This window comes from Schistocerca americana, chromosome 3 (genome assembly GCF_021461395.2).
Source record: "Schistocerca americana isolate TAMUIC-IGC-003095 chromosome 3, iqSchAmer2.1, whole genome shotgun sequence".
Classification (NCBI taxonomy): Eukaryota; Metazoa; Arthropoda; class Insecta; order Orthoptera; family Acrididae; genus Schistocerca; species Schistocerca americana.
The window spans coordinates 449744835-450272364 of record NC_060121.1 but is presented as its reverse complement, the minus strand read 5'-3'; the positions used below and the strand labels follow the sequence as shown (position 1 = coordinate 450272364).

Sequence of the window (527530 nt, the reverse complement as noted above, 5' to 3'; positions counted from 1 at the left end):
GGAGCTCCTGCGGTGGTGTACTAAACGACGAACCTGGGTGCACAAATGGCAAAACGTCATTTTTTCGGATGAATTCAGGTTCTGTTTACAACATCATGATGGTCGCATCCATGTTTGGCGACATTGTTGTGAACACACATTGGAAGCGCATATTCGTCATCCCCATTTCTTGTTCGCATTGACGGCACTTTGAACAGTGGACGTTACATTTCAGATGTGTTACGACCCGTGGCTGTACCCTTCATTCAATCCCTGTGAAACCCTACATTTCAGCAGGATAATGCACGACCGCATGTTGCAGGTCCTGTGCGGGCCTTTCTGGATACAGAAAATGTTCGACTGCTGTCCTGGCAAGCACATTCTCCAGATCTCTCACCAATTTCAAACGTCTGGTCAATGGTGGCCGAGCAACTGGCTCGTCACAATATGCCAGTCACTATTCTTGATGAAGCTCTGTTTGATTCAATGCCCAGGCGTATCAAGGCCTTTATTACGGTCAGAGGTGGTTGTTCTGGGTACTGATTTCTCAGGATCTATGCACCCAAATTGTGTGAAAATGTAATCACATGTCAGTTCTAGTATAATATATTTGTCCAATGAATAGCCGTTTATCATCTGCATTTCTTCTTGGTGTAGCAATTTTAATGGCCAGTAATGTATGATGACTACAGGCATCAACTTAGTTATTCTGGGACTCAGAGGTGATAAAAACAGAAAATTTATTTGATGAAGATTATTCTGTTTCTGTATTATTCATCCTTCCATGTTTTTTGTTATTTGTTATAGACTGTTATAGATTGAAAACTGTTGAGGAAGCCATGGGAGTTGAGACAGCCGTTTCAGCGTGGACATAGCATAGAATCCAGCACTTTCTTTGATCAGCCGGCAGAGTCATCACTATAATGTAGTTCCCGTTGAAGCATCATATCCCAGCTTGGATCAAGTTTCTAATCTCAGATTCAGTTCATATAAAATTATTTGCTGTCATAGAACATCTCTTACCATTATGTATCTGTGATCACATGTGCCATGATGTGGTCCTTGGGTTTAAAAGGATGGACATACATGCTGTAAATTCAGGTAACCTGTTCACTTGAGAGATATCCGAATGGTATATAACCAAAATATTGGTTGCAAAAAGGAGTTTCTGTAGCTGCACACTTAAAATTGCACTAGATCAGTCAATGCTCCACAAAAACATTAAGATTTACTTAATGCTACCTTTTGAACTTCAAAGAGTGCATCATAGTCAGTGGTGTCCATAACTTCCCATAAATCAACCAATGCTATAAATGTATGTTTGCTGTTCTTCATTCTTTCTTCAAAAATAAGTCTTCGGATCAGAGTTGGTTTGGTAATATTCACACCTGGCAGCAGCTGCCTGTTAGGAAATTAAGATAATTACATACTTCTTAAAGTCTAAAGGTATACTCCCACCCCCTCCCAAAGCCCAACCAGTTTCTTCAAAGTTATGAACCCATGTTTTGGTTGTTTGTGGTGTGTGAAGAAAGAAGTTGACCATGGGGTGGGATCTCATAGTGGCACCAAAACACCCTTGGTGCATCTGTCACACTGTAACCATGCCAGTAGTAAACGCTCATGACAAAGGCACACTCATCACCCTGCCATTGCAACTAGATGTCTATTACTACTTGACAGTTTGATATTTTCCTGCCATTTATTGAACATCTATAGGGCTGCCAACATCAACTTCAAATGTTCACATTTCTGTGCACCGTGTCGCCTTTAAGTCTGTCAGGTAATATGCTCTTAGTTGTTGATTGATAATGGTAGCTGAAGGCTTGCTCTCAGTCTTCGTCTGATTACAAAGATAGGTTAAGGGTAGTTGTACCAAGTTTGCATAAGATTTGAATGCTGCAAACACCACCATAACCAGAAGAATTACTTTTTTTTAAATGACTTTATAAATTTTGTAATCTCTTCAGAGGCTGTATTTTTGAAAATTAATGCCAAATTTGGTGCATGCAGTTTTTTCCGAAGTAAATGTAATATATTGGTTTTTGGTTGTTTATTGGTAGGTGCAATTTCTTCTGCCTTTGTGAGAAAGTGTAATTGAATTTGGTGGTCAGTGATATAAATGTGTCGTAATTACTGTGTCAGCTATTTTTCTGGGAACTCAATTTTATTTTCTAATTCATGAAACGAACTATTCTTCCTAAGTAGAAATGGAAAAAAATGTTTCAGATGGTTGTGAGGTGGACAATTTCCTGGATTTTATTGTGTATCTAGTTGCCTCTGTTAATATAGAATAATTTAACTGGGAGAAATCATTGAATATTGTGGCTATAGTCCTAAAATTATAACTTCAGATAGTACATTGATGAGCCATAGCATTACGACCACCTGCTGAATAGCTTGTTTGTCCATTTTGGGAACAAAATACATCACTGATTCTGCGTATCAGGGATCCTACAGCTTGTTGGTAAGTTTGTGGATATATGTGGCATTAGATGTCTATGCACAGGTCATGTAATTCACGTAAAAGCAGGATACGCAGTGATGGCGTCCTATATCAACTCAGATGGCTTCCATAGGATTTACATCAGGTAAATTTGTTCAACCGGAGTTCATCATAATGCTCCTCAAATCACTGTAGCATGGTTCTGGCTCTGAAACATGGACAATTATACAGCGGAAAGATGACATCGCTGTCGGGGAAGACATCAAGCGTGAAGGAATGGAGGTGTTCCGCAGTTGTCGATGATACCGAGCGAGGTGGCGCAGTGGTTAGCACACTGGACTCGCATTCGGAAGGACGACGGTTCAATCCCGCGTCCGGCCATCCTGGTTTAGGTTTTCCGTGATATCCCTAAATCGCTCCAGGCAAATGCTGGGATGGTTCCTTTGAAAGGGCACGGCCGACTTCCTTCCTCATCCTTCCCTAATCCGATGAGATCGATGACCTCGCTGTTTGATCTCTTCCCCCAGAACAACCCCCAAGTTGTCAATGTGTCTTGAATTATTACAACAGGTCCCAAGCAAGTGCAGAAGAATGTCTCCCCTAGCGTAATACTGCTCCCACTAGCATATGTCTATGACACGCTGCACATTTTGAGCCACCGTTCGCCTTGCTGACGGCTTTTATGGAGACAACCATCGACTTTGTGTAGCGAAAATGTGATTCACCGGAAGAGTCGACACATTTCCATCGATCGACTGTTGAATCCCAATGGTCCCAAGCCCACTGCAACCATAATCGATGATGTCGTTGGCTCAACATGTGAACATGTAAGTGTGGACTACTGCAGAGGTCCATGTTCAGCAATGTACAATGAACAGTGTGCTCCAAAACACTTGTGCGTGCACTAGCATTGTGCTCTTTCAGCAGAGATACCACAGATCACCATCTATTCTACTTTAAAGAGCAGACAAGCATCTGAACCCTACATTCTGTGAAGAGTCGTGAATGTCCAACCAAATAGCCCCTTGTGATACTTTCACTGTCCTCTTTCCGTAGTTGCTCACGACTGTAGCATGTGAGAATTAAACCTTCTTTGCCATTTACGAGATAACTCGTTCACAGGCTCTGCATAATAATAATAATAGTGTGCCCTTTGTCAAAGTCACTTATCTCGGTGGATTTCCCCATTTGCAGCCAATATCTTCACAAGTGTGATCTCCTGTCCATGCCTGCTCCACTTCCATACTTTTGTTATCGTGTCACTTGCCCGCATTGCCACTAGGCAGCACCCAACATCACGGTGGGCAGTGCTCATAGTGTTTTGGCTTATCAGTGTACATTCTGCTTATGTGGATAACTTGTACTGATATTCCACTTACTAAAATGGATGAATGACAAAGCAACAAATGCACTTGTCACTGTTCTCAAAAATACACTCCTGGAAATTGAAATAAGAACACCGTGAATTCATTGTCCCAGGAAGGGGAAACTTTATTGACACATTCCTGGGGTCAGATACATCACATGATCACACTGACAGAACCACAGGCACATAGACACAGGCAACAGAGCATGCACAATGTCGGCACTAGTACAGTGTATATCCACCTTTCGCAGCAATGCAGGCTGCTATTCTCCCATGGAGACGATCGTAGAGATGCTGGATGTAGTCCTGTGGAACGGCTTGCCATGCCATTTCCACCTGGCGCCTCAGTTGGACCAGAGTTCGTGCTGGACGTGCAGACCGCGTGAGACGACGCTTCATCCAGTCCCAAACATGCTCAATGGGGGACAGATCCGGAGATCTTGCTGGCCAGGGTAGTTGACTTACACCTTCTAGAGCACATTGGGTGGCACGGGATACATGCGGACGTGCATTGTCCTGTTGGAACAGCAAGTTCCCTTGCCGGTCTAGGAATGGTAGAACGATGGGTTCGATGACGGTTTGGATGTACCGTGCGCTATTCAGTGTCCCCTCGACGATCACCAGTGGTGTACGGCCAGTGTAGGAGATCGCTCCCCACACCATGATGCCGGGTGTTGGCCCTGTGTGCCTCGGTCGTATGCAGTCCTGATTGTGGCGCTCACCTGCACGGCGCCAAACACGCATACGACCATCATTGGCACCAAGGCAGAAGCGACTCTCATCGCTGAAGACGACACGTCTCCATTCGTCCCTCCATTCACGCCTGTCGCGACACCACTGGAGGCGGGCTGCACGATGTTGGGGCGTGAGCGGAAGACGGCCTAACGGTGTGCGGGACCGTAGCCCAGCTTCATGGAGACGGTTGCGAATGGTCCTCGCCGATACCCCAGGAGCAACAGTGTCCCTAATTTGCTGGGAAGTGGCGGTGCGGTCCCCTACGACACTGCGTAGGATCCTACGGTCTTGGCGTGCATCCGTGCGTCGCTGCGGTCCGGTCCCAGGTCGACGGGCACGTGCACCTTCCGCCGACTACTGGCGACAACATCGATGTACTGTGGAGACCTCACGCCCCACGTGTTGAGCAATTCGGCGGTACGTCCACCCGGCCTCCCGCATGCCCATTATACGCCCTCGCTCAAAGTCCGTCAACTGCACATACGGTTCACGTCCACGCTGTCGCGGCATGCTACCAGTGTTAAAGACTGCGATGGAGCTCCGTATGCCACGGCAAACTGGCTGACACTGACGGCGGCGGTGCACAAATGCTGCGCAGCTAGCGCCATTCGACGGCCAACACCGCGGTTCCTGGTGTGTCCGCTGTGCCGTGCGTGTGATCGTTGCTTGTACAGCCCTCTCGCAGTGTCCGGAGCAAGAATGGTGGGTCTGACACACCGGTGTCAGTGTGTTCTTTTTTCCATTTCCAGGAGTGTATGCACTGTATGCTGGAAATGGAAGGACTGGATTAAGTTGAGATTCAGTTCAGGTGGCTGTGCTTTTATTAAAAAGAAGGGAGGAAGATTTAGAGTTTAATATCCCATCCGAGATGGGAGATGTCGTTAGAGATAGTGGTATTGTATTGTCATTCAGTCCAACAAAAAAGTTCCCTCCACCCATGACCGATTTGGTGTGGCCGACGACAAATTCCTTACATGTGCTAACCTCTTCATCTGAGAGTAGTTCTTGTACCCTAAGACCTCAGTTGTTTGTTGGATGTATTCAAATCTGTGTCTTTCACTAGAGTTTTTCCCTCTACATTTTTCTTTAGCATCGTGGAGGTTATACCCTGATGTCCTAACGCGTTATATCATCCTGTCCCTACTTCTTCTTAGTGTTTTTCATATGTTCCTTTCTTCTCAAAGTCTGTGGACTACCTCCTCATTCCTTATCTAATCAGTCTACCTTACTTTTAGCATTCTTCTGTAGCATCACGTCTCAAATGAAAAATGTCGAATCAAAACACCTTCAGCTATCTAGATTTCCAGTTGTTATTTTATTTGAGTGACTAGTTTCAGCGCCACATTATGTCATCTTTAGGCCCACTGACCTACATGTAGGAATAATCCCAGCTTTGGTCCAGTCAGAATAGTGGCCAGCATTCAGCAACTGGTATACATAGATATTTGACACAGTGATCCCTTTGATCATCACTAGCTGTGCTGGTTGCTCAAATGAGATGAAATAATGGGAAATTTAGATGGCTGAAGATATTTTGATTTGACATTTTATATTGAACCGCTGAGGTCCTGCAACCATCTGTGTTTAGATGGACTTACAGGGACATCTCAAATGCTTGTATTCTCTTCTGTTCCGTTCCCCCCTCCCCACCCCGCTGTATGTGATTCACAACCCCACAGTGCTGTGCTCCAAATGAACATTCTCTGAAATTTCCTTTTCAAATTAAGGCCAATGCTTGATACCAGTAGACTTCTTTTGGCCAGGAATACCCTCTTTGCCTGTGCTAGTGCACTTTTTATGTCCTCCTTACTTTGTCCATTGTGGGTAATTTTGCTTCCAAGGTAGCAGAATTCCTTTAACTTCCTCAAATTCTTGATCACCAATTTTAGTAAGTTTCTTGATATTCTCATTTCAGCTACACCTCATTACTTTTGTCTTTTTCTGATTTACTCTCAATCCATATTCTGTACTCATTAGACTGTTTGTTCCATCCAACAGACCCTGTAATTCTTCTTCAAATTCCCTGAGGATAGCAATGTCATCAGTGGATATTGTCATTGGTATGCTTTCACCGTGAAATTTAATCCCACTCTTGAACCTTTCTTTCATTTCCGTCATTGCTTCTTTGAGTGTGGATTGAACAGTAGAGGCAAAAGATTGCATCACTGTCTTTCATTCTTTCTTTTAAATCCAAGCACTTTGTGCATTGTCTTCCAGTCTTATAGTTCCCTCCTGGGTTGTGTACATACTGCATATTACACTCTGTCCCTATAGCTTATTCAATTTTTTCTTAGAATTTTGAACATCTTGGCCCATTTTACAGTGTCGAATGCTTTTTCTAGGTTGATGAATCCTATAAGTGTGTCTTGATTCTTCTTTAGCCTTACTTTAATTATCAGGCACAATGTGGGAACTGCCTCTGTGGTGCCATTGTCTTTGCTCAAGCCAAACTGATCATCATCTAACTGATACTGACATTTCTTTTGCATTCTTCTGTATATTATTCTTGTCAGCAGCTTGGGTGTATGAGCTGTTAAGTTGATTGAGCGATAGTTTTCACATTTATCTGCGCTAGCTATCTTCGGAATTGTGTAGATATTTTTGCCAAAAGTCTGACAGTATGTCGCTAGTCTCATGGATTTTACACACCAACTAGAATAGTCACTTGGCTGCCACTTCTCCCAATGATTTTAGGAATTCCTAGAGAAATTTATCTATCCCTTCTTCCTCACTTGATTTCAGGTCTTCCATATCTCTTTTAAATTTTGATTTTAATACTGGATCCCCTATGTCATTACTGTCAACTCCAATTTCTTCCTCTAAAACCATCAAGACAAATTCTTGCCCTGTTATTGGCCTTCAGTGTGCTCTTTCCAGCTATCTGCTCTCTTGTCTGTGTTTAACAATGAAATCCCCATTGCACTCTTAATATTACCATCCCTGCTTTTAATTTCATCAAAGGTTGTTTTAAGTTTTCCATGTGCTAAATCAGTCCTTCTGACAATCATTTCTTTTTCAATTTCTTCACATCTTTCCTACAGCCATTTCGCCTTGCATGCCTTCCATTTGCTATTTATTCCATTCTTAAGGGTTTGTATTGCTGTATTCTGGTCATTCCCTAAACATTTTTATATGTTATTCTTTCGTCAATTAATTGAAGTATTTCATCTGTTACCAAGGTTTCTTCGCAGTTTCCTTCCTTGAACCTATGTTTGTCCAACATCTGTGATTGCCCCGCCGGCCGGAGTGGCTGAGCGGTTCTAGGCCCTACAGTCTGGAACCACGCGACCGCTATGGTCGCAGGTTCGAATCCTGCCTCGGGCATGGATGTGTGTTATGTCCTTAGGTTAGTTAGGTTTAAGTAGTTCTAAGTTCTAGGGGACTGATGACCTCAGAAGTTAAGTCCCATAGTGCTCAGAGCCCCTTTTTTTATTTTTTTATTTTTTATTTTTTTTTTTTTATAGATATCCACTTCCGATTCAACAGAGCTTCCTACTCTGGTTTTCCTTATCACAGTGTCCATGTCCTTAGTGAATTTAGAATGTGTCTCATCTTTCTTCAATACCTTAGTATCCCATTTCATTCCACACTGATTATTTTAGACAGTTTTCTTAAACTTCTGTCTACTCTTCATAATTACTAGATTGTGATCTAAGTACACATCTGCACCTGAGTACGTCTTATAATCCAATGGCTAATTTTGGAATTTCTGCTTGACTATTATGTAATCTAACTGAAATATTCCCATATCTCTCAGCCTTTTCCAAGTATACCTCCTTCTCTTGTGATTCTTGAACAGAGTATTAGCTGTTACCAGCTGAAATTTATTGCAGAGCTCAATTAGTCTTTCTCCTCTCTCATTCCTACTGCTAAGCCCATATTCTCCCGTAATCCTTTCTTCTATTCTTTCTCCTGCAACCGCTTTCCAGTCCCCTATGACTATTAGATTTTCATTTCCCTTTACATACTGTATTATCCATTCAAGATCCTCATATGCTTTCTCTCTTTCTCCATCTGCTGTTTGTGATGTTGCCATGTATACCTGACTGTTGTTGGCGTTTGCTGTCGAATCTGATGAGAACAACCCTATCACTACACTGTTCACAGTAGTTCACTCTGTGCCATTCCTTTCTATTCATAACAAATCCTACCCCTCACCATGTTATACCATTTTCTGCTGCCGTTGATAATACGCTATACTCATCTGACCTGAAATCCTTAACTTCTTTCCATTCCACTTCACTGTCCCCAGTACGCTTTGATTGAGCCTTTGCATTTATCTTTTCAGATTTTATAGCTTTCCTACTACTTTCAAACTTCTGACATTCCATGCTCCAACGCATAGAATCTTATCCCATTGTTAGTGAATCGATCTTTTTCTCATGGTCAATTCCCCCTTGGCAGTCCCCACTTAGAGGTCCAAATGGGGTCTAGTTTGGAATCTTTTGTCAATGAAGAGGTTGTAGACACTTTTTTCAATTACAGTCCACATGTCTTGTGAATACACAAGATGTGATTTATGGGTGCTAAAAACCTATTGCTCAGTGGAGTTAATTGGTAGGAAGAACCATTTGTGGAAAGCACGAAAAAAAGTTTCAGAAACATCACTGTGTCCTTTACTAAAAGTGGTAAATGGACAGCAAATGGATTGGATATCAATGTTCAGTAGAATATATTAAAAATGGGTAAATAATGTAAGATTTACTTATTTTGCCTATTTTAAATGAGCACTTAATTTAGAAGTTTAAAACTTCCAGTCGCAAAATTTCGTCTTCGTCTTGTATGTAATATTTTAAGGATTTATTCATAATAATAGCTAATAACTTTGGGAGACACATTGTACTTCCAGCTAATGTACCCCTTTCCAACTATAATTTTCAGTGTTACGAGATAAATAAAACAACAATTAGGTGTGTGTGTGTGTGTGTGTGTGTGTGTGTGTGTGTGTGTGTCCGACTTTTTACAGTCAGTTGCTTCATTCTTGTTGTATTTATGTCCATGGAGCAGATTGTGCTGGATATGAGTCCCTTTTTAATTTTTGTATTTTTTTCCCTTTCCACACATCCTTGTAAAAGTATTTAAATTCTTTCATGTTTTCCTTGTTCATACTTAATCCAATTTCTTTTTCTATATTCAATTATATCCAGTAATTGCCTTTCTCCTCCTGTTACCAACAGCACATTTTCATGTCACTTTGTCTACACATTTTATTTTTTCCGTTCTCTGTCATAGCTGAATTTCAAATCTGCAACTGCTTTCAGTCTTGCATCTTTGTAGTTGGGTTTCCAGCACCATACACTAACAGAGTGGTGTAGTGCAGTGGTTAGTACATTGGACTCACATTCGTGAGGACAACAATTCGAACCTGCGACGGCCATCTTGATTTAGGTTTTCCGTGGTTTCCCTAAATCCCTTAAGGCAAATGTTGGGATGGTTTCTTCTCCATCCTGCTCTAATCAGAGCTTGTGCTCGATCTCCAATGACCTTGTTGTCGATGGGACGTTGAACAGTAATCTCCTCCTCTGTACAGTGGGATGCTCCAGTCAGGACACTTCAAAGTTTTCCACAAGCCAATTTCTTTACTGGTGCAGAAATTCCTCCTCCTTTTAAAGGCAGCTAGTTTTGCAATTGCTATTCTCAGTTTAATATCTGGACTGCTTCTCCCATCTCTTCCTGTTTCACTTTCTAGGAACTTAAAATCTTACCAATGTTCCAGTTTCTTTCCATTCATTATTATTTTTACTCTTTCAGCTTGTTCTGTTGACATTGTTTTCATTTTCCTTTTGTTTATTTTCATTTCATAATATTTGCCAGTAGTTTCAGTATCATCTTCCATTTTTAGAGCTGTTCTCTTTCCGTGGTTGGAGGGACCATATTGTCTGTGAATGTCAGAACACTATATTCTTTGACCACCGTAGCTTACCACCTTGTACCTAAGTTGCGATTGCCTTGCCATCTCCACCACCAAATGCGCACGTTAGATCTTATCTAATTGCGGTTTTGGTTACCTTTTTGGAGGCTCCTTTCTGATCAGTGAAAGTTGGCTGACTTAGTGCCACTCTGGAAAGTTTATGTTCATTGCCAACCTTAACTATCTGACAGTATTTTGTGCCATAGCAATAAGTAGCCATTGTGGATCAAATGCTAATTCATGTGAGGTATTGTGTGCAGTGATTGTTAAGAAGAAACTATATGCGGTCCTTCTAGCAACTCACTATCAACTTCCATGTTACTTCTGTGGGACATTAATCCATTACAAGTTTGTTTCTTTTATAAGCTATAAGGTGATAAACTGTGCAATCTTTACAGAATTATATCATATATTTATCCTAGAGGAGCTTGGCTGAATCACAACCAAGAACTCTTATGGTTGATGATGATAATGTCTTTTTTGGGTACCACATTTTATGCATTCATCTACAAATCCTAATATTTAACTTGTTAAAATAAAATGTTCTTTTTTATGTATGATGTTTGTATCATACTGTAAGACAGAAACAGCAGCATGGCCACATACAAGCAAACAACAGTTGAGAACAAAGACACAAACATACATCTACATCTATACTCCGCGAGCCACCTTACGGTGTGTGGCGGAGGGTACTTATTGTACCACTATCTGATCCCCCCTTCCCTGTTCCATTCACGAATTGTGTGTGGGAAGAACGACTGCTTGTAAGTCTCCGTATTTGCTCTAATTTCTCGGATCTTTTCGTTGTGATCATTACGCGAGATATATGTGGGCGGTAGTAATATGTTGCCCATCTCTTCCCGGAATGTGCTCTCTCGTAATTTCGATAATAAACCTCTCCGTATTGCGTAACGCCTTTCTTGAAGTGTCCGCCACTGGAGCTTGTTCAGCATCTCCGTAACGCTCTCGCGCTGACTAAATGTCCCCATGACGAATCGCGCTGCTTTTCGCTGGATCATGTCTATCTCTTCTATTAATCCAATCTGGTAAGGGTCCCATACTGATGAGCAATACTCAAGAATCGGACGAACAAGCGTTTTGTAAGCTACTTCTTTCGTCGATGAGTCACATTTTCTTAGAATTCTTCCTATGAATCTCAACCTGGCGCCTGCTTTTCCCACTATTTGTTTTATGTGATCATTCCACTTCAGATCGCTCCGGATAGTAACTCCTAAGTATTTTACGGTCGTTACCACTTCCAATGATTTACCACCTATGGCATAATCGTACTGGAATGGATTTCTGCCCCTATGTATGCGCATTATATTACATTTATCTACGTTTAGGGAAAGCTGCCAGCTGTCGCACCATGCATTAATCCTCTGCAGGTCCTCCTGGAGTACGTACGAGTCTTCTGATGTTGCTACTTTCGTGTAGACAACCGTGTCATCTGCAAATAGCCTCACGGAGCTACCGATGTTGTCAACTAAGTCATTTATGTATATTGTAAACAATAAAGGTCCTATCACGCTTCCCTGCAGTACTCCCGAAATTACCTCTACATCTGCAGATTTTGAACCGTTAAGAATGACATGTTGTGTTCTTTCTTCTAGGAAATCCTGAATCCAATCACAAACCTGGTCCGATATTCCGTAAGCTCGTATTTTTTTCACTAAACGTAAGTGCGGAACCGTATCAAATGCCTTCCTGAAGTCCAGGAATACGGCATCAATCTGCTCGCCAGTGTCTACGGCACTGTGAATTTCTTGGGCAAATAGGGTGAGCTGAGTTTCACATGATCTCTGTTTGCGGAATCCATGTTGGTTATGATGAAGGAGATTTGTATTATCTAAGAACGTCATAATACGAGAACAAAAAACATGTTCCATTATTCTACAACAGATTGACGTAAGCGAAATAGGCCTATAATTATTCGCATCTGATTTATGACCCTTCTTGAAAATGGGAACGACCTGCGCTTTCTTCCAGTCGCTAGGTACTTTACGTTCTTCCAGCGATCTACGATAAATTGCTGATAGAAAGGGGGCAAGTTCTTTAGCATAATCACTGTAGAATCTTAAGGGTATCTCGTCTGGTCCGGATGCTTTTCCGCTACTAAGTGATAGCAGTTGTTTTCAATTCCGATATCGTTTATTTCAATATTTTCCATTTTGGCGTCCGTGCGACGGCTGAAGTCAGGGACCGTGTTACGATTTTCCGCAGTGAAACAGTTTCGGAACACTGAATTCAGTATTTCTGCCTTTCTTCGGTCGTCCTCTGTTTCGGTGCCATCGTGGTCAACGAGTGACTGAATAGGGGATTTAGATCCGCTTACCGATTTTACATATGACCAAAACTTTTTAGGGTTCTTGTTTAGATTGTTTGCCAATGTTTTATGTTCGAATTCGTTGAATGCTTCTCTCATTGCTCTCTTTACGTTCTTTTTCGCTTCGTTCAGCTTTTCCTTATCAGCTATGATTCGACTACTCTTAAACCTATGATGAAGCTTTCTTTGTTTCCGTAGTACCTTTCGTACATGATTGTTATACCACGGTGGATCTTTCCCCTCGCTTTGGACCTTAGTCGGTACGAACTTATCTAAGGCGTACTGGACGATGTTTCTGAATTTTTTCCATTTTTGTTCCACATCCTCTTCCTCAGAAATGAACGTTTGATGGTGGTCACTCAGATATTCTGCGATTTGTGCCCTATCACTCTTGTTAAGCAAATATATTTTCCTTCCTTTCTTGGCATTTCTTATTACACTTGTAGTCATTGATGCAACCACTGACTTATGATCACTGATACCCTCTTCTACATTCACGGAGTCGAAAAGTTCCGGTCTATTTGTTGCTATGAGGTCTAAAACATTAGCTTCACGAGTTGGTTCTCTAACTATCTGCTCGAAGTAATTCTCGGACAAGGCAGTCAGGATAATGTCACAAGAGTCTCTGTCCCTGGCTCCAGTTCTGATTGTGTGACTATCCCATTCTATACCTGGTAGATTGAAGTCTCCCCCTATTACAATAGTATGATCACGAAACTTCTTCACGACGTTCTGCAGGTTCTCTCTGAGGCGCTCAACTACTACGGTTGCTGATGCAGGTGGTCTATAGAAGCATCCGACTATCATATCTGACCCACCTTTGATACTTAACTTAACCCAGATTATTTCACATTCGCATAGAAACCACCCAGGTACTGATACAAGCGGTTGCTGACAATAAGTATGAATACAGTATGAGAATGAGTGCCTGGTGCACTATGCTTATAAAGAGGAGGGCTCTGGAAGACAGTGTGGCGGGTGCCATGCCATATGTACAACTCGTGGCCCACCACAGGCAGCCTCTGGTGGCCAGCCCGTGCAGATGCCATTAATGGAATATTCAAAGTGTTGAGCCTTAACAGTCATTTCTTGAGTATGATACTGATTTTGACTTTCGGTCCTTATTTCATGGGAAAACCACAAAGTGATTAACAATTTCAGTAAGCATTTTTATTGTTCACCATTCTGTTTTAGATTGGAGATCACATTGGGCATTCTCTCTGTCACTTGTGTTGCAAATAATAAAAAAACTCAATTTGTTACCTCTTGACAAAAACAGTGACAGGTAATAATTTATAAATCACAACATAAAAGAAGAGCAACTTTGCCATTGCCAGTCCACACCCTAGATTCCAGAGGCAGATGGGAAAAATTAAGTTCAGTTTGTCATGTCCTTTGTACTCATTAGTTTTCATGCTATTTCTAGTTACAGCATAGGTCACACAAGTGGAAGACTTGGTGCTGTGTGAAGTCAGACTGCATTCTTTTCATAGTACTTCAGAAGTTCTAGTGGATTCCCTTCCAGGTTGCAAGGTGTAAAATTGATAATCAGTCTTCTTGTGATACCAAGATACAGTCACTTATTCCTGATAAATGTTCAATGATCAGTGGCCCTCCCATCATCTTCACCATGTCAGAATCTGACATGACATTGTCATAGTTGCTGCCCCACTCATGACATCCTTCTTATTCCACAGTAATGGAATGGACAATATAATTCAGGATGTCACTGCTGGGTTCCTCACCCTCCTCCTCTACTCCTATGCATTTCTTTAATACTCATCACAAAAAAAAGTGCTATGAGTCTCTTGTTGGCTCTTGAATTTACACATCACTGCCTTTCTGAACTGTTGTCAACATTTCACCAGATGGTTATTTATTTGTTTGCTATTTTCTTTTGGTTTTTTTGTCAAAAGAACAGACAAAATATTGCACATGAATTGGTGTGAGTATAGCACACAAATATTTTAACATTATTTCAAATGTGTTGGTAATAAGTAAACATTGTGCTGAAACTTCCTGGCAGATTAAAATTGTGTGCCGGACCAATACTCGAACTTGGGACCTTTGCCTTTTGCGGGCAAGTGCTCTACCATCTGAGCTACCCAAGCACAACTCACGCCCCGTCCTCACAGCTTCACTTCTGCCAGTATCTCGTTTCCTACCGTCCAAACTTTCATTCTGGTAAGCATTGTGCTCTTTAAGGGGGAGGGGGAATCTACGTAGAATATGTACATAAAACACCATTTGGCCATCTGGCAGACAGATGTTAGTTCATCCGGAATCCAGAAGGCACGTGCTACTGGTCTATTATACTTTGCAGTATTGGTAGATCACAAACTTTATAATTCTGATCTACACTACCACAGCACAACACTACACTACCATACTTGGTGTCAGAACCAAGATGGATCTCTCATTTGTTTAGATGGTTAGCCCTCATGCACCACGTGCAAGCCAGAATTCACATGGGCCCTGCCACCCAAGGTGTACACTACCACAACACAATAGAACACAACACTACACTACTGTACTTGGTATCAGAACCAAGTTGGATCTCTCATGTGTCTGGATGGCTAGCCCCACATGCGTTGAGGTGCAACTCAGAATTCACAGGGGCTCTGCCACCCAAGGCGAGGAGATGGGAGACGGCTGTCAGGGTCCCAGGAAATCCTTCTTGGTCCTCTCTCAGATTGTTTCCTCACAGCTTCCAGAAGGTTGCTGTAGGTGGGTATTCTCCCATGGCATGTCTTATTCTCATGGTGTATTGCCTTTTCTTGGTTGTTTCTCAGCCATGTAGACTTGCAGTTCACAAGCTGATAACTTAGCTGTCAGTGAGTTCTGCTTATGCCACAGTTCCTCATTCCTTATTATATTATAGACTTTTGCTTTTCCAAATATATTCCTGTTCTGGTCTATAACATCTTGTCTAATGGCACACTCCTAGACTATGTGGCTGTGGCGCACTGTCATATTGTTAGTAAATAGCTCGATACCATGTCCCAACAGGTAGTGTACAGCTCTTTTGGTCGGTAGGAAGTATATCATTCTTGTTATTTCATTATGTTAGGAAGGAACTGGTAGATTCCCCTTCCTGTTTCTGCCCTGTACCAGATTTCGCCATTCTCTGTCAATGCATGCCTTTATTTCCTTATTCGATATGGCTCTTGTCCCCAGTATCTCCTTTACTTTATCTCATTCGTGCTTTTTGAGCCAGTATTTTGCATTTCCCTGTGTTACTGCTAGGTGTAGAGATTTCAAGCCTAATATGACAACTAGTGCTTCTGTTGGAGTTGTTCTGTACGTGCTTGGCAGGTGCAGGACACCTAGTAGAACTTGTGCTGTCCTTACCTTCCTGACTCTGTGAGCCCAAACGCTTGACCCGTAACCCACAACAATAGTGAGTAAGATTGTGTTGTCGTATGTTCATATTGCACTTATGTGACAGCTGAAAACTTCTTTCTCTGTTGGACCATCAAGGCTGAGGGACATCGGCTGTTAAGTACTTTTCATTGTCAATAAACTTCATCAACTGCCGTATACTTTACAGTATTTTATTTTATACTGAAAGCAATCAGTTTCAGCAATTCCTTTTGCCATCTTCAAGCCCCATATGCTTCTATCCAAATAAACGATCTTATCGTATAGCGCCATAAAACACTGGATGTCATGAATTCCAGTTGTCATAGAAATGCTTCGTATGAAGAGATGACAGCAACTGGATAAAAGTGTATGGGGCCTGAAGATGGCAAAATGAATTGTCAAAACTGGTTACTTTCAGAATAAAATAAAATACCGTAAAGTAAACGGCTGTTGGTGAAGTTTATTGACACCGAAAACTTCTTTGGCCAATTGTTGCTCTTTTATGTAGGATTTTAATCCCTCTTTGGTGTACGATTTCTACATGCGCATGAAAGTTTCACTTTTCATCAATGATAATTCTAAGGTACCTACATAGTTCTTTTTTTTCACTGGTTGGTCATTGATTCTGATTGTGGGATTTCTCATTCTTGATAATGTTGCCTTTAATATCATATAGACTGCTTTGTGCGCTGCTATCTTTAGTTTGTTTTCTACACACCAGTTGCTTAGTTATTAAAGAACTATCCTACTGTTTCCTATAATTTAGCCCTTGCATTAGCAGAGACTATAATTAGTCTGCATAGGCGATGCAGCCTGTAATGTTTGTTGCAATGGCACTATGCAAACATCCCAGAACTCGGAACACAAACAGAGCCCTGTGGGAAGCCTTTGATGATGTCTTTCACAATTTTCTTTCCAGGAAAAAAAATTGCAACTGCCTGACTGTGTAATAATCTTGTTGACTGTTATAAAGACACCTGGGACAGTCAGGCTGAGTCAGTCTTTTGAATAGAGCAGTCCGCCATAAATTGTCAAATGGTTCAGCCATGTCAACCATTATGGCTATAACGTACTTGTCGTCTGACTTGTTCACATTATTCATTGCATGATTTATCACACACTTGATAGGTTTCCCTCTTCTAAAACTGTACTGGAGGGGTCTCATGCCTACTAACTGTCTGTGGTCCCTCAGGCGGCGGCACAAAAGCTTCTCCTGTACATTGGCTGGAGCATTTACCAAACAGATCGGCCTGTAAGATTTTGGTTCTCTTGGACCTTTGTCTTCCTCTTTTTTAAGTACAATGAAGTTCGAGATTTTGCAGATACTGGGCAGCTGCCCTGCAAAAGACTTCAGTTTCATAACACTGTTATATGTGGAACAATTTGCTCCATTAGCTGATGCAACACTTGTGCCAGTATTTTATCAGGTCCTGGTGCTTTCTTCTTCTTTAATTTAATTATTGTCAGTCTCACTTCCTCTTGTGCAAATGGAATCACAACACTTTTATCCACATGCTGCTCTAGCAATTCAGAGTAAAGATGCTGATGGAACTTTGTGTCTTTCATTGTTGTATCATTCGGCAACAAAGTTCTGAGTAAGTACTGCACTGATGTATCTCACTCTGTCATCGTCATGCCGTCAGATCATCTCAGAGTTGATAATACGGTGTGTGACCAAACCTTGTTTGTTGTTAGTTTTTATGGAAAACCCCAGAGATCTGTTACCTTTGGGACATTTTTCTACTATTGTCTGGTGCAGGAGTTCTGTAGGTGGTTACAGCAGTGGCATAGTGAATGATACCTGTGCTGTGGCCCATCATTTGCTGGATATTCCTTCTAAGCTATTGTGTCTATAAAGAAGAAAAGTCAGTAGAAAGAAAGGTATATAATAGAGGGCAAGCAAACTCCTGAGTTTGTGTGTTGGTAGTGCTCTTTTTAACACAGACCTTCTGTAATAAAATGAGGGTCTAAAATTCACTATCTTGGGTAGGTAGCTGTGTAATACCACAGTTTGTGCACTAAAATCTCTTTAAGCTGTGGAATGATCGAGCAAACTGGTTTGCCATATTTGCAAATGAATGTGTAATGTGAATGCAAAATGGCTCGCCCGACATCATTACGGTTAGTTGTACAAGTGACCCATGAAATTACTGAATTAACTAGTGACTTTAGAGTTAATATGGAGCAGTTGGTATCTTAAAATTCTTTATTTGTGTCACTTTCTTGGCACTCCCGGTATTTTCTCTGCAAGTTGCAGTGCCATAACACAGTTCTCATATGTTGTGAAACTTAAGATGTGGATTAGTTTAGTGTTTTGCATGTTCATTGCTCTCATTCTATATAATAAATGAATCTGTGTGACAGGATATGACTTTTGGGTAGGAAATGTAAGATTGTAACAACTCATTCATTTTCTGCAAGTACAAGGCAAGTTCCTCCAAATCTTGTTGTTTATAAAATGTGGAAGCTTTGTCCCATCTTCATTTATAAATAACAGTGAACATATTTTTGTCGCATATGATGATTTTGTTAACAGAGTTCCTTTGGTTGTCAGGCAGACTCAGATTCACTTCCGAAACTCTATCTGAAGAAAGGTTATGCTGCCAAGTAATCCAGTTACATGATGGCAAGCTTCTGAATATGTTATTTCTTTGAACAGCATTTTGCTACTGTTTGCAACTGTTTGTTAACAGAGTTCCTTTGGTTGTCAGGCAGACTCAGATTCACTTGCGAAACTCTATCTGAAGAAAGGTTATGCTGCCAAGTAATCCAATTACATGATGGCAAGCTTCTGAATATGTTATTTCTTTGAACAGTATTTTGCTACTGTTTGCAACTAGGGAAGCAAACTATGTGTTAATCTCCTTGGCATTTTGCTCACCTGGGAGTTAGAGCTTTTTATTTTTCTTAGTATAAAACTAAGCTTCTTTCTACCAGGTCTGTATTGTGTCTTTAAAGGAAGAAAGAGTAAGAGTTTAACATCCTGCAGACATTGAGGTTATTAGAGATAGAGAATAATCTAAGGTAAGATAAGCATAGAAAAAAAATTAGATCTGCCTTTTTGGCTAAAGTCTAGATCATGACCAGCAGTAGTTGCAACATGGTTTCTCTTCTGCTCACAGTAGGCAACATGTCAGTTTTGCATAGGTAGTTGGATGATACTTATATATGATCAGTGAGAGGCGAGAATCTGTTGTGATTTTGGAGGTTGTGATACACTACATGATCAAAAGTATCCAGACACCCCCAAAAACATTTTTTTCTCATATTAGGTGCATTGTGCTGCCACCTACTGCCAGGTACTCCATATCAGCGACCTCAGTAGTCATTAGACATTGTGAGAGAGCAGATTGGGGTCCTCCACGGATCTCACGGACTTTGAACGTGGTCAGGTGATTGGGTGTCATTTGCATCATACGTCTGTATGCAAGATTTCCACACTCCTATACATCCCTAGGTCCATTGTTTCCCATGTGATAGTGAAGTGGAAACATGAAGGGACACGTACTGCACAAAAGTGTACAGTCCGACCTCGTCTGTTGACTGACAGAGACTGCCAGTAGTTGAAGAGGGTCGTAATGTGTAATAGGCAGACACCTATACAGACCATCACACAGGAATTCCAAACTGCATCAGGATTCATTGCAAATGCTATGACAGTTAGGCAGGAGGTGAGAAAACTTGGATTTCAAGGTCGAGCGGCTGCTCATAAGCCACACATCACACCAGTAAGTGCCAAACGACACCTTGCATGGTGTAAGGAGCATAAACATTGGACAATTGAACAGTGGAAAAACGTTGCGTGGAGTGACAAATCGCAGTAGACAATGTGACGATCCGATGACAGGGTGTGGGTATGGTGAATGACCAGTGAATATCATCTGCCAGTGTGAGTAGTGCCAACAGTAAAATTCGGAGCTGGTGGTGTTAGGTTGGTCATGTTTTTCATGGAGGGGGCTTGCACTCCTTGTTGTTTTGTGTGGCACTATCACAGCACCAGCCTACATTGATGTTTAAAGCACCTTCTTGCTTCCCACTGTTGAAGAGCAATTCGGGGATGGCGATTGGATCTTTCAACACCTGTTCATAATGCACAGCCTGTGGCGGAGTGGTTACATGACAATAACATCCCTGTAATGGACTGGACTGCATAGAGTCCTTACCTGAATCCTGTAGAACACCTTGGGGATGTTTTGGAACGCCAACTTCGTGCAGGCCTCACCGACCGACATCTATACCTCTCCTCAGTGCAGCACTCCGTGAAGAATGGGCTGCCATTTCCCAAGAAATCCTCCAGCACCTGATTGAACATATGCCTGCGAGAGTGAAAGCTGTCATCAAGGCTAAAGGTGGGCCAACACCATATTGAATTCCAACATTACCGATGGAGGGCACCATGAACTTGAAAGTCATTTTCAGCCAGGTGTCCATATACTTTTGATGACATAGTGTATATTGACATGGGAATGTGACAATATTCCTTCATAACACGTTGTCTGTTTGATGCGCTCTCATTGGCTGTGTAGATGCACCAGCGACATATCTTCTTTCCCATCATACATGGAGAGTGCTGCAACACTGCTGCGTGAAACACATAAGTATGTCACTGGTCTTGATCTAGATGTTTGTCACCTATTTCAGTGACAGCCCCCTCCCCTAAAATGAGAAACCTAAATCAGGATGGCAGGACAGAGGACTGAGTTCCACTCCTCCTAAATGCTGTGGCTTAACTGCAGCATCACTTTTCTTGTACTGCCTTTGCCCCCTCATAATCAAAGATAGTGCAGGTAATTTTATTAATTGCTATGGGACTGTTCCCAACATGAAATGTTTCTCTTCACCAAGCCCTTACATAGACAATACTGGATGTTTATTCTATAAACTTTGTTATTACTTTCAGTTCTGCTATAATAACTTATTTCATTAAGTACATCTATTTTGCTGATAACATTTTACTTTTTTTGGTAATAACAGGTAAGTAGCAACCACAAATGAATTTGAAAGTAGACTGGAAAATGCATCATACGTATACTGAAATAATATGGAAAATTAAAGGCAACTGCTCACCTATAGCTGACTGATGTGTTGCATAGAAACACTCACTAGAAATAGTATTTTACTAGCTTTCGATCTCTTGCTCTTTCTCTAGTAACGGTTCACACGTTACTGCACACTACCACAAAGGCACAGGCTTTCGGATGACTTTGTGGCTGTGTGAGTGAATGTGTGTTATTCTGCTAGAGAAAAAGCAAGAGCTCGAAAGCTAGTAAAAAATTGTTTCTCTTGCATGTTTCTATGCACCAAACATCAGTGAACTACAGGAGAGTGGTTGTCTTTCCTTTATTTTGTGTGTTATCCATCCAAGAATTTCCATTGTTAATAAAATTTATGCTCAACACATTCAAAGGAAAGTGGTACCCACTAACTATGAAATCCTAATTGCTGATGAGATGATGTATTTTATGCCAGATGAAGATAATGACTAGATTTCGTAATAAACAGAAGAGTACAATTTTCCTGGAGTGCTTTTAGTAAACTAAATAGTTTTCAAAACAAGTTATCCAAACTGTCTGAAAAGGAAACTGTTCAATCAGTGCACTTACTGCAGTGAGGTAAGGACTTTTTAATGCCAATACCATGCAAAATTCAATCATTCCTCAGTGAGTAATGAAGATTTACATATTGGGAACTACTAACTACTAGAAAGACAGGGAGACAAATAAATGGATCAGGAAACAAACTGCAGTGGAAATAATTTTTACTATAATGAAGGTGAAATGGAAGTGAAGATGGATGTTAGATGGATTAAGGGAGTTCTTTGCTGGTTTCCAAGAGATAAGAAAAGGCCAAGATGATGACTTAACTGGAGGTAGATAGATGTCAGAAAACTTCCAGGTGTAACTTTGATACATGTTGTGAATATTTTAATGCATGAAAAAGTATATGGTAGGTCTTCATCCAGCAGTGGATATCAGGGGGCTGTTGTTGATATATTTTTCACTTTTATATAGTAACACTATTTACCAAATAATTCCATAAATAGGACATCAAAAACCCTTTTCTCTAATTGATCAAAGTATTAATCGCATAGACTTTAATTACAATGCTATACATTGTCACTAAAAACTGAAGGTTGATGTAAATTACTGTAAATCATCATGAAAACAATTTGCTTCTAAGAATTTAAAGGGCTTAGAGTGTAAGAAGGTTCCATGTTACTGATTATGTTTCCCAAGTTTGGGGATTAGCAGTAACAGTTTTCCATTCAAATGGAACATTGACCTGGAAAGGATTCTTGTTAGATGAGAGTGTGTTCATGATTTTTGTTCTTTTTTATCAAGCATTAAATTATTTAAATATTATACCAATACAAGAGTTAATATGTGGCATTAATGCAATACTAAACAGATTCAGATGATTCACTAATTAAGTCAAAGGGCTGACATCGGTCATATAACTCATGATATCCAGTTCTGAATTATGCTAGATGTACATATAAAGTGCTAAATGAAAGTTAAGACTAAAAGATTGTAATCTGTTAAATACTTAAGCTATTGAATTACCATTTGTGGTGTCTCCATTAAAAATAAAATAAATAAAACTTTTTCATATTTGTATTTATTGTACATCATGATTTTCAAAATAAAATGTAAGATTTAACATATGGTTTCTGTGCTGAGAAATATGTATACTCTGATTCCCACCAGTGAAGATGAAGTGCTTCAAATGTGTCAAGTGGATATTGCACTTTATTCTGAAACAAAATCCACCATTGTAAACTCTTTGCCAGTATCTAGGAATGAGGATTGCAAAGGCAGCAGTGAGTTTGTAAATTCCGCTGATAGTTGCAAAGAACTGAGAATGCTGTTTCGTTGCAGAGAAAAGAAATAGCAGCAGCACTTTGTGAATTATATTGACATGTAACAACTGCATTCTAGTTGTTTAAAATCCATCTGTGTTAAGTTTGAAAAATTTATGAACATATACAAGATCGTTTGATATAATTTTATTTCTTTATTGGAGAAAGGAGAAATCTATTGTAAGTGCAGATGAAAATGTGAAGCTGGTGGCAGTTGCTGGTACAAGGTCATGTTACAGAATTCGCAGACATAACTCCCTTATCACTCAAAGCTGTATGTTACCTAGAATACACACAAATCAGTATTAACATACTGACTACCTTTTATAAATGTATTGTTCCACCTTTAGCACACAAGACTGTAGCAATTTACTGCGACATATACCCTTTAAGTTACTGGTATGTAACCATATTATCAGATACAAGTTGGTTTGATTCTAAACTATGTAATATGATAGTGACATATGTTGCTCTTGCCATCATAATATTTTTTTTGTTTTCCATAATGTTAGAAGGAGTATTTGAAATGCCAAGAGGGAACAAAAATGATCCTAGCCAATATAAATTGTAGCTTATTATGATCTTTATACTCCATAATAATAACATTAAAATTCTTGACTGATGATTGCTGATTGTAACCCGAATTTACCACTCATTCCTTTATTATTTCTTTGATGGGATGTGCTGGGTGCAATGTGTACTCTTATTAACAAATGAAGGTATACAGACACTGTGCTACCAAAGTTGAATTATTTTAGTGTCATTAAATACTTTTATATTTTTAATCTGAATTAAGTTGATTTTATGTTAGATCCTAACAGTTTTTAACATGCTGTGAGCTGCTTTGTTTCTGTGGTATTACAGAATAATATTTTGTGCAAGAAACAACTTTTATTCCCTCTGTTTAAGAAAAACAGTTTCTTATTTAAAATCAACTCACATCTGAAATGTACCTATAAAATTGTCACTTAAACCAACACTATAGTAAAAAAATTGTCTTCAAAGCAAATGTATTCTTATTAAAATTTACGTTGATATTAAAATAAATTTCTCATCTGAGCCCAGCTCTATTGTATAAATTGTGGTTTATCATAATTTTCTTTTGTCAGATTCTTTTTTAGCAGCAATTTATTAATATTTATTTTTATCATCTCACCTTTTTAAATTTCTGTCAAACTAACAAGGCTAGGATACTGGAATGACATGGGTTATTTATTACGAAAAGTGTATATTGTTTGGAATGATGCTGATTCAAGAAAATTGTCTTAAAGTTGACCAAGTTCCTCAACCATATACAACCAGTGCTACTACTCAAAGCAAATAAAACAAAAATTGAAGCAAATTCCACTGAATCAGTTTTTGACAAAATAATAATTAGATGGATAAAAAAATGTACTCACCAAGCGGCAGCGGAACACATACATGTTGTTGTTGTGGTCTTCAGTCCAGAGACTGGTTTGATGCAGCTCTCCATGCTACTCTATCCTGTGCAAGCTTCTTCATCTCCCAGTACCTACTGCAACCTACATCCTTCTGAATCTGTTTAGTGTATTCATCTCTTGGTCTCCCTCTACGATTTTTACCCTCTACGCTGCCCTCCAGTACTAAATTGGTGATCCCTTGATGCCTCAGAATATGCCCTACCAACCTATCCCTTCTTCTAGTCAAGTTGTGCCACAAATTTCTCTTGTCTCCAATTCTATTCAACACCTCCTCGTTAGTTATGTGATCTACCCATCTAATCTTCAGCATTCTTCTGTAGCACCACATTTCGAAAGCTTCTATTCTCTTCTTGTCCAAACTATTTATCGTCCATATTTCACTTCCATACATGGCTACACTCCATACAAATACTTTCAGAAATGACTTCCTGACACTTAAACCTATACTCGATGTTACCAAATTTCTCTTCTTCAGAAACGCTTTCCGTGCCATTGCCAGTCTACATTTTATATCCTCTCTACTTCGACCATCATTAGTTATTTTGCTCCCCAAATAGCAAAACTCATCTACTTCTTCAAGCGTCTCATTTCCTAATCTAATTCCCGCAGCGTCACCCGATTTAATTCGACTACATTCCATTATCCTCGTTTTGCTTTTATTGATGTTCATTTATATCCTCCTTTCAAGACACTGTCCATTCCATTCAGCTGCTCTTCCAGGTCCTTTGCTGTCTCTGACAGAATTACAATGTCATCGGTGAACCTCAAAGTTTTTATTTCTTCTCCATGGATTTTAATACCTGCTCCGAATTTTTCTTTTGTTTCCTTTACTGCTTGCTCAATATACAGATTGAATAACATCGGGGAGAGGCTACAACCCTGTCTCATTTCCTTCCCAACCACTGCTTCCCTTTCATGCCCCTCGACTCTTATAACTGCCATCTGGTTTCTGTACAAATTGTAAATAGCCTTTTGCTCCCTGTATTTTACCCCTGCCACCTTCAGAATTTGAAAGAGACTATTCCAGCCAACATTGTCAAAAGCTTTCTCTAAGTCTACAAATGCTAGAAAAGTAGGTTTGCCTTTCCTTAATCTATTTTCTAATATAAGTCATAGGGTCAGTACTGTCCCATGTGTTCCAACATGTCTACGGAATCCAAACCGATCATCCCCGGGGTCAGCTTCTACCAGTTTTTCCATTCGTCTGTAAAGAATTCGTGTTAGTATTTTGCAGCCGTGGCTTATTAAACTGATAGTTCGGTAATTTTCACATCTGTCAACACCTGCTTTCTTTGGGATTGGAATTATTATTTTCTTCCTGAAGTCTGAGGGTATTTTGCCCATCTCATACATCTTGCTCACTAGATGGTAGAGTTTTGTTAGGTCTGGCTCTCCCAAGGCCGTCAGTAGTTCTAATGGAATGTTGTCTACTCCCGGCGCTTTGTTTCGGCTTAGGTCTTTCAGTGCTCTGTCAAACTCCTCACGCAGTATCATATCTCCTATTTCATCTTTGTCTACATTCTCTTCCATTTCTATAATATTGTCCTCAAGAACATTGCCCTTGTATAGACCCTCTATATACTCCTTCCACCTTTCTGTTTTCCCTTCTTTGCTTAGAACTGGGCTTCCATCTGAGCTCTTGATGTTCATGCAAGTGGTTCTCTTTTCTCCAAAGGTCTCTTTAATTTGCCTGTAGGCAGTATCTATCTTACCCCTAGTGATATGCGCCTCTACATCCTTACATTTGTCCTCTAGCCATCCCTGCTTAGCCATTTTGCACTTTACCTGTCGATCTCATTTTTGACATGTTTGTATTCCTTTTTGCCTGCTTCATTTACTGCATTTTTATATTTTCTCCTTTCATCAATTAAATTCAATATCTCTTCTGTTACCCAAGGATTTCTATTAGCCCTCGTCTTTTTACCTACTTGATCCTCTGCTACCTTCACTATTTCATCTCTCAAAGCTACCCATTCTTCTTCTACTGTATTTCTTTCCCCCATTCTTGTCAATTGTTCCCTAATGCTCTCCCCGAAGCTCTCTACAACCTCTGGTTCTTGCAGTTTATCCAGGTCCCATCTCCTCAAATTCCCACCTTTTTGCAGTTTCTTCAGTTTTAATCTACAGTTCATAACCAATAGATTGTGGTCAGAGTCCACATCTGCCCCTGGAAATGTCTTACAATTTAAAACCTGGTTCCTGAATCTCTGTCTTACCATTATATAATCTATCTGAGACCTTCCAGTATCTCCAGGCTTCTTCCATGTATACAACCTTCTTTTATGATACATACATACACATACATAAAAAGTTATAATAAGGCAAGCTTTTGGAGCCAGTGACTCCTCCTTCAGGCAGAAGGATTGAAGGAGAAGGAAGAGGTGTGAAAGAAAAGGATTGGGAAGGTCTAGGAAAAGGGGAAGATTTTGAGAAAGTCACCCAGAACCATAGGTCAGGGAAGACTTACCAGATGGGATGAGAAGGAAAGAGTGATTGTTGGGGTGCACCAGAAAAGATTTGAGAACCTGTGAGCTTAAAGGTGAAAGACAGGGTAATATGTAAGACAGAGTTTACTGCTTAAACATCATGCATGAGTTAATAATAGTGAAAAGCTATGTGCATTGTACATACCAGAAGTGAGAGGGGGGCAGTGAAAAATAGATGAGAAAATGAAAGATGTATAAAATTAAAATGGAGTGAAGAAAAGAGTAGTTACTGTGAAGAAATGCTGAGATAGAAAAAATAATTAAGACCAGGTGGGTGGCGAGAACCAAGGACATGTTATAGCACTAGTTCCCACCTGTGGAGTTCTGAGAGACAGGTGTTTGAGGGGAGAATCCAGATGGCGCGTGTGGTGAAACAGACACCAAGATCACAATTGTCATGTTGTAGAGCATGCACTGCCGCAGGATATTACATGCCGCCATTATACAACCTCTGCTTATTCCCATTCATCCTAACTGATAATTTGGTGATAGTCATGCCGTTGTAAAAGGCCGAACAGTGTTTACATAATAGCTTGTATATGACACGTCATTCCACAGGTGGCTCTCCTTTTGATAGTATATGTTTTGCCAGTTACAGGGCTAGTATAGGTGGTGGTAGGAGGGTACAGAGTGGAAGTCTTGCAGTGGGGACAGTCACAGAGATAGAAACCATACAGTAGGGAGAAGGAGCATAGGGCCTGACAAGAATATTGCTGAGATTAGGAGGACGGTGAAAAGCTATTCTAGGTGTGGTGGGAAAAGTCTCAAACAGAATGGATCTCATTTCAGGGCATGATTCTAGGAAATCGTGGCATTGTCGAAGTAGCTGATTAATACATTCAATGCCAGGATAATAGTCAGTGGCCAGTGGTGTGCTCCAACATTGTTTTTTGGAGGGATCAGCAGTAGCAGGGTTGGATGTGATGGAAAATCTGCTTTTGAACTAGCCTAATGGGGTAATTATGACCAGTGAAGGCTGAGGTGAGAATGGTGGTGTATTGCTGTAAAGGGTCTGCATCCGAACAAATATGTTTGCCTCGAATGCTAAGGCTGTATGGGTGGGAACGTTTGACATGGGGAGGATGGCGACTGTTAAAATGTGAGTACTGTTGTTTGTTATTAGGTTTAATGTGGACAGAAATGTGTAGCTGGCCTTCGCTGAGAGTGAGATCAACATCAAGGAAAGTGGGATGGAATTTGGAATAGGAACATGTGAAATTCCAGGAATTTTAACAGGTCAGCCTCATCATGAGTTCATATGGTAAAGATGTCATCAATGTATCGAAACCAAACCAGGGGCTGTGAATGCTTATGGATCACAGGAAAGCTCCCTCCAAGTGACCCATTGGCTTAGGATGGAGCTGTCCTGGTTCCCATGGCTGTACCCCTGATCTCTTTTGTATGTCTGCCCCCCAAAGGTGAAGTAGTTGTTGATAAGTATAAAGTTGATTAAGATGAGTTGGAAGGTTGGAATCAGGTAGGCACTCACTAAGGAAATGTTTGGTAACAGACAGACCATGTACAGGGGGGATGCTGGTATGTAGAGAGGTGGTATCAATAATGACAAGCAAGGTGTGTGGTGGGAGTGGGACAGGGACAGATTTGGGATGATCTAAGAAACTGTTGGTATCTTTGATATAGGAGGGAAGTCTTTGTACTGTGGGTTGCAGCTGCTGATCAACTAAGGCAGATATACGGTTGGTGGGTGCTTTGAAGCCAGCTTCTATAGGACGTCCAGGTTGATTGGGTTTGTGCATCTTAGGAAGATGGAAAAGGTGGTGATGCATGATTTGGGTGGGGTGAGAAGTTGTTTGAATTGAGGTGTTAGTCCTTATGAGGTGCCCAAGGTTTTAAGGAGGGACTGCAGATCAGTTTGAATCACAGCAGTGGGATCTCGATGGCAGATGTTGCATATAGAGGTCTCAGACAGCCGATGTAGACCTTCATTCACATACTCCTTTCAGTCAAGTACCAAGTGGTAGGTCCTTTCTCTGCTGGGAGGATAATGATTTAGTCATCAGGTTATAGGGAACTTAGACCTTGGAATTCTGCAGAGGACAGGTTAGGGTCATGTTGTAGGGACCTGTGGAACGGTTGTGAAGCAGTGCTGGATGTGAGGAATTCTTCAGATTTCACCTCAAAAAGCTATCCCACCTATTACTAAACTACCTGAGCAGTGGCATTTCCCTTCCTGTCCCTCTGCAGCTTCCTAAACAGCCACACCATCAACCACCCACCCCTCTTCTCCTACAAACCAAGCTTCACCAACCTTCTTAACATCCCACAGTGCCCACCACTGCCTCCCAGACCAAGAATAATTCATAATCACAAGAACCAGTCACAACAGTACAGTGTCATCAACCTCTCATCTAAATCACTCTCCCAATTATCTGTATCATCTAAGGGTCTCACTTTCAGCCCTAAACCTGCATTTGGTCATGCTGCTTTGGTGAGGAACCGACTTTCCTTTACACATAATGTCAACTAGAAGTATCACTTTGCAACCCAATAAAAAACGTTTCCGACAGCAATCTTGACATTGAACCCTGTCTTGAACTGTTCTGGCCACAATCCCAATTTGATCCACCACCACTACCTCAAAATCATCCCTTACAAGCCTTCCAAAAATTCCTCACATCCAGCCTTCCGTCACAACCCTTCCTCAGATCCCTACAACATGATCCTAACCTGTCCTCTGCAGAACTTCAAGCTCTATGTACTCTAAAAGCTGATGACACCATCATTGTCACCCCAGAAAACAAAGGATCTATCACTGTGGTACTTGACTGTAAGGAGCATGTTAGTGAAAGACTATGTCAGCTGTCTGACATCTCTATATACAGCATCTGCTGTCAAGATCCTGTGATTCAAACTGAACTGCATTCCCTCCTTAAAAACTCAGGCCCCTCACAAGGACCAACTCCTCAGTCAACAGAACTTCTCTACCCACCCAAACCACGCTCCCCCACCTTTACCATCTTCCTAAGATCGACAAACCCAATCATCCTGGCTGTCCTATAGTTGCTGGCTTCACAGCACGCACCGAACCTATATCTGTGTTAGTTGATTAGCACCTGCAACCCATAGTACAAAGACTTCCCTCCTATATCAAAGATACCAACCATTTCCTAGATCATCTGAAATCCGTATCTGTCCTTCTCTCACCACACGTCTTGCTTGTCATCATTCATACCACCTCTCTCTATACCAACATTCCCTGCGTACGTGGTCTGGCTGCTGCTGAATATTTCCTCAGTCAGTGCCCACCTGATTCCAAACCTATGACATCCTTCCCACTCACCTTAATCAGTTTTATACTTACCGACAATTATTTCACCTTCAAGGGGCAGACTCACAAAAGAGATCAGGGGTACGGCCATGGGAACCAGAATGGCTCCTTCCTATACCAATCTTTTTGTGGGTTGCTCGGAGGGGCCTTCTTGGGATCCATAAGTATTCAGCCTCTGGTTTGGTTTAGATACATTGATGACGTCTTTACTATTTGTACTCATGGTGAGGCTGACCTGTTAAAATTCCTGGAATCTCTGAATACCCTCTCCTAATTAAATTTCATGTAGTCCTATCCGAATCCCGTGCCACTTTCCTTGATGTTGATCTCACCCTCAGCGAAGACCAGCTACACACTTCTGTCTACATTATACCTACTAACAAACAATTGTATTTACAGTTTGACAGTCGACATCCTGTCCACATCAAACGTTCCCTCTCTTACAACCTTAGCATTCGAGGCTAACATATTTGTTCGGATGCAGACTCTTTATAGCAATACACCACCAGTATCACCTCACTCTTCATTGGATGTAATTACATCACCAGCCTAGTTCAAAAGTAGATTTACCAGTACTGTTGGTCCCTTCAAAAACAACTTCAGAGTAATCACTGGTCACCGAGTATTATCCTGGTCTTGAATGTATTGATCAGTTACTTCAACAAGGCCATGACTTCCTAAAATCATGCCCTGAAATGAGATCCATTCTGTTTGAGATTTTGCCCACACTCCTAGAATAGCTTTTCGCCGGCCTCCTAATCTCCGCAATATTATTATCAGACGCTATGCTCCTTCTGCATCCTTCTCCCTACTACTGTATGGCTCCTACCCCTGTGACCGTCCCTGCTGCAAGACTTGCCCTATGCACCCTCCTACCACCACTTGTACCAGCCCTGTAAAGGGCAAAACATATACTATTAAAGGGAGAGCCACCTGTGAAATGACATGTCTTATACCGGCTGTTATGTAAACACTGTTCAGCCCTTTACTTTGGTATGACTATCACCAAATTATCAGTTAGTATGAATGGGTGTAAACTGAGGGTCCGTACTGGCAATACATAGTGTCCTGTTGCAGAGCATGCTCTACAACTTGACATTTGTGACCTTGGTGCCTGTTTCACCACACATGCCATCTGGATCCTTCTCCCAGACAACAGTTTCTCGGAACTCCACAGTTGGGAACTAGGGCTACAGCATGTCCTTGGTTCTCGCCACCGACCTGGCCTTAATTTACGATAATTTCTTTGGTCTCAGCATTTCTTCACAGTAACTACTCTTTTCTTCACTCTGTTTTAGTTTTCTACACCTTTCATTTTCTTACCTGTCCATTTTTGCTGCCTCCCACCCCCCTCTCCCCTGCTATCTCTGTTAAATACCATGCACCTAACTTTTCACTCTTACTAACTCATGCATGATGTTTAAGCAGGAATTTCAGTCTTGCATATTACCCTGTCTTCCGCCTTTAAGCTCTCAGGTTTTCAAATCTCGTTGGTGCAGTACCCAACAACCCGTCTTTCCTTCTCGTCCCATCCAGAAAGTCTCCCCTGACTCGTGGTTCTGGGTGACTTTCCCGAAATCTACCCCTTTTTGTAGACCTCTCAAGTCCTTTTTCTTCACCCCTCTTCCTTCCCCTCCAACCCTTGTGCCTGACAAAGGAGCCACTGGCTCCAAACACTTGCCTAATTATAACCTTTTATGTGTGTGTTCTGCCACTGGTTGGTGAGTAGACTTTTTATCCATCCAATTATACTATTATATAATTGATTACTCTTATCATATAGCTACTAAAATGGGCAAAGGAGCAATACTTTCATTCTGTACAGTGATGGTCTTCAATTTTAGTAGCCGTCTTGGTGTTTTATCCCACACTTCCTTTAATTTCAGCTATCGTGCCTTTAATTACAGCTATCATGCAATGGCAACAACATCTCACAACATCCCTAATTTGTATTATAATAACTTTTGTTGACAAGTCTGCCATTGCCTCTGTTCTCTCATGCATTGTTATGAATGTGCAACTTAAGATATAACAGCAGTGAATATGAATTTGAATACACAATCATGAAATTCACATAGATTCTTATAGCACAATATCTTTAGTTTGATGGATTCAAGAGTACAATAGTTCAAAGCGGTATCTCACTCAACATCTATGGCATCAGCTGTCCTTGCAATTCTTGTAGGGTAAGACGATATGATTTATTAGCTCTGAGCTGGCTCTTAAAGAGATCCCAGCTGTATTTTGCAAGAATTTTATATCAACTGTATTTCTGGATCATTATGTCAAACAGAAATCTGTGTGGAAAACACTGCAGTACAATTCTTTCTTAGCATGGACAACTGTCCATCTGGAGATGGCCATACATGGTGGGGAATACATCAGGCATGAAGCAGTGCAAGCTGGTAGCAGTAATATTGGTGTAGTCAAGAAGTTTCAGTACCATTTTTAATAGGGACAGATTCCAGTAGGACGCAAGTGAATGTCTCTTAGTGCATAATACTACTAACACTGGTCTGTATTGGCCCTGCAGTGTACATGTCAAGTAGGCTTTTTCCTGGAAAACTATGTAGCTTGACAGAACCAGGAATATGGCCTCATTCTTGCAGTTGAGTGATCTAGTTAAAAAGTTTCTATGAGCACTACCATCTTAACTAATGATATCATTGAATCAATAAAATCACACATATGACACCTCTGCTGTAACATATTGTGGCCTGTGGACTCTGAACTCTTGTGCCTTTGCCAGTAATGTACTTTGTAGCCTGTGTTGCACTTTTTTTTTTTTTTAAAAAAAAAAACCAGGGAAGTCTTTTAAAGTCCATGAGCAGATGAGGAATGACAATCTGACAATCCAGCATCTTCTCTGCTCTCAGCTACTACATCATCAAATGTCCTTTGAAAATAGGTAATGCATGGATAGCCTGTGAGTTACTTTTGCTCATCGTTTGGCTAATACTATCAGCCCTTTGTCAAGGTCTCTTAAATCAGCGGCATCTCTGATTCTCTGCACTAGAATTGGATGCTTTTTCTGTATTTCCAACACCTCTTGTATAGGATGTTCTGTCTGATATCTGTGTCATCCCTGCACAGTCTTTTGACATGACTCATTGTCTTCATCAGATGCTATCTGAGTCTGCTAGTCAAGTGGAATGGGTCCGATATTCATCCCTACTGCCTCCCCACTTCTTGATCGTCTCTGGGCATTCCGTGTGCAATCCATTTCCACTGGAGATCCATCTTCAGTCCAGTGTGCCTGGTCACAAGCTGGCATTACATTTTCAGTCTGGTGTGCATGACAGCGATCTCGGTCTCTGTTTCGGTACGGTGCACCTGTGCTCTATCTGGGGTTCCTTCCTCGTCTCCACATCCTCAGTTCTTGTTTTTGTTGACTTCTGCTGTTGCTACCATCATGTTTTTACAAACTGCAGTGCAGAATCCCAGGCTTTTCTGAGTTGGTATACAGTCTCACAGTTTATGAGGTTTTCTGCCACCTTTATCTCTGTTGTAACCTTCTTATAACACTGCTGCAGTATCTGGGGTCTGTGCCAGAACCCTTGTTTTTTCATAGTTCAAGGAATTATTTAAGTTCCATGTAGTGATAGGTGGTGGCTGATTTAATTGCCTGCCCCTGCTGGGTTTGCCTCTAATGTATTGGCACATGATGTCCCTGTCCTACAGGAACATGTTGAAAAGTAACATCTCCAAAAGTGTTATGTGAAAACTCCTAAACCTTTTTAAATGAAACTAATGTTATTAATATTCTACATCTTTATTCTTCTTGTCTACATATTTATTGTTTAATATATCAATATTTTGAATTTTGTGTGTATGTTTGTGTTTGTTTGTGTGTCTATCGACCTGCCAGCGCTTTCGGTCGGTAAGACACCATCTTTGTTTTTATATATTATTTATTGTTTAATATATTTAAAAACAAAGATGATGTGACTTACCATACGAAAGTGCTGGCAGTTCGATAGAAACACAAACAAACACATACATACACACAAAATTCTAGCTTTCGCAACCAATGGTTGCTTCGTCAGGAAAGAGGGAAGGAGAGGGAAAGACAAAAGGATGTGGGTTTTAAGGGAGAGGGTAAGGAGTCATTCCAATCCCGGGAGCGGAAAGACTTACCTTAGGGGGAAATAAGGACAGGTATACACTCGCACACACACACATATCCATCCGCACATACACAGACACAAGCAGACATTTGTAAAGGCAAAGAGTTTGGGCAGAGATGTAAGTCGAGGCGGAAGTAAAGAGGCAAAGATGTTGTTGAAAGACAGGTGAGGTATGAGCAGCGGCAACTTGAAATTAGCGGAGGTTGAGGCCTGGCGGATAACGAGAAGAGAGGATATACTGAAGGGCAAGTTCCCATCTCCGGAGTTCTGACAGGTTGGCGTTAGTGGGAAGTATCCAGATAACCCGGACGGTGTAACACTGTGCCAAGATGTGCTGGCCGTGCACCAAGGCATGTTTAGCCACAGGGTGATCCTCATTACCAACAAACACTGTCTGCCTGTGTCCATTCATGCGAATGGACAGTTTGTTGCTGGTCATTCCCACATAGAAAGCTTCACAGTGTAGGCAGGTCAGTTGGTAAATCACGTGGGTGCTTTCACACGTGACTCTGCCTTTGATCGAGTACACCTTTCGGGTTACAGGACTGGAGTAGGTTGTGGTGGGAGGGTGCATTGGACAGGTTTTACACCGGGGGCGGCTACAAGGGTAGGAGCCAGAGGGTAAGGAAGGTGGTTTGGGCATTTCATAGGGATGAACTAAGAGGTTACAAAGGTTAGGTGGATGGCGGAAAGACACTCTTGGTGGAGTGGGGAGGATTTCATAAAGGATGGATTCATTTCAGGGCAGGATTTGAGGAAGTCGTATCCCTGCTGCACGTCCAGGGCCTCGCTGCGATGGAGCACTTCCTTTCACGCCGATCACCTGCCAACCTACCTAAAACCTCTTTCCTCATTACCTTAGCGAGCTTCATCCTGACCCACAACTTGTTCACTTTTGAAGGCCAGACATACCAACAATTAAAGGGAACAGCCATGGGTACCAGGATGGCCCCCTCGTACACCACCCTATTCATGGGTTGCTTAGAGGAAGCCTTCTTGGTTACCCAGGCCTGCCGACCCAGAGTTTGGTACAGATTTATTGAGGACATCTTCATGATCTGGACTCACGGTGAAGAAGAACTCCAGAATTTCCTCTCCAACCTCAACTCCTTTGGTTCCATCAGATTCACCTGGTCCTACTCCAAATCCCATGGCACTTTCCTTGACATTGACCTCCATCTGTCCAATGGCCAGCTTCACACGTCCGTCCACATCAAACCCACCAACAAGCAACAGTACCTCCATTATGACAGATGCCACCCATTCCACATCAAACGGTCCCTTCCCTACAGCCTAGGTCTTCGTGGCAAACGAATCTGCTCAAGTCCGGAATCCCTGAACCATTACACCAACAACCTGAAAACAGCTTTCACATCCCGCAACTACCCTCCCGACCTGGTACAGAAGCAAATAACCAGAGCCACTTCCTCATCCCCTCAAACCCAGAACCTCCCACAGAAGTACCACAAAAGTGCCCCACTTGTGACAGGATACTTTCCGGGACTGGATCAGGCTCTGAATGTGGCTCTCCAGCAGGGATACGACTTCCTCAAATCCTGCCCTGAAATGAGATCCATCCTTTATGAAATCCTCCCCACTCCACCAAGAGTGTCTTTCCGCCGTCCACCTAACCTTCGTAACCTCTTACTTCATCCCTATGAAATCCCCAAACCACCTTCCTTATCCTCTGGCTCCTACCCTTGTAACCGCCCCAGGTGTAAAACCTGTCCAATGCACCCTCCCACCACCACCTACTCCAGTCCTGTAACCCGGAAGGTGTACGCGATCAAAGGCGGAGGCACGTGTGAAAGCACCCTCGTGATTTACCAACTGACCTGCCTACACTGTAAAGCTTTCTATGTGGGAATGACCAGCAACAAACTGTCCATTCGCATGAATGGACACAGGCAGACAGTGTTTGTTGGTAATGAGGATCACCCTGTGGCTAAACATGCCTTGGTGCACGGCCAGCACATCTTGGCACAGTGTTACACCGTCCGGGTTATCTGGATACTTCCCACTAACACCAACCTGTCAGAACTCCGGAGGTGGGAACTTGCCCTTCAGTATATCCTCTCTTCTCGTTATCCGCCAGGCCTCAACCTCCGCTAATTTCAAGTTGCCGCTGCTCATACCTCACCTGTCTTTCAACAACATCTTTGCCTCTTTACTTCCGCCTGACTGACATCTCTGCCCAAACTCTTTGCCTTTACAAATGTCTGCTTGTGTCTATGTATGTGCGGATGGATATGTGTGTGTGTGCGAGTGTATACCTGTCCTTTTTTCCCCCTAAGGTAAGTCTTTCCGCTCCCGGGATTGGAATGACTCCTTACCCTCTCCCTTAAAACCCACATCCTTTTGTCTTTCCCTCTCCTTCCCTCTTTCCTGACGAAGCAACCATTGGTTGCGAAAGCTAGAATTTTGTGTGTATGTATGTGTTTGTTTGTGTTTCTATCGACCTGCCAGCGCTTTCGTATGGTAAGTCACATCATCTTTGTTTTTAAATATATTTTTCCCACGTGGAATGTTTCCCTATTATATTTATTGTTTATCATAGACGGCCCAGCAATGAACATGTTTCTTCCAATAAGAGACCAATTTGTTGATATTGTCGCTGTGGAATGTTTAGGCTTGTTGACTGAGCCACAATCTCAGCTCTGCTTCATCACTATCAAAATGTAGTCCTGGAAGGCATTCCTTAAGTTTGATACATGAAAACCAGATGAGGTTAAATCAGAACTGTATGGAGTATGATCGATGAAAGTGGATCTAAGATGGTTGATTGTTGCGGATGTCACAGTGCTCGTGTATGGTTTGGTGTTGCCGTGCTCAAGGAAAGGGTGCTCCATGTGTGGAAGAACTCCTCCAATTCAGAACACGATTCCAGGGGCAGTTTCTCACACACTGGTGTAGTTACATTACACACTGCCACGTTACACACTACAATTTGAAGCCCTCTAGCAACAGAGGGCTGCAGTGTGTATACATGAAGAATAAAGATGTAGATTGTTAATAAAGTTTGTTTTATTTAAAAAGTTTTTAGAGTTTTGACATAAAAAATTGAGAGGCATTAGTTTTCAGTACACCCTCGTAATTATTTGGCCAATGTACGACAGGCCACTTCGGCACGGTATATTATAAATTCCTGGTATTTCTAAGCCCAGGTCATCTTTCACATTTCCCAGTAGTCCTCTTATTTCAGAAGGTGGACAGAACACACACTTGACATTATGCTTCTGGAGCTTGATGCTGATCTTGGCAGAAATAGATCCTACATAAGTCAGGTATGCCACAGTTTTTGCTTTATCGTGCTCTTCTTCTTCATCAGGTGGGTGACTGGTTGGTTGAAACCCATTCTGATTCTGTATGACTGTGTGTTGATTTTTGCAGAAGACTGAGCGTAGATGCTTTATTTCAAATGCCAAATTATCCGAGTCAAACAAGGTGTGTGCCCTGTGGAGCACTGTCTTTAGAATTCCATTCTTCTGTGCTGAGTGACGGCAGTTGCTAGCTTGCAGGTATAAATCAGGGTGTGTTGGTTTGCAATACATACTATGACCAAATGAGCCATCTGCTCTCCTTTGACAAGTACACCCAGAAATGACAACTGACCATTCTTCTCCAATACCTGGTGAACTTCATAATTGAGTGTTGTGATTTAAGATGTTTTAGAAACACATTGAGCCTTTTCCTACCATGAGGCTAGAACACAAAGGTATCACCAACGTACATGAAGAAGTATGTGGATTTGTATCTAGAAATCTACACTACTTCCTTTTCAAATTTCTCCATGAACAGATTGACAACTGCTGGAGATGAGGCAGCTCGTGGCCACTCCTTCTGTCTGCTCATGATATTGGTCCCCATTCAGAAAATTCATTGAAGTCAGTAGATGCCTGAACAGATCCATCAGAGCATCATCAAATTACTTTGCAATCAGTTCCAGTGAATCTTTCAGTGGTACCTTGGTAAACAGATAGACCACATCAAAACTGACCATTTATCAGATCCCATGATATGCACTTGCTTGAGATGTTGCAAAAGTCCTCCAAATTCCAGATCTGGTGAGTATGCTTCCTCACTTATGGGCATTGCATTTTCTTCAAATTCTTAGCTGCTGGGTATGTTGATGTGCCAAAGTTGCTGACTATTGGGTGCAGTGGCACACCCTTCTTGTGTGCCACCGGCAGCCCATACAGTTGGTGCACTTTGTCCATAGGATCAAATTCCAGAAGTCTGTATGTTGGGTCCTTCAGATGTTGACAGACTTTCTTATGATAATCAGTCTGCTGCATGACGACTGTGGAGATCACTTTATCTGCTGGCAAAACTGCTATCTTCCCGAGCTTTTCTAGTGCCAGTCTCTCATAGCTGGCAGTGTTTGGTTTTGATGACCCAGGCTTAGAAAAACCAGGGATTTATAATATACCTTGCCAATATGGCATGTTGTACATTGACCAAACAACTAGGACAATGGACATCAGCTGCCAAGAACATCGGAGACACACAGCTGGCACGCATAACTGAATGAGCCATCTCTGAGCACTACCTGTAACTTAACACATTCCAATTGGGTCACACTGACTGCTGCAATCCCCCAGAAGTCATACACTTTTTGACTTCTTTGTAGGGCTCCTGCTTATAAGGTGAAGAAGAAAAGTAAAACATTTTTATTGAAATACATACCATCATCTTTTACCTTCACATTCATTTAAGGTATTTTGAAATCTTGTACATATTTTCAGAATAATTATGTTTTGAAAATTAGAAGATTCAGAGGTAGAGAAAGGTTTGTAAATGAGTGCATAAAAATTTATTTGTAAAATAAATGTGCAAAAGTAACTCATTGAATTTATGTAACTGTTTTCATTGGGTGAAATTCACCCATATATGATATTGCTTGAAGCAGGTAGACATAATCCTACTTTACATTCTTCATAACACCGCTTAGTCTCTCTTTTCACTTGTTTGCCAGTACTGAGTGTACCTTTGTCAGAACAAATAATGCAGTATCTTGAAGCACACTTCTTGTTCGTTGTCGGTGGGTTGTGTGGGGAAATGCCTTGCGACTAACCTGTTTGCTGTAGAGCACTTCGTTTTGTTTTCAATAAAATCTTCACTTGCTTTCTCAAGAATTTGTTTCCCTGGTTCACCATAAATGTAAACTAGTTGGTTCATTTGTGAAACATAGGTCTAAGTTTCTTGTAGAGAAAATAGAAATTGACAACACACATCACAAATACATGGAAAAAATACCTTCTTCCATCATTTCATTGCTCATTGTTGAAAATAACAATAGGTCACTAACTGATCTCCATGATAAACACCAGTTTTATTATTATCATAATCAAATATGAGATTGGGCATCAGCTTTTCTACTATTCTACTTTTGGATTTTGTGTTGGTGTCGTTACTTGTCATGCTATGTTTTATTTACAAGGCAGACACATCCCTAGTGTCTTTCCAGTGAAGTGCTACAATGGAATTTTTCTCGCTTGAATATCATTTGTCCACTTGTTATTGTTAATTTATTCTGTTTGAATTCTTGTGACAGCCTTCTTCTATTACTCATTACTATGCCTACAGCACACTTGTTTGAAACCAATTCATGTACAATGTTTGACCCTTCTGTAGATAATTGTCACATAAAGAAAGGACTGCTGAATATGCACTATTATCTGTTTCCCCAGTTCACCAATCAAAACATGGCCTGCTACAGAATAACTAATAATGAAAAACTTTATACCACTCTTTTTGACTTGTTCCTGATATATACTCTAATTCAAATTCTTCCTCTGTAAGAACATAAACCATGCTCAACTATCAGATTCTCATGGAATGGGAGTCAGCTGTCAAAATGGAGGTATTGCTGATGGTTGGTAGGTTTGTTACAGACGAAGATACTGATGCAGCTGTCTTTGAGGTGGCATTGAACATAGAGGAAGGTGGTTTGTTGGGTTGAGTAGGACCAGGCGAAGTGAAATGGGTAGAAGGTGTTCAGGTTATAGAGGAATGTGGATAAGGTGTCCTCACCCTCGATCCAGATCATGAAGATGTCCTCAGTGAGTCTAAACAAGGTCAGGGGTTTAGGATTCCGGGTGTTAAGGGAGGATTCCACTAGGTGGCCCATCAAAAGATTGCCATAGGGTGGTGCCATGTGGGTGCCCATAGCCGTACCCCAGATTCATTTGTAAGTTAAGACTTCAAAGCAGATTTAATAGTGTGTGAGGATGTAGTTGGTCATGGCGACTAGGAAAGAGGTTGTAGGTTTTGAATCCATCGAGCATTGGGAGAGGTAGTGTTCCATAGCGGTAAAGCTATGGGCATTAGGGATGTTAGTGTAAAGGGTGTGGTATCTATAGTGACAAGCAGGGCACCATGAGGTAAAAGAACAGAAACTGTGGAGAATTGGTGGAGAAAATAGTTGGTATCTTATATGCAGGAAGGTAGGTTGCAGGTAATAGGCTGCAGGAGTTGGTCTATGAGAGCAGATATCCTCTCAGGGGGCACAGTAACCGGAAACAATGGGGCATCCTGGATGGATCGGTTTATGGACATTAGGAAGCATGTGGAAGGTAGGAATGTGGGGAGTGGTGTCCATTCTTGCCAAAGGCCTTCCCACCCCCCAACCCCCTCCCCCAAATTCAGTCATGCAGGACTTGTTCAAGAAATTCTCCCACTCCTACACTGGAAACACTTTTTCTCCACCAACTCTACGAATCAGACTCAACCAATTTAAACCCTGGCCGACTCAGTTCACTCCTCCATCCAACTGTGATCCACCCCCAACTGCCCCCATATCACCACCTATTAACTTTCCGAAATTTCTTAACTTTGAACCTTGCCTCACCATCATTTCCCAAAGCACTCAACATACAAACTAACCTTACATCCACAGAAAGAATCACAATCCACCACCTAAAACCTGATTCTGACCTTGTAATCCTACCTTCTGACAATGGCTCCACCACTGTTGTGAACTGCAAGGATTACCTGGCAGAAAGACTGTGCCAGCTGTCACATTGATTGACCTACAAACCCTGCCACAGTGACCCCATTCCAGAAATTCAGCAGGATCTCCCATCTCTCCTCAAATCCTTAGCCCCAACCCAGAACCTCTCCCTGAAGTCCATCTCTCTCCTCACCCCTATCGCTGCACGCACTCATACGTTCTACATGCTTCCTAAAGTCCATAAATCCAACAACCCAGGACAATCCATTGTGGCCGGTTACTGTGGCCCCACTGAGAGAATATCCGTTTTTATGGACCAACACCTTCACCTGCGATCTACCATCCTATATAAAAGATACCAACTTATTTCCTCCACCGATTCCTCACAGTTCCTGTTACTTTACCATGTGGCACCCTGCTTGTCACTACTTATGCCATCTCCCTTTCTACTAACATTCCTAATTGCCCATGGCTTTACTGCTATTGAACACTACCTTTTGCAAAGCCCAATGGATTCCAAACCTACAACCTCTTTCCTAGTCGCCATGACCAACTATATCCTCACCCATAATTACTTCTCCTTCGAAGGCATTATCTACAAACAAATCTGGGGAACAGCTATGGGCACCCACATAGCACCATCCAGTGCCAACCTATTCATGTGCCATGTGGTGGAATCCTTCCTAAACACCCAGAATCCCAAACCCCTCAGCTGGTTCACACTCATTGATGACATCTTTGTGATCTGGATCAAGGGTGAGGACACTTTATTCATATTGCTTCAGAACCTCAAAACCTTCTCTCCCATTCACTTCACATAGTCCTACTCAACCCAACAAGCCACCTTCCTCGATGTTGACCTCCACCTCGAAGATGGTTGGATCAGTACCTCTGTCCATATCGAACTTACCAACCAGCAGCATTACCTTCACTTTGACAGCTGACTCCCATTCCGTACCAAGAAGTCCCTTAGACATAGCCCAGCCACCTTTGGCCATCATGCCTAAGGTGATTAGCAGTCCCTCTCAAAATATACCGAGTGTCTCACTGAACCTTGACAGATTATAATTACCATCTTAATCTTGTACAGAAACGGATCTTCTGTGCTTTATCTCTCTAGTCACCCACCACCTCCCAAAGTCCCACTGTCTGGTGACAGAGGAACATTCCCCTCATGACTCAGTACCACCCAGGATTGGAGCAACTGAATCACATTCTCTTCGTGGGTTTGGACTATCTCTTGTTGTGCCCTGAAATGAAGAGTTTCGTACCAACAATCCTTCTGACCCCACCCACAGTGGTATTCCATTTCCCACCAAACCTATACATTATCCTCATCCATTCTACACAACCTCTGCTTCCAATCCTTTGCCTCATGGTTCATATCCCTGTAATAGATGTAGATCCAAGACCTGTCCCATACATCCTCCCACTACCACCTACTCCAGTCCAGTCACAGGCATCACCTACCTCATCAAAGGCAGAGCTAGCTCTGAAACCAGTGATGTAATCTACAAGCTAAGCTGCAACCATTGTGCTGCATACTATGTGGGCATAACAACCAACAAGCTGTCTGTGCACTTGAATGGCCACTGACGAACTGTGGTCAAGAAACAGGTGGACCACCCCATTGCTGAGCATGCTGTTCAACACTACGTTCTTCATTTCAATGACTGCTTTACAGCTTGTGCCATCTGGATCCTTCCCACCAACACCAGCTTTTCTACTTTGTACCAGTGGTCATTCTATCTGCAGGAATCCTACATTCCCATAGCCCTCTTGGTCTCAACCTTTGCAAGTCATTGTCCTTACCCATCTAGCCCATTTCCCGTTCCCATTCCAGCACTACACAACCCTCTATTCCACAAACGCACCCACAATCTTTTTACTTTCTCCTGTTCCACTGTCTCTTGCCCCTCCCCCACCCCTATTGCTCTCCATCTAGCCTCCCCACCACACCTTGCTACCCTACCCTCTCTCCACCTTGCTCCTGGATGCTCCCACAAGCATCACTTTACTGTCCCCCACCTCTACCCTGATATCCCTCCCCCTCCCCACTGCAGTCTCCTACTAACCTTCCACCACATGGGGTGTGTGTGTCTGTGAGCTGTGTGTGTGTGTGTGTGTGTGTGTGTGTGTGTGTGTGTATGTGTGTGATGAAGGCCTCGTTGGTCAAAAGCTCACTTTCTGACAGTCTTTTTGTTGTGCCCACCTGCAACTCAACATCTTCACTATATGGTGGGTAGCAACTACCATTTTAATAATATTTTTGCGTTTCACTCTGTATTTTCCATTGTTTGTTTTGTAGTAAAAACCTTATACATCTCGTGTAACTTCATAGCATTTCCTCCACAGTTTTTCTAGTTTATCCTGCATAGAAGTTTGTTTTGGTTATTATGTATTTTATCACATTTCTATCAATAAACGGGCTCCAAAGTCAAATTTGGCACTTTCAGCTTCCAAAGGTGCCTAAACATTACTTACACATTCAAAGACAAGAAACTAGCGTCAAACATCATCATTTGCCCAGGCAATGACTTTTCTTGTAGACTCTTGCCATTGGTGTGTTCTGCCTTCTTGAATGGGAGCTTCACTGATGGCTCATTTCCATTTTAAAAACACTTGTTGTTTCCTTCAAAACACATTATGCAAGTCAGTAAACCTACCATAAATGTAATTGTGACCCCTGTTCACACTTAATGTTTAATGTCTGTTTCAGAAATAGTGTTGTCAATTTCAAAACGATCATCATCAATTTCCGATCCAGATTCTTTGAGCAACCTCAGAATGACTTTATCTGTCAAACTGTCCCCCACTTCACAACAGACTTTTGCGACCAAGACAACTATGGAAGCATACTGCTACAACGAAAGCACGGGAACTGATCACACCTGTAATATGGCTTTAAAGGCACATAGCACTTTGTGGGAGCAGGAATAGCATCTAGTGGCTCTCTGAAGTACTACAGGAGTGAATGACTGACTTCAAGCCATCACTGCTTGGCCATAACATGCTGGATTTTGAAGTAACAATCAGGAAATCCAAGTTTCAAGATTCTCCAAGTGCCAACTGTTAGGGGAATCACAACATGCCCATAGTTTCTATGGACAATGACCAGAATGTGTTAATCATTCTATGAACTATAGAAAAAACAGGATTGTGACAAACACCCCACAGATACTGGGGCAGTGTTATAAGAGAGTCAATACAAATTAAGGTTATGGAAATCTCATGAATTGTGAAACTGGCTACCAACCCAGCAAAGCCTTGGATCATGTATTACAAGTGCCAAAAATGCAGTGGTGAGAGCAGTAGAATTCAACAAAAAGAACTGAGAATGTGAAAATTTAGGAATGAACCCCAGACAGAAAACCAGGTGCATCGTACCAAGGACAAACCCGCCAGATCACTGTCAGGGGTACTGGACAAAGACAAAAAGATGGATGGCTTCAGGAAGTTTCTAGTGAGAATGGACCGCAGCCAGAACGCTTAAATCTGACCGTGGAGGCAGGAATGTCTCGGGAAGCTTCTAGCGGGAAAAGACTGCAGACAGAAACAACCATGGAGGGAGGAGGAAGTGGGTATAAATATTGGAGCCATTTCACTTGAGTAGCAGTCTCGAGTTGCTGCTGTGAAGACAGTGGGCCTTGTTGTTGAAAGATTGTGCTTGAATGATTGTGGTATCCAACAGAACACCCAAGACTTCAAGATGTCAACAGATTTCCAGGAAATCTTGAAGAATTACACCTTTTGTATACTTTTCATGATATGCCATATATCATCTGTATGAAGTAGGCTGACTTGTGCTAGTGGCAAAAGAGTGATCGATGTTGGGGTATAGTAGAGTATGTGAAAACTACTTTTATTCAATGTCGTCGTGTATGGAAATCAACCAACTGGTTTCCAGAAATTATGTAGAAATCATGAAAACAGAAATAAATGAAGAAAATGTGGAGGAAGTGACACAAAGTCAAAATTGGTATTACTGCAAGTGTGTTCTGTAGGGCCACCACAATCAAACCAGAGTGCTGCAATGTACATTCATCATGTTAAATGGACTTTAGCTTTATTTATTCTACCTTGTATGAGTCCAGGGTTTTACATATACATTAAATTTTACATTATATACTTTAAATGCTAATAAATTTAATATGATAAATAGTAATAAAATGGCAACAGTAATAGAATTAAAAATGGTTGAACAGCATAATGTGAATAACTTTACTGACTAAGAGCTATAGCTGCTAATTCCAGCAATACTGCTACTACCACCACCACCACCACCACCACGACTACTACTACTATTACTACTACTACTACTAATAATAATAATAATAGTAACTGTAATAGAAGCTGATACAAAATGTATTTATGAGTGTACAAAAGTAATTGCCTCAGCTAGTCATGAGGAAGAGAAATTTAGATAAACTGTATAAGCTATGGTCTTTGGCAAATGAGGATTGTTGGTTAAGAAAGAAGAGTACTTAGTTGTAATGAGTTAAGGGGTGTCTACATCATTATTCTTTTCATAGGTATCCTTGTGAATAGCATGGTATGTGATAAAGGGGAGGCGGAAGACATTGAGATGGCATAAACAATTAGGTCTACATCTACATCTACATTGATACTCCGCAAGCCACCCAACGGTGTGTGGCGGAGGGCACTTTACGTGCCACTGTCATTACCTCCCTTTCCTGTTCCAGTCGCGTATGGTTCGCGGGAAGAACGACTGTCTGAAAGCCTCTGTGCGCGCTCTAATCTCTCTAATTTTACATTCGTGATCTCCTCGGGAAGTATAAGTAGGGGGAAGCAATATATTCGATACCTCATCCAGAAACGCACCCTCTCGAAACCTGGCGAGCAAGCTACACCGCGATGCAGAGCGCCTCTCTTGCAGAGTCTGCCACTTGAGTTTATTAACCATCTCCGTAACGCTATCACGGTTACCAAATAACCCAGTGACGAAACGCGCCGCTCTTCTTTGGATCTTCTCTATCTCCTCCGTCAACCCGACCTGGTACGGATCCCACACTGATGAGCAATACTCAAGTATAGGCCGAACGAGTGTTTTGTAAGCCACCTCCTTTGTTGATGGACTACATTTTCTAAGCACTCTCCCAATGAATCTCAACCTGGTACCCGCCTTACCAACAATTAGTTTTAAATGATCATTCCACTTCAAATCGTTCCGTACGCATACTCCCAGATATTTTACAGAAGTAACTGCTACCAGTGTTTGTTCCGCTATCATATAATCATACAATAAAGGATCCTTCTTTCCATGTATTCGCAATACATTACATTTGTCTATGTTAAGGGTCAGTTGCCACTCCCTGCACCAAGTGCCTATCCGCTGCAGATCTTCCTGTATTTCGCTACAATTTTCTAATGCAGCAACTTCTCTGTATACTACAGCATCATCCGCGAAAAGCCGCATGGAACTTCCGACACTATCTACTAAGTCATTTATATATATTGTGAAAAGCAATGGTCCCATAACACTCCCCTGTGGGACGCCAGAGGTTACTTTAACGTCTGTAGACGTCTCTCCATTGATAACAACATGCTGTGTTCTGTTTGCTAAAAACTCTTCAATCCAGCCACACAGCTGGTCTGATATTCCGTAGGCTCTTACTTTGTTTATCAGGCGACAGTGCGGAACTGTATCGAACGCCTTCCGGAAGTCAAGAAAAATAGCATCTACCTGGGAGCCTGTATCTAATATTTTCTGGGTCTCATGAACAAATAAGGCGAGTTGGGTCTCACACGATCGCTGTTTCCGGAATCCATGTTGATTCCTACATAGTAGATTCTGGGTTTCCAGAAATGACATGATACGCGAGCAAAAAACATGTTCTAAAATTCTACAAGAGATCGACGTAAGAGATATAGGTCTATAGTTTTGCGCATCTGCTCGACGACCCTTCTTGAAGACTGGGACTATCTGTGCTCTTTTCCAATCATTTGGAACCCTCCGTTCCTCTAGAGACTTGCGGTACACGGCTGTTAGAAGGGGGGCAAGTTCTTTCGCGTACTCTGTGTAGAATCGAATTGGTATCCCGTCAGGTCCAGTGGACTTTCCTCTATTGAGTGATTCCAGTTGCTTTTCTATTCCTTGGACACTTATTTCGATGTCAGCCAGTTTTTCGTTTGTGCGAGGATTTAGAGAAGGAACTGCAGTGCGGTCTTCCTCTGTGAAACAGCTTTGGAAAAAGGTGTTTAGTATTTCAGCTTTACGCGTGTCATCCTCTGTTTCAATGCCATCATCATCCCGTAGTGTCTGGATATGCTGTTTCGAGCCACTTACTGATTTAACGTAAGACCAGAACTTCCTAGGATTTTCTGTCAAGTCGGTACATAGAATTTTACTTTCGAATTCAATGAACGCTTCACGCATAGCCCTCCTTACGCTAACTTTGACATCGTTTAGCTTCAGTTTGTCTGAGAGGTTTTGGCTGCGTTTAAACTTGGAGTGGAGCTCTCTTGTTAATCAGATGAACTGTGAATTTTGGAGGCAGGTCAAACTTGGGTAGAGATGGACACCTGGTTAAATGCTAATCTTTCTTTTGTTTATGGACAGTGGGAACAATTTATAATCACATGTGAGACACCTAGAAGACTCAATCAATGGCACTGGTGGACAATAATACACTCTCAAGGAATAGCACTGCAAACCATCATAATCACAATTTACTTTTCTGTAACCATGAAGAATGGAACCATTGTCATAACATGCAGTAGGTGAAATTAATAAAGTGTCAAGTGTCTAGATGGATAGTCACATTTGTACTTCTCATTGCATATGATAGGAATGAGGGTTTGCAAAGGCCTCACTGGTAGGTGCACTGGACTGCTTGCAGCCAATGTCTATCAAAGGGACAAGACTAGTCATGCAAGAGGGATGTCATTAATGCCATAACATTTTAGTTTGCCAAGTAGAATATGATGCTGTGCTTATAGACCAGGATAATTTTCCTTCTTTAATCATCCCCTGACTAATTTGTTCAATCGTATATAGGTTCTCTGTAGAGGAGACTGTACAAAATCCCAAATGAAAGACAGTTAACAAGTTTTGCTCCAAAAAATGAGTCAGTCATTCATTATAGTCTGCATTCTCAAACACTTCTGAAATGGGTCTGTAATTAAAGTTGACTGTCTGATCTCCCCCCCCCCCCCCCCTTTTTTTTTTTTTTTTTTTCAAATGTCTGGTTGTTACTACTGCATGTTTCAGTGTGTCAAGAAATAAACCTGTAATCCTTAACTAATTACTAATTACAATGATTGCTCAAGGGTGGATGTATGAAGCCAGCCCAAGACGATAACACTCATCTGAAAACACCATCACAACCAAGGAATTATCGCTTTTTAGTGGCCGAATGGTTTTTATCTATCTACTTTTACACCCTTCTCTGCAGTTCACTGTGAAGTGCATAGTAGAGGGTACTTCATATAGTGTTATGTATTATGGTTTCATTCACGTATGGAGTGGAGGAAGAATGACTACCTAAATGCCTCCCTCCCTCCCTCTCTCTCTCTCTCTCTCTCTCTGTGTGTGTGTGTGTGTGTGTGTGTGTGTGTGTGTGTGTGTGCGTGGAAGGGGAATTGTGGCTGGGTTGTAATATATTTCTAACTTCTCTCGTGTTACTGCTTCTTGAAACTTTATAAAGAAAATAGCCACCTGGATTAGTATTCAATTCTTCACACATCCAAAATTCATTCATCGATATTTTTAATTTCTGAGCTGTGATGTTTTTTGCTACAATTGAAAACACTTATATTTAAAACTGGCAATTACCATGTCACTTTGAGAAGAACGAGGTGTACATTCCACAAACCACCATAAAGTGGCAAAGTGTACCAATCTCTTTTTCTTCCCACCCTATTCCATTCACAGATCGATGGATTGTACAGCGTATAAAAAAACTGTGTGTATAGATTTGTAGGGTAGAGGCAAGAAAAAAATAGTACTTCTGCTACATGACACAAATGGGTCCTTGAAGGTTGGGTACTGCACTTCTGTTATGCATTCAAAACAACCAGGTGTTTCATTTATAATGACTGCAGCTTTAGGCAACCAGCTCTTCTGCAGTGTCTGTTTGACGCCTCATACGCCAAATATTTTTTCTCCCTCCTACAAAGAAGTCCATATGAGTGATGTAGGAAGAACATGGTGGCCAAAGTACTGGCCCACATGTCCCAATCCAACAATTGGTGAAAACATTATCTAAATATTCACTGACATCAACAACAAACTGTTGTGAAACTTCCTGGCAGATTAAAACTGTGTGCCCGACCGAGACTCAAACTCGGGACCTTTGCCTTTTGCGGGCAAGTGAGTCGTGCTTCGGTAGCTCAGATGGTAGAGCACTTGCCCGCGAAAGGCAAAGGTCCCGAGTTCGAGTCTCGGTTGGGCACACAGTTTTAATCTGCCAGGAAGTTTCATATCAGCACACACTCCGCTGCAGAGTGAAAATCTCATTCTGGAAACAAACTGTTGTGTTGGAACCATTGTGCTGGAACCATAATTGTTACCCGACAGCTAGCAAGATATTTGCCAGTATTTCCAGTTGTAATTCAGGAACAAAGATACAGTGATTTCCTCCACTGAGCTTATTATGAGTAAGATATGGCCCAATCAGATGATCGTGAACAATACCAGTCCACACATTTATGACAAATCTCTGTTGACAGTGGAACAACTCCCAGACATGTCTACTGTGGCTGTTGAAAGCACACAGATGCCAGTTGTGCATTAACATAATTAACAATAGTTCAAACACCACCTCTGAACATCACCAGCATCAAAGTCTTCATGGATCCTTAGCAGATGAACGGTACACCTATGACATTTTTGTCACATAAAAAAAGTTTCATTTTCCCACCCCTAAACACTCTAAAATTTTAAATACATATCATTTTCACACCCTTTATGTAGAAAGAAAGAAAGACTACCAGTACCCTTCCATATGAACCTAAATTCCTCTAATTTTAGAAGATGTAAGTAGCATGTTTCTTAACTCATTTTAGAATGTAGGTCTCAGATTTTTGTGAGTAAGGCTCTCTCTTCCTCTTGTAACTTTTTTTTTTTTTTTTTTTAAATATTTCAGTGACAGCTTCACGCAGGCTGTAGTGTCCTGCAGTTGGCAGGAAAGAAGTAACAGTCAATTTGAACACACTTTATTATAATTAAAGTTAAAATGCCTTCTTGGCATACACTAAGTTTTAAACACAACGAGAAAACCTCACAACTCTTGTGGTGGCAAAACAGATAAGGAAACAAGACAATGGAGAAAAAACTGACCAAAACCTACTCTACTAGTTACACAATACAAGGTGCTACTACAATGCTACGGTGAGTGTATACAATGCTAGGGCCGGTGCAAGTACTAGCCGGAACTGTTCTGCCAGTCTGACTGTCCAGGCATGCTTATAAAGCCGGGGCTACAGAGGGCTACATGAGACATATGAGTTCCATTTGTTGAAAAGTCTGTTTGTTTATATCCGCTGGCAATGTTTCTCTTCGCGCTCCTTCAAGGAGGTCGGCAACCCATCTTGCATATCAGCTGTGCAGCCCCTCTAAATAAAGGGCCGCTATGACACAGGCTACACAAACCTGTGATGACCTTCTTTGATTCTTTTCCATCCTTGTGTCAATCCAACATGCTAAATGGCCCAGACTAATGAATAAGCATCATGTAATCGACCCCTTCATGTATGTATGAAATAGACTTCCTCGAGATTCGTTCACCATATCTGAGTCTCTCATCTGCCTTCCCCATGTCTAGATTTATGTACACATTTGATCTTTAAATGCTCAAGGCAGAAACTCCAAGACTGGCTGATTCCACTGTTACTACCGAGCAAGGTAGCACAGAGGTTAGCATACTGAAATTGCATTTTGGAGGATGGCAATCCAAACCCATGTCTGGCTATCCTGGTATAGGTTTCCCATGATTTCCCAAAATCACTCCAGGCATATACCGGGATGGTTTCTGTGAAAAGGCACAGCCGTTCAGGTGCTAATTGTCTGCAGGTCTCTCTGTATTTTGGTACATGTTTTTAATGATGTCACCTCTACAACAGTTCATCTGCAGAAAGCCTTGTAAAGTTGCAGACATTATTATGTATATTGCGAGCAGCAGCAACTCTATCACATTATATTGAGGTACGCTGGATGCTACCTTTGTTTATAATGTTGTTTCCCAATTAAGAATGACATACCAATTTCTGTGCACTAGGAAGTCTGCAGTCCAATTCAATATCTTTTTTGATATTCTGTAGAAGGAAGGTTACCTCCTGTGCATATTCAGTATAAAATAAATTGATACATTGCCTGTTTGCAAACATTAGACACAAACCTAACATTGAAGCATTATTTGTCTGTAAGTTGAGAAACTTGAGCTGTTTTTAACTCCCCACTCACCCATTTTTATATCTGTTTGATATGTGGAATTGCAGCAAGTATGGTCACACAACATACATTTCTGGAATGTACTTCAATAAAACAAATTTTTTTTAACAGCTGCTCTTGATTCCATTAAAGAAGAAGAAATAATAAACATACTGATAACTCAGGAAGTTGTGTATAAAACTGGAAAAAAATGTCAGACTGTAGAATACATTACACATAATAAAAAAAATGAAAACAGTACCAAATCAAGATGATTTGTGTAAACCTTGAACATTTGAAATGTTGAAAATGGGTGCTTTACATTGGAAAAATACAAGTAGTTTCAGTACAAAGAGTGCGTTATCTAAAGTAACATGCCAGTGAATACTATGACGTGTGAAACTGTTAACGATAATGTTTGTAAGACACATAGGTATTTAATCCATTTGTTACTGTAAATTTGTTCTCAATGTAGTGTGGGTCGGATAAGAATGTGAGCTTCAATTTTCCCTACAAGAGTGTACCAGATTTCCTATAAGGCAGTAATCAGCAAGTTTCTGACACACACGAGCCACATAGTCAAAACCTTAATATCTCATGGGCCACAAGTGTGGACAACTTTATAATAAAATAAGTTTCAACAATTTTTTTTGATTTGCTAGTAACATTATTACAGATTAATTTATTTGTTAGTAACATTGTTACAGATTAACTTAAAAAGAAACATTTGCAGTAATTTCGTAAAAGAACGTATTGAAATTCGTAAACACAATTTAGAACATGTAACAAATTATTAGAAAGATGTACATTTTTGTATACAAGTCTTTATTACAGGAACTCGAGGGAGGATTCTGCCATAACAGTTGTAAAATCATTCAAAGAAAATCTATGCTTCATAGTGTGAAAATACAATGATCTTGTAGTATTAGTTAGAGGTGACTCTAATCTATCAAATGTAGACTGGGACATCTGTGGGTTCACTGCAGGTGACAGACAGTCTTGAGAAATAGTTTTTAACATGTTTCCCACAAACTGTCTTGCGCAACTAGTTCAACAACCCACACACAACTCAAATATTTTAGACGTTGTAGCTACAGACATGCCTGACATTATCGACAGTCTCAGTACAGAGAGGCTGAAAAGGGCAGATAACCAGTTATTAGCACCCTATTTAGACAATGGATGGACATCATTTAGTTTCAGTATGATGGATGTAGAGGAATCATGTACAAAGTTTAAACTGATTGTAAATCGCACTCTGAAGAAGTATATGCTGAGTAAGTGGATTAAGGATGGAAAGGACCCACTTTGGTCTAATAATATAATTCAGAAAAAGCTGAGGAAGCAGAGATTGTTGCACTCTCGATTCAAAAAATGTGGTTAGAAAATGTTGTTAGAAATTCGTGTGTCTATAAAAAGATTGATGCATGAAACATACAACTTCCACCGTCATACCTTAGGGAAAGACCTTGCCAGAACCCAAGAAAATTCTGGTCCTATGGTCACCAAGTGGGTTGAAGACTTGCCAAGCAGTCTGGTGTGGCAGTAGAAGATGGCAAAGGGAAAGCTTATGCTTTAAATTTTGTGTTTAAGGAATCATTCACACAGGAGGATCATATAGACTTATCATTGTTTGACCTCTACACATACTTCCACATGAGGGTATAGTAATAGGCATCCCTGGTGTAGAGAAGCAACCAAAAAAGTTGAAAACAAGTAAGTCACCAGGTCCAGTTGGAACCTCATTTCATGACATTGATCCCTTACCCAGCTTGCATTTACCATGAATCTCCCACTCAGTGCAAAGTGCCAGGTGACTGGAAAAAAGTGCAGGAAGTCCTGTATACAAGGAGGGTAAAAGAATTGGCCAGCGAAATTACAGATTGATGTCCATAACATTGTGTTGGTGCAGAATTCTTGAATATATTCTAATTCAAATATAATATATTTTCTTGATACAGAAAAGCTTCTGGTCATGTATCAGCACAGATTTAGAAAGCATCAGTTGCGTGAAACTCAGCTGGCCCTTTTCTCACATGATATCTTGCAAGCCATGGATGTAGGCCAACAGGCAGATTCCATTGTGTTAGATTTCCGAAAAGTGTTAACAGACTGTTATCAAAGGTCAGAACATATGGATTAGGTTCCCAAGTATGTGAGTGGCTCAAAGACTTATTAAATACGAGGGTGGTTTGAAAAGTTCTCGGAATCACCACGAGAGGTCAGTGCTAGCACAATGAGTTGTTCACGTGATATTCATTGGACTGTTGCTTGTAAACAAGTGCCATGTTAGTCCTCTTGGAAGAGAGCTGTGGCAGTGACGTGGCTCTGTTGTTCCCATGTAGTGATTTGCGAAGATGGAAAAAATTGAGATTCGAGCAGTGATTAAGTACTTCATAAAGAAAGATATGAAAGCAAAGGATATTCATGCTGATTTCCAGAACACACTGGGGGACTCTGCTACTTCATATTCAGCTGTTGCATAGTGGACAAATGAATTTAAATTTGATCGGGAGAGCTCAGATGATGATCCGCGCAGTGGTCGGCCAAGATGTGTCACTGCTCCAGAAGTCATTGCAAAAGTGCATAAAAATGGTCACGGAGGACTGCTTATTGAAAGTGTGTGAAATTGCTTAAGCTTGCCAGATGTCATCTGAAAGGTTATAACACATTTAACTGAAGAATTAGAAATTAAAAAATTATCTGCAAGATGGGTGCCGCGACTCTTGGCGCACACCCGCACACCTATGACTACACAATTGTTGCCACACCTGCCTTATTCACCTGATATGGCTTGTCAGACTCCCATCTCTTCCCCAAACTGAAAATTTTCCTTGGCGGATGAAGATCCACTTCAAACGAAGAATTGATACCTGGATTTGACAACTACTTTGCAGGCCTGGAGGAAACTCATTTTCGTGATGGGATCAAGACACTGGAACATCGTTGGACCAAGTGCATTAGTCTACAAGGAGACTACATTGAAAAATAAAAAAGTTTCAGTGAGGTAAGTACTTTTTTTTCTATTCCATTCCAAGAACTTTTCAAACCCCCCTCGTAATAGAATTGAGTACATTTCCTTGATGGTGATTGTACATTGGAGACAAAGATTTCATCAGCAGGCGCCACGGAAGTGTGACAGGACCACTTTTGTTCTCTATGTGCATAAATGATATGACAGATAGGGTGAGCTGCAGTGTGTGACTATTTGGTGATGACACTGTAGTGTATGAGAAAACGTTGAGTGACTGTAGCTGATACAGGTGGACTTGGACAGAATACCTATTTGATGTGATGAATGCCAACTTGCTGTAAATGTATAAAATGTGAGTCAGTACAGATTAATAAGAAAAACAGCCTTGTACTGCTTGACTATAGTAATATTCTGCTTGATGCAGTGACATTGATTAAATATCTAGACACAATATTGCAAAGCAATATGAAATGAAATGAGTCCATAAAGATAGTAGCAGGTAAGGCAGATTGTCATCTTCAGCTTGTTGGGAGAATTCTAAGAAAGTCTAGCAATATATCTAAAAACACAGATGATGTGACTTACCGAACGAAGGTGCTGGCAGGTCAATAGACACACAAACATACACATGAAATTCAAACTTTCACAACAAACTGTTGCCTCATCAGGAAAGAGGGAAAGACGAAAGGATGTGGGTTTTAAGGGAGAGGGTAAGGAGTCATTCCAATCCCGGGAGTGGAAAGACTTACCTTAGGGGGAAAGAAGGGGTATACACTCGCACACACACACATATCCATCCGCACATACACAGACACAAGCAGACATTTGTAAAGGCAAAGAGTTTGCCCAAACTCTTTGCCTTTACAAATGTCTGCTTGTGTCTGTGTATGTGCGGATGGATATGTGTGTGTGTGCGAGTGTATACCCCTTCTTTCCCCCTAAGGTAAGTCTTTCCACTCCCGGGATTGGAATGACTCCTTACCCTCTCCCTTAAAACCCACATCCTTTCGTCTTTCCCTCTCCTTCCCTCTTTCCTGATGAGGCAACAGTTTGTTGCGAAAGCTTGAATTTTATGTGTATGTTTGTGTTTGTTTGTGTGTCTATCGACCTGCCAGCACTTTCGTTTGGTAAGTCACATCATCTGTGTTTTTAGATACATTTTTCCCACGTGGAATGTTTCCCTCTATTATATTCAAAGTCTAGCAATATTATGAAAAGGAAAGTTACTACTCACCAGATAGTGGAGATGCTGAGTCACAGATAGGCACAAACACAACTAGCACACACAACCACAGTCTCAGGCAACTGAAGCCAGTGTGGTTGTGTGTGTGTACGTCTATTGTTGACAAAGGCCTTAATGGCCAAAAGCTTTATTTATTTGTGACAGTCTTTCTGTTTTGCCTGTCTGCAACTCCACTGTATGGTGAGTATTAACTTTCCTTTATTCCATAACAGATTTTCCATTGTAAGAAAGTATAGTTCGTTTATAAAGGAGATTGCATATAGAACACGAATGTAACCTATTCTTGGATGCTGCTTGAGTATTTGGGATCCACAGCAGATCATATTAAAGGGAGACACTGAAGAAGTTCAGAGGCATGCTGCTAGATATGTCACAGGTAGCGTTAATCAACATGCAAGTTATACAGAGATGCTTTATGAACTCAAATCATAATCCGTGGAGGGAAAAATGATGATCTTTTCATGAAATACTATAGCAAAGATTTACAGAACCAGCATTTCCAACACACTGCAGAACAATTCTACTGCCACCATGTACATTTCATGTAAGGTGATATGGTGAGAAATTGGGCTCATACAGAGGCGCACAGAAAGTCATTTTTCCCTCACTCCATTTGCGAGTGGAACAGGAAAGGAAGTGACTAGTAGTGGTATAAAGTATCCTCTGCCATCCTCCTTATGGTGGTTCTTGCAAAATATGTATGTAGATTTACATGTAAGAAGCCTAAATTGATAAAGAGAGTAGCAGAGAAAATTTGTGTGTATTCTACAACTGATGACTCTGTGATCGTGTAATCCTCAGAATATTATTACTATCTGGTGTTAAGTAAGCACAGTGTAAACAGGAAATGGTTATATATCTTGAAACTGAGAAAATTGATACATTTTGAAAATTGTTTCCAAAAAGTGATGACTGTAGTTCTTGCTGCAAAAAGATGATTTGTGATGTTTTTGAACATGATCCAGAACTTTCTTAATGGTGTAAAGTTGACTTGAAAAGAGGTGTGTGAAAATCACATGCATATTATTTTGTCCAGTAGCCACAGAAGCTCTACAATGACTGCTTTATGTGTTCTCCCCAGCTATTACAAAATTAAGCAATGGAAAATCTAGGATGGAATAACAACAATATTATGAACAGAAGAGATTGTTGCTCACCATGTAGCGGAATGGCGAGTCACAGATAGGCACAACAAAAAGACTGTCAGACAAGTATGCTTTTGGCCAAAAAGGCCTTCTTCTGGTATAGACCACACACACTCATGCAAATGCAACTCGCACACAGATGGCCACAGTCTTTGGTTCCTGAGGCCAGACTGAGGGCAGCAGTGCATGATGGGAGAAGCAACCTGGGTGATGGGGGTAAGAAGGAGGCTGGGGCAGGGATACCAGGGTAGGAGTGGGGGATGATAAAAGTTCAGCTTGTGGGAGCATACAGGAGTGAAGTGAAGAGAGGATAGGGCAAATAGGTGCAGTAGGATGGTCAGATAGAGGGAAGTGAGAGGAGGGGGAGGGGCAGCAGAAGAGGATAGAAGTGAAATGACTCTCAGTGTGTTGATGGAATAGGACTGTGTAGTGGTGGAAATACGCAAGGGGAGATGTGGGTGCAGGACAATGACTAAAAAAGTTGAGGCCAGGGGGGTTATGGGAACACAGAATATATTGCAGGGAGATTTCCCATCTGCGCAGTTCAGAAAAGCTGGTGGAGGTAGGAAGGATCCAGATTGGATTCTGGCTGGTTAGATAGGATTCCTCTAGACGCCACATGAAGAGGTTAGCATAGGATGATGCCATGCAGGTGCCTCTTGCTGTGTCCTGGATTTGTCTGTAGGTGATGCCTTCAAAGGAGAAGTAATTATGGATGAGAATTACCCATCTCCAGCAACAACCCCTCCTTCCACAATGTTTTCCATCTGTCCAGATTCCACCAGTCCTTAACCCTCAACAACGTAGTCCTGCAAAACCATATCAATCAGGCCCAAACCTCCTTGTGGTACCTCCTTTACATCCATGAAATTCTATTGCTGTGCCTCCCTTTTTGCTCAACTCACAAATTCAATCATTCAGGACTTGTTAAAGATCTTACATCCTTCTCCCAGTCCCTACACTGAAAACACTTTTTCATTGCCAATCCTACCAATCAGACTCAACCAAAGACTAATGCTGAACCCTGCCTGAGTCAGTTCACTCCTCCATCCAACTATGATCTACTCCCACTGCCCCAAAATCACCCCCTGTTAACGTTACAGAATTTCTTAACCCCAAGCCAGAGTGACCCCATTCCAGAAATCCAGCAGGATCTCTAGTCTCTCCTCAAGTCCTTAGGCCCATCCCAGAACCTCTCCCCAGAGTTCATGTCTCTCCTCACCCCTACCACACCCCTACCTTCTATGTACTTCCTAAAATCCATACACCCAACGAACCAGAATGCCCCGCTGTGGCTGGTTACTGTGCATTATGAGAGAATCTGTGCTCTCTTAGACCAGCACCTACAGCTTATTATCTGAAACCTACCCTCCTTTACAAAAGATACCAAATCATTGCCTCTACCCACTCTCTACAGTTCTTGTACCTTTAACACAGGTATCCCTGCTCATCAGTATTGATGCCACCTCTCTTTACACAAACATCCCTAATGCCCAAGACCTTACTGCTATTGTACACTACTTGTCCCATTGCCAGGCAGATTCTACCTTTCCCAGTGGCAGATGGATTCCAAACCTACAACCTCCTTCCTGGTCACCATGTCCAACTACATCCTCATCCACAATAGCTTCCCTTTTGAAGGCATCACCTACAAATAAATCCAGGGTATGGCAAATCTTCATAATGTGGACTGAGGGTGAGGACACACTGTCCACATTCCTCCAGAACTTCAACGCCTTTTCCTGCATTCACTTCACCTGTTCCTCATCAACCCAACAAGCCACCCTCCTCAATGTTCACCTCCACCTCAAAGATGGCTACATCAGTACCTCTGTCCATGTCAAACCTACCAACCACCAGCAGTACCTCCACCTCGACAGCTGCCACCCATTTCATACCAAGAAGTCCCTTCCATACAGCATAGCCACCCATGGCCATCACATCTGTAAAGATCAGCACTACCCCTTGAAATATACCGAGGGTCTCACTGAGGCCTTCACAGACCATAATTATCCTCCCAACCTTGTAGAGAAACAGATCTGCCATACCTTATCTCTCCAGTCACCCCAAAGTCCCACCATCAAGCTACTGAGGAGCATCCCCCTTGTGACTCAGTACCACCCAGAACTGCAGCAACTGAACCAAATTCCCTGCCAGGATTTTGACTACTTCTCACTCTGCGCTGAAATGAGAAATGTCCTACCCACTATCCTTCCCACCCCTCCAAAAGTTTTCTGCTGCCCACCAAACCTACAAAATATCCTCTTCCATCCCAATGCAACCCTAGCTCCCAACCTCTTGCCTCATGGCTAATATCTATGATATGATGGAAGACTTGTCCCATACATCCTCCCTCCGCCACCTACTCCTCCAGTTGCAAGAATCACTTATCCCATCAGGCAGGGCTTCCTGTGAAACAAGTCATGTGATTTACAAGCTAAGCTGCAACTGCTGTGTTGTGTTTTATGTGGGAATGACAACCATCAAGCTGTTTGTCCATATGAATGGCTCTGAAAAACTGTGACCAAGAAACAGCTGGGCCACCCAGTTGCTGAGCATGCTGCCCAACATAAGATTCTCATTTTCATGACTGCTTCACAGCCTGTGCCATTTGGGTCCTTCCTAACATCAGCAGTTTTTGTGAAATGTGCAGATGGGAAATTTGCCTGCAGTATATCCTCCATCCTTGTAACCATCCTGGCCTCAATCTTCATTGGTCATTGTCATACATTCACCTCTCCCCTTGCCTATTCCCACTCCAGCACTATACAGCCCTCTATTCCACTAGTGCAAAAACAGTCGTTTTACATCTTTCCTGCCCCCCCCCCCCCCCCCCCCCACCACTACCCACTGCACCTAATTACCCTATCCTCCCACCTGTCCCTGTATGCTCGGTGGGCAGACACTGTGGCCATGTGTGTGTGTGTGGTTTTTTTTTCTTTTTTTAAAATTTGGATGAATGCTTTTTTGTCCAAAAGCTAACTTGTTTTACAGACTTTTTGTTGTGCCTATCTTCGACCCAACATCCTCGCTATATTGTGAGTAGCAATCTATCCTTTGTAATATTGTCAGTAACGACAAAAGGTAGTCAATCAAAATGAGATATGTTTTGTTTATTAATCTTCTCATTTCTACTTTTTTTTAAGAAACATTGAATACCCCGCATCTTTATGAAAAATAAACTAGGTTATGTAATGAGGTTACAGTTTAAAAAAAAAAAAAAAAAAAAAAAAGCAGGTATTTAGAAAATGTAACCAGGCATATACGTGATGTTGCATCTTGGACACTGCTCAAGATTTACAGCTAAAACAAAATAACATTGTGACTGGCAGATGGCAGGGACTGGGAGCATGCACCTGCATAAATTAATCTAGAAGTAATTATCATAATTGTTAATACATGTAGATTAACATTACACATAATTTATCGTGTATATACTTTACAGAAGTCTCCTGCAGTAGCTGCTTCTGCCAGTTATTGTAAGGACTTGAGGCCTCTTCTCGATGGTGGGATTTGCGGAATATAGTATGTGAATGAATGAAATAATGGCGTAGTAAGATGTGTGGGGAAAGGAGATCCTTATCCTGGACTTTCATGGGTCATTTGCATCCCAGATGTCTTGCTTCTTCAGTTCTGGTGATCAGTTGTTTGATATACTTTTCATCATCATCATCATCTGCTTAAAATGCAAACAAAGGTTCCATCACTGTGTCGACTTGCTGATCAGATAAAGCAGCGTGAAACCTGTGGTACCTTGCTCCACTGTGCTGTATGTGAATCATGCAACAGGCAGTGTCGTGTCCAAGTTTTGTTGTTTGATGACAATGTATATTGAGAGCATGTCTGCTCTCATCATATTAAAACACTCCATGTGAACATTCCTCTGTTGGTGGTAGGCAGTTGTGATCTTGTTAATGATACTGCTCATGAAATTATGTCTGAAATGAGTATTGACTAAAACACTTTTCTGTTGTCAGACATTAGTCATGGTGCTTCAAAATTATGTCCACTACAAAAGACTTGACAGTTTACAGAGCTTTGGCAGTCGGTACACCCTTGGTGACAGTGCAGTGGGTGGGATAGTCAGTGTATACTATTGTGCATTTATTCCTATATGTTTACTTGAGAAACATGTGAAGAAGTCCATTCCAATCTGGTGAAATGGAGCAGCTGCAGGAGGAGTGGTACCAGATGACTTGGTAGCAAATGAGGTCCATGTTTTCATAACAGGCATTTTAGACAGTGGCTTATATAACATCTGACAGACTGGAGATTGGTAGAGACCTGGGCAATGATACACACTTTTGATTGTAACAATGGTCTTTACAAAACCCAGGTTTCCTGATATCTGAATGCCAGGAAAGTTCTCCACTGTGGCTAGCTGTAAATGAGCTGTCTCATTTCCTCACAGTTCATTGTACACAGAGTTACATCTATTAATCTGAATTATTCCTTTTTAGCTTTTTCCTTCTCGAAGGGCTCTGTGATCATCAGAAGTAATGAATCATCATTTTTTTCTGCTGCAATGTTTGTTAGTGTAGTAATGACTGAGATATCACCATTGCTATGGTGTCCCTATAACGTATTCTGTAAATGATATTTAGCATCCCTGTGTTCACATCCAGTTTTGTGTACTGCTGCATGTCATATTCCTGAAGCTCAGTTGTCAAATATCTTGATGGAACCTTTAGGCTTTTCAGCCAGCATAAACAGTGATGGTTAATCACAACCGTGACTGATCTATCATAGATAGAGATTTTGCTCTTGCTGATTGCCCAGACAACTGCAAAGCACTCTTTCTCAGCTGTAGAGAAATTCTTCTTAGAGTGTAGAAGTGTGAGCAATCACTCATTCAGCACCTTCCACGATTTGCACCTCACCCACAACCACTAGCATTCCGTCTTGGCATTTTCATCAAAAAGTGTAAGGTTCAGTGTTGTTAGCACCTCCTTAAGGATACTAAAATATCCGTCTTGCTCCTTCCTCCAAGACAGTTTGGCGTCTTCCTGCCCTAGTTCTGGCAGTGACTGTGACTTACAGTTGAAATCCATTATGAAGTGTCTGTAATAGGAGTACATCCTTAGGGAACATTTCACATCATGGGTATATTGGGGAGCTGGAAAATCTGTTATGGCTCTTACTATTTCATGGGGATGCACTAAGTTTTTTATTCTTGGACATTGAAGATGCACTTTCTACACTGTAGTGCTGAAGAGACTGACATAGGCATGTGCATTCAAATACAGAGATAAGTAAACAGGCAGAATACGGCACTGCGGCCAGCACAAGAAGTGTCTGGCACAGTTGTTAGATTGGTTACTGCTGCTACAATGGCAGGTTATCAAGATTTAAGTGAGTTTGAACGTGGTGTTACACTCAGCACACGAGCTATGGTACACAGCATCTCTGAGGTAGTGATGAAGTGGGGATTTTGCCATATGACCATTTGATGGATGTACTGTGAATATCAGGAATCTGGTAAAACACCAAATCGCTGATGTTGCTGCATCCAGAAAAAGATCCTGCAACAATGGGACAAATGTTGACTGAAGAGAATCGTTCAACATGACAGAAGTGCAAACCTTTCGTAAATTGCTGCAGATTTCAGTGCTGGCCATCAACAAGCATCAGCATGTGAACCATTCAACGATACATCCTTGACATTGCCTGGTTGAATGAGTCTCATTTCTAATTGTATCGAGCAGATGGACATGTACGGTTATGGAGACAACCTCATGAATCCATAGACCCTGCACGTCAGCAGGGGACTGTTCAAGATGGTGGAGGCTCTGTAATGTTGTGGGGCATGTGCAGTTGGAGTGATATGGGACCCCTGATATGCCTAGATACAAATCTGACAGGTGACACGTACATAAGTATCCTGTCTGATCATCTGCATCCATTCATCTCCATTGTGCATACTAACGGACTTGAGCAATTCCAGCAGGACAATGCGGCACCTCACATGTCCAGAATTACTACAGAGTGGCTCCAGGAACACACTTCTGAGTTTAGAGACTTCTACTGGCCACCAAGCTCCCCAGACATGAAAATTATTGGGATATCTGGGATGCCTTGCAATGTGCTGTTCAGAAGAGATCCCCACCCCCTCATATTCTTACAGATTTATGTACAGCCCTGCAGGATTCATGGTGTCAGTTCCCTCTAGCACTACTTCAGACATTAGTCAAGTCCATGTCATGTCTTGTTGCGGCACTTGTATGTGCTGACAGGGGCCCTACATGATATTAGGCAGGTGTATCAGTTTCTTTGGCTCTTCAGTGTGTGTCAAAGTGGGTTGTCCACCATCCGTTAAATTAGCTGAAGCACTGTACAGACCAAAAGGCATAAATTTGAAACCATGATGACCATCAGGTGTAATAAAAGCAGTCTTTTCATTAGCCAGCCTCGTCAACCTCAACCTACATGTACCCACTTCGCATATTCCAAAAGAGAATTAGTTCATTCTCTTCAGACAGTCCAAGGTGTCACCAGTTAATGGCAATGGAAATGTATCCTTCTTGGCGATTTTTTTCAGCTGTGATCATCAAGACAGAAGTGCAATGTGATTTATCTTTCAGCTTCATGAGTATCACAAAGAAGAACTAAATACTTGCTGACGGCTAAATGATGTGTCACAATATCTTTTCCACTCACTTCTGAATAATCCATCACTCAGCTTGAGAAACCCTATATGACTGCTGGCTGGTAGGGTGACGATTATTTGGTGTTGATGTGGTGTTTCCCATTGACTCATTTGCTCTACCTTGTTTCTACTCAGAACTTCGGTGCAAATAAAAATTGACTAAGGTGGCCTACACTTGTTGACATTGTTTCTTGGTCAAGCTAGGACCTATTGGTGGTTGGGTAGTAAAGTCCTCTGGTGGATAGTTGGTAATGATAGAGTTTCATAGTTCTCCATTAATGGCACTGAGCTTACATTCCTGGGCTGGTTCAGTTGTTCCTGTGCACATGCCATTAGGGATGAGGTTTGGCTGTTTGTGGCAGTTTGTGACCCAAGAGATCTGTTTGTCCACTTGTGCTACTTCACTGACTGTAGATGCCTCTTGTGAAGCTGAGTACTTTCTTGTACTTGACTAGAGCTCCACAGTTAAACTCTCCGGCCAGACTGTTGAAACAGAACTTGTCTTATTGATAATAGGGAGATAAGTGTGTCCTTACTTATGGACAATTGTCCAGAGCAATTGTTGTTTGAACACAGTGTTGTTGCTTTGCCAATATGGAGCTTGAGTCCACAGTCTGTTACTGCTTGTGCTGCCACCAAAAATAAGTTTGTGGATGATTTTTCTTAAAACAATAAATTTTGAAGGGGTGTATCCTTTCATCGAGAGCTGTTCTTGCACATTGATTCCTGTTGGAACTATTTATCATTTGCAACCTACATCACAGTAGTCTTGTTCAACTGGCAACAGTAACCATCCAGTATCATAGAAAATCAAACTGCAGAATCAACCCTTGCCTGGACAGTTAAATTGTCAATAATGATGTCAATGTGAACTCTTGGCAGCTATTGTCCAAGGACAATTTTTATCTGCAGTCACCTCACCTTGACAGATGTTTATCTTGTTTAGTTTTTCTCATTTTGACAGCTGGGTTATTGGCTGGAGTGTCTATATGGTAACACGTAATGACTGTGGTGCATTGAATAACAACCTCTACCAAGATATGGTTACACATTTCCTCCTGGAGATTGGCTGTAGTCATCTGCAGTTTACTGGAATGCATAGTATTGCCCCCTTGTTTGATTGATTATTGTGTAATTGTTATTGAATAATTTTCCTCTTTCTTTATAGTAGAGTATGATATGCTCATGGCATCCGTGATGGAAACATAATGGCTTGTTGTCCTCCATTCTGCAGATGGCTGTTTTCTTTGTGGTAATCTAGTTGCTGAGGGAGTCAGTTGTATCTGTGACATCAAGAATGTTGCATATTTTCTAATAGTTGCAGGACGAACCTTTTCTTGAATTTGAAGTGCTATCTCCTCCAGTCTAAGATCGAAATTTAACAGTACTACTTCCAGCTGTTTGGGTTTACAGCCACAACTTTAGAAGTCCACTGTTGTGATATGATTCAAAGGAACACATAACAGATGTCCTCTACCATATGCTAATTAGCTCCCCATATGTCTTCTCCTAGCAGTGACATCCTGATGGTCTTTCATAATGGCAATAAGTACAACATTTGAAGTCTGTTAACCATCTTCTGGAGTAAGGGTCAACTCTTTTCTGGTGCATTTCCTTGAATTGCTGTCACAGCTTCAGAAGTGCACTGTTGTGATATGGTTCAAAGGGACACATTACAGATGTCCTCTAACATATTCTTAATTAGATACAACATTTTGTCAGCTTCCATCACATTCAAATTCTCTGTGGGGCACAGTGCAAAAACACTCTGTAAATATTGCTGTATTGTCTCCACCTGATACAGGAAGAGGACAGCATGCTATTATGTTTCCATTATGAATGCCATGGGCATATCATATTCTACTCCATTCTTCAGCTGTGCAGACTTGCTGCTGGTTGTCAACAAATGTTTTCTTAATAGCCTCTGGAAATTTGTTCCAGCTCTTCTTCTCAAAATACTGCTCGTTTATACTATTCAAGCAAAGGCAAATGTCGGCAAGACCCATCATACCAATGTATCTCTCATATTTAGCAACATGATCATATATATCCCTTTATCCATTTGTCAAATCTTGGACAGCATTTACTGAAGAGACCAGTGGATGCATGAAGTCTATCTGATTCACCAATATTTTTGTGTGGTACCATGGCAATGTTGATTCTAGGAGGAATGTATTGTTTGTGCTCGAATTCTTCCTCATGGTGGCAGTGGCTTTTATGTAGCTTTATTGGATCCATGGTGATATTCATGTCTGAGTTATCCAGTGTTGCGATGGAACAATGTCATGTAGAATCCAGAATCAAATACCAATTATGAAAGCAAGGTTGTCAATAAGAAATAACAGTTCACACACAGATCATGTTTATTGAGCACAAAGGAAAATACAAATAGAGCTGAACTACCTGCCTCAGCAGAGAGTGCTTCCATTTGTACAACACATAAAATGTTCTAATGAATTCCAATAATCTAAAGAAGTAAGTTCCAGAAATCATCAATATTAAATTATAATTAATTGTCAGAAGTGGAAACCAAAGAGGTGGTCCATACATCATCAGCCAGCAACTATAACTGCTGGCCATGGTGAACAACATACAGCAAGCATCACTATTATGTATTTGAAAGAGCCACAGTTCTTCTATTATCTACATTATATGTGCACATCAAAAAAAGTTTTGCATCCCCCCGGTTCCCAGAACTCCTGAACATAGACGTTGACTGTGGATATTGTATCACAGACACAGTCCCTTTGACTGTTCAGAGATGTCACCAAACCCACACAAAGATGTAAACAACCATGCATGAGCAGCGCCTTTTAGATGGAGGCAGTGTGACAGCTGATAGTTCTAGTCATTCTACCAGGAAGGAGGTACACGGCTTGTGTTCTCTGTAATTCTACCATGCCTAGACAGTCAATACAGCGGTTTGATTGTGTCCACATTGTTACTTTGTGCCAGGAAGGACTCTCAAACAAGGGAAGTGTCCAGGCATCTCAGAGTGAACCAAAGTGATGTTCTGACATGGAGCAGACACAGAGAGTCAGGAACTGTCGATGACATGCCTTGCTCAGATTGCCCAAGGGCTACTACTGCAGTGGGTGACCACTACCTATGGATTATGGCTCAGAGGAACCCTGACAGCAATGTCACCATGTTGAATAATGCTTTTTGTGCAGACACAGGACATCTTGATACAACACAAACTGTGCACAATAGGTTGCATGACGCGCAGCTTCATTCCTGACGTCCATGGTGAGGTCGATCTTTGCAACCACAACACCATGCAGTGCGGTACAGATGGGCCCAAAAAAAATGCCGAATGGCCCACTCAGGGTTGGCATCATGTTCTCTTCACCGATGAGTGTCGCATATGCCTTCAACCGGACAATTGTCGGAGACGTGTTGGGGGGGCAACCCAGTGAGGCTGAATGCCCTAGATGCACTGTCCAGCGAGTGCAGCAAGGTGGAGGTTCCCTGCTGTTAGGGGGTGGCATTATGTGGGGCCGATGAATGCTGCTGGTGGTCATGGAAGGCAGTGTAATGGCTGTATGATATGTGAATGCCATTCTCCAACTGATAGAGCAACCATATTGTCAGCTTATTGGTGAGGCATTTGTCTTCATGGACAACAATTCACGCCCCCATCATGCACATTTTGTGAATGACTTCCTTCAGGATAATGAAATCGCTTGACTAGAGTGGCCAGCATGTTCTCCAGACATGAACCCTATCGAACATGCCTGGGATAGATTGAAAAGGGCTGTTTATGGACGACGTGACCCACCAATTACTTTGAGGGTCTATGCTGCATTGCTGTTGAGGAGTTGGACAATCTGGACCAACAGTGTCTTGATGAACTTGTGAATAGTAGGCCGCATCAAATATAGACATGCATCAATGCAAGAGGACGTGCTACTGAGCATTAGAGGTACTGGTGTGTACAGCAATCTTGACCACCACCTTTGAAGATCCCGCTATATGATAGTACAACATGCAATGTGTGGTTTCCATGAGCAATAAAAAGGGCAGGAATGATGTTTATGTTGATCTCTATTCCAATTTTCTGTACAAGTTCTGGAACTCACGGAACCGGGGTGATGCAAAACTTTTTTCGATGTACGTAGGTTAAATATCATCTTCCATGATTGTACGTAACATGCCTAACCATGACCTTGGAAAAAGAGGCTGAAAAATAAAGAAGACTGCTGTTTTATCTACTGCTCCATCTAGGAATTCATGTAACATTACTGATTTTAGAAAAAGAACTATCATCTATCTGAATGAAAAGTTAAAATCTGTTCAGTTATTGACACTAATATTAATCCCAATTCTCTTGCTAGAATGCAAATATTTTCATACACCATAACAAGCTGCTTTTAACGGTTTCTGAATACTTTGGGATTTCCAGTTTCCTGCTCGATAGCTGCTAGCAGCTTTTAAAGATTATTGCACCAGAAAATAAAACTCCAGTCAAACTGTAGAAGGGAACGTGCTTATTTATTTTTGTTGTGAATATCATATCTCATCCTAAATTGGCACTTATTTTTAACTAAAAATACCATTAGGAATAAATGTATTGATGTGAGAGGGAAAGAATCCTAAGATTGCTGAAGAGACTTTTGTAAGATGTTCAATTACAACCTAACTCAATATTTACAGTGGTCTAGACTTGTTCTTAAACTCTCAAGACAATCTTCCATTTTCAGATCAAATTAAGTACCCTCAATGACTATCATTTACTTGGGAAGCTAATCTCATAGTGATATCAATCTTGAATGTTGCCTATTCTTCTTGCCAACTCTCACAAGGGTCAGAGTTCCACGTGGACATTGCATTTATTGGATGTAAGAGCAGTTTAACTGAACTCAGCTCATCTTTTCCAACTTTGTAATTTGTCTAGATTTTTACCAGTGAGCTGGCAGCAGCTGATAACAGCATCTGGATATCTGCTGTCTCATTTTACCTGGTGCAAGCAGTTGGACCCATACTACCATACCATAAAATACACTGCAGGAGAGGCTGGAATACTTATTGTAACCTAAATCATTAGCAATATTCTAAGGTTGTCGGCTGTGAACTACCCTTATTCCAAATAAAAAAAAAAAAAAAAAAAAATGCTAAAGGTTTGTACCCATACAAATGTTTACTGCACATTTCTGCCAAATAAATACTTTCTTCACCTTGACTGTATTTCCTCAGAAGATTATGCCACACAACATTATCAAGGGAAAGTAGCAAAGTATGCTAGTAACCCTTCCAGCTGCCACATTCTGTCGCTGTTCAACCTCTGTCAGCCTGAGTAACCATTCATAAACAGCCAATGTCCATGTGGTTACAAGTGAGTGCTTTTGAGTGTCATGCATATGGAAGTTTATATTTATACAGGAAAAATAATGAGCATGTGAAAGATAGTTATGTGTCGCTGTGTTGATACATGTGTGTATCTACTACATTCATTCATCATTTTCATAGATCCCATTGGTAAGGAGAATTTTCAGGTTTGTGATATGAGTCATGGCATACATTAACAAAAGATAAGCAGATCATAAAAACTTACACTGTACATTGTATTAACAATAAACTAGCACAATTATGTTTATGCCTGTGCCCTTAAACAAGTGTAGCTGTTACTTTGTCAGTAATATTAGATAGTTACTATTTATCTGCTGATGTTGGGTTAATAGATACTTGATTATATCAGTATTTTTCAAAGAAATGTGCAAGTACAGATTTAGGTTTACAATAAATTATAACCTGTTAAGCAGTTTTACAAATGGCACAGCTACTTCCATGTAGCTGACAGAATGTTTCAGTCCTTGAATCTACATATTCAGATAATTTGTAGAAAAAGTGTCTAAAGAGGTAAGTTTTCAATTTTCTTTTGAGCTGGAAGGGATTTCTAGTTCCTTCATTTGTATTTTACGTATCAGTCAGCAGTAAGTAAGTTCCTAATTTTTGTTTGTTGCTTCCATCATGGAATTTATGCTACTCAAATAAATTTCCAATATCACCAAAAATATGTACTGATAAGCAATTGTTAACAGGCTTAACAGTCAAAAGATGGAAAACTCAAAAAATTAACACCCCTTCAAAGATTCATTTTAACTAACAAGAAGTTATACAAATCAAAGCTGGTATATTTTGTTATTATGTAAAACTTTACTGAGAGCTATATCTCTATTCCAAGTTTCCTATTCAGTGGGAGTGACCCAAGCATGTGACATTTCACTGTTCTAGATGTGAACGCTTGTTCATCTGGAAGATTACTAACTGTAATTTTTATCTTATGGTAAACAACAAGTGACAAACTTGTTATAAATAATTAAATATTGAAGTTTCCAAAATAAGTTGTTAATCTCAGTACCAGTCTTTCATATTAATTATGGTACAGTTGTTTCTTGAAAACTTTTGCAGTGGTTTGTCACAACCTTGATACAAATTTCCATGTGAAGCCTTAATTGATGTACCATTTCTGAGAACTAATAAGTGCTTAGTGAAGTATACAATTCTTTTTGACTGTCCACAACCTAAAAAAATAAAGGTGTCCACATTTTATGATGAACAGGCATGCAGTTGATCTGCTATCTTTCTTGAAGAATTTTGGTCTACAAATGATCAATCCAAAACATGCTCAAAGGTGCATCTACAAGATGTCTGATTATCAACTCAACAGAGGACTCTTACAGGTAATTTCCTTCCAGCATAAATTATCACTTCTTTTAATGTTTTTGAAGATTATTATTGCATAGAGTACTCAAGAATGAAGATAAGTATGCCAACAGTTTTTGTCAGTTCTCAGTGTACTGGAGGATAGAATGTATATTAGCCAAAATATGTCTTGGTCCATCTTCACTTGGCAGCTCACATTTAGATCTACTTTTGTGGAAAGTGAAATTACTTGCCACATCAGTTAATTTCTGTCAGTAAGCTAAATATTGAAATGAAATGAAAATACTGAAGGCAGAACAACACTGGTAAGAAACTATATTTTTATTGGGTTGTTTGTTGTTTGTTCTTTGATTTTATATCAGTAAGAATTTTAAAACGTATAATCTACTTGGTTTGGGGTATGATACATTTTTCAGTTTGAAACTGGAAATATATTACAGATGTTCATTTTTTAATTTATGTATTTATCTATTATTTGGTCAATTAGCACAGATAGCGCAGTGATATAAGACACACACAAAGAAATATTTACTTATTGTAACAAGTATTACGTGATACACATATTGTACTGAAAGAGTGTTACTGACTTATGTCATAAACAAATTACATACATAACTACATTTTCAGCTTCATTACAACATCGTTTTAAAAAAGATGATGTGACTTACCAAATGAAAGCACTGGCACGTCAATAGACACACAAACAAACACAAACATACACATAAAATTCTAGCTTTTGCAACCAACGGTTGCCTCGTCAGGAAAGACGGAAGGAGAGGGAAAGATGAAAGGATTTGGGTTTTAAGGGAGAGGGTAAGGAGTCATTCCAATCCCGGGAGCGGAAAGACTTACCTCAGGGGGAAAAAAGGATGGGTATACACTCGCACACACACACATATCCATCCGCACATATACAGAGACAAGCAATTGTGTCTGTGTGTGTGTGTGTGTGTGTGTGTGTGTGTGTGTGTGTGTGTGTGTGTGTCATATAATAGGGAAACATTCCACGTGGGAAAAATATATTTAAAAACAAAGATGATGTGACTTACCATATGAAAGCGCTGGCAGGTCGATAGAAACACAAACAGACACATACATACACACAAAATTCTAGCTTTCGCAACCAACAGTTGCTTCGTCAGGAAAGAGGGAAGGAGAGGGAAAGACGAAAGGATATGGGTTTTAAAGGAGAGGGTAAGGAGTCATTCCAATCACGGGAGCGGAAAGACTTACCTTAGGGGGAAAAAAGGACGGGTATACACTCGCACACACACACATATCCATCCACACATATACAGACACAAGCAGACATATTAAAAGGCAAAGAGTTTGGGCAGAGATGTCAGTCAGGCGGAAGTGCAGAGGCAAAGATGTTGTTGAATGACAGGTGAGGTATGAGTGGCGGCAACTTGAAATTAGCGGAGATTGAGGCCTGGTGGATAACGGGAAGAGAGGATATATTGAAGAGCAAGTTCCCATCTCCGGAGTTCAGGTAGGTTGGTGTTAGTGGGAAGTATCCAGATAACCCGGACGGTGTAACACTGTGCCAAGATGTGCTGGCCGTGCACCAAGGCATGTTTAGCCACAGGGTGATCCTCATTACCAACAAACACTGTCTGCCTGTGTCCATTCATGCGAATGGACAGTTTGTTGCTGGTCATTCCCACATAGAATGCGTCACAGTGTAGGCAGGTCAGTTGGTAAATCACGTGGGTGCTTTCACACGTGGCTCTACCTTTGATCATGTACACCTTCCGGGTTACAGGACTGGAGTTGGTGGTGGTGGGAGGGTGCATGGGACAGGTTTTACACCGGGGGCAGCTACAAGGGTAGGAGCCAGAGGGTAGGGAAGAAGGTTTGGGGATTTCATAGGGATGAACTAAGAGGTTACGAAGGTTAGGTGGATGGCGGAAAGACACTCTTGGTGGAATGGGGAGGATTTCATGAAGGATGGATCTCATTTCAGGGCAGGATTTGAGGAAGTCGTATCCCTGCTGGAGAGCCACATTCAGAGTCTGATCCAGTCCCGGAAAGTATCCTCTCACAAGTGGGGCACTTTTGAGGTTCTTCTGTGGGAGTTTCTGGGTTTGAGAGGATGAGGAAGTGGCTCTGGTTATTTGCTTCTGTACCAGGTCGGGAGGGTAGTTACAGGATGCGAAAGCTGTTGTCAGGTTGTTGGTGTAATGGTTCAGGGATTCCGGACTGGAGCAGATTCGTTTGCCACGAAGACCTAGGCTGTAGGGAAGGGACTGTTTTATGTGTAATGGGTGGCAGCTGTCATAATGGAGGTACTGTTGCTTGTTGGTGGGTTTGATGTGGACGGACGTGTGAAGCTGGCCATTGGACAGGTGGAGGTCAACGTCAAGGAAAGTGACATGGGATTTGGAGTAGGACCAGGTGAATCTGATGGAACCAAAGGAGTTGAGGTTGGAGAGGAAATTCTGGAGTTCTTCTTCACTGTGAGTCCAGATCATGAAGATGTCATCAATAAATCTGTACTAAACTTTGGGTTGGCAGGCCTGGGTAACCAAGAAGGCTTCCTCTAAGCGACCCATGAATAGGTTGGCGTACGAGGGGGCCATCCTGGTACCCATGGCTGTTCCCTTTAATTGTTGGTATGTCTGGCCTTCAAAAGTGAAGAAGTTGTGGGTCAGGATGAAGCTCGCTAAGGTAATGAGGAAAGAGGTTTTAGGTAGGGTGGCAGGTGATCGGCGTGAAAGGAAGTGCTCCATCGCAGCGAGGCCCTGGACATGCGGGATATTTGTCTATAAGGAAGTGGCATTAATGGTTACAAGGATGGTTTCCGGGGGTAACAGATTGAGTAAGGATTCAAGGCGTTCGAGAAAGTGGTTGGTGTCTTTGATGAAGGATGGGAGACTGCATATAATTGGTTGAAGGTGTTGATCTACGTAGGCAGAGATACTTTCTGTGGGGGCTTGGTAACCAGCTACAATGGGGCGGCCGGGATGATTGGGTTTGTGAATTTTAGGAAGAAGGTAGAAGGTAGGTGTGCGGGGTGTCGGTGGGGTTAGGAGGTTGATGGAGTCAGGTAAAAGGTTTTGTAGGGGCCTAAGGTTCTGAGGATTCCTTGAAGCTCTGCCTGGACATCAGGAATTGGATTACCTTGGCAAACTTTGTATGTGGTGTTGTCTGAAAGCTGACGCAGTCCCTCAGCCACATACTCCCGACGATCAAGTACCACGGTCGTGGAACCCTTGTCCGCTGGAAGAATGACGATGGATCGGTCAGCCTTCAGATCACGGATAGCCTGGGCTTCAGCAGTGGTGATGTTGGGAGTAGGATTAAGGTTTTTTAAGAAGGACTGAGAGGCAAGGCTGGAAGTCAGAAATTCCTGGAAGGTTTGGAGAGGGTGATTTTGAGGAAGAGGAGGTGGGTCCCGCTGTGACGGAGGACGGAACTGTTACAGGCAGGGTTCAATTTGGATAGTGTCTTGGGGAGTTGGATCATTAGGAGTAGGGTTAGGATCATTTTTCTTCGTGGCAAAGTGATATTTCCAGCAGAGAGTACCAGTGTAGGACAGTAAATCTTTGACGAGGGCTGTTTGGTTGAATCTGGGAGTGGGGCTGAAGGTGAGGCCTTTGGATAGGACAGAGGTTTTATATATATATATATATATATATATATATATATATATATATATATATATATATATATATATATAATAGAGGGAAACATTCCACGTGGGAAAAATATATCTAAAAAGAAAGATGATGAAACTTACCAAACAAAAGCGCTGGCAGGTCGATAGACACACAAACAAACACAAACATACACACAAAATTCTAGCTTTCGCAACCAATGGTTGCCTCGTCAGGAAAGAGGGAAGGAGAAGGAAAGACAAAAGGATATGGGTTTTAAGGGAGAGGGTAAGGAGTCATTCCAATCCCGGGAGCGGAAAGACTTACCTTAGGGGGAAAAAAGGACAGGTATACACTCGCACACACACACATATCCATCCACAGGCTTGTGTCTGTGTATGTGTGGATGGATATGTGTGTGTGTGCGAGTGTATACCTGTCCTTTTTTCCCCCTAAGGTAAGTCTTTCCGCTCCCGGGATTGGAATGACTCCTTACCCTCTCCCTTAAAACCCATATCCTTTTGTCTTTCCTTCTCCTTCCCTCTTTCCTGACGAGGCAACCATTGGTTGCGAAAGCTAGAATTTTGTGTGTATGTTTGTGTTTGTTTGTGTGTCTATCGACCTGCCAGCGCTTTTGTTTGGTAAGTTTCATCATCTTTCTTTATATATATATATATATATATATATATATATATATATATATATATATATATATATATAAAAAATAGAGGGAAACATTCCACGTGGGAAAAATTTATCTAAAAACAAAGATCTTTGGTTTTGTGTAGGAAATATATATCTAAAAACAAAGATGATGTGACTTACCAAATGAAAGTGTGGCAGGTCGACAGACACACGAACAAACACAAACATACAAGCAAAATTCAAGCTTTCGCAACAAACTGTTGCCTCATCAGGAAAGAGGGAAGGAGAGGGAAAGACGAAAGGATGTGGGTTTTAAGGGAGAGGGTAGGGAGTCATTCCAATCCCGGGAGCGGAAAGTCTTACCTTAGGGGGAAAAAAGGACAGGTCACTCGCACACACACACATATCCATCCGCACATACACAGACACAAGCAGACATTTGTAAAGGCAAAGAGTTTGGCCCATACTCTTTGCCTTTACAAATGTCTGCTTGTGTCTGTGTATGTGCGGATGGATATGTGTGTGTGCGAGTGTATACCTGTCCTTTTTTCCCCGTAAGGTAAGTCTTTCCGCTCCCGGGATGGGAATGACTCCTTACCCTGTCCCTTAAAACCCACATCCTTTCATCTTTCCCTCTCCTTCCCTGTTTCCTGATGAGGCAACAGTTTGTTGCTAAAGCTTGAATTTCGTGTGTATGTTTGTCTTTGTTTGTGTGTCTATCGACCTGCCAGCACTTTAGTTCGGTAAGTCACATAATCTGTGTTTATATATATATATATATATATATATATATATATATATATATATATATATATATATATATATATATATATATATGTATGTGTGTGTGTGTGTGTGTGTGTGTGTGTGTGTGTGTGTGTGTGTGTGTGTGTGTGTGTGTGCCTAAAACAGAAACACAACAGACAAAAAACATGAGGAAAACCAGTACACCTGCTATCTGTCTGCAGATATGCACAGCAGAGAGATTAGTATTAGTATGAAGCAACATATTGCTTGAAGTTTTAAAACATTCTTGAAGTAGAGATATTTGTATATATGTTTTACTTGTCCTGCAGATTCTTCATGTAATTTGGAAATGAAGTGTAAGGTACAAAATGAATTGTAAGGTAAGATTACTTGTCCTGCCAGATTCTTCGTGTAGTTTGGAAATGAATTGTAAGGTATGATTGTAGAGTGGCTCACATGTCTTTAAGTGATGGTTCTTTTGAATTACTCTGAATCTATGTGTAGCACAGAGCAGGTATATTCCTTTTTAAAGATTTTTACATGCAATTGGTTTCATCATGTAATCCAAATACAGCTGTCATTACAATATTAAATGTTGATTACATGGCTTTTTGTTAACGTAAATCTAAATTACAGTACCAAATGGCATTTACCTAAGTGGGGATTAGTATACTGTTTTGTGTGTCACTGCTGAAACTAATAGAAACAATGTTATACAATATTACAGCTCTTTTATATACATATAAATGCTACAGTATTTGAATCAAGGTTTTACAGTGAACAATAATTAAATTTATTTATGACAAAATAGTTCAAGGGTGAGTGGCCAGATGTCAGTGCCCAACAGGCATAATATTTTGGCAAGCAACCATTATCAGGTGCAGTGGTGAAATGATTCTTTTGAGAGCTGGCACGGGGTTTACATCTCCCTGCCACTCTCCAACCTGGCGTTAGGCAGGTGAAGGTGTGTGTCCAGTGTCTCCTCTCCCTCTCCTCCATCTGCCAAGTCACTCTGTTCAAGGTTTGCACCAAGGGACATGGGCTAGTGGTGTCTCTGCTACTGCTCTGTCTGCCCACCCAAAGTCAGTTTGTTGTGGGGTAGCTTCTTCCACTTCTTAATCAGACTCAACGTAGCCACTGATCAGCAGTTCCCTTTTTGAATCTCACTAGATTCTTTAACAACATGGTCCCAGAAGCCAGACATCTATCTCAGAATCATAGTATGGTCATAATCCATTCTGTGTGATTCCGGCAGGCAATATTTCCTGACTGCCGACTAGTTAGGCTGCTGTTGTCTAGCATGCCATTTTTGTTCTCAGAAACAATCTTCAACTGTATGCATTGTTTGACCAGGTTGGCGATTCGATACAGTCCAGATTACCATCATCTGAGGTCATCTTGACGCTACCAGGCAGTTCCTGTGTTTTAGCTGGTGAGTGGAGGACAGCCTTCACTTGACTTTCCAAGTAATTCATAAAATTTTTCCAGATAATGTGCTATAGAATGAAATAAATGCAATTGCTACATTCTTTGGAGTTTCCCATTCTGCTTCTGCCAGTCCCACAGTTAGTGTAGATTGCAGAGCTCTCCAAATTTGCCACTGCATGTACCTATTTTCCTGGAACATCAGCTCCGGGTCCAAGTTCTTAGTTAAGGTTCTCATTGATGGAGAGGGTGTGAGCCCTTTGTACCAGTTTTTTGAGCATACCACTACTCTGTGCCAGAGGAGAAAGCCCTGGAAACAGTCCAATGGAAACCTACCTGTTCTTCTAGTATGTTGATGACACCTTTGTCATAATGCCACACATAAGAGACATGCTGAATAATTTCTTCATACATTTCAGTTCTGTACACCAGAATGTCACTTTTACTATGGAAGTCAAAGCAGATGGATTGCTCCCCTTTCTGGAAGTTCTGGTAAAAAGAAGAGTGGACAGCACACTGGGCCACAGCGTGTACCATAAGAAGATGCACACTGATGTATACTTACATGCGGAGACCTGCCATCACCTCGTGTAGAGGAATGGTGTGCTCAAAACATTAGTATATAGGGCACACACCTATTGGATGATGAGAGCCTGACATCTGGCTGCTCACCCATCATGAGTTACACAAGGAGAAGTTGGGGAATCACAATTTATTCGGTTCAGTATCAAAACTATAGTTTTCTATTATACAAACTTGATGTTATTTCATTGTATAAAATACTTCACTTTTGCAGAATCGTGATAGGCACAATATAAAGATTCACACACTCATAGCTTTTGGTCATTAAGGCCTTTGTCAGCAATAGACACACATACACACACGCATGAAAACGCAACTTGCACACACATCTACAGTCTCAGAGAGCTGAAACTACACTGCGAGCAGCAGCACCAGTGCATGATGGGAATGGCAACTGATTGGGGGTAAGGAGGCTGGGGTGGGGATAGTGTGGTGGGAGTGGCAGACAGTGAAGTGTTGCAGTTTAGACAGAGGGCAGGATAGAAGGTGCAGAGGGGGTTGGGGGTTAGTAGCGGAAAGGAGAGAAATAAAAATAAAAATAAGTTAAAAGACTGTGTGTGGCAGTGAAATGATGGCTGTGTAGTGCTGGAATCGGAACAGGGAGGGGGCTGGATGGGTGAGGACAGTGACTAACAAAGGTTGAGGCCAGGAAGGTTATGGGAACGTTGGATGTATTGCAGGGAAAGTTCCCACCTGTGCAATTCAGAAAAGTTGGTGTTGGTGGGAAGGATCCATATAGCACAGGCTGTGAAGCAGTCATTGAGATGAGGGGTATCATGTTTGGCAGTGTGTTCATCAACAGGGTGGTCCACTTATTTTTTGGCCACAATTTGTTGGTGCCCATTCATGCAGACAGACAGCTTGTTGGTTATGTCCATTATAATTATCCGGGCTGTTATGCCGTGGTCACTAGATGAATTCTGTGTTAATTCCCAACGTTTCGTCCCTGTCTGCGGGAGACATCTTCAAGGGGATCTGTAGCTCAATGGAAGTTCCAACACACCCACTGGCTCTCTACTGACTGACAGTCAGAAATTAACTGAGTGAAATGTGAGCAAACAGAAAAATTCCTTATCTTTTGCAGTCATCCAGGACAATTTATTAGTTAAAATTTCATTGTAATACTGTCCCAGACCCAATATTAAGCAATATTGAGCATTATTCTTACTTTTTGGTACTTCTAAAAATAGCTTTCTTCAAACATATTTTTCAAAATAAACTTTTTTTTCTATAAAAGTCAAACATTATATGTACCATACAGTGACCATTCTCCAAATTACTTCCTCTCTCAATAAGCTCTCTCTAAGAACTTCCTCTTGCTATGAGTTGTAACACACAATTACTTTACAAAGCATGCATCTAACAAAGTTGGTGTGTGAACAAAGATCATACATACAGTGGAATGTTCAACAGCAAAATTTATCTACAAAATACATTTATTTTCTTGTACTTCAGTTATTATTTTTGTATAAAAATTAGTTTTTAAGTAATTATTGTATTTTGTTTTACAAGATACATTATTTTGATTAAACAATGGAAACTCTACACAGGAATATCAACAATGTAGGAAAAGATAGATCGCTACTTACTGTAGGCAAGACACATTAAGCTGCAGAGATGTACAATTAAAAAAAAAGACTTACACATAAGCTTTTAGCCACAGCCTTTGTCAGAAAAAGAGAAACACACCATTCATTCACATGAACAAGAACACCTGATGCACACATGACCGACGACTCTGGCTGCTCCCCGAACAGCTGGAGTTGGTGGTCATGCAAGCTTAAGATGTGCTTTCTTGTGTGAATGAATGGTGTGTGTTTCTCTTATTCTGATGGAGGCTGTGGACAAAAGTTTATGTGTGAGTGTCTTTTAATTGTGTCTGTCTGCAACTTAACATGTCATCTTTCACAGTAAGTAGCAATCTATCTTTTCCTGTATTATTTAGTTTGGTTATTAGCTCATTCAGTTCATGAATTTTTTTTGCAAAAATTGGATTGAAATCTATATTCTTATAAAACTGACTTGGACTGACAGAACCACAGGCATATAAGAAATTATGCAATATCTCATGTTTCAAGAAGCATAAATGAACTAATTAATATTCTGAACCTAAAAAACTCAAACTGAAGTCTGTGATATTGCATGTTGTAATAACTAATGTTTATTGAACTAACCAATACCTCTGATAACAAGACAGTTAATGTAATGACTTTTTGAGTCAAAGTAATCAAGATTTTCTTTAGAATATACTATAGTTTGATCCATGAATGATGGCAGTTCACACAGGTCAAAAAATAGATGGGCATTGCATTGTTTCCAGTTTCATATAACAATTGTGGTTTACAAATACACATGCTTTGTGGTTGGTGAAAGCGTGTAGCCTGCAAATTATGTCTCTCACTTGCTTGTGAAAAATTTGTCACTTACCACAACCATCAGCCACGGCAACTTGCAACAAATGGAATAAAAATTCCCTAAACAACTCACTACGATCACATTTAATGCTCACATTGAGTATGACATTCACAACAGAGTGCTCAGAACACTACGAATACTCACTGCTTTAAGATGTGACACAGGTGCACAGAATGAGCCTAGACTCAACCACCGTCATTTGTGAGTCCAACTATAGGCAGCTCTAGAAATACAAGTTATGACTCTTTTAATATTCAGTTCTTTAAAGTACTGCCCTTTCCCTTTTTACACTTCCTAACCTACCTATCTAATTAAGGGATCTAACATTTGATGCTCTAACCTACAGAGTGCCAGTTCTGTTTTTCTGTATGACCATGTTCTCTTGAGTAGTCCCCACCCAAAAATCTGAATGGGGGACTATTTTACCTCCAAAATATTTAATCCAAAGAATGACATCACCATTTAACCATGTAGCAGAGCTGCATACCCTCGGGAAGAGTAACAGAAGTAATTTCCCTTGCTTTTAGCCATTTGCAGTACTAGCACAACAAGGTCACACTGGATGAAGTTACAAAGCCAGATCAGAAAGTCATGCAGACTGTTGACCCTGCAACTACTGAAATGGCTGCCGTCCCTCTTCAGGAATCACACATTTGTCTGACCTCTCCACAGATACCCCTCTGTTGTGGTTACACTTACAGTATGACTACCTGTATTGTTGAGGCATGCAAGCGATCCCATCTCAGAGATGTTCATGGAGGGATCTCAGTTTATGTAACAGATAAAGCACATGAGAGCATTTAAATTAAATATAATCTCTGATGTTAACTATGATTTATCTGTAACACATTTGCCTGAAAGCTACTATTGCTAAATTCAAGTAGGTTTCTTGAGCAACTAAAGCTGTGTCATCTGCATAGATAATTGTTTCACTAGGTATTGATCTGAAATGATTTATCTGCCCATAAACAACTGTTGTGTTGTATAAGGCAACATCAGAGCGAACATAATTATACAAATGGCTTTACAAATGATTATGCAAACGTCAATGCATATAAATTCAATTACATAGATATTGTTTATCTTGTACTCATCATATAATTAGATTTGTTACACAGATTACAGAGACCATAAATTAGCTTACAATTTTGTATGATACAATCACATTTATAAAAAATGATTATCTTTTTTCATTATATGTAAATTAATTTGTGTTATAATTTTTTTCAACCACATCCCTGTCAATATTTTAAATTTGTTTTCATGTAGTCCCCTTGTGTCAAGTGGTATATTATTGAATATTTTGCAGTATGTCACAAATTATTTTGGACTTTACTTAAATGAGTGCAAGGAATGTCCAGTAAGTTACTGTTTCTGGTTTCACATCTGATCTAGTTTCATACATGACGACATTTTGTTTGGCATGAATAAGTACTTTGAGTATGTATAGACTGGGGACTGTAAGTATTTTGTTTTCAATAAAGTACTGTCTGCTAGAGGTCTGTCAAACCAAAATAGGTCTCGCACTACCAAGGGCCCTGCAGCTGCTCTGTGGAAAATTAACCATTAAAAGGCTGGAATCAAAACCAACAATACTGTTTAGGACTGGGCACACGATTGTCATAACCCAATGGAAAATCTAGGATGGAATAAGGACAATATTATGAAAATGATAAGTTGCTACTCACCACATAGAGGAGATGCTGAGTCACAGACAGGCACACAAAAAGACTGATATACATTTAAGTCAGAACTTGTAACACAGGAAAGAAGAGAAACAAAACGATGGATGGTCTAACATACATGTATGTCAGTCTTTTTGTGTGCCTGTCTGTGACTCAGCATCTCCTCTATGTGGTGAGTAGCAACTTATCATTTTCATAATATTGTCCTTATTCCATCCTAGATTTTCTGTTGGTTGGTTTTAGCTAATGGTTTCTCTTGCTTATCGTCCACCCGACAACCCAGCGCTGTTTTCCTCTGTTTCTATTCTCTATCATGTTGCTTTACTCAGTGTCCATCCTTTCAGTTCTCCTCTTTCCTGTGTTTTACCTGTCACCTTCCAAATCCCACACAATCTGACTTACACATATGGCAGCATATTTGTGTGCCTGTCAACAGCTCAGCATCTCCTCAGTGTGGCGAATTGCAATCTTATTGTCAGTCTGTACTGTTTTTGAGATCCTTTAAATAACGTTAAGTTCAGCCACAGTGTGCCTTTACAGTACATTTGCCTACCATGTTTCAGCACATTTCTGTGAAATTTTCATGCTTTAATGTTTAACCCATTTGTTGTGCTCATTCTTTCACTGAATAGTGCAGTGTTAGGTTTTAAGCTTCCACTGCTGGGCGCAATGTACATCAGGCTTTCCCAACCATTGTGTTACATTGTTTTACTGTATGGCACAGTGATATAGAATGATTGTGAAATTTTATCCATCTAGAGGTAAGAACTCTATAAGTTTATAATATGACAGATTTTAATTTTTAATGTGAGTTGTAAAATCTATAATAAATTTTGAGACAGTTTGTATGAGTTAGCACCTGCAATGGTAGGTAGTTATCAGATCTACTTTGGGTAATTTGATTGATGGTAAAAACCTGGAACCATAGGTGACCTTGGGGGAGGAGAGGGGGGGGGGAGAGGCAGGACATATTTGTTATTGTATACACAGTTCTGATGTTTAAGCCATTTTCTTCTGATGTGTATGCCATTTCCTTGATATGGTGGCACTTTTTGAGTTGTCCTGTAGTCAAGGCAGGCATGAACCTTAACAGAACATTGGCAAAACATTATTGCCATTTATTCATCTGTTGGTTCCTCATACAGACCTTTTCCAACTGCAGAAAATGACCAGTCTGACACCCTGCCAAGCGAAGACCACTGCCAACACTATAGAAACCCCTCTTCTCCTCCACCAGGACAGCATAAATAGGCTATAGTAAACCTGGGGCATTTCAAATTCCTACAAGCACAACCCCTCTCCAAGATGCACAACACTGATTTACCCTTCTTTCCATGAACAGATTCGATCCTTGAAAGTGTGGTGAGACTACATTCATTTTTGTAGAGCACAGAGATTTTATTTAGTTTTCTGTTTCATGGATCATTTGCATGGTGAATCGTACACGACACCGTGCACCCCATTTTTTGTTTAAGACAACCTATGTGGAGCAATGAATGTCTTTTTTCCTTCTGGTGTTGTACTTATGCACATCACCATTTCTTTTGAACTGCAGTGGGTTGCTGTGCAGAGTGGCCGTGCAGTTTGAGACGCCATGTCACAGATTGTGTCGTCCTTCCTGCCGGAGGTTCGAGTCCTCCCTCGGGCATGGGTGTGTGTGTTGTTCTTAGCATACGTTAGTTTAAGTAGTGTGTAAGTCTAGGGACCGATGACCTCAGCAGTTTGGTCCCATAGGAATTCACACACATTTTCTGAGACTGGTGAATCTTCTGGATTTTGGACAGAGGATCAGAGGGGCTTAGGCCTATAAATTGCAAAGGGAGTAAAGTTAACTGGTAGAAAAGAAGTCAGAAAGCTCCCTTCTTTTACATTCCTAACTCTGCCAAGGACACAAGGGCGTACCCAGGATCTGAACTAGGGGTGGGGGGTGGGGGGGGGGGGGCAGGTCTTAGTAGTCTCAGGAAACAAGGACTCGAGACAACATACAGCACTTCTTATTAAATAAAACAGTAAACTAGTGAAAAACTGCTTTCAATATACATTTTAAATATAAGAATGCACTTGTTTAAAAATACAACTTTTTAATTCAGTAATAATCGTCTAGGATTTGCCGACAGTAACGTGCCGAAGACGAAAAAATTACTCCCGGATCTGCGCGAACGAGTTCAAATATCTACTGTGGGGGGGGGGGGGGGTGAAGTTGCCCCTAAGTTGCCCCTATATGTGCAGAACTGTCATTTAACACGCCACATACCATCAGGTCATCTAACATGGCTCATATTCGCCTTTTTCTTTTTGCTATGATGGAGCATTTTTCATTCTGATTCCCATCTTTTACTCTACAATAATTTTGACACTAGATCGCCATAGTTTGGCAACTGATGTATTGTTAACTCAGGCGACGACTGTTCCGTATAGGTATTTTATTGTCTTTAAAACCATGCTGCTTACATTGTGGCAAAAGATAAAGCTTTCACAAAACAACAGGAGACCATTAATTACATGTATTTGCCTACCTTCTTATAAAATTTGAACCGATTTGCACAAGTCTGAAACACAGAAGTAGCGCGCGTAGAAAACTCACAAAAAAGAGTTTTTTTGCATGTAAAATCTGAGTGAAGCTAGAGTTTTGAAAGCGAGTTTTCATTTTTAACGTAAGAATACGTTTCCTATTTATTTGATTCACGTTAAATTGTTTCCGTGCATTCGTTTCAGAATATTACGTGCTACGCTTAGCTTGATTTTAAACCATCGTATTTTGACAACATGTAAAGATTATTGGATAAAAATTTTTTGTTTGGACTTTATCCATTTAGCTACCTTATTGCAAAGTATTAACCGATTCGTACAAGTAACCATTTAGCTACCTTCGTGCAAAGCATGAATCGATTCGTACAAGTTTAAGGTATAAAAGTAGTGCGCCTCAAAACCCTCCCATAAACATTTGTTTATTATTATTATTATTATTATTATTTTTCGTGTAAAATCCGAACGGAGCACATACAAATGGTGCCATTAGCTGAGCACTAATTTCAGTCCAATTGAGATCTTTTACGTAAAGACTTAATCGATTCGCACAATTTCCCTCGGCGCCAGCTCCTTTTCGTCGTTCAAATATAGCATAATATACTACAGAGTGGCGCACGAAAAATCGGCCCCGAGAACAAACTACTTGCTAATTACGCACGAACTGTTGCCCACTACGATCAGATACACAAACAAACAGATAAACATGTAATAATTAGCTAATAAAGATATAACAGATGAGCTAATGGAAAGGCCTGTCTTTACAATTCGATTCTACACAAAGTACGCGAAAGAATTTGCCCTCCTTCTAACAACCGTGTACCGCAAGTCTCTAGAGGAACGGAAGGTTCCAAATGATTGGAAAAGAGCACAGGTAGTCCCAGTCTTCAAGAAGGGTCGTCGAGCTGATGCGCAAAACTATAGACCTATATCTCTGACATCGATCTGTTGTAGAATTTTAGAACATGCTCGCGTATCATGTCATTTCTGGAAACCCAGAATCTACTCTGTCATGGATTCCGGAAACAGCGATCGTGTGAGACCCAACTCGCTTTATTTGTTCATGAGACCCAAAAATATTAGATACAGGCTCCCAGGTAGATGCCATTTTCCGTGACTTCCGGGAGGCGTTCGATACAGTTCCGCACTGTCGCCTGATAAACAAACTAAGAGCCTACGGAATATCAGACCAGCTGTGTCGCTGGATTGAAGAGTTTATAGCAAACAAAACACAGCATGTTATTCTCAATGGAGAGACGTCTACAGACGTTGAAGTAACGTCTGGCGTGCTACAGGGGAGTGTTATGGGACCATTGCTTTTCACAATATATATATATAAATGACCTAGTAGATAGTGTCGGAAGTTCCATGCGGCTTTCCGCGGATGATGCTGTAGTATATAGAGAAGTTGCAGCATTAGAAAATTGCAGCGAAATGCAGGGAGATCTGCAGCGGATAGGCACTTGGTGCAGGGAGTGGCAGCTGACCCTTAACATAGACAGATGTAATGTATTGCGAATACATAGAAAGAAGGATCCTTTATTGTATGATTATATGATAGCGGAACAAACACTGGTAGCAGTTACTTCTGTAAAATACCTGGGAGTATGCGTGCGGAACGATTTGAAGTGGAATGATCATATAAAATTAATTGTTGGTTAGGCGGGTGCCAGGTTGAGATTCGTTGGGAGAGTCCTTAGAAAATGTAGTCCATCAACAAAGGAGGTGGCTTACAAAACACTCGTTCGACCTATACTTGAGTATTGCTCATCAGTATGGGATCCGTACCAGGTCGGGTTGACAGAGGAGATAGAGAAGATCCAAAGAAGAGCGGCGCGTTTCGTCACAGGGTTATTTGGTAACCGTGATAGCGTTACGGAGATGTTTAGCAAACTCAAGTGGGAGACTCTGCAAGAGAGGTGTTCTGCAACGCGGTGTAGCTTGCTGTCCAGGTTTCGAGAGAGTGCGTTTCTGGATGAGGTATTGAATATATTGCTTCCCCCTACTTACACCTCCCGAGGAGATCACGAATGTAAAATTAGAGAGATTCGAGCGCGCACGGAGGCTTTCCGGCAGTCGTTTTTCCCGCGAACCATACGCGGCTGGAACAGGAAAGGGAGGTAATGACAGTGGCACGTAAAGTGCCCTCCGCCACACACCGTTGGGTGGCTTGCGGAGTATAAATGTAGATGTAGATGTACTGAATTGACAATCAGCAGTCTAGTACTCGGTGCCGATTTTTCGTGCGCCACCCTGTATAACATAACTATAGTAAGACAAATGTTCGAATGGCTGTACAAATGGCCACTTGTCCAGGCTGAATATCAGTGGCTGAGGAATACATAATTAAATACGGGCAGCTTGTCCGTCAGCGCCGCGGCCCTGTGCGACCTCAAAGCAGTCTTGCACGATGTTCGAAGTTTATGCAGTGTTCATTGTGTTTTGGTTTTCTTGCCTCGCACGAATGTCGAGAATGACAGACATTGCTGATGTGACTACGTTTCTCACACTGAAAACAAATTTCGTCCTACTTATGACAGCGGTGTCGTTGGTGCCGTACCAAACATGGAAGTTGTAGGTTGGACGGGCACGCTATGCAGAGCTGTCGTGACTGGAATTGTGTGAGGGGGAAGTTTCCGAATCTCAACAGCACTGTACGGTACAGTAGTTGTTTGCCTGTTTTACTCCTCAGCCGAGGACTTCCGCAAACTCGCGGTTTACTGTTTCTGTCACGCAAGCTATCACATTTCCGTGCTAAGCTGGCCAGCTGTTCGTCCAACTTAGACACATGCAATACAGAAACTTAGTGGCGTGTCTTCCGGTGCTTTACCGACTCTTGGACGAATTTAAAACTTCATGTTATTTGACTTGCATCTTCCAAGGATGAATCTGAAAGCGGTAAGGACGAGTACTGAAATCTTTGACGGGTACATACTGATTAACCCAGCCCTTGATGAGAGATTCAGCATACGACAGAGGCCGTTTATCCATATAGCACATTCTTAGGTTCTCATGTTGTCAGCCGGCTCCCATCCCCCAGTGCCAATTGTTTCGGAGGAAAATCGAATCTAGCAGTATTTAACTTAAAATACGTAATTACGCTGTTTCATGTTATGTGTGGATAATTGTGTGGTATTTTTAAAGCGCTGGAAATAATAGACAATTGGCAGAAAAATATGTTTATTTTCGAAAGTTGAAAGATTATATTAGATATAATTCTAATTTATTAAACTTACGTTCTGTTCTGACGTGCTGTGTATTATTGCGAGGTTGCGCTGTAATCTACAGAAATCGTTTGCAAGAGCGAGCCCAGGATCTGAGCTATAGGGAAGCGAGTGTGTGTGTGTGTGTGTGTGTGTGTGAGAGAGAGAGAGAGAGGGGTTGGGGGGGGGGGGGGTCAGGATCTAATTTTGGTGTACGAAGCTTTTTTTTTCTGGCGAGGGCAGTTCGTCTCTCGATCTGGATACGACGTTGATTGTTTGCTTTACATTTGTAACAAAGCTCGCCTAAAAGTCATTTGTCGATACACCCTGCCACCAAACGACGCAGGCGGCTCAACAAAGCACCCAGATAATCAGAATACTTCCGAAATCTAACAGCTGTTCGTTTAAATTAAGCTTAGTGGTAATCAAACTTGACTGACCCATTCAAATGCCCGAGTTCTCATCCTATCCCGCTGAATGTTGCTTTGTTAGGTTTCGAACTTCCACTACTAAGCATAGCGTATATTAGGCTTTCCCGAAAGGTGTAACACGACGTTTAACTGCGTGATCCGCAACAATGGAGTATATCACGAAATTTTGTTCACTCCAGAGCTCTAAATTTCATAATCAGCTCTAATAATTTATTACCAATTTCGAGACAATTTGCATAAGTCAGTGCCTGCGTCGACCAGCAGCTATCATCTACGCCTACACTCCACTCTACAAATCACAGTGAAGTGTGTGTCAGTCACTGTACCAGCTATTAAGGTTTCTTCCCTTTCCATTCAGGCATGGAAAGCGGGATGAATGATTGTTTGAATGCCTCTGTACGAGCTGTAATTATTCTAATCTTGTCCTAACGATTCCCACGTGAGCGACACGTAGGGGGTAGTAGTATATTCCTAGACTCATCATTTAAATTGGGCGCTTGGAACTTCGTTAGTAGATTTTCTCTGGATAGTTTATCATCAAGAACTGCCAGTTCAGTTTCTTCAGCATCTCTGTGGCACTCTCCCATGGGTCAAACAAACCTACAACAATTGTGCTGCCCTTCTGTACATACGTTCAGTATCCCCTGGTTAGCAAGATGTGTGAGGCAGGCGAAATACCTTCAGACTTCATGAAGAATATAATAATTCCAACTCCGAAGAAGAAAACAGGCGCTGACAGGAGTGAAATTTACCGAACTATCAGTTTAATAAGACATGGCTCCAAAATACTAACACAAATTCTTTATAGAAGAACGGAATGGCTGGTAGAAGCCGACCTCGTATTCCGGAGAAATGTAGGAACAGGTGAGCCAATAGGTTGAGGAACCTACGTTTATTGCATTTTTTTACTTAGAGAAAACTTTTTACAGTGTTGACTGGAACACTCTCTGAAGGTAGCAGGGGTTAAATACAGGGAGCGAAAGGTTATTTACAACTTGTACAGAAATCGGCCGGCAGTTACAAGAGTCAGATGCATGAAAGAGAAACAGTGGTTGAAAAGGGAGTGACATAGGGTTTTAGCCTATCCCCAGCGTTATTCAATCTGTATATTGAGCAACCAGTAAGGGAAACAAAGAAAAATTTGGAGTAGGAATTAAAGTTCAGGGAGATGAAATAAAAACTTTGAGGTTTGCCGACGACATCGTAATTCTGTATGAGACAGCAAAGGACTTGGCAGAGCGATTGAAAAGAATGGACAGTGTCTTGAAAGGAGGATATAAGATGGACATCAACAAAAGCAAAACAAAGATGATGGAACGTAATAGAATTAAATCAGGTAATGCTGCGGGAATTAGATTAGAAAACAAAATACTTAAAGTAGTACATAATTTTTGCCAATTGGGCAGCAAAATAGCTGATGATGGCCGAAGTAGAGAGGATATACTATATAGACTATCAATGACAAGAAAAGTATTTCTAAGAAGAGAAATTTGCTAACATCGAATATAGATTTAAATGTTACGATATCTTTTATGAGGGCATTTGTCTGGAGTGTAGGCATGTATGGAAGTGAAACACGGAATGAACAATTTAGACAAGAAGAGGAAAGAAGCGTTTTAAATGTGGCGCAGCAGAAGAATGCTGAAGATTAAATGGGTAGACCACGTAACTAGTGAGGAGGTACTGAATAGAGCTGATGAGAAAAAGAAAATTGTTCACAATTTGATCAGAAGAAGGGATCTGTTAATAGCATACATTCTGAGACATCAAGAGATCTCCAATTTAATATTAGAGGGATGTGTAAGAGGTATAAATCGTTGAGAGCGAGACCAAGAAATGACTACATTAAGCAGATTCAGAAGGATGTAAGTTGGAGTAGTTATTCGGAGATGAAAAGGCTTGTGCAGGATTGAGTAGCGTGGACAGCTGCATCAAACCGGTCTTCGGACTGAAGAGCAGAACAACAACATCCCCTGTATTCCTATTTGGCACAGGTAAATTCTGCTTGATGGTAATTCGAGCCATGGTAAAAACCTATAACAGTGATTACCTTGCTCTTCCCAATATGTAAACAACAGTAACAGCACTCCCGACATTTGGTCAGTTTCAGAGGATGTACTACCTAAGTAGTAGTGGTCCAAAGCCTTCATTTCAGTTTATGATGGAAAGAGACATTATTCGTGAACAGTGGTTTTGCTTTGCTGTGTAAAGAGAGCTAATAAAATTCAGTTGTGACGGGAGGTGTCAGCATCTTGAGAAATGATCTTACATTGGTAAGGAAATGAAGGTGAGACGCGTGTGTTAGTGCTTAAATCAGAGAAATAATATTCTCGCATACATTACCTATATATATCATGCGGAGGTAAAATAAACACTACATAAATTAGTTCTTACTGCTGACTAGGGCCTAGTCTGTGGGCTTCGGGCGACCTTACAATGCAGAAGCGCATCGTCCATTCAGCTCTTGACGGCTTGCTTTCCAGTCTGTCCGCAGTTTTCAACATTGTGAGTGTTTTGCGGTTATAATAATCTGAAAAACTTGACACGTTTTGGAGCATAACCATCTAATGTGATTTTCGGGAGAAGACTACTACTGTTGTAGCCGATATAGGCATAAACAGTGCCATCCATAAACTACGCGATTAGTAGATTCACAGTTGTAGCCGAATATGTAGCTAATGCTGCTGCCTAATGTTACAGAATCGTCATTTTGCTAACGGTATCGCTCCTTTTCAGCTGTGACATTTGTTTCTTCTTTAATTCCAGTACCATTGCTTCCACCCTACAGTGATGTGAATTCGACAAGACTTGCATTCACTGCAGTACCGGTAGCATAAAACACATAAAATTCATTAGATAAAACATACATAGATGTCCAGAATGAACTGTCACTGCTTTGCAGAGAGTGCGCTTATTTGAAACTTCCAGGCAGATTAACACTGTGTGCCGCACTGGGACTCGAACCTGAGAAACCGGTCCGGCGTACAATTGTAATCTCCAAGTCCTACACATACAGTCCTACGCATACAGTAGATGTGTTTTTACGTGCTCTGGAATTCTGATAATAGATGTAAAGGGCATCCTTTACAGTATTCTCTATAATTCATTATACTCCACGATTTTTCTCTTAAGATATTATGGAAAGTTTTCTCAGATATTGCTCTGAGTCTGTTATTTGTATATCTGTTTGTGTTGATACGCTAATTATGACCAGACTGAAAGCATTATTGACGTTAAACCAGTATGATTAGTTTCGCAGCAGATGTGTCTCCAGTCCGTCAGAGTTCCCACATTGCGAACTTCGTCGTTTTGTTGCAAAATATACTAAATTTTGAAAAGGAGTGTTTTTAATTTATCAATTTTACTGGTTTTTTATGTACGAGGTGTGTCCACAAAGTAAGTCCCGTTTGGTTATTTAAAACAAACATGTACAGCTACAGGAAAAATATTTATTGTACAAAAATCTACAACTGACTGCTTTTCTACATAGCTTCTGAACTTTTATAGACACTTGTCATAGCTTGGCACAAGTTTTTGTATGTCTTCATAGAAGGTTGCCGCCTGTGTGTATTCAGCTATGTGGTAACAAGTTCTTTCAGCTCATCATAATCGTTGAGGTGTTGACCATCAAGGACATATTTTAGGTATAAGAAGAGATGAAAGTCGCTAGGAGCGAGGTTCGGGCTGTACGGAGGATGATCAAATGCGTCCCAGTGAAATTCCCGTAAGAGGTGTTTGGTCACATTCGCCGTGTGCGGGCGGGCATTATCGTGGGAAAAAAAACCTTTTGACAGTAATCCTCGGCGCTTGTTCTGTACTGCGCGGCGCAATTTCTTAACGGTCTCGCAGTAACCATGTGTGTTGATTGTTTGGCCTTGTGGTAAAAAATCAAGCAGCAAAACGCCTTTTCTGTCCCAAAAAAACGGTGCACGTGATTTTCGAGGTGTCAAGATTTGCTTAGAATTAACCTTCGTTCGGGATGAAGTGTGCCTCCATTCCATTGAGTGCCGTTTTGTTTCAGGGGTGTCGTACGATACCCAAGTTTCATCCCCCGTGACTATCCGAGGAAGAAAACCATCACTGTCTTGTTTGTAGCGTGTGAAAAACTGAAGTGCACTGCCCATCCGTTGTTTTTTGTGTTGTTCATTAAAAATTTTGGGTACCCAACGTGAGCAAAGTTTTCGAAATTTCAGTTTTTCTGTAACTATTACGTGAATTAGTGATCGTGAGATTTGCGGAACTTCCATTGGCAAGGGCACTAAGTGTAAACTTACGGTTGTGCTTAATCTTCTCTTCAGTTGTGTGAACCAGTTCATCAGTAATCACAGACGGGCGTCCACTTCGTTCTTCATCGTTCACTTGATCACGTCCTTCATTGAACAGTCTGACCCATCTTTTAACCATTGAATTATCCACAGCATTTTGTCCGTAAACCTCGCAGATTTGCCGATGACTTTCCTTTGTTTAACTTTCTTTGCACTTAGAAAATGAATCACATATCTGATTTCACACGTGGCGGCATTTTCAATTACGGCTGACATAAAGAAGCACTACAAAGCACACGTCGGCAGCAGCGATCTGAAACTGGCGTACATGTCTTCTCCTTGAGTCAGAGTAACTGCCACGTATGCTCGGAACTGTGACCGTAGCGCTGCCGCGAATAGAAATAGAAACGGAACTTATTTTGTGGACGACCCTCGTATTTTTACTTATGCCAGTCCGCGTTTCGGGCTTTCCCCCATCTTCAGTTGGCATGATACATTCTTATAACGATGTGCTTACTGAAGAGTAAAATATGTATTACGCCAATGTATTTTACCACGCGATAACTGAGTATTTAAATATATATTACGCCAATTGAAGATCGACGTAAGCCTCAAACGCATACTGTCATTTAAAATATATAAAGAAGTGGCTGGTAGCTGTATTTTTTAGGTTTTGATATGCAGTAGTATATAGTGTGGGCATGTGTTTCTCGACACCCTGTGTACAAAACAAAGAAGTACAAAATAATATCAGTCACTGTTAAGAAATCTAAACTGTTCAGTGCTCACAGTTTTATGAACTTGCCAAGTTTCTGGAAAACAAGGTGCCATTACTCAGAAACTCATTGACAGCCACAAAGGAGCTGAAAATTTTAGTACTGCATACTTTGAATTAGAAGTAACTCCTAAAATCTGTGGAACTTTAATTTGTTGCTGTGATCTTCAGACGGAAGACCGGTTTGATGCAACCCTCCACACTATTCTATCCTGTGCAAGCATCTTCATCTCCAAGCAACTGCTGCAACCTACATCCTTTTGAACGTGCTTACTGTATACATCTCTTGGTCTCCCTCTATAATTTTACCGCTACAGTTCCCTCTAATGCTAAATTGCTGATCCCTTGGTGTCTCAGGATGTGTCCTATCAGCCGATCCCTTCTTTTAGTCAAGTAAGGCCATAAATTTATTTTCTCCCCAATTCTATTCAGTATCACTTCATTCATTACATGATCTACCCATCTAATCTTCAGCTTCAAAAGCAATTATTCTCTTCTTGGCTGAACTGTTTATCGTCTACGTTTCCCTTCCATACAGGGCTACGCTCCAGACAAATACCTTCAGAAAAGACTTCCTAACACTTAAATCTGTATTAGATGTTGACAAATGTCTCTTCTTCAGATACGCTTTTCTTTCTGTCGCCAGTCTACATCATATATCCTCTTTACTTCGGCCATCGTCAATTATTTTGCTGCCCAAATAGCAAAACTCATCTACTACTTTCAGTATCACGTTCCCTAATATAATTCCCTCAGCATTGCCTGATTTAATTTGACTTCATTCCATTATCCTTGTTTTGTTTATGTTTATGTTCATGTTATATCCTCCTTTCAAAACACTGTCAATTCCGTTCAGCTACTCTTCGAAGTCCTTTGTTGTCTCTGACAGAATTACAATGTCACTGGCAAACCTCAGAATTTTTATTTCTTCTACCTGAACTTTAATTCCTTGTTACTTTACTACTTCCTCAACGAACAGATTGAATAACATTGGGGATAGGCTACAACCCTGTCTCAGTCTCCTCTCAACCACTGCTTCGCTTTCATGCCCATCGACTCTTATAACTGACATCTGATTTCTGCACAAGTTGTATATAAACTTTCGCCCCCTGAATTTTTACCTCTGCTACCTTCAGAATTTAAAAAACTGTACTCAAGTCAACACTGCATAATGCTCCCAACGAAACTCTCAGAAATCTCACGTCCTTTCAACTTAAGCAAGTCCCATCTCTTTAATTTACTATCTTTTTGCAGCTTCTTCAGTTTTAATCTACAGTTCAAAACAACAAATTGTGTTCAGAATCCACATCTGCTCCTGAAAATGTGGTACAGTTTAAAATTTGGTTTCGAAATGTCTTTCTTACCATTCTATAATGAAAATGAAACCTTCCAGTGTCTCCAGGTCTCATCCATGTATACAAACTTCTTTAATGACTATTATACCAAATGTTAGCAATTATTAAATTTTGCTTTGTGCAAAATTGTGTCAGGGGCTTCATCTTCCATTCTTTTCCCTTCAGTCCATATTCATCTACTATTTTTTCTTCTGTTCCTTTTCCCACTATCGAATTTCAGTCCCCCACCACACTTAAAGTTTCATCTCCCTTAATTGTATGAATAATTTCTTTTATCATACGTTTTTTATAACTCTTCATCATCTGCGGAGCTAGTTGGCATATAAACTTGTACTACTGTGGTGGGTGACGGCTTTGTGTCTATCTTGGCCATGATTGCGCTTTCACTATGGTGTTCATAGCAGCGTATCCACATCCTATTTTCTTATTCGTTATTAGACCCACCCCTGGATTACCCCTATCTGATTTTGCATTTATAACCCTGTACTCACCTGACCAGAAGTCCTGTTCATCCTACCACCGAACTCCACTAATATCCCCTATATTTAAGTTGAACCTATGTCTTTCCCTTTTTTATGCCGAACCATATACTGCCAGTTTTGTTTTTTTCTGATGACGATGTCATTTTCAGTAGTCCCTACCCAGAGATCCGAATGGGGGGCCTATTTTACCTCCTGAATATTTCACACAAGACGATGCCATCATCATTTAACCATACAGTAGAGATGCATGCCCTGAGGAAAAATAACAGCTTTAGTCTCCCCCTGTTTTCAGCTGTTCAAGCTACTAGCACTCTAGGCCATGTTGTTTGATGCTACAAAGCCAGATCAATTAATCATCCAGTCGGTCGCGCATGCAGCTACTGAAAAGACTTCTGCCCTGCTTCAGGTACCACACATTTGTCTGACCTCTCAACAGATACCCATCCGTTGTGGTTGCACCAACGGTACGTCTATCTGTATCATTGAGGTACCCAAGTTCCCTCGCCATGTCAATGTCCATGGTTCATATGGATGGAGTGTGCACTTTTATCGTAAATATTTGCTTGGCGTGTTTTGTACGTTAAGCCTATGACCGAACGAGGGCAAGCACTGGATATAGAAGTGGACTACGACAGTACATCCAGAATTAAGTTTTCCACGGTTTCTCTAAATCACATAAGGGCAGTTCGTTAGGAAAGGACCGGCTGATTTTCTTTTTCAATTCCACTTCGTGCCCCATCTGTATTGAGGTCATCGTTGGTGGAACGTTAACGGCTAATATTCATTCTTTCTTCATTAAGCACTTTATTTAGAATTATCGCTTGATGATAATATTCTGATAACAAATAACAGGAAGAATTTTTTTTTAAATTTTAGTAAAATTATCAGAACGGTAAGCAATTAGTAATTAATTCAAATATATCAATAATAGAACAACAAACAAAAAAGGAAGCTATATATAGTGGCTGAGTCGTCGTCCAGGATAAAAACGAACGCGCCAGTGGCTGAGAAACGTAGGCAGCCGTCCATAAGGGGCCTAAGGAACAAAACGAAAAAAAAACCCTCAGAAATAGCAGAAGCACACTACGGCAAAGAATCACTAAGTCATGATATCCTGCTGTTCATCGAAACCTCAGAAAGATGGCTACAAAAAACACATGTACCAGTTCAGGAAGCAATAACATCCAGGCTCGAAGACAGCAGAACCACAGTTAGCTGATAAGAGACAATTTATAATATGGAACAAAGTGTTCAGTGAATTACAACTCGAAGAAATTAAAAAAAAATTCAAGAAGCGAACGTAAAACAACCTATCTTGGCACCAGCAACATCTGGAGTTACTGAACAGCTTCAACCTGATGAAAGCCAAGGAATAATGTGTGCTGAAGATGAACAAGAAGTCATTGACGAAATGTCTACTGACACACTGACTCAAAGACAACAAGAACTTCATGGAAACGTTCTGGCCCTTGTGTCGTCTAATGCAGAAAGAAGGCGGCTCCCAACTACGAAAACTTTCCGCAGAAAGCAACTGGTTCCACTGATGAAGCACGTTAATACTCGAACTGAAAATCAAATTCTTCAGAACTGAAGCAAGCAACTTAGAGAACATGAAAGCGCGTAAGCTAATCAAAACACCATAGAGTACCCGACGAAAAATTGTTGGTGAGAAAAATCGAAGAAGCTTTGGGAATTGTAAAGCAACACATAAAAGCAACATCCAGAAAAATCGAAAGATATTAGGCAAAACCAAATGTTCCATTCCAATCAGAGAAGAAGTCCTACTGGAGCCCGTGGACGTCTGTAGAGGTTTATACTGGCGTGGAAAAGGAGGGGGGGGGGGGGGGGGGGGTGGAGGCGGAATTTAAAACAGCCATTTTTTATATAAATGAGTTTGTTGTTTTCGAGGCGTATCATGCCAAAGGAACTAAATTTTACAATCAATGCTACAATTTTTAAACGAAATACTTAGCAGAATAACGCCTAGTGTATGAGAATACTATAATAATAAAAACTCTGTTCTTCAGATTCCAGGGACAAGGGACAAATGATCCCTCTTGTCCTCCATCCTCTCTTTTTGCCGATGCTATGAAAGAGCCTGGATCAGCAAGCACATACAAAAGTTGAAACCAAAGAAAGAGGCAATCGCCCTTGTGCGAACATCTGTGGGAAACTGAAAAAGATTAGTACAAAACGGCTAGGTGGATAAACAACTTTTCTAAGGACAGAATGCAACAGCTGGAGGTAACATCTGAAACTGTTGAAAAAATAGTGAAGAAAGTCAATAACTGGACATCACCTGACAACGATCAACTGCACTTCTTCTGGCTAAAAAGCCTGAACAGTCAGCATGTGAAAATGGCTGAACTGTTTAATGCAATACTGCAGACCAGAAACGTAAGTGATTTGCTAACAACTAGTAAAACGTTTATAATACAAAACGATCCAGCCAGAACAGCAATATCCAGAAATAACATGCTTTACCCACAGTGTTAGAGTTCATGTCAGGAATCGTAGACAAACTACTGTTCATCATCGCCTTGATCTCACTGGCAACCATATTGCATAAAACAAATCTCAGCTATCAAACAGAGATAAATCCCCAGAAAAATGTCTCCTATATGACCTGGAGTTCTGCGGAAAATCTGGACTTGAAATCCAGTCACTGACAAATAAAATTCGTATATTCAGCAATACATCACCATGTAGTTCGGGCTAGACAATTGGGCCCTACTGACACTAAATACTACTCAAGCCACAGAAAGTAAAGTCATTGAAATGCCAAATGGACAAGCCATCAAGTACTATCAGCAATATGCCTACATATTTCTTGGCATTTTGCAATTAGGCAGCATCAAACATGTCAGCAAAGAGTGCACACAAAGGATCAGAAGAAATTTTGAGAAGCAGACTGAGTGGCGACAACACTATCAAGGCAGTCAATAGCTGGACCATACACGTCATCAGATACACTGCAGGCATCGTGGAATGGACGCAAGCTGAGGTGGATTTATCTTGATAGGAACACAAGAAAACTCATGACAGTTCACCACTCCCTTTACCTCGCTATGATGTCGAAAGTCTGTACTTGTCCAGATGAGTAGGTAGTAGAAGACTCTACCAAGACAAGCAGACAGTGCAATAAGATAAACATGGCATGCATTGACAGGCTATGTGAAAGATAGCCAAGAATCAGCTCTGACTGAAGTCAACATTAGAAAGCATTTTGAAGTACAGCAAACTGAGAATCAATACTGTAAAGCTACACTCCAATGCCGAACTGACGGCCTTCACAATAAAGCACTGCTTGGCAGTTTTTCGAGAACATCGAAGGCAAAATTGATAAAGAGAAGACCTGGTCTTGGCTAACCAATGGAACCCTAAAGATGGAAATAGAAAAACTGATTTTTGCTCCACAGCAACAAGTTATCAGACCTAACACCATCAAATCCAGATTCGAGAAATCAGCAGAAGGCCCAAAGTACGAATTCCACAAAGAAACTGCGGAATAAATTTGAAAAAAAATGTCACACAGGCTGATTGCAAGTTGAGGTACAATGCTTTGTCACGAATTATCCACAGGAAATTATACCAAAATAACCAATAAGTTCTCGAAAAGGAACATTTCAAATTACCGTGTGGCTTCCACCTTCAGACAGGTCGATAGCAGGAGCACAATACACAGATATCACCATGCCAGGTGATAGCAGAATCGACGAGAAACTACTTGATAAAACCGGCAGATAAGAGCACTTCATAATCGAGCTACAGCGATTCCGGTGTAGACAAGTGGTTCGCGGCACACTGGAGCAGTGGCAAACGATCTTAACGCGTCCTTGAGTAAATTGTAATTTTGCAGACATCACCATCAGTAACTATTTATTTGTCGACATCACTGATAGTCATTATTTATTTGTTCACTTCTGAAGTGTATATTGTGGCTTGGTGACTCGAGTGGGTAATCCAGACATTTGTTAGTTAGTTTCATGTTCCGTGGATCATTTGTACGATAAATGGTAATGACGTGGACCGAGTCACTTTTCACTCAAATAACCAATTAATTTGTGAATATGGTTGTATGCTAAATATTTTTTTAATATACAGATGAGAGTTAGTAATTCCTAGCCACGACTTTAAATATTAAAATAATAGAAATTCTCCTCCGGAGTAGAAGGAGTTGTCGAGGAAAAACTTTTCAGTTTGTTCTCAAACTGTACTTTGCTGTTTTGCCAGGCATTTTATTTAACTGTGTAAATGGTCAAAAATGTTGGTTACATCACGTTTCTGTGCTTAAGACAATGTTAATGTGGAGCCCTGATTGTAGTTTTATCTTCTGGTATTGTCATTACGTACATCATTGCTTCTTTTGAATTGCAGTGGGTTATTTACAACAAACTTCATGAAGGAATAAATATGCTGTGAAGCTGTAGTCAAATGCTTAACTCCTTCAATAAACAGATGTCTACGAGATGGCCGAGGATGAGAACCACATATTATTGTTACAGAATGTTTTTGAGATATGAAGACTTTCTTCCTTAAAGATGAGTTACGCAGAACATTATTCCATATAACATAATTGAATGAAATATGCAAAACATGTCAAATTACGTATTTGTCTCTTTCCAAGATCTGTAATGATTCTATGTGCAAATTAACTTGCACTAGGTTTTTTTCAGTATTTCCCAAATGAGCTTTTTTCAGTTTAAGTTCTGATCAGTATGGACACCTAAAAATATTGAACTTTCCACTGTATTTATTATTTCCTCATCAAGTGTTACACCTGTCCTTGGTGTAGTACCCGTAGATATGCGAACTGAATATACGCTACACAGTCTCACAGATGATCAATGCAGATAACGAGAACAATGTTGAACAACACGTAATTAACTTTACGGTAGATAATATTTTCTTTGATGACACTCAAAGCAAGAAAATAACCGAATACCCTATAACATGGGTGTACAGTTGGATAGGATAAATAACATAGTGAGTTACAGTATAGATACTTCTCAGTGTAAATTAGTTAGACTTATTAATGGCTGCAGAACAAATTTTTAAGACTAGACCTGGGATGAAGAAAAACAGACCTCGGACGAAATTTGTAAAGAACTAAAGTAGGCCACCTGACCAACAATTAAGTTTTTACAAGGGACATTTAGCTGCGGGGACATCTTTATGCGTGGCATCTCATGTACCCATCGCTACCATATTTCAGCCAATCCAAAGATGCCTAAATAAAGGTGAAACACGTTATTGGGAAGTACTAAAAATTTTAACACTGCAAACAAGACTGCTTGTTTCTTCAGAACGATTATATCCTCACTAAACCACAATTTGGATTTCAGAAGAGTTGCTCTAGTGAGAACGCGATTTGCATGTTCACTCATCAATTAAATAACAAAAGTGCATCAGTTGGTATTTCTGCGATCTACCTAAGACATCTGACAGTGTGAATCACATTATTCTCCTAGATGAACTGAAGTTTTATGGGAATGATGGTATAGCCGACAAGTGGGTGATGTCATATCCAACCAAAAGAAATTTTGTGTTTTAAAAATTGAGGGCGAGACCACTCACAGTAAACAGATATTTTTAAGAACCTCGTTTGCCATTTCTTCTGTTGAGGTACGTATACTTTGATTGATTACAACACTAGTGTGATCTGCAGAAAGAATTAATTCCACTTGTTGTAAATTAAACAGATGAACAATAGCGGACCTAAGACTGAGTCTTAGGGAACTCGATATGTGATTTGTCCCCAGTCAGAATAATGTTATCATATCACAACTTTCCGCATTCTTTTGATGGATATGACATCATCAACTGGTTGGCTATACCATCGATCCCATAAAACTTCAGTTTATCTAGGAGAATAATATGATTCACATTGTCAGCAGTCTTACGTAGATCGCAGAAAATACCAACAGATGCAATTTTGTTATTTAATTGATGAGTGAACATGCAAATCGCATTCTCAGTAGAGCAAATTCTCTGAAATCTGAATTGTGGTTTAGTAACGATGTAATCGTTCTGAAGAAACAAGCAGTCTTGGTTGCAGTGTTAAAATTTTTTGTACTTCCCAATGACGTGTTTCACCTTTATTTAGGCATCTTTGGATTGGCTGATACTTGGTAGCGATGGGTACATGAGATACCATGCATAAAAATATCCCCGCAGCTACATGTCCCTTGTCAAAGCTTAATTGTTGATCAGGTGGACTACTTTAGTTCTTCATAAATTTTATCCCAGGTCTGTTCTTCTTCATCCCAGGTATGTTCTTAAAAATTTGTTCTGCAGTCATTAATAAGTCTAACTGAACTCCACTGAGGAGTATCTATATTATAAGTCACTATGTTATTTATCCTAATCAACTGTACATCCATGTTATAGGGTATACAGCTATTTTCTTGCTTTGAGTTTCATCATAGACAACGTTATCATTGAGTACCGTACTTAAATTTACGTGGTGTTTACCGTAAAGTTAATTACGTGTTGTTGAACATTGTTCTCGTCATCTGCGTTCATCACTTGTGAGGCTGAGTAGCGTACATCATAATAGTTTCCACTGCAAGGGAAGTTCCCGGCGGGACACAACGCTGCCTCAACAATGCTAACACTATAAGTTGTTCCCAATCTGAAGTTGCATGTAGAGTCCTATGTCGGACGAACAGCAACAGTAAATCTAAGAGTCCGCAGCTCGTGGTCGTGCGGTAGCATTCTCGCTTCCCGCGCCCGGGTTCCCGGGTTCGATTCCCGGCGGGGTCAGGGATTTTCTCTGCCTCGTGATGACTGGGTGTTGTGTGATGTCCTTAGGTTGGTTAGGTTTAAGTAGTTCTATGTTCTAGGGGACTGATGACCTTTAAGTTAAGTCCCATAGTGCTCAGAGCCATTTTTGAAGTAAATCTAAGAGGTTGACTACCTCGCGCCTTGTGCGTATGTCCCGATGTCCCATTTGTTATCTTCTCCATTGATCGCAGATTCTTAGCGGACAAATAGTGGAATCTAGGACGGTAATGATGATCGCTTCTTTTATCTTCAATGATGAACTCCAAATCTTTTGATTTAAAAAAAGGGATGCCATCTCATTTTTATTGGTGTAGAGAGACAAACACATTTCACACTTCAACATGTTCCAATAAAGTCAAGAGCTCGATGTCTGTTCGCAGCTCCGGACCCCGCATCAAATTAAATATTAATGACAGTCTTTTCTCATATTAAATCTTTCTATGTCACTCTGATAATTATTTTCTGAGACTTTTAACACTAAAACATACGCTACAAAGTGGACGAATAACAAGCAACATACACCACTACCGGCCGTCTGCAGCTTATAGCTACAGACGACTCCTTCTAACTTTATAACAGGATAGCAGGCTTCATCCTGAAGGCTATAACAGACTCCAGTGCTTGCGCATCCTACAGTTCGTCAGCGCGCGGCTACACAGTGTGTCCCAGTTCCGTTATAACTGGCGAGCTGCAGCATTACGATCCTAGAAGTTTCAACGACAGCCATGTAGAAGTGCAAAGAGCTAGCCCAGCATCGCTGCAGTAGGCGTCCTGGCCGCGAATGTAACAGTACGTGTCTGACACTCGTCGGAAAATGAAGGTGGAGTAGCTGAGCAACATCACGTCTTGTGTTTGTGGGCGAGAATTCGTCGAATTCGACTTGAATACCGATAGGCAGGTACCTGGTCGCTCCTCCACAACAACGCCCCAGCCCACAAAGCAAAGATTGTGCATAAGTTTTTGGCCAGCAGACGGATCACTGTCCTGGATCAGCTGCCGTATTCATCGGATTTTGCGCCAGCCTACTTCTGGTTGTTCCCCAGATCGAACTTGGCAACAAAAGGACACTGTTACGACGCAGTTAAGGACATCCAAGAAAATGGTACTGCAGTACTAAATGCAGTTCCAAAAAAGGACTACAGTGATGGCTCCAGAACACTTTTAAAATGATTTCAGTTGTGTATTAATTCAGAGGAGGTTCTTTTAAATAAATGTAGTGATTTTGTGAAAATAATCCATGCCTTTCATTTTTCGTAGCCACAGCCGTAATGGATCTGGGACACAGTGTGAATTACTACCGATGTTCGCCTCACTACTCTTCATCGTACTATATTCTTTATGGTACTTGTTCTTCTTGCTTTTGTTAGCACTTACCGCGTCTCGTATCGGCCAAAACACAAGTTTTGGCAAATTTATTATATTTGACTGTGCAGCCAAATGTTCTTCTTGTCGCCGTAGTCGCCACTTACCTATGGGTGAAAAGTCGTCTACTCCACATGGCTGTGAATTGTGTACGCTTTGTTTTGTGTATGACTGTATTTTAACTACTTGTGTAAAGTATTTTCTGAGGTGTAAAGTGGGGACGTGCCCAGTATTCTCCTACTAGAGCGTGGTAAACCGCCTAAAAACAACATTCAGGCTGGCCGATATACTAGCCGCGTTCGCCAAACTGCCACTTGTGTTCGATCTGGGCCTAGCTCACCATACAGCCTCGCAAGCTGCAGCCCTGCACGGTATACTGTACGAGCAAATGTACTGCGTTCTTAACATTTTTCTTTTGTCAAAAATATGAGAAATCTTAAGTGCTAATATGACTGCAATGAGGTGATAGAGCTCATGGGATACTTCCTAATATCGTGTCGGACCTCCTTTTGCCTGGCGTCGTGCAACAAATGGTTCAAATGGGTCTAAGCACTATGGGACTCAACATCTTAGGTCATCAGTCCCCTGGACTTAGAACTATTTAAACCTAATAACTAACCTAAGGACATCACACACATCCATGCCCGAGGCAGGATTCGAACCTACGACTGTAGCAGCAGCGCGGTTCCGAACTGAAGCACCTAGAACCGCTCGGCCACAACGGCCAGCATTGTGCAGCAACTCGACATGGTCTCAACAAGTCGTTAGAAGTCCCTTGCAGAAATATTGAGCCATACTGCCTCTATAGCCGTTCACAATTGCGAAAGCGTTGCCGGTGAAGGGCTTTGTGCACGAACTGACCTCCCACTTACATCCCATAAATGTTCGATGGGATTTATGTTAGGCAATCTGCGTGACCAAATTATTCGCTCGAATTGTTCAGAATGTCCTTCAAACCAACTCGAACAAATGAGGCCCGGTGGCAAGGTGCATTGTAATCCACAAAAATTCCATCTTTCTTGGCTGCAAGTAGTCTCCAAGTAGCCGGATATAATGATTTCCGGTCAATGATCGGTTCAATTGCACCAGAGGACCCAGTCCATTCCCTGTAAACAGAGTCCACACCATTATGGAGTCCCCACCAGTTTGCACATTACATTTCTGACAACCTGTTTTCATGGCTTCGTGAGGTCTGCGAAACACTTGAACCCTACCATCAGCTCTTACCAACTGAAATCGGGACTCATCCGACCAGGCCACGATTTTGCAATTGTCTAGGGTCCAATTGATATGGTCACGAGCCCAGGAGGGACGCTGCAGGAGATGCGGTGCTGTTTGCAATGGCTCTCGCGTCGGTCGTCTGCTACCAGATTTCGCCGCACTGTACTAATGGATACGTTCGTCGTTTGTCCCACATTGATTTCTGCAGTTATTTCGCGATGTGTTGCTTGTCTTTTAGCACTGACGGCTCTCCGCATATGCCACTGCTCTCGGTCCGTAAGTGAAGGCCGTCGGCCACTGTGTTGTCCGTGGTGAGAGGTAACGTCTGAAATTTGGTATTCTCTTCACATTGTGGATCTCGGAATACTGAATTCCGTAACGACTTCCGAATAGCAATGTCCCACGTGTCTAGCTCCAACTACTATTCCGTGTTTAAACTCTGTTAATTTCCGTCGTGCTGCCATAATCACGTCGGAAACCTTTCCACACGACCACATGACTCACCTGAGTACAAACGACAGCTCCGCTAATGCACTGCACTTTTATACCTTGTGTATGCGATACTACCGCCAACTGTATATGTGCACATCGCTATCCCATGACTTCTCTCACCACAGTGAATAGCTTCCAACATCGTCAGCTGAGGATTTCAATGTGATAAATGAAAATTATTATGATTTAACTTTATCCAACTTGCCACCAATTTTCATGTGTTGTTTTTCATATTCGTTTCATAACACGGTTTTACACTACTGGCCATTAAAGTTGCTGCACCACGAAGATGATGTGCTACAGTTGCGAAATTTAACCGACAGGAAGAAGAGCTGTGATATACAAATGATTAGCTTTTCAGAGCATTCACACAAGGTTGGCGCCAGTTGCGACACCTACAACGCGCTGACATGAATGAAGTTTCCAACCGATTTCTCATACACAAAGAGCAGTAGACCGGCGTTGCCTGGTGAAACGTTGTTCTGATGCTTCGTGTAAGGAGGAGAACTGCGTATCATTACGTTTCCGACTTTGATAAAGGTCGGATTGTAGCCTATCACGATTCCGGTTTATCGAATCGCAACATCGCTGCTCGCTTTGGTCGAGATCCAATGACTGTTCGCAGAATATGGAATCGGTGGGTTCAGGAGGGTAATACGGAAGGCCGTGCTGGATCCCAACGGCCTCGTACCACTATCAGTCGAGATGACAGGCGTCTTATCTGCATGGCTGTAACGGATCGTGCAGCCACGTCTCAATGCCTGAGTCAACAGATGGGGACGTTTGCAAGACAACAACCATCTGCACGAACAGTTCGACCACGGTTGCAGCAGCATGGCCTATCAGCTCGGAGACCATGGCTGCGATTACCCTTGCGCTGCATCACAGACAGGAGCGCCTGCGATGGTGTACTCGACGACAAACCTGGGAGCACGAATGGCAAAACGTCATTTTTTCGGATGAATCTAGGTTCTGTTTACAGCATCATGATGGTCGCATCCGTGTTTGGCGACATCGCGGTGAACGCACATTGGAAGCGTGTATTCGACATCGCCATAGTGGCGTATCACCCGGCATGATGGTATGCGGTGCCATTGGTTACACGTCTCGGTCACCTCTTGTTCGCATTGACGGCACTTTGAACAGTGGACGTTACATTTCAGATGTGTTACGACTCGTGGCTCTACCCTCCACTCGATCCCTGTGAAACCCTACATTTCAGCAGGATAATGCACGACCGCATGTTGCAGGTCCTGTACGGGCCTTTCTGGATACAGAAAATGTTCGACTGCTGTCCTGTCCCGCACATTCTCCAGATGCCTCACCAATTGAAAACGTCTGGTCAATGGTGGCCGAGCAACTGGTTCGTCACAATACGCCAGTCATTATTATTATTGAACTGTGGTATCGTGTTGAAGCTGCATGGGCAGCTGTACCTGTACACGCCATCCAAGCTCTGTTTGTCTCAGTGCCCAGGCGTATCAAGGCCGTTATTACGGCCAGAGGTGGTTGTTCTGCGTACTGATTTCTCAGGATCTATGCACCCAAATTGCGTGAAAATGTAATCACATGTCAGTTCTAGTATAATATATTTGCCCAATGAATACCTGTTTATCATCTGCATTTCTTCTTGGTGTAGCAATTTTAATGGCCAGTAGTGTATTTGCAACTCGACAGACTCATACTCACACTCGTAGCTCCTGTGCCTCACCATATGTTGTGCTGGAGCATGTTATATGCTGCCTATCTCCCCTTGAGAAGCGTACCTATACCAATCGATGTGACCGTGTGTTAAAATAAAATGATGATAAAAGCGAAGTGGCATAAACGTCACAACTGCACTTAGTCCCAATAAATTCAGGTTGTTTCAAATAGTTGAGAGGACGGAAAAAACGTAGGGAATAACGCCTATAATAGTGCCCTTCATGCCTAATAAAACTCTTTTCTAATCAGGCCAACATTTGTATTGCGGAGTGCTCGAGAATTGCCAACATCATCTATTCCAATTAACACAACATGGGCTGAAATTTATGAATAATAGATTAAGGGAGTGGGAGAGATTGACATCACAGGACGAGTATTATGTATATAACAATTTAAATTTTCGTATGACTCAGAAAGTGACATTATTATTATCACATATTCTTTCTTTTAATGTACTATAGTATATCCTTAAATTATACTGTATGATGTTTAGAACTCAAGAAGAATGTTTTAAAGGACGTTCTATTTTACAAAATACTCATATTTGTGTGTAAAGAGTTGAAAATGTAGCTACAGACTACGCGAAAGAAGTCGGATATATTCCCAATAGAAGTTGGCAGCACTGGGTGAGTAATTGCCGTTGCGTGGCTCACTTAAATATGCGTTCAATAACTGTTATCGCATATAGTAATCATTTACACGAAAGAATAAACAGAATAAAGAGAAAGCGTTATATGTGAACCCTACGTCATATTTCTGTCCTCCTGAGCTCTTGTATGTCATACAAAGACAGGCGCCGCAGCTGTTAAGCTAGGGATTTCCATTTGAGAGGAGCATGGTCTCAATCCTAGTTTGTCCATTCAGAATTAGGCTGTCTGTGTTTTCTCTAAAGCGCTAAGACGAATGAATAAATGATTGCTTTGAAAATCAAATAGTCGATTTCACCTCCACGTCCGTATTCAGTCGGAGTGTGTGCTCGCTCTTTAATGAGCTCGTAGCCGATGGGACATTAAATCCTGGTTTTCTTTTCTTCCTTCAAATTTCTTTTCTTTCTGTGTTGAGTCACAATAATTATTAACTCAACCTATCCTTTAAATCAACGGATACCATGAATCTCCTTTCACTTTTATTCCAGGCTAATCCTGATGACAACTTATTTGTGCTGTTTAATCAACAGTCTCTGTCAGCCAGCTCCTTTGAAGGTGCTAATTACCCCGCACGTTAGATTCGAGACATGATAGGCTCTCTTTAGTCAGGGGTAATTATTGTTTTTACTTGACAGGAAAGATGCTCGTCACAATATTGCTAAATCGCACTGGTATTCCTAGCAACAGTATCACTGTACGATGTATCAACCTTCTCATGTTGTCAATTTTATTCAGCTTACACATATTGTAACCGAAAAAACAGCGCAAAAAAATGAGAGCAGTGATAAATCTTCGAGTACATCTACATCTACATCTACATTTATACTCCGCAAGCCACCCAACGGTGTGTGGCGAAGGGCACTTTACGTGCCACTGTCATTACCTCCCTTTCTTGTTCCAGTCGCGTATGGTTCGCGGGAAGAACGACTGCCGGAAAGCCTCCATGCGCGCTCGAATCTCTCTAATTTTACATTCGTGATCTCCTCGGGAGTTATAAGTAGGGGGAAGCAATATATTCGATATCTCATCCAGAAACGCATCCTCTCGAAACCTGGACAGCAAGCTACACCGCGATGCAGAGCGCCTCTCTTGCAGTGTGCCATTTGAGTTTGCTAAACATCTCCGTAACGCTATCACGCTTACCAAATAACCCTGTGACGAAGCGCGCCGCTCTTCTTTGGATCTTCTCTATCTCCTCTGTCAACCCGACCTGGTACGGATCCCATACTGATGAGCAATACTCAAGTATAGGTCGAACGAGTGTTTTGTAAGCCACCTCCTTTGTTGATGGACTACATCTTCTAAGAACTCTCCCAATGAATCTCAGCCTGGTACTCGCCTTACCGACAATTAATTTTATATGATCATTCCACTTCAAATCGCTTCGCACACATACTCCCAGATATTTTACAGAAGTAACTGCTACCAGTGTTTGTTCCGCTATCATATAATCATACAATAATGGATCCTTCTTTCTATGTATTCGCAATACATTCAATACATTACATTTGTCTATGGTATTGTTGTTGCCGTGGTCTTCAGTCCGAAGACTGGTTTCATGCAGCTCTCTATGCTGCTCTACGCTGTGTGAACCTCTACTACTGCAACTTACATCCTTCTGAATCTGGTTACTGTTTCATCTCTTGGTCTCCTTCAACCAGTTTTATCCCCCCCCCCCCCATTTTTCCCTGCAATACTAAACCCGTGATCAAAAGTGGTTCAAATGCCTCTAAGCTACACTCCTGGAAATGGAAAAAAGAACACATTGACACCGGTGTGTCAGACCCACCATACTTGCTCCGGACACTGCGAGAGGGCTGTACAAGCAATGATCACACGCACGGCACAGCGGACACACCAGGAACCGCGGTGTTGGCCGTCGAATGGCGCTAGCTGCGCAGCATTTGTGCACCGCCGCCGTCAGTGTCAGCCAGTTTGCCGTGGCATACGGAGCTCCATCGCAGTCTTTAACACTGGTAGCATGCCGCGACAGCGAGGACGTGAACCGTATGTGCAGTTGACGGACTTTGAGCGAGGGCGTATAGTGGGCATGCGGGAGGCCGGGTGGACGTACCGCCGAATTGCTCAACACGTGGGGCGTGAGGTCTCCACAGTACATCGATGTTGTCACCAGTGGTCGGCGGAAGGTGCACGTGCCCGTCGACCTGGGACCGGACCGCAGCGACGCACGGATGCACGCCATGACCGTAGGATCCTACGCAGTGCCGTAGGGGACCGCACCGCCACTTCCCAGCAAATTAGGGACACTGTTGCTCCTGGGGTATCGGCGAGCACCATTCACAACCGTCTCCATGAAGATGGGCTACGGTCCCGCACACCGTTAGGCCGTCTTCCGCTCACGCCCCAACATCGTGCAGCCCGCCTCCAGTGGTGTCGCGACAGGCGTGAATGGAGGGACGAATGGAGACGTGTCGTCTTCAGCGATGAGAGTCGCTTCTGCCTTGGTGCCAATTATGGCCGTATGCGTGTTTGGCGCCGTGCAGGTGAGCGCCACAATCAGGACTGCATACGACCGAGGCACACAGGGCCAACACCCGGCATCATGGTGTGGGGAGCGATCTCCTACACTGGCCGTACACCACTGGTGATCGTCGAGGGGACACTGAATAGTGCACGGTACATCCAAACCGTCATCGAACCCATTGTTCTACCATTCCTAGACCGGCAAGGGAACTTGCTGTTCCAGCAGGACAATGCACGTCCGCATGTATCCCGTGCCACCCAACGTGCTCTAGAAGGTGTAAGTCAACCACCCTGGCCAGCAAGATCTCCGGATCTGTCCCCCATTGAGCATGTTTGGGACTGGATGAAGCGTCGTCTCACGCGGTCTGCACGTCCAGCACGAACGCTGGTCCAACTGAGGCGCCAGGTGGAAATGGCATGGCAAGCCGTTCCACAGGACTACATCCAGCATCTCTACGATCGTCTCCATGGGAGAATAGCAGCCTGCATTGCTGCAAAAGGTGGATATACACTGTACTAGTGCCGACATTGTGCATGCTCTGTTGCCTGTGTCTATGTACCTGTGGTTCTGTCAGTGTGATCATGTGATGTATCTGACCCCAGGAATGTGTCAATAAAGTTTCCCCTTCCTGGGACAATGAATTCATGGTGTTCTTATTTCAATTTCCAGGAGTGTATATGGGACTTAACATCTGAGGTCATCAGTCCCCTAGACTTAGAACTACTGAAACCTAAGTAACCTAAGGACATCACAAACATCCATGCGCGAGACAGGGTTCGAACCTGCGACCTTAGTAGCCGTGTGGTTCCGGACTGAAGCGCCTAGAACCACTCGACCACCGCGGCCGGAAAACCTGTGATCCCTTGATGTCTTAGGATGTGTTCTGTCAACCGATCCCTTCCTTTAGTCAAATTGTGTCACAAATTTCTTCTCTCCCCTATTCTGTTCAGTACTTCCTCATTAGTTATGCAAACTAATAATCTAATCTTCAACATTTTTCAATGGCCCCACATTTCAAAAGCCTCTATTCTCTTATCGTCTAAACTGATCATCGTCCATGTTCCACTTCCACACATGGCTACACTTCACACAAATACCTTCAGAAAAGCCTTTTTAATACTTAAATATGTACTGGATGTTAACAAATTTCTATTCTTCAGAAACGCTTTTCTGGCCATTGCCAGCCTACATTATAGATTCTCGGCATTACCTGATGTAATTCAACTACATTCCATTATCCTTGTGTGGCTTTTGTTCATGTTCATGATATATCGTTCTTTCGAGATGCTGTCCATTCCGTTCATCTTCTCTTCGTAGTCCTTTGCTGTCTCTCACAGAATTGCAATTCCGTCGACGAACCTCAAAGTTTTTATTTCTTCTACGTGAACTTTAATTCCCACTCCAAATATTTCTTTGATTGCCTTTGTTGCTTGCTCACGGTTCAGATTGAATAACATCGGGTGCAGGATACAACCCTGTCCCTTCTCAACCACTGCTTCCCTTTCACGCCGCCAACTCCTTATAAGTGCCTTCTGGCTGCTGTACAAGTTGTAAATAGCCTTTAGCTCCATGTATTTAACGCCTGCTGCCTTCAAAATTTCGAAGAGAGTATTCCACTCAACATTGTCAAAAGCTTTCTCTAAGCCCCCAAATACTAAAAATGTAGGTCTGCCTTTCCTTAACCTATCTTCTAATGCAAATCATTGGGTGAGTACTGCCTTGCGTGTTCCTACGTTTCTCTGGCATCCAAACTGATGTTCCCCGAGGTCGGCTTCCACCAGATTTTCCATTCTTGTGTAAAGAATTCATGTCAGGCAGGCAGGACTTATTAAACTGGTATTTCGGTAATATTGACACCTGTCACCACCTGCTTTCTTCAGAAATGGGATTATTACATTCTCTTTTAAGTCTGAGGTTATTTGGCCTGTGTCATACACCAGGTGGAATAGCTTTGTTATGAGGGGCTCTCCCAAGGCTAGCAGTAGTTCTGACGGCATGCTGTCTACTTCAGGGGGCTCGTTTCGATTTAGGTCTTTCAGTGCTCTGTCGAATTCTTCTCACAGTATCATATCTCATATCTCATCTTTATCTACGTCCTTTTCCCTTTCTGTAATATCATCTTCAAGTTACTCTCTCTTGTATAGACTCTCTGCACTGAGGTGCCAGAAGTCATGGGACAGCAATATGCACATATACAGATGGCGTACACAAAGTATAAAAGGGCAATCCACTGGCGGAGCTTTTATTTGTACCCAGGTGATTCATGTGAAAAGGTTTCCGACGTGATTGTGGTAGCACGGAGGGTTTTAACACGGAATGGTAGCTGAACTTAGACGTGTGGGGCATTGGAATTCGGAAATTGTTGCGGAATTCAATATTCCGAGATCCGCAGTGTCAAGAGAATGCCAAATTTCTGGCGTTACCTTTCAACACGGACAGCACAGTGACCGACGGCCTTCACCTAAGAACCGAGAGCAGTGTCATTTGCGTAGAGTTGTCAGTGCTAGCAAACAAGCAACACTTCTTGAAATAACCGCAGAAATCAGTATGGGACGTACGACGAACATATCCGTTAGGACAGTGAGGAGAAATCAGGTAGCAGACGACCGACCCGAGTGCCTTTGCCAATAGCAGAACATCGCCTGCAGCGCCTCTCCCGAGCCAGTGGCCTTATCGGTTGGACCCTAGACTACTGGTAAACCATGGCGTGGTCAGATGAGTCCCTGTTTCAGTTGGTAAGAGCTGATGGTGGGGTTCGAGTGTGGTACAGACCCCGCGAAGCCATGGATCCAAGCTATTAACAAGCCACTGTGCAAGTTGGCTCTGGCTGGAGACCATATGCAGCCATTCATGAACTTCATGTTCCCAAACAATGAAGGAATGTTTATGGATGACAATGTTCCACGTCACCAGGCCACAGCTGTTTGCGAATGGTTTGGAGAACACTCTCGACAGTTCGAGCGAGTGGTTTGGCCACCCATACCCTCCGACATAAATCCCGTCGAACATTGACGGGGCGTAATTGAGAGGTCGGCTCGTGCACATAATCCTACGCTTGCAACACTTTCGCAGTTATGGTCGGCTGTAAGGGCAACACGGCTCAGCATTTCCGCAGGGTCTCTCCGACGACTTGTTGAGTACATTCTACGTCGAGCTGTTGCAATACGCCTGTCAAAAGGAGGTCGGACTCGATATTAGGAGGTATCCCAGAGTTTTGTCATTCTCATTGTTAGCTGTTTTGCTTCACACTGGTTTTTCCATCTGAGCTCTTGATATTCATGCAGCTACTTCCGTTTTCTGCACAGGTATCTTCAATTTTCCTGTTGGCGGTATCTCTCTTTCCCATTCTGAAATATGCTTATAAATCCTTACATTTGTCCTCTAGTCATTCCTGCTAAGCCTGCGCTTCCTGTCTGTCTCATTTTTTGGACGTTTGTATTCCCTTTCGCCTGCTTCATTTGTTGCATTTTTATATTTTCTCCTTTCATCAATTAAATTCAGTATCTCCTGTGATATCCAAGGATTTCTACTAGGCCTTGCCTTTTTACCTCTTTGATTCTCTGTTGTCTTCACTGTTTCATATCTCAGACCCACGCATTTGCTTCTGCTGTATTCCTTTCCCCTGTTCTATTCAACAGCTGCATAAAGCTCTCACCGAAAATCTCAGAAACGTCACGTTCTTTCAACTTATGCAAGTGCCATCTCCTTAATCTCCTGTCTTTTTGCAGTTTCTTCCGTTTTAATCCACAGTTCAAAACAATAAATTTTCAAAATATGGTTCCAAAATTTCAGTCTGACCATTATATAATCATAAATGAAAAGCACCAGTTACTATGGAACAAAAGCAAACTGGTGCTTTCCATTTATGGTAATGCTGTTCTACCAAGAACCGACGGAAGATTCTGCTAACATGATTATAAAATCAATCTGAAATCTTCCAGTGTCTCCAGGTCTCTTCCACATTCATTCACGTTTCTAAAACCAAATGTTAGCGATGATTAAATTATGCTCAATGCAAAATTCTACCAGGCGGCTTCCTCTTCCATTCCTTCCACCTAGTCCATATTCACCTACTATTTATTCTTCTCTTCCTTTTCCTATTACGTAATTCCAGTCCCCCATCAAAATTAAATTTTCGTCTACCTTAACTACTTGAATAATTTATTTTATCTCATCACATATTTTTTCAGTCTCTTCATCATCCATGGAGCTAGTTGGCATATAAACTCGTACTAGTCTGGAGGATGTGATTTAGTGTCTGTCTTGGCTACGATAATGCGTTCTCTATGCTGTTCGTTGTAGCTTACCTGTACTCCTGTTTTCTTATTCATTATTAAACCTACTCTTCCATTAGCCCTATTTGATGTTTTATTTGAAACCCTGCTCTCCTGTTCAGAGGTCCTGTTCCTCCTGCCACCTAACTTCATCAATTCCCACTACATCTAACTTCCTAACCAATTTGTCCGATTAAGGGATCTAACACTCCTTGCTCGTACCCGTAGATCGCCAGTTTTGTTTTTGCTGAAGATGACGTCCTCTTGAATATTCTCCGCTCGAAGATCCGAATAGGGGACTATTTTACCCCCCGGAATATTTTACCCAGGAGGATGCCATCTTCATTTAATCATACAATAGAACGGCATGCATTCGGGGAAAATTACGGCTGCAGTTTCCCTTTTGTTTGAGCCGTTCGTAGTACCTGCACAGCAAGGCCATTTTGATTAATGCTACAGGGTCATCCAGACTGTTGCCCTTGCAGTCATTGAAATGGCTGCTTCCCCTCTTCAGCAACCACACTTTCGTCTGGTCTCTCAAAAATTTCTTCTCCGTTGTTGTTGCACCTACGGTACGGCTACCTGTATCATTGAGAATGCAAGCCACCCCACCAACGGCTAGATCCGTGGTTGGTGGAGGGTTCTTGTGATTATGGCTTTTAATTATCTCGCGTCGGCATCCTCCTATGAAATTCTCGCCCTGTCAAGTTGAGCAACTAGGAAAACTTAGTGTTAAATATCATTTGAAGAAACGTACCCTTTGAAGAAATGTAGATCGTCTCCTATGATTACTTTTACTGTGACCCTGTAACAAAAAAAAAAAAAAAAAAAAAAGCATTGGATATTGTCAGATGTCTTCGGATAAAATTCAGTAGAGGCATTAGTTACAATCGCAGCGGAGCACAGGGCCGAATGCTAGAAATGGAATCTTGATGAAAAATCAAAATTAGAAAACTTGATTTAAATGGAATGCATAACTCTGATTCAGGATGGGGAGTGGAGGAAGGAGGGGGAGGGCCTGGCAGCACGCTCATGATTTTCCATTTCCTACATTTGCACTTGAAAATCCTGCCTCAGGTAACGTCACTTCAACAGTAATGCGACTGTTCCGTTATATGACACTCATCGGTCCTGCACTTGAAAATCCTGCCTCGAGTAACGTCACTTCATCAATAGTAATGAGACTATTACGTTATAAGACGTGCATCGGTCGTAGCAGTTATATCCCGATGACAGCAATGGTGAATATTTTCGGAAGCTGGAGTATTAATTTAGACGATGCAGCATGAACACTATGAAAATTTGGTGCATCCGACATTGTAATTGCCGCCCGGGATGGCCGAGCGGTTCTAGACGCTACAGTCTGGAACCGCGCGACCGCTACCGTCGCAGGTTCGAATCCTACCTTGGGCATGGATGTGTGTGATGTACCTAGGTTAGTAATGCTTAAGCAGTTCTAAGTTCTAGGGGACTGATGAAATAATAAAAAATTGCTCCGAGCACTATGGGACTCAACTTCTGAGGTCATTAGTCCTCTAGAACTTAGAACTAGTTAAACCTAACTAACCTAAGGACATCACGAACATCCATGCCCGAGGCAGGATTCGAACCTGCGACCGTAGCGGTCTTGCGGTTCCAGACTGCAGCCCCTTTAACCGCACGGCCACTTCGGCCGGCGGGACTGATGACCTTAGCAGTTAAGTCCCATAGTGCTCAAATCCATTCGAACAATTTGACATTGTAATTAGTTTCCAGGTTGTTGCCGTTATAATCAATAACAGTCTCCCCAGCACGTAATAAAGATCATAAAATGAAAACTGCAAATTACAGGGGAGTACGTCTGTTGCATGCAGCATACATAATTTATGACAGGATAAGTCAAAGATAGGCAGGCGTGATGTGAGAAACACTCATAAATTATGGTCAAAATCGATACTGCAAACAATCGTGAGAAACGCTCATGAATGATGGTCAGAATGGATTCTACAAAGGTAGATCGCGCATACGCGGGTATTCACCATGGTGCAGCTGACAACATTGAACAACACTGATTTTATCGATAATCAAAACGCGTTCCACAGAATAAACAGGTGAAGTTGTTACGAGTATTATTTCTTTATTCCATTCCATTATAGCCTGTCACCTATAATTTAAACACGTGCTGTACTGATTCTTACACAATTTATGCAATATAAATTAATATTTAATTTTATTCTATACCGTATTACATTCCATCACGATAACTGTTTCTGCTATTAGTCACACACATCTACAGGGCGAATCAGCGAAAACGTGCATTGCAGATATTGTGGAAATGAAACGTGCTGTTGATGTGTCGTTTTCACAGCATGAATTGCTAGTCAGGCGCTCGTATTGTTAGCCAATAAAAAGATTGTAAAAATACTTAGAAATCGCATTTTTTGTACAAACATACACGTTTTTAAATGTAACAATGGCTATTGACATTAACAGACTGAAGGTAAGGTAAATTAAGAATGTCACTGGTGTTTGTTTCACGATTGTAGTGCGAGTCGTTTACGAGATGTATTGTGCAAATTTTCCACATTGACACTTGCTTGTGCCATTCAACCATCGTAGCCGCTGGGTGCGATATTGTTATGTTTGCTTACAGTGTGCCTGCTTGTTCCGGTATGGAGCAAGGATTTAGGTTAAGCGGTTAGCGTCTAGTCCACGAAATAATTAAACAAAACTAAACAGTCCCTTTATTGATCCTTCAGAATATCTAATACACCCAATACAAGTGAATCAACGTACAAAGAGGGCAACATCTCATTACTAAATTTAGCAGTTTAAAAGAGGAAGAACACATCAAATTTAATTTTACGACGATTTCAGATTGGCCCATTTTACAGTGAAGGCACAACTAAAACAGAGAGGAGTACATTGTAGAAGATACAAAACATAAAATCTTAAGGCCAGCCAGAATCGGCCACACATAACCTCGACAATGAAAATATAAGGATTCCTTTTAACAACTAAGCAGGAAGACCTTAAATAATGAAAAATTTAAATGTAGCTCTATATAATTGAAAAATTCTTTAAAACAAAGAATCTTAAAAAACCAAGTCAAATTTAAGACTTGTGACCTTATCCGTAGATAACTCTTTAAGAACATTTAAACACACTGACTTACTAGGAAATTTCAACTTCATGAATTTAAATAAGCTAAACTTTACAGCAAACTCAATAACTCTGTTGCTGCACCACAACAGACAAATGATTTATAGCAAATAGCTTACGTGCTTGTGATAGTGCACAACAGTTCACAATGAGGTAAACAAGAAATCTGAATTTCACAACTTATAACTAGTCGAAAGATTAGTGTCCAACAACTTAGAAGTCCAGCAGAGAGCAAATGACCATCAGAAACTGTTGACTGACACCAGAGTAAAATATACAAATGGTATTCAAAGTGAATCCTTAGGACAATAACAAGCGGAGGAAGTGACCCAGGAAAGCGGCTTGTTTTCAAGGGAACAATTCATGCATTGAAGGCACCCGATTTTCACCTTTTGCAAAAAGTATCCTGCCAAACGATGCGTCCAGCATTTTGGGTCAACGGTTTCCGCAGATGATCCATTCATCTGCAGCAACCGTACTGCAGAGTGTACCATGTCACACCTCGTCCCAAAATAACCAAGTACGTTCGACGTCCAACAAATGACTCAGCTCTACCAAGATACCATCGCGTCACGCACATGACAAGCAATGCCAGGCACGGTATATGCAGGCTGCCCAAAGCTAAGTGAGAATGTGGTTTACTCCTTGCACATAGCAGACCTGGACATCAGCGTTCCCATGTATGCCCGTACAGTCCTTACAGACTCTGCACGCAACTCCGCAGATAAACATTGATTGAAGCCGCCGTCAAGTCATAGACATGGGGCAGAACTTCTTTGTTTCGCTTCCCTGGCCGCCCGTCGCGAGCGCCTCCACTCACCGCAAGAAGAAGCCAGGCCAAAACCCTCCACAGCGGCCGCTGCCAACTTTAAGTGAATGACAGCACAAGTAAAATCAAATCGAGCCATAGTACTCGACATTGAGCCAGCTCTAAACTGGCTTATGTTCGTTGAGTGCATTGCGACTTGCTGTTAGTCAGCGTGTGACAGCCCAAGCAGTAGGTCATGAGTGGAAAGATGGGATTTACCAATGCAGAAAATGCCGACCTGCTCGTGGTGTATGGAGAGTGTAGGAAGAATTCAGTTCATTCTTGTAGGGTGTATGCAGCAAGATATCCCAATAGACGTCAACCAGCTCGGCCATTACATATCAGAATCTTCAACCAGTTACGTGAAAGTGGTAGTGTAACATCTAGACAACGTAACAGAAGTAAAAAAAGTGTCGACATAAGAGGGGGAAATTAATGTTCTTGCTGTTGTTGCAGTTAGTCCGCACGTTAGCTGCCGCGCAATCGCTCGAGGGAGTGGCATGAGTCGGGCAAGCGTCCTGCGCATTCTCCATCCACATAGTCACCATCAAGAGCTGCATGGAAACGATTATGAGAAACGTGTTAACTTCTGTACATGGGTGTCAAGACAGCTTACTCCACATGTATGACATACCTCGTTTATTGATGAAGCTATGTTTACCAATCATGCACATAGGAATATAAAAAAAGGGAGGAAGGTTTATCTGTTTAGCAAGAGTAATAGAAGGCAGGTTTCAGACTACCTAACAGATCAAAACGAAAATTTCTGTTTCGACACTGACAATGTTGAGTGTTTATGGAAAAAGTTCAAGGCAATCGTAAAATGCGTTTTAGACAGGTACGTGCCGAGTGAAACTGTGAGGGACGGGAAAAACCCACCGTGGTACAACAACAAAGTTAGGAAACTACTGCGAAAGCAAAGAGAGCTCCACTCCAAGTTTAAACGCAGCCAAAACCTCTCAGACAAACAGAAGCTAAACGATGTCAAAGTTAGCGTAAGGAGGGCTATGCGTGAAGCGTTCAGTGAATTCGAAAGTAAAATTCTATGTACCGACTTGACAGAAAATCCTAGGAAGTTCTGGTCTTACGTTAAATCAGTAAGTGGCTCGAAACAGCATATCCAAACACTACGGGATGATGATGGCATTGAAACAGAGGATGACATGCGTGAAGCTGAAATACTAAACACCTTTTTCCAAAGCTGTTTCACAGAGGAAGACCGCACTGCAGTTCCTTCTCTAAATCCTCGCACAAACGAAAAATGGCTGACATCGAAATAAGTGTCCAAGGAATAGAAAAGCAACTGGAATCACTCAATAGAGGAAAGTCCACTGGACCTGATGGGATACCAATTCGATTCTACACAGAGTACGCGAAAGAACTTGCCCCCCTTCTAACAGCCGTGTACCGCAAGTCTCTAGAGGAACGGAGGGTTCCAAATGATTGGAAAAGAGCACAGATAGTCCTAGTCTTCAAGAAGGGTCGTCGAGCAGATGCGCAAAACTATAGACCTATATCTCTGACGTCGATCTGTTGTAGAATTTTAGAACATGTTTTTTGCTCGAGTATCATGTCGTTTTTGGAAACCCAGAATCTACTATGTAGGAATCAACATGGATTCCGGAAACAGCAATCGTGTGAGACCCAACTCGCTTTATTTGTTCATGAGACCCAGAAAATATTAGATACAGGCTCCCAGGTAGATGCTATTTTTCTTGACTTCCGGAAGGCGTTCGATACAGTTCCGCACTGTCGCCTGATAAACAAAGTAAGAGCCTACGGAATATCAGATCAGCTGTGTGGCTGGATTGAAGAGTTTTTAGCAAACAGAACACAGCTTGTTGTTATCAATGGAGAGACGTCTACAGACGTTAAAGTAACCTCTGTCGTGCCACTGGGGAGTGTTATGGGACCATTGCTTTTCACAATATATAAAAATGACCTAGTAGATAGTGTCGGAAGTTCCATGCGGCTTTTCGCGGATGATGCTATAGTATACAGAGAAGTTGCAGCATTAGACAATTATAGCGAAATGCAGGAAGATCTGCAGCGGGTAGGCACTTGGTGCAGGGAGTAGCAACTGACCCTTAACATAGACAAATGTAATGTATTGCGAATACATTGAAAGAAGGATCCTTTATTGTATGATTATATGATAGCGGAACAAACACTGGTAGCAGTTACTTCTGTAAAATATCTGGGAGTATGCGTGCGGAACGATTTGAAGTGGAATGATCATATAAAATTAATTGTTGGTAAGGCGGGTACCAGGTTGAGATTCATTGGGAGAGTGCTTAGAAAATGTAGTCCATCAACAAAGGAGGTGGCTTACAAAACACTCGTTCGACCTATACTTGAGTATTGCTCATCAGTGTGGGATCCGTACCAGATCGGTTTGACGGAGGAGATAGAGAAGATCCAAAGAAGAGCGGCGCGTTTCGTCACAGGGTTATTTGGTAACCGTGATAGCGTTACGGAGATGTTTAATAAACTCAAGTGGCAGACTCTGCAAGAGAGCCGCTCTGCATCGCGGTGTAGCTTGCTCGCCAGGTTTCGAGAGGGTGCGTTTCTGGATGAGGTATCGAATATATTGCTTCCCCCTACTTATACCTCCCGAGGAGATCACGAATGTAAAATTAGAGAGATTCGAGCGCGCATGGAGGCTTTCAGACAGTCGTTCTTCCCGCGAACCATACGCGACTGGAACAGGAAAGGGAGGTAATGACAGTGGCACGTAAAGTGCCCTCCGCCACACACCGTTGGGTGGCTTGCGGAGTATAAATGTAGATGTAGATGTAGACATGGCCAGGTAAACCGCCGAAACATGCACTATTGGTGTGTCGACAATCCCCGTTGGCATCGTCGGGTGGAACGTCAGCGTCCATGGAGGGTAAATGTGTGGTGTGGGATAGTGAACCGTCAGCTCATAGGCCCGTTTTTCATAGACGGAATACTGAACGCTCAACCTCCTAACAGACGATCTTCCACGAATGCAAGAAGACGTTCCTGTACAGACTGGAAGGAACCTGCGGTACCAACATCTCGATGGTTGTCCAGCCCATAGTGCACGAAGTACTACAGCATGTCTTCACGAACTGTTTTCGAGTTGTTGGCTTGGACACAGAGGACCTGTACGCTGGCCGGCCCATTCCCCGGATTTGACGCCTGTAGACTTTTTTTTTTTTTGTGGGGAAAGCTAACAGATGCTGTCTACAAAGACATGCCAACTACAGCCGATGATATGCAACGACGTAGTATTACAGCCTGTTTGGACTTCTCCGCTGAAATGCTATCACGTGTGCAGCAGTCGTTCCATAACGGGTTGGAAGTGTGTATTGTCGCCTCCGGTGGTCATGTCGAACACAACCTGTTATGGTCAGTTGTCTCGTTATTGGTCAGAATCCACATAAGTAGTTCATGTACTTGTGTTGTTCTGTAGTGTGTGCTACCACAGGTATTGTACAAGTGTAGGTGCAGAAACTTTTCAAAATACGATTACTCGTAAACGACTCGCACTACAATCCTGCAACAAATATCACTGACATAATTTATCTCACTTGTAGTTAGTTAATGTCAACAGGCATTGTTCCATTTAATACAAGTGTATGTTTGTACAAAAAATACTCTTTCTAAGTATCATTACAATCTGTTGGCTGGCTAACAATACCAGTCCCTGACTACCATTTCATTCTGTGAAAACCACACATCAACAGCACATTCCATTTCCGCAATGTTTATGGCGCAAGTATCAGGTTATTCACCCTGTATATATATATATATACACTCCTGGAAATGGAAAAAAGAACACATTGACACCGGGGTGTCAGACCCACCATACTTGCTCCGGACACTGCGAGAGGGCTGTACAAGCAATGATCACACGCACGGCACAGCGGACACACCAGGAACCGCGGTGTTGACCATCGAATGGCGCTAGCTGCGCAGCATTTGTGCACCGCCGCCGTCAGTGTCAGCCAGTTTGCCGTGGCATACGGAGCTCCATCGCAGTCTTTAACACTGGTAGCATGCCGCGACAGCGTGGACGTGAACCGTATGTGCAGTTGACGGACTTTGAGCGAGGGCGTATAGTGGGCATGAGGGAGGCCAGGTGGACGTACCGCCGAATTGCTCAACACGTGGGGCGTGAGGTCTCCACAGTACATCGATGTTGTCGCCAGTGGTCGGCGGAAGGTGCACGTGCCCGTCGACCTGGGACCGGACCGCAGCGACGCACGGATGCATGCCAAGACCGTAGGATCCTACGCAGTGCCGTAGGGGACCGCACCGCCACTTCCCAGCAAATTAGGGACACTGTTGCTCCTGGGGTATCGGCGAGGACCATTCGCAACCGTCTCCATGAAGCTGGGCTACGGTCCCGCACACCGTTAGGCCGTCTTCCGCTCACGCCCCAACATCGTGCAGCCCGCCTCCAGTGGTGTCGCGACAGGCGTGAATGGAGGGACGAATGGAGACGTGTCGTCTTCAGCGATGAGAGTCGCTTCTGCCTTGGTGCCAATGATGGTCGTATGCGTGTTTGGCGCCGTGCAGGTGAGCGCCACAATCAGGACTGCATACGACCGAGGCACACAGGGCCAACACCCGGCATCATGGTGTGGGGAGCGATCTCCTACACTGGCCGTACACCACTGGTGATCGTCGAGGGGACACTGAATAGTGCACGGTACATCCAAACCGTCATCGAACCCATCGTTCTACCATTCCTAGACCGGCAAGGGAACTTCCTGTTCCAACAGGACAATGCACGTCCGCATGTATCCCGTGCCACCCAACATGCTCTAGAAGGTGTAAGTCAACTACCCTGGCCAGCAAGATCTCCGGATCTGTCCCCCATTGAGCATGTTTGGGACTGGATGAAGCGTCGTCTCACGCGGTCTGCACGTCCAGCACGAACGCTGGTCCAACTGAGGCGCCAGGTGGAAATGGCATGGCAAGCCGTTCCACAGGACTACATCCAGCATCTCTACGATCGTCTCCATGGGAGAATAGCAGCCTGCATTGCTGCGAAAGGTGGATATACACTGTACTAGTGCCGACATTGTGCATGCTCTGTTGCCTGTGTCTATGTGCCTGTGGTTCTGTCAGTGTGATCATGTGATGTATCTGACCCCAGGAATGTGTCAATAAAGTTTCCCCTTCCTGGGACAATGAATTCACGGTGTTCTTATTTAAGCTACACCTACTACCAAATATATGACAAGTACTATTATAATAACTTCAGTTTTTGTCTGTCACATTCCACGATGCGCTCTATCGCTCCCCAGACCATAGGGATGCTCTGCCGGTTCCTTAGGAGCTCGGAGGGCATTGTGGTTTGTTTGGTCCATGGTTGCATGGAAGGATTCCATTTTCCAAGGGAGCATCTTTGTTGCCGGTAAAGAGCGCAGCCAAACATCGGCCCTCGTGGTGTTGTCTTCTGCTGCATCTGTTGACCTCAGCCGCCTTCGCTGCATTGCTTCTCGATTTTCTGTCGCAACCACTCGTAGTGTAATAGACGGGTGTTGGTTGATAACATAATGCGCTACCCAAGAAGTTCTTGAAATAGCGTCAGCAATGTTGTGCAAGATTTGCCATTCTGTTTCGCAAAGCAGTATCACATGTACATCGAGTCTTTCGTTCCAGTTCGTTGTTGCTGATCAGTCTCAGCAAAGTCGGCATCCAGGGGCATCCCCAGATAGCATCTTATGGCGTACCTTCTTCACTGCTGGCATACTAGGAGGTCTGTCTTCTACCAATTCGATGCCCGTAGTCGGCGTACGGCCCATGACCAGTCAAGAAGTGTGTCGGGTATCTTGAGGGATTCAGGTACTTCATTCCAAGTCTCTGTTTTATATTTGACAGAAAACCATAGGTGTGCCTCTCTGTTTTGGCTTCATCCCATCGTTTCATAGGTGGAGGATCTGATTTTGCATTCTCTGCTTACCTGGGGTCTGTTTTTCTGTTAAATTCAGCACTTCATGATATTGTTCTTTCTTCAGCCAATACATCGCCGCTTTTTTTCCGTATCTGCAGAACGAGTGCACACATTCCAAGTATTCCTTGCAAGACCTCAACTGACACAATGCCGAAAGTTCCCGTCAGCCAAAGATGCATTCCACGTTGCACCCTGTTAACTATCCATCCTGGTGGTACGAGCAAAGGTCTGTGGACCCAAGAACTCACACAGTTAAGGTAACGTTATGATACGTTCTTAATGTTTGCATTGGCAGCTTATAATCGTAAATGGCGAGACCAATAATTTTTTTTCATCGTGTTCGTTGCTCTCATGCTCATTTCTTCAATATAGGCACCATAATTTTGTCGTTCGTCCGAGAAAACACCTAAATATCTGGTCACGGACTTTCTCTTTATAGGCCTTCGCTTAAATTCATGATACGGTCTTTTAAAAGACTCCCTTTTCAGGCTCAACAGACAATATAATTGCTTCGCACCACCGACGTAATTGTTGAAGGACTATATTCCATCCATCTTCCATGTTGCCTCTGGAGCTTCCCTTCACAAGAATCATCAGTTCGTCGTCGTATGCCACTACTCCTAAGACCTTTTCATTAGCCTGTAGCGTTCCTAATACCCAGAAAACGGAGCCGCTTATGGACTCTCTGAGGAGCCTTTTGAAATTTCTTTTATTAGAATTACTAGTATTGTTCTTTTATTAGTTTTACTGAACAAGGATCTTCAATATCATTAATAGTAACAATAATTCAAAGTTTGTATGACAAAATATATACCAGAATACTAGATGGCGCTATGCGAACTGAAATAACCCAAGGCCTGTGACAAGAGCGTCCGGAGTCACCCACTCTTGTTGACATTTATATTGATGATGTGAGTAATGAATGCTAGAGGAAATAATCTAAAGTTTTTTTTTTTTCAAATTAACGACATTACTCTGTACACAATGGTTCAAATGGCTCTGAGCACTATGGGACTTAACATCGGAGGTCATCAGTCCCCTAGAACTTAGAACTACTTAAACCTAACTAACCTAAGGACATCACACACACCCATGCCCGAGGCAGGATTCGAACCTGCGACCGTAGCAGTCGCGCGGTTCCAAACTGAAGTGCCTAGAACCGCTCGGCCACACCGGCCGGCCCTGTACACAATGCTCTTTGCTGATGAACAAGCGATTTTAGCAGACTCAAGGGATAATTGTCAGTGCTCATGAAAGTAGCTTAGGAATATAATTTGAACACCTCTACAAAACACCAGAGAGGTGGCACTCAGAGGAAGATAACCCGGACCAAGATAATTCTTAACAACAAAACAGTACAACAGGTCAACAAGTTCTTATATTGGAATACTACTTACACATCATGTCATGATATTGTTTCAAAGCTTCCAAGCTTGCAGTTTCCGTCTGGCAAAATCGCGATAAACTTTAGAAATACCAGACATGAGACGCTTCTAGTATTGTACAAAAAGTAACGTCAGTGCCACCATTGCTTTATGGATGTGAATGCTGGATACTAAAGGACATCGGCATCCTCAGGAATTTCTTTTCCACATAGTGCCGGTTTTAAAATGTGGGGAAATTTTCAGATTGTTATTTTAGATGTACGACTATATGATTCGTTGAGTTGAGAACGTATAGAACCACCAAAACTAAACTGCGCTGGAAATACACAAAAATATTTTATCTTAAAAGGTATCAACTCAAAATTTTTGGGTAGATTACTTTGATACCTAAATGGTAAGCATACTTCATTAGTTTATGCAAAATACACATTCCTGAATTATTAATATGAATGCCACTATCTTGATTCTGTTGTGACTTGGCAAGACAGCCAAGTCACTATGCGAGGATGCCGAAAGGCACGCGTTAAGCTCACGCAGACTGGCGTGAGGTCTGGAACAGTTAAGGGAATTTAGAGTAGCAAATAATGTACGTAGTTGATGTAATACTTAACTTTAATCCATAATTGGAGAACATCGCTCTTGTTGATACATTAATAACAATCTCAATATAAACTGGTGATGGCGCCTTGCTAGGTCGTAGCAAATGACGTAGCTGAAGGCTATGCTAACTATCGTCTCGGCAAATGAGAGCGTATTTGTCAGTGAACCTTTCCTAGCAAAGTCGGCTGTACAACTGGGGCGAGTGCTAGGACGTCTCTCTAGACCTGCCGTGTGGCGGCGCTCGGTCTGCAATCACTGACAGTGGCGACACGCGGGTCCGACGTATACTAACGGACCGCGGCCGATTTAAAGGCTACCACCTAGCAAGCGTGGTGTCTGGCGGTGACACCACGGATTCCATAATCTGAAATTACATACTTATCATTATTAACTCCAGAGAATTCAACAAGTTATACATAAGAAATATTCGTGCCAATAATGTTAGGTCGTTTGAAACAGAAGGAACAAAAAAGAAACAGAAGGAATGCAAAACTTCTGTTGGGTGGCAACAAAAATAATCAGGAAAAACGACTGTGCAATATTTCTAATAGTGGAGAAAAAAAAACTTAAAAAAAAACAGTATATTCAATCACGCGGATAAAAAGGATAAACGTAAAGAAACCGCAGTATTTTCCATCGCCCTCGGTGGAGCCACATTTATAATTTTGTGGATCGCAGACAGTCATTCTAAAAAAATATAAGAAAAATCTATAATAAATATGAAGTCCTTACTTCCAGATTCCACGAGCGGGAAATTGCCGTATTTCCGCCCGTGCCCATTACGCCTATTTACGGGCGTCCATGATAAAGAAACAACAGCCAGCAGAAAGCGCTGAAATCAGATTTCTTAGAAGGATGGCGACCTGTACCTTACCTGACAGCAAGAAAAGTGAAAGTCTTAGAAGAGCACCAGAGATATTTATTATTAATGAAGAGGCAATAAAATAAAGAAGTTAAGGAACTTGTGGAAAGAATGCATTGCCCAAGGATTCCAAATATGTTTGTAAACAACAAGCTGACACAAGAAAGAAGAAACGTTGGACAACCGAGGAAGAGATGGCTGAACCAAGACTTCTACGGGCGGAACGAACCAGGAATTTTTCAAAGCTTGATAATGATGATGATGATGATATTCAGATTGTTATGTCCCAAACTAAAACAGCCTCCTTTGGTGGTGCAAAATTGTGAGCGCCTCAGCTACCTCTGCTACGATGACTGTTTTCGTGTTCGGTGAACTAGTGGCTTCCTCACTGTATCACCGTTAATTCCAGCCATTTATCGGCGACCACTGTGAGGCGCAGCGACGTAAAATTGTGTGCTTTTGAGACTGTGTGGAAAGGCAACCTGCAATTCTGTCAGAAATGAGGCTGATAACAGCGTGAAAAAAATTACAAAGCCATTAAATGGACATGATTTCTCAGGTTTTCTTGGTACGTTTAATAGTGTACTTCGGGTGTTCAACCGAATTGTTCATTCCCTTTTTCTGCTCGATATTTCGATGACCAACTCCGTCGTCTTCTTCTGATGCTGCAAGCTGTGCTGTTATTCGTAGTCACTGCCTGGTCTCCAACCAGATGTTTTTTTATACATCCTTCATTCTCATCTCATGCTAGCAGGGCGAGCTGTTGTTGGAATTCGTCCTTTTCAGCCAAATATCCCAACAGAATGGGAGTGGGGCAGGGGGAATCCCAATTGGGATCCTTGAGAGGGGATTTCTAGTTTGGGTATTCGCCTGATGACCAAGGGAAACCTCCAGAAAATCTTTGTGATTAGTACTATTTTAATTTATTTCTGTGGAGTACTGTTAGTACCGCGTTGCAGTTTACAGCCGAGCCCGAATCTTGGCCATCCCCACATCCTTTGATGCCCATTTGTTTTTCGGAGTCCGCACGGTTAACCCGTGGCGAACACTTTCTCTCAGCGTCTATCAGCTCTGATGAAAGAGACAGCATGCAAGACCTTTGTAAACTGTGCGTTGAATCCCAGTTTTTGCTGACACTGAAATCTCCGTTTCGGTTTATATGGTTTTTCCGATATCTTTATTTCGAAAGACTCCTTAAATGCGATATCCCGGAAATCAGGCATTCGCACCACGATGCTGATCTCGTCATCTTTCATTTCATGATTGTACTCGAGCCATTGGTCGGTTATAGCTGATTTGCATGGTTGCTTAGTGGTATGTGTAGCTAACGTTCCTTACACATCTCTTTGAGGTTGAAATTTAAGGAGGGCTTGTGTTCCGGCCCGCAGGTTATTAATATCGCCAGCCTTTTCAACTATCACAGCTGGAAAACATTGGGAGCATGTGCGTTTCACTGAATAACAGTGGAACTCCGAAAAACAAAAGAGCAGAAAATGAGCATCAAAGGTAAAGCGGTCGGCGGGGAGTCGAAATTGGGTATAAGGAGTCCAGACAGGGAGTGCGCATAACAACACAACTCGCAGTACATGAAGAAGACGATTGACCTGTCGTCGAAATATCGTGCAGAACAGTGGAGCCAGCAACCCGGCGGAACACGCGAAAGCACACAATTAACAATAGTGGTAATGAGAAAGAACTACCAGTTATATTCTAATTTGTAATACAATGAAGCTGCTGCTACTATACATAAAACCAATTTTATTGATGTGATCATTCCACTGCGTTAGTACGCCATAAAATCTTAACACGTAAAGGTGAACCAAACTTTGCTGAATGTGGAGAACGAGCCCATGAACAAAAAAACAAAATGTACTCTCACTTACGTTCGTGTAAAGCACCGTAAGTACCATACTGTATGGAGCAGGGTCTGGCCTGTATTTCCAGAGGAAAGTCAAGAAATAGGTCAGTGACCTGTATTGGCGGGAGACAAGCAATGTATGTAAGGTGCCAAGTTGTCATGTTTTTCCACCTCATTAAAATACGTTCAGACGGTACGAGAGTAGTGCATCCACTAGCAGACATGTCGTACACCTACATAGGACAACAGCAGTAAGTAGACCTACTTGTCTCGGTACAGTGTCAGTTCCAAAACCACTAAGACAAAACGTGTGTTTCACCTTCTGCTACTCTATATGTGCGTATATACACTGCAAGACACTTTGCGCACTTTAGCGGTAGGAATTTGGATGACAGTATTTTTTCTCCGCTTTTTTTGTCCTATTAGCAAAAGGTTCAAATGTCCAAATGTATGAGAATTCGTAAGGGACAAACAGCAAATGGAGCATGGAAGACAGGCTGTTTGTCAGGTACCGTATGAGCTTCACCGGGTGACAAGAAAGATGAAGCACACAGAAGACATGGTCGGATGTCAATGTAACATTGTACACGTACACACCCATTGGAGAATATGTAGATGATTACATCTGCAAGGAAATTTGTGGTAAGGTCTTACGAGACCAAACTGCTGAGGTCATCGCTCCCCAAACTTTCACAGTATTTAGTCTAACTTAAAGTAATTTACGCTAAGGATGACACACACACCCATGCCCGAGGGAGGACTCGAACCTCCGACATGGGGAGCCGCGCGAACCGTGACAACGTGACAAAACGTCCTAGACCGCGCGGCTGGTGTGTGTCCAATGTTAGGTGGTGAGTGATCACTGTGAAAGACACGGAGATGACACTCACATGTATGCGACAGCGTTATCAGCATCCAACAGCGTTTCCAAGGGGCCTCATGGTGAATATAAAATTGGCCAGCTGATCGAAAGGTACAATATTTAGAACTGTGGGGTATTCGGATGTACCAGTGGATCATGTTGGTCTGCATAGGGACTTGAGGACAGGCATACTCATCGTCACGATTTCAATCGATCACGTCCGACCACCATATGGGAGTATCGCCGTATTGTGCACCAAGCGCACTGTAATCCCTTCACATCTGCACCTGACATCAGAGAACAAGTAGGACTAATGAACTCAATGCAAAACTCTGTGTCATCTCACACCATTGGTTAGAGACTAGCAACAGACGAACTAGGGAATTAACGTCTAAAGCATATGATACCATTAACACCACCAGACAAGCTACTGCGGTTGGAGTGGTATCGCTACCAGAAGGCTTAGACTGCCGATGAATACCGTCGCATTGCGCTCAACAATGACTCGCGTTTCTGCACTACCGCAGATGACCATCATCGGCGAGTATGGCGGCGACATGAGGAGAAATCCTTTTCTTCCAATGTTTTGGAGAGGCGCAGCGGTGTTACCCCTGGCGTCATGGTGTGGGGAGCCATGGGGTATGACTTCATATCGTGGCTGGTAGCAACTGAGGAAGCCCAGATGATACAATGATTCATCGTGGACATCATATATGCTCATTTGTTACCGGTCATGTGACATGATTGAATATTGCCGTACCATTTTTCAACAGGACAACACTGATCCACAGATGTGACTTGTGTCTACGAATCGTCTGTGTGATATTGAGGTACTACCGTGGCCAGCGAGACCCCCAGATCTGTCTCCGATAGAACGTCTGTGACGAGCTCGGTCGTCAACTTCGCCCTAAGGCCAGTATCTGGAGTATCAAGGACCAGTTACAAAAGTTGTGGGCCAGCATGCCTCAGAAGAGGATACAACAGCTTCATAAGATCCTTCCCACTCAGCTGAATCAGTGAATGCATCCAGGCCAGGTGGGTTGCAACGTCATATAGCCACGTTATTTGTAAATTGACTCGATTTTGTAATTACTGAAGTAACACCACACATCCTCTCAAACCTTAAAGTTTCATTTCGTTTCCTCTTCTCCCTCTGGATGCTTCACTTTCTCGTCAGGCAGTGTATGATTAGTTACCCTGGGCAGAGGAAACCACGTACTGCGTTGAAGAGCCAAAGAAACGTACACCTGCCAATATAGTGTAGGACCCAGGCGAGCAAGCAGAAGTGACGCAACACGACGTGGCATGGACTCGACCAATGTCTGAAGTAGTACTGGAGGGAACTGACACCAAGAATCACGCAGAGCTCTCTATAAATCCGTAAGAGTACTAGGGGGACATCCCTTCTGAACAGCACGTTGCAAGGCATCCCAGATATATTCAATAATATTCATGAATGGGGAGTTTGGTAGCCAGCGGAAGCGTTTGTTTGGTAGCCAGCGGAAGTGTTTAAACCCAGAGGAGTCTTCTTGGAGCCACTCTGTAGCAATTATGGACGTGTGGGGTGTCGCATTGCCCTGCTGGAATTGCACAAGTCCGTTGAAATGCACAACGGACATGAATGGATGCAGATGATCAGCCAGAATGTTTAGGTACGTGTCACCTGTCAGAGTCGTATCTAGACGTATCAGGGGTCCTATACCACTCCAGCTGCACACGCTCCACACCACTACAGAGCCTCCACCAGCTTGGACAGTCCCCTGCTAACAAGCAGGGTCCACGGGTTCAAGAGGTTGTCTCCATGCCCGTACGCGTTTATCTGCTCATACAATTTGAAACGAGACTCGTCCGACCAGGCAAAATGTTTCCAGTCATCAACAGTCCAATGTCGGTGTTGAAGGGCCCAGGCGATGCATAAAGCTTTGTGTCGTGCAGTCATCAAGAGTACACGAGTGAGGCTTCGACTCTGAAAGCCCATATCGATAATGTTTCGTTGAATGGTTCTCGCGCTGACACTTGTTGATGGCCCAGCATTGAAATCTGCATGAATCTGCGGAAGGGTTACACTTCTGTCACGCTGAATGGTTCTCTTCAGTCGTCGTTGGTCTCATTCTTGCAGGATCTTTTTCCGGCCACAGCGATGTCAGAGATTTGATGTTATACCGAATTCCTGATATTCACGGACACTTGTGAAATGGCCGTACGATAAAATCCCTAGTTCTTCGCTACCTCGGAGACGCTGTGACCATCGCTCGTGCGCCGATTATAACACTGCATCCAAACTCACTTAAATCTTGATAATCTGCCATTGTAGCAGCAGTAACCGATCTAACAACTGCGCCAGACACTTGTTATCTTACACAGACGTTGCCGCCCGTAGCGCCGTATTTTGCCTGCTTACATATCTCTGTATTTGAGTACTCATGCCTATACCAGTTTCTTTGAAGCTTCAATCAATGCAGGAGGAGGAGCAAAAATACCTGGAGTAAACGTATTTCACCAGGTGTATTTCACCAGTTTAGTGCCAAATACAAGTTACAATAACCAATCCGCCATCACGGTGCCTATCACCCTGGCCGAGTAATTACAAGCTTATCGGGACTGACCAGTGTTGAGTCGAGAAAGTCTAACACGTCGTTCGATCCGTGACAAGTTAAACATCTTTTCCGCTGACAGTTTACCACGTACAGGCAGCCAGTGATCCAGCTGTGAAGGCATTCTGCGGTGGGCGTCCGCCTGTTGTGACGCAAGTAGTTGTCAGTGTTTTCGAGGTGGTGTCAGCTACGGCCGTCTGCACAATTTTCAATGTGCTTACCTTACCGGGCCAGATGCCGTAGTGGTTAAAACACTGGACTCGCACTTGAGAGGACGACGGTTCAGACCCAATACGGCCATCGAGCTTTAGGTTATCCGTGATTTCACTAATTCGCTCCAGGAAAATGCCGAGATGGTTTCTTTCAAACGTCAAGGCCGATTTTCTTCCCTAGCGTTGAAACACGACGAGCTTGTGCTCCGTCTCTACTGATCACAATGTCGACGGAATGTTTAACCCTAGTCTTCCTTCCTTCCTTTTTTCATCAGCGAGTACATTTGCTACGGAGTCTTCCAGCGAATATTAGTCTATCGTCTACTTTTCCTACAACTAGTTTAAAATGGTCGTTGCACTTCAGGTCTCTTCGCACACATGCTCCATGATATTTTCCCTTTTTCAGCGAACGATTGGCAATCGAACAATAATGGCTCTCTCCGCATATTTACATGCATTATGTTGCATTTTTATTTACCTTGATGGTGTGATATAATTTCACAATGAATTATCGATTACTGAAGCAAAATCCATCTCAGCACTTGTCAGCGGACTCTTAGCTCTTGACCTAAACTGATGTTACGTACCTTAGATATAACACATGAATATAACAACAACACAAGTTGTTGATTCCATAGATGCCACATAGTACTTATAAAATTGTATTTTCGGATTCATATACGATATACATATTTCGAATATTGAAACCAGTTAAATTCATCACCTCATATTTTTCTGTTATGAACTGATGTTCTGTAACAACTAAAGAGCAAAACTGGATAATAGGTTTCATTGGGGACCTACTCATTTGCTACTTCCAAAATTGTGCCATGTATTAACGGAAGCAGTTACAACGAAGTATTGGAATTCAATTAAACGACTGTTTTCGAAAATAGCGAAGGCAGGAGGTAGGGAGTTGTAGCGGAGTGGCGTACTTGAGAACTTGTACAGAAAGAACGCAGAACAAGAACATGGTGCTCTTGGGAATTACTTTAGTGATCTGATGGAAGATATAATTATTACAAATGGAGTGTTATCATTGTGCATTGAAAGAGATGGATTAACTAAGATAGATACTATTCTGAGAAGATTGAGATTTTAGGTAACTTTACTTTATTGCGGCAGTATTTAGTTAGGCATTCTTGGTGTGGTGTCACCGCCAGACACCACACTTGCTAGGTGGTAGTTTTAAATCGGCCGCGGTCCATTAGTACATGTCGGACCCGCGTGTCGCCACTGTGTGATCGCAGACCGAGCGCCACCACAAGGCAGGTCTCAAGAGATACGGACTAGGACTCGCCCCAGTTGTACGGACGACGTAGCTAGCGACTACACTGACGAGGCCTCGCTCATTTGCAGAGCAGATAGTTAGAATATCCTTCAGCTAAGTCCATGGCTACGACCTAGCAAAGCGCCATTAGTAACATTGCATGTATCTAAAGAGTCTCACTTGTATCGCCACAATCTCCAGATGTACCAAAAGGATGGGTTAAAGTTAAGTATTCCAGAAGCTACGTACTTTTCTTTATAGCATTCATTACGTATCCTGTTTCAGACCTCACGCCCATCTGCGTGAGCGTAGCACGTGCCTTTCGGCTTCCTCTCATTGGGTCTAGGCTGTCTTGTCTAGGCACAACACTTGGTTCAACACAGACATCCTAATCAGGAATTTCTTGCTATTTTTACAAAATTTTGGCACAGTCAATGTTAATGGATTTGAAAAGACGAAAAGAACTTAATTATTAGTATGAGAACTTTTGTGTTAGAATAATTTTTCAAGTTGAGTTACATTATTGTATTCCTCCAGTTTTTATCTTACATAATTGTAATTTGTAAAAATATTTTCATATTGCTTGCTAAGCCTTCAATGATGAGATTTTGTAAATGGAATAGTGCGAAGAAAAATTTTTAGATGAATTTTTTAAGATACAGTATCTTGAGAAGAATTTTTTGTCTGGAGAGTAATTCAGATTATCCTGCGTCATTATTCAGCTTCCATTGCCTGATGAACAATTTTTTATGTGAGATAAAATAACAGGGTTATGAGAACCCTGTTTGCATTGAATGTATTTAAGAGATCGGATTGCACTACCGCGATTCTGTGCAGTTAGTAGCAGCTCAGAAATTTATAGACGTGCCTTTAATTCTTTTTCTACTAGAGTAGTTGCACGGCGTTTTCCATTGCGCGACAGGTAATCCAAATACAGGAGATACGAGTTTTCAGTTTCATAGGGTCAACTAATAGTGTTGAGTTTAATTATTCTCATTAAAGTTTAGAGCAGGTCTACCTTTCTTTTTTGTAACAGGCAGTGTAAGTTCAGACATAGTATATTTCATTTACATTCTTGCACTTAGTTTTGGTTCCCATTCTCACAGACAGATTTAGTTCTTAACGATAAACGTGAGGTTAGCTTATGTACATATTTCTTCTTTATGAAAGGAATTTTTTGGTATGCAACAGTTTACATTCATAAAGAGACTACAGATTCAGAAAGAGACAAACCAGAAGTATAACAAACAGGTACACATTCACATAATCTTCTTAATCCTTTTTATTTATCAAGACAACTTTCAATGTGAATTAATATTAATAAACTATAATCGTAATATTCATTTCACGATAACTTCAGAAATATTACAGACTCGCAAAATGTAAGACCGGGTTTGGAATCAGCACAAAAATTCCTTTAAGATCATTTCACAGTCGTTTTAAATTCCGTAAAAATTACATTTATTTTATTTTGATAAGATGGCAGAAGGAATTGTGAAAGGAATACTTGATGCAAATATGGTTGCTACCGCATTTGTATACATTGCAGTTAATAGAATATTCGAAGGAAAAACTCTTTGTGCGAAACCTGCAACACAGTTTGTTACGAACAGTAGCACAGTTAAGACTATATTTCCGCCTTCACACTATATTTTCAATCTGTGCAACGATGATTTTGTATTTTTTTTTTTTTTTTGACAGTGCCATTATGGCTCATTATACGAGGGTTGCACAAAAAGCAATGCACTGCATTTTTTTCTTCAACAGTTCTTTATTGGAAATAATGGGAATTACACTTCCTATTTTTCCACTTAATCTCCATCCCATTCTATGGCCTTCCTCCAGCGTGAAACAAGGGTGTGTATGCCCTGTCGGTACCAGTCCCTGTCCTGGTGGCAGAGCCAGTGCTTCGCTGTGTGAATCACCTCCTCATCGTCCTCAAAATGCCTTCCACGATTGGCATCCTTTAATGGCGAATGACAACATCAGCTCGCTGTAATGTCAGGTGTGACATCCGTGGAGGTCTCCCCGACCGCTGCAAATCGTGGAGCTTCGCCGAACCGCCTTCTTATGACTTCACCCTCCGTGCCCATCAACTAAACTGTACTTCTGTTGACAGCAGATGCTCCATAGACTTTGCGCAAGCGTTTGTGAATATTCCCCACAATTTCTTTCACTGCAGCGAGAAATTCAATGACGGCACGTTGCTTGTAGCGTACGTCAGCTACAGACGCCATTTTGAAACTGTCCTGCAGCTACGCTATTTGTCGGAAGTGACGGAAACTTGGCGTGCTCACTCAGAAGACTTCAAATAATACATACGTTACGATTCGCATTCTTAGTATTGTTTTCGGCTGAGAAAAAATGTGGTGCATTACTTTCTAGGCAACCCTCGTATTAAAGAGCCAAGTTTTCAGATATATCTGAATATATCTGATGTATCTATGCAGACTGAAGCCACGAATGAAAATTTTAGCGAAGGCCAGGATTCTAACCGGGGTTTCCTGCTCGCTAGGCTTATGTTGTAACACAGGGACTTTGCACGGACTACCCTAACACGCCTCTCTTCTCAATCCAAATTCCCGTTCACGCCTAAGCCCACTTGGTATTTCACCTAATTCGAACAGTATTGCTGAGGCTCTCCAACTGTGTTGGATAGCACCTCAGCGTCGAGCGAATAGATATTTGGATTGAGGAGAGAGGCGTGTTAGGGTAGTCCGCGTAGTTGTGCAAAGCCACTGTGCCAGGGTTGTTTAGTGGTTAGCGCGTCTGCCTATATTTGGGGTCACAAACGATGGGAGTCGAGTTTAGGCTTATTATGCGCACCTAAATTACACATTCTCCGACAGCCAATGAGCATTCAGTAGTATTCTGAGCGCCTAGCTGTGAATGACGTAGCCAACTGAGTATTAAACTTGATCGTTGCGAGTTATTTAGTGAATTTTTACCCCATTTGTTGTTAGTTATCATGGATGATGGTTCTGGTAAGCGAAAAATTCTACACGAAGTGTCGGACTTAATTTGCAGGATACACGCTCTTATCAAGTGCAAATCACGTGTATGCGCTTACCGCAACTGTCGCTTGGAGCCGGCAACAATGCAATCCCCGTTCGTTTCTTGACTTGCGCGAACAGGCATCGTTCGTGGATCGGATTATATTGACTATGGGACCAGGGTTCGAGTTCTGGCCTTGGTCCAAATTTTCATTTGTTGCTTCAGTCTGCATATATACATCATAGATATTTGAGACTTGAGAGGGTCGCTGGAACTGCGTAGTTTCATCAGATCTGAACATGGTCATCGCTGAACGAAACCGGTAGTCTTGGAGTAAACAATTTTGTGGTCATAGACAGGAATAAAAGAAAATGAAAACAGTGGTAGCCTTTAGGCAGCTTAACTTGAAGTACATATTTATACTTCGTTTATGTGACGTTACATTCCTTAAATTGGCGAGGAGAACCATGTGTATAAATAGATTTTTATGAGATGCGCAGAGCAGTTTACTGTGAGGAGTTCATGTTGAGGAAGGTCGTTGTGAGCGACTGTTCCTGTATTTTTGTGATTGCCTTCCAAAAGAATGTTCGACACAGTGAATAAACATGGCCGATGGCTGGTGCTATTGTATTGTAAACGCTGATTGTGAACTACGTTAAATATTCTCGTACTGAGGAGTGGTCGAAGACCTTTAAAAGAATAACTTTAATACCAAAACGAAACTCAATTACAGTGTCCTAGGACGAATATTCACACAATACATACAACAGAAACATATCGCTCTTGACGTTGTCTGTGATATGCCTACACGGTCGTGGTGAGCAGCGGCGTGAGGTCCGGGACGTTACTAGGCCGGTACCGCCGGCGTGTGACAGGTACCTGCTGCTGGTGAAGACCGGACGAAATAGGTCAGGTAGGCCGGCGTGGAGCGCTGAGACGAAACTGCTGGCACTGCCAACTTGTAGCGATGCGACTGAACTGCTGGTACTACCAACGTGAGATGCACGGCGTCACTGACTTCGCATGGTCCGGCGGTGGCCTAAATAATAGGGAGCAGATGAATATTCGCGTGGCGCTACGACGTCACGTAACCGAGCATAGCAAAGTAGTGCCATGCCGACTGCAACCTCTGCTGAGACAGGCACGCCGCCTGTCAGCAGGCTTGGCCGCCAGAAGCTGTGGAGGCGACTTGTAGCTCCGCGGTAAACAGCCACGGCAATACAAGGAAATATCTACTGTAGTTGATGAAAGCCATTTACACATGTCCTCCTGACGGGGCGGCTGTCCCCACGACCTGCCCGGCGTGCGGGGGAAGCGGTTACCTGGCGGATACAACACTATGTTTATGTAATAATCTTCGTACTAAGAATACGTGACTCTGACTTTATATTACCTTGCACAAGTGAACTCTGGGATGAAACTTCTTTAATGGACTGCAGCCAGAGTAATTCTTCGTTGATTTTCGATGATATCAATACGATGGCATCTGTGATGTAGTAGAACACAGACACACACACACACACACACACACACACACACACACACACACACACACACATGCACCTACGTTCTATATTCTGCCTAGATCAAATGGTTCAAATGGCTCTGAGCGCTATGGGACTTAACTTCTGAGGTCATCAGTCCCCTACAACTTGGAACTACTTAAACCTAACTAACGTAAGGACATCACACACATCCATGCCCGAGGCAGGATTCGAACCTGCGACCGTAGCGGTCGTGCGGCTCCAGACTGTAGCTCCTAGAACCGCTCGGCCACCGCGGCCGGCCTGCCTCTCTAGATCGATGTGTTGAGTTTTCATTGGTAAAAGAAACAGGAAAGGAAACTGATAGGGGAAAAAAGCAGAATGGAAGAAATCTATGCCGAGGAAACTAAAATACTTTAGAGACGGAGGATTCAAGTATGAGAGTCCTTCCTCTACTGTTTCCTCACCTGTCTGGGCTCTTCGCAGCGGCAGTAAGAAAAGCAGAGTAACAAACCTGACAGACAAATAGTTTCTCAAGGTGTATTAAGCAGCTAGCAAGAGCTACCAGTAGTGGTTAAGTTGCTACAAGTAGAAGTTGGGGTGAATAAATATCGTTAAGGCGTTGGTTCTGCACAAAGATAACCTGTTTCGATTACAACACTAACCCAAGGGCAGCAAAACCATTACCACTTCGCTCTTGCTGCAGTGGAATGGTCTCTTTCCCCCGTGGATAACTCTGTTTCTTACCAGGTATCAAAGTCTCCAAAAATTTCACTTAAACTGAACGAGAAACAAAATAAGTAGTACATTTTGAGGAGTCGAAGATACATAGTAAATGTTAGTATTTTACAAAGTAGGTAGCTTCGTCTGCACTGGGTGTGGATTTCAAATGTGGAATACAGTTTTCTGTCTGATCTTCATGTAGATTTGTTCCTAGCTACAATGCAAACTTCCACCCTCTTGTGGTTGTTGTAGGTGTTGTACTCTATCCCTAGAGTCATCACTTCAAGTGGTTCTTGAAGCTTTGTAAGTAGGCTTTCTCGGGACAGGTTTCGTCTATCTTCTAGAGTCTGCCTGTTCAGTTTCTTCAGCATCCCTGTGATATTCTCCCATGGGTCAAATAAACATGTGGAAATTCGTGCTGTCCTTCTCTGTATGTGTTCAATATCAACTGTCAGTTCTATCTGGTGCGGCTCTCACATCCTTCAGCAATATTCCAGGATGGGTCGCACGAGTGGTTTGTAAGCAGTCTCCGTTGTAAACTGACTGAATTTTCCTAGTATTCAGCCAATGAAACGAAGTCTGCCACTTGCTTTGCCTATGGCTAAGACTAGGTGATCCCTACAAAGCGTTGCACGCATATATTAGTATGAGAAGACCAATTCCATAAGTGATCCACTGATATTATATTTATAGGACACTACGTTTTTTTCATTTTGCTAATTACTCAGTTTTTTGTTTCTCTACGTTTAAAGGAAGTTGCCAATGTCTGAAACATTTCTAAATCTTAGCAGGATCCGACTGAATATTTGTGTAGATTTTTTCAGTCTGTACTTCATTATAGATAATTGCATCATTCGCGAAAAGTCTCATTTTGCTATTAATATTGTCTGCAATGTCATAAATGTAGATGATCACCAAGGGCCCCAAACACTTGCCTGGAGGAAACCTGAAGTTACCTCTACGTCTGTCGATGACAGTCCATTGAAGATAACTGCGTCCTCCCTGTCAAGAAATCCTCACTCCATTTAAAAATTTTACTTGCGACCCAATACAGTTGCACTTTCGATAATAAGCCTAAGTGTGATACTTGGTCAAATATTTTGCGGAAGTCAAGGAATACTGTATCTAACTGTCTGCCTTGATTCATGGCTTTCGAGATGTCATTTGAGAAACGTTCAAGTTGGATTTCACATGATCGCTATTTTCAGAATCTTCTGGTTGACATGTAGGAAGTCATTCTGCTCGAGATACCTCGCTAAGATTTAACGGTTAACAATGTATGCTATACTTACAATCCTGCTGGTTTGGTTAAAAACTTCGGCTGCTACCACTGACACTTCTTGTGTAGGGAATTTGATAGGCCTTCTCAGTGACACTCCAGTTAATTGTTACGCAAGCGACGGACGTTTACTGTTTTCACGGGAAGGAATAGAACTGCGACCACATCCCAGCTACCGCCTGCCCTTGCTACAGCCTCCGTAACAATGCTACCATCGAGTACCGTCCGCGAAAGGCTTCGCATAGGTGCTGTGTATGCGAGGCGGCCAGCCATGTACTTGACTGCGCGCAGCTACGCCGTAAGGAATAGCCAAGCGCGCGCCATCTGACAGGTAGCCCTTGTGACGTCACTGTGTTGCGCGCCACTTCAGTAAGCGTCGAATCTCCACGCGAGGATCATCGATAGCATTTGAGCTTGGATTGGATTAAATGTGTTAATAGATCTGCGCGGTTTCATGTAAGGGAGCGGCCACAAACCGACGCAGGTACGTGCAATCTATTATTTTCAAGGAAATTACGACCATGCGGTCTCGTCCCATACAACAGCAATCATCCTTATCATCATCCAATATTTTGGCGTTGTAACAGCAGACTTAGTTTAATTATGCACACTAAGTGGCAAGGACTTCCGAAGGACCATTCAGACTCTTTTGTAATACTATGAAATGAAATAATCGCATTACCTCAGTTATAGGTAAAGCAGATAGCAGACTTCGGTTCATTGGCAGGAGGCCTGGATAGTGCAGTCAACCTACAAAAGAGATTGCTTACAAGACACTTGTGCAGCCCATCTTAGAATATTGATCAGTTTGGAAATACAACTAACGAGGAATATTGAACGTCTGCGAAGAAGGGCAGCAGGAATGGTCACAGGTGTGTTTGATCCACTGGAGAGTGTCATAGAGATGCGTCAGTAAATCAACCTGGAGACGCTGGAAGATAGACGCAAACTAATACCTCGAAAGCCTGCTTCAAAAGTTTCAAGACCCAGTAACACGCTAAATGTCTAAGAGGGTCCTCAAGCGCCCAGTATTTTTGCGCAAAAATATTGTGGCAATATATTGCGCTGAAGTGCGAGGCCAAGAACGTATTTCTGCGCAATGTTCGTGTCTCGGATGCTTCAGTTAGAACTTTGCCTTCATAGCGATCATGTCGGCGCTTAACGATGTGAAACTCGTTTTGTACAGCGAGTGAGTTCCTAGCCTTACAAAACACGAGTAGAAATTATCCCGAACGGGCGAAACAAGTCTGAGAAGGTTCCAGCGAACATTTCATCCCACTGGGGGCTCATTCATGACAGCACAGGTTCGTAAACCACAGCAGCAACTAATTACAAATTAAACGCGCGAACTGCGTAATTTATTGTATATATGTACTGTTTTCTAGGTATTTATCTATTGTAGCAGCCGGCCGGAGTAGCCGAGCGGTTCTAGGCGCTTCAGTCTGGAACCGCGCGACCGCCACGGTCGCAGGTTCGAATCCTGCCTCGGGCATGGATGTGTGTGATGTCCTTAGGTTAGTTAGGTTTAAGTAGTTCTAAGTTCTAGGGGACTGATGACCTCAGCAGCTAAGTCCCACAGTGCTCAGAGACATTTGTGAAGAGGCAGTGATTAAATAGGGGATGGGTGGGTTACAGGGGAGGCCTGTACAAAATCAAATGTGTGTGAAATCTTATGGGACTAAACTGTTAAGGTCATCAGTCCCTAAGCTTGCACACTACTTAACCTAAATCATCCTAATGACAAACACACACACCCATGCTCAAGGGAGGACTCGAACCTCCGCCGGGACCAGCCGTGCCTGTACAGAGATGATATACAGGTGGAGGCAAATATTAATAAGATCGTCGAAATGTCTTAAATATAAAAGAAAGTACAGCAATACATAGCTACCTACCGTGCCGGCACCGCCTCGGCCATCCGGACACGCTTTACGTCAGATCCAAATTCCCAACTACCCGCTTGCCGCACGAGAACGACCCCCGCCCGCTAACTTCATGCTCACAGATATCCGATTCCCGTAGGAGCTCGGACGTTGGTTGTGCACCCGCACTGAAACTTTTTCATCAAACACCCATCGTGCCCATAGAATTATAGACATGAGTGGTATCAGTTCTGTCGGACCTGTCCGACATATCTGCTTTCAGAAAACCTCCTGCTACTAAATTCTGAACTGAATTGTTTCGAAAGTCATCACTGGAGACGACCAACTGCGTTATTTAGCAGATTCTTCAAGCATCTAGAAGCTGTTTCTAAGTAAAATGATACAAACAAGATTATGATCGTAGTTATAGAGACTCTGTACTAAAATGTGACTTAGTGTTCTCTGCGGATTGGCTACACCACAAAGTGTCAGGATTGGAGCTGGTTATTTAGCGCTCTCTGCATCGATATGTTGATTGTATACGTTGTATGCACATGTCCATAAGTTCCCAGTTACAGCTGCATGCCGTCAACTTCGGTATCAAGAAATAATTAGTGGATAATCTGCTCTTCGGTGTCGCATGTCATTTTCTAGCTCAAAAATGGTTCAAATGGCTCTGAGCACTATGGGACTCAACTTCTTAGGTCATCAGTCCCCTAGAACTTCGAGCTACTTAAACCTAACTAACCTAAGTACATCTCACACATCCTTGCCCGAGGCAGGATTCGAACCTGCGACCGTAGCGGTCGCGCGGTTACAGACTAGAGCTGGCATTTTCTAGCTCACCTTGAGAATGGCTAACAGGTAAACAGCTGAAATATTTGATACAAGCAGTTGAATGTAAGGTGCAGTATGGAAATCTTATCGAATGTCCGAATTTATGTGTTTCGGAAGATTTCTTGTCTGCTACCGAACGGAGAAATTTGAGAAGAGCTGACGCAATCAGAGAGGATGTACAAATACGTCACGGCGTTTAAAGGGCCCTTCCCAACTTTGATTTAGGAAATTTGCGGGAATCGCGTTTGGAACGCCAGTACTACAAGTGCAGTTCAGGACTTCCTATTGTAAGGTAGCAGCAGACTTCTTTTTCATCTATGTATGAAGTTATAAGTACTCAGTTTCAATCGGGAATTACGGTATTTCTCATCGTAGAGCTCTTTTGCGGGAGTGTTGAAAATAAGCGTTGCTGACTACTGCACAATATTTTTAAATTCTAGTCACAAATGTAATACTTATGAGCGATGTGAAGAGTATTCTGATATTTATGAATATGAATGATATGTCTTAACGCTCTATCTCAGCCTGCGAGCACAGTTAACGGGGTTTTGTTACAGAAACTTCGCATAAACTTGCAGAGCAGATGTAGACAGCGGATCGATGTGACGCCGGAGTGTGCGTCATCCACTCTGCAGCAAACAGTAGGACAAAGGGGCGGAATGTGAGCTATAACTTATGTCGCTTATCTTCGTCCCGAAACACGATTTATACCGGAGCGGTCTGAAAACCGAATATAAACAATAAATCATGCACATCACTTAGCTAGCAGTTTCGGAATAACTGAGAAAATGCAGCGCCAATACATCACGTTTAGTTCTGCGCATGTCCACGTTTGGCTCCAATGTCAAAAATTCAAATAAGCATTGTCCTGTAATACTATAAGCGATTGCTGTCTCTATTTTTTTTTTTTAAAGACAGAGGGAACAGAAATTGTGCTTCCGCCTCTTGCGTACGTGGAAAAGTAATTTTATGCGCTTGCGAGTAGTACGAAGATTGATAAGTTCTCGCGTTAACAATCGTCATCATCATCATAATCATCATTATCACTCGTTCATTACCTACTGCTGGATGTGGTCCTTTTCCATACATGTTCATACATTTCAATCTCGAGCTTTTCGCATCCAACTTTATGCTGCATGTTTCTTTAAATCGTCAATTCAACACAGAATCTCCTTAGTTCATCTCCCATTATTTCGTCTTTCTGTATGCCCGGCCACCCTCCATCTCAGTTTAGTAACAGCTAGTATCTCAGCTTCAATTCCTGTCTTTATTCATGTTCATTTTTTTCTGTCTCTTCTTGCTCATTGAGAAACCCTGAAGTTTTGATCTGTTTGGGCATTTAACATTCATGTTTCGTTCCCGTGAGTTAGTGCTGAGAAAATACAGTGGTAATGAGCTTCTGAATACAATAGTTTCCCAAATGAACTCCAACCCCTGTTCACTCGTCTTTTCGTATCTTATACATCGGCTTGCTGTTTTCATTGTCCTAAGTATTCATACTCTTCAACAGTCTCCATGACTTTATCATTAATCTTTACTATTCCCCTCTCGCCATTATGATTGTACATCATTTTGGTGCTACTGCAATTAATGTGCAGGCCTACTGTCATTGTTGTTCTGTCAGTTCATTCATCTGCTGAATTTTTTCTGGATCCGAAGCAAACAGAACAATGTAATGTGAAAATCAAGGATGATTAAGATAAGATCAGTTTATGCTATAACGTTTCACCTATTAAGAGGTGATCAAGCATGTTTCTGAAACCGTCTATTTGCTCTCACATTACCGATCCCGAGTGCTTCTATAATTATTAATATTTGGTTCAGATGAGACCATATGCAAAAAATCTAATATTAAATCCCTGTAATAGTTCAGTCGACGAAGGAAAACTAGGGTAAAAAACCGTGTAGTCCAAAATTTTTGCACAGTGGTAGGAGAGACGTTATGAACAACATATTAAAAATCCCTCACCTGTGGGATGTGAGCGTGGGAGGGGGGGGGGGGGGGGGGCGCCACTTAAAGGCCACTTCTTATGCTTTTCTCGAATAATTCTAGAAATGCGTCTTCTGCCGAAAATTTTTCCCAGTATAGAATAAAACTACATTAAATTTCCTACAAAAATTCATAGTCGTTGTTTTTCTCTAGGACTAAGAGTTTCCACATTACAGGCGATGGAAAAATCGCAGGTTACACGAAATAGTGTTTTAATGGTATCAAATTAATGGTTACTGTTAAATGAAGTGGGTCAAGAACAAATATTAAATGTGAGTACCACGTCTAAGTGTATTAGAGCTGTATTAAGTGACAGATTGTGTTCTGGGGATGTAACAGTGTGGAGTGGCTTCGAGGGGAGGGTAGCAGTGCTGGGCGAAGGTCGGTCGCCGGATCAGCTTGTAGTCATGAGCTTCTCTCCTTTACAGGCCTGCAAACTGAAGAACGAGGAAATGATTTCCCTTTATATCTATCCCACTACATCACAATAATCGACTACTGGGCGTTTCACACTGCTATACCGACCCTCCGCAGTGAATGTTAAGTGGAGCCCTCAACGCCCTCCCTGGCATGGTGACCATTCAAATGGACCTGTCACCTGTGTTTTGGTTAGTATTTAAAAAGAATACTTCTGAAAATGCAACAAAAGCAGCGATTTATTTTTGCCTGGCTTGTTAACTAAAGAAGCGTCATGAGTGGCGAATTTTGAGTAAAACCTACACATTTCTGTTATTGAGATGTTAAAATTTGTTTCTTTTGCGAAAACATGGTGGAGTTTACACAGTGTCAACTCGCTAACATTTTGTGCAGATCCAACTGCGAAAGACTTCTGAAACAGTCATTCCTATTGAGTTTATTAAGTGAGGAACTGAATAAAAAGTAAGGTCAGTAGCTTCTGAAAAAGCACGTCTTCGGTGCAGAAATAAACTTGTAATGTGTTCATTTCTGTTGTTCCAAAATCGATAGCATTTCTCGTTTCATCAGCTACATATGGCACTTAAAAATTACATTCTTTCATTGAAAAAGTCTGTAATTAGTGGAATAACGTGGTAGATAACGAAGTTTTGCATAATAACGATCTGGCAAAGCACTCTCCCCTTTGCATGCTACTTCAAACCGTTTATGAAATATGAGGATTGTTGTGGGTATTTCACTCTGGTTTTATCGCTGGCGCGCGCGATTGCAAATGAGTGTGGTACGTCAGATAGTTATTATTATTATTTTTTTTTGAGCTTGGTGATAGGCAGAGTCCTCTACTCAAGTCTAAAGAAAAATTCAATGTTATTTTAATTTCATACGCAGCACCATATTATGTATTATGCACCAGAAGCTAAATCATAGTGATCCCTATTTTTCATTACAAACTTTTCCGAATTTGACGCAGTGTCTTACGTACATGCAAAAATCGCAATAACTATGACCATTAACGAAATGATGAGCTTGGATGGCGTGTACAGGTACAGCTGCCCATGCAGCTTCAACGCGATACCACAGTTTATCAAGAGTAGTGACTGGCGTATTGTCACGAGCCAGTTGCTCGGCCACCCTTGTCAGACTTTTCAATTGGTGAGAGATCTGGAGAATGTGCAGGCCAGGGCAGCAGTCGAACATTTTCTGTATCCAGAAATTCCCGTACAGGACCTGCAATATGCGGTCGTGCATTATCCTGCTGAAATGTAGGGTTTCGCAGTGATTGAATGAAGTGTAGAGCGACGGGTCGTAACACATTTGAAATGTAACGTCCACTGTTCAAAGTGCCGTCAATGCGAAGAAGAGGTGGCCGAGACGTGTAACCAATGGCACCCCATACCATCACGCTGGGTGATACGCCAGTATGGCGATGACGAATACACGCTTCCAATGGGCGTTCACCGCGATGTCGCCAAACACGGATGAGACCATCATGATGCTGTAAACAGAACCTGGATTCATCCGAAAAATGACGTTTTGCCATTCGTGCACCCAGATTCGTCGTTGAGTACACCATCGCAGGCGCTCCTGTCTGTGATGCAGCGTAAAGGGTAACCGCAGCCATGGTCTCCATGCTGATAGTCCACTCTGCTGCAAACTTCGTCGAACTGTTCGTGCAGATGGTTGTTTTCTTGCAAACGTCCCCATCTGTTGACTCAGGGATCGAAATGTGGTTGCACGATCCGTTACAGCCATGCGGATAAGATGCCTGTCATCTCGACTGCTAGTGATACGAGGCCGTTGGGATCCAGCATGACGTTCCGCATTACCCTCCTGAACACACCGATTCCATACTCTGCTAACAGTCATTGGATCTTGACCAACGCGAGCAGCAACGTCGCGATACGATAAACCGCAATCGCTATAAGCTACAATCCGACCTTTATCAAAATCGGAAACGTGATGATACGCATTTCTCCTCCTTACACGAGGCATCACAACAAAGTTTCACCAGGCAACGTCGGTCAACTGCTGTTTGTGTATGAGAAATCGGTTGGAAATTTGTCTCATGTCAGCACGTTCTAGGTGTCGCCACCGGCGCCAACCTTGTGTGAATGCTCTGAAAAGCTAATCATTTGCATATCACAGCATCTTCTTCCTGTCGGTTAAATTTCGCGTCTGTAGCACGACATCTTCGTGTTGTAGCAATTTTAATGGCCAGTAGTGTATATAACTGTTGTGGCAATAAAATAAAAGGGGAATTGAACGGTTTAGAAAGATAGAAGTCGACACCTAAACAGCTTTTGGTATTTTCTAGGTTTACAATTATTTCATCTGTGTAAATCATTAGCACTGTTTCTGCATGTCGACCTGTTGTAAAGTGAAGTCCCTTATTTTTCATTAGCCTTATAATCATTAAAATATTTAATGACTTCCTGCTTCATTAATCTCTCAAATACAGTGTGATTCAGAAAATTGGGAAATTTTGGGAAGTGTTGTGGCAACACTGCAAGGTAGGTGGCGCCGAATAACACCTCAAATCCTGCTGGCACTGTGCTGCATTTAGCAAACAGTACACATGGAGCAATGGAACAGTGAGCAGCGTGCCTTTGCAGGAAAAACCTATTACAAGAATGGAAGTGTGGAGGCCGCGCGTCGAGAATTCGGCGTCATTTCAACATCGGACGGCATATGGTTGTGTTCCCGAAGGGCATGCAGTCGACACCTGCGTCCGCTACTTTCAAAAAGTTCTGCATTGAAGAAGTATCTGCAGAGAGCCCCCAGACCGCTCGTACGGGGACAGTATCGAGGTTGTGGGAACTTCTTTCGTAAAACACAACGCTCCGTTCGACGTCACACTTAGTCTTTACAGTTGCATCGTTCGAGTCTTCGATGAACACTGAAAATTATTTTGAAGTTCCATCCGTACAAACCGCAGATCGTTCAGCAACTTCAACTTAACAATCTGCTAATATGTAGACAATATACTGAACGCATGTCAGCAAAAGTGCACGACGATGATAATTTCAGTAACAACCTGTGGATGTCAGATGAAGCTCTCTTATATCTCAGTGGCTTTGTCTGTAGACGGAATTTTCGCTGTTGGTCTCGGGAAATCCACGTCAGCTACACGAACGTCCATTGCACAGCAAAAAGGTTACTCTATGGTGCAGATGTCGTCGAGTAGCGTCATAGCCCCCTGCTTTTTGAAGATGACGATGGGTGGGCAACCAGTGTAACGTCTGTTCGGTATGTTTCTATGATGGAAAGTTTTGTTGCTCACGAACTGCCCTATTTTTCTGCCAACATTTGGTTTCAACATAACAGAGCAACGGCACATACGGCACGGGTATCGGTGGGAGCTGTGCAACGATTGTGTCATTTCAAGACACGGTGACACTCCATCGCCCCCGATATCGCCTGATCTGACAGCGTGTGATTTTTTCTTGTGGAGCCATCTTAAGAGCGCGGTTTACCGTACTCGACCTGCTATCAACGAAAAACTTAAAGCAAGAATACGAGAGGATATCTCCAGAATTCCTATTAAAATGTTAGGACGAGCCATGTATAACGTTCCTATCAGGCACCAGGAATGGGTGCGCCGAGGGGGAGCTCATCCATCGGATACGATATTTAAGAAATAAAAATGTCACATTCAATAACGGCATACTCTGTACTACACACTGACATAAACAAATATGTGTAAAGTGATTATGCTCAGCCATTAATCTCCATTCCAAAATTTTTCGTGCTTTTGAATCACCTGTACTTTGGAAAATGCTGAGAGAGTTGATATGGGTTGTTAGTTTACAACTTTGTGTCTGTTGCGCCTTTGAATGAAGGTATCACTTTTGAAAGTTTTAATCTCTGTGTCAACACTCCTTCATTAAATGACAGATTAGTAATGTCTGCTAGTTAGCCTAGCACTTGCAATTAGAAAAGGAGTTTTTCATACAAGTAACACTGCTACTTCATCTGCACCTACTGTCATTTGCACTTGAGGCTTTGCGGACCTTTAATATTTTACGTTGGCTGTTTGAAACTGTGATCATGCTGTTCGTGGGTCATAGGTATTTAAGTTTTTCCACTTAGAACACGAGAAGCATTCGTAAAGTAATTATTTACATTTTGTGGCCGATCATGGTTCATGAGCTTTGTGCAGTCTTGGATGAATTGTGATCATCGTAAATTTAAAAAGTAGAACACCATGTAAAAGTTGTGAGATAACACTGAAGAAGAATGTGATTGTTAGCTGTTGTAAATTAAACTATCCTGTATCCGATAAAATTTGTTCCATTTAGCGTATTCATGTACTTGTTGTTGGCCATAGTCTACTTGATAAGAAAACGTTCAGTACGAAACTAGAAATACTATAAATAGTTCGTTTCCCGTCTAATCCTTTTCCTTCTGTGTATTAGATAAAGTTATGATATTAAGTACCTACAATTACTTAAAATTACTTTATTTTGCTTAAGGTCGTCATACCGTACACCATTCCTCTATTTTACGGAGTACCAGAAGGTGAAGTCAGAAATTTTACAAGTGTGTGAGCCGCGAGTCCCCTCATCGTATTTGTACCTTCAGACGAAAATTAGAAGTGCATATGTCCTGTGATACCAAGTAATTATAAAACAACTTTAAGGTTGTATCTTAAAGGTTTTACAAACGATGTTTCTATATGTACCACAAAAGCTACATAAAAAGCTGCAGCTAGTTCCAGACCTGGACATTGTTTAGAATAAGGGTGTAACATTTTTTTCTGAAGGGAAACATGCATGCAATACCGTAAATGCATAATACGATGATGTCCTTACTTTAAATATTAAAATGGTGTACACCACATGTTAATTATTGCAAAATATGTCACATATTTAGTTAATGCTGCAGCGGCAGGTGGGGCTGTAAACACAAGCATATTATACATGCAACAGTGGTATTTTATGTAACAGATAATTTTCACATTCACTTACAAGCTACCTACATCTGCATATACAGTGTGATTCAGCTACCCATACCTATGGGTCTTATTCAACCCACAATTCCTTGAAATATCATGCGCAACATTTCATATTCTCTCGCTCGCTACCCACAAACTACTATCCCTACAGAAAAAAATAAACAGAACCTTTTGGTAAGAAATTTGATCTAGTTAAATTTTGTACTGGGATACATTTTCATTAGACACCACTGTATTGGAATTATTCAAGAAAAACGTACAGAAGTTTCTTTCAAACGCGTTTTTCTTGAATAAATTGATAACCATGGCCTCCAGCGAAAACGTATCCCTGTACAAAACATAACTACATTAAATCTTCTTCGAGGTAGTCCTGGTCATTTTTTTCTATAGGACCAATAAATTGCACAGAGTGAGGGAGAGAATAGGAAAATCTCGAGGGTGGTTTTTGACAGTATTGCGGGTTGCATAAAACCCGTAGCTGAATCATCCTGTATACACCTCAAGCCATTTTATGGTGTGTGGTGGTGGGTATTTCGTGTACCACTGCCACTTCCCCCTTTATTTTTCCAACCATAAATGGTGCGCAGGAACAACGATTGTTGAGAGGCCACCATGTGAAATGGAATCTCTCTAATTTTAACTTCACCGTCTTTTGATACATAGGAAGAAGCAATGTATTCATTGAATATTCTAGGAGCTTACGCTCTCGGAATTTTAAGAGTATACCACATCCCACACTCACCGCCTCTGTTGTACTTTGTGCCACTGAAGTTGGATGAGCATCCTGCATCCTAGTTACGGTGTGGCATTGTCCAGCCTCCAGACACAACTGAACTGGGGCTCCATGCTCAGTCTGTTTATATTCCGGACCTGGTATATCCAACTACCCAATAATTGTTTCATATATTAACTGAAGGAAACTCCCATTTGCATAGAGAGCAGATGGGGCGTATCACTTTTTTGTGCGATGAGCCTGTTACCATCGAGCTATTCCGGGACGTCTGGCTATAGAAAAGATTACTCCACTCTTGTGTTCCTGTGTTGTGTCTATGAAATATGTAAGAAAGTGCCAGGGGGAAGGTCAACAAGGACGAGAATACCGAAGTGCAAGTACGCCTAGTTGTCGCTTGTCATATGAATTTTACACGCCAGACTACTCCGGCCCCGCGCCCTCCTCTGCCTGCAGTAAATATTGGGAAACGCGTCTCACGCGAAAGGCTTCCGCGTCCCTTTCCGGCAGTCTGCTAGCCGGAACACTTTGTCTACGCAGTAAACGAGGATTGGTATGGTAGCCCAAGTGATCTGTGCCTAATACCATACACCGTTCGAAGCTACAGGATATTTCGACTATTTGGCGCAGTCATATTCGCAAATGGAACACGTGGAGGATTTCATACATGCTCTGACACGCGCGGTAAGTAGAAAGTTCTGTTGATTCTTTATTAATATTAATACCCTCATACTTCATGAAGAATATAATAATTATAATCCCAAAGAGAGCAGGTGTTGACAGATGTAAAAATTACCGAACCGTCAGTTTAATAAGTCACGACTGCAAAATGTTAACACGAATTCTTTACAAACGAATGGAAAAACTGGTAGTAGCCGACCTCGGGGAAGTTCAGTTTTTATTCCGTAGAAATGTTGGAATACGTGAGGCAATACTGACCCTACGACTTATCTTAGAAGGTAGATCAAAGAAAGGCAAACCTACGTTTCTAGCGTTTGTAGACTTGGAGAAAGCTTTTGACAATGTTGACTGGAATGCTCTCTTTCAAATTCTGAAGGCGGCAGGAGTAAAATACAGGTAGATAAAGGCTATTTACAATTTGTACAGAAACCACATGGCAGTTATAAGAGTCTAGGGGCATGAAAGGGAAGCAGTGGTTGGGAAGGGAGTGAGACAGATTTGTACCCTATCCCCGATGTTATTCACTCTGTATATTGAGCAAGCAGTAAAGGAAACAAAAGAAAAATTCGGATTGGAATTAAAATCCATGGAGAAGAAATAAAAACTTTGAGCTTTGCCGATGACGTTGTAATTCTGTTAGAGACAGCAAAGGACCTGGAAGAGCAGTTGAACGGAATGGACAGTGTCTTGAAAGGAGGATATAAGATGAACGTCAACAAAAGCAAAACGAGGATAATGGAATGTAGTCGATTTAAATCGGGCGATGCTGAGGGTATTAGATTAGGATATGAGACACTTAAATTAATAAATGAGTTTTGCTATTTGGGGAGCAAAATAACTGATGATGGTCGAAGTAGAGAGGATATAAAATGTAGACTGCAATGGCAAGGAAAACGTTTCTGAAGAAGAGAAATTTGTTAACATCGAGTATAGATTTAAATGTCAGGAAGTCGTTTCTGAGACTATTTGTGCAGAGTGTGGCCATGTATGGAAGTGAAACAAGGACGATAAATAGTTTGGACAAGAAGAGAATAGAAGCCTTCGAAATGTGGTGCTACAGAAGAATGCTGAAGATTAGATGGGTAGACCACATAACGAATGAGGAAATATTGAACAGAATTGGGGAGAAGGGAAATTTGTGGCACAACTTGACTAGAAGAAGGGATCGGTTGGCAGGACATGTTCTGAGGCATCAAGGGATCACCAATTTAAGATTGTAGGGCAGCGTGGAGGGTAAAAATCGCAGGGAGAGACCAAGAGATGAATACACTATGCAGATTCAGAGGGACGTAGATTGCAGTAGGTACTGGGAGATGAAGAAGCTTGCACAGGATAGAGTAGCATGGAGAGCTCCATCAAATGAGTCTCTGGACCGAAGACCACAACAACATTTTCATGCTATACTGTGACAGTAGACTACTGTTAATGATCAGTAGCGTCTTAATCGTCCTAAAAGTCATCAAGTACTATTTCATTGGTGTCTATAAAGATACGATAAGCTTACGACTGTCAGGGTACATATTACCCAGTTTACATATTATCCGTGTGTAAGTCGGTGATTTTTGAAAAAAATAAATAAAAAGCCAAGTCTGAAGTATTGTGCTATACACTGCCTGACCAAAGAAATAAAGCACTCAAAAGCGGAGGAGGAAACGAAATGAAATTTCACGGCTTGAGAGGGTATGTGATGTTATTTCTCTGATTACAATATCGAGTCAAATTTATAAAGAACTTGGCGCTATGAATCTACTAATCAGTGTGACGGTGCACCCTCTGTTGCCTGGATCTATGCGCTGATTCGGTTGGGATGTGTATCATAAACCGTTGTTTCTTCACCAGGGGCGAGTTAGACCACAAGTGATGTAACCGTTCCTTAATATCCTGGATACTGTCATTGGGACGAAGTTGGTCGCATACATGTTCTGTATGGAATAGATGAGGGGATCTCGCTGGCCACAGGAGTGTCTTACATATGACGCCGACAGCTCATTGAGAATGTGTCATGTGTGGGTGAGCATTGTTCTGTTGAAAAATGGCACCGCGATACTGTCGCGTGAGAGGTGATACACGACGACGCAGGAGGACCGCAACGTACTATTGTGCCGTCTGAGTTTCCTCTATCAATACACGCCGTAACCTGAAGTCATACACGATGGCGCCCCACGCTGTGACGTCAGCGGAAACATCAGTGTGCCTTTCGAAAACATTTGAAGAACGGGAGCTCTCTTCAAGTCCCCGCCATAACCGTTGACGATGGTCATCGCAGTAGTGTAGAATCGTGATCCATCACTGAGCACAGTGCGATACCTGCCATCAGCTGTCCACGCCTTTCAGTCTCGGCATCATTCCTAACGCAGCCGTTTCTGTTGTGATGGTGGAGCGGCAGTTCACTAGTTGGGCTGCAGCTAGTCTCCAACCAGTGGTATGATGGGGCACCGAGTGTTGCAGGGAGACCACTATTTCTCCTTGATGGCAGGCGCAGATGTCCAGGGGCTATGGAGATATGCTGACGTGTCACTGTCTTCAGGCCACCTACCCCACACCCATCCTCATTCGTAGAGGAGCAATATTTTCGGTACTGCCACGAATGAGCCTGGCGACCCCAAAAAGTACGGATTCGAAACTATCTATCAGTATCGAATATTTGTGTATAGCATGATTGATTATTCCCACACGTCTGCAAGGTGCCTGAAGATGGCGTAGTAAACCGCTGAAACTGGTTGCACAATAAAATAAGGTTGAAAATTGGCGGCTGAAAGGTGTTTAATTAGACATCCTGTAAAATAGACCAGTCCAAAGACTGCTCAAGGAATGTTTCATACGACGTCTAGCTCAGTGCTGTCACGGAACTGTGAAAACACGGCGATGTTGTGCAACTGCCGTTCTCAGTCGCTGCTGGAAATGCTGATTTTCATCAGTAAAAATAATCGTACTAGTATAAGAACGCTCTATCGAGTGGATAGTTAAACTGCAATGCAGACAACGTTTGTTGAAAACCTGAGTCAAAGAAACACACTTGTGTGTGTGTGTGTGTGTTTGTGTGTGTGTGTGTGTGTGTGTGTGTGTATGTTGTAACTAGTGACCTGCCACGGCATCGCACGGGTGAACACTTAAGTATCTAAGTATCTACAGATGGGCGACTTGACTGCTGTAGCAGTAATCCGAGGGATGTTCAATAAATAAAGCAATACATTTCTTTCTTGGCGAATTTCGCTTGAAAAAATGTGGAATCTGTTGTGGGGGAATATTCTCGCTTCAGTCCCTATTGTTTCAAGAAGTTCCGACAGCCGGCGGAGATATACGTAGCCTTCAAATTGGCGTCTGTAACGGAGGTGCTTTCCGAACAGAGAGCTGCCATTAAGTGTCTTTTAGCGGAAAACCAGACTGTTGCAGATATTCATATGCGCTCGCAGAACGTCTACGGAGAGCTCGCAATGAACAAATGCATGGTGAGTCATTGGGCAACAAGTTCGCGCAAACCTTTCCGATCTCCGGCGCGACGGACGGCATGCAATGTTTGGAACGTGAGGACACTCTCAATCGAGATGATCGACGGATCGCAAACACCTCGCTGTTCAACTGGACGCCTGACGAGTCTAGGCACTCGAGATGACCTCACAAAACTTCATTGCACTGTTCTTCCTCATCAACACCACGGTCCAGATCTCGCATCTTCCGACTTCTATCTGTCTGGCCCAATGAAGGATGCACTCTGAGGAAGGAAGCACTTGGCTGATGAGGAGGTTATTGATGCAGCTCGTCGTTGGCTCTGACGTCGACCAGTAGAGTGGTACCATGCGGGCATACAGGCCCTCACAGTAAGGTGCCATAAGCCGTCACATTGAACGCTGGTTATGTCGAAAATTAGGGATTTGAAGCCAGAAGAGCGGAGAATAATATGGTGTATTGGAATCCTGAATAAAACCAACCTGTTATTAGAAAAAGAATGTTATATTAATTATTGATCACCTCTCGTAAATTATACACACAAACATCATCGTGAATACGGTCTATCTGTTAGTAAAACCCGTATCAGAATCCCTACAGTAGTTCCTGAGATTAGATAGCAAACACAGACAGAAAAACGCGTTCCGCGACTTTTTAATACATGTAGATATGTATAGATCCTAGTCAAGCTTTGCTGTTCTCTGGAGTTACGGCGGCTATTTACATTACCGTCTTTTTCCTCTGTAGCTGATCAGCTTGTGGCTGCCGTCATTGCCACGAGATGTCACTCGAAATGCCAATTAAATATGCATATATTACATACTCATCGTAACTATAATCGTACACCATAGACACAAACTTTCCTCGTGAATCAATCTATCTATTAGATTGATTCATAAGTTTGTAGCGTTTTTCCATAAGTTTAATAAACGCAACACATACACATAACAGAGACTTTAGTCATCAACAATATTAACGACAGTCTGCCAACACTGGGATAATTTCACGATTCTGCGACTGTAGAAATCATGTGGTTTTGAGGCAACGAACTCGTTCACAGCGCATTTTCATCCGAAAAGGAAGTTCTTTGAAGGTTGTTCGACAGAGAGCAGAAAAGTTGAAAATCTGAGAGTGCAAGATCAGGTGCATAAGGTGGGTGCGTGTTTTTAGTCAGTCTAGCAGAATACGGGCGGGCGTTATCATCGAGTGGCATGCTTCACGCAGTCTTTTTTGTCGTTGTTCTTGAATTGCATCTGCGAGACGCCTCAGTTGCCGAAAATAAATGTCAACAGTGATGGTTATACCACATGGAAGCAATTCGTAGCACACCACACCGTCACTGTTCCACCATATGCATAACATTATCCCTTGTGGATGTGCGCAAGTCTTTGAACGGAAGGCTGGTGCTTTCTTTTCCTTATATTAGCATAAAGACCACATTTCTCGTCACCAGAAACGGCACAGGATAGGAATTATCGGTATTGTTCTCGAGTCAATTGATGATGAGCAAGCAGAACTGCACATATGACCACCCGCTGATTTTTGTGATTTTCGCTTAGAGCATGCGGTACCCATACACCCTATTTTTTAACCTTCCCCACTGCATGCAAATATCGCTCCATGGTTGAATGGTCACAGTTCATCGCATTTATCAGTTCTCGAGTACAGTGACGTAGATCATTGTGGATTAATGTGTTTAAACTAACTTCCTCAAACCTCGAAGGTGTTCCTGAACGTCGAGAGCCACTAATGTCAAAATGATCCTCCTTAAACGAGAAAGCCATTTTCTTGCCGTACTCTATCCAATGGCATTATCCTAAGCACAGCCCAAGTGTTTCTGACTGTTTCTGCTGCTGTCATCCGTCTGTTAAATCCAAACAGAAGAATATGTCGGAAACGTTCCGATTTTTCACTCGGCACTCCATTTTCTAGCGTCCGCAGCTCCATTCACTATCTCCTAATGACAAAATGACAATATGTAAACTCAAATAGCAACAGTTAACTACAAATAAAAAATGACAATTGTTAAATGAACCCATAGCAACTGCAATACCAACATGCAAAATAAAAACGTTGCGGACTTGGCGCCAATCAGATATTAGTAAAAATCGAATCGAAATCCCTGAGAAAGTTCCTGATATCAGCATTCACATACAGACAGAAAAACGCATGCGGCGGGGGACTTTAATTTAGTAATAGTTATATGTCTATTGCTAATTGTGAAATATTTTCTCAAATACGTTTCTTCGAAATATCTAGCAAAGTAAACAATTAAAACTGATACGTAATGTTAGTTTGTTCAATAAAGATTATTGCATCTTTTTTTAAAAAAAAGAGCAGCTCGCAGCACTTTAAAAAAAGTAGGATAGAGCGTCTACCATGTAAGCAGGAGATCCCGGATTCGAATCTCGGTCAGGGCACACATTTTCCACTCTCCCCGTTGATATTTAACAACGCCTGTAAGCAGCTAAAGGTCTGGATTCATTGTAGTTCCGCACAACGTGTGTTTGATTGAGATATTAAGCACTGATTAACTCACACATTTAAGAAAACGACAATCCTCTAGGGTCCATTAATTGAGCGAGTTTCCAAAACAAATAAAATATTTCAGTCTCGATCCAAACAAGAAAAAGGATTTTTTCAATCTCGGTTCCACTGCCTGAAAAGCAGCAAAGTGCTGCTGCAAACGCCGCACGTGCTTGTCCCACGTTCCCTTTCCTTCATCTCTTGGAATGGTGGAAAATTTGGAGGCCCAGGTGGGATGAGTATGCCAATGGCAATTGCAGATGGAAGATGGCACTCTGTTCGGGTTGCTGCAGCTGTTGTAACATCTGAACTAACGTTGAATCCATTGTGCTCGAGAAATGTGTGCAGAAACGAAACAATCTCGTCACCAAAACCCGCAGTACCTACAGTTTTATTACAAATAATAAAGTACACAGTAAATACAACTGTTGTTATTGAGCTCCCAATATTACACACACAGGTGGACAGAAAACTGTAAGAGAATAATCATGGACAAGACCAGTAATAAGTAAAGTTCGTCATAACAAATCACAGAATAATCCTTATCGACAGGAGGGACCTTCATGTAGTGCAGATGATGCAAGGATAGCAGGCTGCGCTGTTGGCGTGTGGCTGTCCCCACTCGGCCGGCGGTGATGCTGGCAGCAAGCTAGGCAGGGGCTCTCGTTTCGTTCTGTCGCCGGTGGCGCCAAATGTGAACTCGGTGGGGGTAGTGGCGGAGTTAAGTGGATACGCCACTACCCCGCCTAACGCTTATAATTGCAAAGTGCAAGTAATCACGTAGAAGTAGATCCAGGTGCCAATGTGCCCCGAGGAATAAGCAAGCACCTGAAGAACAGCAGCGATCTATAGATTATTTAAATCAAAGTAATCAGTTATGATCGCAAATGATGTTTTATTTCACTACCGGTGACGGCTGAGACCATCTTCAGACCAGAGGATGGCACCATTGATGGCCCGCATAGATGATAAGCAGAGACGTGGTAGATGTGTGGAAGCACACTGCATATACTGCAGCTCTGCTCATAGTCTGCGCTGGTCAGCAATGTGTCACCCTCTGGTCTGAAGACGGTTTACTGAGACTGAAACCAGTAACCACTGATGAAATAAAATATGATTTGCGATCATAACTGATTATTTTCATTAAAAAAAAGCTGCTGATGTTTGAACTTCTCAGAAGGATGGATGTAAGCTATAGGCAAAGACTGGCAATATACAGTACAGACAAGAGACAAGAACGAAAAATAAGAAGAGAAGACCAATAACGATGTGATCAGATTAGAAAGGGTTTAAAACAGGGATGCAGTTTTTCAGCACTTCTGTTCAACCTTTTCATCAAGGAAGCAATGATGGAAATAAAGGTTCACGGTTGGAATTAAAATTAATGGCGAAACGATACCAATTCCCTGACGACATGGCCATGCTCAGCGAAGAATTACAGAACCTGCTGGGTGTATTAAACATTCTAATTGAGGACACACTATGGATTGCGAGTAAATAATGAAGTAATGAAGAGTAGCGGAAGTGAGATTAGCGACAAACTTAACATCAACGAAACGGGCGAAGCGAAAGAATTATTCTACCTTAGAAGCAAAATAACGCATCACGGATAAAGCAAGGGGGACATAAAAAGCAGACTAGCGCAGGCAAAGCGGGCATTCCTGACCAAAACAAGTCTGTTGGTATGAATTATTGACCTCAGTTTGAGGACGAAATTTCTGAGAGTGTACGTTTGAAGCTCGTCATTGTGTGGTAATGAACCAGACTAGAAGAGAATTGAAGCGTCTGAAATGTTGTGATGAAGAAGGATGTGGAAATTAGGTGGACTGATAAGATAAGAAATGAAGACTTTCGACGGCGAGGAGAGGAACATACGAAAACATTGACAAGAAGATGAGGCAGATGATTGGACGTATATTAAGACATCAAGGAATAACTTCCATCGTACCTGAGGGAGCTATAGAGAGGAAAAATTGTAGGGGAAGACAGCTATTGGAACGTATCCAAAAAATAGTTGAGGACGTTGTTTGCAAGTGCTACTCTGTGTAAATGGGTTTGGTACAGAAGAGGAATTCATGGCGGGCTACATCAAAACAGTCTGAAGAATGATGACAAAAGACAAAACACTGAGTATCCCTTCGAGGATATATGTACTAACGGTGTCTGACGAGTCTTTGCTGTTACATTTAATAAACATTGTAACCACGGGAAGAAGTGTCATTTGTTTTAATTATCTACCTAATAATGTTGGTGGTATATGTCACCTTTGGCTTGCCCGTGATTTAATTTCCACACTTCCTGCACTTTTCTGCACTTCTTTCCAGGTACTAACCATCTGAAGGTTTTTTTTTATTTGTTACTGTCTGCTTCGTCTGCAATGATTGTCGCGGTTTGATTTGTATCGTCTGCAGGAGGGAGAAAGAAATTGGAAGCCGTCACCACACTGTTAAGCAGAAATTATCAGTGAGAAGTTACGTACTTTCGGAGGTGGGAAGGTTACCAGCCCCGTAGACATTATTTTTCGAGTGAGTGTGGGCTGCACTCGCGCGCTGTTTGCCGGCCTCCCGTTCCCCCTGAGTCAGCGGTTCCACGCCGCGCCAAGGAAAACCCTCAACGGAGGAGCGCTGTCGGGCCGACCTCATAACCAAATTCTCCCCGTTACGTTTATTCGCCACGGTTCTCGGGCGAAATCACGTCGCCAGTAGCATTGCTTGTGTTCATATTCTTTTTCATTTTTATTGTTATTTTTTAGAGTCAAATTAATAACAATGTCTGGCCGGCCGGAGTGGCCGAGCGGTTCTAGGCGCTACAGTCTGGAACCGCGCGACCGCTACGGTCGCAGGTTCAAATCCTGCCTCGGGCATGGATGTGTGTGAGGTCCTTAGGTTAGTTACGCTTAAGTAGTTCTAAGTTCTAGGGGGCTGTGACCTCAGAAGTTAAGTCCCATAGTGCTCAGAGCCATTTGAACCATTTGAACAATATGCTGACCAAAAAACGTCTTCATTGTTCGCTGCAGCTGTGGGTTTGTAGCGTAGTACATCTGCAAGCTAGCGAAAGTTTTGGCTGAAACATGAACAAGTTTAAAAAATATTTTAAAAGGCGATCGTTGTGTTAATAAATGAAAAAGACTGAAATGAACTGTAAAGTACTACACTCGCTTAAGTAAAGAAGGCTCTGATTGTCATATATTAACCTTATCCAGCCATTCTAATTTGTTTTTGCATATTTTTCTCCTATCACTGGAGGCGATTACCGGAATATTTCCACGGTTATCACCGTCGCCATTTTTACACACTGTTTTTAGATTTTTTCTTAGATTGGGTATTTATTATTTTTATTGTTAATATCAGTTTGTAGTATCATGTTGCTGTTGTTTTGGTCTTCAGACCGAGGACTGAAATGACGCAGCTTTCCTCGCCGGTCCATCCTGTGAAAGCCTGTTCATGTTTGCGTCTATGTTCATTCAAATCTCCTGTCTGCAGTGAAGATTTAGTCGCCTTCTACAGTTTCAACCTCCAATACTTCCCTCCACTAACAACCTGACGGTTCAGTGATGCATCAGCACATGTTCTATCAAACGATCCCTTCTTTTAATCAGTTTGTTCGATAAATTACTTCTCTTTTCAGCTCGATTCAGTACCTCGTATTTACTTATTCGACCTACCCACCTAATCTCCATCTTTGTTCTGTAGCACTACATTTCAAAGGCGTTCATTCTTTTCTTGTCTACACTGAAGAGCCAAAGAAACTAGTACAGCTGCCTAATATAGTGTAGGGCCCCCGCAAGCATGAAGAAGTGCCGCAACACGACGTGGCATGGACTCGACTAATGTCTGAAGTAATGTTGGAGGGAACTGACACAATGAATTTTGCAGGGCTGACCATAAATCCGTAAGAGTACGAGGGGTGGGGACCTCTTCTGAACAACACGTTGCAAGGCATCCCAGATACGCTCAATAATGTTTAGGTCTGGGGAGTTTGGTAGCCAGCGGAATTGTTTAAACTCAGAAGAGTGTTTTTGGAGCCACTCTGTAGCAATTCTTGATGTGTAAGTGTCGCATTTTCCTGTTTGAATTGCCCAAGTCCATCGGAATTCACAATGGACATGAATTGACGTAGGTTATGAGACAGGAATCTTACGTACGCGTCACCTGTCAGAGTCGTAACTAGACGTATCAGGCGTCTCATACCACTCCAACTGCACACACCCCACCCCATTACGGAGTCCCCACCAGCTTGAACAGTCCCCTGCTGACATGCAGGGTCCATGTATTCATGAGGTTGTCTCCATACCCGCACACGTCCATCCGCTCGATACAATTTGAAACGAGACTCGTTCGATCAGGCAACATGTTTCTAGTCATCAACAGTCCAATGTCGGTGTTGACGGCCTCAGGCGGGTCGTAAAGGTTTGGATCGTGCAGTCATCAAGGCTGCGAAAGCCCATATCGATGATGTTTCGTTGAATGATTAGCACGCTGACACTTGTTGATGGTCCAGCATTGAAATCTGCAGCAGTTTGCGGAAGGGTTGCACTTCTGTCACGTTGAACGAGACTCTTAAACTCACTTAAATCTTGATGACCTGCCATTGTAGCAGCAGTAACCAATCTAACAACTACTCCAGGCACTCATTGTCTTATATAGGCGTTGCCGACCGCAGCGCCATATTCTGCCTGTTTACATATCTCTGTATTTGAATACACATGCCTATATCGGTTTCTTTGGCGCTTTGGTGTATTTCTTGTCCACGTTTCACTTCCGTGCAAGGCTGAATCGAGACAGAAACCTTCAGTAGTAGCTTTCTGACGTGTAAATTTATATGCAACGTTTTCAAATTTCTCTTTTTCAGAAATATTTTTCTTGCTATGACCAGTCCGAATTTTGTATCCTCTCTAAAGTCAAAATAACAAAACTCATCTACTACTTTTACTGTGCCATTTCCTAATCTAATTCCCTTGTCATAGCGTGATTTAATTTGACTACATTCCATTACCATTGTTTTACTTTTGTTGATATCCATCTTAACATCTATTTGAAAGACATTTCTATTCCGATCAGCTGTTCTGAATGCTATTTTTGTGTCCCTCTCAGAATTACAAAGCTATCGAAAAGCCCAAAGTTTTAATATATTCACCCTGAACTTTAATTCCCTTTCCAAGTTACTCCTTGGATATACGGATTGAATAACATCGGGATAGGCTTCTGCCCTGTCTCTCTCCCTTCTCAAATTATTCAACTTTTATAAGTGCCGTCTAGTTTCTGGACAATCTGTAGAGAACCTTTCGTTCTCTGTATTTTATCCCTGTCAGTTTCATTGTTTCAGCTAGTACTCTCAACATCGTCAAATGCTTTTTCTAAATCGGTCCTATCTACGCTTCTGTGTATGCCTGATTTCGTGATGAACATAATGAAACTTTGATGTTCATTAAAATAGGACGCGTTAACTTTCTCAAGGTTCCCAGACGTTGGACAATGAGTACGTCGAACTACAGTTCAGTCAAAACCAGACTGCTTTCTGTTACAACTTTCCATTTATAAGACTTGTTATAAAAACTAATGTGGTAACTGATCTTGTTATGTCGTTGTCCACTAAATCCTTAATACGTCAATAACGTGCCCTGTGCTGCACTTTCTATCGGTACAAGTATGTTACATAAAGCCACGCGCGAAAATGCGATTTTTCAGGGGGTCATATCTCGGGTTCTATTAATCGCCATGTGTTTGGGATAGTCCTTGGCCTAGTGACCACTTGCATACCTACCAGAAGAATGAACATACTGTAGCTATCCTACAGTACAGGGTCAAAATTTAGTGTCGGTATATTCCAGCTATGAGTTATTAAACTGGTGCTTCGATAGTATTCATCTCCTTTCTTTGTCGGTGGGATTATCATATTCTTCTTGAAGTCTGAGAGTCTTTTGCCTGTCTCAAATATCTTATGTATCACATGGAATAGTTTTATCACGGTAGGTTCTTCCGAATATCTCCGTAATTCTGAGGTAAAATCGCCTTCTCCAGGTGCCATGTTTCGACTTAGGTCTTTCAGTGCTCTGTCAAATAATCTCCCAATATCATATCACCAAGCTCATCTTCATCTATTTTCTCGCCTTTTTCTACAGGTTACGTAAAATAAGACGGACCCGGAAAATGTTCATGCTCGTAAGTTAAGCAACCCAACTTTATCATCCGCACCAGGTGTAGAATATGTACGTTGGGTTGCCTACCTTAAAGTGCATGACACATTTTCTGGATACGTCTTGTTTTTCTCATCCTGTATAATATCGTCTTCAAGCTCATTTCCGTTGTGTAGCTCTTTTATGCGTTCGTTCCACCTTTAAGCTTTCCCTTTCATTGTCCAGAGGTTTCTTTGATTTTCCTGTGAGTGTCATATACTGTGTTCATAGACATGGCGACACTTCGCAGCCATCCGTACTTTGCGATTTTGCACTTCCGTCAAATTCGTTTTTTCCTTTTTAGATATCTGTATTCATTTTTGCCTACCTCATTTGTCATATTTTTTTATATTTTCTTCTTTCATCAATTAAATTTTGTATTTCGTGTCTTAGCCAAGGATTTCTATTGGGCCTAGTCCTTTTTTTCCTTTCTATTCCTGCTATCTTTACTTCATCTCCTCTTGCTTTCTTTTTCCTTTTTCAGTCAACCCTTACCTAACTCTCCCTTTTGGACCGTTCAAAAAGTTCTAGTTCTTTCAATTCATCCAGATGACAGCCCCTTAATTTCCTACCTTTCTGCAGTTCCTCGTATTCCTATCCTCCATGACACGCGCAATTTATTGTGGCGCTACAAATGCAGTATCTAAATCACTCTAACCAGAAGCCCAGTACTCGAGTACACGCGTCCAGTGGTAAGGAACATGAATACCGGCGTATTTACCGGTAAGAAATATTTCATCTCAGCTATTCTGTGCTCATAAGCACTTTGGTCGAAGCTAGAAATCGAGGACAGTCTTAGGGAGTAAAATAAATCCTATGAGAAGCGGGTACTCTACATGGATTGGCAAGACATACAGATTTCAGAGATAGCTTCGCAGGAACTCCTTTTACACTACCGGCCATTAAAATTGCTGCACCAAGAAGAAATGCTGATGATAAACGGGTATTCATTGGACAAATATATTATACTAGAACTGACATGTGATTACATTATCACGCAATTTGGGTGCATAGATCCTGATAAATCATTACCCAGAACAACCATCTCTGGTCGTAATGACGGCTTTCATACGCTTGGGCATTGAGTCAGACAGAGTTTGGATGGCGTGTACAGTTACAGCTGCCAATGCAGCTTCAACACGATACCACAGTTCATCAAGAGTAGTGACCTGGCGTATTGTGACGAGCCAGTTGCTTGGCCACCATTGACCAGACGTTTTCAATTGGTGAGAGATCTGGAGAATGTGCTGGCCAGGGCAGCAGTCGAACATTTTCTGTATCCAGAAACTCCCGTACAGGACCTACAACATGCGGTCGTGCATTATCCTGCTGAAATGTAGGGTTTCGCAGGGATCGAATGAAAGGTAGAGCCACGGATCGTAACACATCTGAAATGTAACGTCCACTGTTCAAAGTGCCGTCAATGCGGACAAGAGGTGACCGAGACGTGTAACCAATGGCACCCCATACAATCACGCCGGGTGATACGCCAGTATGGCGATGACAAATACACGCTTCCAATGTGCGTTCATCGCGAAGTCGCCAAACACGGATGCGACCATCACGATGCTGTAAACAGAACCTGGGTTCATCCGAAAAAATGACGTTTTGCCATTCGTGCACCCAGGTTCTTCGTTGAGTACACCATCGCAGGCGTTCCTGTCTGTGATGCAGAGTCAAGGGCAACCGTAGCCATGGTCTCCGAGCTGTTAGTCCATGCTGCTGCAAACGTCGTCGAACTGTTGGTGCAGATGGTTGTTGTCTTGCAAACGTCCCCTATCTGTTGACTCAGGGATCGAGACGTGGCTGCACGATCCGTTACAGCCATGCGGATAAGATGACTGTCATCTCGGCTGCTAGTGATACGACGCCGTTGGGATCCAGCAAGGCGTTCCATATTATTCTCCTGAACCCACCGAGTCCATATTCTGCTAATAGTCATTGGATCTCGACCAACGCGAGCAGCAATGTCGCGATACGATAAACCGCAATCGCGACAGGTTACAATCCGACCTTTATGAAAGTCGGAAACGTGATGGTACGCATTTCTCCTCCTTACACAAGGCATCACCACAACGTTTCACCAGGCAACGCCGGTCAACTGCTGTTTGTGTATGAGAAATCGGTTGGAAACTTTCCTCATGTCAGCACGTTCTAGGTGTCGCCACTGGCGCCAGCCTTGTGCGAATGCTCTGAAAAGCTAATCATTTGCATATCACAGCATCTTCTTCCTGTCGGTTAAATTTCGCGTCAGTAGCACGTCATCTTCGTGGTGTAGCAATTTTAATGGCCAGTAGTGTATTTAATGGGTACTGTACCAGTCATGAGTATGCTGAATGATCAAGAAGACGACAAACACTATCTGCGTTTTTGGGGGGCAATTTTTCTTAGGTTCCTTTCTTTAAACTTTATCTTGATACTACTATCTACACTGCCTTAAAAAAAGAAGGGTTACCCAGAAGGGGAAGAAATGAAACTTCACGGGTTTCCAGGGAATGTGACGTTTTTTCCAGTGATTACAAAATCCGGTCAAATTTACAAATAATTTGGTAGTATAAACACATTTATAAGTACGACGTTTCACGCCCTTTGGCCAGGATACATGCACTTATTCGGTTGGGTGGGAAGGGTGTCGTAACGCCGTTGTATTCTCTCGTGAGGCACGCTAAGCCACAGCTGTTGTAACGGGCCCTCGATATCCTGGAACTGTTGTTGGGACGGAGTTGATTTCCAATGCAGGCCTACACATGTTCTATCGGCGACAGAACTAAGGATGTCGCTGATCACAGGAGCACCTCAGCATCACATAGACTGTTCATAGAGACGTATGCCGTGTATACAGGAGCAGTGTCCACTTGAAAAACGACACCACGGTTCTGTCGCATGAGAGATAACATATAAGGATGCAGGGTGTCCGCGACGTATAACGTTGAGGCGTCAGAGGTTTCTCAACCAATACCAGCTGTGACCTGAAGCCACACCATATAACTCCCTACACCAAGGCACCATGAGTAACACCGCTGTGCGTTTCCAAAATATTGCGAGGTTAGAGAGTAATACAAGTTAGCTTTTGAGGCACTGTGATACGATTCATGCAATTTAGATGCAAATAACGCTGAAAGCATTCCATTTCCACTAATGGGTACCTACGAAGGAGAGACTACCTACATTAAAACGATTGCAATTTTCTAGAAATGGGAGAGATGACCATCGTATTAAAATCAGCTATATTACCGATTTTATAAAGTGATATCTGTTATAAACCTAATAATTACAACTTCTCTGCGCTGCTACTTTGAGAGACTTCGTTTGTGACAAAGGGTTTGGTTACATTAAGAGAGTTCGAAAGTGACGAAGTATCCTGTGACAGAGCTAGACCATGCTCTTAGAACTCCATCGTGGGCCAAAAATGGGTTTAATACTCTAGTCTTGTGACGCAGGACATAACAGATATTAAGGTAATTCGAATAGTTTTTTTACCTGATGAGCGGAAAACTAGAGTGCTATTTGTTTAAATAAAGGTGGATTTGTTGTTGTTGCTATCCTATTATGTGGTAGATCCTATCCTTCTTTATTCTTCCTGGTGTAGGAGAAAGCACCATGGTAAATCCTTTCCCTCCTTCTTCTTCCAGGTATAACTGAAAGAACTAACTTGGGAATTCTATAGTGCTCTAAAGAATTAGCTTACCAAATCTCTGGGTGGTCGGGGATCACACAACCGAGACGGCATGAATTCGCGCCGAAATTTGAAATTACAACTGTCATTTGGCTGGCGAGGTTGCTTCTCCCACCGACCTCTGCTGGTGGTATTGTGAACTAACTCAGTCAGTATCTGCACAGCAGGACGATCAGCTGCTTCCACCGACCTAGTGTGGAAGGTGTGTGTTTGGGAACAAAACAGGAAGTGAGTCTGGTATCAAATTTCAAAGGAAGTCGACATACTGTATCACACATTCCTCTGCATACGAAAGCGCCTGCACTCCACCGCTCTGGACTCAAAGGGTTGTCGGTGGTCCGGCGCGTGTGGTGCGGTGCAGTGCGGAGCGGCGCATGCGAAGACGCGATCGGGAGGTTTTTAACAGTGTAATTACTTGCGATCAGTTATATTGACGTCGATTTCGTGACGGAATTCCCTATGCGATCGGAAAAATACTATCTATTTACGTATGTAATTACTTCTTTTCGATGTATGTTACAAGACTTGCATCTCCCAAAACAGCAGAGAATGATGAGTTTTTCCCGCCAACTAAAGAGATCCAACACCTGCGAATTGAATTTTATAAATAAACAATATGTTGGCGAAGAGTTCTCGGGCTTCCAGCCGGGTGGCGGTGTCTTCAAACTGCGACGTTTCGACGTCGCAGTTTGAAGACACCGCCACCCGGCTGGAAGCCCGAGAACTCTTCGCCAGCTGTATACGCCGGGAAAGCACACATTCACATTTAAAACAATATGTTATTATCCCCTCTGCATTGTAGTTGAATTTCCTGTCGAGGGATCCTTCCAGTCCACCTGCTCAGAGACTTTTCTGGGAGGGGTTGGGAGGGAGACAGTGAAGGGTGGAACGTCCTCTGGTGGTGGCATTGTACACTAGCTCAGTTGATCCCAGCACGTCAAGATGAGCACACACACCAAAATTTTCCAACAAGACAGCACCGCCAATTTGCAGCAGTGTAATTACGTGATTAGGACATGTAGTTGCTGGACGTGAGCTTTCCTACCAAATAAAGAAATCCAAGCCCTGAATATTAAATTTCATAAATAAACTTTATATCCTCTGCAATGTGATTGACATTGATTTCAATCCTGTATCATGAGATCCTTGCTCTCCAGCACAGATTGAGTCTTTTTCCTGCCAATTTCCACATGGGGAGGGGAGGGGGTGGGGGAGGGCTAAAAGCTATCCCAGGGAGGAGAGGGAAACTAATTGATCTACTCAATTAATTAGTCAATTATTTGATATCAAAATTAAGGTCGTATCATCGAGGGGACAGGGTAGGGGTTTGGGGATTTCCCAGAGGAAGTGGGGGTATGAGGGGGAGAAGGAGTGGGTGTGAAGTTCTCAGAAGCACTGATATCCCCATGGGTCATATATCAATTAATCCCCAGAGGGTCATAAATCCATCAAGTTTGTCCCTGAATGTATGCAGCCTGCACGTACAAATTGGTTTAGAACAGACATTGCCCCAGTACTGACAGGGCTGTAGTCTTTCGCTCCCTCCCCATGACGGAAGTAGCAAGAAGGACATAAAAAAAGGAGCACAAGGGAAGAGGATCTCTCTGGCCAAGGGAAGTCTACTGGTAAGAAACATAAGCAGTAATTTGAAGAAGTAATTTCTGAGAATGTACGTTTGGAGCACAGCATGGTATGGTACTAAATCATGGACTGTGGGGAAACCGAAACAGAAGAGAATCGAAGCGTTTGAGATCCGGCACTACAGAAGAATGTGGAAAATTGAGTTCACTGATAGGATAAAGAATGAGGAGGTTCCCACAGAATTGGTAAAGAAAGGAACATATGGAAAACACTGACAAGAAGAAGAGGCAGTTTGATAGAAAATGTGTTAAGACACCACGGAATAACCTCCATGTCTTAGAGAGATCTGTAGAGGATAAACACTGTAGGGGAAAACAGAGACTAGATTACACCAAACAAATAATTGAGGACGTAGGTTGCAGGTGCTACTCTGAGAAGAGATGGAGCAGTTAGCATAAGAGAAGAATTCGTGGTGGGCTTCAGAACAATGAAATCTGTACAAATTTATACGTAAAAGTTAACAATAATTACAAGGAGTTAATCACGTCACGCGCCAACGCTTACAGAATATAGAACAAAGTATTTTGACACAGGCAATATACAGTCAGGGGCCTACCTTTGTCACCAAGAATGGACCCGCCCTCCGCCCGGCCAGTTTGACAATTCCACGCAGCAAACTGGCTATACATGGTAACTATAACATTTAAAAGGCAAGTCTCATTTAACACAGAAACGAACAAAGATACACAGTAATGAAAATATGAAAACAGACTACCGCTGTTTACACACAAAGCATGGAAAAACAAGAATAATCTTCGGAACTTTGAATAGATGGTAATAAAAATATAATAACATTAAGTGAGAAAGCCATTAGCTTTTAAAAACCGTCCACCAGTAGTTAACGTTGACAGCAAAGCACAATCAATTATGCGTATATAAAATACTTCCCAAACGCTATGGCACTGATTCACAAGCCATTTAACACTTTGGCAAGGGAGCAAAGATCATGAGAACACAGGCAGAGGTAGACCGCACGAACACGACACTGAAATCAAATGAAACTGGGCGAATTACATAAAAGTTAGTTAAAGCTCGTCTCGTAGTCAAGCATGCACACAAGTCAGTCGCTGGTAGGCAGGCAGATGATAGCGTGTGTTCTACAGCGCTTCTCACCAAATCGATGATCGATGATCGATGATCCGCTTGCAGTGCAATGGACGAGGTGCCGGACAACTGGTTCCTTAAGCACCACTGGTCTCGGACTGTCAGTAGGCCGACCCTTCGAACCACAGCATGTCTCCTTCAGTGGGTTAGTGTGAAGCGTGGCGCATTGGTGGGCCTCGGCAAGCGACCGCATACACTTGTCAGAGACAGCACGAAGACTCCCAGACCATCGAGGAGGGACAGACTACGGCTAGGCTGTAAGGACAGCGCTCTAATAGCATGCGGGAGGGGCAAGTCCTGCAATCTACCGTGACACCATAGCACTCGTTGCTAGGTCACGAAGATAGTCACAGGAAAGACCATCAATATGACCCAATGCATGGTTCAGATAATAAATTACTTTATCAATTACTAGCGTACCCGGCAATGCTCCGCAATTGCTAAATATATATGGCAATTGGATATACATCCTAAACTCCTTCCCTCGCTCTCTCTGCGCAGCTCCTCCCGCGCATCTCCGTACATTTCCTCTCCCCCCCCCCTCCCCCTCCATCTGTCCTCTTACCCGTCCCTCTCTCTGAACTTGAGCCTTGTTTACTGCTTTTGCGCCGGCCGGAGTGGCTGTGCGGTTCTAGGCGCTACAGTCTGGAGCCGAGCGACCGCTACGGTCGCAGGTTCGAATCCTGCCTCGGGCATGGATGTGTGTGATGTCCTTAGGTTAGTTAGGTTTAATTATTTCTCAGTTCTAGGCGACTGATGACCACAGATGTTAAGTTGCATAGTGCTCAGAGCCATTTGAACCATTTTTTACGGCTTTTGCAAACGAAACATTCATTCGAAATTGAAATCGCTTGGAATGAATGAGATAATCTTTGGAATAATTGGTTTATGGAGTGAGAGAGAGAGAGAGAGAGACCTCTCCAGCTGCTGGATGTGCGAGGATAGAAGCTTCAATAATAGTATTTCGCCTAGTTTTATTCTGTGAATGGGTAGAATTACAAAGCCTCGGTCGATTCACATTCCGTTACAGTACCATAAGCCGATAAGCCATAACAACACCTTTCCTATTTTCTGTAAACCTCGCGCAAGGAAGATAACAGAAGAGGGCATTGTTGTGCACACATTTATTGTTTGGAATTATGTATAAGGAAAAAGAATACGTATCTGAAAAACAATGGTTTACTAGCCTTACTATCGTAGTTGAACATTACTGCAAGAAAGAATCGAAAGCGCTCATTATCACAGCACAGCATTCTCTTTCTCGCTGTCAGTTTTAACGGAAAACTTATAAAACCATAAAGCCAATGTCAGTCATGTAATAATTGAAGTTAATCGAACAAGAACTTTACGGTATGTTTGGAAACCATTCCCGTTCTGTATTTTAAGCTTATAGCATACAATTGCCCAAATGTTGATTGGAGTATGGTGTAACCATCTTAAGTAAGTGTGTCAAAAGCTTTTTGAGATACTTGGTAATAACTCTCTCCATAACATCTGTCCAAATATTCACTAGAGTATCGTGTAAAAGTTTAAAGTAAATCGAAGAACTTTTCGAGATTTTTGGTAACAACGTTTCCCCTTTCTTTATTACGTGTTTATTTAAATATTATATGTATTAAAAACATATACAGCCTATGTCCGTCAGAATATTCATTAGGATATCGTGTAAAAATTTCAAATAAATCTGCCAAGAACTTTGGTAACAAAACTTCCCCCTTATATACTAATATATGTTTATATATTATATGTATTAAAAATTTATATAGCCTATGTCCGTCCGAGAGTTCATTAGAGTATCGTGTAAAAATCTGAAGTTAATCGGTCAAAAACTTTTGAGATACTTGGTAACAACGTTCCATCTTTTCATATTACATATATGTTTATGTATAATATACATAAGAAAAATATATAGCCAGTGCCCATTCAAACGTTCATAACAGTATCGTGCAAAAATTAGAAGTAAATCCTCCAAGCACTTTTCGAGATTTTTGGTAACAACGCTGTACAATGACTTCTCTTTGTATGGCAGCTTCGCTTAGCTCTCATAACTTAAAAGCTTTGGTAGTTGTCATTCAGCGCTCCATTATTCTCATCAACTGTTTCATATTAAGTGGTTGGTCCAGAATTTGAAGCGCTCATTTATATGAGAGATAGGCATTTCCCATAATTATGTTCGTAATATTAGGATTAGTTTAGACACGAATCTTTTTTGCTTGAATATCTGATTATACATCCATGGTTAGTCTGCTACACGCCACACTTACTGATTTCTGCTGCAGCTCTTTTTCTAAGCTGGCATTCCTGCATGATACGGTCCTGGTGGATTTCTCTTGCCATACTCATGCCCTCTGGTAGCGGCGTATTTTGAGCTGGAACTAAAGGATTTCACCCACCTCAGCCGACTGATTTACGTGATCCGAACAACTCCCGCGCTGAGAAATATTAATGACTTGCCTCGCAGTCCAGAGAATCATTCACAGAAAACGAATTAATCTACTTCGCCGCATGTGGTGTTAATGATACTTGAAACGCTTTAAAGGAAAGAAATCACCACACTCATTAGCTATATGAAACGACACCAACGGCGTAGGGGCGTACATGCTGATAACGTTCGAATCTCTCGACTACAGGAAGTTAACTGTGATCTTCATTATCTTGGTTGCTCATGTTGCCGTAAAAGAGGATTCGAGTTGCGGGGAACCATTGCCAGTTGTTTTGAACAGCGTTATTCATTTGTTATTCGTATTATAAACTTGGTCCCTACACTCCTCACCAGGTACAATTTCATTACTAGTTTAGATTAACGTTTACAGTATTGGCGCAAGTATAATACACTGAAGCACCAAAGAAACTGGTATAGGCACGTGTATTCAAATACAGAAATTTGTAAACAGGCAGAATACGGCGCTGACGTTGGCAATGCCTATATAAGACAAGTGTCTGGCGCAGTTCTTATATCGGTTACTGCTCCTACAATGGCAGGTTATCATGATTTAAGTAAGTTTGAAGGTGGTGTTATAGTCGGCACACGAGTGATGGGACACAGCATCCGCGAGGTAGCGATAAAGTGGCGATTTTTCTGTACGACCATTTCACGAGTGTACTGTGAATATCAGGAATTCGGTAAAACATCAAATCTCCGACACTGCTTCGGTCGGAAAAAGATCCTGCAAGAACAGGGCCAACGACGACTGAAGAGAATCGTTCAACGTGACAGAAGTGCAACCCTTCTGCAAATTGTTGCAGATTTCAATGGTGGGCCATCAACAAATGTTAGCGAGCGGAACATTCAACGATACATCATAAGTACGGGCTTTCGGAGCAGAAGGCCCACTTATGCACCCTTGATGACTGCACGACACAAAGCTTTACGCCTCTCCTGGGCCCGTCAACACCGACATTGGACTGTTGATGACTGGAAAACTGTTGCCTGGTCGGACGAGCCTCGTTTCTAATTGTATCGAGTGTATAAACGTGCACGGTTATGTAGACAACCTCATGAATCCCTGTACCCTGCATGTCAGCAGGGGACTGTTCAAGGTGGTGGAGGCTCTGTACTGATGTGGGGCGTGTGCAGTTGGAGTGATGTGAGACCCATGATACGTCTACTACGGCTCTGACAGTTGACATAAACGTAAGCATCCTGTCTGATCACCTGTATCCGTTCATGTCTATTGCGCATTCCGACGGACTTGGGCAATTCCAACAGGACAGTACGACACCCTCCACGTCCAAAACTGCTACAGGGTTGCTCCAGGAACACTCTTCTGAGTTTAAACACTTCCGCTGGCTACCAAACTCCCTAGACATGAACATTATTGAGCATATCTGGGATGCCTTGCAACGTGCTGTTCAGAAGAGTTTACTGATTTATGGACAGCCCTGCAGAATTCATAGTGTCAGTTCCCTCCAGCACTACTTCAGACATTAGTCGAGTCCATGCCATGTCGTGTTACGGCACTTCTGCATGCTTGCGGGGGCCCTACACGATATTATTAGGCAGGTGTACCAGTTTCTTTGGCTCTTCAGTGTAGATTTATTGTAACACTGCACTTGTACCAGTGTTTACATTAGTAGCGTTCTACACTCAGTTCCACCTTACTTACTCTACAGTATGTATGAACCTACAATACACTACTATATTCATATATTCTCTGTTCTGTACTAAGTAGCCCTCTTAATTTTGTATGAACGTCAATTTATTTATCAATATTTTCTTATATATCGACTGAAAGCAGCAGTGGCCTAACGCCAGATTCCAGTTTCTTGTTCTTTTTGTTAAAAGACTTCATACTCCGAGGCAATTTCCACCGTTTCTTGCTCGCTATGACCACCTTCCCATGCGCATTCAAGGACATTGATTGCCTAGTTTGACAGAGGTTTCCTTTGTAATTCGTCAACGGGGCTGCCGCAGTGATAACACCGGTTCCCGTCAGATCAACAAAGTTAAGCGCTGTCGAGCTTGGGTAGCACTTGGATGGGTGACCGCCCTGTCTGTCGAGCACATTTGGTAAGCAGGGTTCACTCAGCCGTTTTGAGGCAAATGGAGGATCTACTTGACTGAGAAGTAGCGGCTCCGGTCACTAAAACTGACAACGGCCGGGAGAGCCTTGTGCTGACCACATGGCCCTCCATAACCGCTTCCAGTGACTCCTATAGGCCGAGGATGACACGGCGGTCGGTCAGTACCGTTGGGCCTTCCGAGACCTTTTCGGACGGAGTTTAGTTTAGTTTCTTCATCTGTAGTTCAGCCTTCAATGAATCCGATATAAAAGATTATATTTCACTGTATTCAGTCCTGCTATCGGCGGATATGGACACAGCGTCCATTAAAAAAAATCTAGTTTTTTAACATTCTTCTTGAAAATGATAAGCAAAAAGTTTTATAACTGCCCCACAGAAACGATCATTCGAAATAGTGGTACAAAGAATTAGCAACTCTCTTAGCAACTCTCTCCCATTAAACAGGAAATCCATATACTGGCGAGACCTAGTTGGTAGCGGTAGTTTTCAGCGCCCAGCAGTTAAATCCATAGTACTTAAGTATTTAACTTCAGAAAACCCTGTTACAAATTCATGGCTCGTTACCGGTGCGTTTGAACTTCGGTCACGCGATTTCCTCCTAGTATCCAAAAACTCTCGCTCTCTTATTAATATTCCATGCGACTGCTGAAGCGGCGTTTTCTCAGCTTTTTGACTAGTCCACACACACACACACACACACACACACACACACACACACACACACACACACACACACACACAAACAAACAAACACAAACACACACACACACGCATATAAACAAACTTAGAGTTTCCTTTAAGGCTACTGAGATAGGGAAAGATCGTTCAGAAAATTGGACTGAGAACCTAAATTCACGCACAAATTTATAGATCAGCCAATAGAAAAAAAGCTCATCATCGTCTTTCAAGGGTTTAGTCAGTGCCCCTACCGTGTGATATGGAGCTGTTATTACCACCCTACTGGGCACTGGAGGAGTTCAAATTTTACTCTGGCATTTCGAGTTGCTGTCGGCCGGCAAATATCTGTAATGGTTCCTTTTGCAAAGCTATGTTCGATTCCCCTCTTTAACCTCCCCCCCTCCGCCTCCCTCTTGTTTGTGTGATCGAGCTAATGTTCTGATAGGCTGGCTCTAAAACTTCAAGAAATCAAGAACTCTGAGCTCGAGAACTGAATATACAGGGGGTTTAAAGAATAGTGTTCCGTTTGCTTACGGGAGATAGTATTGGTCATAAGTAGCATAAAAGAATTCCACAAAAACGTCTGGAAACAAATTTTTCTTGACAGGTGGGTCATTTTGTCGTATCGTAGCTATTTGTCAGCTGAAACTATAAGAAGTGTTTCATGTTGTCATTACTCATTCTTACGCATCGTCCAGCCCTTTTTCTCCGAGAACCACAAAATCGAGTAAACACACCTGTCCACTTTGTTGAAGGGTGTGGAGTGCACCAGTGTCTTTAAACATCCCCATATCGAATTACACCACATCCATTGTCTTTCTGCATGGATAACATAAATAGTGTGAGTAATTTTACGCACAGAAATTAGGGATAAAAAGCGTCTGTCAATTTCTCCGGTAAATTGTATGCCGTTCTGAATTGCACTCACAATTTATGTCCACGCACTGATATTACAGCAAACGTAATACCTTGCTTACATTATCGGTAGAGAATCTGCGTCTGTCTACACGTTTTTATTCTGGTAGTTCTCATCCAACTTCACATGAATCTCGGACCTGTAAATACAATGCTTGACAATTGGTAAAGAACAGAGACGTTGTTGGACAGGAATAATCACAGGCAATAATGGGCGACTTAAAACACAGTACCTGCGTAATAGAGGTGGAGTGGTATATTTATAAGAGAAAATTGTATACATTTCAGCAAGAGGAAAAGCAGCATAACGGACCTCTGTCAAACTAGGCAATTAATGTTCGACACAGGTCAAGCTCCAAACGTAAGGATCTCTCTCTCTATCTCTCTCTCTCTCTCTCTCTCTCTCTCTAACGAATATGTCCTCCTAACGCACTAATGCACATTTTGCACCTGTTATTCATGCTGTTTATAAAACTGTTGAGGAGCCGTTTGGATATATTGCCTCACTCCTCTCTCAAGGCCGTTTTCAGTTCTTGCACGGTTCGAGGATGGCTTGTTCATTGAGAAACACATCTTGCAAGAGCATCCAAGGCATATTTCATAGAGTTTACGTCCGGGGAGCACGTAGGTTATTCCGTACGTTCAATATATTCACTTTCCAGTGTGGCCGACACCTTAGCGGTCCTTTGTGGGTGGGCATTGTCATCCATAAGCAGAAAGTCGGGACATTTCGCGTCCCTTAACAGACAGACATGATCCAGAATAATTTTCCTGCAATGCCATTATTGTGTAAAGGTGCGTTTACAACTGTGAGCCTTGCGGCTAGTCGCCGTGCGGCTGTAGCATGCCTCGTACAGATGTACATACAGGTAGAGGCGCCCAGTGTGAACACAGGTGCGAACGGGATCACTCGCACGTACATGTTGAGGAAGAGATCCTTCTACACACGTGTCTCTACTTGCGTATGGGGCAAGCACTGTCGCTCGGTGACTAGCCGCAAGGCGCACAGGTGTAAACGCATCTTAACGGTACCTCACGCAAAGATGGACAGCTTTATTCGACCATTGTGCATAATGCCTGCCCACACGACAACCCTTAGGCAATAAGTTTGACGTTCAAAAACATTCTGTGGTGTATAATATATTGCCTTCTCTCTCCTCACTAACTGGTGGCCAGAATCCCTTGCCACAGTGAATCAGAATTGGTCGGAGAACCACAGTTGCTGAACCAAAACAACATTCCCCCCACACTAACAAAATCCTACCAGACGATGGTGTGGTTGAAGTGAGATGCATTTCATAAGCTTTCGAGCATACAAACCATCCTGATTTAAGCGCCACGAAATGGTTCTGGAGGAGACACTTTTACCGGTAGCGGTTGAGAGGTCTGCAGCGGTCTGCCTAGGAGTCAGATATCTCTTCCTTATCGCCACCTGGGCTGCTTATCGATCCTCTTGCGGCGTGGCTGTCCTTCTCCGACCACTGGCATGCTACGGCGTAGTATTTCCACCTTCAGCGGCCTTTCTCATCGCGGGGTGACACCTTTAGACACATCCATTCCAGAGGCCACACTAGTGGCACTTTGGCCGGCTTCTTAGCCGTCCAACAGTTCGTCCTCGATCGTAAGCACTCAAATGATTCTTGCAGGCATGTTGCCGTACCACACAGAATATCACACTAATCCACAACAAGCTTCATCAAATACCGCAGTGCACGTACTGTCGAATAGGTACAGAGCGTTCGTGCACAGCCTCCGCTGCAGTTAACGCGTTCCGCCCTCCGCACTTCCTTTTACCACAAACATCAAAAAAAAGTTTTGTATCACCTCGGTTCCAAGAGATCCGGCACCTGTACAGAAAATTGGAATAGAGAACAACATAAACATCATTTCCGACTTTTTTTAATGGTCATTAAAACCACACATTGCATGTTGTACCACTATACAGCGAGACCTTCAGGGGTGGTGGCCCAGATTGCAGTGCACACCGGCACCTCTAATACCCAATAGCAAGTTCTCTTGCATTGATGCGTGCCTGTATTCGTCGTGGCATACTATCCATAAGCTCATGAGGGCACTGTTGATCCAGAATGTCCCACTCTTCAACAGCGATTCGGCGTAGATCCCTCAGAGTGGTTGGTGGGTCACGTCGTCCATAAATGCCCTTTTCAATCTATCCCAGCCATTTTCGATGGGGTTCATGTCTAGAGAATATGCTGATCACTCTAGTCGAGCGATGTCGTTATCCTGAAGGAAATCATTCACAAGATGTGCGTGATGGAGGCGCGAATTGTCGTCCATGAAGACGAATGCCTCGCCAGTATGCTACCGATATGGTTGCACTGTCGGTCGGAGGATGGCATTCATGTATCGTACAGTCGTTACGGCGCCTTCCATAACCACTAGCGGCGTACGTCGGCCCCACATAATTCCAGTCCAAAACATCAGGTAACCTCCACTTTGCTGCACTAGCTGGACATCCTGACCGGGTTGCCTCCAAACACGTTTCAGACGATTGTCCGGTTGAAGGCATAGGATACACTCATCGGTGAAGAGAACGTGATGCCACTCCTGAGCGGTCCATCGGCATGTTGTTGGGCCCATCTGTACTTCGCTTCATGGTGTCGTGGTTGCAAAGATGGACCTTACCATGGACGTCGAGATTGACGTTGCGCATCATGCAGCCTATTGCGCACAGTTTGAGTCGTAACACGACTCCTGTGGCTGCACGAAAAACATTATTAAACATGGTGACGTTGCTGACAGGGTTCCTCCGAGCCATAATCCATAGTAGTAGCCCTTGGGCGGCCTTAGCGAGGCATGTCATCGACAGTTCCTGTTTCTCTGTGTCTCCTCCATCTCCGAACAACATCGCTTTGGTTCACTACGAGACGCCTGACACTTCCCATGTTGGGAGCCCTTCCTGGAACAAAGTAACAATGTGGACGCCATCGAACCGCGGTATTGACCGTCAAGGCATGATTGAACTACAGACAATACGAGCCGTGTACCTCCTTTCCGGTGGAATGACTGGAACTGATCGGCTGTCAGACCCCTCCGTCTGATAGCCACTGCTCATGAACGGTTGTTTACGTCTTTGGGCGGGTTTAGTGACATTTCTGAACAGTCAAAGGAACTGTGTCTGTGACACAGTATCCACAGTAAACGTCCATATTCAGGAGTTCCGGGAACCGGGGTGATGCAAAATTTTTTTTGGTGTTTGTATCATTGGTCGGGTGTTCTGTAGTAATTGTCGGTTGTTCTGTAGCGATTTGCAGTTGTTCCTTAGCGTTGTCAAGCACCTGTAAAATGCCATGTGCAAGCTGCAGATATAATGTACTAAGAGTCTATTAGCAAGAGATTCAGACACTGATATAGTGATCTTTTCGCCTGAGAGTGCGTACTCGATGTAAGCGACGTGGATAAAGTAACCACTCGTGCAAAACTGAGCACGCAAGACCAAGACTCATGCCTTCACCAACGCCAGTTCCTTGCACACTCGTGTCAAGGATCTTCCGCCTGTCGCATCACTCACTCCTCCACATTCGGCGGACGAACTGTGCGAGGTCTACCTCTATTCGTCGCCCTTGTTATAAACGATTTCGTGTCTGTAAGTTGCTGGGATAACCTGCTGAATATATTTTTTTTCATATGGAATGTAGCATTGGGAATGTCATCCGTCGTATAGTGGCATATTGATACTGATTGACGTCGTTGGTTAAATCATGACAAAATTTATGTCTGCTCTTTCCCGCGTCGGATAGCAGAACTCCATACAAATTACGGGAATGCGTCTGGGTGACGTCTTCGACAACCGTAGATATCTCGACAGGTCAATACTCTGGCATTTTCGAGGCACAAATAATGCAGTTCTGTTAGCAGACAGACGGAGTTCAAGGAGGGAGCCCTTTGACACCTAATGTCAATTTCGAGGAACTTGGCTTGGAGTTGGTGGCATTGAAACCCGCATGCTTTTTTGGTTTGTAGACGATACTTTTATAATTTGGCTTCATGGCTGTGAGAATTTACACAGATTTTTAGAACAACTGATGAACGAGGTATGCGCGGACACATTGTGTCTTCAAGAACCGTACACACGAGATGGAAGAATTCCAGGCCTTTCGCGGCAGTACATGCAAATCACCGGCACGAACAAGACCAAGGTTGCTATCATTGTAGCAAACAATAACATTATAGTAGCACAAATTACGCAATTATGCACACAACATACGGTTACAGTCGAAATAACTTTAAGCAGGCGAACATGGATCATCTCGTCGACCTACGCCGAGTACTCATTTGATACAGAGCCTTTTGCTGAAGTAATAAAACATATTGCTCGATTTGCAAATGCCAGACAACTACTTATCTTAACAGGCATAAATGCTAGGTCAATCCTCTGGCACTCTGACAGAACGAACGCCAGAGGACAAATAATAGTCATCGTTATAAATGCATGTAATTTTTTCGTTTTAAAAAAACCAGGCCAGCCCCCAACTTACCACGGAAATAGTGGAGTAGGCAGAAACATAGATATTTCTCTGGCAAACAGCGCCTCATTAATACAGGTTGCGAATTGGCAGGTGCTCGATAAGAGAATACTCAGTGATCACAACTCAATAATTATATACACTAAAACAAACACAGACACAAACACAGAAACTTTACAAAACGTAAGGTTGCTGTTAATCAAAGCAAACTGACAAAAACTAAGGCAAGTGATTAAAGAGTTTCCTTATGTGGCACCCAAGGAAGCATAGGTTACAGAGCTCACGTTCTTACAGGCGTGTTACAGAGGGCACAAGCTACAGCAATACCTGCAGCACGCGATGCACCCAGAAAAAGGGCACCATGGTCAGCACTATTAACAAGACTACGAAAAGACACTAGTGATAAACGACGATATTACCAAAAATCAAAGACAGCACGGGAAAGAGATATTAGACTTCAACATTATTGTAACTCTAAAACACGATACAAAGACGAACTACATAAGACCAGGAAAGACCACAGGGACACGTATGTTAGGACAAACAAACAGCACAACATCTGGGGGGAGCCGTTTAAACTGCAGACTGAACGTATAAAGACTCCTACAGTATTTTCGACACTGAAGAAACCAGAGGCTCGAGATGCACAGCACGGTATCTCCTCAACAAACTACTTCCTGACGATGGCCAAACTAAGTAGAACCAACTTCACACCGCGCTTCGCAGACTACTTCATCATAAATATGAAAACGTAGGTATCACCATCCCCTCTGCTCACAAGGAAGTTTCATTGGTAATAAACAAAATAAAGAACAAAATGGCTCCGGGCCCTTACGGCATCCACCCCGAAACTATCAAACAAGTTGCTCCACTTATCGTACCATACCTGACAGACTTACTGAATGATGCTCTACTAGAAGGACGAACACCGAATATATGAAAAACGGGAAATGTAGTTATAATCAAGAAAGAAGAGGACAAAGATCTGGCTGAACCTAAGACACACAGACCAATAAGCCTCATTAACATTCTGGCAAAAGCAGAGAGAGATTGCTGTGCGACAGACTTCGGTCGCAGCGGCAGCTCTTCGGCCTTAGCCCATATGTTTAGTTTTCGACCACATAAATCAATCGACGACGCATTACATAGGACCATAGAAATGACACAGACAATGCATGACAAATACATAGTAGCGATCATTATTGACATAGCTGGTGATTTCGACAACCTTTTGTTGCCGGCGCTGTTTGCAAGGCCTAGAGAGACGAATGTTCCACTGGCTGTATACAACAGCCTTACAGATCGTTGTAAAAGCAAGATAGTGGAATGGAAGACTGGTCGCCAAGATGTTATACAGAAAGTAACAAAGGATCCATATGTGGACCGATTTTCTGGGACATAGCCACAGAACCACTACTGAATGCATTAAAAGAGAACGACCTGGCTACTGGGGTGATTGCGTATACTGATGACCTTATGGTCGTGGTATCTGCAAACTCCAGGTTCCAATTAGAGAGTAAAGCCGCACGGCTCCTCGCGTTTATCGTTGAATGGTGCACGGACAAAAAACTCACAATAGCAACAAACAAAACCGTTTACCTACTTCTAAGATGCACGCTGAAAATAAATCCAATTATGAAGTTAAACAACACATCTATAAAAAGGAAAGCAGTGACAAGATACCTCGGCATTTATATTGACGAACATGTACACTTTAACGAACATGCCAGACTGACAATTAACAAAACGACGAAACTGATGCGTAAACTTGCAAGGCTGAAAACTATAAGATACAGACTACCCCTTCAGACAATGAAGCCATATTACTCAACACTCTTTGAGTCAATAACTTGTTTTGCAGCTAGTGCTTGGGCACATCGATTATGCTTAGGTACGCATCAAACCATTGTGAGGCGCGGCCAGAGTGTTCTACTCACAATCTAGGGGACTTTCGTCACGACCTCGATTGAGGCACTGTGCTTGGTACTGGGAGTTTCCCCTATAGACATTACAATTCGCCACAGAGCAGCTGCATACTGGCTGAATAGGGGAAGACGCGACAAAATAAGAGAAATAACAGACGGAAATTAAGCAAGTGGAGAAATAATACATGATGGAAATTAAGCAAGTGGAGAATTAATACATGGGAGACAGAATGGGACACAACTGCTAAGCGAAGACGAGTGTACTCTTCCTTCCCCAGTATGCGAGAGCGGATGAATTTGAAGCACATAAATCCAACATGCGAGATGGTGCACTTTCTCACGGGCCATGGCCTGTATCCTGTGCATCTCCACAGGTTTGGCCTAAAACAGATCCACACTTTTGCCTGTGGTGAGAATGGTACACCTGAATACGTAGTGCTCATCTGCGATGCTCTAGGACACGTAATACCGAGTTTAGAAAACCAAGACATTGGAAAGTTAATACGCAGACAGGATGATTGGAACTCGATAAACAACATCGCAGGCGAAGTATCGCGATTACTATATGCGACATACAATCAAGAGAGACCATACGCTGGAATAAGACAGGCTCCACGTCGGACAGATCAGCAGTACACAGTAAATAATTGTCGTGTGATTAGGACCTCCCTTCGGGTAGACCGTTCGCTGGGTGCAAGTCTTTCGATTTGACGCCACTTCGGCGACTTTCACGTCGATGGGGATGAAATGATGATGATTAGGATAACACAACACCCACTCCCCGAGCGGAGAAAATCTCCGGCCCAGCTGGGAATCGAACCCGGGCCCTTAGGATTGACATTCTGTTGCGCTGACCACTCAGCTACCGGGGGCGGACAGCAGTACACAGTAAACGATACAGACACAAGCACACATACGGAATCGGATGCTACATCACACACAGGAAGTGAAGACGAATAAACATACAAACATAGCAAAAGTAAGCGAAAGTTCAACAACATTACGTCGAATCAATCTGAAAAAAAATTTCTGTGCAGCTGTTTGTTATAACATTTCATAGCATGTAACACTATCTGAAGATGTGACTTTTTTCTTCTTTCACTGTATCAAGTGTGACTGGCTCGAAGTTTTACCTAGCCCTCGCACCTGATGCAGCTGACTATGACTTTTAAATCGACTCCCAATCTCCACTGTTACCTTAAGATCGGAAACACATTATAACGTAACTAATCAATACACTAAATTAAGTATTACAATGGTCAAGATAACACATTTTTAACCGACATAACCATACACGCAGAAGGTATAAAGGAAGAACTGTCATATCACAGCTAAGTCAAATTTCCACCTCCTGTTTCTTCCATTAAATACACTTTTAAATTAAAATTAAAATACATCCACAACCTATTATGTATCTCATTACTATCATTATCTAAGTTAGCAACAAGGTTAAACAAAATTGCTTATATGCATTTGAACTTTTATATATATATATATATATATATATATATATATATATATATATATTGGTTTTGTAATTTATTTTTTTATAAAATTTTCAACAAAAAAGCAAAAATGTACTAGAATAAAACTGAATTTGCATGATAGAACATGTAAAATCACACAATGTACGATCTGCTATATAATAACAGATAATTAATACGAATTACGAAATAAATAAATAAATTCAGCGAAAAGCAAATAACATCTAAATTCACTAAATCCGAACAATCGCTTCAGTATGGAGGTGGAAGAAGATATCTGCGTTCCCTTCTTTGACGTGTTAAATAGGACGAAGATTGATGGTCCGTTGGGACAGGACGTTGATCGGAAGCCAACTCAAATTAATCTTCAGGCTGATAGCTGCCGCCATCCGGCTCAGCGTGGAGGGTTATAGTGTACCGTGGAATAAGGTATGGTTATTTCATACGTCAGTGATGATACAGGGTGCTTCAGCTGCCCCTACTGCTGTTCTTTTATGCAACCCGCAATGTTATATTTGGCCTTCGTAAACCACGCGCATGAGTTTCATATTCCGTCGCTCGCTACCCGCAGACTGTTAGTCCTACAGAAAAAATAAACAAGACGTTTTTATAGCAAATTTAATGTATTTAAATTTTGTACTCGGATAGTTTTCGCTAGAGGCCGTAATTTCCGAGTTATTCAAAAAGAACGTACAAATGTGAAATTCAGATGCACCCCCACCCTCATACTCAGCCCCAACAACTTAGGGTTTCTAGTGTGTTGTTCATGGCACGGTCTCGTAGCACTGTACAAAAATTTGCGACCCTCTTCCTGGTCAAACAACAAAGGAACAGGGCTATTGCTATTCGCTCACCTGTTGGTAATTAATGTTCGCTATGGATAAGTTCTGATGTTGGCCATCTTTGATAGTGTGATGGCGATAGTTGTTTATAGTTATTGGTAGGTGTAGCCTTGTCTACAAATGGTTTAAATTTCCTTATGCACTGCTCTCTCGCTGTATTTGTGCCTTGAAAATGCCGGGGTGTTCATTTGTCAATATAGCAGCAGTTGTTGAAGATACCCAGATGTCTTTCTGTAAGTTGTCTGAAAACTTTATAAGCCATGAGAAACACAAGTTTCACGTTAGGATTCTATTTCACTGTTTACATAGTTTACAATCAATGTAATCACTAATCTTCCCCTAAACTACTAAATGACCTAGTAGATAGTGTCGGAAGTTCCATGCGGCTTTTCGCGGATGATGCTGTAGTATACAGAGAAGTTGCAGCATTAGAAAATTGCAGCGAAATGTAGGACGATCAGCAGCGGGTAGGTACTTAGTGCAGGGAGTGGCAACTGACCCTTAACATAGACAAATGTAATGTATTGCGAATACATAGAAAGAAGGATCCTTTATTGTATGATTATATGATAGTGGAACAAACACTGGTAGCAGTTACTTCTGTAGTGGAATGATCATATAAAATTAATTGTTGGTTAGGCGGGTGCCAGGTTGAGATTCATTGGGAGAGTCCTTAGAAAATGTAGTCCATCAACAAAGGAGGTGGCTTACAAAACACTCGTTCGACCTATACTTGAGTATTGCTCATCAGTGTGGGGTCCGTACCAGGTCGGGATGACAGAGATAGAGAAGATCCAAAGAAGAGCGGCGCGTTTCGTCACGGGGTTTATTTGGTAAGCGTGATAGCGTTACGGAGATGTTTAGCAAACTCAAGTGGCACACTGCAAGAGAGGCGCTCTGCATCGCGGTGTAGCTTGCTGTCCAGGGTTCGAGAGGGTGCGTTTCTGGATGAGGTATCGAATATATTGCTTCCCCCCACTTATACCTCCCGAGGAGATCACGAATGTAAAATTAGAGAGATTCGAGCGCGCACGGAGGCTTTCTGGCAGTCGTTCTTCCCGCGAACCATACACGACTGGAACGGGAAGGGGAGGTAATGACAGTGGCACGTAAAGTGCCTTCCGCCTTCCGCCACCCACCGTTGCGGAGTATAAATGTAGATGTAGATGTAGAACCAACGCAACCTTATTGAAACGAACTGTACAAACTTGTTGAGGTAGGAGACATTTATAAGTGTTATATCTGACAACAGCAACAAATCAAGAGAAATAAATACTAAGACTATACAACCAATAAAAGTGAACAATGAATGCTAACATGAAGACAGCCTTCACAAATGAGTAGTGACTGTTCTCCACACCACAAAAATGGCCCATTTTTCAACAACTTCTTATTCCTGGACATACGTCTGTGAGTCATTTGTTTACTTGCAACCAATACTATCTCTTATAAGAATATGGTACACTTTCTTCTGAACTACCTCTACATCCGAGTGCCGGCCGAAGTGGCCATGCGGTTCTAGGCGCTGCAGTCTGGAACCGCGTGACCGCTACGGTCGCAGGTTCGAATCCTGCCTCGGGCATGGATGTGTGTGATGTCCTTAGGTTAGTTCGGTTTAACTAGTTCTAAGTTCTAGGGGACTAATGACCTCAGAAGTTGAGTCCCATAGTGCTCAGAGCCATTTGAACCATTTTTTACATCCGAGTACTGTTGTGAGCGCAGCCTAGCTGCTAGGGGCACCACACGCTACTACCACGACCCTCATTAAGCTCTCGGTTATTCTATGTGTTTCTAACATGCAGGCGCTCATAATGTAGGGTCATCTGCCGCATCCCACGTAAATTAAATTAATTGTTTGTATAACATTTTACTTTTACTCAAAAAATAATGTTTTTCATTGCTATGCCGTCTCTCTCAAGCAGATATAAAATAGGTATGTTTCAATATTATTTACTTAAATATATCCTGAAATGTAACATCCTGTTTTGTACAACAAGTGAACAACTGAGAGCTGTTGCCCGAATTCTCATAGCGAAGGCAGTTGGAAACAAACGGAAGATACTGAGTTGCTGTTTATTTGAGTGTTTCCTGGATCATAATTACGACCTCTCGGTATAATGTGGAACGAACCAGTTTTACTGTTTTAGTAGTTTCTCAGGAAAATATATCGCAACCTCCTAACAATTTACAAGATTATCTTAAGCTATGGAATGTGTTTTACTGACATATGGAGATATATACCTAATTAAGTTCAGTATCCCCCCTCTCTCCCTCCCTCCCTTCCTCCCTCCCTCTCTCTCTCTCTCTCTCTCTCTCTCTCTGGTCGCCCCCTCTGCCCTTCCCAACACAACTGTGAACCGTGGAGAACTTATACGAGAATACGAAAAGATTCAACACCTTTTGTCGTATTCGTCTCTAGTGCTCTTTCCATCAGACGATCAGCAGAGTGAAACTCGACAGTCGACGGTGAGTATTCATCAGAGACAAGGGTTTCGTCAGGAGTTCCTCAGGGCAGTGTGAAACGACCGCTCTTGATCTGTATGTATATAAAAGATCTGACGAGTAGGGTGAGCAGCAATCTGCGACTTGTTTGCAGATGATGCTACAGTATACGAGAAAGTATCGTCGTTGAGTTACTATAGAAGGATAATGGATGACAGGCACAAATTCCGTTTGGAACGATGAACGGCAACTTGGTCTAAAAGTAGAAAATGGAAGTTTTCTGGAGATGCATAGGAAATACAATCCTGTAATATTCGAATACAAAATTAGTGGTGTGCTGCTTGACAAAGTCACGTCGATTATATCGATAGGCGTTAACGTTGCACCGATCGGGGTGACCCAGTCGTTAGCAGACTGGACTCACATTCGGGAGGACACGGCTCAAACCCGCGTCTGGTCACCCTGATTTAGGTTTTCCGTGATTTCCTCAAAATCGCTTCAGACAATGGCCGGGATGGTTCCTTTGAAAGAGTACGACCGGCTTCCTTCCCCATCCTCCTCCAACCTAAGCGACCGATGACCTCGCTGTTTGGTCCTCTCCCCCGAATCAGTCAATCGTAATGTTGCAAAGCTATATGAAATGGAATGAGCCCTTGATGTCGATAACAGGAAAGGATGGTCGACTTTGGTTTATTAGGAAAATTCTAGGAAAGTTAGCTCGTCTATGATGGTGACCGCACATAAAACATTTATACGAGGCATTCTTGAGTATTGCTCGAATGTTTGGGATCTCACTAGCTCAGTTTAAATGAAGATATCGGGTCAATTGAAAGCGTGCTGCTAGATTTGTTACCGATAGATTCGATCATCACACGAGTGTTACGAGATCTTAGTGAACTCAAATGATAATCCCTGGAGAGAAGACGACTTTCTTTTCGCGAAACACTGTTGAGGAAATTTAGAGAACAGGCTTTTACAGCTGACTGCAGGACGATTCTACTGGCGCCATCGTACATATCGCCTAAGGATCACAAAGAAAAGAGAAGAAAAACTAGGGCTCGTGTGGAGACGTGGAGACAGTCGTTTATTCTTCGCTCCATTTGAAAGGAGAGCAGAAAAGGAAATGAGTAGTAGTTGTACAAAGCGCTCTCCACCAAGCACCATACGGTGGCTTTCTGAGTATGTAAGTGGATGTAGATGTAGATAATCGCTGTCTATCTTCAAACGTCTGCCAATTCAGCTGTTTCGCCATCTCCGTAGCGCTCTCCTGTGTGTCAAACAAACCTGTGAACATTCACGTCGCCCTAGTTTGTACACATTCGACATTCCTTGTTAGTCTTAAAATGGTTCAAATGCCTCTGAGTACTATGGGACTTAACATCTGAGGTCATCAATCCCCTAGAACTTTGAACTACTTAAACCTAACTAACCTAAGGACATCACACACATCCATGCCCGAGGCAGGATTCGAGCCTGCGATCGCGCGGATCCAGACTGAAGCGCCTAGAACCGCTCGGCCACAACGGCCGGCTCGTGAGTCTTATTTGGTATGGATCCCACACACAGTGTTCTAGCTGGAACAGACACAACGTATGTGCAGTTAAGGTGAGACAGACGAATGATCTGTTCGGTGCGGATGCACACCAGCCTAACAACTCTTCCGGGAATCGGCGAAATGCTGCGTGTAATGATGGTAGTGGGCAACGGGTACTACATTAGTAGTGTGTGGGTAAGTTGAGAATTTGGGTCAGATGGGAGGTATGCTAGGGTAGTCCGTAAAGTTGCGATGACCGCTATGTCCGGATCGTGCAGCAGTCAGCGTATCTGCCTAGTAAGTAGAAGAACTGGGCTCGAATCACGGCCCAGTACAAATTTTCAACTTTCTCCACTGATTTAAATCAATGCCACTCGCAGCTAATGTTGATTCAAATGGCTCTGAGCACTATGAGACTTAACATCTTAGGTCATCAGTCCCCTAGAACTTAGAACTACTTAAACCTAACCAACCTAAGGACATCACACACATCCATGTCCGAAGCAGGATTCGAACCTGCGACCGTAGCGGTCGCGCTGTTCCAGACTGAAGCGCAGCTAATGTCTGTAATTCCTTTGTCTCTTAATTAATAGCGTCTGCTGGATCAAAATGGTGTCTGTTCTTTCGGACATGTTCGAAAGAACAGACATTACATATATATGATACTTGGCATTTAGAATGTTTGACATTTCCACTCATTTGTCCCCGTCATATTTGGGGTCTTGTGTGATGGATCAGTGCTGTAATATCGTTTGCAGCGTTACGACGTGTGGCAGTACACAAATGACGAAGTAGCTGACATGATGCTTGCTTACGGCAAAGCTGATGACCAAATTGATGTTTTAGTTTGAATTCCATTTGTTTATCGCTGTGCTCATATCTCGTTACGTGTACTACTTAATATTAATCTACGCTCGGTTTTCGGCACATCCCTTTTACTGAGAGTTTAGCTTTCTGCATACACATTTTTGTGTCCAAAAAAGTAATTTCTACAGTTTTCGCTGCATGATTGTTTCTAAGGCACTCGATTTGCGCGTACTGTATCTATTAAAAATGGCTTTTTGTTCAATAATTTCAGTTGATGACGGTTGAGTTACCTGGAATGTTTTTCGGTGACAGATTAAGTGCTTGAGAATCATTGACATAATGTGCTCATTTAAAGAAACCTTGTTGTAAGATTATGTATGATAATAAGAAAATACGCAACATGTTTCTATCGTTAATTGGAAGTGTTTCGTACTACACAGAATAACAGTTTGTATGAAGCTGGCATCTGTACAGATATCATTGGTGATCTTGCAGCTCTAGAAGAATGAAATTATTTGTTCAGTCACCATAAACCATCCCCCGGCACTGGGTAGATATTAATGCTGCCCCAAAAGAAGTGTTACGTACATAATTTCAAAAAGCCTACATGGTGGATGGAATGCTTCAGTTCGGCTACAAAACACGTCGCTTCTACAACTGGATTAGAACAACAAAGTGGCATGGAAAGGGGCTACGCCGCCGCTTTATTAGTACCCGCACTCTCAATAAGGCCGTGAAAATGAAAGTTGTACAATTCCTTCGTACGTTTCCTATCAACCTGAGGTATTCAGTTCCTGATAGTAGTAGTCTACTCAGTTTTCTGCCCACTTTCGCTGTTAGCTGCAGACATTCTTTTACGTATCACAAAATCAACAAAGTAAATGACGAAAACGAATGAGAACAATTCGTAATTATAGTCCGCAGAGCGATATGATGATGGCAAACAATGGCGACCAATTTCGTTCTCTGCTTCTTGCTTTAGAGCCCCTTTTGTAAACAGCTAGCTGTCAAGTATTTTATAACCTGGGTGCAGAGCGTGATACAGAGATGGCAGAAGATAAAACTCAGGATGACGAGTATGTCACAACACAGGAACGCAATTTCAAGAGACAGCCACATACCAGCATGGCGCAGAAACCTAAGAGTTTGCTGGCAGCAGAGCATCAATAAATAATGAGTAAGATTTTCTGTGCAAAAGGGTTTAACTGTCGTGTATCCATACCCCCCCTCTCCCTTCCCCCTTTTCCCCTGCGAGTTGTGAGTTCGTAAGGTCAGTAGTTGCGGATTGCGGATCGAGTCAAGTTAGTTGGTGCCAAAGCAATTGTGGACTGACAGTTGCATCGGACGTCGCGGTAAAACTCGTGGACGGCCCGTAATTACGCCTGTTTTGTATGAGCTGGTACCTAGGAACAAGGATTAATGTCATTTTCTAGCTTGCTCATGCGGGGTGCTGCATTAATAACGTGGGACGGTGAAATTTAGTACAAAAAGAGACAGTACATATTCAACGACCAGTCATCATCAGCAGCGCCGTGAATGTGGACTGAAGTAACAGAATTAATAGCGGAATAGACTGGAGAGTAACTGAAAAGTGACTAATACTGTTCAGCAACTGTTTACTTAACTTTAGTAAAGATATGGTGCTTTGGATCATTTTCAGACATTACACGACGTGTCGACAATGCAGCAATGTCTTCTGATCAGGCTGGCTCATAATAGCGTCTAACAACAGTAATCGTCTTTTGAAGTGTTAATAGACAGCCACATTAACTATGTTTATCAAAACAGGTTGATTTATATCGTGGAGTGTAGCTTTATTTCATGTGTAAGCCCAGATCTCGTGTGCATGTGCCAGTTTTACTGCAGTGTATGATCACAGTGACTGGGAAGAACAACATGAACGGTACTAGCGGGCGTGCGAGCCACCGAGTGGCCCTTCCTGCTGGATTGTTCGGGGTTCTGCAGGAACATGCGCACGCTACTTCCAATATTGGTGTTCTCCCGGATTTCCAGTCATTCTCTCTCTTTCCATTTCCTTATTTCGATCTTGTTCATATTTCTCGTACCTTCCGGTAATGTGCACGTTGAACATTGCATCATGACGAGGAGTAGCCAGAAAGCTTTAGTTATCACCTCAAAAAAATCATCTTACGACCATGAAACGTAATGATGGCGTTAGCCCTACTCTGCATATTCACCCTTCAATGCGACTTACTTTTACCAATGATGGATGACTTGGCCTAGACCTTAGTTGTGATTGTAAGCGTTTTGGCCCTTCAGGAAACTTTTCCCCTTGAAAATCACCTCGCAGTTACGTCTGCCACACAATGGTTTCTTCATATTAGGAAAGAGGAAGAAAACACGTGGCGTCATGTGAGGGAAATACGAAGACTGAGGCAAAATTTGATAGCCGAAAGAAATACCATGTGTGACTGAGTCCTATTCAGAATAAGCTGGTGTGCTGACGTGGAGCAAAACAGCCCCTTGGACGGCTTCCCATGAGGCTTTTTTTCTGACAACCTTGTAATGTTTTAGACAAATTCGCCCTATGGTGAGATATGCCAAATTTTAAACATAAGTAGGATTTATTGGGAGACAATCATTCCAGCAAAATAATGCGGTATATGGAAACTGTAATGTTGTGCAATATTACATAAACTCAACTTGGCGACACATATTCGTCATGATCACGCACTGGGTGCGTGGTCTTTGACCTGAAACGACTGAGAAGGCACTTAACAGCGAAAAAAGAAAACGTGCAAAATTAAGTGGTGCGGTATTTGAGAAATTGTCGAAGAAAAGGCGAGAACGAGAAGCCATTGTTCTAAAAAAGCTTAGCAGAGTAGATAATTTTTTCACAAAAAATGTTGCTGGTTCGACTTCGAGTTCAAGTAGTATGGATGATATTTCTGGCACTGCAGCTGTTGTAAAAGAAACAAGTACAGACGAAACGAAAGTTAAAAATGAAGAAAAGCAAATTGCTCCTGATTTCGAGTTTCACGAAAAACTAAGTGCCAAGTCAGAGATTACAAAAAGAAATAACCTCGTTAGTGATGATCCTGCAAAATGGTGTGTCAATGAATCAACAATCGACACTTTCTTACAAAGTGGCTTTAATCGAAATTATAACGGTGATTTTTCTAATTCAAGAAGATCAATAGGCGATAAAACCAGATATTTAAACAAAAATGTATTTTACGGTTAACTTTTAAATGGTGAATCAACTTTACCTGATTTTCAGTGTACTCCTGGAGCACCGGTGCTGCCTTTTGTGCGCCATGTAAACTGTTCGGAGGTAAGGCCGTGATTGCTACTAATGGTATTGCAGATTGGAAAAATATTTCTAATGTTTTATCTCATCATGAGAATTCACACAAAAATTCTGAGTTATGACTCTTAAAAAGAAAAACGTCACTTGGAACAGTAGATAACCATTTCGGGTTACATGTTGAGATAGAAAAAATGTTCTGGCACAGTGTGTTGAAAAGAGTGTTTGCAGTAGTGAAGAAGCTAATAAGTCATGGTCTTCCCCTACGTGGACACGTTTAAAGATTCCATTCATTACACAAGTGTCAATTTATGATCTATCTTGAACTTATAGCCGAGGTTGATCCTTTTCTCGCAGAGCACATTGAACGATATGGAAATACAGGTCAGGGACATACAAGCTAGTTATTTTTCTTCAACGGTCTGTGGTGAAATAATAGAGCTTCTTTCCGAACAAATAAAAAGAATTATCATAAGTGAAATAAAACAGGTCAAATATTTCTCTATAAAAGTATATTCTACTGCGGACATTTCGCATATTGATCAATTGTCTTTCATATTACGCCGGCCGGTGTGGTCGAGCGGTTCTGGGCGCTTCAGTCTGGAACCGCGCGACCGCTACGGACGCAGGTTCGAATCCTGCCTCGGGCATGGATGTGTGTGATGTCCTTAGGTTAGTTAGGTTTAAGTAGTGCCAAGTTTTAGGGGACTGATGACCTTAGATGTTAAATTCCAAAGCGCTCAGAGCCATTTTTTTCTTTCATATTAAGATATTTGAACGAGAATTGAACCGTTGAACGTTTCCTTCTGTTTTTACCAAACCCAGGACACGAGTCCGAAAAGCTAGCTGAGGCCCTACTAAAAGTCCTGTCTACAAATGCCATGGATATTACTGACTGTAGAAGCCAGTCATACTAAAACGCAAGCAATATGTCAGGAACCTCCACTGGTTTGCAGGCACGTATTAAAGGACGAAATCCGAAAGCGCATTATGTGCCTTGTGCAGCACATTCTTTGGATTTAGTAGGTACTAGTGCTGCAAGCCGTTGCTTGGAAGCTGTTCATTTTTTTTTCAGTGTACTGCAAAACCTTCATATTTTTTTCTCTGCGTCTACACAGCGCTGGGATAAGCTTCTTTCTTTCATGAAACCAGGAAGCAAAACGGTAAAAAGTTTATCAAAAACACGTAGATCAGCAAGAGAGGAAGCTGTGTAAGTCTGTATGAAAACTGGGAGGGCGTTATCAATGCCCTCACACGTATCTCCAATAATACGTTTGAAAAACCACTTGTGTGAAATGAGGCTTCGGCTTTATTGAATCAACTCAGCAGACTAGAAACAGTATTCATGATGACAGTTGGAAGGGCATAATCCAGAGATTTAATAGTGTAAATCTGAAATTGCAAAGTGTAAATATTGATACTATAATAGTGCATGAATTATATGAATCACTTGTAGGATTTATTGCATCTGTTCGTGGCATGTTCAACTATTATGAAAATAAATACATGGAGATTGTCACTGATATATACTATGAATTCACCTATAAAAGATCACAAAAACGCCAGCTTCATGATGATGAAGAAGCGGACTCTGAAGAAGTTTTTTCTGACTGGAAGGGAAAGCTTTAGAGTCGAAACATTGCTTCCAGCACTCGACAACTTGTATGCCGAATTAGTGAGGAGGAAGGAAAGCTATAGAACAGTGTTGGACACGTTCACAGTTTTGAGTAACCTTAAGAGCAGTTCACGTGACGATATTGCTGAACGTATAGCAAAACTCAAAGCGTCATACGAAACAGATTTAGAGCCTTCCTGCCCTGGTGAATGAGTACATTTCATGTTCTGAGATTAGTGATATACCAGTCGAAACGAGTAAATTTTTACGAAAAGAGAGGTTGCAGTCCGTGTTTCCGAATGTTGAAATTGCTCTTAGAATATTTCTATATATGACACTTACAAATTGTTCAGCAGAACGCTCGTTTTCGGCTCTTAAAAGACTGAAATCGTACCAACGTTCTATGTTATCTGAGGAGAGACTGAACGCCTTGTCCATTCTTCACATCGAAGCCGACCTCCTAACTGATAACCATCTGAACTATGAAGATATGACCAACGAGTTTTCTGCCGTCAAAGCCAGACGCTAACTTTGCTGACTGGTGAGTTTGTTTATTTATTCATTTTAGTTCTAAAAATTTAAGATTATAATGTGATTTTTATTATAACTTAGAGCACATTCATTGGATTTAGAAACTACGTATTACCTGTTTATTTTACAATTGCCGATGGCAGAACGCGGAACTAATTCTCGTTTACGTGCAGACGTGACGGAAGGGGCCGGAAATAATAAACAATACCCGAGTGACCCAGGCCGCTCTGCTCTGTACAGTCACGTCATACTGATACTGTAGTATATTACAACCGATGCGTGTTCTTGGCGTCTGCTGAAATGTATAGCTATCGCAGAAATATACGTTATCGGAGAGTACTCTCAGATGAAAAAGTGTATATAAATAACGTAGTTCAGTTCTGTCGATAAATGCGTAAAAGCTTTGCTAATGACATTAGAAAGAGCAGTAGTACAAAACTATTCAGCCCTTACATGGGCTGAAGGTATTGTGAGCACTTATAATGCAGCATCTACTTACACAGGCCCTAATGCTTTACACGTTAACTATTAGATTATAAAACAAATTTCATTTTTCCCCACTATTCTGTAAAATTATGTAATAGCAAATCCAGTTCTGTGTTTGTTCGTCTGTATTTAGTTATTAGTTCGTGCACCGAAATCTCTGTTTCATTTCATTTCTAACACTTTCTTATAGATTCACGTATTAATACTGAACGTGCTTTTTTTTATCTGCTACACATTCAAGTTATTAGATCGTAAAACGGCAGTTTAATTTTAATTCTGAACGCATCTTTGTAAAAGTACGTATTAATTTCTAATGTATGTCACATTTCACTTTAATTTTTAGATTGTAACACAACTATTTTATTTTCATTTTCAACGGTTTCGTATAAAAGAACATATTAAAAGTGAATGTATAACAAAACTCTGTTGTCTCCTACACGCTCTGCTGAATTTTTAGGCCACAAAAGAAAAGTTTTTCCTTGTGCTCGTTTCTGTTGTCTTTCGACAGAAGAATGTGTTAACACAATGCAGTTTTAAGTTTGTTTTATTCGCTGCCGTACAATAAGTACAGTTCAGGAACCGTATTACATTTTGATTGAGCGCGACTAGACCCCTGACGCGTCCTTCACAACAACGAATAGCAGAGTACGGAAACAGCTCACAACGCTCCCACCCAAAACGGCAGTGATCGGGTAATAGTTATTATTTAAAACATGTTTTTTTGGGGGGGGGGGGGGGGGGCGCAATAATATGGTGTGCCTAGGGGCGTAAAATTTTTAAATCCGCCACTGGTGTTTATTACGTCGGAGGCCCCTTTTGTTGGTTTCGAGAGCGTTTTTATCGACCCCTCGCAACAATGTCTTACGTCAGCGCACCGACTAGTGTGTTACATTGCTTGTCTACTACGGTCCTGATAAATAATACTTTGTAATAATTGTTACGTTTCTTTGTGACAATATTACCTGAAACATTGTTAAGTGAGCAACATCTTACATGTTTTTATTCTTGTAAAAAAACGACAAATTTTGCATTTTTGCCAAAGTTGGCCGAAATGTGAACTGTTATTGAAGAAGGTATAAATATGTCATTATATGCACAATAAAAAATATTTTTCTACATTACAGTACCTGATTCGTACATAAATTGTTGTAAAATTCGCCATAAAGTTCAGAAAAAAATATGAATTGTCATATGATAATGACCTTTTCCGTACACTTCTACCAAACCAGCCTGGACTGTTGCAGAATACGAAATACCGCACGAAACTTCACTTTACCAAAGGATTTTGGCCCCTCTGTGGCGTGCTGCGGTACTGTGGTGCGGGGACTTACTGCACTGCAGACGTGTACCTGCAACTAAACCAGTAATTAATTACGTAATTTTATTTTTTCGAAGTGATAATTAAAACTTAATGATTATCCCTCGTAAATGTCAGTATAGCACGACGTATTGGCGTTGACTTGCGAGGCAGAGAAGCGAACCAGACTCGGATCGAATGTGTGTGCCAGTGTTATGTCAGTTAATCTGATACACGATCCACAATACACAGTGTACAAGGCGTGACTCTATCCTTGCCAGCAATAACACGTGGAAAAGTTGTGCAGGATACCATCTACGAAACGCTCGTCATCAGTAACAGAAACTGGGTAAAGAACAGTATTGGAACTTTTCTGAAATAAAAGGCAGACGTTGCGTACTGATTATGGATCGACAGGCCGTAGTGCAATTCATACCTGTAAACAGGATGATTCAACTAAGGTAAGCTGTTAACAACAAACATAGGGTGCGGCCTAGGAGCTTCCTAATTTGAAACGAGCGCCACACATTGGTCATTTTGTGGGATTGAGCCCATTTGATAGAGTGGGCGTCTTACTTTTCCAATGGCCGTTCGGTTGTCACAACCCAGAGTGCATTCAGGGAACAGTTTAATATTGTACCTGCAAGTCGTGTTCCTTATCGAAAATCAGTTTTTATGTGGTGGAGATGTTCATGGAGACTGGTAGTGTGCAGGACAACAGAAAACGTCGAGAAAGTAAGTCTCGTGGTTTTGAATTCTCCGAAGCGATCAGCACGCAAACGTGCAGTTGCTCTTGCACTCTCCGATGGCACAGTGACACGAATTTTTCATGAAGGCTTCAGATTTCACCCCACAAATTGGCAGTGCACACACTTAATCCATAAGATTTTATTTTATATGTGAAGCCTTGATCGAAAACCTGCCTATGAGACCCTTGCGTTCTTCAGCGACGAGGCACATTTTCGTTTGTCTGGTTGCTTGAATAAACAGAACAAGCCATACTGGAGTGGCACGGGCCCACGAGAACTTCATGAGCAGTCCCTGCGTACAGAATGTGTGACTGGTGGGCCATATCCAAAAAAATGGTTCAAATGGCCCTAACCACTATAGGACTTAACATCTGAGGTCATCAGTCCCCTACACTTAGAACTACTTAAACCTAACTAACCTAAGGACATTACAAACACATCCATGCCCGAGGCAGAATTCGAACCTGCGACCGTAGCAGCAGCACGGTTCCGGACTGAAGCGCCTAGAACCGCTCGGTCACAGTGGCCGGCCGGCATTATCCAAAACTGAAATTATTGGTCCATGGTTTTTCGAAGAGTTCGACTGGGCTGTTACGGCCACTATTGCGCATTATGTCCAGATGATTTAAGAATTCTTTTTCCTGAACTTGAAGAAATGGACGTGGGAGATATCTGGTTCCAACAAGACTGTGTGACGGCTCACACGACATCAGCGTCACACTCTTGCGCGAACATTTCTCCGACTGTCTCATCTCTTTGCAGGGGGCGGGAAGGGGGTGGGGAGCTTTAGTGGCCAGCATGCTCGCCAGATTTAGCCCTCTGCAAGTTTTTCTTATGGAGGTATCTTAAATCCGTGGAGTGTACCGATCGTTCACTGATCATGGGCGAGCTGGCGAAACAATATTCGCGCTGCTTACCAACATAGACAGATATGCTGGACTGAGTGCACCGAAACTTCCGATTTCGACTCTTCAAATGCATTGAGAATAACTGAGGCCACCTTCACTACATCATTTTCAAAATCTAATGGAATAAAATTTTAGATGTACCTCTATGTAGAGAAAAGAGAATTAAATAGATACTTCTAATACTTCCTGTTTTACGATTTTTTTTAAGAAGGAAGTTCCAGCACCGCATCCTGTTTCACTAACCAACGTACAGACTCTTTTATGGCTATATTAATAACGTTGATATCCGTAACAAGTTCGTTTTTCCAAATGGAACTATAAAAATTTTGCTGCTGATATTGTAGTACTGATAAAGACGAATTCAAGGACGTTTCACTCTTTACACTCCTCGTTTCGGAGTTACTACAATATTCGAAAATTAGTGAAAAGGATTTTAACAGGGGGAAGGTAAAGACGAGAACAAAGGCTGTGGTGTGAAAGGGCAACCCAAGGGTAACACAACAGCAACACCATTCACAGTTAAAAAATGTTAACAGAAAATTTATTTAACAGTTGAAAACCTTAATTTGATATAGTAACCTTAACTAATTGCATATATTTATGATAATGAAATCTTAAGAAGGAGAAAGAAAATTTTTTTCTTCGGATCTCAGCTTGAACAGTATCAGATTTACAGACATCAAAAAAAGTTTTGCATCACCCCGGTTCCCAGAACTCCTTAAGACAGACGTTGTCTGTGGATATTGTATCACAGACACAGTCCCTTTGTCTGTACAGAGGTGTCACTAAATCCGCCCAAAGACGTAAACAACCATGCACGAGCAGCCCTTATTAGACGAAGGGGGTCCGACAGCCGATCAATTCCAGTCATTCCGCCATGGAAGGAGGTATACGGCTAGGTCAACCATACCTAGACGGTCAATACCGCGGTTCGATCGCGTCCGCATTGTTACTTTGTGCCAGGAAGGGCTCTCAACAAGGGAAGTGTCCAGGCATCTCGGAGTGAACCAAAGCGCTGTTGTTCGGACATGGAGGAGATACAGAGAGACAGGAACTGTCGATGACATGCCTCGCTCAGACCGACCAAGGGCTACTACTGCATTGGATGACCGCTACCTACGGATTATGGCCCGGAGGAACGCTGACAGCAACGCCACCATGTTGAATAATGCTTTTCGTGCAGCCACAGGACTTCGTGTTACGATTCAAACTGTGCGCAATAGGCTGCGTGTTAACTAACTACACTCCCGACGTCCATGGCGAGGTCCATCTTTGCAACCATGACACCATGCAGTGCGGTACAGATAGGCCCAGTAACATGCTTAATGGACCGTTCAGGATTGGCATCACGTTCTCTTCACCGATGAGTGTTGCACATTCCTTCAACTAGACAATCGTCGGAGACGTGTTCGTAGGCAACCCGGTCAGGCTCAACGCCTTTGACACACTGTCTAGCGAGTGCAGTAAGATGGAGGCTCCCTGCTGTTTACGGGTGGCATTTAATGTGGCCGACGTACGCCGCTGGTGGTCATGGAAGGCGCCGTAACGGCTGTGCGATACGTGAATGCCATCCTCCGACCAATAGTGCAACCATATCGGCAGCATATTGGCGAGGCATTCGTCTTCATGGACGACAATTCGCGCCCCCATCGTGCACATCTTGTGAACGACTTCCTTCAGGATAACGACATCGCTCAACTAGAGTGGACAGCATGTTCTCCAGACATGAACCCAATCGAACATGCCTGGGATCGATTGAAAAGGGTGTTTATGGACGACGTGACCCACCAGTCACTCTGAGGGATCTACACCGAATCGCCGTTGAGGAGTGGGACAATCAGGACCAACAGTGCCTTGTGAACTTGTGGATAATATGCCAAGACGAATACAGTCATGCATCAATGCAAGAGGACGTGCTACTGGGTAATAGAGGTACCGGTGTGTACTGCATTCTGGACCACCACCTCTGAAGGTCGCGCTGTACGGTGGAATAACATGCAATGTGTGGTTTTCATGAGCAATAAAAAGGGCGGAAATGATGTTTATGTTGATCTATTTTCCAATTTTCTGTACAGGTTCCGGAACTCCTGGAACCGAGGTGATGCAAAACTTTTTTTGATGTGTGTATTTAAAATAACGATTTCTTTAAAAAATTAGGGGGTGGGGGGGGGGGGTGAATAATGATCTCCGCAAAGAAGGCAAAATTTTTCTTAATCGCCCTATATCGTAAATAGCTTTAACGAATCTCAGGAAAATATTCATAGTAATAGCATTCTAAGTAAGATGTTTGCTTTAAAAATCTAGCAATTATTAAGGCAATCAACACCTTTAGCTCCTAGCAGTTCCATGAATTCGTGAAAAGACGTAAGGCTAGCGTATACTGGCGGAAAGAAAATAACTAATCAAATTTATAACATGAAGTATACCAACACAAATAAGACCTAAGTCACTTTATTTCAGAAACAATCACTTCTCGAGACACACAGCTGGCCAAAATCGTGAAACCAACATTCAATAACTGCCTATTAACAGTTTACAGAGATTAAAACGTGATTAAATGAAATTCGTGCACTCGCACAGAATGTAAGAAAATATTGCTAGTCACACACTTAAATACAGTTCAGTTGCCAAGTGGCAAGCAAATTAAGCGAGGCAGTTCAACGGTAACATTTAAACATAATAACTTTAACACAACTGTTATGTACATAACTTACTCCATTATAATCCAAGGCGAACGCGCCAACCCGTTCTCCTTTTTCACAGCAATATTAAAAGTATGGTTAATGCATTGGGCAGTTTTAATCCTCATCAGCTAATCGGACCAGACCATTTGGACCACCATAAACAGCTTCAATTGCTTGTCAAACAACATGGAGGAAAAGGCGACCAATTACAGTGCTCGAGGAGTAGTGCACTAAAACAGACGTTTTCAGTCGCCGGAATTGCTCCCAACAGCAGTGTACCCAGTGGTATCAATAGACACGGGGCCATCACTTCACAGCTCCACGGACCACCTGAGCAAAAGGCAGTCCTAGCAGACCAAGCCAGCGGTAGCCGACGACTAGGGGCCGGTGTCTACACCCTGTGTGGGCCCACAGCAATCATCCAAACTCCCTTCGCGACCGCCATCCGCACGTATCTCCTCGTTTACTCATTAACCCTGACCTTTCGCTGCTAGTTTCTCTACTCAACTACTCGAAGTTCTCGCAAACATCTTCTTGCCATAGGAAAGAATCCTTGCACATTGAGTACCACGGCTCACTTAGGTTTTATCTGTTTAGAACTTGAAATTTTACTGTCTTATGGGGAAGTTCGTGGTTTGGTTCCCAATGAGGACATACATCACTACAGATAAGGAAAAAATAGTGTTTTGCACTGCTGCGACACCGGTATAAAAGGGGAGCAAAGGAAATGCTCTGTGTGTTGTACATGTGTGACTTGTACTGGTTAATTTGAAAAAAAAATAAATATCTTTCATAAACCAAGCGAAACGAGGTGTGTTCCTCGTTTATTGACAATGCAGAAGGAACGCAGAGAGAAGAAGTGAGTTTTACGCCCAGAGTCATTGAATCGGCCGGTGTCCCACAAAAACGATAACTCAGCGAAAATGCAAGACAGTTGTTATTGCAAAGGCAGGAAATACTACGCAGAGGGTATGGAGCAAGCCTCCGACGAGGCAGCTGTTACTCATAATCCACATGTTAGCTCGAAAGAAAGTGCGAGTGCCTCTAGAGCAGGCATGGGCAGCCTTAGGTAACCCAAGGGTGATTCAAATAAAAACCTTAAAAGTTCCATAAAATTTCAAGTTGTTTGATGGAGTTGGTAGGTGGCAATGGTGTTCCTTGAGTTTCAGAAAGTGACCGACTGAGGTCAGAGTGATGCTACAATGCGGGAGAAGGCACCAGCCCCCGGAACAAGATGGCTGCCCCACTGTCAACATGCATCATAACTGAATAGCGATATGTGAGATATTTTTTGTGTTGTGAAAGTGTCAAAACAATCAAAATTCATCGCAGAATGTCAGCGCAGTACGGTAATTTGTGTTTATCGTTGCAGCAAGTGTGCGATTGGTCTAGGAAGTTTAAAAGCAGTGTAACTTCTGTGGAGGATGCCCCAAGATCAGGACTGGTTCCCCACATAGTGACGGATGAGAACATTGCGTTACTGGAGGAGCTTGTAAAGGAGAATAGACGAGTAATTCTGAATGAAATAGCCCCAAGTTTAAAGATTAGTATTGGTTCTGTGCCTCAAAACGTATGTTTTTGAGAATACATTCATTTCATTACCCCCCCCCCCCCCCCCCAATGAACCATGGACCTTGCCGTTGGTGGGTAGGTTTGCGTGCCTCGGCGACACAGATAGCTGTACCATAGGTGAAACCTCAGCGGAGGGGTATCTGTTGAGAGGCCAGACAAACGTGTGGTTCCTGAAGAGGGGCAGCAGCCTTTTCAGTAGTTGCAGGGGCAACGTCTGAATGATTGACTGATCTGGCCTTGTAACATTAATCAAAACGGCCTTGTTGTGCTGGTACTGAGATCTGCTGAAAGCAAGAGGAAACTATAGCCGTAATTTTTCCCGAGGGCATGCACCTTTACTGTTTGGTTAAATGCTGATTGCGTGCTCTTGGATAAAATATTCTGGAGGTAAAATAGTCCCTCAGTCGGATCTTCGAGCAGGGACTACTCAGGAGGACGTCCTTATCAGGAGAAAAAAAATTGGCGTTCTGCGGATCGGAGCATGGAATGTCACATCCCTTAATCGGGCAGGTAGGTTAGAAAATTTAAAAAGGGAAATGGATAAAGTAAGATGCAGAGTAGGTTTAATAATAAATAAAAAATAGGAGCGCAGGTAAACTACTATGAACAGCATGGTGAATGCATTATTGTAGCCAAGATAGACACGAAGCCCACGCTTACCACAGTAGTACAAATATATATGGTAACTAGCTCCACAGATGATGAAGAGATCGAAGAAATGTGTGATGAGATAAAAGAAAATATTCAGATATCGAAGGGAGACGAAAATTTAATAGTCATGAGGGACAGAAATTCTAGAGTAGGAAAAGGAAAAGAAGGAAAAGTAGTAGGTGAATACGGAATGGGGATAAGGAATGAAAAGGAAGCCGCCTGGTCGAATTCTGCACAGAGCATAACTTAATCATAGATAACACTTGGTTTAAGAATCATGAAAGAAGGCTGTATACGTGGAAGAGGGCTGGAGACAGTGGAAGATTTCAGATAGATTATACGAGTAAAATGGTAAGACAGATATTTAAGACCCTCGTTTTAAATTGTAAGACATTTCCAGCGGCAGATGTGGACTCTGACCACAATTTATTGGTTGTGGACTACAGATTAAAACTGAAGAAACTGCAAATACGCGGGAATTTAAGAACATGGGACCAGGATAAACTGCAAGAACCAGAGGTTGTAGAGAGGTTCAGAGAGAGCATTAGGTAACGATTGACAAGAAAGAAATACAGTAGAAGAAGAATGGATTGCTTTGAGAGATGAAATAATGAAGACAGTAGAGGATCAAGTGGGTAAAAAGATGAGGGCTAGTAGAAATCCATGGGTAACAGAAGAAATACTGAATTTAATTGATGACAGGAGAAAATATAAAAATGTAGTAAATGAAGCAGACAGAAAGGAATACAAACGTCTAAAAAATAAGATCGACAGGAAGTGCAAAATGGCTAAGCAGGAATGGCTAGAGGACAAATGTAAAGATGTAGAGGCATATATCACTAGGGGTAAGATAGATACTGCCTACAGGAAAAGAGACCTTTGGAGGCTAGAGAACCTCTTATATGAATATCAAGAGCTCAGATGGAAAACCAGTTCTAAGCGAAGAAGGGAAAGCAAAAAGGTGGAAGGAGTATATAGAGGGTCTATATAAGGACGATGTACTGGAGGTAAATATTATGGAGATAGTAGAGGGCCGGCCGGAGTGGCCGTGCGGTTCTAGACGCTACAGTCTGAAACCGAGCGACCGCTACGGTCGCAGGTTCGAATGCTGCATTGGGCATGGATGTGTGTGATGCCCCTAGGTTAGTTAGGTTTAAGTAGTTCTAAGTTCTAGGGGACTGATTACCTCAGAAGTTAAGTCCCATAGTGCTCAGAGCCATTTGAACCATTTGATGGTAGAGGACGCATATGAAGATGAAATGGGTGATATGTTACTGCATGAAGAGTTTGACAGAGCACTGAAAGACCTAAGTCAAAACAAGACTTCAAGAAGAATATAATAATTCCAATCTCAAAGAAAACAGATGTTGACATGTGTGAAAATTACCGAACTATCAGAGTAATAAGTCACTGCTGCAAAATACTAACATGAATTCTATACAGACGAATGGAAAAACGAAGAAGCCGACATCGGGGAAGATCAGTTCGGATTCCGTAGAAATGTTGGAACACGTGAGGTAATACTGACCCTACGACGTATCTTAGAAGATAGATTAAGGAAAGGCAAACCTACGTTTCTAGCGTTTGTAGACTTAGAGAAAGCTTTTGACATGTTGACTGAAGTACTCTCTTTCAAATTCTGAAGGTGCGGGGATAAAACACAGGGAGCGAAATGCTATTTACAGTTTGTACAGAAACCAGATTGCAGTAATAAGAATCGAGTGGCATGAAAGGGAAGCAGTGGTTGGGAAGGGAGTAAGACAGGGTCGTAGCCTATACCCGATGTTATTCAATCAGTATATTGTGCAAGCAGTAAAGGAAACAGTAGAAAAATTCGGTGTAGGAACTAAAATTCATGGAGAAGAAATAAAAACTTTGAGGTTTGCCGATGATATTGTAATTCTGTCAGAGATAGCAAAGGACCTGGAAGGGCAGTTGATCGGAGTAGATAGTGTCTTGAAAGGAGGATACAAGATGTACATCAACAAAAGCAAAACGAGGATAATGGAATGTAGTCGAATTAAGTCGGCTGATGCTGAGGGAATTAGATTAGGAAATGAGGCACTTAAAGTAGTAAAGGAGTTTTCCTATTTGGGGAGCAAAATAACTGATGATGGTCGAAGTAGAGAGGATATAAAATGTACACTGGCAATGGCAACGAAAGCGTTTCTGAAGAAAAGAAATTTGTTAACGTCGAGTATAGATTTGTGTGTCAAGAAGTCGTTTCTGAAAGTATTTGTATGGAGTGTAGCCATGTATGGAAGTGAAACTTGGACGATAAATAGTTTAGACAAGAAGAGAATAGAAGCTTTCGAAATGTGGTGCAACAGAAGAATGCTTAAGATTTGATGGGGAGATCACATAACTAATTAGGAGGTACTGAATAGAATTGGGAAGAAGAGGAATTCGTGGCACAGTTTGACTAGAAGAAGGGATCGGTTGGTAGGACATGTTCTGAGGCATCAATTTAGTATTGGAGGGCAGCGTGAAGGTTAAAAATCGTAGAGGGAGACCAAGAAGAGAATACATCAAGCAGGTTGAGAAGAACGTAAGTTGCAGAAGGTATTGGGAGATGAACAACCTTACACAGGATAGAGTAGCATGGAGATCTACATCAAACCTGTGTCTGGACTGAAGACCACCACAACAACAACATTCATTTCATGTTCACCTTGTCTTCAGATGTCTACTTTTATTTACGCTTCATGAACATTATTGCTTTACTTGTGACGTTTTGCAATAGCTGCCTGAAAAAGCTTCCATCGCAAAATTCGCCATTGGTAAAGAAACAATATTTATGACACATAAATAAAGTGAACATATAGAGACTAATGTGAAAAAATTAGCAGTCTTGGTTGCAGAGTTTGGATGTGACGTATCCTGAAATGTCATTAAAAAATTAAAGCAACAAGTGGCGGCTACTTCATTATGCATTACCTTTAACTTCAGCAGTTGGAGTGTTCTAATACAACTGCAATGGATAACAATTATTTACTAATGTTAATATAAATAACAATAGAAAAATACTACAATAATACAGACAGTGCGAGTCGACCTACTGTTAGGGATAACTGTCATTTTTGGTGATTGGTAGTTCATTCGTTTTGAAATTAGTGTTTCAATATCCACAAACACTATTAGCTAGCAGTTTTCAAATATTTGTCCCAAGATATTTTTGATGACTGCTCACATAGGCATGATGTTGTTGTTGTTGTTGTTGTTGTGGTCTTCAGTCCTGAGACTGGTTTGATGCAGCTCTCCATGCTACTCTATCCTGTGCAAGCTTTTTCATCTCCCAGTACCTACCGCAACCTACATCCTTCTGAATCTGCTTAGTGTAGTCATCTCTTGGTCTCCCTCTACGATTTTTAACCTCCACGCTGCCCTCCAATACTAAATTGGTGATCCCTTGATGCCTCAGAACATGTCCTACCAACCGATCTCTTCTTCTGGTCAAGTTGTGCCACAAACTTCTCTTCTCCCCAATACTATTCAATACTTCCTCATTAGTTATGTGATCTACCCATCTAATCTTCAGCATTCTTCTGTAGCACCACATTTCGAAAGCTACTATTCTCTTCTTGTCCAAACTAGTTATCGTCCATGTTTCACTTCCATACATGGCTACACTCCATACAAATACTTTCAGAAATGACTTCCTGACACTTAAACCTATACTCGATGTTAACAAATTTCTCTTCTTCAGAATCGCTTTCCTTGCCATTGCCAGTCTACATTTTATATCCTCTCTACTTCGACCATCATCAGTTATTTTGCTCCCCAAATAGCAAAACTCCTTTACTACTTTAAGTGTCTCATTTCCTACTCTAATTCCCTCAGCATCACCCGATTTAATTCGACTACATTCCATTATCCTCGTTTTGCTTTTGTTGATGTTCATCTTATATCCTCCTTTCAAGACACTATCTACTCCGTTCAACTGCTCTTCCAAGTCCTTTGCTGTCTCTGACAGAATTACGATGTCATCGGCGAACCTCAAAGTTTTTATTTCTTCTCCATGGATTTTAATACCTACTCTGAATTTTTCTTTTGTTTCCTATACTGCTTGCTCAATATACAGATTGAATAACATCGGGGAGAGACTACAAACCCGTCTCACTCCATTCCCAACCACTGATTCCCTTTCATGTCCCTCGACTCTTATAACTGCCATCTGGTTTCTGTACAAATTGTAAATAGCCTTTCGCGCCCTGTATTTTACCCCTGCCACCTTCAGAATTTGAAAGAGAGTATTCCAGTCAACATTGTCAAAAGCTTTCTCTAAGTCTACAAATGCTAGAAACGTAGGTTTGCCTTTCCTTAATCTTTCTTCTAAGATAAGTCGTAGGGTCAGTATTACCTCACGTGTTCCAACATTTCTACGGAATCCAAACTGATCTTCCCCGAGGTCGGCTTCTACTAGTTTTTCCATTCGTCTGTAAAGAATTCGCGTTAGTATTTTGCAGCTGTGACTTATTAAACTGATAGTTCGATAATTTTCACATCTGTCAACACCTGCTTTCTTTGGGATTGGAATTATTATATTCTTCTTGAAGTCTGAGGGTATTTCGCCAGTCTCATACATCTTGCTCACCAGATGGTAGAGTTTTGTCAGGACTGGCTCTTCCAAGGCCGTCAATAGTTCCAATGGAATGTTGTCTACTCCGGGGGCCTTGTTTCGACTCAGGTCTTTCAGTGCTCTGTCAAACTCTTCACGCAGTATCGTATCTCCCATTTCATCTTCATCTACATCCTCCTCCATTTCCGTAATAATGTCCTCAAGTACATCGCCCTTGTATAGACCCTCTATATACTCCTTCCACCTTTCTGCTTTCCCTTCTTTGCTTAGAACTGGGTTTCCATCTGAGCTCTTGATGTTCATACAAGTGGTTCTTTTATCTCCAAAGGTCTCTTTAATTTTCCTGTATGCAGTATCTATCTTGCCCCTAGTGAGATAAGCCTCTACATCCTTACATTTGGCCTCTAGCCATCCCTGCTTAGCCATTTTGCACTTCCTGTCGATCTCATTTTTGAAACGTCTGTATTCCTTTTTGCCTGCTTCATTTACTGCATTTTTATATTTTCTCCTTTCATCAATTAAATTCAATATTTCTTCCGTTACCCAAGGATTTCTACTAGCCCTCGTCTTTTTACCTACTTGATCCTCTGCTGCCTTCACTACTTCATCCCTCAAAGGTACCCATTCTTCTTCTACTGTATTTCTTTCCCCCATTCCAGTCAATTGCTCCCTTATGCTCTCCCTGAAACTCTGTACAACCTCTGGTTCTTTTAGTTTATCCAGGTCCCATCTCCTTAAATTCCCACCTTTTTGCAGTTTCTTCAGTTTTAATCTACAGGTTATAACCAATAGATTGTGGTCAGAGTCCACATCTGCCCCTGGAAATGTCTTACAATTTAAAACCTGGTTCCTAAATCTCTGTCTTACCATTATATAATCTATCTGAAACCTGTCAGTATCTCCAGGCTTCTTCCATGTATACAGCCTTCTTTTATGTTTCTTGGACCAAGTGTTAGCTATGATTAAGTTATACTCTGTGCAAAATTCTACCAGGCGGCTTCCTCTTTCATTTCTTTGCTCCAATCCATATTCACCTACTACGTTTCCTTCTCTCCCTTTTCCTACTACCGAATTCCAGTCACCCATGACTATTAAATTTTCGTCTCCCTTCACTATCTGAATAATTTCTTTTATTTCATCATACATTTCTTCAATTTCTTCGTCATCTGCAGAGTTAGTTGGCATATAAACTTGTACTACTGTAGTAGGCGTGGGCTTCGTATCTATCTTGGCCACAATAATGCGTTCACTATGCTGTTTGTAGTAGCTTACCCGCATTCCTGTTTTCCTATTCATTATTAAACCTACTCCTGCATTACCCCTATTTGATTTTGTGTTTATAACCCTGTAGTCACCTGACCAGAAGTCTTGTTCCTCCTGCCACCGAACTTCACTAATTCCCACTATATCTAACTTTAACCTATCCATTTCCCTTTTTAAATTTTCTAACCTACCTGCCCGATTAAGGGATCTAACATTCCACGCTCCGATCCGTAGAACGCCAGTTTTCTTTCTCCTGATAACGACATCCTCTTGAGTAGTCCCCGCCCGGAGATGCGGATGGGGGACTATTTTACCTCCGGAATACTTTACCCAAGAGGACGCCATCAGCATTTAATCATACAGTAAAGCTGCATGCCCTCGGGAAAAATTACGGACGTAGTTTCCCCTTGCTTTCAGCCGTTCGCAGTACCAGCACAGCAATGCCGTTTTGGTTATTGTTACAAGGCCAGATCAGTCAATCATCCAGACTGTTGCCCCTGCAACTACTGAAAAGGCTGTTGCCCCTCTTCAGGAACCACACGTTTGTCTGGCCTCTCAACAGATACCCTTCCGTTGTGGTTGCACCTACGGTACGGCTATTTGTATCGCTGAGGCACGCAAGCCTCCTCACCAACGGCAAGGTCCATGGTTCATGGGGGGGATAGGCATGTAACAATAAATAAATTAAGCCACCACTTCTTCGTTCTTTTTTAAAACTTGGTCAGTTTCAAACCGGTAATACTCACTCTCACACGCTCAGTACATATTGGCAATAGTGAGAATGTTTTGGTCGGCATCAACACTGTTCGACGACATTTCGTGTATTGATAATACGACAATATTCCCCCTCTGGTGGTCATTAAACTGACATATTGACAATAATATTGTACGTATGAGTGCCCCGTAACTCGCTCTCTCCCCCACTAATTTCTTCAACAGGCCGGATTGGAACAAGTTGCGAGCCAGATGCGCCTGCGGGCCTTATGGGGCCTGCGATGTTCTGAGTAAGTCAGTCCAGCGTTGTTTGTATTTTTCGTGTGAACAGCTTCCATCCGTGTCATGTGGTACCCCACTAGCAGATTAATCAGCGGGATTGAGAAAGACAAATACATTGCCAGCAGAAACGCATAATTTGCCTAATGGTGTGAAACAACATCCACGTCTGTCTCAAGAGACGGTTGATAAAGTGGGTCATTAACACATAATCGTAAACTCCGTCCACAGGCTCTGGTGAGCCAATCGATATCAACCGAACGTCGTGTCATTGTCTGCTAATGGCATCATTGGATGCAGTATGGAGGGATGTGCGGTCAGCACATGGCTCTCCCGGCCGTTGGCAGTTTTCGTGAACTGGAGCCGCTACTACTCGGTCAAGTAGCTTCCTCTGTTGGCCTCACGAGGCACTATGCACCGCAATTCCGTCCTCCCATTAAGACGGTATCTGCCACTATCAGAAATCGAACCTGGGTCATCGGCATGGCAGTCAGGCGCGCTGACCACACTCAGATATGGGGCGGCAAGTCATGAACAGAGCGCATGAAATATTTCAGATAGGAAGTTGCGTGCGTGGTAAGTGCCTCCACGGCTGAATTTTAACCGAACGAGAAGTATAACAGGCACTCTGAAGCAAAGTTTATCGCTGTTTAATCGCAAATCGTCTGAATGTTCGGAATCTAAATGGTTCAAATGGCTCTGAGCACTATGGGACTCAACTTCTGAGGTCATCAGTCCCCTAGAACTTATAACTACTTAAACCTGACTAACCTAAGGACATCACACGCATCCATGCCCGAGGCAGGATTCGAACCTGCGACCGTAGCGGTCGCGCGGTTCCAGACTGTAGCGCCTAGAACCGCTCGGCCACTCCGGCCGGCTGTTCGGAATCGTTTCATAATTGTAAAAGAAACAAGGTTCCACCGCTATCATATATCCCTGAATCGATACAGCAATAAAAGCAGTGGGTTGTGCGATGTTCCCACTTGTTGGACCGGTTCAAAGCCATAGCCAATAAATCTCTCGTGATTGTGTTGAACAGTGAGTTGCAGTTTCCCCTTAAGGAAAGTCTAGCCTCAATACATGTTTACGGAAGTTGTCTCCTTGCCAGCAAACGTGCTTGGCCGTACACATAGATTTTCCTCTGTTTATCTCACTAGTTGGCACTGCTAGGATGTTCTCTCTCTAGAAGGCAAATATTAAGTAAAGGGATTAACTTCTGGAGGTGATTCTGACAGTAAAAGAAAGAAAATAGTTAATGTCAACATATGTCGGGAAATGGGTGGTGAGACTGCTATAAACCAATTAGTGGCACTTCATTACGTTGCATTAATTTCTTCCGTGTAACAAAGCTGTTAATAATAGCCGCCACGCTGTGCAAAGTAAGCTGTCACACGTTGTATCATGGACTGCCTCATTCTTTCGAGTGTTGCAAGCAGTAACCGAAGATTGTCACAGGCTGCATGAACACGCTATTCAGGCATCTTCACATCATCAATATATTCAGCGTATGCAGCACTTTTCAAATGCCCCCACAAGTAAAATAAAAGAAGACATAAGTCCTGTGATCGCCTAGGGCAGCCACAAGGACCTCCACGCTCTATCATATCCTGGGGAAAATTTTGTTGAGGTGACAACAAACTGTGATACGGAAATGGGTTGATGCTCATGCATCAGTCTCATTACCAGTCTTATTGCTGAAGACACATTCTATAGCAAAAGAGGTAGAGCGTTCTGTAGGAATTCCACGTACATGTGTCCATTAAGGCCTTGTTGTGAAACACCAGGTTCAAATTGCCAGTAATCCCTGCCCGAATATTGATTGTAAACCATTACTAATGCGATAATCAACCATTCCCCGAAGATCTCCAGTAGGCCACAGAAGACTGTATGTCTGTGATGTCATCTCTGTCAAAGGTAGCTTCACTGCTAAAGATCACTGCCGATAATCTTTGCGCATGTTGGAATTGATAGCGGTGGTATCTGTTTTCATACTGGATACACCACCCCGTCCTTTGGTTTACTCTATGCTGGCGGGCCCTATTCCTGAAGCTTGTACTGAAGTTGGCCTCAATATGCTGTCCAATCTGTTGATTCAGAACTGGTGTACGAGTATCCTGCGGCTGCCAAGGTCGTTCGTCTTTCTGTGAAAGGACCCATTCTTACACAAACGCCGAAAACTGAATGAAAGGTTTTGCAGTTGGATGGTGCTGTGTATCAGGGCATCAGGGTAAATGGAATGGTACGAGGAGCGTTCAATAAAGTAATGCAACACCTTTTTTTCTCTGCCAATTACGGTTGAAAAACAGCGGAATTTGGTGTGGGACATGGTGGAATATTCCCCATTCAGCCCGTATAGATTCCTGAAGTTCCGATGAGTAGCGACGCTATATGTAGCCTTCAAAATGGCGTCTGTAACGGTGGTGCGTTCCAAGCACGCGTAAAGAGAGATCATCTAGGGTTTTGCTCAGAATCCTTAGCCAATAGGTTCAACGAATGGGTAGCTTGTTTCGAAATAGAGGACAGAGTGCTGCTCTGGATCTGATTCATTTCATGGGGTGGTAATCATCAAAGTGCTGGTGAGATCTATCAGTCTCCGAACTTATCGTACGATTGCGAGAACACTTTGTGACATGGGGCAAACGGCCAATTGTAACACAATCTTACCGAATTTATGAACTGTTTCGGCTATGGAAAGTAGTTTTTGCACCTCCTCTATGCAGCTGGCTATTTCTCGCTCTACAAAAGAGTATTTGTGTCATGTGATATGGGCAATTTAATACAGTTCACGATATGTGCACATGCATACAGCACTCACAAAGTAATGGACGTGGTGGTTTAACAATGATACAGAAACTGAGAACCTTGCTGCAATGCAACTGAGTGGTAGCATCACGAGAAGGACGCGATGAGACGTTTTGTTGGCGTGAGAAGTCGTAGATAGCAGTGGTTTTGACCTCGAGTAATTGGGTGAAATGCTTTGAAATTACGGAAAAAACCGGTCAAACTGAGAAGTTCATGAAAAATACCTACAATTGAGGAAAATACGACAAATATGTGGATGAATGAGGGTAGTTACATGTTTGTTTTGGTATATGAAAATCATTCCATTCCATTCCTCTCCCTGTGATGTTGGTTCTGAGTAACGGAAGTGCACCGAGGTTTTCAAACAGCATGATACACGTCAGTGCAGGACTCCAATATAAGCGCCATTCATTGAACAGTGGACCATTCCAACGATACCGCAAGGACAGAATCTGGATGGGAATGTACCAACAGCTACTATCACATCAGTGTATGGTTCCGGAGCACTCATGGGGAAATCTGGAGACCAATCCATTTATTTACGTCCTAAGATCAGCATACCTACAGTCTGTGTCGATTCTGACTGGCTGAAAGACCAATACGTTAAATCATTTTGTGGAATGACGAAATCGAGACATCTTGTGGGGATGAGGTGAATTTTCGAAGTTCACTAGAATCTTCTAAGTTACACTTTCTACATTAGGTGTCAGTTCTTCCTACTCCGGCATATGTCACCTATCATGCAAGAACGAACGTGACATAAATATAAGACTCTAGATCGGAGTTTTGCTACTGGTAAGCTGTGGCAGGCCATGCGTAACTTCCAGCTGGTGTGAGTGTGGACACACAATTATTTTTCAGGTGCTATACACCTATAAATGGTAATAACGCTACTTGTCGGGAATGTTCTGCAGTTGGAACTTAAAGTTACTGTGTTTGGTGTTCCTACATATCACCAGACGTGTGTGGGAAGTGGATCAGACTACTATTCCTGTAAAAAGTTACGTGTGTCCAGCTGTGAGAGAGGATATGTTTGATGTGGGAAATTGTTATTACAGCGCAGTGACGAGAATATCCGACTGTAAGGAGTGATAGATTCATTTCGTAAACACCTCCACAATATACCAATGCAGGGGTTCAACTGGATCTGCTATAGTGTACAAACATGGCAGGCAACACGGCTGTAACATCTTTGATACTCACAACGTCCTCTCATCGGCTCCCCCAAGCAGATTCTTACATATTCTTTGTCGCACTATCGACTGCGATGTTTGTTACAGTACATCAACCCATATCGGTGAAGTCTTTCCACCCCTTTTGTCCATAGGGAGCTGTTGATTATCTCATAGTGCCAGAGGCCTGTGCTTTACAACACTTGTTTGAGAAAGTGGTTGGCGGGATGCAGCATCTTCCGAAAGCGCTGATTGAAAATACCTGCAGTCTGTTCTCGAATCTGACTGGCTGGAAGACCTAAATGTCAAATAATTTCCTAGAACTTAGGAGAATGGAGACACCTGGCCAGTGTGAGTGTGGACGTACCGTAATTTTTTCGGACGCTATAAATGTATAAACATTAATTGCACTGTTTGTCTGAAGTGGGTATGTGTTGGAGCGTATTGTTACTGTGGTCAGTGTTGAGACACATGCAAAGAAAATGATGTGGGTGGAAAGTGAACAGACTATGTCTGGTCGTAAAGGAGGTACAGATTATCGGATTTTTACATGGAAAATCGTGATTTCAATGCATGTACAGCCATAGGGGTATGAAAGATTTTACATGGAAAATCATGTCCAGTCATTAGGAGGATATAGATTTACGTGGGAAACTGATATCTCGAGAGTCACACTCATCATAAAGGAGTATCTCTGATACTTTGCTCATTGTCGAATGTCCCCAGATGGGCACTGCGATCATAATATTTAATTGTAATTACACTGATACACATGTCAGTGTTTCGTAGAACGACTCTGCTTAGTGTCCGTGAACAGATATTTCTGTCTTAAGGCGCAAGCCGCCAATGAGCCTCCCAAACCGGTCAAGCAGAGTACCAGAGTACAGTAGACCTAAACGCGTCGCCCTTTGCGCGTGTGAATAGCGAACTAATACTCGATATGTGTTGCGCAGCCTTCACGATTGCGTATGTTGTGAGTATTCTCCGATTTTTAGGTGGAAGTTTGAGAAGATTCAATGCGACCAGTATTTGCACCGGACGGTTATTCCCTCCCCTCCCCCATGTAAATTGATCGGTTGACTGCTTGGCAGTCACAGTGACAGTCTCTCTGAGCATCTGGTGCAGCCGGCATATGGATTCCATGAGACGGGCACGAGAAGACAATTGGTGGTGGTAGCCTACAGAAGTTTCTGCGATCTCCGACACCTAACTGTTGCGAAGTTTTCCATATTTTTCAATGATAAACGTCCTGAAACTTCCTGGCAGATTAAAACTGTGTGCCGGACCGAGACTCAAACTCAGGACCTTTGCCTGTGAGGACGGGGCGTGAGTCGTGCTTGGGTAGCTCAGATTGTAGAGCACTTGCCCGCGAAAGGCAAAGGTTCTGAGTTCGAGTCTCGGTCCGGCACACAGTTTTAATCTGCCAGGAAGTTTCATATCAGCGCACATTCCGCTGCAGAGTGAAAATCTCATTCTGGAGAAACATCTTGTTTGTTGCAGGAACTGTAGAGTTTACACTATGCGACGTGCAGCTTTCTGTGAAAGCCAATGGATCGAAAAGTGTTAATGTGGTTTAGCACCTGACACATACCATGAAGTAATGGTAGAAAAACAAAGTGTATGGCAGTGTACAAAGCCGTATTCATACAGTGCTTGAATGTGTTACAGTTGAAAAAAAAAGTGTATTAAACTGCTTATAAAAGAACAATACAAGAACCCTCTCTTGTGATTGATAGTCTATTGGATATGGTATTCCTCCAGTAGAGTCGACAAAACTTTACACAGGTCTTTACAAATGACTTTGACCACTGGACACCTGCTCCAATGGAGAGATACATGTAATGTATATGTAATATGGTCGATGTCGACACGCAGACAGTATTCTTTTTTTTCGATATATTGAAAGAGAGAGATACGGTAAAATCTTATAGGATGTTCTATTAGAAGGAGTGGTATAAATGGTTAAAGTTTAAATGCAGATAGTTCTCTCAAAACTACACCGATTTTGTTCATAAAACTAATGGAAATCGGCTGTATCTAATCTATTGAATCATGACTGTTTTTATTATTATCGTCGTGATTGCGTGTCTAAAAATACGTGTCACCGCACCTCCTGTGTTATCTCCTACTTCATAACCTCTAATTATAAAGTAGACACCACTTCAGTTATAGCTCTTCGTGGACAACATGTGAGTAGTTTCCGTGAAACAGGCTGTGATGATCAAACTGCTTACAAAACTAGAATGCAAGAATCTGTAGCTATTGCGAATGATTGTCTGCTGGAAGACAGAAACTTTGCAGGCAGGTCAGTACAGGGAAGTTGTTGTTGTTGTTGTGGTCTTCAGTCCTGAGGCTGGTTTGATGCAGGTCTCCATGCTATTCTATCCTGTGCAAGCTTCTTCATTTCCCAGTACCTACTGCAACCTACATCCTTCTGAATCTGCTTAGTGTATTCACCTCTTGGTCTCCCTCTACGATTTTTACCCTCCATGCTGCACTCCAATACTACACTCCTGGAAATGGAAAAAAGAACACATTGACACCGGTGTGTCAGACCCACCATATTTGCTCCAGACACTGCGAGAGGGCTGTACAAGCAATGATCACACGCACAGCACAGCGGACACACCAGGAACCGCAGTGTTGGCCGTCGAATGGCGCTAGCTGCGCAGCATTTGTGCACCGCCGCCGTCAGTGTCAGCCAGTTTGCCGTGGCATACGGAGCTCCATCGCAGTCTTTAACACTGGTAGCATGCCGCGACAGCGTGGACGTGAACCGTATGTGCAGTTGACGGACTTTGAGCAAGGGCGTATAGTGGGCATGCGGGAGGCCGGGTGGACGTACCGCCGAATTGCTCAACACGTGGGGCGTGAGGTCTCCACAGTACATCGATGTTGTCGCCAGTGGTCGGCGGAAGGTGCACGTGCCCGTCGACCTGGGACCGGACCGCAGCGACGCACGGATGCACGCCAAGACCGTAGGATCCTACGCAGTGCCGTAGGGGACCGCACCGCCACTTCCCAGCAAATTAGGGACACTGTTGCTCCTGGGGTATCGGCGAGGACCATTCGCAACCGTCTCCATGAAGCTGGGCTACGGTCCCGCACACCGTTAGGCCGTCTTCCGCTCACGCCCCAACATCGTGCAGCCCGCCTCCAGTGGTGTCGCGACAGGCGTGAATGGAGGGACGAATGGAGACGTATCGTCTTCAGCGATGAGAGTCGCTTCTGCCTTGGTGCCAATGATGGTCGTATGCGTGTTTGGCGCCGTGCAGGTGAGCGCCACAATCAGGACTGCATACGACCGAGGCACACAGGGCCAACACCCGGCATCATGGTGTGGGGAGCGATCTCCTACACTGGCCGTACACCACTGGTGATCGTCGAGGGGACACTGAATAGTGCACGGTACATCCAAACCGTCATCGAACCCATCGTTCTACCATTCCTAGACCGGCAAGGGAACTTGCTGTTCCAACAGAACAATGCACGTCCGCATGTATCCCGTGCCACCCAACGTGCTCTAGAAGGTGTAAGTCAACTACCCTGGCCAGCAAGATCTGCGGATCTGTCCCCCATTGAGCATGTTTGGGACTGGATGAAGCGTCGTCTCACGCGGTCTGCACGTCCAGCACGAACGCTGGTCCAACTGAGGCGCCAGGTGGAAATGGCATGGCAAGCCGTTCCACAGGACTACATCCAGCATCTCTACGATCGTCTCCATGGGAGAATAGCAGCCTGCATTGCTGCAAAAGGTGGATATACACTGTACTAGTGCCGACATTGTGCATGCTCTGTTGCCTGTGTCTATGTGCCTGTGGTTCTGTCAGTGTGATCATGTGATGTATCTGACCCCAGGAATGTGTCAATAAAGTTTCCCCTTCCTGGGACAATGAATTCACGGTGTTCTTATTTCAATTTCCAGGAGTGTAAATTGGTGATCCCTGGATGCCTCAGAACATGTCCTACCAACCGATCCCTTCTTCTATTCAAGTTGTGCCACAAACTCCTCTTCTCACCAATCCTATTCAATACCTCCTCATTAGTTACGTGATCTACCCATCTAATCTTCAGCATTCTTCTGTAGCACCACATTTCGAAAGCTTCTATTCTCTTCTTGTCCAAACTAGTTATCGTCCATGTTTCACTTCCATACATGGCTACACTCCATACAAATACTTTCAGAAACGACTTCCTGACACTTAAATCTATACTCGATGTTAACAAATTCCTCTTCTCCAGAAACGCTTTCCTTGCCATTGCCAGTCTACATTTTATATCCTCTCTACTTCGACCATCATCAGTTATTTTGCTCCCCAAATAGCAAACCTCCTTTACTACTTTAAGTGTCTCATTCCCTAAACTAATTCTCTCAGCATCACCCGACTTAATTCGACTACATTCCATTATCCTCGTTTTGCTTTTGTTGATGTTCATCTTATATCCTCCTTTCAAGGCACTGTCCATTCCGTTCAACTGCTCTTCCAAGTCCTTTGCTGTCTCTGACACAATTACAATGTCATCGGCGAACCTCAAAGTTTTTATTTCTTCTTCATGGATTTTAATACCTACTCCGAATTTTTCTTTTGTTTCCTATACTACTTGCCCAATATACAGATTGAATAACATCGGAGAGAGGCTACAACCCTGTCTCACTCCCTTCCCAACCACTGCTTCCCTTTCATGCCCCTCGACCCTTATAACTGCCATCTGGTTTCTGTACAAATTGTAAATAGCCTTTCGCTCCCTGTATTTTATCCCCACCACATTCAGAATTTGAAAGAGAGTATACCAGTCAACATTGTCAAAATTTTTCTCTAAGTCTACAAATGCTATGAACGTAGGTTTGCCTTTCCTTAATCTTTCTTCTAAGGTGAGTCGTAAGGTCAGTATTGCCTCACGTGTTCCAACATTTCTACGGTATCCAAACTGATCTTCCCCGATGTCCGCTTCTACCAGTTTTTCCATTCGTCTGTAAAGAATTCGTGTTAGTATTTTGCAGCCGTGACTTATTAAACTAATAGTTCGGTAATTTTCACATCTGTCAACATCTGCTCTCTTTGGGATTGGAATTATTATATTCTTCTTGAAATCTGAGGGTATTTCGCCTGTCTCATACATCTTGCTCACCATATGGTAGAGTTTTGTCAGGCCTGGCTCTCCCAAGGCAATCAATAGTTCTAATGGAATGTTGTCTACTCCTGGGGCCTTGTTTCGACTCAGGTCTTTTAGTGCTCTGTCAAACACTTCACGCAGTATCGTATCTCCGATTTCATCTTTATCTACATCCTCTTCCATTTCCATAACACTGTCTTCAAGCACATCGCCCTTGTATAGACCCTCTATATACTCCATCCACCTTTCTGCTTTCCCTTCCCTGCTTTGGGTTTCCATCTGAGCTCTTGATATCGTACAAGTGGTTCTCTTTTCTCCAAAGGTCTCTTTAATTTTCCTGTAGGCAGTATCTATCTTACCCCTAGTGAGATAAGCCTCTACATCCTTATATCTGTCCTCTGCTTTCAAGGGAACCTCCCCATCGCACCCCCTCAGATTTAGTTATAAATTGGCACAGTGGATAGGCCTTGAAAAACTGAACACAGATCAATCGAGAACACAGGAAGAAGTTGTGTGGAACTATGAAAAAAATAAGCAAAATATACAAACTGAGTAGTCCATGCGGAAGATACGTAATAGAAGGAAAGTCTGTGCTAAGGAGCGTCGTGGTCCCGTGGTTAGCGTGAGCAGCTGCGGAACGAGAGTTTCATGGTTCAAGTCTTCCCTCGAGTGAAAAGATAATTTCTTTATTTTCGCAAAGTTATGATCTGTCCGTTCGTTTATTGACGTCTCTATTCACTGTAATAAGTTTCGTGTCTGTGTTTTGCGACCTCGCCGCAAAACCGTGCGATTAGAAGACGAAAGCACGTGCCGCTGCAATGGGAACCGAAAACATTTGATCGCAAGGTCATAGGTCAACCGATTTCTCCACAGGAAAACACGTCTGATATATTCTATACGACACTGGTGACAGCATGTGCGTCACATGACAGGAATATGTTGACGACCCACCTAACTTGTACACTTGGCGAATGGGTGATAAGATTCATCTACCTTGCCCGATTTAGGTTTTCTTGTGGATGTGATAATCGCTCCCAAAAAAGTGATGAAAACATAAGAGTTTGTCACATAAACTGCAACAAATGAATGCAACAGTTCCACAGTCGCACAGTTTTCCCTTTGCTCTGTCAAAACATATGTTTTTAACGTTTTCAAATTTTTCCGTGTGTAGATCGTCAAATCCTGCATATGTCCAAGCAAATCTGAACATGTCCTGGAATTTTGGAGAGCGAAGTTGATTATGTGTGAATGCCTGAACTTTAATAATTGTCTGAAAATAAAAAGTAAAATTTTCGCTGGAGGGGAGACTTGAACCAATGTCCTCGCGTTCCGCAGCTGATCACACTAACCACGGCACCACAGCACTCCTGTGCTCGCGTTCTCCTTAATGTTGCCTATCTTGCCCATGAACTACTCAGTTTGTATATTTTGCTTATTTTTTTCATAGTTCCACATAACTTCTTCCTGTTTTCTTGATTGATCTGTGTTCAGTTTTTCAAGGCCTATCCACTGTGCCAACTTATAACTAAATCTGAGGGGGGTGCGATGGGGAGGTTCCCTTGTTAGCCATTTTGCACTTCCTGTCGATCTCATTTCTGAGGCGTTTGTATTCCTTTTTGTCTTCTTCATTTACTGCATTTTTATATTTTCTCCTTTCATCAATTAAATTCAATATTTCTTCTGTTACCCAAGGATTTCTACTAGCCCTCGTCTTTTCACCTACTTGATGCTCTGCTGCCTTCACAACTTCATCCCTCAAAGCTACCCATTCTTCTTCCACTGTATTTCTTTCCCCAGTTCCTGTCAATTGTTCCCTTATACTCTCCCTGAAACTCTGTACAACCTCTGGTTTAGTCAGTTTATCCAGGTCCCATTTCCTTAAATTCCCACCTTTTTGCAGTTTCTTCAGTTTTAATCTACAGTTCATAACCAATAGATTGTGGTCAGAGTCCACATCTGCCCCTGGAAATGTCTTACATTTTATAACCTGGTTCCTAAATCTCTGTCTTACCATTATATAATCTATCTGATAACTTCTAGTAACTCCAGGCTTCTTCCATGTATACAACCTTCTTTCATGATTCTTGAACAAAGTGTAAGCTATGATTAAGTTATGCTCTGTGCAAAATTCTACCAAGCGGCTTCCTCTTTCATTTCGTACCCCCAAATCCATATTGACCTACTACATCTCCTTCTCTTCCTTTTCCCACTATCGAATTCCAGTCACCCATGACTACTAAATTTTCCTCTCCCTTCACTATCTGAATAATTTCTTTTATCTCATCATACATTTCTTCAATTTCTTCGTCATCTGCAGAGCTAGTTGGCAAATAAACTTGTACTACTGTAGCAGGCGTGGGCTTCGTGTCTATCTTGGCCACAATAATGCGTTCACTATGCTGTTTGTAGTAGGTTACCCGCACTCCTATTTTTTTATTCATTATTAAACCTACCCTATTTTATTTTGTATTTATAACCCTGTATTCACCTGACCAGAAGTCTTGTTCCTCCTGCCACCAAACTTCACTAATTCCCACTATATCTAACTTTAACCTATCCATTTCCGTTTATAAATTTTCTAACCTACCTGCCCGGTTAAGGGATCTAACATTCCACGCTCCGATCCGTATAACGCCAGTTTTCTTTCTCCTTATAACGACGTCCTCTTGGGTAGTCCCCGCCCGGAGATCCGAATGGGGGACTATTTTACCTCCGGAATATTTTACCCAAGAGGACGCCATCATCATTTAACCATACAGTAAAGCTGCATGCCCTCGGGAAAAATTACTGATGTAGTTTCCCCTTGCTTTCAGCCGTTCGCAGTACCAGCACAGCAAGGCCGTTTTGGTTAGTGTTACAAGGCCAGATCAGTCAATCATCCAGACTGTTGCCCCTGCAACTACTGAAAAGGCTGCTGCCTCTCTTCAGAAACCATACGTTAGTCTGGCCTCTCAACAGATACCCCTCTGTTGTGGTTGCACCTACGATACGGCTATCTGTATCGCTGAGGCACGCAAGCCTCCCCACCAACGACAAGGTCCATGGTTCATGGGGGGAGGACAGGGACGTTATGGAGTAAAAATGTCATATGCAAGCACACATGTGCTATTTGATTTCGATGTATCAGAAGGAAGTGATGCAGTAAAATGTTATAGGAGGTTCTGTTACAAGGCGGCTCTCACGATTTGTTTCATAAATGCCACTGTAATACAGCAATGCATTGGTAAAACAGGACCTGCCATAGTGTACAAAACAGAAACAACCTCTTGAATTATAGCATGTTGTTTTCGAAAGTAAAGTGACTGTGTTTCTTTCCGAAATGTGAGCAAATGGGGTGAAAGGCTATATTCTGTAATGTTTTTTCACGTGTCTGAAATGTTTGTAATACATACATGCATGACAATTTATTTACAGACACTGATTATAACATGAGGGATGCTCTGAAACCATTTACTTTGTCCATCAAGCTGAAAGAAATCGCTTAACATAGATTTTTTTTATTCGTAGTTTGAGTTCTCGCTTTTTCTTTTTACTCTGATGACAGTTTCGAAATAACAAGGACAGTCTGCAGTGATCGGTAATTTTCTGAGCAAAATAGTGGAAGTTTTTTTTCGATTTTACCCTGACGTCTGCAATTTCGTCGTCTGTGATCGGCACGTTGCTGTAGTTCTTTCTTTTTCAATTCGTTGGATGTCGCAAAATAATGTGAGGTGGGGGGAGAGAGAGATGCATATTGTATCCTGCAGTTGAACATAAAAGAATGACCGTATAGATGCCGTTCTATATTGATAATTCAACAATCTGAAAAGAATGTAATGCCCTCATGCACGACTATTTATAATTTGAACATGGTGAATGCTCTCAAACTATAGCGATTTTGCTCAAAAACCTAAAAGAAAATGAACTGCACCTATTTTCATGGGAACAGGACATTTATTATCATATTGATTGTGTTTTCTTTTTTTAATAGATGCTCGCTTATAAGAGATGTGTTTATGTTAAATGCAATTGTTACAGTGAAGTCTTTTTCCTTGCAGAATGCTAGGCTTCTGGAGGCACTGGGGGTGATTCTGCTCTGTCTAGGGCACAGCTACATTTTAACATCATTTATCTCGCACTGTTTAGTGGGCATTACATCCTTTTGTGTTGGTGGAGAACCACTGCCTCGACCGTCGCCCCAGGATGGGCCGAGTGCAGCTGGCAACCGTGCACTCGTCCGCTGGAGGGAGGGCGCTATGCCATAAAGAAATGTGCGGCACGCAGTAGCAATTGGCCTGTGGGTGGAGTGAGGGAGGGAGAGGGAGGAATGAGAGGGGTAAGAGTGCCTATAATTTCGCTAGTTCCTGGCCATACATCGAAGAGAATGCACGTTCAACTGCCAGCCCTCTCTCCTGTTGCAATCTTTCGGGACAACGATTTTCGCCAGTACTTGTGTTGCATTATGACTCTTTGATTACGATATATAATTAGAACAGAGAAGCATTTTCCATCAGCTGTTGTAGTGTGTATTGGGTTAGATCACTGGGTTGCAGGGTAGATAAACAAATGTCATGTGACTAGGGCCTCCCATCGTGTAGACCATTCGCCGGGTGCAAGTCTTTCGATTTGACGCCACTTCGGCGACTTGCGCGTCGATGGGGGATGAAATGATGATGACTAGGACAACACAACACCCAGTCCCTGAGGGGAGAAAATCTCCAACCCAGCCGGGAATCCAACTCGGGCCCTTAGGATTGACATCCTGTCTCGCTGACCACTCAGCTCCCGGGGGCGGACTGCTGGAGGGTGATTGTCGAGCAATGCAGGGGGAGGCGTCTGTAGCGAACTCTGGCGTCAAACAGGGATAGATACAGTCCACAGATGTATGGTTGAAGGTAATACACTTATTAAATTCCTCTCTGTCCAATACCAGTATCTCGTCAGTTGAACTCAGTTATCGCCAAAAATAAAGATAGTAGTTTACATTCCAACCTTTTTCCCGCTAGTGTGTAGGTGAAGGGATCATCCTATGTAGAGTTTGAATACGTCTGCCGTTAGTTTCGAGTGACACTGTAAACTTTTTTACCAGCAGGATAACATCAGTTGTACGGCATCATCAATTTTTGATCTGTATTGCGATTTTAGACACTCCTTGTGCAGCCCTAAGCACATATTTGTGTAATTAGGCCTGATCATAATTAGTTGTGCAATTAGGACCGATCTTCAATTTCCCAACCAAAATAAATAAAGCACACTAAACCAATCTTCCTCTCCTGCATCTGGACAGTGGTGGAGGGTGCACTTGGGCTTTCCTTCCAGAAGGACCGGAGCTCAGGTCCTGGAAAGGGCACTGTCATTATCAATTTCCCGCTAATTCTCGGGTAGGGGGTGGGGTGGGACGTCAGCACAGCCCTGGGACAAAGAAATTCCCGCCAAAATTCGAATTTTCCGCCAAAATTCGAGATTCCCACCAAAAGAGGAGGGATGGGGAGGGGGAGGGATGGGGAGGAACCCACGTGCAGGCTGAGGAAGCCACATCAAGTCATCCAGGAGTGGAGGGTAATTAACTGATCAATTTAATTAATTTGCATATCAATATGTTATCAAAATTACACCAGGAGCCCCAGTACTATTAATGATAACTGACACGTCAACCTTCGATGAAACGGCGACTAAATAGCCTTTGCTGCAAAATAAAGATCGTTGTCGATCGGCATAGGAATCGTGATTGGAAGTGCAAAATCGCCACTGGACGATAACAGTGCGTAGTGCATGACGAAACAATTTATGCAGAAGAAACATCGTATTCCACCACTGCAAGTTAGGTGTGTAACATTCTGCGAACCAGAGACGAAGGTAAATGCCTTGATGGATGCGTTCATGAAGAACTTCACACGTATAGACGACGTGTTTGATGAGAACGAATTCAGGTTAGTGGACGAGTGATTACCTGTTTTTGCGGGGTACTAGGATGAAATTGGTTTTATAAATGAAATGTTAGATGAATAAGTAGAGACATACCTCTCCTACCTCAATCCCCATAAGCCAGGTGCTGTTGGCAGAACACCATCATTAAACAAATGCCACCAGAAGCAGTTATTTAACAAGTTTAATGTACTGGCAAATTTCCCTCCACGTGGAAGCATATGGAACTGATCGCCATTCCTAAACCAAGCGAGGATCCAAGGCTTGTTCATAACTATAGGCCAATAAGCCATCTGCTGTCCCTTCCGAAAGAATTTAAAAGGTTGTGTGGTAAACGACTGACCAGACATGTTAGGGATGAAAGTCTCCTACTGGATGAGCAGTTTGGATTCCAAAAAAGAGCACTCAACCTAACAGCAACTCCTGAGTCTAGTGCAGCAAGTAATGGGAACGCTGGACAGTCGGGAATACCTTGGGACAGTACTCCTGGATGTGTCAATGCCATTCGACAATGTGTAGCATGACGGACTCCTATACAAGCTATTTGTACTAGGGTGCCGGCATTACACGTCAAGTTGCTTCTGTCCTACCTAAGGGACATAAACTATGTGATCAAACGTACCTGGACACCTGGCTGAAAATGACTTACAAGTTCGTGGCGCCCTGCATCGGTAAGCAGATGTTCAATCAGGTGCTGGAAGGATTCTTGGGGAATGGCAGCCCATTCTTCACGGAGTGCTGCACTGAGGAGAGGTATCGATGACGGTCGGTGAGGCCTGGCACAAAGTCGGCGTTCCAAAACATCCCAAAGGTATTCTATAGGATTCAGGTCAGAACTCTGTGCAGTCCAGTCCATTACAGGGGTGTTATTGTGTAACCACTCCGCCACAGGCCATGCCTTATGAACACGTGCTCGATCGTGTTGAACGAAGCAATCACCATCCCCGAATTGCTCTTCAACAGTGGGAAGCAAGATGGTGCTTAAAACATCAATGTAGACCTGTGCTGTCATAGTGCCACGCAAAACAAAGGGTGCAAGCCCCCTCCATGAAAAACACGACCTCACCATAACACCACCGTCTCCAAATTTTACTGTTGTCGCTACACACGTTGGTAGATGACATTCATTGGACATTCGCCATACCCACGCCCTGCCATCGGATCGCCACATTGCGTACCTCACACAACGTTTTTCCATTGTTCAATCGTCCAATGTTTACGCTCCTTACACCAAGCGAGGCGTCGTTTGGCATTTACCGGCGTGATGTGTGGTTTATGACGACCTCACCTCCCACCTGCCATAATACTTGCAGTGGATCCTGATGCAGTTTGGAATTCCTGTGTGATGGTCGGGACAGATGTCTGCCTATTACACATTCCGAAACTCTTCAACTGCCGGCGGTCTCTGTCAGTCAACAGACGAGGTTGGCCTGTACACTTTTGTTCTGTATATGTTCCTTCATGTTTCCACTTCACTCTCACATCGGAAACAGTGGACCCCGGGATGTTTAGAAGTCTGGAAATCTCTCGTACAGATGTATGACACAAGTGACACCCAATCACCTGACCACGTTCAAAGTCCGTGAGATCCTTGTAGCACCCCATTCTGCTCTCTCACAATGTCTAATGACTACACAGGTCGCTGGTATGGAGTACCTGGCAGTAGGTGACAGCACAATGCACCTAATATGAAAAACGTATGTTTTTGGGGGTGTCCGGATACTTTTGATCTCACAGTGTATGTTTCATGCACGAACAGATGGAGGACAGTCCACAGTGAGGCAAATCAGGGTGTGTGTGTCACAGGAGTCTGTACTAAGGCCCTTGCTGTACATATTATATATGTCTGATATACAAAAAACCCCAAGCGTGGAGCTAGCGCTTTATGCAGACAACACTGTGCTCTTAGCATGCAGCATAAGTGTGCATATAATGAGACACTGTTTGCAAGAATCTTGTGATAACCTAGGATCTTAGGCCACCAAGTGGAGGCTCAAGATGAATGCTGCAGTAAGCCAGCTCCTGATTATTACCAGGAGAAGATTTCCAGCAGATCTAATGCAATTTCGTATCACAGGAGGCACCATTCTATTCTCACCTATTGGGAAATACCTCAGTGTGACCCTAGACAGACATTGGCCTGGGGTCTGCACATCCATGAAGTGGTAGGTGAAGTGTTGGGTCATCTACTCAATCTTTACCCGCTTTTAAACCCAAACTCAACGCTATTCACACAGTGTGGAATTACACCACACCTGGAACTCATGAGACTAGTATATGTCTGTGGCCTGGGGAAATGCTGCCCAAGTTAACTTAAAATAACTGCAGAAAGTGCAGAATAAAGCACTACGACTGGCTCTGAACTTGCCTAGATGCTTCTCCCCTAGGGGAACAGACTGGCGTCCCCATGTTGAAGGACCACATCAAGCAGACCACTCGCCAATTCTATGGACTGATGCAGTGGTCAGATAATCCAATTATTGCCAATCTGGGCAACCAGCAACACTGACGTCCGACCACGCAGTGGATGGACCTACATGTGTAAAAGCATTTAGCAACTGAAGATAAAATAAAAAATGATGACAACTAGAGCTGACAAACAAAAACGAGCAGACAAATAAACAAAAGAACAAATTAGCATTAAATGTACCATTACAACAAACACACGAGACAGTGATCACCCGAGGTCAGGTGCTGGTGTCAGATCACAGTGAAGGACATGGTGATGTTGCATACCTGTATGAGACAGCGTTATCAGCACCTGACAGAGTTTGAAAGGGGCCTCATTCTGAGTGTCCATTTGGCTGAAACATGCAGCATCCATATTTGTGGGGCATTTGGATGTGACAGTGGCCAACTGTTGGACTGCTTGGGAGCATGAGTATCATCAAGGTTCTTGGTGACCACATCTAACCACCACAGGGGAGGGTCACCATATTGTGCATCAAGCACATTGTAACCCCTTGACATCTGCAGCTTCCATCAAGTAATGGGTTCCCTGCAACATTCTTTGCCATTCCACATCATTGATCTGATTAGCAGCAACTGGACTGTCGCATGTGTAATCCACCATTAACACCACAACACGAACGGTTGGAGTGATGCTCTGACTGGGGAACGTGCCAATGAATGGCATCACATTGTGTTCAGCGATGAATAGCGGTTCTGCAATACCCTGTATGACCATCGTCAGCGAGTAAGGGGATGGTTGGGGGATAGGTCTCATTCTTCCAATATTTTGGACAGAAGCATTACTCATGACAGCATCCTTTGGGAAGCTTTGAGTATGACTGCAGGTCATGGCTGGTAATGACTGAGAGGACTCTGATGCCAGAACAGTACATCACAGACATCCTACATTCTCATGTGTTACCTCTGATGCCATATATCGTGGTGCCATTTTTCAACAGGACAACATCTGTCCACAAATGGCAGCGTCCCTATAGACTGGCTATGTGATGTTGACGTATAACTGTGACCAGCAAGGCCCCAATTCTGTCTGCAATAGAACATATATGGGACCAGCTTGGACATCAACTCCGTATCAGGATGTCTAGGAGCAGTTAAAACAGTTGCAGGCCAGCTTGTCTCAGAGGAGGACACAATGGTCTTATGACATACATTCCAACAGAATCAGTGCATGCATCTATGCCAGATGAGATACATCATCATACTCACAAGTGGGCTCATACTGCCAAGTTGTTTGTAAAGTTGACTCGATGTTCTAAGAACTGAAACAACATCACATAACCTCTCAACCTGCAAAGTTTCATTTCGTTTCCTCTTCCCGTTATTGGTGCTTCCCTCATTTTGTGAAGTATTAGCAATCACTACACTACCAATGGTTTTTTTTTGTTTTTTTTTCGTTGTCACGCTGTTCATGGAAAATTACGCCGTTTTCTTTGACGCAGCTGCGTTTTTGCGCTGACCTGAACTCAAGGCAGAATGGAGCTCACTAGCCTCCGATCTCTTTTCTGTCAGTTCCCCGCATTCGCAATTGCTGGTCACAGAGACGGCGTGTGGAAACTACTTCTACATGGACATCGCTGGACTGGCACCTGAGGAACGCGCTCGTGTTGTACAGTAGGCGTGCTTGTCTCAATCGCAGCAGAGCCACTATGCAAAACTGCCAGCTTCCTGAAAGGTATGACGTTTCCTCAAACATTAATATAACCGTTTTCATCTAGCTCACAGACCATAGCATGCCCAACATTAGCGAACTTGTACTAATGCTGTGGTTTGTCTACATTTTCAGAAAAGTCCTTATTTCGAAACAACTCAAATTATTACAATTTTCTAGATTTTTAAAAAAATTTTCCCCAGTGAGCATAACCAGGTTTTTATGTTTTGTGTATTCAATTAGACAGGCGGGGGCCAATGGATTGTGGAATAGGTCTTATCGTGCCCTCTGGCTAGACTACAAAAAGTACTCCAAATTTTAATTAATATTTTTTGGAAGTCTGCAAGTAGGTTTGAGAAACAATTTAAACAAAAGAAGCTCTGTTTATTACGTTCGAGTAAAACAAATGTATTTGTACTCTCTTAAGAAGACTCTTGTGCGAGATGACTAATGGGAATATTGAACACCGTAACCGGTGTCGACTCCGTTCCGATCGCTACCAGCTTTAGACAGCACTGTGTTCAATGAGTCTAACATGTCAATAAATGATTCCAAAATCAATTATTACACACAGAGATGTAACGTATGCGATAGGAGCCCACCCGCGAAAATAAAAATCCGACTCCCCTAAAATAAAGTGTATAACCTATCAGTTACTTACGTAACTTTAATAACACCAGGTGAAAGTAGAAATTTAATGCAGTGTATTGTACAATCCCGTGTGCTATAAACAAAGGGATTAGGCGTATTTGTTCACAGTTTTCAAAGTATGAAATAAAATTATTAATGACGAAATACATCTCGGGTGAACAGTCTGGTATGAGTGTGCATAGGACACAATATTTCGGCAATCGACCACGTTGCCATCACCAGGTGCGCTGATGTACTGCATCAGTGCACTTGATGATGGCAACGTGGTCGATTGCCGAAATACTGTGTCCTATGCACACTCATACCAGGCTGTTCACCCGAGATTTATTTCGTCATGAAATACGCCTGGAGAAATTGAAGAATCACAAAATTATTAATACTGGTAAATATTACTAAAATTAAATACATTATAGTGACTGACACTCAGTAGCAATAAGCATAGGCCTGTACTTATAGCTGTTGTTTGATGTACTTGTACTTATTAAACCTCACAGTACTCAAACTGATCTCTATTGAAAAGGGAACATGCTTTCTCAGATGCGAAGGTACTTGACAATTTCCTGACAACAGTGGTTCTAGCTCTTTCACTTTCAATACTGAGGAGGCTGAGTGTACTAAACTTGTCTTGGTCACAGAACTCCGCAGATAGCTTGAGCTACGAAAATGAGAGTTCATCCGAAAAAATAGTAACCGGAATAGTTAAAAACAGGCCAAATTCTGTGCTTAAGTCCGGAACGCTAGCAGCTAAGATCGAATTATCTATTGATGACAGTTTTGTTAAGTCAATTACAGAGTTTAATAAGGCTATTTCTCTTCTCAGAGCGTTTTCCAATCCTGTTATCTTGTCTGGGAATTCCCTGGATAAACCGTCCTTATATTATTTTAGAAGAATTACTGGTCCATTGTCAATCTCTTCATCAGAAGCAGAATATAGAAATTCTGGGAAACAAATTTGAAGAAAAGGTTAACATTGTACATATCCCCAAATCTGCTCTTTAACTGGGCTACAAAATGTCCAAACAGCCATTAAAACAATGGTTGTGAAAGGTATGTTTTGATACATTAGCCGCTCATCTTCACACAATTCAACAAAACTTTGTTTCAGTTTTCGAATTCTTTTAGTTTCAATTTGTGATGAAACGTCCCATTTCTTTGTCAAAGACGTAGCTGATGACATCGCTTCTTCTTTCGATAGCGACGTAAATTATCAAATACATTCTGAACAAAAGAACATGGTTTATCGAGTTCTACATTTCCCCACTGCGTAATCTGCGTTGCTAAATTAGTATATTCTAGAATCTTTGATTGCAGCACTATCTGAAAAATGAATTCAAATTTCTGTTATTGGATTTTAGAAACAACAGCGTGTCCTCTTTCTTTCCTTTTCTTAGATATCAGTATTATTTTTGACAGAGACCAAGTACATCGACATAAGCATAACGAAGTGCTTTAAAAGACTGGTATCTCGAAGACCAACGTGTTGGGCAAAGCTTTTTTTTTTAAGTACAAGAAGACACTACAAGTTCCAGTCTTTTACTGTGACTGAAGAAAAGATACAACGTTTCTATTGTGTCATAAAAGCACCTGACTTCTTGAATTCCACAAGCAACATCGTCAAGTACTAGATTTAAATTAAAAGCTGCACAGAGCACACATTTTTCAGTTCTTTGTCATTGTTGAATTCTTGTTCTAAGAACTTTGTATATGCCTGACATATTGGCACAACCGTCATAACCCTGACCACGGCATTTAGTTAACAAGACTCCCTTTTCGTCTATTGCACTTAGAATTTACTTTTCTATTCCTAATGCACTTTCATATTTTATTTGACGATAACTTCAAAAGCTTTCATTTATCCTTACGTCACAAGGCATTCTAGCGACACCATTCAAACTGTAACATATCAAACTATCTTTGTTAACTGATTTCTTTTTGTAATGTCCTGTGTTGCATTTGTAATAATAGAAATGACTGGGTAGCTTTAACGTTTGAATTGGAGGGTGGGGTTATTTTGCATGTACTTTGGTTTATTTATTAGATCCGTAATATCGGATCGTACTTTGTGAGAAGTTCGACACTTGCTAAAAGGTTTCCACTGCTTGATTTTCCTATTTCTTCGATATATCCCGAAAAGCCACATTACTGGACTGAATCTATACCCGCGTCTATCGTTTTTTTCTTACGCCACGAATTGAAAATAGCGCATGCATTCAAATGTGCATGGTTAGTTTCGTGTCACACTACACTTTTGGTTAGTCAACTCCAATCTCGAACCTCTTTTCTCCAAGCGACGACGACCTCTATTCTCCGAAGAGCCATCACGGTTTACAATAAGTAGTCATTTTTTGGTGAATAACCTAACTATTCTCTGTCTTCTCAACGTGAAGAATCTTTGAAAAATCGACCTGCTAGCTTATAAGGATTTGCCTCACAAATAACTTTTTAATTTCATCGTTTACATCTAACTGATAATCTGCAAGATCATTTGAATAGTCTGTGACATTAATAGGCCTCAATATATTTATGGCGATTTTATTACACTCATATTTTTCGCTTTCACAATTACTGTTATCACTTCGCTTCAGAAGCGCGCTCATTTGCGATACTGCAAATTTCTGTAACCATTGAGCTAGTACTACCACTTGGAAGAGAAAAAATTACTTATTTTCACTAATATGTATGTTTCTTTTACTAACACTCGCATTTTCTTTCTTTTTTGTGCACCGCTTAGACGTTCGTACTTAACTTCCAAAGGTTTCATTTTTCTGTAAAAGTACCTAGATAAAAAGGAAAAAATGTTGAAGTTTAAACGGTTCAAGTCAAGTTTGAAAGACTTCACACAACTTAACGATGCACCTACCGCTAACTTCCCGCGAATAGCTCGTCTGAACCTGAGTTGGCCGTTGACTGGTAGTCACTACACCACATCTTACCAGATAATTGACACTGTTGTCTAATATAAGTGTGACAAAAGTGAAATGTTTAGCAAAACTCTGCATAATATCATGTCAAGTAACAAGGAAGAATTATTTTCTACCTAAACTTGATATTTTGGCACAAATTTTCATTGTCGTCAGTGTCTTGTAATAATTAATATGCCCCACTCTTTTGTGTAGACCGAAGATCATGCTGTAGACCTATGTTACGAGAGACAAGTATAAGCATTGTTTACACAGAGCTGTGCAAAACTCAGCTCAGCGTTAACTGCTTCTTCGAAATCGTTTTGATGTGTTTCCGTGCAGACTTGTATTTGACTTGACCGTTTATATTATACGTATTTCTTTATTTATACGTGTATATATTTTAATGTTTTATATTCACTTTTAATCCTAATAATAATGGTATTTTATTTGCTTTTCTGTGGGCCCCAAAAAGTACCAGGCCTGCCCGCATAGCTGGCTATAACGTTACGCCCTTGATTACACAGAAATTTCAGTGATCGCTAAGGCAGTGTATCCATGGGCGTCTGTATAAATTTCTGAGGAGGGGGGGGGGGGGGGGGCAGCACAGTTCTAAAATTGCTGTATCTGATGTAAATAAGTAGGTCAGTTTCAAAACATGACATGCCATAGGAACTAAATTTTACAGGTGACACAAAAACTTGCTATATTCCAAAGAATTGATGCACTCTAGATTACAGGAACGTGGACAAGTGCCCCCTCTTGTCCCTCACTTGTGATAGATCCAGTGCCTTGTAGCCATTTAACGACAGAATGTCGAAGAAAGCAATAACGGAAGTCGGCTTCAGAGAAAGTGCTGCTCTTCTCTCGGCCTGCCTTTGTTGCACAGAACGGCGGCCCGGTATTTCAGCGAGCACAAAATCATTCAAAGTGGACTGATTCAAAAGGACTGAAATGAGCTCCGCAATCGAGAGACCATGTTTACCCTTTCTCATTATTTTTTGACAGAAAGTATATACTTTGCACCATAAATTGAAACTTCTGTTAATTAAACTCGCCCTTCTTACATTCACCCTTAAAAAATCCAATAAATTCGTGATACATGGGCCTCTCTGAGCAGTCCTGCTACGTGGGTAGCCATCGAATATCAGGGATGTAATAAATTACGTATGCCTCCAATAAAATTTAGTGCTTTCCATTACCTGAGTTATTCTGAATTCCTGTCGCCATCTCTTTTTGCTCGAGCGGGCGCCCATGTATAATGTGCGCCAATCGCAAATAACATTACCTTATACCGATCCATTGTTGTTTTACAACTGGGAGCCCATAGCTGTTCATTATTGCTTCAGTTAACATAGCAATAATTGTGTTGTCATACGTCCACGTGAGCAACAGTAATATAAAGTAAATACCCGGCGAAGTGAGAAAAAATTTACGATCCGTGGAAGAAAATATCCCAGATTCCGAGCTGGCAGCACAATCCCTCAATGAGACGTTTTCTACGAGATAATTATCAGTCTGATAAATGTTTGGCCGGGATCTGATGCAACTACGCTGTTTTAATGCTCCGAGCAGCTCATTACTGTGGGGTAACGCTTGTACGTGGCAACATGGTAATACAATGAAACTTTGTTTTATTATTGTTTAATTAAACCGTGATTTAGCTCATATGAGTTTATTTTATCGTTGTTCAATGCTCAGTTACACTAAGACTAAACTGATTTTGCTGATACAAGTTTACCTTGCTAACTTAAAGACAACTATTCTTTACACGTGTAAGTTTATTTTGTGGTTGTTCAGTTAAACTAAGATTAAACTGTGATTTTGCTCGTATAAGTTTACCTTGGAACATAACGACAGCTATTATTTACATGTGTACGAAGTCATTTCTCAGTGTTAAATTCCGTGTTGCAGACATCTCTACCGAGCACAATGCGCCACACGTGCGAAGTGTCCCGCCTCGGACCTCGAATTGCGTGACCTTGGACCTGACGGACGAATCAGTGTTCCCCTGCGCACGGAGTAGCTGCGCCCTGGGGCCGCTTACCGCCCTATCGATTTATTAATACGGCGGCGCGAGGGCGCGAAATGGGGGAATGAAGCGTCGCGAGCGGCACGCGAAATGCGCTGACAGCTTAGGGGAGGCGTCGGAGGGGGTCGGGGCGCATCCTGCTTCATTATGGCTTCGCACCGTCGCTGTCTGACAGGACCAACCGCGGCCAGCTGAACGCGAATAACTGCGCTACTGCAGTCGACGGTAAAATGTGCCGAACAGCTGACTGCCGGCGGCGCGCCGCGACATAGCGCGCGGAACGCCGTTCCGCCCCGCAAAAGCGTACGGTTTCATATCGATCACATGCAAAGTGCGAGTTAAAAATAAGCGCGGCCGACATGAATCACGCGTATTCGGTCGTGCCGCAACCCCTTATGCCCCCGTTGCACGGGGCGGCAGACAGGTCGGACCTCAGTTGTTCTTCCGCCCCAACTAGTCCTCACGCGCCCAGGACCAAACAGTCCGCCTTCAGGCGACACATCAGGCACAAGTCGAGTCCTCCTATCAACAGGGCAAAGTTGCCGCTGCTCAACGATTGCGACTTCTACCCGTACGGAAAGCAGTCAGACCACTGGGCCATCCGAGCGAGAAACAGCGCCAATTCTAGGATCGTCGCAGTTAAAGATAACTACTACAGTGCGCCCTCTAGCGGAAACGTCATACATGTCGAAGATCGGAATATAATTACAGTTGACACTACTCACAATGATGACCAGTTCTTCGTCAAGGTATTTGTTGTGCGTTTTGCGCATTTCTCTTCTATTTCGTGTTTCATATGAACTTTGTATGCTTTTCAAAAAATGTGTATTGCTAACAGTATCAAAATATTTTGTCCGTCGTCTGATGAGCAGCTTTGCTGATTTATTTAGCTAATATGTAAGTGCTGTTATTTTGCGACCTTTTTTCTTTTCTAAGGCTGTAGTATCATTTGTTTAAGGCACTTTCCACATTAACATAATTATTTTCCTTCTACTTCTGATACTTTCTCCTATTCCTTGACGTCTTCTCACCTGGAAAATTTACTGCTTGCAAAGAAACCTTTGAGTGAACTTGAATTTCATTGACATGATAAGTGAAACTTTCCACCCCCCCCCCCCCTCCTCTCCCCCACTACTTTCTCGCATTTTCTCTCTACCTCCATCCTCAAACACACGCAATCAAACATCACACATATTATCATCATTTTCAACATGCAGCACAACTATATAGACCTGAACACCCTTCCTTAAATTATTTTTGTCCTGCTGGCACCATTTAGCTTCATGTTTGCTTTCTACATCGTATACTGAATACAAAACCTTGTCATTCCACTTGTGTTTGCTCTTCCTTACCACATTTCATTATTTGATAGTTTGAATAAGCACTGTCTTCTTCAAGTCTCTGACTTCGGTCTTCAGAGAAATGTCTGTCATCCATCTTTTATGCCTCAGTATCATGTATGGACCATATCGCTATCAGCTGCTTTAATGTAAAAAAAGTGACAACTGATATATAAAAAATCATAGTCGTGTCATTATTTATCTAAATTAATGTTGTTCCTTACTGTTTTCTGTATGTATTCTGTGCCACATATACTTTCCTTTTGTAGAATTATTCTTTTTTGTGTTGTATGTTTTTTTTATTGTTTACACTTTTTTAAAGGCTTAAATTTTGCTTTTTGTTAAATTAGATTTTGTCACTGGTGAGCAGAACACTATAGCTTTCACATAAGCAAAGATTGTTCCTGAGACTGAATGAAGAATCTTTATTCACCACTAAACAGGCTGTATTTATTTTGACAGATGGTATACTAGAATCAATAACCCAGAAATTATTACCATTGGAAACTGTTATGACTTCACTAAGGCTTTCGATTACATGAACTTGGATATCCTCGTGCAAAAGTTTAAACATTATGGAATAGTAGATACAGGTTCGTGGTTTTTATCTTATATGCATGACTGAAAGCAACTTGTATCAGTTCCAGATTGGATCACATAGCAGTAGGCACTTGGAATAGCAAAACATGTTGTACTGCAGGATTTTATTTTGGGCTGATACATGTTCTGATATATATAAATGACCTTTCAATTTAACTGTCAGAGAATGTAAAAATTTTGTAATTTTTTGCAGACTAGTAAAGGCATAAAAAAAAATACCAGTTCTCTCGATAAAATGACAGCTAATGAAATATTTGAAGACATCAATAGCAAGTTCAAGGAAAATGGATCATCATTAAATGTTGATAAGATTCAGAACATAGCATAAAATACAGAACTACTCATTAAACTTTAAAACTCTAAAAATAGTCAAACTAAACAATGAATCATAAGAGGGTGCAAGTTCCTGCTAGATTAAGATTGTGTGCTGGACCAGAAACTAAACCCGGAGTCTTGCCTTATAAGGGCAACACTTTTACTGAAGGAACCCTCAAGGCATGATTCATGATAGCCCTCACACCGTTAATGACGTCCGTGGCTCTTTCCTACTTTATGAACTACCTACATACTTTGTGAGACTGACGTGCATGGAAGAAACAGTAGTGTAGAGAAATAGCTAGTTTATAGAATGAATTTTTCTCTCTACAGCTAAGTATGCTCTGCTTAGAAACCCCAATCCTCGAGTTGTACCTGTATAACTCAGCCAGTACAGGTGCTGTGTGTGTGTGTGTGTGTGTGTGTGTGTGTGTGTGTGTGTGTGTTACAGGCGTAATATTTTCAGAATTCAGTATGTGCTAAAAGAATCCTGCCGATATCTATTTGAAGAACTTGGTATGCTGACAGTTCATTCCTAAAATACTTGAAAGTATCCGTTAAAGATCATCCAAAGCATGAATATAATACTAGAATGAAAAACAACCCCTACAAAGGCTTCAAGGGCTTAATATCAATATGGAAAGGAGTCAGATACTGGTCCTTCATGAACCTGCTTAAGAGCTATAAAGTGTGGGCCATGTGTGGGACCTTAAGGCTCAAAGAACTTTCTAATGGGCAACTCCCTTGAAGAGATCTTTGCAGAAAATCTTAAAAATATATATATATATATATATATATATTTGGGTTGTAGTATAATTAATAATAACATGAAATACAATCATGTTTCACAATGTTATGTCATTAAATTGCACTTACATAAAGTGTATATTTTTGTCTTCTTTCCACATCCTAGGTATCCATCTCTATGGACTGCATGAAATGTGACTAATTTAATGTGATGAGAAATTAAAATTTGTATCAGAGTGAGATTGAAACCAACATATCTTGTTTATCATGCACAGTTGCTTTAATCATCAGGCTTTCCATGCACACCTGCAAGCCTGACTAAAATTTTAAGTGTCACTGACAAGAAAGGTCAGTGATAGTGGTGCATTCTTTTTCCTTTTCTCTCTCTCTCTCTCTCTCTCTCTCTCTCTCTCTCTCTCTCAGTATGTTTATTACTAAGCAGATTTTCCTGATATCATTTTATGTCAATGCATTTCAGTGAATTTATGCAGTTGGCATCATAGAACTTTGCCTGCATCTGTTGACTTGGTGGAGAATATTTGATGTGTGCCACTCACCCATCGTCTATGAAAATTACTCATCCACTGTTTCACATCATAGGAAATTTTGACCCATCATTGAAGAACACTGAAGCAATGGAGGTGCATGTTGATTTGGCAATAGACTAACAGGGAGAGAACTTTGAATATCTGTCATCCTAAGCAGGTCACATGGACAGAAAGTTTATATCATAAGTTTATTTCTTGTAACCTGTTCGTTATAGTATAATCAAATATTGTGGCCCTTCTGAGGCCTAATTGCAATTCTCTGGCAGTGGCTGGCAACACTGCAATGCAGAGATGGTCAGATTATAGTGATAGTGTGGGAGTGCAATGTTTCAAAGACCTTGTAACCAATTAATGGCAGATGAGGAGACATAGTGATCCATGGAAACATGTTTACAAAAGGCACCATATGCTCTTTTGTACTTACTGTCCCTTGTCTTGTTCAGATTCATTGATGACCTCTTTGTGATCTGGACATACAGCTCTGATAACCTCTGCTCTTTCCAAAGGCACTTCAGTACATACTCTCAAACCTGATTAACCTGGGGCTTCTCAGGCCAGGACGCTACCTTGTTGCACTTTATTCCTATCTCTGATGACTCCGTAAAACTCATGACCGTATGAAACCCATTAATCTGTAACAGTACTGCCAATCTGAGAGTAGCCAATTATTCAGTATCAGGAGACCAGAGAATGGTGTGTCTGCCATGTAGGGTAGTAGGTATTGAGATATGCTGACCAGCTTGCCATGGCCTGAACAGCAAACAATGTTCCATCCTACTAGTCCATATACAGATCTATAATGCCATTCATTGCCATAATGCCATTGCTGTTTAGCCACTGAGTACCAGTCTCTGTATCACTCAGTATCACCTATGCTTTTGAAGTTATGACCACACATTTTGCAAGAGTTTTTCCCTGTAATGTCAGAGCAGAAGATGTAATACAGATATCTCAACAGTTATTTTTAGAGCTAATCAGAGTTGGAAGTTTCCTAAATTTCTCAGATCAACATGGTCCTCATATAACTTTCTTCTATAGAGTCCACATGATGATTAGAAAATACTTTTTTATACACTCCTGGAAATAGAAAAAAGAACACATTGACACCGGTGTGTCAGACCCACCATACTTGCTCCGGACACTGCGAGAGGGCTGTACAAGCAATGATCACACGCACGGCACAGCGGACACACCAGGAACCGCGGTGTTGGCCGTCGAATGGCGCTAGCTGCGCAGCATTTGTGCACCGCCGCCGTCAGTGTCAGCCAGTTTGCCGTGGCATACGGAGCTCCATCGCAGTCTTTAACACTGGTAGCATGCCACGACAGCGTGGACGTGAACCGTATGTGGAGTTGACGGACTTTGAGCGAGGGCGTATAGTGGGTGTGCGGAAGGCCGGGTGGACGTACCGCCGAATTGCTCAACACGTGGGGCATGAGGTCTCCACAATACATCGATGTTGTCGCCAGTGGTCTGCGGAAGGTGCACGTGCCCGTCGACCTGGGACCGGACCGCAGCGACGCACGGATGCACGCCAAGACCGTAGGATCCTACACAGTGCCGTAGGGGACCGCACCGCCACTTCCCAGCAAATTAGGGACACTGTTGCTCCTGGGGTATCGGCGAGGACCATTCGCAACCGTCTCCATGAAGCTGGGCTACGGTCCCGCACACCGTTAGGCCGTCTTCCGCTCACGCCCCAACATCGTGCAGCCCGCCTCCAGTGGTGTCGCGACAGGCGTGAATGGAGGGACGAATGGAGACGTGTCGTCTTCAGTGATGAGAGTCGCTTCTGCCTTGGTGCCAATGATGGTCGTATGCGTGTTTGGCGCCGTGCAGGTGAGCGCCACAATCAGGACTGCATACGACCGAGGCACACAGGGCCAACACCCGGCATCATGGTGTGGGGAGCGATCTCCTACACTGGCCGTACACCACTGGTGATCGTCGAGGGGATACTGAATAGTGCACGGTACATCCAAACCGTCATCGAACCCATCGTTCTACCATTCGTAGACAGGCAAGGGAACTTGCTGTTCCAACAGGACAATGCACGTCCGCATGTATCCCTTGCCACCCAACGTGCTCTAGAAGGTGTAAGTCAACTACCCTGGCCAGCAAGATCTCCGGATCTGTCCCCCATTGAGCATGTTTGGGACTGGATGAAGCGTCATCTCACGCAGTCTGCACGTCCAGCACGAACGCTGGTCCAACTGAGGCGCCAGGTGGAAATGACATGGCAAGCCGTTCCACAGGACTACATCCAGCATCTCTACGATCGTCTCCATGGGAGAATAGCAGCCTGCATTGCTGCGAAAGGTGGATATACACTGTACTAGTGCCGACATTGTGCATGCTCTGTTGCCTGTGTCTATGTGCCTGTGGTTCTGTCAGTGTGATCATGTGATGTATCTGACCCCAGGAATGTGTCAATAAAATTTCCCCTTCCTGGGACAATGAATTCACGGTGTTCTTATTTCAATTTCCAGGAGTGTATATAAAATCACACTTCTGGAAAGGAATAGGAATTAAATCTGTACACAGGAGAAACAGCTCTTATTCACAACCCAATTTGCTTGCACAGCACAAAATATTTTGGACTGTGTGCATTTTCCGGTCTGTATTCAGTGATTTTGCTGTCCCCCTTCTAAAAGCATGTGTAATGTACAGAGTGCAAATAATAACTGTTTTCAACATACCATAGTATTGTAGGGGACGTCGAGACAAACAATTTGATATAGGACAATTGTGATCTTTCAAGCCATGAAACCAGGTCAAATTGACTTACAAAAGCCTCTTGTGCTACAGAACAAGCACACTTTGCGAGATACTGTACTATCCTCTCACTTTCTTATGCCACCGGGTTAATCATGCATTTTCAAACTGTAAAATTAACATTTGTATAAATTTTACCTTGCAGTTTTGTGAATTTTAACAGTAAAATTAACAATTAAATCATCTTGTTTCTCTGGCCCTCTTGTTATAAAGCTACTGTGCTTATAACAGTTGAGTTTAGATAGAATTTGGAAAGTAATTAGTTATATATTCCTGACACTGTGCCAGAATTTGGGCCATCTGCAGTGAAATAAACTCACAAGAAAAACTTCAAAAGCCAAGATCTCGAGAAAAGCATTTATTTTGATAACCGGTTTCAGTAAGACTATGTTACCATCTTTGGATCTGCAATGGACATAACCAAGCTGACAGTGAAATAGGTCTACAAATCAAGTATAGCAATGTACAAAATTAATTGTCTATACACTTGGACCAATAACATATCTTATGCTCTACATATTCACATAGTCTCCTCTGTCTGTGCTATGTATCATGCCACATCATTAATACGCATGTCAACAAGTGAAAACTATTGAATATCAGCATATCATATTTAAAATAAACAATATGTACAAACATAAGGATACTGCACTGAATAAAGAGTGCCTGTGCTCACACAACAGCTGACTACAGCCTCAGATGCAGAACAAAAGCAGCAACTATTACATAAGCCCACAGGTGGCACTGTGATAGTACAGTTTGGAATCATTGTGTGTAAAGCCCAGGCATGAATATACAATACCAAGTAATTGTTAATATACTAATTGGAAAAAAAGCTTTCAAAAAACAATTATTTTATATACAAAGCATAATCCAAATCAGAAACAATAGTGGTCTTAAAATAACAAAATTTTATAAAAAGTTTTAGGAGGATCTTAAAAGACTCCAATTTATTAATATAGATTCACCTAGACATTGGGCGACACACTGTCATGTATCTAGGCATTATACTCTACTGATAGTCATGTACTATATAAGATATAATAAGAGTATATATTGTCATTTCTTTACATGGAATCTGAATAGTTAGTAGATTTAGTTTCTGAGATTGTCGTTCTAAACACAAATTTGACAATTTAGAGTGTGCTTATAAATGTATGTTGAAGAATTTGAAAAATGTTTGGGTTGATTACTTACTGTATATGTCATAAACTTATTATATAAACCAGTTTTACTTGTTATATAATGGAGTCTCTTAAGATTTCCCTAAAACTTTGTATAAAAATTTGTTTGTCGCATGATTACTATGGTTTCTGATTCAGAATATGCTTTGTACATAAATATGGTTTTTTGAAAGCTCTTTTTTGCAGTTAGCATGTTAACAGTTACTTGGTATTAGATATTCATGCCTGAGCTTTACACACAATGCTTCCAAATTGTACTACCACAGTGCTGCCTGGTGGGCTTATGGAATAGCTGTATTACGCTGCATCTCAGACTGTAGCCAGATGTTGTGTGAGCATGAGCACTTGTGTTCAGGACATTATTCTTTTGTTTGTACATACTGTTCATTTTAAATTTGCATGCCAGTACCCAGTTATTTTCATGATGTTCACGTGTGTATCTGTGATGTGATACAATATGCAGCATAGACAGAGGAGATTATGTAAATTTGTAGAGCATAAAGTGTGTTACTTTTCAAAGTGTGTGGAAAATTAATTTTGTACATTGTTATACTTGACTTGTAAACCTATAACCCTGTCATCTTGGTTCTATCCATTGCAGATCCAAAGATGACAATGTACTTTTAGCAAAACCAGTTGTTAAAATAAATGCTCAATTGGTGATCTTGGCTTTTTGCAGTTTCTCCTCTGAGTTTAAGTAATTAGCTCTTGCATAGCATGTTCAAAAGCCTTTTCCTTTTGTTACCATTACAAGAAAGGTTTATGTTAATGAAAATCGGTGGCATAAGATAGCAGGAGGATATTAAAAATTTTGCACTCTGCACTTGTGCTGTAACTTAGGTGACTCTTGAAGTTGTTTGCTGGCTTGATGGACAAGTGGTATTGTATCAAATTGTCCCTCTCATCTTAACTTACACCTACATGGTACATTGTAAGCAGTTATCATCTATGCCCTGTATATTCACATGTCCTTAGAATATTTTTAGCATTAAATTGTGACTCTTTATACTCTAGTGAATACCTGTTTTTTTTTGGCAATTAAGACTCAATATATATTACATATTTTGTATCTTTACCAATAATCACCATTCTCACTAACAAACATGTTTTTGTTTTTATCACTTTTAGGTGAATGCCAGTAGGTTTGCAAAATGCAACACCAGGAGTACAAGTGATAAGAGACATCGACAGATATATCCTAAAGATGATGACTACACCCTACAAGAAGAAAGAACTTCTAAATGCCACATTTTTCAAAAAGAAACTGTGGTACCTCAAAAATGTGAAAGAGAAGAAGCAGAACCACCATTCGTAAAAGAACAACACATGAGAGCAGATCTGCATGATGAAATGGTAACTGAACCTGGTAGCACAATGACTGAATATGGAGACAAGCCACAGATAACACATCACACAAAAACAGAAAAACATATCATGGTCAGAAGTTCAGTAGAAGACTTGGCAAAAGATGAAGAGGGTGACGCACAGCTTGAAGTAGAGGCATACAGCACTGACAATGCAAGTTTGAAAAGTGGACACTACACAAGTACTCGTTCTGTTGAAGTCCAGGTATCCCCTTCACCACAGTACCGCTTAAGGTTTCTACCAATCTGTGGTTGTACTGCTGATGAGAGTGAATGGGAGTTTTGCCAGTGTTGTTTCATCATTAGACTGGTGGGTCGGTGGGCATTCTCCCAGTGTGGTTTGGGAATATTATTAGTGATATGGGCATTGTTAGGGGCAGCTGCATTCCACAGTACTGAAGGTCCGCATGAAGAGCAACAGGCACTGGACCTGATTGCAGCACGTAGTTGCTATGAAAGACAGCTATCTACAGAGCTACAGCACTTGGTGGGAGCAAAACATACAGTCAAAGCAATGGCTGGCACTGACCAGCCATTGGATCCTGCTTGGCAGGAAACTATTAGTGCTTCCTTCAAATCGTATGAAAATCGTATGCTAGCAGCAGTGAAAGAGGGCTATGGAGAAGGAGGTGGTGGTGGCAGGATTTGGAGCTATGCTGGTTGCCTGCTTTTTGCTGTATCCCTTCTGACAACTTTGGGTAAGTTACTTATTATTTCAAATGAAAAGTCTTTGCATGTGGATGAGGGCAAAAAAATAAAAGATCCCAATGTATTATTAGTTGTCTATGAAAGACTAACTGAGGAAGTCTCAGTAATATTTATTATTAAGTTGTGGCATGAAATGATGAGAATGTATTTTACTTTGAAGATATATAGGAGAACTAAGAAAAGCACTGTGCACAGATTAGAATTTGAGACTGTAAGGTCTGATTTTTCAGAAATTTTAATGAAACAATACCAGCACAAAATTTTAATGCAAATTGTCTAGTGAAACATCTGAGAGAGTATCTCAGAGGAAATGGCATTTACTCAATAACCTAGAATAGATTAAAATTGGAAGTTTCATAGTCAGTGAAGCAAGGAGGGTGTTCCAGAATTGCTCACTGTATTTCCTCACATTTTTCCCTTGTTAAAGCAGCAAAGTGTGACTGTGAATTGTCACACAAAAGAATCACAGTAGTAGTTGAGTTCTTCAGTGAAGATGGCTTTAGGATTTCCATAGCTTATTCCTTTCACTGAAATTATTTTGGAATAATTTATGGGCTGATCTGCAGTAAGACCCTATGCATCATGATGATGTCTGACATGATGCTTGTCCGTGGTCTTCTTTGGTAGGATACATTTTCCACAGTTACCCTCCCTGCCACATAAGTTTCATGCCATTCATACACTTGGGTGTCTTTGAAAGTGCTTCTTTCCCAAAGTGTGCATGGAGTCTCCTAAAAATTTCCACTGATTTGGTGCTTTCTTTCATGAGAAATTTGATGACTATGCATTGTCCAACAGACTTGTACCTCTTACTCACACATGGTGGTCTGACTTGAGCGTTAATGTCACACTAATTGTGGCATCACAATGCTATTCCAGACATCCCCATCACTACACGTTTTCATCCACTACCACAGCCACCAGATTTAATTTCGATTCTTATTTGATATGCGCTTATATCTTTGAGTTATAGACTGGTTGTAAATATAAAGGAAGGTTTAAATAAGGTGGTAGAAACATTTGTAGCCACCAGGATTACTTCTTTTGAATAGTTTGATTATTTCCGTTGTCTACTTAGTACCTGTTCCAGTGAAGCTCCATGTCTTTTTTGTCACAGATTACAGATGTATTATTAGCATTTACAAATAAACCATTGATCATGTACATGATATGGGTTTCATCAAGTATATACACATAACAAGTAAACAAATTTGCATAGACAAATGATAAATATATGAGGTGCGTGAAAAAAGTAATGAGACTGATTTTTTAATCTCCTCAAGTTTTTTAATTTTTTTCAAACGATGATGTTGTCACCTTGAAAGTGGTTCACATCAGTTGCTATACACCAGCAGAGTCATTGTTCCAGTCTTGGTAACAATGCTGGAAAGCTTCAATTGGTAGGGTCTTTAACAAGTCAGTCATGTTCTTCTGAATGACCTCCAGAGTCTGAAAATGATGTCCTTTTAAGACATTTTTCAATTTTGGGGTAAGAAAAAAGTCACAAGGCCTCATACTATGTGAATAGAGAGAGATGCGGGAGGGGGGGGGGGGGGGTGCGGAAGGCTGTGGAACAACAGAACAGGAATGCCTTTTGAGGTCCAAAAATTCTGTGATGGAAGTGGCTATGTGACATAAGGCAGTGTCCTGATGCAGCATCCACCTGCCTCCAGTGTCCAGTCTCACTTGATTCACCGTCTTCCAGAGCCTTTCAAGGACATCTTTGTAAAACATTTGATTGACAATTTGTCCTGGAGGATCAAATTCTCTATGTACAGTACCCCTACTGATACAAAACCAAATCAGCAATGTTTTATCTTTGATTTGTTCTTTCAAGCTTGGGTCAGTCAAGGAGATGTCTCAGTGGGCCACTCCTCACTTCGCCACTTTCTCTCAAGACTGTACTCCAAAATCCAGAATTCATCACCTGTGATCACACGACTGAACCATTCATGGTCACTGACATTCCTCTTAAGCAGATCAACACATGTTTCTTCGATTTTTCTTGTGCTCAGGTGTGAGGTTTTTAATATCAGTTTGCTCTCACAAAAACATGGACACATCTGTTGACATTTTTGTCTTTTTTTGAAGATGAAGGCCTCCCAGAGTGAGGTTCATCTTAAATGCATTCTCAGCCATCCAAAAATGATTTGTGCTGCCAAAAAACTAGTGCTCTTGATAAGAAGTGTTCCCCATTGACCTGTTTCAACTTTTGAAGGTCACACTTGTGGGTTCCCCAAGTTATGACAAAACTTGATGGGATAGCACTGCTCTAAAGTCTACTGTTCCACATAACTAAAACACAACTTCATTGATGGTGCACTCAAAAATAACTAGATGGCTGTGCGGAGCTGAAACTAGACTTAGCATCTGGAAGGAATGAACACTTTGATTTACTCAAGTAGAAAAACACACCATTGCCCAGTGTTGTCTATCTGTCTGCTTCACGTCTGCTGTGCAGCAAGCTACCTTAATTTAAGTATTAACAGTATTTTTCTTACTTGTCACTTCTTCTTCCGTGTGTATTTGCTTTTAGGAAGCTTTAATTGTCGGGTGCTATTAATAGTGTTCCATAGATTTCGTGTTTGTTTTGAATACAGTCAGAGAGAGTCCCTTTAGTCAGCCATAGTGCCAGTAGTGTCAGTGTCATCGTAACTGCCGTCTGCTTCACGTCTGCTGTGCAGCGAGCTACCTTAATTTAAGTATTAACTGTATTTTTCTTACTTGTCACTTCTTCTTCCGTGTGTATTTGCTTTTAGGAAGCTTTAATTGTCGAGTGCTATTAATAGTTCCATAGATTTCGTGTTTGTTTTGAATACAGTCAGAGAGTCCCTTTAGTCAACCATAGTGCCAGTAGTGCTAGTGTTTGTTTTCAATACAGTCCAGAGACAGGTAGTGCTATTTTCATTGTTTTCCACAAGAAGTGCCTAGCAACCACAGTTTAGTGAATAAACAGCCGCCTTTAGTGATTTAGCAGTCTAGTTAAAGGTTGATTAACTCTCTTCAGTAAATTGATTCCTTAGGATGGATAGGATGTGTGACTGCTGTGTACGGATGCAGGAGGAGCTGGCCACTGTTCGCGAACAGCTGAGCATGTTGATGGCCGCGGTCAGCCGTCTTCAGGCTGCTGCCTCGGAGTGTAGCGGCAGTGGGGAGTCTGGTGCGTCGCAAGGTACACCCCAGGTGTTATATGCTTCACCCACTGTCCCTGCTGTCGAGACATCTTTGCGTGTACTGGGCGCGGTTGGGCCACCCTCTCCCCAAGGGGAGTGGCGGGTTCAGCGGCGTTCGTGGCGCACAAGGCGGAGGGTCAATGTGGAGGCTGGCTGTGTGGCATCGCCTGCTCTGCCTGTGAGTGGACATGTGGCTGCTCCCTCAGCAAGGTCCGAGCAGGCACACGGGGGGGAGGGGATTATTAGTTATTGGGAGCTCCAACGTTAGGCGGGTGATGGAGCCCCTTAGGGAAATAGCGGGAAGGTTGGGGAAGAAGGCCAGTATTCACTCTGTCTGCTTGCCGGGGGGTCTCATCCGAGATGTGGAGGAGGCACTACCGGCGGCGATAGAGAGCACTGGGTGCACCTCACTGCAAATTGTTGCTCATGTCGGCACCAATGACTCCTGCCGTCTGGGTTCAGAGGTCATCCTCAGTTCGTACAGGCGGTTGGCGGAATTGGTGAAGGCAAAAAGCCTCGCTTGCGGGGTGAAATCAGAGCTAGCTATTTGTAGTATCGTTCCCAGAACCGATCGCGGTCCTCTGGTTTGGAGCCGAGTGGAAGGCTTAAACCAGAGGCTCAGACGATTCTGTGGAGATCTGGGGTGCAAATTTCTCGACCTCCGCTATCGGGTGGAGAAATGTAGGGTCCCCCTGAATAGGTCAGGCGTGCACTACACACCGGAAGTGGCTACAAGGGTAGCGGAGTACGTGTTGAATGCACATGGGGGTTTTTTAGGTTAGATACTTCCCTCCCTAGGCCCGACAAGACGCCTCCTGATACGCGGCAAGGTAGGAGTAGGCAAAATGCAACAGGGAATAACAGTATCAATGTGCTAATAGTAAACTGCAGGAGCGTCTACAGAAAGGTCTCAGAACTGCTCTCATTAATAAACGGTCACAACGCCCATATAGTACTAGGGACAGAAAGTTGGCTGAAACCAGATGTAAACAGTAATGAAATCCTAAACTCAGATTGAAATGTATACCGCAGAGACAGGCTGGACAGTGAAGGGGGAGGCGTGTTTATAGCGATAAGAAGTGCAATAGTATCGAAGGAAATTGACGGAGATCCGAAATGTGAAATGATTTGGGTGAAGGTCATGGTTAAAGCAGGCTCAGACATGGTAATTGGATGTCTCTATAGGCCCCCTGGCTCAGCAGCTGTTGTGGCTGAGCACCTGAAGGATAATTTGGAAAATATTTCGAGTAGATTTCCCCACCATGTTATAGTTCTGGGTGGAGATTTTAATTTGCCGGATATAGACTGGGAGACTCAGACGTTCATAACGGGTGGCAGGGACAAAGAATCCAGTGAAATTTTTTTAAGTGCTTTATCTGAAAACTACCTTGAGCAGTTAAACAGAGAACAGACTCGTGGCGATAACATATTAGACCTTCTGGTGACAAACAGACCCGAACTATTTGAAAAAGTTAACGCAGAACAGGGAATCAGCGATCATAAAGCGGTTATGGCATTGATGATTTCAGCCGTAAATAGGAATATTAAAAAGGGTAGGAAGATTTTTCTGTTTAGGAAAAGTGACAAAAAGCAGATTTCAGAGTACCTGTTGGCTCAACACAAAAGTTTTGTCTCAAGTACAGTGGATCAGTGGACAAAGTTCAAAACCGTCGTACATAATGCGTTAGATGAGTATGTGCCAAGCAAGATCGTAAGAGATGGAAAAGAGCCACTGTGGTACAACAACCGAGTTAGAAAAGTGCTGCGGAAGCAAAGGGAACTTCACAGCAAACATAAACATAGCCAAAGCCTTGCAGACAAACAAAAACTACGCGAAGCGAAATGTAGTGTGAGGAGGGCTATGCGAGAGGCGTTCAATGAATTCAAAAGTAAAGTTCTATGTACTGACTTGGCAGAAAATTCTAAGAAATTTTGGTCTTATGTCAAAGCGGTAGGTGGGTCAAAACAAAATGTCCAGACACTCTGTGACCAAAATGGTACTGAAACAGAGGATGACAGACTAAAGGCCGAAATACTAAATGTCTTTTTCCAAAGTTGTTTCACAGAGGAAGATTGCACTGTAGTTCCTTCTCTAGATTGTCGCACAGATGACAAAATGGTAGATATTGAAATAGACGACAGAGGGATAGAGAAACAATTAAAATCACTCAAAAGAGGAAAGGCCTCTGGACCTGATGGGATACCAGTTCAATTTTACACAGAGTACGCGAAGGAACTTGCCCCCCTTCTTGCAGCGGTGTACCGTAGGTCTCTAGAAGAGCGTAGCATTCCAAAGGATTGGAAAAGGGCACAGGTCATCCCCGTTTTCAAGAAGGGACGTCGAGCAGATGTACAGAACTATAGACCTATATCTCTAACGTCGATCAGTTGTAGAATTTTGGAACACGTATTGTGTTCGAGTATAATGACTTTTCTAGAGACAAGAAATCTACTCTGTAGGAATCAGCATGGGTTTCGAAAAAGACGGTCATGTGAAACCCAGCTCGCGCTATTCGTGCACGAGACTCAGAGGTCATAGACACGGGTTCACAGGTAGATGCCGTGTTTCTTGACTTCCGCAAGGCGTTCGATACAGTTCCCCACAGTCGTTTAATGAACAGAGTAAGAGCATATGGACTATCAGACCAATTGTGTGATTGGATTGAGGAGTTCCTAGATAACAGGACGCAGCATGTCATTATCAATGGAGAGAAGTCTTCCGAAGTAAGAGTGATTTCAGGTGTGCCGCAGGGGAGTGTCATAGGACCGTTGCTATTCACAATATACATAAATGACCATGTGGATGACATCGGAAGTTCACTGAGGCTTTTTGCGGATGATGCTGTGGTGTATAGAGAGGTTGTAACAATGGAAAATTGTACTGAAATGCAGGAGGATCTGCAGCGAATTGACGCATGGTGCAGGGAATGGCAATTGAATCTCAATGTAGACAAGTGTAATGTGCTGCGAATACACAGAAAGATAGATCCTTTATCATTTAGCTACAAAATAGCAGGTCAGCAACTGGAAGCAGTTAATACCATAAATTATCTGGGAGTACGCATTAGGAGTGATTTAAAATGGAATGATCATATAATGTTGATCGTCGGTAAAGCAGATGCCAGACTGAGATTCATTGGAAGAATCCTAAGGAAATGCAATCCGAAAACAAAGGAAGTAGGTTACAGTACGCTTGTTCGCCCACTGCTTGAATACTGCTCAGCAGTGTGGGATCCGTACCAGATAGGGTTGATAGAAGATATAGAGAAGATCCAACGGAGAGCAGCGTGCTTCGTTACAGGATCATTTAGTAATCGCGAAAGTGTTACGGAGATGATAGATAAACTCCAGTGGAAGACTGCAGGAGAGACGCTCAGTAGCTCGGTACAGGCTTTTGTCAAAGTTTCGAGAACATACCTTCACCGAAGAGTCAAGCAGTATATTGCTCCCTCCTACATATATTTCGCGAAGAGACCATGAGGATAAAATCAGAGAGATTAGAGCCCACACAGAGGCATACTGACAATCCTTCTTTCCATGAACAATACGAGACTGGAATAGAAGGGAGAACCGATAGAGGTACTCAAGGTACCCCCCGCCACACACCGTCAGGTGGCTTGCGGAGTATGGATGTAGATGTAGATAACTTTTCTCCACACCTTGTACATAACATATTAAAGATACAACACAACAGACAATATTAATAACTGAATGGGGAAATAAAGACAATAAACAAGATATAACAGTGTACTGTAATAATTATACTGATATACAGCTATCTAGTTAAGAAAAGAAAGTTGTCAGTACATAATTACAAACGAAACTTTTAGCTGTAGTTACCTGTATTGCTGATTGCTTAAATGTCTTAGTGGACAGGAAGATATTCAGTGCTCAGAAATGAACACTCATAGATAGTGCACTGGCCGGAGTGGTCGAGTGGTTCTAGGCACTACAGTCTGGAACCGTGCGACCGGTAAGGTCACAGGTTCGAATCCTGCCTTGTGCATGGATGTGTGTGATGTCCTTAGGTTAGTTAGGTCTAAGTAGTTCTAAGTTCTAGGGGACTGATGACCTCAGATGTTAAGTCCCATAGCGTTCAGAGCCATCATAGATAGTGGAAATGAACTTGACCACACAAGAAACACATAATGCAAACTGTTGTGTGCATAATTAATAGACATGTGAATAAAAAAATTTATTATAAAATGCAGACTGACAACAACAAGGAAAGCATTACTGAAGGAGAAATTTGTTAACATTGAACATAAATGTAAATTTTAGGAAGTCTTTTCTGAAGGTATTTGTCTGGAGTGCAGCCTTGCACAGGAGAGAAATGTGGACAATAAACAGTTCAGACAAAATGGCTGGACTGTAGATCTAATGAGGAGTTACTGAACCCAATTGGGAGAAAAAGAATTTCATGGCACAACTTGAGTAGAGGAAGAGATCAGTTGATAGCACATATCCTTAGGCACCAAGGACTCATTCAGTAATGGAAGGGAATTGAATTTGAATTGAATTGAATTTTATTTGATCCTGTAATATTACATTGTTTACAGTAAATGTACGTGTAATATAGGACATGTCAAAGTATTAACATTCATTATCACTTATTTTTCTACACCTTTAGCTTACATTTTTACATCATTGATAATGAATAACAATATATACAAATTTAATGGTATAAGTATTCTGCAACACTGTAAAACTCTTTTTCAATGAGATAGTCTTTAAGTTTCCTTGAAAAGTCATTGTGAAGTACACTATCTTGCAGGTTTTTAGGCAGACTTCTTAGTAGTCTGATACCAGAGTACTGGGGTCCTTTTTCTAGCATTGCCAGTCTGTGGGGTATGCTCTGTACATCATTCTTCCTTCTTGTATTGTGAGTGTGTACACTAGCATTTGCAATCCATTCCTCACTACCTTTTGTGATGGACATTATTGTTTCGTATATATACAACGATGAAAAAGTTAAGATACCCAAATTCTTGAAACAGTTTCTGCACGTTTCAGAGGTCTTTCTTCTTTAAATGGTCCTAATTATTTATTTATTTATTTATTTTTTTTTTTTTTTTTGTGAACACTCGTTTTGTCTCTTGTTTGTTTGAGTTTCCCCACACAGTCACTCAATACTGTAAGTATGGTTCGAAAAGTTCATGATACACTGTACACAGAAGGCTTTTGTATGAATACTGATAGCTGCATCATTAAGAATATGACAGAGCTCAGTTTCTTACAGACATTATTAATATGTTTTTTTTTTTTTTTTTCCATTTCAGTTCATTATCCACAAGAATACCTAAGAATCTAGCAGATTCTACTTCTTCCAGCCTCGTTCCATCAACCTCTAAATCCATATCTAGAGCCTTTTCCATGTTTTTAAACGCTGCATACATAGTCTTTTTTCGATTTATAACCAGTTCATTTTCCAACAGCCATTGAGCTGTGACATTTGCAGATATGTATGCTCTTCTCTCAAGCTGTTCCATATTTTGGTCACTATTTAGTATTGTCATGTCATCAGCATACAATATTTTCTTTTCTTCCTCCTCAACACCTATATCATTAACAAACACATTAAATAACAATGGCCCCATTACCGAACCCTGTGGCACTCCATATTTGATGGGTTTGGTTTCAGATTGGTATGAGTTTCCTAATGATACATACTGCTTGCGGTTGCACAAGTATGATTTTATCCATTCAACTGGTTGCCCTTGAATGCCATAGTTTCTTAATTTTTGTATCAGCATTTCATGGTCAATGGTGTCAAATGCCTTTGAAATATCCAGAAACATTGCAGAGACAACCTTTTTCTCATCTAAGGACTGTAAAATGTATTCTGTTAGACTGGCAATTGCTGATTCTGTAGATTTACCCTTTCTGAAACCAAGTTGTGAGGGTATGAGAATGTTATGTTTGTTCAAATAGTTAACTAATCTGGTATTCATAAGCATTTCTAGGATTTTTGAGAAACCTGATATCAGTGGAACTGGTCTGTAGTTGTTGGGATCATCCTTATACCCTTTCTTGTACACTGGCACTACCTTCGTTATCTTCAGTTCTTCTGGAAAAAATTGCATCTCTGAAAGAACAGTTTGCTATGTTCAGCAGTGGTGTTATTATCTCCTCACTTACCAGCTTTATTACATGATTTGATATTTCATCATCACCAGCTGATTTCTTGGACTTCAGTTTCTGTATAGTTTTCCGCAATTCATCTTCCGTGACTGATCTTAAGAACATAGTACTGTATGATCTTTTTGGTACCTTAATGCCCTTCTGTTTTTGACTGTTTCTTTCCAATTTTAAGTTTTCTACTACACTGATATAGTTATTATTCAGTATGTTTGCTATTTCCATACCATCTGTGACCACTGTGTTGTCTATTTTAATTGACCTAATACCTTCTTCTTTGTTTGACCCATCTTTTTCCTTTCTTTCAGCACTGATTGCATTCCATGCTGCCTTTGCCTTGTTTTTTGAGTTCGTTATGGCGGTGGCAATTGCTCATGCTTTGGCTTCTCTTATTGTTTTTCTATACTTCTTTTTTTAAATTTTAGAGTGAGGGAGTGAGAGAGAGAGAGAGAGAGAGAGATAGAGAGAGAGAGAGAGAGAGAGAGAGACCAAGGCTCGAATACAACAGTCATGTTCCAAATGGATGGAAATTGTTGTAGCTATATAGAGATGAAGAGACTTGCACAGGATGGACCAGTGTGGAGAGCTGCTTTAAACCTCTCTTCAATTGAATGGCAAGAGTGTATTTTACTCTTGCTTGATTTCTTTCAATCTTCTCATCTCTGTAACGTTATCCATTTCAGGCACTCTTCTTCCTGTTTCTTGGTCATTGTCCCATAGTCAGCATTTGTTTTGTCAGATGGAGTCTGCTAGTTCATGATTTGGTTATCTGTTTATTTTAGCTTTGAAGCCAAATTGCCTTCCTGTTATCACAATTGTCAGCTGACTTAAGGAAGAAGTAACATACACCATCAGGCTGTGAATTGTGTAAACTTCGTTCTGTTGTTGCTTTGATCTTCAGTTCAAAGACTGGTTTGATGTAGCTCTCGTGTAGAGGTCTCTTCATCTCTGTGTAACTACTGCAACCTAGATCCACTGGAACTCCCCTTAGTGGCTGTATTCACACCTTTGTCTCCTTGTACATTTTTATCACCTCATCCTAAAAACTCTCTCTCTCTCTCTCTCTCTCTCTCTCTCTCTCTCTCTCTCTCTCTCTCTCTCTCTCTCTACTACCAAATTACTTTACTGTGATGCCTAAGGGTGTATATCAACCTATCCCTTCTTTTAGTAAAGTTGTGCCATGAGGTTTTTCTTTCCTCTTTTTGTCTATGAATATACATGTACTACGTCTATACTCCAAATGTAACCTAATGTTGTGATGGGCACTAAAGACATCGTCATCTAATGTTGTGTGGTGGAGGGTACTTTTGGTACCATAACCATTTCCCCCCTTCCGTCTTTCATTAGGAAATGGTGCATGGGAAGACCTTCAGAAAGTATTTATTCATTTATTCACCTGTTCATTCATTTGTTCACTCATTCATCTCGTTCCGTTGATCTCATCAAGGAGAGCCTTCAGGAATGTGGAATGAGTCAAGGTGCATTACAATAAGATAAAGACATCATAGAAATATACTGCATTAACAATTATATCACTGTGCTGCTTCATGTTCTTCATATTTATGTCGTATAAAGTCAATCGAGTAAATTAATAAGAAAACTGCTATCTTGGAAACAGCTGCTACCTCCTCAATTTTATCACATGGCTGCTTATTATCTGATATTAATGGCCTAACATTTAATTGATTACAATAGTATATTTAAATAAAATACTTTTTGCATATGTATTTTACTTGTCATACTGCTTTATATCAAACATGGCTACTTGCCATGTAGCAAAACTTCTGTCTCTCAATCAAAATATTAAGATAGTTTGTTCAAAGCTCAGCTAATTTTAAGTTTCTTTTGAAGTGATAGGAATTTCCAATTGCGTACTTTGTTAGATGGTAGCTTGTTGAATATCGGCAGTGCTGGCCTGAGACCAGCTGTTGATAGTCTGCATCACACAAAGCCCTCCCCCTGAAATCATTGCATGAACATGAGACATAAGATGTAAGCACCCAGTTAATGTGCACTATCTGCAGGAACAAGACCAGAAGCACAAGGAAGGTGATGTGGGGCCATGGGAAGCAGCCTGACGAGGGCCCGATGTGAACTCAAGGATGGCAGTGCCTGCGTAATGTCAGGCATTGGTGGTCAATGGGAACAGGGCTCACCCAATGGCAGCTACCAAGGGGATGGCAGAAGACATTCCAGTGAGATGGGTAATGAGGGTGTAGCCTTGAAGACAACAGTGTCAACATCAGTAATCAGTGACTGATGGGAGTGTGGCTTGACCAATGCCAGCTGCCAGTGGGATGATAGTGCCTCTGGGATGTCAGGTATCGGCAACCAGAGGAAGCATGGCTTGACCTATGGCGGCCACCAGTGGGATGACAGTCCCTCTGGGACATTGTGTGTTAGCAGCTAATGAGAGATTGGCTCAACCAATGGTGGTCACCAGAGGGATGACATGATGTGGTCTAACAAGACTGTCAGGTGGTAGGAAGCTGCTTATGGGAAATCCAATAGTTGGGTCACGGGACCATAAGCACAGAACTGAGTGGAAAGTACAGTGAGCTGCAGATGCACTCACAAGGCTGAAGGACTGGCACAGAGGTGGGGAACATTGATAATGATCAGTTAGATGATAGAGGAGTGCCGGGAAATGTATGTGGAACAGGGGAGGCAGATAGGCGTGGCAGGGCTCAGAGGGGGCCAGGCTGGCTGAACTGGTACAATGATCGGAGAAAGTCAGACTGGACATTTCCAGGGCATCAACAGGCTCAGCTGGATGGCAATGGCCCAGTAGTTTGTTGGCAAGCAATAGATGGGCTCAGCCAGAACTGGTAGAGATGATGTCATTGATGGTGCAGGAGCCAAAGTCATTCTCTGATCAATGTTTTATAGATAGTTTTGGGATTCTAGTCAGGAGCCTTGAACATAAAGCTTTTTAAGGTCAAATAAGGTTCATTGGCTGCAATTAGTCTCTGCTTTGTTTCATAGGAGGTATCATTTGGACTGGTTACACTCAAACCCACATACTTGAAATGATTGACTCTTTCAAAGGTATAACTACCCATCATCATTTTGGCTGGCGTGTTATCCTTGTGCACTTTCCCAGCAGCTACATATTTTGTTTTCTGCTTGTTGGTATTTAGTTCTATAGTCCTACTGGCCCGTTCAAGTGTGGTGAATGTCTCTTCCATTGCCATTAGAGGTCTTGCTACTACATCGACGTCATCCGCATAGGACAGCATCTACAGGGTTATTACAAATGATTGAAGCGATTTCACAGCTCTACAGTAACTTTATTATTTGAGATATTTTCACAATGCTTTGCACACAGATACAAAAACTCAAAAAGTTTTTTTAGGCATTCACAAATGTTCGATATGTGCCCCTTTAGTGATTCGGCAGACATCAAGCCGATAATCAAGTTCCTCCCACACTCAGCGCAGCATGTCCCCATCAATGAGTTCGAAAGCATCGTTGATGCGAGCTCACAGTTCTGGCACGTTTCTTGGTAGAGGAGGTTTAAACACTGACTCTTTCACATAACCCCACAGAAAGAAATCGCATGGGGTTAAGTCGGGAGAGCGTGGAGGCCATGACATGAATTGCTGATCATGATCTCCACCATGACCGATCCATCGGTTTTCCAATCTCCTGTTTGAGAAATGCCGAACATCATGATGGAAGTGCGGTGGAGCACCATCATGTTGAAAGATGAAGTCGGCGCTGTCGGTTTCCAGTTGTGGCATGAGCCAATTTTCCAGCATGTCCAGATACACGTTTTTTTCGCAGAAGAAAAAGGGGCCGTAAACTTTAAACCGTGAGATTGCACAAAACATGTTAACTTTTGGTGAATTGCGAATTTGCTGCATGAATGCATGAGGATTCTCTACCGCCCAGATTCGCACATTGTGTCTGTTCACTTCACCATTAAGAAAAAATGTTGCTTCATCACTGAAAACAAGTTTTGCACTGAACGCATCCTCTTCCATGAGCTGTTGCAAGCGCGCCGAAAATTCAAAGTGTTTGACTTTGTCATCGGGTGTCAGGGCTTGTAGCAATTGTAAACTGTAAGGCTTCTGCTTTAGCCTTTTCCATGAGATTTTCCAAATCGTCGGCTGTGATACGTTTAGCTCCCTGCTTGCTTTATTCGTCGACTTCCGCGGGCTACGCGTGAAACTTGCCCGTATGCGTTCAACCGTTTCTTCCCTCACTGCAGGCCGACCCATTGATTTCCTCTTACAGAGGCACCCAGAAGCTTTAAACTGCACATACCATCGCCGAATGGAGTTAGCAGTTGGTGGATCTTTGTTGAACTTCGTCCTGAAGTGTCATTGCACTGTTATGACTGCCTATTGTGAGTGCATTTCAAGCATGACATAAGCTTTCTTGGCTCCTGTCGCCATTTTGTCTCACTGCACTCTTGAGCGCTCTGGCGGCAGACACCTGAAGTGTGGCTTCAGCCGAACAAAACTTTATGAGTTTTTCTACGTATCTGTAGTGTGTCGTGACCATATGTCAATGAATGGAGCTACAGTGAATTTATGAAATTGCTTCACTCATTTGTAACAGCCCTGTACACAGATTTATAAAAAATTGTTCCTCTATTGAAGATATTCGCTTCTCTCATCACCTTCTGCAGTACTGCACTGAATAGGAGGCATGCCAGTGCATCATCCTGCCGTAATCCATTTTTAATTTCCAGAGTATTGGACAACATTCATCCAGTTTGTAGGCTACCTTGCATTCGTGTCATTGTCATCTTAGTATCCTTTTCAGTTTTTTTGGAATACTCACTTCACCTACAGTTTGATATAGCTGCTCTCTGTGTACACTATTGTACACTGCTTTAAAATCAATAAAAAGATTATATGTTCTGACCCCATATTCCTTTGATTTTTTTTTTGTTTCAAAATTGCCTTAGGGTAAATATGTGGTCAGTAGTTGACTTACCAGGGATGAATCCACACTGGATTGGCCCTGTTTCCCTCTGTATTGTTGGAAGGAGTCATTTGTACATTATGTTAGAAAGGATGTTACATCCTAGATTGTGCAGTGTGATTGCACTATAGTCACTGCATTCTGTCTCATCTCCTTTCTTATATATAGGGCGTGCAATTCCCTCTTTCCATGTTTGAGTATTTTCCTCTTCTTCTCATACTAAATTAACCAGTTTCGGGATGTTCCTTACCAATTCAGAGCCTCCTTGCTTGAAAAATTCTGCTGGGATGCCGTCTGTTCCTGCCGACATGTTGTTCTTTAATTTCCACATTGCAGTTCTCACCTCCTCTAAGTTAGGTGGGTCCACATTGTTATTCAGTTCCTCTTTCTCCTGTATTTCTGTTTGGTCCCTTGGTACAACTGGTCTCGGATTTTGATTTGATCCATTATAAATGGTTTTTGAAAGCCTGTGACTGTGAAAACAATTGTTTGTTGATAAATAAATCTCCTGCTACCAGTGTTTTTTTCTTAATTTACTTTCTGCATGATGCATTTCAGGAAATGATTCCCATTTTCAAGTGTTTTTTTTGTGTGTATTAAGCCATTTCTATTGATTTTGTCAATGTGTGATAGTCTGCAATATATAATAAACGCGCAATTTTTTTAGTTGGTTATCGATTCTTTTGGTGAAGTTAGTGGCGAAATTTAGGAGAATTTGCATGTACAGTTTTTTAATGGTCCATTTGTGCAGAGCCTCACACACACTAAATCACACACAGCTTGTTGTACACTCTAAACATCAAAAATAGCTTATAGAAACAAATAGTTACAAAGATCTTCCTACAAGTAGTCCACATAGATAACATTTCAGGTCTTTCATTGATTATGATATGCTTTTGTACAGAGGTTATTTATCTTAACAATTTGGCTCATAAATTACTTATATCAATTTTACAATTGTGCTTATTTCTATCTTTCGCTATTTTTATTTAAGTATACTATTGAAAAATCTGAAGAAATTCACTGATTCACTTTCAAGTTTTTTGTCCAATATTTTATCTTCAAATTTTCTGTAATGTGAATATATCTCCAGTTCTTCGAACAAATCCATTTTATGCCCTTTATTTAGTCAGTGGAGTACTTTGACATTTTGCTCTATTTTTCAAAATGGGTGTCCTGTATTATGTGTGTTGCTATTGCTGACGTAGTGTGTTTGTTGTGTGTGTACGCTTTAATGTGCTCTGTGTACCTGGTGTTGAAATTTCGGTCTGTTTGTCCTAGGTAGAACATGGAGCATTCCTGGCATGTTACCTTGTATATTACAGTGTCTGAATATGGATCATTATTACACTTTATATTATGTATTAGTTTTTGTTGTAGTTTATTAGATGAAGGAAATGGAATTTTACTTTGTGATTTTTGAAAATATTTGCAATCTTGTGCGATACATTGCCTATAGTTATACATTTGTTTCTCTTTTTTTATCCTGTGGTGCAGTTTGCACCTGGGTCTTTCTTCATTTTGTCTAGGATTGTGTCAACCATGGAAACATTATAACCATTGGCAACTGCAATTTTTTTCACAGCGTTTATTTCATGTTGCATGTTTTCTTGGTTCAGTGGTATTTTTGTTGCCCTATGTAGCACTGACCTGTATGCTGCTTGTTTATGGATACTGGGTGACATGAAGTTGCAGGGACTGGTGTCAGCCATTGTGTTTTCCTATAAATTTTGAATGTGCATGTTGTTATAACCTTTAATCACCAATAATTGCGTGGATATTCAAACACACTCACTTAGAAAAAATAGCTGGTTACATGATAACAACTCAGTATCTCTTATTCGACTGCCGAGCTGTGACATGCGGCCAGCACCGTTCGTAGCTAGGTGGCGCTCCCGCGCTCAGCCGAGTTGCGGAGCGCCTCTATCGCCGTTTGCGCATACTGTCGTGGCGGCACTGTTAAATGTTGTGGCACTGTCACAACACTTTTCCCCCCTTGAAAAAAAAAAAACACTCACTGCCTTGGAGACATGGACAGTGCGGAGACATCCATGGCCTCTTGTGAGGCTCCGAGAAGATCCCGCGGAGAGACACGAGAGTATGGTCGAAAATGTCCAGGACGGAAGCTCGTGCGTGGAACGTTCCTCCTGGATGAGATGATGGGTGAAAACTCCGGAGCAGCATCCATAGGTGTCGTGGACCTGGGGGTGTGCTCCAGCGAAATGGGCCCCGGAGAAGGCAGCGTCGCGACTGGGGCCAGTTCCGGCGTACGGGGAAGCGGTAGCGACGTCGGCTGCATCAACATGGACGGTAGATCGGCAGCAGTGACAGGACTGGCTTCTTGGGCTGGTGGAGGCGAAGGAAGGGGCAGTGGCACTGGCGTGGCCACCACTCGTGGGCGCATCTGGTCGTAATGGCAAACAACTATGCCGTCGTCCGTACATATTTCACAAAGCCGGCGGCCGCGAAGAGCCTTGACCACCCCTGGAATCCATTTGAGGCGAGATCCATACCCTCGTGCCCACACGTCGGCGCCCGCTGAGTATTTTCCCGCACTAGGGGACACAGCACAAGGCCTGACAGGGTGAAGCAGGTGCAGTAGAGTGCGCGGTTGGCGGCCATGCAAGAGTTCAGCAGGGCTGCAATCACCCAGAGGCATGAAGCGATAAGAACTCGGAAATAGCTGCAGAGCGTCATCTGTGGAAAAATCACTAAGGAATTTTTTCATCTGGCTTTTGAAAGTGCGGACAAGGCGCTCGACCTCCCCGTTCGATTGTGCTGTAACATGATGAATCCCGTGTCCAGTACAAAAATCACAGAATGCCTGTGAAGAGAACTGAGGGCCATTGTCCATGACGATCATGGATGGAAGACCTTCTAGCGCAAAGATTTTGGACAAAGCTAGCGTTGTCGCCACAGTGGTGGGCAACGGACATCGAACAACAAACGGAAACTTCGAGAAGGCGTCAATCAACAGTAGCCAATAAGTACCGAGGAAGGGGCCGGCAAAGTCAGCATGCACCCGTTCCCATGGCTGCGCCGAGTCAGGTCACAGAGAGGGCATTGTACGAGGGGCAGCCAGTTGTTGAGCACACTGACCACATGCAGCAACCATGTGGACGATGTCCGAATCAATACCGAGCCAATAAACGTGCCTGCGGGCCAGGGACTTAGTCTGAGAAATACCCCAATGGCCTTCATGCAACAGTTTGAGAACATCTTTGCGAAGAGAGGCTGGCACCACAACCCGTTGAGATGCACCATCCGTGGCCAGAAGAACAACACCATCACGAACAGACGGACGAAGGAGCAAGGCATGGTAGTTGCGAAGGGGATCCGATGCCCAGCCCTTGGTCCTGTCCGGCCAACCCCGTTGAACAAAACCGATCACCTGACACAGGACCGGGTCCCGCGCAGTAGCCAATGCGACCTGCGAACCTGTAAGTGGAAAACCCTGGACCGCATGACGTTCTTCCTCATCAATGTGGAAACAGAGTAGTTTATCACAATCGAAAACTGGGTCGGGGCCCATCGGCAAACGCGACAATGCGTCAGCGTTGGCGTGCTGGGCCGTGGGGCGATAGTGAATCTCATAGTGAAAACGAGACAAGTATAAGGCCCAACGTTGCAGGCGGTGAGCTGCCCTATCCAGAAGCGATGCCAATGGGCTGAACAGAGAGACCAGTGGTTTGTGGTCAGTGATGAGGTGAAACTTAGAACCATACAAAAAAATGCTGAACTTTTTTAGAGCATAAATGATAGCGAGCGCCTCCTTTTTGATTTGAGAGTAACGCCGTTGCGCATCGTTGAGGGTCTTGAAAGCATAGGCGATGGGTCATCCCGACCCATCCTCATACCGATGGGCAAGACCAGCCCCTAGGCCACACTGTGACGCGTCAATCGCCAGAACCAAGTGCTGACCCGGACGGAATGTGGCAAGACAAGGCGCCGACTGCAAATGAGCCTGCAGGCGGACAAAAGCCTGCTCACACTCGTCGGACCAACAGAAAGGGACATTTTTGCATAACAGCTGATGCAGAGGATGAGCTACCGCCGCCGCGGATAGAATGAATTTGTGATAATAAGCAATCTTGCCTAGAAATGCCTGAAGGTCTTTGACTGTAGACGGCTGGGGTAGAGCGTTAATGGCTGCAACGTGCTGACGTAGAGGACGTATACCCTCACGGGACAAGTGGAAACCAAGATACACAATGGAGGGTTGGAAGAACTGTGACTTGTCCAGATTGCACCTCAACCCAGCCGAATGCAAAACCCGAAACAGTGAACGCAAATTGCGAAGATGCTCCTCAGTGGAGGCCCCCGTGACAACAATGTCATCCAGGTAGTTGATGCAGCCGGGAACGGAAGCCGTGAGCTGTTCTAAAAACCGCTGAAAAATGGTCGGCGCGCTAGCGACGCCAAATGGCAATCACTGGTACTGATACAACCCACAAGGAGTGTTGATGACGAGAAATTCCTTGGAAGAAGCATCCAACGGCAACTGATGGTATGCCTACGATAAGTCAAGTTTGGAAAAGAACTGCCCCCCATTGAGCTTGGTAAATAACTCCTCAGGACGGGGAAGAGGATAAGTGTCAATGAGGCTCTGAGCGTTGACAGTGGCTTTAAAATCACCACACAATCACAGACTCCCGTTTGGTTTAGAAACCACCACGATTGGCGATGCCCATTCGCTGGAGGTAACAGGAAGGAGAATCTCTGAAGCTGTTAACCTGTCTATCTCGGCCTTGACAGGTGCACGCAACGCCACCGGAATAGGGCATGCCGGGAAAAACTTAGGGCGAGCTGTAGGTTTAAGAGTAATGTGGGCTTCAAAATCCTTGTCATGACCCAGACCAGCAGAGAACACAGATGAAAATTCAGAACACAATCCATCCAGCTGTTGATACGGAATATCCTCAGATATGAGGTGCACATCATCATCAATGGAGAACACAAACAACTGGAAAGCATCATAACCGAACAGGTTTTCAGTGCCCGCATGATCCACCACATAAAATGTGAGGGGCCTAACAACAGACTTGTAGGCAGTGGAAGCATCAAACTGGCCAATGATAGGAATTTCCTGTTTATTGTAAGTTCTGAGATTTTGTGTAACTGGAGACAAGGGAGGGGAGCCCAACTCCAAATACGTGCGAGAATTAATGAGAGTTACTGCAGAGCCAGTGTCCACTTGCATGCGAATGTCTTTATCCAGAACACAAACAGTAACAAACAACTTATTTGTTTGAGAAAGCACACAGTTAACATCCATGTCCAATGCCTCATCCTCGTCGACAGGAACTTTAGGGGACTGACACACAGAAGCAATGCGGCCTTTTTTCCTACACGAATTACACGTGGCCCAACGTTTTGGACACGCGGCCCTGTCATGCTGTACGAAACAACGTGGACAAGAAGGAAGTGCAGAACGAACCTGCTTCTGTGGTTGCTGTTTTCGCTGCGAGCATTGCGGCCCAACGCGATGTTGTTTACGCAAGTGAACTGCCGCCACATCTTCGTTCTCCTGTGAAACAGGCAAATTGTCCATATCGAAAGTTGACCGTACAGTGCCTACATCACACCACGCGTCTATTTATGCGCCAGCAGCGTGAGACACTTCAAAGGATTGAGCGATGCTTAGAACTTCCGACAACGATGGGTTTGGCAGCTGTAGGGCACGTTGCCGAACTTCTTTATCAGGAGCAAGCCGTAGAATAGCATCCCTCACCATTGACTCAGCATAAGACTCATGATGAGTGTCCGTGACAAACTGACATTTCCTACTCAGACCGTGTAGTTCCGCCGCCCAAGCCTGGTAAGATTGATGGGGCTGTTTACGACACCGGTAGAACGCCATGCAGGCGGCAACGACGTGGGTGTTTTTTCGGTAATAGACAATAAGTCACACATTTCTTGGAAGGACAGGGAGGAGGTTCCCGCAGAGGGGCTAACTGAGATAGCAGCTGATAGATCCGTGGGGAAATCCAAGATAGAAATAACGACTTACACATAGGAGCGTCGACAACGCCGAAAGCGAAGAAGTGTTGCCGCAAGTGCTTCTCATAATCCTCCCAGTCTTCAGTGGCCTCATCGTAAGGAGGGAATGGAGGCGGAGAAGAGGAAGACAGATGATGAGTAAGCGACGTCGACAATGCCTGAATAGCAGCCGTCAGCTGTGTTTGTTGTGCCTGAATAGCAGCCGTCAGCTGTGTTTGTTGTGCCTGAATAGCAGCCATCAGCTGTGTTTGTTGTTCAATGAGCGCTTGCATAAGCTGTTCCATGTCTGCCCCGTCACGAACACACAAATCCACAACGCAGTGAAAATATCCCATCCTCATCGCCAAAAAGTGTTATAACCTTTAATCATCAATAATTGAGTGGATATTCAAACACACTCACTTAGAAACAATAGCTGGTTACATGATAACAACTCAGTCTCTCTTATTCAACTGCCGTGCCGTGACATGCGGCCGGTGCCGTTCGTAGCTAGGTGGTGCTCCCGCGCTCAGATGAGTTGCGGAGCGCCTCTATCGCCGTTTGCGCGTACTGTCGTGGCGGCACTGTTAAATGTCGTGGCACTGTCACAACACATGTGTTGTTGTGTCTTGTAATATTTAGGTCCAGAAACTTGAGGCTATTATTTTGCTCATGCTCCACTGTAAATTTGTTTTTTTTTTTTTTTTTTTTTTTTTCATGTAGATTATTGAAATAATTTAGAATGTCTGCGATGTCTTTAGTATCCCCTTTCACTAAGAGTAGTGTATCATCTACATATCTACTATAAAATTCTATTTTCTTTAGGCAAGGTTCTTGGCTATTAAATAATTTTTGTTCTAAGTGATTTATGTATAAGTCAGCTATGGTACCAGAGATACATGATCCTATTGCAAGGCCGTCTGTTTGTTTATATATGTTGCCATTAAAGGTAAAGTAGTTGTAACTTAGGGTTAGCTGAAGGAGTTCCATAAATTCGACAGTCTCTGTGTTGCATAAGGTTCTTTAGTATTACTGTTAGAGCTTCTTGTATGGGTATGTTTAAGTAAAGGTTGGTGATGTCAAGTGATATAAACTGCACATCTTGGGGGAGCTTTCTGGTTCTTAGTTCTTTAGCTAGTATCATGCTGTTTTTTATGGAATATGTTGTTTCATATATATAATTTTTCATCAGTATGTTATTCAGTTTTTGTGATGGTTTGTATGTTGGGCTATTTATAGAGGTGACCATGGGATGTATTGGATTTCCATCTTTGTGTATTTTTGGCTGTGCTCTTAGGCATGGTGCTTTTGGATTTATGCATGTAAGGTATTTCTTTTCAGTTTCTGTCAATGTTCTTTCATTGTTCCTTAATTTTACTTTGAAATTGTTTGGTTGGGTCTTTTTCAATGTGTGAATATTAATAGCAGCAAAAAATTCAATTGTTTTGTCTGCGTATTCTTTCTCTTTCATCACAACTAATGTATTGCTTTTGTCTGACTTTACAACTATGAAATGGTTTTTTTTTTTTTTTTCAGTTTATAGTCTTGCATTAAGGAGTTTATCAAAGTAGTGACACCCTCTCTAGCATATTTCGTTATCATCTTTAATTAAACTTGTTCTGCCCCTGAAAGGTTTTTGTGCCTTATTCACCTCTCTCTAAAATTGCCTTGCCTTGTTTGCACTTCTCAAAAGCTCCATTTCTTCAATATTTGCCTTTATCTACTCTCTCTTTGTCCTCTGGTGGGTCCTATTTTCAATTCTCCGTTTTTCTTTATATTCTTCGATTATCGTCCTGGTAATTTGTGGTTCATTTTTTTCATTTGTTACTGTTTCACATTTGGTATTGAACCAAGAGGTTCTTGTTTTCCTTACTCTGTTCCCATCTCACTTGCTGCTATTTGCACTGTCTTTTTTTTTTTTTATATTCTCCCATTGATCTTCAATGTTGTTATATTCTCCAGCGTTCTCAAAGACCTGAGTTATTCTCTCCTGGTATAATTCCCTTGCTTCCTCTGGTTTTAAAGCTGTGATGCTATATTTCTGTGTCCCGGACTGGGTTCCTTTCACTGTGTTAGATATTCTTGCCCTCACCCTTGCCCAAACTAGGAAGTGATCCGTGTCTATACTTGGACCTCTTAAACTCCTTACATCCATAAGTCTGACTTGTACCTTGTGTCAATTAGCACATGGTTGATCTGATTTATTGTATTTCTATCTGGTGCTGTCCATGTTCCCTTATGTATTTCCTTGTGTGGGAACAATGTTGAGCCACAACCTTTCTAGATGTTGTAGATAGTATCGGACTTGTCCTTTGTCATTACTTACAGCATGTTTACTATAGGTAGCGATTGCTGGTCTACAGATCTGTTGTTCTGCCCTGGGCGTTCAACATATCATATTTCCAGAGATTCGTAGAAAACTTCTTTGTCATCATCATCTGATTCTTGAGTTGGTGCATAGGCATTAATTATGGAGTAATTGAAGAATTTCCCTTTTATCCTAAGTGTCAATAGTCTTGGGTTTATGGGATAAAACCCTATTACTAAAATCATTAGTTGGTGATGCACCACAAATCCTGTCCTGAACTCGTGGTTACTTTAGCTACAGCTAGAAAATATGTTTGCTACTTTCTTTGCTAGGATTCCACTCCTGGTCCACCCTACTTCTTGTAATGCTATGATGCTCTGTTTCAGGTTTTTTATTTGGTCTAGCATCACTTCCACAATCCTTGGGTGGTACAGTGACCTCACATTCCAAGTACCAATGAATAAATCCAATTTACACTTTATATCGTTTTTCTTTCTCTTCTTACTTGTCTTGTTTCCATCATTTGATTGCCCATCCTCCACAATCTTGTCCATGCCATATCCATCATCCTTTATCCATTTGGCTTTTCTTTGTCAAAGTTTTGCAACAGGTATTTTTTACAGAGAGGGCTGTCAACCCTAGCCGGCCCCTGTGGCAAAGTGGTTCTAGGCACTTCAGTCTAGAACCGCGCTGCTGCTACGGTTGCAGGTTCAAATACTGCCTCGGGCATGGATGTGTGTGATGTTCTTAGGTCAGTTGGGTTTAAGTAGTTCTAAGTCTAGGGGACTATTGACCTCAGATGTTAAGTCCCATAGTGCTTAGAGCCACTTGAACTGTCAACCCTAAATCCAATCTCCATGGGAGGATAGGTAATTATTATTCAGGGTTTTCTTCCCTTAGACTTTGGAGACTCAACTCCTAGCTGCAAAGCAGCAGTTTGTTAGTTTTGGTCCAACCCAGTTGTTTTATTTTCCAAGTGTCCACCATATCTGATGAACATTCCCCTATCCGCCACCTGGGGAGGCACCCAATGGGAGACTAGCATCTATAAATGCCAAATTTCATGAAACAGTGGTGGCTGGGTGGTTCAAAAAGTGTATAGCAGGCAGTGCTAACAAAGACATGCAGCAGCCAACAGTGTACTGGCTCATGAAGCTTACAGAGATGCTGAAACCAATGAGGTTGTGGTCAGTGGCAAGTGGTGACTGCAGAGGCAATGGCAAGATGGCTCAAGAGTGTGCTGCGGGCTGAGTCCTATGACGCTGTGGTCGGAGGTGCTGTGGATGCATCAGGTGACACCTTGACTGCTCATAAGAACAGCTGACACCCAGGCTAGAGCTCAGCTGAAATGGACCAGCTATAGTTACATACATACCGGGCAGAAGATTACATGATCAATTTCCAAGTAGCATGTGACCAGTGCCAGAAAACAGTTCTGCAATTGTGGCACCACATAGCATGACAATGGTGCATCTGTGTTGTGTGGAGATTTATGTAAGCCTGCTGTTAAATTTATTTGTTTTTCTGGCAGTGGATGCAACATGAAGTCTTCTGTTAATCCCATGCTTATTACTATCAGTCAAGTTGTGGCAAGACTGTTGCCAATGATCCAATTATATTGTGGAACAGTCATGTTTCCAAGGCGTACAAGGTATGGATACAAGAGGGTCCCTCCACAGAACGTACTATTTTTCAGTTCACAAGTTAGACAACAAATGACAAAATATTGCCAACTGTTATCTTCTGTGACTGAACAAATGCAATTGATTGTGTAGCTCACTGTATTCTCTCGGAGAAGCTAAAATATTATGGTGTCAGAGACCATGCTGGTAAGTGGTTTTCATTCCATCTAACTAAAAGGCTGTAAACTGTTGCATTAAGAAACTAAGGGAGTGTATGCAGTGAAACAGCATTTTCAAAATAGGAAATAATCACTCCAACAGGAGTGGATATTGGACCCACTCTTGTCTTTTTTTTATGTGAAAATGTTCTTCCGTCATATATCCAAGAAGTAAAAATAATTCTCTTTGCTGATGATGCAAGTATTATAATCCAAATCCTGTGAGGTAACTTCAACACCTGAAAATGTAAGTAATACTGTCTTAAAAATTATTAACTGGTTCTCTGCAAATGGAATATCACTGAATTTAGATATAACATAATACTAGTACAAAAAATTCAGTAGTGCACAAGGCTGACCACACTATTAGAAATAATGTGTGATGGTAAATCAGTATATGAAACAGAATATTTTAAATTCTTAGGTGCTTGTACTGATTAGAACCTGCACTCGTAGTCACATGTTACAGATCTTGTTAAGAGACTTAACTCGGCAACTTTTGTGTAACAGATAATAGATTCTGGAGATGAAAAGTAAAAAAGTTGAAAAGTTGAGTCTTTTCCCATTTACATTTGCTAATATCTTATGGCACCATATTTTGGAGTAATTCATCATTGTAATCTTTAAGGTTTTCTTCATACAACTGATTAATGCTGTGTTTCTGGGTGTTCTGTCAAGTTGTTGTTTCCATTTTATAGACAATATTTTGTCAGCCGACACAGCCGTCCTCTGAAATGGTTGTGAGTTTAGTATTGCTCCAGCCAGACTGGTCTTTGAAATATTGTGCATAAAATAGAAACAACTACTCAGAAGAACACCCAGAAGCACACCATTAATTCAGCATTGTATTTGTTGTGCAGATGGGTTAGTAATGATAATGTGTAATGTCCTCTTTAGAACCTCTCAGGCATACTGACAACAGCTTCTTATTACAATTTACTCCCTCATGAAGTTTTTGTCAACAGTCAATCACAGTTAGAAAAAACAGTAACATTCTTAAACATAATATTAGAAGGAGAAATGATTGTCACTATCCACCACTCAACCTGAGTGTGCAACAGAAATAAGTGGAGTATTCAGCCATAAAAATCTTTGAGCAACTACCTGGTGATATAAAGAATTTAATGGATAACAAAATTAACATCAAACACAAACTGCCATATTTTCCACTTAAAAGATGTACTATAATTGTAAAATTGTCTCATTCCACATCACAGTAATTGCAATTGTGACCCATGGAACATGCAAACAACTAACTAGATACGTTCCTAAGAGAACAGTTCATGCTGGGAGGGACCCTCCATCATCATGCATTTTGGCAGCACTGGGCAGTGGCAAGGAAGGGTGGGACTTATTGACTGAGTTGATATACAAATGTGAGAACTGATACATATATTTAACAGCAACCTTCAAAATACAGAACACGTTAAAAGAACTTGACGGCTCACTCCAAAGAACTTTTCAGCAAACACAGTTAACTCGAGCTCAAGTAAGATGTTAAACTAGATCAAACACTTTAACATCAGGCTCACTAGGAATTTACATCAACTTCTTAAAAATTTAAAGTAACTTAACAACAGAATAAAATTTTCTCAGGCTTCCATCCATGTTAAGTGGTTAAAATTCTTTTGCTACAGTTTTCCAATAAGTGTCATTGCAGACAGATAAGTTCAGCCAGCTTTCACAATAACATCATGGTGCAGGTCACAGATTCTCAGAATGCACTATCATTCATCGTGATGGTGACAGACATAGACCACTTGCAATTTTGTCACTTAAGAAAGGATTAACTTTTCACCTTTGCTGCAGGACATCCCTGTCTGTGAAATAATAAGCAAGACATCTTAGCTTCTTGAACACCCTTCAGTGGAAGACTGTGTGGTCAAGAATCTTCTCCCCTCATCAAATAGACCACTAACTGCTTATGTTTCACTGAAGTCTTCAACTTGGAGTTAAAGTATGGTCAGTTTTGATTGGGTGGTGCTGTTTACAAATGTGTCTGTCAAAAACTCTTTGGGCCTAGTATACTAGTTGTCTATAAGTTATTTGGTTGAACTATTTAGGCATACTGTATCATCATATTTTGACAACAGCCAGTCTTATGATCAGACAGATGGCATTTCAATGGGAAGCCCATTAGCTCCAGCTGTTGCCAATACCTTTATGAATAATTTCTAAGGTATTGCCTTAGACACAATGCTCCATGTTGGGTAATATAAGCCACCTGCTGAAAGGACACAAAACCAAATCAGTCTTCAGGCCTCTGGCTACAATCCATCAATTACTAAGACTAGTTAAAGATGTGTCAGGGTTCACAACACAAGATACATAGTGAGTGTGGCCAACATTATGATGGACAAACAGTGCACACTGCAGAACAATGTGAGAAGGAGCTTGAGAGGTTTTATTGCCTGGACTATGCCAAAAAATCTGCTGTAGCTCAGCATGCTCTAGAAGATGGTCATTGGATCAAATATGGTCAAACCTTTGTTTTGGCTCCCACTAACAGCTTCTGGGACTGTGTAGTTAAAGAAGTCATTGAAATAAAAATCACTGATAACACCCTTGACAGAGAGAGGCCTGCAGCTCAGTGCAGTGCAGGATCCAGCTGTCGCAAGGCTGAAGAAGGACCATCAAATGCCAAGTCCAGCTATGCCCATATGAGGTGATACTATGTGCACCAGTGATGATCCAGCCAACAGATAGTGAATATAAGCCTGTACCAGCAGCCCATCAGTGGTCATACCACTTGACAATGGCCAAGGAGTGCTTCATCAAAAACTCGTGACATTTTAACCACTTGATTTGATTGGAAGCCTAAGAACTTTTAATTAAATGTTACTGCCAAGAGACTTTGCATTATAAGTTAACAACTGTTTAAAAATCATGCTTAACAACCAAAGCTTTTTAAAAATACAGCTTAGTAATACTAATGGCAATATATGAAAAACCTGAAAAAGATTAAAGAACTTCAATTATATTTACAATGTGAAAAATCAGTGTTACAAAAGGTATCTTCCATTTTATAAAGAACTTTGAGGGTTTGCTCAAACCTGGCTGCTATTGATATCCGCTTGGTTCCATTACACATGTAGGCTGGTATATCATCACTTTGGGTAAAGAGTCAATCCTCACATGCACAAATAGTTTCGAACAAAATCAACCATCACTCAAATGTTTATCTGAAACAATTCAGTATTAGACACAAGATACAACAAGTTAACATCAATTTACATGAATCAACACAATCATTCACTGTGGCATGTAACCTGGCTACTAATAGCCAGTACATCAAAGAAAACAAGTTACAAGAATTTCTAGCAAACTAAAACATTTCAATCACTGTGGCCAAATGAGGGCCAGATTATCAAAACATCAGCTTACAGTACCTAATCAAAAAGTGCTATCTTTTAGGTACATGCCAATCACATCTACTTGTGTGTCACAGCCAAAGTACCATGTCCAAAATGTCAGAAATCACAATGAGAGCAAAACACACATTCTGAAATGTTAAGTGTGTACTCTGCCCTATAGGACATGGGGATGTCTCTGCTGCTCTCGCGTATCGCTTTGCACAGTCTGCAGTCAACAAACCAGAACTTGCCTCATAGCAAACTGATCTTTACATGGTTTGGAGCTGTGGTATCACCCATTTGCCATCTCTTCCCAGAAACACAGGACCCACAATGGTACCAACCTTGATACAAAAATGAAAAGTAGTGCCACCCTTGGCACATATTACTACCCCTACCTCGCCCCCCCCCCCCCCCCCCCCCTCCCTCCTCTCCTCCTCCAAATTTAGTTACATGTTGCTAAACAAACATATCAGTCTTGAGACCCCACTTTACCTGGAAGAGGGGAGCTCTCACTTCTCTTCCAGTATGAATATCAATCAACAAAACTGTTACTGGAGTTAAAAACTTAATAATTCGGATGGGATCCCTAAACCTGGGCAAAAGCTTTTTAACAATTTTATCAGTGGCTTTACAGATAGAGTGAAAGTTCATAAAGAAGACTTTATTCTCATCTCATAGTTATTCAGCTGCTGCCCCATATTGTACTGCTTAGCTTCCCTTTGATGTTGTTGTTGTTGTTGTGGTCTTCAGTCCTGAGACTGGTTTATGCAGCTCTCCATGCTACTCTATCCTGTGCAAGCTTCTTCATCTCCCAATACCTACCGCAACCTACATCCTTCTGAATCTGCTTAGTGTATTCATCTCTTGGTCTCCCTCTATGATTTTTACCCTCCACGCTGCCCTCCAGTACTAAATTGGTGATCCCTTGATGCCTCAGAATATGCCCTACCAACCTATCCCTGCTTCTAGTCAAGTTGTGCTACAAACTTCTCTTCTCCCCAATCCTATTCAATACCTCCTCATTAGTTACATGATCTACCCATCTAATCTTCAGTAGTCTTCTGTAGCACCACATTTGAAAAGCTTCTATTCTCTTCTTGTCCAAACTATTTATCGTCCATGTTTCACTTCCATACATGGCTACACTCCATACAAATACTTTCAGAAATGACTTCCTGACACTTAAATCTATATTCGATGTTAACAAATTTCTCTTCTTCAGAATCGCTTTCCTTGCCTTTGCCAGTCTACAATTTATATCCTCTCTACTTCGACCATCATCAGTTATTTTGCTACCCAAATAGCAAAACTCCTTTACTACTTTAAGTGCCTCATTTCCTAATCTACTTCCCTCAGCATCACCCGATTTAATTCGACTACATTCCATTATCCTTGTTTTGCTTTTGTTGATGTTCATCTTATATCCTCCTTCCAAAACACTATCCATTCCATTCAACTGTTCTTCCAAGTCCTTTGCTGTCTCTGACAGAATTACAATGTCATCGGTGAACCTCAAAGTCTTTATTTCTTCTCCCTGGATTTTAATACCTACTCCAAATTTTTCTTTGGTTTCCTTTACTGCTTGCTCAATGTACAGATTGAATAACATCGGGGAGAGGCTACAACCCTGTCTCACTCCCTTCCCAACCACTACTTCCCTTTCATGCCCCTCAACTCTTATAACTGCCATCTGGTTTCTGTACAAATTGTAAATAGCCTTTTGCTCCCTGTATTTTACCCCTGCCACCTTTAGAATTTGAAAGAGAGTATTCCAGTCAACATTGTCAAAAGCTTTCTCTAAGTCTACAAATGCTAGAAACGTAGGTTTGCCTTTCCTTAATCTTTCTTCTAAGATAAGTCGTAAGGTCAGTATTGCCTCACGTGTTCCCACATTTCTACGGAATCCAAACTGATCTTCCCCCAGGTCGGCTTCTACCAGTTTTTCCATTCGTCTGTAAATAATTCGCGTTAGTATTTGCAGCTGTGGCTTATTAAACTGATAGTTCGGTAATTTTCACATCTGTCAACACCTGCTTTCTTTGGGATTGGAATTGTTATATTCTTCTTGAAGTCTGAGGGTATTTCGCCTGTCTCTTACATCTTGCTCACCAAATGGTAGAGTTTTGTCAGGACTGGCTCTCCCAAGGCCGTCAGTAGTTCTAATGGAATGTTGTCTACTCCCAGGGCCTTGTTTTGACTCAGGTCTTTCAGTGCTCTGTCAAACTCTTCACGCAGTATCATATCTCCCATTTCATCTTCATCTACATCCTCTTCCATTTCCATAATATTGTCCTTGTATAGACCCTCCATATACTCCTTCCACCTTTCTGCTTTCCCCTCTTTGCTTAGAACTTGGTTTCCATCTGAACTCTTGATATTCATACAAGTGGCTCTCTTTTCTCCAAAGGTCTCTTTAATTTTCCTGTATGCAGTATCTATCTTACCCCTAGTGAGACAAGCCTCCACATCCTTACATTTGTCCTCTAGCCATCCCTGCTTAGCCATTTTGCATTCCTGTCGATCTCATTTTTGAGACGTTTGAATTCCTTTTTGCCTGCTTCATTTCCTGCAGTTTTATATTTTTTCCTTTCATCAATTAAATTCAATATTTCTTCTGTTACCCAAGGATTTCTACTAGCCCTCGTCTTTTTACCTACTTGATCTTCTGCTGCCTTCACTACTTCATCCCTCAAAACTACCCATTCTTCTTCTACTGTATTTCTTTCCCCCATTCCTGTGAATTGTTCCCCTACGCTCGCCCTGAAACTCTGTACAACCTCTGGTTTATTATGTTTATCCAGATCCCATCTCCTTAAATTCCCACCTTTTTGCAGTTTCTTCAGTTTTAATCTACAGCTCATAACCAATAGATTGTGGTCAGAGTCCACATCTGCCCCTGGAAACGTCTTACAATTTAAGACCTGGTTCCTAAATCTCTGTCTTACCATTATATAATCTATCTGAAACCTCTGAGTATCTCCAGGCTTCTTCCATGTATACAACCTTCTTTCATGATTCTTGAACCAAGTGTTAGCTATGATTAAGTTGTGCTCTGTGCAAAATTCTACCAGGCGGCTTCCTCTTTCATTTCTTAGCCCCAATCCATATTCACCTACTACGTTTCCTTCTCTCCATTTTCCTACTAGCAAATTCCAGTCACCCATGACTATTAAATTTTCGTCACCCTTCACTATCTGAATAATTTCTTTTATTTCATCATACATTCCTTCAATTCCTTCGTCATCTGCAGAGTTAGTTGGCATATAGACTTGTACTAATGTCGTAGGTGTGGGCTTCGTGTCTATCTTGGCCACAATAATGCGTTCACTATGCTGTTTGTAGTAGCTTACCTGCATTCCTATTTTCCTATTCATTATTAAACCTACTCCTGCATTACCCCTATTTGGTTTTGTGTTTATAACCCTGTATTCACCTGACCAGAAGTCTTGTTCCTCCCTTTGATACACTTTCTTAATGTTCCTCTTAGTCCTTCTCCACTGAGCAACTCCCTTTTGAGCACTGATCTTCTAACACAAAAAGTCATCAGTTGATCATAAGCTACACTATGAAATAGTTACTTGGTAACCCAAGAGTAAACTAGCGGAGGTGATAGATCTCAGTAACTTTGAACACTGCTACAATATTTAGTTACATAAGGACTTCAGGTTCCTATTAATGGAATACAAGGGATTTGGATAGTAAGGTGTAGCTGTTATATGTTGAATTCCCATACCTAAGAAGAATTTTTTAGAACTATGAGCCTTAAAAGATGTAGCATTACCCATTACCAAACACTGTGGTTGCCCAAAGGTTCCAAAAATACCATGCAAATTTTTTACTACATTTGAACAGTTGCAGCCTTAGTTGGTAGCAGCCATGTAAAATGTGTAAACATGACAAATCGTACCAAAATATGACAATTATCCAGCTTTGATCCAGGAAAATGGCCTACAAATTCCACAAACATTTTCTGAAAGCCCCTATCCACTGGCTTGGGAGCTAAATAACCTGTCGCCCTACTCTAGGCTAACTTACTAACAGCACAAATACTATAATTGGGATACTCTCTTTTTGATGTTGTTACCGACACACAGCCAAATAAAATGCTGGCAAATTTTTTCATGAATTTATTTGCCCAAATGTTCTGCTACAAATGACCCATGAAAATACTGAAAGAGCAAAGGAAACAGTTCTTTGAGAAAAACTACATTACACTTATTATCAGGACAGGGCTTACAACAGATGACCTTTTCTCTTAAAAGATAAGGCTTCACCTTTCTCTAATTTTTTGTTTACTTCCCTCAGTCAGTTATCCTGATCTTGAAATTCCCTGGTATTATGGAATAATTGAGGAATATACATCAAAACTGGACTTATTAGAGAAAGCTGACATCCATCTTGTATGGTTGTCACCCTGAATGACAGTGTGGCCACTAAATTATCCAACCCCTTTATATTGCACACCTCACATTTGAAAGTCAGAATAAGGGTTGCCCACTGGGCAATAAACTCAGTTTTTATTGCTTTAGCTGGTGCCCAGCTGAGAGCTTGGCTATCTGTTTCTAAATTAAATTTTTGGTGTTCTACATAATAGTGAAATTTCCCCACTTCAAATAAAACCTGCTAATTCGTGTAGCTCATAAAGGGAGTATTTCTTTCCTAAATTGTTCATTGCCATTGAGGGATAATCAACCACCTTCCTGTTCCTAAAGTAAAACAGCTCTTACTCCCAATGCTGACGCATCACTTTGAAAGATAAATTTGGCATTAAAGTCCTGTAGGGCTAACATGGGTGCTGATTTTAAGGCTTCTCTCAGTGCCAGGACTGAGGCTTCCTGTGAGGGACCCCAATAGCCTGGCAACTTGTTTAACATTTTCATTGGTCGCACAAAAACATCATGGGTGAACAGGCGAAAACTACCTTCTGCAGACTGACTTTCGGACCAGCCTTCCTCAGCTGCCCAAAAACCTCCCAGAAACATTGTATATGCTCTTGACTGGACTGCTATATATGACCAAGTAATCAAGATAGTGACACACATACCAAAATTTAATTTCAGAAAACAGTCTGACCATTACCCGAGAGAGTACCACTCACCTCTTGCCAAACCGAAGGGGACACAGTTGAATCAACATGTTCCAGTTTGTTACAAATTCCATAAGAATCTTTGGACCTCCCTCCAGCAGTATCAGATTATTTGCTTGATTAAGGTCAAAGATAATAAAGACATGCGCTTCCGTAAACCATCAAAGACAGGATGCAAATTGAGCAGTGGAACAGTTTTTAACACTATCCTTTTGGGTAATTCCTGGTAGTCTGCCGCAGGCTGATACTCGCGATTAGATATCAGAACTAGAAAAACTGGCACAGGGTAAGCTTACTTTGAAGGCTGAATTAATCCTTGTTGTAAGATATTATCCACCAGCCCCTTTAATAATTTATCCAGTGGTAGAGTGTCTATATGGGGCTGTCTTAAATGGGACGTCATAAAAGGTCAACTCAGACCAATATTTTAACAGATTGGTGACTCCCAGTTCCTGCACACCTGCATCTTAACAAATTCATTAAAATGTATTAAGTGCTTGTTTAAGGAATTTGGGTCCTCACTAGTTGTCCTAGTCCAAGGATTAATGTAAGCATCTGTTAAAATATTCCTTTGCCCATGCTGGCAAAAAGGAATCTGAAATTGTGGGCTAAATTTAAAATAAAATTTTTGTCCAGAACAATCGGGAAACAAACCAACATTGATGATAAAATTGGCACCCTAAATTCTCAACCACTCTTATACCAAACATCCCCACAAAGTCACCTGTGGTCACCCTTACCTTCAAACATCCCTTTGCACTCAGACTTGCTATGTTAGCGATAAAATATTGTCTGGTAGCTAACTGTAACCTTCCCCACTTCCAAACACCCCAATTAGTGACAAAACATTTGTAATTGACCTTGGAAATAGTACACCCAAGTCAAGGAATGTTCTCTCTGGTTCATTATTTAATGAAGCAGAAACAAACAGCAAATGTGGTGTTCCTTTATCTCTAATAGATGCAATTACTTTACCATTCCCAGGCAGTGCAACTGTCATAATTCTTGCATGCCATTCTTTTTCCTATGCACTACTCTACTACTCTCTTTATGTACCCTGACTCCCCAAGGCTTCAACAAGTTATTTTATTATAGCCTTTTTCTCTACAACCCTGTGAACTAATCCTTCCAACATTCTTTTTTTGTTGAAAACCTCCCTTCTTATTCTCCCATCTAAACTTCTATTACTAGGGCAGCCTTCCCTTATTATCCCTACTCTTTCATGAATCCACAAGATCAATAGCCTGAATTTTGCAGACTACCTCATCTAATTGAACTAGAGTTTTGGAGACACCAAAATACTGCATTTTTCTATGATCAAGTGTTAAGTGCATAAAATATGGTGTATTTCTTGTTCTTCATTGCACAGCAGATCCAAAGCTACCACACTCTTTTTAATTCATTCTATATCATTTACCACTGAAGCAGCTCCTGCAACACAGGAAGGAATTATTCATCAAAAGCTAAGTCAAAATTGCTTTAAAATGTTGTTTTCCTGTATGGCCTGTAGTACCTCTTTCAGTAAAGCCTAATACATCCAAATCTCTTAGTTCCTTAGCCCACACTCTGTTCTGAAATTCAACAGTAAAATACAAAAACTAAACTATAGGGTGTACTGAATTCAAAGACAGGTCCATGTATTCACTCATAACTCACTGTAATGAATTTTGAATTTTCAGGAACAGAGTTTCAAGGACTCACTCATCATGATGACTTTGATTTTTCTGATTGGCTTCATTTCCAGATTCACTGAACTTCTTATCACAAATCTGAAACTGTTCACTAATAGTTTTACTATAAGTTTCTAAACATTCTTCCTGGTCTCCATCCACACCCAACAAATCATTCTTTCTATCTATGTAATGATTAAAATGGGCCTGCAACCTCCATACTTGGTTTGGTGCACAACTCCCTTCAAATACAGTCTTCTCTAAAACTTTCTGAAATGTTTCACAAACTGTGAAAGCATCCAAACTTTACTTGGCTCTGTAATCCTGTGTGCAACAGTGATGTGACTTTTGTGATGTACTTGTTCAACTAGATCCCAAAGAGTTCCTTTCAATTCTATCTTCCTTATTTACAAGTCGTAAGCTAGCTCACTTCTACATAGAAAAGCTGGGTCCTTTGCATTACCAAGTATTCTGAAAAATATGAAGCGGATACAATACAGCAGCCAAAATTTAATTCCAATCAAGCGTATTCTGTTACAACTGTTTGTGGCAGTAATGGACAGTGGGAAAGGCAGATGGAACTGATTTACTGAGTTGAGTTACAAATGCAACAATTGATACATATATTTAACAACTCCTTAACCATACAAACCTTATTACAATATGAAAATTCCTGGCAGATTAAAACTGAGTGCCAGACCGAGACTTGAACTCTGCAAAAACTGTGTGCTAGACCAAGACTCAAACTTGGCACCTTTGCCTTTTGTGGGCAAGTGCTGTCCCATCTGAGCTACCCAAGCACAACTCACAACCCAACTTCACAGCTTTAATTACAATAACTTAACACATCAATCCTTAGAACGTCTCTACAAAGTGAGAGGTTAAACAAGATCAAACACATTAATAGCTTAAAAACCAGACTCACAAGTGATTTAACTAAACCTGTAAAGAATTTAAAGGCAACTTAACAATTGTTTGAACACCAAGCTCAATGACCAGAGCTTTTAAAAAATGCAGATTAGTGGTAGCAGCACCAATATCCAAAACAAAACTTCAAAATCATTAAATAACTTCAGTTATATATACAGTGGTAAGAATCAAAGATTTACAAAAGGTATCTTCTGCCTGATAAAGAATTTTGATTTTCTGAAATAGAGGAAGGGGGATGAAAAGGAAAGGAACAGGTGGGAAATCATGATTTGGCCATACAGGGCATTGTGGTATTGCAGTGGGAAAAGTTATAAATTTGTGCCAGATCAGGATTTGAACCCAGATGTTCCACTTCTCTAGAACAGTTGTCTTAAGTGTCTCAGCCACCTGGGTGTGATTCCCGTCTGACCTAAATTCTCAACTTATCATACACTGTATTGCAGCATCCCTCACCTATTACACCACCCAATCTCAAATTCTTGATTCCAGTAGGAGTTCGAATGATATTTGTCCATCTACACTGAAATATGTGTCATAAAGCCATCACATTTGATTATATTAATGTAACTGAATGTTGTCTATTCTACCGGACATGTCCAACAGAACAAAGAGCATCTGGGATGCCATGGCTTGTATGTCATTTACTGAAATAGATGAAGAAGGAAGAAAGGGAAAGGGGTAGGTGACTCACAAACACCATAGCACCTCATTCGAATTGCAGCACCTCATTGGAATTGTTAAATAGTGTCTCCTTCAATCTTCTTTAATTTAATATAAAAATGAAGAATATTTCCTAGCTCCTAGAATGAAACTATTTTTGTTCCATCCTCAAAGATGCCAGACTTGGTATCATAGGGTAGCTGGGCTGTGAAATCCAGACAGCTCCTTAATTGTTCTTAATGTGTGTTCAGGAGATATCATTCCATCATTGATAACCGTATCCTACTGGAGGGAGCTACATGAAAGGCTTTCCTAATCTGGCATCAGATGATAGTAACTTCAGAACATGTATGATTCTACTTGGATGCATAATAATACTAGACAGTAATCCATTATAGATGTGGTACACTGTGACTATGATTCATAAATGTTACAGTATCATTTACACAGAAAAAATGGAATAACATAAGACAGAGTGCTTCTATGACTGGATAAGTATTGCACATAATGAAGTGTATGATATTGCAGGTGGTCTCTAGTGGGAGGCGTGGCAGATGGGTGGTATCTCAGGAGGCACTCTCTCAGTTCGCCACTTGCTGGTCCCTCAGGGAAGAGGCGGTGGTTGTGACCTGTGTACACCAGTGGGTGCAGTAAAAGAAGAGTGACTTTTAATCCTTTATTTCTGCCAATACCTCTCTCCTTTATCAATGCTACAGTGGTCCTCTGCTGCTGCTTGTCCAGGTGCACTGCAAGCACCTGGCATAAACTCAGGAAGTGGATGCTGCGTCTCTACCCTCTGCACTCAAAGAAGGTGGCACATGCATATGTGGCTTACATATGCTGACCTAGGAGGTCCTCAATCCCCTCCTGTAACTGTGGCTCATCTCTGCCCTCTGAACTGTGATTATGGTTGTCGTGTGGTCGAAAAGTGCACCGACCCTGGCCTGCCGTGCAGGTATGCCCCATGGCTCCACTGAAGTGTCAGGAATGCTGGATCCTGGCCCAAGTCGACATGGAAGACCTTCAGGCCCTCCCATCTGTGTTGGAAGCTGTCAGCAGCCCCGAACTTGTGATTGGTGCTTACAGAGAGGTAGACATCTCTCCAGCGGCTGTTGGCGGTATTGAGTATGAGAAGGAAATTTACAACAGCCTTGTACCCAGCGTTAATACCATGTCAGGGAATCGAGTATGTATGTCCTGTATATCATCAATACTTCTGACCAACTTCCATCTGAACTCAAATGCTGAAGCATTTATAGTGTGAAATATTGGCTGGTGTTGGCCCAATGTCACTTGTAATGCCCACATAGGCTTTCCTAATATGAATGTATCAGCGATTTGTATCATGCCCTATTTGCTTAGCACATTTGTTATACCAACAGACTGACCCTTAACAATATTAGTATGCCTTCTTGCATCATCACCTTACTTCATGTAACAAGGTGATGTGATACTTCTCAGTCTTATGGCATTACTAAGCTGCTGCTGATGCTAGCAACCCAGTTCGCACAAAGTGCCGATGTCCTGCTTTCTGCCTGACCTGCTAATATGATGAAATGCTGCCATTTCATTTTGATCTTGTTGACACTGCTGCAAGGAATACAAAGTGAGTGAGGTCTCGCTGTTATGTAATTCTATGACCAGCTGTGTGATACAGTGTTTGTATGTAACACATTCTTCTTAGAAAAATTCAACCCAAATTTTAAGAACCACCCAAGAATTCTCACTCCTATTAATTACGGTACTATTTACAAAATCTTTACTAATTTTACCCTTGTATTTCACTTACAGTCTATCCCACCTGGTGTAATCCATTCCAGAGGAATCTTGTGTGCAGGTTTACATTCTGCTTGCATCATTCTACACCTCAGGAAAAGATAAACTGCACAAATGGTTGCTAGTATTGTGGTTATGCTAGTGCCTGTTACACGAATGGTAATTGTATTTTGCTTCTGTTTACGATGAAACTCCTGTATATATCTTAACATCTGATCCATGGCAATTTGTCTCTTCCCCTCATCAATCAATTTATTTAAACTTATCAGTACTGTAGTGTCTAGAGTATAATGACTAGTAAAATGCTAGTTGAATTCCCCGGCCAATACAACATTGGTTGATCACAATATTTATTACCGTAGTACCCACTGCCCAATGGCTGATCGAAAAATTCCTGGGCCCCTATGCTGATCAATATCATCCCACACAATACAGCCCATGTAGGCATCATCTTTGCGATCACCTAAAGAAAACAGTGTACATACAAATCCTTCCCATTCTGAAGAGAAACAAAAACAAAACAAAAAAAACTCAAAAATGCAAATACAATGAAAAAAAGAAAGCAGAAATTCTACAATTACACTTGTGGTTCATATCTACACTACTTATTCCTTGATCTTAATCCATAAGATATATCCCCAGATCTTTGATTACCCTTCAGTTTTTTGTTCTGCATATGTGGTACTACTGCCACCAGTACTTGAGGGGAAAAAATCTACTGCTCCCTGAAAAGGTTTAATTCTACCCACATGCACTACTGAAGTTAGTCCTAGTAACTGCAACTTCACATTTACAGGTGACGTTACTTCAATTACTTTGTAAGGACCCTGAAACTTCATTAAAAACTGCTTGGTCTTACCCTTCAGAGTGTGCGGGTTCACAAGTAATACCCACTGACATTTTTGGTACTGTGGCAACTTCCTCCTACTCAGCCCTGTTCATTTTTGGCATTCCAATGCTTTTGTGTTTGCCTTCTTGACTTTCTGCCAGACATCCATTAGCGTTCCAGCAAACACCTTGACATTTTCCCCACATTTCCCTAATTTGGGTTTCATTACATCAAATGGAAATGGCATTTTATGTCCATACACAACCTCATAAGGTGATAATCCCATCCCTGTATGAGTTTTTGCATTGTAAGCACAATCGATGAAATCTAGGTATGTATCCCAGTCCAAACATTGTGACCCCATGAAGTGACTCAGCATTTTTGCTATAGTCCTATGCACTCTTTCTGTATGACCATTTGCCTGTGGGTGAAATGGACTCATAAGCAATTTCCTAACTTTCAGTGAGCGACACAATTGCTTAATGAGATTGGACATGAAATCAGTACCATAGCCTGTGATAACTGTTTGCAGTACCCTAAACTTAAGAATCCAGTGATTCACCATAGCATTCGCTACCATACTTGCCTCCTGATCCGGTATTGCTACCATAACCAAATACCTCAAAAAATGGTCAATCATTGTCAACATACATTTGTTACCTGACTGACTCTTGTGAAACAGTCCTAGGACATCAGCTTCTATCATTTGAAATGGATAATCAGACTATGGTAACCTTTGCAAAATGCATCTTCTGGTGACTCAAATCAGCACATTGTGCATACGGAATACAGTTCTTTACAAACTGTTCCACATCAGTTCTTCTTGTTCTCCACCAAAATCTCTCGGATACACTTCAGTCCATTGTTCTCCTACCTCCATGACCTGACAGCATATGATCATAAGCTTGCTGTAGTACCTCTATCCATAAAGCTACTGGAACTACCACGCGTGGTCCACACTTAGTTGATCTACACAATATGTTACCTTGCATGACAAACAGTGGCTGTTTACAATACACTTGACACACTCTATCCTTCACTTGTTCCCTCTTTAGGGAATCAAACCCTGAAACCTGTATCACTCCTATCTTCCTACTAAGTGCATCAGCATTTTCATGTTTAACCCCTGGTTTGTGTTTTACGTAATACTCAAATTTGTTTAACTTCAAAGCCCATCTCATAAGATGACTTGCAGAATCTTTTAATCCAAGCAGCCATTTTAATGCTGCCTGATCAGTAACAACAGTGAATTTATGCCCATATAGGTAACATCTGAAATAAAAAAACACCATAGATCTCCATGGTAGAATAATTTTTTTCGGCCTTATTAAGCTGGCATGAGGCATCTGCGAATATATGCTCTTTCCCCTCAATCACCCAAAGCCTTAGAACTAGTGTCGCAGGACAGTATAAACTCTTTTGTGAAATTTGCAAATGCCAAAACTGAATCTGAAGTTAATATGTCCTTTAAATTTTAAAATGCTGTCTGACACTCGGGCATCCATCTAAACGTAACCCCTTTTTTCATCAATGGTTGTGCTATTCCAGCAAACCCCTTCACGAATTAATGATAATAATTTTATAATCCCATAAATGATTGTAACCACTAAACAGTCTAAGGGACTGGAAAGTTACATACTGCCAATGTAAGGTGTGGATCTGTCCTTACCCCATCCTGACTAATTATATGCCCCAGATAGTTTACTTGTGACTGTGCAAACCGACATTTTTCAACACTAAGTGTCAGTTGAGCTTTCTCTAATTTGTCAAATACTGCAAGACTTTGTAGTCATATTGTCAAATACTGATTCCAAACATTGAACATGCTCCTCTAGATTTTTCGCAAAGACAATTATGTCATCCAAGTAGAACACACATTTACTGTGTCTTAAGCCTCTGAAGACTCCATCCAACAACTGTTGAAACGTGGCTGGTGCATTCTTCAACCCAAAAGGCATCCTACAATATTTGTAATGATGAGATGTTGTGGCAAATGCTGTTTATGTCTATCATCAGGATCTACTTCAATTTGGTGGTACCCATTTCTCAAATTCAGAGTCGAAAAGAACTTGCATTGACCCAAATTATCCAATGTGACCGTAATATTAGGCATTGGATTCCATCTGAGACTGTTTACTGATTCAAAAATCTATAATCACAGCAAAATCAATATTTCTTTGTCCCATCTGCTCATTTTAGGCGCCAGGACCATGCTGCTGGACCATGCACTGTTGCTATGTTGTATGATTCCATCTGACAACTGCTGATCTACAAACTGTTCTGTCAAAGGCTGTAAATGTTTGGCACTCAATATTGTTTCCTAAACACTGGCGGATGATTCCCCGTTGGTATCCTATGCTGTGCCAGTAATAATCCCTGTGTATTGAACAAATCCTTATACCTCACTAACAACATTTCCGTCAATGGTCCATCCTCACCCTTCAGGTGCTTCACCTTCTCTTGAAACACAGACAAACTGACGATTCATTCTGTTTCACTCTGAAACTCATAATCCTCCATATCCTCATCCTCAAAAACTTCTGACTGACTATAAGCAACCCCTTTGAGAGAGTAACTTCATATTCCCCAAAATTATCCATGCTTATTGGCACCATAACCTGACTTCTAATGTCCCTTGTACATGTAATACACCTACATACAAAACTATGTTGCTCATCCAACACATCATTACTCACTAGTAGTTATACCAAACACACTAAATCTTTCAGAACATCAACATCAACTGGTACCCAGATTAGTTTTCCTGTACCTGCTGGTACTCTGACATGCACCCCCTGTGGATCTGGAGGTAAGAATAGGCTCGAGGTAATCCTGCCTGTCGTAAGAGGTGACTAAAAGGAGATTCACACATTTCAGCCTTTATGTGATGGTCACCTGTAGGGTCTGACCTCCATTCTTCAAAATTTTCCTGAAGAGTGAGTCAATTGCGGAAGGCTGCCTTACATGGTGCGGACTTCTTTGCACCTGATATCCATCACGGTAGCCAGTCTGTTGTGGTGGGGCCGTCATGTACCCTGTTGGTTGTAGTCCCCTGAACACACAGGTATTGCTCTGCTGATGCCTGCATTGTTAACTCTCCACGTATGCCAAGGGGTAGATGCCCATCCCCCTGGGGCATCGGGACTCCCAGCAATGGCTATCCTGCCAAGTGGCCTTTGCTACGGCTGGGTGGCGCCCTCGGGGAGGGCTCCTTATTGGATAGGGTGGCATCAGGGCAGATGACACGTGATGAAGCATAGTCCATCATCTCTTGCTGGTGGTGAAACACCAGAAGTCTCTAAGCATTCACGAGCTCAATTCAGCCCACAGAAGTACGACCCCAAATCATTGCCGTCCCTGGCCACACCAAGGGAGGAATTTCACGCTAAGGATGGCATTGGATCTTATTCACCCCAGTACCTGGTATGATTGAGAGCTGATGGGGAATCTTTCATGATGATAAAGCCTCAGTTTTTTTTCCGAGCCTATAGAGAACAAGTTTGGGGAGGTGGAGGGATTGTCCAAAATGAGATCTAGGTCAGTCTTGATCAAAACAGCATCCTCTGCCCAGTAATGGACATTACTCGCTTGTGACAAGCTGGGGGATGTTTCTGTAATGATCATGCCCCATAAGAGCTTAAATATGGTCCAGGGTATCATATTTCACAGGGACCTTCTTTTGCAGTCTGACGATGAGCTGCACGCCAATTTAGATTGGCAAAGTGTACATTTTGTCCGGCGTGTCCATCAGGGTCCGAGGGATAATCAGGTTGCCATCGGTGCCTTCATCTTGGCCTTTGAGGGTGATACATTACCTGAGAAGGTCAAGGTGGTGGTCTACCACTGTGATGTAAAGCCCTACATCTCTCCCCCGATGCGGTGCTTTGTGCGCTGGAAAGTGAGCCATATGTCTTCCCACTGTACTTCCAGCATCACATGTCGAAATTGCGGACGCCCATCACATCCCAATACTCCATGTGCCCTGCCTCCCATCTGTGTCACCTGTGCAGAGCACCATTCACCTTGCTCGCCAGACTGCAGGATTCTCCTGAAAGAAAGGAAAATAATGGAGTACAAGAACCTGGACCGACTGACCTACATTGATGCTAAGAGAAAAATTGAACACCTGCATCCTGTACATATGACATCGTCTTACGCCGCCACTACAACAGTGTTGGCACCATCAACTCTGCCAACCCCAGTCACCTCTCAGAGCTGGAAGACTACATCTGCCCCCTTGATGGTGGGGGGACATTTCCTCCCCTGTTGCTCCCACACCATCTACTTCAGGAGCAACACCCCCAACCATCAGGGACGCCCATCCCCACTTCTAAGCCAGAGAAGTGAAAGTCTTCTTCAGCTTCTCTTGCTAGGAAGGGGTCCCTTGAGTCACTCCCTTCCCAGGTTTCTGACAGTGAGAAAGATGACACCCACCAGTGGCTGAAGAGCTCAATAGTAGCTGGTCGTAGGACTTCACACTCATCCTCAGTCCCAGAGACTGAGCCAGTGAAGTCCTCCCAGCCAGGGAAACCCAAGAAGCAGCGAGAGAAATCCAAAAAGAAGACATCTAAGACCAAGGAAAAAGTTGTGGCACCCCCACCACCGCTACATGCAAGCTCTGTCTCTGAGGATGGGGTGGAGATTCTGGCATCCACTGAGGACCTAGATCCCGCCAGACCCACAGACATAATGGATATAGACTGCTCAGGCAAAAAGTCGGTGACAGCAGGTGACTCTGAGGCTTAAACTGTCCCGTTGAATGTTCCATGCCTTGCCAGTCTCACGATTACATCATCCTCCAGTGGAATTGCGATGGTTTTTTCCACCACCTGGCTGAGCTACGGCAACTGTTAAGCTTTACACCTGCTATCTGCATTGCCCTCCAGGAAACCTGGTTCCTGGCAATGTGGACCCCTGCCCTCCGTGGCTATAAGGGATATTACAGGAACTGTAGCGACTATTATCGAGTGTCAGGTGGAGTTTGTGTTTATGTCCTAAACTCAGTCTGTAGTGATACTGTGCCCCTTCAAACCCCTCTTGGAGCTGTGGCTGTCAGAATATGGACAACGCACAAAATAACTGTCTGCAATGTATGTCTTCCTCCAAATGGTGCAATGCCCCTGAATGTATTAGCTGCACTGATTGATCAACTCCCTAACCTTTCCTACTTTTGGGAGATTTTAACACCCAACACCCCTTGTGGCGTGGCACCGTGCTTACTGGCCAAGGCAGAGATGTTGAAACTTTACTGTCTCAGTTCGACCTCTGCCTCTTAAATACTGGGGCCACCACACATTTCAGTGTGGCTCATGGTAGTTACTTGGCCATTGATTTGTCAATTTGCAGCCCAGGACTTCTCCCATCTGTCCACTGGAGAGCACATGATGACCTGCGTGGTAGTGACCATTTCCCCATCTTCCTGTCACTGCCCCAGTGTCAGGCCCATGGACGCCTGACCAGATGGGCTTTAAACAAGGTGGACTGGGAAACTTTCATCTCTGCTGTCACCGTTGAATCTCCCCCACACAGTAACATCGATGTCATGGTTGAGCAGATGACTACAACAATTGTTTCTGCGGCAGAAAACATGATCCCTCACTCTTTAGAGTGCCCCCGGCATAAGGCAGCCCCTCGTTGGTCGCCGGAAGTTGCTGAAGCAATTAAGATGCATTAGCTAGCTCTACAGCAGCATAAGTGGCACCCTTCCATGGAGCACCTCATAACCTTTAAGCAGCTCCATTCCCTCTGTTTGCCAACTTATCAAATGAAGGAAGCAGGAGCGTTGGGAGAAATACGTCTAAACCATTGGCTGCCATACATCACCTTCCCAAGTCTGGATAAAGATCAAATGTTCCCTGTGTTACCATAAATCTACGGATGCAAATGCGATTGCTGAGCACTTTGCTTGAGCCTCTGCATTGGAGAATTCCCCCCCTCCCTCCCCCCAGGTTTTCACACTCTCAAACAGCGGCTGGAAGGGAACGTCCTCTCATTCACTACATGCCACAGTGAATCCTATAACGCCCACTGTACAAAGCTGGAGCTCCTCAGTGCTCTTGCACATTGCCCTGATACAGCTCCTGGGCCTGATTGCATCCACAGCCAGATGATTAAACATCTCTCATCTAACTACAGGCGACATATCCTCGTCGTCTTCAACCGGATCTGGTGTGATGGCGTCTTTCCATCGCAGTGGCGGGAAAGCACCATCATTCTGGTGCTCAAACCTGGTAAAAACCTGCTTGCTGTGGATGGCTATCAGCCCATCAGCCTCACCAACGTTCTTTGTAAGCTGCTGGAATGTATGGTGTGTCGGCAGTTGGGTTGGGTCCTGGAGTCACGTGGCCTACTGGCTCCATGTCAGGGCAGCTTCCACCAGGGTCACTCTACCACTGATAATCTTCTGTCCCTCTAGTCTGCCATCTGATCAGTCTTTTCCAGATCCAACACCTGGTTGCCATCTTTTTTTGACTTACATAAAGCATACAACATGACCTGGCCACATCATATCCTTGCCACACTGTACGAGTGAGGTCTCCGGGGCCCTCTCCCAATTTTTATCCGAAACTTCCTGTCGCTCTGTACTTTCTGTGTCCAAGTTGGTGTCTCCCATAGTTCCACCCATATACAGGAGAATGGAGTCATGCAGGGCTCTGTATTGAGTGTCTCTGTATTTTTAGTGGCCATTAACGGTCTAGCAGCAGCTGTTGGGCCCTCCGTCTCACCTTCTCTGTATGCAGACGACTTCTGCATTTCATACTGCTGCTTCAGTACTGGTGTTGCTAAGCATTGCCTACAGGGAGCCATCCACAAGGTGTAGCCATGGGCTCTAGCCCATGGCTTCCAGTTTTCCGCTATGAAGACGTGTGTCGTACATTTCTGTTGGCATCGTCCCATTCATCCAGAACCAGCACATTATCTTAATGATGATCCACTCACTGTAGTGGATACATATCAGTTCTTAGGTCTGGTTTTCAATGCACATTTGACTTGACTTCCTCATCTTCATCAGCTTAAACAGAAGTGTTGGCAGCATCTCAATGCCCTCTGCTGCCTGAGCACCACCAACTGGGGTGCAGATTGCTCCACACTGCTGCAGCTCTACAGAGCCCATGTTCAATCCTGCCTTGGCTATGGGAGTGTGATTTATGGTTTGGCGGCCCCTCAGCATTGTATCTGCTTGACCCAATGCAATATTGCGGAGTTCGACTAGCGACGAGAGCTTTTAGGACGAGTCCGGTGACAAGCTTACCGGTGGAGGCTGGAGTCCCCCCATTGAAGATTAGACGTGCACAACTGCTCACCAGTTACGTTGAACACATTCATAGCTCTCCTGAAAATCCTAATTACCATCTTTTCCCAACCATGGTGGTTCACCGCCTGCATAGATGGCCCAGGTCAGGGCTAAAGGTTGCGGTTCGCATATGATCGCTTCTGTCTGAAGTGGAGTCCCTCCATTCACCACCTGTCCTCGAGGTCCATTCACATACACCTCCATGGTGTAGCTGTAGGCCAAAGCTTCGCCTAGAACTTTCGCGTGGCCCTAAGGACTCTGTTAATCCTGCAGCTCTCTGCTGTCACTTCCTCTCAATTCTTTAAGTGTTCCGGGGCTCTGAAGTGGTTAACACCAATGGCTCAAAGGCTGATGGTAATGTTGGCTTCACCTTTGTCCAAGAGGCCATACTGAACAGCATTCTTTGCCCGATGGCTGCAGTGTATTCACTGCAGAGCTGGTGGCCATATCTTGTGCACTTCAGGATATCCGTTCGTGCCCCGAGGAATCGTTTCTTCTGTGTACTGACTTCCTGAGCAGCCTACAAGCTATCAACTAGTGATACCCTCGCCATCCTTTGGTGGCATCCATCCAGGAGTCCATCTATACCCTGGACAGGTCCCGCCATTCAGTGGTGTTTGTGTGGACCCCAGGACACATTGGCATCCCAGGCAATGAACTTGCCGACAGGCCGGCCAAACAGGCTATGTGGAAACCGCTTCTGGAGATGGGCATCTCTGAACCTGATCTGCATTCTGACTTATGCCACAGGGTTTTTTGGCTTTGGGAGACAGAATAGCATAACAATATGCACAACAAGCTGTGTGTCATTAAGGAGACTACGAATGTGTGGAAGTCTTCCATGTGGGCTTCTCACAGGGAATCAGTTGTCCTCTGCTGGCTCTTCATTGGCCACACTTGGGCAACCCACAGTTACCTCTTGTACTGTGAAGACACACCTCAGTGTCGGTGCAGTGCCTGCTTGACAGTGGCCCATATTCTGGTGCACTGTCCCACTTCAACTACCCAGCGACGAAATCTCGGGTTGCCGGACTCATTGCTGCTCATTTTATCTGACAACGCCTCATTGGCTGATTTAGTTACACGTTTTATTTGTGAGGGTGGGTTTTATTGCATGTCCTTTGTCACTCTGTGTCCTCCACCCTAGTGCTTTTAGAGTGGAGGTTTTAATGTGTTGCAGAGTGGCTGGCTTTTCCTTTTTATTCTCGTGATTGGCCAGCCACTGTAATCTGCTTTCTTGTTTTACTCTATTCTGTTTCTAGCATCTCTCTGTTTTTTTTCTTATCCTCATTTCATTCCTTTTAGTGTTCGTTGCCTTTCCTCCTGTGGTTTTTCCTTTTTTTCCGTTTTGTGTTATATGTCTCATTTGTTTTATTCTCACACTTGTGGCGTTGTTTTATTAGGAACAAGGGACTGATGACCTTGTAGTTTGGTCCCTTCCCTCCTCTTTTAAACCACCCAACCTCTGTCATGCAAATCAATCTTCAAGGCACTTATAAACAGTTTATTTGAAGCTACCTTTGCAATAGGCACATCTTGTGATACAGAAACATTTGCAACTGTAGTCCTCAACAGAAATAGCTTACCATAGAGTTCAACCATTCATTGTGAAAGATCGATTCTAGCATGATGCCTAACCAGAAAATCCAACCCCAGTATCTCAGCAACACCTTGTTCAACAATTGGCAAAACCTCCATTTGCTCATGAAACCTTACATTTCCTACCTTTAACACAAGCCGTGTTGTCCCAATTGCATCTACTGCATTGCCGCCCACGTGAGCAATGTATACCTTGGTTCCTGTAGTCTGCACTTATCCACAAGATCCAGACTCACAACCGATATGTTTGCCCCTGTGTCCACCAAAAACTCACACTGTTTCCCCATTTACCCAAGCCACTAATGAACAATCTGTCTCTGCATGCGGTTTACATACTCTTCTCTTTACTGGGAATGCTTCCCGATGGTCGGAAGACCCCTGTTGCTTTTTAACAGTTTCTTTTCCCCTTCATAGTCATTCCGCTTCCTCAACCCACAGTCACGTGCTTTGTTCAAACTGCTGGCAATTAAAACATTGCGGTTGATGACACTGGGTTTTTACATGACCTTTTCTACAGCAGTGACATACTTTATTAGACATAAACAGTCTCTGCTCATTTCAAGGCCTAGTAGCGCTATCTGCCTCTTGCAGATACAGTACCCCAGCTACCTCTTGTGGATTCTCCATCCTTACCCTGATTGAAAATTCTGGAGAAATCCCCCTTAGGAACACGTCTAATGCCCTATCCTCTGCTTCTTTCAATAATACTGTGTCTGCATGCAGTTTGCTAGTCAACTCATAAGTTTGCCCTTTCAACTTGTGTATTCTATCTGAAAACACTTCCATTGTCTCATTTGACATCTGCCTCAAATTACTCAATTTTTCGTGAAAGAACTGCACACTATTCTGTTTACTGTAACGATGCCTTAACTCTTCTGCCAATTCTGTAAATGTAGTAACCTTACCCAAAACCTCGTGGTACATAATGTACGCCTTTGCCTTACCCAACAAGTGCTATTTGGCCATCTTCTCAGACCAGTTGCACAACCTAGCTTTCCTGTATAAAAATAGTGACATTCTCCAATGTTTTGCTAGAAAAAGTGGGAATAAAGCCTATGGCTGTAGGATCTACAGATGCTAATGGAACTGGTAGTACTGCTTTAGGCACATCAGACTCTGACTGTATCAAATGCACCATTAAATTTCACAGTTATTGAGCCATCTGCTCATTCTGCTCCTGCAATAGCTTAACCTGCTCCATTAGAGTGGAAATTGTAGCTGCGGTAGCAGCTGCTCATGTTTGTGCCATATTTGTGCAATTTCCTTCTCAAAATAAGCTCTACTTGCTACACAAGACCACACAAAACATTTAAAAAATTACTTATTACAATCCTCTTTCACAAGACCATAATTTCCACATGTGGAACACACAACAGGAACATATCTATCACACGGCACACTATGGCCAGACAAGTTAACCATTTTACACACTGCTGGTACGAAGTTCAGTTCCCTACAATTCCTGTAAACTCAGACATGTTAGCTGGTTCACTATGTTTCCTACTCCGGACATGATCACAACCAAAACAAATATTTGTGTGAGGAAGAAAGTTGTTCAGCAACTCACCCCACAAGTGCTACTACTGCTGCATGGCTCTGGTATGACACACTTGTACAGGCTCCTGATGCTGATGTGGTAGGCATCAGAAGAAACACTTCTGACACCACTTTTGCAGGTGGCAACTATTGAGTGGTGTAGCTGATGGGGGGTGTGTCAGGAGGCACTCTCCCAGTTCGCCACTTGCCGGTTTCTCATGGAAGAGAAGCTGATGGTTACCTGTGTACACCAATGGGCCCAGTAAAAGGAGGATAACTTTTAACCCTTTATTTCCCCAAATACATCTCTCCTTATTGATGCTATGGCAATCCTCTGCCACTGCTTATCCAGGTATGCCGCAAGCACCTGGCAGCTACTCAAGAAGTGGATGCTGCGTCTCCAACCTCCACACTCAAAGAAGGTGGCATGTGCATATGTGTCTTACACATGCCGGTGTAGGAGGTCCTCAATCCCCTCCCATAACTGTGGCTCATCTCTGCCCTCTAAACCATGATGATAGTTGTTGTGTGGTCAAGAAGTGCACCGACCCTGACCTGCCGTGCAGGTAGGCCCCGTGGCTCCTCTGAAGTGTCAGGGACACTGGTGTCTTCGCCCAAGTCGACACGGAAGACCCCCAGGCCTTCACATCTGCGTTGGAAGCTGTCAGCAGTGCCAAACTTGTGGCTGGTGCTTATGGAGAGGAAGACATCCCTCCAGCGGCTGTTGGCAGTGTTTAGTATGAGCAGAAATCTACAACAGACTCATACTCTGCATTAATCCCGTGTCAGGGAATAGAGTACGCGTGTCCTGTAACCATCAAACTTTCTGACCATCTGAACTCAAATGCTGGAGTATTTATAGTGTGAAATATCAGCTGGTGTCATAAAGACCGCTTAGGCTTTCCTAATATGAATGTATCAGCGATTCATATTGTGCCCTATTTGCTTAAAACATTTGTTATACCAACAGACTGGTCAGTAACAGAACTCAGTACACCTTCTTGCGTCAGCAATGTGACCCCTTACTTCACATAACAAGGTAACATGATACTTCTCAGTCGTATTGCTTTACTAAGCTCCTGCTGATGCTAGCTACCCAGTTTGCACAGAGCACTGATGCCGTGCTTTCCACCTGACCTGCTAACGTGATGAGATGCTCCAATTTCGTTTCATGCTTGTTGACACTCCTGCAAGGAATGCAAAGTGAATGAGGTCTTGCCATTATGAAATTCTGTGGCCAGCTGCATGATACAGGGTTGGTACAAAACAGTACCTTTGCACTCTAATGACCAGTCATATGTGTATTGTATTTTGCTTTTAAAGAGTGGAAATATTCACCACAAATTTTGAAGACTGCAGGCACTAATCACAAGGCATGAGTGCAAAAACAATTCCATTCCACAGAACTGTCATAAGAAAGCATACAGTGGTTATTTAATTAAAATGAAAAATTGATAAGTTAATAGTCTCTCTAGACTTCCATTTTTTTCTTTCTTTGTTTACAGAGTATATCAGCACTTCTTTAGATCATACAAAGAGCTCTGCATGGGGTAGGTGTCATCACTAGAAATTGACAACGCTGAGAAATTTACATAGTTCTTGGTATTCTGTGGGAGGTGACCAGTTAGTAACTGCTCAATTTTGTCCTGTGTGGGCCATATGCCTGTTGCGTCAACTAGGTGGTGCATGAAAGTGACACAAGGCTGTCACAGTTGGCATTTGTCTGTATTAATTTCCACCTTGTGTTCTGACAGCTTGTCGTATACTCCATGCAGGTGTCATTCATGTTCCTCTGTGGATTTTGAGGATATAATTAAATCATATAAATAGCAGTAACAGTGTGGCACACTGAAAAGCAACCCATCAATGAATCTTTGCCTTGCCTGTGCAGCATTTTTCAACTCAAATGGCATGAATAAAAATTCATATAGACCACATGGAGTGATAATAGCCATTTTGTGAACGTCCTCTGGGTCAATAGGTATTTGGTAGCACGCTCTTTTACAGTCCAGTATGCTAAAGATGGTTGTCCCTGCCAACTCGTGTGTTAAATCTTGGATATTCGAGACAGGGTAGCTACCTATAATCATTCTGGCATTGAGGTACCAGTAGTCGCCTCAGAGGTGCCATGTACTGTCTTTATTTGGCCACACAGTGATATATGAAGCCCATGCACTGTCCAAAGGTCTAATTATACCTTTCTGGAGAAATTCTTCAATGGCTGCCTTGGCCACCTTGAGTCTGTGAGGGGCTAGGAGGTGGGGGCGGCTGCATACGGGTGGTCCTGGAGTCGTATTCATTCTGTGGATGCTGCCGCCTGTAACTGTGCTAACTGTTTTGTTTGGTAAGGGTGGTCCAGGGGGTGGAATCCTGTTGTCTGATCTGTCTGCATTGGTAGCCTTTTCGGTGGTCTGTACTACCCTGTGTATCTGTGCTAGTGGTTGTACAGTTATCCTGTGGCTCTTGGGTGCACCGGGCTGTCCATAGTTGCTGCTGGATTCATTGCAGCTGACTGTCCAGTTCGGGAAGGCAGCTGTGTACCTGCTCATTCTCTGTACATGTTTTGTTGTTCCCTTTGCAGATTCCCATTATCCTTTGCCACACAGAAGAAAAATTTAGACCACTAAACTGTTGTGTGTCCCATACGCTTGCGGCATTTGGGTAACAAAAACAATGTTCATAAAGTGCAATGACTGTCAACGTTACTGATCCACATTTATTTATAAACATTATACAGAGAGATACAACTTGAACACTTGGCATCTCAGAACACATTACCCAAGATCCAGAGATATTGTTTTCGCTGCAATATTCTTGGTGATGGAAGTCCATAGAGCTCATGTTCCCACGAAGTCTTTAGAAATGGATAAAAAAAATATAGCTTTTAAATTTTCTACTGAGGAATCTGTAATGTTCTTCATAGCCATTCTTTTCTCATTTTAAGTAAAATGAATGACACCACTTTAAATTTTATAGACTCAGTAGTGTTTCTGAGCTTCACTTTTGATAGTAATTTTTTCCTACTGCCACACAATTAGGCATTCACAAGATGTGGGCAATTAATAATAATAATAATAATAATAATAATAATAATAATAATAATAATAATAATAATAATAATAATAATAATAAAAGAATAGGCCTCCGGTATGTTCTGCCAGTCGTAAAAGGCGATGAAAAGAACAAACCACTAATAGGGCTAACCCCCCTTTTAGTGTGATTAGTTGGTTCAGGACCGAACTAATGAAGCCTCGGACAAGCGCCGTCATGGTCGGGGACGATGCTTGAACCCTATGCCCGCCCACAATGGTAACGACACTGCTAGCCAACTGGAAAATGATTTAAATCCAAATAGAGGTGTTTTGCAGGATATGCTTCCTGCAACCACCCTAGAAGGTAAACAAAGACAGAGGATGAGATGGTCAGATGAAGTTAATCGACACCTCATGTTCTGTTATTACCAAGCAACAAACCTAGGAACCAACACAACTGGATACAGATCACAAGTATACACAACATTTATTACCAGATACCCAGAATTAAAATTTTTAACGGAACAACGACTAGCTGATCAGATCCGTGTAATAATAAAAAATAACAGGGTACCCCAGTCAGAATTAGATAACATCAAACAACAAGTACAACAAATACTGGAACAAAATAATGTGCAATAAGAAGAAGAAGAAAATACAGTAATGGACTCCAACATCCCAGAGCAAACAAACAAAGAACAACACGCACCAATTAAACAATCAGAGGAAAACGAAATCTTAAGGCAGCCACCAGAACAAGCACAAATAGAACACAAAGTGACACAGATATTAGATATAGAAGAAAAATTTCAGCTAACATATATAGAATACAAAGACACAAATACAGACATTAGACCATTCTTGCATAGACCACCAAATAACCCACAAGTCGAAACAACAATAAAAACTATCAACACAATCATACACAACAAAATAAATGAAAACACAACTATGGAAGAGTTACAACTACTGGTATATATAGGAGCACTCACTACACTAAATATACACACTAGGCAGAGATCAGAACCAACCAACACACAGAAGAAACCCACAAAACCAGGATGGCAACACAGGCTACAGATCAAAATAGAAAAACTGAGAAAAGACATCGGACAGCTAACACAATTTATAAGAAATGAAATCTCGGAAAAAAAACGAAAAAGGTTAGGTAAAATCTCACAACAAGAAGCGACAGAGCAATTAGACGAAAAGAAGCAGAAATTACAAGCATTAGCCAAACGACTCAGAAGATACAAAAAAAGTGAAAATAGAAGGAAACAAAACCAAACATTCAACACAAACCAAAAGAAATTTTACCAGACAATAGATAACACACACATTGAAATAAACAATCCACCAAACATAACAGACATGGAACACTTCTGGAGCAACATATGGTCAAACCCGGTACAACATAACAGCCATGCACGGTGGATACAAGCAGAAACAGACACATACAAGATGATACCACAAATGCCTGAAGTGACAATTTTGCAACATGAAGTCACCCAAGCAATTAATTATACTCACAATTGGAAAGCCCCTGGAAATGATAAAATAGCAAATTTCTGGTTAAAGAAGTTCACCTCAACACATTCACATCTAACTAAATTATTTAACAGATACATTGCAGACCCATACACATTCCCTGATACACTTACACATGGAATAACTTATCTGAAACCTAAAGATCAAGCAGACACAGCGAACCCAGCTAAATATCGCCCCATAACATGCCTACCAACAATATACAAAATATTAACTTCAGTCATTAAACAGAAACTAGTGACACATACAACACAGAACAAAATTATAAATGAAGAACAAAAAGGCTGTTGCAAAGGAGCACGAGGATGTAAAGAGCAACTGATAATAGATGCAGAGGTGACACATCAAGCTAAAACTAAACAAAGGTCGCTACACTACGCATACATCGATTACCAAAAAGCTTTTGATAGTGTACCCCACTCATGGTTACTACAAATATTGGAAATATATAAAGTAGATCCTAAATTGATACAGTTCCTACACATAGTAATGAAAAACTGGAAAACCACACTTAATATCCAAACAAATTCAAATAATATCACATCACAGCCAATACAGATTAAGCGGGGAATATACCAAGGAGATTCATTAAGTCCTTTCTGGTTCTGCCTTGCTCTGAACCCACTGTCCAACATGCTAAATAATACAAATTATGGTTACAATATTACTGGAACATACCCACACAAAATCACACATTTGCTATACATGGATGATCTAAAACTACTGGCAGCAACAAATCAACAACTCAACCAATTACTAAAGATAACAGAAGTATTTAGCAATGATATAAATATGGCTTTTGGAACAGACAAATGTAAGAAAAATAGCATAGTCAAGGGAAAACACACTAAACAAGAAGATTACATATTGGATAACCACAGCGACTGCGTAGAAGCGATGGAAAAAACAGATGCCTATAAATATCTAGGATACAGACAAAAAATAGGAATAGATGATAGAAATATTAAGGAAGAGCTAAAAGAAAAATATAGACAAAGACTAACAAAAATACTGAAAACAGAATTGACAGCAAGAAACAAGACAAAAGCTACAAATACCTATGCTATACCAATATTGACCTACTCATTTGGAGTAGTGAAATGGAGTAACACAGACCTAGAAGCACTCAATACACTTACACGATCACAATGCCACAAATATAGAATACATCACATACATTCAGCAACAGAAAGATTCACATTAAGCAGAAAGGAAGGAGGAAGGGGATTTATCGACATAAAAAACCTACATTATGGACAGGTAGACAATTTAAGAAAATTCTTTCTAGAACGAGCAGAAACTAGCAAAATACACAAAGCAATCACCCACATAAATACATCGGCTACACCACTACAATTTCATAACCACCTCTACAACCCTTTAGATCACATAACATCAGCAGACACAAAGAAAGTAAATTGGAAAAAGAAAACACTACATGGCAAGCACCCGTATCATCTAACACAGCCACACATCGATCAAGACGCATCCAACACATGGCTAAGAAGAGGCAATATATACAGTGAGACAGAAGGATTCATGATTGCAATACAAGATCAAACAATAAACACCAGATATTACAGCAAGCATATTATTAAAGATCCCAATACCACAACAGATAAATGCAGACTTTGCAAACAACAAATAGAAACAGTAGATCACGTCACAAGCGGATGTACAATACTAGCAAATACAGAATACCCCAGAAGACATGACAACGTCACAAAAATAATACATCAACAGCTTGCCTTACAACATAAACTTTTAAAACAACACGTTCCTACATACAAGTATACACCACAAAATGTACTGGAGAATGATGAATACAAATTATACTGGAACGAACCATTATAACAGATAAAACAACGCCACATAACAAACCTGACATCATACTCACCAATAAAAAGAAGAAATTAACACAACTAATTGAAATATCCATACCCAATACAGCAAATATACAGAAGAAAACAGGAGAAAAAATTGAAAAATACATCCAACTGGCTGAGGAAGTCAAGGACATGTGGCATCAGGATAAAGTTGACATTATACCAATTATACTTTCAACTACAGGAGTCATACCACGCAATATCCACCAGTACATCAATGCAATACAGCTACATCCAAACTTATATATACAACTTCAGTAATCCGTAATTATTGATACATGTTCAATTACCCGAAAGTTCCTAAACGCAATGTAACATATACCGTACAGTTAAAAGGAAGTGACGCTTGATCAAGGTCCGCGTCACTTTCATTCCGAACCAGACCTAAGGTCTGAGGAAGGAAAGATAATAATAATAATACAGCTACAGCTACAGCTACATCCAATAATAATACAGCTACATCCAAACATATATATACAGCTACAGAAATCCGTAATTATTGATACATGTTCAATTACCCGAAAGTTCCTAAATGCAATATAACACATACCTTACAGTTAAAAGGAAGTGACGCTTGATCAAGGTCCGCGTCACTCCATTTTTAACCGGACTTAACGTCTGAGAAAGTGAAGATAATAATAATAATAATAATAATAATAATAAATCCCGTGGAGGCCCGGGAAAAGAATAGGCCTCCGGTATGTTCTGCCAGTTGTAAAAGGCGACGAAAAGAACAAACCACTAATAGGGCTAACGCTCCTTTTAGTGTGATTAGTTGGTTCAGGACAGAACTAAAGAAGCCTCGGACAAGCGCCGTCATGGTCGGGGACGACGCTTGAACCCTATGCCCGCCCACAATGGTAACGACACTGCTAGCCAACTGGAAAATGATTTAAATCCAAATAGAGGTGCTTTGCAGGATATGCTTCCTGCAACCACCCTAGAAGGAAAACAAAGACAGAGGATGAGATGGTCAGATGAAGTTAATCGACACCTCATGTTCTGTTATTACCAAGCAACAAACCTAGGAACCAACACAACTGGATACAGATCACAAGTATACACAACATTTATTACCAGACACCCAGAATTAAAATTTTTAACGGAACGACGACTAGCTGATTGGATCCGTGTAATAATAAAAAATAACAGGATACCCCAGTCAGAATTAGAAAACATCAAACAACAAGTACAACAAATACTGGAACAAAATAATGTGCAATCAGAAGAAGAAGAAAATACAGTAATGGACTCCAACATCCCAGAGCAAACAAACAAAGAACAACACGCACCAATTAAACAATCAGAGGAAAACGAAATCTTAAGACAGCCACCAGAACAAGCACAAATAGAACACGAAGTGACACAGATGTTACATATAGAAGAAAGATTTCAGCTAACATATATAGAATACAAAGACACAAATACAGACATTAGACCATTCTTGCATAGACCACCAAATAACCCACAAGTCGAAACAACAATAAAAACTATCAACACAATCATACACAACAAAATAAATGAAAACACAACTATGGAAGAGTTACAACTACTGGTTTATATAGGAGCACTCACTACACTAAATATACACACTAGGCAGAGATCAGAACCAACCAACACACAGAAGAAACCCACAAAACCAGGATGGCAACACAGGCTACAGATCAAAATAGAAAAACTGAGAAAAGACATCGGACAGCTAACACAATTTATAAGAAATGAAATCTCGGAAAAAAAACGAAAAAGGTTAAGTAAAATCTCACAACCAGAAGCGACAGAGCAATTAGACGAAAAGAAGCAGAAATTACAAGCATTAGCCAAACGACTCAGAAGATACAAAAAAAGTGAAAATAGAAGGAAACAAAACCAAACATTCAACACAAACCAAAAGAAATTTTACCAGACAATAGATAACACACACATTAAAATAAACAATCCACCAAACATAACAGACATGGAACACTTCTGGAGCAACATATGGTCAAACCCGGTACAACATAACAGCCATGCACGGTGGATACAAGCAGAAACAGACACATACAAGATGATACCACAAATGCCTGAAGTGATAATTTTGCAACATGAAGTCACCCAAGCAATTAATTCTACTCACAATTGGAAAGCCCCTGGAAATGATAAAATAGCAAATTTCTGATTAAAGAAGTTCACGTCAACACATTCACATCTAACTAAATTATTTAACAGTTACAGTGCAGACCCATACACATTCCCTGATACACTTACACACGGAATAACATATCTGAAACCTAAAGAACCCAGCTAAATATCGCCCCATAACATACCTACCAACAATATACAAAATATTAACTTCAGTCATTAAACAGAAATTAATGACACATACAACACAGAACAAAATTGTAAATGAAGAACAAAAAGGCTGTTGCAAAGGAGCACGAGGATGTAAAGAGCAACTGATAATAGATGCAGAGGTGACATATCAAGCTAAAACTAAACAAAGGCCGCTACACTACGCATACATTGATTACCAAAAAGCTTTTGATAGTGTACCCCACTCATGGTTACTACAAATATTGGAAATATACAAAGTAGATCCTAAATTGATACAGTTCCTAAACATAGTAATGAAAAATTGGAAAATCACACTTAATATCCAAACAAATTCAAATAATATCACATCACAGCCAATACAGATTAAGCGTGGAATATACCAAGGACACTCATTAAGTCCTTTCTGGTTCTGCCTTGCTCTGAACCCACTATCCAACATGCTAAATAATACAAATTATGGATACAATATTACTGGAACATACCCACACAAAATCACACATTTGCTATACATGGATGATCTAAAACTACTGGCAGCAACAAATCAACAACTCAACCAATTACTAAAGATAACAGAAGGATTCAGCAATGATATAAGTATGGCTTTTGGAACAGACAAATGTAAGAAAAATAGCATAGTCAAGGGAAAACACACTACACAAGAAGATTACATATTGGATAACCACAGCGACTGCATAGAAGCGAGGGAAAAATGGATGCCTATAAATATCTAGGATACAGACAAAAAATAGGAATAGATAATACAAATATTAAAGAAGAACTAAAAGAAAAATATAGACAAAGACTAACAAAAATACTGAAAACAGAATTGACAGCAAGAAACAAGACAAAAGCTATAAATACTTATGCCATACCAATATTGACCTACTCATTTGGAGTAGTGAAATGGAGTAACACAGACCTAGAAGCACTAAATACACTTACACGATCACAATGCCACAAATATAGAATACATCACATACATTCAGCAACAGAAAGATTCACATTAAGCAGAAAGGAAGGAGGAAGGGGATTTATCGACATAAAAAACCTACATTATGGACAGGTAGTCAATTTAAGAAAATTCTTTCTAGGACGAGCAGAAACTAGCAAAATACACAAGGCAATCACTCGTATAAATACATCGGCTACACCACTGCAATTTCATAACCACTTCTACAACCCTTTAGATCACATAACATCAACAGATACGAAGAAAGTAAATTGGAAAAAGAAAACACTTCATGGCAAGCACCCGTATCATCTAACACAGCCACACATCAATCAAGACGCATCCAACACATGGCTAAGAAAAGGCAATATATACAGTGAGACAGAAGGATTCATGATTGCAATACAGGATCAAACAATAAACACCAGGTATTACAGCAAGCATATTATTAAAGATCCCAATACCACAACGGATAAATGCAGACTTTGTAAACAACAAATAGAAACAGTAGAGCACATCACAAGCGGATGTACAATACTAGCAAATACAGAATACCCCAGAAGACATGACAATGTCGCAAAAATAATACATCAACAGCTTGCCTTACAACATAAACTTTTAAAACAACACGTTCCTACATACAAATATACACCACAAAATGTACTGGAGAATGATGAATACAAATTATACTGGAACAGAACCATTATAACAGATAAAACAACGCCACATAACAAACCTGACATCATACTCACCAATAAAAAGAAGAAATTAACACAACTAATCGAAATATCCATACCCAATACAACAAATATACAAAAGAAAACAGGAGAAAAAATTGAAAAATACATCCAACTGGCTGAGGAAGTCAAAGACATGTGGCATCAGGATAAAGTTGACATCATACCAATTATACTATCAACTACAGGAGTCATACCACACAATATCCACCAGTACATCAATGCAATACAGCTACATCCAAACATATATATACAACTACAGAAATCCGTAATTATTGATACATGTTCAATTACCCGAAAGTTCCTAAATGCAATATAACACATACCGTACAGTTAAAAGGAAGTGACGCTTGATCAAGGTCCGTGTCACTCCATTTTTAACCGGACTTAACGTCTAAGAAAGTGAAGGAAAAAATAATAATAATAATAATAATAATAATAATTTTGTTATCATTACGCCATTACAGCAATAGGCAATAGTACACACATAGCACAATAGAATTTATAATTTAAAAGAAACAACTGACTAGTTATTAGGATTACATTATTATATTATAATCTATAAATTCCTTTGCATTGTAGAATGGGTGGTAAAACAAACAAGTAATGCAGTGTTTCTTTCAATGCTTGTCCTGGTAAATCTTGTACAGTTTGTGGAAGATTATTGGATTTTATATCTACAGCTACGTACATGACGGAAGGTCATTAATTATTATTAGTGACAAGAAAGAGGCCAGTTCAGATCCTTTTGGAACACATACTTTAACTTGGCCTGTATTGGAAATTCCTTTGCCAATGGAGACAACTTGCTTATGGTTCTGTAGATATGATTTTAATAGTTTAAGGCTGTTCTTTTTTTAGAAGTGGTTAATGCTATGCAAAATCGAAGGCTTTGCATGCATAGATCACAAAAAGTGACTAGAGCAAAGCCTTTGTCCTCAAGCACATGAAGTAGGTATCAGGCTACAGAGTCTATAGCATCAACAGTTCACAAATTTTCCTAGAATCACATTGTGATCCACTAATTATTCCTAGATTTTTAAAGTAAACAGATAACTGTTAGTAAATTATACATTGAAATGCTTTAGAAAAAACTGGAACTCCGGAAACTGGCCCATAACATGGAGCCTTGTTTTATCTCCTTTTTTATTTACTTGGAACTACCATAAATACTTTAAGCTCTCCAGGAAAATATCCCTCCAATTTACACTTGTTTATATTATATATTAAGGGACGCACAATACAATCTGCTACTTTCTTTAGTAAGTTGCAATTTATGTCATGTATACTTACACTGTCTGACCTCAGAGAAGGTAAATGTACTTCTATTTGCTGATAATCCATAAACATTTTTTGAAAGTAGCTTTCATGAACTAATATCGGTTTTATAATAGCATTTCCTACTTCTTCAACTGATTTAATTAAAAAAATTGAGTTTTTGGGGACAGATTTATTTTTTCTTGCATCTTTAGCAAAACTATTTGTTAGTTTCCATGCAGCTTTGCACTTACTGGTGAAATCACAATACTATTAACAGCATGTGCTTTTGTGGCTTCCACATAGGCTTTTCATACTCATTACTAAATTTAACATAAGATAGCATAGCATGGTCAGCCTTCAGGCAGTTATACAGCATGTCCCGTGAGGAATGGTCAGTATTCAGCAGTATGAGAGGAAATATCATTTGAAGCATAAATGTTCCATAAACATGGGCTCTAAATTGCATACATTAAGGTCTGTGAGCACTTCTTCGTCTTTGATACTGTGAAACAAATCTTCTACTGCAAGCTCATTGTTTTCCATATTTCAAGAGGAGGTCACATGGAGCAAAACAAGAAATTTTTTTTCTCAAAATGGACTTTAAAATGCATACCCTAAGAGCTATGAGCTCTTGTTCAGTAGAAGAGAAGTGTTTCACAATAATGAAAATGAAAAAGTGCTCATAGCTCTTAAGGTACGGTCTTTAGAGCCTATGTTTACTGGACATCTATTTATTTTTTGGTCCATACTACCACCTCTCAAAATATGAAAAGAAAGAGCTTGCAGTAGAAGAGATTTCTTTCGCAATATCAAAGATGAAGTAGTACTCATAGCTTTTAAGTTTTGCATTTTAGGGCCCCTGTTTACTAGACCTTTTTGCTTTGAATTATAGTTTTTGTCATATCTCTGAATATTGACCATTCCTCCTGCGACACCCTGTAATATTGTATACAACATAAATTGATTTTTCAAATTTGCCAATTGTTTAATATATAATAGAATTATCTGTTTGGAAGCTTGGTTTTTGAAGCCTTTGTCAGTTACTATGGATTTCTTTATGGGAATACTGTCTTTAAATTGTATCAAAAATGCTTTTACAGACCAATGAAATATTATCTTTGCTGACAAATCACTACGTAAAACTGTAATGTACGAGGGCAGTTCAATAAGTAATGCAACACATTTTTTTTCTGAAACAGGGGTTGTTTTATTCAGCATTGAAATACACCAGGTTATTCCCCAATCTTTTAGCTACACAACACTATTTTTCAATGTAATCTCCATTCAATGCTACGGCCTCACGCCACCTTGAAATGAGGGCCTGTATGCCTGCACGGTACCATTCCACTGGTCGACGTCGGAGCCAACGTCGTACTGCATCAATAACTTCTTCATCATCCACGTAGTGCCTCCCACGGATTGCGTCCTTCATTGGGCCAAACATATGGAAATCTGACGGTGCGAGATCGGGGCTGTAGGGTGCATGAGGAAGAACAGTCCACTGAAGTTTTGTGAGCTCCTCTCGGGTGCGAAGACTTGTGTGAGGTCTTGCGTTGTCATGAAGAAGGAGAAGTTCGTTCAGATTTTTGTGCCTACGAACACGCTGAAGTCGTTTCTTCAATTTCTGAAGAGTAGCACAATACACTTCAGAGTTGATCGTTTGACCATGGGGAAGGACATCGAACAGAATAACCCCTTCAGCGTCCCAGAAGACTGTAACCATGACTTTACCGGCTGAGGGTATGGCTTTAAATTTTTTCTTGGTAGGGGAGTGGGTGTGGCACCACTCCATTGATTGCCGTTTTGTTTCAGGTTCGAAGTGATGAACCCATGTTTCATCGCCTGTAACATTCTTTGACAAGAAATTGTCACCCTCAGCCACATGACGAGCAAGCAATTCCGCACAGATGGTTCTCCTTTGCTCTTTATGGTGTTCGGTTAGACAACGAGGGACCCAGCGGGAACAAACCTTTGAATATCCCAACTGGTGAACAATTGTGACAGCACTACCAACAGAGATGTCAAGTTGATCACTGAGTTGTTTGATGGTGATCCGTCGATCATCTCGAACGAGTGTGTTCGCACGCTCCGCCATTGCAGGAGTCACAGCTGTGCACGGCCGGCCTGCACGCAGAGATCAGACAGTCTTGCTTGACCTTGCGGCGATGATGACACACGCTTTGCCCAATGACTCACCGTGCTTTTGTCCATTGCCAGATCACCGTAGACATTCTGCAAGCGCCTATGAATATCTGAGATGCCCTGGTTTTCCGCCAAAAGAAACTCGATCACTGCCCGTTGTTTGCAACGCACATCCGTTACAGACGCCATTTTAACAGCTCCGTACAGCGCTGCCACCTGTCGGAAGTCAATGAAACTATACGAGACGAAGCGGGAATGTTTGAAAATATTCCACAAGAAATTTCCGGTTTTTTCAACCAAAATTGGCCGAGAAAAAAAATGTGTTGCATTACTTATTGAACTGCCCTCGTATGTCACCATAAATTGGCCATACCGGTTCCTGTCAGCAAGAGACTTACAAAATCTGACAATTTTATCACCAGAAACAGGTCTGGTGATCACAGATTTCAGGATAGCTCTAATTATATTACTATTATGAAGAAGTAATATAATGTGAAGATACTGAATTATGATCTTAAAAGGGAAACTCTGTCACATCTCGTGATTCTTGTGTAATTTTGAAATTGACCAAAATATTGTCAAGAGGTGCTTGATCACTTGGCTTTTTCTTCATGGAGTGTAACTTGCACTATATTTTTAGATTTTAGATTGTTTAGTTTAGTGACACTGTGTTTGTTGTCATTATGTCTAAATTTGCATTCAGCCTATTATGTAATTTGAAGAGGCAGGAAATAGAAAGGAAAGGAACTAATGACATAAGCTGCATCGGGACTTTATGCAGGATCAGCAGCAGTGAGTGAAAATAAGTGCCAGGCTGGGACCCAAACCCAAAATCTTTCCTTACTAGGCAGTTGGGTTAACCACGGCACCACTCAGACACAGTGTTCATCATAAATGGACTATCTTGGCACACCTTCCGGCTGACTCACATTCTCACCTAGCACTTGTCTGCAGTCCCTGTCCATGTCCTCCAGAAAGAGAGAGAGAGAGAGAGAGAGAGAGAGAGAGAGAGAGAGAGAGAGAGAGAGAGTTGGGGCTGTGTTAGTGGAACAGAAGGCTTTGTAGTGCTGAAGTGAGAGCAGGGGAGGGATAGGTGGAAGAAGGACAGGGACTAATAAAATTTGAGGCCAGGGGGGTTTTATGGGAATGTGGATATATTGAGGGAGAGTTCCTTCTTGTGGAGTTCAGAAAAACTGGTGTTGGTAGTAGGGATCCAGATGGTGTAGGCTGTGATGCAGTCATTGAAGTGAATAAGGTTGTGTTGGGCAACATTCTCAGCAACTTGGTGGTCCAGCTGTCTTTTTGCCACGGTCTGTTGGTGGCTATTCATCTGGAGAGTTAGCTTGTTGGTTGTCATGCCCACATAAGCTGCAACCTCTGTGCTGCATTGGCATGACAGCCAACAAGTTGTCTGTCCTCATCAATGGCCGCCAGATAAATATAAATTTACAAAGGTACTCTTGCATGAATTGAGGTGAACACATGTCATTTACAGTAGTCTTTGACAGTATAGTAACATTCATCTGCTAAATAACTTTTTGCAGCTTTCCTAAAGGCATGTATTCCAGTTTCAGATTTGATCTCCTCTGGAAGTCTATTATACATTTTTATTCCATTAAATAATAAACTATTTTGGGTTTTTGTTTTGTTTTTTTCATATGAGATGCAAATGGTGGCAGGATAGTAGGTCCAGTGTTGATGTATAGATCTGTTTTGTGTGTACTGGTCAATGTGTTTCTTTATATATATCACAGTCTGAAAGATGTATTCACATGGTACTGTCAAGATTCCCATGGTTTTGAATAAATCGGTACAGTGAGCTCTCTTGCTGCTTTTTGTTATTATTCATACAGCCCTCTTTTGCAGCTTGAAAATTGCTTGTATGTTCTGCACATTTGTACCCCAGAAGGTTATGCCATAACTAATTATTGAATGCACATATGCAAAGTATGTAGTCTTAGCACATGAACTAATACATACTGACATAATTATCCGGAGTGCATAGCAAGCAGTAGCAATTTTCTTTTCTAGTGTTGCAATATGGTCAGTCCAGTTAAGCTGTGAGTCAACATGCATTCCTAGAAATTTTGTGTTTGTGACACAATCTATAAGTTCATCTTTAACTTTTAGGCCTATGCTATTATGTTTTTTATTTATGTGGAAATTAATACTGTTTGTTTTTTTAATATTGAGGGTTAATTTGTTGCTTACTACCCACTTGCATACATGATCGAGAGTTTCTTCGGCTTTGTCTCTCAATTTGTCTGGTGACTCATCACTGATAAGGATGCTGCTATCATCTGCAAATAGTATTGCTTCCCTATATTTGACACTCTGGGGAAAATCATTTACATATATATTAGGAAGAGTATTGGCCCTAACACACTTCCCTGTGGGACTCCTTTGTTAATATGTTCTGGTTTGGAAATGTGTTTTGTCAATCTTCTGAACTTCGTTTGTGAGATCTCTACACACTGTACCCTATTTTCCAAGTACGATTGAATCCAATTATTTACTGTTCCCCTTATTCCTAGTGCCTCCATTTTTGTTTAGTAGTATTTTGTGGTCTACCGTGTCAAATGCTTTGCTAAGGTCAAGGAATATGCCTGTTACATGTTCACCTTCGTCAAGTGCTTGTAAGACAAAATTTGTGAAGTGAGCTACTGCTGAACCTGTGCTTCTTCCTGGTCTGAAACCAAACTGTTCTTTACACAGTAGGTTGTACTTGTTTAGGAAATCCATTAGTCTCTTTTTCATTATATTTTCTATTACCTTGGAAAAGGATGAGAGTAATGAGATCGGCCTATAGTTTTCTATATTTTCTGGATCGCCGTTCTTAAATAGAGGCAGGACTTTCGCACATTTTGAGTATTCTGGGAAGCAGCCTGCAGTGAAAGATTCATTTATGATGTGTGCCAAAGGATGTTGTATGCTGTCAATGCAGTCCTTCAGTAAGCACACTGGCACTTCATCTAAACTTGCTGATGTTTTATTCTTTAGATTCTTCACAACCATCCTTACTTCTTCTGTAGAAGTCGGTAACAGTAACATTGGGTTAGCCACATAGTTCAATTTTTGTTCAGGCTGTTTTTTGCCAAACTTTTGCTGTAGCTTGGTAGCAACACTGCTGAAGTACTCATTTACAGTATTTGCTAGTGTATTTGGGTTATGTATAATAGCACCATTATGTTTAATTTGAATGTTTACTGTTTTTAATTTATTACTGTTTGTTTCCTGTTTGGTAACAGTCCAGGCTGCTTTAATTTTATTTTCTGCCTTTTCTATAATACTGTCATTGTGGGCTTTTTTTGCATCTCGTAATACTCTTCTGTATATTCTTTTGTATGTGTGGTAGTGTTGCTATTGGGGTAAGTGTTCTGTAAAAGTTGAATGATTTGTCGTATACTTCCATGCTCTTACATGTTCCTTGTATCTGGTGTCAAATGTCCTCCTGATTTGACCTATGTATCTTCCATCACATGTATTACATTTCAGTTGGTACACTCTGAAAGAGATTGAACATACAATACAAAACAATCAAAAAGGAAAGCTCATACAAACAAGTCCCAGTGCACCTTCCCTCCGACACCAACCAAAGTTAGACAAGAAAGATCTCCTCCATCAGAACTATTGTGAATTATAGAAACTCTCCCACTTCCAACATACATGTTGAAAATCTTATCAGAAAACTACAACTTACAAGAAGACAGGATTGTAAGAAGCACCACACAATTGATTCAGTGCATAGAAGACATACAAGTTCCAGACACAGCCTCCCTCAAGTCATTTGATGTAGAGAATATGTATTCCAATATACCAATAACTGAAACAATAAATCAGGAGGACATTTGACACCAGATACAAGGAACATGTAAGAGCATGGAAATATAGGACAAATCATTCAACTTTTACGGAACACTTACCCCAACAGCAACATAAAATTACAACCAGAGACGCAGACATGGAAATCATAAGCATAAGCAACAACAAAAAACACCTCTTCACCTTACAAGAAAACTACCTCATCCAAAAAACCATAACAGAAAATGATAAGATCAACTTGGCAAACCACACACTATTTAAACTGATTGACCACTTAATATAACATTAAAAGTACACATATAACCACAGGCTCCATTTAACACTACCATTTCCTCCCAGATCTCTCCCAAAATCACTGTCCAGACCGTCCCTGTCATTCCACACACCCCCCCCCCCCCCTTGCAAAAAGCAAAAGGAAGAAGAAGAAGAAAGGAAAAAAAAATCACCACTCCTCTACCTACATACAAGACAATTTCACTAACACTCTCTTCTCTCTCTCTCTCTCTCTCTCTCTCTCTCTCTCTCTCTCTCTCTCTCCCCCCCCCTCCCCCCCCCCCCCCCCCCCACACACACACAAAATATCGTTTCATAGGTTGGCAACACTCACTCAAACAAACGATTAGGCATAAACACTGTGGCAGTGATGCATGAGAAACAATTAAGTAAGTCAACTGTAAATAGTGCAGCATAGGAAATAACGCAAAATGCCAAAAACTGCAGATGTGAAATGAAGCCTGTCGACACCAACCACTGCTAGCAAGAGGGGAAGGAGCAGATTACATAAAGAAACATCGTAAGTAGCTTGCAGACCAACTTTATAAAGAAAACACTGTTCTTAACCTTAAAGACTCAAAAAATACAAAATAAATGTACAAATGTGTGTATCCAATTTACAGAATACCACAGAAGATGCTTTGTAAATAAAAGCAAAGTGTGTCTGGTGTAATTCTTTTTGATTACATTGCAGTCAACTCAAGACAGATAACTTATAATAACGGATGTTAACAGCTGCTGTGGAAGATGGCCACACAAACAAACGTATTAACATGTTGTTCAGGAACCACCCACCCCCACCCTCCCCAACTCTATGTGGGTCATGTACCACACCTCTATTGCTATACTCCCCTCTGCCAATTTCTTTACAGTTTCCACTGTGCTGTTCAGTTCACTAACATTGCTCTCCTCTGCCTTTCCAAACACTGTCCACCTGTGTTCAAGCAACCCCTTTTTCGCCTTCCATGTGGTGTGGCTTCCACCACTGGTACCATACATTCCTGTAGCATTCCATATGCCTGATGCATTTCTCATATTCCCCTGCTACTTCGCTAAGAACTCCTTTGCTTTTTACAACCCATTTATGCTAATCAAATGTCTGCTCCAGTCCCCTCACTTCATTCCACATCTCCCACGCATTCAATACTAACCTTAATATATACTGATGATTCATCACCACCACATCCTCCTTCCTTGAGTACTTTATTCCTCCATCCATGTGCTGGACCGGCAAGGCATCCATGCCGATGAGGATGATGAGATGCACCACCACCAAGTTCTCATTTTCAGTAAACTGAGGACGAGGATCACGATCAAACTTCCTCCCTTTTCAAAAGACTGCTGCCCATAACAGGTCTGTAGTACACATAAATTCAAACAACATAACTAAATTACAACAAAATGGAATGGTCATTAACTACTAGGTAATAGAAAAAATTGCACGTACTTCCTACTACTTTCTAGATCACAACACTTATGGCACTTCATGCTATGGACCAATCACATATCTCTGTTCCTCCCTTCACTCTACCTTTTTCTTCTTTCTTTTTTTTCCCCTTCAAAATAACTGGAATTACATCTGGACAACCCTTAAACAGCTGCAGAAGCCCAATGTGTGCAATTTTCATTCTTCTGGCCAATTGAAATTTAAATTTGACAGGTGAGGTGATTTTCTACTATCTGACATGGCCCTTAACACCTGGTGATGACTTTCTTGGTCTTCCCTTTTGGCATATATGGGCTCAACAGCATCACCCATTGTGCCATTCTACACTCCTGGAAATGGAAAAAAGAACACATTGACACCGGTGTGTCAGACCCACCATACTTGCTCCGGACACTGCGAGAGGGCTGTACAAGCAATGATCACACGCACGGCACAGCGGACACAACAGGAACCGCGGTGTTGGCCGTCGAATGGCGCTAGCTGCGCAGCATTTGTGCACCGCCGCCGTCAGTGGCAGCCAGTTTGCCGTGGCATACGGAGCTCCATCGTAGTCTTTAACACTGGTAGCATGCCGCGACAGCGTGGACGTGAACCGTATGTGCAGTTGACGGACTTTGAGCGAGGGCGTATAGTGGGCATGCGGGAGGCCGGGTGGACGTACCGCCGAATTGGTCAACACGTGGGGCGTGAGGTCTCCATAGTACATCGATGTTGTCGCCAGTGGTCGGCGGAAGGTGCACGTGCCCGTCGACCTGGGACCGGACCGCAGCGACGCACGGATGCAAGCAAAGACCGTAGGATCCTACGCAGTGCCGTAGGGGACCGCACTGCCACTTCCCAGCAAATTAGGGACACTGTTGCTCCTGGGGTATCGGCGAGGACCATTCGCAACCATCTCCATGAAGCTGGGCTACGGTCCCGCACACCGTTAGGCCGTCTTCCGCTCACGCCCCAACATCGTGCAGCCCGCCTCCAGTGGTGTCGCGACAGGCGTGAATGGAGGGACGAATGGAGACGTGTCGTCTTCAGCGATGAGAATCGCTTCTGCCTTGGTGCCAATGATGGTCGTATGCGTGTTTGGCGCCGTGCAGGTGAGCGCCACAATCAGGACTGCATATGACCGAGGCACACAGGGCCAACACCCGGCATCATGGTGTGGGGAGCGATCTCCTACACTGGCCGTACACCACTGGTGATCGTCGAGGGGACACTGAATAGTGCACGGTACATCCAAACCGTCATCGAACCCATCGTTCTACCATTCCTAGACCGGCAAGGGAACTTGCTGTTCCAACAGGACAATGCACGTCCGCATGTATCCCGTGCCACCCAACGTGCTCTAGAAGGTGTAAGTCAACTACCCTGGCCAGCAAGATCTCCGGATCTGTCCCCCATCGAGCATGTTTGGGACTGGATGAAGCGTCGTCTCACGCGGTCTGCACGTCCAGCACAAACGCTGGTCCAACTGAGGCGCCAGGTGGAAATGGCATGGCAAGCTGTTCCACAGGACTACATCCAGCATCTCTACGATCGTCTCCATGGGAGAATAGCAGCCTGCATTGCTGCGAAAGGTGGATATACACTATACTAGTGCCGACATTGTGCATGCTCTGTTGCCTGTGTCTATGTGCCTGTGGTTCTGTCAGTGTGATCATGTGATGTATCTGACCCCAGGAATGTGTCAATAAAGTTTCCCCTTCCTGGGACAATGAATTCACGGTGTTCTTATTTCAATTTCCAGGAGTGTATACTGTGGCAAACTCGTTGTTCGTCTCACTGCCTACTCCTGTGTTTCCAAAGATCTTCTGTTTGCTTTTTGCATTCATTTCCATACCTCCTGAACCAATTTCATTAACTCGTGCGCTGATTCCCCATGTCTTCCCTTTCCTACATCTATCAGTTCAAAAGAAGATGGCATTTTCCATCTATATACTATCTCATATGAAAACAAACCAGTTCTCATGTGGACTTTTGATCTGTAAGTGCAGATGACATACTCCAGATATTAATCGCAGTCCTGAACATGTGAGTTTACGTAGTAACCCACTATCTTACCAATCATTCTGTGCACATGCTCCATCCTCCCATTTGCCTGTGGATGCAGTATGCTTGCTCTCAACTTCTTTATATTCAGCAAGTGACAAATTTACTTCAGTAACTCTGACATAAAATTGGTGACCTGGTCAGTTTCAGGTACACCAAACTTCAGAATCCAGTTGTTCACCAACTCCTGCACAACCATCATCACCTGCTGATTTGACATGGCTCCCATTTCTATGCATCTCAAAAAAAAATGGTCTATTATCATCAGAATGAGTTCAACTGAACAGTCCTGTGACATCAGTTCCCTACGTAGAAAATGGATTTGACATTTCTGGCAACCTCTGCAGTGACTCAAATTGGCCCTTTGCACACTCTGTATATATCTCCTCACATACTGGTCTACATCATTCCTCCATCACTCTCCTACTGGTCGACGTACATCCCCCATGATTAGACAATACATGATTATGTGCTTCCCTTAATACTTCCTCCTTCAACTTTGCTGGTACCACTACTTATAGTCCTAACCTCATTTCTTTGCACAAAAGACTCTCATATGTGCTGCTAAACTGTCACTGTTTCTAGTATTGCTTACAATTACCTTCAGTGTCCTGCATTTTCTGCCATACCTCAACATCGTGACACAGGACTTCCACCATTGCCACTTTTCTGCTTAGTGCATCAGCATTACTATACTTTTTCCGTGGCTTGTGTATGACTCCATAGTCAAGCTCACTATGCGTTGAAGCCCCACAGCAGCTTGGTCTGTTACCACACGAAATTTTTTCCTGTGCAAATAACATTAAAATGTATAACCCCATAAATCACACTAACCATTTCCCTCTCTGTCAGCAAGTAATTCCTCTCTGTCGTATTAAATTGTCTTTACACACAGGCCACAGATCGCTCCTTCCCATCAATTTCCTGGCTAAGAACACATTTCAGTGCCTCATTAGATGCATCACATTCCAGAATAAACTCATTCTCAAAATCTGTTAGCTGCACTCAATGTCAACATTTCCGTTAATCTGTCATATGCTTCCTCACACTCCCCTGTCCACTCAAACGTCATAACTGTATCAATGGCCATGTTATGTCACAAATTTTCTATAGAAATTCAACATCCTGAAAATCGCACACTGCCTGTACCAACCTTTGGTCCATCTGCATTCCATTCTTACTAATAACATGGCCCAAAAATCTCACCTCCTCCAATTCAAAATGACACTTCCCCCGGCACAATGTGAAATGTGCCATTCACAACCTCTTAAAAACTTCCCTTAGATGCTGCCTATGCTGTCCCATGCTACTCGAAAATACTAAAATGTCATTTAGGTATATGAGTTACTGCCGTGGTTTCAAACCCTTCAACACACTGTCCAACAATCTCTGAAAAGTTGCAGAAGCATTCTTTGGACTGTATTTGTAGTGGCCTCTGGGCATGGACAATGCAGGTTTCAGATGATCCTCCACAGCCACTTCTAACAGATGATAACTGCTTTTCAGATCCATGGTTGTAAAGTACTGGCACTGTCCCGAATGATCCAAAGTCTCAGATATGTTTGGAATAGGGAATGCATCCATTACTGCCTTGCTGTTGAGACAATGATAGTCCCAGCAGAACCTGTATTACTAATTTGGCACAACCATGATCCCAGCTCCCCAGGCACTAATACTATGTTTTTTTTGTACCATCAGCTAGCTGTTGGTTAATTAAATCCTCCACTGTCAGTTGCAAATACCTTGGTATACAATAGGGTTTACAGTATACTGGCTCTTCGTTCCCTGTTGATATTCTGTGCTAAACTATTGGAGTTGCTGGCAATGGCCCCTAAGGGGATAAAAAAAATCCTCAAATTTCTTAACAATTCCTCCATCCACTCCTTCTCCACTCCTTTCAAATTCTCAGTTTTCTTACATAATGCAGTTCTGTTGGTGGCTTGTAGTTGTTCAGTATGGGCACTTCTTGTGCACTGATCCTCCTCATCCAGAACATCTAAATTTGCTGTCAATCTCTCTTTCCTCAGATTCACTTCCATTATGCTATAATTATCCACGTTCATGCATATTACTCACCCACTGTTCCCTCCTGTATGTATCCAATATTACATTTCACAACATGCCATTTTCTTCTACAACACACACTATACTCGTAGGTAGACTTGACTCGGCATTCACCCAAAGTAACTCCCTGGTGGCACTGGAAACACAATCATGTCAACTGAGCTTTAATGCTAATGTACACTGTTCAATTGGTTTGTTCTTTACTTTGGATGGCCCTCATGGGAGTTCTGCATTGACAGTGCTTTCCCCTGGCTGAAATAACATTCCACTAAGCTCCACAGTTCACTGTCCAAGAACAATTTTGACATGAAACTGTATCAAGAAATCTACCCCTAGGATCATGTCATAACCTTCACTCACAAGTGGTGCAACCTCCGTGCACTGAATAAATTGAACCTTCCCTATTTGAAAATCCATGTGCACTGACTGCAATGATGTGACCTCTGCATCTCCTACTCCATGCAACCTATAACATGATGGGTTCAACTTCCTTTGACTTACTAGGCTCTTACTAGCCACAGATACATGCACCCCTGTGTCAGACAAAACTTAAATTTCCTGGTTCCTATAAATCCTACCACTGAACTTCCACCTCTGCATATGTGCTTGTAGCATTGGAATCAAATGGGAACTCCTTTAGGTTGACCTTGGGCTCCCTCTGTCATTTAATTAACGATACTGTGCCTGCTTCGCCATCTTCTTTGTTGCTGATTACCACCTCTACCCCTATTCTCTTGTGGCTGGGGACACTGCTTCTGCACATGTCCTATATGATTACTCTTATAACACCTTATGCTAATTGAAAACACTTATCACATACTGCAGTTTCTATGTCTATTTCCTCATACTCAACTGCCAACTGAATAGTAGAATACAAATCCCTCAGCATACATTTATGCATCTTTCTAGGCATATTTGCCAGCAACCCCATCAAAAAGACATCAAGTGCCCTCTTCTTGGCCTCTTGTACCAGGACCTTATTCGCCTCAGCACTTTGTCCCAATTCATGTGCACTCATCCATCTCTCTTTTCCTGAATTTTAATATCTCCACCATTTCCTCTTTGCCATCATTCTCAGCCTTTCCTGAAAGTACACTGCACTATTCTTATATCTCTGCAACAATCATTCCTTCAACTGTTCAAACTCTGTCACCTTTCTTGAGGCCTCAGAACACCTCACATATGTTTCAGCTTCTCCCACAACTGCAACTTAGCCATGTGCAATAGCTGATTATCAGTCCAACATCTCTAGATCCACTACAAAAGAACACACATCTTCAGAAGCTCTACCCAAAAACAGCACAATCAACCCCATGGCAGCCAGATCTCTCTCCTGTTGTTGCACTTGAGCCAATGACAACTGCTCATCCCTGGCTACTATTGCTTAAATGCATATTATCTGGTGTTGATTGAGCTACCTTTTCCAATAAAATCCATGCTGCCTCAGGTTCCAATAGACCTTGCATTCCTGACTCAGCCATTGTGTAGCTTTCACCCTTCAACCCAAATCTCAAACCACACAACCACAAAATGAAAAACTCCTTTATTGCTTATTATAGTAAACCACTCAAATACAACACAGAACAAAACAACATTAATTCCTATGACGTACCACTTAGACTCAAAACATTGACTTGCATATTGGCAGAAATGGTGACAAATATAACACTCTAGAGCTGCAAACTCAGTACAAGGTGCAGAAAGTCCCAAAAAATTACATTGGCTGCATCTTACACATACCAAAGAGTACAATTCATGCCCCTTTTGTGAAGTGAAACAACAGGTTTCTAATACTACAAATCTCATTTCATAATAAAACAATAGTAAATGTTTCTTGACACCCTTCCTTAATAACCAACATATCACTTCAAAAAATTTGTAATCTGCATCTCCCAATCTCTCATTCCTCCTACACATTCAAAAACGAAACTACCCATCACTCACCACCTGTTGTAACTGCTGCATGCAGATGGCTCTTGCAGATTATGTAGGTGATGGATCCAAACACCATACTTCAAAGATGATGCTCACTACTATGACACCAGATGAAGTCACCAGAGGTGCTGGAATGTTGGAGTAGGGGCTGTGGGGAAGGCACATGGCAGCTCACAGCTACAGAGAGATCCTGTGGCAATCTGTAAACATTTTATTCTCCTCTGCCTCAGGCACGACAGGTGTCTGTCATCTCACTCGCATCAAATTCCTCTCACTTGGCAATTTGGTCACTCTGCTTTGCTGAGGATGCAGCCCCATTGCCCTTGGCTCAGTAGCAACAGCCACAATGAGGATGTTACCCCAGCAGTGAACTCTCTTGCTATGAGTGAACTCTAGCTACGAGTATACAAGACAAATGGAGAGGTTGAGTCATAAGCTGATTTACCAAAGTCTGTACTACCAATTTCAAAGATATGATAGGTATGATAGACAATTACATCTCTATCATTAAAACTTTCAAAACCAGGTATACTAGGAACTCCGCTACCACCTCTTACTATGGCAATGGTGAACCATCCATTTCCATGTGAGAAAGTGTCATTTATATCCAAGCTGAACTTAAGAGAACATCCAAGAAATACACAGGGTTCATCGACGAGGGCATTAGCTGCAACACTCTTCACTGGAATGCGATTCTTCTTGTCTCCTGATGTTGTTGTAAGTTCAATGTTTTCCATGATTTTGTAGACAGTTGTGGCAAGTAGCACTCACATCATGCTGACCCATTCCTCATGACAGAAGAAGGCAGATGCTGGTGGGAAGAAGTCCTCTGCAGTAGCCAGTATGTGACCCCATGCCTCCGGACAGAAGTTGACCTTGTTGCTGGAAGGCCTGGTCTGGCCTGCTGCTGGCTGGCCCTATTACTTGACTGTCACCTATTTATACTTGGCAGTGTGCATATATTTTGCGAATGCATCTCTTCAAGTCATGCACAGGACCGCATTAGGTTTTGACAGCAGCTTATGTTAAGAGTTACTTCCAATACTGCTGAGCAAGCTGTTTTGGCAACTCTTACACCCATGTCAGCCTGACATACCTTGCTACTTCGTGTTGCACAAAGTTATTATTAACAAGCCCACACCTGACTTACAGGTATATCTGCTGCAAACTCATGCTAAAACCACCTTATGCAGTGACATTGCTATAGAACTATATGAAGTACAAGATTTGACCCTTACACATACCATTGTCTGTGCTGCAAGGCAGAACAAGCTAGACTGTTCAACAAGGAGCTTTTCCCTCAACAAACTTCTACTGTTTAACAACTGATAGAAAGTTTTTTTTTACATTTCTATAAATCTATCTGAATTTATTCATTTACATGAATAGTCCATTCTTTTGTACTCTTATCTTACACTTGGATGGATAGGTTTTATTATGACTGTATGGATAAACAGAAATGTCACATAATTCTATTTCTTAGACTTTATCATCCAAGCTATTTAATAGATCTATCTAGCAGAGAAAGTGATTCAAATGATACATTGTTTCCTTCTTCTCCTGCTAACAAATTGTTCAGGAAGACTGTAGCATTATTCTGGGTACAAGGACACGTAAGGATTCAGGGAAATCAGCAAGCATGATTGGCAGGCAGGAAGTTGCTTTTAGTGAAGATTGGGAAGCCAGCACTTCAGCTATGGTATTCCTCCTTCAGGCATAGAGGTGAGACAATCTGACACTGATCTCTTCTGTTTGTCACATTGCCCTATTCCGCACAAGTCTTTTCTATGGTAAGAGAAACCACTTCTTTGTGGTGTCTGTAGCACATACATTTCACTGTGATTGCTAATTTAAGTTGTAGTGTGATCTGCTTACTTGAGATGTGTTATCTAAGATGAACATACGGTTCTGAGCAATTATTGATTATGTACAAACATGGCAATATTCTACCGTTCCAAAGACAACAGAAATAGCCTGAATGACTCATTTCAAGTGCTTATTTCATTTTAGCGCAACAGGGTAAAAGCAAGTTTAAGTAGGAATATGCCTCATTTTAGCTGATGATGAGGTGAATGAGATGTTGTTGTTGTTGTTGTTGTTGTTGTTGTTGTCTTCAGTCCTGAGACTGGTTTGATGCAGCTCTCCATGCTACTCTATCCTATGCAAGCTTCTTCGTCTCCCAGTATCTACTGCAACCTACATCCTTCCGAATCTGCTTAGTGTATTCATCTCTTGGTCTCCCTCTAAAATTTTTACCCTCCACGCTGCCCTCCAATACTAAATTGGTGATCCCTTGATGCTTCAGAACATGTCCTACCAACTGATCCCTTCTTCTTGCAAGTTGTGCCACAAACTCCTCTTCTCCCCAATTCTATTCAATGCCTCCTCATTAGTTATGTAATCTACCCATCTAATCTCCAGTATTCTTCTGTAGCACCACATTTCAAAAGCTTCTATTCTCTTCTTGTCCAAACTATTTATCGTCCACGTATCACTTCCATACATGGCTACACTCCATACAAATACTTTCAGAAACGACTTCCTGACACTTAAATCTATACTCGATGTTAAAAAATTTCTCTTCTTCAGAAACGCTTTCCTTGCCATTGCCAGTCTACATTTTATATCCTCTCTACTTCGACCATCATCAGTTATTTTGCTCCGCAAATAGCAAAACTCCTTTACTACTTTAAGTGTCTCATTTCCTAATCTAATTCCCTCAGTATCATCCAACTTCATTCGACTACATTCCATCATCCTCGTTTTGCTTTTGTTGATGTTCATCTTATATCCTCCTTTCAAGACACTGTCCATTCCATTCAGCTGCTCTTCCAGGTCCCTTGCTGTCTCTGACAGAATTACAATGTCATCGCCAAACCTCAAAGTTTTTATTTCTTCTCCATGGATTTTAATACCTACTCCGAATTTTTCTTTTTTTTTTTAACTGCTTGTTCAATATACAGATTGAATAACATTGGGGAGGGGCTACAACCCTGTCTCACTCCCTTCCCAACCACTGCATCTCTTTCATGCCCCTCGACTCTTATAACTGCCATCTGGTTCCTGTACAAATTGTAAATAGCCTTTCGCTCCCTGTATTTTACCCCTGCCACCTTCAGAATTTGAAAGAGAGTATTCCAGTCAACATTGTCAAAAGCTTTCTCTAAGTCTACAAATGCTAGAAACGTAGGTTTGCCTTTCCTTAATCTTTCTTCTAAGATAAGTCGTAAGGTCAGTATTGCCTCACGTGTTCCAGTGTTTCTACGGAATCCAAACTGATCTTCCTCGAGGTTGGTTTCTACTAGTTTTTCCATTCGTCTGTAAAGAATTCGTGTTAGTATTTTGCAGCTGTGACTTATTAAGCTGATAGTTCGGTAATTTTCACATCTGTCAACACCTGCTTTCTTTGGGATTGGAATTATTATATTCTTCTCGAAGTCTGAGGGTATTTCACCCGTTTCATACATCTTGCTCACCAGATGGTAGAGTTTTGTCAGGACTGGCTCTCCCACGGCCGTCAGTAGTTCCAATGGAATATTGTCTACTCCGGGGGCCTTGTTTCGACTCAGGTCTTTCAGTGCTCTGTCAAACTCTTCACGCAGTATCATATCCCCCATTTCATCTTCATCTACATCCTCTTCCATTTCCATAATATTGTCCTCAAGTACATCGCCCTTGTATAGACCCTCTATATACTCCTTCCACCTTTCTGCTTTCCCTTCTTTGCTTAGAACTGGGTTTCCATCTGAGCTCTTGATATTCATACAAGTCGTTCTCTTATCTCCAAAGGTCTCTTTAATTTTCCTGTAGGCGGTATCTATCTTACCCCTAGTGAGATAGGCCTCTACATACTTACATTTGTCCTCTAGCCATCCCTGGTTAGCCATTTTGCACTTCCTGTCGATCTCATTTTTGAGACGTTTGTATTCCTTTTTGCCTGTTTCACTTACTGCATTTTTATATTTTCTCCTTTCATCAATTAAATTCAATATTTCTTCTGTTACCCAAGGATTTCTACTAGCCCTCATCTTTTTACCTACTTGACCCTCTGCTGCCTTCACTATTTCATCCCTGAAAGCTACCCATTTTTCTACTACTGTATTTCTTTCCCCAGTTCCTGTCAATTGTTCCCTTATGCTCTCCCTGAAACTCTCTACAATCTCTGGTTCTGTCAGTTTATCCAGATCCCATCTCCTTAAATTCCCACCTTTCTGCTGTTTCTTCAGTTTTAATCTACAGTTCATCACAAATAGATTGTGGTCAGAGTCCACATCTGCCCCTGGAAATGGCTTACAATTTAAAACCTGGTTCCTAAATCTCTGTCTTACCATTATATAATCTGTCTGAAACCTTCGAGTATCTCCAGGCTTCTTCCATGTATACAGCCTTCTTTTATGATTCTTGAAGCAATTTTTAGCTATGATTAAGTTACGCTCTGTTCAAAATTCTACCAGGCAGCTTCCTCTTTCATTTCTTACCCCCAATCCATATTCAACTACTATGTTTCCTTTGCTTCCTTTTCCTACTATCAAATTCCAGTCACCCATGACTATTAAATTTTCATCTCCCTTCACATACCTGAATAATTTCTTTTATCTTATCATACACTTCATCAACTTCTTCATCATCTGCAGAGCTAGTTGGCGTATAAACTTGTACCCCTGTAGGAGGCGTGGGCTTCGTGTCTATCTTGGCCACAATAATGCGTTCACTATGCTGTTTGTAGTAGCTTACCCGCACTCCTTTTTTTTTTTTTTAAATTCATTATTAAACCTACTCCTGCATTACCCCTATTTGATTTTGTATTTATAACCCTGTATTCACCTGACCAAAAGTCTTGTTCCTCCTGCCACTGAACTTCACTAATTCCCACTATATCTAACTTTAACCTATCCATTTCCCTTTTTAAATTTTCTAACCTACCTGCCTGATTAAGGGATCTGATATTCTATGCTCCGATCTGTAGAATGCCAGTTTTTTTTCTCCTGATAAAGACGTCCTCTTGAGTAGTCCCCGCCCGGAGATCCGAATGGGGGACTATTTTACCTCTGGAATATTTTACCCAAGAGGATGCCATCATCATTTAATCATACAGTAAAGCTGCATAAATGTGATATTCATTTTAAAATTTTGTGTATTGCTAGACTCCACCCTAACTCCACCCTAAGTTAGAAATGAGCCTGTTAATGTTTTACCTTGTTAATCACACTTTAGTACTTTAGTGTAGGAGCTAAAGGCTCAAATTTATGGATGTAGCCTTTTAACTGGAGCTTTGACAGCATATGAATATGGTCCAACTCCACCTACCCCTCTCTCTGCCCCCACCCCCTCCCCCCTCCTCCCTCCTCCCTGCCCATCTCCTACTAGTACTATCTGTCCATCTCCTTTTTTTTTGTCTGTCAATCTCATCATCCCCCTTTAACTATACATCTCCTCCTACCCCATCTTTATGCCTAGCTGTCCCCATTTGCAGATATACCCCCTGCAACACATTCAGATACTACCAAGATAACATGTCAGATGTGCAGGGCAGCCTAGATGTCAGTCACTACCAACTCTTTTCTCCCCGACCCCCACCCCAGCCCAACGGCCCCCTAGGTGGTACATAGCCCTCCCCCCCCCTCCCCCCACCACCACACAGTACTTTCTTCCAGACAATGAGTAGTATATGTGCCAAACTCTTTTCTCCCCCACCCCCACCCCAGCCCAATGGCCCCCTAGGTGGTACATAGCCCCACTCCCCCTACCACCACACAGTACTTTCTTCCAGACAATAAGTAGTATGTGTGCCAAATGCAGTGGAACTCAGTCCAATGGTTTAGGAGATGTGAAACAGACCAACACATGAATTTAGTAGTGGGAATCACATTTCAGTCATCACATTTTGAGAGAAACAAGCTCTCATCTTCAGGATAGGCTTACATTGTAATAACAGCCTCACTTCCATTTATAGTGGATAAGCCTAAAGCCCCAGATGTCAAGCACCCTAAAAACCTTTCATAGTCATCGTCATACTTTCAATTATCTTATGTGAAACATGGCTCATTACATACATGTGAAATCTAGTACTTGAATAAAACAAGACTACTTTGAATTGTAAGAGAAGGAAGAAGTTTTATTGGAAACATCATCTTGCAAAAGATTCTCTGTTAAAGATGAGAATGTTGACAATTGCTGCAGTACCCATAAGTGCATCTTATTTTGCTATGCATTGTTTAATACACAAAATACTAAAACACTTGATGTATTATCAACAGTAGCTGGGTTCTATTGTAATTTGGCCGTGCTGATGTGTTTTTTCAAACATCGCATGTGATAGCCAGTATGGTTCTTGAGAAGACTAATACTCTTTCTTTGCATTAGTAATGCATAAAATGATCTATTTCACTGTCCGTAATGGATTTTCTGTAAATACTAAAAAAGTGTTCTTCTTCACATTATATTGACTATGCTTTTTATTCCAGGTTTTGGAGCACCTGTTCCTAGAACAACGCTTGGGAGAATTGCTGCAGTTATCTTCTCTGCTATTGGCATTCCTTTACATTTACTCCTAGTGCTTAATATTGGAATGTTGGTTGCTGTGAAATTGCAACATTTGTCTATGACTTGGCAGCGTGGGACATCATTTATTGCTGCCATGATTGTCTGCTGCTTCACCTATAATGGTATGCATCTAAAAATAATGTTAATAATTTTTAAATGAATGATTGCATGCCATTGACTCTGTACTATTAGACGAGTCACTTAAACGTGATCAGAAACTTACAAGACAGGCGAGACTTCATCACATAAGGCTTTTCTGAAGTTTTATTTTAGACTTTGATTACAGAAGTGGGTCTGTCATATCTGGAATGATTTTTAACTTTGCAGCAGTGAGTGAGGTGATATAAAATTTCCTGGCACACGAAACCTGTGTACCAGACTGAAACTTGAACTCAGGATCTTTCTTTCATCAGCAAGTCCACTTGTCTGTGAAAGGCAAAGGCCCCAGTTCCAGTCTCAGGCTGCCACACAGTTTTAATCTACCAGGAAGTTTCAGTGGTATCATGTGTTCTCAGTGTAGGTTCTGGAAACTAAAACAGAATTATGTCTTCTGCTTACTAGATAAGTACTAATTCTATGAAAAGACAGCCCACAGAGTGTACTCATTTTATTTCTGTAAAACAGATCATTGTTGGGATAGTCTAAGACCCCCAAAAGGAAATTTTTTAGGGACTGTCAGAATAAAATATCAATGTAACATTACATTACCTTTCCTCTTACAAAATGCCATATACACTCTATTTCTTACAATAAATGTCACATATTTAACTTCACTCTGTACATTATCATTTTCTTCAGGTTCATCACCAGCAATCTGCAGACTAATATAAAATGGATTTGTCCCTTGAAACAACCTATTTTTAACTTTACACTCTTTTTCAAGATCTGTCCAAGACTTAACTTTAGTTATATCTGCACTTTGTTCTGGTTTAGAATACGTTACAAACTTAAACCTATTCCTTCTAGTATATTTATGCCAAGGTACCCCAGATGCTTTCTGGGGATTCAACTCAAAAGCACCCATTTTATTACTACATGCTATACGCACTTTCTCCAATGCACCCTGATCTTCAAATATCTTCTTGTTAGCTTTATCATCAAGAGTTAGTCTTTCAATCCTAACATTAACCCTATAAACATATGTTACAATTTCATTAATAATTACAGAACTATATTTGTTACCAAAAAACTTAAATTCATCAGTAATATCGTAATGTTGCAATGTTCCAAAATTCTTTGCTTTCTCATCATGCTTCTCAATAGCGGCCATTTTTTACCATACTCAAAGCGTACACCATCATTGGATTTTTTTCACATACCTTGTGGAGGCAAGAATCTTACCTAACAGAAAGCAGAAAAACTTTAACATTCCATAGTCTGGGCTTGAGAGTAAGTCTAAAACGGAATCATAAAAAATGGAATCCATCAAGAATTGATACTTGGTGTCCATCTCTGTGTAACCTAAGTAAGTGATATCTAGACACATAATAATGTCATGTTTTTTTCTGATGAGTAGTTTGGACATAGGTCTGAAAAAATCCCATTGACAGCTAATTCAGTAGTTAAGCAGCTGTGCAGATATGTTATTGCTATCTCTTATTCTTACAAAAAATCTTTATAATGTAATTTCAGAAACAAATAGTAATGATTTGGCTTCCAAAGACTGATATTTTCCATGTACAGATTAACACACAAAATTCCATGGTACCCAGATGAATAATAGTTAAAATGAAATCTTCCCATCTCTTTAGATGGATGGGAAGTAACAAACATCTTGGAAATTGAACCACTGTAAAGGAACTGGTTCTTTCTGTCAACTTTGGAACTGTGGAAATCTTGTCAGGTTGGTTACAAATCAATACTTGCTCAGATGAATTGGTTTGCTGATGCAGTACCACTTCAAGTAAGCAGTCACACTAAAATTTTACTCAGCATTCAGTGCATATAGTGACTTTATTGTGCTTTCTGGTCACAATAGATATAAGTAACATGTCAACAATCAGTTGTTCAACAAGGTGTGATAACTAGTCTGTTGGAAATCGAAGGACTGAGAACTGCACCTGTATGCATTGGCTAAAATGATACCAAATGTATGACATCAGGGGTCAAAATTTCATTTAATGAAAAGTTCTTTGCTGCAAGACTTGTACAGAACTGTCAAAAAAAAATTTACTTAAAAACCACCCGCATGAGAACTGCCACTTCACTGGAATCTCCAGGAGGACCCTGAGGCAATAAGTAGTGCAACTTTGAGCCACTGTGGCCTCACAGTTGATTTGCATATGGCCAGACCAAAGCCCCATATCCATGCAGTGAGTGTCCCATACACCTTGCAGCATCATTGTGTAAGGTTATACCAGTATCAGAAAAGATCTCTCAAAGTCAATGGAAGGCATTACATGCTCACGTTGTAGCTATCTCTAAGGGAAATCTCCAAGACATCCAATTTTATAATGGATAACCACGTGCCAGAACTACACCATACTGAATATGTGGACATAGCAGGTACCCAACTCATCATACAGTATGTGATCAAAAGTATCCAGACACCGCCAAAAACATATGTTTTTCATATTAGGTACATTGTGCTGCCAGGTACTCCATATCAGCAACCTCAGTAGTCATTAGACATCTTGAGAGAGCAGAATGGGGTGCTCCGCAGAAATCACAGACTTTGAACATGGTCAGGTGATTGGGTGTCACTTGGGCCATACGTCTGTACACGATATTTCCACACTCCTAAACATCCCTAAGTCCACTGCTTTTAATGTGATAGTGAAGTGGAAACATGAAGGGACATGTACAGCACAAAAGCATACAGGCCAACCTTGTCTGTTGACTAACAGAGACTGCCGACAGTTGAAGAAGGTCATAATGTGAAATAGGCAGACGTCTATCCAGACCATCACACAGGAACTCCAAATTGCATCAGGATCCACTGCAAGTACTATGACTGTTAGGCAGGAGGTGAGAAAACTTGGATTTCATGGTCGAGCGGCTGCTCATAAGCCACACATCACGCCGATAAATGCCAAACAGCACCTCGCTTGATGTAAGGAGCATTAAAATTGGACGATTGAACAGTGGAAAAATGTGTGGCGTGACAAATTACAGTACACAATGTAGTGATCCAATGACAGGGTGTGGGTATGGAGAATGCCCAGTGAACATCATCTGCCAGAATGTGAAGTGCCAACAGTAAAATTCAGTGCCAACAGTAAAATTTGGAGGCAGTGATGTTATGGTGTGGGTGTGTTTTTCATGGACGGGACTTGCACTCTGTCGATTTGCGTGGCACTATCACAGCATAGGCCTACGTTGATGTTTTAAGCACCTTCTTGCTTCCCACTGTTGAAGAGCAATTCAGGGATGGTGATTGCATCTTTCAACACGATCAAGCACCTATTCATAATGCACGGCCTGTGGTGGAGTGGTTACACAACAAAAACATCCCTGTAATGGACTGGCCCCACAGAGTGCTGACCTGAATCCTATAGAACACCTCTGGGATGTTTTGGAATGCCAACTTCGTGCCAGGTATCACCAAGAGATATCAATACCTCTCCTCAGTGCAGCACTCCATGAAGAATGGGCTGCCATTCCCCAAGAAACCTTCCAGCACCTGATTGAACATGTGCCTGCGAGAGTGGAAGCTGTCATCAAGGCTAAGGGTGGGTCAACACCATACTGGATTCCATGATTAGTGATGGAGGGTGCCACGAACTTTTAGTCCTTTTCAGCTGTGTGTCCGAATACTTTTGATCACATAGAGTATGTATCTGTCATTCTGAACCACAAAAATCTTACCCTTATGGTCCACTTCTGTCAAAGAGAGAAGTTGAAAAATCTAAAATTATGAGACAGACCTTACCTTCAGGAGAAATGTCAGTGCTGCTGATAGACATCTATAAAAGTACACAACTGTAGATTTTGGAAGTAATAGCTCCTATCTGTTGTAAGGTCCCTCTCATCCAAGTGCCTGAGTGACTTGCCCTTCCTTTTTAACCTTGTTCAGTAGTTCCTGAGGAAGTAATTATTAGTAAAAAAAACCGCTGTTGGAATTTTATAAGGGCCTAAAGGCAATACTGACATTTTTCCTGAAGATTAGTAATGGCCAGATATTCTGTCTCATAATATAGTCTCTTGTAGCTTTCTGAGAGAATTTTCCATTTGATACAAAGAGAATATTTTAGCACTTGGAAATAACCTGGAATAGATGTAACTATGAATAGTGCATGGTATCACATAAAGAAAGGAAGAGTAGCTGTAGGACACACATTGTGGCTTTTGCTGATAACTTGTAGGACTGTTAAATCCGCTGTTTAAGAAACAAACACAGAGCGGGATGGTCTCCCATGTATGGCTGTGACATTTCATATTGATGCTACTGCAGTAGATACTATAAATATTAACTATACTTCTCATGCCCTGGACCTACATAGAAGGTTAAAAACAAGTTAAGAGTGTTATTAATTAAAATGTGGGCAAGGGGAGAGGTAAAACATCATGTGGGCAAGGGGGGAGGTAAAACATCAACAGACATATGGGAGTTTGGGTCTGGCCATGAGTCATGCACAGATAACCAGAGCAGTTGAGGTGACTGGTTGCATAAAGCAGGAAATCTGGGTTCGAGTCCGTCTGGCACAAATTTTCATTATTGTCATTTCATTATACAGCCGATTGTTGTCTGTATTTGCAACTGTCAATACATTTCATGAAATTTTTTAACTGTTAAAGAGTTGCCAGTGTAGTTTATCTAATCATGATAATCAAATGTTAAAAATGAAATACATGTATGCTGAACAGTTGGGACAAATCATAAAGAAATGTATTATATCACTAAATCATAAATAGTGACTGGTTCACAGCATTTAGAGATAAATTAAAAGAAGAACTCTGGGGAAAAATTTAAGACAGGTGTAAATGGAACATTTAACTCGAATAACATTTTTTTTGCAGCACTCTGAGTCTTGTTTTCCCTAACACAAAAAAGTATAGACTTGAGGATAAGCAAGGATAATAGTTAGATAACTATGGGGAATGGAGTATCATTTCTCACTGGTAAGCGAGAGCTCTACCAAATACAGAGGGCAAACCATGCCAATAGCCAAAACTACATTACCACCATTGTTGTAAACTACTCCTCTCTGTTCTCAAAAAAATCAAAACATGAGTACTATGTTCAAAAAAATTCCAAGAATAATGCAAAAATAGTTTGGGACTTTATTAAAAAAAGAAGCAAGCAAAGCTAGGGATCCAAATGAAACTGAGACCACAAAAAAAAGGTTTAGTAGAAATTTTGATACATTCAAATCACTTGCCACTAAATTCAGTGATTATCTCCTCATCATGGCAGGAAACATTGCACCTACAAATAAGCAACCAAATACATATGTATTAGGCTTACTTGAGCAGACACTGCATCAGAATTCACCAGGTCATTAAAAATTACTAATTTTAATGTCTATTATTGTGTTTCTAGCAGACTATTAAAATCTCGTGCATAGCCTTCCCCTTATGTTACCTTCGTCATTAATCAGTACTATAGTAACATTCACCTATAGAACTGGAGATATGTCAAACATCCATATTGAAAGATCCATCTCACTCCTTTGTGTCTTCTCAAGACTTTTTGAGAAAGTAGCCTATAATGGAATACTGACTCACTTATCTGGGCAGAACTTATTAACTGACCTTCAGTTTAACTTTGATTTTGATAAAGGATTGTCTACAGAGACAACAAGACCTCACAAATAAAGTCCTGACAGAACTAAATATTTTGTGATCTAGCTAAAGCCTTGGAATGTGTGAATAAAAAAACTTATACTTTGCAAACTAAATTGTTGTGGCATTAAAGGCATTCCTCTTGTGTGAGTGGAGTCTTATCTTCACAGCAGAAATCAGAAGGTATCACTGACAGATTTTATCACAGGCATGATGCCCACCTCAAAATGGGAAACATAACATGTGGAGTCCCACAAACGTTGGTAATACCCCCACTCTTGCCCTTAACCAACATAAATGATCTACCAATTAGTTCAAAGAGTGGTGTACAAACTGTAATGTTTGCTGATAAAACACAAGCATAGTAATCAAGGACACAAACAAAACCTTACCATACACAGTTCAGATTATAGCTGAACAGGTTTCAAACGATGGTTATAGTTTTAATCTCATAAAGACTCAAATTGTAGGCATTGGTGGTCATATGCTATGTGAACCCATTGTGTTCCTTAAGGGGAGATTGTACCTTTGTAGGGGACAAAATAGGGAAAAAAAATATTTTCTTGCGCATAAACATTCCTGGGAGTGTATTTTACTAGAGAAACATGTTTTCTAAGGGCATTTTAGCCATTAAAGGTTTTAAATATTCATTTACTTTAAGGGCAGCACATGTTGCCATGTCCCCCTTTTGCCTTCTGTCAACTTCTTGAACTTCAGAAACCTAATTTGCTGATTTGTGAAAATATTTCTTGCTCGCAGTTGGCTGCCCTGTTTGTGTTCTGCATTCACTTGTTCCTTGTCCTTCAAGTACCCAAATCAATCATTTAACAGTGACATATGGTCTAGAATTCCTAGAACAGTATTTGTGGGTAAAGATACATTGAATTTGGGTGTTTATGATGCAGAGGCATATAACCTGGGGAAAATATGGTGATGGCACGTTCCAAATTGGATGCTGTCCATGTGAAGAAAGCAGATTATGAAATGACTACGGTAGCTAGGAAGGCAGGAATGCACTCAAGGAATGCTAAGAGAGCCATGGAGGATGAAGAAAATGCAGATGACCCAGGGTATGGTGCAGGACTGTTCTAACATCAGTAACAAACTATCAAACTATGTTCATCTTTAAAGCTGGATTCCTGAGATTTTATTTTTTTAAATGATTAGTTACATTTTCTTCAGGAACTTATCATCATAGAACAGTGAAACTTACACAACCTACAGAAACTGGGGTGAACATCAATGATGAATTTTTAAGAGAAGTTCATTTTAATATTTTAGAAGCTTAAATATGAGGAAAAAATTTTACAACTTGCAAAAAATTCTCTAAAAAATAAATTGTGCAAGTGACTTATCTACAAAAACAGGTCAATGGAGAAAGACTCTTGCTCCTCCAGCCATTAAAATTTTATAACATTATCAAGAACCATTCACAAGATAAATGCATCTAAAATTGACAAACTTAACATTGTAAGTATATAAGGTACAATCTCCCCTTAAAGTCCAATTGAATAACAAGGTAAAATGGAGTCAAACACATAGATAAACTAATCAGCAAGCCTCAGTTCACTATGTTTTGTTCTGAAAAGTAGCTCTCATTGTATTGATCTGAAGACTAATGTTGGCTTGTTTTAGATATTTTAATTTCTTGTTGTTCTACAGAATTAGTCTGGAGCAGTGTACCGCAAGCAAAAAGTGTGTGCTTATTCAGCAGAAATGAATGGTAAAAACAGATAACTCTACACCTTGCCCCAAAGTGTTTTCAAGTGGCTCAGAATTCTTACACATGCTTCTTAATACATTTGCTCCTTAATGGCCTTTTTTTTGGCAACAATAATCAGTTCCAGCTGAATTCTAGTGGGCACAATCACTATACATGGCACATAAAAATTTTGAGGTAGACTTTGCCTTCTTTCCTGTATTTTGAACGGTAGTTATGTACTTTGGCAAAAAGTATTCAGCTAGTTACCATCCTACATAAAGCAAGAAATTGGAAATCTCTGTCATTTCAAAATTAAATTAAAAATTTATCTCAGTAGCCTCTCTTCCTCGAAGTTATGTGAATATTGTTTCCAAGAACCGAAAAATTCTGTTAGCTGCATGTCAAGAAGCAATGTTCATTTTAAAGCTTCATGAGAAATGCACTGTGAACAGGACCCTCTACCCAATAGTCTTCTCTTCCTCTGGCCTGTCATCCCCTCCCAGTCGACATGTACACATCATTTTCATTGTGCCCCACACAAACTCACCAGCTGTGGTGACTGTGTATTGGCTTCCTGTCTCATGCACCTGCTGCCCCTCCTTCCCAAATACCTATCCCACACACATGCTGCCTCCCTCTGAGGCATCAACTCCAACTCCCTAACACATCCTCCCACTTTTTGTTTTTATGAAACTTTTCTTATCATTTATCTACTAACAAAATAAATTAACACCCAGTCTTCGTTTATTTTACCGTAAACTTGGTAGAAGCTGAATTTGAGGAAGATTGGTTGGGGTTCCAAAAAAATATACGAATACGGTAGGCAATGCTGAGAATCTGTGACATTTGCTAGAAGATACAATGAAGAAAGGCAAACCTACATTTATAGCATTTGTAGATTTAGAGAAAGCTTTTGACATTGTTGACTGGTCTACACTAACTGAAATTTTGAAGGTAGCAGGGATAAAATACAAGGAGCAAAAGATAATTTACAACTTGTACAGAAACCAGTCTGCAGTTATAGGAGTCAAAGGATGTTAAAGGGAAGTAGTGGTTGGAAAGGGAATGAGGCAGGTTTGTAGCTTATCCCCAATGTTATTCAGTCTGTACATTGAGCAAGCAGTAAAGGAAAGCAAGGACAAATTTTAAAATGGAACTCAAGTGAAGAGAGAAGAAATAAAAACTGTTTTGCCATTGACATAGCAATTCTGTCATAAATGGCAGAAGACTTGGGAGAGCAGTTGAACAGAATGGATAGTGTCTTGGAGTTCAAATGGATGTAGGTTGTAGTAGTTATGCAGAGATGAAAAGCCTTACACAGGATAGACTAGCAAGGAGAGCCGCAGGGAACCAGTCTTCAGACTGAAGATGATAATGACAATGATGACAACAGTAACAACAAAATTTTTAATTAAGAATACGTCAGTCATTTACAATTTTGAATTCACCGAGGTTACAAATAATTTGAGATGAGTTAGTAGTAATCTGAGAGGAAATTGTAAATTATGGGAATGATAGACTAAATGTCAATGAAACTCAAGAAAAGATATGCTCTTAAAGTTGCTGAACCTTCTTTATTGGAATAGTAACTGCTCTCACAATTCATCCTAACAGATTATAGTTGTGTGCTATATTGAATTTCACACCATCATATTTTCCTTTTTTAGTCAGTGCTCTTACCAACATACCCATTAAAGCAGAGTCAATTACTGTAGTGTATGGTCATTTGTTTCATCCACAAAACCCTGACTCCTCTTGGGGATCACTTCATATAAATTATGAAAGATGATCAGTGAGATTTTGTACTACTCCTTGAGAGATGTTGAAGGAGGAAAATGGATACGTAATTGTATTTCCAACACATATCACACTAGCTCAGTTGTGGAGTTCAAGAAAGGTTTGTTATTTGATTTTCAAACCAATGTTTAACCAGCTATGTGAGTGTTGACATAATTATCTTAGAAGATGTGATGCCCTACAGGGAACAATGCCTGTACCTCTGAGTGAATGATGTCACCTAATACACATTTATACACGTTGCCATTTACCTTTCCATTAATATGACCATAGGTACTATTGAAACTCATGATATGACATCCTAGACCAATACAGAAGCTTCAATACTTGGAAGAAGACAATACTCACAATGCCCTTCAGATTCAAACATGTATTGCAATACAGAACAGTGTAAAAGTAATCTGGTCAATCAAGTTTTTGTTGCTAGTAGTAGAGATTTTATATTCCTTGCACCACTGAAAGTTCATTTATCATTCACTTACTTTGAAAACAGTTTGAGAATAGTAGTTAAAACATCAGTGTTTTGTTTCAGCAGTTCTTACCACACTGTCTTTACTGATAATGTGTTCTCTAGACATATTCATCACTCACCAGTTACTTTCAATATGCTCACGAGTTATATTAGTCCTCTTAAATGTGATTTTGTCATGATCTGTAAGTTGTTTTTCAATTAATGTATATATGAAGTTTTACCATGAACCCTGTCCTTTCATTTGCAGCTGAGTGTACACTTAAACAAAACTTCTTTAGAACTGTTCATTCATTCCTTCATTCATTCGTTCAGATAGATGTATTGTTTCATAAACCCCATAATGAAAGAGAGCCTTCCGTGATGTGGAACCATCAAATTATAAATTAACAGGCAGCTTCTGCGGCCTGCTTTTGTAAAATATACTAACAACAGATTATGACTAGTGCTAATCTATTCACAATGATAATTATAGGAATCACTATATATCCTTTTGCCCAAGGCTTTGCCCATGTATGTGTTCAACACATATATTGCACACATTCCCTCCTTTGCGTTTCTGTGTCCACTTCTTCCTCCTATTGCCTCTCTGTCCACATCATCCTCCCACCTCTATTTGTCCATCTCCTCTCCACAAGCTCTGTCTCTTCATCTCCTCCCACTCCTCTCTTCTTGCATCTCCTCTGCCCCTCTCTCTGACTATATCTTACTCCCTGCTCCCTCTGGCTACCTCCTCCTTCCCTTTTCTCTGTCCATCTCCACCCCCTCCCCTCTTCCTTTTCAACCTGGCCACTGTTTCTCTACATGTGCCACCTACCTCCTGTATCTACCCGTCCTACACCCGTTCTCTATCCATCTCCTCCTCCCTCTCTTTCTGGCCATCCCCTTCCCCTGCACATCTGCAAGTGTATACCCCTAGGAGGCTTTCTGATACTACCTGCACAAGACACTTGTTGTGGAAGGCAGCCTTTTAGCCCATACCTCTGTTCCTACAGGAGCTAGAAGATTCTAACTGCCACAGTGCTGATTCTCATACCAAAGCTGCTAAAAATTAGTCCAGTGGTTTAGAAAGAGATGCTGAACACACATACATCATGTAAATTCGAAGAAAACTGGCTTCTTTCAAAAGAGCCGCTCCTCCTCCTCTTCTTCTAATTTTCCTCTTTGTCTCCCCCTGTCCTCTCATCCCCTAAGGGCTCTGCCCTTCATTTTTAACATTCCCAGATCTATCCCTCTCTCCACCTCCAAGCAAGGAAGTATTGGTTCTGAAAGTCATGATAGTGTCATATGTTTTTACTGTGTCTGTCAATGATTGTGGTATTTTGCCTCTTGAAGGTAAGTAATGAACAGCAATTTGTGTCATAATTTTTGAGTGAAATTTCTTTTTGATGCAGTAACATTTTGTAGACTTTCACACAAGAATATAAAACTGTGGGTTTTTAAATTAAAATTGTAATCAATATATAATCACAAGTACCTTATTGGAGATCAGTAACAGCCTCTTCCACCAGTATATAAGAACCAAACTTTTCTCAGTCAACAATTAGCAAAAGAAACACCCTGAGGAAGGCCACTTGCAATAGTGGCAAAAATGTCAGAAGTTTTACACACTGACAATGCATCATGGACCCAGAAGAGTTTTATTTATTATGATAAAGTTCATTAAGTAGTGGGTTCTGTGACTGCTCACATCCATTCAAAAAGTCATAGGCAGCAACAGAAGTGCTGTGGTTGTGTCAAGCCTATTCAGATTAGTTCTTCAGTGGCCTAATCACCATGGACAGGTACTGGATGTAACAATGTGATCCCAAGGTAAAGGAGCAAAGCAAGCATGGAAATGTAGATTCACCTCTGTCAAAACAGATGATGACCTACCCATCATCAGGCAAGCTGGAGCTGAGTGTTTCTTGGACTGCCATGGTGTGGTGCTGAGAGATTATGCTCATAAAGGGGCAAACTATCACCAGAGCATACTCTCAAAACCTTCTGACAAAATCATGGGAGGCTGTCAAGAAGAAGCAATGCAGGAGCTGTCCAAGAGGATGTTTTTGCTCTACAGCATGTGTGACTGCACAGAATCCAGTCACACATGTTTCTTCTTTGTGCTTCCAAAATTTGGCCTTCCCCCCCTCTCCCCACCAAAATATTCACCCTGTGTAGCACCCAGTAACTTCTTCCACTTTCCTCAGATGAAGAAACCATTGTGTGGCAGCCATTTTGACAAACTTCTACAACCAAGGTCTCCACTTCACCATCCATCTTTGGAGACACTTTACCACACTGTGGAGTGAATATCTAGAGGAGGACTAACACCATTATGATTACCTCTAGCACATTGTGTGTCGAGATAAAGGTAGTCTGATTACGTACAGTACTTTTCAAAATCCAAGCTGTTAGCTGCTAAGAATTTTTTTTCTATGTGTTTGTAAAGTCTGTTTTAAATTATCTATTCAACATTTTAAAATACTGCCAATAATGAGATGTGTTGGTAACTAAAACCCTGTTTTGAAAAATATTGCTCTGAAATGATTGTTTACATAAGTAACTTAGTATATTACAAAGCTGAGTTGAACATCAGTTGATTGTTTTACTAATAATTTCATAACCACTTAAATATTTATTTTTAAGAGAGCCAGCAGTATCGAAAGCTTTTTAGATGTAGGATGTAGTTAAACTTTATCAATATTGTTTCAGGATGTTTTCTTACAATCTGTAGGCTACCTACCACTAAAGTGGTCAGTCTTAAATTACCAATTATTGACAGAGAAAAAGTTATTAAAGGTACCTGTAATTCTGAGAGTATCATTGATCAGTTCATAATTCACCTGTAATAAAATTTCCCTTTTCCTGATTTGTTTTCCCTGTCACATATTTACTATGTTCCCAATAGGTCTTCATTTGTTGCTAGAGGAGCTTATCTTCCTTGTAATTTATGCTCTGTTGACTTTACCTAGAATTTTATAATACGATTTAATTCTGGTATCATCTGGCCTTCTCGATGCTAAGTAGTCGTCTCAAAGTTTTGCATGATATTCTGATTTCATTTGCGCTCCTTATTTTGGAAGCATTTAATCTACGTACACAGATTTTTGTAGGCATTAAACAGATCTCAAAGTATGACGCAGATTCCAATCTGGAACAGTGTTTCTCCCACACTCCCACACTTAATACCTTCTATAAAGTTTGGAAAAATGGGAGGTAGCTACTGGCAGGGCAAAACTTGAGGTCTGTGCACATAATTAGAAAGCAAATAAAGACACAAGTTCCGCAAGTTCAGTTTCTGACACAAATGATGGTTTGAATTTGTCAAGAAGTTTCATTGCAGTGTATGTTCTACTGCAGAGTAAAATATCTATTCTAAGCACCAGTACCTGTCACGCTGACTGTGTATAGGGTCATTCCATGTCAAATCACCCAATAAAAAATAAATTTTTCACCCACCACCTTAGATTTTCATGAAATTTGCCTCAAATGGTTCTAATACCATCCTGACAACACCTGCAAATTTTCTTTGCTGTATTTCTTATAGTTTTTTTTAAAAATTTTTAAAGTTTTTATGTTATGCGTTTTCCGAACCTTCGCAAATGGTAAATTTAATTTGTATTCAAAACTTTAAAATTGCATATCGTAAAAACTCCTTTTAGATAACATCATGAATTTTTGCAGCAAGTTTATTTATTATACATATTTGAAGATAAAAATGATACTATTATAATATATTAATATTTTCTATGAAAAAAAATTATATATATATGTATTTTTTTCTTTTTAACGGATGTTTTGTTTTATAAGAATTGCTATATCTAGAGTCTCAGACCTGATAGAATGCTCAAATTTGTTTTAATTTACTCTTAAACATATAGGCTACTTGATAAAACAAAAATAATGATGGCTTTTTAACATGTTTATTAATTATAGTAGATTACATTAGAATTATGTACAAAGATAGTGTACTTATGACACTTATGTATAACCCAACTGATTGCTTGAAACATTGAATTTTTTGAGTAATTTTGTTATTTAATAAACATTAGTGCTGATTCAAACTGTTTTTCCACTTCATCCAAGAGCTTTCAGTTCTTTTGATACAGTCTTTTTTGAAGTAATACATTCTTCCAGTGCTGCTTGATTGAGGTGCGTCTACTACACAGACTATGTGCTCCAAAGGCACTATGCAAGAATCTTCTCTTTCAGGCCAATAAAATGATGCAGCTGGTCCTGAAGGATGTAGAAATAGAATTTCTGCATCTTCTTCATCATTGAATATTGTTTTTACCAGTCCAAAGTACCAGTTACCATCATAATTTGCAGCCACATAGCTATTTATGGATGGTTCAACATGAACCCAATCAGTAGAAGAATGGAAAGGAAAGACTAAGGAGGGTTTTACACTATCTTTCCTTCTAATTTCAAGGTTGTTTGTTGGAAGTGGTTTGAAGTTATGAAAACTTCTTGTTCCAGGAATGGTTCGGGTTGCTGAAAAACATTTTTCTAGTTTTAACCGTAGCAAATCAGCTTCTTTTTTGTCAATAAATTGAAAATGAATGTTTTCAATATTTTTTTCACAAAACTTGTACACATCGATTGCTGTCATTATTTGTTCTTTGTCTGAAAGCTGTAGCCTGGCTTTCCTTAAAATTCTTTTAATAGTTCCTCCTAGGCCATCACAAATTGACTTCCCATGACTTGTTGCAAAAAAAGAGTGTTGGGCCTTCAAATTAAAGTCTCTCAAGTGTTCAGTCAAATTTTTAAAACTGTTTCTATTTTTGTACTGCCCAGCACAACCATCTGTAAAGTAGTGAACTGAGTCAATGTCAGTATGATGTAATGACAGCCACTTTGTAATTTCTTTTTGTACAAATTTAACAAAACCAGTGTCATGTTCATGGTCATCATTAATAAAACAGTGGTTGGAAACAAAAATATTGTTTTCCTCATTTCTTAGAAAAACTCCAACTGGGTGTAGAGTACAACCACCTCTGTTCCACTGGTAACTTTGGATCTCATTTTGCATAACAAAGGAATAATTTTCACTGAAATCCATCACAATAATTGCTGTTTTGGGTGGTGGGTCTTCTTTCAATCTTTTAAAGGCTGCTGATTGGGATTTTGCTATAAACGAGTGTGGGGTGAGCTTTTCCAATGACCTAACCAATAAAGAAATGTAGTCTTCAACACTGATAGACTGTTTGATCATTTCTGCCCTGTCTGTGTTAACCCACTGACTGATTACATTTTCTTCTTCTAAATCATAATCTTCACTTCGTTTTTCAGTTAAGCACTCTGCTAGTGCAGTATTTGCAGGACAGCTGTTGCAATGATGTAGCATGCAGTTTTGGTTTTCTGTGTTGCACACAAGCATCTTAATTAGGTCTTTATAAGATTCTTCAATTTTCACAGCATCCAGTAATAGTTTAACATTCTGGTGGATACTGCATACACATAAAGTGTGTGTGCCTGCAGCACCAGCAAGGATACACCATTTAGGTCTCAAGAAACAAAATTTTGAAAATCCTACTTCTACCTCAGGATTCTCCCATTTGAAAGAATAACAGAATTCTCTCAAGTTACACAAAATGAGTCTTTTTTGCATGTACACATTTTTTTTGAACACTTACTTTGTCTTTTGTTCCAGGTAGCACTCTGGAACTTTCATCCTTTTCATAAAAATCTGTTACAAGTCTTACTGTATTTTCAGAAAGAGTTTTACCTTTTTTTGGACCAGGAGTTTCCAAAATACCCTTTTCAGATTTTAGCTTTCTAGCTTGTCGCACCATGTACTCACTTACATTAAATTCTTTCATCACTTTATTTCGAGTCCAAGAATCTGGAGCCAAGGTCAGAATCTGGATTTTTCTAGACCTCCCAACAGATGAAATCTTCTCTTTCATAAGAGAAATCATTACATCAAAATCCTCTGCTTTCTCAACCACACTTTTATCTTCTTCGTCATCATCAGAACTTGGTGCATCATATTTTAATGCTTTTGAAACTGCCTTTTTTGCAGACTTTTCAATACTGCTAACCTTCCTTTTAAAATAAGACCCTTTACTTTGTTCTGACAAGCCATGAAGCTTTATCGGTGTTAAATCTAAATAATCAAGAGCAATGTTTGTTTGTACGAGGGATTCATTTCTGGATTCCAATGATTCTAATTCAACCATGACTTCATCATCTGTTTCACTTTCATTGACTTCAACTCTTAATTTTTCCTCACAAAAGTTACGGCATGTTGAGCAAAGCTTTTGTCCAGGTTTTATGCTAATATTTTTTGTCAGTAATTGTTTAGAAAGATCCAAGCCTACACTTCTCAACGATTTTTTGATGGGCTTTTTGTGTTTTTTTTAGTGGGTCTACACATGTTGTTTGATACTTTTCAAAAACATTTAAAAAGTGGTAGCTGTGGTGTGAACATATATTCTTAAATTCACACAGATTAATTCCAGATCTTAAGTGGTTCAAATATTTTTCTTCCTCACTCAATTCAGATACCGGTTGTAACTTTTTTGAAGGTGTGTAGGTTGTTTGGAAACAGTCAGATTTTTTAAATAACCCTACGCTACAGGTTTGAGTATCTGACATACTGATTTCACTTTTGGTCTGGTTACTTTTATAGGATATTGGAAAAGAATCTCTGTAAACTAAGTAACAGTACTTACTGAAAGTTCGAATAAACTTAATGAAATACTATCCAAGCACTATTTAACACTGTAATAATTTTTTACTTCAAAACACAGGAGTAACAAAACCAAATCCAAGCGTACATTGTTACTCCAAGAAGACAAAAACTTATTTTCGGTGTCTAAGTCACTTGGTACTTTTTATTTTTAAAATACAATTAATATTATTTTAAAAATTAGATTACTATTAAACAGGTTAAAAAGCCAATGTAATTTTTCTTTTATCTAATAGCCTATACAGTTAAGAGTATTTTAAAACAAATTTGAGCTTTCTATCATGTCTGAGACTCTAGATATTGCAGTTTTTGTAAAACTAAACATCTGTTAGCTAAAAAAATAAAAATAAAAAACTTGTAAATTTTTTTTCATTTGGAAGATTTTAATATATCTTTATGGTAATTTTTTTTAACATTTAGATATAATACACAAACTTATTCCAAAATTTCATACTGATATCTTGAGTATTCTTTAATATATAATTTTTTTTTAGTTGTGAGGACATGTTTAAGTTACGATTTCCGACTGCTGAAACCACGCCAAATCTAAAAACTTTAAAAATTTATTAAAAAAAACTAAAGAGATAGAGCAAAACAATTTTACAAGTGCTTTCAGATGATAAAAGGAGTAATTGTACGAAGTTTCATCAAAATCTGACATGGTTGGTGTCAAGGCCTGGGTGACTTGATATGGAATGACCCTATAGATCTTCATATTAAAAGGGTCTATATGAAAATGGAGAAAATAGACATTTTAGTGCAATATTTTCAGTAGTTGCTATTTCAGGTTAAAGCACTGTTATCTTTTCACTGAAAGCTTTAATATCCGTAAACAGAAATGAAATGCTAAAACAATAATACACCATTTAAAAGTTACAATATGAGAGAAGGAAAGTTGCTACTCACCATATAGCAGAGATGCTGAGCCGCGATAGGCACAATAAAAAGATTCACACAGTCATAGCTTTCGGCCATTAAGGCCTTTGTCAGCAGTACACACACACACACACACACACACACACACACACACACACACACACACACACACACACACACAAGCGCAGACTGCAGGTGTGTGTGTGTGTGTGTGTGTGTGTGTGTGTGTGTGTGTACTGCTGACAAAGGCCTTAATGGCAAAAAGCTATGACTGTGTGAATCTTTTTATTGTGCCTATTACAGCTTAGCATCTCGGCTATATGGTGAGTAGCAACTTTCCTTCTCTCGTATTGTTACATTCCATCATGGATTTTCCACTTAAAAGTTACACAGTTGTGTACTCTCTTTCACAACTACTTACTAAATTATCTCTCCCACCCCTGTGCCCCCTCCCCTTCGTCCTCCCCCCCCCCAACACCTCCCCTTCCCCTCACCCTCCCCTTCCTCTCACCCTCCCCTTCCCCTCACCCTCCCCTCCTCCACCCCTGCCCCCTCTCAGTCCCCATCTCCACACCCACCCCTTCCATCCCCTCCACCTCCTCCTCACCCCCTTCCCCTCCTCCATCCCCCTCCCCCCACCCTCACTCTCTCTCCTTCCCCCCCCCTCTTGTTCTCGACCCTCGCTCTACACGCTCTCCCTCACCACCACCCCCCTTGACCCTTCCCCCTCGCCCCTTCCTTTACCCCTCCCCCTACCCTCTCCTTCTGACCCACCTGTCCCCTCCCCCTTGCCTCTCCCTATCTGTTTTCCTCTCCCTGCCCCTCCCCCTCTTTTCCCTCTGGGTGTGGGCCAAGATGCAGTACATTGCCATGCCTGATGCAGAGTAGTAAAACTGTTAGCATTCAAAACAGCTTCCATTTGTCTCGCAGTGGATAAATACAGGTCCTGTATGGTTTACAAGGGAATCTTATACCGTTCTTCCCACAAAATAATGGCTAGTTTAGGTAGTGGCAGTGGAGGTGGATAGCAATCTCACAGCATCCACATCGAGGTAGACCACAAAGGCTCAGTAATGTTGAAATATGGTGACTGTGAAGGCCAGGGAACAATAATTCATCCTTGTGCTTACACAACAAGCCCTGGACAATGCAAGCTGTGTGAACAGCAGCCCTGTTGTCAAGGAGCACAGCATCTCCATTGAGGAACAGATATTGTACCACAGGATGGGCCTGATGAGCCAGAATGGTCATATAGTCCTTGGAAGTAATGTGACCTTAGAGAGTAACCTTGGGGCTCATGGTATTCCATAATGTGGCTGCCCAAACTATCAATGAACCCCCACCATGCTTCACTCCTGGGATGTAAACTTGACCAAAATTTGGAATAAGACTCTTCTTCTGCTTCATAGTCCAGGTTTTATGGCTTCAGCACCATGTTTCCCTCTTAGGGGGATTTGCCTCACTGAGATGAGTGGTTTTGGAATTCTAGCTCATCCTGCAATTCCCTGCTTATGGAGCTCCTTTTGTGTTGGTTTGGTGTTGACACGGTTCGCGAGTGTGATGTTCAGTTCTACAGTGAATTTTTACTTTTACAGCTGTTGTCCACTTATTTTTTTGTCACAGTCCTGTTCAGTGACCATATGTCATGATTTATCACAAGGGAACCTCCCCATCGCACCCCCCTCAGATTTAGTTATAAATTGACACAGTGGATAGGCCTTGAAAAACTGAACACAGATCAATCAAGAAAACAGGAAGAAGTTGTGTGGAACTATGAAAAAATAAGCAAAATATACAAACTGAGTAGTCCAAGTGTAAGATATGCAACATCAAGGACGATGTAAGCTGAAGAGCGCTGTGGTCCCGTGGTTAGAGTGATCAAGTGCGGAACTAGAGGTCCTTGGTTTGAGTCCTCCTTCGAATAAAAATTTTACTTACTTTATTTTCGCAAAGTTACGATCTGACCGTTCATTCATTGATGTTCCTGTTCACTGTAATAAGTTTAGTGTCTGTGTTTTGCGACCGCACCGCAAAACCGTGCGATTAGTAGACGAAAGGACGTGCCTCTCCAATAGGAACCGAAAACATTTGATTGCAAATTCATAGATCAACCGATTCCTCCACAGGAAAACACGTCTGAAATATTCTATACAACACTGGTGATGGCATGTGCGTCAAATTACAGGAATATGTTGTCGACCCACCTAACTTGCACACTTGGCGAATGGGTAAAAAGATTCTTCTACCTTGCCCGATTTAGGTTTTCTTGTGGATGTGATGATCAATCCCAAAAAAGTGATGAAAACATAAGAGTTTGTCACATAAATGGCAACAAATGAATGCAACAGTTTCACAGTCGCACTGTTTTCAATGTGCTCTGTCAAAACATACGTTTTTAACGTTTTCAAGTTTTTCCGTGTTTAGACCGTCAAATCCTGCATGTGTCCAAGCAAATCTGAACATGTCCTGGAATTTTGGAGAGCGAAGTTGATCATGTCTGAGTGCATGAACTTAGATAATTGTCTGAAAATAATAAATTAAAACTTTTCACTCGAGGGAGGATTGAACCAGAGACCTTCCGTTCCGTAGCTGCTCACGGTAACCACGGGACCACGGTGCTCCTCAGTGTGCACATACCTTGATGTGGCTTATCTTACACACGGACTACTCAGTTTGTATATTTTGCTTATTTTTTTCATAGTTCCATACAACTTCTTCCTGTTTTCTCAATTGATCTGTGTTCAGTTTTTCATGGCCTATCCCTGTGCCAACTTATAACAAAATCTGAGGGGGGTGCGATGGGGAGGTTCCCTTGTCAGCATAATTTCTTCCTCATTGTAACTTAGCAAATGATGATTTTCTGCATTACCTGTATGCAGTATAAAGCTTTGATACAGTGCCTCTTCAAACATCAAACACTTCAGCTGCTGTGATTATGGAAGCATCCACCATATGATCACCAACAATTTGCCAACATTCAAATGCACTGAGCTCCAACAAAATACCCTCCCAACTACACAGGACACTCTTCTGACCACTAACACTTGCAATATATTGAGGACATTGCACAGGTGCAACTTGCAGACTGTGTAGCATGTGCATTTATGTTCAAGCCGTACTGGTACCATATTTTTGTCCACCCGTGTGTGTGTGTGTGTGTGTGTGTGTGTGTGTGTGTGTGTGTGTGTGTGTGTATGTGACAATTCATTTGCTGTCTACACTAATTATATGTATAGATGGGCAGTTTATTTAACAGTTCACTTTCATAATGAGATTTTCACTCTGCAGCGGAGTGTGCGCTGATATGAAACTTCCTGGCAGATTAAAACTGTGTGCCCGACCGAGACTCGAACTCGGGACCTTTGCCTTTCGCGGGCAAGTGCTCTACCATCTAAGCTACCGAAGCACAACTCACGCCCGGTACTCACAGCATTACTTCTGCCAGTACCTCATCTCCTACCTTCCAAACTTTACAGAAGCTCTCCTGCGAACCTTGCAGAACTAGCACTCCCCCGGGCTGTGGCTAAGCCATGCCTCCGCAATATCCTTTCTTTCAGGAGTGCTAGTTCTGCAAGGTTCGCAGGAGAGCTTCTGTAAAGTTTGGAAGGTAGGAGACGAGGTACTGGCAGAAGTAAAGCTGTGAGCACCGGGTGTGAGTCGTGCTTCGGTAGCTCAGATGGTAGAGCACTTGCCCGCGAAAGGTAAAGGTCCCGAGTTCGAGTCTGGGTCGGGCACACAGTTTTAATCCGCCAGGAAGTTTCATATCAGCGCATACTCCGCTGCAGAGTGATAATCTCGTTCTGGAAACATCCCCCAGGCTGTGGCTAAGCCATGTCTCCGCAATATCCTTTCTTTCAGGAGTGCTAGTTCTGCAAGGTTCGCAGGAGGGCTTCTGTAAAGTTTGGAAGGTAGGAGACGAGGTACTGGCAGAAGTAAAGCTGTGAGTACCGGGCGTGAGTCGTGCTTCGGTAGCTCAGATGGTTGAGCACTTGCCCGCGAAAGGCAAAGGTCCTGAGTTCGAGTCTCGGTCGGGCACACAGTTTTAATCTGCCAGGAAGTTTCAGTTCACTTTCATAATTGTTCCTGTGCTTGTATGTGATTTGTAACTAAGAAACTTTATATTACAGTGCATCAAGAGGGCCGCTGCACTCCAAGTCATCGAGATGGTATGGATTGCACCATACATCGAGAAACTCATTTCACTGCTCCTCGATGGATGAAGTTGTTCCCTGCTGCTGCAATTGCAACTTATTATATTTTTGGGGTGATTGTGTTTGGCGCCGCCAGGTCACGCCCATTTTCTGACTGCCTCCTGTTCCCACTGGATTTTACAGCCTCTGGAGGTGTGGGACTCACATCAAGTACAGTTCGTACATGTTATGCTATTTACCTGGAAGGAGCAGTTGTACTAGCGGCTAGCGCAGTAGCAGTGTGGCAGGTTTCTGCAACAAAGGGACTAACAAACCTTGGTCTAAAGTTGGGGCTGCTTACTAACTCTTGACCAAGCAAAGCACACTGCAGATCAGCAAACAGCATGGTACTGAATGCAAAGGAGAGTAACAATATCAAACTATTTTTGTGATATTTTTGAAACAAGTTAAAATATTTGAAGATTTTAAGAAGTAATATAGTATTTATATATTTATATGTTGTTTAAATATGTTGTAAATGTGATACTTGTTTTGAACTACTGATTCTGATCATTTAAGGGAAAGAAAGGCAATATTCTAAAATTTGTCACGGGTTATCTGATTAGTGCATCACAGTGTAGCAATGATAGCTTGAAAGTTGCTGAAGAAAAATTCATTTTGCAGTACTTGATTATGGACCATTTCTACTCAGTTATTCAAAGTAAACATTTCATTGGCTGTTAATATAAAGGATTTTATTTGTTTATAGTGATTTAAAAACTTTTGTAAGTATGCCAGTGTACAGTTACTGTTGCTGTTACATGAACTTAAAGTGTAATCTTTATGTATTATTTGTGCAGTTTCCCATCATAAATATGTAGAATTCCTCAGGATACTGTGCTAAAGTTGAACAATATTTCTGCAGTCCTATTTCCATGGTTTTAGTTTTAAATATTATCATTATCAGAACCATTACTTGTATCTTTGAGTGATAATTTATCACTTGTGCTGTTACAGTCTTCATTAATCACAGAGTTTGATGAATATAAACTGAATCTTCATGTAATGCACATCAAATGTTGACAGGATTTTTACCATAAATCAGTAATAAAAGTTATTGCCACAATGCATTGTAAATCTCATTTACACCGAGACTAATGAGGCTATATTTTTGGAGATACTACTGCTGTCATTACTAAGAATACTAGTTGCAGCAGATCACAAATTTGTCATTTCTTGTATACTTTCTAACAAATGAAACTGTGTTATATTTATATCTTCTAATATTATTTAAATGCCATGGTTTTATTTTTACTTCTCTCTTTTTTTTTTTTTATTTCTCTCCTGCTTCTCTTCTCCAACTTCCTTGATCAACCTTCCTCTTTTCTGATAGATACTTGAGAACACTCTGATTCTACATTGTTGCACATATTTATTAAGAAAAGCATGTAAATTAAAACTATATAATTTTCAGTAATTAATATATCTATATCAACACTGGACAAAAGTATTCATTTGGTTTTAGTAGGTATAAATGAAAGACTGGACATATGGACAATCATGGATGCTGTAAAAGGGACATGAAATAAATTTCAGAAAACAAAATACAAGTGTTTCAGTAAAGATACTTCAGACTCTACCAGCATGCGCATGTGATAGGTTACCTATATTTGATAAAATGAGTCTCTGACCTACATAATTTTCAAGAAAATTCTCTTTTTGCTATTTGTCCCTAATAATAATTCTATGCTTTTTTTTTACTATTTTGTGGTTATTTGATTTGTTGCTTAGTTTGTCTTTTCTTAATACCATTTTTTCTTTGCAGAAACTGTCATATCCACTCTTAATACATACAGTGTGGACATCTTGTTCATACCTGTTCATTAATATTATATATAACATACTGGAACACCATGGACTCTGAAAGCTGCAATTTCAATGGTGGTGGTATTTCTTTTCTTTAACTTTTATACCATCTTTAGATTCTTTGTCTCATTAATGTAACATCCACCTACAAAATATGAATAATAATAGTCTCATTTCATTATTTGTTGCAACTGGCTTTCCAATTACTTTCCTTATATTCATCCCCTAATTCTGTTAGTTTTTCAAAGCACAACTTGATTATCAAAGTTCCAGTTTCAGTGAGAAATTCACAATGGACTGCAGTTATGTGTATGATGATGATGAAAATAAAAGAAGTGCTCATCTGTGATAAGATGTACAAAAAGTGTAACAACTTGTTCAGTTTTTAGACAAAGTCCCTATTCAGAGCTATGTTACACAAACCCCTGTCACTGGTAGTCAGTCTCCCCTGCTCCCACTCCCTCTCCCCTTCCTCATTCCCCTCCCTCCTGTGCATGTGCATGTACACTGTGAGGGAAGGTAGAGGCCCCTGGTCTGGTACGCTTGCTGTGCTGCTGTTGTGACTGTTTTAGTAGCAGCTTTGTGTGTCTGTGAGCTGTTGTCACTTCTGACATACTCTCATCAGCTGATGGAATTAAACTCAGATCAGTTTAGTTATGCTGTAGACATATATTCCTGGGTGGTAGGGTCTAATTGCAGTATCACTGTGATCCATAAGACAAAATAGCTTGCTTGACACAATAACAAAAACTTGGAAACAGTTGGGAGTTTCACACGAAAACTATGTAATTGTCCACGTTTGTAATGATGAAAAATCACATTGCTGTTCTTTGTAGCACCATCTGCTTTATTGGTTCAAATTTGCACTTGATCACCTAAGGAATTAAAAATCTAAAATGAACAAAATTTTATAAAGGGAAACATGGTCCATATTATACTGTAATATTCTTAATTAACTGTGCGACTGGCCAATTTTGACGTTTATATCATTTCAAGCACACGTGGATAACCATCACAATTTACTCACATGTGCTTGAAAATGACATAAATGTCAAAATCAGCTGAACGCATGATTAATAAATAATATTAAAGCTTGTTACTGTCCTACAGTCCACCCCGATAGCTGAGTGTTCAGTGCGGCGGTCTGTCACGCCAAGGCGGCCGGATTCGATTCCCGGCTGGGTCGGAGATTTTCTCCGATCAGGGACTGGGTGTTGTGTTGTTCTCATTACCAGTTCATCACCACCAGTGGAGGGCAACGAGAAACCACCACTGGAATTGCTTCCCTAGACGCTTATGCGGTGGACCTCGCTGACGAGGCTTCCCCCATGACAAGACCTGCTGTAAGGCAGAACACAAAGTTTTTTTTTGTTCTACAGACCATACGTTTCATTACAACCATTTTTAGAAGCTACAAAAACAAAACTGTCTCCAAATTATTCTCTGTTAGCATAATTACAATGAAGGAACTCGTTTTGGGTCAACCCTGCCTTGTCCGTCTGAGATAGGGTTCCCTAACACACTGAAATGTCTGTCACTTGTCACATCTGAGGCTGAAATACAAAACATTTTTCACACTAAATTAGCCTGGGAAAGAGACAACTGTTATGCTTCCATCTCTCAAGTGGACTGTTGTCACCAATAACTTTTTTCTTTTTTTTTTTTTTTTTGCAGGTGTGACTGACACACTCCTGGTAGCCTGAAATATTTAGTTACCACAAAAACAGATTAACATATTATTGTCATGTTATAATTATGTGAATAAAACGTTCTCAGTTTTGAAGCCTAATAAATTTGAATAAAATTCTTGAGCGTTCGATGGACATCATCATTAGGAGTAAAACCACTGACTACTGGGGCTAGCGCAGCTTTTCCGCTTACGTAGCAATGATTGTGGTCTTTGGCACCAATCTCTGAAGCTGCAATCAGGCTATGTATGTGGAAAACCTGGCCAACCCCAGCAGTCAATCATTTTACTTCAGGCGCTGTATTAGAATGATTTTTCTGTTTGTGCACCCATACCCGCCCCCCCCCCCCCCCCCCAAAAAAAAATGGACTGTTAGAAACTTCTAGCCTTCCAGCACTTCAATTGCATCTCTGAATGGTTCAAAATATCAAGAGTTCTTTTGCAGTGTTGTCACAACCAGTATGTTCTTCAGGGATACCTCTCTCCAGAACGATGGCGGAGATGGCCGATGAAAGCTCGAGAGTTTTATTCGAATTGACACAGCTTTCAAACCAAGAAGATTTTATTGAGACATTCTGCCATGAAAGACTCAGAGACATGTTATAATTTTGTTCTAGCTGATCAGGAAATGATATTTCATTGCTTATTTGACACACAGCATTTAATGACCCTCCTCTATCACAAACACCCAGGGCAACCACAGAAATGTCACTGTTTTAAGCAACATCTGATCTTTGGCTTTTCTCTTCTATGAGATGGAGACAGTGCTCTTTCAGCATGTGTAGTATCTACAGTTAATAGACAATAATATGACAATGCTGCCAAAATAAACAGGCATTTTGCAATTTAATGAAATTTTCAGTTGCTGGACACAGGCCTTGCATTAAACAAGAAAACTGAGTCTATAGTAATTTAAACATACCTCTGTATCTTCAGGTGCTGTATTAGAATGATTTTTCTGTTTGTGCACCCATACGCCCCCCCCCCCCCAAAAAAAAAAAAATGGACTGTTAGAAACTTCTAGCCTTCCAACACTTCAATTGCATCTCTGAATGGTTCAAAATATCAAGAGTTCTTTTGCAGTGTTGTTGTCACAACCAGTATGTTTTTCAGGGATACCTCTCTCCAGAAGCATTTCCATGATTGTATTATACTGCCTAACTACAGACTAACATTAAAAACAATCTGTTCCAACAAGTTTCTATTTCATGCTTCAAGCTTGTCTGTATCGAATTCATACCACCAGCTTTCTTCATGAATTGGACAGTATTTCTGGCAGCACAGGTCATGGAATAAACCACTGGAACCTCATTTTTCAAATTATTATTATCCAAAATGTGTGTAAGGGACTGAGTTCAAAACATGGGTAATAGATGCATGATGTTGAAAGCATTGTAGGACTAGGCAAAACGTTACAGACACCTACATGTTCCAATTCTGAACCAACATTTGCAAATCACTGACATAAAATACAAAATCCTACACCTGATATTAATGTAAATGGATGAAAACATCCGGCCACATTTCTACGCACCTTCTTAATTACCATACCTTTCACATTCACGGAGGTTGGTAATGTTGCAGACCTTACACTTTGTCATGTTCTGTAGACGTATGTCTTCAGATGTGTGGTGGCAGATCTGTGAGACAGGAGAACAGAGCACTTGACACAGTACACACAGGCAAAATCTTTATCAGTTGACTAATGAAAATTTCTCCCAAACATTGTCATGGCCACTGTCTTCCTCACTCAGGGTATATTCTTTTGAATCAAGTTTCTGTTTCACTGTCTCCTTCATCTCACTTTCAAGTGCCATGATCATATAGACATCTACTGGCCAGCACTCGGGTAACTACAGTAGACATATGTCCATTCAGTCATGAGATGCTCCAATGAGCACAGAGGAAATTGAGTGCATTTGCTCCCAGCATCCAAAGCACTGTATTGACATCTGCCAGACTCAGCAAAACTACATGCACCAAGAAATTTGAGCAAGCATAAATGTTAGATGTGGAGCTCTGTTTCCTACATTCATCTTATAAAATGCTGGTCCTGGATTACACTTTACACAAATAACCCAAAAAGCAGCTTCCAAAACACATTTTACTAACCTTTAATTGTGCCAGTCAATGTTAAAATTTAGAAGTCATGAAAATAATCCTTTAACATGATCAAATGTGAAGTCCTGCAAGCAAGAAAGTGTTACACATGACTCCAACACTGAACAAATGTTTTAATGTGTATTTCCTGTCTCTACAGTTCAAGGGCTATTAATTAACTGCATTTTTATTGCTTACTTTTATTGATATCCAACAGGATTTTCTCAGTTCCTCTCTTTGCACATTTAGATTTTTAGTTTTCAGTGTCAGTCTAACATTATTGGTTTATAAATAAAAATATCTTTTGTGAACACAACTTTTTGTTCCATAGCAAATGATGTTTAGCAACAGGGGGACATTAACCAGCTTTATTGTTTTCATATAACTTTGTTCGTTAGGAAGATAATGAACTGCAATATGTCTTTAAAAAAAAAAAATCACCCTGTATATTTTATTCAGTAATCCACTTTATGAAATAAATCTTGTTACCTTACTTTTGAATTAACCGCTTGGGTCACATGATGACATGTTCTCAAACTCACCACTTCAGTTGTATCAAAAATTGTTATTTTAGAATCTTTTTCTCTTCTTGGATAATTTTATGCGGACTACCATGCTTGTGCAGGTCATTTTTGAAGTGTTCAATTTTCTTACTTCCATTATTGAGAAACTAAACATAGTTTGACTTCTTTCCATTCTCAAGTAGATCCTCAGTGTATTCTTTTGAGATTTGGATTCCATACTCTTATTTATTTTCTGCTTCAGGAGCACATCAATACGGTTTTATCAAACAGTGATGTATTTCTTTTATATCTTTCTTATATGTGATAAATAGGATTAGTATGTTCCTCATTTGTTTTAATTGGCTGTAGAAGTATCTCTTCACTTACTGGCAGTTTACCACTTACTGCTACTTTGTGGGTTATTTGTTTGCCTTTTAAATACTCTATTCCTAATAGTGCTTATTCTATCAACAATGACTAGTATATCAAGATAAGCACCTTACAGGTACGAATCAATGACTGTTTCAGTTCCTGATTGTTCTGTAGTATGACTTTGTTTCACTACTTTATTCGATTTGTGAAATCATTTGCCAGAAATACTCCTCTGTCTCAGGATTTCTATATAGTATACCTATTCAGACTGATATTTTCAATGACAGTAGATGGGATGTTGGGACTTTGATAATCAAAAATTCTGAAGCTACTCCTTTTACAATTTTTTTTTTTTTTTTTTTTTTTTTTTTTTTTTTTTTGCATGTTTTTCTACTGTCACCCCTTATCTATCTTGATCCTTCTGGTCTTTTTTCTTTTAATTAATGATTGAAATTTAAGTTTCTTATGTGTATTTATGGCAGCAGTATATGAGGTAGGGATTACAAGACTATATACACCTAATTGAATATAAAAACACTCCAAAAGTTTCACTACCTGGATGATAAACAATGTATTCCAGTCTTCTCTGTACCATTCAGATGAAAAAAGTATGCCTCATTCATTCATTGTGTTCCGAACATTCCATCTTGATGGAGAATCTTGAGGGATGTGGAATGACTCAAGGTATACAGTAACCAAGGGAAGCAACTTTTACAGACTGCAGTAATAAGTAAATTTTGTTAAATTAGTATACATGCTAGTTTAACATAGTAACATAGAACTACTTACACAAAATTGCAGCTTCCTCAATTATATAGCTCTTTTTCTCCTAGCTTAATATTTACTTGACCACACTGAGATTAGCATACAACAGTTATAACAACTGTGGCATGTTTACAATTTATATTCCTCCTTGTCATGCAGCTAACAGGAATATTCAATCTAGGGACCTACACAATCAGATAATTTGCAGAAGTAGAGGCTAATAAAGTATATTATTAATTTTCTTTTGAATTGATGCAAATTCCCAATCTCTTGCTTAATGCCAGTAAAATCTTTGGTACCGCAATACAGAACTTCACTGCAATCCCTAGCCAAGGAGACAAAGCTTATATGGATATTATACTTGTATTCATGTATTGGAAAGTAATGGTAAGAATTCCAAGACTTTAGAAGCCTCTGCTGCATGTATATTATCTACTTTACAGAGTATTGCTACTAGTTATATCTGCTGAATTAAATATTTCATTGACATTAGACATTGTGCCAGAAGATAAGTTCCTGAGATAATGGGGAATGAAAGGGTATAAATAAATCAACACTTTTGTCTTTCTGTCAACATAATAACAGATATATCTAAGTGCAAAACAGGCCAGATTGAGCTTCTTGATACATTTATCTAAATGTTACTCAATTTTAGCTTGTTATCCAGCTGCACACATCAAAGGTCTTTTGTTAACTACTTGGTATTGATTTTACAATAAATGAAGATTTATTTCTATTTTGTACAATAATATTCTAACAATGGACTATTTTCTTATTTTAATTTTCTGTGGTCATCATTTGTGATTGGTTGTATTCACGCATTTACATTAACTGTATTTTGGATTTTATACATGTTTATAAATGTTTTCCCTCTGAATCGAAAGGACTCAGAAATCAGAGCAACAGTTTAATTTATTGAAATAAATGGTTGTAGTTCTGTCATAAGTTGCATTAAGAAGTATCTTTTTAATTTCTTGATGGTGACTAGTTTCGGAAATCTATGTCCATTTTCATCAGGTTTTGCCTATATTGTCACACTTACGATGCATATGGTCTGAAGATGGACATAGGTTTCTGAAACTAGTCACCATCAAGAAATAAAAAAGATACTTCTTAATGCAACTTATGTCAGATCTATAACCAGGTACTTCAGTTATAAAACAAATTGTGGACCTATTTTTCACTTGCAGCATACTGCAAGTTTGTAAAAAAAGTTTAATTTTTGTTGACAAGTTGTTATTCGGGATTAAATACCATTACTGTAGCAGCATTTCTCACTACGAGTTCCTTTACTCGTAGCTTCAAAAACAGTGTTGTCTGTGTGTGTGTGTGTGTGTGTGTGTGTGTGTGTGTGGGTGGGTGGTAGGGGGGGGGAGGGGAGGGGAGAGGGTGGCGCATGTGCTTGTGAGAGAGTTCATATAAATATATGTGGGTAACGCTACTATACAATATGAAATGGAATGAATTGATGAGGACAGGAAGGTCAATGGATTTGTCAGCAAATTTCTTGGAAAAATGAGTGGATATTTTGAGAAAACTGCCTGCTAGACACTAGTGTGGCCTATATGAGAGTCCTGCTGTATTGTTTGGGGTCCTTATCAAGCAGACTTGAGATGTTGAAGAAATTTGATCACTCTAGAATCATAATGGATTAATTTACTCTATACAATAGTAAAACATTGATGGTTAGTAAACTTAGGTGTGAATTTTTTGGAAGGAGATCAATGTTGGTGTTGCAAAATCCAGTTGAGTAACAAGTCTTGAATTCGATTAAGACATCAATGGGAGGAAAAAACTTAAGACTGTCTTGCTGCAGCAACATTGCAGGTGTGAAACAAAAACTAAGTTGTACAAATACGGAAAGATGAACTGAACACTCTTTTCTTTAATGCAAATGCATGATATTTGTCAGCTGGTGTGAGGAAACAACAGAAAACTTAAAATATGATAGCCAGAGGGAATTTCACCTGCACTCTTTCTGCAAATGACTCTAGCCCTATAAAAATTGTACCACCTCACTTGAGTTCTGAACTGGACATAGATAGTAAATAGAGATCGTTATAATGATACAAACAGATAAAAATGATTGTATCTCTTGTCATTTAGTCCAAGCTCCTGCTATATGCCACAGAAATTATGTATTTGGTAGTGTCTTTCTGATAAAATTAAGACATTGTGCAAATGTTCTTTTTTGGGCCCAGCAAAAAATTAATTTATGAGAGTTACACATTAATTTTCTGTTTGAGGCCATTTCTCATAATATTTTAGCATACAATTTATTTGTCTGTTGTTTTTGCTATGTAAGTATGGAATCATCTGAATCAGTAAATTTGTTTCTGAGAACTGAAAACTTTTTTCCATGTTCTTCTGGTGCAGTGTAATATCCCATAGTTTTTTGGCATGTTACGAGTACATCATAAGACCCTGAAGCCTCTGATATGAAAAAAATTTGGAAAACCACTTCAGATTTCTATCTCATCTTAATAGCTTGTACAAATACCTATAATAATGGAAAAAATAGGTGTATTTCAGTTTTAAATCAATTACTATGATATTACATCTGTGTCCAACATTCCAGAGGAATATTATGTTTATTCCCATTATTGATTTGTTTCCACATTTATAGCTGAAGTGAAAATTCGGTTTTCTGCACAATATTTTGAATTGGTGTGCTTTTGTTTTTCTGTGTCATTATTTCATAGAATGCACATTCCTTAGCTCTAGTGAAAGAGATGACGAGTGAGATCTTAATACAGTGAGTACCAGATCCCAAGTATTGTTGTATAAGCATTTGGGATTGCATAACCAACAAGTCTATAAAGAAGCAGCATGTCATACAACCCTATAAATAAGGATGGAGGTTTCAATTTAAGGAAGCCAAAACATACCATCAGTCAATCATTCTGAGAAAACCATAAAAATCTCATACATTCCAATTACTAAAAGGCTCAGAAACACAAATAAGTACAGCAGGATATTATGAAACCCACCAGGCTTTTTATTTCTCTTCCAGAAAGATTGGCACAAATACTTAAGTCGAGGTCATGTACTTAATAGATGTAGTCTTTAGCTGCAGAATTTAGGTTATGAAGTTCACAAGAAAACAATTTTTGACATTTCAGTGTCACAACTGATTCAGTGCAATCAATTTATTAGCCATTGCTTATCTATTACAATTGGCAACAACATTATGTATTTAATTTATAAATGCGAATATATAAAAGTATTCCTAAATTATAAGACACTGTGGCACAAAGTTCTGTTAAATACGCAGACTTTGTCTTATGAAAACTTCCAGCTTACAACCAAAATATACTTTAATACTGACAGTACTCAACCATTTATTTGTGATTTCATGCAATTCAAATCACTATAAAATTATGAAACAGAATTGCTACCATTACTTACTACCAGGCGGCAAAATTTCAGCACTGGTGATAACACACACAAAAGTGGATACACTAGCCTAGCTTATGGAGCTAGTACTTCTACCTTGACATTGTATGAGGTGAGTCCTCATCCTGCATTCTGGGTGACCAACCCATCCTTTTGACTTACCCAAGAGAATTTTAACATATCCTGTGCAAGCTTCTTCCTCTCTGCATAACTACTGCAACCTACATCCATTTGAATCTGCTTACTGTAGTACTACATCTTCTCTCCCCCCCCCCCCTTCCACTTCCTTCTATTACCAGACAGACAAGACAATTGTTTGATGCCTCAGGATGTGTCCTGTCAACTGAGCCCTTATTTCAGTAAAATGGTGCCAAAATCCCCCCCCCCCCCCCCCAAATTCGATGTAGTAGCTCCTCATTTATTATTTGGTCTATCTATCTAATCTTCAGCATTCTTCTATAGTACCGCATTTCAAAAGCTTTTATTCTCTTCTTGTCTGTTTCATCTCTGTACAAGGGTACACTCCACACAAATATCTTTAGGAAATACTAGTGAGTTTCCCCCATATAGACCCTCCATATAAAACTTCCAGTTTTTCAGATTTCCCTTCTTTGCATAGTACTGGCTTGCCATCTGAGCTCTTGATATTCGTACAGGGCGCTGATGACCTCGATGTTGAGCGCCCATAAGCCCCAACACACACACACACACACACACACACACACACACACACACACATATTCGTACAGGTGGTTCTATTTTCTCCAAAGGTCTCGATAATTTTTCTATCAGCTGCATCTAACCTTCCCACAGATACATGTTCTTCTACAGCCCCACATTTGTCTTCTAGCCATTTCTGCTTAGTCCCTTTGCACTATCTGCCAGTCTCATTTTTTTTTTAGGGTTTTGTTTTCTCTTTTGCCTGTTTTGTTGGCTGAATTTTTATATTTTCTATTTTCATCAATTAAATTCAATTTCCCCTTGATATCCAGGGACTTCTAGTAGGCCTTGCCTTTTTATCTATGTGATTCTTTGCTGTTTTCACTATGTCACTCACAAAGCAACCCATTTGTCTTCTATAGTGTTCCTTCACCCTGATTCAGTCAAATGTTGCCTAATGAATGCTCTGAAATTCTCTACTACCTCTGGTTCCCTCAAATTTATACTGATCCCATCTACATAACTGCCTACATTTTTGCAATTTCTTCACTTGTAATCTACAGCTCATAATCAATAAATTGGGGCCAGAGTCTTCATCTGTCCCTCAAAATGCCTTATAGTTTAAAATCTGGTTAAGAAACTTCTGTCTTACCATTATATAATCAATCTGCAACACTCCAGTTTCCCCAGATCTCTTCCATGTATACAACCTTCTTTCATGATTCTTAAACCAAATATTAACAATAATTTAATTATGCCCTGTACAAAATTCTGCCAGGTGGATTCCTGTTTCATTCCTTATCCTCATTCCATGTTCTCTTATTATTTTTTCTTCTCTTCCTTTTGCTACTACCAAATTCTAGTTTCCTACCACAATTAACTTTTGTCTCCCTTAACTATCAGAATAAATTCATTTACTTAATCATATATATATTTTTTTTCAATCTCTTCGCCATCATTGAGTCTGGTTGGCATATTAACTTGTGAACTTTTAACATTGCAGCATGTCAGCAATCAAGAATAATTTAATGATTACAAAGAATCAGTTGCAAATTGAAACGGGAGGTTGACCTAGGTTTTGGTGCAGATAACCACGCCTTCTTCAGCCTAAAGTTGGACCATGCCTCTTTAGGCAGTTTTTAGTTTGTGTGTTCCAAAGAAGGCGTGGTTATCTGTGCCGAAACCTAGGTCAACCTCCGGTTTCAATTTGCAATTGAGGCAGATTCTTTATAATCATTATATTAACTTGTACTGCTGTGGTGGGTGTTGGCTTCATGTCTTGGCTATGATAATGTGTTCAATATGCTGTTCATAGTAGTCTACCAGCACTCTTGTTTTCTTATTCATTACTAGTTCTAACCTATCCACCTGATTAAGGGATCTAGTATTTCATACTCAGACCCATGGACTGCCAATTTTGTTATTCCTGATGACATCATTCTTAGTAGTCCCCAATCAGAGATCCAAATTAGGGCCTATTTTACTTCTGGAATATTTTACAAAAGAGGATGCCATCATTATTATGCCATACAGTAGACTTGCATCCCTTTGGGGCAAAAATAAAAATCTTCTGTAGTTTCTCCTGGCATACAGCCACTTGCAGTGCCAGTACACCAGAACAAAGCCATGTTGGCTAATGTTACGAAATCATATCAGTAAATGATCCAAATTGCTGCCCCTGCAATTACTGAAAAATTTGCAGCCTTTCACCAGGAACCACTGGCTAGTTTGTGTTCTCCCATTGTACTTGCACCTGCAGTACAGCAATCTATGTCATTGAGGCATGCAAGCCACTTCGTCTTGTCACGGTCCCTGGTTCATGGTCCACGGTTCTACAACAGTATATACTTTTACATGCACATTATAAACCATCTGTTCTTTTTTATATCAGCAGTACTGAAATTTCATATCCTGAATGTAAGTATTGGCCAGAAATCCTGTCTCACGATTTTATAATTTTCCTGTGTGCATGTCCCTTTTGATTCAATACAATGGCGTTCTTCCTATTGTAAAACTACCCACAATACTCCACAAAGCTGTGAGAATTGAAGCAGTACCTCAAAATAAAAATGGAAATCAAAGTACTAAATGACGAAATATCACACAGAGAGCAATTTTGTCATTAATTTTGTATTACAAATATATTTGTGTTAATTGCATATTGAGATCTTGTCTCTAGTGACACAGTGATACACACCAAGATAATTCATTTAAACAACAGGAAATTGAAGTATGCCACCACGAAAGACTCCAAGGAGGTAACTGATATGTAATTAGTAAAACAGAAAGGCATACATATACATCCCAGCATAAAACTGTTGTTCAAATTATGATAAAAGCAGCATAATTAAATTAAGTTCTGGCACCTGCAAAGATCACTATAACCAGAAGGCCTCCTGTGTGCCTAACCATTCTAATGACTGTTCTACACTTTCCTACAGAACAGCCCTTTGTATTTAGCCAAAGCTTCTTTGCAATTATTTTACGGTTATCATTATTGAGTAATCTGTATTTGGTGAAAATCCACATTATAATATTCATGAAATCATTAACGTGGTGTTAAAGCATGCTTCCAAAAGCAATGCAGTCTTGTTGTAACATGTTCTGTTCACTAGCTAGCTATCATTTTTTGTACATTTGTAATTTATATTTTAACTCATCTTTCTGTGATCACTTCTGACAATAAACAGTTTTCACTCAGTGTAGTACATTATTTATTCAGTAGTCCCTTCCCACACTCCTGAAATAAAAACAAAACTCTTAAGTTTTGTCTTAGATTCAAATCACTGTGAAAATAAAAATAACAGAAAAGTAATGAGATGGCAACTTTCTGCTGAAATGAACTGAGTACACAAAATTTCTCTGAAATTTTCATGGACCCGAGTGTGTTCTGTACATTAGACACTTTTGGACAAGGCATTAATCCATAAATCACAACAGTGTGGGAAAAAGTATTAGAGTAGCAAACACAAAGATATCTGAACTTTTGGCAGCTAAAAAGCTAGCTTCTTTTTAATCATAAACTAACTATATTTGGGAAATAGTTAGACACAGTTAACCAATTGTTTATTAATGCACTTAAATCACAAAATAATGCACACTGTAAGGCAATTATGTTGTTCCATTTTGTAATCTTAGGGTGTTCAAGTGCACTTCATCCACAAAATGTTGTTATGAAACTGATACCTGCCCGCATCTCGTGGTCGTGCGGTAGCGTTCTCGCTTCCGACGCCCGGGTTCCCGGGTTCGATTCCCGGCGGTGTCAGGGATTTTCTCTGCCTCGTGATGGCTGGGTGTTGTGTGCTGTCCTTAGGTTAGTTAGGTTTAAGTAGTTCTAAGTTCTAGGGGACTTATGACCACAGCAGTTGAGTCCCATAGTGCTCAGAGCCATTTGAACCATTTGAAACTGATACCTCTTTTGTCCCTAATATCGTCTTCTCTTATTTGCTTAACACATTGACTGTTGCATTCATAGCAATGGATGTTCCATTGCCAGGTCAGGTCAGGTCACGGCATCAGTCACAAGGCTCTACTGTGGCCGCTGGTGGGTGTATGCATCAGGCTAAGGCTCTGCTGTGGCCTTGTACCAATCAGTGTGTTAATTGCTATTTTATTTATTCTTTAGTGAAAAAAATCTGAATTCAGGCATTTTATCTTTGTTGAACAATAAAAGACATCAGCTTCATTTTAAGTGCCAGAACTGGGTAACTGAGAACTGTTTTTTTTTTTTTTTTTTTTATTTGTAACTTGAGTTCCCCAAGATTTGAAAAATGAAATAAATTCTTATGGTGTATGTGTATTGTTATTTTGTTGATACTTTATTATAACATTTGGTCATTCAAACAAAGTTTTATTATTATGATTTCAAGGTTTGTTTATAGCCCAGTAGAGAGAGCTCTGAAAAAGGGGTTGGGTTGCAAAGGATGGAGTAATTTTGATTTTGAGGTATGTTTCATATATTACCCATCTCGGGAAAAATCCAAGTTTTAGACCACCTCCCCTTAATGTGTGTTACTTGTCATCTTGAAAAATCCACTAAGAAAAGTCACTTATTTCATTTTTTCCTCAGTAACTCCCTTCCAGTGCAGTTTAGGCAAAAATATGCTATTATCCATTTCAAAGAGCATGAAACTTCTTGCAAGTTTTGTATATAACATGTTTGAAAATTTGGAACAGCTACTGAGGCACAAGGCTATGGAAACCTGCAAAAATGTCAAGAAATTGCAGAAAGTTAGATATGTCAGATGTTTTGCCTTAACTTTATTATTGCGGTTTTGTACATATAACCAGTGTTGTAGAGTATTTAATTTTCATCAAGATTCATACAAAATATTTGTAATTACTCCCTTATACATGCTGAGAAACATTGTATGAACAATTTTGATTGGCTGGTTGATTGATTGATTGATTGAAGGGGACCCAACATCGATGTCATTATTCCCATTGGATTAGAGAAGGATGGGAAAGGAAGTTGGCCATGCCCTTTCAAAGGAACCATACCATCATTTGCCTGAAGCGATTTAGGAAAATTATGGGAAACCTAAATCAGGATGGCTGGATGCTGCTTTGAATGACCGTCTCTTGGATGCGAGTCCAGTGTGCTAACTGCTGTGCCACCTCATTATGTAAAAATTTTAGTGAAAGTGGACTCGAAACTGAAAATACCATTCTCACTCAAAAATAGTATTCCCAAATGTAATATCTTTGAACCATTATGTATGTAATCTCTACGTGTAGTAGGGACCACACTTGCAATGGGACAAAGTCCACATTTCACTCTGCCTTCTTGCCCTTACCACAGAAATGGCAAACACCAAAGTTGATGTAGTAGATGGTGGCTATTTCCTACACGAGAGTTTACTGGAATCAGAGTGAATGTTTTTCTGCTATTTTTAAAAGATGTGACCTAAGTACAGTGACATCATGGTCAAAATTCTGTGGCAGTTTTTGATGGGTGGTAGTCTTTGATGGGTACTCTACAGAAGAAAATAAATAGAGCATGAAAAACACCAAAGGAGCTTGTTGTTCCAGGTTACAATCTTGTGCAGAAGTTCACTTTGATAGTACCATGTTTCCACAGATGCCAAAGGATAAATTGTGATTGGAAAAAAAAGTCTCGCTCCATCTCATTGCTTCAGAACGAATTTCATTGAGCAAAAGTGGACACCAAGCAGGCAACAGAAGATACAGATCTGTTAATTGTGAGAAATTCCATTTCATTGTCCCCTGAACATGATTCTGTTATTAGTGGAGAAGACATTGAGCTTGTGATTTTGGTGATGGCTTTAATGCAAAACAATGTATTCTTTTGCAAACCTGGAATGGGTAACATAGCTACATTGTGTTCCAAACATCCTTCAAATATAAATATATTGTGGAGAGCATTATTTCTCCATGCAATAAGTGGTTGAAATAGCATCTCTGCTCTGTTTGGACAGTGGAAAACTAAATTTTGTGCCACACCTGACAATGATGCTTTCCATGATAAAAATGTTCTGATTTTCAAAGATCCAGCTGCAGTAAAAGTGAAGATTGTGGAAGCAACTGAAAATTTCATAGTGGCACTTCATGGACCCATCTCCAAAACTTCTATAGATTAGCTGTATATCTTTGCTTTCTTAAAGCTGCTACAAACACCAAATTCAATTTGGCACACCTACCTCCAAAAAAGGACCAGTTCAACATCATGCATACAGAACTTACCTGCAAGTTCTAAACTGGATGGGGTATGAAAGACACACCCTCAAGTGAGCCTGGAAGGAGGATACAACATACACACACACATGGAAGCCTACCCCCTATAAAAGATACCAACCATTTCCCACCGACTCTCCACAGTTCTTGTTCCTTTACCACATTGTGCCCTGCTCATCACTCTTGATGCCACCTCCCTTTACACCAGTATCCCTAATGCCCATGGCCTAGCCGCTACTGAACACCACCTTTCCCAACAGCCTACATATTGCAAACCTACAACCTCCTTCCTGGTCACCATGTCCAACTACAACCTCACCCACAATTACTTCCCCTTTGAAGGAATTACCTACAAACAAATCTGGGAGTATGGCAGTGGGCAACAGCATGGTGGCACCATCCTATACCAACCTGTTAGTGAGCCACCTAGAGGAATCCTTTCTGACCACCCAGAATCCCAAACCCCCACCTGTTTAAGATTCATTGATGACATTTTCGTGATCTGGACTGAGGGTGAGGACACCCTATCTACATTCCTCCAGAACCTCAACACCTTCTCCCCCACTCCACCTGGTCCTCCTCAATCCAACAAGCCACCTTCCTTGATGCTGACCTCTACCTCTAAGATAGCGACATCACTACCTCTGTGCATATCAAACCTACCAACCACCAGCAATACCTTCACTACAAAGCTGCTGCCTATTCCATACAAAAAATCCCTTCCATGCAGCCTATCCACCCATGGCTGTTGTATCTGTAGTGATGAATATCCCTCTCTAAATATACCAAGGGTCTCACTGAGGCCTTCACAGACCATAATTACACTCCTAACCTTGTACAGGAATAGATGATATCCTATACCTTTTCTTTCCAGTCACCCATCACCTCCCAAAGTCCCACCTTCGCCGCAGAGCAGCATCTCCCCCCCCCCCCCCCCCTTGTGACTCAGTACTGCCAAGGACTGGAGCAACTGAATCACATTCTCTGCCAGGGTTTTGACTCTCTCCTCATGCCCTGAAATGAGGAATGTCCAACCCACTATTCTCCACATCCCTCCCACAGTGGTATTTTGCCACCTGCTGAACCTACACAATATCCTCGTCAGGCCTTACACAACCACTGCTCCCAACCCCTTGCTTCATGGTTCATAGCCCTATAATAAGACATAGATGTAAGACCTGTCCCATACATTCTCCTACCACCACCTACTCCAGTTCGGCCGAAAGCATCACCTATCCCATCAATGGCAGGGCTACCTGTGAAACTAGTCGTGTGATCTATAAGCTAAGCTGCAACCATTATGCTTCATTCTACATGGGCATGACAACCAATAAGCTGTCTGTCTGCATAAATGGTCACAGACAAACTGTGGCCAACAAACAGCTAGACCAGTAGCTGAGCAACAAACAGCTAGACCAGTTGCTGAGCAACAAACAGCTAGACCAGTTGCTGAGCAACAAACAGCTAGACCAGTTGCTGAGCACACTGCCCAACACAACATTTGTCATTTTAATGACTGCTTCACAGTCTGTGCCATCTGGATCCTTCCTACCAACACCAGCTTTTCTGAATTGTGCATGTGGGAACTATCCCTGCAATATATCCTATATTCCCGTAACCCTCCTGACCTCAACCTTCAATAGTCATTGTCCTTCACCCACCTGTTCCCTTCCCCATTCCCAAGCCACAGCCTTCTGTTCCAGAAGCACACCCACCGTCTTTTTACTTCCTTCCTTTTCCACCCCCCACCATCTAACCTCCTGACTTCACCTAACAGCCCTACCCTCTCTCCATCTCAACCCTGTATGCTCCCACGGAGAGCACTTTACTGTACTCCACCTATACCATGCTCTACCTCTCCCTCCCCACCCCAGCTATCCCCAACACCCATATTGCGCAGTTACTTAGTCTGGTCCCAGCAGCCAGAGACTGTGGTCACAGGTGCATAAGGGCTGCGTTTGCGTGAATGTGTGTGTGTGTGTGTGTGTGTGTGTGTGTGTGTGTGTGTGTGTGTGTGTGTTATATTGCCTTTTTCAGAAGAAGGCCTTCTGGCTGAAAACTTATGCATTTAGTAGCCTTAAGAATCATTACAACTGTATTTAAGATACATTTATTGTGTCACAATTGTAGATTAACACCTCTCCTGTGGAGAGGGCAGCTATTCACTCCTTTATGAATGACGAATTCTTGGTAGTAGTTTTACCAGCTGATAAGGGGAATGCCACAGTTATTTGAACATGGGATAATTAGGTCCTTGAGATGGATTCACTACTCAATGAGCTGGCTTACAAAAGATTATGTAATAACCCCACAGCAAGGATTAAATACAAGACTCTTTCACTTTTAAAAACTGAGTGCACATTTTTGGAGGATTTGTGCAAGAAACTTCATTGTGGTGCTTATGTTCCACCACGATTGCATGGCCTATCAAAGACTCAGTATGAAGGATTGCCCTTAAGCCCTATTGTAAGTCATTTGGATGTGCCCACTTACAACCTAGTGAAGTACTCAATACCTGTTCTTTGCCCATTTATTGCCAATTGCAAGCTTCATATTTATAATTATGTGGATTTTATTCAATAGCTGAAATCTTTGAGTTTGTATCATTTGGATAGTTCTACAGTTTGATTAGCAAGAAACCAGATGAAAAGTTGTTAAGCTTTGTTGTTATGTGCTGACATCCAATTATTCATTTAATAATACTTTTTAACGGACTGATGGAGAGGCTACGCCCATAGTTGCCGATTTATTCATGGAGGACTTTTGAGGATAAGGAACTGAGGACTTCAGCTTTGTAACCAAGATGTTTCTGGAGATTCATCAACAACATATTTTTTGCCTGGCACCATGCTCACAAGCAGTTTTTGGACTACTTCAGCTTTGCTCATCCCACAATTAAATTAACGCGGTAGCTGAAAAAGTTTGCAAGCTTCCAGTTTTGGATGTAATGGTTTACATAAAACATGATGGTAATCTGGAACATATTGTTCACCATAAACGACACACCCACTATACCAACCCAATGACATCCATAGTACTCTTGGTACACAAGAGAATACACTATTTCCAATATGGATAGTCTAAATCAAGAGCTTGCATACTTGGCATCTATGTTTAAGGAAAATGAATACTCCAAGAAGCAAATTTGTTGATAATAGATTGTGGACCATCTCCATAGATGAATGAAGAGCAGCATGGATCTGTGGCCTTTATTCCTTACACTGGGAGCTTATCCCTAACAACTGGAAGAATTTTAAGGAGATTCGACATTAAGCTTGTGTTCTGTGCACCTGCCAAGATTAGGATACTACTCATCTCTGTTAAGAATGATTTGGGACTTAGGAAACCTGTCAATGTGGGAAGGCCAGTCTATTTGCACAGTCCAAAAATGGTGAGTGAAACCATTGCCATCACACAAGGCCCCATCAGCCTGAAAACATTTTCAAATGAAGGACTCAAGATGAAATTTGACGAGACTCTGATAGGTGGCTGTATGTCTGCTTTTTGTGACTGTTTATAAGGAGGCAACTGAAATATGGTTTGGCAGACAACTTGATTAATGGAGACAAGCACTTTTCTCTTAGTACGTCATGAAACAGTACACAATCTCATAATATCTAAACACAACTTTCTTTGGTGTGGCCGGCCTGTGTGTCTGAGGACAGTCTTCACGTGTTCTACATAACGGCACCAGTTTTCCATTACAAGTTGTGCCAAAAGCCCCATCTTGGGAGCAGCACCTGTGATGGGCAGAGCATGTGCCACATACAACAGGGGGGCCTTGTAGGATGATTGTTTCCAGCATTGGCATCTGTTTTCTGAGAGTCTCAGCAGCAGCCATGCCCTTTACACAGATACCATCTTAGCATTTTCCTTAAGCGATTATGGGAAACCATGGAAAACCCAAACCTGGATGGTCAGGCAGGAATTTGAACCATTGTCCTCCAAAATGTTAGTCCAGTGTGCTGACCACTGCACCACCTCCTTTAGTTTTGTAAAAGGGAACACACTGGCTTTCTTGACCCACTGCCTGCCTGTCTAGGGGTGATTAACACAACGCCCAATCAAGGCAGTCTGTGACATGAGACCATATTCAGTTCAAGAAGCCATAGTGAACAACTGTCCAAGTTAGATAATGAATGAATTTGTCATGCAGAAGTAATATTTTGTGAAGTCAACTGTTGTTATTTTTATGGATTTCTCTTGAAGGCACAGTGGCACCCCCTTCCTCATATCTTACAGAGCCCAAATTTCATCCTACACATTTTTGCATAGAACAGAACCAAACTGGAGGGTAGCCCAAGCATAATCATAAAATTTTGTAAAAGAGGCTTGAGTGTGGCTTCAGCTGCCAGGGGATGCAGTCATGTGTGCGTGAGTTGCGTTTGCACGCGTGTGTGTGTGTGTGTGTGTGTGTGTGTGTGTGTGTGTGTGTGTGTGTGTGTGTGTGTATATATAGAGGGTGAGGGGGGAGGGCTATTTTCGACAAAGGCCTTGATGGCCGAAAGCTTATAATAGGATAGTCTTTTTTGTTGTGCCTATCTGCAGGTCAGCATCTCTGCTGTATGGCGAGTAGCAACTTCCCTTTTCATAATATTGTTACATTCCATCCTGGATTTTCCATTGTTTGATAAGAAATAAATTGTGAAGCATAACTTTTTCAAAGGTTTACTGAAGCTTCTGTTTCTACCCATGCAATGTTCCTGCATGCACCTCTTCAAAACCCTGTTGCACCTAAGCTGCAAATTGTCACAACTGAATAAAATCTCCTGTATTGGCAGTCAATGGTACTCTAGTAGCTAGAACTCTTCTCTATTTCACTACTGACATCTACCAGAATGTTTTCAATCCAAGGCTGCACCGCCCTGACACACTAATAGCTTCAACTAGCCATCTAGATTAGTCTTTATTACTGATACAAATCTCTGGTATACTACTGTGTTTCAGATGTCCTCTTTAAGACAGTCATTCATATAACACAAACGATTAAAGAACCATTTTAAAGTTGTGTATTTCACCACCAGATCAAATGCCATGTAATATGCTCTACACAACAAAACTGCCACTGCTGGCCAGCAAAATTGTTTCATAACATCATTTGATGAAATGCAAATATATTAATCCACAAAATAGATCATAAAAACAACGTTTTCCCAGTTGTAAATTAGCTAATAAATATACCTGTTCACCAACCTCCCCCCCCCCCCCCCCTAAATCATGAATTAAAGAGGCATGTGTGACACAGTGCATATCTGTAGGAACAGACCACATGTGTAGCACAAGGGATTTTGGGATAAGTAGTTGTACTGAACATCATACTGTTGAGTGGCCGGCTATTCTGCAGCAGTGCATTCACTGACACTAGTCCCTCAAATCTGCTCTTTTTGAATTTAAGTTGCAATGTAATCCACAGAAAAAATCTAAATTACACTAATATGTTGCACTCATTTTATTTTGTGCTCTTCACAATTGTACAGTTTCAGCTGTGTAACCATTTTCAACTGCCTGCATCTTGAAGACTCAAGGTTATTTCCACAAGCATATATGTACCACATGGAAATAAGCTTGAGTCATCAGGGCACAGACACTTGAAAACGGCTACACAGCAGAAATGAAAAATACATAATGCAAGGACATTTAAATCCCAAACAACGACAGCCAGTGAGGCAGTATTACTCAGAAAAAATGCTGTTTTTATGTCCAAAGTGTTGTTCCTCCAGCCTCCCACTATTTCAAAAGCCATTAAATTCTTTGATATCTTCACATGCCAAAAATATTGCCTTGCTGTTGACACGGTTTCAGGTAAACAATGTACTACACTACCAATGATTTGCAACAAAAGATAGCAGTGTATCATAACAAGTATTTATTAACACCACTGTTGCCATATATATGTACAAAACAAATAAATCTTGTAAAATAAAAATATCAGTTTCTGTATTTATAGCAACAAAGGAGGCTATACACAGGTATTATGCAAGTGGCATCTATAACCAACTCAATAATAGACTTCTGAATTTGACTACGTATTTCATCTCTGTGCCCCCAGTTTCTTCTTAGGTTCCTCTGTACTCCTGGAATTGCTGTCTGACGATTCTTTTCCTTCATCATCAGTGCGCGGCTTCCTCTGATTCTGCTTTGACACTTCACTAGTGTGACTGACTGGATTTTTTCCCTCCAACGCCATTCGAATTAGCAGCAAAATACGATGAGGCTCCAGAGTATATTCTTTTTTCCCTGGAGAAAAAAAGATCACTTATCAGAACTTAGAGAACAATGGCTTATACATGAAATTAATGAAAATCAATGCAATGCAACAAAACCTGTCATCACTCATTGCATCACATAATTATAGAACTGGAACAACAGTTCTGGAAGAAAAGCCTGTACTATATTTTTCAAAATTATTTATTAAAATCACCTTCACTCCAATCAAAACTGTATCGGTTTCCATTGTCTACTTCCCTTGTTGACCAACAGCTCCAATACATCACCCACCGCCTGGCTTCCCATACCAAACACTTCCTTTACCACCACTCAAACATTCCCATCACATTACCGTCCAAATTCTACTTGTCACTACTGACATGATTTCCTTGCATACCAACATCTCCTACGTCCACTGCCTTGCCACTGTTGAACTTTACTTTTCTCAATGTCCTACTGATCCAAACCTACTGTCTATCTCATACAGAGGAAACCTTCCTAGTAACTCAATCCTAAATCTCTTGACGGTTCAGATTTATTGATGATACTTTCATGATATGGATTCAGGGCCAGGATATTTATCGTCATTCCTTCACAATCTCAAAACGTCCCCTCATATCTGCTTCACATGGTCCTCTTGAACCCAACACATCACCTCCCTGAGTGTCAACAGAGCCCATATTTTTATGAATGTCAAACTGTCCATTAAATGTCAAACTGGAAGGATACCAATCTTCCCAAAAGACATGTGCATAGGTGATTATGTACAGTGCCGATGTATGGTGCACTTATCTTCACTTTTGAATGATTTCCTCCAGTCCGTCTCCTCTAGTTGCATGTAACTTAAAGGTCTAGTAACAGAACCTCGTACAAGATTGCCTTACTTGCTTATATGAATAAAATTTTGATTTCACTCACAAGCTATTGCTGACATGATATCTGGAGTCAAATTACAGAAGGTTGATAAACATTGAAAATACTTTACCCACAGGTTTAAAGAAATAAGGGAACAAAAAAGAAATTTTCAATAAACAAGTGAAGCCATATAGAGGTTTCTTCTTTCATCTAACAAAGTTGTATACAGTGTAGCAAAGAGCAACAAACCTCACAGCACATCGGAAGCCCTTATTTCATCAGTTGCTCTGGAAATAGTACCTATTATGATAAGTGAGCCAGTTGCAAAGCTACAATAAAGTGTACCTTTGTCAGACAACGCCACTAATCTTCATAAACTGGATACAAATGGCAGCGTTAATGATCAATTAACTGACAAACCCAAAGGTAAAGCATGGGGTATTTTTGATCCATCATTGCAACGACAGACAAAAAATCCTCATGAATTATAAAGCAACTACGGACACTAAGCCCACAAAAATGAAGGAAAAAAATCAGAGGAAAAGGCGTTGTCACTGTTCAGTTGGATGGAGCTACAGACAACGACAGTGATGCACATCTAATTTGTTACGTGCAGTTTATAAATAACAAATTTCATAAAGATTTTCTTTTCTGTACAAAAATAACTGTTAGAGCAAAAGCGACATATCTCTTTGTAATACTACACTCTTTTAAAGAAGAAACATCATCAATTAGGAAAATCGTAGGCTTGTGTACAGATGAAGGTTGCAGTACGGTTGGCCGCTGCACTGGATTGCTAGCTCTGATGGCTCCTCATGCTATTTCGACACACGTTTTACTCACTGAGAAGCAGTGGCATTATAAAGCATGAGCCTGTGCTTCATTAGGTTCATTCAATCGGTTATTGAAGTGATAAATTCCATTGAAAGCCTGTCACTTAAGTCAAGGGGTTTTCAACAATGTGTGTATAATTCATTACAGTAACTCTCAATGGCTTTCACTGAGAATATCTTGAAACAGGAAAGGGTGTATGAACTCAGGAACGAAGTCGTAGACAGTGACTGTTCTGAAGATGGAGAATCTTTGTGATATCCAGAATGAGATTTTCACTCTGCAGCGGAGTGTGTGCTGATATGAAACTTCCTGGCAGATTAAAACTGTGTGCCAGACCAAGACTCGAACTCGGGACCTTTGCCTTTCGCGGGCAAGTGCTCTACCAAGTGAGCTACCCAAGCACGGCTCACGCCCCGTCCTCACAGCTTTATTACTGCCAGTACCTCACTCTGGCAAAGTTCATGGGTGTAGGAGTCTGGCAGAGGTCTTCTGCCAGGTAGTCACTGCGATTCATAACAGGGTCATTCCATATCAAATAACCCAATAAAAAATAAATTTTACACCCACCTCGTTAGATTTTCATGAAATTTGGCTCAAATGGTTCTAATACCATCCTGACAACACCTGCAATTTTTTTTTTGCTGTATCTCTTAGTTTTTTTATAAATTTTGAAAGTTTTTATGTTTTGCGTTTTCTGAACCTTTTGCGTTTTCTGAACCTTCGGAAATGGTCAGTTTAATTTGTATTCCAAATTTTAAATTTGCATATCTTAAAAACTCTTTTAGATAACATCATGAATTTTTGCAGCAAGTTTATTTATTATACATATTTGAAGATAAAAATGATGCTATTAAAATATATTAATATTTTCTATGAAAAAAAATTATATATATATGTTTTTTTTTTAATAAGAATTGCAATATCTCGAGTCTCAGACCTGATAGAATGCTCAAATTTGTTTTAATTTACTCTTAAACATATAGGCTACTTGATAAAACAAAAATAATGATGGCTTTTTAACATGTTTATTAATTATAGTAGATTACATTAGAATTATGTACAAAGATAGTTTACTTACGGCACTTATGTATAACCCAACCGATTGCTTGAAACATTGAATTTTTTGAGTAATTTTGTCTTTTTAATAAACATTAATGCTGATTCAAACTGTTTTTCCACTTCATCCAAGAGCTTTCAGTTCTTTTGATACAGTCTTTTTTGAAGTAATACATTCTCCCAGTGCCGCTTGATTGAGGTGCGTCTACTACACAGACTATGTGCTCCAAAGGCACTATGCAGGAATCTTCTCTTTCAGGCCAATAAAATGATGCAGCGGGTCCTGAAGGATGTAGAAATAGAATTTCTGCATCTTCTTCATCATTGAATATTGTTTTTACCAGTCCAAAGTACCAGTTACCATCATAATTTGCAGCCACATAGCAATTTATGGATGGTTCAACATGAACCCAATCAGTAGAAGAATGGAAAGAAAAGACTAAGGAGGGTTTTACACTATCTGTAGTCCTTCTAATTTCAAGGTTGTTTGTTGGAAGTGGTTTGAAGTTATGAAAACTTCTAGTTCCAGGAATGGTTCGGGTTGCTGAAAAACGTTTTTCTAGTTTTAGCCGTAGCAAATCAGCTTCTTTTTTGTCAATAAATTGAAAATGAATGTTTTCAATATGTTTTTCACAAAACTTATACACATCGATTGCTGTCATTATTTGTTCTTTGTCTGAAAGCTGCAGACTGGCTTTCCTTAAAATTCTTTTAATAGTTCCTCCTAGGCCATCACAAATTGACTTCCCATGACTTGTTGCAAAAAAAGAGTGTTGGGCCTTCAAATTAAAGTCTCTCAAGTGTTCAGTCAAATTTTTAAAACTGTTTCTATTTTTGTACTGCCCAGCACAACCATCTGTAAAGTAGTGAACTGAGTCAATGTCAGTATGATGTAATGACAGCCACTTTGTAATTTCTTTTTGTACAAAGTTAACAAAACCAGTGTCATGTTCATGGTCATCACTAATAAAACAGTAGTTGGAAACAAAAACATTGTTTTCCTCATTTCTTAGAAAAACTCCAACTGGGTGTAGAGTACAACCACCTCTATTCCACTGGTAACTTTGGATCTCATTTTGTATAACAAAGGAATAATTTTCACTGAAATCCATCACAATAATTGCTGTTTTGGGTGGTGGGTCTTCTTTCAATCTTTTAAAGGCTGCTGATTGGGATTTTGCTATAAACGAGTGTGGGGTGAGCTTCTCCAATGACCTAACCAATAAAGAAATGTAGTCTTCAACACTGATAGACTGTTTGATCATTTCTGCCCTGTCTGTGTTAACCCACTGACTGATTACATTTTCTTCTTCTAAATCATAATCTTCACTTAGATTTTCAGTTAAGCACTCTGCTAGTGCAGTATTTGCAGGACAGCTGTTGCAATGATGTAGCATGCAGTTTTGGTTTTCTGTGTTGCACACAAGCATCTTAATTAGGTCTTTATAAGATTCTTCAATTTTCACAGCATCCAGTAATAGTTTAACATTCTGGTGGATACTGCATACACATAAAGTGTGTGTGCCTGCAGCACCAGCAAGGATACACCATTTAGGTCTCAAGAAACAAAATTTTGAAAATCCTACTTCTACCTCGGGATTCTCCCATTTGAAAGAATAACAGAGTTCTCTCAAGTTACACAAAATGAGTCTTTTTTGCATGTACACATTTTTTTGAACACTTACTTTGTCTTTTGTTCCAGGTAGCACTCTGGAACTTTCATCCTTTTCATAAAAATCTGTTACAAGTCTTACTGTATTTTCAGAAAGAGTTTTACCTTTTTTTTGACCAGGAGTTTCCAAAATACCCTTTTCAGATTTTAGCTTTCTAGCTTGTCGCACCATGTACTCACTTACATTAAATTCTTTCATCACTTTATTTCGAGTCCAAGAATCTGGAGCCAAGGTCAGAATCTGGATTTTTCTAGACCTCCCAACAGATGAAATCTTCTCTTTCATAAGAGAAATCATTACATCAAAATCCTCTGCTTTCTCAACCACACTTTTATCTTCTTCGTCATCATCAGAACTTGGTGCATCATATTTTAATGCTTTTGAAACTGCCTTTTTTGCAGACTTTTCAATACTGCTAACCTTCCTTTTAAAATAAGACCCTTTACTTTGTTCTGACAAGCCATGAAGCTTTATCGGTGTTAAATCTAAATAATCAAGAGCAATGTTTGTTTGTACGAGGGATTCATTTCTGGATTCCAATGATTCTAATTCAACCATGACTTCATCATCTGTTTCACTTTCATTGACTTCAACTCTTAATTTTTCCTCACAAAAGTTACGGCATGTTGAGCAAAGCTTTTGTCCAGGTTTTATGCTAATATTTTTTGTCCGTAATTGTTTAGAAAGATCCATGCCTACACTTCTCAACGATTTTTTGATGGGCTTTTTGTGTTTTTTTAGTGGGTCTACACATGTTGTTTGATACTTTTCAAAAACATTTAAAAAGTAGTAGCTGTGGTGTGAACATATATTCTTAAATTCACACAGATTAATTCCAGATCTTAAGTGGTTCAAATATTTTTCTTCCTCACTCAATTCAGATACCGGTTGTAACTTTTTTGAAGGTGTGTAGGTTGTTTGGAAACAGTCAGATTTTTTAAATAACCCTACGCTACAGGTTTGAGTATCTGACATACTGATTTCACTTTTGGTCTGATTACTGTTCTGGTTACTTTTGTAGGATATTGGAAAAGAATCTCTGTAAACTAAGCAACAGTACTTACTGAGAGTTCGAATAAACTTAATAAAATACTATCCAAGCACTATTTAACACTGTAATAATTTTTTACTTCAAAACACAGGAGTAACAATACAAAATCCAAGTGTACATTGTTACTCCAAGAAGACAAAAACTTATTTTCCGTGTCTAAGTCACTTGGTACTTTTTATTTTTAAAATATAATTAATATTATTTTAAAAATTAGATAACTATTAAACAGGTTAAAAAGCCAACATAATTTTTCTTTTATCTAATAGCCTATACAATTAAGAGTATTTTAAAACAAATTTGAGCTTTCTATCAGGTCTGAGACTCTAGATATTGCAGTTTTTGTAAAACTAAACATCCGTTAGCTACAAAAATAAAAATAAAAGACTTATAAATTTTTTTTCATTTGGAAGAATGTAATACATCTTTATGGTAATTTTTTTAACATTTAGATATAATACACAAACTTATTCCAAAATTTCATACTGATATCTTGAGTATTCTTTAATATACAAATTTTTTTAGTTGTGAGGACACGTTTAAGTTACAATTTCCGACTGCTGAAACAAAGCCAAATCTAAAAACTTTAAAAATTTATAAAAAAAACTATAAGAGATAGAGCAAAAAAATTTTACAAGTGCTTTCAGGATGATAAAAGAAGTAATTGTACCAAGTTTCATCAAAATCTGACATGGTTGGTGTCAAGGCCTGGGTGACTTGACATGGAATGACCCAACAACAGTGGTGGAACCTTTGTCTGCAGGTAGGATGATGAGCTCATGATTTGTTTTGAGGCTGTGTATAGATGTTCTTTCTTCTACTGAAAGGTTGGCGGCCTTGAGAAGGAAGGTGAGGCTAAGTTGAAGGTAAGGAATTTCTGGAAGGTGATCAGCGGGTGGTTAGGTGGGAGGGGGTGAGTATCATGGTTGGACGGTGGCACGCATTGGAAGAGGCAAGGTTCAATGTTGGAGTTAGGGTGGTTTTGGTTGGAAGGATTGTCAGCAAAGATGTGCTTCCATTGCAGCGATCAGGAGAAGGAAAGTAGGTCTTTGACAAGTCCAGCATGGCTAAATTTGGGTGTAGGGCTACAGGTGAGGCCTTTGGATGGGATTGAACTTGGGGAGCTGAGGGTTTTGGTGGAAAGGTCATCACTGTTACAGGAATGTTTTGGCTCTAGATCTGGTGGACAGTTGGTAGGGAGTTTCGGGGGATGTGGCAAGTTGAAAAGGTCAACTAGGCAAGGTTTAGCTGCTATGAGGGGTGCACGAGGAGAAACACTATGGGTACTATAGGGGTTGGAGAGTGGTGCCCCGAGGTGGCAGTAGCATGTCATCAGGTTGGATGATTTATGGAGGTGGTGTCTCGAATGCTCCTCCAGCTGCTAGAGAGCAAGGGATTCAATTTCAGAGATGTGACGTACGAAGTACAGATTGCAGAGTAGTGGTATCTTGCGGAGGGAGCAGAGGTGGTTCTAGGATGCCTGTGTCATAGAGAAGTGTTTTTACAGTACCAGGTTTATGAGAACCAGCAATTGGTGGGATCTGAAAAGGTGTAGGTCACTGTGAAAGGAGGGGTGGGATCCAGAGAAAGCAATTTTTACAGTTAGGCCGTTTTTGGGGGGGAGGGGGGGGGATGCCATGGTTTGGGCTGCATTTGAGAAACAGGATGTGGGACTGGGTTTTAGACAGGAAAGATACTTTTCTGAATTGGCGCAGAAAAATGGAGGAAGTGACCATTGTGGCAGGAAAAATGCACAGGAAATGGGAATGACGCAGAAATGGGCAAAATGAGTGTTGTTAATTGTGAGAGGAACTGCATAAGCAAAAAGGCGTGTAAATATGCCTAAAAAATATGTAGGCATGCAGAACCAGGCACAGATATGTAAAAATACGCACAGATATGTAAAAATACATATAAATACGTAAAAATATATGAAACCACATAAAACCAAGCACAAATACGTTAAAAACATACAGAAACATGGTGAAAAAAATGATGAAATATGGTAGTGTATGTGTGTTTGTTGTGATAAGCGAAAAGAGAGGAAGAGGGGAACAGTTAGATTTAGGATCGAAAGTTCATGTGCCACGGGCAGGTGGGGAAAACAAAAACAAAGTAAGTCAGGATGAGAGATGAAGTGGGATCAATACGAACAGGAATAAATGCAGTTAACTATCTGAGGAAAGAATCTGGGGAATTATATGCTGCATCAACAATCTGCACGTTCACAAAGTCTATGTTGTGTGCGGACTGTCATTGATACAGTGTGCGTCGGAGGTAGATGCAGTTTAGAAAGCAGTGAATAAACACAGGAAAGAAGAGAAAGCACAAACACTGAGAAGAGTAATGCTATAGAGAAGAGTAACAAAGGAAAACATCACAGGGTTATAAGATGGAAGGAAGACGTTCAGCAAAAATCAAACAATGGAAACTCCACATAAGACTATCAACACTATAGGAGAAGACAGATTGCAACTTATCTCGCAAAGAAGACACATAAAATTGCAGCAGGCACGCTTAACAGGCACTCACGTATAGCTTTTGGCCACGACCCCCGTCTCTCTCTCTCTCTCACTCTCTCTCTCTCTCTCTCTCTCTCTCTCTCTCTCTCTCTCACCCACCCACCCACCCACACACACACACACACACACACACACACACACACACACACCACTGCCAATTCCAGCACCTCAGGCCGAAATGCAACATCACGTGGGATGCAAGCAGCAATCTAGAGGTGGATGGGAGAGGGGGAGAGGGAGAGGGTGGGGGTGGGGAAGGGTTAGTAGTGTACGGGTGGGGGAGAGATGAATGCTGGTGGAATGTACAGGGACTACACTGTCGACAGGCACAGTGTCAGGTGGTTGTGGAGCTGGGAGGTGCAGGGGAAAAAGGAACATAAAAAGGAGAGGAGCAGGTAAAGACAGACAGATGCATTGGCAGAGGGCTGCAAATAAACAGGGTGGGAGACGAGAATGGGGGGGGGGGGGGGGGGAGAATGATAGGACAGAGGGGGTGGAAACTGTTGTGTGGAGAGTGTGGGTATTGTATGTTACCATAAGTTAAGGCCAGGATGATTACGGGAGTGGAGAATGTGTTCTAGGGATACTCCCTCTGTGCAGTTCAGAAACGTTGGTGGTGGAGGGAAGAATTCAGATGGCTCGGGTAGTGAAGCAGCCATTGAAATCAACTGTGTTATGTTCCGCTGCATGTTCTGCCACAGGGTGGTCTTGGGAACAATTTGGCATTGGGCATTCATCCTGGTGGACAGCTGATTGGTACTCATACCAAAATAAAAAGCTGTGCAATGATTGCACCAGAACTGGTATATGACTTGGCTGCTTTCACAGGTGGCCTGGCCCCTGATGGAGTAGGATAAAGCTGTGACAGGACTGGAATAGGAGGTGCTGGGTGGGTGGATTGGGCAGGTTTTGTGCCTTGGTCATCCACAGGGATATGATCCTTGTGGCATGGTGTTTGGGTTGGGATTGGGAGTGGCATAGGGATGGACCAGGATATTGTGGAAGTTGGGTGGGCAGTGGAACACCGCTTTAGGAGGGGTGGGAAGTATCTCAGGTAGGAAGTCCCTCATTTCAGGGCATGATGGTAGGTATCAGAGCCCTGGTGAAGGATTTGGTTCAGCTCTTCCAGTCCGTTGTGGAACTGGGTGTCAACGAGGACATTCCTTTGTGGCTGGTTTTGGGGGTGGTGGGAGGATTGGGGTTGTTAGTGGAAATGGCACGCCAGATCTGTTTGCATGCTAGGTCTTTTTTTGTGGTTTTAGGGCGCACAACTTCAACGGTCATTAGCGCCCAGACTACGTGAGGAATGCACCGTGAGTCACAAGTTTAAAACAGCAACGAAACGGAAAACACGATAAAAGACAGACTGACAGGCATAGGATTAAAAAAGGAAAACAGCAGAATCAAATGTCCTTTGAGAGGGTTGTCAAATTGATAAAATGAAGAACGCGAGGAGCTGCTCGTGGGTCATCCGCTAAAATGGCTTCTACAGTACATGGCAGACCAAGATCAAGACGCAGGGTGTTAAAATCTGGACAGACCGTTAAAATATGGCAGACCGTCAGCAATTGCCCACAGGGGCAGAACGGCGCCGGCGCATCCGTCAGCAGATGGCGATGGCTGAACCGGCAGTGGCCAATTCGTAACCGGGCCAAAACGACCTCCTCCCGCCGAGAAGGGCGTGAGGAGGACGTCCAAGCCACGGGAAGAGGTTTCAGGGCCCGAAGTTTGTTGTCTGTAAGTGCAGCCCAATCGGCATGCCACTGCGATAAAATGCGCCGACAAATTACCCTGCTACAATCTGACGAAGGGACACAACAAGATGCTGTCCGAGGCTGGAGGACCGCAGCCTTGGCCGCGGCATCTGCAGCTTCGTTCCCAGGGAGACCGACATGGCCAGGAACCCACATAAAGCTAACCGGAGAACCGACGTCCACCAGCTGCTGAAGAGAGCGTTGGATCCGGTGCACGAAAGGGTGAACTGGGTACGGATCACTGAGGCTCTGGATAGCGATCAGGGAATCGGAGCAGATGACATATGCAGAATGTCGGTGGCGGCAGATGTAAAGGACAGCCTGGTAGAGGGCAAAGAGCTCAGCTGTGAAGACCGAACAAAGGCCATGGAGCCGGTATTTGAAACTTTGTGCCCCGACAATAAAGGAACACCCAACCCCGTCATTGGTCTTAGAGCCATCTGTATAAATGAAGGTCATATTAATGAACTTCGAACGAAGTTTGATAAAACTGGAGTGGTAGACTGAACCGGGGGTAACCTCCTTCGGGAGCGAGCAGAGGTCAAGGTGGACGCGAACCTGAGCCTGGAGCCAAGATGGCGTGTGGCTCTCGCCCACTCGAAAGGTTGCAGGGAGTGAAAAATTAAGGTGTTGAAGGAGGCGACGAAAGCGAACTCCAGGGGGTAGCAGGGCAGAGACATACAACCCGTATTGACTGTCGAGAGAGTCATCAAAAAAGGAACGATAAGACGGGTGGTCGGGCATTGCCAGTAGCCGACAGGCATACCGACAAAGCAGTATATCGCGCCGGTAGGTGAGTGGCAACTCACCAGCGTCAGCATGAAGACTCTCAACGGGACTAGTATAAAACGCTCCGATCGCAAGTCGTAAACCCCGATGTTGTATGGAGTTGAGGCGGCGTAAGATGGATAGCCGTGCAGAGGAGTATACGAAGCTCCCATAATCCAGCTTGGAGCGGACGATCGACCGATATAGACGAAGCAGGACGGTTCGATCCGCTCCCCACGACATACCACTGAGAACACGGAGGACATTTAGAGAACGGGTACAACGGGCAGCCAAATATGACACATGTGGAGACCAACTAAGTTTCCTGTCAAATGTAAGACCTAAAAATTTTGTTGTCTCCACGAATGGGAGAGCAACGGGACTGAGTCGTAAGGACGGTGGGAGAAACTCTTTGTAGCGCCAGAAGTTAATACAGACCGTCTTCTCGGCAGAAAAACGGAAGCCATTGGCGACACTCCAGGAGTAAAGACGGTCAAGAGAACGCTGAAGACAGCGCTCCAGGAAACACGTACGCTGCGCGCTGCAATAGATGGTAAAATCGTCTACGAAAAGGGAGCCTGATGCATCAGCTGGGAGGCAATCCATTATTGGATTGATCGCTATGGCGAAGAGAGCGACGCTCAAAACTGAGCCCTGTGGCACCCCATTCTCCTGGTGAAAGGTGTCTGACAGGACAGAACCCACACGTACCCTGAACTGTTGATCCATTAAAAAGGAACGAATAAAAAGAGGGAGGCGACCGCGAAGGCCCCATGTATGCATGGTGCGGAGAATGCCCGCCCTCCAACAGGTGTCGTAAGCCTTCTCCAAATCAAAGAACACAGCCGTGGTCGGGCGCTTCCGCAAGAAGTTATTCATAATGAAGGTCGACAAGGTAACCAGATGGTCGACAGCAGAGCGGCGCCTACGAAATCCACATTGTACATTGGTAAGTAGGCGTCGAGACTCGAGCAGCCAAACCAATCGAGAGTTAACCATTCGCTCCATCACTTTACAGACACAGCTGGTAAGCGAGATGGGTCGATAACTGGAAGGCAAGTGCTTGTCCTTCCCCGGCTTAGGAATCGGGACAACAATAGACTCGCGCCAGCATGCGGGAACATGTCCCTCAATCCAGATGCGATTGTAAGTACGAAGAAGAAAACCTTTACCCGCAGGAGAAAGGTTCTTCAGCATCTGAATATGAATAGAATCAGGCCCTGGAGTGGAGGACCGTGATCGGCCAAGTGCGTTTTCAAGTTCCCGCATGGTGAATGGGGCATTATAACTTTCACGATTCGAGGAGCGGAAGTTAGGTGGCCTAGCCTCCTCTGCCTGTTTGCGGGGGAGGAAGGCAGGCTGGTAATGAGCGGAGCTCGAAACCTCGGCGAAAAAGCGGCCGAAGGCATTGGAGACATCCGCAGGGGCCACAAGGACGTCATTCGCGACCGTCAAGCCAGAAACTGGTGAGTGGACCTTAGTGCCAGATAGCCGGCGCAGGCTACCCCAGACAACAGAAGGAGTAAAACTGTTGAAGGTGCTTGTGAAAGCAGCCCAGCTGGCTTTCTTGCTTTCTTTAATAACACGACGACACTGAGCACGTAATCGTTTATAATTGATACAATTCGCCACTGTAGGGTGGCGTTTAAAGGAGTTGCGTAAAGCACGTAGACGAGCATGTAAAGCGTCTCTACATGCTGCAGTCCACCAGGGGACCGGTACACGACGTGGAGAAGCAGTAGGGTGAGGGATAGAATATTTAGCAGCAGCGAGAATGACGTCTGTGAGGTGTGCGACCTGACGATCGCAGCTTGGGAAGGTTTTATCCTGAAAGGTCGCCCTGGAAGAGAAGAGCCCCCAGTCTGCCTTGGAGATGGTCCAACTAGAGGAGCACGGAGAGGGGGTATGCTGCAGGAGATGGATAACACACGGGAAGTGGTCGCTCGAATATGTATCAGAAAGTGCATACCACTCAAACCGGCGTGCAAGTTGGGGAGTACATATAGAGAGGTCTAGATGGGAATAGGTGTGAGATGTGTCCGAAAGATAAGTAGGGGCGCCAGTATTGAGGCAGACAAGATTGAGCTGGTTGAAAAGGTCTGCTAACAGGGAGCCCCTCGGGCAGGATGCTGGAGAGCCCCAAAGGGGATGGTGGGCATTGAAGTCTCCAGTTAACAAAAATGGTGCAGGTAGCTGAGCAATAAATAGCATCATGTCTGCCCTGGTAATGGCAGATGACGATGGAGTGTAAACGGTACAAATGGAAAATGTAAAAGTGGGGAGAGTAATGCGGATGGCTACTGCCTGCAGGCCGGTGTGCAACGTGATGGGATCGTAGTAAATATCATCCCGGACCATCAACATAACCCCTCCATGGGCCGGGATCCCTACCACAGGGGGTAGGTCAAAACGCACAGAGGTGTAGTGTGCCAAGGCAATTTGATCGCATGGGCGTAGCTTCGTTTCCTGGAGGGCTACGACGAGCGGACGGTGCAAGCGGAGCAGCAACTTCAAGTCCTCTCGGTTGGAGCGAATACTGCGAATATTCCAGTGAATAAGTGCCATCGTAAGAAGAAAAGGAAGGCGAAAGAAGGGGTCACCTCGAAGGCCGCTGAGGGCCTGGCTTCGAGCGAGCATTGCCGCCGCTATCAGTAGGCGGACAGTCATCGTCCATGGGGTCTATAGGTTCATCGGCCATCTTGGGAAGATGGCCGGGAGGGGGAGCTTCCTCCGCCGGTGAACGGCCAGATGTTCGGCTACCAGCGGTGCGGCCAGGCGAAACGGATGATGGCCTGGGGCGGCAACCGCTGGGTGGCGCAGGAGAAGAAATGCGCCGTGGCGGAGAAGGAGAACTGTGCTTCCTATGCGCCTTCTTGGAAGGACGTTTGGTGGAAGTACCGGTCGAAGGCTGGGAGGTCGAGGGACGTAAGAAGTCTGCATGGGACGGTTCCTTCTTGAAGGCCCGTGCATCTGACTTCTGGGTCTTCGTCTTGGCAGAAGCTGATGAAGGTGCTGGTGTCTGTGGGGTGACGGGAGGAAGAGGAGACGTCGACCGGGCGATCTTAGCACTGGCCGAACGGACGACCGTGGTGCTGAAGGTCAGATCGCATGTCTGGGTTGCCACCTCCCTGGTAGTCCGAGGAGAGACGAGGACAGTACTGTATTTCCCCGCTGGGAGCAGCGTGGGCTTCCTACTAGCCAATAGCTTGCGAGCAGCCGAGGTGGACACTTTCTCTTTGACCCGAATTTCTTGGATACAGCGTTCTTCCTTATAGACAGGACAGTCGCGGGAGGATGCGGCATGGTCACCCTGACAGTTCACACAATGAGGAGACGGAGGTGGACAGTCACCCTCATGGGCATCCCTGCCACAAGTGACACATTTAGCTGCATTGGAACAAGACTGTCGAGTGTGATTGAAACGCTGACACTGGTAACAGCGCGTAGGTGTCGGGACATAGGGGCGAACAGAAATAACCTCGTAGCCCGCCTTGATGCGCGATGGCAGCTTAACACTATCAAAGGTCAAGAAAAGTGTCCGGGTCGGTACAAGGTCATTGTTGACCTTTTTCATGACCCTATGGACAGCCGTCACGCCCTGCTCAGCGAGGAATGATTGAATCTCCTCGTCAGTCAATCCGTCGAGGGAGCTAGTATAGACCACACCACGAGACGAATTCAAAGTTCGGTGAGCCTCCACCCGCACAGGGAACGTGTACAGGAGTGTGGCCCGAAGCAGTTTTTGTGCCTGAAAGGCGCTCTCAGTTTCTAGTAATAAGGTACCGTTACGCAACCTGGTACAAGATTTGACAGATCCGGCTATGGCATCTACACCCTTCTGGATAACGGAAGGGTTGACAGAGGAAAAATCCTTTCCGTCCTCAGATCGAGAAACGACGAGGAACTGTGGGACAGGCGGTAGTACTTTTGTCACTGGTGGCTGGTCACGTTTCCGTTTTTGGGCAGAAGTCGAGACAGATGGAGTGAAATCCATTGCGGAGGAATCCCCCATGATTGCCAGCGTCTCCGATGGCGCGCTCCTTCCTTGTGGGGACCCTCTCAGAGGGCACTCCTGCCTTAGGTGAATGTTTACACCTCAGGTCACACCTCCCGAGAAACAGACGGAGGGACCAATCGGCATGGTCAGAAGGTATCAGCTCAGGCAATCACCCCTCCCCAGGCCTGGCCTTTACCAGGGGGTACGCGCGTGCCTTACATGTCTACCCAGGGCGGGGAATTACGCGTTACCCCGTCACCGGCTACGCGTGCGAATGCGTGGGTCGGCCTTCAGGCGCACACAGGGAGGAAGGAAGAAGAGGAAAAAGGAGAGAGAGGGAGAGAGAGAGGGAGAGAGAGAGAGAGAGAGAGAGAGAGAGAGAGAGAGAGGACAGACTGTCTCAAACGCCAAGGCGGAGACCAGAGAAGGCAAGGAGAAGAAGGCAATGAGAAGGCAAGGAGAAGAAGGCAATGAGAAGGCAAGGAGAAGAAGCAATGAGAAGGCAAGGAGAAGAAGCAATGAGAAGGCAAGGAGAAGAAGGCAATGAGAAAGCAAGGAGAAGAAGGCAATAAGAAGGCAAGGAGAAGAAGGCAATAAGAAGGCAAGGAGAAGAAGGCAATAAGAAGGCAAGGAGATTTTGCAGGGGAAAGAGTAAGGAAGACAGTGAGGTGGAGAAGAGCAAAGAAAGGAACCAACCAAAGGTAGGAAGAAACGAGAAGTGAAAAAGCAAGATGACCACAAATAGAGGTCGTGGAACCGTCCGTCTCCGGACGCAGGCGCTAACTACCCCCGTGAGGGGGAGGGACTCCTTTTAGTCGCCTCTTACGACAAGCAGGAATACCTCGGGTCTATTCTAATCCCCGGACCCGCAGGGGGGGCATGCTAGGTCTGGGGGTAGTGCCCGACTGTGGAGGCCTTGGTGAGGCCTTCAGCACACTGAGCAAGGAAGTGTTTGTCACTGCAGATACACTGTCCCTGGGTAACCAGGCTACATGGGAAAGACTTTTTGGTGTGAAAGGGATGACAGCTGTCAAAATGCAGGTGCTGTTGGTAGCTGGTGTGTTTAATGTGGACAGAGGTGCGGATGGAGCCAACAGAGAGCAGGAGGTCAACATCTAGGAAAGTGGCATGCTGGGTTGAGGACCACATGAAGAAGGTGGGAGAGAAGATGTTGAGGCTGTGAAGGAATGAAGATACGGTGTCTTGGCCCTGGGTACAGATCATGAAGATATTATCAATGAACCTGAACCAGACTAGGGGTTTGGTGTTTCAGGAGGCTAGGATGGTCTCCTCTAGATGGCCCATGAAAAGGTTGACATAGAAGGGTGCCATGTGGGTGCCCATGGCTGTGCTGAGGATATGTTTACATACCTTTCCTTCATATGAGTGGTTGATGTTGATAAAGATATACATTATGTTTAACCTGCTCTTCAAACAGTTTTTGAAGACAATGACTTATTTATGGGAGAAACTGAAATCTATGTTTGTGGATAATTTCAATGAAATCAGTGGTTACTTTCTAAAGTACTTTCCAGAAGAAGCTGATCAGCACAACTGGACCACAAAGAACCTTTCAATACAGAACTTCCACTGACAAACAAGAGCAATTACTGATATTTCTTCAGACACCTCACTGAAATTGAACTTTGTTTCCTTCTCACTGCTTGAGTTTTGGAGCATGGTGAAGCATGAGTATCTGCACACAGGGAACAAGCCCCTACAAGTTTTGAGATCTTTTGCAACGCCCTACTTACATGATGTATGTTTTTCAGCATTGGCAGCCAGCAACATACAATATAGATTACAAAGGAATATCGAGAAAGAGAGTCGTAATTTCCAATTTTGTGCAGGGATTTGAAGAACTGATGATGGAGAAGCAAGCTCATCCTTTGCATTGATTTTGTTGCAAGAATAAGATCTAATAACACTGAATGTTGATTAAAATGTTATGTCAACAGTTAATAGAGAAATAACTACTACTATTCTTTTTTTCTCTTCAGAGCTTAAGTTTAGCCCACACTTCATATCAGATTCATATGCGAGAGGAGCTGCGGGTTATGTTTCGGTCAAAGTAGTTTGGGCCCCAAAAGTTTGAAAATCTCTCCCCTTCAGCTTCTGATCATTACCTATATTACCCTCTAATTCAGCAAAGGCTCTCTCATTACAATGTGGAAGAATGAATTATTCTGTCTCAGTGCTTGTAATGAGATTAATTTATACAGTGTTGACCTGAATACTTAATAAACACTAATAAGAAAACCCCACTTAGCAGTAGCCCTGAGGATGTGCAGAAGCCATGTTACCCATTATACGCATTCTTACCAAGGTGCTAGTCTCACACCATTGTACAAGAGATTCTGTAAAGCTTAGAAGAAAGGAGGAGAAGTTTGTGGCAAGTACATCGAATAAATCCAGGGTTGAGTTAAGAGTCTGACACGGATTTAAACTGTGAGATGGAATCTGCACAGCATATACACCATAAAAGAGTACTAGTATTCTCTGGCAGACAATGATGAAGTTGGTTGGGGTGTTTTGTGCTTATCATTTTGCTGCAGATGTCGTATCCTTTTTGTCATGCATGCCTTTTGAAATTGTCTGCTCTCACGTTTTAATTAGCACCTATTCTTGTTATTAATATTACTGCTGCTGCTGCTGCTATTAGACAAATAGTAGTAGTAGTAGTAGTAGTAGTCAGATATCTCACAGATGGCAGGAGCTCCATGTTTGAATCATCAGACACAGATTTGCAGACAGAAATATTCCATCCACTGTCTATCTTACCTTTTCTGCCATACATCTGGCCACTTTGTTTACTAACCAAAATAATACACATACTCTGACAAAGAAACTTCATGTAATGACACTGGAGGAATGTGTTTCATACTGAGTAGTGTGCATGCCTGCACTCCGATGCAGGATGATCAGTGAAAGCTTTGCCATTTATGCCCTTTTCTTACTTGCCTGACTGCTACTCAGTGTCTTGTACATGTGATTGCTGGTTATCTGTCGCTGTGTATAAATCTAAATAATGTATACACATGTCACTTCAGAAAGACATAAGTACAATATGATGAAAAATAGATGACATAAGTAAATTAAGTGCTGGGACTCTCATGTTATTCTTGGTCAAGTAAATAAAGAGCAAAAACTACAGTAACTGGACAAACAAAGGGTACAAAAAGAATTATAACAAATGTCCCTACCAGCATACTGTTGTTGCAATGTCTCATAAATTACGGTTAAATTTCTTTATACTAACAAAGCAAATTTGTTATAAATTATTTATTTTGGTTATTTTCTTACAGTTGTTTGGTAACTCACCTTACACTACTATGAAGGATGAAACATTCACATTTGTGATGAAATTAAAAGACAAGAGTCTTGCCCTCTGGACATAAAATGGCTTAATGAACCACTGAGTTATTCAAAGAGCAGACTGCTTGTGTCTTCCATCATTACGTTTTCAAACAAAAGCAAGGGTTAAAAGGTCAAAGTAACGGATTACTTCATAAGGATTCAGTTAAAAAAAATTTATATATTCGTTAAGGAGCAAGTGATCAATTATTTACTGCTTTTATTTCATTCAGAGTGTTCTAATGTCATTCAGGCACTGATAACACTTGTGGCCCTTGCAAGCTAAAATGTTTCATGTGATGTACAGATGAGACAAGGAGAAATAACTGACGTAACTAGAAAAATGTAATTTTTTGGTGGTCATTGATCAACGATGATATGGTTCAAGTTTCACAAAGATGATTTAAGGTTCTCTATGCACTAACAATTCTTTCCCTCAATGCTTTCTACCCATCAGCTCAGCTATGATTACAAATGTGAAGTTAATAAAGGTAATACAAATAGAATCTCAGTTTTTATTTCACTGTGAAGAGGGGAGTCTTTGAATTGCTGCCAATAAAAATAAACTGGACAAAACATATACAAATTTCTTTACTGTCATCAGCATCATCATCATTGTTGTCTACAAAAAAATTCAAATGTGTGAGACGCTGTGCATCATAAATTTTTGTAGCATTCTTTCGAATAAACATACTGCAAGGCCAGTTGTTCAGTATGACAGACGTGGGACACGGTTAATAGGTGCTTTATAGAAACATTTTAGAAAACCTGAAAAAAATAGCAATATTTAACTTACATGTTGTATACTGGAACATTTGCGCTATCCAAAAATGGCTCTTTTAATCTTTCCAAGGAGGCCAGACTCATCTTCTTTCAATTGAGTTTTTTCTGAGCCTGCCATAGCATCTTTTTTCTTTGACCCTGCACAGACAAAAACCATGTTGTCAACAAAGTCTATCTGAGACATCATGCTGAAGATACAAATTTTCATCAGAATAATGGAAACAATGACACTTTGGAAGATCGTATCTTGAATCAAGTGTTTGCATTGACCAAATATGGGCTTTGACTCATTTGTTGTTGTAGTGAAGAACACTAGTCTGCATATTATTAAGCACTGTGCTACTGTGAGTGGATAGACATAGGCCAGGCAGAAAATGCTGCTGCAGATAAGAGAAATGCCTGAACACAAACAAAGACAAACTGTGTATTCACAGCACTGGGAGCAGCAGTATCTAATGTGAAAACAGTGAGTGCTAGTCAGCTGATAACATAATGGCTGGAATTTCCACAGACTGACATAGCCTATGCAACGGAATTGAAATGCAATCAGCAACTCTATAATATATTTCCATAAAATATGCTGCACAGACTTAACAATCAGTGCACAGATTTGACAACCAGAACTGGATGACAACTTCCAACTCACAGATTATCAAACACAAACATGATGTTCAGATGATGCAACATGGCCAAATAATGGTTACAAAAAATAAATAAGTTATGCCTTGATTTATTTCAAACGGAAGGTGAGGTAGACATCCAAAAAGATTATCTGTTAGAATGTCCACTTCCTATCACCCAACATAGTGACTCAGTAAAGGTATGCAATGCAATATGTTATGACCACTGGTGAAGAAGTAGATTATTCCTGTTACCATCAGTTAGTGGCATAACTAATCAATTCTGAAGTCAATTTACGTCTGTTACAGCGGAAACTATGTTCCTGTGACTGACTTTGGAAATGGCTGGGCAAAGAAAAAACTCAACTGAAACAACTGAAGGAGAATGGCCATAATACATAAAATTAATAACTTGCAGTTCAGGTCCCAAATTACATTCTTGCAAGCAGAATGAAAGTGTAACCATAATGTGTACAAAGTTACAGCTACCAAAACTTCAATAATAATGAGAATTCTCTCTTCTCATAACTAAACAACTTAGTGTGTACTATCTAATTAATGATGTTCTACCACAATCTTCACATTGCAATAAAACCTTAAACAGGCAATGTCTTGTGGCTAAGTGCATGTGATAATATAATCAAATACAGCTCAATAGCTAGACTTAAGAATTTTTTTACAAGTTTCTTTATGAGAAGGAAGGAACAGATGGGTTATAAGAAGTGTCAATATGAAGTATAAATATAATTATGTTGAATAACATAGAACTCTCATTTAAAGTTTGGAGCAACTTATTTCAAATCCATCAGCACACTGATTTACATTTTAAAGCAACTCTTTCTTTCCATCAGCATACCAACAGAAGGAAATAAAAATTGCTCCAGGCCATAAATGAGAGTTCTAATTTATTTAACATAATTATCTTTATGTTTTATCCAAACATGTTCCATAACTTTCAAGGTATATTTGGTGTGTAAATCATGCATGTATCATGTTTTGACACACTTGAAGTAATTAATATATCATGTTTTGATGTGCTTGTAAAACTACTTTCACATATAATTTCATGAAATGAGAATAATGTCTGTCATTACTTTAAAATGCAGAATTAATGTCTTATATCTACATCCTGTACAAACAGCAAAATCAAACAATGGAACATCCACAATTGAAAAACAACAATGAAATTGAAATACCTCACAGAGGAGGCATTGAGCAGCAGACAGGCACATTTAAAGGTAGACCAAGCTATTGGACAAGTGCTTTCTCAGACATAGATGGGGGAACACCCCCCCCCCCCCCCCCCACACACACACACACACACATTCGTCCACACAAAGCTCACACACACAACATGGCCAAAGTCTATCACAGTACGGAATTTGGGTCTCAGTGCCTCGTAACATCAGTACACATGTAAGTGTGTGGTTTTTCTGTTTCTGAGGAAGCAATTTGTCAGATAAGTTAGTCTGCATTTAAACGGGCCTGTCTGCCACTCAACACCACCTCTCCACGGTGAGTAGCATCCTACTTCATTGTTGAACTTAACACTGGACATTCATTAACACAAATTAATATCTGAAATATGGAGCTTCGAAATCTGATACCTGCCGTATCAGGGTTATCCATTTATTAACAGACATAGTATACCTGTTGAAATCATAGCCAAAGAAATAATGCACATGCAATATAATGCTGCTAAGTACTGAACAGAACTTACCATCATTTTTATAAGTAAGACCTCTTACTGTTCCAGGTGTATCTTCCTCCAGTTCAGCATATGCAAGCAATAGGGCTTTTTGTCTATCATTTAACTTTTTCGGAATTCCTATTTTAATGTGAACATAATGATCACCGTAACCACCAAATGTATTCATTTTCTTCAGGCCTTTCCCACTAAGTCTAATGCGTGTGTGAGAGGAACTGCCTGGTGGAATCTAAAAACAGGAAACTTGTCATTACACAATGGAAAATCCAGGATGGAATGTAACAATATTATGAAAAAGGATAGTTGCTACTCACCATATAGCAGAGATGCTAAGTAGCTGTCAGAAAGTAGCTGTTGGCCAGCAAGGCCTTCATCGAAAATACACAACACACACACACACACACACACACACACACACACACGACCACAGTCTCTGGCTGCTGTAGTCAGACAGTCTAGCCTCAACATCCAGAGACTGTGGTTGTGTGTGTGTGTGTGTGTGTGTGTGTGTGTGTGTGTGTTTGAGTTTTCAACGAATGCCTTGTTGGCTGAAAGCTCAGTTTCTGACAGTCTTTTTGTTGTGCCTATCTGCGAATCAGCAACTCTGCTATAAGGTGAGTAACAACTATCCTTTTCATAATACTGAAGCCTGGCATTAGATACACAAGTTAGATATTACTGGACTTCTATTGTAATTTTGCATCTCACAGTGTACAACAAAAATATAAACAAATCATAATTCTTCCAAATCTATACAATAAAACTGAAAAGAGAGACTGCCATTACATGTGAATTTTTCAAAGTTCATGAAAAATATCAAGTTGCACCAGAGTTCAGAGTCCGTGTTAAACTGGTTAGGCATGTCATTTAAAAAGGTCACAACATGTCAAGGGCGCCTCCAACAGGACCTCACCTGTAAAGTACTGCAGAGTTCAAACCAACATTTCCTTGGCAGGCAGCTTTACTTTACTGTTTTTAGATGGAAGACTGGGGGACCAAATACGATATGAGAGACACAATCCCTGGGGATAAAATGAGGATATGACACAGGGCAGCAGCCACTAAGTCATTACTGAAACAAAGCTGTTGAGACCTGATCTCTGCACAGACTTGACGTCAAATATCCACAGGCAGTTATCAATGACTGATTCATATGAATGATCACTAATTCACCAGTGAATGGTGATTAAGATTTATTGCCTTTAAGCCAAGTAAAAAATGAAGAGAAGAGGTGGGCACAACTGATGTTGCAATGGAATAATTGAAAAACAACCAGATGGAAGACTCTGAGGACACCAGTCTAATGGGGCAAAGGGAGGTGCAGCCCATGGTTTTCGTACTGGGGAAGACTGCGACATTTATCAATCTGAACTAACCCAGACCTCAGGCTACGCTACAGATCAGTCTGTCATGACAACCACGATTTCAGGAGGGTGGAGGGCAATGTAACACACTAGGCAAATGTTTACCTATGGCATCTTCTTTCTGTTTCATAATTGGCTACTAAATAACAAATAAAGCTAACTCCAAGATAAAATCCATAGGTAGCTTACATTACATTTTCCAATAGTTTCCACAATAAATCACACTAAAAGATGCATTTTGGAGAGATCTTTAATCTCGTGTATATTAACTGCATTGCATGCTTACAGGTTCTAGTATTATTGTTTCTAACCTTTAGATGTTTAATGTTGTGTGCATTCAAATCACAGTGTTTATGAGTTCGTGTGATGAAACAGTGATGTTTCCATGACGTCACCAATCCTGTCATGTGACTGGCTAACCTGAGCAACTGCTGCCATGGAAATGTACATGTCGTATTTACACTTGTATATTACAAAAATATGCATTTTAAGTGATACAGTGCACACAACCACTCAGCTACATTGTACACTGCTGTATTAAAATTGTGTGTATACCCTGTTTTCATTTAATCTGGTTCCTTCACTTTCATCCTAATCGCATGTTCCAAAAAATACTGGATAAATTGCACACTGAATTCATATGGTTTTCTTTTCGAACTCATGGTATGCTGCTATTATTCACAACAAAATATAACTCACTAAACTCAGAATAAATTTCTTTTATTTTATGTCTATGGTCACAAATTTGGAGATCTTCAGACTACTGGTTTCAGTCAGCAATGACCATCTTCAGATCTGTTTTACAGGACATTAGGACAAGTTCTTGTAAAACAGATCTGATGTTGGTCATTGGTGACCAAAACCGCTAGTCTGAGGACCTGCAAGTTTGTGTCCATTTACGTGAAATAAAAGTCAATTACTCTACATTTTCAGATCACTGTTCCATTTGCAACCGTATCGCAACTTGTAGCACTAAACTCATGCATAATACACTCAAAAATTGAAGCTTGCTAATAACGCATCTTACCCACTGTCAGCAAGCAAGGAAACTAAAGTAACAGGGAATATTCCATGCACAGTACATATTTCGTGCGCTTTTTCCTCTAACCGTTTGTGAAACTGAACATCTTGTTTAGGTGCTGGTCAATAGCATGTACGATTTTACAAAATGCTTAACACTGTGTTATATGTGATAACCATATTGCAAATTTATCACATGTCATACATGCTTTGACATAAGTTACTACTGAAAACCTTAATTGCCAATAAGAGTGAAAGATCGTAGCAAGATTACAATACAATGACCCAATGACAAAAGGACAACATGTGATGTATAGCAATACAGAAGAAGTTCTTTGACTTGTACTGTTATACATCACAGTATAGCAAACATCCCAAGTTCAAGTCTTGGTCCAGTATACAGTTTTAAATTGCCAGGAAGTTTCATATCAGCGCACACTCCACTGCAGAGAACAAATTTCATTCTGCTTTCTGATAATTTAAATTCTGTAATATGTTTCTGAGAAATTTATTTTAATATATATTTTATGGTGGCTCTGCCTCAGTGCCTTTAATTACGAGCTGCACCTGGGCAAGGACATCCAGAAGGTAATGAAAATTACCTGGTGGAGAATAACTCGGGTCGAGAATAGCTTAGATTGCACTAGTTGGATGAATTTGCTATCCCCCCTCCCTATGACATGAAGGATCCTTTGTCATTTTATGTTAGTAATGACTGATAATAACATCCACCTTAACAGCAACATTCCACTGTCTACTTAGGACAGTGACGTTCAACAGTGACCATTTTACCATAAGGGCTGACACACAAATTCCACGTGAGAGTTATATGATCCCAAAGTTATTGGAGTAATTTCCAATGTACATATCTAAGTGAATCATTTTTATTTGACACTAGATTTGAAATTAGAATATTATTTGACATCTCTTTCCTGAGGTACAGATGATATTGGATGAATTCCTTTGAAATTGTATGTCATTCATAATCCCATGAAAGAGCATTACCACAAGAAATGAATTTTCCCAACAATTGAAACACTTCATGGTTAGTGAGGATTGGAAAGGTGGGACAATATAAACAGGAAACAAGCAATTAGCATCAAATCAGTGAAACTAGACATCATCATGTCAATGAAATGCCTGTGCAGTTGCAAGATTTTCCTTACTATAACCATGCAGTTAACACTCATGCTTTACACAGTAAACCTTCTGTTTGTAATGAAAGAAATAATTCAAAAAGTCTTTCACACTTATCATCACATTATTTAATGGCTGGTTGTCCTAAGAAATGACACCTATTATCTACAATGTGAACAAGACTGTGTAAACACCATTTTGTTTTGGAATTTTGTGTATATTATCACTTCATACTAATTGATAAGCAGCTTTGTTTATGACGTGTTAGCATGGTAGGTGCGTATTACTCCATTACTGTGTATTTTTCAGAACTTACTTCAGAAAAATATGTACCTACTGTAGACAATATCTATAAATGTTGTTTTGTGGCTTTGCTGTGTAATAAGTTTTAGTGGGACTGCATGATTTTTTAATTATGGTTACAAGATAGTGATGCCCACCATAACGGACACTCGGACTTAGTGCCATATTTTCGAGCAGTAGTTCCTAGGCATCAGTGATGATTATCTTCGATAATTTACAATACATTTCTTTTCATGATTGTTTCTAAAAGGCACTACCTGTCACATTGTTATTATTTTTTGCATGCAAAGTCATTTTCTGGAACAATAATGAAGTCATGGATACCCAGAGCAGTCCATCAGATAGCAGACAAGATTCTTACAAATCAAGGATGCGGGTCTGTTGACCAGACAGTGAGAGAAGACTAATTTCTATTGTACAATGGTTGGGCCAAAATCCAACCTAACTACTTCAACCAAGATTTGGAAGCAGCCTTTGGATCAATGTAAAAAATAGTCAAAGAAAAATGCAACATACATTCAGTCTCCTCGTTCAGCTGTAATCAGCTGCTACAATAAAAGTATGGTTAGCATACACCTGTTTGACAGGACAATGAGTTTCTACGGGATCTGCACCAGAACCAGAAAGTGGACAGCAAAAATTATTTTTCACTTCACAGTAGGCTTCAGCAAATTAAGAATGATGAGCCAAAAAAGGAGTATCCTACAGTACTTTGATTCCAAACTAGGAATCACAGACCATTTGTTAAGTGACCAAGAGGAACAACATTCTGAAGAAGAAGGTGAGGACTCAACTACTAAAAGGTGCCCTTACAATTGTGCTCGCTACTGTAGCCCATTTGCCAGAAACAACCGAGTTGAAAAATAGCTTGGCTGCATGTGCCAAGGCTGTAAAACTGCATCATCTCATATGGGTTTCATGTACTCATACCCATAAGAAATATGTACAAACATGTGATGAGACTATCAATATAGGGCATCTTTTTCAGTATTTCAGGTGCCCAATGGCAGTGTTCCTGCATCCATGTTAATCCCTGTATCCTGTGACATGCGATGGGCAAAGGCAGGGACATGGTGGTGGCTTGTGTAGCCCAATCCAAAGCAGTAGTTCTGGCTGGTATCACTGTCCACTGGTGGTTGTTTCCCGTATTACGTTGACAAGTGATATGCTGTATTGTAGCCTGTCCATATGCTGCTATTATTTGCAAAAATCTATTGTGACATCATCAACTGCCAACAGCAGTTTCCTTTGGCACAGAGGTATTCTTGATACAACCTTGACAATGTGGCAAGTGAAAAGTCAACTACCAGCAAACCCTTGTGGATGCGGTACTCCAGGTTTCAGGCACCTACGATAAAAAGAGCTGATATCATGTCTCACCCATGCTGCTCTCTATCACGGTGATGACTACAACAAGGTCTGACAACATCCAAATCACAATAAATGTAGAAATGTAGCAAGAATATTATTTTCTCCTTTCCTTTGTGTTATACAGGGTGTTCAAGGAGGAAAGATTCATGGATGTGACAGTAATGATCATTCGAAGCAAAAGTGTCTAGTAAATATGTGATCTAAAGTGCATACATTAAGAGCTATGAACACTACTTTATCTTCAATACTGTGAAACTATTTTATCTTCAATACTGTGAAACTATTTTATCTTCAATACTGTGAACCATCATGTCTATTTAACAAGTGCTGCTCATAACAATATGATATGTATTTTATACTCCATGTTTAAGAGACCCTTTTTTCTTGTTTTGGTCCACACTAACTCCTCCCAAAATATGGAAAGCAAAGAGGTTGCAGTAGAAGAGATTTGTTTGACAGTATCAAAGATGAAGTGCTCATAGCTCTTGAGGTGTGTGTCTTAGAGCCCATGTTTACTAGACATTCTATTACAAATAATAGTTCCTGTAATATTCCAGAACATTGTCCATTCATCCTGGGACACATTGTATAATTTTTTGTTGTCATGGGCTGCAGTTCAAATACTACACCTTTCTATGCAAGTCCCTTCTTCTGATAACAGCTACTGCAACCAACATCCATTCGAACCTGCTTAAAGTAGTCAAGCCTTGGTCTCACACACATCACAATCCTTTTATGAAGTACAGCTTTCTGAGTCTTATTGTTCAAAGTAGAATTTACATTTAGTGGATTACCATGACACAAAAAATCTTTCTATACACATTTTATCTAAATAACCAATTTTCAATGTCATCTTGTGCATTCAATAGTTTGTCTCTGCTAATAAGTGTATGCTACAGGATCAATACATCTCACTACAAAGACTTTCTTTTTCCTCAGTTAAAAGAGCAATTTGTGTTCTTTGAAAATTTTGAAGTTTAAGGAAGACCACTATGTAAAAATTTTGATGTAAGAAATACAGGGTTGTACATCTCATAAAACATAACTATTAAAAACCCAGAATTACCATTTTGTAACCTCAATTTTCTCTCTTTCTAGAAATGCATATAAAAAATACTGGTAACATGTAATGGTTTATTAAATATTTCAAGCATAACATTTTGTATCGGGAATAATCTTGGCGAACTTTAAAATAAAATATATAAGAAAACAGTGTGGTTAAAAATCTGTCCACAGAAGTAAAACTATATATAAAAGATCACTAAAGAATACTGACCCAAATTTAAACAAAATATCTTCATTTCTGAATGTATGTAAATATTCCTGTTTTCAGTACTGCTATTTGAAATGTAACTGAGCTGTATTTTATTTTTTTGTTAATAATACATATACAATATCCTACCTACGTCTGTGAGCTGGCACGGTAGGCAACATTACAGACAGTCAACGTTAGTCACCACTAAGACATAATAACTATTGTTCATAGGCAGTGGAATTCATTCTTGGTCCAGCAATATAAATGTGAAAAACCTGTGTTAACACTGACACTCTTAGAACTATGTTACATTCACTGTGAATCTCAATGGCCAACTGAATAAACATTGCTGACCCAATTCACAAATTCACTATCTTTTATTACACTGAACTCTTTTTAGCTCAACAAGATTCAGTGTTGATCTAAATTAGCATGAGACATGCCTACAACAGCATTACATTAGCTATCAATTCTGTGGTACCCCAGCCCAGCGGCTTTAGAAGCCGACCAGAGAGCATCAACTCTATCTGGACAGAGCACTTAAACCTCTAACACTAGTATCACCCACCACAGAGCCACACACCATTCTGCCAGCCAATTACAGCTTGTGGTCACCCTATAAGTTATGTTGCGCAGTAACATAAAACTCAGTGATGTATTTGCTTCACTACAGTCTCTTTGCCATAGTGTGCCATGCATTCTTGGTCTCTGCTTTCACGATGTCTCAGGTTTTCTTTCGTCAGATTACTCATTGGAATTTGCTACCCAAACTTGTAAATTTCCTCGTTGTTTGTATTTTGTGTTTGCACTCAGCAATCCACTGTTGACAGATCCTGACTGGTGGTCCAGCATTGTTGCATTTCTTTTGAGCCATTGGCAGCATTCAATCAAATCTCAGCCACAAAACACACACAATTATCATGTTTCAACTGCAGATATCCATTGTACACCATAACAGACACACTGTATTTTTTACTGGAAGTTTTTTGCTGTGGAGGAGAAGGAAAATAAGCAGAAAAAACTTCTCTAACTTCAAGAAACTTCTCCACAGTCAAACAACATCAAAACAGATATCTGTAAAGTAAATGAAAAGAAACAATATGATTCTCAACACTTAAAGACTCTTGACCACAGCACGCTCTCCACCACAGTTACTTAGAATGTTACGAAAACATGAATTGTGTATTCAAGCAATGTGGTTTCTAAATAATCAAAATCTTCTAGACGAGAGAATGAACTGTTTGTAAGATGATAATCCTAGCCATCTGGAGACAGCTGTTAAGTGCCACAGACAATTTGACTGTGAACACAAACTGTAGACAACCATGATATAGCGTCCACCTTTCAGAAGCTTGTTGAATATGACGAAACATACATACACACATCATTGGCCATGGATTTAGGTAGCTTTCTGTGTGGACAAAATTTTCAACAGTTCACAGCTTTTAAAGTCATTATTATGCAACACTAAAGAAAGTATCAATGCTGAGAGTGGCAGTGGTATAGATTTCTATCATTTGCTTAGGTAGAGCTCTCTTCAACCTAAAGATTGATTTGACCACAACAGTGATTTGATCAGCATGATCCTTTTGGATGTGGCATACCCTTGCCTTATTCAGACCTTTGAACGTACTTACCCATCCAGATACACAGAGCACCTACCTTGTAATGTGGATTCCAAACCACAATGCAATTCAGCATTTAGCACATTAACAAACGTTGCCCAAGGCAGCGGGTAGAAGTCTTAGGGCTTACCTGGGATTGAATTTCTGAACTATGAATACACAGAGTCACACTAGATTTAGTTATCACTTTGCTAATTGATTCTCATATGCTTACTGGTTTTTTCACTAATGTACATGACATTATGATAGAAATTTTGATACATGTTGGAATTTATGTTAACAGAATCTTCTGTTGGTTCTTGGTAAATGTCTGAAGATGGCCTTGTAAGCCCAAAACCAGTTAACAATAAAAGTAATATTGTAGAACAAAAGCAAACTGGTGCTTTTCATTTATTGTGTTGGAATCTCCCTACTTTACTCTACAGCTAACCATCTACAAAATGGTTTTAAACATTTTCATATTTATTATTTGATTTTTTTAAGCAATTATTAACTGCACTCATTGCTTATAACATCGATATTCTTGTTAACCTAACATTACAGACTGAAAAAAATATTTAAAACTTCAGCAATGAGAGAGTTTTACCAACAATTTCTTCATTATTTACTTCTTCTCAATTTGTATTTGTACAAAATGAAATCTATTCTTTGTAGTGTCATTTGGTTGTGGACTGACTTCTGCAAATGAACTTTACGTGACATGCAAAATTTTATTAACATAAGCTGATCCTAGTTCACAGTCAAGTAATCTGAAATTAACAATTCTACAACACAAGATTTCAGAGTTCATTTTTTGTGCTGATTCAAGATCATCTGCCTTCTACAATTTTTATAAATGCTGAGCAATTTGAAACTGCAAGTTCACCATCTCAAGCATGTGATTACAGTAATGTATATTGACAGTTTTTTTTTAATTTCTGCAGTGTCAACTACGAGGGTCATTTCAAAAGTCAAGCACACTGTGATCGCGCAAGCGTTACGTTGGCATTATTAAGTTGAAATTCATGTCAGTCATGTGCAAGACTTTTGGCACGATGGTATGTGTGTGTGTGCTAGTTTGCGAGTAATTCAGTTTTAAAGTGGAAACTGAAACAGAGTCAGGTAGGATTTCATTTTATATAGTAGAATCGAAAAATAAAAATCCATCCACTATTAATATCTGGTGGTGGTTACAAAAGTGATATTTTGGTTTTAATTTCTGAATTTTACTATAGGAAATATTGCAGAATACTTTCATGTTAATGAAAATGCATGACCTTCCTGTGCAGTTACCGGATATGAGAATTTTATTATTTCATTGTTTTTATTATTTATAGTACTAATTGTACGGGGTGTTCCAAAAGTCTCTCCGCAGTGCCGTACGATTGTTAGCCGCGCGTGCCGTATGCCGCAGTGAATATGCCGAAATGAAACTCAGTGAAATACAAGTTATTAATTTATTGAATATTCATTTTTACTTACAAATTTTCACATTAAAAGTTGAAAGTGTCTCCCCTGTTGTTGAATACACAATTCAATTCGTCTAATCATCTTTCCAAACACAAGCTGTAACATTTCTTCTGTAACAGAAGCAGTGAAAGTGGATATTACAGTTTTCAATTCATCGATGGATTCTGGACGGTTTTTGCAGACAGCTGCTTTCGCTGCACCACATAAGAAAAAGTCAGGTGGTGTTAGGTCAGGCGATCGTGGAGGCCAAAGTCCCTGTGAAATTACGTGATCACCAAAAAATAATGGTTCAGTATTTCACTTAACACAAGTTCTCCGATGAATGGATACAGAATACCACTGCAGTATCGTTGTGCGTTTATTGTTTCATTGAAAAATATGGGACCCACAATCGGATGTCTAGAAATTGCAATCCAAACTCCTATTTTCATAGAATGAAGTGGTTCCTCATGAATACACAATGGATTTGCAGTACTCCACATACAAGAATTTTGTGAGTTCACGTACCTGGATAAATGAAACCATGCCTCATCAGTGAAAAACGTTTCATTAAGAATATCCCTTCCATTTTGTTGGATGAAGTTTTGACTAAAAACATGTTCTTCAATGGCTAGCTTTTTAACAGTGACAAAAACAGAACAAACAAACATAGGAACTAAACTTAAACATTCACATCAATGCGTAACAACACACACCAATGATACTACTGATGCTGGCTGAGATAAATGAAACAGTGGAATGTTGGGAGAGTCCACTTGAAGGGAAGTAACCCAGGCAGGTGAACAATCATATGGCACTGTGGAGAGACTTTTTGAACACCTCGTATTTTACATGTAACATGTGAAACTACATAGAGAATTTAATTTTAATTTTTAGATCTGAAGATGGCCATTTGAGATGGTCGAAACCGATAATCTCGAAAGATAATTGCGACTGTGTGAGAAAATAAATAACATTTTTACTGAGCAGGAGTGACTTACTTTCTAGTTGCTTCTACAGAAGCAAATATAATTACTTCTCCATCTGTCCTGTGTGATCTGTATCTTGATCCCAAAATCTTCTGTGGAACTTGCTTCCTGTATGTCAGGTACATGTTATCATTTTTTCTTATTTTCTAAATTTCCCCTTCACAGAATGAATTCATTTTAAACAGCTCTGACGTTTAGAGAACCAATGTTTTTCACTTATGACTGTCGACCTTGTGTCACTTATTTCAGCTTAGGCCACATAGGTGAACATCCCTTTTGCATCTTGAGTATTTATTAACATTTTTTTCTGACTTGTTTTGCTGATGAGATCGTACACTTTGCCTCTAGTTATGATAAACAATGAATAGGAGAAGAAAATAAAGTAAATTTGAAAGCAAGCCTTAAAATCAATTGAAGTTTAAATTAGAGCATCAGCACCTAAAAAATGAAACATACTTAGGATAGGTGAGGATGGCCACGTGTATAGGGAGAAAAAGTTACAGAACAGTAAAAGTGGCTTGGAGTGCTTCTAATATATGCTTTTCTGAGCCAACCTGCCAAATTCTCTGGAAAGGCAAAATTACAATCAATGAGTGTCACCAGCTATAACTAATGGTAATGAGACACTGACTTTGAATGTTAAAACTGTTCAAAAACTGATGATTGCTTAGTGAACAATGGAGAAACACGACAGGATTGCTAGTGGAGATAGTACAGTAATACAAATAAACGGACAAGGAAAAGACTTCAGCAGAAGACATGGTTGTGACTGTAATGAAATTAAAAAGAAAGAAGGGGTGGAAAGGGCAAGAGGAAGCACGTAGAGAGGCAAATGGGAGGTATATAGTGAGGTGACAAACATCACAGGACACCTTCTATTATCATGTCAGACCTCCTTTAGCCTGGCGTAGTGCAGCAACTTGACGTGGCACGGAATCAACAAGTCTTTGGAAATACCTCACAGAAATATTGAGCCACGCTGCCTCTACAACCATCCATAAATGTGAAACTACGGCCGGTGCAAGATTTTGTGCACAAACTGACCTCTCGATTATGCTCCATAAATGTTCAATGGGATTCATGTCCAGTGATCTGCATTGCCAAATCATTCACCTGAATTATGCACAATCTTCTTCAAAGCAATCGTGAACAACTGTGGCCCAGTGACATGGGGCACTGTCAGCCATAATAATGAAGTCCATGAATAGCTTCAAACAGTCTCCAACTAGCCAGACATAACCATTTCCAGTCAATGATAGGTTCAGTTGGACCAGAAGACCCAGTTCATTCAATGTAAACAAGACTCACACCATTACGGAGCCACCACCAGTTGGCACAGAGCCTTGTTTACAACTTGGGTCCATGGCTTTATGAGATCTGCACCACACTCTAACCCTACCGTCAGCTCCACCAACTGAAACTGGGATTCGTCTGACCAGACCATGGTTTTTCAGTGATCTGCTGCCAAATGATATGGTCACATGCCCAGGAGATACACTGCAGGTGATTTGCTATTAGCAAATGCACTCACATGGATTGTCTGCTCCCATAGCCCATTAACACAAATTTTGTTACACTGTCGTAACAGATGTGTTCACTGTATATTCCACATTGATTTCTTGGGTTATTTTATGCAGTGTTGCTTGTCTATTAGCAGTGACAACACTAAGCAAACATCGCAGCTCTCAGATGTTAAGTGAGGCCCGTCAGCCACTGTGTTGTCTGTCGTGACAGGTAATGACTGAAATTTGGAATTCTTGGCTCACTCCTGACACTGTGGATTGCAGAATATTGGATTCCATAATGGTTTCTGAAATGAACTGTACCATGTGTCTAGCTCCAACTACCATTCCACATTAAAAGTCCATCAATTCCCACTACACGGCTGTAATCAACTCAGAAACATTTTCAAATGAATCACCTGAGTAAACACAAATACACTGCCCTTTTATACCTTATGTATGTGAGACTACCACCATCTGTATATGTGCATAATGCTCTCCCATGATGTTTGTCACCTCAGTGTATAACCACCACCACCACCATAGATGACAAAGTTGTTCAAAACTTTAAAATTAAATTAGCTCACCTGAATAGTGTGATCTTCATACACACCCTGTACACGCACAGTACCACCAAGTACAGCTTGTGCCAAGGAAATAGTAGCATCTGTATGGACATCAGCACCATCTCTTCGAAAATAATCAGATTTTTCTACCCTAAATGTTATAAATAATTCCTTGTTACCTACATTCATTCGTACTGTTTGTCCATGTTCAACACCTAAAACATAAGACACATCCCATAATGACATGTGGTTTAGTCACAATTCTTATACACTGAAAAGCAACATGAGCATGAATCAAGCAACAAAAATTGGTGTGTATAAAATCTTATATATAAAATCGTGGAACAAGAGGCAGGCACAAATCACACTCTAAAATTAAAAATAAGACCAATGCAAGTTTACTGCTACCCATGGCAATATGAGGATAGTCTGAGGTAATCAATAGAAGGTGATAAAAGAAATAACATGTGTTAAGGGGTGAAATCAAAAACTTTTAAATCTTGAATGTACAAGACAGTCTGAGGTGGTTGTTATTTTGGGACATGAGACATTATAATAAATTCAGTGCTACAAAATTTGTCATCTGTCTGAAAATCATTGGTTACTTAGAAACAGCTGTTCTTTCACTCCTGTTACACCTCTAGCAGAGTGTTTTTTTTAAAAAAAAAGTTAGCAAACAGCACTGACATTATTCTTAACCTTCAAGAAACATATGTACCGCAAAAACACAAAGCAATATATATTACCTGAAAATAAATATGTTAAACACTAACATTTACAGTGAAAAACTGTTAAATATTTCTCTCAAATCCATAGCAACCAGAATCTAAACAGCAAGGAAGGGAATTATGGCGACATAAGAATTCAGACCACCATACTCTGAGCCACTGTGTGTTAAATTCCAATCAGCTCCGTAGTATTCCATAGGATGAAGCATGTCATACAGTTGATAATGGTCTGTCCAAAATGGAATGTTAAGCTTAAAAGTCTCCCTGGTCTATCTGAGAGGAGTTGGCTATACGCGGACACTAGGTGTCACCCAACATTACATCACCGCATTAGCCTATACTACATAATACAAACCTAATCTGAGGGGACATAAGACCTAAATGATAAAGGCTAAGTCAAATTTGTGTAACATAAATTAAAAGGATTATCAAAGTGTCCTCATATTTGCCAACTTAGACAATATTTCTTGAAACTGATTTTTTCAACATGTGGTTACTTACACAGTATAACGTGCCTGAATAGAGTTAAAAGAGGGAGCCTTAAAATTTCTCCCAGCATGTACCAATTTGTGACTGCCAGTCATTACCAGACATCTTAATGAGGGACTCTGAAGAACACACTTGGAATAAACTGTGAAAGATGACCTTTTCTTCATAACATTGTATAAGATTGATATTCATTGTGAAGTACAGTAGAGTTCTGTTGCACATCTTTAACTGTAAGGCTGTATATCAATGTCACTGATTTTGTTAGATTTATTATTATGGGACAAGAAAACCTGTTGTATACAGAAGTGTGCATGAAATCCTGTTGAACTTAAGGAAATAAGAGTGGTGAGCTTTATCTGCTTCAACAAGAAGAGCTTGCACCATGCAATGAGTCATACTACTAAATTAAATCAAATACTGAATACTAATAACTGCACAGTAAAAACTATGTGAATGAAACAGTACACAATTAGCTGAAGAATTTAATATCAACAGTAATATGATAATTAAAATGATGATGGACAATTAGACCTGACAGTCTAACTGAAAAGCTTCAAGACCGCAAAATCGTAAGGGAATGTAGCAATAAATAATAATATACAGATTTCACAAGAAACTGGTGAAAATCTTGAGCTTTTTGTTTGTCTAAATTAATAATCTGAAACAATATTGATGTGGCAGTGTACACTTGTATTAAATCAGCAATAAAATTATTTAGATATACAGTAGGTACATAAATAAGTTTAATGGAACACTGATGCTGCAATTCCTTTCTTTTTTTAAGCGTTTGATTATGTCCGCTGAATGGGAAGTGGCAACTGATGCCATGCTGCTAAATAGTTACTATTAAACACTGACGAAGTAATGTCCGCTATCGACAGGGGATCTCAAGTTGATTCCGTATTTCTAGATTTCCGGAAAGCTTTTGACACCGTTCCTCACAAGCGACTTCTAATCAAGCTGCGGGTCTATGGGGCATCGTCTCAGTTGTGCCACTGGATTCATGATTTCCTGTCAGGAAGGTCGCAGTTCGTAGTAACAGACGGCAAATCATCGAGTAAAACTGAAGTGATGTCAGGTGTTCCCCAGGGAAGCGTCCTGGGACCTCTGCTGTTCCTGATCTATATAAATGACCTGGGTGACAATCTGAGCAGTTCCTTAGGTTGTTCGCAGATGATGCTGTAATTTACTGTCTAGTAAGGTCGTCCGAAGACCAGTATCAGTTCCAAAGCGATTTAGAAAAGATTACTGTATGGTGTGGCAGGTGGCAGTTGACGCTAAATAACGAAAAGTGTGAGGTGATCCACATGAGTTCCAAAAGAAATCCGTTGGAATTCGATTACTAGTACAATTCTCAAGGCTGTCAATTCAGCTAAGTACCTGGGTGTTAAAATTATGAACAACTTCAGTTGGAAAGACCACATAGATAATATTGTGGGGAAGGCAAGCCAAAGGTTGCGTTTCATTGGCAGGAGACTTAGAAGATGCAACAAGTCCACTAAAGAGACAGCTTACACTACACTTGTTCGTCCTCTGTTAGAATATTGCTGCGCGGTGTGGGATCCTTACTAGGTGGGATTGACGGAGGACATCGAAAGGGTGCAAAAAAGGGCAGCTCATTTTGTATTATCAAGTAATAGGGGAGAGAGTGTGGCAGATATGATACGCGAGTTGGGATGGAAGTCATTAAATCAAAGACGTTTTTCGTCATGGCGAGATCTATTTACAAAATTTCAGTCACCAACTTTCTCTTCCGAATGCGAAAATATTTTGTTGAGCCCAACCTACATAGGTAGGAATGATCATCACAATAAAATAAGAGAAATCAGAGCTCGAACAGAAAGGTTTAGGTATTCGTTTTTCCCGCGCGCTGTTCAGGAGTGGAATAGTAGACAGATAGTATGTTTGTGGTTCGATTAACCCTCTGCCAAGCACTTAAATGTGAATTGCAGAGTAATCATGTAGATGTAGATGTAGATGGCAATCAAAAAAAGCTGAAGCACAATCTGCAATCCAGTGTTAACTGCTATGAAACTTACTGCCAGGTTAAAATTGTGTCAGACCTAGATTCACAGTCAAATATTGATACTATAGGCAATGTTTTATCATCAGCCATTTAAACACACTTCACACCCCAACTTCCACTCCCTTCTTCATGTTGCCAAAAGCATCTTATTTTTGTCACCACTAACAATGTTAGACAAGAATTGGTGACATTTACGAGCTACTGATAATGAATGGGAGGATTAGAGTTTAATGTCTCATCAAATGTGCAGTCATTAGAGACAGAGCATGTGCACGGAGGACAAAGATGGGAACGGTATTGGCTTAACCAGATCAAAGATACCATTCCAACCACTTTGGGAAATCACAGAAAGCCTCAATCTAAATGGAGATGTTGTAGTGCCTCAAGAATTTCGGTGTAAATTATAGAAACACCCGGCCTTCAACCGTCTCAAACACCCCTTAAGAGTATGAGTGCAGGAGAGTGAGAACATTTCTACCGATCCACCTGTTTCTACGTGCAGGTCGGAAGTTTGTTATTACAAGACTGTAAAAGGGGTGAGTCACTGACAACGACAAGTGTTTGCCTCCAGCGCCACAGAAGACGTGAGGAGAACTCAAAGAATAATTTTGTCGTATTCTTTGATGTGTTAGTGTCTGTGGTGATTGTAAAAAAGACTATTGAACTGCTATTGAACTGCTATGCACATTCATGTATTGGACTTGCTTGAGACTAGAGACTTTTAAATTATTTTATGTATTGGCTATGAAGGAAACAAGACAGATGTATGAATATGTGTAAACAAGTCTAAGGTGTAAGGAATAAAATAGCTTGCAGAAGTTATTATCTGTGAAAGATGAAAATATAAAGTGATGGAACTGAAAAGTATTATACGAGTACCGAAGTTATTTCAAGGATAGAGAAGTATTTTAATAAATTCCGTTAACCCACTATAGTCTTCGAAGAAGAAGCTTGTGAGAGATCGTCGTAGATGACTACCCAGAGAAGAGGATCGGCTACACACAACAACTGAATTGAGAGACGTGTGTGCCTTGCAACCCAATACCACACTCTCTCTTGTCGTCCAAAAACATTAGAAGGTGAGGTTTCACATTCCATACTTCCCAAATACAATTGTATTAACTGATGACAGTGAAACAAAGGTATAAATCATCACATTTCAACTTTTATTTTCACTTAATTTCTATAAACGATATTCCTCAATCCTTTATGTAGACTGAAAATTAATTTATGTTGACTAGTCAAATACATCAACTCTTAGAACTGGCTGTCAACATCAAAAATATTTTGTTCCTCCAACATTGCCTTTGGCCTTATATAAGTACTAAAATAACATCAAATGGGTTTGTTAGTTCTTCACAAACGCATTATTTAGTTCACAGATTGGGTACTTTTGCTTCGCTCTATCATTTTAATACATCAGTTTTTAATTTGCAAACTATGTACTCATTAAGCATACTGTTGTAGTAATAAACAAAAATCCTACAAACAACTAAGTAGATCTAATAAATGTCAGAATATCAAACTTCCCTGATGTAGAATTGAAGTTACTAAACAAATAGTTGCAACTGAGGCTGAGAACTCTAGGACTAGGCTAAGGCATTAACACAGTATTATGAGAGTGCCAGAAGTGTGACAAGTAGCATATTAAAAACTGACTGGCACTGCTTGAAATTTATCTGCTGGAATATAAAAAATATACAACGCTACTTATTTGTCTGAACTCAAGTGAGCAATACTCGCACATTTCTTTGGTAAAATGGATATTATCAAATGTCAAATTTCTTGAGAAAAGTTCACCAGTTTCTTAAAACATATTTTTAACTTTCAGAAAGCAACACGTTGACTGTCAAAGATCACTGTAACATTCCCTTGAGGAACAAAGGTTTTTTTATAAAGCAAACAAGTATTACACTTATACTCATTCATACAAAATAATGAGACCAGCAGCTTTTAATATCTTAAGTCCTTTTACACATTGATGGAAAAAGACAAATTAAAATGTGTATCTACAAAATTATTTTCTGGAAAACCAGAAATGACAATTACAGTTTTCTTAATAGTTTCAGTCCCAAAATGTGTCACTGGAATCAAATAACCAGTTTGTACCCAATGGCAAAATTTGTGCTTAGTGCTTTGTATGCAGATATTGCACATACTGACAATGAAATGATACTGCCCTTCTTCACATGCAGTGTTCACCTGAACTTATCCATACAATATAGAAAGCATAATAATTCATCAAGTGCTGACAGTAGGGTTATGACGAAATTTGAGTGCATTACCAGAAGCCGCAAACAACTAGCACATTTACAGCATCAACTTTGCAAAACTGAGTACGATCTGTGCCACAGCGTCATTAAGTGTAATTAGTCCAGTAGCCCACAAGTTCCCTCCTATTACAATCCAAAATAATTTATCATATTTCTACTACAAAACATACTTCCACCAGCTGCATGATAATGAAATCGCCTATAGCAAAACAAAGGCTGCTATTGTTAAGCATGTGCCATAATATCTGTTAGTTGGAAGCAAGTGGGGAATAAACAGAAATTTGTACGCAATAGCATATCAACTTTCATGAATAGATTGATATCAATCTGTCTTACATTATGACCAGTATTATCATATCCCAGAAAATAGTACATTTCTACTAGAACAACCTGTATACTGTCACAATGATGAACACATTAATATCAACTGACAGAAGTGTGTCAAATTTGACTAAAATCAATGGTAAGCGCTCCAAGAAGACCTCATCCCCCCCCCCTTTCCCCAAACACACACACACACACACACACACACACACACACTAAAACATGTGCTGTACGTAGTCATATACCAATGCACAAAACAATGAGAAAAAAAGCAAAATTTATAGTGGTGACTATCACATTGGTAGAGAGAAATAATACTGATATACAGAGTGTACCTAAATAGGAATTACATGGTCAGAAGTGTGCTGCTACAAGTAATGCTCTGTCTTTGACAACCACCCATGAACAAAACCATAATAAACTTCACTACAGTCACATCACAGATGTCTGTATATCGATCTTCAAGGTGGTGTCACCCACATCAAAGTGGCAATATGAGGTCACCATTGCTGCATCTCTTTCAATAAGAGAACAAGCACAAACTCTGAAAGATTTTACGGAGCATGGTTAAGCATCTCTGGGCTCAACAATGAGGTTTAACAGTTCCCCGTTTTTGTGTGCACACCAGCACATAGTCTTTACAGTCAAGTCTACGGATGTGGTTGATAACACAAAACATTCGAATGGTAGCCATGTAATGTACTGAATTTTATGGCTGCCCTTCTAAGAAGGGCAATGAGAATACCCAACAGTAATTCCCAAGTAGGGAATGTTGTCTAAGATTGAAGCATTCACAAAACTTTAAGGTTTATTTGAATCTTGTAGCATGATTTTGTTACAATAAACCAATAATAGTTTTTGGCAATAATATGTTTTGACAAAGAATATAAATAAAATATTTTACAATAGCTAAACTGTTTCAAAGTACTGTTTTTAAAAGTGACAAAAATAAGTGAGGCAGTGCTCTCACAAATGGCTTGGTGGGGTTTACACACATGGAAATAATCCCTCTGAGAACCTAATACCTCACAGATTTTTTTCATTATCTATTAGTAACTAGCAACCCTAGCAACACTTCGCAATTGCTAAATATGTATGGGAATTGGATATTTGTCATAATCTCCTTCCCCCCCCCCCCCCCTCTCTCTGTCCATCTCCTCCTTCCCCCTCTCTGTGTCCATTTCCTCCCTTCCTCTCTCTGTCCATCTACTCCTCCCCCCTCTCTGATCTTGAGCCTTGTTTACTGTTATTGCAAATTCAGATTCCACATTAGTGTTCTAATCACAAGCTGATAAGCCATAAATTCAAGTTTTCTGTTTTCTATGAAAACTGTTTGTGAGGATGAAAACACAACAGCACATTTTGCGTAAACAATTTTTGTTTATATATATTATAAAAATGTATTTACATTTGTATGTTCCACATCTGCTAAATCACTAGAGTGATTTCAACCAAACTTACTACACATACCACTTATTGTCCAGAAAGAATCGCTGTGGAGGTATAAACCACGTACCCATCAAAGGTGTGGGTGTGAAAAAGATAACTCATGACATGTGAATATCCAGTTTCATCCAGTATTTCAGAATGAGAACACTTAGTGAGTTGCAACAATTTACACATTATTTCAAACCTTTATGAGACTCTTCCTTGCTGAACAATGCCCATAAAATGATGAAAGGAAAAAAGTTTATTGTTTAATACATTTTCACTGTTCACGCAGTAAAACTGACACATTAGGCACAATGTTTTAATTTGATACTTCTTTACTACTAACTGTATCCATGATACATTTTGCAAATAGCACAGAATTTACTTGCAAAATTATGGCACTGTATGACAAATAGTTCACGAAATATGAGGTCATCAACACTGAGATGCATGAAAAACTGCTGTATCATGCATTACATTTTAATTTTTTAACTTATTTACTATTAATACTATTCCCAACACATTTCACAGACAGTATCCAACTATACACTGATTATGTAAGTGTAAGACACATTGCTGAGGAAACGCAAAGTCATAAAGACTGAGATATATGAAAATGAAACTGCTACAGATACAGATGAAATGTGTGTACGCACATGTGTGAAATATGTTAAACATATGTGACATCTGCGTAATCTGTCAAATCCAGGGGTAAAAAGCTCCTCCTAACCCTCGGAGGATCGATTTCAGCCAAACATGATACACATATTACTTACTACCTGAAAAGAAATACTGTGGCAGTAAGAACCACAAGCCTGCGATTGGAGTAGGGATCTTAACTTGGTGAAGATGGGAGCAGATGGGGAGGAGGAGATAGATCGGGGGTGGGGGCAAGGAGAAGATGGGTACTTGGTGGGGGGGGGGAAGGGGGGGGGGGAGGCGGTGGTGGACAGAGAGAGGGGAGAGAAGCAGATGGACAGGGAGAAAGGCAGGAGGAGATGGACAGAGTGGGAGGAGGAACAGATGGACAAAGGAGGGAGGAGAACATGAACCAACAAAAGATTGTAATAAATACATACTTCGGCAATACTGGTTACTCAGTTAGTATTATATAAAAAGAAATTGAGAGCTGAAAAAAAGCTACAAATATTTATGACTATCAGGAGCCAGGATATTTCCTCATGCACTGAAGGGAAAGCAAGCCAGTAATTTTTCATTAGTGATAACAGGAACAATAATATGAATATTTCATGTTCTACATCCTGGAGGATCTCCTCACAACGGACCAATTGGAATGAAAGTAAATCTAATCTAATCATGGTGCTTAAACTCTCTCATGTTACCTAGTCATTTCTGTGATCCATGCTGCAAAACAGTAACTGCTAAGATTCAGACATGATAAAATGCCAATAAACAGAAAAACTGATAATTGAGAGGACACAGAAATGATAAAATCATTCACAAAGGAATGAAGAGCTACAAAACTTCCTCCCATGAAAGAGAACTATCAGTTACATTTTATTACAGAGAAGAATAATATTAATAAGACTGCATAAGGACTGTGAGGTAAAATTAAATGCACAATAATACTGATATTTAATGGCTAAAGCTCACCTGCAGGCACAGGAACTGTTATCCTCTTCCTCTGCACAGTACTTCCCTTCCCTTCACACTCTGTGCAAGGAAATTTGATATGCATTCTCGTACCATGACAGTACCGACAAGTTGATCGCATCACAAATGGTCCTGCAGTAACACAATCAAATTAAACAAGCCCAACTGTTCATGGCAGATCTTACCTTGGGAGAAAAAAAAAACATATATGCTGCTAAATAAAAAGGGTTTGACTGACCTAACCTTCTGTTCTAGTGTTCACCAACCTACCCCTCTTTCAACCCCGAGAAAGGGAACAACAGTTATGAAGGTTACTATAATTTTTATACCTCATGTGTTTGTCTATTTACTGTACTGGAATCTTACCTCCCGAAGACAAATACTGTCAAAAAATTTAGTCTACTTCTAATGTTACGTTTTTTTAGGAGAATTTTCTTACTGAAATGAGTAACAGACCTAAATCTGGCCCCTAAAAAAAAGAAAGTCTAAAATGTCTTAACAAATTATGATGCATCATGAAATAACCCATCAACTATAGTGATTATACGGTTCTATAAGAAATTCAAGAGTGGTTACTGATAAGTGTATTTTACAGAGATGACCTCACTCCATTTCAAATGTTGGTAATGGCATACACAGTGTGAAGAAAATATTGAGATTGCAGAGAAGAAAGACAAATTAGTTTTGTATATGCACATCTGCAATTATAAATTGCATCACCAACTGTTTAATTTAATTCACTCAAAAAGTCAAAAGTCCTGCACATATTCTTTTCTGTACTTTAATACACTAACAGATAATTTGGATTGTCCACACTAACTTTCTTCAATGAAACAAACACAACAGTCTTCTGTACATCTTATTTGGATTTATAAGTCACAGTTTTCATCCAAAATAAAATTTGTAATTTTCAGAAAAGTAATACTTAAATATATCCAAACTGTTGAGGTCCATTAGAGCAGTAAATGTCCAAAAATATTGACAGTGTTACTACATCCAAGTTCAAGGTTACTTTGTAGAATTATTAATCTCTTCTTCCATTCCATTTTCTAGAATAGTCTGGCAATAAACAACCTGTACACCTTCACCTTCATAAATCGCTTACTGTATCTTGTCATTATGAAATTAGTTTAAATAAGCTGTGAGAGCTGTAAAATTTACACTTTTTAATTGTTAATATAATGTTAAATGGAAAACTGTGATCATACACAGGAGGTAGGATCCAAAAAATGTGCAAATCTTGAATAGACAATGTCTTCAGAACAAAACAAAATGTAGTTACTACTCTCTTGCCACTGTTTGGCAACTGTCAATTTTTTTTAGGTTAGAGGGCCTCAGAGAACCACAGAGAGGGCAGGTAAAACACAGCAAGTTAGTCGTAGAAACGATCGGTATTGTAGTTGTAATTTGTCGTAGCTGTGTTGAGAAAGAACCAGAGCTCCAAGCCCTAATAGACAGCACTGATGCTCAAATAGTTGTAGGTACAGAGAGCTGGCTAAAGCTGGAAATAAGTTCAGCAGAAATTTTTTCCAAGGATCTAATAGTGTTCAGAAAGGATAGATTAAATACAATTGGTGGTGGAGTATTTATTGCTGTCCGAAGGAGTTTGCCTTATAGTGAAATTGAAGTAGATAGTTCCTGCAAAACAGTATGGGCAGAGGTTATACTTGACAGTCTGACTAAACTATTAATTGGGTTGTTTTACTGAGCCCCTACTCAGAAGATAAAGTTGCTGAACAGTTCAAAGAAAACTTGAGTCTCATTTCAAACAGATACCTCACTCAGAAAACTTGAGTATCATTACAAATAGGTACCCCACTCATACAATTATAGTCGGTGGTGACTTTAATCTACCCTCGATATGCTGGAAAAGTTATACCTTTAAAGCAGGCATAAAATGTCATCCGAAATTGTACTGAATGCTTTCTCAGAAAATTATTTTAAACAATTAGTTCATGAGCCCACTCAAAGCATAAATGGTTGTGAAAGCATACTTGACCTCTTAGCAACAAATAATCCTGGGCAAATAGTGAGTATCGTGACAAATACAGGGATTAGCAAACACAAGGCAGTAGCTGCTAGGCTGAATACCGAAACTCCTACAACCATCAAAAAGAAACAAAAAGTATACTACTTAAAAAAGTTGATAAAAATGCTATTAATGCCTTTTTAAGACACAGTCTGCACTCCTTCCGATCTGATTATGTAAGCCTAGAAAAGATGTGGAATGATTTCAAAGAGATAGTAACAAAAGCAATTGAGAGATATAGTCCACATAAATTAATAAGTGACGGTACTGATCCCCCATGGTACATAAAACAGGTCAGATTGCTGTTGCAAAAAAAAAGAGAGAGAGAGCATGCCAAATTTAAAAGAACGCAAAATCTCTAACACTGGCAAAGTTTTACAGAAGTTCGAAATATAGCACGGACTTCAATGCAAGATGCTTTTAATAATTTCCACAACAAAATTCTGTCTTGAAATCTGGCAGAAAACTCAAAGAGATTCTGGTCATACATAAAGCACACCAGTGGCAAAACGCAATCAATACCTTCACAGCATAATGACAACAGTGAAATCACTGGTGACAGTGCCACTAAAGCAGAGTTATTAAACACTATTTTCCGAAACTCCTTCACCAAAGAAGAAGTAAGTGTTCCTGAATTCCAATCAAGAACAACTGCCAAGATGAGAAACATAGAAATAGATATCCTTGGTGTCGCAAAGCAGCTTAAATCACTTAATAAAAGCAAGGCTTCTGCACCAGAATGTATACCAGTCAGGTTCCTCTCAGCGTATGCTGATACAATAGCTCCATATTTAGCAATTATATACAACCACTCACTCACAGAAAGATCCATACCTAAAGACTGGAAAATTGCCCAAGTCACACCAATACCTAAAAAGGAAAGTAGGAGTTATCCGTTGAGTTACAGGCCCATATCACTCACGTCGTTTAGTAGTAGGGTTTTGGAACATATACTGTATTCGATCATTATGAAGTACCTCGAAGAAAACGATTTATTGACACACAGTCAGCACGGATTCAGAAAATATCGTTCTTGCGAAACACAACCAGCTCTTTATACTCATGAAGTAATGAGTGTTACTGACAGGGGATGTCAAATGGATTCCATATTTTTAGATTTCCAGAAGGCTTTTGACACTGTTCCTCACAAGCATCTTCTAACCAAACTGCATGCTTATGGAATATTGCCTCAGTTGTGCGACTGGATTTGTGATTTCCTGTCAGAAAGGTCAACGTTCATAGTAATAGATGGAAAGTCATCGAGTAAAACAGAAGTAATATCCGGTGTTCCCCAAGGAAGTGTTATAGGCTCTCTATTGTTCCTGATCTATATTAACGACATAGGAGACAATTTGAGTAGCTGTCTTAGATTGTTTGCAGATGATGCTGTCATTTACCATCTTCTAAAGTCATCAGATGAGCAAAACGAATTACAAAATGATTTAGATAAGATAACTGTATGATGAGGAAAGTGGCAATTGACCCTGAATAAAGAAAAGTGTGAAGTTACTCACATGAGTACTAAACGAAATCCGCTAAATTTCGATTATGCAATAAGTCACACAAACCTCAAGGCTGTAAATTCAACTAAATACTTAGGGATTACAATTACAAATTCCCTAAATTGGAATGATCACATAATGTTGTGGGTACAGCCAATCAAAGACTGTGATCCACTGGCAGAACACTTAGAAGGTGCAACAGGTCTACTAAAGAGACTGCTTACACCACGCTTGTCCACCCTATTCTGGAATATTGCTGTGCGGTGTGGGATCCGCATCAGATGGGACTGATGGATGACATCGGAAAAGTACAAAGAAGGGCAGCTCATTTTGTATTATCGCGAAGTAGGGGAGATAGTGCCACAGACATGATACGTGAACTGGAGTGGCAATCATTAAAACAAAGGCTTTTTTGTTGTGATGGGATCTTCTCATGAAATTTCAATCACCAGTTTTCTCCTCTGATTGAGAAAACATTCTGTTGGCACCCATCTACATAGGGAGAAATGATCATCATGACAAAATAAGTGAAATCAGGGCTCGCACAGAAAAATTTAAGTGCTCGTTTTTCCCGCGTGCAGTTTGAGAGTGGAATGGTAGACAGAAAGCTTGAAAGTGGTTAACTGAACCCTCTGCCAGGCAATTTACTGTGAATAGCAGAGCAATCACATAGATGTAGATGTGGATGTGGAAGGGCCACCAGCATCTAAACATTTTCAGTTAAGAGGAACTATGAACACAATGTGTCTGGTGCAATAAAAGTGGCATTAATTTGTTTTGACGTATGAAAAATTTAATTATTGTGGTATTGCAGTGCCTTTTATTCTGAATTATGATGCAAAGTTCCTCTGGACATGCACACATGTTAAAACAAATAGGCACTGTGGCGACTACAGCCGTTATGAAATACATTTAATGTCTTCCCTACTGCGAGTATGGACAACCATCAGCTGTATAATGGAATGACAACAATGAAAATTTGTGCCAGACTGGTACTCGAACCCAGATTTCCTGCTTATCGCAAGCAACATTTTACTACTTGGCTACCCGTGTAAGTCTCACGGCCAGACCCAAACTCCCATATGCTGTCAACCATGTGTCTACAACCGGCACATATACATCCATTATGTAAATTCCAGTAAAGGTGTAGACACATGGTTGACAACATATGGAAGTCTCGGTCTGGCTGTGAGTCTTGCACAAACAGCCAAATGATAAGGCAACCGCTTGCGATAAGCGGGAAATCCAGTTTCGAGGTCCTGTCCAGCACAAATTTTCATCGTCATCATTCCATTCTACAGCTGATGGTTGTCCACATTTGCAATTGCAAATACATTAAATGTATTTAATAACGGTGTTGTGGCTAATCATCTCTTTGCTTTGATATATATGTTACTCTCTGCCTTTGGTTGCTGTTCTTTACCTTGATCAGAATTGTGGTTGTGATTCGATGCTTGATTTGTAAAAAGAAGAAGTCCAGTACTGTGACCTTCCAGGATTTTTTTCAATTTAAACTTCTTTAAACATTAACACTTTTCTGAGCATTTGTGTGACCACAACATTTGTTTTATACTGCTACAAAAGCAGCAAAAGTTCTCTCATGCCACATCTCAAAATCTGTAGTTCTGATCTTTTTCCTCAGAGGTACTGGTGCGGTGTACTGGTGCATACCATCACAAATCAAGTACTGTTGTGACTAATTACTTGTAAACTGGTATTACTTATCCAACTGTGGATGCACAGTTCTTACCTAGAAAATACTGACAGAAACATGTAGTTTTTAACAACAATTTTGTTACGATTGTTTGCACTAAGTGTTATCTCTTTGCCCATTTCACATACATACATCATCCACGAAGAGTACCACCCACGTATCTGGATGGTTGTGCAGTGTAACACTATCTAGCTGTATGCAAGATCTCTCCTATCAAACAGCTCTTGAATGACATAGAAAATTTAATATTTAAGTATATCAGGCTACAGTTGACAAACTGATTAATCCTCACAGTGACAGACAAGACCAGACAAAAACACATGGTAGATTCAGTTTCCTATCCATGCAAACATATTGAGCCTTGTTACTTGTTGGTTTTTACACAACCATTCCTTAAGTATTGGATTATAACAGACCAGATAACTTTCCTCCAAACTCCTCATCCTCACTCCTTCAACCTACTTCCAGTACTCACACATAAATATGAGTCATCCTCACTCCCCAGTGTAGAGTAATCTTGAGATGTTCATTTTATATCATTGCTTATGGACACTGCAAACAGGACTGTCAAACTCAAGTTTATCTGTAAAACTGGAAATGTTTAAAGTGTTTGTGGTTCAGTTCCAAACTCATTCTTACATTGTTACTGTATATCTCTAATGTTTTTGTAATTCTAGAACCACTTTCATGCAGCATTGCACCTCATTTCCGACATTTCTTCTGTGCTCACAATATGCAGGTTACCCATGATACTTCACCATCAGCTGATTAAACTACACAACTGCACAGGCATCATTATTTCATATTAGAATAGCCCACCCTCCTCTACACCTCTTACAAAAATATTTACTATCAGTGAGCATAGTCTCTTACATCTCCTGTTGTATATAATTTACACACTTTCTGTCAATATCATACAATGCGATATTACAAATTTTGTAAGATATGTTTTCAAAAAACTCACTGTAGCAATGACAATTGCCATTTGAATACATTTCTAAGGAAAGAATGCACATTATTAAGACTGTTAATGGCATAGATTTCTACCCTGTGCAGCTTTCTCAAATACGAGCCAATAACTTATGTAACTTCCTATAGAAATACCTGTTGTTATTGTTTCCATCCCTGTACCATTACAGTAAGAACATTTTGCTGCTTTTGTTCCAGGTTCTGCTCGGCTGCCATGACACTTAGGGCATGTATCAACCATGTTCAAAACAACTTCTTTGTTAACACCACGAGCTGCTTGTGCAAATGTGAGATCCAATGTTATCTGGAACAGACAATACAGACAAAATCATATGAAATGGCATTAGCATAAATTAAAAAAATACTTTAACTGTATGCTATGACCAGGACTTATCAAACTACAACAAGACCCAAAATATCTAGAGGTAAAGGGCAAAGAAGTGAACTGTCTCAATCAAGATGTTACAGACTGTATTTTTACATAAAAGATTAATTTATTTTTCGGCTTAGTGTCTTTCCCTGTGAGTAGACGCTACAAAATTTCTTTCCCACAGTCAAAACACAATTGAGGCACATGAATTGCACCTATAAGACTTTCTTTTGCGAACTTGAGCTTTTCTCCCATATTTATTCAATTGTTGGGCCAAAAACCTCACCTAGTGTTTGTAAATTACAGTTTTACGTTTGAAAATAATCAAGAGGAAGAATAATTTTTGTATCCCAAAATGTCTGACCAAACCCTTCTGGCAGACGAAATTAGGTTCACCATTAACTGACCTATCAGCTTTCCACACTGCACTGATTTAGTTTTGGTGTGAAATATTGAACACAAGTCTCAATCTCTGTAACAAATCTACACAGAAAACGATTTGATTCTCTTTAAATCACTCCAAAACATTACAGAATAATTCATTTTCTGATATTTTACTTTTCAGATAAGATTTACCATGTACTTCCTTCTGACATGCCTTTGGCCTCAGTTGTTTCATTCACATTTTATTGCAAATTGTGCAATGACATTATGTACTTTCCCAATGTTTCCATCTGTGGTTACAGTGTGAGACATCTTTCATGAGGAACAGTTTGAAAAGTAGACTCATATGACTTCAGCCAGCCACCACTTTACTAACTGATGACACTGAAGATGCAAACATTTTGCAAAAATTAGAAAACTTTGGATGAATTTCTAATGGAAAAAACAGACTCATCTGACTTCAGCCAGCCACCACTTTACTAACTGATGACACTGAAGCTGCAAACATTTTGCAAAAATTAGAAAACCTTGGATGAATTTCTGATGGAAAAAAACAGCTTTGAGGAAACAATAAAGACCTACTCTTTATGAACTGATGCATCCCTAGCTTGTATAAAAAAAGGTCTTAGAATATTACACAGAAACATAAGCAAATGAGACCAAATGGTTACCGTATTTACTCGAATCTAAGCCGCACTTTTTTTCCGGTTTTTGTAATCCAAAAAACCGCCTGCGGCTTAGAATCGAGTGTCAAGCAAGTGGAAGATCTTAAAAATGTTGGTAGGTGCCGCGACAACTAACTTCTGCCGTCAAATATATGTAGCGCTACACAGGCATGCTTTGTAGGCACAAAGATAAACACTGGCACCAAAACCTCTGCATCAGTAAATAAATTTAAAAAAAAAAAGGTGGAAGACGAGCTTTTTTTCTCCGCCCCGAGTTTCGACCACTGCATTTTCATACGTTATCCAACGAAGTAAATACAAATTCCGTATTGTTCATTTTTGAATGTAGCAGAATTTCAATGTACTACGAAAATCCAACTGGCAAGACTGTTTGGGATGTTTGTCAATATGGCCAACACTACGTTCTGAATTTTTTCCTACCTGTGAGAAGAGATGGTTGCTAATAGGAACCTGATGAAATGTGAATCACATGCAGTATTCTCTTCACCATAAGAATAATACGAATATAAACATTTTGCCATGTATTCTTTCGTGTTTGCAGCTATCTCGTTTAAACCCTGTCTGCCTAATAAACTACGAAACTAGGGTGAGACAACAGCAAACGCGGAAGAATATACGTATCGTGTCATGTTTATATTCATATTATTCTTATGTCTAATAGTGATACAGTCAGAAATGAAGCATGGCAACTGACTAGATTTTTAAATCTAAGATGACTAGTTTCTGTGCAGAATTTAATGTATTAAAGAAGCGGCTGCAAAGATTTTCAAACGGAGAAAAATTTTCGCCTAACTCTCGTTCAGAACATATTCTATGATACGCAGTCTATTATTTGGTTCTTGTTGATCATTATCAAAGAAAGCAGCAGTGTAAGTAACAACAAATAGCACTCTCTTGCCATTGTTTTGCTAATGAGACAATTCCTCTCTTCTTATTGTAAGCAGCGGTAGCACGCACAAAAGCGAGTCATGCCGCGATCGGCGACAGGCCGTAAACACACACTATCAGAATGCGACAAACAATGCATGACGCCTATAACAAAGAAAACGGCACTTATCAGATCAAAGCAAAATAAGCAATCGATTCAAACCAGACGAAGCACGTGAAAAAGGAAGGGTACCTGTATAAATACGGATGGAGCGCCTGACGCATAGCTATGGCTACCTGGTAAAGCTTAACTGCTAAGCTTACATCTCGAACCAAACTACTGTAGCTGTATCGTCATTCATTCGACCTAAATTGTGTCTCATATTACAATGGACCAACTTTGTTTCGATTTGGAGGTGCGGCCTAAGATTTTTCTCCCCCCTTGAATTTCGAGTCTCAAATTTCAGGTGCGGCTTAGATTCAGGAGTTTTTTTTTCCCTTTATTTCGAGTCTCATTTTTCAGGTGCGGCTTAGATTCGAGTGCGGCTTAGATTCGAGTAAATACGGTAGTCCCTGCTCCACAAGGAGACATCGCACTGCACCGTTGGATAAGCAGCTGAGCAGCAAGTCGTATACTCCTAGCTCACTCATTTGTTACATAGTTTAATTCTTAATTTATTTGCGTGTTTTTGGTACTTGCATTGTTTAATTCATAAATTTCGGGCGTATTATAGTATTTGAGAGTGTAGCATCGTGTTTTAGTACCTGAATAGTGTAATTTCGCTTAGTCTCCTTCCGCCGCCGAGCAGTGTCAGCAGTGCGCAAGTAGCAGCATTACTGCATTTACTAGGCAATCTTGTATTTTAATAACCGTTTAAATTTTGTCGATTTGTTTGCGTTCTCTGTAGATTAGTTCAGACGTTCTTTGCAAAACAGTTTTTAGCATGGATAGGGACTGCAACTGCTGTGTTCGGATGCAGGCTGAGTTGGCATCCCTTCGCTCCCATCTTCAGGCAGTGTTGGCTTCGGTCACACAGCTTGAGGCTGTTGCCAATGGGCATCACTGTGGGGGTCCGGATGGGGGTTTGTCGGGGACGGCCAGCTCGTCCCAAGCATCCCCTGATCGGACTACGACTGTGGTTGCCCGGGATACTGCCCGCATTGAGGCTGATCCCTCACCTGTGGTAGAGTGGGAGGTCGTTTCAAGGTGTGGCAGGGGGCGAAAGACATTCCGGAGGGCTGAACGGAAAGCCTCTCCAGTTTGTCTGACGAACCGGTTTCAGGCTCTGTCTCAGGCTGATACTGATCTTCGGCCTGACATGGCTGCTTGTCCTGTTCCAGAGGTTGCCCCTCAGTCTGCAAGATCCGGGCAGTCGCAGAGGGTGGGCTTACTGGTAGTTGGGAGCTCCAACGTCAGGCGCGTAATGGGGCCCCTTAGGGAAATGGCAGCAAGAGAGGGGAAGAAAACCAATGTGCACTCCGTGTGCATACCGGGGGGAGTCATTCCAGATGTGGAAAGGGTCCTTCCGGATGCCATGAAGGGTACAGGGTGCACCCATCTGCAGGTGGTCGCTCATGTCGGCACCAATGATGTGTGTCGCTATGGATCGGAGGAAATCCTCTCTGGCTTCCGGCAGCTATCTGATTTGGTGAAGACTGCCAGTCTCGCTAGCGGGATGAAAGCAGAGCTCACCATCTGCAGCATCGTCAACAGGACTGACTGCGGACCTTTGGTACAGAGCCGAGTGGAGGGTCTGAATCAGAGGCTGAGACGGTTCTGCGACCGTGTGGGCTGCAGATTCCTCGACTTGCGCCATAGGGTGGTGGGGTTTCGGGTTCCGCTGGATAGGTCAGGAGTCCACTACACGCAACAAGCGGCTACACGGGTAGCAGGGGTTGTGTGGCGTGGGCTGGGCGGTTTTTTAGGTTAGATGGCCTTGGGCAAGTACAGAAAGGGCAACAGCCTCAACGGGTGCGGGGCAAAGTCAGGACATGTGGGGACCAAGCAGCAATCGGTATTGTAATTGTCAACTGTCGAAGCTGCGTTGGTAAAGTACCGGAACTTCAAGCGCTGATAGAAAGCACCGAAGCTGAAATCGTTATAGGTACAGAAAGCTGGCTTAAGCCAGAGATAAATTCTGCCGAAATTTTTACAAAGGTACAGACGGTGTTTAGAAAGGATAGATTGCATGCAACCGGAGGTGGAGTGTTCATCGCTGTTAGTAGTAGTTTATCCTGTAGTGAAATAGAAGTGGATAGTTCCTGTGAATTATTATGGGTGGAGGTTACACTAAACAACCGAACTAGGTTAATAATTGGCTCCTTTTACCGACCTCCCGACTCAGCAGCATTAGTGGCAGAACAACTGAGTGAAAATTTGGAATACATTTCACATAAATTTTCTCAGCATGTTATAGTCTTAGGTGGAGATTTCAATTTACCAGATATAGACTGGGACACTCAGATGTTTAGGACGGGTGGTAGGGACAGAGCATCGAGTGACATTATACTGAGTGCACTATCCGAAAATTACCTCGAGCAATTAAACAGAGAACCGACTCGTGGAGATAACATCTTGGACCTACTGATAACAAACAGACCCGAACTTTTCGACTCTGTATGTACAGAACAGGGAATCAGTGATCATAAGGCCGTTGCAGCATCCCTGAATATGGAAGTTAATAGGAATATAAAAAAAGGGAGGAAGGTTTATCTGTTTAGCAAGAGTAATAGAAGGCAGATTTCAGACTACCTAACAGATCAAAACGAAAATTTCTGTTCCGACACTGACAATGTTGAGTGTTTATGGAAAAAGTTCAAGGCAATCGTAAAATGCGTTTTAGACAGGTACGTGCCGAGTAAAACTGTGAGGGACGGGAAAAACCCACCGTGGTACAACAACAAAGTTAGGAAACTACTGCGAAAGCAAAGAGAGCTCCACTCCAAGTTTAAACGCAGCCAAAACCTCTCAGACAAACAGAAGCTAAACGATGTCAAAGTTAGCGTAAGGAGGGCTATGCGTGAAGCGTTCATTGAATTCGAAAGTAAAATTCTATGTACCGACTTGACAGAAAATCCTAGGAAGTTCTGGTCTTACGTTAAATCAGTAAGTGGCTCGAAACAGCATATCCAGACACTACGGGATGATGATGGCATTGAAACAGAGGATGACACGCGTAAAGCTGAAATACTAAACACCTTTTTCCAAAGCTGTTTCACAGAGGAAGACCACACTGCAGTTTCTTCTCTAAATCCTCGCACAAACGAAAAAATGGCTGACATCGAAATAAGTGTCCAAGGAATAGAAAAGCAACTGGAATCACTCAATAGAGGAAAGTCCACTGGACCTGACGGGATACCAATTCGATTCTACACAGAGTACGCGAAAGAACTTGCCCCCCTTCTAACAGCCGTGTACCGCAAGTCTCTAGAGGAACAGAGGGTTCCAAATGATTGGAAAGGAGCACAGATAGTCCCAGTCTTCAAGAAGGGTCGTCGAGCAGATGCGCAAAACTATAGACCTATTTCTCTTATGTCGATCTCTTGTAGAATTTTAGAACATGTTTTTTGCTCGCGTATCATGTCATTTCTGGAAACCCAGAATCTACTATGTAGGAATCAACATGGATTCCGGAAACAGCGATCGTGTGAGACCCAACTCGCCTTATTTGTTCATGAGACCCAGAAAATATTAGATACAGGCTCCCAGATAGATGCTATTTTTCTTGACTTCCGGAAGGCGTTCGATACAGTTCCGCACTGTCGCCTGATAAACAAAGTAAGAGCCTACGGAATATCAGACCAGCTGTGTGGCTGGATTGAAGAGTTTTTAGCAAACAGAACACAGCATGTTGTTATCAATGGAGAGACGTCTACAGACGTTAAAGTAACCTCTGGCGTGCCACAGGGGAGTGTTATGGGACCATTGCTTTTCACAATATATATAAATGACTTAGTAGATAGTGTCGGAAGTTCCATGCGGCTTTTCGCGGATGATGCTGTAGTATACAGAGAAGTTGCAGCATTAGAAAATTGTAGCGAAATACAGGAAGATCTGCAGCGGATAGGCACTTGGTGCAGGGAGTGGCAACTGACCCTTAACATAGACAAATGTAATGTATTGCGAATACATAGAAAGAAGGATCCTTTATTGTATGATTATATGATAGCGGAACAAACACTGGTAGCAGTTACTTCTGTAAAATATCTGGGAGTATGCGTACGGAACGATTTGAAGTGGAATGATCATATAAAATTAATTGTTGGTAAGGGGGGTACCAGGTTGAGATTCATTGGGAGAGTGCTTAGAAAATGTAGTCCATCAACAAAGGAGGTGGCTTACAAAACACTCGTTCGACCTATACTTGAGTATTGCTCATCAGTGTGGGATCCGTACCAGGTCGGGTTGACGGAGGAGATAGAGAAGATCCAAAGAAGAGCGGCGCGTTTCGTCACCGGGTTATTTGGTAACCGTGATAGCGTTACGGAGATGTTTAATAAACTCAAGTGGCAGACTCTGCAAGAGAGGCGCTCTGTATCGCGGTGTAGCTTGCTCGCCAGGTTTCGAGAGGGTGCGTTTCTGGATGAGGTATCGAATATATTGCTTCCCCCTACTTATACTTCCCGAGGAGATCACGAATGTAAAATTAGAGAGATTAGAGCGCGCACGGAGGCTTTCAGACAGTCGTTCTTCACGCGAACCATACGCGACTGGAACAGGAAAGGGAGGTAATGACAGTGGCACGTAAAGTGCCCTCCGCCACACACCGTTGGGTGGCTTGCGGAGTATCAATGTAGATGTAGATGTAGATGTAACATGGCCTCAAACCTTTATAATGGCTTCAACCTGGTGAGGAAGAGAGTCCACAAGTTTCTTCAGGCATTCCATATCCAACTGTAGCTTCACACTGATGATTACACACTACAAACCTATCAAACTGATGGATGTGTATTGCTCTGTTTCACCTGCTGTTCTAAACGGTCCTATATATTTACTGTGGGATTAAGATCAGGTGATTTAGTACACCGATTGGGGTGTGGGAGGATACCTGACTGTTTGTCAAATCAGAAGACATCCTAACACATTAACAGGAATCTGTACAAGAGGGACCAAGTCATCATATAATAAACTCTCTCAAAACATTACCCTCAAAAACGCTGCTCGTTAAACACCTAATTGGGCCATTGGTGCACTCGAAAGCTTGCATCATTCATAAAGAGGAAAAATACTTACTCATCAAAGCACAATGCACATTTGCAGTCAGCTAGTGTCCAGTTTCTGTAGTATGGCCTTTTAAAGGCATGAGAATGGTGGCCTTTTGTGTGATACCCTGACTCCAAAAATCCACTGCATGCAGTTCCCTTTGCAATTTTCACTCGGAAAAAGGTTGACAGGAACCAGCATTCATTGACAGAAGCAATTTCTTTCCGGTTCAAACTGACTGCCACTAATAAGGTGTAATGATTGTTTCCAATCTCTTTTGATAAGTATCTTTTTACAACCCTGTTCTTAAACTGTGTTATATGGCAAACATGATTCCGTCATATCTCCATGTCAAGCTATCTCACTGCGCTGGTTCCATACACCGAATTGGACCATATACACCATTTCATAGTTAGCAGTGGAAGGTCAAAAGAACACCATGTGCCAATTCTACAGTATTTATAGTACTCTTTTTAAGTAAGTAACTAACATTGTGTACAGCAAACTTACATTGTAGCCTGCTTTCTTTAATGTCTATATAAATATACATATTTACAACAAAACTAATCATTTAACTTTAAGTTTTTATTTACAATGTATTACAAAGGCTTTGGCTTCACCATCAAGTGGCAGTTCCAGTATTTATGTTATAGGTTTTTGTGTGTTATGATGTGTGAAGGTTATTACAACCAGTAGATATTACTTTTACACCTTTCTACATAAATAAATACTATGTCTAGTTACATATGTAATTTATATATATATATATATATATATATATATATATATTAAAAAAAAAACAAAGATGGTGCGACTTACCAAACGAAAGCGCTGGCACGTCGATAAACACAAACATACACACCAAAATCCAAGCTTTCGCAACAAACTGTTGCCTCATCAGGAAAGAGGGAAGGAGAGGGAAAGACGAAAGGAAGTGGGTTTTAAGGGAGAGGGTAAGGAGTCATTCCAATCCCGGGAGCGGAAAGACTTACCTTAGGGGGAAAAAAGGACGGGTACACACACACCACACACACACACACACACACACACACACACACACACACACATCCATCCACACATATACAGACACAAGCAGACATATTTTAAATGTGTCTGTATATGTGTGGATGGATGGATGTGTGTGTGTGTGTGTGTGTGTGTGTGTGTGTGTGTGTGTGTGTGTGGGGGCGCGCGCGCGTATACCCGTCCTTTTTTCCCCCTAATCCCCCTAAGGTAAGTCTTTCCGCTCCCGGGATTGGAATGACTCCTTACCCTCTCCCTTAAAACCCACATCCTTTCGTCTTTTCCTCTCCTTCCCTCTTTCCTGATGAGGCAACAGTTTGTTGCGAAAGCTTGGATGTTGTGTGTATGTTTGTGTGTCTATCGACGTGCCAGCGCTTTCGTTTGGTAAGTCACATCATCTTTGTTTTTAGGTATATTTTTCCCATGTGGAATGTTTCCCTCTAATATATATATATATATATATATATATATATATATATATATATATATAATGGAAGGAAACATTCCACGTGGGAAAAATTATATATAAAAACAAAGATGAGGTGACTTACCGAACAAAAACGCTGGCAGGTCGATAGACACACAAACAAACACAAACATACACACAAAATTCAAGCTTTCGCAACAAATTGTTGCCTCATCAGGAAAGAGGGAAGGAGAGGGGAAGACGAAAGGAAGTGGGTTTTAAAGGAGAGGGTAAGGAGTCATTCCAATCCCGGGAGCGGAAAGACTTACCTTAGGGGGAAAAAAGGACAGGTATACACTCGCACACACGCACATATCCATCCACACATACAGACACAAGCAGACATATTTCATGTTATTTAATATTTCATTATATGTCTGCTTGTGTCTGTATGTGTGGATGGATATGTGCGTGTGTGCGAGTGTATACCTGTCCTTTTTTCCCCCTAAGGTAAGTCTTTCCGCTCCCGGGATTGGAATGACTCCTTACCCTCTCCTTTAAAACCCACTTCCTTTCGTCTTCCCCTCTCCTTCCCTCTTTCCTGATGAGGCAACAATTTGTTGCGAAAGCTTGAATTTTGTGTGTATGTTTGTGTTTGTTTGTATGTCTATCGACCTGCCAGCGTTTTTGTTCGATAAGTCACCTCATCTTTATATATATATATATATATATATATATATATATATATATATTGCTTCATCTGAATTCTGCGTTTTACTGTATAAACAAACCGGATTGTAATTTGATCTATTTTGAAAAATAATATACACTACTGTATACACAAGGAGAGAATCTATAATGAACAAAATTAAGTAGGATACTCCGCATACGAGGTGGTTTGAGAGAAGGGTACTCCCCATGTGAGGTGCTTTGAGGAAAAAGGCACGTCTCACTAAGGTTCTGTATTACTTTTGAGCATTCATTATCATTCTTAATTTAGAATTACATCTGGGTGTAGCTTTAGGTTTCTGTACATTTCCACTGTTTACAGGATATTTAGCTTTAAGCCTTTTGGCTGAGTATGCAAAATGATATGTGCTTTATTCATGTCTTATTTTGATTGACTGATTAATTGACAGGGTTTATGGGACCAAACAGTGAGGTCATCAGTCCCGCAATTCCGAAGATACTCGCAGAAGAAAGAGGGTCCACTGAAAGTGTACGGATCACGTCAGGGGGGTCAAATTATAAAATAATGAAGTTAAAACACACATACTAGAAGACATAAAAGGTGATACCAAATCTAAAAAATGGAAAAAAAGGGGGGCAGTCTTTCCATGGCGGAGTGGTCATGGTAATGTTGTATTTTGTGTCCTGTTTTATACAAATGTGTTGTGACAGCTGACTTACTGTAATTCTTCAGCTGAATGGTTGCCATGTGTTCACAAAATCCATTGTAAAAAGCTTTCATTGTCTGTCCAGTATAGAAGCTTTCAGAAATAAACAGTATCTGATATACTCCAGTTTTCTCAGATTTATCTCTTTCATTTCTCACATATGTTGTGGTGTTATTCTGAACTCATTTTTTGTTGAGAACCAGATGTTTATCTCCTATTCCTTTAGGGTTCTTGCTATCCAGTCTGAGATGGTAACACTACATGGTGTGCAATGGTAAGGGGCGTCCTTTAATTTTTTCCGCTAATTAGCTTTGCCACTCTCTACCTTCCTATTTTTTTTATCATTCCATTGGTGATTTTAATTCTGTTGCCATTTAGTTGTTGCAAACAGCTTTATAATATGAATTTCTGTGCAAGTATATATATCCCATCACAGGCACTGTTACTGTTCTCTGGATTACATTCCTGAAAACTGCTAATTCTTGTGATACAGGATGACTTGAGCTGTTGTAAATTGTGTTTTTTTTTTCTTTTTTTTTCCTTTTTCTGAAGAGTCATGCATTTGGAGAGTCATGCAATTAAAACTGGTGCAAGAGACAGGAATTTGCGTGAAACTGATCTCAATGTCTTGTCTGGAAACTACTTCAAACAGATGGATATACAAGAGCAATTTCTTAGGCTTCCTAGTGACTAACAGAACTGAACTTTTTTAATCAGTTAACACAGAGGACACCAGTGATCAAAAGGCTCTTGTGGCATCCGTGACTAAGGCAGGACTCGCACAAGGGGAATATTTATGTAAAGTCAGCTGTGCAGTGAATGGACATACTGCTATGGTGTAGATGCAGCAGTCCACACAGAACGGAACATCTGAGGCGTTTCACCGCTTACCAGCCACATCACTCATAGTGAGACAGAAATCACACAGTGGCAGCCGCAGTGCTATTGACAGTTCACATGAGTGGTGTGAGAAGAGGTGCTAGCTGATGGCTGTTGGTGCTGGGAGTGGAATGATCACGTGACAGCAATGTATGTTGCATGTGTGCAGCTACAAAGTGACTTCCCCAATGTATCCTCTAGAGACAGGGAATATCGACGAACAGATTTTAATAATGGATGTAGGGAAGAGGCCTTGTTTTTGGAATGTAAGGACCAATGATGTTAATGAGAGAAACAAAAAAGATACCGCATGGCATAACATCTGCTGTCTGCTGGGAATTATTTCTTGATTTCACAAAGCATTCAGGGAGGGAGGGAGGGAGGAGGAGAGAGAGAGAGAGAGAATCTGTTGGTAAATTTCTCTTTTCATTTCAGAATTACAACAAAATTAACAATTTAGTTTCCCTCAAGGATATTAAGTATTTCTGTTCATACACTCGCTACCAGTGACAAGTTTCTCAAAACTCCTACATTTCTCGTATTGCTGACATGTTACATTTTGCTTCCTCTGACTCAATGTATCAAAAAGATTAATTCAACTGCAATTACAATGGAATCCAACAATAAGGTTAAAAAAAAGGCCATGCAACTAAGGACAAGGCAGATCAAAAGTTTACGAAAATTCACAATGATGTGATTTCTGAAGTATTCCCGGTGTTACTGATCAAAGGTTAGATGTCTGGAAACACGTCTAATATAATTCACAGTTGTTATAAGGATAAATATTTAATTTGTTAAATTATTTTATTATAAACAAGTATGAAAAATGCAACGGATATAAATAAGAATGCAATGAGTACAGGTAAGAATGAAACTTTGGTGGCATCATGCATTATAAATTCTTACAAGGTGCGGCAGAAGATACTCAAAGCTACTTTTGTGAGGAATCCGCAATAAAGTTATTGATTAGTTTGTACCACATTAATTAAGCTGCATGATTGCCTTGGACAATTACATTACTGGAAAGAGTGATACATTACTAAAAACAAAACATGAAGCATAACACATTCAGTAAGCATTGACCTAAAACAGGTTTCTGGCTAGTGTGATTCAATAGAAGCAAATTAGTTTGTTTTACATTTGAGATGAGTTTACAGGTACAGCTACTGAAAATAATAATTGATATAGAACAATCAATGTGGTACTTGTATATGATAGCTCATATTCTGACTTACATATCCTCAGATTTTACTGTCCTGCCAAGGCACTTTAGCACCTGCTCTTAAAAAATAATTTGCCATTACATTTCCATTTCCTACGGCTGACGCATTTCTTCTTCTTTCAGCAAAGACCATGGCACACTCAAATCCTTTCACAATAATTGTTTATTCAAATTGGTGACTGTTTCTCTCACATATGTAATAATTCAGAACACAACTTGCTTTAGCTGTATCAACAACAAAATCCTATTTAACATTCATCAATTGCTGGAAAACACATTACTTGTGTTGTGACTCGCCAATCATTCATTCAAAGTGCCGCCGCACAATTACGTGCGTCCTCTACATGCGGTGCTGTCTGCCAGCCATGCAGCAGCCACACCACCTAAGCCGCTAGCTGGCCAGCATCCGCCAGACTTGGGCTCAGTGCTTATTTGAATGTTACCGTGTTCACATGTCTTGCTTGGTCAACTTGCCCTGTGACTTACATGTGTTGTGTTGTTTTTGAAATATGTGTGTTCAACTTGACGTTATAACAACTTGTTTGAGAGCACAGCAAATTCTCATAGTACATGTTCTTGGAGCCAAACTCCTTTGCGACCCGGCCTCTCATGGGGAAAGATAAGCCTGTGATAAGACTGAAATACGAAGTGCTGGGTGGATGGATTGGTCTTGCACGCAGGTCTTCCACAGGGACATCCCTGTGGAAAGTGGTAGAATTTGGGTGTTGTACAGCGATGGACTAGGATGTTGTGGAGGTTGGGTGCATGACAGAACACCACTTTAGGAGGGGTGGAAAGGATCTTGCGATATATGTCCCTCATTTCAGGGCATGATAATAGGTAATCACAGCATGTCATATACCAGCTCTGTTGCAATCATTGCACAGTTTTTTATACTGATATAACTACCAATCAGCTTTCCACCAGGATGAATGACCACTGCCACACTGTGGCCCAGAGCGAAGAAGACCATCCAGTGGCACAACAAGCAGCTGAGTATAACATGCTTAATTTCAGTGGCTGCTTCACAACCTGAGCCATGTGGATCCTCCGCTCCACGACCGGTTTTTCTGAATTGTGCAGATGGGAGTTATCCTTGCAACACATCCTCTGCTCCTGAAATTATCCTGGACTCAACCTAAGGTACCTACCATCCATACCCTTCACCCAACAGTTTCTATCCCCTCTATCCTACAAACTCCTCCCTATTCATGCCCCTCACCCACCCTGTGTGCCATCCTCTGCCAATGCAATGCAATGTACCTGCCTGCCTTTCACCTTCCCCGTTCCTCTCCTTTTCCACCCCCCACCCCACCCACGGTGTGGGCTGCATTTGGTGGCAGTCTTGTCATGTCGCCTTCCATATCTGCACACTTGCGAGACAGCACTCTTCTCTCCCCTCCCATCTGTACCCTGCTATCCCTTCCCTGCCTCCTCCAGACTGCTACATCCATTCCAAGTGACAGTTGCATTCCAGCCCAGGCTGACGGAGAGGGCAGTCACATGTGCATAAGGCTTGCTTGCTTGTGTGAATAAAAAAGTTTGTGTGTGTTTGCTTTTCTCAAGAAGGCTTTGGCTGAAAGCTAAATGTATAAGGGGTGTTCAAAAAGAAATGAGCCAGGATCTGGAAAGTGCAAACCAGTGACAGGAGGGTAATATTGTGGTGTGTGTGACGAGGTGTGGTTCCGACCAAAGTGTGGAAGTTCACAGCCCGTCACTAGAGCGCATGCGTGCACGTCACGTTGACTATACACAGCTAGCAGCAGCATGCATCAATTGTCCAACGTTGCCAGTAGCATTGCAAATAGTGACATGGAGGTGTCAAAAGAAGAGCAAAGAGGTATTGTTTGTTTTCTGACAATGGAAGGGGTAGGAGGAATGGACATTCATCAACAAATGTCACAACTGCACAGCGAACACTGCATGTCCCTTGCAAGTGTCAAGGCATGGTACAAGCACTTCAGGGAGGGACGGCTGTCATTAGCCGATGATGCACGGTCTGGAGCACCATGCTGCATTACCAATGACATCGTCCAGCTGATGGATGCACTCATTACCCAGGACTGCCAAGTGACAGTGAAAACCACAGCCACGGAAGTCGACTTGAGTGCCCGAAGTGTTCACACCAGCATTAAGGAACGACTGCATATGCACAAAGTGTGTGCCCAATGGGTGCCCCACAGTCTTCAACCACACCAGGAAGCATGTTGAATGACCCACTGTCTTGCTCATCTGCAGTGCTCTGCTTGGGAAGGGAATGCGTTCCTGGCATGAGTGGTGGCTGGAGATGAGTCATGGTGTCATCACTTCATATCAGAATCAAAACGACAAAGTCTCCAGTGAAAGCATTCAGGGTCACCACCACCAAAAAAAGCCAAGGCCATCCACATGAGAGCAGGAAAATATGCTGACATTCTTCTTTGACCAAGATGGCCCCCTTCTGATTCACTTCCTGCAGCACGGGACAACAGTGAATGCCCAGCGTTATTCGCAAACCTTGACCACCCTTCACCAAGTGATCAAATCAAAATGACCAGGCAATCTCATCCATCAGGTCATTCTCTCCACAACAATGCAAAGCCTCATACAGCCAACACAGTCGCGGCACTCCTGTGGAAATTCAAATGGGAGGTTCTTGGCCTCGCTCCCTGTGATTACGCCATTTTTGGTCCCCTCAAAAAGGCTCTGAGGGGGCAAACAATTCACCTCGGCCGACGACATCCAGCTGTACGTGTGATACTGGATAACATCACAGCCCCAAAAATTTTATGAGACATCCATTCACTGCCTTGTGTCACAGTGGGACAAGTGTCTCAACAGCCAGGGTCAATACTTCTAACACACGGGTACTGGTTTCTATAATTATGACCCAGGTTCATTTCTTTTTAAATGCCCCTTCTTTAACATACTTTCCATTATGCCTGTCTACAACTCCATGTGTCATCTTTATGGTCAGTAGCATTCTACCTTTTACCGAATACTTTTGATATTCCAACCTGGAGTTTCCACTGTTTGATAAAACCAAAGAATTATATAATTATTGGTCAATAGTCATTGTTTAAAGTTGTTGAAGATTTTAAATTTGGTGTTTAGTTTGCATTCTGTTCCCCCCTCCCTTCTTCTGTGTGTCAGGAGACTCAACAAAAGTAGTGTAACATTAGGGACTATTATTGCAACTATTCAAAGGAAATAAAGACATCCGGTTTCAGACTGAAATGCATGTTTGCTGACCAGAGATTCAGTTTCACGTCTACAGGAAAACAGAATAGCCTTTGAATCATTGCTGACAGAAGAAAATACCGGCACTCCAATAACAACAGATGACGTTTTCACATCTGAACAGACTTTAATTGGACCACCAATTCCACAAAAGAAAATAGCAGTAGGAAGTGTGAAACCTGATCTGGAAGCTAAATATTTGCAAATTTCTGTATAGTCCTCTAATTCCTTCTCCGTCCCCTGAGGACGAAGATAAATTGTTTTTCGATTCCTTCTATAGGTACTGAGGAGGAGGAGATTAGTGTTTAACGTCCCGTCGACAACGAGGTCATTAGAGACGGAGCGCAAGCTCGGGTGATTGAAGGATGGGGAAGGAAATCGGACGTGCCCTTTCAAAGGAACCATCCCGGCATTTGCCTGAAGCGATTTAGGGAAATCATGGAAATCTATAGGTACTGAGCCAGACAGTAAGCCCAGAGCTTTTTCAAATGTTAGATACACCAGGAAATATTTACAATCAGGATGCAGCTCCTCAATTAGGGTAGATGAAATGTCAACAGTATCAAGCAGAAAAAACTGTGGCATCTATAGAACAATCACTTTTGTTTCGCAAGACTGTATTTTCTGGAGAGCGAATTAAAAAAAGTGTTGATTTCCTTCTGTTTTTGAATGTCCATTCTGTTAATTTTCATGAAAGTTCACTGATACATCTTATCTTCAGAAAAGACAGAGTCACATGTAAATTTTCATTTAAAATCAGTTAAGATAAGAAAATTCAACTTGTTCATTTAATGACCTTATTGTTCTCTTTTTTTAAAAATTTGACATGTGAAAGTGTTATTAAAAATAGCACTAGATATTACTGAGTTATTTTATTTTCAACTGAGACAGAATACTAATATACTAGAATTTATCTTAAAGTCAAAGCCAACATTTCCACTGAAGGTATAGCTAGCCTCTTGTAGACGCCTTGCTTCCGTAATTCATTTCTTAGCCTGTAATGTAATTCACTGAAGCTTAATAAAGTCATTTTGAAATAGATGAAAAATTTCAGTTCATCCCCTCATACTTCATTAAACAATACATTAAAAGTTCCTTGAAGTAACTGACTACTCATTACTGGACACACCCTGTACTTTTGGTGTATTTTTATCTGTCTCAAAACTTTCAGCCCTATCCACAGCACTACTGCATACTTCAGAGCATTCATTGTGTTTACCAGCTGACAAAAAAAAAGGGGGGGGGGAGGGGGACGTTCCATCTCCTTGTGTAGATTCCTCGCAGCTGTAAGGCGAACTACGTTCATTCTAAGAATGTTTCCCACTGTACTGAAATGAACAGTGTTTCCCCCCCCCCCCCCCCCCCTCTCTCTCTCTCTCTCTCTCTCTCTCTCTCTCTCTCTTAAATTTCGATTGCCATTTAGTTGCAAATTAAATTTTTATTCGGTTGGCTTTGCTAGTCTTTTTAAACTTTGTCAACAGTAACAGCTACTGAGTTTCACTGTTTGTGCAAACAAGAAAAAGCATGCAGTATACAGCTAACTCTGCCTCTTGATCTGCAAATGTCTATCTCTAATTTTAAATTGAAAATAACTACTAATGCAATGTTTACTTAAAATGTGACTGCGACAGACTTCATAAACCTCACATGAAAGAGACACACAAGGCACAACTCGGCACAGCAAGTGGTCATAGCCTTGAGTGTGGCATGTTGTACTTCATCGCGGCCGATTATCAATACATATCATTTATTTACTGGACTGGAAAGAGTTTTGGGTCTCCTTCCGGTGCTAAAACCAATTTTGATGTGTTAGCTACATTTCATATACAACAAGGGAGGATTCAAGTTAACCAAACATAAAATGGCCAGCGAGTATGTTTTTCACTGCAAGCTTTTCAAAAGACGCACAATGTTTACCTATTTTCAGAATATGATGATAACTACGACCCAGTTCATTATCAAGCTGTGATACATGACTATAAGGTTTGAAAGGATCAAATCTTTTTATTAAATAGTTTCCTCACAATCAAATGAGAAAGACTGTATATCACAGAACACATGTGAACCCCATGGGTTTGTTTTTAACAGGACACAGTGATAGGCAAACAAAGCCCTGGCAAAAGATGTGGTTCAGTTGTTCCAGTCTGGGCTGGTACTGAGTGATGAATGGGACACTCCTTTGTCGTTGGTTCTTAGGGGTGGTGGGAGGATTGGGGGTGTGAGGGGAAATGGCACGGGAGATATGTTTGCAGAGTAGATCTGGGGGATAGTGCCTGTCTGTGAAGTCCTTGATGAGACCCTCAGCATACTTAGCAAGGGAGTTTTTGTCACTGAAGAAAAGTTGTCCCTGGGTGGCCAGGCTACATGGGAGGGACTTTTTGATGTGAAAGGGTGACAGGTGTCAAGATGCGGGTCCTGATGGTGGTTGGTGGATTTAATGTGGACGGAGGTGTGGATGGAGCCAACAGAGAGGATGAGGTCAACATCTAAGAAGGTAGCATGCTGGGTTGAGGAGGATCGCATGAAGTGGATAGAAGAAAAGATGTTGAGGCTGTGAAGGAACAAAGATAGTGTGTCTTGGCCCTGGGTCCAGATCATGAAGTTATCAATGAACCTGAACCAGACTAGGGGTTGGTGTTTTGGGAGGCTAGGCAGGTCTCCTCTAGATGGCCCATAGATTGATGTAGTTTTGCTTCATTTACAAAAACTTTTTTTAGAGGCAAAGTAGATGACTGATATTTGGCTCTCTGCATTTTGTTCTGCAGCTAGCTGCATGGCTACAGGATTCTCTGTGGCACCATAGTACATTTTCCGCTGTGGAAACATTCCACTCACATGGCCTTAGCCTTTATGTGTTATAAGGAATGTTAATAAAGATATGGAAATATTTTTGCTTAGTAACAGTGACAGGAAACAAACTGCAGAGTATCTGAGTAGTCAATATGAATATCAAACATTCAGCCCCAAGAGCCAAGACGCTGAGTGCAAATGGATAAAATTCAGAAGCACTGCACAATACTCTTTAGATAAGTATCTACTGAGCAAGGGTGTGACAGGTGGAAAAGACTGACTGTGGTTCAATAGCAGTGTTAGAAAGCAGATATAAAAGCAAATAGATTATTTAAATATGTTTTGAAGCTAAAGCAAAGTCTAGTAAACAAATACAAAATGAATGAAGCCAAAATGAGTAAGATCACGCAATGAATTCAAAAATAAAATTGTACCAAAAATTGAACGCTAAATCAGTAAATGGACTGAAATCATCTATGCAGTCACTTGTAACCATGATGGCACCAAAACAATGATAGGGAAGCCTGAAATACTGAAGTCGGTTTGTCTTTTAAATAATCACAGAAATGTCAAAATGGCAGGTATTGAGGTCAGAGAGTGCAGAATAGAAAGGTTAAGTAAAACTGCTGAACAGTGGAGCGAAATCTGGAGATGTGATAACAGTGAGATTGTACAGAGATTATGTGAAAACAATTGCTCCCCTTCTAGCAGCTACTGCAGGCTGGTGGAGCAATGAGGGTACCAAGCAATTGGAAAAAAAAAAAAAAAAAAAAATCTAGATCATCCCAGCTTTTGAAAAGGATAATCAGGCAGAGTCAGATAATTACATCACTGAAACCAATCTGTTGTAGAATTATGGAACATTTTCTGTGCTCACACTCTGAGAATGAAACTCTCATCTGATATGACCTACTCCACATAAATGTGCGAACAGAAAGCAGCAAAACAGGTTGCTCTATTCATCCATGATCTCCAGAGTACCACCATTTGATTCCCAAAAGGCATACAACGTTGTTCTGTACTATCATTAAGTGAACAAAATGTGAGCTTAAGTATCAAACCAGATCTGTGAATGGCTTCAGGACTTCCTTGCAGACAGAACTCAACACATCATTCTAAAAAGAGCAAAAGTGACAGATGTACTGGGAATTTCATGATTGTTTAATAGGCATGAAGGCACAACAGAAATGCTAAATTCCAGTGGCAGATGCGGAAAGGTTTACTGTTGGAAATTAGAGCTCATACAGGTGTTTACCAACACTCATTCTTCCCACTCACCACTTGTGAAAAGAAGAGGGAAGGGGACAGAAGATAGCAGTACTACAAGTAACGTCCATGATACACTGTAAGATGACTTGTTGAGTGTAGATGTAGATGCAGACATAGAACCTTTGTCTTTACTTAGAAGGGGTTATGACTTTAAGAACAATGATGTCAATTTTTTAGTTTCTAGAGACATATTTTGTATGGAAGACTGTGACTTCAGAGCATTCGCAAGTACACGTATTTTCGCTTAACACTGTGTATGAGTTTGGGTTGAGGCACTGCTCTTTGTTATTTTATGATTCATGTGTTTCATGTGCCTTTAATCTGCATTCATCACTCAAAGCTTTACTGTGACAACTGTGAACTGAATGTCCAAACTTTCCAGTCCGAGCTGCTGGAAATGATGGTCATGTGTGCGTAAGACATGGAGATGGGCAGTCCGCTCCTGAATTGATTCAAAGAGCCAGATCTTTCTAAAGAGTGGATGAGGGATGATTCAGAAAGAATGAAAGGTAGCTTATCTAATTTCAAAATGTGTCTCTGGTGGCTGTAATTAGTGGGATGAAAATTCTACTCTAGGCTGCTGAAATGGCACCCTGCGCCACATCCACACATGTGTTTTTTAAATCTCTGTCCGAAGTTACAGTATATAGAGGTTGAATTCAGACAGTTGCTGCCTTTTTTTTTTTAATTCTACATGCTTTTTATTTGATCATCTGCCATGTTGGTTTCATCATAGTTGATCATGTTGCTATGTGGAAAATTTTCCAGCTTTGCCTTGATATTGGAGAAAAACATCTTAACAGTCTCTTGGTTCACTTCTGCACGTGCTCGTTTAATATTTTCGCTTAAGCGAATGGAAATATCTTCTGACTGTCGTTTGAGGAGTAAATGCACCCATTCTTCTCCTGGCAAATTATTATGAAATTTATTCTCATTTCGGCCAGATTTATCAAGGTACCCTTTAGGTAAATATCTAATATTCAATTAAGTGAAGGGAAATCACCAATGTGCAGCCCTCAAGATACCTTGCTTCAATATTTCTTCTTCTTCTTCTTCTTCTTCTTCATTTAGCACTGGCTGTCCTCCCATTTTTTTCGGATGTGCTTCCAGCACCTTATTTTGTAGGGTTGATTTAGGTGTACCATACAAATCACACGATAATTTACACTCTGAATATCACAAACAGTTTTATCTAAAAGTTTCGGGTCATAATTACACCATACTGTAGCACCTCTCCTGGTCTGACACATTCTTGGCATTGTCCGTAATCACCCCACACAGTAAAAATTTTTATAAAAACCATCGTTATTTTATAACGTTGCACGAGAAACTTGTACAGAAATTGTCTCAATGCTGTTAGCTACTGAGCGCATAGACAATTACGGTTACAATAACTTCCCGCTCGGTGCAACAACAGAAAATTTCCACTTTACAATAATGCATGGATTTTTAACACTGAGACTGTTTGTCAGTTATTCACCAAGGGAAACAAATGACGCAAAATAAAAGCTGTGGAAGCTATAAATGCAATCTTGCACTTAAAATAACTGGCGCACGGATGTTGAAATAAGTAACTCTTTGTTTCTATGCAGTGGCAAAGAGCAAATAAGCCATACTGTCCGAATTCGCCCTGGTGTTCGAAATCACCCCGTTTGATGGTACTTAAAAAAAAGCATAATATTTTTAATATGATAGACTGCTCTTCTCTCTGCATGTATTAGGTATTTGATTGTTATACACTTTTGGTTGGAATTATTGCTTTTCTTCGGTCGTCTTAAATATCTTCTGCCCACTGGGTAATATTTATCACCAATTTTTTTCAACTGTTGACTTCCATTCTTTTGATATAATCCTTCCAGCTGTTTCCGTATTCTTTAATCTGCTCATTTATGTTTTCCACTCTCAGTACTTTTCAGAGGGTCTATACAAGGGCGATACGGAAATGGAAGAGGATGTAGATGAAGATGAAACGGGAGATACAATACTGCATGAAGAGTTTGACACAGCACTGAAAGACTCGAGTCGAAACAAGGCCCCAGGAGTAGACAACATCCCATTAGAACTACTGACTGCCTTGGGAGGGCCAGTCCTGACAAAACTCTTCCATCTGGTGAGCAAGATGTATGAGACAGGCGAAATACCCTTAGACTTCAAGAAGAATATAATAATTCCAATCCCCAAGAAAGCAGGTGTTGACAGATGTGAAAATTACCGAACTATCAGTTTAATAAGCCACAGCTGCAAAATACTAACACAAATTCTTTACAGACGAATGGAAAAACTGGTAGAAGATCAATTTGGATTCCGTAGAAATGTTGGAACACTTGAGGCAATAATGACCTTACGACTTATCTTAGAAGAAAGATTAAGGAAAGGCAAACCTACGTTTCTAGCATTTGTAGACTTAGAGAAAGCTTTTGACAATGTTGACTGGAATACTCTCTTTCAAATTCTGAAGGTGGCAGGGGTAAAATACAGGGAGCGAAAGGCTATTTACAATTTGTACAGAAACCAGATGGCAGTTATAAGAGTCGAGGGGCATGAAAGAGATGCAGTGGTTGGGAAGGGAGTGAGACAGGGTTGTAGCCCCTCCCCGATGTTATTCAATCTGTATATTGAGCAAGCAGTTAAAAAAAAAAAAAGAAAAATTCGGAGTAGGTATTAAAATCCATGGAGAAGAAATAAAAACTTTGAGGTTCGTCGATGACATTGTAATTCTGTCAGAGACAGCAAAAGACTTGGAAGAACAATTGAACGGAATGGACAGTGTCTTGAAAGGAGGGTATAAGATGAACATCAACAAAAGCAAAACGAGGATAATGGAATGTAGTCGAATTAAGTCGGGTGATGCTGAGGGAAGTAGATTGGGAAATGAGACACTTAAAGTAGTAGATGAGTGTTGCTATTTGGGGAGCAAAATAATTAATGATGGTCGAAGTAGAGAGGATATAAAATGTAGACTGGCAATGGCAAGGAAAGCGTTTCTGAAGAAGAGAAATTTGTTAACATCGAGTATAGATTTAAGTGTCTGGAAGTCGTTTCTGAAAGTATTTGTATGGACTGTAGCCATGTATGCAAGTGAAACATGGATGATAAATAGTTTGGACAAGAAGAGAATAGAAGCTTTCGAAATGTGGTGCTACAGAAGAATGCTGAAGATTAGATGGGTAGATCATATAACTAATAAGGAGGTATTGAATAGAACTGGGGAGAAGTTTGTGGTACAACTTGACTAGAATAAGGGATCGGTTGGTAGGACTTGTTCTGAGGCATCAAGGGATCACAAATTTAGCGTTGGAGAGCAGCGTGGAGGGTAAAAATTGTAGAGGGAGACCAAGAGATGAATACACTAACCAGATTCAGAAGGATGTAGGTTGCAGTAAGTACTGGCAGATGATGAAGCTTGCACAGGATAGAGTAGCATGTAGAGCTGCATCAAACCAGTCTCAGGACTGAAGACCACAACAACAACAACAACAACAACAGCAACAACACTTTTTCAATTCTACATTCACCCTCCCATCAGTCAGAATGTACCCAGCTATTCTTCTTAGCAATTGGATCGCTAATGTTTGTATTCTGATTGGAATGAGTGTTTCTGCTGTGTTGTCCAGCAAGAGCTTCAAAGTCTATGGAGCAGAAGTTATTATGAGCAGTGGTGACTCAACAATGAGACTGATCACTTGGACTGTGATGCCGTCCTGTACAGTAAATTCTGAGCTGAAGGATTTCTCAGACAGGGTTGACAGCTCAAGAATGAATTTACCTCCACGAAATACTCAGTAAACCTATGTTTTGTTTATGGTTCAATGAAGATTATTACCAAAATCAAGTACTGGTTTAGGTCCTTGGTTGGGACAATGAGATCAGCAGCAGTTTCCACTTTGCCTACTCTTCCCTAGATCACACAAGCTTTTCCATAGAGCATCTGGCCTTTATGTTTTAGATCAAGAATTAGTATGTGTTCATAATTGTTGCTCTCACATTGATTGACTGTGTTTGCTTTCTGCTTGTAATCAGTTTTATTTTGAAGGGTAGAAGTTCATTTGTAAGTCCGATGTGCAATGTCTCCAAGATTAATGAACTGTTTTAGCTCTTCTATTAGCCGGGGTGCAGGCTTTCCCTTTGGGTTTCTCATCTTTGGGGGAGCATATTTATTTTTTCCCTTTGTGTTTCTGATCTTTGGAGAAGCATATTTGCAATAAGAGTTAGTTCAGCAGTAAATCCAAGGTTATGAAATCCACAAGCGAAGAAATTCATACCCGGAATATCAGCTCGCAACATCATATTCATGATGTACTCCTTAAAATATGCAAGGAATAAACTGTGCCAACATAAAGAGACTTGAAGTGTATCAGTGTACCTGAACTTGCAGCAGAGGTACAAGATGACTTCCATATCATTCCTGGGCATTTCTGCTTTTGAACGGCTTTCACTAACACACAAATGACTTCTACCTTTACCTCCATGACCTTCCTTTACACCAAAGTTCTGCTTGATTTTCCATACGAGAATACCCTCGACACTTGAAACTACGGACATGGCAGTCCTGTAATATTTGTAGCCGTTTCTTCAATGTATGGTTTCGTGAGCTGTAGTTCCAGTTCTTCAAGAAAAAGTCATTGCTTATTAGGTTCTTTCTTACTCCAGTCTGGGAAGTTAAAAAAAAAATTGTGTATAACTATTTAACGCTGCAATGCCCACAACAGTATAGAAAACAGACAGCGGCCGCCATCTTGTAGCCCTCTTAGTTGAATATTTCCTCACCCTTTGATCTATCGTATCAACGCCACCTTTAGTCTCATTATAATATAAATTTATAACTGTTTCCTCCTTAACATCAGTAGGTGAACCAACTGCAGCGTCATAATGTTCAGATGATAGAAACAGCAGATCTCTTTTGTTTTTTTCATGGGGGTTATAAGAAACAATTGTGACTGGAGTATTTCCAGTACTAGAATCATTGAAAGCGAATTTACTAGAATATAATTCTCGTCTTAAGACTTTTTCAGTTCTTGAGGTATATGTGTCCTATTAGCTTGTAATGTTCTCATAAGAGTTAGCTTGTGATTCCTACATAGATCTTCGGCCAAATCAAGTGAATTGTAATATCTATCTGTAGTGACATTTCGCCCTGAATTATGTATAGGAACCACCAAGTGTTTGACCATAACTGCAGTGGTATTTGATTGTTGTGTACCATCATTTCTTTTCCCAGCGTAAGGCTCCAGGCTGTTAACATAGATGGTTTTAGTGTTTGTGAGCATTTGTATAAGTATACTGCTTTCCTTCATGAAGACCATGAAGGGACACCTGCCAAAATTCATTCACGTTATCAAAAACTTCTGTCCGCCCCCGGTAGCTGAATGGTCAGTGTGACAGATTGTCAATCCTCTGGGCCAGGGTTCGATTCCCGGCAGAGTCAGGGAATTTTCTCCGTCCAAGGACTGTGTGCTGTCGTGTCATCATCATCATCATCATCATCCTCATCCTCATCAACTGCAGGCCGCCGATGTGGATTCAACTTGAAAGACCAGCACCCAGCAACTGGCCTGCCCAACAGGGGTCCTAGCCATACGATTAAATAAAATCAAAAACTTCTCATATTGCAGCAAACTTATTAGGTTTCCTGCAATCGCTTAATGACACTCTGTCGTCAAATCTTACTATTTTAGTACGCTGCTGGAATGTGGTTCGGCTCGTGGTAGCAGTATAAACAAACATTCCTGATGTGTGGTACCATAAATTTGTAGCAGATAACTTACTGCCATTTTCCTTCCCCATATTAATAAGTAGCCCTATATATGCCATGAATTCAAGTCTGTCTGTCTTGGGTATTTTCTGCCTAATGCCTCTTCATTGGTATGCTTTATTATGATGTTGACAATTTCTGGAGACAAAAACTTTTCAAACGATTCTCTTATTGTTCCTACTTTACCTTTGTCTCTTATGAATTGCCTTCCTGTCACTATGTTTTGTGCTACTCGTCTTTTAATGCGAGGAGGTTTGGAGCTATAAATTTTTCCAATGCTTGTAATATACTTGTCACTAACATTGTAAGTGTGCTGTCATCAGTTTCAGGTGCCCAGAGTTCATCTTCAGCACCTGTAGGTACTCTCCTATCACTGTCCATGTCCTAGCGCACAACACATTCCTTTTCAGATTCACTCACTACATTGTCAGTTTCCAAATTCAATTTGAAGCCCTGTAGATTCTTCCAAAATTTGTGGTATTTCTCCGTTAGTAAGTGACTGTCGATACATTTTCAATCGCAGCTGCATCTAACACTGGACTAAATGTCACTGAACAGGAAACGATAAAGAACCAAAGAGAAATGAATCTTTGTTGAGACCATTGTTGCTGTCAATGCAGAGAAATATAATGTCCATATGTTCTAAGGTCATGTAATGCTATTATTTGTGGAGTAAGGCGACCATTGTGGGAAATCGCATCGGCTACCAAGTGAGGAAGACGTTATGACCACCTCCCTGAAACTTAAATTTTCCCATTCAGATTAAACGAAAAATGTAAAACAATCATAGAATCTGGAGGAAGACTTCATTAAAGACAATAAATATTCTTACCAAAATTTTAAAAAATAAAGTACCTGGGTAGATTTCAATATTTTCAAGAGGTGGGTATAAAGTACCCTCCCCCCCCCCTCCCTCCCCCCCCCCCCCTCAGTATTGCGAGGGTTAAAGCTGTTCTTGAAACTTCAGCTCAGTTCCATCAGAATCTCTGTATCAAACAAACCTGTTACTATTTGCACTGGCCTTCTCTATATACATTCAATATCCCTCTTTGGTCCAGGTCCAAACACTTGTGTAATATTCTATAATTGGTTGCATGAGTGATTTGAAAGCAATCTCCTTTGTAGACTGATTGGTTTATTGATAGAATACTGGGGAAGTGCAAAGTCAACACCTGGCTTACCCATAACTGATGCCATTACAGCCAATACATTTTCATCATGAGTGGGGTTCCTACATATCTGTTCTAGGTAGCTTCCAGAGAAGGCATTTAGCAATGTTTCACAGGATGTCGTATTGGGGGGGGGGGGGGGGGGGGGGGGGGGAGTTATGTACAAGTGAACTGAGGTTTTCTCTAAAGTTCGGTTACATCAGGAGATGAGTCTGCTGGGTAACACAAGGATCCAACAATTTTATGTCCACCCTTGATGAACCTGAGTCCTGCCGAAACAAACTCACAGGCAGTACCAATTTCTAGCTATTTGGATCTGTGTTTTTTGTCTAATGTGACAAATACACCACTTCCATTTCCCATGTGCCTATCCTTTCAACATGAACTCAAATTTTTCCCAAAAATCTCACTGCTATCAATTTCAGGTTTCAACCAGCTTTCTGTACTTAGTATGATGTGAGCTTCACTGCTTTTCAGGAGCACTTCAAACTCTGGCATTTTGTTGTGAATGCTTCAGCAGTTAAACTACTTGGATTTTAATAAACGTGTCTATGGGAGAGTTTCATTCAATCTTACAAGGAAGCTTGTAGGTTTCCTCCAGCTATCATTATCTGGATTGGATGGAGAATCATCTAATCTAAAAAACTCTGTGTGCACCCCAAACGTATTTAGCTACCTGAGTAGCAGCCTTTAGTGTGTGGTGTACACCTGACCCATTTAGGGGGACTCTACAGTTCTCAATCCTATGGTGGAAGTCCAGGAAGTCCCAGCCTAGCTTGTCACAGAACCTTCAAAGTCTCTAGTTCAGTCCATTCACTTTACTCTGGACCAAAGGGCCACAATCAATTCTGGGACCAACACTGCAAATTGTGAGCTTCGTTGAAACACCGTGCACAATGTTGGTCTTCTCAACCTTCTCTGCCAGCCGCTCTAATGACCACAGTATGACTCAGAACCCAGACGACAGGCATAATTTATTCCAATGGGCACCACAATCTGCAGTTGGTTGCACCATGTTCCCTCAATGGCTATTATAATAGCCTCTTCAACCCCATGCACATACACAGAGTGCACCTCGTGTCCCTTACTGCCATGTTCCTAAGGGGTACCATCACTCGCCATATGTTTGAACTGCTAATGATTAATAGACCCCTAGCCTTTTGTATTTGCCTTCTCTTGACATCAGACAACAAGTTTCCCCAAAACATGTGAAGTAAGTCCCACTGGCTCAGTTTCAGTGAAAATCAGCACCTCAAACTTGGTGAGGGGGATTGGTATAACACCCTGAGTCCTTCCTGGTCCCCATCCACCCTGTACAGGACACCCAGATCTACCAGTGACATGCCACTTGCAGTCAAGTGGATGAGTTATGACAGATCCTGTACTTTCTGCAGAGGAGACAGTTCCATAGGAAAGAATGGTATTTGAGGTACCTCTGCTAACAATATCACAGGTACACAGCTGTCGGGAGCTTTTCCAACACACCTACTCGCAGCAGCTGTCAATAGTTTGACAGTAGCCAGGGCGATTTCCAGCTGCTTATGAATGTCAACTAACTTATAGTGTGTTCGAGAACAGCAATCACATGGGGCTGCACTTTGGCTGGTTCAATGTATTACAGAGCAGTGAACAAATAACTTTAAATTAAGCCCACTGTTATCTTTTAATCTGTTGAGCTAAAAAGTTGCTCATCAATACATATTACAAAAGTAAGTGAACAATGTGTGTGCTGCTAAAACTCAGAAAAGAAGGGCATGCTTTTGAAGATAAAAGGGCTAAGAAGTTTCACCACCTAGAAATTTCTAGAACATTCCAGAACATTTGACAGTACTCCAGATCATTTGAGAGCATTTCATAACATTTCAGAATGTTTGAGAACATCGCAGAGCATCCCAAATCAAAGTGGAACGTTCCAGAACTCTCTCAAAATGTTGTGGAATGTTCTGGAACTTTGTGGACTATTCAAAACCTTTTTGGTATGTTCTGTAAGTCACCAGAGATGGGGCTACCCATTGGTAGGGGTATACAAAGCAAGACCTGTCATGGGTTCAAATTTCAGTTTCTTATCAGTGATGAACGGAGGAACCAAAAGAGTAGTGCAGCAAGTGAATAACAACAAACAGTGAAGTGTGTGTAGTCAAAGTGACACAGTAACTGTAGACAAATGGAAAATAAAGTGTGAAAAGTGTACCGAGTGTATTTTTTAATAAAAAGTTGATTTGGTTTACATTTTAAACAATGCTCAAATGTAAAAGAAGAGGAGATCTTGCCAATTCTGAAGCAAAACATACAAAACAAAAAGAACAGAAAAAAAAAAAAAACAGAGAAAGAGTGCAAAGCACATTTAAGTTTCCAACAAATGAGAATGAACACCATGAGAAGCAGCGAAACTGAAGAGCAACAATAGGAACGGATTGAAGAGTCAAGAATTGCAACGCAGTGATTTATTATAACATTATAAGACCGTGAACTCTAACCACCCATGAAAATATCACCTTACAACAAGCGCAGATGATGACAAAGAAATAGCACAACCTAACAAATGAAGCATTCCACAACAACCCGACAAAACAAAATAACAAACACAAACATGTTGTAATCGGAGAAACTGATAACACCTAGCAATTTTGCAAAGTGAAAAAATTCAGTAGAGAAACACCAGGACTCTGTTGCGTGAATGGAAAAATTCTATTACCACTACTGGAAGCACCTCTGCGAGATCACATGGGTAACACGAAAGTTGGTTTAATGCATCTCACACAGATGAAGTTGCCATTGTAATTGTAGCCAATGAAAACATAAGCTGTGTCATAACTATACAATGAAGAAGTGAAGGACTGCAATGCATTGCAGACACACCATTCATATGGTGCCCTCCAACACCCACTAATAATTCTACACAGAGGGGACAGATAGTTTAATGTGAAACAAATCCAACCTGAAACAGGCATAGACACAAACGAAAAAGTCGCTTACAAGGAGTTCTATATTTACCACTTAATGATCAGATACAATGAAACATACAATGACATTCTCAACACTCGCTGTTAATTCCGGCAACTCCTAGTAGTATGTATGCAAAAATAGAAGTGAAATTTGTACATATATACCCCCGATAAGAAAATGAAAAATGTTATTTATAAAGAAGTCTTGTAACTAGTTAGAATATGTTTCGAATAAATTTTTTTATCTCTTATACTTTACAGGTTATCCTTTTATTTCGACTACCACACAATCTGATATCAACTTCCTGAGCAAAGCCGCATACCCCAGCTTGTTTTCTATTAGAATTGAAGCAAACAAACAAAGAGAGATTTCTATTCAGGCAACAAAAAACCCATAGTAAAAATTACTAGTTTCCTAAAATGTTTTGGGGTTAATTATAGTTGCTAACAAACTTGAAAACAGAGTTAATTAAGGATAAATGTAGATAATATATAGGGCTATTCTCTGTAAGGGAAACCTAGATGTAATGCAATATGTTAGCTAGAATAACTGCTACAGTAACTAAATCATGAATGCTGATTTGCTATAAATTACTCACAGATTATGCAAAGAACAATGGTAGCTTCCGAAAATTCTCAAAAACACATTTTTATTTGTGTTGTTATACAACAAAATTCAGTGGTGATATATTCTTTGGCAGTAACTGTGAACCACATATGCTGATTTGCTATGAAATATGTTACGTTTCCAAAACACTCATACCAATAAGTTTTGTAAGCATCCAAAAATTCTCAAAAATAACCTACTTCTCACGTAATTATACAATAAAATTATCGAACAATTTGCACAATGTTAGGACTATTGTTCTCCAAAATTTTAAAAGAGTACAAATAAATTTAAGCCTACAATTGACAATAATTGTAAGAGTTTATCCCGGCGTTCATGAATATATTACAAAACAAATGAGTATAGATGCAATGAATGAAAGATTATGCACAAGTGACACGGACAGTAAAATATGTGAATCTAGAATTTCAAATGCAAGTACACATGATCTCACACAAATGAAAATTCTGACGCCGGCTTTATACATAAATAAACGTGTACTGCACAGATTTTTCACTTGGCTATTTCTGTGCACACTTCTACACTGGCATGCCGAAGAAGAACACTCAAAATCACTAAAAACTATTCACCAGGACACTGCACAAGGGAACTTAAACAAGCAAAATATGAGCTGAACCTCCACACTTGGATACAAGTATTTGGAAAGAGAGTTATTAACAAACATCATACATACACCATACTAAAAAAATATTTTTTTAAACAGGATACAATAACAATGAGTATCAACTAACAGAAAGTTTTATTTTACACACCTCCCTGGCAGCACCAAATCCAAACTGCGATTCTGCAAAATCTTCTTCACCTCCAAATGCACCAGTATTGAACCCTGCTTGGCCAAATATTTTACGAAAGAGTTCCTCTGGGTCTATTGTTGAATGAAAATTCCAGTGCTGTTCAAAGCCCTGGCGACCAGACGCTCCTGCACCACCCATCCCCATTTGTTCTGAAGTTGCACCCCATGAATCATATTGTTTCCTTTTTGTGTCATCACTGAGTACCTGAAATAATAAATATGTATGGTTAATGTAATGAAACTCAACACCTCAGTATAGGTTCTTCTAAATAAGCAACACACTGATAAAATTTGTCTCATTATTGATATCATATGAAGTGAAAGAAACACACTGCTGCAGTTTTCACAATTAGGTTCCACAGTTAAGTTTTAGAAATGAAAAACAAATTAATCGGCTGAAAGAGGAGCAGTGGTAGAACAATAGTTTGGATACCAGTCTAACTGGCAAACTCTTACTCAACAATGTCTAGTGAAAGCAATGCAAATATTAGGTGTAATATTATCTGTGCTGTCAACAACCTCAAGCAGATTAAAAATGATAGCAACAGTCTCCTGTCAAGTCATCTGCCTCTTCTCATTCAATAGATCACTATGGAAAAAGTAACAACAACCTTATGCACAAATTTTAAGATTGTAAAGACAAAACTACAGAGTTCCAGATATTCAATCAGGCAGCTATACATTTTCAGCAAATGACCCAAGACAAGCACAGGAAAAGTATTTTAAATGTTTTATTGGAAAATTGCCTCTACAATTAGGACACTAATGTATTAAACAGAGTCTGAAAAATTACTTTAAAGGAAAGGAAAGTTAGTTGTTCTGAAAACATGGCCAGTTGTACCTCATCGTTTTGTACCTACGCGTGTGTGTGTGTGTGTGTGTGTGTGTGTGTGTGTGTGTGTTTGTTTGTTTGTTTTAATTAGAGTTGACACTATACAAAAAGCCTTAAAAAACTTGAAGATCAAAATCTAGCTGTAGAGCTATTAGGACCATGGAGGAATTAGACCATACATGAATTTAGCGAAATGTAGGATTACTGTACATCTAATAAAACAAGCAATGCAAGAAAAAGAGAGATCTCAAACGTCAGAGTGATGTACATGTAATAAGACAGGTGTACAATCTCAGCTGCATGGAGACAGACAAGACAAGACACACAACACTTTGTGGTAGAATAATTTCACTCCCTCTGCCCACCAATATATGCTTGAAATCTCTTTCCTGTTTTGATTAAGTGGCAAGAGTGAGGTGTTGTCTACATGCGGACATCTGTATCTGCTTCTGAAACTCATTCTATAACCTGATATATATGAAAAACTATCAATTTGTTCACATAATATTTGTTGTGCTCTCTTTGTGTCAACTGACACTGAACAATAAAGAGGCAAAATAGCCTCCACCACCAACATGAAAACTGAAATAAATGCCAATGTGTGTGCTACAGATAGTATGGATGTAAAAGTACTATTGCTTGGTGTTTAATTTCATACACTGAGTTTTGCTACAGTATAGCACACCTGCATATGTTTTGTTATACACTCACCTTCTATCAGTGTGTACTCAGCTAACATTGATACACCATTGTTAACTGTGCATCCAACATCAGATTCATATACTTAAAAGGCTTAAAGTAAACTGGGAATATCTTGCTGTAGAGTGCAGGAAGTATTATTCAATAATCAAACTGTTTCAATAGAAAACTATTTTTTTGACACAAAGTGAGGACACAAGTTGACCATTTGCTCTACAAATATAGAGAAGAATGAAAGGTTCCTCAAGTGTTATTCCATGTCAACCCACATAGGGCTCCCTGCTCGACCAATGGGGATTTCGGCGAAATTTTATGTGAACATTCACATGTCCACAATGAACACTGGTAATTTTTTTAATGTTTGTCAAGCAATACTGGCTGAAACACAGTCACCTGTTTGACTCCAAGTGTGACTTTGCACGAGCGAGTCTGAATTACTGGTAAATTTGAGCTGTTATATCTTGGGCAATATTACATCAAAAGAAATGAAATTTTGTCATCCTGTGTTCTCTTACAAATAATAATGAAAAGAGTTTTACAAGCCGTATTTAGCCAGAAAATTCCAGGCAAAATTGCCCACAAACTTCAAAGTTTGGGACTAAAGGCTCAACGAACACGAAGCATGGCGTATAGTAACCTAACAACACAAGGTTCTCAAATATAAAGTTTCATTTATGTAGCACTTTCCAATATTGAATAAATGAAATGAAAAGTTGAAGATTTTTTACACGCCTGCTGAGCATGAAACTTAATATACAATACGCCAGTAGCTCAAGGAAGTGGAATATAAAATTTCATTCACCTACTATTTTCCAATGATCTACAAATTCATCAAAAATATAATAATTTTTGTGAAAAGGTGAAAATAGTTTATATTTGACATTTCATTTAGAAACACAGTTTTCTGCCAAATTTTAAAAACCAATCTTATGTATGTTTTAGGAACACCCTCCAATCCCCCTTCGAATAAAATGAAGCAAATTTGTAAGAACAATCACACTGTGAATGAAGTTTTAACTTTGACTTCTTACATCTCATTAATTAAAGACATGGTTAACGTGAAACTCTGGACACAACTTAGCAACATAAGGTTTTTCAATATAAAATACCATTCACATACTGTTTTCCAAATTTCTACAAAATCAGCTCAAATTTGACTTTCGCAAAAATTACAAAAACAGATAATGTTCAATTTTTTTTTTTTTTTTTTTAGAAATTCTGTTCCTGCAATTGTTTTCAAACTAATCAAAGTCAGAACGAGCTTTTTTCAAGCATTCAGAAAAATAAATTTGATTTTCCAGTATGTGCAAACAATACCAGAAAATGATGGACAAATTCGAGGGAATGCACCACAGCAACAACCCACGTTGCAGTAACCTGCTGACTGTGTTTTGTTGAATATTTTTTTATCTGTATATTGACTAGTAACATCTCACCATATTGTGCTGGTCCACAGGGACATTAACAGTATACACCCGATCACATGTTACATGCTGCCTGCCACGGAAACAGCTGAATTAAATCATCAATAGTCTTCCAGCAATGAACAGAGGAGATAACGTACTTAACAAATGGCTTTGTAAGCAGGCAGGTACCCCCAAAAGGCTTTGGAACCTAAATTAAGAAACCAAATTACAGGCTTTAGAACCTGAATGAAGAAACCGACCCTTGGTTGGGATGGCACAGCTATCCAGCGTTATCCCTATGACTATGGGTTTGCCGATTTATGTTCTTGAGCCCGTAGTGACAACGTCAACAGGAACCAATGCAATACTGCGAGCGATTGTGTATCAATATACAAATAAAAAATATATGCAACAAAACATAGTCGATAGTTGCTGCAATGTGCCTTGCTGCACTTAATACATTCCCTAAAATTTGTCCATCATTTTCTGATATTGTTAGCGCACAATGGAAAAATTGAACATGATTTTTTGAATGCCTGAAAACATGCTCTTTCTGATTATGATCAGTTCAAAAACAATTACAGAAAACATATTTCTAACAGAAAATAGAATGTGATCTGTTTTTGTAATTTTCACAAAAGTCAAATTTGAACTGATTTTGTAGAAATATGGAAAGCAATATACGGAAGATATTTTATACTGGAAAACCTTATGTTGCTAAGTTGTGTCCAAAGTTTCATTTTTACTGAAGTATCTGCAGAAGCAGAACAGAAATGTGGAAAACACAAGTCCAAAAACAATTTATTGGACTCACCAAAACAAAACTGCAGATCGTCACAAATGTAAAATAACGAATAATAATAGAAAAGACCCGAATCTTCATGGGACAGATCATAATCAAACAATTCTACAATGTCAAGATGTTCGTTGACTATACCAAGTCCATTAGCAAGAGATTGGACAGCTAGAGGAGGGGTCCAGCCGTGGCGGCCGGGATGGCAGCTCGGTATACTTCCAAGCGGTGTGTCGGACTGCCCTTTGAAAGTAGTGCACCGCCTTATAAAGCCCATTTGGCGGATGTATCTGCCGGATCACATGCCTGGCGTATCGAAGTAGTTTCTGGGCTAGTTGCGACTTGTGGTGAAGCTGTTCTTCAGGCTCTGCGAACAGGTGGCAGTCCTTGGCAGCCACTGCTAGAGACCTGGTGTTGAGTTATGTTGTGTTGTGGCCATTGGTAGATATTTGTGTTGACAACACATATGACGAAGGTTTGCCTGGTGAATGTACATCTTGTGATGCAGGCATGACGTGTCGGTTGGACTTGACATGGAATGCCAATGCAATAGGCCCTAAGATGCCTGAAGTAGGTGGCCACTGCAGAACCCCCCCATGCCATCCACCAGGGTGAGTGAAAGGCTCATCTTGCCGTCAGGCCCTGTAGCCGTTGGCGACAGGAGACCGGGCGGGGGTGAGGGGGTGGGGTGGGTGGATGGCAGGCGCATGATCCACCTCCTGGGGTGTGACCAGCGGCAATGGCGGAGGTGGCAGTCGAGCAGAGAGAGAAGCACCATCATCCCTGAGGGCAGACAGCCCTGGAGATGGCGGAGGAGCCGGCTGTGGACCACATGGGAAGAGGGGTTGCTGAGCGACGAGACCCTGGCAGGGACCCACCGGGGATAATTCCATGTGAACACCATCACCGAGACTGGATCCTGCATAGAAAAACGGAGCCGTGCCAAATGCGGAGGAGCTGGGTGGGGAGAATACCAAAACAGGAGAGACGAGGGGGACCGATAAGAGCGGAAATGAAGTTTTTCAGCTGGGGATGACCCATCCTGTAAAGTGGACCGATAGGAGGAAAGAAAGATGGTAAGGGCGTCATCCAGGGAGTGTTGGGGACACAATTTCGATTTCTGGACTTTGAAAATATGGACAAACCATTCGGCTAATCCGCTAGATGCAGCAGGATGAAAGGGAGCGGTGTGAATCAACTAGATGCCCAGGATGGTGCAGAAGGAGGTAAATTCAGCAGATGTAAATTGAGGGCCATCATTGGTCACCAACGTCTCTGGAAGGACCTCACTGGCACGGATGCGGGAAAGAGCTTGGTTGGTATTGGCAGATGTCGTGGAGGACATACGGGAGAAATAAGGAAACCCACTGCCTGTGTTCACAAGGATAAGCCAGGAGGAGCCGAGGAACGGGCCCGCGAAATCGAAGTGCAAACGGGACCAAGGGGAAGCAGCAGGACGTAACAGGAACAGGCATCGAGGGGGTGCCGGCTGGTGCTGTTGACAAGAGGGACATGGCACCACCATGCGGGTGATGGTGGCGTTCATCCCCCTCCAGTAGGAATCCTGGCAGGCAAGCTGCTTCGTCAGGACAATCCCCCAATGACCAAAGTGCAGGAGCTCCTAGGCCCGCTGGTGGAGGAAGGGCAGCAGCACAACTCACCACCGATCATTATCACCCAGACAGGTCCTGGCGGCAGAGCTCTGGCTGCAGCAGCTGACGACAGTCTGACGGCCACCCATGCTGAAAGTGGTGCATCAGCGCCTGGAGGGTCAGGTCTGCCATGCAACTAGCATTGCATCCAGCAGCAAATCAGCCACTGCCTCAGCAGCAGTGTCATTCAGGTGGAAGCAGGCAACAAAGTCAGCATCAAACTCATGGTCGGCCCCCACAGGGACGAGAGAGGAGATCTGGGTTGCCATGAAGAGCTGTGGCCCGAAAACGGATGCTGTAGGAATAGTCCACAAGAAACATGGCCCAGTGGTCGAGGCGGCAAGCAGTCCTTGTGGGGACAGCAGATGTAGCGCTGAACAATGAGACCAGAGGCTTGTGATCGGTGTATAAGGTGAAGCGATGGCCGTAGATCAAATCAAGAAATTTCTTAAGCCCAAAGATGATGGCCAAGACTACCACCTCAATTTGGCTATAGCTATGCTGAGCCACTTTGGAAATGAAGGCCACTGTGTGCTCAACTCCATTGATGATGTGAGACAAGATGGCCCCCCTACCATAGTCTGACGCAGCGGCAACCAATGTGAGAGGCTTGGTGGGGTCATAAGGGACAAAGCAAAGGGTCAGAAGAGATTTCAGATAGTGGAACGCACTATTACAAGCCGGCGACCAGTCCCAGGTAACATTCTTAGGCAGGAGGCGGTGAAGGAGTTCCTCCAGAGGCAGCAGTTGCTGAATAGCCTCGATGTACTGAGGTGTCGGTCAAATGCCATTAGTGCTCAAAACATGGCAGAGGTAGGTCACGTGAGGAACAAAAAAAAGGACACATTTCTCCTTGTTGCCGGCACCCTGAAGAACATGGAAGAGGCACCAGAGGTTCCAGGCTAAATCTGGGGTGGAGATGCCAGTGAGTAAGATGTCACCAAGGCAGTTAGCCATCCCCAGAATGTATCTTGTCAATGTTTCCAAATAGTGCTGCAAGATGGGCAAAGCACTGACGACCCCGAACAGGAGGCGGTTGTAACGGAAAAGCCCAAAAGGGGTATTGATTACTAAGATCATTTTCGATGACTCGTCCAAAGACAACTGGAGGTAGACTTCCCGCAGGTCAATTTTGGGAAACATCTTGCAACAAGCCAAACTGGACAGGATGTCATCAACCACGGGTATGGGATAGGAGTCAATAACAGACTGAGCATTGACAGTGGCCTTAAAATCCCCACAAAAGTGAAGAGATCCATTCGACTTTCGACTTCTCACGGACCATGATGGGTGTAGCCCAAAGACTATGGGGCCCTGAACCTCTAGGCGAATAAGCTCCTTTTGTAGTCTGCTACAGAGGGTGAATAGTACCGCGGGCCTTGGGGAACTTCGAGACCACCGGAGATGTGGCAGAGACCCCCAGAGATGTGGCAGAGAATAATTGTGTGAAGTCATCTAGAAGCTGCTGCAAGTGATTGTCTGCCAACAACGACTGGACGGCCAGACCAAGTCAGGTATCTTGAGGCCCAGTAAGGGAAGAAGATCCATTCCCAATAAGTTGGTGGCCTTGTGGGTAGCGATGACCAAAACCCGGGCTGTGACATTGTGAGTGAGGTACTGGACCCGAGCCAAAAACCACCTCTGTAGTCAGATGATGTCATTGCTGTAGCTCTTCAGGGAAGTATGAAACAGACGAAGAGGCGCTGAACCCAACTGACGGTAGGAATCCTCACTGATGGTGGCAGAGGACCCCATATCTGCTTGAAAAGGCAGAGGAGTGTCGTCCACCCGTACAGTCAGAGTGATCGCTGCCGTTGTGTGCGGACAAACCAACTGCACAAAATAAACTGGCGGCAGCAAGTCCATCTCATCCACCACAGAGTCGGAGGCATCCAAAGCAGTGTGGTCCATGGACATCAACAATGCCAATCAACAGACCTTGACTTTGTGACCCTGCTTTCCGCATGCCGAAAAGGTTGCCCTCCGGAAGCGGCAATCTTGCCTGTGATGTATGACAAAGCATTGACAACAGAAGGGCAACCGTTGTTGTTGTTGTTGTTGTTGTTGTTGTTGTTGCTGCTGCTGCCACTGGTGCCAGTGGGGACTGGTGCCCTGGTCCTGGTCTTGAGGGTGGGTGCAGCCTCAGGAGGGGGCCTCCCAGTGGTGCTGCATCGGCTGAAGTGACGTGAACTGGCGTTGCGGGGAGCGGGCAGCTAAGAGCTGCGCCAGGGACTGCAGCGTGGAAGCAGAGCGAAAGGACTACTTACGAGCATGGATGATAGATAAACAGGTGTCTCAAGAGGGATCTTTCAGCTTCAGAAGATCAGTCTGAAGAGTATCATCCAGGGCATGGACAAGAATCATACCACAAACGAGTGCCGAACGAAAAGATTGCTTGCAATGGGGGTTGCCACAGAAAAAAACGACAGTCACGGGATAGACCTTGCAGCGTAGCAATCCATTCCCTCTATGGATGCGTGGGAAGCTTTTCACAATAGAAGAACTTAAGAAGTGCCGCAGCCATGTGGACCTGAGAGTCAAAGTAATCCAATAGGCTGCAAGTCAACGTCTAAAGGTTCTGTATTGGGGTGCAACCGTTGCAGAAGGTAATAACTTCCAGACCCACATAGGCGAGAAAAAATGCATGACCTGAACATCAGCAGTGACATCATGAGCAATAACGTGTTGCTCCAGACAAGCCATGTAGTTGCCCCATGGCTCAATGGATTTGTTGAACTTGGGAAACGCAGGGGGCGTGGCACTGAGCCCAAGAAGCAGGGAAGCTGGGTGGGACCCCTGCATAGGCACCCTAAAGAGAGGAAAGCGTGCGGAGGGGTGGGGGGGTTAACATCACCTGTAAACGCTGAATAATGAGCTCGTTCGTTTGTTGCATACATTTCAACAGCGCTGTCACTCACACTGAGGGTTCATCAATACCTGGAATACCATCTGCCATAGTAGACAACTACTGAGCAAATACGGGAAACTTGTAAACCAACTTGTCACTGCTGAAGTGGGATGCCGATGCAGTAGGCGCTACGATGTCTGAAATGGGTGGCCACAGCATTTATAATGTCTTTAATTAACAAGATATAAGAAGTCAAAGTTAAAACTTTATTTACAATGTGATTTTTCTGGTTAATTTGCTTAATTTAATTACGTATTGTTAACTCGTGTTAGAAATTAAATCCACTGTTCTGAGAGGGGAAGGGGGAGTGGGGGTGTGCTTGGAATATGTTTCCAATAAGACTGATTTTTAAACTTTGATAGAAAACCATGTTTCTAAATGAAACCCTATTTTCACCTTTTCACAAAAATCATTATAGTTTTGATGAATTTGTAGATTACTGGAAAAATAGTAGGTGAACGAAATTTTGTGTTTTACATCCTTGCCCTACCAGCTTATTGTGTATTAAGTTTCACATTCAGCATGCATTTACTCCACAAAATATAAGAATCTGTTACATTTTTTCATGCCTTGATTTTCGTACCCAACTTTGATTCGGTCTAGCATTGTTATCCCACATTGTATAATAAAAAAACACTTTTATTGCTGTTAAAACCACTGTTTTTCTAATGATCCCAGTTTCAAAAGTTTCACAGATCACAGTTTTTGCAAAATCTAGGTCTAAAATACTGGATTTTTGATGTTTTTATAAAAATCTTCGAATTTGCACTTGATTTTTACTGTATTGGAAAGTGGCACATACATGAAACTCTATATCTGATCTGAAGACTTTGTGTTGTTAGGTTACTATATGCCAAGTTTCACATTCATCATACCTTTTGTTCCTGAGATAAAAGATACAAATCTCTTAAATTTTTTGGTCAATTTTGCACGAAATTTTCTGGCTTAATATGGCTTGTAAAATTCTTTTCATTATTATCCTTAAGATAATACATAAAGTTGTATAAGATGGTCAAATTTCATTTCCTTCAAGATAATATATTACAGTTCAAAGCTGCCAGAAATTCACTCTCACACCACACAATGTTGAGCATGGAGTCAAACAGGTGACTATATCTCAACCAGTACTGTTTTGATGAGCATTAAACTTTACTACTGTTTATTTGGACGTGTGAATGTTCATATAAAATTTCATTGAAATCTGTGATGGCTGATCATGGAAATGTCCCAAAATAGGCAACTTGATAAGGAATGACCCCCAATAGAGCACTCTTTTACATAGATACGGCTTTGTTTGCTCAAAACCTACACTTGTGCGTGACACAAAATGCCTTAACATGTCCTCAGAGTTAAAGTCCATTCGGAAAAAGGTAACATAAGCTATAACCAAGATTTAGGAATCTAATAAAAGTATTAAAACTTTTATTACAGTCACAAAAGCCAGTTGTAGCTTATATTACTTGTGTGTCATTCCATGTTAAATCACCCAGTTCATATCATCCACCAGCTTAGATTTTCATGAAACATATATTTGTTTATACTTTGAATGTAAGAACCTCTAAAAATTTTACTTCATCTCTGACTAGAACTTTTTTATACTGAATTTTGAATATAGTGATCATTTGCCTGTGCAAGAATGTTCATGCAAAGAGGTACTTATCTAGACGAATACTCATAACTCAGGTGTATATCAAGCTTTTGTTTTGCAATTTTTTCAGGAGTTAAGAGAGGCATACAGATAACAATAATGTATTTATTTAAGCAGTAAAGTTACAAAGAAAATTACAAAAAACATTCATATAAGTCACTTTCAAATTTCTACAAAAATTACGAAGATGTTGAAAAACACTTATATTTCTCCTCCAACCTGGTGGGATGCTAGTTTTGGTCTTAAATAATTCCCAAGGTTGTAGGCTATCTAATAAAATAAAAATTTTAGTGGGTTTGCTGTGAATAGACACACAAATAAATCAGAAATCAAAAAACTTTTTACTTTGATGAAAAACGTTTCCTCCCTAGCAAAGTTCATCTGGGCCTGCCACCCACTGCCTCAGATTTTCATGAATTTTTTTACTTATTGCTTTTGGTATGGTAATAACTGGTGTACAATTTCTTCCATATGTTTTAAACTGTCTTTGATGGAAAATATGGTAAAGTTTTCAGAAAGCTTAGACTGTATCTGAAGCCTCCCAGTTTGATTGCATTTATTAGCTAACTTTCCACATCTTGGTCAGAAAAAGAATTTAATAACTCCGTTCAACTTTTGATAATATAGAAAATCAACTTAAATTGTTATGGCCCAAACAATGACTTTTTCAATATTCACAACACTTTTAGACAGAAATGTTATCTGCCCATTTTTGTTATTGAAACTCAAATAAGACATGATTAGAAACAAAAAACAGCACGGTTTTGACAGACATAGGATTTTCATTTATATATTAAAGTATTTGCAACAATGATCAGAAGATCTTTTAAAGCACATCACATAGACTGCTAAGCCTTAGTACATGCCTCACGTTTTGATACAACAATAAAAGCACAGAGCCAAAAGTTAAAATTTTCATTGAAATATTTTCATTACTATTATCAACTTCATTTAGCGGTATTAATTGAGCATTTTTAAATGACCTTTACTATATGCAGACAAATGTTTGAATTTAAAACGTTAACGTTCAGCAGTGAAGATCCTTAGAGTTCTCAAGTGAAAGTTTAAATAACATCTCTGTTTCGAATCCATGTGAGAAGTTAGACTCGGTTAACTTCATACTGAAGTAGTACATTCTTCATAATGTGCTTGATTCAGGTACACCAACAGTACAAAACATATTTACCAAAGGCACAAAACAAGAGTCTTCCTTCTCAGACCAAAAGAACGACACTGACAGTCCAGGTGGGTGGAAAAAAGAGTAGTTCAGCATCTCCTCCTTCAATAGATTCTAGATGAAGGCAAATCTTCTAATTGAAGAATAGCTTTTCTCAATATATGTTTTTCCATTCCTCCCAATCCATCACACACAGATGGCTAGTAACAAAAACCAAAGTTTAGTGTCACTGGAAAAATAATTTTTTCTGTTCAAACAAGTTTTTAAAGCTTTTAATACTTTTTTATCGAGCAGCACACCCATCAGTGAAATAATGCAGCTTCTTGACTTGTGGGCAGTGTTCAAGCAACCACCGAACCATTTCTTTCTGAACAGTATTTACAAATCCTACATTGTGGTCCGTATCATCACTTATAAAGCAATGTTTTGCTATTATCAATTTATTTTCCTCATTTATCACATAAACAGAAACAGGATGGATTATACAGCTGCTTCTTGCCCAGTGGTAACTCTGGATTTCATTCTGAATTACATAACTAGTTTTCGACAGTCTACTAACAGCATTGCTTTTTCTGGGGTTAGATTTTTCTTTCATATTTTTCAGGACACTTGCCTGACACTTAGAGATAAATGAGTGTGGTTTAAGCACCCGTAATTTTGTTACTGACAAATCACTGTATTCATCAACAATTTCAGATTGCTTTACGAATTCAGTCCGATGATTCGTGTTAATCCACTTTCTGTAGTCAATATCATCATCATCATCATCTATATGTCAAAAATTCCAATTTTCATCATTAGAGCAATAATCACAGTGATTAAGAATGCAGTCGTAGTTTTCTGAGCCACATACAAGAAATTTTATAAGTTCTTTACATGTTTCTTGAATGTGTTCGCATCGAAAAGCAGTTTTACATTTAAGTGGATACCAGACACACACTGAATTAGTGCCTGCAGCACAAGCTAAAATACAACCACTTTGGTCTTAGTGAACAAAATTTAAAAAAAATCAACGTTAATGTTTGGGTTCTCTCATTTAAAAGAATATTATAGTTTCCTTAGGTGGCATACACATTGAGTGCTAACTTTATCTTTTGCTCTTGGTAACATTCGAGTACATCCATCATTTTGGTAAAAATAAGTGACAATCTTTACCTCCTTTTTGCTTAGGAATTGATAAAATACCCATATCTGTTTTCAGTTTCCTTTTCTATTGAACTACAAACTAACAAACATCGAATCCTAACATTATTTTTATTTCAACCAAGCGAGAGGAGCTAAAGTTAAATTCTTACATCATTTTTTCTTTTGACCTGACGAGAGCAGCTGAGGTTAAAGCTTGCATTTTTTCCAGCTCTCTTTACACCAGCCTATTTTTCTTTCATTAACAATAACATGGCATCAAAATCTTTCACTTTCTTATCAATTTCATCATCCATTTTATAGTCCCTACTGTCAGAAATTTCAACACTGCGATCCAAAGCCTGGTACACTTTTTCTTCCAGAACTTGCTTCACTTTTTCTAGCTTTCCTTTGCCATACAAGACCTTACTGCGATTTGAAATGGAATAAGGGAGAGGGACCCAAATTGTATAAAGTTTTATTTGTATCCTTGATACTTTGACTTTTAGCACTGACTCATGAAATGTTACCTCCGGGTTACTGGCATCACTTTCATTTCCATCACTGATTTCAGTTTTTTGTGCACAAATCATATCTTAAGGCATGTTGTACAAAGTTCTGTGCCTTGTTTGGCATTGTTTCTCCTAGCACTTAATAATTTAAACAGAGCCAAACTTCCTGACTTCAAGGACTTTTTAATTGTCTGCCTGTGTATTTCGAAAGCATCACAACAAGTTCTTTGATGGCTTTCAAAAACCTGTAAGTAATAGCAACTATGATGTCAACATATAGTTCTTTCTCGATCATCTGGAAAGTTTATATTGGACTGTAACACTGCCAAATCTTGTTGGTTTTCACTCAAGTCTGAAAATTTTTGAGAAGTTTTTACTGAAGTCGGCAAACAAATATGGCCCATCTCCCAGAAAGACAAAAAGCAACTGGGTCCAAATGAACTGATTGTTGCAAGTCAGTGATGTTCAACAATAAATGACAGTGATGCTGCAGTGCTTTCATTTATGTACAGGTTTCAAGCAAGCTATTGCAAACACACAGAACACTGCATCACTGTGAGCTTTTGGTTAGCTGCACAGATAAATGCACTAATTATATTCTTTCAAAGATCACTTAATAGAATGAAATAAATTTTTCATACTTGGTCTACCTAGAATAATTGATATTTAAATATTCTAATTTGAGACCCCTAGTTCTGAGGCAGTGGGTGTCAAGACCTGGTTGAACTTACATGGAATTACTCGTTTTCTTCATAGTAAAAGCTTTTTTTTTTTTTTTTCTGATTTATTTGTGTGTTCATTTAAAGAAAACCCATTAATATTTTCATTTTACAAAGCTTATAACCTAGATTCCCTGCAAGTTGGAGAAATGTGTTTTTCAATATCTTTGTAATGTTTCCAGAAGTTGGAAAGTGACCTATCGTACATTAATATTTTTTGTAATTTTCTCTGTAACTTTGCTGCTTAAATAAATACATTCTTTTAAATGAAAGCCTCTCTTAACTTCTGAAAAAATTCAAAATCAAAAGCTTCATACACACCTGAGTTATGAGTATATGTACCACTTTGAATGGACATTCTCGCAGAACCAAATTATCAGAACATAAGTATAATGAAAATTCAAAATAAAAAAAAAAGTTTTAATCTGAGACAAAAAAGAATTTCCCGAAGCTCTTATGTTATGGTTATAAGCTAATATACAAAGTTTCATGAAAATCTGAGATGGAGGGTTACAAATCCTGCAACATCTGGGTAATTTGACATAGAATGACCCTTGTATAACTGCAAATGTGGAAAAAGGAAGGCATATAAACAAAAACTTGTAGAAAAAAAATTTTCACCTCGGTGGTTGTGTTTAGCTGCACACACTGGCAACCATTGCATTAAACCAAGAGTAAATCTGAAACCTCTCCAATATAAAGCTGCAAACCAAAACACAGTGGTTCATCCCTCATTGTGCTCTAGGTGTACTGAACTACTTAATAATAATGCCTTGTGTTTATGTCAAGTCCAATCACTGTCAATAGCAAGACAGTTAATATTTTCGGCCCCTAATGGGTCCATATTTAAACACTCATGATTTCAGTGCAGAAAACAAAATGTCAGTCAGACTTTAATGAAACAATTTTGTACAGTATGTTTCAGTGTTTAATGTAACATGACCAGCTGCAAATTTCTTACATGTTCTAGTTAAGTGCATGTCTGTGCTACAGTAGTGTAAAAGTTCGTTGATAAATGATGATTTTTTTATATTTTTGTAAGAACTGCATGATACTGCAGACATACACTTTACAATACTGCTAAAAAACCTCAAAGCTTGCTTCAAAACTCACAGTGACCTCTCCCCCCCCCCCCCCCCCCCCCCCCTCTTTTCCAAGGATTTGCTAAGAATACCATGAACTTAACAAATGAAAATTCATTATGCAGGTCACTATATTGACCAACGAGATTACCAAATAACTTCTACCATATATTCACCTAAACAATCTAAAAATGACCTGAGCTGATTGTATACATTAACAAGTGTTTGGAAAGAACCAATCATAAAATTTTGTGGTTATGGAATGGTGAAGAGACTGATACCACTGTGTAGACCTAGGAGACAGGGAGTGGGGAAAGAAAATATTGTTTCACCTAAACTTATGCTAACGTAGGCTAATCCTCAATATTCCAGAATGTCAAGAATAGAATTATTCCACAGCTTCAAGATTTTTAAAATTGTCCTTTTGAGTAAATAATACAGTGATACATGAAAATCCCTGAAGTATGACATATTTGGCCATTTGTTGCCCATCTGTTTGTCCATTTGTTGTCACCCCCTTTTTCCCAGAAAAAGATAGAGATATCAAGTAGAAATTCATGTCAAACACTAAGGTCTATGGTCCCTTGGTAGTGTAAAAAAGTTAAACTTCTAAGTCAATGCAAGATCTGACCAACTATTTCACATATTTCAATATTCAGAAAGACTGTACGTCCCCTTTCCCCAGCCACTGGGATAGGTCGGGAGCACACAAGTCGCCGAAGTGCCATCCAATAGAAAGACCTGCACCAGGCCATTGTGCCCGAGAAATTACTACTCATACTTGTCCGGTTTTTGTTTTTGTTTATCTTTCTCCTACCTTGTGATTGCTTTATACATGGCAAATTTTTGTCTAATAGCAATGAAGTATTATTTCTCACTTCTTAGCTCTTCAGTATCTGTAGATAAAACCTGGCCATTTCTCACCAAGTTGCTTAGAACTTTGACAAACTCCTCTTCCATCCCTACCATACATTTTGGGATTGCAGTCACATTATCTCTTTCGGAGTTCTTTATTTGTTCTAATTTTTCGGCCAGACACCTTTCGGTCATCTTTAGAACAAGCTGACAGACTGAAGTTACAGCACTTGTTTCAAACCACAGGTACAGAAGTGCCAGAGGGGCTGACCAATGGCAAAGAGTGTGCATCAATTCGGTTACATGGGCAATACATCCTGTGATGAAGAAGTATCAGGTTTGTTTGAGCGGCTGCCATAAAGCTCCTTTCAAGTGACAAAAAATAGGCGTTACTGCATGTGCACAGGTATGACGACGTATGAACCCTATGCTTGCCTGGTGTCTGTGCTGCTCAAACACTTCTTGCCCCTACTTCTGCTTGGAATTCCATCACTCAGCCACCTGTAGCACTACTTGTCAAGCCCAAATTTATTTTTATGCCCTACTGTATTCCATCATTCCAAAACTAAATTGCAGTGTTTGTCAGTTTCAGTGTTACAATCTGCATACCGGTACTGAGAAAAGCAATGCTTAACTCAACTGCGGGTCAGAGAAGACTTACCATACAGGATGAGAAGGAAAGACTCTCCTCCTCACCCTGTACGGTAAGTCCACCCCGACCTGCAGTTCTGGGTGACTTTCCCGAAATCTACCCCTTTTCCTAGACCTCTCCAATCCTTTTCCTTCATCCCTTTTCCTTCCCCTTCAGCCTTTCTGCCTGAAGAAGGAGCCACTGTCCCCAAAACCCCGCCAATTACAACCATCTTTTATGTGTGTCTTCTGCCATCGCTTGGTGAATAGATTTTTTATCTATCTCATTAAATAATTATTTTAAGATAAAAGTGAGGCATGTAAGGCTGTAAAATAAGTTTTCACAAAATATAATATGTATCAACAAAGGAAAATGTATTACAATGATAAAACACAGTATTCTCTCAGTCTACAATTTACCAAGGGATGACATTCTGTAAATTTAAAGCAGAAATCATGCAAAGCCTAGAAAAGGTACCTGACAGATGTCAAAATGTATGTTTTGATAGAGAGAGAGAGAGAGAGAGAGAGAGAGAGAGAGAGAGAGAGAGAGAGAGAGAGAGAGAGAGAAAGAGACCTCAATGTTCTGCAAGAGGATTAACACTGCTAATAACTTGTAAATAAAAGCAAATTAGAAACAAACTAATAACATACAGGGTGTCCCACTTAAATCTCCCAATTTCAAGGACCCAGGAGGAAAAAACCACAGTAGATATGACAGTGAAAAATGCACCACATTGTAGAGCATCTCATAGAATTTATATTCCCACATCAGAAGTGCCAAGTAACGTCACCAGAGTGCAGCATGGTCGCATGAAGTGAAAATGGCAACTCCACAGGAGTGCCCACTAGCAGTAGTGTGATTTGCAGAAACAAAATCGCCAATTTCTGTGCAAAGAAATTATCGCCGTGTGTATGAAATGTGATCCACCTGGTGTGAAAACAATTAAGGAATGGTAAAGGAAGTTTCTGGCAACAGGGAGTGTTCTGAAACATTCTGGTGGTGCATGTTACGGAGTTTCACAGGAGGCAGTGGAGGACATCAGACAAACATTTCTCAGAAGCCCACGTAAGTCAATTCGTCAAGCATCTAGGCAACTTGATGTACCTTGATCAACATTGCATTGTGTAGTTCACCAGTGTCTTTGTATGTGTGCTTACAAAGTACAAAGTCTGCAACATCTGACTCCGAACGACCGACAACAATTTGCTGTGGATATGCTGCAGCGTATTGATATGGATGCCAGCTTCCTGGAAAGATGTTTATTCTCAAATGGGGCAACCTTTCATCTATCAGGAAGGGTCAATAGGCATAATGTTTGGATTTGGGGTTTGCAAAATCTACATGTTGTAATTGAACATGTTCGTGATAGCCCTGAACTAAACTTCTGGTGCAGGCTAATGCACGACAGGATTGTTGGACTATTCTTCTTTACGGAACAAACAGTAAATGCGTCAGTGTATCTGGACATATTGGAGCAGTTTGTGTACCTTCAAATACAAGACTTGCAACCCAAAATCATTTTTCAACAAGATGGAGCTCCGCGTCATTGGTCAACGTCTGTTTGAAAGTTCCTAGATAAGAAATTTCCCAATCGTTGGATCAGACGCAGATGACCCATTGCCTGGCCATGACGCTCACCCGACATTACGCCCCTTGATTTCTTCATGTGGGGATTCATGAGGACCACATGTACGTGACCAAAGTGAACAATATTCCTACATTTTGACATCGTATCACTAATGCGATTGCAACAGTAACAGAGAAAATGTTACAAAGAACTTGGCAAGAAATTGAATTTAGACTCGATATTCTTCATGCTACAAACAGTTCACATGTAGAGGTGTATTGGTGATAAATAAATAAATTCTTTGAGATGCTCTACAATGTGGTGCATTTTCCATTGTCGTATCTACTGAGGTTTTTTTTTTCCCCCCCTTGGGTCTTTGAAATCAGGGAGGTTTGAGTGGGACACCCTCTATTATTTCAGCCTTCCACAATTATGTTAATGTACCTTGGGGTGCTAGAAAAATATTTTCTGGTAGATTCTGACAGCTTGTGTTCACTGCATATAAACAGCTAACAACCACACTCCAAGTAGCCAGAAGCAGGAGACGGCACTGCTCAAATGTAACTTCAGCTCTGCACATGGGCGTGAGCCACTGGCAGCTGCACAAATAAAAGTATTACTAGCTACACTGTAGCAATGTCTCTGCGAGTTTATTAAAGAAAGTGCAGGAGGCCACAATTTATCCAGGTTGAAATTTGTATCTCCTTTCATTAAATTCTTTGTCAAATTAATTTCAATTGCTGATTTAGAGCCTCACTTATGATAACAGTCTTGGTGGTGACTTCAGAATAACCAGTGCTCCTGAGAGATTTTGTGCAGCGTATTAGCCACAGAGTGTGAAAGACTTCAAATTTTAGACTATGTGTTGAACTCTTCTTCTGATTCATCATTTGTGGCAGATAGCTCTTCACAGACTGTCGGAGCTTAAATTTTTGATGGATGTTTGACACTGAAGCATTACATTTTGCAGTGTGTCAATGTGCTGCAGTGAACTAAAGCCTGCTTAAATTAATTTCTCATGAACTATAAGCACTGATGAGAAACTAAATAGATATTTTCGGACAGTTGTATTAATGCTTTTCAATTACTACAGAATTAATTAATGATCTTTAATTTCCGATTCTCATGAAGTTAAGGTGCTTCTGGACTTCGAAACTGAGTCACCACTTGTGATGGATGCTTTGTTGAGCTTGCTTTGATCAGATATAATGTACTGCTATCTTTACTACACTTACATGAACATTCCTGACAGGCTATTCTTGTAAAAACTCTTTGCCTTATTTCTTTTATTGTGAGGCCACCATTTTCAGATGAATTCAGTTTCATTTAATAAAATAACATTTGTTCAATCTTAATAACAAATACTTGTCTTCGGTTACTTAACCATCTTATTTTATTAATTTTATTTACAAATGTTGCCCTGTTTTGAAATTCTCATCAATTGGTAGAAAACTCAGAAAAAATCCTAAAAATTCTACAGCCAAGTTGGCCTAAGGGTGATAAATGGAACAATATATAGACACCCCTTAGACATGTGTTTCAGCCAAAATGTCTTCTACGTTGCACATTTGTCCAGCCCTCTGCTGTTCTGACCTCAAATTTTAACACTGATTTTATTAGCTGAAAGCGAAAGAGCACCTCAGTTGAAGTCAACATTAGAATTTTGAAATTTTCTTACTTCACAGAGTGACCAGTGTCAATGCAGTGCTCTGCCACAGCCAATTTACTGGGGCGTAAGAGCTGGCAGTACTTACCATGCTCTATGCGTCTTGCATGGACTGTACAAGTTGTTCGCCCTATGTAAGAAAGCCCACATTCACAGGGAAACTAGTTAACTCCAGCCCTGACAGAACCAAAAAGTGCTGTTGTCTTTAGTGGAGGATGAAAAATCGTTTTAACTTTGTGCTTGGTGAGAATTCAACCTATTTTTAATGGTTTCCCATATACGGCAGGAAAGCCATGGATTTAACTCTGTGTCTTGTTCCTAGTTTCCTGTATCCACCTTATTAATGGTGTGTTACAGATCTGCACTTGCTTCAAAAACTCTTTTTAAGTGTAGACGCTCATCCTGCAGTCTGCTCTCACCAGCAATGTTATGGGCTCTGTGAATCAAAGTTCTGAGGACACTCATCATCTACGAAGTGTAGTGGTACCTATTTACATGTAAATATAAGTCTGCACAAGTTGCCTTCTGATAAGCTGCATGTTCCAAGGTACCATCAACTTTGCGATGAACTAAACTTCCAGAAATGGAAGACTCCCTCCTTTTTTGATACCCCACTGCAAATTGAATTTTTTCATGAACTGAATTTAGATGGTTTAAAAATTCTTGTAACTTACTCTTACAAGGGGGCCACAATACAAACATATCATCAACAATCTCCAAAATACTGTGTCTTTCCCTCAAAGTCCTCCTCCATAAACCAAATGGCCACCAAGGGCGACAAGGGACTACCTATGGTGACACCATCACTTTGTTCACAAAATTCATTATTAAATAAAACATATGTTGATGCCACAAAATGTCTTAACAAGGTTGAAACCTAAGGTGAACATAAGGAATAAGAAGTCAGAGAGAGAGAGAGAGAGAGAGAGAGAGAGAGAGTTAAATCCACGGTATTCCAGTCATATGTGGGAAATCTGTCACTAAATATAGGTTAAGAGTCTCACCAAACACACAAAGTGACTTTTTACCTTCCACTGAAGACAGAAGCACTTTTGGGTTCCATCAAAGATGACTTAAGACTATGAAAGGCTGTGGTTTACAAGGTCCCCTGCAAGTGTGGCCTTTCATTCACTGGGCGGATGATTCAAGAGTGTATGAAAGATGCATGGAACAATATAGGTACACCCAGCTTATACAGCCAAATAAATTGGCTGTGGCAGAGCACTGCACAAACACCAGTCACCCTAAGCAGTATGGTAATGACTAAATTCTAGTGCCGAGTTAATTTCATTTTGATGGTGAAAGAAACAGCTGAAATTTGTTTGGTAAACAATTTAACAGAGATAGCAGTTTCACCCCTGAAAAATCATGGAACCTGGTGCTTTCTTTAATAAACTCACAAAGATATCACTAAAGTGCTGCTAATAATGATACGATGACATCTCCGGATGGATCAACTGTGTAGCCTCAGGTTTAGTTTTTGCATACTCTTTGGCACCAACCTCTGGTCTTGTGTAACTGTGATTTAAAACAATGGAACATAAGTGCTATAGGTTCAGTCTCCGAAGACTGCTTTAAGGCAGGCTATATGGCCAAATATTAGAAGAAAAAATATAGTGTATGTCGCTGCAGTCCCAAATTTAATGGAGCAGTTATCACACAGCAAAAACATCACAATTCAAATAATTTTACTTTACTATAATCTTAGTTTCTTTGTTCTTTGCCAAAATGTAACCTATTAATGCCATCCTTAGGTTATGGCAAAAATTGTATTCATCAAACAGCTTTAGCATGGAGACATTTGATTTGTGTAATATTTGAAACATCCTTGGTTAGGTTATTTTATTTAGGAATAAATAAATGATGAAAGACAAGAGTTACATGGAACCAGTTAATGAACAAAGTGATTTACAGTAAAGTCACATTAATTTAAAAAGTCATCATTGCCAATCATAAGTAGATCTGTTAAAAAATAATGGTGACTTACTGTCTTACCTCATATGCCTCTGACACCTCATGGAATTTTTTTCCTGCATCAGGATCAGTTTTGTTCGTATCTGGATGGTACCGTTTTGCTAGTTTGTAATATGCTGCTTTAATTTCCCTTGAAGATGCATTTCGAGGAACACCTAAGATTTCATAATAGTCTTTCTTTTGTTTGAGCACCGAAGATGTATGAATATCCCTTGGTACAGCAGACTGCAGAACTGCAAGAACAATATCAACACAGTTACAAAAACTTCAACAAGGTACAGTAAAAAGCCCAATAATTACCACACAACCCACTACACTTCTTTGGAATCATCAATTATACTTTACATGAAGCAATACGCTCGTTCACAACTAATAACATTAATTCTGGTTACCTTAATTAAATATATGAACCATTTTTCATAATGTGAATAATATTATCAGTTATCACAACCATGATCAGCACGGAAAATTTTCACTTTGTGAGGCCATGGCAATTTGGTGACCAAGTAAGGGGTTTGGTTCAACACACAATAATGAGGAAAGGCAACTACTCAACTTAAACTGTTTGATATGTGGCCACAATCAAGTGTTTATGCACCGTGCATCAATCAGCAACAAACTGGGGTTGCTTTTCTTAGCTTTTGTTTATTGCTTTCATATTGGAATGTCCATAATTTTAACGTGGGTCTAGTTTTGTACACAAATGTCACCACCAGTTTCATATCCTTATCTAACAATGTATTTAACACTGTACAATGCGAAAGGCTAGCAATACAATTAGAGTACAGATTGCTTAATACAAAAGACATAACTTAGCAATAAGTACAGTTAGTACAGTTTCTGTGCCCTTCAAACTTTCAAAGATGCTACATAATCTAAAAAAAGTCACCAACAGGAACAATTCAAAAGAACTTGCATGACTTGGTCATGGAAAGAGACATTAGAAATACGTAGTTCTTAGGATGTGAGCAGTTACCTGGAATTGGCCAAGCATTTTTGGTGTACACCAGCAGATGTTTTATCGTCAGTAACTAAATTGAGTGTGCGCAATTTACATCCCTCCATTTAGCAATGCATTACTTGTTTTACTATCAGTTAAAGTTGATGATGATGAAGTCCCATACTCGGTGACAGAGCGTAGGGGAACGATGCGGGAGACCTGCACCGCCGTACTAGGCAAGATCCTAGTGGAGGTGGTTTGCCATTGCCTTCCTCTGACCATAATGGGGATGAATGATGATGATGAAGATGACACAACAACACCCAGTCATCTCAAGGCAGGGAAAATAACTGACCCCGCCGGGAATCGAACCCGGGACCTCATGCTCAGGAAGCGAGAACACTACCGCAAGACCAAGAGCAGCGGACCAGTTAAAGCTACAAACCTCAAAATATTTTGGCCAGAGTGTAAAGAATGTTTGCACATGCCATACTGACTGGAACACAATTGTCTGGACTGGACCAAACATTTTGCAGTGGTTATGACGCTGTTGGAAACAAACCTTATGAACCTCAAGCACATTAAAGCATTACTAATGATGGCATTATAGCACTTTGGAAGCCTGCAGAGGTACACAGCATTTAGCTGTCCTTGAGACTTCATTGGCGATGAGTTAAGTGCAGGGATAGCTCACATTATTCTCACATTGACTATGCATGGTCCAATTCCCTTAGTGAGGCACAAAGGAAGGTTACGAAAGACATCTCAGTGACCTTGAAATCACTTTTTGTATGAAGGAATACTATTTCTTTTAAACAAGGACTTGTGATGAGGCATGGGTTTGCCAAAATATGCCACCGAACAGAGGATAGCAAAAGCATGCACAGAAGCAAAGCTTTTAGCACCTGTACTAAAATTTTATGACAAAAGAGTAGATAAAAATGGCAGAATAATAAAACTTCAAATGCATTTTAAAAAATAAAGACTGCTAAGAATCTCACACACACACACACACACACACACACACACACACACACACACACAAATCAAACACTCTGTCCGCTCTAAAACTTACAATAAAAAAAGTAAAAGCAGCAGAAAGAATTAAAATAGTACTTCAGATACCTGTGGCTGTTTAATCGATGGGATGAAAAGAATGTGCCAGCCACCATGCAACATACTAAACCTTCAGTCTGGAAGGTTAGGCTGGAGTCCAGACACCACAAAGTTTTTAAAAGCGTTACCACACTTGTCTCATCATACCTACAATAGAGGGCATATCTCCACCTAAATTCACTTCTGCCCTCCCATCACAGTATGTGCACTTGGTTAAAATGTGGTTTATGAGGAGTTGTGTGTCACAGGCATCACAAATGGGGAGCAGGGGAGGGGCAGGGGCAGAGGGAGGGTGCACTCCACTCATTAGAGTATGAAGCCATGTGTCAGGGGACAGAGCTGCTGGGGGCCAGGGCCCTATTTCGAGACAGGTTAGGGTTACTTCATCCCAATGGAGACACCAGTATGAGGTATGCAATGGCCAGGTAGTTGGCTTCACCAGCCACAGTTTACTGTCCCTCGTGATCGGGCACTCCTCCTGCCACAGTTGTAAGACTCTCTTACTCAACAACAAAATGACATCATGCAGGGGAATGGACACTGTTTCATGTCATGTTCACTCCTGGCTGTTTGCTCATTTCACAAACTTCTCCCAATGCCCCTGGTATCCAGCACTTCCCTTACTTCTGCTAAAGAAGTAGTAGTTTGTCCTGTATTGTTTATATCATTTTCTCTACTAGTTACATTTGTTGCAATGCTTGTGGAGCACTAAGGGGAGAAAATGAGAAACTCATCTACTCCGGTGCCTTCAGCATCAAGGGAGCCTGCAGTAAATACAGTGTATTCATTTTGGCGGCGAGTCCTGAAGACACAGTCAGGTAACATTACTGAATAGCCTCGGAAGTCTCCCTGCACTGAATCATTAGTGCACACTACTTTAAAACTGTAATGCCTTTTGAAAACAGTAGATAAAGTAGATTTAAAGGATAAATCTGTAATGTGATCGTTCTCACAATTAGTAAAATCTAAAATAATTCTCAGCCACTTCAGGAGCCACAGTAGAGATCTATTCCAAGCCTGAAGTAAAACTTTAAAAATCAGTCACACTCATCTCCAAATGGCAGTCTTTTCCATATATCCCACATGGTCTCATTGCTCGCTGTCTATTATTAAAGTATTCTGATTGGTGGGCAAGCAACTGTATGGTATGTGGATGACTGTGGTGTGGATATTGTCACACCATGAGGAGTCGCTGCCTGAAGTTAAGCGGTGGTTCACCAGCATCATCAGAGAGTCTTCTCACATGGCTGGTTCTAAGGCCTAGCAGCCAGTCTAAATCCTTCATGGTGCACCTAGGCCAGCTGTTTTTTTTAAGTATGAAGGTCTTGCAGACCCATCCAACGTGCACTCATAAGCAAGCCATGTTCGGTCTGCTCCCTACAACTTATGGTTAACACATTTTAAAATACTGAGAGCTTTTAGTACTGTGCTTCAAGTTGCTAGGTGTGGCAATGAGGTAAGTTTAAAATCAAATACGTGGCTAGAAATCTCAGTCTCTTTTAAAATCAAGAACCGTGTCCCTCACCCGCAGATGAGGAAAGTTAAAAGCACAATGTGAATTGCTAAAATAGACAGAACAAAAGATGAAGAAGTCCTCCATACACACAGAGCACTAGACAACTTTTTATTGTTGAATGTATATTATTACGAGCCATAGCAAAGATAGTCACCCTTAAAACACTATCTTGGGGAACACCATTATGTTATCCAAAGTGATTACAGAGGATGTTAACAACTCAGTATTTCAAAAAAATGTGTTGAGAGAAAGGGGCACATAAAGATGGGAAGACATCCCACTCATGGATCTGTTTGAGGTTATTTTGCTTCCAAGTAGTATCCAAGCCCTTCTCAATGTCAAAAAATATATTAAGTGATGCCTGTACAGGAAAGCCTGTTGTATAGTTGCTTCCAGGAGGACTAAATTATCAGAGAGAGAATAATATCTCTTGAGCCACACTGAAAGTTATTAAGAAGCTGTCTGGATTCTAAGATCCAGACAAGCATCACTGATCATTTGCTCTGAGGTCTTCCCCACACAGCCAGTGAGGGCAACCATGTGACACCTACTTGGGAAAGTACAGTCCTCTGCATGTTTTAAGACTGGAATTAAAACAGCCCCTATCTGCAAGTTGGGAAAGTGACCTGACATCCAAATAAGGTGAAAAAGGGCAAGGAGGATTTCTTTGCTTCGACCTATGAGGTGCTGTAAGAAGCTATATACTGGACCCTATTGTGACCAGGTGATGCAGCATCAGTTGCAGATAATGAAACATCCAGGTTTCTTACAAACAAGAGGCAGTTGTATTATCAAAGATGGGTGAGAATGAAGTCCAAACCATCCCTCTAAGTGGCCACTCAGCATCAGATAGTTGGATTCTGACTCGTGGTGGTTGTGGTGGTCGCGCGTAAGCTACTATGGGACCAAACTGCTGAGGTCATCAGTTCCTAGATTTACACACTACTTAATCTAACTTAACTAACTTACGCTAAGTACAACACACACCCCCACACCTGAGGGAGGACTCGAACCTCCTACCAGGGGAGCTGCGCAAACCTTGGCAAGGTGCCTCAGACTGCATGGCTGATTCTGATTGGTAGTGGCAGTTAACTCTGGCAAAATATCCCACCACTGTCTGGGAAATGCCCCACAGGGTGCTCTGAAGACTTTGTTCCGCATTACAGCAGCCACTGGATATGTACCATTTCTTCCAGAAGTTCTCCCGATGGGCACCTATACAACTATACTTTTGGTGGAACAGTTTATGGTGTTCAGGACTTGGTGTCACAAACTCTTCTTGCTTCATTTAATAATTTAGTGATTTTCACACTTGTTACCCGAAAGACTGAAGCTTTTCTGCAGCTGACAGGTACTTACACCTACACCAAACTTTCTGCCTGTCTCTGGCTGTGTAGCAGCATTTGTCACTCTACCAAGGGAGATTTTAGATGTCCTTTGGATTGTGGAATGGATGCTTCAGCAGCATGGTGGATTGTATTGACAATATGATTCACCCATTCTTAAACAGTGCCACAGAATTCAAATACAGAAAGTTGGCTGCACAGCATCCAGTCTGCCTTACTGTACAGCTATCATGGCATTTTCAGTTCAGATTGAGAAGTGATCACTTGAGTGCAAGTCACTGCAATGCTTGCGAAGGCTTGACTGCACACCCAGAGATTGATAACAGTTAACAATCCTATTGCAGTAATGAAGTGTGTGCTCTTCCCCCTATTGAACAGATTAATAGGCCTTAAATGGCTCTACCCCTGGAGCATATGATTGCAGTGTCCCAAAGCACATTAAATGCATTAAAATCTCCACATGGAAGCAAGGGTGGAAGAGATGAGCAAGGAGTTCAGTGAGAGCCTCTTCATCTAGAACCTCAAGTGGGGGCAAGTAGAGTGCACATACTGTCAACCTACACACAGAGACAGTGACTGTTTGTACAGAAAAGGCGAGGAGTGGTATGTGTTATTTATGAAAATAGTCATATATCCTTTAGTTCTCTCTCCGCGTAAGTCATACTTTTTGTGGAGGATGCAGCAATACAGCTAAGGGGCTTAAGACAATTCAAAATCCGCATACTGGAGGCACTGACAAGGGGACTGTACAAACTTTCCCTTGCCAATTTGATTTAAATTGACAGGGTGTGTAGACCATGCTTAGGACCTCAACATATGTACACAGGAAGACACAGCTCTAAACCATCTCTGAGAAAATCAAATTCGAAAATTTTACGACTACTTATATACTTTGTATGGTTGCTTATATTCCAATAATTCATAGCTGAGCTGGTATACGCTTAGTTTTAAATGCATGAGGGCCTTAGATTGAACTCCCTGCTGCCGCCTATTTTTTCCATTCCCATATAATTCTAGCAATAGTTTATGACTGTGCAAATTATCAGTAGTTAATTCATACTTAATTATTTTCACATCTTTAACCACAAAAAAGGAGAAAAAAATTCATATAGAGATTGGAAATTAAAAAAAGGAAGCACAAAAACTTTGAATCAAATCAGTATAATCATATTATTTATATTATTGTATCTACATTTGTGACAGGTATTATGTCTTATGAATAATGACAATACTGATCATAGAAATATGGGCATTATTGTGACATACAGGATTTTTAATGAAAGTCAAATTTTTGTGTCTATTACAAAACGTTACTTTCATAAATGGTTCTCGGTCACCACACAATTTCATGGCATACCACATGTATCTGCTGTTAAGAGTTATGTGAGAATGGGGAGGGGAGGGGGGCAGGGCGGCAGGGAAGAGTACCGCCAATGAGTTTTGATCCAGAGATGTTGCACTTATCAAACTACGTGCTTCTTTGCTCAGCTGTAGACTCGTGCACCATATATACGCATGTCTAAAATTTTCAAACTCAATTTTCTCGAAAATAATTGAGAGTTGTTGTGCCTTCCTGTTTATGCAAGTTGAATGAAGTCCTAGTCATGCTCTACACACCCTATTAGTATGAATCAAATAACTGAGGAGGAGTTAATACAGTCCCATTGTAATATAGTTTCAATCCTCCACATTTCCGGAACGAAGGAGTTACTCGAAGGACGTACTAGTTCCCTCATGTCAACCTCCATACCACTGTAGCTATTGTCTTCATTTGGTTGGCAAGACAGGACCAAATTCATGATCTGATGGTTTTGAATATGATCTTTTTGACCTGTTGTTTTTCGTTCCCAACTAGGATGTCGGAGACAGCAGTAAGACTGTTTCAACAGCAACATGTTTCTGTTCCTCTTTTTCAGTGTACAGTGTGTGTATATTTTTTTCTTCTTGACAACACATCTTCCTGTCACCATTGTTTCAGTTGTTTGCACAGTTGCTGGTGCAACCATCAGGGTTTTAAGTACATCCACAGTTGCATGTTGTTGTGTTCTGTTCAGGAGTCTGGGTAACAGCACTAGTCTTTGATACAAGCTGCTTCAATGTTGAGGAGAATGATTTCACGAAAGTGGGTGGCTATGTGGTATTAAACATCTTCGTCGCCTCAGAGTAGGTGGGTTGTGTAACCTTTATCTCCCGGATTTTCTTATCTTCTTAGAATACTCGATAATCTTTGCTCAAAACTGGATGGTTTTGGGAGAAATTTACACAGGTATGTAAGTGTAGCCAATGCAATGAGTGCCTAACTTCTATCAGCTGAACAGCATCTTCTGCATATAGCCTGACCTTTGCAAACCACAGAGATGTGACCCCAAGGGTTGACATTTTAAACACCCCACAAAGTGGGTATGTAGGGTCTAACTTTAAGACGAATAAAGCCTTTAATATACTTGGGCAACTTTGGTATGTGGAAAATCAGAATAAGAGCTGACATCTACAAGAGGTTACCATTTACTCTCTTCAAAAAATTCTTAAATTTGATGACATGACCACTTTTCCATTCCTGTTGTAGATCTTTGGCATCTGTCATTCCATTACATCAAGACAGTTTACAACTTAATTACGGCAATTTAAGGCTGTGAGGAGCTCACTACTGATGGATTAGTCTTCACGTGATTTAGTGTTTAATACTTTCGTTTCATTGGGTCACTTTCATTTATTGGGCAAGAACTCCTGATATATGTATGTTGCCCTGCAAGTCCCTCTAATGCTTCGTCATTGTACAAAGTTGATAATTTTTCAAATGCTTCTTCCACAAGTTTAGTAACGAAACACAATATTCACCACAAGAGATGGTATGTTGCTAAGAAATCTCGAGTGTACTAGCCACATGAGGTCTCTCTAAAATTTGGGTGTTAATACTGTTCAATGGAAGCCATCAGCTATCCTTCACCAGCACTCCTACGTTCTGCCCGCCTCCTTTCTCCCATCACTTACTCCATTCGACACAACCCTCACCCCATTCATGCTGCAGAAATGTAGTCATGGCATAGTGTATTCAACCAGCACAGTGTAGCCATACATATACCGGTAGGTGTGTATTGGAGGGGGGGGGGGGGAGGGCAGTGGGAGGGGAAGGGGTCCAGAGGGGGACAGATGTGGCAGTGTGCATCTTTGTCCGAAAGCAAGCAAAGTGCCCTTTGATGACTCAATGCCTTTAATATTCAGAGAATTGTGACCTCTACAACTGTAAGACAATAATTTTCTGTTTGAAACGACGTCTCAGAATGCAAAAATAATTTTTCCCCAAAACCACCAATCCCAAAAAATTGATTTTTTTCTGTTGACGTACAGGATTATAATACAAGGAAAAAGAATAACTAACTTGTTGACAGCAAACAGATACAACTAATGGATAATGATTCTGTGAATGCTGGTAGACTTGTGTGTGTCACGGTCTTCAGTGGTTCAGGACCATGAAGGGAGTACAGAAGTACACAAACAAATCGAAACGCTATAAATTTTGTTTGAGAGAAGCACAGTATGACGTATACACATTACCAAACAGTACATGCTGCAACATAAGCACAGAAATGCAAGTGAAGAATTGTTAGTACATTAAAAACTGATTGTTAAATAATAAACAAAATCATGTGTTGTGTACTGCGTATGATTTAGTGCAGTGGGAGTGGCATTTTTTTCGTTTCCTTCGCGCCCCCCCCCCCCCCCTCAGAGTTTAACATTACTATACATATACTGTTAATTCTACATATTTGTACTGCATATAGTGTAAACTAAACAGCGAGAAAAGATTGTAAGGATGCTGCAGGGGATGTTGTGCTGAGAAATAATAAATAAGGTGTGCTGTTTCCAAGTTACTGGGTTGGTGCACAAGTTTGTAGCATTTTTCCATAAGTTTAATAAACACAACAAATACACACAACAGATACTTTAGTCATTAATAATATATTCTCATTCACTATTTACAATAGTCTGCCAATGGTGGGGTAACTTTTTGATTCCGCAACTGTACAAATCACAAGGTTTTAAGGCAGAAAACTCGTTGAGCCACGTTCAGAGCACATTTTCATATGGAAAGTAAGTTATCTGAAGATTGTTCGATATAGAACGGAAAATGTGAAAATCTGAGACAGCATGATCAAGTGAAAAAGGTAGGTGTAGAATGTCTTCCCAAACCAACTCCTTGACAGCATTTTTTGTCAGTCAAGCAGAATGCTCATGGATGTAATCATAGAGTAGCACAATTTCACACACTCTTCCTGGTCGTTGTTGTTCTTGGACTGCACCCGCAAGACATCTCAGATGTTGACAATAAATGTCAGTAGTGATTGTTACACCTCAGGGAAGCAATTCATAGTACACCACACCATCGCTGTTCCACCAGATGCATAACATTATCTTCTGTGGATGTGGGCAGGTCTCTGTACGGGGACTTGCTGCTTTGTTTGGGCTCAACCATTCCTTTCTTTTCCTTATGTCAGCATAAAGACGTCATTTCTCACCATCGGTAACGATACAGAACAGGAATGGTCGATGTTGTTCATGAGCCAACTAATGACGAGTAAGAAGAGCTGCACATATGGTCACCAGCTGATTTTTGTGATTTTGGCTTAGAATGTGGTACACAAACATGCAATTTTTTAACCTTCCCACTTCACACAAATGTCGCAAGATGGCGGGATGATCACAGTTCATCACATTTGCCAGTTCGTGCAAACATTAACACGGATCACTGTGGATTAATGCATTTAATCGATCTTCATTAAACCCCATGCATCTTCCTGATAGGGTCATTCCATGTCAAGTCACCCAGGCCTTGACACCAACCATGTCAGATTTTGATGAAACTTGGTACAATTACTTATTTTATCATCCTGGATTTGGAATAAGTTTGTGTATTATATCTAATGTTAAAAAAAATTACCATAAAGATATATTAAATTCTTCCAAATGAAAAAAATGTATAAGGTGTATTTTTTTTTTTTTTAAGCTAACGGATGTTTAGTTTTACAAAAACTGCAATATCTAGAGTCTCAGACCTGATAGAAAGCTCAAATTTGTTTTAAAATACTCTTAATTGTATAGGCTATTAGATAAAAGAAAAATTATGTTGGCTTTTTAACCTGTTTAATAGTTATCTAATTTTTAAAATAATATTAATTATATTTTAAAAATAAAAAGTACCAAGTGACTTAGACACGGAAAATAAGTTTTTGTCTTCTTGGAGTAACAATGTACACTTGGATTTTGTATTGTTACTCCTGTGTTTTGAAGTAAAAAATTATTACAGTGTTAAATAGTGCTTGGATAGTATTTTATTAAGTTTATTCGAACTCTCAGTAAGTACTGTTGCTTAGTTTACAGAGATTCTTTTCCAATATCCTACAAAAGTAACCAAAACAGTAATCAGACCAAAAGTGAAATCAGCATGTCAGATATTCAAACCTGTAGTGTAGGGTTATTTAAAAACTCTGACTGTTCCCAAACAACCTACACACCTTCAAAAAAGTTACAACCGGCATCAGAATTGAGTGAGGAAGAAAAAGATTTGATCCACTTACGATCTGGAATTAATCTGTGTGAATTTAAGAATATATGTTCACACCACAGCTACTACTTTTTAAATGTTTTTGAAAAGTATCAAACAACATGTGTAGACCCACTAAAAAAACACAAAAAGCCCATCAAAAAATCGTTGAGAAGCGTAGGCTTGGATCTTTCTAAATAATTACTGACAAAAAATATTAGCATAAAACCTGGACAAAAGCTTTGCTCAACATGCCGTAACTTTTGTGAGGAAAAATTAAGAGTTGAAGTCAATGAAAGTGAAACAGATGATGAAGTCATGGTTGAATTAGAATCATTGGAATCCAGAAATGAATCCCTCGTACAAACAAACATTGCTCTTGATTATTTAGGTTTAACACCGATAAAGCTTCATGGCTTGTCAGAACAAAGTAAAGGGTCTTATTTTAAAAGGAAGGTTAGCAGTATTGAAAAGTCTGCAAAAAAGGCAGTTTCAAAAGCATTAAAATATGATGCACCAAGTTCTGATGATGACGAAGAAGATAAAAGTGTGGTTGAGAAAGCAGAGGATTTTGATGTAATGATTTCTCTTATGAAAGAGAAGATTTCATCTGTTGGGAGGTCTAGAAAAATCCAGATTCTGACCTTGGCTCCAGATTCTTGGACTCGAAATAAAGTGATGAAAGAATTTAATGTAAGTGAGTACATGGTGCGACAAGCTAGAAAGCTAAAATCTGAAAAGGGTATTTTGGAAACTCCTGGTCCAAAAAAAGGTAAAACTCTTTCTGAAAATACAGTAAGACTTGTAACAGATTTTTATGAAAAGGATGAAAGTTCCAGAGTGCTACCTGGAACAAAAGACAAAGTAAGTGTTCAAAAAAATGTGTACATGCAAAAAAGACTCATTTTGTGTAACTTGACAGAACTCTATTATTCTTTCAAATTGGAGAATCCCGAGGTAGAAGTAGGATTTTCAAAATTTTGTTTCTTGAGACCTAAATGGTGTATCCTTGCTGGTGCTGCAGGCACACACACTGTATGTGTATGCAGTATCCACCAGAATGTTAAACTATTACTGGATGCTGTGAAAATTGAAGAATCTTATAAAGACCTAATTAAGATGCTTGTGTGCAACACAGAAAACCAAAACTGCATGCTACATCATTGCAACAGCTGTCCTGCAAATACTGCACTAGCAGAGTGTTTAACTGAAAAACTAAGTGAAGATTATGATTTAGAAGAAGAAAATGTAATCAGTCAGTGGGTTAACACAGACAGGGCAGAAATGATCAAACAGTCTATCAGTGTTGAAGACTACATTTCTTTATTGGTTAGGTCATTGGAAAAGCTCACCCCACACTCGTTTATAGCAAAATCCCAATCAGCAGCCTTTAAAAGATTGAAAGAAGACCCACCACCCAAAACAGCAATTATTGTGATGGATTTCAGTGAAAATTATTCCTTTGTTATACAAAATGAGATCCAAAGTTACCAGTGGAATAGAGGTGGTTGTACTCTACACCCAGTTGGAGTTTTTCTAAGAAATGAGGAAAACAATGTTTTTGTTTCCAACCACTGTTTTATTAGTGATGACCAAGAACATGACACTGGTATTGTTAACTTTGTACAAAAAGAAATTACAAAGTGGCTGTCATTACATCATACTGACATTGACTCAGTTCACTACTTTACAGATGGTTGTGCTGGGCAGTACAAAAATAGAAACAGTTTTAAAAATTTGACTGAACACTTGAGAGACTTTAATTTGAAGGCCCAACACTCTTTTTTTGCAACAAGTCATGGGAAGTCAATTTGTGATGGCCTAGGAGGAACTATTAAAAGAATTTTAAGGAAAGCCAGTCTACAGCTTTCAGACAAAGAACAAATTATGACAGCAATCGATGTGTATAAGTTTTGTGAAAAACATATTGAAAACATTCATTTTCAATTTATTGACAAAAAAAGAAGCTGATTTGCTACGGTTAAAACTAGAAAAACGTTTTTCAGCAACCCGAACCATTCCTGGAACAAGAAGTTTTCATAACTTCAAACCACTTCCAACAAACAACCTTGAAATTAGAAGCACTACAGACAGTGTAAAACCCTCCTTAGTCTTTTCTTTCCATTCTTCTACTGATTGGGTTCATGTTGAACCATCCATAAATTGCTATGTGGCTGCAAATTATGATGGTAACTGGTACTTTGGACTGGTAAAAACAATATTCAATGATGAAGAAGATGCAGAAATTCTATTTCTACATCCTTCAGGACCAGCTGCATCATTTTATTGGCCTGAAAGAGAAGATTCCTGCATAGTGCCTTTGGAGCACATAGTCTGTGTAGTAGACGCACCTCAATCAAGCGGCACTGGGAGAATGTATTACTTCAAAAAAGACTGTATCAAAAGAACTGAAAGCTCTTGGATGAAGTGGAAAAACAGTTTGAATCAGCATTAATGTTTATTAAAAAGACAAAATTACTCAAAAAATTCAATGTTTCAAGCAATCAGTTGGGTTATACATAAGTGCCGTAAGTAAACTATCTTTGTACATAATTCTAATGTAATCTACTATAATTAATAAACATGTTAAAAAGCCATCATTATTTTTGTTTTATCAAGTAGCCTATATGTTTAAGAATAAATTAAAACAAATTTGAGCATTCTATCAGGTCTGAGACTCGAGATATTGCAATTCTTATAAAACAAAACATCCGTTAAAAAAAAAAAAAAAAAAAAAAAAAAAAAAAAAAAAAAAAAAATTACATACATATATAATTTTTTTTTCATAGAAAATATTAATATATTTTAATAGCATCATTTTTATCTTCAAATATGTATAATAAATAAACTTGCTGCAAAAATTCATTATGTTATCTAAAAGAGTTTTTAAGATAAGCAAATTTAAAGTTTTGAATACAAATTAAACTGACCATTTCCAAAGGTTCAGAAAACGCAAAACATAAAAACTTTCAAAATTTATAAAAAGAAACTAAGAGATACAGCAAAAAAAAAAATTGCAGGTGTTGTCAGGATGGTATTAGAACCATTTGAGCCAAATTTCATGAAAATCTAACGAGGTGGGTGTAAAATTTATTTTTTATTGGGTGATCTGATACGGAATGACCCGATAATGGAGAGTCACTAATGTCAAAACAATACACTTAAAACAAGAAAACCATTTCCTAGTTATGCTCTGTCGAATAGCATTATCACCATATATGGCACAAATGTTTCTGGCTGCCTCCACTGCTGTCACACTCTACTGAACTCAAACAGAAGAATATGGCAAAAATGTTCTGATTTCTCCACTTGGCACTCCATTTTCTAGTATCCACAGTGCCACCCAATATTTCCAAATGACAAAATGTAAACTCAAATAGCAACAGTGAACTACAAATAAAATGCTAATAGATAAATGAATCCATAGCAACAAGAATACCAATTTGCAGAACAAAAATGCTATGAACTTATGCACCAACCTAATATTTAGCATTGACATTCGCCAATTAGGTTATTGTGCACACAAATTCAGGCAGCCTATCAAAAACTGAGAGGAAACCAAACAAAGAATATGTTTGGTGACAAATTTAAGCTAGGTGAACTAGGTTTCTTGAATTTATCACTTCCAAAAAGGCACTTTTAACTGGTAATGAGAACTTGAACAAGTGGTAACTCAAGGACCCCAAGATGTCTGTACATTATCGCATTTTAAGATGTGAAAATACTTTAATTTGAGTGTGCAACGATCTGATTGACTAACGTCAATGCTAAATAACTCTGAAATGGTGCAATATATCAAACTCCTTTCCTTATCAAGTATTTCTCAGCATAACCTTCCCTGCAACACCCTTACCAGCTTTTCAGACTGTTTCTAACCACTCTGTATAACCTGTGGTCTAGCAGCAAGTATCTGACTAGTAATCGAAATGTTTTGGGTCCAGGGTTCGACGCCAGCCACTGTTTAAATTTTGAATACAAATCATTAGCCATGGCTGCTGAGGACTTCTAGTACAAGGAGTCACCCTCATTCTGCCAATGGCCTTGTCGGTCAGGAATGAGGGGCAGAGTTTCAGGGCACCCTCTTTCCGTTGTGTTGAGAAATCTGCCATACAATGCAGAAGAATCAGCCAGTTTCAACGACATTTGGATGCTGACAGCTATGGAAATCACGCAGTAAAGACACGTAACATGTACACAGAGGACTTGTGGCCTGTAACTAAAATATTGTCCTGATGATCACTACATTAGCAAAAGATTCTGAATTAGCCCACCATTTGGATCTCCGAGAGGGGACTGCCAAGAGAGAGGTAACCATGGAAAAAAAGACTGAATAACAAACAGAAAGGTAAAATTCTATGTGTCAGAGTGTGAACTGTCGTAAGTTTGAATGTGCTAGGGAATCAAGAAAATCTGAAAAGGGAAATGCTAAGTCTCAAATTAGATACAGTGGGTGTCAGTAAAATAAAATGGAAAGATAAGGATTTCTGGTCTGACGAATACAGGGTTATATATAAACAAAGATGATGTGACTTACCAAACGAAAGCACTGGCATGTCGATAGACACAAACAAACACAAACATACACACAAAATTCAAGCTTTCGCAACCAACGGTTGCTTCGTCAGGAAAGAGGGAAGGAGAGGGAAAGACGAAAGGATGCGGGTTTTAAGGGAGAGGGTAAGGAGTCATTCCAATCCCGGGAGCAGAAAGACTTACCTTAGGGGGAAAAAAGGACAGGTATAGACTCTCTCTCTCGCGCGCGCGCATGTTTGTGTTTGTTTGTGTCTATCGACATGCCAGTGCTTTCGTTTGGTAAGTCACATCATCTTTGTTTATATATAACCCTGTATTCGTCAGACCAGAAATCCTTATCTTTCCATTTTATTTTACTGACACCCACTGTATCTAATTTGAGACTTAGCATTTCCCTTTTCAGATTTTCTTGATTCCCTAGCACATTCAAACTTACGACAGTTCACACTCTGACACATACACACACACACACACACACACACACACACACACACACACACACACACACATCCATCCGCACATACACAGACACAAGCAGACATTTCCCTCTGTTATACATGTATATATGAACAGAAAATGGTACAAAGGGAGCAGTATTTGTTACGAATATGAAAGTAGGGCAAAGAATGGGCTACAGTGACAGTTCCGAACTGAAAGCAAATCAATGCTGACAGCGATAGTTCAGCAGTGGTAGTGTCGCAAGCAGGCTATGAATATAGAGATAGAGATAGAGATAGAGATAGAGAGAGAGAGAGAGAGAGCGCCTGAGGATGTAGTGGTGTTATGGTCTTCAGTCCAAAGATTGGTTGATGCAGCTCTACAAGCTACTCTATCCTCTTCATCTCCGAGTAACTACTGCAACCTACATCCCTCTGAATCTGCTTAGTGTATTCATCCCTTGGTCTCCCTCTAAGATTTTTTCCCCTCCATGCTTCCCACCAGTACTAATTTAGTGATCCCTTGATGCCTCAGAATGTCTCCTACCAACCGATCCCTTCTTTTAGTCAGGTTTCTCCCCAATTCTATTCAGTACCTCCTCATTAGTTCTGTGATCTCCCCATCTGATCTTCAGCATTCTTCTGTAGCACCACATTTCAAAAGCTTCTATTCTCTTCTTGTCTAAACTGTTTATCGTCCATGTTTCATTTCCTTACATGTCTATAATCCATACAAATACTTTCAGAAAGTACTTTCAGACACTTAAATCTATGCTCGATGCTAACAATTTTCTTCTTCAGAAACGCTTTCCGTGCCATTGCCAGACTACACTTTATATCCTCTCTACTTTGACCATCATAAGTTATTTTGCTCCCCAAATAGCAAAACTCATCTACTACTTTAAGTATCTCATTTTCCAATCTAATTCCCTCAGCATCACCTGATTTAATTCGACTAAATTCCATTATCCTTGTTTTGCTTTTGTTACTCTTCATCTTATATCCTCCTTTCAAGACACTGTCTATTCTGTTCAACTGCTCTTCCAAGTCCTTTGCTGTCTCAGACAGAATTACAATGTCACCAGCAAACCTCAACGTTTTTATTTCTTCTCCCTGAATTTTAATACCTACTCCAAATTTTTCTACTGTTTCCTTTACTGCTTGCTTAATACACAGATTGAATAACATCGAGGATAGGCTGCAACCCTGTCTCACTCCCTTCTCAACCACTGCTTCCCTTTAGTGCCGCTTGACTCTTATAACTGTCATCTGGTTTCTGTGGAAATTGTAAATAGCCTTTCACTCTCTGTATTTTACCCCTGCTGTCTTTAGAATTTGAAAGAGAGAATCCCAGTCAACATTGTCAAAAACCTTCTCTAAGTCTACAAATGCTATGAACGTAGGTTTGCCTTTCCTTAACTATTTTCTATGAGAAGTCGTAGGGTGAGTATTGCCTCGCATGTCCCCCACCTATTTTCTACGAGAAGTCGTACGGTAAGTATTGCCTCGTGTGTTCTCACATTTCTCCAGAATCGAAACTGATCTTCCCTAACATCAGCTTCTACCAGTTTTTCCATCCTCTGTATAGAAATTGTGTTAATATTTTGCAGCTGTGACTTATTAAACTGATAGTTCTGTAATTTTCAACCTGTCAGCACCTGCATCCTTTGGAATTGGGATTATTATATTCTTCTTGGAGGTTGAGGGTATGTCGCCTGTCTCATACATCTTGTTCGCCAGGTAGAAGAGTTTTGCCATGGCTGGCTCTCCCAAGGCTATCAGCAGGTCTAATGGAAAACATAGGTAGAAAGAAGGTAACTGTGAAGAAACTATGAGTAACAGAAAAAATGCTTCAGTTGATCAATGAAAGAAGGAAGTATAAAAATTTTCAGTGAAATCCAGGAATACAGAAATACTAGTCGCCGAGGAATGACATAAACAGGAAGTGCAGGGAAGCTAAGACATAATGGATGCATTAAAAATTTGAAGAAATCGAAAAAGAAATGCTTGTCAGAAGAACTGACTCAGCATACAGAAAAGTCGCAACAACTTTCAGTGAAATTAAAAGCAAGGGTGATAACATTAAGAGTGCAAAGGGAATGCCATTATTAAATGCAGAGGCGACAGTGGATAGGTGGAAAGAGCACGTTGAAGGCCTCTATGACGGGGGAGATTTGTCTAATGTGATAGAAGAAGTACCAGGAATCGATTTGAAAGAGATAGAGATCCAGTACTAGAGCCAGAATTCAAGAGAGCTTTGGAGAACTTAAGATCAAATTTCTAAAATCATTGGGAGAAGTGGCAACAAAATGACTATTCACGTTGGTGTGTAGAATGTATGAGTGTGGCGACATAACATCTGACTTTCGGAAAAGGATCATCCACACAATTCCGAAGACGGCAAGAGCTTACAAGTGCGAGAATTATCGCACAATCAGCTCAACAGTTGCTTACAAGAATAATATACGGAAGAATGGAAAACAAAATTGAGAGTGTGTTACATGATGATCAGTTTGGTCTTAGGAAAGGTAAAGGCACGAGAGAAGTTAATCTGACATTGCGGTTGATAATGGAAGTTAGACTAAAGAAAAATCAAGAAACATTAATGGGATTTGTCAACCTGAAAAAAGCGTTCAACAATGTAAGAAATTCAGAGAAAAAATAGGGGTAAGCTATAGGAAGAGATGGGTAATATACAATATGTACAAGAGCCAAGAGGGAGTAATAAGGGCAGACGCCCAAGAACGAAGTGCTCAGATTGCTGATCAATCTGTACATTGAAAAAGCAATGATGGAAATAAAAGAAAGGTTCAGGAGTAGAATCAAAATTCGAAGTTAAAGGATATCAGTGATACAATTTGCTGATTATATTACTATCCTGAGTGAAAGTGAAGAAGAATTACAGGATCTACTGAATAGAATGAAAATTCTAATGAGTACAGAACAAGGATTGAGAGTAAATCAAAGAAATACTAAAGTAATGAGACGTAGCAGAAATGAGAAGAGCGAGAAACTTAATATCGGCATTGATGGTCATGAAGTACATGAAGTTGAGGAATTCTGCTACCTAGGCAGCTAAATAACGAGCGACGGATGGAGCAAGGACCTCAAAAGCACACTAGCACTGGCAAAACGGGCATCCCTTGCCAAGAGAAGTCTACTAGGGTCAAACATATGTCTTTATTCAAGGAAGAAATTTCTGAGAAATTAGGTTTGTAGCACAGCATTGTATGGGAGTGAAACATGCACTGTTGGAATACCAGAACAGAAGACAAGAAAAGCATTTGAGGCGTGGTGCTACAGACGAATGTTGAAAAGTACGTGGACTGATAAGGTAAGGAATCAGAAGGTTCTGCACAGAATCAGAGAGGAAAATAATATGTGGAAAACACTAACAAGGGGAAGGGACAGGATGATAGGACATATGTTAAAACAACAGGGAATAACTTCCATGACACTAGAGGGAAATGCAGAGGTCAAAAACTGTAGAGGAAGACAGAGATTGGAATACATCCAGAAAGCAACTGAGGATGTAGATTGCAAGTGTTACTCTGAAATTATGAGGTTGGCAGAAGAGTGATTCGTGGTGGACTGCATTAGACCAGTTAGAAGACTGACGACTCAAATAAATAAATCAATAAATAAATAAATGGAATGTTGTCTACTCCTAGGGCCTACTTTCAACTTAAGTCTTTCAGTGTTCTGTCAAATTGTTCATGCATCTCCCTTCTCATATTCCTCTACGTCCTCTTCCATTTCCATAATATTGTCCTCATGTACATCACCCTTCTATAGAGCCTCTATATACTCCTTCCACCTTTTCTTTGTTTAGGACTGGTCTCTTGATAATCGTACAGGTGGTTCTCTTTTCTCCAAATGTCTCTTTAATTTCCTGTAGGTAGTATCTATCTAAATCTTAGTGATATATGCTTCTACATCCTTACAATTCTCCTAATCTGAAACCTTTCAGTGCCTCCAGGTCTCTTCCATATACACAACCTTTTCTCATGATTATCAGGGCTTAGTTATGATTAAATTATGCTCTGTGCAAAATTCTACCAGGCGGCTTCCTCTTACATCCCTTTCCCCGAGTCCATATTCATCTACTACTTTTCCTTCTCTTCCTTTTCCTACTATTGAATTCTAGTCCACCATGACTATTAAATTTTCGGCTCCCTTAACTATCTGAATAATTCCATATATCCCATCATACATTTCTTCAGGAACCAATATGGCTATCTGTATCGCTAAGGCACGCAACCTCCCCACCAATTGCAAGGTCCGTTGTTCATGGGGGAGGTCATATCCATACCTAACAAAAAAGCAATAAAACAAATTAGACATCTCTCCACCCAATAAACACCAAAGTATCCATACCTAACAAAAAAGCAATAAAACAAATTAGACATCTCTCCACCCAATAAACACCAAAGTAATAAGACCTAACAAAAACGCAAAAGACACAAACAAAAAAGAAACCCGTAATAACACCCTGAAAACACATCCACAACCCACATTACCGCACCAACTACCTAAATTGAAAGCCACATTTGCACGATCACACCCAAGACTCAAATGAACCCCGTACAACACGTTAAACTCAGCACATACACATACACTACCAAAGGGCACCAACAAACACAGCAACACGACATCTGCAAACACAATCAACTAAAAAACTCTGCACCATAGTGACATGACACACCACAACACCATTATGTCACGGGTCATAGCAGACATTTGGAATTGGACGCTTCCATTGACCAGTGGTGAAGATTGCTAGTCGTGTTCATGGGGTGCAAGCAGAGTTTAAATTTACATAGTTGTAAGTACCCAGAAATGATTGAAGTCCTTTGGTTTGCAACTTAGTGGAGAGTCTTAACCAGAGCCTCCTGCAACTATGTGATTGTCTTACCTGCAGATCTCTGGACCTGTGTTATGTAGTGGATAATTCTAGGATTCCCCTTGATATGTTGAAGGTACGCTACACAGAGACTGCAGCTTCTTTGTAAAAGAGTACTTGTGAAGTCCTTGCTCATTACATGAAAATTGAAACAAAGTCTGACTGTGAAGTGATACGGATGCAAGTAACCGGTCTTGGTGAACTCCAGTTAATCATTAGATGCTATTGCCAGGCACCTGATTCTAGTGTAACAGCTGTAGAATCATTCAAATAAATGTTTACACTCTGGAGCACTATTAGTTGGAGGATTCTTCAACCTTCTGAGTATAGACTGGGGCATCTGTGAATTTGTTGAAAGTGGTAGGACAGACATTCATGTGAAGTAGTCCTGAACAAATTTTCTGATGCCATCTTGAGTAGCTAATTTGACAATCCACACACAACAACAAAAAATTTATACTTGTATCTACAAACAGGGGACCTTATTGACTGTGATCGTGATATGACAGCGGCAATGTCCACAAGTTAATAAATCCATCTAGAAAGCTAGGAGAGTTTTTATGTTGATAGAGCAGACCTGCAGGTATCTACAAAGGTATAGTTCCAGTTGATGAACCTAGAGAAGTTATGGGCAAAGTTTGAACTGATTGTAAATTGTGCCCTGGAGAAGTATATGTCGAGTAAGTGGGTTAATAATGGGAAAAAAACTAGTTTAGCAGCAAAATTCAGTAAATGCTGAGAAAACAGTGTGTGTTGCTGTCCTGGTTTAAAAAAAATGCAGAAATGTTGACAGGAAAAAGTTGGTTCATTCCATCTCAAATCAACTAACAGTCTGAACCTTGATATCTCAGATTCGGATGAATTTTTTTTTTTTTTTTCAGGTAATGTACCCACTAACACTAGTTTAAATTTGAAATTTCAAATTTTTCTGACCTATGGTTTTTGCGTTTCAAGGGTTTAAAAATAAAAAAAAAACCTCTGTTTTTGATCAATCGATGATTGTTTTAAAATGCTGTAGCTCAAAAACTATACAACCTAGCGAGCTCAAACTTGTACCATCGTTTTCCTCTGAAAATTCCCTTCAATTTGATATGTAACATGACTATGCTACCTATATCTGAAAATTTTAAACTATTCCAAAAAAACATTTTTTGAAATTTCCAAAATACGTACCCTCGGATTTTTTTTATAAAAACTGTATGTGTTGTCCAGTCTAACTTACTACATCCATACAAAATTTCAAGATGGGATCTCAATGGGTTCTTGTATAAAATAATATTTTACTACCACAATACACACTAGTGAGGTGAAAAGCAGACTATTTCTAGGCTATGAATACTGAGGTAGGCATATGTAATTCTAACTAACTTAAATTATTATTTTAGCCTTTTTATGCAACATTACCGTCTTATTGTTTGTTAATTCATTAAATAATATTTTAATGTGAGAATAAAATATATTAAAAAAAAAATAATAACTTAAGAATCTTACGATTTTGTACGACATTCACTTTTTATTATAAAAAAAAGTGAGATTTTCATGTAGGCTCAAGGCTCTAGTTTTGGCCACTATCCCACTTATGACCACCTTGATGTAACGGGGGAGCTACACTCCATCCTTCCATCATATATTATAAATGGGAGGGAAAACTAAAACATCTGCAGTATGTCTTCATATCAGATTGCCTGAAACATAATACAGTCACTTTCTAGGTATTCCAGAAAAACTGCTAGAAATCATAAAGCAAAACTTGCCTTTTGCACTTAAAAAGATTACTTACTTTTCTGATGGCAGCGCTGCACAATATAAAAATAAGAAAAACTTCCTTAATTTGTGTTTGCATAAAACTGATTTTGAAGTTGAGACAGAGTGGGAGTTCCCTTTTTTTTTTTTTTTTTTTTTTGGGTGGGGTTTAAGGGCGCTCAACTACTGAGGTCATTAGCGCCTAGTCACTGTTGTTAGAGCACATGGAATCTAGTAAAACTCAAGGGGATGGGGGGGACACCAGAAGGACCTGACAAAGATGCAGATAAAATAAGTAAAAAGGTTAGATGTCTTTGGACAAGCCAATCAAAGTTATAAAACGCAGAACACGAGCAGCTGCTCGAGCGTCATCAGCTAAAATATCCGGTAAAGTAGATGGCAGGGACAGGACAACACGAGATTGACTAAAGTGGGGACACGACAATAAAACATGGCGCACTGTTAATGCCTGACCACAAGGGCACTGCGGGGCTGGGTCACCGGAGAGCAGGTAGCGGTGGCTAAAACGGCAATGCCCAATCCGCAACCTGGTCAGAAGGACCTCCTCTCGCCGAGATGGTCGGGAGGAGGTTGTCCAAGCAGTTGGGAGCGGTTTTACTGCCCGGAGCTTGTTTCCTTGGAGGGATGACCAAGCATCCCACCACAACGACACAAGCCTCTTACATACATCCCCACGAACGTCAGATGACGGGACACAATGGGACGCTGGCCAAGGCAGGAGGACTGCAGCTTGGCTGCAGCATCTGCAGCCTCATTCCCAGGCACTCCTACATGTCCGGGAACCCACAGAAAGCTGACAGGAGAACCATTATCAGCGAAAGAATGGAGGGACTGCTGTATCCGTTGAATCAAGGGATGGACCGGATAGGGAGCTCCAAGGCTCTGAAGAGCACTGAGTGAGTCAGAGCAGAGTACATACGATGAATGGCGGTGGCGGCGAGCATACTGAACGGCCTGATGGAGAGCAAAAAGCTCGGCCGTAAAGCTCGAACATTGGTTGAGGAGCCGGTATTTAAAGGTGGCGGCCCCGACGACAAAGGCACAGCCGACACCATCGTCAGTTTTGGAGCCATCGGTGTAAATAAAGGTGTGACCGGCAAGTCGAGCACAAAGTTCGACAAACCGTGAGCAATACACTGCAGCCGGAATACCCTCCTTCGGGAGTGAGCTGACGTCGAGATAAATATGAACCGGAGCCTGGAGCCAAGGTGGTGTCGGGCTCTCACCCTCTCTGAAGGTGGTAGGGAGGGCAAAATCCAATTGTCGAAGCAGGCGACGCAAGCGGACTCCGGGGGGCAGCTGGGCAGACACATACAACCCGTACTGACGGTCGAGAGAATCGGCGAAGAAGGACTGGTAAGAGGGGTGGTCGGGCATAGACAACAGCCGGCAGGCATACCGACACAGCAGTACGTCGCGCCGGTAGGTCAATGGTAATTCGGTAGCTTCAGCATAAAGACTCTCGACAGGACTAGTGTAGAAGGCTCCAGTCCCAAGACGTATCCCCCCATGGTGGATGGAGTTGAGCCGGCGTAAGAGGGATGGCCGAGCGGACGAGTAGACGAAGCTCCCATAATCCAGCTTCGATCGGACAATGGACCGATACAAGCAAAGCAGGACAGTGCGATCCGCTCCCCAAGACGAACCGCTAAGAACTCTGAGGAAATTAAGGGAACGTGTACAACGGGCCGCCAAATAAGAGACATGTGGAGACCAACACAGTTTCCTGTCCAACGTGAGCCCTAGAAACTTAGTTGTTTCCACGAATGGGAGAACAACGGGACCGAGATGTAAGGATGGCGGAAGGAACGCTTTATATCACCAAAAGTTGATACAAACCGTCTTCTCTTCAGAGAACCGGAAGCCATTTGCCACGCTCCATGAGTAGAGGCTGTCTAGACAACGCTGAAGGCAGCGCTCCAGGAGGCATGTTCTCTGGGCACTGCAGCAGATCGCGAAGTCATCGACAAAGAGAGAGCCTGAGACATTAGGTGGAATACAATCCATAATTGGATTGATCGCGATGGCAAAAAGGGATACGCTCAAGACGGAGCCCTGAGGCACTCCGTTCTCCTGGAGGAAGACGTCTGACAATACGGAACCCACACATACCCTAGACTTTCGATCCGTTAAAAAGGAATCAATAAAAAGGGGCAGGCGACCGCGTAGGCCCCACCTGTGCATAGTGCGGAGGATACCTCCTCTCCAACAGGTATCATAAGCCTTCTCCAAGTCGAAGAACACGGCTACCGTTTGGCGCCTTTGCAAAAAGTTGTTCATGATGAATGTCGACAAGGTCACAAGGTGGTCAACAGCGGAGCGGCGGCAACGAAAGCCGCATTGGACATTAGTAAGTAGCCGTCGAGATTCAAGAATCCAGACTAACCGAGCGTTAACCATGCGCTCCATCACCTTACAGACACAGCTTGTAAGAGAAATGGGGCGGTAACTAGAAGGAAGGTGTCTATCCTTCCCGGGTTTGGGTATAGGAACAACGACGGCGTCACGCCAACGCATGGGGACCTGACCTTCGGTCCAGACGCGATTGTAGGTACGAAGAAGGAAGCTTTTGCCCGCCGGAGAAAGGTGTGCCAGCATCTGAACGTGAATGGCATCTGGCCCCGGAGCAGAGGACCGGGACAGTGCAAGCGCACGTTCGAGTTCCCGCATAGTAAAGGGGGCATTATAAGTTTCCAGATTCAGCGAGTGGAAGGAAGGTCGCCGAGCCTCTTCTGCCTCTTTCCTGGGAAGGAAGGCAGGGTGGTAATGGGCGGAGCTTGAAACCTCCGCGAAAAAGCAGCCAAAGGCGTTGGAGACAGCCACAGGATCAACAAGGACCTCATTACCTGAGGTCAGGCCAGGTACCGAGGAGTGGGCCTTAATGCCCGACAGCCGGCGCAGGCCACCCCCAAACAACGGAAGAGGGAGTAAAACTGTTAAAGGAGCTGGTGAAAGAGGCCCAACAAGCTTTTTTGCTGTCTTTGTTGACTCTACGGCATTGCGCTCGGAGTCGTTTGTATTCAATACAATTCGTCAACGTAGGATGGCGGCGAAAGGTGCGTGAAGCATGTCGTCGAGCACGGATAGCGTCTCTACAAGCCTCGTTCCACCAGGGGACGGAAACGCGACGTGAAGAAGAGGTAGTACGAGGAATGGAACGTTCGGCAGCATTGACGATAACAGCCGTGAGGTATTCGACCTGACTGTCACAACTGAGAAAATCGTGGTCCAGAAAGGTCGCCAGGGAGGAGTAAAGTCCCCAGTCAGCTTTCGGTGTGTTCCAGCGCGAAGGACGTGGGGATGGGGTGTGGTGCAGGAGACGAATGACACAGGGGAAGTGGTCGCTCGAATAGGTGTCAGAAAGGACATACCACTCAAACCGACGGGCAAGAGTGGTAGAACAGATCGAGAGGTCCAAGTGGGAGTAGGTATGAGTAGAGTCCGAGAGGAAAGTCGGGGCGCCGGTATTGAGGCAGACAAGATTGAGATGGTTGAAGACATCCGCCAAGAGTGAGCCTCTTTGACAGGATGCAGGAGATCCCCAAAGGGGATGATGGGCATTGAAGTCGCCAAACAATAAAAACGGCGGGGGAAGCTGAACGATCAGGTGCATCATGTCAGCCCGACTAACAGCAGATGACGGTGGAGTGTAGATGGTACAAACTGAAAAAGTAAAAGCAGAAAGAGTAATACGGACAGCTATTGCTTGGAGTGGGGTGGTCAATGGGATGGGATGGTAATAGACATCGTCCCGAACGAGCAACATGACCCCACCATGAGCTGGGATACCGTCCACAGGGGCGAGGTCATACCGCTCCGAGGTACAGTGGGTAAAGGCAATACGGTCAGTCAGGCGCAACTTGGTTTCCTGGAGACCAAGGACGAGCGGACAGTGCAGGCGGAGGAGCAGTTGTAATTCCTCCAGATTAGATCGAATACCTCTTATGTTCCAATGTAACAAGGCCATCACTAGTCAAAAAGTTGGGGGAACGAGACGAGGGAAGAGCTGGTCACCTCGACGGCCGCGGAGGGCCAGGTTGCGAGGGAACAACGCTACAACCGGCGGGAGGCGGATCCGGTTCCATCGAGTCGTCGCCAGCTGCGGCCGCTGTCCCTGGTTGTGTAGGAGGGGCAGCATCACTTGCCGACGAGAGGCCAGCTGAGCGCCTGGCAGCAGAGCGTCCCAGCGAAACAGAGGATGGCCGGGAGCAGCGACTCACGGATGGAGCGTCAGACGAAACGCGCCGGGGTGGAGAGGGCGATAGAGACTTCTTCTTCGAGGCCTTCTTGGAAGGCCGAGGAGGCACAGGGATGGTGGGCTGGACCCGAAGAAGGTCCTCAGGCGCGGGGTCCGTTTTGGAACGCCGGACCTCGGAAGCTGGGGTCCGGAACGTTTCCTCGATGGACGCCTGAGAAGAGGATCGCTTCTCAGGTGGCGGGGGGAGAGGAGGAGGAGGAACGGTGGCCCCTGGGGCAGAGGGGGCGGGGGCCACGGGGGAGGAGGATTTGGAAGGGAGGGATTTGGGAGGCGGAGGCAGAGCCCCCTGAGGGGTGGAGAAGGCGGAGGGGGGACAGGATAGGGGTGAGGATACCGTGGAAGGAGTGGACACAACTGAGGCAAACGAAGTGGTCAATGGCACGGGATGGAGGCGGTCATACTTCTTCCTGACCTCAGAATAAGAGAGCCGATCCAAAGTTTTGAGTTCTTGTATCTTCTTCTGCTTCTGATATGGGGGGCAGTCTGAGGATCTAGGCGAGTGGATGCCAGGACAATTAATGCACCGAGGTGGTGGGGTGCATGTATGTTCCCCAGGAAGAGGACGTCCACAATCGCCACAAAGGGGCTCAGCCTCACACCGTGACGACATGTGCCCAAAGCGCAAACACCGAAAACAGCGCATAGGAGGTGGGATGTAAGGTCGCACGCCGCACCGGTAGCACATCACCTTTACCTTCTCCGGGAGAACGTCCCCCTCCAAGGCGAGGATAAAGGCCCCGGTGTCGATGCGACGGTCTTTGGGGCCGCGCTGGACTCGCCGGACGAAATGCATGCCTCGGCGCTCCAGGTTGGCCCTGAGCTCCTCATCAGATTGTAGCAGGAGGTCACGATGAAAAATAACCCCCTGCGTCCTATTTAGTGCCAGATGCGGGACAATGGACACTGGGATGTCCCCTAGGCGGTCGCACGCCTGGAGCGCTGCCGACTGTGTGGCGGAGGTGGTCTTGATAAGAACGGACCCTGAACGCATCTTGCTGAGAGCCTCGATTTCCCCAAAGATGTCCTCAATGTGCTGAACAACGAACATGGGCTTGGAGGTGGCAAACGTCCCCCCATCGGTTCGAGAACAGACCAAATAGCGGGGGAAGTACTTCGCCCCAAGCCGGCGGGCCTGTCCCTCCTCCCAGGGAGTGGCCAAGGGGGAAAGGGCAGGAGAACCAGAACTAGAAACGGTACCTCTTCTTTTGAAAGACTCGGCCGCAGAGCGACCTGATACGTGTTGACGTTTCATCTGCGAAACGTCCGCCCCGATACCACCCACTCCGACCAGGGGCTCTCCCCACGGGCGCCATCCAGCCTCAGCAAGGGCCACCTTGCAGGATGACCGTTGCCGGGAGTCCTGATGCCCCAAGGAGACGGGCATCTACTCCTTGGCCGACGTGGGGAGGGTGCAGCTCAGGTATCGGCAGTACGATCCCTGTGTTGTCAGGGGGCTACAACCTAGAGGGTACACGACGACCCCACCACAACGGGCTGGCTACCGTGCTGGATTTCTGGTGCCATGGAAAGTCCATCATGATCGCTGGTGCAGATGGGGACGCACTATGGGCGTAACTTGTACAACCCATCAGGCGTTTAGGCCCAATTTGAGGAATAGTGGGTATGGTTACAACGCCGGTACAATGCTGAGTGCCAAGGTCTTAGTGCACTTAGGACCAGTGGTACACCACGTAAGGTGTCCTTCCCCAATGGGCTCGTACTTCTGTAGAATTTTGAAAAATGGAGGTCAAACCCCAAGGGGGACCATCACATGGAAGGCCGAAACGGTTACAAAGGCCATATGACCAACAAATCTTAACACCCAAATCACTTTATGTATTTGCCATGGAAAACATAAAAAACATTGACTTTGAATATTGCACAACAAAGGACTATGAACTGACCAAAGAATACTTACTTCCTCGGTTTAGTGACTCAAAAGCGATTGTGGGGACACAAAAGTTTCACTCATTTAAACCCTGCACAGAGAGTCAAATTACTGTCAAGCCTTATCATTTTAGTCTGGATGAGTCTCTTGAATATGTGATAACACTGAACCAAATAACACAATCACATATGAAAAATATTACTGCTGGTTTTGTGACAGTAGCATATGATGACTCTTGGTGGCTAGGATGCACTGAAGAAAAATACAATGACATGTACCGAATAAATTTTTTACACTCAAAGGGTCCAGCACAGTCTTTTTACTATCCACAACCAAGAGATATATTAGATGTCCCAGGAAATACTCTTTTACAAACAGCGAATCCAACAACAGCTACAGGAAGAACCTACACTTTAAGTGCTTAAGAAATGAAGTTGTCGTCTCTTGCTTTGGAGAAATATCTTAAAAGATCATAAAAGAAGCACATTCAAATTGTTACACCTATCCTCACTAAACACTAAGTTGTATAAATACCATGTGTATTAACTTTGTAAATACCAATTGGTATTAGAAATACAGTTCTATCCATGCAGATATCAACAAGTTAATCTTTGTCCCAAGTGAAATTACTTATATGCCAATTTCTAATATAAGGAACTTCTTGTAAATGATTACAAATAACACTGGAAAACCAAGAAAAAGATAATCTCAGTCATTTACAACTAAGGATGAAGATGAGTGGCTTCATCAAAAATTTTAACTTGTAGCACGCATATGACCAACTAAAATGTGTTCACTTCCTTCTGATGCATAGTTAAAAGAATCATGAACATTAAATTAAAACAACACTATATCATTTAATGAATTAACAAACAATAAGAGGGTAAGGTTACATTAAAAGGCTAACATAATAATTTACCTTTGTTAGAATTACATAGGCCTACCTTAGTATTCATAGCCTAGAAATAGTCTGCATTTCGCCTCACTAATGTGTATTGCGGTAGTAAAATATTATTTTATACAAGAACCCATTGAGATCCCATCCAAAAATTTTGCATTCATGTAGTCAGTTAGAGTGGACAACACATATAATTTTTATAAAGAAATCTGAGGGTACGTATTTTGGAAATTTCAAAAAAATTTTTTTTGAGTAGTTTAAAATTTTCAGATTTAGGTAGCATCTTCATGTTACATATCAAATTTAAGGGAATTTTCAGAGCAAAACAATGGTGCAAGTTTGAGCTCTCTAGGTTGTGTAGTTTTCGAGCTACAGCATTTTAAAACAATCATTGATTGATCAAAAACAGAGGTTTTTTTTTATTTTTAAACCCTTGAAACTCAAAAACCAAAGGTCAGAAAAATTTGAAATATCAAATTTAAACTAGTGTTAGTGGGTACATTAACTGAAAAAAAAATTCATCCAAATCTGAGGGGTCATGGTTCAAATCATGTAGTACAATTGGTTGATTTGGCATGGAATGATCCAGTTGTAGAAATGCATTTGTCTATGAAAATTGATGCCAAACCATAAAAAGAAGTGACTGTGACATTAGTGAAAGATCTTGCTAAGAACCCGAGAAAATTCCGGTCCTATGTCAAATCACTTCTGTTCAGTCATTTGTTGACCCGTCGGGTGTTGCAATAGAAGACAGCAAAAGGAAAGCCAGTGTTTAAATTTGGCATTTAAAAAAATCATTTATCACAGGAATATCACACATGCATAACATTGTTTGCCCATTACACGGCCTCCCGTATGGAGGATATAGAAATAGGTATCCCTGGTTCTAAGAAGCAAGTGAAAGAACTGAAAACAAATAAGCCTCCAGATCTGGATGGAATACAAGTTAGGTTTTACAGAGAGTACTCTTCAGATTTCCCATTACTCAGCTTGCATTTATTGCAAAACTTCTGCCCAACCCAAAGTCCAAAGCAACTTTAAAAAAAAGCACAGGTGACTCCTGCGTATAAGAAGGGTAAAAGAACGGACCCACAAAATTACAGACCAATATCTGTAATCTCAGTTAGTTGCAGAGTTCTTGAGCATATTATAAGTCTGAATATAACTATTTCCTTGAGATGGAGAAGCTTCTGTCCTATAACCGGTATGGATTTAGAAAACATCACTCATGCAAAATTCAGCTTGCCCTTTTCTCGTGTGATAGCCTGTGAACTTTGGATGAAGAGTAAAAGGCAGATTCCATATTCCTAGATTTCCAGAAAACATTTACTTCAGTACCCCATAGCAGACTGTTAAGAAAGGTCTGGGCTGAAGGACTAGGTTCTCAGATATGTTAGTGACTAGAAGATTTTTTAAGTAATAGAACCCACTACATTGTCCCCAACAGTAAGTGTTTGTCACAGCCAACGGTAACATTAGGATGCCTGAGAGAAGTGTGGTAGGACTGTTCATGGCTAATCAGCAATCTGTGACTGTTTGCTGACAATACTGTAATTTATGGGAAAGTGTCATCACTGAGTGGCTGTAGGAGGATACAGGAAGACTTAGACAGAATATGTAATTTCTGTGATGAATGGCAGCTTACTGTAAATGTAGAAAAATGTAAGTTAATATAAAATTCAATATAAATGAGTGGGAAAAACAATCCTGTAATATTCAAATACAGTTTTGATGGTGAGCTACTTGACAGAGTCACATCGATCAAAAGACTAGGCGTGATTTTGCAAAGTGGTATGAAATGGAAAGATCACATAAGCTTGACATTAGGGAAGGTGAATGTTTGCCTTTGGTTTATTGGGAGAACTCTAGGGACATGTACATCACCTACAAAGGAGACTGCATGTGAAACACATGCAAACTTTTCCCGAGTTCTACTCAGGTGTTTGGGATCCCGACTAGGTGAGATGAAAGAAAGGCATTGAATCAGTTTGGAGGTATGCTGCTAGATTTGTTACCGGTAGGTTCAGTCAACACCTGAGTATTACAGATATGCTCTATGAACTCAAATGGGAATCCCGAAACAGAGGGTGATGATCTTTTCATGAAACACTGTTGACAATCTTCACTTAAAACTTCCGGGCTGATAGGCCGTGGTCGAAGTATAAAACTCTCCCCTGGCGTTTTGTCTCCAACTGCGAGAGACATCCTCGGAGGTACAGTGGCGAACTGCTAATGTGAAACATGTAATACCTTTGTATGCTTATGGACTATTTCTGTTTAATTATTTGTTTCATTTATGTATAATGAAATCAAGTTTGATGTTAACAGCCTATTGTATGACATACCCAATACTCTCAGCTAGATTTTCAGCTGGAGTCCATGGGCAAAGAATAAATAGCCTACATAAATAAATAAAATGTAATATTTTGTAAATAAAATCACAGTCACCTCTGAGTGTAAGAGTGATTCATATGCATTATTGCAATCTCTATTTGAGGACATTATCAAGAGGTATAACTGTGCTTTCAGACTTGTCAAAATCTAATGTCGTGCAGACATTGTGTACCAGAAACATTTTGGTGTGATTCATTTAAATATATTAAAAACAATACAATACCCATCAGACAGATATGACAAGGACTTGCATACATATCAGAAGACTTAATTTTTGACATGTGCTAAAACATAGTTGTACAGTTTGACAGCTGCAACACGGCCTGAATCTCAATACTGTAAATAAATAGCTTTTACAGCCAAAGGCAATTATAATGTTACGTACAAAAGAAATAATAGGTGTCACTGTAATGCACTTTAAATTCCTAAGCTAGTTCTGATATTGGAGCTTAAACTGACTATAGTTATTATGCATTTTTTTACCCTATATTGGTGGCTGTATTGTGCAGATATGATAAATAGCTTGTAAGTATATTGACTTGAACTGTATTACGAGTTGCGCAACATGTAACCTGACAAGAGAAATCATAAATCGCATTTACAAAATCAGACAACTTTCTGTTGACATAAATTTTCACAATAAATCACTTCACTTCACTATCTCATGCTGTGATTTCTTTTATAATATCCTGGAAAGTAGCTGTTTACAAGCAAAAGCGAAGGTCTTGTTCATATCAAAAATGTTTCTTGAAATAGTATTCTCTCATTGCTAAACGCAGACGTAAATTTACGTAACTGTAACTGCCGGTACAATATGAATAGTGTGCATTCAAAATGCTAACCATATTTATTAGTAAATATTTTCATTAATTTCCCTAATATCACAGCATGTTCACTATAAGCACAATGGAATAAGTCTCTATAAGTCTCTACCTCAAGCAATAGAAACGATATAATAATATAATAGTGATTCTCATACATAACTCTAACATAAAAGATTTTCTACCCGCCCCAAAGTCAATATACGCGAAATGCCAGTGTAGCATCCCCTCCACTTGTACAGTTTCATCAATGGGGTTACATCCAATTGAGTTAGTAGAATTGTAGGTATAGCACCTAGCGATATGCAATATACGAAGCGATATGCAATATACGAAGACACTGCAGTACTGAATAACGCTACACTTCAAGCAGAAGACAATGCCTATATCTGGCAGTCCCAGGGACGACACTCTCTAATATTTATGGGACACATAAATGCTACAAATTCTAACCTTTTTAATACAAAAATAAACCTGGTTCAATGCGTAAACCTAGGTAAAATTATGCGCCTAATGAGAAAACATGCATGTGACTTACCCGGCACAAACTTCGTTGGTTGTTTTACGACACGGAGTGATAACAATCCCTCGCCGTATTTTCGTCCACATCCTGCACAAGTCAATATAAAACGGCACTGGAATGGGTGTAACAATTGTAAACCGGAAAAATTAGCGCTTCTTATACAAATCAAGTTTATTACGCCCCTTGCCGCAGCCATAATTTTCGGGGCACTGTAGACATAAAGATACACTTTAACCTCTCAACGACATGTGGTTTCTTTCCTGTACTTCTCAGAGGCACTCATTACTGGCGACAAAAATCCTTACGCTTGTTTCCCAACGGTAGCACTACTGCCACAGTTGCAACTGGTATTCTATTTTCTCAAATCCACATAGCGCAAACTGAAATATGTCTTATGAGAATACATAGCACACTTCAGATTCTTGCATTGGTACTGGGGGAAAATAAGGAAGAAAATGAAACTGTTGGCGGGCCAGAAGTACAGTGAGACTATGTCGTTTGGACGTACGAGATTTGCAGGTTAGCTTGTTTTGTTTTGTTTTTCATGCCTATATACTTGCGTAGGGATATTGTTGCATGTGGATAATTATATATAGTGATTATTACAATACATGCAACGATATGTTTGTACAGGTATGTTGGCATGAAAAACAAACAAAAAAAACTAACTCTCGTAGGCCCAAATGACAGAATCTCACTATACTTCCGGCTCGCAGGTTGTCGGCGTAGCAAAGAAATTTCTCTAATAAGTAGTAATGTCCCCGTAGAGAATATTTCAGAACAGTACATTTGTAATGGAAGAAATTCCTCTATGGTGTGTATTCACAACTTATCTTCCAAAAATATGTGAACAAAGTGTCAGTCGCGGGATGATTGTCAAACTATGGCCTGCGGCTCTCAGCCGTAATTTGCAATAATATGCTTCTGGCAACTAACAGCCGAATACGAAAACGACAACTAACGTTAAGAATTTCTTGAGTATAATGTTCATGCTCAGTAAATAACCACAAAACTTATAGAGACAATAATATTTCAAGATGTGCTTAATTTTAATTTATGTTGGTTCATTCGGCCGTTAGCTGAGTATTTGACCGCCTATCTCAAGATAAACGGGTACTTAGCTCAGCTCCTGCAAGGTAGAGGATGTGAGATAGGGAATATTTTGTTGTTTCTGTTCCACTACTTCCAATACTGACAACGCATGGGTGTGCATGAACGTACCAAGCAGCTGCTGTGATATATTTTTTGACATGGAAGTAACATGGATTCGTGAACGCGCACTATAGAGACGATCACCTTCAACTGTTGTTCATATTTGTATCAAGGAATATGAAATTAAATTAAGGCTGTTGTAATACAATGCAATGAGTAGAAGAAAAATTACATTCAAAACTTCTAGTAAACATCTGCGATCGTGTCGCATATTGCATAAGGAATTTAAATGTGGTACAGTAACTGTTACTAATCATTTAATCGTTCGTCCACGCAGACAGCACAGCACCATTTCGTCAGCGTCACAACATTGGGATCGCTGATGTCGGCAGCAGTACGAAAAAGAGAACAGTCGACACGAAGTGTTCCGAATTGTGCCGACTTTTAACGATCAGTAGTAAGGGGCTAGGACCAATTTATAGTGCCCTTACAGTAGCTACTGTACTGGGATTTTGATGTGTAAGAAAGTTCTCATTCCCGTCGATGTTTATAACGAATTACCAATACATTTGTATTCTCTTCACAGCTTGGTCATTTATTCTAATTTCGGGGTTTCTCGATCTTCATTTCCGTTCAGTAACAAATAATCTGTTTTGTGTGATATTATCGTTAAATTATTTTCCATGTACCAATTACCAAGGAAACAGTGCCATCAAGTCGTGGTTGTAGTTCCTATGTGAGTAACCACAAACATTAACGACAAATACTTTCGTAGTGATGGCTAACGATAAAGTTTCTAGTAAATTTGAAATACCTGGCTGTAGCAATCTGTGGGGATACGAAATGGAAACATTCCAAAACCCAGTCTTAGGTAAAGCAGATGACAGACATTGGTTCATTGGTAGTACACTGGTATAATACAGTCAGTCTACAACACACTTGCGAGCCATTCTAGAATATTGTTCGACTGCATGGGACCCACACCAAATAAGCCTAAGGAGGGATACTGGACGTAAAGAGGAGGGCGACTCAACTGGTCACACAACTGTTTGCGACTGAAGAGCGCCACGGAATTTCTGAAAAATCTGCGCTAATGGCAGATGAAACCTTAAATAATTACTATTAAAAACAGTCTTGATCACGATTTATTTTATAAGGTGACCGGTTTCGACCACTACTGTGGTCATCTTCAGACCATTGAGTGGAAACCCCTTTCTGTTGTGATTCTCCAACAGAAAGGGGTTTCCACTCAATGGTCTGAAGATGACCACAATAGTGGTCGAAACCGGTCACCTTATAAAATAAATCGTGATCAAGACTGTTTTTAATAGTAATTATTTACAAGACATTGATCACTGCTGTTCCCATAATGTATTCAAAAGATGAAACCTTAATGGTTGCTAACGACAAAGGTATGGGTATATTTTTGCAATCACTAACGTCATACAAATACCTGTCTGTAACAGTTTGTTGGGATATGAAACAGAATGGTCACATAATCTCAGTGGAATGGAAGGTAGGTGGCCGACTTCCATTCATTGATAGAATACCGGGAAAATGCAGTCCACGATGGACAGTGCTTTGTGAAAACTCGTGTGAGCAATCCAGAATACTACTGTATACTTATACGAAATAGGACTAACAGAGAATATGAACGTATACAAAGAAAGACAGTACCAAATATGATAGGTTTGGTTTATCCACGCGAGAGTATCTCATAAACGCTGAAAACCCAAACAGGACGACACTTGAAAATATGTCAACTATTCTTCGAAAGTCTACTTGAAAAGTTTGAAGGATGAGGAACCTAGGAATATACTACGATCCCCTATGGGTCGCTCCTGTAGGGATCACAAGGACAAGATTAGACTACCGCAATTCGCACAGAGACATTTTTAGATATGACTCTTCCGCACCCCATATGCGAATAGATTGAGAAGAAGCCCCAGTACCTGGTACAATGGGAAGTACCCTTCACTATACACTTGATAATGATTTGTGAAGTAGTGTTGTGGATGTACACTGATGTGCAAAACTTAAGGGCGAAAGTAACTTTAACATGATGTGTCACTGTGAAGTAAAGTAGCTCCATTAAACTTTGGCCACACATAGAAAGAACGTCTGCAAGCATAGTACATAAGGTAACTGAAACTAATACGCAGTCAGGCGAAGAGCAATGACTCTTTTATTCAAAGACAATAGTTACACTGAAGTCACTGTGACTCATGATGGTTCCATGGATATTACTAAAAGCACAACTTGTTTTTTAGTAGGGTGTGTGATCACCATGGACGGCAATGCGTGCTCTCAGAATGCTGCCATGATGGCCACAATGCTGCAGATGAGCTTTTTTGATAAGGCATTCCATTCCACCAGCAGCGTGGTTGACAACTGCAGGACGTTTGATCGTGCATCTGGATTTGCTGCAATACGTCTCCCCAACACAGTGTACACGCTCTGGATGGGATTTAAGTCAGGGTAATGAGCAGTTCAGTCCATTCGCCAAATATACTCTCATTCCAAGAGCACCCCTGCCTTCGCTATTTGAAGCGGTCGCGCATTGTCATCCATAAAAATAAAGTCATGGCCGAATGCACCCCTGAAAAGATGCATATGGGGAATGTGAACAGTGTCACAATAACATTGACTGGCAAGCGTACCATATTCAAAGATTTCAAGAACAGTACACTCAAGCAACATTATGCCCTCCCAAAACATGACACCTGAATCACCTGGGCGCATTACCTGTGCCCATCTCTCGCTGTATGAGGTTATGTCCAGCATTGTTGAACTTCATAGTTTTGGTAGTTCAAGTGTTATGTTGTGCAGAAGCATAATGTTGCATTGGTTTACTGACCCCCAAATCTTTGAACATGGTGCACTCACCAGTCAACGTTATTTCGACAGTGTACTCCTTTCCCATGTGCGTCTTTTCATGAGAGCATTCGGCCCTGCTTTCATTTTTATGGATGACAATGTGCGACCGCATCTAACTGTGCTGGCTTAGAAGCTCTTGGAAAGACAGGGTAAGCAGCTTTTGGACTGGCTAGCTCGTCCCCCCCCCCCCCCTCCTCCCCCAACTTAAATCCCATCGAACATGTGTGGACTTTGCTTGAAGTGATTTATGTAAATTGGAATCAGGAAGGCTGTACGAATATTCGAAGCTCTGTATTCCAGTGGTCCTGGCTATAGGCGGGATGGTTCTCTTGAAAAAGTCACTATCGATTTCGCCGGCCGGAGTGGCCGAGCGGTTCTAGGCGCTACAGTCTGGAACGCGCGACCGCTACGGTCGCAGTTTCGAATCCTGCCTCAGGCATGGATGTGTGTGATGTCCTTAGGTTAGTTAGGTTTGAGTAGATCTAAGTTCTAGGGGACTGATGATCTCAGCAGTTAAGTCCCATAGTGCTCAGAGCCATCTGAACCATTTGAACTATCGATTTCTTTCCCGCCTCGTCCAGTCCAAGGTGGTGCTCACGCGATTTTTGGATTGATAACTGTGCATTTGCATAGGTACCATCAGGGTACAAATCACACAGAGCGAATAATAGGAACTCTGTAGTCAAGACTACTAATGAACGCTTTTGCAGTGGCGCTCAACTAGTCGGTAGTTGTTTCAAAAGTTCCCCATCACCAGGCTCTGCGCCAGTGTTCTGGGTTAAAATACAAAACTCTCCACAGTGCCCATCCCAATGGGAACATATAGCTCAACTTCTCCTGCATCGTTATTAACACATAAGGATGATCCTAGAACTCCACACACATTCAACACTGACATTCACAGTGAACGGATACATTAAGGCACCATCGTGCATGAAGAAAGAAAATCTTTCTCATTTGTATCTCATCAGACGTCATCAGACATTACTTTCAGACATGAAGGCCACTGTTTCTCTGAGTTTGTTCCACAGCTCTTCTCGTAATTGGATGTAATAGGCGCTCTCTGTATGTCTATGACGGAATTCCCCTGCTCTTGGGCTGTTCCTGATACTGAACAGCCCAGTATAAAATCAAAGCCGGACAGAAAAGAAAATCACTCAGATTCACTGCTAACAGAAAAAGTGAAGTACGTGGAAGACACAGCTGGATGTGTATGTATGCATCACCAGCCAGGATGTAGATGATTCTCTTTGACAGCTAGAATTGTCACCAGAATGCGTTAGTGTTGTTCATGTTTACTGTCGTTGCAAGAGCAGATAGGCTGTGTTAGGGGCATGAAGATCGTCATATGTCAAGTGATCATTGTGGAGGACAAGGTGATGCTGTATATACATGTAGACAACATTATTAGAAAGTGAGAAAGCTTGAAAGGAATTTCACAAACTGGGGCTGGACCTTCACATGCTCGACTGTATAGCCGACTCCTTACAGTGATGCTGCAGAGCTGGGAGTGAGAATGTGTTTCTGTCAGCATTGTCCACTCCTCAGTGCGATTGCAGCGAAAAATCGTTTATTTCTGTGGTGTCAGAATCATTCAGGTGCTGTAGCGGCCGATAAATTTGAGCAGCCACCAATTTGTCAGGTTTAGTCAGCCCTTGTTCACGACCTGTCCAGTAGGCAGCAACAACTCGCACATGCCACGCCGCATGAACAGTTCTTTAAACAGGTGGCTAGAATTATGTCATGCCCTCGGTGGTATTCACAGCACAAACACCAAGACTGCCCGTCCAGACAAGCACAGTGCTAAACTTGTGGAAGGAAAGGTCATATACAATCCGTATGTTTTCAATGGAATGAACGTAAGAATTATGCTCATTCACAAAAATCTAGTCACAAGGTCCATGTAATTAATGGAGTCTATTCAAAGGCTGCTGCAGGCATTCGCAAAACTAGCAATCAAACAGTTTCTTCAGAGCTACGCCAGTCCAACAAACTTTTTGTTCACTTGCTTATTAGTGGAAAATGTGTGAAATTTAAGTTGGACACAGGTGCCTCTGTTACATTACTGAATCGTAACACACGTAAACTTTAGGCTTCCCATGCGCATCTAAAGCGAGCACACACTTGACGGCTTATAATGGATAAGGCATTCCCGTTCTCGGAAAATTTACTTTGCCTGCCATGTATCGCTTGCATACACGAACTGTGACTTCCACTAGGCTACAATCATACGATTGTGACAACATATCTAGCCTTGATTCGTTTGATTTTTTTATTTTTTTGCTTAAAATTCAGGATAATGTGTTGTCCATGACTGCATTCAGTGCCAAAGACAGTGTAGCTTGCTGAAAGAATTGCGTGAACTCTTTTCTGAAGGTTTAAGCAAGGCTAACAATTTTGTTGTTCATATTACTATGAAAGAAAATGATTAGCCGAAATTTTGCTTGGCCAGAACTATTCCCATTGCATCACAGGGCAAAGTGGCTGCTGAACTTAAAGAAGTTAAAGATAGTGGAGCTATTGCGCCCATACAAGCTAGTCAGTGGGCAAGCCCACTGGTTTTGCTCCACAAACCTTCAGGTCGCATTCGCTTCTGTGTTGACTTCAAGTCTACAGCCAACCCACAAACTGTGATTGATACTTATCCACTGCCACGCCCAGAGGATCTCATGGACACATTAGGCGCTGGTCGCTACTTTTACAAAATTGATTTGCGCGACGCATATCTTCAAATATCACAAGATGAAGATGTGTTGTGAACACTCATTTGGTCTCGTTTAAATATTTGCGTTTGCCTTTTGGCAGTGCTTCTGCACCCGCCATTTTCCAACAGTATCTGGAACAGCTGACTGCTCAAGTACCAAACTGTTGAAACTATTTGGACGATACTATCGTAGTAGGTCGTACACCTGAAGAATACATTGCAAATTTGCATGGTTTGTTTCGTGTGTTATCCAATGTAAGACTAAAGTGTAGACTGGACAAGTGTGTTATTTAAAACGTGAGTTGCAGTATCTTGGTCATATCATAAACAGTCAAGGTGTACATCCTCTTCAGTCACATTTGTTAGCCATACGTGACCTGCCAGTTCCTCACAATGTCACAGAATTGCACCCAGTCTTAGGGAAAATGAACCATATTATATTCGGTTCATACCGAATGTTGCACAAATCGCAGCTCCATTGCATCGCTTACGTCGCAAGAACGCCCCCTTTGTTTGGACAGATGAGTGCCAAAAAACTTTTGAAAGACTAAAAAATGGATTGCTCAGTGATTGACGCTTGGTTCACTTTGATCCTGACAAGCCAGTTGTGTTGCAAGTTGACGCTTCTTCTTGTGGAATCGGTGCAGTGCTTTCGCACAGAATTGATGATAAAGACAGGTCTATTGTTTTCGTCTCAAAAGTGTTGTCCAAAGCTGAGAGTAACTATTCACAAACAGAGAAAGAGGCATTGGCTGTTGTGTATGGTGTCACCAAATTCCACCACTACTTGTATGGCAGAAAATTCTACTTAGTAATGGATCACAAGCTACTGTAGTCCTTGTTTCACCCGATGAAGCCGATTCCTGTACGAACTGCCCGAAAACTGCAAACATGGGCTTTGTTGTATAAATACCAATACGAGATTGTGTATCGTCCGATAGCCCAACATGGTAATGCAGACACACTTTCACGTCTTCCGATTGGCCCTGATACAGATTTTGACGCTTCTGTTGCACCTTCTTGTCACATCGATGCTCACGATTCTGAATTGCTTCAATCCTTTCCTCTGAAATATAGGAAAATTGCACAGGCCACGGGAGCAGATTCAGATTTGAACGTTTTGCTAAAATAATCTCGCACATCTTGGCCTCACTCATTGCATAGCATAAAGGACACTGTAGTGCACCGATACTTTGCACGTCGGCATAGCTTCGCTATGTAGCAAGGTGTGATTCTTGTTTAAAATGACAGTGGACAGTCACGTGTGTTGATCCCTAAAGCTTTTTCAAAAAAGAAGTTTTGCAGTTACTTCACCAAGGACACTGGGAGATTGTTCGTACGAAACAGTTAGCGCGTCGACTCTGTACTTGGCAGGATATGGACTCCTAAATAGAACAGATGACGTCACAGTGTTACGCATGTGCGGGAAATCAGTCCGCTCCGCCACAAACATTCTCTTCTTGGCCTAAGTCGCAACCACCACGGCAACGTGTGCACATGGACTTTGCGGGTCCTTTTTAGAACACTCGTTGGTTGATTGTGGTAGACTCTTATAGCAAAGTTCCTTTCGTTGTGCCAGTGAAATCGACAACGTCATGTGGCACAGTTCAGGCATTGTCCTCTATTTTTTTGCCTCGAAGGTTTGCCTGAAGTCATAGTGTCAGACAACGGCCCTCAGTTCACGTCAACGAATTTGAAACATTCTGTATAGATAATGGCATGCAGCATCTAACTAGTACATCATTCTATCCACTGTCAAACGGCGAAGCGGCACGTTTTGTCAGAACCTTCAAGCAGCAGATGGCCAAACTTCGCACCGCACACACCAGGAATCAAGCATTGCAACTGTTTCTCGCCTCCTATCGTTCGCATCCACGAGATGGACCACTGCCGGCGGAAGTGCTTCACGGCCATCGCCATCAGACACTGCTCAACCCTTCACAGCATCCGGCGCCGAAGGAAGGCTGCAAGTGGGCGCGAGACGAGATCCTTCGTCGACCTGGCGCATGCATGTATCTCATTCCAGGCCCAGACAGATTGCAGCGCCGACATCACAATCAAATTCGCCCCTGTCATGTGCACGTTGATCCTTCTGTATCTCTTCCCCCCGATGGCGTGTTACGACCGGAAGTCTGACGTCCCCTGCAGCCACAGCTTCCGGTCCCTCAGATCGTCCACGCTCCTGTCTCCTTCCCATTGTCGTGCTGCTTTTATGACGACGGTCTGTCGCTTTTGCGGGGGAGGAATGTTAAGGCGTAAAGTGAAGCGTCGGCACTCCAGTCGGGAACGAAAGAGAAGGGACGCCTGTAAGCAGAAGTCAGCCAATTTCACGCTGAGCAACCCCTCTCCAGGGCGTCAACACGACAGCAGCAGCCCCTATGTGAAAGGGACATAAGCGCCGCAACAGACTGGTGACGGCCCAGTTCAATAGCAGCTTCAAGATTAGCGACTACGATAGCAGTGTCAAACCTAGTCACTTCCCTTGTACTCTCTATGTAGCACAGACTTGGGATTGTGACTTGGGACTGTCTATACTGAAGGAGATTCATTATTTTGTACGTTGCCCTTTGCACATCTGTGTAATTGCCAAAGCTAAGTATTGTAATTTACTTATTGTAATAAAACTCATTAATACGACTTGTTTCATTGTTTGTCTAGCGAATCGAATATGCAGGCTTCCTAGACACTACAAGCCGCGTGCCAATGACCTCAGCCGCGGCAGCGGCAGGAGCGATGTGGTGTCGATCTCCATGAACACCACATTGGGTGGCCGATCAGTTCTAGGCGCTACAGTCTGGAACCGCGCGACCGCTACGGACGCAGGTTCTAATCTTGCCTCAGGTATGGATGTGTGTGATGTCCTTAGGTTAGTTAGGTTTAAGTAGTTCTAAGTTCTAGAGGACTGATGACCTCAGCAGTTAAGTCCCATAGTGTTCAGAGCCATTAGAACCACCACAATGGAATGTGCCGGCCACGACTGGCTTCCATCTGGAAGCACAGCAACGGCAAAATGGCTGACATAGTCGTATGCGCGATATAGCTGATTCTGGTGGTGCCGCAGTAGCCCAGCACATGTGAGGATGACGGAAGAAGAACATCCGATTGCTTTGGTAATGATTCCAAGCTCTCAATGCTGTTTCTTTCCGGAAACTTTGTAAAATACTTCATTCTGTGGCTGAAACTTTGTCTAGCCTTGGGGAATGAATTGTTTCTATGATGGCCGCAGAAGATGCAACTGAGTATGATGCCTTCGAGCTTGTAACAATTCTCCCGGCCACTTCCTGTCATATGGGAAGGAGCAGTAAGAGGACAGAAACAGCTGCAACTCCTGCTCCCATGTGTGGGAGGAACTGATATTCTCCATGTGACTTTTGAACTTACGAACGAACCGTTCACCTTCATCGTTAGACTGAGGGCGAAAAGATGCAGTGGTTACATGGTGTACTGCTATGGTGCTGGTGACACAAACAGTCAGAAACCGGCTGATGTAAATTGTGGGTCATTTTCCGGGACAATGGCCTTATTGTTGTTGTGGTCTTCAGTCCTGAGACTGGTTTGATGCAGCTCTCCATGCTACTCTATCCTGTGCTAGCTTCTTCATCTCCCAGTACCTACTGCAGCCTACATCCTTCTGAATCTGCTTAGTGTATTCATCTCTTGGTCTCCCTCTACGATTTTTACCTCCACGCTACCCTCCAGTTCTAAATTGGTGATCCCTTGATGCCTCAGAACATGTCCTACCAACCGATCCCTTCTTCTAGTCTAGTTGTGCCACAAACTCCTCTTCTGCTCAATTCTATTCAATACCTCCTCATTAGTTACGTGATCTACCCATCTAATCTTCAGCATTCTTCTGTAGCACCACATTTCGAAAGCTTCTATTCTCTTCTTGTCTAAACTATTTATCGTCCATGTTTCACTTCTCCTGATAACGACGTCCTCTCGAGTAGTCCCCACCTGGAGATCCGAATGGGGGACTATTGTACCTCCGGAATATTTTACCCAAGAGGATGCCATCATCATTTAATCATATAGTCTAGGGAGAACTAACTTCAAGGCAGGAAATAGAAGACAAAGCTGATGAATGCGTTACCACGTCCGGACGGACGTGGTTACTCAAACAGGCGTTGCGACAGAGCTAGCTGACGTTCCGCACAGACTTTACAACGAGAGGTAATTTGCTCAAACTGAACGTCCATTTCCTGCCAAATACAACGACGTCTGGCGAGTTGCGGACAACGCCCCAATGGTCTAGGTGCGTTAAAGACAAAACTTCCCGCTGTAGGGAGTGAGGAATCACAACCACAGCATCGTCGTTCTCTGTACACAACAGCAGCGCTCCTGATCGTGCGGATAGCGTGTGGTTTGCGAAGAGTAGCGATGCATCGCTGGGTGGTGAATTTCTTTCAAGCTACGTTGCCACCTATGGCGCACGTATTGCAAAACAACTGCATCAGAAGCCGTTGCTCTGTCAACACACCGAAAATCGAGGGGGAAGTTTTGAAGATATTCAAACTCCTGAGAATAGATTTGAAAACTTGATTTCTCAGATGAATCAAACGCTGTATCGGTACCGACCGGTAATCGAGACAAGTCAGCGTTCGAATGTTGGACAGTGGGCCTATACAAGAGCTCACACTGATAATCAGACAATATCGGAGCCCAACGTTGTAGTTTTTGCTCTGTCCGAAGTGGGATCGGATTGGCAGGACTAAAAAGGCCACCAAAGGCTGATGATCCGTCAGCAAACAGAACTTCCGACCGTACAAATATTGGTGGAACTTCGTAACACCGTAAATAATGGCGAATGCCTCTTTTTCAAGCTGGCTGTAGTTACACTGCGGTTTGCTCAGAGTTTTCGAGGCAAAAGCAATAGGTGCCTCTGAAGCACGAATTTTATGGGAGAGCACTACTCTGATCCTATAAGAAGACGCATCTACAACTAACACGACAGGTTTAGCTGGATGAAAATGAATCAAACAATTGCAGGAATGCGTTCCGGCATTTTTTGGACCGCGCAATTCGAACATTTTTCCGGCACAGCAGATTAAGCGGTGCAGTAATCTCAGCACCGTTAGGAATAAATTTGATATAATATGTGAGACTCCCCAAGACTGGGTGGAGCTCCCAGATGTTATGGGGCGCCAACAGATCTCTAATGGCAGACAGATACAAAATATCTGGGTGTATACCCAGTGCATTTATTATGTGACCTAAGCAGTTCAGTTCTTCTTGGAAGAAGGAGCACTTTTCATTGTTGCACTTCAGGCCAGCCGCAGAAAGAACTATAAACAAGCAGATTAAATGCCCTAAATGTTCAGCAGGGGTAAGACCCGCACCCACGGTAGTGTCTAACTGTGTAATGTACCCGTAGAAAAATTATGAATCACTGTGCTCGTAAACTTTTACGTTATTTGATTTTCAAACAGCTGAGCAAAACCGAACATACTCAGACATTTCTCTCTTTACTTATTCTGATCATCACTAAACTGATACACAATATTTTTTTAGCGCAACGCAATCTGACTTTCAATAATTCCTACAAAAGAATGGCCCTGACTAACAATAACCTATATCTTTCATGAATCACTTACCTTACAAAAATCTTCGTTACACGAACTGCTGCAATACAGCGACGCCAATACTGCCAGCTAAATAAAAGATTCTAACTACTGAAGGCACTAACCACTGATAGGCATAGTTAGCAAATGAAATATATATATATATATATATATATATATATATATATATATATATATATATATATATATATATATATATATATATGAATTCATGACATCCATCTTTACAAATTTCCTTTTTCTGGCGGACACACGTCCGGATCGTCCGCCTATAGCAACCTCTCAAAACTCTGGCATTTCTCACTCCATATCCATCACTGCTGGCGGCTCACCTTCAACTGCGCAACACCACATGCTTTTCCCATCCAACTGCCCAACACTACACAAGCGAATATTCCAACAATGAGTCCAACCAGCCACTGACTGCGCACAGCACAGTCAGTGATTTTAACACAGAACGCTACGTGGCGTTACCAACATAAAAACCTAAACAGCCTACTTACATAGCACCCATGCTGCCCACAAAAAATTTTACAAATTGTTTTGGGAAGTGCCCAACACTGATTTGAAAAAAATTTTCATGATTACAATAACAAAGGTATAAAATGCACACACTTGTTGATACAATGTTGGTCAAAAGCAAAAATTGTTCTCACAGTCCATAAGTACAGTCCTGATCATTCATCACAGTAGTACGAAGTCTGAGCAGTAAAAGAAAATACACACAGAAGTAGTGAATTTACATGCAGTCTTGACGAAGTAGTGTTGTCCTTCCAATGGAAAGAGAGTGCTGACACTTGACGTGCAGACAGGTAATGGGCCACAACAGAGCAAAACCACAGTAGAGTCAGTCGAAGTTTTGAAGAATGTTGGTAGGTAGGTCATCACAGAGCAGACGTGCTGTAGTCCTGGTAGAGATTATGGTACTGGTGGGCCACCAAAGGTGCAGACCCACTGTAGTCCTTGTACAGATGGCCAGCAGCCATCTGCTACGACTGTGCGGCTGCACAATCACCATAGAAGAGTCTTGAGGACATATAAGAAGTCCATGAACCACTACTTGTGCACTCACAAACTTTTTGGAATGTCCTTAGAACCAGCAATGCTGTTAACCAGTCCACTGCTGAATTATCAACACATATGAGAGCACTAACAGCCCCCTTTCTTTCTTTTTTTTACTTGTCACATATTGTGCATATACTAAGACCAACAGAAAGGTGTGCAGTGAAATGAAACTTAATTTGAAGAACTGGCATCTATACAATTACAAATTTACGATATGAGAATACAATTACAAAAGTACAAAATACATAATTAAAGAACATAATAATACAGATAACATTTGTAGTAATACAGGCTTTACAAAAGAATAGAAATAAACATATACATCAGTTCTACAGGAATTATGACGTAAGTAAATAAAGAAAATAATGAGAATAGTTTTCGAAACATGAGCTTCACACATTAGCATTAGAACAGAACAGAATAAATAATGTAAATAACATATTACAAAGTAAATAACATATTATTAATGCAAATTATATTTGAGGATAACAGTATTCCTCATCATAGTGAATGTAGCTTAGTATTAGAAAATTCTACAACTTAACTCTTATCAGCTAAACACATAAAAATAGGAAGAACACAAATACACAAGGGTACACAAACACATAGTGGGATAACACGAAAGGAAAGGACAGGGTTTGTTTTCAGTGTAACATTTGGTACTGCAGTCCAACCCAAAACTTTGTTCCATAGATCTTTCCTCTTATTTCAACATTTGTTCCTGAAAAATGAAAGAAATACTATCCAAGCATGCTTTCTGTATTTTCCATATCTTACCTCATCATTTGTTTCCAAGCAAATCCTACCTCAACCTGTTGTCCCTAAACCCTATTTTTTTGTTCATAACATCTTTCAAAATAATTATTCCTCATTGTACACTGCTTGTTTGGCCAAACCTTTTTCTTATAGCTTCTTAATGCATTTCTTCCAATTCATCACAACTCATTCTCTTATACAGCCTACCCTCGCTTAAGCTGACCTAAATCTACTGAGCTCAGATGCATAAACTAAGGGATGAGGCAATGCAGCAGCACAAAACAATCAACACAAACAACAATGAAAAAAATGCAAATTGGCAAAGAAAGCAGCAGTATATCTAAATTAGCAAAGCAAATGCAACATTACAACTAATATGAGCCAATGTGCAGCAACAAGAAAAATAAATCAGTAGTAAAACTGGCTTAACAAAGTAATACAAAGTGAAATTCAGTAGTACTATGCCTGGCAAACAGCAGCAGCAAATGCAGTAACCTATACCTAAACATAACAAAGCAGAAAAAATGTTACAGTAAAGACAGGAAATGTCTAATACCTATGTCACATCTTAACACTAGAGTAATGCATCACAATAACTTACTCTACCAAACAAGTTACCGAGTCATTGGAAACATTACATATGCAATTCCATTGAAGGGAAATGTCGATTTGTGCTCCCCTTTCTTTAAGAAAGTAGATCATAAAATTATTATTTACTGGATCTGTAGGCATAAAATATATGTTTTAGTACATCTATTACATTTTATTTTAACCAATGCTGCAGTGCAGCTAGAAACTAGATATTAAACAAAATGAGCAAATATATATATAGAGCAAAGCATGAAATGCCATTCACTAACCATATGGCATTTCATAAGGTAGTAAAAAAAATCTCTCAACCAGACAGTAGTCATAATCAACCGTATAGATGTAAAATATTTATCATCACTTCCTTAGGCATTTCAGTAAATATCAGAAATTATGAGCTCCAAACTGTAATCATATGTTTTCAGGTATGAGCGTATCGTATTTGCGATGCTTTCTACAAAGAAATGTCAATAGTGAGGTTAATGGTATATCTTTTTTTTCGTTGTGACTTTGAAAGGCCCACACTAATGGCTTTTTCCCAGGCAACTGTCATGCAGCTGGGCGCCTACAGCACATTAAGGGCACTTACCTTCCTTACCAAAATATTTATGACAGCAGTTTCTGCCACAGTGACGGTCTCATGTGTATAAAAATTTCACAGGTTGATTATTTACATTACAAATGTGTAGAAACAAAATCTCATAAATAAAACAGTGTCCAAAAACTTCCGTTGGCATTGTGATACATTCACGCATGTACACACATTTCGTAAATCTCAAAGTATGATTCTTGGTTCCCAACACCCTTTCACAAACCAGTGTCCCTAACCTCTTTTCATTATTCATATACATATAAAAACATAGTCACATTCCTCGTATAGCATCATTTTATTGATCATAAATATATCTCAACAGTATAATACACATTGTCGTCGCAATAATAACATCATAACACCTCAATCAAATCTCAAAAACGTCTTAGCTTTCTTCATTAATCTCAAAACCTAAAAAAATGCTCTCTGCTCGTTTCAATAAAGTCATCTGCCTCAAACATACATCAAAAATCGTGATCCCATACCAAATACATCATTCAAAGCTCTCATAGTATCACACTGGTTCCAAAAAAATATGAACAGTTCACGAAGTATAGACAAAATACAATTTCGTAAATGTGAATTCACTGACGTAGGGAAAAAATTGTTTGTCTCTCGTAAATGATCAGATAGCTGTGTAATTCTATGTTAGAGAAATATGGTACCGATATGTAAAGTTGTATAAGCAGATACCATTTTAGCTAGGGCTCCTAGCACTTGCCACCCGCTTAGTACACAAAGTAGGCATGTACCCACTGAGGATTAATGTAATTATACTCTCAGGTGTTACAGATTTCAGCAATGGAATGAAATGTGTCACCTAAAACCTTTTTATATATCTTAATAATTCAAAAATCTTTCAAAAAAAATGTTCCAAGTACAAAAATTAACCACTCAAATGAGTTTCCTGTAGCGCTAAACTGTGCACCTTGCTGTAAGATAATTTCTGTCATTACTTAACGGTAAAAATGTGCCAAGTGTCATCGTTATCGTCCCCTGTAAGCAAAGTTCTTCAGAAGTCAATGTACTTACCTTGTCATAAACAAAATTGAAATGCTTTGCGTATAGATATCGTAGTTATTACGCTTATTGCCGGGTTCAAGATAGTACTGTACTGTTACGTACTGTTGTGCTACGGAAAAGGCTGTCTCATTGAAGCTATATCACAAAGTTACGACTAAAACAAGTTTTACTTTCCAGAATAATACAGAAAAACTGTGCAGATATAAAACAGATACAGCACAAAAGCAACAATGTAAATTTTGTCACTCATTAGTAGTGTCGTGTATAATCATGTAGCTGTCAAAAAACCAAATACTAAGTCATTTGTAAACTCACAGAAAGTACTTTAAATCCAGCATGTATTTTCAAGTAAACCAAAATGTTGCATTAAAATCTCATTAGTAGTATATGTTCCAAATATGTAAGCCTTATAGTCGTTACGTAACTCTGCAACTAACAAGCAAGCATGTACAAAAAATAATACTTTGTCGTCTGTTCACTATAAAAATGCATTCGTAATTACTGTCTAAATAAGTTCCTTAGGTTCTTGACTGGATAGTTAACTTCAAAACATTGTTGCATGTTAACAGTTTTTAAGAGTGACAAAGCATACTAGTAACGTGAAGTGAAAAATTTTATAGCAAAGACTAAGTTAAAAAGCAGAGTGTCTCTCAATAAACGGTTTTCCATGTGAAATGTGGTGTAAACCTATACTCTCCCTAGTACGTAGAGTTTCAACTGCAATTATCATGTAGTATACATCTGCAAAGAATGCCAAAATTTTTCTCAAGGTTAACGTCAATGTTATTTTTCTCTGAGCCAGCCGGCGCATGTGGCTGCCTGCGGTGCGAGTCATTGTCTACTGTCTCTTTGTTGGCGCACCTCATTATTGGGATTAGGAGACCTGACTTCCACAAATTCACCTTGCCGAGAGGGCCCTGCCCTGTTTGGACCCCGCCAGTTCTGATGAAATTCAGGTCTGTCGTTATGATTATATCGTCTGTCGTCAAGTCGGTAGTTTCTTTCCTGTAGGGTAAGTGGTGGAGAATTTCTCCCTGAGTCGTAACTGTGCGGTGGGCAGTTGCGTCAGAAGTTATTCTGTCTCCCTTGATAATAATTATTTTGGTTCCTATATTGTCTGTTTCTCTGATTGTCTCTGTCATAGTCATTCCTGCGGAGAGGTGATCTTTCCAGGTAATTATTATTACTCTGCCAACGGTTGTCATACGGCTGGTGTCTGTTTTGTTCACGATTTGCGTAGTAAGAATAGCCTTGTCGTGTCCAGTTATTGTTTCTGCCGTCATGAAATTGAGACGGACGCGACCTGTAATGATTATTTTCCTGTTTTCGTATCCCGCAACTGTCTTTGTCAATTTCTAATTCTTGTAAAAGTCCCTGAAGACCTTCAATGTCGTCTTTGCAACGTCCTGCCAAAATAATATGTCTTAAATGTTCAGGCAAACTGATTAAGCAAATGCGGATTAGTTCTGAGGGGCTGTATGGGTTTGACAGGTACTGATTATTGTGCAACATGTCTTCAAAATATTTTGCCGGACTCGAAAATTCAGACTGTTCAAAATGCTTCATCATTATGATGTTATGTTTTACTCGGTCTTGAGTAGCTTGAGACCAATATGCTGAGAGGAAGGCATGATAAAAATTCTCCTTCACTGTGACAATCGCGAATGAGCGAACGCATTCTTACAGCAGATTCATTTTCCAAATAGCCACACATAAATTTCGGTCTGTGCTCTAATGACCAGCTGGGAGGAAAACAATGAAAGAATTGATGAAGCCATGCTTGTGGATGAATGTCGTTGCCGGAATTCTTAAATGTTTTGAATTTATTTGTAGTAATGAACAGCTTATAGTCAAAGTCATCGTGTCGGCGTGTCGCATATCGGTCATTGTTACGCCGAGTCGGCGGTTCCACCTCAAAATTCGGTGCACCACACCAATTTCTTTCATAATTTCCAAAATACCCTGTGTTGTTACTTTGTGACTTTTCCTTATTTCTGAATCCCTCTTCCCGTGTCGGTGTGTGAATCTCCTCTGAAATATGTAATTCTTGTAATCCTTGTGCTAACTGATGCTGTACTTTCCGGATTTCTCTTTTGTGTTGCGTATTAATTTGATTCTGATTTTGTTTGAATTTTCTAATTTGTTCGTACCCTTCTGTATCAGTAAAGGGTACTGGTCTTGTGTCTTTCAGATCATAATCTACCTTTGTAGATAAGTTAGTGAATTGATCCGAAAGTTCGGCTACTTTCTCCGATAATGAACTGATTTCCTCAGTGTGTTTTTCTGAACCAAGTTTCAGTGTCCATTTGTGTTGAAAGCGTATCTACTGTGTCCTTTAAGTTTTCCTGAGTTTTTGCAAGTTGCGTAACCGAATCGGTAGATGCAACTGAGTCAATTTTAGCTTGCAAGATGTCGTGATTTTCATGAACAATAGTTTGCAGCTCTTTTATGGCTGCTCCGTGATCCCGTAATGCATTTTCATGACGCGAAAAAATAGGTTGAAATGCTCACAAATTTATGTTTTTACGTCATTACAGACTTTTGACATCTACAATCAATTTTAAGTAACTCTGCAGTTAAATCTTCACACGTTTGTTCAAGCGTTTGTTCCATTGACTCTAACTTTTGAAGCTTTTGCTGTGTTTGTCTCTGATTTTGTTCCATTGCGTCTAACTTTTGAAGCTGTTGCATTATTTGCAAAAACAACGTATTAGTGTCTGGAACTTGTTCCTTTGTGCCTATCGGCAGTGCATTTGCACCGGCAGCATTCGCATTTTGAAAAACAGAAAACGTGTCTTGACTTATTTGAGAAAAGGGTGAGGACGCAAAACCTGAATCTAAAGTATTTGCAAAATTTTGTCCTGTTATTTCGGATTCCTGAGGCGAGCTGTTGCCAACCGATCGATCGACAATACTACCCTGTTCACTAATTGTCTCACTGTCTACACCGTTATTTGCCGTCTGGTCCACTTCCCTATGCACAGTTACCAAATTACTACTTTGAATGTCTGTTAATTTAATTAACGGTGGTGCTCATAAGCTCCGCTCGACGTCACTATCATTTCCCAATCTACTTGGGAGCCTAGTGTTACGTTTTTCACACGCCGTAATTGTCACGTATTTCACACGATAACAGGAAATGCACAATTTAAAGAGCAAAAACAAGAAAACACACTAACATAGCACTGAAAATAAATCTAATTAATTGCAAGCACGAATGCGAATTTTTTGGTGCGAATCTACATGCATGACACAACTGTTTTACAGTACTAACAATGAAAAACTACAACTACAAACGAAATTCTCTCTACACTTACGCACTAGCAATAAACAATAACTACACTAATAACTCAAACTACAAGAAAAAATCAGAAGATTCCAGTGAAGTATCCTCAGCTAAAGGTCGACATATGTAACGTCTCCTTAGAAAAATTATGAATTACTGTACTGGTAAACTTCTACGTTATTTGATTTTCAAACAACTGAGCAAAACTGAACGTACTCAGACATTTCTCTCTATCTATCAATTCATGTCATCTATCTTTACAAATTTCCTTTTTCTGGCGGACACATGTCCAGATCGTCCGCTCTCTCAAAACTCTGGCATCTTTCTCTCCACATCCAGCACTGCTAGCGGCTCACCTCCAACTGCGCAACGCTATGCGCTGTTCCCATCCAACTGCCCAGCACTACACAAGCAAATATTCCAACAATGAGTCCAACCAGCCACAGACTGCACACAGCACAGTCAGTGATTTTCATACAGAACGCTACGCGGTGTTACCAACATAAAAACCAAAACAGCCTACTCACAAATGGTTTGTACAGGAAGGGACCTATGCTCTTAACTGTTCCAGGAACCGTTAAAAAATTGCAGGAGCTGGAGCACTTCCAGATGGTAGCCTATGAAACTGAAAAAAAACCTAGGTGAGTGTTTGTCACAAAGTATTGCGTGAACTGCTAGGACAGTGGTAACGGTAAATGTGCCTCAAGCAAATCAGTTGTTGAGAAGCATTTGCCCTAACACAGTCTGTCCATCAAGTCCTCCAGTTGTGGGAGAGGAAACGAACTCACGACAGTTTGTAGGTATATTGTTTCTTTAAAATCAGCACACAGGCATAAACCACTCGACGGCTTCTTTACAAATACCAAGCTTGACGCCCAATGGCTTGTTGAAACGTATTGGATAACGCTGTTGTCATTCCACCTTTGCAGTTCCTGAGCAACATTCTCACGTAGTGAATGGGGGACAGTCTGCGCATGAAAAAATTGCTTCTGTGCAGGATCTTTCACTGTAATGTGCGCTTCAGAGTCATTAGCCCTTTCTAAACCTGCTTCAAATAGTTCACTGTACTTATTGCACAAGACAGAAACATTATTATGGGACAGTGAAATACTGGTTAGCAACACATTGTCTTGAATGCACAAGTTGAACAAATCAAATAAATCTAACCTTAAAAATGTTTGCACTGTTTCTAGAACTGAGTATATGAAATGAAACACTCTTTGTTATTCCGTGAAAAGTTGCTGCCAAACGACACACACCAAGGATGGTAATTTCTTGTCTGTTGTGGGCAGACAAAATAGATGTAGACTGCTGTAGTGGTGGGCTACCAATTCTGTCATACGTGCTTTATTAATCAGGGAAACAGAAGCAACAGTGTCCAACTGTAACTAAATTGTCTTTTATTCCACTGATAACTGAACAAAAAGTTAGTTCACCTGCTTTCTCATGGCAGCGTAGAAGATCAGTGTGGAAGTGTGAGGGCTGGCTCACCTTAGAAAGGGCACGGCAGATTTCCTTCCCCATTCTTCACTCATCTGATGGGACCGATTACCTCGCTGTTTGGTCCCCTTCCCCTGCCAGCCATCCAACCAACCCACCAACGACGATCTGGCTCACACCTGAGTGAGTATCAGGCCTAAACCGTAAGAAGCTGTTGACAGCCTAGCTGCGGTTGCCATGCACCCACTTGAGAGCGGCTATTGCCCTGGCCTTGCTTTCCACGTACATACACCATTTGTATGTGACCTTCTCGTGTGCATTAAAAGCAGTGTGCATTATGACACATCTTTCCGATCATGTTTCGAGAAGCACTGCAGACTAAATGTGTTCGCTTTTACTTCTACTTGCTGTATTCGTACTAATCGTCTGACCTCTATTTTTAATCACTTTAACATTATTCTGTACTTTAGACAGAGTATCTGGTGCACTATGAACAAATGAAATACATTGAATCTCTAAATCTACCACTGTTGAGTCCACAGTTGTTTGAGATTCCATAATAGACAGAACTGTTTTTAAATCCGGGTTTGGCAGTTTGAGGACTGCACCGTGAATGCATGTGTCCGATACATTCATTTCATCATATAACATGACATCACTATAGTCAATTCCACAGGAACACTTAAACTTACAATGCCTGAGTTCTGGACACACTGTTTCATTGTCTGAATGGGTTGCTGCTCCAGGTAAAAAAGAATTAAACCTTGCAGCTGCTACATGGAACTATCAGAAGCTTTATCCAGAGCGTTGTATGTAACTTTTTCGGGACTAGTATTTGGACATAACTTGACATCTAGGCAGTAGTTGTCGGGACCAACCATCAACCAAAATATAAACATTGCACTCCATATTTGTTATTCTGTAGGCTGCGAAATGGGCCTTCATTTGCGCCTGGTAGTCCGATCATTTTTCTTTCTGGCTATGGTATAGACGAAATTTTGGGACAATTGCCGACTGTGGAGCTGCTTGCTTACTCAAGAATGACGTCAACTGGCCGACAGTGAGCGCCTGAAACTGTGCAAGGTAAATTAGAGATATTTCCTGTGGTGGCGCATACAAGGTGAAAGATGGAATACAACACACTAATTGAAAAGAATAAATCAAGTGTCCAAGTCGTAAACAATCAGCAGCAGGCGAGTCGGCTTTAAAGACGACCAATGGAGGCGACTTTTCTCGTCGCCGTTTGTTATGACCTGATGAAACTTTAACCGTCCAGTCGTCATTATGGTTTCTTTGATTGCTGTGGGAGAAGATTGATTGGAACTACAAAATATGAAATACTAGTTCACTCTATTACAAAAATGGTAAAAGATTTATAAACAATGGGAAATCCAGGATGGTATGTAACGATATTGTGAAAAGGATAGTTGCTACTCAACATGTAGTGGAGATGCTGATGTCAGCTGCCAGAAACTGTGGTCATGTGTGAATGAGTTGCATATGTGTGAGTGTGTGTGTATGTGACTCGTCGTTTTTGACAAAAGCCTTGTTGACCGAAAGCTCATTTTGTAACAGTCTTTTTGTTGTGCCTAACTGTGACCAGCATCTCCGCTACATGGTGAGTAGCAACTATTCTTTTCATAATACTGACAAAAAGATTTACGTAACTTTATACAATCCATTGCCACAGGAATGTGCCTAATATTTACAATGTCTTTGAATATTAAAGCATCATTTGGAGCACATATTTATTAGACTCTTCTCTTGAAGTACAAAGTTCTCATTGTTCCAACGCACAGTTCCATCTAAGAAAATTAGTAACACATGAGTCTTAACTAGTCGATGTACTGTTGATCGGGGGTCACAAGCTGATGCAGTGCACTCCTCTACTCGGCTATATATTGGCCTTGTTGACGTAGAAATGCAGAGCTGGGAGTGAGGGTGAGGCTCTGTCGGCGCCTCCCATTCGTCAGTGCCGATTGCAGCTAAAACCCCCTAATTTTTGTGGTTTCCGATTTTGCTATGACACCGCAATCCTTGTACAATACCACACCAACGTCACTTCATCAGAACCTCCGCCTTGGCACTCTGTTTGGGTTATGCGTGCTGCATATGGTAAGCTCTGACCATGTAAAGCAAGTGTTCGTAACAATAAATGAAGCTGCATGACTGACAACTGCTTGTGTGAAACCGACATCTACAGATAAGATTAACTGCTCGGCAGGCATCATACATACTGATATATGTTGTTAAGTAGCTGCAGAGATTGGAAGTAAAAAGGTTGAACTAAATTATTTACGTTCTCTCCATAGCTGTCAACCACCAAGAGCTAGATTTAAATCCAGAAGTAGTTTCCTTAGTCGCCATATGATGCCAGACAACAACTGTGGGCAGCTAGGTGTGACCAATTGGTAATATTGAACAGTCCACCTGGAGATCATTGAACAGGCTAAGATCATGTGTTAGTCAATCTACATACAACCTTGTCAAATGGGGACTTTCCAAAGAACTGACACAATATGAATGCGGAGAAGAACCAACAAAGGATCACCTGTGCCACTGTCCATGCTGCCCTGAATCATGCAGTGATGAAGACTGATGAGATCTTTTAGTTCGTTACGATAACCATGCAAACTGCAAATTGTGGATACTGTTGTTTAAGTAGTATCCCTTAATATTGTACATTCGAGTGATGTATAGAGTTTCGTAAAGCTTTTGACTCGAGTAAATAGATACAACAGTTGTGAGCCATTTCTCCTCAGGAGAGGATACAACGGTATTATTGCAGCCTTCCCAGCCGAATCCTGAATCAGTGCATGCGTCTAGGCCATAAGGGGTGCATTATTATTATAATAATTGGTCTCATACTGCCAAATTGCTTGTAAATCTTACTCGATTTTGTAATAACTGAAAAAAAACATCATATACCCTCTCAACCCACAACGTTTCCTCTTCCCCTCCTGGGTGCTTCACTTTTTTT

General features: G+C 41.1%; 2 protein-coding genes across 5 annotated transcripts; one reads left to right on the top strand and one right to left on the bottom strand.

Moving 5' to 3' along the window:
- Window positions 1-70132: 70132 nt before the first annotated feature.
- LOC124605272 lies at window positions 70133-347761 on the top strand. 2 transcript variants are annotated; one of them, XM_047136840.1, is made up of 4 exons: window positions 70133-70359; window positions 243060-243993; window positions 325025-325225; window positions 346475-347761. In XM_047136840.1, the coding sequence occupies exons 1-4, from the start codon at window positions 70228-70230 to the stop codon at window positions 346846-346848; spliced, it is 1641 nt and encodes a 546-aa protein (XP_046992796.1). In that variant the 5' UTR covers window positions 70133-70227; the 3' UTR covers window positions 346849-347761. The 2 variants fall into 2 exon arrangements, with proteins under 2 accessions (XP_046992796.1, XP_046992795.1); XM_047136839.1 differs by lacking the exon at window positions 70133-70359 and adding an exon at window positions 234603-235171.
- Window positions 347762-369371: 21610 nt separating this feature from the next.
- LOC124606904 (protein tumorous imaginal discs, mitochondrial-like) lies at window positions 369372-503730 on the bottom strand. Of its 3 annotated transcripts, XM_047139006.1 has the most exons (9): window positions 503501-503728; window positions 470628-470839; window positions 449320-449565; window positions 418494-418662; window positions 412145-412276; window positions 403281-403474; window positions 390712-390928; window positions 388385-388509; window positions 369622-369757 (listed from the first exon to the last, which is right to left on the bottom strand). In XM_047139006.1, exons 1-8 carry the CDS (start codon window positions 503679-503681, stop codon window positions 388409-388411), a joined length of 1452 nt encoding a protein of 483 aa, XP_046994962.1. In that variant the 5' UTR covers window positions 503682-503728; the 3' UTR covers window positions 369622-369757; window positions 388385-388408. The 3 variants fall into 3 exon arrangements, with proteins under 3 accessions (XP_046994961.1, XP_046994962.1, XP_046994963.1); XM_047139005.1 differs by lacking the exon at window positions 388385-388509 and having other exon boundaries at window positions 369372-369757; window positions 503501-503729; XM_047139007.1 differs by lacking the exon at window positions 369622-369757 and having other exon boundaries at window positions 388384-388509; window positions 503501-503730.
- Between the last annotated feature and the right edge of the window lie 23800 nt (window positions 503731-527530).

Excerpts from the sequence above, each read along its gene's own strand:
- LOC124606904 (XM_047139005.1), bottom strand. The coding sequence starts at position 503,681 with ATGGCTGCGGCAAGGGGCGTAATAAACTTGATTTGTATAAGAAGCGCT. Across the intron at positions 418,663-449,319 it reads GATTTGGTGCTGCCAGGGAG|ATAACATTGGATCTCACATT; the intron begins GTGTGTAAAATA and ends TGTCTGTTCCAG. Across the intron at positions 412,277-418,493 it reads GATGGAAACAATAACAACAG|GACCATTTGTGATGCGATCA; the intron begins GTATTTCTATAG and ends GTGTTACTGCAG.
- LOC124605272 (XM_047136839.1), top strand. The coding sequence starts at position 234,782 with ATGAATCACGCGTATTCGGTCGTGCCGCAACCCCTTATGCCCCCGTTG. Across the intron at positions 243,994-325,024 it reads ATCCCTTCTGACAACTTTGG|GTTTTGGAGCACCTGTTCCT; the intron begins GTAAGTTACTTA and ends TTTTTATTCCAG. Across the intron at positions 325,226-346,474 it reads CTGCTGCTTCACCTATAATG|TGCATCAAGAGGGCCGCTGC; the intron begins GTATGCATCTAA and ends TTTATATTACAG.